Below are 576,716 nucleotides of genomic sequence, written 5' to 3'. Positions count from 1 at the left end.
CCAAAAGATCTTTGTCTCCTTAACATGCTCCAGATCTTTTGAGGCCCATAACGAGGCAAATCATGTTGCCTCAGACAATTATTCTTTGTGTGGAGGAAAATGGCTATCCTCCGGTAACCTCCAAGCAACCAAAACAATCGACAACAACAACCAAGCATAATGAAATGGCATACTCTCATCCTAGGCATCACAGTAGTTTACGAGGAACTCCTGACATAGATACTTGGCCTAGTTGTACTGAACCCCCTTCACACACTAAGACGCAAGTGATATGATCGCCACCAAAACTTCATCTACGCAACATTTTCTCATGAATTTATTTATGAGAATCTGGGCAGCCAATTGTACTGTCGGGTCTGATATGGAAGTGATAGAGTACCCTCATGACTTTTTAATTAGACCAAACTCCTTCTTCATCTTATTGGCCAACTCTTTCTCTCCTGTTTTTCCTCCAAATTCTTTAGCAAGGTTCACGTCTTTGTAAGGTAACTTAGTGATCCTATGGATCAACATGTCGGTCATAGGGATAGGCTCTCCTAGCCATAGGCACCCATCATTCACTGGCATGAGGAGCTGATGCACACATACCGTATTAATGGGGGTGTGGTGATAATGTGGCACCAACAGCAGATTGAGCAACCCTGACTGCTCAACACAGCACACCCACTTCATGGGCTCCAAACTTTTAACCCCTGTGTCATCAAAGTATATTTTCTAAATGTATTTGTGAGTCACCAAGTGTGTAAACTTTGTGTGGTCTATGAGGTCCCAATCTTCCACTTTAAGCAATGGAATGCAAGCCAGCCTAGGATCCTTGAACACAACTTGCCAGGCAGCAAAGGTGTTGACATTGAAAATTTCCCTGTGTTGAGATCCTTTGTGATCTTAACTTTTCCCTTCCGCTGAGGGATATACTAGGCTCCACCCCTTTTTTTCTACTTCACTTGTGTTTTGGTATGCTTTTGTTGAGTCTTGAAAATGTCATTCATTTGCATTACACTTTCACTATTATGTCCATTATATCACCTCTATTTCACCTCCATTTCACTACTATGTCACCACATTCATCCCACTTTCATTATCATTGGGCTACCTTTATGTTTTTCCAATATTTATTATTTCTAAGCCTTTTAAGTGAATTTGTGGTTAAACATTAGAAAATAATGTGCATATGCTTATACCTAACAAATGGGTTGAGTTTGTTGACATGTGTAGGTTGAAAGGAGACTTCTAGAAGACCCTTATGTGGCACTCTAAGGCCAAATTCGAATTTGGTTGGAAAGAATCATGGGATCATGAGGATATGTGTCACATCTCCTAATTGTATTGTAACTCTAAAAGACATGTGTCTTATCAGTTCCTATTTTGATTAGGACTCTAGAGGTAGAGGGAGAGATTCATGGATTATCATTAATGAGATGGCTCTCATCTTTTTGTATAAATAGGAGGTCTCTCTCCTTCATTAGTTAGTCTCTCTTTAGTCTTTCCTTTAGTCTTTTCTTAGTCCTTTTAGCTTGTTAGTCTCATGGCTTTTGAAAGCTTTTGTACTTTGCACTTTTGAAGAAATTGAATAAAGCTTTGATGTTCTCAACATGGAAGGAGATGTGAAGTAGATGTCATGGAGCATATTAGGATGTAAGTAGATTAGATTTCATTTTGTAAATATTGCTTTGTAGAATGTAAGGTAGATTAGATTTTCATTCATGCAATTTTAATTTATGCAAGTGTGTTTAATTTTGCTTTGATTTCATAGGTAGTAGGGGGCCCCTGCCTTGTACAGTTTGAATTACTGCATTTTATTTTCTCCCGGGATTTTGTGTGTTGTATTTGCTTTAATATCTAATGGTAGTTGCAGTTGTCTTATTCATAGTGCTGCCCTTTTTACTCTGTTTTCTAGATTAGCTTTTAGTTTAGTTTTACAAGTTGTATGCTAACTCATTTATGGTCTCTTTATCATGAATTATTTATCTTTAAGAGAACCGAATACTAATTGATTGCAGCTTGTTTTTAAGTAGCTTTGGCTTGTAGCACTAATACTTTTTCCTCTTATTTGCCCATAATCACATATGCAAGAAGCAGTATGATGGACAAAGCATAGTAGTGTTATAATTCGTCACTTAGAGTTTTTATCAATTCTTGGATTTGTCTTTAGCTACTTCCTAATCGTGTTTTACGCAGTACTATGTGGTAGAAGCAGGGAGTTAGGAAGAGATAACCATTATCATCAGTCCTTGAAGTGATTTTCTTATTTTCTTTTATTTGCAGCAATATGAATAGAGACTAATGCCATTAGAATGTGGTCATTTACTTTCAAGTCATTTCAAGTTCTTTGCTTTCAGTTTCATTTCAAGTTATTTCTTTCAAGCTCTTTCTTTGCAAGTTTAAAGTTTGATTACTTTCTAGACTTATTTCTAACTACTTCTTAATCGTGTTTAACATAGTACTATATGTTGAAGCAGGGAGTTAGGAAGAGTTGAACATTATAACTGGTCTTTAAAGTGGTTTTTCTTACTTGTCACCTTAGAGCTTGATTACTTTTTGGACTTATTTCTGACTACTTCTTAATCGTGCTTAACATAGTACTATATGTTGAAAGCAGAGAATTGGGAAGAGTTGAACATAAACTATAAAACAACGAAGTAAGAAAGAGGTTAACTAAGCACATATAGTGCACCACACTTCATCAGTTTACGATACCCGGATTGATAATTTATGTAGAGCAATTTAAGCCATTAAATTGACTAAACAGCTTTCTTGGTGACGAATGCACCGTCACCAGCTTCTTTGATTTTTCCTTCATGGTTGGTTGCTTGTCTTTCATAGCAGGCTGTTTTTCTTTCGCCAGAATCTGTTTCAGCCTAGGAACCTAGGAATTGTGGGCACAACAGGGGTAGCCTCCATATTAGACATGTCCGGCCTTGGCGCATTGGACACAGCTGCTTCCGAACTAAGGGCTTCAATGGGGTTAGTGGCAGTCATTTTCTTAATGAATAACTCCCTTTCTTCTGCAGAATAGTCCACAAATGGAGGGCATGACAAGAATTCCTTCTAGAACACTCGGCTTGTATGCGACGGACAACAAAATTCACCAACATGTCTTAGATTGAAAAGTGTTCTCTGTTGGAATGGCATGTGTAATTTATAGGGGATTTTGAATTCAAATCCGATCATTCCCCCTAGTTTCTGATAATAAATGTTGTTTTGGTAGCATATCTTCAAATATTTTTGCCTTAATTGCTATGATCCCACTCCTCCTAACTGCTCTCTAGCTGTCCCATCATGAATAGTAACTCTAATAGTCATTTTCCTATCAGACTGTGTGGTACCTTCCTCCATGGCACAACTTCCTAAGTGTTAACACTCAGGTTGTTCCCTGTCTCCTAGAGGGAATACGGCCGAGGTAACCACTAACCAATCTTTTAGTTGCAGATCCTAGCCTACCTGCAACCAGAGAGGGCTCTCTCTTTGTAATTTAGCTTTGTTTTGTAATATTTTAGGCTAGTTATGATGCACATGTTTTTGTTTTAAGTTTGTTGGAAGGTGATTTCAAGCAAAGCTGGGGTGAAAGTCTAAGACAATATTTTCCATTGGGCTATGGAATCGATGGTGGTGTACAGCTGAAAGTGTTTCTTGGATAGATGGTAATGCTACAGAGCAAGATAGACGGTTTTGGAACAATTTTCAAGTCTAGAAATGATGGAATGAAGTTAGGGAATGAAAGGCAATCAAGAATCTTTCATTATGCTGGCAGAGGGAAAATGTATGAGTATTGTCCAGGAGCAATTAAGAATTCCCAAATAGTATTCAAAATGAAGGAATTAGTGCAAACATGAGCAGTTAAGGATTCATATCTATGACTAATTCTGAGGAAAACATAAGTAATATCAGATATTGAGCATAGGGTGCAATTTAAACAAATCCTAAACTATTCTTCTTCTCTGTTACTAACATTATGGAATACATATGAAATTTGCAAGCATAGAAAACATGTAACACAGTTAGAAAAACTTATTGTTCCATTGAATGACTCAGGAATTTAGTAGCAGGTCCTAGAACATCATTAGCACATTCAGACAGTGCAGAAACCATGAACTTCAACAGCCATTTGTATTAGAGAGTCTCAGAAATTACAGCGTAGCTTAGAGAGAAAATCACCAACCCCAAATACATATTATGGGGAGGTATTTATACAAAAGGGTGATACAAAATATCATGAAGATAAGTCTTTGAATTCATAACTTTCTTTACCAACTCTTAAGAAGTAGTAGATGAGGGAATAAATGTTGTAATAATTATGAATGTGCTAGCTGTCCAATCGGTCAGAGATATTTTGACTTTTCTGGGCTGTGTGAGTCGGCTGCTTGCTGTGCATTCATTCTGCGTTTGTTGTCCTGATGCTGGTATGTTGTTTGTTGTTGTCTTGGTCTTCATCATCAGTGCTCGATTTCTTTGCATTCAATGAGCTGTAGTGACCATTCCATTTCTTCCTTGCGCTGCTTTTTCTTCCCTTTGACAGGTGGACCGTGCTATCTGTATGTGCTGACCTGTAGCTGATCAAAAAGAATTAATAAACAAATCACCTGAGCAATGTCTCCATCATTCCTTTCCACCAATCCTCTGTAGGCAGTTGATGTCTTTGTATCTTTATCAATGTTTCATCAGCTTCAGTGTATTTATAAAAGTTTGGCTGGACTTCAAAGAGATGGTTTATCTCATGCTCAATGTAAAACAGGTTTTCTAGTTTGTCATAGAGACTCTATCTAGATGGAGGCCCTGTTTCTTCTGATGTGCTTGAGGACGTTGTGATTTGATTGGAGGCATAGTTGTTTACCCTGTTGGCATAATGCTCATGAGATAGCAGTCTTCCAGCGCTAGTTACTAAACTTGGTATCCCTCTTCTCTGTAATGCTGCAAACTTTATTCTGAACTCATTTACCTCTGCTTCATTTCTTGGCATTTTCTTTCTAGAGTTTGTACAAAATTCCTTAGGGTTAGCACCCTTTTTACTAGTAAGAAGGTACCAGTCCTATTCCTGATACCTATTGCTGCCAGTTTCTCTTTAGTATGAGTATTTAGAAATTGAATCATCCTGTTGGCTTGCTCAGGCATATTCCCTAATGATGCTCTAGCCTTTTGGTTTTCAAATTGAGCTAAGCCTATCAAGTCCATTTTCTCATGTATGGTTTCAATTGATTGCCACTGGTCAGTAATGGATTGGTCGATCTTGGCCCACAAAATTTTCTTGACCTCAGCTAGGGTCCTATCAAGAGTAAGCTCTTTCTCTAGCTCCTTTATTCTTTTTTCCAAGGTTTTCACTTCCCTTGTGTTCTCAGCTACATCCTGCTTTGACTTGTCATATCTTTCCTCAATTTTGGCCAGCTTTTCTTTTGCTTCTTTTAATTCTTCCATCTGCACTTCCAGGGCTTTTATTTCTTTCATCATTCCCTCCATACTTAAGCTCATCTCTTGCTCTGTTGTTGCTGTAGTTGTTGCTGAAACTAGTGCTGAACTTGAGGCACCTGCTCTGATATTGGATCAACGGGAGGGACTGTTGTGGTGGCCATAGGAGGAGCAGGTGTAAGAATGTGAGTTGTTTGAATTGGTTGAGAGGCCAGCTCTCCCTGTCTTCCTTGCAATGATGCCTCCAAGGCACTCTCTGTTTCTATCAACCTTTTATGCAAGCTCATAAGCAAAGTAACCACATCCTGCTCTTCTTTTTGTTGTGCTATTTCTGTGGTTTGAGGATGTAGTGTTGCTGGCAGCCTGAGTTGTCTTCTAAGGGCTGCTATGTCTTCCTCTTTCTTTTTTATCAAGGCCTAAATGCCTTTTGGATCCTGGGGATCATGCCCCAACTCTATAATAATATCCTCCAAGGACTTGATTCTATTGTCCTTGGCCTGTGATGAAGCTGTCTCCAACTCTAGTTGGGAAGAAGTATTGTGCAGAGAGTTTTGAAATCTATGTGCCAACAATGTTTTGTCTGCCAACGTAGAATATACCATTTCCCCAGTCTGCTTGTGCAATTCAATCTGTTCCATCGGATGGATGTCTTTGGAGAGCACTTCTAGATTGGTTCTGATATAGTCAGCAGCTGATTGTGGTTGTTGCACTATAGGTCTGAAATGACTGAGAGTCATTTTGCCTTCTTGGATGTCATAGGCTGCCATTAGCCTTTGCTGATTAGTGGGAGCCATCCTTAGCAACTGGTTGTAGAGCTGGTACCTCAGTGGCTCATTTCTAGCCTTAATATTGGTGAATTCCTTCTTAATATCAGAGCCCTGTCTACTTTTTTGCCTGGTAGATGTTACCTCCACCCCCTATTGTCTTTCTTGCTCTGGCTGGAAGGAGCTGGCTGACGTTTCCATGCTTGGGGGTACTTGTTGTTCAGTTGGCCCCTCTGGCATTTCTTCTTCTGAATAAGGATTTAATCTCTGTCTCTTTTCTCCTTGCTGATCTGTAGATGTCCCTGTAGGAGTCTCTTCCTGTCTATCTCTTTTCTTTGCCCTTTCCTCATTAAGAGGAGTTTGTAATACAGGAATTTCAGTTGCCTTTGCTTGAGTTGAAGGGTCTTGCCCTTGACTTTGTTCATCTGTAGAAGCAGGCCGGTCTGCCATTGTTTCTTGCTATTCCAAATTGTGCACTTGTTGTTCTGAATGTTGCACCTCTTTTCCTTTAGATGTTCCTGCTAGCGGAGTGCTTTCTTGGGCAGGTTGTTGGGAAGCCGTGGCAGATGAGGTGCCTTCTCCAAGGTGTCGAGGAGCTGTGAAAAACACCTATCCAAAAGTTTCCAAGTCAACTGATTTTTCAAGATTATTTATTGTTTTTTCTATTATCTCTTCTTCAGTAAGCTCCTCCATAAGTGTGCCCTCTACCCATGCTTGTTGGTTGGCATATTGTTCAATTTTAGGGATTCTATGATGGGGATACCCTGTGAGCTTGTTTTTTACCCTTCTAAAGCTTATGAAGTGTTCAGGGTCATATGGTGACCAATAGAAACTCAATTTGAGCTTGAATTTTTCTCTCAAAATCTCATCAGCATCCTTCCATGCTTATTCCCTTTTATTTAAGATGAAGGGGCCCAATTGATGTCTAATTTTAAGCTGTGCCTTTTTCCTAACACCATAGAAGTGCTTTAAGTCTGCACTGTTGAACTGCCTATAGTACTCCAAGGCAAAGAGTCTCATGGGGACATATTTTGGTAGCCTGCACAGGGCTAATTCATAGCCATAGATCCTTATTACAGTGTGGTTTTGGTAGTAATACCATTCACCGATGCCTTATCTACTTGTAATATGAATGTGAGTCTTATCTACTTGTAATATGTAATATGAGTATAAAGTTTATCACTAATTTTAACTTTAGTCTTTGAAGTTTTGGTGTTTGGAATTAATTTACACATAATTTTATTTGTATTTAGATTTGAAATCAACACTTACTGTAAGTAAAAAATGACAATCCGCCCACAAATTCTTTCTCTCAATAAGTCAATTAACAATAATAATTTTGTCTCCTCAGCCTCTCGCATGACCAGTACCATCTCCATTGTTCCCTCTTCTTCCTCTCCAAGTTCACAAAGCACAATTCTTCCATGAACTATATCAAAATTGAGGCTTGCTGCAAGGCACTAATTTGCAGTCTTATTACTGAACTTGGTTTTCACATATACCAAAGGCAATTGCTTGTTGCCCAACATATTTCCTTTGTACAGGGAGGATCCTCTATTTTTTTCCATTCCCAAGCACCACGGGAGTCAAGAATTCTTGGTCAATAGTGTTGGCCCTTGCAATAGTTATCCATGGCATTGTATTGAAAAATCGCAAAAGGAATTGGCCACTCAATTAAATTCAACATTAAAATCCAGTTGTAGAATGTTTGAATTCAAATCAACACACCGAGGTAACAAATTTAAATTGAATGGGCATAGGGATGCAACGAAATCAATATTCAATTGGTATGAGGAAGGAGAAATGTTGCATTAATGTTGCTTGCATGTGCGAATAAATTACGAACGCAAATATATTGGTGAACAGTTCACAGCGGAAGGGACCAGAAACGGTCATGGTTGGGCGATGTCACATTAGTCAGAAAAGGCTAAAATACATCCACCCCTTTTCCAAAACGTCTCACTGGTAGAGTACACCCAAGAAATAACCAAAATAAGCAAGATAATGAAGCAAGTATATTCCCTACTTCCAATTAACAAGGTTTTCACCTTGGAGATACACCTTGGAAGATTGATGAGAGTAAGTGGACTCCCCTTTCTTACTGGGGAGGGTTCCTTGTGCTCCTTTGGAATTCTCCTCTCTCTCTAACAAAAAGTGTGTGAGAGAGATCTTAATGGGTAGAGGCCAAACACTAGGTAATGGATATGTTTGCATAAAATAATCACTTAAAAGTTATGGATCTCAAAATCATTTAGACATCATAACCTTGTTTAATCTTCTCTTGTTGAATGATATTGATTGGCCTTCAATTTGTAGGTAATCCTTGAACTCAAATAGAACAAGTTCCAAGTATGAATGGTGCACCTTAGATTGTAGTTCTCTATGTATCGAAGAGATGTAAAAGTTGTTTTTTCATGATTCTAGAGTCTAGGTTAGAATCTTACAATCGCTAACGCTACCAATCCAAGTATCACAATAAAATACTTTGCACAATGGAAAAATATACAACAGTATATCTACTAGTACACAAGTATAGACAACTTTTTACAATTTTACAATCACCAACTTCGTTATATTAACCAAACTAATAATACAACTGTCTAGGGCTCTCATACCATGGATAATGGCCCTCATACATCCATTGATACAAGAATACGAGAAAAAGATAGATTGGTCATCTAGTTGATGTTGTGCACCATCATAGCTCCTCCATTATACCCTGAACACAATTATGGGTCCTTTGCTCCATTTCTAAAGAACTACCTCTATCAATGGTCGTGGTCCTTTATGTCACTGAACTCGGCTCTCCAATCTTCCATGTAGTTGATCATAAGTCCATCTACAACCAACACATGGGGTCTTCATGCTCACTAGTTTCTCCTTAGTCCTTCAAGGACACAACACTTTAAGAGTTATTGTCCATTGTTGCTCCTCAGCTACTTAGGGACTTATTCCCACTATTGTCTTCATGCTCTAATCCAATGAATACAAACATAGGGCAAGAGGGATACCACCTATCACTATTAGAAGACCTTCTCCAACAATGAACTTGGGCTACAAACTACTCCTCTATGACCTCCTTCTTTAGTCCTTCAAAGATCAATCAATGAGCTCCTTAATTTTTCCTCTCATAGAAGACTTAATGTCCCTCCTAATTTTTCACTTAGGGTCCTCAAGGATCACTTTCTTATTGCCCTCCAACAGTCCACAAGTTTCCTTCACAAATTTATCCAATCTGGACACCTCATCCACTAGCATCAAAACAACTAAAATACATCAACACATACCAATTTTTCTTACTCCTAGACTGTTGTGCGCTATTGTAGCTTTTGTTTACGGGTTAGGACTACGAGTAGTCCTTGTTTATCCCTCTCATATGCCCAACTAGCCCTCTAACATGTGTGGCCTCCCTTCTTTCTCAAATCTTGGTAGTTTGCTCCAACATACAGGAGTCACGACCTTCTTTAGGCTTCCCTAAAATGGATTGGCCTCCCTGCAACTAAACAGAACTCCTACATCCCTATAATAAAGACCAAATCCTCACCAAAAGAACCTAGAAATTATCCTTGAAGGCTTGGCCTTCTTTTTCTCCTACTTGGACCTGCCAAACTCATCAAATGACCCACAAATAGTCCTTAAACTCCTCAGCCTTGTCCTTCTTGAGTTGAAGCTGCCCTAGAAGATGTATTTCTATAATTTGAAGCACTTTGGACATTATAAATGATCTCCAATGCCCCTCCTATTTATACAATTCATATTTGGCCTCAACACATCTCTTAAGGGCACCTTACTAAGATGGTTAACTTGAATTTTGTGTCGATAACCCAACAGAATTATATAAAAATTTATATATTCATTTCTAGAGCTCTGATCTTGGTGCTTGAAGTGGCCTCTTTCTTCTTTAAGAGCCCTCTTCTATCTCCAAGAGTCAAACATCAAAATCTCCTTATGGTTTCACACCCACAAGCTTGGGTGAAAAGCCCACACTTTGGGTTCTAAGCCCACAAATCCACTTGTGGTGCTCCTTCCTCAAAAACCCTGGATCCTAAGGCTTGGATTGCATCACAAGCTAATAATATCAACACTTCCTCTTAGCAAGGGAGGTACTTCCAAGACTAGGATGTAACTCTTCATCATCACTGTCACTGTTGATGACACTAGCCCAACTTCTGGTGCCCATAACTGCAGCAGAGCCTATAGAATGGACTATGCCTCTCTCATAAGTTTCATTGTCACTTGAAGCCTCGTTCTTATTCTTCTTCTAAAATTCTTTCAGGTCTTTCCATGATTCCTTCTTTCCAGGTTTAGAATTAACCTTACTCCCCACTAACCTTGTGTTCTTCTTGGGTTGCACATTCTCCCTTTAAACCTACGAACTATTGGAAAATGAAAGATATTATATTAGGGTTTGATTCTTCTTTATTTATAATTACTTGTGCATGTTGGCTTATTTTACATCTTTATTATCTTATCTTTAATCAAGCAAGTATACATACATGAAGTTCACAAAACAAGAGACACGAGATATAGGCACATGCCAAGGCAAAATCCCCTCGAGGGGAAAACCCAGGCAAGATAATTCTTCCTTTCAATAGTATTATTTGAGACTCTTCACCATATACAAAGACCAGACTTTCCCTCCACACCATGTCAGCCTCCAAGATCTTCGACCCCTTCTAGCAACTTCGACTAGGAAGTAGTTTCTAGCAACATGCAGTTTCCGGCAGTAGCAAAACCCTAGGAGACTTTGATCTCCCAAACCATACCACGAAAAAGAGAGAGAGACACACCAAAATCTTGATTTTCTTCTTCCCTAGAAACTCCCCAAACTCGCACTCCTTTTCTCCTTCTGGCAGTAGACTTTTCACTTCCCATCTCTTCTAGAGGTATCGAATTTCTTGAGAGATTGAATTCTACAAATGAGTTCAACCCCCTTGAATATATAGGCTTATTGTGGGTCGAATGTGGGTCTTTAGGCCGACTTGATCTTCCTTAGGCTGACATGATGTGGAGCACACATAATTAATATTTGAATGGCTGCAAAACCTTTTTGAAAGCCCAAGAAGGGTCTCTTCGAATGTAAAATGACTCTATAAACTCAATATTAATCCTAGGTGTCCATAATGGGGACTTTGACTAATATAATGATGACCCAAGCATGAAACCCATGCTTTAATAAGTCATTGTTACAAAAATAAAAATTCTCTTTTTTATTATTTTGACAAGTACATTTACATAATGACTCAAGTACATTATTGAAGATCGAACATGGTTAATTTTTCCAACACAAACTCCTCTAGAACTCATCTCCCTCTGAGCCTATGGAGCATGGACCTTCTTATCTAGAGCTTATACCTGCTCCTCTGAAACCTATACCTGCTCATCTGAAACCTACACCTGCTTCTCTGGAACCTATACTTGGTTTTTCTTCTTCTTCTCATGATCTATAGGCTTTCCCATCAACCTATATAGACCATGATCTCTTACTCCAATCACGAAACCTATGGAGCTAGAGCCTTTGGGCCTAATTCTTACCTTCCCACCCTGAAACAACACCTCAAACCCCTTTTTCTCAAATTCTGAGACAGACATCACGTTATATCTGAGTCTTGGTACAAACAATGCATCCTAAACTCGCATCACCTTACCTAACTCCATCTTGAATGGCATGACGCCTGATCCTCTTATCTCTTTCTGACTATTTTCACCCAACACCATGTGCAACTTCGAGTCCCACTCGGCTATTGTCTTGAACACATCATGTGACCATGTCATATGCTTCGACACACCATTGTCCACATATCATGCAGCCTTGTCAATGTTACTCTATGACAAATTCCTTACTCTCCAATCTCCTAGATAGGTCATCAATCTTGGTAGAAGAAGTGACATCTGCAACATGCTTCCCCTTCTTCTTCCTCAGACACTTCGTCGAATAATGACCAAACCCTCCACCATTGAAACACTCGATATTACTCAAGTCCTTCTTATTATTTCCCTTCATTCTTGCTGAAAGTGCCACATCGTCATCTGAAGTCTTCTTGTTCAAATGAAGATCCTTGTATCGCAACTCTTCCTAAATAAAGGCATCCCACAACCTGTTCCAGTCTAGCAACTTGTATTTGGAAATGATCCCCTTGATGAAGGGCTTCCTCTTTGGAGTATGTTGAGAAAATTTGTCATCGATGTCAGTATGGAATTGTTGGAGATGGAAAATATTCTTGTGATACATGAATAGCCCTTGTTTCCCTAACCTCATGCAATCCCTAGGAGAAAACCTTAAGCATGAGATGATGCAAATTCCCTAGCTATATACCCCTATCTATATTATGACAATTCCCTAACCTAATAATGCATGATTTAATGATGAATGAAGGAGCCTTTTCCATGAAACCCTCCTAAGCACATTTCTTAGCTACATGAAACCTTAGATGGTTTTCCCTGGCATGATGTAATGTATAAATCAATAAAGCCCTAGAAGTCAATGATGCCTTTGAAGATGCCCAAATAAATAAAGAACACAAGTGTAGAAACCCTCTTCTTGTATGTCAAAAACTTGAAGGCCTAAAAGATAAAATGAAATCCCTAATCCTATATGGAAGCCCTAAACATTGTCCAAAACATAATGATAAAACCCTAAAGGCTACTATGAAAAAAATATGATTGTCATGAATAAAATAATGATGACAGTTCACAAAACTAATTTTATTGGTGGTAAAATTGCCTCATTTAAGGGTAGAATTGGCATAGGCTTGTAGACGACATTTTCCTCTTTCCAACAAGCTATTACTTGTGCTCTAATTCCTTGTCATCGAGAAGATATTAATTTTTGAAATCAAAATATGATGTAAACTCTGCTAGCTGACATGAGCCTCTTGTGAAGTCAGCCTCATCTTCAAAAGATGTGTCTCTTTGTTAAAAAGTCAAAATGTGTATAAATATGAATTTGACCTCCTCATTTCATCCATCCAATTCGGTGAAGATTTCAGATCAAGAGGAAGGAAGCAAGATAGGAGGCCAAGGAGGATGTTAAGCTTATTGTTTGGGAAATTTTCTATTGGGTTATCCTCAACTGGAATTGCAGACCCACCTGTGGTGAATAAACCAGTGAACAGAGGAGGACTAAAACAGGGGATATATTTGAAGAACATTTGTTTTTCTTGTTATATTTTGATGGATTAAATTTAAATGAAGAACATCTTGGTGAAGATTAAGGACGATGAAAAAGAATGAATTGCGGAAGAAAATTTTCTATTTTTGGTGAATTATAGTTACCTCTATTAACTATTTTGGAGCTCGGATCTTGTGAAATTTCAGACTTCATAGATATCATCACTTTAGTTTTGTAGTGACAATTATTTGTGAAATTATGGAAGACATTTGGAGCATTTTCATTCGGGCTTGGGGAGACATCTAAGCACATATTTTGCAGACCTACAATGATACTCCTCCTATGTAGACTAGTAAAGATAGTGTACAATTCAAACTTGTGAAAGATACTCATACCTATAGCAGAATTTCTTTGGATCTTGATATGCTACTACAACAATAATGATTAAGGTTTATGACGATCTCTTGTGAGGCATTTCTTGTATCTATATCACTATTGTTGCAAGAAGCTACTACAGTTATAAGGGTTGAAGACTACAGGAGTCTTTTTTAAGACGTGGAGCTAAAGACTTGAAGCCTTTGAGTAAACTACGGTGGCATTATAAAACAGCCCAGAAGACCGTCTTAAATAGTGTTAGGATAACCTTGAAGTCTTCTATCAAGTCAGAATTGTCACACCATTCAAAAATCTTGGAACTACTATAAAGTAAGGAATTGTGAAGACTATTTAGCACAAGATTGAATACCATAGTTGAAGTATACTTGAAGGCATATCTGTGGCAACAATGAATAATTCTTGAAGATATAATTAAGCAACACTGAAAATTCCTTGAAGACATCTGAAGAAGTAGCATTATTTAATTCCACGTGGATTAGCCTTGTGGAAGACCTTGTTTGGGTAACATGAGGAGTTATGGAGACACCTTCTGAGAAGGTAAAGTTGTCATTGATGAGTTAAGTTCTTTGGAGATCGATTGAGGGAATTGTTGAAGGTGAAGAATTTGTCAGGGATCGTTGTAGAAGATATTAGGAGCCATGAAGAATTGTTGATCTTATCTTGAAGAATCGAAGCAAAGGGTTGAAGCCCTAGAGGATAGGAGTCCTCAAGAAGACCAAGTTGGAGCCTATACCATAGATAGGGTTGGAGCCCTAGAGGTTGGTGCCTCAAATTGACAAGGTTGGAACCTTGGGAAGATAAGGTTAGAGCCCTAGAAGTTGGATCCTCATGAATTCCAAGTTGGTGCTTGGAAAAGTACAGGTTGGTGCCTGGTGGATTGAAGATTGGTGTATTCATCTAGGGTTGGAGCCCTAATTATTATTGTACTCGATTCATTGTAAATAGGATTGCATTCCTCGTCATTGATTAATAAAATTATTAGTCTAACATTATTCATTTTTTTTCTAATTCTAAGTGATCTTAAGTAGTAAAAATAACAATTGAAAAGAAACACGGATTCACCCCCCCTTCAGTATTTCTAACAATTGATATCAGAGTCAGTACCCTCACTCATAAGCCTGACAGCTTGAAAGTAGATCCTTAGAACACAAATGCCAAAGCCAAGGAAGAAAGCCTCCAATCCTTCTAAATATGTCTCTTCTTCAACCATGAAAGCGAAATATAATCAAATTGGGAAATCTCTATTGTTCTTTGGAAATTTTGATATATGGAAGGCAAGAATCAAGAATATTTTAATGGCTCAAGGCTTTGAAGTATGGGAATCAATTATTACTGAAAGCGCAATGGAAGAAGAATCCAAGGAATATAATTCAAGAGAAATGAAGGTAATCTTGAGTGGGCTACCAAATCCTATAAAGACCAAAATGGAGAAATGTTCATCGGCAAAAGGTTTGTGGGACAAACTTCAAGATCTTCACTCAAAAGGAGCATTGACCATGACCGTTAATCAAGAAGATGATGGAAAGAAAGAAAGTAATCTAGAACCCTTTAAGGAAGATAAAAACAAGAGTAAATACATCAAGGCCAAGGAATACCTATAACATGAAAATGATTAAGAATACCTCACACAAAATCTCAAGGAAAAACTTGTAGCCTCCCTAGAAGAGATAAGCAGTTTGGAAAAGGAAAATGAGCAGCTCAAGAAGAAATAAAAATATGGTGATCATGAACTTGACAAGACAAGGAAGCAATTTGACATTTTAAAGATTCAAGTATAATAAAAGGATGAGGAGCTCACCAAGGTTAAGGAGGAATTTCATCAAAACAAGAAAAGGCATCATGAATAAATCATATCCATGACAAACAAGTTGGATAAATCAAAGAAAAGGGAAGACGCTTTATCTAGCCATCTTGAAAAAAGATATAAGGAATTGAACAAACTTGAAGTGAAAATTTGTCAATACAAGGAAGAGGTCTCCTCCCTTAAATCTCAACTAGAGGAAGCAAAGAAACAAGCACAAGGAGATGAAAATGTGATGGAAGTTTTGACACTCCTAGAAGGACAAATCAATGAAGCAGAAAAAGAAATAAATTCCATGACATGCCAACTAGAAGAAAAGGATGAAGACATCACCAAATTAAAATCAAAAATCACCTCACTTAAGGCCCAATCATGTGAAGCAACCAAGATGAAGGAAGAAATGGAGAACCATCTAGAAAAGAAGTATGAAGAATGCAAGATGATGAAAGAATAAATTGATCTCCTAATGAAATAAGTTTCTCATCTAAACAAGAGTCTTAAGAGCTCTCAAACCCTAGATGACATCCTAAGTCATCAAATATCCCCTCTTGATAAATCAGGTCTTGGTTATGCAGGTGAACCTTCAAAAACGAATTATGCAAACCCTAATGCTTCAAACAACAAGCATGCGAAGAAGCTTGGAAGAAATATTGATGCCCCCAGTTCCAGCAAAAGCAAGGAGAAGAGTCAATATGACATTGGAAGAAACCCTACTCCATGAAGATATGCAGATGGTGTAAAGGATGCAAAAGGGAATGGATATCATCAAAGGATCCCAAGACAAAATGACTCTAGAAGTACATCAATGCAATCTCCATCTTCCACGTACCAAAGTATTTTTTTTGGTTATTGCTATTCTTGTACAATTTTTGGGCACATGGCAAAGGATTGTAGGGCATACCACAAGGAAAAATATAATGGTCTCCATTAGCTCCCTAGAAGCTACTTTTCAAGAAGAAGTCATGATTCCTCATTCATGAACGAGATAGAATGCTTCAAACGTAATAACATTGGACATATGGCTCATGATTGTAACTTGATTTGGGTTCCTAACCAAGCTAAAAACATGACTACGAAGCAAGATAAGAAAGTCACACAAGTTTGGAGAAGAAATAAAATTGGATCAAAAATTATCTTGAACACTCAAGCCAACAACACATGTTGTTGATTTGATGAATACATCTTTTGCAAATATTGTATTCCATGTTTTGATGAAGAGACTCTACCAAAAAGGATACCATGTATACTATTAGGGGGATATTGTGATTCATGTCTCTTCTTGCAAAAATTATCCATGAAGAGTCCTATGAAACCCTTGATGAGTCACATATGGATGATCATCTCTTGGAAGTAATTCCATTAAAGAAAATCATGATACTATGTCTTCACTACACATACATTGTTTGAGATGTCTTGATGACAAGGCAGAAATCTTTCTTGTCTTGAACAAAAAGAAGAGTTAGACGAGTTTATGCAGGCATGGGGATTTGGTTCATCGCATGAAGAAATGAAAACACATCTACCATGGACCACATTTTTAGAAGGAAGGGCACCATGACAGGGGGAGAAACATATCTATCATGGAGATCTATCATTAATGAAGAAAGGAAGAAAATACGATGGAGCAACATGTCAAGAAGCAGCTTGATAGGGGAAGTACTTGGGCACCCCATTTTCCATTTATGTCAAAGGGGGAGAAATTTTTGGAAGGTCTAGAATATTGCCATCAACGAAAAAAGGGGAGATTTTTGATCAAATTTGTCATTAAGGTCAATATGGAATTGTTGGAGATTGAAAATATTATTGTGATTAATGAATAGACCTTGTTTCCCTAACCTCATGCAATCCCTAGGAGAAAACCCTAAGCATGAGATGATGTAAATTCCCTAGCTATATACCCCTATCTATATGATGACAAATCCCTAATCTAGTGATGAATGAAGTATCCTTTTCCATGAAACCCTCCTAGGCACATTTCTTAGCTACATGAAACATTAGATGGTTTCCCTAACATGATGCAATGTATAAATCAATAAATCCCTAGATGACCATGATTCCTTTGAAGATGCCCTAATAAATAAAGAACACAAGTGTAGAAACCCTCTTCTTGCATGTCATAAACTTGAAGGCCTAAAAGAAAAAATGAAAGCCCTAATCCTATATGGAATCCCTAAACATCGTCTAAAACATAATGATAAAACCCTAAAGGCTACCATGAAAAACATATGATTGTCATGAATAAAATAATGATGGTAGTTCACAAAAATAATTTTATTGGTGTGTTTACAGTGCTGGACCCACCAACATGACAGGGGATCTCCCCAGTAAGAAGTCCCAAGTAGATCTCAGACCATTTGGTGTAGGAGTCACAACAGTGGGTCATACAGTAATGCCTTGACCGCAGTTTCGCACAGATGCAAGTAAGATGTCCTTGTTGGTAGCAAGGGTCTGACATATGCAGTAAGTCAAGGAAGGTGCATGAGCGATTCTAAGACACAGAGGTTGAGGTGAGTGCGCCCCTTGGAAACTTGTGAAAGCATGCAGTTAAGAAGGGAACACATGAGCAAAAATGCATCACAACATGGAAGGAAAATCAGCGAGGAATCCAAAGTGATGGTTAAACCAACAAAACATTTCATAAAGATTCATACATACATATATAGAAATAGCTACACATGCATGCATAAGCAAACATATACATATATCATTTAGAGTACTCAAGATAGCTGAAATACAATACAACATATGCATGAAATGTGTTGGCTTTGTTATATTAAGAAGTGTAAGTTCTAGTCATACAATACATCCATGTCCAACCACTAGTTCAGACAGCGAAACGTTACAACCACAATTGCATGTGGCTCCAAAGAGATATACTATCTCTACGCAGTGGAGAAGCCAAGGCTTGTTACAATATTGTCCAAGCTCTCTCTAAGATAGTCTTATTGGAAGCTTGGCTGACCAAAATCACATACAATTGTTAATCTAGGTTGTCATTGATGTCAATATAGCAGTGTTTGTGATGGAAAATTCCCATTGTTGCCCATTGATCATAATGCTCATAGTGATGAAATTTTGATATATGATGATATGATGAGATCGAGGACCCAAGTCAATTGAACAACAAATGACGCAGAAGGTCAATTGAACAGCAATTGAATAGCAAATGACGCAGGAGGTCAATTGATCAGCAATTGAACAAGAGCAATTGAACAGCGATAACAGAGGAGTAAAGAAGAAAACTATCGAAAGAGCAGAAGCGTGAAGAGAAGTCACAGGAGCAACAGCTATCAGAAGAGCGGGGGTAGTAAAGTACAGACTTCCTTGATCATGGTTGAAGTCCCGCACTCAATCCTAGTTGTCAATCTCATAGTCAACCCTTAGATCATGGTCAACTACAGGGGTTAAGGCTTGTTTTAATCCATGTGCCAATCAAAGTCCCGCACACTGTCGATTGCGATAACATTGTGGACCTGCTTCACCATTATAGTACGTCCTAAAGAAATATCACATCCGTTGCATATTGCAAGTCTTCAAGAGATGTAACAATGGTAAAGCCTTCGATTGTGATATCATATTGCAGACCCGCTGCACCACTATAACATGACTTTGTACAATTTCGCATCTATAGTATCGATAATTTCTAAGGGATGTCAAACCGCCGATTGTGATAAGGTTGTGGACCCAACGGGTTTATTAACAACTACTTAAAATCATATCACATCCACTCCGTCGGCTGTAGGGGATCGACTATGTTATGAGAATACCTCCAGAAGTTGTGATTGCGATTAAAGGTGATGAAGTGGCATGTGGGGACCTCCATATGGGTAACCTATCTCAGGAATCTATCACAAAGAAGATGTAACAGTTCACAACTCATGAACTTGAAGGAACAGAGGAAGTCGGAAGGTCAAGTGAATGAAAGAAGAAGTCAAAAGGTCGAGAAGCCAAAGGTCTGGCAGATGATGAAGGTACAAAAGAAGATGAAGATTGAGTGAGAAAAAAAAAGAGGAGCAGGACAGAAGTAAGCCGTAGGTCCAATAGGACAGGAGGAAACTGAAGGACGAAGAAATTCTATTGATTAGGTTAATCTTTGAAAGGCTCAGACATGTGATGAATTAATCAAGTACATAACGTAACTTGAAGAAAAATTCTATGAAGGGGAAAAATAAAGTTTCATCTGACATTGTTTAAAGGGAGCAGTAGCCATCACCAGCATTGAAGCGTTTGTGAGTCTGTTTCTAAGAAGTAATATATCACGATAGAAAGAATAGTGAGAATCAGTCACACTTGAAACAGTTACCACAACAGTAAAGAACAGAGGCCCGAAAACAGAGAATTTCTTTTGTGCATACATTGAGGCTTAGCACAGATATCCTGTTGGAAAGCTTCAACAAATCTTGGAAACGTTATTGGAGATCATGATGCCTATTTGAAATCATCATGAGGTAACCGTCATATGAAGACAAGTTGTCATTGATGTAGCAGTGAAGGTGTAGATAGACAGAATTCAGTGAAGAAGATGTTCGGAGTAGAGAATAACTACCAAACATATCTAGACAATATATAGCAAAGGGTTGGAGCCCTTGGGGTTGGTGCTTTAGAATTGGAAGGATTGGTGTCCTTGGAGTTGGTGCTCCTAAATCCAAGGTTGGTGCCTTGACAAGACAGGGTTGGTGCCCTGGAAGTTGGAGCCTCACAAAAATTCCAAGTTGGTGCTTGGAAATTGGTTGAAGTCCATATACATTGTACTTGATTTATTGTAAAGATTATATTAATAAAAGCATTTATTCCTGCTATTCATTTTGTGTTATAAATATAAATGATTTAACTGAAAAGAAAAAAAAAAAAAAAAAAAAAAAAAAAAAAAAAAAAAAACTAACAATTAAAAAGGAATATTGATTCACCCCCCCCCAGTATTTCAAACAATTGGTATCAGAGCCAGGTTCTCTAGCATCACATTAAGTTGATTCATAAATATGTTGCATGACAAGGGAGCAGTTCGACAGGGGAAGTCTTTGTGCACTCCTTTGCCATTGATGTCAAAGGGGGAGAGAAGAAGAATATTTCCAACAATGACAAAGGGGGAGATTATTAATCTAGGTTGTCATTGATGTCAATATAGTAGTGTTTGTGATGGAAAATTCCCATTGATGTCCATTGATCATAATGCTCATAGTGATGAAAGTTTGATATATGATGATATGATGAGATGGAGGACCCAAGTCAATTGAACAGCAAATGATGCAAGAGGTCAATTTAACATCAATTGAACAGTAATTGAACAACAATTGAATAGCAAATGATGCAGGAGGTCAATTGATCAACAATTGAATAGGAGCAATTGAACAAAAATTGAACAGCGATAACAAAGGAGTAAAGAAGAAAACTATCGAAAGAGCGGAAGAGTGAAGAGAAGTCACAGGAGCAACAGCTATTGGAAGAGTGGGGGTAGGAAAGTACGAACTTCCTTGATTGTGGTTGAAGTCCCGAACTCAATCCTAGCCATCATCTCATAGTCAACCCTTAGATCACATCAATTGTGGGGGTTAAGGCCGGTTTTAATCCATGTGCCAGTCGAAGTCCCACAAATCGTTGATTTCGATAACATTGTGGAACCACTACACCATTATAATACGTCCTAAAGAAATATCGCATATGTCGCATATCACAAGTCTTGAAGAGATGTAACAATGGTAAAACCTCCGATTGTGATATCATATTGCAGACCCGCTGCACCACTCTAACATGACTTTATACAATTCCGCATCTGCAGTATTGCTAGTTTCTAAGGGATGCTAAACTGCAAATTGTGATAAGTTTGTGGACCCGACGGGTTTATTAACAACTATTTAAGATCATATCACATCCGCTCTGTCGACCGTAGGGGATCGACTATGTTATGAGAAGACCTCCAGAAGTTGTGATTACGATTAAAGGTGATGATGTGGCATGTGGGACCTCCATATGGGTAACGTATCTCGGGAATATATCACAAAGAAGAGGTAATAGTTCACAACTTGTGAACTTGAAGGAATAGAGGAAGCCGGAAGGTCAAGCAATTGAAAGAAGAAGTCGAAAGGTTGAGAAGCCAAAGGTCTGGTAGATGATGAAGGTACAAAAGAAGCCAAAAATCAAGTTAGAAAAAGAAAAGAGGATCAGGATAGAAGTAAGCCATAGGTCTAGCAAGATAGGAGGAAATCGAAGGATGAAGTAATTTTGTTGATTGGGTTAATCTTTGAAAGGCTCGGACATGTGATGAATTAATCAAGTACATAATGCAACTTGAAGAACAATTCTGTGAAGGGGAAAATAAAGTTTCATCTGACATAATTTGAAGGGAGCAGTAGCCAGAACCAGTATTGAAGTGTTTGTGAGTCTATTTCTGGGAAGTAAGAGATCGCGATAGCAATAACAGTGATAAGCAGTCACGCTTGAAACAGTTACCACAACAGTAAAGAATAGAGGCTTGAAAATAGAGAGTTTCTTTTGTGCATACATTGAGGCTTAACGCAGATATCTTGTTGGAAATATTCAACAAAGCTTGGAAACATTATTGGAGATCATGATGCCTATTTGAAATCATCATGAGGTAACCTTCATATGAAGACAGGTTGTCATTGATGTAGCAGTGAAGGTGTAGATAGACAGAATTCAGTGAAGAAGATGTTGGGATCAGAGAATAACTACCAAACATATCTAGACAATATATAATAGAGGGTTGGAGCCCTTAGGGTTGGTGCCTCACAATTGGAGGGATTGGTGTCCTTGGAGTTGGTGCTCCTAAATCCAAGGTTGGTGCCTTGACAAGATAGGGTTGGTGCCCTGGAGGTTGGAGCCTCACAAAAAGTCCAATTTGGTGCTTGGAAACTGGTTGAAGCCTATATACATTTTACTTGATTTATTGTAAAGATTATATTAATAAAAACATTTATTCATGTTGTGCATTTTGTGTTCTAAGTATAAATAATTTAACTGACAAAAAATAACAATTGAAAATGAATATTGATTAACACCCCCCCCCCCTCTTAGTATTTCCAACAACAATGAGTTATGAGGGACTAGATATAGCAAAGGGTGGGGTGGCCCTTAAAATTCCCCTTTGTGATAGTTCATCTACCCTCATGACTCTTCATCTACTCTACAACTGTTACATTCAACTATTGACACTTGAACTTTCACTTGACAAGATGTTACATACAATCTGCACATGTACCCATGTGAGAAAAATTTGTTTGAGAAAGACATCATTGACACTCAAACTATTGTGGTGAGACCAAATCTTTCACATCCTTGTGATGGTCAATGGTGGTGAAATGATGCCAAGCTTGGTCATCCATGATGGTGTCCATGAGCTCAATGGTGACATCCTGTTGAAAGCAAACTCTTGCCTCTGTTTCAACCGGTACACTAATATGGCCTTTCCGTCCAACTCGTTTGATGGCATGTGCATCACCATCTTGAGTGTGGATGGACCAGCAACATTCTGATGCATAGTGTCTGTGCTGATCTCCAAGTATGTACAGGTGACCATGCACATCAAATTGTCGAAGTACATGTTCAGCTCCATTTGGACTTGATTCTTGTCTTTGCCTCGGTGAGTGTGCCAAATGGGTGGGATCGCATGCGTGCGCACAATAACATGCATGCTGTTGAATTCCCTTACATACAATCAACAACATTGCTCACCTTGTATTCTTTGTGCCAGCTACTGGGATGGATCTGTAACTTGTGTGGGCATAGTTTCATCTATCCGTGCATGTTGCACCCCTTGCTGTACCTATTCCTACTGCAACCCATTCTCTCATATGTGCAGCTCATTTTCTTTCATGAGTTGATGCTTCAACACATGCAACTCCTTCTCTGTTCCTTTCTCTGCCCTCACACGGTCATCTTGTCATGTCGTCACCTCATAGCCTCAATCTCCAAAGTTTCTTTCGTCATGAGTGGATCTGCTTTGAACTTGCAGCTTTTCTCTGCCTCTATGCTATCAACAACCTTCCTCTTGCATTCGTCGCGTGTAGGTGTGTTAACTTCTACTATTGTTGATGGTGTTGCTTGTTGTGATGTCGTTGCCATTGATCTTGATATCCTTGTCCATGAATAACTTGATGTCTTCATGGATAGGCAAGTTCATAGACACTTGACCGACTACATCTCTAGTTGCGCTCTTAACAGTGTCTTTGCCTCTGCTCTCCTAGAAGCCATTGTAATTGTGTTGCTGAGAGACAGACAAACACCTGTAATTCCTGGATACATAGCAACACTCATGGCAAGCAATATGTCAGTCGAAAACCAAAACAAACTTTATGACTGACTTGCAACATGCCTGTGTGATTGAACGTGAAGGTTGCACGATTTCTGCTGGGAGGTCGAGAGACTGACTGCCAAAACTATGCAAGGCATAGTCCGAGCTGTTGAGAGGTTGACTGACTGCTGGAACTACACAATGTACAGTCCAGCCTGGCCTACTGAGGACTGAAACTGCACAATGTGCAATTTCATTCAGCAGTGACGTGTAACCAGTAAACTGCATTGCATAGGTTCTGGGGCTAGCAGGACACTGCCTCCAAGAATTATGCAATGCAAGCCTGGAGGTCAGTGCTAGGCTAGGCTTGCACAATTTCTAGAGGGAAGGCAGAGCTTCTGCTTCTAAAAATGTGTCATGCTAGCTGGGCAAGGCATGGTCTAGGCCAAGGCAGCCCAGTCCGATTGACGGATGACTGAAAACATGAGAAGTCTGAATGCATGGTGAGATGAGTGCAAACAAGAGTGAATGATCATACATGCAAACAGCAAGTGAAGGATTTAGAAAACGGGAAAGCATGCATGTGTGTGAAGCAAGTCGCCACAACGGTGACCATCCATGCAAAAATAGTGTCATGCATGTGACAATAATGATATGCGAACGAAAACTGAAACGATGCTTCCACAAGCTAACATACATCAAAACGACAGCAAGTGCTCACTGAAATCAAGCAGAAAACACTCACACAAAGCGAAACACAAAAAGCAACAGAAACACAACGCAAGACATGAAAGGTAGGCTTACCCAAAAACAGTTGAGTTGAATGTGCCGACGGCTCATAAATGCAATGTGGGATACCAAAGTTGCAAGTTCGATGTGAGGAATGAGCTCTACAGCGTTCGGTTGATGATTTTTTATAAAATCGAGGTTGTGACGTGCATGCCACAAATCTAGGAAAAGCGACACTTGACGGGAGGTTTCTGAAATGATCCTTGCATGTAACCTCCATCTGTTAAAAATAGGTCCCTGAATCAAGGGATTCCTTTGCATGCTGCCATGGGAGAAACTGTCCATGCATGCAAAACAGTTTTTCTCGGTCCCGGAGGGAACCGGTCAACTTGAAGCCACATGCATCAGTCTGCGAGCCTGGGATGAAAATCTGTGCAGTTTCTGGGCTGAGCAAAGATGGTTGTCCCAAAGGGATTGTGCAATTTCTGGGAGAAACAGGTGACTGTCTCCCAGGATTGTGCAATTTCTGGGTTGAGAAGTTGTCCTAGGTCAGACTGTGTAATTTTCTCAAGGAAGCATGTCTGACAGTATTGCGCAATTTCTGAGCCCAACAGGGTTCCTGGCTGGATTTTCAAAATCTTTGCTCGTTGTTGGGCTGGCTGTCCCAAAGGGACTACGCAATTTCTAGGAGTAGCAAGTGACTGTTGCCCAGAATTGAACAATTTATGGGTTGACCAGTCCTGCTGGGAGGGATTGTGCAATTTTTCCAGTGAAAGGTGAGAGGGAGATTTGCGCAATTCTGGAGCCAAGCAGGCTGCCAGACAAGATTGCCCAATTTCTGGAGGGAAGGTTGGTTCCCCTCCAGAATTGTTCAATTTATTGAGGGAGCTACTTAACCTACATCTAGACCAAGTCTGGAGAAACAGCCTGTGAGGGGGATGCAACAATCTATCATGCACAAGCTAGCAGTCTGCTAGAAAATCACTGAAGCTAGGTTACTTGACAAGGAAAGACATGTTGTTGAGGAAGGTTGGTAGGGAGGTTCCAAAATGAAGCTAAGGAAAAATTTTGGAGGGTGGTTATAGCTGCTACAACATGGTGCTAAATTGGCCTCATTTAAGGGTGGAATTTCCATAGGCTTGTAGAGGACATTTTCCTCTTTCCAACGAGCTATTACTTGCCCTCTAATTCCTTGTCATTGAGAAGATATTAATTTTTTAAATCAAAACATGTTGTAAAGTCTGCTAGTCGACATGAACCTCATGTGAAGTCAGCCTCGCCTTCAAAAGACGTGTCTCTTTGTTAAAAAGTCAAAATGTGTATAAATATGATTTCAATCTCCTCATTTTATCCATCCAATTTGGTGAAGATTTCATATCAAGAGGACGGAACTAAGATAGGAGGTTGAGGAGGAAATTGAGCTTATTGTTTGGGAAATTTTCTCTTGGGTTATCCTCAGCTCGGATTGCAAACCCACCTGTGGTGAATAAACCAGTGAACAGAGGAGGACTAAAATGATATATTTGAAGAAAAAATGTTTTTCTTTTTATATTTTGGTCAATTAAAATTCGGTGAAGAACGTATCGGTGAAGATTAAGGACAAGGAAAAAGAATGAAGTGCAGAAGAAAATTTCTATTTTTGGAGGATTATAGTTACCTCTATTAACTATTTTGGATGTCGGATCCCTTGAAATTTCAGACTTCAAAGACATCATCACTTCAGTCTTGTAGTGATAATTATTTTCGGGCCTGTGGAAGAAATTTGGAGCATTTGAACTCGGGCCTAGGGAGACATCTAGGCACATATTTTGCAGACCTACATTAATACTCCTCCACTGTAGACTAGTAAAGAAGTTCTACAATTCAACCTTGTGAAAGATACTCATACCTATAGCAAAATTTCTTTGGATCTTGATAGGTTTCTACATCAATAAGGATTAAGGTTTATGACAATCTCTCGTAAGAAATTTCTTGTCTTTATATCACTATTGTTTCAGGAAGCTACTACAACTGTAAGGGTTGAAGGTTAAGGGAGTATTTTTTAAGACGTCGAGCTAAATACATGAAGCCTTTAAGTAGACTACAATGGCATTATAAAACATCCCAGAAGACCGTCTTAAACAGTTCTAGGATAACCTTTAAGTCTACTATCAAGTCAAAATTGTCACACCATTGAAAAATCTTGGAACTAATGTAAAGTAAGGAATTGTGAAGATTGTTTAGAACAAGCTTGAAGTTCTTAGTTGACGCAGACTTGAAGTAAAATTTGTGGCAACATTGAAGAATTCTTGAAGGCATCTATTTAAGCAACACTGAAGAGTCCTTGAAGACATCTGAAGAAGTAGCATGATTAAAATCCTCATGGAGTAGCCTTGTGGAAGACCTTGTTTGGGTAACATGAAGAGATATGAAGACACCTTATGAGAAGGTAAAGTTGTCATTGATGAGCTAAGTGCTTTGGAGATTGATTGAGGGAATTGTTGAAGGTGAAATTTTTTTCACGGATCATTGCAGAAGATATTGGGAGCCATGAATAATCATTGATCTTATCTTGAAGAATCGAAGCAAAGGGTTGGAACCCTAGAGGATAGCAGTCCTCAAGAAGGCTAGGTTGGAGCATGTACCAAAGATAGGGTTGGAGCCCTAGAGGTTGGTGCCTCAAAGTGACAAGGTTGGAGCCTTGGGAAGATAGGGTTGGAACCACGGAGGTTGGAGCCATGTGAATTCCAAGTTGGTGCTTGGACAAATATAGGTTGGTGCCTAGTGGATTGAATATTGGTGTATTCATCTAAGGTTGGAGACCTAATTATTATTGTACTTGATTCATTGTAAAGGTTGATTAACAAAATTATTATTCTATCATTGTTCATTTTGTGTTCTAATTCTAAGTGATCTTAACTTGTAAAAATAACAATTGAAAATAAATATTGATTCATGCCCCCTCTCAGTATTTCCAACAGAGTAAACCCCTTCAAGTAAATCCTCACCATCTCAAAATCTGAAACAGTCTCACCAATGGCGGCAATCTCATCTCAAACTTGAGACAACGTCGTCATATACGAAGTCACCTCTTCACCCTGTATCATCATCGTAACCTTCAACTTATCATGTAACACCAATAATCAGTTCTCATTCTCATTCTGGAATAGATTCTAAAGAGCCTCTGACATCTCATGGGCATTGTTCTTCCCAGACATATGAGGTATTAAGGAATTATTGACACCGTCTACGATGATCCACTCCACCTTTGTATCCAACTCTTCATACACTTCCAACTTATTAGGGTCTGTTAGCTTCTTGATTGCTTTCTCGGCAAAGTCCCAAATCTTGTTCACCATCAAAAACAACATGATCCATTCCTTCCATGGACTATAGTTATCAAGCCTTCCAACCTATCCTCACACCAGAGACCAACCTGCAAATTCAACCCTGTCATGAGCCTTTCAACAACAATGTGACCAACTCCCTCTTAAGTTGTACTTTGTTGTGCTCACTCTGACTCATTGGCCCTTCAAACCTGGCTCTGATTTTATATCGTTTTTCACGATACTAGAGTCTAGGTTAGAATATTACAATCACAGACTCTACCAATCTAAGTATCAAAACAAACTACTTTGTAGAACGAAACAATATACAACAGTAAATCTACTAGTGCACAAATATAGACAACCTTTTACAATTTTACAATTACAAACTTCATTATCCTAACCAAACTGATAATACAACTGTCTAGGGCTCTCATACCAGGAATAATGGCCCTGATACATCCATTTATACAAGAATACAAGAACAAGATACAATGATCATCTGGTTGATTTTTGCACCATCATAACTCTTCGATCATACCTTGAACACAACTGCGGGTCCTTCGCTCCTCTTTTACAACAGTGCATCTATAAATGGTCTTCGTCCTTTAGGTCACTGAACTCAGCTCTCCAATCTTCCCTCTAGCTGATCATAAATTCATCTACAGCCAACACATAGGGTCTTCACGCTCACTAGCTACTTAGTACTTCAAGGACACAACACTTTGAGACTTCTTTCCCATTGCTGCTCCTCGGCTACTTAGGTACTTCTTCCCACTATCATCTTCCTATGTTTCTCCAATGAAGATAAACATAGGGAAGAAGGGTTGCCACCTATCACTACTAGAAGCTCTTCTCTAACAATGAACATGGGCTACAAATTTCTCTTGTATGACCTCCTTCTTTATTCCTTCAAAGATTAGTCAATGAGCTCATCAATTTTGCCTCTCCTATCATACTTAGTGTTCTTCCTAATTCCGAGCCGAGCGCCCTCAAGGATCACTTTCTCGTTTCCCTCCAATAGTCCACAAGTTTCCTTCACAATTTATCCAATCTAGACACCGCATCCACTAGCATCAAAACAACTAAAATACATCAACACATACCTCTTTTCCTTGCTCCTATAATGGTGTACATTGTTGTAGTTTTGGTTGACTGGTTGGGGCTACTAACAGTCCTTGTTTATCCCTCTCATATTCCCAACTAGCCCTCTAACATTTTGTATCCCTCCTTTCTCAACTATGGGCAGTCTACTCCATCATACAAGGGTCACGACCCTCTTTAGGCTTCCCTAAAAGGGCTCGGCCTCCCTGCAACTAAACAAAATTCCTACAGCCCTATAAAAAAGATCACATCAGCCACAAAGCCTCACCAAATTAACCTATAAATTATCCTTGAAACCTTGGCCTGCTTCTACTCCTACTCAGACCTGCCAAACTCATCAATTGACCCACAAATAATCTCTTAAACTCCTCAACTCTATCCTCCTTGAGTTGTGGTTGCCTTAGAAGATGTCTTTCTATAATTTGATGCACTTTGGATGTGAGAAATGAGCTCCAACACCTCCCCTATTTATACAATTCATCTCGGGCCTCAACACATCCCTTCAAGGCACCTTACTAAGCTAGTCAACTTGACTTTTGTGCCACTAACCCAACAAAATTATATAAAAATTTATATCTTTGTTTCTATAGCTCTGATCTTAGTGCTTGAAGTGGCCTCTTTCCTCTCTAAGAGCCCTCTTCCATATCCAAGAGTCAGACATCAAAATATGCTTGTGGTTTCACACCCACAAGCTTGGGTGCAAAGCCCACACCTTAGGTTCTAAGCCCACAATGTCACTTGTGGTGCTCCTTCCTCCAAAACCCTGAACCCTAGGGCTTCAAGTACCTCCCAAGCTACTAATCTCAACAATAAACCCACCAAAGGACCAAGCTTCAATGGTTATGGGGTTATAGGTTACCTAGTACACCTACCTTAGAGTACCCTTTATAAGAGTTCCTAGCGTTGAATGTGGTTGAGATTTCATGTCAAGAAAATTTGTGTGGTTATCAAATGAACAACCATGAAAATCTTGCAAAACTCAAATAGTGAAATCATGTAGATGCATAAAAACCCACTTCATATAGTTTAGGGTGCTTTGCTAAAGGCAGATATGTTGTATTGATGAATTTTCAGCGATCACCTGTGTAGCTTCTCTTCGAGCATTTTTTAGGTGATAACAATTAGTTCTCAATGTGGTTCATAATGGAGGTTGCATGTGTGGGCATATCATTGTAAGATCTATTTAGGCATGTGTACCCCTAATTTGATTATGTTCATTAAAATTTGTCCTAGAATGAAATAATGAGTCTATGCATAGGAGCTTACATCTCCCACTAGTTAGTTGAGCCACTAGTCAAAATAGATGGCATGATTGTGTTTATGTCCCTTGAAGACTACTAAAGGATTTTGACTACCTTGAGGTTTTATTGCCAATGGTGATGTTCATTGTTGAGTTTCTCTAAGGAAGGATGTTGATCACTTATAGGAGTTATTAACACTTGTTTTTTTGAGTGGAACTTATGTTGGTTGTAGACTCTATGTGATGTTCTATGACCAAAAAACTACAAGTGCATTGTTATGTGTGCCAAAATGAGGTAAAACTTGAGGGGCATGTTTCAATTGGAAAGTAGTTGTATCTGTTGCGCTCTTTAGCTCTTGGAATTATTTGGATGGAATTGTTTGCATGTTCAAGGGGAGTTCATCGAGCAATTGAATGAACCATGTACTTGAAGAACACAATACTAAATCGGTAGTTGCAACTGTGAGGTACACATGTATTCTAGTTGATGGTTTCTCCTTATTATGAACTTCTACAGATTGGTGATGTTTAGAAGCAGCAAATGCCCAGTCAAACCAAAAGGCATTTTTTGTTGATAAGGAGTGCCTTTAGTATCTAGAGAAGTATGTATAAATGATGATAAAGACCTAATGTGATAAAGATTATGCTAATTACCATTAAGGGGGGTTGTTGGAATTATTATCTCCTATTTGTCTTATTGATTAATATTTGATAGTTATGATCATATGAATAGGTTATGATTAGTTATTCCATTGGCCATCGTGATATAGAATTTGTCTCTCTGTGAATATTTTATTGTGTTTTAGAGGGTTGCTACATATAGCCACATATGGGATACTCTTTCCAACCAATTTAGCTCCTAAGTTTGTTTATGGTGGAGATATTGTCTCAAATAGTTAATAGTGTGCTAATGTATATGTTGTGAAACTTTTGTCTATTTAATTGCATGCTATTGCATTGTTGAATATGTCACTCAAAGTAGCTTTGGTGTGGAAAAAATGTCTACCCTCCCATCTCTCAACAATTTTAAACCAAAGTTTCCTTTTATCCCATGTCAGCAACATAAGAATTCCCTTTGGTTTAATAATCCCTTTGTTATCCAACCCATATCTACTCCAAGTCATTGTGTTCATCGAATTTAAATAATAGAAATCAAATTTAGCCAAATCTTGAACACCAAAATGAATAAAGGGCCAAACTTTTATGCAATTTTAGTATGGTCTTCAACAAAGTAATCAATGGGCGATATATAGGGTTGACTGTGTCAATTTAGGGGTGATAATGTTGATATAGTGACACATCTTCCAAATTCTCACAATAAAGAGATACCCCAACTATGATAGCGGCGACAACCAGCTCAATCATCAACTCAATCTCCTACCAATGGTGACTCATTTAAACTTTAGCATGACCCAAAATGATATAGTCCCCACATGTATGTAAGAGTATTTGATTACTCACGAGCTTGTCTTAAAGTACATAGAAAGTATCCATTATATAGCAACGGAGGAGGCCCAGTGTCAGATAAGGATAACTACGACAACTGGATAGATGCAAGTCCCTATGTGAGCTTACAACTCATTATACTTAGCTCATAGGTAAATGAGGCATTAGAAAAGCCAACTCTAACACCCCACCTTAAGCAAAACATAGGGAGTAACTAAAGAAAAAAGAGAACAAAGAATGGGTCTCAGTAATGAGACCTGATTAGGTATCCATGTACAAAACTCTCATAAGCAGAGAAAGAGAGAAAAACCCATAGGAAAAAACTTCCCCCCAAAAAGAGAGAAGGATGTCAATGCTCAAATTATCATGGAGTAGAAATTGTAGATCCCATAATGATCCACTGAATGGCAAGAACATAGGCCTTCTCCAATCAAGAAGTATGAAATGTTGAAGTACAAAAACTTTGAAGATGAGAGTTGTGAAACCTCAATGAGGTCGGTCGATCTCTGAAGTAGGATTGTTGCAGAGGAACAAGGGTGGAAAACACTATCAACTTCTCCCAAAAAGCTTCAGAAAAAATCGGCGTCAGTAAAGGATTAGGACAAAGGCTTCAAACAGAAGCAACACCATCAACCAACAAACAAACAATGAGGCCTGTAAGTATAGAAAATGTTGTACAACAACACTCCTAAAGTTGTCTAAACAATGTTATTATCTCAATGATAAAAAAATGACAACTTTCAACAAGGAAATGAAAACAATATTTGACACCATCTATATAAAAATGACAACTTTCAACAAGGAAATGAAAACAATATTTGACACCATCTAACTGCCCCCCTGCCCCCTCCCCCCTAAAAACACTAATGTGGAAGGAGAAAGAATCAAAAGTCTTTGTTGTCAACAAATTCCCCCCTTCAAGCACAATTAAGGGAACAATGGAAATCAACAATGAACAACTGATGCAACATGACGATATGAAGTCTTCAAGCATTGGTTCAAATGATGCCATGACCATCCATCGATCCATCCACAATCGATCCTGATGGTTGGCACTAGTCCACAATTCATTCTTTCACATCTCTTTTGTAACGATCTGAATGTAGAACTAGTAATTGACCAAGAATGTTGATGCTTGGGTAATTTCTTTTGATGAGGATGTGCAGATGGCTCAATTTTTTCCTCTATAGACTCAAACTTGAGTGCAACAATACTATCATTTCGAATGACATCAACTTCCATGTCTTTGATATATTTAACATAATCAACATGAACATTTTCTTCAAGCACCTCACAGTTGGATGTAGGTGATGAGGCAACAGCAAGATCATATCCAAGACCTACTCTTGATGTCTGCACTATAGGGTTAATAGGAGCAACAATTCCCTGTCCATTCTTCCCAAGTCCTCCTCTAGTATATCCCATTTTTTTAGTAATCATGATCCAATGCCAGTAGTATGCTTTTCAAAATTGGGTGCAACAATAGATTGTGATGATTGATTATCATCGACATCATCCATCTGACAATCAACATCATCAAGTGTGGAAGAAGGAGAGCTTGTCACCTTAACATCAATTGTCTCCATCTCAAATTTATGAAGACAACTAACTTCCAATTCAAGTTCCTACTTAGACTCTTGCAGTTGTTGAATAACCTCATCCTTCTCAATCAACTGTTATGACAAAAGTTGATGTTGTTCCAACATTGTTTCCTTTAAACAATTAATCTCCATAATATGTTAATTATTTTGCATTTCCAATTGTTTCTTCAAATTTGAGTCATAAAAAGACTCAACTTCCTCCTGCAAGTCATCAAGGAGGTCAATTTTCTCTTGGAATTCATCTGCAAACATCTGGAGAAATTTTCCCATGGTTGATTCCAAATGGTCAACCTTTTGGATTTTCTCGGTGATTGAAATTTGCAACCTATTCTTAAGAGTTGCATTCTCTGCTTACAAAACAACTACCATTGATTGTAACTGAAGAACCTCTTTATGAAGTTCATTCGTTTCCTTCTTCTCATAGAGCTCCTGCAATATTTTACCCATCTTGATAAAAAAAGTTGGCAAATGTGTTAATGGTGACCACCAAAACAAAGAAGAATGAATTGTAAAAAAGAAAGAGTTTCACAGAAAAATCATGCATACGATCTCCAAGACCAAAATCCAATGGCGATATTCATGGAACAGCGTCACGAGTTGCTAGAGGTATATCAGTGATGCACCTCAATTGATGTGCCAGCACCAATAAAATGACCCTTGGCCTCAATGCCTCACAACAAATGCTCCATTATTAAAACTAAAAATTTAAGATCTACATTAGATTGAACCATCATCAATCGGACATATTTGTAGATCTAGAAAACACACTAAAGCAAAAAAACCATTCACATCATAAAAATAAAAATAAAAACTCAAAAAGAATAATTAAGCAGGGTAGGAATCGCCTGCTTTGATACCATGTATGGGTATTTGATTACTCACAAGCTTGTGTTAAAGTACATAGAAAGCCTCCATTATATAACAATGGAGTAGACCCATTGTCGGATAATGATAACTACGACAACTGAACAGATGCAAGTCCCTATGTGAACATACAACTCACCATACTTAGCTCATAAGGAAATGAGATGTTGGAAAATCCAACTCTAACAATGTATATTCTCGTAATATGGCTTCTATTGTTGTAAATTCCATCGTATATAGTGCCCTAAATTCCAAATTTGAATCGTTTTATAATATATATTATGTTATAACAATATTGATAAAATAGGATAAGTTTTATATTGTGCATTTACTACTATGTTATTAAAATTAACACACGCACACGCACACACATATTTCTCTAATTTAATTGTCAAAAACATGTGTTTTTTTATTATAGGAGGTAGGTTACAAGTTCAAATCTAAAGGGAGGTAGAATATGTACATATTTGTAAACTTTATGAATTATCGCTAATTACATTAAATTTAGAATATTTTATTATTATTTTATATTCAAATTTAATGATAGACTTTGGTTAAAAAAGATTTGCTTCGATGATTTTTTTGAATTTCAATGTTATTGAATTCAAGCACGAATTCAGTAACTACTAGTATCTATAATGTTTGAAATTAGAAAATTTCCATCCATCCAACAAACAACACATTTTGACAACCTGCGTTGTTTCCACCTTCTAGAATTTCCATTGTTGATAATGTAAGTCTGTTGCTTAACTGACAATTTAGTTTGCATTCATTCAAAAATCTGGAGCCTCTTTTATGAGTGCTCAAATTCCTTGAACATATAAAACACAATAATATATGTGCGATAAGATGTGGACCACCGCTAAATGACACAAAATACTTGTCCCAAATTAAAATAACCCAACCTACTTCAATAGAAATAATTGATTTGTGTAGCTTGCTCCAAGCCCTAGGGTTCAGGGTTTGGAGGACAAAGTGCCACAAGGGCAACTTGTGGGCTTGGAACCCAAGTGTGGGGTTTTGGCACGCATCATGTTTTTGGGGCAAAATCATGATGGATTCATGGCATGTGATGGAGGAGGATTATATTGCTTGGAAGGATGATTCCAACGCTTCGAAAATCTTCTGAATCCGAGTTATCATTAGAGAGATATGAATTTTTGAAGTTGACATAATTAATTTAGTTGTCAAGTAGGCCGACTTGATAAGTGTCACTTCAAATGTGACGTTGAGCCTTCATATGTGTATAAATATGAAGCGTATTGAGGACATTTAGAGCATCCATGTGTGTGCAACATCTCATAGATCTCTCTCTGAAATTTGGTCGAGCTCAAGAGAAGGAGGACGAAGGACTTAAGGGTTTGTTTGGGCAAGAATACCCTTGTGATTAGGCCGAGTTGCTACAGGAGGTAGGCCGTAGGCCTAAAGGTAAATTTGGGCATGATTTAAGGTGTTATTCTTCATTGTTTTGGGTTTGAATTTGAGCAGGGAATAAGGTCAAAGATCAGTGTACATTTTGGGTTGTTTTGGTGTAGTTTAGGGTGGATTACCTCACGTTTTTGAAGGCCGCAAATCCCTATTGTAATTACAGTGGGACGGAAGATTGTTTGGATGAGTTGTGGAGGGTTGTAAGGCCATACTCCTATAACAGTTCCATGGCACAAACAGCATAGGAAAACAGCTTCTCAAGGGACGTAAGTTGCACTCTTTTCAAGGATTGTTGTAGCATTTAGAGGTTGTTGTTAGGGTGTATGTTGATGCTCTAACCAGAGTTGCAGGACTGCAATAGTGCACCAGTGCTAAAGTATAAGTATGAGGATGTTGGGTCATAGTTTATGACCAGATTTGGATTAGATTGCATAGCAGCGTGTTGATGCCAATTGGAGGGTCTTTCGAGGAGGAGAAGAATGTTTCCTAGGAGCAGATTCGACAGTGAGTTGATTAGGTGTCATAGAGCTGATTGGAGGGCAGTGTGTTGGCTACCCAAAGTAGCCCTAGATGAGTTATCTTTAAGGACGAAGAGCAGCTGAAGTTTGGGTGAAGGATGGTGCTGAAGTGCAACACTTTGATGGACTAAAGTTGTTGCTAGCGTGGCAGATTGGAGCTCGGGAATTGGCCAACCCAGAGAGTAGTTGATGAGCCTGTTTTCATTGTAGCAGACATGACTTGAAATAGTGATAGGACGCAACCCTCTTGGAGTCTCAACGTGTAGATGCCTTGATGGAATAAGGCACTACTACTGAACAATATGGAAGCGAAGGATCGGTAGGACGAGATACGACATAGAAGTTGCAACGAAGTTTGTCATTATATCTTGTAAATCATAGACTGTCATATTTATCAAATTTAGATTAATATAACGACGATTGGTGATTGCACATTATTGTACAATTTTGTTTAAAATTGTGTATACTGTGCATATGTGATTTACTTCTTTATATTTTCGTTGTGCAAAGTAGTTTATGGTTGAGATTCTTCGTTTGGTAGCATCAATGATTATAAGACTCTAACCTAGACCCAAGATCATGGAAATTCAACATGGTATCAAAGTGTGTCTGAGCTACTTTGGAAGTAAGTCAGTAGGACGAGATATGACATAAATGTTGCAGCGAAGTTTGTCATTATATCTTGTAAACCATAGACTATTGTATTTATCAGATTTAGATTAATATAACAAAGATTGATGATTGCACATTATTGTACAATTTTGTTTAAAATTGTGTATATTGTGCATATGTGATTTACTGCTTTATATTTTCGTTGTGCAAAGTAGTTTATAGTTGAGATTCTTGGTTTGGTAGCATCAGTGATTATAAGACTCTAACCTAGACCCAAGATCGTGGAAATTCAACATGGTATCAGAGTGTGTCTGAGCTACTTTGGAAGTAAGTAAATCAGAGTTGTGCACAGTAAAGTACAGCTTGAGAGGGAGTTGGTCACATTGTGAGTGAAGGGTTCACTACAATGTCGAAGTTGCAACCAGGTATCTGATATGAGGATAGGTTGGAGGGGTTGTCCAACTATAGTCCATGGAAGGAAAGGACCAAGTTGATATTGCAGATCAACAGGATCTGGGATTTTGCCGAGAAAGAGATCAAAAATCCAACCGACCCTGAGGAGCTGGAAATATGGGAAGATTTGGATGTGAGGGCGAGATTGATCATCCTTGATGGTGTGAGGGATGCCCTAATACCTCATTTGTCTAAGAAGAACACCACACATGAGATGTGGATGTCTCTTCAGAATTTGTTCCAGAATAAGAACGAGAACCGAGTATTGGTATTGGAAGATAAGTTGAAGTCCACCAAAATGTTAAAGGGTGAAAGCATGACCTCGTATCTGACAAGATTGTCTCAGGTCAAAGATGAGCTTGTTGCCATCAGTGTGACTGTCTCAGATGGAGATATGGTAAGGATTGCCTTGAAAGGGTTCACCGAGGAATGGAAGCCCTTCATCAAAGGAATTGTTGCCAGGGAGAAGCTGCCAAACTGGGATAGGTTGTGGGATGACTTCATTCAGGAAGAGTTGCGAGACGAGGATCTTCAGCCGAAGCAAAAAGCTTCAGATGATGACGTGGCACTTGCATCACGAATGAAGGGTAAGCAAAAGAAGGACTTGAGTAAAGTCAAGTGTTTCAACTGTGGCGAGATGGGTCATTTTTCGTCGAGATGTCCGAAGAAGAAGGGAGATGATGAGAAAAGAAAAGGGAAGAAGGCCGCCCTTATTGCCAATAAAGCAAAGATGGATGAGCTCGCTAGAAGATTGGAAGACGAAGAGGAGGATTTTTCTATGATTTCTCATTTCTCGCACAGTACTATCAAAGAGGATGGATGGTATGTGGATAGTGGTGAAACAAAGCATATGACAAGGTCACATAATATTTTTGAGACTCTAGCTAGATGGGACTCGAAATTGCACATGGTGTTGGGCGACAAGAGTCAATTGGAGATCTGAGGGTCGAATGTTGTGCCATTCATAATGGAGACAGGATGTATGATGCGGGTCTGGGATGTATTGTTTGTACAAGGACTCAGATATAATGTGCTCTCCGTCTCAATGGTGGAGAAGAAGGGGGTTGAAGTCTTGCTCCAAGATGGAAAGGCAAGACTCAGGCTTAGAGGCTCTAAGTCTGATGGGATTGTACTCAGAGTTAGAGAGCATGGTCTCTAAAGGTTGATTGCCAAGCCTAAGGATCATGGAAAGAAGCAGGAACAGGTGCAGGTTCCAGAGACGCAGGACAAAGTGTAGGTGCAGGTTCAGGTGCAGGCTTCAGAGGAGAAGGCACAGGTTCTCGAGAAGAAGGTACACTTTTCCAAGAAGGTCCAGGTTCCAGAGACTCAGAAAGAGTCTAGTTTGAAAGGGAGCTTGCAAATTCAGAGGGAGAGTCTGCAACCCAAGAAGAGTGCATGGTTAGTGGTGAGCAAGGGTTCTCCTACAACTACTAGGAAGGAAACATGGAAAGAGTGGAAGAAGTTACAGTATAAGAAGAAAAAACAGGTTCCCTCTGGCAGTGACAACGACACTTTCGAGAAGGGTGTAGTTCACCATACAGGGATTGCTGCGATTGTGAGCACCAAGAGTTGGGCAAGTGTTGCGAGTTGTGATGATGATGACAAGATACTTCCTAGTCTTGGAAGTACCTCACTCACTAAGAGGGAGTGTTGATTTGTACTCCATGCCCTAGGGTTCGGGGTTTGGAGGATAAAGCGCCACAAGGGCAGCTTGTGGGCTTGGAACCCAAGTGTGGGGTTTTGGCACCCATCGCGTTTTTGGGGCAAAACCATGATGGATTCACAACATGTCATGGATGAGGATCATAGTGCTCAGAAAGATGATTCCAACACATCGAAACTCGTCCGAATCCGAGTTGTCATTAGAGAGATGAATTTTTGAAGTTCACATAATTAATTTAGTTGTCGAGTAGGCCAACTTGATAAGTGTCACTTCAAATGTGACGTTGAGCCTTCATATGTGTATGAATATGAAGTGTATTGAGGACATTTAGAGCATCCATGTGTGTGCAACATCTCATAGATCTCTTTGTGAAATGTGGTCGAGCTCAAAAGGAGGGCAAAGGACTTAAGGGTTTGTTTGGGCAAGAATACACCTGTGATTAGGCCGAGCTGCTACAGGAGGTGGGCCGTAGGCCTAAAGGTAAATCTAGGCATGATTTAAGGTGTTATTCTTCACTGTTTTGGGTCCGAATTTGAGCAGGGAATAAGGTCAAAGATCAGCGTAAATTCTGGGCTGCTCTGGTGCAGTTTAGGGTGGATTACCTCATTTTTTTGAAGCCCACAAATCCCTGTTGTAATTACAGTGGGATGCAGGATTGTTTGGATGAGTTGTGGAGCGTTGTAAGGCCATACTCCTACAACAGTTCCATAGCACAAACAGCGTAGGAAAGAAACTTCTCAAGGGAGGTAAGCCACACTCTTTTCAAGGACTGTTGCAGTGTTTCGAGGTGGTTGTTAGGGTGTATGTTGATGCCCTAACCAGAGTTGCAGGACTGCAATAGTGCACCAGTGCTCAAGTATAAGTATGAGGATGTTGGGTCATAGTTTATGACCAGATTTGGATCATATTGCATAGCAACCTGTTGATGCCAAGTGGAGGGTCTTCTGAGGAGGAGAAGAGTCTTTCCTAAGAGCAGATTCGACAGTGAGTTGATTGGGTGTCGTAGAGCTGATTGGAGGGTAGCATGTTGGCTACTCAAAGTAGCCCAAGACAAGTTATCTTGAAGGATGAAGAGCAGCAGAAGATTGGGTGAAGGACGGTGCCGAAGTGCAACACTTTGATGGACTAAAGTTGTTGCTAGCGTGACAGATTGGAACTCAGAAATTGGCCAACCCAGAGAGCAGTTGATGAGCCCGTGTTCATTGTAGCAGATGTGACAGTGATAGGAGGCAACCCTCTTGGAGTCTTGATGTGTAGATGTCTTGATGGACTAAGACACTACTAGTGAGCAGTACAGAAGCGAAGGACCGGCAGGACGAGATACGACATAGAAGCTGCAGCGATGTTTGTCATTTGTATCTTGTAAACCATACAGTTGTATTTATCAGATTTGGATTAATATAACGAAGATTGATGATTGTGCATTATTGTACAATTTTGTTTAAAACTTGGTATATTGTGCATATGTGATTTACTGCGTTATATTTCCACTGTGCATAGTAGATTATGGTTGAGATTCTTGGTTTGGTAGCATCAGTGATTATAAGACTCTAACCTAGATCCAAGGTCGTGGAAATTCAACAGAAATCACCCTATTTCGGTAGAAAACATAACCTGATATTGCCAATATTTATTTCAACTTGTTGAAACTTAAAATGTTGAGCAGCAATCAGATAATACGGTTCTTAAAAATAGACCTGTCCAGACAAATTGATACAAAGCTCGGGAACTTCAGTATCATTCCATCATAAACCGATGCCAAAACATTAAAAGAAAACATTACTGACACTATCAGAGTTTAGAAAATGGCAAAGACCTCGTATATCACAGGACAAAGCACATTATTTACATTACAAAAGTCTGTTATTTTGTTAAATGTTATTGAAGTTATTAGTTTATGTGCAACATTTATTTTTCCTGCATGTCTTCTGATAAACTTGAGATTTTCCATGGCTGACATGGACACCATGACAGAACATCAATCCTTTGGTTCTTTCATTAGTTTACAATCTGCAAGCAGTAGATAAAGCTTTCCGAAAAACCATAAAACCCTGAATCACCTTCATATTTGTGCCTCCAGTAGTCTAGAAAAGCAGTGGTCTTCATAAGCCTTTCCATTATAATTAAAGATCAATCCTGTTTGAATCTCCAATGGTTCTCAAAAATATTTAAAGGCTCAAATATCATGTTCAGATTCAAAACAAGTAGTGTTAGTTCTCAGACTGTGTTAAAATAGCTCTTTGTCGAATAAATGGAAAATCCCCATGACTACTTGTCCCACTTGAATCACCAATAATCCCCGCAAGAACATATCCCATCCCTGAAGTGATGGAAGCGGTTACAATCTCTTAAAACAATTTCGCGGCCAACAATCTTACAGATGAATTTGATTGCAGAATGGCAATCACCACACACACGAAGGTTCTTCATTACTCTAATAGGAGACCCAGCAGGTGTGCTTATGAGTGCAAAAGCAATTGCCAGCCTTTCACTATGGTAGGAGAGGTAGGATTCCTTTGCCTCTAGCTGCACGTCATGCAGAACAGAAATTGTATTTGGCGTGTACCCTGCCTCCTTCATTTGTTCAGTCAGCTTATCCAGCTTTGCATAGACCTCCTGCATCTGCGGATGCTGTTTGTCCCCAACCATAAAGGAATGAACCTTATTTCTGACTTCAATCCAGCTGCGCCCTGCCTCCTTTCTAGCCCCCCTATCTCTCATCAATTTTCTCGCTTTTGCTACATCATCCCACTTGCCAGCTGCGGCATACATATTCGACAACGTTACATATGATGCATGATCTTGTGGATCCAAGTCTAGAATGTGCTGTGCCACGTGCTTTCCAAGCTCTGTGTTGCCATGGACAGTACAGGCAGCAAGTAAAGCCCGCCATACCACAACATCAGGAGCAAATGGCATTCCCTTAATTAGAACCTCTGCCTCAGTGAGATGCCCAGCTCGGCCAAGAAGGCCAACCATGCAAGTATAGTGATCAATTCTCGGTCTGATTCCATGATCTCGAGTCATGGAATTAAAATAGTGATAACCTAGATTTACTAGTCCGATATGTGCACAAGCATAGAGAACACCAATAAACGTAATTTCATCAGGATTTATGCCAGACTCCTGCATCTGATCAAACAATTCAAGCACCTTGCTTCCATGCCCATGCAGGGCATATCCTACAATCACGGCATTCCAAGACACAAGGTTAGGTTCCGTAAGGTTATCAAAAGCCAGGCTTGACTCCTCTATGCTACCACATTTGGCGTACATGTCTACAAGGGCAGTCCCAACAAAGGCATTTGATTCCAATCCCGAGCATATGGCATGGACATGAACCTGCCTGCCCTGTTCCGGAGTCGCTAAACTGGAGCATGCCCTGATTGATAGTCATAGATAGGCATAATAATGTGAAACTAAATCTTCAATGAGGGATATGCCACTAAGATTTTTTATAAGCTTGTTACTAAGAAGGCAAGATAAAGACAACAACCAGAAGAAAATGAACCCACAAACGGTTTCTAAACCATATTAGTAACGGTGCGGAATGTTAGTACCTGAGAACACTTGATAATGCGAAGGGATTCATCTTCAACCCTACGCCCTTCATGTCGTAAAATATCCTGACAGCCTCTTCGGAACACCCATTCTGTGCATACCCACAGATCATCGCACCCCATGAAACCTCGTCTCGCTTCCGCATTTTGTCAAACACTTGCCGTGCATCCGCCATGTTTTGGCATTTTGCATACATGTCAACTAGCGCACTCCCGGCAAAAACCTCACGCTCCAATCCAGCTTTAAAGACATGGGCATGGATCTGCTTTCCTTCTTCAGCCGCTGCTATGCCGGCAGAGGCTTTCAGAACACTTCCGAAAGTGAACTCATTCGGCATCGGGCCCCCCCGCTGCATTTGGCAAAAATGTTTGAGGGCCTCGCAAGCGTGCCCCTGCTGGGCATAACCTGCAATAACGGCAGTCCATGAGACGATATCTGGTTCAGACATTTTGTCAAACATTTTGCGTGCATCCGGCATGCTTTGGCACTTCGCATACATGTTGATAAGGATGTTCCAGAGAAACATGTTTACCTGAAGTCCAGTCTTGATAATGTGGGCATGGATCTGCTTACCCCGAGCCAGGGCTTTGGCGGCGGTGCATCTCTTTAGCAGAAAAGCATAGCTGTTGGAGTCGAGGGAAACACCGTCTGCCATTTCCACACCGATCGAAGTGGAGATGCCAACACCCGTTCTTATGCAGTGATAACTTTGCAGACGATGATATAGCTTCCATGTTTTGGCTTTCACTCCCATTGCTTTGATACATTGCCTTGCATCAGTATCGCCATCACGAATTTACGAATTTGGAACCATAATGTGATAATTAGCTAGTTTGTACGTCTGAAAAATAAATCGAATTTTGTTAAATCAAATATTTTTAAACGATTACATAAATGGATGATAAGTTTTTTAGGTGATATTTATTCTTAATAGGAAGGTGAAGCTATTACATCAACAAGAACACTCGAAAAACCAACATTTTTCATTAAAAATGAAACTGTTTACAGAGAGGTGCAATGATTAGATCAATAAAAAAAGAGTGTTAATTCTGATGTATATTTACACTATATATAGAGATTGTTTCTGTAATAGTTTAAAAAACTAATGATCACACAGAAATTTATTTATAAAAACTCATATTAGTTGCTTGTTAATGACACCTACTCACTCATATTGTTAGTTGCTTGTTAATGACACTTACCCTATGTCCACTAGTAGACCTACACCTTTTTTGATAATAGATATGTTTCCTTGCTTAATTCTTTGTATATATGGTGGAAGGTGATATTCCTGAAAGACGATGCCAAGGTCTTGATCTTCTACTTCCAATTGTGGATAGATGATACCTCAAGTGTCTCCTTATCATTTACCCAATTAATGCAAATTCTGGAATCTCCAAACATTGTTAAAGAGGCAATCTTTTGCCTATTCGCAAAGAATAATATGCCCCATAGAGCAATTAATTTTGTGCGGGTATTTGTACCCTCTCCACTTTCCTAGAAAATTTTGTAATTGTGCTTCTTTGATAAAAATATAATTCCTCCACTCCCACAGTGTGACAATTTTGAAGCCCCATCAAAATAAGCATTTGGAAAAGAATTAGCAAGTTCATGGAATTGGATCCTCCTAATAATTTTATTTTTCTCCTCTGGATCAGACTCCATGAAGTAAGCAACTACTTGCACACAACTCAAATGGAGATAAGCCACCTTCCCCTAAAAAATGTTTGAGTTTCTTCTTTTCCATATGCACCAGAAGATGAACAATGGAAGTGCTTTGTAAGTGTGATGTCTAGTCATCCAATCATGCAAACAATCATTGATAGAGGTCGAAACCCAAATTGAATTGATATCAAGAAGATGCAACACCCCTTCCCAAATATTTTTAGCAAAAGGCCAAAGTTAGAATAAATGTTGAATTGATTCCTCCTCAACTAAACACATGGCACATTTACCAAGCCCACTAATACCCCCCTTCTTCATATTGTCTCATGTAAGAATATGACCCTTCAAAAGGAGCCAAGTAAATATTTTGAGTTTCAATAATGCTTTCTAAGTCTAGATCTTTCTGATCCACCATATTCTATCATCATAATCAAATGAGTTTACAATAAAACAATAGGCGTCCTTTGTCGATAGCTTACCAAAAATACCTTTTCCATTCCATATCAAAGTGTCAGCATGTGAGGATAATGAGATTCTTGCTAGTACAAGTCTTTTGTGTATGTTTCCCAATGTAATACCATATTGTCATAGGTCTATTTGGGCACATCACTCCCGACATTCAAATCAGTACAATTAGGGCTCATCAAACCCTAATTCAAATGCTACATGCCCTAGATAAGTCATCTCATTGAATGCTTCCATCCATGAAAGTTTCCTAGCCTGAAACCTTGCTGAAATGCCTCCTTGGGACACCAGCGCAGCCTTGGTTAGGGGTAATTGCATTGCATAGCAGGTAGGCCCATTCAGGCCTGCACTTCAGTGCACTTAGGCCCACTTACACCTGCGTTGGGCGAGAATGAGTGAAATTTGCATAGGGTTCTGGGAATATTCCTTGATTCTAGATCATTCTAGAAGGATCCCAGCTCTTATCTCATCCTATGAGCTTGAATTTGGATAGGCTATGGATCAATTAACCTCCTATCCTCTCATCCCTTGCTCCATGGAAACTAACTCCAATTTTGGAAGGCCATTCAATGCCCAATTTATGACAAAACCACCTCCATTTCCCTATAAATTGACCACTCATCATAGTGATCAAGGGGGCTAGAATTTGAAGATTGTAGAGAAATTCTGTTGGTTTGAGATTTGAGTTCATGTCAAGCAATGTTATGCTACTGGATTGGTGTGCTTTTGGTGTGACGAGGGTTGGACTGAAGTTGGATGAGTGACATAGGATTGAACCGTATTGGGTGAAACTCTTCCTTCTACATTAATACAGTTGTTTATTCATTTTCTCATATTCTTGTTCATATCTATGATGATTATGTGTTTCAATGTTGTCGATTCCATTGGTTTATAGTAGATAGATCATGTATGCTTTGATCATTTTCGTTTTTGTTTCTGTTGACACGGCTACCAATTGAGCAGATTCAGTTCAAGTGGGAGAAACAGGAGCAATTCAAAGGAGATCAAGGAAGCGAAAGACTACAAGTAAGTTCCTTCATCTCATCTATCTACTATAGGAAAAGGTTAAACTACTTTCTTTTTGTTGTTCTAAGTGTAGCTACCCACTTAGGGAAAATGTGTTTATCTGTAGATGCAAATTCCATATAACAAATTGGCGACCATACTGGGGAACAACCATCGTTCTTGGTAGTTTATCCTTATCGTATTTCATCCTAGTATAGTTTATTTGACTTCATTGATCTCTTTTCAGTGATTTTGAAGTTTTTTTGGTCGAAATTTGCACTAGAATGCCTATTCTAGGAATGTGTTGGTACCAGTGCACCCTTGGTTAGGGGATAGTGCATTGCAGTGCACCCTTGGCTTAGAGACAATGATTTGTCTCCCACTCAGACTTGTGTTGGTCCCTCTCAAGCTAAAAAACCCATATTTTTCTTGATTTTTCCAAAGTTGCTTCTGATGTTGTTTGTTGAAAGATCAAAGTTTTTTATGCCTCTGAAATCAATTTGCATTTCCTCTCCTAGCCCTACTTTGACCTTGATTGTTTAGTGTTTCTTAAGAGATTTCTTTATCATTATCAATTCATTGTCAAAGTTAGCTTACATTGATTAGTCTTTACTTTTCTAAAAAGGAATTGTTGTAAAGTCTTCATTTCTTTGAAAAAGAAACTGTCGTAAAGTCTTTGTTTCTTATGAAAAGCATTGATTGATCATTTGTGCATCTAGTTCCTTTTTGTTCATCTAAACACTAAAGGGACTGAAAAGAAAAACTTGCATTGTGCATATTGTAGTTTGTGAATGCTTGATAGGAATAGCTAGGGAAATTGCATTAGGTGTGCTCTTTGCTCTTTGTCAAAGATCTGATTGCTCTATCCCTTACTAGCTACGGTTTTCATTGTTAATTGAATGAAAGAATGTTTCTCATGTTAGTTGCATTCTAGGAATTGCAAACATACATCATGTGGTGAACCTTGAAAGGAAAATTCTTAAGAAGATCAACTTAAAAGTTATCTCAATTAACCTAATGGAGCATTGTAACTTAACGCATAACATTTAGAGGTCTAGGCTAGAGACGTGTTCTGGTGTCGTTAAACATAGCAACTGTCGTTAATGGTCTACGATACATTCTGAGTGTGATACCTCATTCCACATACGTAAGTATATCGTAGCTCGTCCACGTACTTTCAGGTATATAGGGCGGTGTTATAGTACAAAAAGTATAAAGGAATGCTCTCACTGTGTGGTTTCACATTAGACAGCGCTAACACAAATTGGGCCTCCACGTACTTTCAGGTATATATGGGAGGACTACATTAGGTTTCTATCCATCCATAGGTAACCGAGTCAGCCGCCTTGTACACTATGATACACCGAACACAACATTCGGGGAGATTTCCTGCATGTATGTTAAGTCCTTGGTTTACTGAGGCAATATATTGCAGTTCACAGTTACTTGGTAATCCTTTTGCCTAGATTATCCCTCTTTTGTTTTGTTATGTTATTTTGATTAAAATAAAATTAATTGACCATGGATAACATCCTCCATGTCACTCCTTAGTTGATCTTAGGTTGAGACATATGGCAACAACTTCGGAGTCCACCGATCAAGGAATTCCTTTTGATGGGAATCCTAGTCCTTTTCCTCCTTTCGGAAATATTGGTGCTCCATATATGGCTACATTATCCCTTCCGGGATTTACCATTGGCTTGCCAGTATGGTTGTTTTCAACCTCCTTGGTTCAAAATGTCATGATTTCTCCGCAATCGAGTACTCCTCCACCTGGACAAAATCAACCTCCAGTTGATCCTAAAGTTGACCCTTTACCTTCTTCATCGATTCTTTGTTCCTCCCCTTATTCCTCTTCACGTGGTGAAAGTATTGACACTAGTAATTGGGTGGATAAGAAGAAGAAGAAAGGGAAGAAGAAGAAGAAGAGGAAGAAGAAGAAAATTCAACAGGGGGGAAACCAAGAAACCATTGCTTCGAATGCAACTTCTGATGAGAAACCGTCCGATAAGCCTCACAAAATTTGATATCCTTGCAAACTTTGTACGGGAGACCATCTTCTTCGAAATTGTTCTGGTATTCCTCAAATCTTAGAAGAATGGTCTTCTCGTTCACATCATCCTGTGTCATCAACTTCTAGAGATCATGTTGGTGACACACCATCAACTAGTGGTAGTAAAGTTCATGGAAAGAAGGGTAAAGTTAAGTTTCCATGTAGGTTATGTGAAGGGAATCACCCCATTCACCTTTTTCCCTATCTAGATGAAGCCCAAAATGTGTTGGATAACCATCTTGCTTCTCCGCAACTATTTCCATCTGGTTACAGGAGACTCTCCCTTAATCCTTCACTAGTTGATGAAGAGACTGACCCAAATCAACCATCGGTCAAACCAACTCTCTCTGAATGTGAATCCCATGATTCTATACTTGACCAATCACAGGTCGAGGAAACAGTTGACCTGCTTTCACCTTCAGTTAATCGTACCTTTCTCGTAGACACTGAGTATGATACCACTCAGGTTCTTTTCGTTTCTTCAGATTTCAATGAACTTGGAGGCAACCCTCTTGTTCCATCAAGATAGGAGGAAAATCCTCCTGTTCTCGTAACTCAAGGGGGTAATTATCTCGTTCCTACGGTACCCCCTCCAAGTAGTTTGGTCACTTCCTTTGATTGGAATTGACTGGCAAGATTTCGTCTTCCTTCTTATGTGCCTTTCTAGATCATAGTAACAGTTTATAATATGATTGTATCTGGCACTATTATAGATGAAGGTGCATCTATGAGTACTGGCAAGTGCTCGTTTTTCTGCCACTTATGCTTGTTACCCAGAATCTGTTGGCTTTTAACAAAGGAACCAGTCAACCATTAGGGATCCTACCTCAGTTGCCTATTACTTTGGGAGGAACAATTGTTTATCTTAATGTGATGGTAGTCCCAGGCCCTTTAGATTACAATTTACTTCTTGGGCGCGACTATGTTAATGACATGGGATCTATTGTTTCAACACTCTTTCGAGTGATGTGTTTCCCGCATGAAGGCAGAATTGTCACTGTTAACCAACTTTCATTTCCAGGTCCAAATATGGTTTCCAGTCAACCATCTTCCCTAAATGGTCCTTTTGTCCCAATGGTATCTTCCCCGTCATAGGTCAATTATGTGGCAACCCATTCCATGCCTACATCAACTGACGATCAACTCCATGATGTTGTGCATTATGTACTGGGGACATTGGAACTAGATCTCTCTAATGGATTCCTTGCTACGTATCCCTTCCAGAGCATTGTTCTCCCATCTAATGAGAACCTATTGGAAGTCATGACCTCTTATGGGTCGTGGTCAAGGAATAATGAGGATAGTTCCTGGTCTTGTGTCAACCTCGTTTAAAAATAAAACAAAGGGTATGAGCATAGTTCCTTATCTTGTGTCAAGCTCGTTAAAAAATGAAACAAGGAATATGAGGATAGTTCTTTTACTATGTCAACCTCATTAAAAAATGAAACAAGTCTTCAAAGCATAGTTCCTTGTCTTGTGTCAAGCTCATTAAGTTCGAGGATAGTTCTTTTATTGTGTCAACCTCATTAAAAAAATGAAGCAACTCCCTTTTCCAAATTCAAGTCTTTCATTAGATATCGTAAAATCCCATTCGAGTCTTTCACTTGATCTCATAAATGAACCTTCATTCCATTCACCTGATAGACACGAGTAGTGTACTTAGGTGAATGTAATGAAGCTTGGGGGGCATGCACCTAGAATCGAGTCATCATGTTGAGGGCATGTAAACCAATCTCAAGCATAGTTTTTCGTTTCAAGCTTGTGTAAACATGAAACTGAATCCAAGCATAGTTCCATATGGTTCAAGCTTATGTAAAAATGAACCCATCTCCATTTTAACCCTCGTGATTGTCAGTCTATCAGCCTCTTCCATTAGATGAGCCTTGGTTTTTCTCCTTCCATCGTCACTATCTGCTTGGCCGATCATACGCTTTGACTTGGTTGTTTTACCCTTTTGGAGGAACAGTTGCAATGAGTGATCTTATTAGCTAGCCTCTTCACATAAATCAACATGTTTTGAGAAGTTCCAACATCACTAGAACCAGTTGCTATCCTATACACCACTCATTCCTCTAAGTGGAGTCCCCTTTAAGCTCTTTTCAGACTCTCGAAATATGAAAAGATTGTCGAGCACTTGTGCTTTTTAGCGTGTAAACGGATTGGAAACGACATCTACTTAGTATAAGTTTAACCCTTTTCCGGACTGAGATAGATTACTTACGAAAAAAGAATACGTTGATCGAACATGTTAAATAGGTTCTCTCTTGTATTATTTTATGCCTTTTCAGACTTGAGAGACAAATTTACGAAAAATAACTTGTGGAGTTTTATTTTTGTCCCTTTTCAAACTCTCTAAACATGAAAAGTACCGAGTTCTCATTATCATTAAACTCGTTAAAAGACCGAGTTTCACCGTCGCTAGGCTCATTAAAACATCACATAGCAATGGATTCACCTGAAGGGTGGAATTATGCTACAAGCATATGTTATCCTCCTCAAGCTTGTAAAAAAATAAAGAGGTACTAGTAAGTAATGACTGGGGAAAATGGGAAAAGGGATAAATCACTTTATGGTAGCAAGTTGCTCTTGAAAATGACACTTTCACTTCATCTCTGTGACTATTTGGGTTGGGTTATCTGCTTGATGGTTATCATACCTATGGTCTATCACACCATCCATCACTTTGTGTTATATACATTTTTGGGCACTGCAACCCCAAGCATAAATGTCCATAAACTAAGGACTCCTAAGTCCCTAAAAGTGTTGTTCCAACCCCTAAAAGAACAAGGTCAACTGATTACAGCTTCTCCCGGAAGTTCTCCATGAAAAACTGCTCAGAACTGGTCAAAACTGGACCATTTCACCTGCTCCATAGGCAAGGTGCGTTGCATCTCACCTAAATACACACAGTAGGTGCGTTTCATTTCAAAAACCCTTCTATGGGGTGCGATGGGTGAGAAGGGACAAATGGCAGTATCAATCCTCGAGGTGGAGAAGCATGGAATCTTCCAGAAACTTCTCCTGTGACACTTGCCTCTCGGAATTCGACTAGGGATGAGTAAGAGATCATCAATCTCCAAGTGGAAGCAAGAACTATCATAGGGAAGGCACTAATCAAATCTCAAAAGTTGACTCACCTCCCTTGCAGACATCTATATATGGATCCCTCATCCCAGAGATCCAGGAGGCTGAAATTTTGCATCTTGTAAGGAATTGTTGTTGGTTTCTTGAGGCAACGTCATAGTGTTGGGTGATCTAAGCTTTTCATGAGGTGAAGAAGGGCTCACTTGCTGAGAGGATGATGCTGGGTCAGAACGATTGGTTGTAACTCTCTTGGCTCTTTCTTGATTATCAATAAAGTTATTCAAGTTTTCCTCCGTACTCTTGTGTGATTTATGTTTTATGCATTTGTATGGTCAATTTACATCTGATCCTAGATTGTTTATGATAATAGATCTATGTTCTCATATAGTGTTATGCTGCTTTGATTCTACATGTACTCTATGAAGCTGGGTATACAAGAAAGCAAGTAGCAAAGGACTATCAGAAGAGAGAGGAATCGAGCAAGGAACCAAGCGCAAGACAGAGGTTGGTCTCCTTTATTCTTCTCTCATCTATCTTCCATAAAGGAAAACGAAAGTAGTTTTACTTTGTTTGTTTCTAAGGTAGCTACCAGCCTTAGTGGGATTAGCAGTTCTGCATAGACACTTTTCCCTGTAACAAAATGGCGACTCCGTTGGGGAGCGAATAGATTGATTGTTTATCTACATTTGTTTACTTTATAAACTTACAGACGGAGCCTGAAGTCAAGCCAGCTAGCCTTCGAACTGCATTTGCTATGCAAGTGCAAAGTAGATCAATGCTGCTTCAGTCTGTTCTTCGAGTTTTGTTTATGAATTAAACAATTGATTTACAAGCTTTCTAATTGCCCTTGTGGTGGCTCTAGTAACCTCCTTAGATCTACCCCTGTGATTGATTTACTGATTACCACTTGCTCGGCCAAAATCCCTGAACTGAACTGCAAACTGTGACCCAGAACCCAATCAAAGTCTCGTCCCTGGTCCAGTGCACTGTCTGTTCTGTGAATCTCAAATTCAGCGCACTTCCCGAGTGTAGTAGGTGCGTTGCATTTCAGTTTCATTGTGTTACAGGTGCGCTGATCAGACTAGGCATTGTTCCTAAATTTTGGTTTCTGTGTTCACTCTTTTCAGATCTATTCAAGAGTTTTGCTGCCTGTAGTCAGTACACCTCTATTTGAAACCCCTTTCCTTGTTGTTATTCCACCTCCATTGTGCAAAGAACTGTAAATGTTTTTATGTATTTTTTGAGTCATTTTCAGTTCTCCTTTACAAAGAAGTAACGTAATTGTACTGTCGTTTCTTGATTTGAAAGTGTCGCAAGTGTCGTTTTCAATCATAGAAGAGAATATGATTGTTCTTGATAGTCGATTACCCTGTTACTATTGTATTCGATCTGAATTAGTAGTTTTTCTAGTGTCGAAAGGAAGTTTTCATTTCCAAATCGCAAAGTGTTGTCATTGTCTTCATTTTGATTTTGAAAAGAAACTTGTTAGTAATTGTCGCTTTGAAAAATAATTCAGATTTGCGCATTAGCTTTCTTTTTATCATTCACATATTAAGAAGGCTGAAAACAAATACATGCATGTGCATTTGCATTTAGACTGTTTGATTGGTTTGATTTAGGACAGTGCATATAGTGTGTGCTCTATGCTCTTTGTTGAAAGAATATTGTCTCTCTTTCCTTAGTAGCTAGGATTTTCATTGCACAAAGAAGATAAAACGACTGTTTATCATCTTAGATTGCATTTTAGGAATTGTACATCTACATCACGCGGTGAACCTGAAAGGCAAATTTCTTAAGCAAGATCAACTATAAAATAAATTTAATGAATCCAACAACGCTTTGGAACATAACGCACAACATCTAGAAGTCTAGGCTAGAGACGTATTCTGGCGTCGTAAAGCCTAGTAACTGTTGTTTTCACTGTTGGTTGGGTGATTCCTCCACTTTGAGACGATAAGTGCCAGTACAGACTTGTGTTCCCACGTACCGTCGAGTATATTTTGGGAGACCACAATAGGCTTAATCCTTTATCCATAGGAAGTCGTGTCTGCCACCCTATCGATCGCAATGCACTGAACACAGCATTCAGGAAGATTGACTGCCGTACCGTAAAAAGTATTCTGCAGTTTTGTGATTGGTTTGGTAATCCCTCTGCCTAGATTTTCAGAGCAGTCCCTTTCGTTCCTCTTCAGACTCCTTAACGGAAAAGGTCCATCTGAGCACTTGTCACTTCAGGCTCATTAAAAATCGAAGGCGACTAGAGTCATCTTTTGTTTTTTCTCGACTCTTTAAAATTGAAAAAACAAGTTGTGTCAAAGCATCTAAAATTTATTTTAAACGGAATAATCATCACCTTTCCTATGTTGGTCTTAGGTTGAGGAAAATGGAGTCCACCAACCAAGGAGTTCCCCTTGGAGGAAATCCTAGTCCCTTCTCCTCTTAGGGAGATGTTGGTGCACCCCATATGGCCACATTGTCGCTTCTAGGATTGACAATCGGCTTGCCCGTATGGCTTTTCTCAACCTCTGTCATTCAGAACACCGCGATTCCTGAACAATCGAGTCAGCAACTAGACAATTCCAGAGTTACCCCCCAACCCTCTACTTCGTCCAATTCTTCCTCTCCTCCTTCCTCTTTGCTTGATGGGGCTGGTAAAGCCAAAAATCAAGTACCTGAGAAGAAGAAGGAAAAGAAGAAGAAGGAGCCAAAGGCGAAAAGGGGTAACCAAGCGTCGTCTAGCGAAAATCCACACACTGCACCGACCAGGCCTAAATCGCCATGTGTCATTTGCAAGGGAGACCACTTTCATAGAGATTTTCCTTGCATCCCTCGAATCTTAAGGGTCTGGTCTACTCGTTTGCACAACCCGATGTCGTCAACCTCTGATGATCATGTTGAAAATACACCGTCAACTAGTGAAAGTGAAGCCCCTGGACAAAAAGGAAAAGGCAAATTTCCTTGTAAACTGTGTGAATGTGATCACGTCGTACACCGTTGTCCCTTCTTAGACGAGGCTAAAAGAGTTTTGGACGATCATCCGGTTTCACCGTTACGACTTCCTCCTGGATATAAGAAACTCTTGCCGAGTCTGTCACTAGTTGAAAATCCGGCTGACACGCCCAGGTGGTCGGCCGAAGTATCTATCACTGAAGAAAAACCATCTGAATCCATACCAGACGAAAGTCAAAAGGTCGAGGTGGCAGTTGACCCGGTCTTGCCTTCAAAGGTTCCATCTTCAGATGATACAGTCACCGAAGAGAACAAGGATGACACCATCCAAATTCTTTTTGTAAGCACAGACTCCGATGAACATGGGGGCAATTTACCCATTCCTTTACCGCAGGAAGGAAGTTCGTCAGAGTCGTACCCGGCCGTCTATTCGGTCCCACCTCCAAGCAACCTAGTTGTTTCCTTTGACTGGAATCTACTAGGCAGACCCCGTTTACCAGCTAGTATACCATTCTGAATCATTGCTCAAATATATATAATGGTTATGGCCGGTACCATCATAGATGAAGGGGCTTCTGTGAGTATCCTTTCCTCGACTGCTTGGAAAGCACTTGGTTCGCCATCACTTTTGCCTGAGATGAGAAATCTAACAGGCTTTGACAAAGGAACTAGTCGACTGTTAGGGATCCTTCCCAATGTGCCCATAACATTGAGAGGGAAAACCATTCACATGAACGTAATGGTAGTCCAAGGACCCCTGGATTATAACCTACTCCTTGGGCGAGACTATATTTATTGCATGGGAGCCATTGTCTCATCACTCTTTAGAGTAATGTGTTTTCCACATGAAGGAAGAGTGGTCAAGTTCATAGACCAGCTTTCATTCCCCGGTTCACGCATAGCAAATAGTCATATACCATCCCTGAATGGTCTTTTCACACAAGGAATGTCTCATCAATCCCTAGTCCGTCCACCTGATGAGTGCGAGTAATTCAGGGGACATGACTGAAACCCAGGGGGCATGCACCCTGGTCTGCTTCGGCAGGAAAACTCCAGGTATAGGGTAGGTTTCCGCGAGAGATATATGACTAGTCTGACACTCTCGTCCGAAATTGGAAAAGGGGGTTGGATTGGAACAAGATTCCCTCGTCAAAGTTATGTGAGTGGAGGCGTCTGCGCCATTCACCTTTGTCTATTTCGGTAGACATCGCCGAAGAAGTGTTTTGTTTGTGGTACAAATAGAACAATCTTTGGTAACCTGAAAGAGGTAGACCTTTTTGGCAAAACAAATGTTTTGTCTACGAAATTACGGGGTAACATTGAAACTCTATGTCTCTATACCTGGGGGCATGCAAACCTTTTGGCATGCAAGCGAAGAGCGACCATTTATTTTTTAAATTTGTAGGTCCTCTAACCCTTTAAACTCGTAGGATTGGTCATTTCCTAACTTGCATAAAGAAAGGATGTGGGGCAAAGCTTCGAAATAATGTCGTTTTTATATATGAGACATTCTTATTATACGACTGGATTAATCGAGCAGTTTTAAAGCGGACTTCATGCTCGTTAAAAAATAAACATAAGCAATGAGCAAATGTTTCCCCCAGCGTTTAAGCTCATTAAAAAATGAACCAATTTCCGGTAAATAACCATCATGAATGTAGTACTTTAGCCTTTGAAGCCTTGGTCGTGTTCTCATCATCACCTCCACTTTGTATTGGCCGATCATTCACCTCCACTTGATTGTTTACCCCTTTTGAGGAACAGCTACGAAGAGTGATTCTATTAGCCATTCTTGTAACACTGCCGTGATTGGGAAATTCCAAACCTTACCTGGAATCAATTGCTACCCGAATTTATCACTCGTTCCTCAAAAAATGAGTCTCATTTAAGTTATTTTCAGTTGACTCGTAAAATATGAAAAGATTGCCGAGCCATTGGCCTCTCCAGCTTGTTAAAGTGACCGGAAGTTCTATCCCTCCTTTAGATTTTAATCTTTTTGGACCCGAGGGATTATTACACAAAAAGATCGAGTGCTTGTTTTGTTCAGCTCGTTAAAAGTACCGAAAATTCATCCCTTCTGTATTGTTTTATACTTTTTCGGACCTAAGGGATTAGATGATGAAAAGGTATTTTTGGAGTTTCCTTTACGTCCCTTTTTAGACTCTCTAAAATTGAAAAGGACTAAGTTATCTTTGTCGTTAAACTCGTTAAAACCTAATAGCGACAAACTTGTCCATAACAGACAAGAACGAGTTTCACTATCGCTAGGGTCATTAAAACATAGCAATGGGTTTGCCCAAAGGGAAAATTATAGAACAAGCATATGTTATCCTCCTCAAGCTTGACAAAAATAAAGAGGTACTGGTCAGCAATGACTGGGGAAAAATTGGGAAGAAAACTTGAAGAAACTTTGTTGGTAGCAAGTCGCTCTTGAACATGACACTTTCACTTCGCATCCAAGTTGGGTTGGGTTGTTTCATTCACCGGTCACATCAACATGGTCACATCACACCATCCACATTTGGGGTTAATGCTACCAATCCATCATGTCAGTGTCGCCGATATGTTCAAGAGAAGTCACTCAGAGAATTCACCTGTGTCTCACCCGTTGCAATACATTTACGCTCCATTCTTTCATGACCGCCACCCTGAACCTTATATCACCAGATCGTTTTCACCTCCATTAAAATCATTTGCTCCGTTCCATGTCATTGATGTGGGATTCATTAAGGCCCTCCTATGATGGATCGCTTCTTGTCGACGTCAGCTCATTATCCAAGAAGTCGATCTAGGAACACCCATTTTAGTACTTTGAAGCTTCATGCCTCAATGGCAAGTTTCTCATTTCCGGTGACAGGTTTACATCAATGGCCTTCGACCGAAAGATTTTGTGTGGTGTTCGACGCCAAGTCCATTAATCACACCACGTGAATTGTACTGCAGTACCTTGAGGATCATTATCATTATCGGTGATTCCTCTCGCGCCTGTTAACAGCTTACATCATTGGCTGGTAATCAGGCGATGTCTTTCCATGTTCGACTCCAGAACATCTGTCACATGGATCGACTTGTACTTTGAGTGAAGATCAAACGAGATTGAAGACCCCAGATCTAGTTTCATCCATCCGGGCTGCAATATATATTCAGGAAAAATAAAGACATCAAATGTATATAATTGTTGCACAGATAATCATCCAATCTAAGGGATGATGGCTCTACCAGAATCATCAGTCTACACTCAGACGATTGTCTGTCCTATGTACATGAAAATGAATTTATAAAGCTGAGCATGGGAATGCCCGCCTCAGCTAGATCATGAAAATATTATGAAGATAATGTATTGTATTGTATCTTATTACAGGTCTCCTTCTAGCTTGAAAGAACTTCTGATCCTCATGATAAAGCATTTCACCCGACATCAAAAAAGATTAACAACCTCATGCTTTAGGGGGAAATTGTTATAGACATTTTTGGGCACTGCAACCCCAAGCATAAATGTCCATAAACTAAGGGCTCCTAAGTCCCTAAAAGTGTTGTTCCAACCCCTAAAAGAATAAGGTCAACTGATTACAACTTCTCCCAGAAGTTCTCCATGAAAAACTACTTAGAAATGGTCAAAACTGGACCATTTCACCTGCTCCATAGGCAAAGCGCGTTGCATCTCACCTAAATACACACAGTAGGTGCGTTGCATTTCAAAAAGCCCTTCTATGGGGTGCGATGGGCGAGAAGGGACAAATGGCAGTATCAATCCGCGAGGTGGAGAAGCATGGAATCTTCCAGAACTTCTCCTGTGACACTTGCCTCTCTGAATTCGACCAGGGATGAGTAAGAGATCATCAATCTCCAAGTGGAAGCAAGAACTATCATAGGGAAGACACTAATCAAATCTCAAAAGTTGACTCACCTCCCTTGTAGACATCTATATATGGATCCCTCATCCCAGAGATCCAGGAGGCTAGAATTTTGCATCTTGTAAGTAATTGTTGTTGGTTTCTTGAAGCAACATCATAGTGTTGGGTGATATAAGCTTTTCATGAGGTGAAGAAGGGCTCACTTGCTGAGAGGATGATGCTGGGTCAGAACGATTAGTTGTAACTCTCTTGGCTCTTTCTTGATTATCAATAAAGCTATTCAAGTTTTCCTTCATACTCTTGTGTGATTTATGTTTTATGCATTTGTATGGTCAATTTACATCTGATCCTAGATTGTTTATGATAATAGATCTATGTTCTCGTATAGTGTTATGCTGCTTTGATTCTACAAGTACTCTGTGAAGCTGGGTATACAAGAAAGCAAGTAGCAAAGGACTATCAGAAGAGAGAGGAATCGAGCAAGGAACCAAGCGCAAGACAGAGGTTGGTCTCCTTTATTCTTCTCTCATCTATCTTTCATAAAGGAAAACGAAAGTAGTTTTACTTTGTTTTTTTCTAAGGTAGCTACCAGCCTTAGTGGGATTAGCAGTTCTGCATAGACACTTTTCCCTGTAACACTTTGGTTTTGGGTCAATGCTACCAATTCATTCAGTGTCGCTGACATGTTCAAGAGAAGTCACTCAATAAACTTCATCCTTTGCAATACTCATAAACCTTCATTTTCATGACCGTCATTCCTGAACCTTGTGTCATCAGTCAAATTCTGTGTTCAAAAGCATTACACTCGTTTCGTGTCATTGGTGGGGGATACATCAAGGCCCTCCTACGATGAGTCACTTCTTGTTGACATCAGTGCATTATCCAGGAAGTTTAACTAAAAACACCCTTCCAGTACCTTGAGGCTTGCATACATCAATGGCAAGTTTCTCGCTTCCGGCGACAAGTTCACATCACTGGCCTTTGACCAAAAGACTTTGTATGGTGTTCGACATCAAAACATATATTCACACCATACAAAATGTATTGTAGTACCTTGAGAATCATTATCATTATCAATGATCTCTCTCGTGTCTATTAACAGCTTACATCATTGGCTGGTAATCAGATGGTGTCTTCCCATGTTCGACTTCAAATCACCTTTTCACATGGTTAGACTCGTACTTGAGCGAATGATTGGACAAGATAGAAGACCCCAGATCTAGTTTCATCCATCCGAGCTGCAAATTCAGGAGATTACTAAATCACCTTTACAATGGATTTACATAGATGGTCATCCTATCATGGGTCTATATCTGTAGACGACTATCTGATTTATGTACATGTAATGAAAAGTTTGTATGCTGAGTATGGGTATGCATTCCCTCAACAATTCATGAAAAATTCAAAGATATCATGATATTATGTATTGTAATCGATGCAGGTCACTGTCCACTTCAGATCCTCCTTGACACATCATAAAGCATATCACTTAACATTATCATTTTCGACTTCATGCTTTAGGGGGAAACTATTACAGGTCTATTTGGGCACATCACTCCTGACATTTAGATCAGTGCAATTAGGGCTCATCAAACTCTAATTCAGTTGTTACATGCCCTAGACAAGTAATCTCATTGAATGCTTCCATCCATGAAATTTTCCTAGCCTAAAACCTTGCTAAAATGCCTCCTTGGGACACCAGCACAACCTTGGTCAAGGGTAACTGCGCTGCATAGTAGGTAGGCCCATACAGGCTTGCAATTGAGTGAACTTAGGCCCACTTACACCTGCGTTGGGTGAGAATGAGGGAAATTTGCATAGGGTTCTGGGAATATTCCTTGATTCTAGATCATTCTAGAAGGATCCTAGTTCTGATCTCATCCTATGAGCTCCAATTTGGATAGGCTATGGATCAATTAACCTCCTATCCTCTCATCCCTTACTCCATGGAAACTAACTCCAATTTTGGAAGGCCATTCAATGCCCAATTTATGACAAAACCACCTCCATTTCCCTATAAATTGACCACTCATGATAGTGATCAAGGGGGCAAGAATTTGAAGATTGTAGAGAAATTTTGTTGGTTTGAGATTTGAGTTCATGTCAACCAATATTATGCTGTTGTATTGGTGTGCTTTTGGTGTAACGAGGGTTGGACTGCAGCTAGATGAGTGACATAGGATCAAATTGTATTGGGTGAAACTTTTCCTTCTACATTAATAAAGTTGTTTATTTATTTTCTCATATTCTTGTTCATATCTATGATGATTATGTGTTTCAATGTTGTCAATTCCATTGGTTTATAGTAGATAGATCATGTATGCTTTGATCGTTGTTGTTTCTGTTTCTGTTTACACAGGTACCATTCAAGTGGATTCAGTTCAATTGGGAGCAACGGGAGCAATTCAAAGGAGATCAAGGAAGCGAAAGACTACAAGTAAGTTCCTTCATCTCATATATCTACTATAGGAAAAGGTTAAGCTACTTTCTTTCTGTTGTTCTAACTGTAGCTACCCACTAAGCGAAAATGTGTTTATCTGTAAATGCAAATTCCATATAACACATATCTCCTCTACACCTAAGTCTGATGCAGTGACCCACTAAGGAATTAAAAACATAAGAAGCATTTTCCTTTGTAATTTGACTCAAGAAGAAAATTTCTTTTCTATGTAGATAATTGACAAGTTATGCAGAAAACCCTTTAGTCCCTTCAAAAGCATCCACTCCCACTCTTACCAATTGACCTGAACCTATATGCCATTTTAAATTTTGAAGATCCACGATTTCACTGCTAACGGGCTCCTCCAAATGTATTATGCCCCTCTCCTTTGATATACTTGTGAATGAATCCATTCATAAATCACTATATTCTTCAAATACTTGTCAAGAATGACTTCATGCCAAATGCTCACTCCAAAAAGCACCCATCATAAAGATTTGGTCGTAAGTGCCCATCCAAACCATTCAAGTTTTTTTAGTCTCCATCCTCCATCCTGCATAAGCGTAGTAATATCCGTCAACTTAATAGTATGGATCTTTTTCTTCTCCTTTGAACCCAACCAAATGAAATTTGCTAAAAGAGAGTTTAACTTATTGATAATTCCTTTGGGAATTTTGGCAATGAGCACCCAATATACTAGTAGGTTTTGGAGGGCATCCCTTGCCAAAATTAGCCTACCACCATATGTTAGCCTCCTTAAATTCCATCTTCCCAATTTGTTTCAAATTTTTGCATCAAACGCCTCAATTTTGAAATCTAGTAATTTGAAGCCTTTAAGAAAAACCCGAAGTAGGTAAACTCTCTTTCCAAGGGCTGACATTTGAAAGAAAAAAAGTCAACAATTCCCTATAATATCTCCTCATCCACATCCAACTCAATAAATGAAAACTTTTCTCTATTGTCCAATAACCCCATCGCTCTCCCAAAAACCTCAATAATTTGAAAATAGGAGTCCCATTCTTGGAAAACCCCCCTATCGAAAAGAAACACATCATCAATGAACAATAGATGTGTCAATGAAATATTTCTTGATATTTTGATGCTTTTCCATCATAATCATTTTTTTGAGGCCTTCAATTACAATAAAAAATAGTAAGGGTAAGAGTGAACAACCTTGCCTCAACCCCTGAGAAGCCTTGACAAAAAATGATGGAATTCCATTAATGATCACAAAAAAATTCAGAGAAGTTATACATGCCATGATACAACCCACAGCTTCATATGAGAAGCATATCATGTATAACGCAATGTGAAATAAAGTATAATTAACACAATCATATGCCTTAACAAGGACTGATTTAAGGATCAGATCCTTCAAGTGTCTATCCTTTATCGAGTGGAGACACTCTTGTGAAATAGAAATTGCATTGTGGATTTGACTTTCCTTAAGAAATTTGAACTGCTCCAGGGATAAATGTTGTGACAATATTTCTCTTAATCAATATGAAATGATATTTGAGATCAACTTGTACATGAGATTGCATAATGAAATAGGGTGGAAATATTTAAAAGCAATTGATTTTGATGTTTTAGGGATTAAAGCCGCAAATGTATAATTTAATGTACCTAGAACCTTCAAAGTAGTCCTAGATTCCTCCACCATTTGTAACAAATCCTACCCCATAAGGTTGAAGAAGAAGATAAAAATTTCAATTGACCATCCATCAGGGTCAAGGCTCTTGTCCTTGGCAAAGGATTTTAAGATTCCCTCCACCTCTGATAGAGTAATCGGTCTACCAATGTCTATTAAGTCTTCATGACTAAAAATACATGGAAAAGTTTGCGCAACTTGTGTTTGTAGGTCAATATCAATAGAGTCCCTTACCTTGTATTGACCACTGAAATATCTAATGGCCTCTTGTTGAAGATCTTCCAAAGTGTGAATAAGATTACTATCTTCCCTATGAATCTCCCATATGGTACTGTCCTTCTACCTCTACGGGGCATATTTATGAAACAAATTTGTATTTTTGTCTCTAGATGAAATCCAAATAGCTCAAATTTTCAGATGCCACTCATCGTCTTAAAGTGTCAAGATGTATCTCTTTCATTTTTCAAGATCCACTACTTTCAGCTTGACATCCTCTGAGAAAATGTTTACCCTTTCTGGATCTACTAGATGTTCCATACTTCTATCTATTTCCTCAAACTCAAATAAAAGACTCTTCTTTTTTTCCTTTCCCATAAAATGACTTATTTTTTAATATTTCTTAGTTTTATGTAAATTTTTTCCATATGGCCCGAATATCCCTACTCAAGTTATTGGTTCCAACCGCCTCATACCAAATCTTCAAACTCCACCTCCTATAACCATGCATGGTTAAACTTGTAAGGGTATTTCTGATGAAAGGACTCATCCTTCCATTGAAGAAAGATTAGAAAATTATCTGAGATATTAGCAGGGATACCCAAGATCTACAACACCCAAACTTTGAAGAATATCCTCCAGCACTAGGAATCAGTCTAGATGCTTTTTCACTCCATCACTACCTGAACAATCATTTCTCCAAGTCACTTGAATAAGGAAAGGAGCTACATCCACAAGGTGGTGTTGCATGAAATAATTCTGGAAGAAAACTACATAGGGGTCCAATTGACTATGATCCCCCCAAATCTCATTAGTATACATGTTCAAATTTAGATCCCTTGTTATAAGGAGAGAATACACACTTATAAGGTTCTCCATATTTGTTTGGTTCCAGAAATCCAATCTTGCCACATATTGTCCATAACAATTGATGATATCGAGCTTATGCATTGATTCCCTAAACATACATGTTAAAAGAATACTTGCACAGGAGTTATATGCAAAAAATTAAGCCTTTAAAGGATTCCACATCCATACCAATCCCCTTGATCCAGTGACACAAATACACCAACCCATACAAAGGTGAAGAAAATAAGCACACGCTTTTTTCTCATTCACCATTGTCTCTTGAAATAGTATTACAAATGGTTTTGTCAAATTTATGAGATACTTGAGGGCATTTTTTTTTAGGCATCATCCAAACCTCTAATGTTCAATGACATAATTACCATTTGGGAATTGAACAAGAAGGAAAATATCTAAGAGCCTTGTTGTCATGAGTATGTGAAAGAGGATAAGGGGAGTTTAACATGCAAAGTACATGAATGGATACAAGAGTAAAATCATCCATAGAGAAATCATCTCTTTTCCTAGCCCTCACCTTTTTTCGAATTGTTACATTGAGAGTGGCCATAGGTGGGGGGGATTATAGGCAGGGGATTATGTGGTAGAAAAAGTAGGCAAGTGGTTTAGTGGTAACGATGGATTGAAAATATTATAAGGAGAGCAATCCTCATCCAAATGAGGAGAATGAGGATGTGATGGCTCACCCATAATAAGTGTACTTTTTAAGGGTCCCTCCTTATGAAGTTCAACATACTGACTAGACTTAGCAGGTGTTGATAATGGATGATCAGGGTAGGGTTGTAAATTGAGAGGTTGTGGCTCTCCTACAGCTCCGCTGGGTTTATCATACTCGAATCTTAGGTGGACAAGAACTATGGATATTGAGAGGTCAAAATATGATCCCAACCCTATGTTAACCAAATGCTTCCTCAAAAATACAATATGTCAAATGGTACAAAACCCACATCCCCTCTAGAAGTTGGAGACAAAATTCCTTCATTAATGTTATCCCTAGGCTATGGAATATGATGAGAAATAATTTGTGAAAAAATAAGGATCCAATGTCAGTACCTGATCTATGTTTTCTTGAAGATGAAAGAGAGCTTACCCCTTTTTCATGAACCCCCGTAGCAGGGTGTGAAGACATTTTCCTACCCTTTGACCTGTGATCCCACTTCCCACGAGAGGGGCAAGTCCTGATAATGTGTCTAGTCTTGTGGCATGCAAGGTGACAAAATAGGATCCTCCAATAGTCTATATGTTGTCTATGGTGTTTCCCTTCCCAACACAGCTCAAGCTTTGCCAAGATTCCACCCAAGAAATTTACCTCAACCAAGATCCAAGCCATCCTCTTGTCCATAACAACCAATTTTTTTTCTTCTAGATAAATAAACCTACCTATATCATCCCCAATATCCCTCAAATCCCTACGAGTCCATAACTTTATAGGAAACTTAGAAATTTTGACCCGCACCTCCTTTCTTCCTGATTTTCTAACAAAAGTTTAAATCTAACATCCCATCTCTACAAGCTCAAAAAATAGTGCCTAGAGACCCAAGGCTTCCGAAGGACCTTCTTCACATCATCCCAAGATAAGAAATGAAAATAGTACCATTGATTCATTGGCTCATCTTGGCGACATAAGAAATCACTAGTTCCCACACAAAGTCCACCCACTCCTTCATCTACTTAGTGTCTTGGTGCCCAAATTCCGAATGGCTGACAAGGGTCCTCTTGGTGAGACTAGAGACTCTATTAGACATAACGTCCCTCCCAAATAATAACTCTTGATACTCTATAACTAACTTAGCAGCCTTATTCCTTGCTCAATGAACCTGCAAGTTCTAAAGAGAGCCATGTGTCACAATGTGCTTCTTTGAATGCTCCACCACAAACTTATGAGAAGACACATCAAATTGTAAGCCACTTCTAGGAGATGGCATTTTTTTTCTATCAAAATGGATTCCCTCTTTAAGGATTCATCATCCAAAGAGGTTTCCCTCTCCAACCAATGACATGTCATGATCCAGGTGGATCTTCAGATACAATGGCATGGAAAAGCTTAGAAATCAAAGTGCTCAAAATAAAGTTGACTCAGGACCAGAGCGTAGATCTCGTCATCTTGATTCCAACAATGTGAATGGTACTTCAATCTGAGTCTGAATGATGAAGTTATCGCGAAAAGAAGGTTGCTTTGTTCCTTAAGAAAATGAGGCATTTTCCTTTAAAAATAGACTTTTAGGGAATCACATTGGAAAATGTGCAGAGGGTGGACCTTAAGACCCCTGATCAGCAATTGCCGAAATATCGGGTTGGAGGAAGGCCATATATACATATCGGCGGTATCAGAACCAGGCAGGGGCCGACTTGCGATTGCGATCGGTGATATAAAGCGATCGGCGATAAAATGATCAGCGGGATCGTTATCTGCGATCAGGACACCGGGCCGTTATGTGAGCAGTATGTCGATGCGATCAGCCAACGTTGATATCGATGATCGGCAATCAGCCGATGTCGATATTGATGATCGGAAATAAGTAGTCGGCAATCCTTGATTAACAGGATTGTTGCACTCCCGATATGCCAATTGCGATTTTAGGCTTGGACCTGATAAGAATATAAACTCGATTTAATAAATTTGAAATTCGGGTAAATTGTTTTTTTGTCGGATTTTAGTGTTTTTTCAGGGTTTTGGTATTTTATCGCTATAATGATAAAGAGGTTATTTTTAAGGGTCGGTTATGCCCACTGATCCTTCTACTCCACCGACCTCTATTTTGAACCAGACATCCCCGATTTAAGTGGCTTTTGTCCTAAATGACACATATAAAGCCCAGCGATTGGAAAAAGGACAGGGGAGTTCGAGGCAGGGAGCTTCTAGAAGGCCGATAGTGCATTTTTTCCTATTTTGGACAAGTTTTAAATGCTTTTAGCCCCTTTCAATGCCACAAATGCATTGGTGCTATCCATTTCTCCATCTGAGATCTCCATTTCACAGCCATCTTTTAGAATGGAGGTATAAGCCTCTTATATGCAGCCGATGATTGTAATTCTCTTATTTTCATGCCATTTAATATAAAGGTATCCCCATTGTTCGAGCAGGGCCCATAGACGTAGTCCGAGTTGGACAAACTCCATTATCAAGTCTTTGTGTCTTCCTTCATGTTTTTTATGCGTGTCTTCTTCTTCTGTTCTTGTGTGCACATTAAATTTTGTGTTAAGTTGCAATTTTACATGTGATTCTTTTCATACATCATAATCAAAAGCATCCTAGATCAAGTGGTATCAGAGCATGGCTTTTTAGATGTGAATTGCATGTTTGTATGCTAACAAGAAACAGGCTTCAAAGAGGCGAAGGGGAACTAGAACCTTTCAATCCAGAATCAGGTTGTGCATCTCGAAGGAGAAACATGGTAGAAGACGAGGCTCATCTTGAAGAGGAGCGTAATTTCAGAAATACCTTCTATTCAATGGCAGAGACTATCAGTCAGATGGTTTTAAGGCTGGAGAAAGCAGAAGAGAAAAACCCAAAAGGACAAGGTTTAGTACATGGGAATGGTGGAGAAGAACCCCCTCCTTCTCCTTCTGGGAGTGAAGGTTCTCCTTCCTCTCACCACCATAATCAAAGAAATTCAAAGGATGCATTTAAGAAACCCTTCTTTAAATTGGATGCTAAATTTGATCTTCCTATGTTTAATTGTGAAAGTAACACATAGAAGCTTAATAATTGGATTAGGCAGATTGAGGTCTACTGTAGGATTCAACAGATCGTGGAGGATGAGGCAAAGATCCAACTGGCCTCTCTACAGCTGAGTAGCACCACTCTCGTTTGGTGGGAGAGAAAATTGAAGAGCAGTAAGAATGTGGGTAAACTCTTTTCCTCATGGCCTGATTTTATTTTTGCGTTAAAGGAAAAATTTTATCCCTTAGGATATAAGAAAAAAGCTTTGATGAATTGGCGATATTTAAGGCAAGGCAAAGGGCAGGATGTTCAAATTTTTACAAAAGAATTTAGAAAGCAAGCACTGGATTTGAGTATTGCACTTGATACACCTGAAGTTGTAACTAAGTATATTGGCTCATTGCATAGTTATATTAGACATTCATTGTTGTTGTTTGAACCAACTACTATTGATTCAACCAGTGTAAAAGCAATTCATACTGAGAACAGGGGCAAAAATGAAAGAGATGATCAGTCTATAAAGCCATTGTTCAAACCTCCCAATGGCAAATCCAAAGTGAACTGGAAAGGGAAGGAGAAGAAAACAGCAGCAACCAAAGAAGGAGAGCAGCCTTATTGCAATCATTGCAAGAAGGAAGGCCACGATGATGATCACTGTTGGAAGCAGCACCCAGAAAAGCATCCAAAGAAGTATGGAGGAAAAGGGAAGCAAAACACAGTGGCAGCAGTGCAGAAAGACCTTGGATCGGATTCGGGAGATGAAGCATTGATCACAACAGCAGGAACAAAAGGTAGTCTTACACCTCATGTTAATTCTGAATCGCATGAAGGCACCATTTCTATAAATGAGTCCCTTTCTAATGACCAAAAAAGAATTGAACTGTTTCATATTAGAGTTGTTGTAAATCACACTAAAGTTGAAACTCTGTTTGATACTGGGTCCCAAGCAAACTTAATTGCAAAATCCCTGGTAAAGAAACTCGGCTTAGAAACAAAACCACACCCGAAACCTTACCCGCTGGGATGGATACATGATAAAGCAAAACTGAATGTAACCCAACAGTGTAAAGTCAAATTTGTGATCGCTTCTAAGCTAGTAGATGAAGTAGAAATGGATGTAATACCATTGGATATCTGTGGCATGGTGTTAGGGAGCCCACATTTGTATGATAGAAAGGCAGTGTTTTTCCATCATGAAAACAAATACCATATCACAAAATATTGGGTAGAATATATAGTAAGGGTTCATCAAAATAAAATCAATGCCAACCTTGTAAGCGTTGGACAAATGAAAAGACTGGTGAATTCCAGTAAAGGATGCATGCTTATGGTTGTAAGGAAAAAATAGGCAGAATTCACTAATGTTTTTTAGGGTTGCGATTAGGAACATAAGCAGGAATTAGCTGAGTTAATTTCTAATTATGATGAGTTGTTTCAGGAACCGAAGGGATTACCTCTGAAGAGGGAAATCCAACATGAAATCCATCAGTAGCATGATTCTCCTCTGCCAAATATTAGCATGTACAGGGTGCCGACTATTGAGATGGAAGAAATCAAGAAACAAGTGTAGGAATTGTTGGACCAAGGGGTCATTAGGCCGAGCACCTCTCTATGTGGCTCGTCGATTGTCTTAGTCCCAAAGAAAGACGGCACTTGGAGGATGTGCATCGATTACCGCGCACTAAATAAGATCACGGTGAAAAATCACTATCCCCTTCCTCGCATAGATGATTTATTGGATCAATTAAAGAATGTTGTTTATTTCACCAAGTTGGATTTGCACAGTGGCTACCACCAGGTCCGAATCGCAGAGCAGGACGTGTGGAAAACCGCCTTCAAGACCAAACAGGGGCTGTTCGAATGGATGGTGATGCCATTCGGGCTTTGCAACACTCCAACCACTTTTATGAGGGTTATGAATGATCTCTTTCAGCCTTTCATTGATGAATTTGTTCTTGTATATTTAGATGATATACTTGTCTTTAGTAAGAGCTAGGTTGAGCATGTGTGTCATTTAAAGAAAGTGCTTGATGTACTGAAAAGAGAAAAACTCTTTGTAAGATTGTCAAAGTGTGAGTTCGGGAAAACCTCTTTGGGTTACCTAGGTCATATTGTTGGCCATGGTCAGTTAAAAATTGATCCCTCTAAAGTTGAAGCAATTTTAAATTGGCCTAAGCCTACTAGTGTAACCGAGGTCCGTATATTTTTAGGTGTAGTCCAGTATTGGAGAGGATTTATTGCTAATTTCTCTATTATTGCAGCACCTTTGCACACATTGACAAGTGTGAAACAGGTCTTCCAATGGGGAGGGAGACGACAGAATTCCTTCGAAACATTGAAGGAAAAAATTAGCACCGTGCCAGTCTTAGCCTTACCCGATCTCCAACAGCTATTTGAGATCGACCGATGCCAGCGGTTATGCCATGGGAGTTGTACTGATGTAGCAAAAGAAGTCGATTTGCTACCATTCTAAGAAGTTTTCTCAAGTTGTGATAAACTATCCCACCTATGGTAAGGAGCTTTATGCCTTGGTGCAGAGTGTGAAAAAAGTGGAAAAACTACCTGATCAACAAGGAGACCATCATCCATACAGATCATTAGCCCTTGCAATACCTTCAATCACAAACCAAGTTGTAGCAATATCGTCATTCCAGGTGGATGGGCTTTCTTCAACAGTTTCATCTAGTAATAAAGTATAAGAAGGGCACTAGCAATAAGTGGCTGATATGCTATCTCGCCCTCCTATTTTTCATTTTGTTATTTTGCATAATGCTTCATTATCTTTTGAAAGTTATGCTGAACAATATGCTAATGATGATGATTTTAAGGAGGTTTATGCAAAACTAACCCATGGTTCATAGGTGTACAACTATCACTTGTAGGGGAAACTGTTGTATCACCTTGGTAAATTGTGTATTCCCACAGGGGAAAGAGTACATGTAATTCGAGAGGCCCACACCTCTCTTGTGTCTGGAAACTTTGGTGTCAAAAAGACTTTATGTCATGTACAAAGATTTTGTTTTTGGCCTCATATGGAAAACATTGTGACTTTCTATGTAAAGGGTTGTGTGATGTGTTCTGTTTCAAAGCCCTTTAATAGAAAACTTGGGCTCTACACACTACTCCATATTCCAAGTCATCCATGGGAAAGTGTGTTAATGGAATTTGTAGGAGGTTTGCCTTTGTCTAGGAAGATTCACGACTATTTGTATGTCGTCGTTGACTGTTTTAGCAAGATGTGTATTCTTATGCCTTGTAAAAATCATATTACTGCAGAGTAGACTGCTTCTCTTTTCTTTCAGCATGTTTGGGTCCACTTTGGATTACCCACATCAATTGTGTCAGATTGGGACTCTCACTTTCTCGGAGAGTTTTGGACCACCTTGTGGAGGATGATGGATACAAAATTGAAAAGAAGCATGGCATTTCATCCATAGACTGAAGGATAGACAGAGGTGGTAAATCGTACCGTGGTACACTTATTACGAGGCTATTGTGGGAAACATCCCAAGTTGTGGAATGAACACCTCCCCTATGTACGACATTCCTACAACCAAGCAGTGCATTGATCTACGCAACGTCCACCATTTGAGACATGTTTTAGTTACCTACCAAAGGACCCTTTTGATATCATATTTGGAAGGGAAGATGGCTCTAGTGGACGTAATGATAGGGAAAAATCTCAATAGTTCATTTAGAGAATCCAATTGACTCACCAAGCAGTGCAAGAGCAGTTAGAGAAAAGTCAAGCCCGTTACAAGGCTCGACATGACAAACACCGAGTCGACCATCAATTCCAAGTGGGTGACAAAGTGTGGTTCCACATTAGCAAAGACAGGATGAAGGGAGAAGGAAAGAAGTTGTGACCAATCCGGTATGGACCATTTACCATTTTGGAGAAGATTGGGAACAATGCCTTTTGTCTTGACTTGCCGGTATATATGCAGATGTACTCAGTAGTGAATGTGGAGAACCTAAAGTTGTATGAACAACCTTTGATCATGAACACTGATGAGGTGGGCACAGTTCCTATAGTTGATGATTTTGCACTAGAATAGCTCGATGAGTTTCCTGAAGACATCATCCTCGACAAAAGAATGCAGACTTCACAGTGAGGAGATGTGGAATACCTTCGAGTGGGTTTTAAGGGAATGCACCCCAGTAAGGCCAAATGGCTGGAGAAGGAAAAGGTGAGGGAATAATTCCCTCACTTGCCAATTGACTAATGAAAGCTTTTGGCGGTCCAAAAGCTCCTCAATGGGGAGGATTGATCCAGGTGGATCTTTAGATACAATGGCATGGAAAAGCTCAGAAATCAAAGTTCTCAGAATAAAGTCGACTCAGGACCAGAGCGTAGATCTCGTCATCCTGATTCCAATGGCATGAATGATACTTCAATCTGAGTCTGAATGATGAAGTTATCGCGAAAAGAATGTCACTTTGTTCCTTAAGAAAATGAGGCATTTTCCTTTAAAAATGGACTTTTAGGGAATCACATTGGAAAACATGCAGAGGGCAGACCTTAAGACCCTCGCTCAACGATTGCTGAAATATCGGGTCAGAGGAAGGCCATATATACATATCGGCGGTATCGGAACTAGGTAGGGGCCAACTTACGATTGCGATTGGCAATATAAAGCGATCGGCAATAAAACGATCAGCGAGATCATTATCGATGATGAGGACACTAGGTCATTATGTGGGTGGGGTGCTGATGCGATCGGCCGACGTCGATATCGGCAATCGGCGATTGGCAATCGACAATCCTCGATTAATAAGATTGTTGCATTCCCGATATGCCGATTGTGATCTTGGGCTTGGACCCGATAAGAATATAAGCCCGATTTAATAAATTTGAAATCTGGGTAAATGGTTTTTTGCCAGATTTTAGTGTTTTTTTGGGGTTTTTGGTATTTTATTGCTACAATGATAAAGAGGCTATTTTTAAGGGTTGGTTGTGCCCACCGATCCTTCTACTCCACCGGCCTCTATTTTGAACTAGACAACCCCGATTTAAGTGACTTTTGTCCTAAATGACACATATAAAGCCCAACGATTGGAAAAAGGATGGGGGAGAGGATTTCTCAGCATGTTGTTCGAGGCAGGGAGCTTCCAGGAGGCCGATAGTGCATTTTGTCTGTTTTGGACAAGTTTTAGATGCTTTCATCCCCTTTCGATGCCACAAATGCATTGGTGCTGCCCATTTCTCCATCTGAGATCTCCATTTCATAGCCATCTTTCAGAATGGAGGTATAAGCCTCTTGTCTGTAGCTGATGATTGTAATGCTCTTCTTTTCATGCCATTTAATATAAAAGCATCCCCATTGTTTGAGCAGGGCCCAAAGACGTAGTCCGAGTTGGACGAATTCCATTATCAAGTCTTTGTGTCTTCCTTCATGTTTTTTATGCGTGTCTTCTTCTTTTGTTCTTGTGTGCACATTAAATTCTGTGTTAAGCTGCAATTTCACATGTGATTCTTTTCATACATCTATAAGCGAAAGCATCCTAGATCATGTCATCATCAAAGATGCCACATAACCCACATGCAACACTCCCAAAATAGTACTCCACTAACATTGCCTTTAAAGATGACACCTAATGCACAACTTAAAAACATGGAAAATTTTAAATGAGATAAAAATGATGCACTCCACCTAACACCCACCACCCAAGAAGGAAATCGAGAGTATTGTAAGAAAAAACACAATAAATGAAGCACAAGCTAGTTGAATCCCCTTAATGTCCAAAAATAATTGCTCAAATTCAAAATTCTCAATCCTACCTAATTGATAACCATTATGAATGAAGGACAATAATCTATCAGGCTGAGGATTTGTATGAATCAGATCACATCCCACTCAGATAACTACTATCCTAGAACAAAAAAAACATAGTGGAGATGCTTTAATATCAAGAAAATGCAAAATAATCATATCCCTCTTAAAAAAGAGAACCACTAATACAAACAAAACCTAGTAATGAAGTGTAGAATGCCAAAGAGACATTCAATATCAACATCAAATACTTATAAAATTACCAAAAATTGATTCAAAATAAAGCTTAGTACCTGAACTCACTAAAAACACCCAGCCATCCAAACATGAAGAGGTAACAAATATAATCATCTATATCTAAACGATAACTATAAAAAACCCAACTATAGAATTTTCTAAAATCCACTAGGTGCATGTAGAAATTATGATGTAGATTTGAAACTACTCATGAAGTTTTAATAAAAATCACAAGATAAAAACCTACTCTACTGCTCTATAGACATTAATTCACAATTTAGAACAAAAATCTCAATCATGCAATAAGAAATCACACACATACAAATGGTATTTTTCTGAGGAAAGAAAACTGCTAAAAACCCCAATGCCTGCTGGCATTAATCTAATGAATATAGATGTATTACAATTTCTTTGCTCAACTGAGTACAACGTACAAGTGCATAACCTATCTCTCTACTCACTAAGAAGATCTGACCCAAGCTTAGTCAATTTCAGCCTTTGCTTAATCCCCAATTTCCTTGCACATTTCCTTGAGAAATTAGGCTCCTATTATTTAGGAATTTCTCCAAAATGGATTTTGAAATTCCTCAAGTTGATCATCAAGTTGCATGGAACACCTATACTCTCTGGAATAGTCTACAACTAATGTTACACTACCTTGGAATCTCTACCTCAACTAGGTAAATAGAATTATCTTCATGCACTAGCTATTTTGGGCCAATTGATCTGTTAATTGGATGATCACTGAGTTTGAATGAAGTCCCACTACACAACTGAACTTCCACTAGTTCCTCTAATAGTTGGAACTATTTTAACTAAAACTAACTAAGTTTTATTGCTGCAACTTTGTAATCACACATGCTTAATTGAACTCTAACTCCTCCAACTCGAATTTACTGAGTAAATTAGGTGACACAAGCCATGTCACACAAGTTAACTACATCAAAGTTGTCTACTAATGTGGAAATTTGAATTTTCTCAATTTAATCAAGGCAAATTCAAATTGATAATTTCTTGCTACATTTTTCAACACTCCCTCTCAGCAAGAAAGGGATTATCAACCACCCCTATCCTATGCCTGTGGAACTTGAACTTCACTCTTGATAAGGCCTTTGTCAAATTTTCAACATCTTGTTCCTCTGTCGAAATATACCACAACAAATTTATATGCCTCTGCACACAGTCCTGTAAATGGTGATATCGAATATCTGTATGCTTGGATCGATCGTGAAAAACAAGATTCTCAGAGAGCTTGATGCAAGTTTGATTATCATAGTGGATCACAATTGGATCCATCATTTGACCAAAAAATCCAACAAGTATCTTTCTCATCCAGATTGCCTTACATGTTGCTAGACTTGCATCCATGTATTTTGCTTATGTTGAACTGAGTGCCATGTATCTTTGCTTCTTGTTGTACAAGGAAACCATTATAGACCCGACACTAAAAATTCCACCTGATGTACTCTTTCAGTCTGATGGACTTCCCTCCCAATCTACATCTATGAATCCATACAACTTCACTCCCTCTATTCGTCGGTACCATAGTCCAAATTGGGTAGTCCCTTTGAGGTACCATAGAACATGCTTAGCTTCCTTCCGAAATAATCTGGTTGGCCTAACTATAGCTTAGCTTATATGGTTGACGACATAGGATATATTTATTCGTGTGTTCACAAGATACATCAGTGAACCCACTAATTGTTGATAAATGGTAGCATGCACTTCCTCACCCGAAGTGACATCCTCCTTCCTCTAGTTAGTTGTTAGAGGTGTCTCCATGAGTTTCCAACTATCCATGCATAATCTCTGAAGCATCTCATTTGCATACTTTCCTTGAGACACAAGTAATTCCCCATCGCCTTGCCATATTACCAACCCAAGGAAGTAATGCATGAGACCAATATCTTCCATTTCAAACTCCCTTACAAGGTCCTCCTTGCAAGATATGATCAGCTGCTCATCACCAGTTAAAATCAGATCATCAACATATAAGACAATAATAAGCAATTTACCTTCTACCAAGATATGATATAGTCTTGCATCTACTTCACTTTTGGTGAAGCCCAAACTGGTGAGATATCTATCGATCTTAGTGCACCAAGCACATGGTGCTTGTTTGAGACCGTACAACGCTCACTTGAGTCTGCACACATGAGACTCTCAATAAAATGTCTCAAAACCTTTTGGTTTCTCGGTGTACACCTCCTCCTTAATAAATCCATTAAGAAATGTTGGTTTTACATTCACGTAGTGGATCTTCCACCCCATCTATGCAGCCAAAGCAAGAATTTATCTAATGGATGATTACTTTGTTATAGGAGCAATGGTATCCTCATAGTCAATTCCCTCAACTTGAGAGTACCCCTTGGCCACAAATATGGCCTTATACTTCTCTATTCTTCTGTCTACTACCTGTTTCACCTTGAAGATCCATCTCAAACCCACAAATAATTTATCTAGTAGTCTTGGGACCACTTCCCAAACATTGTTCTTTATAATGGATTTATATTCCTCCACCATTTCATCAACCCATACAGGTTTCTCTACTGCTTCCTTGAAAGAGGATGGCTCAGTCTCTACAAGCTCAATCATTAGATCCATGTAACCAGTGTGTTAATCGGTGACCTTCTCTTCCTGCGTTGATTTGAAGGAGCACCCATATTCTCCCTCGCATCCTCCATAATTCTCTTAGCTTCCCTAGTTCTTTTCCTGCCTTTGCTGTATTTTTCTACTTGAGTGGTTGTCTCCACTTTTTGCTCCTCAATTTATGTATGCCCCAAAACTTCTTGAGGTTCCTCCTTTGGAGTTAAAATCTACTCTTCTGGTGGGATCTAAATCTCCCTCTCAAGAGACCACCACAAGACTTTCTCCTCATCAAATTTTACATCCCTTCACACAATTGTCATTCTAAGGGATGACAAGTACACACAATAGTTGTGTGGAGTTTTTGTGTAACCCACAAATACCCCTAATTTTGATATCAACTCTAGCTTCTTCCTTGATTCTTTAGAGACATGGCAATAAATAGAGGCTCCAAAAATCTTGAAGTGAAACACATCTGACTTCCTCCTCGAGAAAGTCTCCTCTAGTGTAATCATGTCAAGAATCTGATGAGGAATCTAGTTCTACAAATAGATTGTTGTGTTACATGCCTCATCCCATAAATTTAGAGGTGGGCCTTGGTCATGCAACATTGCCCTCACTGCTCCCATAATGCTGCAATTATTTCACTTAGCCACCCCATTCTGTTGTGGGTTGTGGGGTGTTGTCAACTCTCATCAAATGCCTTCTTTTGCATAGAAACTTTTGAATTCATTTGACACGTACTCACCTCCATTATCACTCCTGAGAGCCTTCACCTTCTTTTCTTATTCTTTCTCAACCAGTGCCTTGAATTCTATGAACTTGGAGAAAGTCTTATCTTTATTCTGCGTGAAGAAGATCCAACACTTCCATGAGAAGTCATCAATAAAGATGAAAAAATATTTTTGTCTAGCAGTGGAGGCTATCGAGAAAGGTCCATAGACATCAGAGTGGATCCTTTCAAGGATTGCATACGCTTTGTTGTCCCGATCATGGAATGTGGATTTTGTGTACTTCCCCAAAGTACATCCTTTGCATACATCCTACTGCTCAAGTGCTCCTTTGGGAAGGTTTGTGGTTATCCATTGCATAATTTTCAAGGCGCTATGATGCAAATGGCCAAGTCTTATGTTCCAAAGTTCATCGACATTGCAACTCTACACCTTCTCTGCCTTTGTGCTTAATGCGACATAGTCTTCTACATCTAGTTTATATAGGTTCTTGACACAAACCCCAATCTACTTCACCTATCCTATGTATATGTGTCTCAACTCTTCAAAAATTGCAACAGAGATGAGAATTTTCTTTAGGCCCAGAACAAACATGACATCCTTGAGTCTGAAGGGGGAGCCTGACTCCCTATGAAAGGTTACTGTACCAATCCTGGTGGTGTTATACCTTTTGTGGTCCCCCATCTTGATGTGAATATGCAAATATTTCTCCTCCAAGCCACTAAAAAAATATCTACATCCTTTCATGTGCAACGATGCACTTGAGTCCAAGTACCACACGCTCCCCATCATTGTGATGGCCATGCATGCAATAAGGGTAAATTCAAGCTTGAATTGTGAAGCCAAGGCTTCACCTACCGCTCCTCTTGAGGTCTTCTTGCTTTCTTTTTTGTGTGGACACTTCGTGGCATAGTGCCCAAATTCATGACAGTGGAAGCATTTAGTTTTTTACAAATCTTTCTTCTTGCCCCGTTTACTGGATTATAGTTTGGATTGAGATTTATTCCCTTTTCCAATTTTTCCTTTCCATCCAATGCAATTTTTTCTTCATCCTCGCCCTTGGATGAAGTCCCATCTCTGGTATTCAGCCTTATTTTCTCCTATACGAAATCAAACCATAAGCGCTCCCAATTCAGTAGTTTCTCCCTCCCATTCATTGAATCTTGATAACTATGTCAGCTCTTGTGAAGGCCCAGAAGAGTTAGACTTACCAAGTCTTCTTCAGGGAAACAAACACTGATCGCACCAAGTTCATCATGAAATTGTGTGAACTTTCTTAGATACTTTAGAATAGTGACATTCTTCTACATCTTGATACTTTGAAGTTTATCCTTGAGTTCCATCTTCCTGTGGTCACTATTATTCTCAAAAAATTATGTAAGTGCTTTCTGTTAGTGTCAGTCTTGCCAGCCTTCCTCCAGTGATCAATATGCTCTTACAAAGTGGTCTCAGAGTTTCCAAGTCAAATTTTGTCATTTCAGTGAGCCTTCAAGCAAAATTTGTTCACTAGGCATTAGGTCTAGGGTTTGCTTTCACTCCTTCTAAAAGTTGTCCAAATGCCAATCTATGTCACTATTCAGCTGAGTCTATCATCATTCATAGGGTTGTCATTATCATGTCAGTGTCTAATGAGTCATTTTACATCTTGTTCATGCTTCAATGGCACCTAGGCAAGGTCATTTCCCTCTCCTAGGGTTTTGAAGCCAATTTCTCTTGGACGATCAAATCATCGGCAAAACTTGTATCCTGATGTTCATACACCTTCCCCTATCCTTAAAGTACCTTATCAAACACTTCCCATCCCTTAGATCCGCCAAATTCCTCATTTTTGCACAAACCCTAGTTTCTAGCTACAACCTGGCAATTTTCTAGGTTTGGCCTGTGTTTTGCCCTTTTGGACCCCTTCCCCTCACTCAATCTCTGAGATTTCACTTTCCCCTGCTTCCTAACATCCCTCCCCACTCCCAAAAATTTCCCCAAGAATTTAGAAGCCTCTTATCCCCTTCATTTCGCTCCATTTCGACAAAATTCCTTGTTTCACACATCGGGACAAGTCGCACTCAAATGATGTTCCAGAGCAATCAAAGATGAATTTTGGAAAACTGAGAGAGATTTTTGTCCACAATATGCCAAAGAATAAAAACCTCCTTCACTTTTTGCACAGGTGTCATGGTTTTAGAGAAATGTCAAAATTACAATCGTTGGATCTAAGGAGGTTGGCCAAGGCACTAAAACGACGGAAAAGGCCCGATCCACTCCAAATTTTGGCGAAAGCCTCTTTGACTGAGCATGGTACTTTATTGGGGACTCTCGGCCCAAATTTCAAGAAATTTGGAGAAAATTTTGTCAATTGTGAATTTACTGGTTTTCTCCATTAACGGGTCTCACCCCTCGCGCGACCCTTCATCATGGCAACTCCATTTTGCAAAAACTCAGCATTTCCAGATTTTTCATGAGAAGTTGTATATGCTCATCAATGGACTTGAGATTTTATGAAGTTTTAGGCCTCCATAAAGTCAAAAAACAAGCAAAAAATGACTTTCTGCCACATTTTTGAGTTGTAGAAAGTAGTCTTGGGAGATTGCAATTTTGGAGGGGCAAATGACCACCAAATTCAGAAATTCCAGTTGGGTTGGAAAGTAGACTCATAGACCTTTCCAACAAGCCTACTCTTGCTCAATTTTGACACCTGTAAGTGCCCCAAATGTGGTCCCAAAGGCGCGCGACCCGTCAGGTAGAGGCGCGCGACCCGTCAGGCAAACTTTTCCAAATTTCACTGTACAGCTCAGAAAATCGCAGTTTGACCCTGTTTGACTTTTTGGGGTGGATTATTATGTTCTTTGATGTAATTAATGTACTTTTATGACTCTTTTACTCTTATGTACCTCTTCTAGAATATTCATTCATGAAAAAGGTGAAAATTAAATGAATGAATTGGTTTCCTAGCTTATAGAGGCAAGTTGTTTTGACTGCCTAGTTTGTAGTGCTTAGTTTAGAAGTGGTTGAAACAACTCCTAGGATAGTGAGCTCGACCCATGGAGGCAGGGAAAGAGGTTAGATGATCTATATTATGTACTTTCTTGCTCATTTTCATGGTTGGACTCTTGAGGGAGAAGCTATCATTGTATTATCCACTGTATCTCTGCAATTTTTGGCTAAGGAAGACCAGGGTTTTGCAGTCCTTTTTGGGATTCTTGTGGTTACATGTATTGATGGTGTGTTTCTCTATGTACTTGTAAGTGTGTTATGTGAATCATATCCTTTCTTTTCCTTCTGCACATTAAGCAGATGAAGTGTTAAAGTAGAATTCATGACTGTCATGCTCTGCTTTTAAGTTTGTTTAATTTCAATGTTTTCTACTGTTTAAGGAGAATTCAAAGTTATTGTTTGCTCTCCTTAGCTCCTCACCTGTCTTTCTCATCCATTCACCTCAATCTAAGGCATCAATACTGTCTCCTATCTCGCCCCAAAGAACCCCCTGCAGAAACTGTGTCCAATCCCCGCACCCAAAATTGCCATCCCCTCAATTTGCCACCAAAAACCCTAAAAACCCCAAATCAACCTTTTCGATCAGTTTACTAGCCTAAAATCAGTGTTACCCTATTGGTCATCTCATCCATTGAAGATTTCACCGAGATAGACCGGAGAGAGCCCTCTCCAGCCCCATAGGGCTAGCTACGAGGCTAAGTGGTTTGATGTTGCCTTGAGGTTTACCTTTATCAGCCTGAGGTGAAATTTCAAGCGCTAACACTTTCCACATTGTGAACAAAGTCTCTTTTCCATGGAGATTTGAGACAATGTGATCTCGTACTCCCTTCAAGATTATTCTCCTCACCTTGGCTACATATTTCTTCACTTAAGCAAGGTTTTGGGCATTAGATTCCATTGGTTTTTCAACATATTTCTTGATGTATTCTAGCAATCCATTGTCATCCAATACCACCTCCATGTGATCCTTCCATGCAACAAAACTAGAGGTGCCTTATAATGCATACTCTAGCCTTAGTCCATTGAAGGCCATCTTCTCAGCTCTGAAGAGATCTTGTTGCATTGAAATCCAAATTCGAACCTCCTGAGAAACAACTTCGAAATTCCTATTCTAATGTGAATCCTGCTTTGATACCATGTATAAATTATGATGTAGATTTACAACTGATCATGAAGTTTTAATAAAAATCATAAGACACAAACCTACTCTACTGTTCTATGGACATTAATCCATAATTTAGAACAAAAATATTAGTCATGCAATAAGAAATCACACACATGCAAGTAGTATATTTTCCCAATGAAAGAAAACTACTAAAAAACCCAATGCCTGCTTGCATTAATTTGATGAATAAAGATGTTATTGAATTGAGGCTTCTGTGATCCATAATAGTTGTAAGAATAACTTCGGCATAAATCACATGTAGAAAGACCTTTGTCGACGCGTTTCGAACCAACCAGTGTGGTTCATCGTCAGGAAAAGTTGAAGAAACAGATCCAGCTTTGCATGTTAAATAGTCTGAGCAGAGCCCCCAAAGGCTATCTTGACCAACGGCTAATTTTGACTTTGGGACCAGAGTCAAAAAGTCAAATGACTTTTTGAATCTGGTCCCAAAGTCAAAATTAGCCGTTGGTCAAGATAGCCTTTGGGGGCTCTGCTCAGACTATTTAACATGCAAAGCTGGATCTGTTTCTTCAACTTGTCCTGACGATGAACCACACTGGTTGGTTCGAAACGCGTCGACAAAGTTCTTTCTACATGTGATTTATGCCGAAGTTCTTCTTACGAAGAAAGATGTATTACAATTGATTTTCTCAACTGAGAACAACCTATAAGTGCATAACCTATCTCTCTGCTCACTGAGAAGCTCTGACCTAGAATTAATATATTTCAACCTCTGCTTGAGCCCCTATTTTCTTATGCAATTCCTTGAGAAATTAGGCCCCTATTATTTAGGAATTTGTCCAAAATGGATTGTGTAATTCCTCAAGTTGATCATCAAGTTGCATGCAACACCTGTACACTCTGGAATAGTCTACAACTGATGTTACACTGCCTTGGAATCTCCACCTCAACTGGGAAACTCGAATTCTCTGCATGCACTAGCTATTTTGGGTTGATTAATCAGTTAAATGGATGATCACTGAGTTTGACTGAATTCCCACTGCACAACTGACCTTCCACTAGTTCCTCCAACAATTGGAACTAGTTTAACTGAAACCAACTTGAGATAACTAAATTTGATTGCTACAAATTCACAATCACACATGCTTAACTGAAATCTAACTCCTCCAACTCGAATTTACTAAGTAGAATAGGTGACACAAGCCATGTCACACAAGTTAAATGCATCCAAGTTGTCTGCTGATGTGGAAATTCAAATTTTCTCAATTTAATCAAGGAAAAATCAAATTGAGAATTTCTTGGTGCATTTTTCAACAATGCAGAAGTGGAGCAACACAAATGTGATCCACTAAGTGCTAGGAGAAAGTGAAAAACATGTGACCTTTAGGTCCACAGAACCACCCCCTTCAACCAGGATAGAAAAATATCAAACTTGTTGATAATAACATGCATTTGAATATATATATATATATATATGACTGAAAGAAGTGTCTTATGCACCTCCCAATGGAGCATGTCAATGGAACGTGCACTATTGCACCCTCCATCATCAATCACCTCTATGGATTGAGTTAGCAATCACCCTGATTCTACACAACGAAACGGGCATATTTATCAACTTCTACATCACATTTGAAACCAATCCTTTATAACCATAGAGTCTCGAATAAAATGCAGTTAAAACTAAACCCCTGCCCTGTCAGAAAATGCCAATCAACTATTGTAATTTGAAGCATTCTCAACTGCTAATTTGAAAGCTAGAAGCCATTAAATCAAAGTTCATCATGTCCCTTGCTAGACTTGAACCTCGATGGGAAGGATTCCAATCATTTCTTCTAACCACACAAAAGAAGGCAAATTGACAATGTGGACTTTTCTTAGAAATTAATATTTTGTTATTGAATTGTAAAGTGTAAACATTTGTAAGTGTTATATATCTTTATATTTTGGGTCGTTAACCTATTTCTTTCGATTTAATAAAATTGAACTTTTAATCAATCAAATGCAATTTTAACTTAAAAATATTTAACATATTAAAAGTTTGTTATAGTATTTAAATGAATAAGTTATCATTCTCTCTACCCTATTTCAATTCCCACAAATAATTTATTTCTCCTTTATAATATCTTCAAATATCTCAAAACTTAATAAATAATATGTTTCATACTAAATTCATTTACCCTTCCCCTAAAAAAAATTCCAGTAAATTATCAATTCTTTTCTATTTAATAAAAATAATACTTTCAACGTAAATAATATTTAAAAAATAATATCCATTAAAAATTATAATAAAAATTTAATATATTTTCAAATATCATTTACTCTTTCGTCATATATTTGAAGGAAAAATACAATTTCTAACTATAATTTAACTTTAACTTTTTAAATAAAAAACCATACTCATATATAATTTTCCTTTATTTAATTTAAAATTTACACCTTTATATGGTATAAAGTTATATTAACAATTCTACATTATATATAATGTATTAATAATCTATACATTATAAACTGTATAAGTTTTAAAAAATATTATATAATTAAATTTAATTTTAAAAATAAAATTAATAACTTACATATATAATAATTTAATTTTAAGGTAGCACTTAAGTCAACATAAAAATACGTGTAGGATCTTTTTATATATGAGACCAAAACCTTTCTTTACACAATGATTTTCTTATTAAAGTCTAAAAGAATATACATATTCTAAATAGCTTTAATTTGTAACCTTTTATAAAGAAACATGTTAAATTTGAAATTATTAAACTTTAAATTATATAAATAGTATAATTTTGAATTAACTATTTATAAATTTGAATATGTTAGTCTAGATCCATTTTAACCTCAAATCTATCAACTTTCGAGAGAACACAAATATCTCAAGGTGTAAACATCTTTTATAACGTAAAACTTGAGGAAATATTTTACCTTGAGAGATTTGATCCCTTTTTGGTGCCTAATGTATCCATGGTTAAGATGGATCTAAGTTAGTTTTAGGCATGGGTGGTCACAGAAAATACACAGATGTTCAACATTATGTATATGTTTAAGACTAGCACAACCATATAAATTAAATGGTTGGTAAATGTTGATTGGAATCAATCCATAATAGGCATCACAAATTTTATTTTATGATACATTTTACATTATGATCCATAAAATGTTGTGGGGTCCATTGGACAGTTCATCACAATAGATCTACTAAAATATATTAGAAAATCATAAATCTATATTATAAGGGTCCATTTCTCCTTATATTTGTGGATCTATTAGTTCCTATTTATTTCCTATGCGTGAAATTTATAATTATACAGAAAATAGATAACATTGAAATAAAAACTCACAAATCACAACTGGCATAATATATGTATTTGGAAACCCTTTCAAGAGAAAACCTAAATGGAAAGTGAGGCCACTCTTCTCTCTTTCACTGAATAGAAAATGGTTACAAGTACAAAGAAGTAAAGCCTGAGTCCCATGGGCTACTACAATGCATAAATCATCTATGTGTGCTCTCTCACTATCTCTCTCAACTAATTTGCTCACGTATGGAACAAAATGCATTTAAAAAGAATGGAACCTCCTTTCTCATGTATGGAACCCCATTTTTTCAACTAAAATGCTCATGTATGGTGATGAGCCCCATAAATGGGTAATTATATGGGCTCATTTTACCTCCTAACATAGTCAAATCAACCATTCTCTTAGCTTATTGTATGTTTTTTTATTATATTTATGCTTATGGAGTGAGTTGAGTTAGTTATGATGCCATGTGGTCTAATGTGTGTTTAATGCAACTTATTGTTGAATTTTGAAGACAAAGTCAAAGATTTAGTGGAAAAATGGCAGCAATAACTCGAAGTGGACAAAGGAGAGGACTTATAGGAGGGAATCCCCCTCATTTATTACTCCCCACTTCGAATTCCCCTTCATTCAGCTCGGAGTACAAACAGCCAAATCAATGCACTAGGAGGCAGCCGAGCAAGTGGAGGATAACTGATGATTATCTCGAGTTTTGGGAGCCAAGCCTCCCTGATTTTAAGGAAGCTGTTGGTAGCTTTAGTTGTATAAGTAGAGAGGCTTAGGGCCTCACTAGGGTTAGATTTTTGTTGGATTTTTGCTGCAGTATTGCTTATGTAAACTCTGCTCAACTTCGAGCTTATTATTTTGACAGTTCATGTAATCTTGTTATTATTTTGGAAATAAAGATGGAATCCTTTTTGAGTTAGCACTGAGTTACCTCAGAGGGCTAAAGCTCTTGGGTTAGGGCCCAATCCAAGCAGCCAAGCTCCTCTTTACTTGTATTTATATGCTTTGTTTCAGTTTGTAGATTAGTTGTTGTTTGATGTATCTCTTTCATGGTTAAGAATAGGTTGCTTTTGATGATTTAGTAGTTTGCTTCCATTTGTGCTTTCTATAGCAGATTAAGTAGTGATAAAGAAAAGATCCAAAAGGCTAGCAATAGTGCCTTGGCCTCTCTTCCTCCCTTTGGGACCATGATTTGAGGCAAAGTCCCTCTTGCTGCCCCAAAAACACAGATTTTCCTCATTCATAGGATCTCTAGTGTTTGCAGCTTCTTAGTTGGTTCATAGTCTAGTTTAGCTTTGCTTCAGAACTTCTTCATCATGCTCATTTCCTTATTTTCAACAGTCTTCTTTCATGCTTTATTTTCCTGCAATGGTTATCAGCATTTCCTTTCATAGATCATAGTTTACTTGATGCAAAAACTTTGTTTTTTTAGATATACTTATTTCCTTGCTTGCTTAATCTCATTGGTTGCCTATCAGTTGTTTATGCAACAGATATCTTCTAATAGTAGGCCAGCCTATCAGCCATTCCATTCTCCATCTGATCCATGCCCTACAGGTTGCCCAAGTCTCCCCTCAATTCTACCTTAGTTTCCTGCATTTTCCATAGAATTCCTTCTTCTCTCCTTGAGTAGATCCTATCATATTTCTCTCTCCTAATGATTCTTGGTAGACCCTAGGTGCCCTAAAACTTCATTCCAACCTTCATTCACCTTTTCCACCCACTCTCACACCCTCAAAATAGCCAAAACTGCTCTCGGCCTCCTCCTATAGACCTCCTGTAGACCTCCTATAGATCCCCTGTGTCCTCCTGTAGATTTTCCTGTAGGCTTTCTTTTAAAGGCTGAGTGTGGGAAAAGCCTCCAGAAGACCACCTAAGACCTCCTAGGACCCATCCACACCATCCTACATCCTCTCATGTCCCAAAGTTTCCCTTCAACCCCACTTATTCGCTTCCACCTCCACACAATAAAATACATGCATGTAAAATTCACATAAAAATCCAAAAAGATGTTTTTTTCTCATTTACTTCTAGAAATAGCTTTAGTAAATGTTGTCCTTTGTTGTGTGTGGAGCATGATTGTTCAGAGGTCTTTGTTTCAGCCGGATGTATACTCTAGGAAGTTTTGTACACCCCTCCACGCGGGGGGGTGCGGGGGGACTTGTCCCCCCCGCGGGGGTCCGGGGGGGCCCATCCCCCCCGGCTGTGGGGTCCGGGGGCCAGTGGTCCCCCAACGGGGGCTCGGGGGCAGCGCCCTCGAAGCCAAAAATAAATGTAAAATTGCCTTGTAAAAGTATAGTAATTTCTAGTCAATCTGGGTCGTTCATTAGGCGGATGATCTGACGGTAGAACTTATGTTTGTTTAGGGTTTTTTGCCCTAGAAGGCAACCCCTCTCTTTGTATGAGGGTATTGTATTTGAGGCTGTGTGATAGATGTGTATTCTGTGAGCGAGAAACAGAGAGGTGAGACTGTGAGAGAAAACAGAGGATATTACAGCAGATTTTCTGTAGGTTGTGTCTCTTCATTTTGCTGGATAATAGAAAGGAAGGACTGGCTGTTCGGGGTGGATGTAGCCCAAACTGGGTGAACCACGTATATCTGTGTCTCTCTTGTTTTGTGCGTTTTCTGTGTTTATATTTATACAATATTTTATGTGTTCCATGGCTCCGTAATATATAATTTTCTAACAACTGGTATCAGAGCCGAAGGTCTATTTGGCTGATAAACTCGCAGGAAAGAAGGGTTCCTAGTTCGAGTGGGAGCAATGGCGGAAGATGGTAAGTTTAGGGTCGAGAAATTTAACGGCCAAAACTTCTTGCTGTGGAAGATGCAGATGGAAGATTATCTGTATCAGAAAGATCTATACCTACCATTGGGCGGAGAAACAAAGATGCCGATGGGTATGAAAGACGAAGAATGGAACCTTCTCGATAGAAAGGCACTCGGAACAATACGGTTGTGCCTTGCTGCGTCAGTCGCCTTCAACATTTCGAAGGAAACCACGACATAGGGTTTGATGCAGGCGTTGTCGAAACTATATGAAAAACCCTCGGCCTCAAACAAGGTATTTCTTATGAAACGGTTATTTAATATGAATATGTCGGAAGGTGGATCTGTTGCAAACCATTTAAATGATTTTAATACAGTTACAAGTCAGTTAAGTTCTGTAGGGGTAAACTTTGATGATGAAGTTAGAGCTCTGTTATTCTTGTGCTCATTACCAGAAAGTTGGAATGGTTTGGTAATGGCCATTAGTAACTCCGTTTCTGGATCTAGTACTTTAAAGTTTGATGATGTTGTTGGTTCTATCCTTAGCGAGGAAATGCGATGGAAAAGCTCCGGTGAGACATCGGGAAATGCTTTGAGTGCAGAGTCTAGAGGAAGAAAAATGGAAAGAGGAAAGAGCTCAAGATATCGCAGTAAATCAAGGAAAGGCAGATCCAAGTCCAGATCGGGAATAGTGCGCTGGAAATGTGGAAAGAAAGGACACCTAAAGAAAGACTGTAGATCTCGGAAGGGAAAAGAAGGAGATGCACATCAAGAAAACAATCATGAAGCAAATGTGACAGGTGGGGTGTTACAAGATGCTTTGATTCTTTCTTTCGAAAATATTACTGATTCCTGGGTGGTAGATTCAAGGGCTTCATTCCATGCCACACCTGATAAGAAATACTTTCATGACTATGTTCAAGGAGATTTTGGACAAGTTCGTCTGGGTGATGATAAACCCTCTAAAATCATTGGAATGGGTAAGGTTCTTGTAAAACAGCAGAATGGAAATCAATGGATATTAAAGGAGGTAAGGCATGTTCCAGATCTAAAGAAAAATCTGATTTCAACAGGGCAGTTAGGCGGTGAAGGTTGTGTGGCAACCTTCACAGATAAAGCTTGGAAGGTCACCAAAGGAGCCCTGGTAATAGCAAAAGGCGAAAAGGTTGGTACATTGTATTTATGCAATGGTATTTCTAACTCTGTTAATGCTTTAACTTCCAAAGGAGCAGATGCAGCATTATGGCATCATAGGCTAGGACACATGAGTGAAAAGGGGATGAAGATTCTTCACTCAAGGAATTTGTTTCCGGGTTTGAAGAATGTTGATTTGGACTTCTGTGAGAACTGCATTTATGGAAAACAGAAGAGAGTCAGATTTCTCAGAGTTGGGAAAGAAAAGAAGAATGAAAAATTAGAGCTTGTGCATACAGACGTATGGGGACTTGCTCAGGTATCATCTCTTGGTGGGTCTCATTATTATGTTACCTTTATTGATGATGCAACTAGAAAAACTTGGATTTATTGTATTAAGAATAAATCTGATGTATTTGATACTTTCAAGAAATGGAAAGCTTTGGTTGAGATTGAGACAGGAAAGAAATTGAAGTGTCTTAGATCAGACAATGGAGGTGAATATTGCAACAAAGAGTTTGATAGGTATTGTTCAGAGCATGGAATTCGCAGAGAGAAGACAGTTCCAAGAACACCACAAGAAAATGGTGTGTCAGAAAGGATGAACATAACAATCATGGAGCGTGCAAGGTGCATGAGATTGCATGCAAGATTGCCTTTACAGTTTTGGGCAGATGCTGTAGATACTGTTGTTTATCTAATAAACAGAGGGCCTTCAAGTTCCTTGGATGGTGGTGTTCCGGAGGAAGCATGGACAGGTAAAAAGGTAAACTACTCTTTTTTAAAGCCTTTTGGTTGTGAGGCCTTTGTCCATATTGATAAAAAAAATAGAACAAAGCTTGAGGCAAAGTCAAAGAAATGTACCTTTATTGGATATGGTGTTAATGATTTTGGTTATCGCTTATATGATTATGAAAATCACAAAATCATTAGGAGCAGAGATGTAATATTCAATGAAAAGGTCTTGTATAAGAATCAGTTGCAGGAAAAGAAGAAAGAAAACGAAAACAAGGAATACGCAGTTCTTGATGACATCACTGAAAAGGTAAAGGTGCCTGAAAATAATAATAATCAACAACATCAACCACCACAACAGCAACAGGCACTCCAAACACCTGAAAGTGGTGTTAGAAGATCTACCAGGATAAGTAGACCCCCTGAACGATACTCTCCTTCATTATATTATTTATTGTTGACTGATTCTGGTGAACCCGAATGTTATGAAGAAGCAGTGCAGGTAGAAACCAGGAAGAAGTGGGAGCAAGCCATGAAAGAAGAGATGGACTCCTTAGCACATAACCAAACTTGGGACTTAGTCAGGTTGCCTGCAGGTAAAACATCATTGCAGAATAAATGGGTTTACAGGCTGAAGGAAGAAGATGGAGGAAAACAAAGGTATAAAGTTAGACTTGTGGTGAAGGGGTTTGCACAAAAGAAAGGTATTGATTTTGATGAAATATTTTCTCCTGTTGTTAAAATGACTCCAATCAGAACTATTTTAAGTCTTGTAGTAGCTGAAGATTTGCATCTTGAGCAGTTAGATGTAAAGACAGCCTTTCTCCATGGGGATTTGGAGGAAGAGATATATATGCAGCAGCCACAAGGATATGAGGTGAAAGGGAAGGAGAAACTAGTGTGCAGGTTGAAGAAGAGCTTGTATGGCTTAAAATAGGCTCCAAGGCAGTGGTATCTAAAATTTGACAAGTTTATGTCTGAACAAGGTTATACTAGATGTCACTCTGATCATTGTGTTTATTTGAAAAAGAAAAATGATGGCAGCTATATTATATTGTTATTGTATGTAGATGACATGCTTGTTGCAGGATCTAACATGCAGGAAATAAATGTGCTCAAAAGAAAATTGGCAAATTCATTTGCAATGAAGGATTTGGGAGCTGCAAAACAAATCCTTGGTATGAGAATAACTAGAGACAGGAAAAATCGTAAATTAACATTGTCTCAGAATGAGTACATACAAAAGGTGTTGAAAAGATTTAACATGCACAATGCAAAACCAGTTAGTACACCTTTTGCTAGCCATTTCAAACGTAACAAGGAAATGTGCCCAAAGACCCAAGAAGACATGGATTATATGTCTAAAGTTCCATATGCATCAGCAGTTGGAAGCTTAATGTATGCAATGGTCTGCACAAGGCCTGATATTGCACATGCAGTGGGAGTTGTAAGCAGGTACATGAACAATCCAGGAAAGGAACATTGGATGGCAGTGAAATGGATTCTCATATATTTGAAAGGTACCACAAATCAAGCATTATCCTTTGGTGGTTCAAACATCTCCCTGCAAGGATATGTTGATGCAGATATGGCAGGTGACAGAGATAACATGAGGAGCACTACAGGATATGTATTTACTGTTGGAGGAACAACTGTCAGTTGGGTTTCAAAAATCCAAAGGGTTGTTGCACTTTCAACAACAGAAGCAGAGTATGTTGCTGCTACAGAGGCTAGTAAAGAAATGATTTGGTTACAAAGGTTTATGGGTCAGTTGGGTAAGAAGCATGATATGGGCACGTTATACAATGATATCCAAAGTGCCATTCATCTTGCAAAGAACTCAACATTTCATTCCAGGACTAAACACATACAACTCAAGTATCATTTCATACAATCAGTGTTGGAAGATGGAGAGTTGAAGCTGGAAAAGATACACACTAGCCAGAATCCTGCAGATATGCTAACAAAAGTTGTAACCAGGGAGAAACTGAGAACATGCTCAGTTTCAATTTGTCTTCAAGAATGACGATGAAGATGAGAAACAACCAGGTCCAAAGAGGAGCCGTTGTCCAGCAAATGAAGCAGCGGTGGAGTTGCTACAATCATTCTCCAAGTGGGAGATTGTTGTGTGTGGAGCATGATTGTTCAGAGGTCTTTGTTTCAGCCGGATGTATACCCCAGGAAGTTTTGTACACCCCTCCACGCGGGGGGGTGCGGAGGGACTTGTCCCCCCCACGGGGGTCCGGGGGCCAGCGGTCCCCCGGTGGGGGCTCGGGGGCAGCGCCCCCGAAGCCAAAAATAAATGTAAAATTGCCTTGTAAAAGTATAGTAATTTCTAGTAAATCTGGGTCGTTCATTAGGCGGATGATCTGACGGTAGAACTTATGTTTGTTTAGGGTTTTTTTCCCTAGAAGGCAACCCCTCTTTTTGTATGAGGGTATTGTATTTGAGGTTGTGTGATAGATGTGTATTCTGTGAGCGAGAAACAGAGAGGTGAGACTGTGAGAGAAAACAGAGGATATTACAGCGGATTTTCTGTAGGTTGTGTCTCTTCATTTTGCTGGATAATAGAAAGGAAGGATTGGGTGTTCGGGGTGGACGTAGCCCAAACTGGGTGAACCACGTATATCTGTGTCTCTCTTGTTTTGTGCATTTTCTGTGTTTATATTTCTGCAATATTTTATGTGTTCCATTGCTTCGTAATATATAATTTTCTAACAATTTGTATAATATATTATCTTATATTTATTACTTTATTGAGATGATTCCATTTTGGTTTTTTATTTTTATTTTGTTGGTCTATTGATGTAGTCATATTTTGATTTTTTTATAATTAAAAATTATTTGTATAAATTATTTTTCTTATATTTATTAACATATTAAGATGGTATAACATACAATGATTTTTCTCACAAGGTGGACATGCACTCTAAGGTTCTCTAGGGTTTTTAGTAATCTTTGCACTTGACCTCTATTTCGTATCATGACACCCCCATGGGGGGGAGGAGGGTGGACCCTTATTCTAGAGCATTTTAATGGCTAAAATGAATCCATCCACGAGAAAAACAACACAATTCATTTAGAAATTTTCATGGTCCCACAATAATCGCCCTCTAATGTTAAAATCCTCGCCCTCTGCTATAACATCAGGAAAGAAAACACTTCCTACCACTAGTGGAGTAGGTTACTACCTGCCATAAATGACAAAGGTGCCCCTCTTATTTATCCCTATAGAGAAAACAAGGGAAAATATAGAGAACATGCGAGCCTTACATTATTATTTGTAAATTTTTAAGGATGTGCTCATTAGAAAGGATTATGATGACTTGGATCCAAAAAAACCAGGCACTGAAAGGAGACATAGAACTTAAACTATGCTCCAAATGTTTGTTACCACAATCTTCAACAATATAAATAGCAGGGACAGAATCTTCCAGGGAAGGCCGTATTTCATTAACTTAGTCGGCCGATTCATGAAACCTTGGACTCCAAAATTCAATCTAGAGAAAGATGATTACTCCTCAGTATTAGTATGGATTTGACTATATTCCCTTCCGTATGAATATCAGGACCACAACATCCTAGTAGGTATTGGAAATATAATTGGTAAATTTGTAATTATTTATGATGCCACCAAGCACAATATATACACAAGTTACATGAACCTATATGCCTACATCGACCTTTCAAAATCACTTCCAACCAGTATACTACTAAGTAGTGTAGATGAAATATGGGAACAATCAATCAACTATGAACATATCCTATTCTATTTCCATAAATGTCATGAATATGAGAATTTGTTATGTGGCTACCCAATGAATCAAATCCAAAACAATGCTCTGACAACCACATCTCAAGACTTGGAAGGGTTTACCAAAGTGGTGAACAAAATAAAACATGTAAAAAAGGAATGGTGGTGCCAACCACCAATGCTATAAAAAAACACAATCAATTTGCAGTGCTACAATGGCTCTTAGATCAAGAACCATTACAAGAAATAGAGAAACAACAAAAAAGAGAGTTAGTCAAAACGATTCAACCATTTTGTCAAACCGTAGAGGACAAGCACAACCACATCATTGAGTAGAAATAGGTGGAATACTTGGAAATGGAGGAGAATATTCATGACCAATTAGATGCTGAGGAGATTGAAGCTATGGAAATGTAGGATATTGACCAACAAACACTAGCAGAGGAATGGTACAACAAAGATCCAACAACCATATCATATGAGTAAGTACAACTTATAGCCAAAGCCTACATGAAAAAGTAAGAATCTCTACTATGACAAGCTCAAGAATCAAGCTACTCACCTCTCCTCCATCCCTCTTTTGCACCTCATGGCACAAAAATAAATGCTTCAAAGGATCAAGGAAATAATCCAAAAGAATAAAAAATGGAATAAAAAGTAGCAATCAACTTTTGCAAGCCTTAGATGACTTCTTATTTAATCTAGGCCAGTCACAACCTTGGATGCCATATTCCAACCTTCCTCCCACCATTCTTAATGAAATTCATCACCTGGAACATTCATATCCAAGCACAAACTCATAAAACATAAAATCAAGCTTCAACATCCAAACGTTCACATGATTCAAGATACACAATGATCTACAGAAACTCTCCAAACCTTTTTTAAAAATATTTGGTGGCATAATTATTATATAGACCAAGACGTTATAGGAGCCTCAAGAGTCCTAGACATGATCTGGAAGCCTTCCTCTATCACTCTAAAAAATTATTTCTCTCTACCAAGAATCCTTACTGCAAGCTTCTAAGGCTCAACCACCCAATGCCATATCTCTAATTTCTACAATTCAAATCCTCCCCCAGACAGAAATATATTTCTTCAAGATCTCCAAAGAGTGCATAAAATTATTGGAGAGAAACTATGGATTCTAGGAGAAGACTTTAACATGATTAAAAATATTAAGGAAAAAAGGGAGGAATCTACTAACTTGATGAAGAAAGTTTTCTCTTTAATGAATTCATAAAAAACTCTCATATAGTGGATCTAAGTACTCAAAATGGTATACACACTTGGAACAACAGAAGAAGAGGTAACTCTCAAATCACTTCTAGGCTTGAAGATGTTCTTATAACAGAATCCCTATTGATACTGAACACCAATTTCAAGGCCACTATCTTACGAAGCCAAGGTTCTGACCATTTCCTTGTTTAATTATCGATGAATTGGATGAGCAACCCAAGAAATAGATCCTTCAAATTCGAAGCCTTTTGGCTCAAGAATCTAGACTTCCTCCCTAAAATGGAGACCTTGTAGAAGGAATGTAATATATTTTCTGGAACAAAAATGTTTTGCTTCCAACAACGACTTAAATTTCTCAAGCAAAAAATCAGGGAATGGAATCTAACCAACTTTGGAAATATTCTTAAATACATGACTCTTATAGAGAAAGAGGTGGCTAATATTCAACAAACTATAATCAAAGAAGGTAGAACAAAGGAACTAAACTATAGATAAATAACCACCTCCCACAAACTAGAAGAACGCCTCAGGCAAGAAGAAATACTATAGAAGCAAAAAGTCAAGAGTCCAATGGTTGCAAGAAGGGGAGAAAACACTTAATTTTTCATATATATATATGATCAAATACCAACAAAATAGATAGATCTCAAGTATCAAAACAACCTCCAATCTTAAATTTGAAATTCATGAGAACAACACTCAAGTGCTATTGAACCACTTTCAAACTCTTTTGACTGATCCCACCCCTCACAAAAAGCCAACCATGTCAAAAATCACCAAAAACATACCCAGAATTTCTATTAGAGAGAATAATGATCTTTTACTTACAGAAATAATGATGTAAGAGGTAGAAGCTATAATTATGGACATACTTAAAGGAAAATCTCCAGGTCCTGATGAACTAACTATAGACTTTTATAATGCTTGCTTGCTGATTCTAGGTCAGGGTATATGGGAAATCATAGAACATTCCAAACACTCCTCAATACTCTCAACCTTTGGTGCAACCTTCATCAAACTCATCCCTAAATCCTTAGGCACCAACTCTCCTTTTGATTATTGACCCGTAACCCTTTACAACATTATTTATAAAATCATCTCTAAGGTTATTACCAATAGACTCAAACCAATTATTCCCTTGCTAATATATCTCGATCAAAAAGGATATGTGGAAGACAAGCAAATAATGGAAAAAATAATCATGACTCATGTGCAGATCCAGTCTCTCAAATATAGAAATACCCCAAGAATGCTGATCAAACTTAACATGTTTAAAACCTTTGAAAAACTCAGCGAGAAATACATCATCCACACTCTCACAACCTTTGAGTTTGAAGAAAGATGGGTGCACTAGATCCTTGCTCTCATCACCATAACTTTCTTCTCTATTTTAGTCAATGGCTCTCCTTCCTCCCCTTTCAACCTATCTAGAGGCATTCAGTAAGAACACCCCATTCCCCCTATATCTTTCTCTTAATGGTTAAATATCTTAGGTGCTCAATCTTTGCTTTCGTTTGAGAGGGTCTCTTAAGAGGTCTCCCTATTGGATCAACAAGTCACTCCTCCACTCACTAGAAATTCGTGGATAACACACTACTTATGGGATTCCCCGTAATCAAAGAAGCCACAACACTCAAGTGCATCCTCAACACATTCTCTGATGCTTCTGAAACATCCATAAACCTGACCAAATTTGAAATATTTTTCATCAATACCCCTTTGGCCATTCAAAATCACATATCTAGGCTTCTTGGTTTTCAAAAGAGTTCCCTTATAGCTAAGTATTTAGGTGCCCTCCTTACTAGCAACCCTTTAATTCAAACCATCTAGCAGAATCTTATGCAAAAATTTGAAGCCCGACTCTCCTATTAGACCTTTCAGCTCTTAAATTTGGCAGGACACCCTTGTTAAATATGTTCTCCTATATCACCCCATTTATCTTCTTTCTGCTTTTTCTCCCCCCAAAGTCATTCTCAACAAACTCATAAGTATTCAACAAATATTCCTATAGGTAGGCACCAAAAGAGAAAAAAATAGGTTCTAATATCTTGGGATAAGCTCTATTAGCCAAATATTGAAGGTGGTCTAGGACTGAAATATCTAGAAACTCTTAGTAAGGCACTCATTGCCGAAACTTAGTGGAGATGGATAAAAAATCTAGAAGTTCCCTGGTGTAAAATGTGGAGACAGAAATACATTGCAAACATATAAGAATCACAACTTTTTTTACTAACTGGAAATATCAAATGATCACATATTTGGAATTTTGCTTGGGAGCACAAAAATATCATCAAGGAGCACTTCTTTTGGGAGGTAAGAAACAACCAAAGTGCGCTAATTTGGGAGGATTCTAGCATCAATGGCCCAAGTTGTCACAAAAAAACCAATTAAACTCCATCAAAGGCTCTCTCCTAGCACAAGGTCTGACCTCTGTTGTGTTGTAATAGAGCTCCTCCTCCTCCCACTCCTCTCAATGGCGCAACTGGACTGATCGGACCAATGGAAAATACTTGGAATACATCACACAAAAAAATATTTGTAACATACTCTAGTAGACCGAAGAAATCCAATTCAAGAAGGAGATGACATCCTATGTTGGGGACACAAACCTCAAGCTAATTTCAATCTACAAGAAGCTTGCACCTTCCTTACTCCTCATATCTGTGATGAATATTTTTGTATCTAGGAAAAATTGTGGCAGCATGCACATCAACCCAAAATCACCCACTTTTTATGGCTCTTACTTTGGAATAAAACTCTAACCTGGGAAAATATACAGCATAGGGGATTCCGTGGACCCTCAATTTTCCCTCTTTGCCTCTCTAACTCCGAATCTTGTATTTATATCTTCATCAATTACACATATACCACCTCTCTCTGGGACAATATTTCCATTTTTTTCCACAAATCTAATTGTAATGCTATCAGTATTGTTGGAAATAATACTGAGAGGGGGGTGAATCATTATTTATAATTCAATAATATTTCATTTCCCAATCATATTTATATATGCTACTTCATAGAAGTGAACTTACGTGTGCACGCTATTGTGATTAAAGAAACCAGCGTATACCCAGAAAACTTATGATTTAGTTAATTTATCATGTGTTGATCTTTAATCGGTGCATTAGTATCTTATTATACAGTAACTATGTGCAGTAATAACATAATAAACCATCACACATAAGCAACACACATGAACACCAAGATTTAAGGTGGAAACCTAATGCGGGAGAAAAACCACCTGTTGTTGTCGTCTCTGTCTTCTTTTTAATATAAAGAAAATCTATTTACAATCTTGTACTGGTGCAGACTCATACCAGTACGTAGGCACCCACCTGCAGAAGGCTACAACCTTCTCTCATTCTCCAGCTTCTACTGGAAGGGAGCTACAACCCCCTAGCTCTTGTACTATTCGATATGTTTACTAGTACATAGGCGTCGAACTATAAAGGCTATGGTCTTCTCTCTTCCTCTAGGGACCACGTTTCATAAATTTTCAGATTGGATGCTCCTGGTTCACAATAACACAATATGAACGTCTTGTTTCATCAAATTTTCACATTAGACCCATCAGAAAATTTTAAGCTCAAACTCTATAATAATAACTGCATCAACCAACAATTAGTCAATCTAAACCGTGAGATCACAATCACTAGAATACTGTGTTGAAACCCAGAAACCTGCATCATCATTCAGAACCAGCTGCAATCTCAAGAATCATACATCAACACTACTTTAATGAACCCAACCTGCTTGTATATGCTACTTCCTTTAACCAAACCTATGTATACCTCCAAAACCACTGAAACATAAAACTTCTTAATCAAATTTGTACCAACTAGTAATATTTTGAACATCTAATGTCAAATTACAGAGAACTATACAGTCGGCAGCAAGGATCACCCTTCTCACTTAATCAATCAATCAATCAGACTCAATCTCCTTATGCATTTAGTTCTACTTTCAGTTCTAAGAAGACATCATTGATAGACAGCAGTAAACCAGCGGCACTAATCAAATAGATCATTCATTTCTGAATAACTGGCTTTTCTTTTGTATACGCTACTTGGAAGCTTCGAACCAATGTGTATATGCGCCTTCACCAAGGCGAACCAGTGTATATATCAGCAAACAATAACTTACAACTTCGCTGCTATTCCAGATTTCATACATACCCAGATCATGACATTAAAGAATAAAACGTGTGTAAGCAATCATATCTAGCCCAACCAATATCAGATCATTCAATGATAAGTCATTTCAGGTCTCATGATCTTAATCCAACATTGAATTCAAGGTGCACACAATATTTCAAATTATATCATAATCATAGCCCCTACTGCATAAAATGTACTTCAGATAGAAGTATTCCTGAGAAACCCTTTCACTATCACACTTGGCCCTTTGATCTTCTTCTTTTTATATAGTTTTTTGCCTTTCTCAATACCTCGGATCAAAGCAACACTTAGAACCTATGGTATTCTTGGACGGATCAAGTAGTCGTTACTCCACTAAATATTATGGGCTAATACCATGATATTGACCCTTAGTATTCTTTAATATTGAATTTCCTTGATTTTCCAACCCATACGCGCTTTTCCTCTTGTGAAAGTGCGTGCATACGTATACGCTCTTTTTGTTTTGTTAACCCGCGTGTATATGTTGCTTTGTCAAAGTGAACCTGTGTATACAACTTAAACTACCTTACAACATCCTTTTCCTTCAACTTCTTGATTATGATTAGTAGACCTTTGTTCCAACTTCATGTTCTTCTGTACCAATGCCCTGTTACCTCTGAATTGACCTGTTACAATGTGAGTTGCCTTTTATCAAATCTGAACTGACCTATGAGTGATTTGGCATCAAGAACAACACTTGTATCATAATGCCAACAAGTATCACCTCCACCGTCTGCTCATGGAAGACTTCTCCTTTCATCAACCCCGTCGTCAATAAAGCCTAGAATTTTCTCCCAAGTTTTCTCATATGAAACACCTGGAAAGAAAGAATAAGAGGATCTTCAAAAGTATTCCCATTACTACCATCAATCTCTGGTAGCTTACTCTCAACGAGAAAATCAATTGTTTCTCTCTCATAGAATGATAAGGGTTGGGATTGTAACCTTGTTGAAAAACTCGGTATTTCCTCCATTTGGCTATCATCCCATCTCTCCTCTTATGGCCTTCAGTGTTCGTCCGACCCCCTCCTTCCACACCCCACCCCTTCTTCTTCTTCCTCTAATCCCTCCCCTCGGTCCCCCCCCCCCCTTCCTCAAACTTTATCAAACTCAATTTTGATGGCACCTCGAAAGGGAAACTGGGACCTGCTAGTTATGGAGGAGTATTTTGTGATACAAATGGCCAAATTACCCACATTTATGCTAGATCAATAGGCTACACTGCCAACAATGTTGCACTAATATGGGCTCTCAAATAAGGTCGTCTCATCACCATTCACAAGTGTTACTACAAGCTCATTATAGAGGAGGATTCAAAAAAAATAACTAACATATTTCAAAGGATTCAGTGCAGCTATGGTCCATCTAAAGAAACCAATAGCTAGGGACTAGAATCACAAGTTTTAAATACAACAAGACTCTAACTTAGATTCCAGCCCCCAACCACTCTCATGTCCGCCAAGATGCCAACAAATTGGTTGAACTTTTAGCCAAGCATGGTCTTACATTAAGGGACGCATCATTGGATTGAGGTTGGGATCAAATCATCTCAGACTCTCACCACTCACAATGCCAACAATAGGCCGAAGCAATCTTCTCCCCCCACGATGGGTTCTCAGGGGCAACTAAACATTTGGAAAAGAACAAGTGGGTGATTCATCTCTTAGGTGTGGATAGATATACGATTTAACCCCAGACAGCACACAACATACATATTTGGTACCAAGCCGCACAATTCAGATTTATGTTGGGTAATGATAGAGGTTAGAATTTACATACATATCTGGTATCACTTCAGCGAAATGTTGTGCTACTCTTTTTGTTTGACAGATGTAATGGTGAGAAAAGGTCTCCACAATCTTAAAATTCTAAAGCTAAACCTTTGGTCTAGTTTCCTGTTGGGCAAGCCAAAAACTAACAATCACAATATAATATTTTGCCATGATAATATAAAGTATCTTATTAAAAACAAAAGCAAAACGCAACATTAAAATGCTATAATTTTGATTATTTTTATATATTTATATATATAAACTATTTTTCTTACGTTTATTGATTTATCAAAATAATCGATGATGCAAATTTAATGCCCTATTATTTTATATTTATTAATGATGAATCATAAAATAATAATAAATTTTGTTTATATTTTTAAATTTATAAAAATATAAATATAATTTTTTATTTTATCAAAAACCATTTTATATAAATAATTTATTTAAAAATTAAATATAATCTAATTATAAACCTACTCTATTATCTTTTTAATGATATTTTGATCAAAGTAGAGAGAATATTGTTCACACTCATCCGAGCTTTAAGATCCGTATACCCATGCGTTTTCAAGACAAAGCCTACTATTTGAAATAGTCCTTTACCAATCCAATCAAGGGGAAATTTTTAAGTTCACATATTGAAGGATTTGTGACCTACGAAAAATGAATATGGAAAATTTATGAGGATTAATTTTCATTATGTTTAACAGGAGAATAGCCTTAGAGTACGGTCTATTTTGTTTCTAGATTGTGGCGCATGGAAGATGTGTGAGGATTTATTTCTATTATATTTGAAAGGATAATAGTTTTAGAATATGTTCCCGGATGCGGGTGCTAATAGTTTCAATGCCGCGTGTTAAGGGAGTTAAGAGGCATGTGGCTTGTCACATGGGCCTCTGTCAGCCCGGACAAGCCACGCCACTCCAAGGAGAAGGCTCCATAAATTCGCCGGAAGGCGAAGCAATGAGCAAGTTGGAAATGGTTTATGCGGAGGGGAATGTCGTTAGTCTGTCTAGTCGATTGCAGGGGAACGCTGTGGGAATGTACAGACGTTTGCAGGCGCCATTCAATGCGCTGCAACATCCGAGGAGCATGGAAGCTATTAAGGTTGCCACCCTAACCACTCTGCCGCATCTCAAGCCGTTTGAGTGGGTGATTGCTTGGAGTAAGGTTTCTGAGGGAATCGCTGGTGTGGGAAGCCATTGTCAAATGCCAAGGGAGAGGCTCAGGATGAGCAGTCGCAGAGGAGGGTCACGGGGTCGTTCTGCCTCCCAGAGGCCTGAAATCTCACCATCGTCCTCAGTTGAAATTACCTCTGAGCAAAACAGGCCTCCGGGCCGCAATGTTAGAGGAAGCTGGGGCATCCCGGAGTGTGGTCACACGGAACACCCAGCCATTCGCTACAGAATCCCTTGTGCTTTTGCTAACAACACTCTGATAGTTTCGGTTACCGTGGAGCACTGCAGCAGTGTTCGGGGGCGCTTGGAAACTGTGACTGTTCCGCGGGTGGATATGGAGACTCCCACTGTCGACTTCAGGCGTCCGGTTCAGAAGGATGAGGCCGGCCCCAGTGAGCCTGTTCAGAGGAGCTCGTGTTAGGGTAAGGAAGAATCGGAAAAGCTCAAGGGTCCTGCAAAAGATGAGCCTCACACCACGGATGAAGATTAACTCAGAAGACGCCAAGTCTGGGCAGCAAGGAATGAATCTTTCTGACCTTCTCATTTTCATGATTTTGTATATCTGTCATAAGGTTTATGTTCGCAGTGTCGGTCCAAATCACCATAGTCTCAGTCCACGCGTCAGTCTACATGTTCACCGTGTCGTTTTCTATTTACATCGTGTCGAATTATTTTCACCTTGTCCAGTAATGTATCCATCGTGTCGATTGCGGTATTCACCGTGTCAAGTCCTGAATCCATCGTGTCGATTACTGTATACTCCGTGTCGAATCTCTCTGCAAGGTTAGCAATGACTGATATCTTCTTTGAAGAAACAGGGCTTCGGCCCAGATGTAAATTTTGTTGTAATTTTGACTTTTTTGTAATATAATTAGCTCAGTTTTATCGAGAAAAAAAAAAATAGTTTTAGAATATGTTCTAAGTTACCAAAGAGGATAATGTTGTTTACCAATAGAATGGGGATAATGTGGGATATATGTAGAGATGTGGAAATTTTGTTTTTTTGGTATTAAATATAATGATGAATATATCTACTCGAAGCATCGATTATCATGGAAAAAATAAGAAAGGGGAGAGGGGGTTTCCGGTTAAAGGCTTATGGTCTGGAGGAAGAAATGAAAGATGATATACTCATCAAAATTGCATAAAAGATATATGGGACATAGTCTTTAATTCAATTTATGAATTACATTGAGAAATCCACTTAAAGATAAGGAGGAATACTCCTTTTACTTGATCAAAGTCTTTTAATTGATGTAGTTTCAGCATAAAGGTTTATTGAGAATTTGTTTTTATAGTGTGAAAAGCTTGTTAGCTACTCTACAGCTATATATGAACAAGATTTTCAAGATTGGATATATGTATTCATTATTTTATGCATATTTATTATACTAGTAAACTAATATTTTTCTATTTTTAACCGAAACTAGAGAATATACATATTATAAAAATTGTAATTAGGTTTACAATAAGTTTTCATCATGAAACAAAGTAACCTATTTCTTTGTAGATGCCTACAACTTCCAATAATGGACAGTGGACATTTTCTAGTATATAAAAAATTCTGTAAGTCTTACAAGCATAATTCTATAAAAAGTTCGTAATAAGCAATAAAATTCAAAGTACACCAAAAAAATAGAATAGGAAAAACATTTCACTATTTAGTAGCTACATTCCTCACTAGGTCATTTTCAACATCTGCCACTAAATGCTAAAGGGAAGGAGTTTGCTTCTATTATTCCTTGACCGACAAGGGCTTTAATCCCTAATATTTCTACATGCAATGATTATCTTCAATTATTGTTTGTATCAAGATATTATCATTATTGGGTTAGTGTGGCGATTCGTCTTTAGTTTCTTTTTATATTGAAGAGTTCATATTCAATCTCCAACTAGATCTATTATGGTTGCTCCATTTTAGGATCTAGGGAGCATTTATGTCATAGATTTTGGCATTGTTCTCAACTATGTAAAACTATAAAACCTTTTGCTTTATTGAATAAAATTCAGCCTGAATTTGTATAATCTCCTCTTACATATGAGTTCAACTCTCTTGAGTGAGATTTCCCACTTTGTGGGGAAAACCCACATCATTGGTATAAGAGCATGTTTCTGATCCTTTGTAATGGGTTGGGGTATAGTTTCTTTATTTATCTAATTATTGTTCTCAAATTTGATTCCAAGTTTGGGATCTGCATTTTGTTTTTATTTCCAATCTTTTTAATTTTTTGTTTTTACTTCCACTCTTTTTTATTTTTACTTCCAACATAGAGCAATTTTGGATAACTTGAACCTCCTTTTGTTCCCTCACACTTATAAACAACATTCTTTGTGTAGATTTCTTCTCTTACACCCACTCCACACTTAGATTTTGAAGCTTCCATGGATCCATGGCTTGTGATACTATGGTTACTTGGTGTTGAAGGAACCGACAAATTAAGCACAAACCATTTCTATGCAATTATTAGTAGTCCACAAAGTCGAATCTTGGAATTTAGAAGTGCATCATCAACCCGAGGAATGGTTGAGCATAAATAATTCATGCTTTAAAATTTCAATTGAGCTTGGAGTTTAAAGAGTTGGGTGACATAAACATTGAGTGGCACAATAATGTTCAAGTCTCATCAACCCCGTAGCACTCTCATGTCTCTTCAATACTTAATTAATATGAGCTAATTGGAGCTACAACGATAGTACTAGATTGTGATCAATGCGGATTCAAATTGGATTCATGGGTTACACCATTAATGTCGGATTATATGTGTTGGCATTCTTCTTATTATGAGCAAGTTATGAAGCAAAGGGAGATACCACTATGATCACAAAAAAAAAAAGAGGATGCCCTTGCCTATAGAGTTCTGATCAAACTTGTAATAGAGAGGCCTAATTTTACCACAAAAGGAAGTCTAAGATAGAAATTCCAAACATTCCCTATTGTGATGAAGCATGTATGGGTTGTTCCTTACATTTGTTCAATGGATACTCATGAATTCTACTTTATTCCTCCACCAAAGTGCATGAGAAATTCACCTTTGAGGTATGGTGGATCACGTAGTGTTCTTATAATTTTTGTTGTTATATAATATAAAAGTATTTTTGGTTTCCCCTCATGCAAGGAAAAAATATTAAAAGTTAAAGGTCATTGTGGATTGGCTTTGCTTTCACTTATGATTTAAATAAAAAAAAAAGATGGGATGGAATGGGATGGGACGCAAGATTTTCCAAATGTTGAAAGGCTAAGAGTGTAAAAATAATACTTCCAAGATGAGGGTATTTCTCTTTTCAAAATGCTGGAATTGTAACACGAAGAAACCAAGTATAAGAAGGTATTCTTATCATATATGTTTATTATCTTTTGATAATATTATGCAGCTTTATGTGGCAATATTTAAACATTATCATTTGATTTTGAGAACTCATAGTTCATTTTTCATATTTGGAGATGTCCATATTTGACATCATCCACTAGCATTTTTTGCTTCTTTATAACATTATTTTGAGTAGTTATTTTTCCTACTCATGCATTTTATTTACAAGTTTTCTTTGATATCCATGACTATGGGATTTTACGTGTCATTTGTTGGTGGTTACTAAGGGCCTCATTGTATCCATGCCAAGTTTTTGTTGGAGTATCTTTTGGAGACTTACAATCACTCCATTCTACTTCAACAACCTTGTCATTTGGATCACACCACTTTGTATGGTGCTATGGCATTTTTATCAATTTGTTTGTTGGGAGAATTCAAGTTGGTTTTGAACATTGTTTTGATCCTATATGGATTTGGGTTCCATTAATATACATCACGAAGATAGATTTTGGTTTTGAAAAATAAAAATGTAGGTATTTTTCTAATCAATTTCATTAGACATTATCTTATTACTCAATAAGGTATACCTATGCATTATGCCCATTTCATTTCAGGGACAACAACATTTCCCCTCTCTCTAGACAACATTGTAGGCCAATGCTTCTTTGGTTAGGAGGAATGATAGGGATTTAATAACTAATATTTCTATATCTAATTATTATCTCTAATTATTGTTTGTATTATAAAATTATCATTAATGGTTTAGTGTGGCGAATAGTTTTTCGTTTATATTCTTGTGAGTAGTTTAAATCCAATCTCCAACTAGACCTATTAATGTATTTGGGTTGCTACTTTTTAGGATCTCGCGAGCATTTATCTTATAAATTGTTGATGTAGTTCTCAGCTATGTAAAACTGTAAAATCTTTTTCTTTATTTAATAAGACCTAGTGAAGGTTTGTATAAGTTCCTCTTGCATATGAACTCAACTCTCTTGAGTGGGATTTCTCACTTCATGGGTAAAACCCACACCATTGACATAAGAATTAATTATTTCCATCCTTCATTGTGTAGTAAAAGAGTTAAATAACAACCCCTCTTGTGGGGGAAGATTTTGGCATAGAGCGAATTTTCTCTCCAATAGAAGCTTCAATTCTTTGATCTCCATTTCTAGAGAAAAATATGCCAACTTTACTAAATGAAAGTTACCATGACACCTTAGCTTGTCATGGCTCCCACATGCTCATGGCTAAAAAATTCCTTCCAATGCCATGAATTTAGTGACCAAGTCCTTCATCCCACTATCCAAACTACCAATCCTATCTTCATTCCTCACCAATGCTTACCTCATCTACCTAAGTTCTTTGTAGTCCATAATTATGTAGTAGTTTGAAGCACTGAAAGTCCAATAAACTATTCCAAGTATTTGTTCCAAATTCCAACAATTTCTAGTTTGGGAGGAAATAAGTCGGGATGTAGAGCAAGTCACCCAAATCTCCACTTCAACACAAATAACACATAATAGAGAATAGAGAACCTCCAAAGCATGATTGACACCCAATACGAAACCATACATGAGTCAAATTTTATTAAGATATGATGCTATTTTGGGGGACTAAGGAAGCCCCAATAGATAATGAAGAGACATAAACTCAGAAGTTAGAGGACACATACTCCTTGAAGAATATAATGAATAGAGGAATAAATAGAGTGATAATGTACAAGAGTTTACAAGGGTGCATAATCATTAGATCTAATCCTGAATTGAATTCTTGACACCAATCAACACCACAAGACTTGTACTTGATGATGAGCACCAGTATTGCAATAAGAACGATGCAACTCCTGGGGCTACCAACTTTACTTCATCAATGCAAGGTTCGTACAAACTTGGAGGTGACAGTGTTGTATACACAGTAGATGCAATGGTCTACTCTTGTCACTTTTCAACTAGGGTGATAGACCACTAGGGTTTTTCAAACCAGTCTTCTATTGACTAGAAGGAGTCTGACTACCAAATGGAAAAGGGAAAATTATCCTTAATGAAAGAAAAGGAATGTTGCCTACTCTAGGGAATGAAAGACTGAATTGGAAGATGCTATAAAGTGACATGAAATCATCTAGCTACACATTTACACATTTTGCTTGCAAAAGAAACCTAGCTTAACCTTGTTTATAACATGTAATGATCTAGACTAACTGAGCATGGAATTTGATCTAAGAAGTATTATGACTGTTGCATGCATGTGCTAATTTAGAAATTGCAGAAAAAGCCCTTTTTTATGTTTAGTTTTATGAATGCAAATGCTAATTTTCACTTGTTCTTTGGCAGGGGAGACAGGTATGGAGGGAAAGGTATGGACTAGTCTCAAGGGTATGGAAGCCAAGTGGAGGCCTAATCTAAGCTCAGATGACAATTTTTGCTAAATTCGGGCTTAAAACAGGCTGCTACAAGGTTTCCTGTAGTACTACAGGATCTCCTAGTTTTACTAAAGGATGCCCTGTTTTACTACAGGAAACATGCTAAAAGCTTAGAATATGGTAAGAAAGGTAGAATGAAGTGTGCAAAAGGCATCTAATAGGGAAATAAGGCATGGAGGAGGTGTACACTATCCATGGCTCAATTAGATGCTTCAAGATGGTTGGATTTGCTCAATGGAAATGACAACTTTACTTACAAAACAAGAATTCAGATTTAGGGTTTGGTGGACCTTGGCAGCATGGGTGGATAAGACTTGGAAGAGGCGAATGAGATGAGGTCTCCCTGTAAATTTGAAGCTCCTACAACAAGATACACTATTTTCTTCATTTATGCACAAATTCACCTATACATGGAAAAGATTAATGGGTAAGTTCATGAATGGAAGTGCTTTTAAACCATATAAGATAAAAATGACAATTGCAAATACTTCTAAGAAACTCAAAGACAATGATCTACTCAACAAGAAACCCTAGATTATGCAGTAAGCAAACAAGAAATCTATTTTTTGGCTAGAATGGAACCCTTAAGTCATGATCCTATAAGGAAGATGAGGTGAAAGTCATTCTCACAAGTTTTTCTGAATTGTTTACTGTCATTGTGATACCACTGATCTAACTATCCACAAATGGAAGCAAACTAATTAATCACCCAAATACTTGCATATTAACAAAACCAAAATCACTTCAGTAGCTAACTATGAATGTAATCTAAGCATACATGTACAAAAATGAGGAACCTTTACTGCTAGGGTTGGGCCCTAACCCAAGATCTTCAGCCCTCTGATTCAACTCAGTTTTGGATCAAGGGAATGCTTCTCATTTTCATTAAAATATCAAAAATACATAAGAGTCATCAATCACAATGTCTTAGCTCGAAAGTGCCTCTTGGCTACAACAAAAAAAGTCGAATCCTAATGAGGCTCTAGGCCTTCTTATTTATACAACTGAATCTACCAACAACTTCCTTAAATTTATGGAGGCTTGGCTCCCAACTCGAGATCAACTAGTCTTAAATTATCACTGACTTAGCTGCTAATGACCTTAATGGCTTGGCTGCTTGTAACTCTAAGCTGATGAGATCTGGTGGAGGAATCTTCAAGTGAGTGAGGAGTTAAGGAGGGAGATCCAATATCCTAAAATCCCTCTTTCTTGTCTACTTCGAGTTCCTGCACTTTAATTAGCCAAAATTTTCTCCAAAACCTGCAATTAATGCACATTAGACCACAAGACATGAAATCTCATATTTACCCTTCTCACTAAGCAAAATATAACAAAACATGTAAAGAAATGTGAGAAAATTTGATTTAAAAATGTTGGAGAGTGGAATTAAGGTCCATATAATTTACCCATTTATGATCCTCATCATCACCCCCCTACTGAAAGTGTTTCTCATCCTCTGAGCAACTCAATCTATGTCCATGTATTTCATTTCTTTGGTGGCCTCCCTGGCATTTCAAATTTATGTTGTTGTATCCTCCTCTTGTGGATAAAATCCTGCATGCTTCTCTATTTTCCTCCCACTGCTTTCTTTCTTCTTCATCCTTTCTCCCTTCTAACATACCCAAGAGCAATGGTGGATTGAGTTTCAAGCCAATTTAGTTTATTTGGAATCTCTGCAGTGCCTTCTTAATACAGTAGGGTCCTCTCTAGTGCATCCCTCATTCTTTCAGGGGAATGATACTCCCTGATCTTTAGGTTGTAGGGTAAAGTGATCCATATCCTTTGGAATGCATGTTGGCTTTCATCCCCTAGCAATCTCAAAGTGCCCTCAAAATGAGTGATTGCTTGCTCTTGTGTAGTGAGGTATCTTGGTGCAAGATGGGGATCATTGGCGATGAGGTTGTGGGTGCTAATGGAAACCATAGAATTGCTCTGTTCTGCTTTGATGTAAAGGTTCTTTTTTTCTTCTCTTTCCAATACTCTTTTTACTTCCTTAGCCCTGGCCTCCTCATGACTCATCCATGATACCAAGGCCATCAGTTGTAAGTCCCTTGGCTTTGGATTTGGGTCCCACACATTCAAGTCTGTTAAGGCCAAGTTATGTAAGTAGAATTCAGATATCTTGGCCATGTCCTCCAGGGTGCTTTGGTCACAGAGCTCAATGAACTGCCTATAGCCTTGGAAAGGCATATTCCCTCATTGTGCTAGGGTTTTTATCTGAAACTACAACCATTGTTCTTTGAGGTACAAGGCATATGATTTTGTTGGCATCTTGCACTGGAGTGCCTCCATGGAGAGACTTGCCATAGTTTCCAATTGGCTCTATTTTTCCTGTACTTGCCTCCTCAACCATGTGTTCTTAGCCTCTAGTTGAGATTTCATCACTCTTTCCCTGTCTCTTATCTCACTCAACTCTCTACCCATCTCTAGCAGCTTCTCTTCCATATGGCCCACATCCTCTACACTTTTTGATTTAGCAATTTGCATCCAGTGATGTGTCCTTGCTCTCTCCTTTTCAAGCTCAAAGAATAGAGGGATGGAAAAATTTTGTGGTATTACTCTGCCTCCCTCAATGAATCTATAATAGGAGCTGATATTTGGTTGTGGGCTAGGTTCCTGCAGCTCTTGAGACTCTCCCTTAATAGTATTTGGAGTATCTGTCTCCCCCTGTACTTGTGTTGTTGCTTCCTTTCCTTCCCTTTGTCCCTGTTGTCCTTCCTGCTCTTTTTTTGTGTTTCCTGTAGTTTTGACAGAGTTTCCTGTAGGACTATCTATGTTTCCTGTAGGAGGCTTTTCCCTTTTTGAAAGGGGGTCAAATGTTCTTTAATTTTCTTTGTTGAGGTTGACCTGGTGACAGGTCTCCTAACATAGGTGATTGGTGACCTTGGGGAAGCCTATTTTGATGTGCCCTCTTCACCTCTCATTCCTGGGGAGACTAGATTTTCTTGTTCTCTTGGTGAGTCTTCAATGATTATAGGAGTCTTGGTAGGTGTTTGAGGTCTCCCTTGTTTTATCCTAGTGCTCCTCCTTGTTTTGAAGTATAGGGGAGTCTGCCTCTGCCTCTTTCCTGTTGATTTTATGGGTGTACTTAGAGCAGTCAAGGCAGTATCTGCCTCCTTCTCTGTGGACTCAGGAGACACTCTTGGGGATTCCTCTCCTTCCTTGCTATGTATTTCAGGACTTTATTCATCCTTTTGTGCTTCTTCCCTACTTTCCTTTTCTTCCTCTATTTCATTTATCTTTGCCTCCTCTTCTTCCTCTTGTTCTTCTTCATCTTTGATCATGTTCTTCAGGCTCTTATTCATCTTCTTTTTCTGGTTCTTCTTCCTCTTCCACACCACTAGAACTTGGGTCTCTTTCATACTCAATGGCTTGAGTTACATCTTCTTTGTTCATGTCTGCAAGTCTTGACTGCATAATAGGGATTCTTAATTGGCTTAGCGCATCTTCTATTATGAGCTTGATCAGTCCATGATGTGCTAGTTGTTGATGCTTCTCTTCTTGTACATTTATTCTCATGCCTATCATTGATTGCAACAAAAAATAGGGCACACTAAGTCTTCTATGAGGAGGTAACTCTTCTCCAAATCTCAGCTCATGGGGAGTCTAAACTGGTAACCATAGACTATATTGAGGCTTCCCTCACAAGAAATATACTTGAGAATGTGATTGCTTACTTCATCCCAAGGTACGGAATGATGTCCCTTCTAATCCCATGTTTTTCCTCAATTGGTTCCTCATCTTCAAAGAAAAATTTATTCTTGGAAAGAGTGTTGCTAGCTTTATCCTCTTTTCTCCATTGTAAACCTAGAGGAAGTGTAGTGATTCTGCTAATTCTTTCAGGGGTAATTGTTACTAACAATCCTCTCACTACAGCAGTGGCACTGACTCTAGCTTGAGGTATGAGTGACATTGAAAATTCCCTAGCTATGTCATCACCATATCCTCTAAGTAGCTTGAAGAATCCCAACCATTGATGCCTTGTAAATATCTCTACCACACGAGGATCTTGATGTATTCTAGTTTTTCTGGTGGGCTCCCTTATGTTGAAACCCCCTGTCATCTTCTCTCTCTGTCAATCTGATTGTATGAATTTTGGTGGCTATAGCTTAAGAGCTTCCCAGGTGACTGAGGATTTAGAGTTTAGGAGGGTGATGACTACAATTCTCCCTTTACTCTACTCAATCCTCCACACAATTATGTCTATCTCTATGCACACTATAATTACTAAAAGAAATGACAATTTCTTTTCTTTTTCTCTTTACAAATGAAAGCACAGAGGATATGGGCACCTACCTTTCACTGCAATGCCTTGGTTGAGGAGAATTCTTGAATAGTTGGGCCCTAGGCACCCCCTCATAGAATTTTTCCAACTCTCACTATTTCTTGTAGTTTTCCTGTGTTTCCTGTAGGTGCTCACTGTAGGATGGTCGAGACTAGCTTTCCTCACTGTTTCCTATAGTTTTCCTGTGTTTCCTGTAGGTTCTCACTGTAGGATGGACAAGACTAGCTTTCTCCTTCGATGGCTCCTCCAAGTGGTCCCAACTCTCAAAATATCGAAATGAACGATGTATTGCATGAAAGTTAGGGAATATTTCTATTTATGGTTGATTTCATTGAACAATGTGATGGTTGGCTGAGTACGTAATTTCTCCTTTTGGACCATTGGCCAACTATTATTTATCATGCAACCATTTCTCGTAATCATCACCCACTCTTGTACAACGTAACTTGACCACCTTTCGGATTTATTTCCTTTGATGTGACCTTGCCACGTGTTTAGTTGACTAGCACTTTAACTTTTTGTTATCAGGTTGAGGGTGGCTAGGTTAACTGGCCACCTTCAGCTTATAAAACCAACTTTTTCATATTCCTAAAGTTTTAATCATATTCGTACTTAGGAGAGAGTGGGGATGAGGTGGCATACATGTGGCTCCCTTTTCTTTGCTGATGCATGCTAGAGGGTGTCTCTATTGTGCTGCTTATGGTTCAGGTACATTTTCTCTTCTAATCTCGTTTTGTTGATTTATTCTGCTGATAGGTTGTCTTTTTATTGTGATGTGTAGGTGCTGGCCTCTTTTGTTGCTAAAGAGATTTGGAGAGGTGCCATAGTGCCTGCAGGTGTGTTGCTAATCTTCCAATGCATGGGTGTTGAAGGATGATCCTAGAGACTCCTGATGTTTCAATACAGGTTGCTACATGGTTTCATGTATTACTACAGGAAATCTTGTAGCTACCTCTTTTTGAATTTCTTTGGTCTTTCTTTTGCTTGGAGGGTGAATAGATGTTGAAGTAGGAGTGTAAGGTGTGGTCATGGAGTGACTGGTGAGGTAGGCTACTGGTTGTGTCACCCTTTGATTTTTCTTTGTTTCCTTTATTTTTCCTTTTTGTTTTTTTTCTTCTTCTAAGTGATTTTCTTGATGGACACAGAGGGTAACATGGTCATGAAATGGTGTTGGTTTAGACGTGGTGAAGTCAATGACCTCCTTTTTCCACCCAAAAAAGGCTAGCATCATGATTTTTCAATAGGAATTCCATTCCTGTAGATTTTCACAACTTCCTGTAGTACTACAGGAAACTCCTATAGAAGTCACATAATTGCTTGAAAATTAGATTTTTCATGGTTGGAGATGAGTATGGGTGAATGAAACATGGGGGTCATGGAGGAGATGAAATGAATGAAGTAAAAATGGGGTTTTGAATGGCTTGCTTCCCTTTAAACTTGGTGTCCATTATTTCCTTTAAAACATGCAAAATTGATAATTGTTATGAGTGGGAAGGTTTGAGGTCCCTAACATTATTTTTGTATTTTTTTCTCTTTTTTTTTTTCCCTTTTTTTTTCTTTTTTTTTTGAAAGACAACCAAGTTGCCTCAAAGGAGGTTTTCATCCTTGTTTCCTCCCCTAGGTGCCTCAAAGGAGGTTTTCACCTAGGGGTCTTTTATTTTTCTCCTTTTCCTTTTTTTCACTCTTGGGCTGCCTCAAGGAGGTTTTCAACCCAAAAGTGGGCCTCAGGTGCCTCATGGAGGTTTTCACCTAGGTCTCTTATTGTTTTTTCTTTTTTTCTTTTTCTTTTTTTCAAATATTCAACAGTCTTCAAGAGTTTGGTGAGGTGGAAGTCGAGACTCCTTCAATCACCATTAATGCCTTATTGATACTACTGATGAACTCCTCCTTTGGTAGAGGCTTTTTGTAGGCTTTCAATCTATACCCTTTGATAAGAAAGGGGATACCTTCTTAATAAATGGTTCTTATCTAAACAACCTCGTTGTCATACCAATTTTCTATCACATATGGGCCCAGACATCTGGTCATCAACTTGCCTTTGAAATCCTTGAACTTGGAGTCATACAACATAGCCCAATCACCTTCTTGAAACAATTTATCTCTGATATTTTTGTCATGCCAGACCTTTCTTTGTACTTGAGTCACCTCTGTGTGCAGGAGGGCCTACATCCTAAATTCATCTAACCCATTGAGCTGGACAACCTCTCTTGATGTGCCCTTGTAACATCCAGATCCAATTGTGCTACCATCCTTAAAGTCTTGTACTTAAACTTAATGGAGAGCAAAGCCTTCTTCCCATAGACCAAATCATAAGGGGTGAAGCCAGTGGTTGTCTTCCAAGTTGTATTGTAGGCCAAAGTGGCCTCCACTAGCTTTTCAACCCAACCCTCCCTGTTGTTGCTCACCACCTTTGTCAGAATGATTTCCAATGCTATGTTGGTAACTTCTACTTGTCCATTGCCCTGAAGGTGGTAAGGAGTGGACTTCCTGTGCTTGATCTTATGTTGGCTTAACATATCCTCAATCATGTATGAGGTGAATTCAGTGCCCCAATCAGTGACTAGCTCTCTAGGGTGTCCAAACTTATAAAACACATTCTCCCTCAATAACTCAGCCACTTTCTCTTTTGTGGCTACCTTGACATCTTTGGTTTCAGCCCACTTTGTTAATTAGTCAGTGCACACAATGATGTGATTTTTCTGTCCTGATGGAGGATCAATGGGCCCAATGAAATCCATGCCCCACTTGTCAAATGGCTCAAAATTCACTTGAGATTGCAAAGGAATTTCATCCTTGGGAGTTTGTTTCTCCATTCTTTGGCACCGGTCACATTGGTTGGTATATCTTCTTGCATCTTGGTGGAGAGTGGGCCAATAGTAGCCAACTTGTAGTACCTTGAAGGTTGTCCTTTTGGTTGCGAAGTGACCTCCATAAGGCCCATCATGATAGGATAGAAGGATGTCAAAAAATTCCTCCTCCCTAACACATCTTCTTATAATTTGATATGGGCCCAGCTTGAAGATATTTCCCCCAATCTAAGTGAATGGGGCTCCTTTCCTTATAATTCTACTCTTTTCCTTGGAGGACAGATTTGGAGGGAACTGTGCAGCTACTAAGTAGTTAGCTATGTCAACAAACCACAGAGAGAGAACTGAAATGGAAAACAAATGCTCATATGGAAGCTGGTCATCAACCATTCCTTTCTCACTTGCAAGAAAAACCAATCTGGACAAAAAATATGCAACTGCATTTTCTCTTTTAGGCTTATCAATGATAGTTAGATCAAACTGTTGTAACAAAAGCAACCATCTAATAATTCGGGCATTCACATCAAGTTTGTTCATCAAATATTTAATAGTAGCATGGTCAGTATGTATAAAGGTTTGGTAACCAGTAATGTAATGTCTAAATTTATTCAAGGTATGGACAACATCTAGGAGCTCCTTTTCAGTCATAGTGTAGTTCAACTTAGCTTTGGACAGATTTTTGTTGATGAAGTAAATGGGATAAGGTAGCTTGTCATATATCTGGCCCAAAGTTGCTCCTATAGCTTTTTCAGAGGCATCAGCATGGATGTGGAAAGGAAGATCCAAATTTGGGCCTTAGAGTATAGGTGCAGTAGTCAACTTGTCCTTTAGGGTTTCTAGGGCCTTTTGGCAGCTTTCTGACCATAAAAATTTAGAGTCCTTAGCCAATAGTCCAAACAAAGGAGAGGCCACCTTGCTGAATTTTTTTTTGAATATCTTATAGTATCTAGCTAGGCCTAAGAATATTCTGACATCCCTCTGCTTTTGAGGAGTAGGGACCCTCTTTATGATAGCTTTCTTATTTGGGTATACTTGCAGTCCTTCCTAGGATATTGAGTGACCTAGAACAGTCCATGCAGTCATCAAGAACTCACACTTCTCAGGACTAAGGGATAAGTTCATTTCAATGCATTTGTTTAATACTTTTCCCAAGTTAGATAGATCCTCCAAGAAACCACACCCATAGGGGGTGAAATGATCCATATAAATTTCCAGAGAGTCATGGACTAGGACTGCAAAGATGCTCAGGACTGCCCTCTAAAAAGTGGCAGGGGAATTGAATAACCCAAAAGGGAGGACCCTATAAGAAAATGTACCCCAAGGATAGGTAAAGGTAGTTCTATCATGTTCCTCTAGGCTGATTTGGATCTGATTGTAACCGCTGAATCCATCCAGGAGAGAGAATAACTTCTTTCCTGCCAAACCATCTAATACTTGGTCAATGAAAGGTAGAGGGAAATGGTAAATTTTTTTGGCTTTGTTTAGCTCTCTGTAATCCACATTGATCCTCCACTTCCAATTTTTATTTGGAACCATAACCATAGGAGACACCCAGTCTATCTGAGATGGGGTAAATGAAACTTGCATCCAAAAACTTTTGCAGTTCTTCTTTGACTATATCCTTGAGGGTTGGGTTCATTCTCCTCTGAGGTTGGTGCACTAGCTTACAGCCTTCCTTTATGTAAATGTGGTGAGTACACACCAAAGGGTACACTCCCTTCATTTCCTTGTAACTCTAGACAAAGGCATCCATATGCTTTCTTAGCATGTCACATAACTCCTCTTCCTGATGTACAAAGAGAGAGGGGTTGATTTTCAATGTTCTTTCTGGGCCAAATTCTATCATCTTGACTTGAGTAGGGGTTGAGTTAGTTAGGCACAGATCAGTCCAAGGGTTATGTTCATCTTTCTTCACTAAATCCTCAAGAGACATCATGTTGGGGGGCTGATTCTAGAGTATTCGCTAAATCGGGTCATCTTCATCATGTTGCCCCCCTCCTATAGTAGCATTTAGGGAACAGATTGGGGAAGAGTAGAATTCATATTCTTCCTCCTATTCTAACCATAAAGGTAATTCATGCTCCATAGATGGTTGAGCAAGAGGGTACAAGACCAGTTGTTTGGACAAATTCCCATTTTTAATGGTCATATTCCTGGACTTGCAACATATGTAAGCATCAGCAGTGGCTAACCATGGCCTCCCAAGGATGAGAGGATAACCATTGAACTTGTTCTTAGGTTGGAGAACTAAGAATTCAGTAGGGTATTCCCAGGAACCAATGGAGACCATCAAATCCTCAACAACTCCCTTAGGAGCTACTGTGGACTTGTCTACAAGCTGCAAGACTATTGTGGTCTTTTTTAATGATCCCTGGACATTCAATTTAAGCATAGTCTCCTTAGTCATCACATTGATGGAAACCCCAATATCGATCAAGGTATGGGGGACAATGATGCCATCGATGTGTACATCTACCATAGGACTTCTAGGATCTAGATACATTGGGCAAATCACCCGCCCCAACATTAAGTCAAACAGTTGTCCAATGGCATTAATGGTAGGGGTGTCTTTCTTTCGCCTCCCAGGATGTTTGACACATTTCTCCTAGATTAAGTTGTTGTAGATGGGGACATCCTTGATAGCTTGGAGAAGCGGGATTTTAATGCAGGGGTATTTCAATTCACCCAGAAGTTCAGTCTCTTCTGGGGTGTGCTGGATAGGATGGATTAATCTCTTAGGAAAAGGAGGTGGATTTTCTTGAGGGACACTCTCCTCCCTTTCCTCTTCACACTCCTTAGGTGGAGATGGAGGTTGATTATCCATAAGCACTCTTCCAGACCTGAGGTTAATTTCTTGAATTTCCACAACATAGGTAGGGTAGGATGCTTCTCCATTGTAGACCTACTATGCTTGTATTTTTTTCGGGTTCGGATTTGGTTGAACATGCATCTGAGGTTTCTTATGTGGAGCAGGGTGTAGGATTCGTGTTTGAGATGGAGGTGGAGGTAGTAAAGATGGAGCTTGGTTGTATGGGGGCGTCCACCCCTACGATGATACATTCCACTGAGGTTGTGGAGGAGCATATTGTTGAAATCGTTGGTTGACAGGTTGGGAATGGTTGAGGTCCAAAAGACCAGGGAGAAGGTGTGGACCATGAAGGATGATCATGAGGGAACCAAGGGGGAATGGATGTATTCTGGTTAGGGTTGTAATATAAATAGGATGCCCCTTGCATGCCTTGCTGGTATGGTCGAGGTCCTTGAGGCCTCCTTTAGTTGATATAGCAGAGTTTTTCAGTCACCCTTTCAATTCTCTGATACATATTTTTTAGTCCAAGCAGAGAAGGGCACTTGTCTACGGATTGGTTTTCCTCATAGACCGAGCAGATTTCTATAAGATTTAATGGGCATTCGTTCCTAGGGTGCCTCCTGGTGCATCTAGAGTAGAAGATAGCTAAGGATCTCTCTTCTTCATCCTACTTCCTCTTGATCTGCATGGTGTCCATTTGCAAAGCAAGGGTATGCATCATTTCACTCTTAAATTCTTCCAACATGTTCCCAGTTTCACTTTTTATGGATGTGTTGGAGGAGGATGGACTGGCCAAAGCTTAACTAGCCCTGCCCTTCTTTCTAGTTGCCCTAGAATGATTTTTGAAAATTTTCTTGATATTGTCATAGGGTAACTGATAGATGTCCCCTCCTGACAATAGGTTTTCGGTTTCTAGGAGATCTTCCCTGATCCCTCTAAGAAGAACTAGCTTAAGCGATTCAGGATCAAGGGTGCACCTGACCCTTTTGTAGCTGAGTTGGAATCTTTCCTCGTAACCTTCTAAAGATTCATCATGTCCCAAGGTCATTCTAAACATTTCCTCTTTGGTATCTTTGGACCTGCATTATTCCCTATACTTATTGTTGAAGGCTTGTTGCATTTGAGCCCAGGCGGTGATGATGTCACCAGGTAAACCCATGAACCAGCGCAAGGCTACATCCTTGAGAGTGGATGGGAACAATTTCAGCTTCTAGTCATGAGAGGTGTAATCATAAGGTCTGCATATGACAACAAATTCAAACAAAAAGATATCCAGGTCCTCTGAGGTCAGGCCATGGAAGTGAGGAAGGGCAGAGGGGTTTATGTTTTTCATCCTAGTGTCCCCATTAGTTTCTATGATGGGAAAAGCACCCTCAACTCTATTCTCAACTCCTTCTTTATCTCCAATCCCATTTCTATTTTCAGCCATGGTGTTAGTTGGTGGAATGGTCTCATCTTCTTCCCCAATAGGCTCTTCAAAAATATTTGGTTGTTTGCCTAATGGGTCCTCTAGCTCACAGCCACTGAAGAAGATGGAAGGTTGGTTGTTTGATGCGATGGGGGTATTTGGAAAGAATTCCTTAATTTGTCTCTACTCCTATGAGGCATGAAAGGAGTTTGCTTTTCTCTTTAGGGTTTTTTTCAGAACTACTTGCAAAATGGAAAGAAAGAAAAAAAAATTGCAACTACTTGTTGAATGGAACTACTTGCGGAATTGGAAAGAGAGAAAAAGGTTGCAACTATTTGTTGAATGGAACTATCTATAGAATTAGAAAGAAAGAAAGAAGAAATCACATCTACTTAGACACCTTCCCAGCAACGACACCAAAAAGTGATGAGCACCAGTAATCCAACAAGGATGTTACAACTCCTGGGGCTACCAACTTTACTTCATTAACCCGGGGTTTGTACAAACTTGGAGGTGACAGTGTTGTATACACAACAGATGCAATGGTCTACTCTTGTCACTCTTCAACTGGGGAGATAAATCACTAGGGATTTTCAAACGAGTCTTCTGTTGACTAGAAGGAGTCTGACTACCAGATGGAAAAGGGAAAATTATCCATAATGGAAGAAAAGGAATGTTGCCTACTCTAGGGAATGAAAGACTAAATTGGAAGATGCTATAAAGTGACATGAAATCATCTATCTAAAAATTTACACATTTTTCTTGCAAAAGAAACCTAGCTGAGCCTCGTTTATAACGTGTAATGATCTACACTAACTGAGCATGGAATCTAATCTAAGAAGTATTATGATTGTTGCATGCATGTGCTAATTTAGAAATTGCAGAAAAAGCCTTTTTTATGTTTAGTTTTATGAATGCAAATGCTAATTTTCACTTGTTCTTTGCTAGGGGAGACAAGTATGGAGGGAAAGGTATGGACTAGTCTCAAGGATATAGAAGCCAAGTGGAGGCCTAATCTAATCTCATATGATTTTTTTGCTAAATTCGGGCTTAATGTAGATTACTAGAAGGTTTCCTATAGTACTACAGGATGTCCTAGTTCTAGTACAGGATGCCATGTTTTACTATAGGCTAAAATCTTAGAAGATGGTAGGAAAGGTAGAATGAAGTGTGGAAAAGGTGTCTGATGGGGAAATAAGGCATGGAGGATGTGCACACTATCCAAGGCTCAGTCAGATGCTTCAAGATGATTGGATTTTCTCAATGGAAATGACAAATTTACTTACAAAACAATAATTTGGATTTAGGGTTTGGTGGACCTTAACAACATGGGTGGATAGGACTTGGAAGAGGTGAATGAGATGAGGTCTCCCTACAAATTTGAAGCTCCTACAGCAACATACACTCTTTTCTTCATTTATGCGCAAATTCACCTATAAATGGAAAAGATGAGTCGAATGGAGGAAAACATAATTATGATTAGCTAATGGTTAAGTTCATGAAAGGAAGTGCTTTTAAACCATAGCAAACTCAAGAGATCAAAATGAAAATTGCAAATACTTCTAAGAAACTCAAAGACAGTGATCTATTCAACAAGAAACCCTAGATTATGCAGTAAGAAAACAAGAACTATGTTTTTGGGTTGTGTGAATGGAACCCTCAATTCATGATCCTATAAGGAAGATGAGGTGAAAGACATTATCAAAAGATTTTCTGAAATGTTTTCTATCAATGTGATACCACTGATCTAACTATCCACAAATGCAAGCAAACTAATTAATCACCCAAATACTTGTAGATTAATAAAACCAAAATCACTTCAGCAGCTAACTATGAATGTAATATAAGCATACATGTACAAAAAAGAGGAACCTCTGCTACTAGGGTTGAGCCCTAACCTAAGAGCTTCAGCCCTTTGAGTCAACTCGGTGTTGGACCAAGGGAATGCTTCTCATTTTCATTAAAATATCAAAAATACATAAGAGTCATCAATCACAATGTCCTAGCTCGAAAGTTCCTCTTGGCTAAAACAAAAAAAGTTGAATCCTAATGAGGCTCTAGGCCTTCTTATTTATACAATTGAAGCTACCAACAACTTCCTTAAATTTAGGGAAGCTTGGCTTTCAAGTCAAGATCAACTAATCTTCAACTAACACTAGCTTGGTTGACGATGACCTTAATGGCTCAATTGCTTGTAACTCTGAGCTGATGAGATATGGTGGAGGAATATTCGAGTAAATGAGGAGTTAAGGAGGGAGATTTAATCTCCTAAAATCCCTCTTTCTTTTTTACTTCGAATTCCTGCACTTTAAGCAGCCAAAATTTGCTCCAAAACCTGCAATTAATGCACATTAGACCACGAGACATGACATCTCATCTTTACCCTTCTCACTAAGAAAAATATAACAAAACATGTAAAGAAATGTGAGAAAAGTTTATTTTAATAAGTTGGAGAGTGGCATTAAGGTCCATATAATTACCCATTGATGAACCTCATCACTTGATCCCACCAACATCTTGTCAATCCATGGTATTAGAATCATAAACATAGATGGAGAAAGATAAGAGCATGTGAAGAGAGTGGAGTAATCTTGTCGACCAACTCCAAACATGTCTATAATTAACAAACATTCATTGATCCAAATGTCATTTCATAACCTTACAATTTGTTGAGTTTGTGATGTGTTTAAGCTATAGGTTGGGAATATTCCTTGTTGCTAATCATAATTAACCCAATTCTTCTTTTTGTAGCTTGGTGAGCTAGGTGGTCGACCTCTATGTTTTGTTCCCTTAGGACATGGAAACAAAATATTGATTCCAAGGTTTCTTTCACTTTTCGCTCTTTCCAAAACTAATCCAATTTGATACTCTTGTAATGAGAGGTTAAAGAGTAGGGATCTAATAATTAAAGATGAATCTCCAATCACTATTAGCTTAGAGAAATTAATAAGTTTTATGATATTTAGACCTTTTAGTGAAGTATATTCTTTAGCCACGTTGTTGGACGCTGTTCCAAGACCCTAGGCATGTGAATAAACTTTTGTTTGTTTAGGGTTATGAATAAACGCCCCATGTACCTGCATGAATAAACCCCCCATGCACCTGCCACCACTAACTATTATTTTACTTTTAATAAGATTAATTTTTTTTTAAGTTTCACAAATTTTGAACTTGATAATAAATCAAGATTAGGTAAGATGCAGATTTTCTATACGATCTACAATCTTTCAAGAGAGAGTCACCGAAAAAAGTTCAATATAATTAACTAGTGAACCATTTTAATATAATTTTTTGTTTAGTAATAAATATTTTCCATTTTATTTTCTTTCATTTATTTAGCTATTTCCTTCCTATTTGATAAATTATGAGATGGTTTTTAGGTTTCCAATGCGATATGATATCTCAAGGGCTAGTGGGTGTTGGGGGATGATTCTAGACCCTAAAGGAAATCAAGAAATATGCTTCACTTGGGGACTAGAGAGAGAAATAAATAAGGAATTAGAGGTGATCGTTCTCTGTAAATGATTGGTGTTGATCATGTATAAAGTATTAAATCATGTCACAGTTATAGGATATTTCTCCAATTCCATTAGATACTTGTACTTCTGGTGATCCTTGGAAGATATTCATCTAGAAAGAATCATTCACAAATCTCATGCTTAATTTGAGGACTTTGAGGTAATTGAATTCTTTCAGATGTCACGAAAACACAACCAACTGGATGGCACCAAACCAAATGAAGGAGATGAACTAGGGTATGGATCATGCTAACTTGAAGTAAATAAAGAAACAAGCTTCACTTCAAGACAAGGTGTTTGTGGAAATATGCAAGAAGGGTATGCAAATTTTCATATTGAGAGCTTTTGATCTAGATATAGAAAAATATAAAGATAAAACATAAGAACTATAATTTAAAAGTAGATCCACATTATATTAAATCCTTGTTTATCATATGAAAGATATAGAAGAAATAAATTACAACCATCAAAGAGAATAAATAGGTTATAAACAATGTGATTGAAACTATATACCCAACAGAAGCAAAATTATATTTCACCTATGAAAGAAACCACTAAAGAAGATGGTCTCCAAGATGTCCTCTTTGCAATAATCCTTTTCTTCCCAAGTGTCTGGTTGATTCTCTTTTTTTGGTTTTAAGTACTTTTTATTTGCTAAACGACTATCAAGAGAGATTATTTTAACGTCTAGAGAAATTTTGATAGCATGTACTTATTTTTTTGGATGGATGGATGGATGAGAGTGGAGAGACCTCTTAGTTTTATAAGAAAAATAATAGATAAATTCTCTTGACATGGTCATCATAAAAAATGATTTGTTGAACATATCAAATTTAACAACTTTTTAAAGGGTTTAGATATGTCCACTTTTGGTTATTGTGCTTTCTGGAAAATTCCAAGTGGAAACAGTAAAAAATAGGGCTAGTGCAACTTTTGGGTGGTTCCCATAATGGGAACATAATTTTTTATGGCTAAAGAGTGTGTAGGAATTCTTAGATGATGAATGTTGGGCATGTGTTTCCTAAGGTTTGGTGGAGATGGAATGAAGTGGAGTGAATGGAAAAAGTGATGCCCATATCAATGAAATTATGGCTTTGGTATAGATGAACTATTTTTTGGTGATAACAAATGCCCCTTAATCCCCTAGTATTGATAGTTTTGAAATATGTAGAGAAACCGCCATTCTTAACCTTTGAAGGAGAGGGTATACCTCAACTAAATTGTTATATAAGACTCCCAAGCTCCAAGAATAGGTGCACTTGATATTCCCTTTACGTTTATGAGAAACCCACCCACACCTACCACCCTAGGGTTCCATTTTAAGTCTATATCAAAAAAAATAATGAAATAATTTTGCTCCAAGCACCATTTTTGAAATTCTTGAACAATAAGCTAAAGTTGCCATCATGAACACCATTGAATTTGATTTGGAATAGAATAAGGACAAATCAGTTTTTGATGGTAATCTAATGGGTTTCAGCTTTGTCTAGATTATTGTTTGGAATTAGTTTAATCCATTTCAAGCTTAGAAGAATATATGTTTCTTTTTCAACAAATTGATCTAGCCTAGTTTGAATTTGATGAAAAATAACTCAGTTTATTGCTAGCCAGAGTTTCTAACAAACATATTTAGGCTCAACTATCCAAACCCTTTTGAGAAAAGGCTTTTGATCCTATGATCTAATGCAATGATGATGCCAAGCCTCAAATAATTTCTTTAGTGAGTTGGCTTATTTAACTTTATGCTCTAGCCATTTAGCTACTTATAACCAAGCTCTCCTAATGAAGTTGCAATATAGAAATATGTGATGAGCACAAAGACAAAGAGTACACTGGGGAGGGGACAAATCCCTCTCTTTTTAAGGTTTTCCAAAGTTATAATTTTATTCTTCACTAGTATCTAGTAGAATATATTCAATTGGTAAAAATTGCTTTAAAACTAGTTCCTAAAGTCTCTCACTAATAATAGCCTAGTTATTTTATTTTATATTAAAATAATTCAAGTATATACAAAGACAGTGTCACAGGGTGAAGTTCAATTCTTCACCTGCAACAATTTCAAATCACATAGGGCTATGTGAGATAATGGGAATTGAGCCCAGTTTCTTATAGCCCTATCTACTTTTATTGATATATGTTACAAAATGCAAGTATGTACAACAAGGAAGTCAAACATAAAAAGAAACAACTATACAAAGATAACACTTTACAACTTAAAAAATGACAAAGACTTATTGTATATACAAAAAAATGACATAAGTCATAGGCATATTTAATTGAATACACCATTGACCAAAACCACCACACATGTATTAGAAAAGATGAAACATAACAACTAATAAGTAGGGTGTAAATTTCACAAATATGCTCAAGAATTATATATAAAATATAAAGAGATATTTGGTGAACATAAAGTGGCCAAAAAGATTGATTTTTATTAAAAATAAGAGTGTACAACCAACAATTTCTTCAAATTTCTAAAAAAATTTGGACTAAAAATGACTTTAGAATCCAAATATGTTATATGTCCATAAAAATCCAACTGAGTGATAAGAAATAAGAAAAATAATAGTGAGAATGTGTACCTTGGACCCTTATGATAAGATTGTTACAACCAAAAACTCTGCAAAAGATGCACTGATTAACACTGGAAAATTAATTAGACCTTTTAATAGTATTAAAAGTTGTGGGAAAATTAAAACAAACTTCTAAGAACAAAAAATAAAATATGAAATCACTCCTTCCTTGTCACTCCTCAAGAATTTTCTGTTGTCGACAAAAACAGTTAGGCTCCTTAACTCGGAAAAGGGAAAGTATAATAAAAATTTGACACCTTAAAAGTGTAATATACCTCTCTTCCCTTTTTCCAATCCCTTCCTTCAAAGGCCTCTTGCTTTTTTTGTAATCTCTTTCAAGTAGTTACAAGGTAACTACCTCAACTTCTTTTAAATTATTTAATCAACCTTTTTCTTTAGTTGAGGGAGAAGAGGGTTATTTCAAGGAAATTATATATATTTATAAATTATTTATGAGAAGGTGGGGCCCCACTAGGATTATATCCTTCGAATATCATTAAACATTACCTTGTGATTCCCCCAGTCATAAAGTATAAATAATAACGTAATACCATAACAATGTTACTAACTATCATCAATCATAATATCAAAATGCCTCACCCATCATCAATAATAATATAAAAATTCCTCTCCATTATATATATATATATATATACACACATATCAAATTTGCATAGCCCACTCCCATGTACTCCTTGTTATTCCTCTATTCGCAAACCCATAACCATGCATCCATAATTTCATACCAATCTACCCATGATTTTCTTATTAATTACAATGTTCCAAAGTTATTTTCTTATTTTGCTCAAATTTACCCTACTGTCAGCATTTAATGTTTCCATATTGCAATCTTACCACTAAATAATAGCAATCTCAATTAAAATCTTAAAATTTGAATTTACTTCCAGTTTAAACTAGAACTACTAACACAAAGAAATCAATAACGAGAATTTACTAATCACACATTAGTAAGAAATAAGGAATTGACCAGTCTAAATAATTAGTTAACAACTGGAACTCAGTTTATTTATTCTTTCACACTCCTTTTACACACTCTAAGCATCCTTCACAATGCTTAATACAAACTATGGCTAGTTTTTTTTATACAACCAACAAGAATATCAGTTTAAATCCTAGAGATAGAATCAAATCCTCTATCTTTTGGAAAAAAATAAAAAATAAAAAATAAAAATAAAAATAAAAATAAAATAAATAAATAAATAAATCTTTTGGAAAAAAAAAACCTAATTTATTCAACAGACAAACTTGTTCATTTCCTTGTATAGGATCGAATCCAAACTATGCCAAGAATCTTCTAAGCTTCCTATCCAATTGCTAAATTAAAATTACATTTTAATTTGAGGGTTCCAACCCCCTTTCATAAATTTCCAAGATCTTCTATAGGTTAAAGTTGACTTTGAGGAGATGCTCATGCATCATAATCCTAGGTTACAAATATTTCATGGGCTCCTGGTCATGATTCTTCCAACTACTTCCATGCTCATTGTAGCTTTTTTTTAAACTTCCCCTTGGATCCCAAAATTTGTTTGCTTGGGTACACCCCTTAATATGCACTTTGAGGTGTCCCAATTTCACCATTTCCTACCTTTGTTCTACCAATGTTAAACTATCCGTGAAACTTCGCTTCAATGCATTTTATCTCTGTCACACAATGTTCCAACTCAGATAGCCTCACTTCATGTTGAATATGTATCCAAGATTCCTTCTTTAGCTCTTTCTGCTCATCCATTCGTAATCCACTGATAACTTGTTGGTATTGAAAATAAATAGCATTTTTTTTGTCTCCATGATATCATACTCATAAATTTGTAAGGAATATAGTTTATTTTCCCAACTCACCATCCTGCCAACATATTGTTTAAAATTTCCTTTAGCCTCATAGGCTGCTAAATCCTCAACAAATAGGAAATCCTACAAAAAAAAACTCATACTGCTTCGTAGAGGTTTCTCTATGATTATGTACCAATGATCAACCAAACCTTACTTTTGAACACTAATTAGTTCAACCCTGCTGTCAGCCTCCAAATAGTCTTGAAAATAATTTCCACTCACTTCAATCCCATATTTGGCAGGGTCTTAAAACTCCACACTTTCATCATCACAATATTGCATAGCCCATTTTAGGACTCCACGTACTTCATAGTTAGAAGTATCTCCAAGCCAACTTATAGCTTCCTTCATGCCTTCACTTTGTTTAGAATGTTGTCCTGACTTTAAAATCTTCTCTTTAACTTTCCTCCCTTGTATGATTTCTTCATTTTTTTCCTTCTTTTGGGTGCTCTTCATGCATAACTTTCTCTCGATTCTTCATTCCTTTCAAATTTACACTCTCCCTCATTGGAGATCTTTTCATTAATACGATATTTCTTTTATCTTGCAAATTTTTCCATATATTTTGTTATATCTGATGTAAGGCTGCTCGTTATATTTTCTTCGTTTTTAACACGGTCTACCATTTCTCAAAATCCATATCTTTCTTTGGATTTACTTTAATTAAATCTACACATGAAACAATCTTATTAAAAACAACTTGTTCCATAGTTTATAGTGTTAGAAAATTATATATTATAGAGCAATGGAACACATATAATATATTGCAGAACTATAAACACAAAAAAACACATAAAACAAGACAGACACAGATATATGTGGTTCACCCAATTCGGGCTACGTCCATAGAGAAACAGCCAGTCCTTCCTTTTATATTATCCAGCAAACTAAAGAGATACAACCTACAATAGATCCATTGTAATTCCCTCTCCGCTCTCACATAATCTCCTCTCTCTTTCTCACTCAGAATATAGATCTACATAAACACAATACAATTCCCTCATTTATAGTGAGGGGTTGCCTTCTAGGGGAAAAAACCCTAAATTAAACATAACTTCTACCGTCAGATATTCGCCTAATGAATGGCCCAAATTGACTACGAAATTACAACATTTTACAAGGAAATTTTACATCTAATTTTTAGCTTCGGGGGTGCTGCCCCCGATCCCCCACCGGGGGGGCTCCAAACAATCATCATCGCCCCCCTAGTGGCGAACATTTTACGGACGGTGTTGCCGCAACATTACAAACTGAGGCCTAATGCGACAATACCTCTGAATAAATAAGATAATCAGGGTCCACACCCAACAATCTCCCACTTGAAGATTGATTATAGAAACTCCACCGCTACTTCATTTGTTGGACAATGACTTCACTTTGGACCTGGTTGTTTCTCATCTTCATCATCATACTTGAAGACCAATTGAAACTGAGAAGAATCTCAGTTTCTCCCTTATTACAACTTTTGTTAACATATCTACAGGATTACGGCTAGTGTGTATCTTTTCCAGCTTCAACTGTTCATCTTCCAACACTAGTCATATGAAATGGTACTTAAGCTGTATATGTTTAGTCTTGGAATGAAATGCAAAGTTATTTGGAAGATGTGTGGCACTCTGGCTGTCACTGTATAACCTGCCCAACTCTTGCTTCTTACCCAAGTCATCCAAAAAGCTTTGTAACCAAATCATTTCTTTACTAGCCTCTATAACAGCAACATACTCTACTTCCGTCGTTGAGAGTGCAACAACACTTTGCAGTTTTGAAACCCAACTGACAGTTGTTCCACCTGTAGTAAACACATACCCTATTGTGTTCCTCTTGTTATCCCTATCACCCGCCATATCTGCATCAACATATCCCTGTATAGCAATGTTTGAACCACCAAAGAATAATGCTTGATTTGTGGTAGCTCTCAAATACCTAAGAATCCACTTCACCGCCATCCAATGTTCTTTTCCTGGATTGTTCATGTACCTGCTTACAACTCCCACTGCATGTGCAATATCAGGCCTTGTGCAGACCATTGCATACATTAAGCTTCCAACTGCTGATGCATATGGAAATTTAGACATATAAGCCATTTCTTCCTGAGTCTTGGGACACACCTCCTTACTTAGTTTGAAATGGCTAGCCAAAGGTATACTAACTGGTTTTTCATTTTTCATATTAAATCTTTTCAACACCTTTTCTATGTACTCACTTTGAGACAATGTTAATTTTTTATTCTTCCTGTCTCTAGTTATTCTCATACCAAGGATTTGTTTTGTAGCACCCAAATCCTTCATTGCAAATGAGTTCGCCAATTTTATTTTGAGCACATTTATTTCCTGCATGTTAGAACCTGCAACAAGCATGTCATCTACATACAATAACAATATAATATAGCTGCCATCATTTTGCCTTTTGAGATAAACACAATGATCAGAGTGACATCTAGAATAACCTTGCTCAAACATAAACCTGTCAAATTTTAGATACCATTGCCTTGGAGCCTGTTTTATGCCATACAAGCTCTTCTTCAACCTGCACACTAGTTTCTCCTTCCCTTTTACCTCATATCCTTGTGGTTTCTCCATATATATCTCTTCCTCCAAATCCCCATGGAGAAAGGTTGTCTTTACATCTAATTGCTCAAGATGCAAATCTTCAGCTACTACTAGACTTAAAATAGTTCTGATTGAAGTCATTTTAACAATAGGAGAAAATATCTCATCAAAGTCTATACCCTTTTTCTGTGAAAGCCCCTTCACCACAAGTCTAGATTTATACCTTTTTCTACCTCCATCTTCTTCCTTAATAACATTTTGGTTCACCAGAATCAATCAACAATACATAATATAATGAAGGAGAGTATCGTTCTCGGGGTATACTTATCCAGGTAGATCTTCTAACACCACTTTCAAGTGTTTGAGGAGCTTGTTGCTATTGTGGTTGTTGTTGTTTTTCTGGCTGTTGATCATTATGATTTTCAGGCACCTTCACTTTTTCTGTGATCAAATCGAGCACCATGTATTCTTTGTTTTCTTTTTCCTGTTTCTTTTCCTGCATCTGATCCTTATACAAAACCTTTTCATTGAATATGACATCTCTGCTCCTAATGATTTTTTGTTTTTCATAATCATAAAAACGATAACCAAAATCATTAACACCATATCCAGTAAAGGTACATTTCTTTGATTTTTCCTCAAGCTTTGTTCTATTTTCTTTATTAATGTGGACAAAGGCTTCACAACCAAAAGTATTTAAAAATGACTAGTTTACCTTTTTACCTGTCCATGCCTCCTCTGGAATACCACCATCCAAGGAACTTGAAGGCCCTCTGTTTATTATATAAACAACAATATTTACAACATCTACCCAAATTGTAAAGGTAATCCTGCATGCAATCTCATGCACCTTGCACGCTCCATGATTGTCCTGTTTACCCTTTTTGACACACCGTTTTCCTGTGGTGTTCCTGGAACTGTTTTTTCTCTGTGAATTCCATTCTCTGAACAGTACCTATCAAATTCTTTATTGCAATATTCACCTCCATTGTCTGATCTAAGACACTTCAACCTTTTTCCTATCTCATTTTCAACCAAAGCTTTCCATTTCTTGAAAGTATCAAATACATCAGATTTATTTCAAATACAATAAATCGAGGTTTTTCTGGTCGCATCATCAATAAAAGTAACATAATAACAAGAGCCACCGAGAGATGATACCTGAGCAGGTCCCCATACATCTTTATTCACAAGCTCTAATTTTTCTCTCTTCTTTTCTTTCCTGACTCTGAGGAATCTAACTCTCTTCTGTTTTCCATAAACACAATTCTCACAAAATTTTAAATTACCATGCTTCAAACATGGAAAAAAAATTATTGAGTGAAGAATCTGCATACTCTTCTCACTCATATGCCCGAGCCTATGATGCCACAATGTCATATCTTCTCCTGTAGAGGTTAAAGCATTAACAGAATTAGAAATACCATTGCATAAATATAATGTACCAACCTTTTCTCCTTTTGCTATTACCAGGGCTCCTTTAGTGACCTTCCAGGTTTTATCTGTAAAAGTAGTTACACAACCTTCACCTCCCAACTGCCTTGTTGAAAAAAGATTTTTCTTCAAATCTGGAACATGCCTTACCTCCTTAAATAGCCATTGGTTTCCATTCTATTGTTTTATGAAAAATGTACCCATTCCAATGATTTTACAGGGTTTATCATCACCCAATCGAACTTGTCCAAAATCTCCTTGAACATAATCATGAAAATGTTTCCTATCAAGTGTGGCATGGAATGAGGCCCCTAAATCTACCACCTATGCATCAGTAATATTTTCTAATGAAAGAATGAAATCATCTTGTAACACATCACCTTCCACATTTGCTTCATGACTGTTTGCTTGTTGTGCATCTCCTTCTTTTCCCTTCCGAGACTTGCAGTCTTTCTTCAGGGGTCCTTTCTTCCCACTGTTCTAGTACATTATCCCCGATTTGGACTTGGATCTACCTTTCCTTGACTTACTACGATATCCTGGGCTCTTTCCCCTTTCCATTTTTCTTCCCCTAGTCTCTGCAGTCACATCATTACCCGATGTCTCACCGAAGGTTTTCTGTCGCATTTCCTCGCTAAGGATTGCACCGACAACATCATCAAACTTTAAAGTACTAGATCCAGACACAGAGTTACTAATGGCCATAACTAAACAATTCCAACTTTCTGGCAATGAGCATAGAAATAACAGAGCCCTAACTTCATCATCAAAAGTAACTCCTATGGAACTTAATTGACTGGTAACTATATTAAATTCATTTAAATGATCAACAACAAATCCACCTTTTGACATCTTCATATTAAATAAATGCTTCATAAGAAATACCTTATTTGAGGCCGAGGGTTTTTCATATATTTTGGCCAATGCCGACATTAAACCCTCTGTTGTCATTTCCTTTGAAATATTAAAGGCTACCGATGCCACTAGGCACAACCATATTGTTCCAAGTGCCTTTCTATCGAGAATATCCCATTATGTGTTTGTCATACTCGTCAGCTTCTTTGTCTTTCCACTCAATGGTAGGTACAGATCTTTCTGATACAAATAATCTTCCATCTACATCTTCCACAGCTGGTAGTTTTGGCCATTAAATTTTTCGACCCTAAACCTACCATCTTCTGCCATTTCTCCCACTCGAACCAGGAACCCTTCTCTCCTGCGAGTTTATCAGCCAAATAGATCTTTCGCTCTAATACGAGTTGTTAGAAAATTATATATTATAGAGCAATGGAACACATATAAACACAGAAAAAACACATAAAACAACAGAGACACAGATATACGTGGTTCACCCAATTTGGGCTACGTCCACAGAGAAACAGTGAGTCCTTCCTTTTATATTACCCAGAAAACTGAAGAGATACAACCTACAACATATCTATTGTAATTCTCTCTCCTCTCTCACGCAATCTCCTCTCTCTTTCTCACTCAGAATACAGATCTACATAGACGCAATACAATTCCCTCATATATAGCGAGGGGTTGCCTTCTAGGGAAAAAAACCCTAAATTAAACGTAATGTCTACCATCAGATCTCCACCTAATGAATGGCCCAGATTGACTACGAAATTACAACATTTTACAAGGAAATTTTACATCTATTTTTAGCTTCAGAGGCGCTGCCCTCGATCCCCTGTCGGGGGGGGGCTCCAAATAATCGTCGTCGCCCCCCCTGGACCCCCTGGTGGTGAACATTTTATGGGCGGTGTTGCCGCCACATTACGAAATGGGGTCCAATGTGAAAATACCTTTGAATAAAGAAGATAATCAGGCTCCACACCCAACACATAGAGGCTCTTCCTCAATCATGAGAATGATTGCTAACACCATCCATTGGACTATTTTTTTCTTCCATATATGTTTAGCCTGTTACCTCCTTTGATATTTCATGTACATCAAATTCTTCTTGAACTACTTGTTTATTTTCAATTCTCTCCCTGCTAGAAACTACTATCTTCTCTTCTAAAATTTGTTTTCTTATATTCTTCCCTAGTTTATCCTTTTTTCCTTCAACTTATCTAGCTATACCACTGTTGTTGGGAATTCTTGGATTCTCTTTCAAACTCACTTGAATTGTGTCTACAAGTTGTGCGCATTCCTCATCAACCTTGGGTTTTTCTAGCCACTTTTATAGAAAATTTAACTCTTCCCCGATATTTTTTGTCTCTTTTATTCCGTCTATTGGAAAATTATTGATTTAGGCCACTTCTATGCCTTCATGAAGAAATTCTTCATTTTCTTTTATGGAAATTCCTAGGGGTTATCCATCTTTGTAACCAACATCCACATACAACCCCTTAGTTTCAAAAGCATGAAACTCCTTGGTCTTTGTTGATGCTTCTAACATCTCTTCCTTGTGTTGGTTTAAATCCTCCCAACACTCCATAATATTCTCATCAAGTCTCTCATCCTCCTCATCTTCTTCTCCAAGCATTATTCCTTGCTCTAGTTCACAAAAGTGAACTATTTGTCCTCCTCCAAAGGAATATTTCATATTCTCAACTTCTATGATCTTTTTCTCTATTTAGATCCTCAATGTTTGTCTTAGATTCTTACAAACAATTACACAACAAGCCACTTGACCTTATTATTCAAATTCCACCCATATTTCTACTCTTTCCATCCTCTCCTATAGCAGCTTCATCATCACATTTATCTACTCATTCAACTGGACAATCTCTTTTTCAAACTCTTTTTCACTCATCTGGATATGGCTTCTTTTCTCTAAACCCTATAGCTAACTATCCATATTCATCCCGATGTCGTTCTTTATGAGCTTCTCCATTCTTAACTATGAATTGCAAACAAGCCTTCATAGTAATAAGTTTGTTTCACCTTGTTACCCAATACCTCTCCATAGTGTCTCTCATAAACCTGGTTTTTGGTATCTCTCGTTCTATTCGCTAGAACCCTCTCACCTTCCTCTTCTCTTCAACTACCATAGATGTAGGATTCTGCACTTTCTCACTTTATGTTAAGAGCTTCACTTTCTCTCCTTTTGTCACGACTTTACTATTTGTAAGGGCTACCCCAAATTCTCTTTCTTCTCTTGTTGCTCATTTCAAACAACAAATATTCTACTAGAGTTTAACTAAAAAACATAAATATTGTGCTTACATGTTAGACTTAATCCAAATTTTCACTTTTAATTAATTTTGTGCTAATGTTACTCCTATCACCTTCACTACTTCAAAATATTCCACCTCTGATCTCATATCTTGAATCCTTCTTCTGGATTCTTGTGATGATCCACCATTAGCTCTGAAAATAACTTTATGAGATTTATGCTCTAATATTGTTGTGATGACCTCCAATTTTGGAGTCCTTTCTTATAAGTATTTAGGCCCATGACTCTCCTTCTATGTTGAATGTTATAGATCCATAAAAACTAAAATCATTGCACTCATTTATCAATATTACACTTAATGGAAAAAAAATGAAAGGCTTTAAATTCATTCTTTTGTTTTGACCAATTAATGATCAAATGATGCTATAGGTGTAATTCTATATCTAGGAATTAGATTTATACTATACCTTCTCAAACATGCAAGATTTTCCTACATTGATGCCACATGATGGAAATTAACATTCTATATATGGTTTATGGCCCAAAATTTTCCAGATTCTGACTTCTAAAACATAGGGTTAGTTTTTTTATGAAAGTGTTTGATGGAATATAAAACCAAGGATTGTGCATCTAAACTTTAAAACTCATAATTTTGAATACTTACCAATCCTCACTCCTTTGCACGGAGTTGTTCATCTCGTTGCATTCCATATCTATTCACCTTCATAGGTTTGACCTACTATCTTTGACCATCCTTGTATCCATGCTTCCGTTATGTAACCTAATATGTTATCAGAACTAACAACAATTATCACCGGTAAATGTTGAGGCATTACTTTAATGACCTGTAATGTGGGTTTAATAAAGCATCTCTTAGGTTATGATCAATCAATCCATAAAATTGATACTTATGACCTTCATTTGGGATATATTTCAAGTTTATTTCTCCTTTGAGCTTACAATCCATTATATTTGTGATGTGTGGATATCTCACATCAAAGTTCCCTAATATCTATAGCAAATTAAACTTCTAGTCATGTGACCTCATAAAATAGATGCAAGAATATGCTTCCACGATTGGTAAAAAACAAACTATAATCAAGTGATTGACCACAAATTTGATTAGATGCTAAATCACCAACATTTTACTTTTTTGTTGCATCCATGGTTGATCAATTATCAATAGGACTAGTTGCTTTATTGTCCATGATTTACACAATCCCTTGCCTTGAACGTTGCAAGTTAAATGTTGTAGTTATAGTCAATTTTAACGCTTCTGACCATGATTTCGATTTGTTGCGATGTGAATTTTCCTCTTAAGGATCCACAATTTAAGGTTGGTAAATGTATAATCTATAGGACTATGTTCTTTCCTGGGGTTCATGTCATAATACTATTTATTAAATTATAATGATTCAATGACAAATTTACATAGCGCACTCCTATGCACTCCTTCACACTATTCCCCTATTCTCAAACCCACAACCACACGTCTACAATTTCATACCAATATAAAGATCCATCCATGATTTTCTTGTTACTTACAGTGTGCCAAAAGGATTTTCTTCTTTAGGTCTACTTTTCCTTGCTCTCTTCATTTAATGCTACTAGATTGCAATCTTACCACTAAACAATAACAATCTCAAATAAAATCTTAGAAATTGAATTAATTGCAGTTTAAAGTAGAAATACCAACACAAAGAAATCAATAACTAAAATTTATTAATCACGGGTAGTAAGGAATAAGGAATTGACAAATAAAAAAATGAGTTAACAACTAGAACTCATATTTTTTCCCAATGAGGGAAAATCTGGGTAGATCAACTTGAAGTGATCACATCCCATCGGGCACACTAGTAGGGCCTAACCCGAGGAGAATTAACCCTGTGACCTCCCAATTGGTGAGGTACTTAGCAACAAAAACTCAACCAATTGAGCTAATCCTTGGGGCAACTAGAATTCGTCTTATTTATTCCTTTTCTCTCCTTTTACACGCTCTAGGCATCCTTCAATGTGCCTAACACAAACTACTAGTTTATTTATACAACCAATAATAAGATCATTTCAAATCCTAGATATAGGATCAAATCCTCTATCTTTAGGGAAGGAAAAACATAGACCCCTAATTTATTCAATATACAAATTGTTTTGATTCCTTGTATAGGAACGAATCCAAATTATGCCTAAAGTATTTTGAGTTTCCTATCTAATTTCTAAATAATATTACATTTTAATTTGAGGAAACCAACTTTTTTTGGTAAATTTCCAAGACCTTCTAGAGGTCAAAGTTGACTTTGAGGGGATGCTCTTGCATCATATTCTCTCTCATGTTTATACAAACTACAAAACCAAAAATATCATTTTTCTCATATAAAAAATTAAATTAATAGAAACTATAAGTTAAATGGTAATGTTAATTTTTCTTATGGATTCATTGTTTTGTGCTTTGATAATTGCATTTCATCATATTCACCCCATAACATTTAAACATCATTTTCAATTATATAGAAAGAACAATATCATCGAAAATGCAACCAAAAATAAAGGAACAATAGAAGAAAATCATTCACACATAGAGACACCAAGATTGGTCGGAGACCAGGGAAAAAAAAACCCCACAAGGGGGAAAACCATTTGTAATTCTTCTATTAGATTGTCATAAAAAGTTTAGCAAAGAGTACAATGACAAATATCCATCAATAAGATTTAAATTCAAAGGATTTGACCATCGACCAAGTCAACCAACCATAAATACAATATCTCAATGATGAAAAGTCAAATCTGGTCAACTGTCACTATTTTACAATTCTGTCAAAGTCAACAGTAGTCAAAGAGTACCCTATCTAGTAAAATTCAATGGTCAAAACCATTGTTTAACAACTTGGTCAACAACCCATAATATCAACCTTAATTGATAGTCAAAGGCAGCCTAAAATAGTTAACAAAAGTTCAATCAAACTTGATCGAAGGAAAGAGAAATTTTTGTGGTAAAATCTGTAATATCCTGTGGTCAATGCTAGTCAAACTGCTCAGAAAATATTGGTTCTTGTGCCAGTCAACTCAGCCTCAAAATATTGAAATTTCTCGGTCAAAGCAAGTCAAAACATGAAGTCAAACTCGTTCAAAAGGTGGTCATCCCCTTCAGTTGAAAAAGTTAATGCAGGAAAGTCAAACTGGCCTCCAAGACCCTTGCACGTGAAGAAGAACAATTGCCTCAGGCATGTACAAACCAATCAAAGCAAGAGAGAGAAGAAGAATGCGTTGATATGAGCTTGAGGTCACTTGAATTTATATGTGTTGGAGGAGGGCTAATTTGTCCATAGGTCGACCTTGAAAATTTTGACATTATGGGCTTCACTTTAAAAATACACTTTCCCTTATCCAAATCCAGTGCTTCAAAGGTAAATTTTGGTCCTCTCGAAAATATGATTCTAGTCCCATAATTGGAATTCATCATTGAGCTACAAAATTAACACTCCCTCTCATCTAGCAAGAAATTCTAACTGCAATATGTAAGTATCTTGTTATCATATCATGTCCCATCTCTGCTCAACCCTATCTGCAGAAACATTCTAGAATATAAAGAAGAATAATCATAGGGGAGCTTAAGCTACCACCCTCTATCCATCAGGGAGCCACTGCTGCCACCCGGAATAACTTCCAATGGGGATCCAATGTTGCTACCCAAGAATCAGTATCAGCGGGGAGCCAATTCTATGACTCAGGAAACCTCTGCCAGTGGGGAGCCAATGTTACAACCTGGGAAACCTTTGCCAATGGGGAGCCAATTCTATGACTTGGGAAACCCAAAAAAAATAAGAGGGATGCCACTTACCTTATAATATTAGGATCACACCTATCCTATTTCTTGATGATTATAGGAGGGATACCACTTACCATAAATGGTAAGGATCACGCATATCCTATTATCTGTTTATCTTCCCAACTTATCTCTCAAGATTCAATGGTAGAATAACTGCATCTCTAGCTTGAGTGGGATGCCACTTACCATAAGTGGTAAGGATCGTGCTTAAATCAAGTAGCCGGAACCCATTGGCTAGATGGGTGTGAAAGACAGATGCCAACTGGGATATACTCTGGAAAATCTAGAGGTCCCTAAACCCCAGGAGCTCTAAGGCTCAATTTATCACCGTAGGAGCTTAAACAAGGAGGAAGATTATAACTCATTATCTTCGATCATCCTAGACCCTTACTCAGGAGGGTCACATCCATATTTCCATGTTTCTCTAAGACTGCAATCTGCTCACTAGTTGAAGTATGGTCGAATCTCACTTCTCCTCTATGTGCCATATCATATATGTAATGATATATGATCTCATTGCATGCTTAGATTTGTCAATTAATGTTTCCTACCCAGTCATCATCGGTGTATTCATGGATTTTCATACCTTTGGAATTAGTGCATCATACCAATATCCTTCATCACGAACCCAAAGGCGAGCTCCCTCTTAAACTTGATCTACAGAAGCTCACTATCTGTCGAGAATAGATCGTTAACATATAAAACCAAAATCAAAGTTATACCTTGGACCTCCTTGAAATAGAGGTTGGAATCAATGTTGCTTCTTTTGAATCCAAGCTTCACCATGTAACTATCAATGTGGACATCCCAGGCTTGAGGAGACTATTTCAAACAATATAATGCTTTCTTCAACCACATTAGATGATCATTTATTCATATCCAAAAGCCTTGATTTATTGTGCAATCACCCATCGGCAATAATGATAGGTTTTAGGATCTCATTAAGATTCTCTCCCTCTGAATAGGAAGCCTCTTCAATCATCATCAATAAAGATATCATTATGTCTATCATAATATTATTATGCATCAACAAAATTGTTAGATCATGGAGTCAAACTATATCAGGATCATAGTCATCATCAACTGTTTGAATATGTAATCAAATATTCATCAGAGGTTAGTATCAACTGGAAAGTGTATCTTCTTCATAATCAAAACATCACTTCTTTATCACATTACTCAAACATTTCAGAATCCCAACATCATCAAGTCAGGGAATTCATTTTTGTCATATAGTCAAAATTTACTAAATTATCAAAACCTTATTAAGATCAACAAGAAGACATTTATAAAAACTTGAGTATCAATATTACTACCACATTATTACTATCAGGGTTACCATGCCTATCACAAGCATTGACAATAGTATCAAGTTACCATATATCACAATCAATGTTTCTAGCCAACTTTATAAAAATAGGAAATCCATTATGGCTAATAAAATGTAAGATACTTTCCAAATACCAATATGTCACATGAACCATAAATCAAACTTATTTTCATATGCATCCATGAGCCAATTATGAAGGTGATATTCTCGTCATACCTCAGGGCTTGACTTGCAATCCAATATTGCAGCTAAACTGAAACAATATAGTATACATACCTTTTAATATTCAAATACCTTTTTGTAGCACTTATTTTTCATTAACAATTGTAGCCCTTTGACAACTTTCAATCAGGTACCTTTTTCCAGCAATATCTCTTCACTTCTTGCACTATTTCTTTTTTCCTGCAACTTAGATGATCCTCAAGAAGGATATGCTTAATCACATCTCATTTGGAAGTTAGAAGTATTCAAATACTAAAATATGTAAGAAGGCTAAGAAATAATCAAAACAATAAATTTAAGCAAGAATAATATCATGAAGACAAATCTAAAATGTACTTATCTTTAACAAGAGGTGATCATCTCCCTCTTGAACTAGCCTTCAAGATTTAGTACTACCCTTTATCCATATAACAATATTTCCATCAACTTCATCAATAACCAAGTCTAATTGAGACTAGTCCATCTAGGGTTGCACTGAATCTATCACAACTTATCGCTAATCATGTCGAGACTGCATAACTCAAACCTTTTTTCGATACTCCAGGGTTTCTTCCTAACCTCATGTAATCCAACAAACCCTAATACCCAAATTACATAGAGTTTCCTTCAAACCCTAGCATTATTTTAGTTCTCCTCCATATTCTTTTGTTTCCATCAAAGGTGTCTTCACAGAGGTGATCTCAATGATTTTTCTTTAGCCCAACTCTGATACCATGTTGATTTTACTTAGGGCTTCATTCTCTTTTCTTTGATAATTGCATTTCATCATATTCACCCCATAAAATTTAAACATGATTTGAAATTATATAGAAAGAACAATATCATCAAAAATGCAACAGAAAATAAAGGAACAATAGAAGAAAATAATTCACACATAAAGACACCAAGATTGGTCATAGACCACAGAGAAAACCCCAAAAGGGGGAAAACCCTTTGTGATTCTTCTTCTATTATATTGTCATAAAAAGTTTAGCATAGAGTACAATGAGAAATATCCATCAACAAGAGTCAAATTCAAAGGCTTTGACTATCGACCAAGTCAACCAACCATAAATACAATACACCAACGATGAAAAGTCAAATCTGGTCAACTATCACAAATCTGCAATTTTGCCAAAGTCAACGACAAAGTGTGCCCTATCAAGTCAAAGTCAATGAGAAAATATGTTCTTTAGCAACTCGGTCAACATCCCATAAAATTGAGCTTAATTTTTGTTCAAAGTTAGCCCAAAACATTCAACAAAAGTCCAGTCAAACTCGGTCAAAGGAGAGATAATTTTCTATGGTCAAATATGTAATTTCCTCTAGTTAAAGTGCCCAGAAATTCTCGGTTCTTGTCCCAGTCAACTCAGCCTCAAAATATCGAACTTTTCCCAATCAAAGAAAGTAGAAACATGAACTCAAACTCGGCCAAACAATGGTCAAACCCTTCAGTTGAAAAATTCAACGCAAAAAAGTCAAACTAGCGTCCAAGATCCTTGCACGTGTGAAGAAGAACAACTACCTCAAACTTGTATGAACCAATCAGAGCAAGAGAGAGAAGAAGAATGTGTTGGTGTGAGCTTGAGGTAACTTGAACTTATATGTGTTGGTGGAGGGCTAATTTGTCCTTAGGTCGACCTTAACAATTTTGACATTGTTGGCTTCACTTCAAAAATACACTTTCCCTTATCCAATTCCAGTGCTTCAAAGGTCAATTTTGGTCCTCTCAAAAAGAGCAGTCTAGTCGCATAATTCGAATTTGTCACTGAGCTGCCAAATTAACAAGTAGTAATTCTGACAATTGATATACAAGATTTATTATTGTTTCTATATTTGAAATTAGGGTTGCATGAAAAATGGAAACACCAAGATCATTTACATTCATTGTGAATTATTCTCTAAATTTTTCTCATTTGAATAATTTTTAAATAAAAATTTAAAACTTCAATGTGACTTGATTTAAAATTTCTACAAATGACCAATTAGTTTTAAAACCCAAACAAAAGATAGAGGAAACTTATAACATAAAGTTATATGCTTACATTGAGTAAAACCCCTTAGCATATTAGTAATCAAAGAAAATTCAACAATATAAACAAAAAAACTAGAAATTGCAATGTTCAAATTTATTATTTCTAATAGATATTAACAATTTTACAACAAGAGCCACATGGTGGCATGTCACTGCTTATTTGTATATGTGATTCATGTGCATGTAGTTTTTAGTTCATTTAGTTATGATTTTATGTGTGAAGGAGAAGATGAATAGCTGAAGTTCATATATACAAGGAAATTTTAGGCCTAAGTAATTGCTAAAAACAAAAACAAAAAATAAGGCCAACTATTTTGAAAATAAGCCAAACTATTCCATTTTTGTTTCTAATTTCAAAGTCTTGAACCTTAATTTCTAAGTGTAATTTTATAAAATGTTGTTAATTGAAGAAAAACATGACGTTTTGATAATAGCATTTTTTTCTGAGCTCATTCTATTTTTATTGGTATTTATTTACATGGAATGAGAAAACATTTTTTTTTGCAAGAATTACCTTTAGCTATCGTTTTGCAAAATGACATTTGTGTTTTGTGTTTTTGGTTTAACTGTGTACTGATATTTATAATTATTAGTTTGATAGATAGCTAATTTGCTAAAACAAATAAGTAAACAACTACATTAGTTTGGCTTTTGCTTCACTTTGCATAAGATCACCGAACAAGAATAGACAGTAGAAAAGGGTATTTGTTGGTTATTAGTTTCTAGAAGTTTTATTGTATATGTCATAGTAACACCAAAGGTTCTAGTATGAGATGCATTGTAAAAATAATGTACATATGTTGTAATATTTGGAATAACAAAACAAAGAGGTGCATGAGTCTGAGGACATGGATTATAGAGCTAGGAATAGAGAATTCCTGGTAGGGATGTGTTGTATCGGCTACAACAACCCTAAAAAATTTTGACTCGCATGCAAATTTCGAAGCCTACTTTGGATCCTGCGATCGATCATCCTTGGTCGTTTGTTGGTAAGCTGAAGATTTCAAGCTCCTCTCCTTGATCCTAGAGAGTTGTTCGCGTTCTCATCTTTATGCAACACATGTCATTTTTGGGCATAAGGGTTGTTGTTTGTCATACTAATGGAACGTTGTCTTGCTTCAAGGGAATTGTGTGCATATGAGTGGTTGTCATTACATAGACCGTTTTCACACTCACCTCACACACTCATGTCACAAATATTGTTGCATCAAGAAAAGTATGTCTTATGTATTCTGGATGGTCCACGTTGCGTCACTAAATGTCCGTTTGTGATCACAGTCGAGTCCTATCAATGTTTGCATATGTTTCACTGATCTCACACTTAGCCATTTTCCCAAGCAACATAGCCTCATCCATCTTCCCAAAACTATGTGCTTTTCTTCCGTAGCCACCAGCTTCCCTTTCCTGTTGAAACCTCGTAGTGCGGAAAGACACCAATTTCCCTTCCCTGTTGAAACCCCACAGCTCACAGAGGCCCCAGCCAGCACTACTCCCCAAAATTGCGTAGAGCAGTCAGGAAGCCAACACTGCTCTCCAGAAATGCGCAGAGCATTCCAGTTGCATTGCACTCGGAAATCGTGTAGACGAGCCTCCCAGGGCCTCATTTTGACAGCAGTCACTATCCGTTGAAATTTGGCAGATCTACCTCCCAGTGACTACAAGAAAAGGTGACATGCTAAAATCGCTTCCAAGGAGTTGAGGAGAAGGACCAAGGAACCTAGTAATGGGAAAGATCAGGAGTGCATGCAAACTCCATCAGATGCGTGATCATCTTGAGGGTAAGTATGGTAAGTATCGAACATCTTTCGAAGTACACCGCTTAGTTGAGTTTGCAGGACTACCTGACATTGTCATATCACCCTGTCCTTAGTAACATGTATGTGTGCAAACGTGAAAAGTCACTTTATGTGTTGCTTCTACATATCATGCTTCTTTTTCACTTGTTCGACCAACTTTCGACTTCTGCATGTTGATTTCTATGTCATTCTTGCCACCATGCTCTGGTCGTGCACGAGTTCTTCCCTTCGTGTGTAGATGTTGTGTTTGCTATGTAAACATCCATCGCGCTCACACACGAAGTTGTATGCACTATCACGCAAGCGTTTTCGCGGTCGTTCAATGATCTATCATAAGCGCTACGCTTGTCGCTCGCACCATCGGTCAGTCATGTTGAGCATGTGTGTCTTGATGGTTTGAGGTGTCTTTTCATAAAGTTATGTGAGTGTGTGCTTGTAAGGTCGTGTATGCACAATTTTGCTCGCTCACACACTTAGTCATTTTTTGCTAAATTTCTGACGCCCAGATCACCCTCTAATAGCCAGACCTACACCCCATCATCGACTCGATTGACTGTCATCCAGAACAGCGTAGAAGCATCCAACAAGCCATTCTAAGCTCTGTTACCTGCAAGCTGATCAATCAATCCTCCTACTGGTCAACCGGAGAGTTTGATTAGGCAATCACCCAGGGACTGACTCCCCTTAAAAATTGCGTAGAGGCTGTAGACCTTGTCTACTCCGCTGACTGAGAAAATTTCATAGATAGGCCGGACAGTCACCTAGTGTCGGTCCCTGTCTCCCTCAGAAAACTGCGCAATTTTCCCAGCCAATCACCCAGTTAGCTGGTCGGCTACTCAGCCATAAAACTGCGCATATTGCCTGAGCAAGCCTCCTGTAGCCCCGAAGTCCGCTCAGCAAAGAAACTGCGAAGAGGTGGTCAGCATTTTAGCCTGCCAGCAACTGTGTAGATTTTCTCGCCAGAAGCTCCCAACATCCCACTGCCAGTTCCCTCCAAAAACTGCGCAGTTTTTGCTGCCAATCTCTCGCAGCCCGCTGCCAACTCCCTCCAGAAATTGCGCAAATTTTTTTACCAAGCCTTCCTGCAGCCCGCACTGCTTCCCTCCAGGAATTGCACATATATGTCGTCCGACTAAGCTAGACCCCATGGATAGTCACTGCCAAACTAGATTGCACATCTCTATCTCCCAGTGACTTCTGCGCATTTTTCACCAGCAGTGCCCGGAGCCCAAAACTTGCCCCGTGCAGTTTCACAACCTTGTCTGCTCTCCCGACCACCTGCATCTGAAAACGATCATGCATCATGGTATGCTAGGAGTTTTTTTGATTCAATGTCGTCATGTCATGAGTGACTACAGATACAGGTACATGAAGGAACATGACGCGATGATAGATGGGATAAATAAGGGGAGTACATGCAAAAGGATGTGTTCACAAACGGATGAACAAACGGTGCATGCGACGACATGTGTTTGCAAACAGACGACATGCGAAGATGTATTCACTGACGGACAGATGGACGAACATGCACAGATGTGTTCACGGACGGACGAACAGAAGAACATCCAATTTTCGCGAACGGACGAACATGTCAAGCATGCCAAAGCACATCAAGGAGCAACATGCACATGCAACATCAAGTGAACCAAATGACCATCAAGGACTCCGCACACCTAGCCATGTAGAGTTGAAGTTGCGATACACCAAGAGGACATCCATCACTCAGCAGCACTCGAGCTTAACATGCACACCAGCAGCAACATGAACAAACCAACGTTGTCATGTCGAGTTGTGTCATGAGTCATGTCAGGCCACATCACTACTGTGGGCCATACTATGTAAATCAATGTAATGTAACGTGGAATTCCAAGAGATCCACTTGTAATATGAAGAGTCATGAAAGTCAAACAGTCATGAGGGAAGTCAAACAGTCACAAGGGCCAGTTTTACCCTTGGCTATAAATAGCCCTCATTTGTACATGCGAATGAATTTTCACCTTGGCTCCTCCCACATAGCCTTGAGAGTCTGTAATCATTTCTTTGAGGAGTGAGCAGTGGCTTGAACGCCCCGCCTACGAGGTTAGTGATGTAATGGTGTACCAATGTGTCTTGGAACTTTAGCTTAATTCAGAAACCAAATGACCATCAAGGACTCCGCACACCTAGCCATGTAGAGTTGAAGTTGCGATACACCAAGAGGACATCCATCACTCAGCAGCACTCGAGCTTAACATGCACACCAGCAGCAACATGAACAAACCAACGTTGTCATGTCGAGTTGTGTCATGAGTCATGTCAGGCCACATCACTACTGTGGGCCATACTATGTAAATCAATGTAATGTAACGTGGAATTCCAAGAGATACACTTGTAATATGAAGAGTCATGAAAGTCAAACAGTCATGAGGGAAGTCAAACAGTCACAAGGGCCAGTTTTACCCTTGGCTATAAATAGCCCTCATTTGTACATGCGAATGAATTTTCACCTTGGCTCCTCCCACATAGCCTTGAGAGTCTGTAATCATTTCTTTGAGGAGTGAGCAGTGGCTTGAACGCCCCGCCTACGAGGTTAGTGATGTAATGGTGTACCAATGTGTCTTGGAACTTTAGCTTAATTCAGAAACCTACTAACATGCTAGCACATTTTCACACATATGTTGTAACTGTTTGTAAGATTTTTCTTGAACACTTGTAATACATGTTTCTTTAACTTGTGTTGAACAATTGAAATCATTTAGTTGTTCTAATACATATATTTATGAAAATGTACATTGTATAAGTTGTTAACGTTGTCATTCCTGTGTTAGTTACCTCCTCGTACATTAGACAGAACCTTCCACGTAAACCTATTATAACATATGTCGTGCTCGCGTGGACTGTCCCGCTGGGTGTTGTACATGCTACCTTCCCTTGTGTGTTGTGACTGCCACATCCATGTGGACTGCTCCTACGGAAGTTGTGCATGTCCTGTTGAGTTGTGTGCGTTTGAAATATTTGGGATTCTTCCCTTTCGACTGGAGACTCACTTCCACCCTCTCTCTGCAATGAAAGAGCCTTGACACAAGTAATGCTAGCACTCACGAGGCACGCAAACCTTGTTGTTATTAGACAAATTAGACCACTCTCATGTGCTGACAAGCAAGAGATAAGGCACATCTTTAAGATAATGGCAATTGGGCCATCGTACCTGATGGGACTCCTACACCAAATGGTGTGAGGTCTAGTTGGGACTTCATACCTGGGAAATCCCCTGATGTTGGCAGGTCCAGCATCGTCAACATTCTGGTGCTAGAAGGAGGGCCAGATAACAAGATGAGCCCTTACATCATGTTTTGAATCTTCACATATCTGTCATGGATATCATTAGAATTATCCCTCCATGATGTTTCTCTTATGCCAAACCTCTCGACATCACGAGGGATTTTTTTTATCTCTTGTCGGAATTCACATATGATGGTGAAGGTGAAGTGACCTGGCCTAAGTACTTACAGGACTTCTATGCATTTATTAATGAGGCCAATGAATTCTCTGATGAAGAGGCCAGTTTCTTTCTTTCACGCACACTTCGTGAATCCCCACAGCGATGGTGCAATAGCTTGCTACCCGGCAGCGTGCACTCACTTGAGCAGTTCTGTGATCTCATTGAATCTACTTTCCATAATTTTGATCTAGAACCTCTTGACAAAAAACTGTTAAAACAATGGAAGACTCTGCAAGAATCACCTATGGATTTTTGGCAGCGCTTCCATGTATTGCAGTTTCAAGCTCTGAAAAGTCAGATGGAATTTCAGTATCTCATGGACAGATTTGAATATTGCCTTACCAAATCACTCCATCCCAAGATGAAGTTGAAGTTCAAACCCCGCTCAGCATACTTCAATGATGGAGTTGCGCAATCACAGATAGACACAATCGTTGTCACAAGTGACTGTTCGTCATCCCCTCATCAAACAGCTTCACCACCACAGAGTGATGTGGGAGAACATGCACACACGTCTATTCAACACTCATATCCTCCCAGCATCACTTCTCTCAATTTTCATGCAGATTTGGTTGCAAATCCCATGGGTTTTCACATGCCTTTTTGCCACAACCTTTGTCTTCGTGTTCTATTGATCCTCCAGATTGCATTGTCTTATGTTCTTCCGTTCCGGACTCTACACCTGTTGTGAACGAGGATCAAGCCACAGGCGGAGTTAGTGTTCCACAACCAACCTGTGTTGTCATTCATGATAAGTATGACTCAGAACCTAAACATTAACCCATGGTGAAAGATGGTCTCCTTCTGTCTGCACCTCCTCCACTTTTCCCTGACATCTTTGGTGATTCTGACATCTCTGATTTTCCATGTGTAAATCCACGAATGGATGCACCCATTGTTGATCATTCACAAAACAGATCGGATGTCAGCCTATCATTCGACAGTGGAGAGGAAAAATCATTCGTTGAACATCCACTTGATTTTTCATCTTCTTTTTCCGGAAACGCAGAGGGTGAAAATTCTTGCTTCTCATCTGCCCCTCTGTGTGATTCATCAAATCATGAGGATGTCGATAAACATTCTGAATTTTCTGACCTTGGTTGTCATGATCTCTACACTTCTTCATTTGATCACGATGATGATTCACTCATTGTTAATTTGTCTAAGACACTGGTCTCTGCTGATCTATCTATTGACGAAGTGGGAACCCTAAGCTGATGGTTATGTCAGGCCCTTGTTGTCCTGAGGTTAGTTCCACTTCTAATCATAAAAATTATGAAACATCCAAGGCTCCTCATCACTCATCTGTATGCACTGAAGATCAATCCAACACTCAAATTTTGCTTCCTCCACTCGAACTACACAATCCCATCGCTCATGCATTAGAGGAATCTTACACAGCAAGCACATGTGCACGACGCAAGTTGTCTTTGTTTCTCTTGTTTGCTTTCATGTCATAGTCAAGAGTATTCGTATGCTTAACATCTACATGTAACGTCACACAACACCATGGTAATTCCATGGATTGCATGTCATGCGCTTACACTCACTTATGTTCTGTGAGCGCATTTAAACTCGGAGTGTGTTTGTCTTCATTGTTATATCTTGCATGTTTGCTAGTTCGCACGACTATATTGTTCGCAAACCATGCCTTCACCAACATGGGTCGACCAATGCATCAGTGGCTACATTGGAAGTATCTCTTTACATGAGCATACCCATGCACTATTTAGCATAGGAGTAGGAGTAGTGTTTGCTTCCTTTCTTTGCTTTGCTTTGCATTATGGTTTGCATGTTTGTTTGCTTGCTTGTCTGCTTTTCTTACTTGTTTTTCCTTCTCTTTACTTATGATTTTTGTTTTTTGATTTCTTCGCTTACTTGTACCCGTAGATTAGCCTCTTGTGAAGCTGTGTTTGGCTCTTGAGACAAGCCGGGCAAATCTAAGAGGACTTGTACAACTATCAACATTTGGTTATATGTTGTCCTCTCTCTTATGAAGAACTTGTTGTTTTCATTTGATGATGCCTTGATGAAAAATATGTTCTGTTTAGAGTGAGTCTTGGTGAAAACACAACACTTGCACTCTAACTAGCACCACCTACTCTAGTCGGTTGTTTTGGGTTAACCCTTGTCAGCTCAGTCAAGTAGAGTAAGGTGAGGGGGAAAACCTTAACAAGTATGTCAGAGGTATACATAACATACTTCTCTGAAGGAACAACCTCTTCTGCTCTCAATAAGTTGGGATCCCTCTTCCGCCTCTGAACTAAATAAGTGCCTACGCACAGTTCTTTGAAAAAAAAATGAATAAGGCGAAAGAATAGAAAGGCTTGATGCACAGAGAGGTGATGCAAGTAACTCCGCCGGGGTACTAACCAAACTCACTGGCGGCGGAGCGATGCTTGTGTTCCTGCATGACTCCACAGGGGTATTGTCCAAACCTATTGGCATTAGAGCAACACCAGAGATGAAACTTAAACTTTGACTATCATATTACTTGTGCACCAATATACCCCTCATCCCCAATCGAAACAACTAGGTTGACTTGGCTTGGAATGTGTGCTAACCAATCAAGAGAATGGTAGGGACTACATCTTTCAACCAAGTTCATGTGGGAACTACGATGATCAAAGAATTTAACAATACTTTCAGAAGTGTTAGACTCACTTTTCACGAAACAAATTCCATATAGAGAGCTGGAGTTCTACCAGTGTATAGCGGCTACAACCACCCTCCAAAATTTTGACTCGCATGCAGATTTCAGAGCCTACTTTGGATCCTATGATCGATAATCCTTAGTCGTTTTTTAGTAAGCTGGTGATTTCAAGCTCCCCTACTTGATCCTAGAGAGTTGTCCGCATTCTCATCTTTATGCAACACATGTCATTTTTGGACACAGGGGTTGTTGTTTGTTATACTAAGGGAATGTTCTCTTGCTTCAAGGGAATTGTGTGCATATGAGTGGTTCTCATCACATAGACATGTTTCACACTCACCTCACGCACTCACGTCACAAATATTGTTGCATCAAGAAAAGTATGTCTTATGTATTCTGGATGATCCACGTTGTGTCATTAAATGTTTGAGTGTGATCACGGTCGAGTCCTATCAATGTTTGCATATGTTTCACTGATCTCACATTTATCTATTTTCCCAAGCAACCTAGCCTCATCCAGCTTCCTGGATCTATGCACTTTTCTTCCACAGCCACCAACTTCCCTTGCCTATTGAAACCCTGCAGTGTGCAAAGACACCAATTTCCCTTGCATGTTGAAACCCTGTAGCCTGCAGAGGCCGCAACCAGCACTACTCCCCAAAATTGCACAGAGCAGTTAGGCAGCCAGCACTGCTCTCTAGAAATGCGCAGAGAAATCTAGCAGCACTGCACTCGAAAATTGCGCAGAAGGACCTCCCAGGGCCTCATTCCGGCAGTAGTCACTATCCGTTGAAATTGCGCAGATCTACCTCTTAGTGACTACAAGAAAAGCTGACATATTGAAATCGCTTCGAAGGAGTTGAGGAGAAGGACCAAGGAACCGAGTAATGGAAAAGATCATAATCACATGCAAACTCTGTCAGATGCGTGATCATCTTGAGGGTAAGTATGGTAAGTACGGAACATCTTTTGAAGGACACCTCTTAGTAGAGTTTGCAAGACTTCCTGACATTGTCATATCACCCTGTCCTCAGTAACATGCATGTGCGCAAACGTGAAAAGTCACTTTATGTGTTGCTTCTACATGTCATGCTTTTTTTTTCACTTGTTCGACCAACTATCGTCTTCTGCATGTTGATTTCTATTTCATGCTTGCGACCATGTTCTGGTCGTGCACAAGGTCTTCTCTTCGTGTGTACATGTTGTATTCGCTATGTAAACATCTGTCGCACTCACACACGAAGTTGTATTCACTGTCGCACAAGCATTGTCACAGTCATTCAATGATCTATCACAAGCATCGCGCTTGTCACTCACACCGTTGGTCAGTCATGTTGAGCATGTGTGTCTTGATGGTTTGAGGTGTCTTGTCATCAAGTTATGTGAGTGTGTGCTTGCAAGGTCGTGTATGCACAATTTCGCTCGCTCACACACTTAGTCATTTTTTGCTGAAGTTCTGACGACTAGATCACCCTCTAACAGCCAAACCTTCACCCCATCATCGACTTGATCGACTGTCATCCAGAACAACGTAGAAGCATCCAGAAATCCATTCCAAGTTGCACTGCTCGCAAGTTGATCAATCAACCCTCCTGCTGGTCAACCAGAGAGTTTGACCGGGCAGTCACCCTGGGACTGACTCCCCTCAAAAATTGCGCAGAGGCTATAGACCTTACCCGCTCCGCTGACTAAGAAAATTGCACAGATAGTCTAGATAGTCACCTAGTGCCTGTCCCTGTCTCCTAAAGAAAATTGTGCAGTTTTCCCAGCCAATCAACCAGTTGGTTGTTCACCCAGAAAACTACACAAATTTCCTAAGCAAGCCTCCTGCAGCCCAGTAATCCGCTCAGCTCAGAAACTGTGTAGAGGTGGTCAGCAAGTCAGCCTCCCAGCAACTGCACAGTTTTTCCCACCAGCAACCCACTACTAGTTATCTCCAGAAACTACACAGTTTTTGCTGCCAAGCTCCTGCAACCCGCTTCTAGCTCCCTCCAGAAAATGCGCAGATTTGTTTGCCAAGCCCTCCTGCATCCCGCACTGCTTCCCTCTAGGAATTGCACAGATCTATCCTCCAGTCGAGCTAGACCCTGTGGATAGACACTGCCAATCCAAATTGCCCGTCTCTATCTCCCAGTGACTTCTGCGCATTTTTTACGAGCAGTGCCCGGAGCTCACATCCTAGCTCGAAACTTGCCTCACGTGGTTTCATAACCTTGTCTGCTCTCCGAGTCACCTACATCCGAAAATGATCATGCATCATGGTAGGCTAGGATATTTTTGGATTTTATGTCGTATCATCATGAGTGACTGCAGATACAGGTAATGAAGGAACATGACACAACAACAGGTGGGATGAATAAGGGGAGTACATGCAAAAGAACGTGTTCACGAACAAACGAACAAATGATCCATGTGAAGATATGTGTTCGCAAACAGACAACATGCGAAGATGTATTCGTAGACGGCCGAACGGACGAACATGCGAAGATGTGTTCGCGGATGGACGAATAGATGAACATGCAATTTTCACAAATGGACGAACATGTCAAGCATGCGAAAGCACAGGCAAGGAGCAACACGCACATGCAACATCAAGTGAACCCAATGACCATGGAGGACTCCACACACCTGGTCATGCAAAGGTGAAGCTATGATACACCAAGAGGACATCCATCACTCAGCAGCACTGCAACTCGACATGCACACCAGCAGTAGCATGAACATACTAGCGTTGTCATGTCGAGTCGCGTCATGAGTCATGTCAGGCCACATCACTATTGTGGGCCATACTGTGTAAATCAATGTAATGTAACTTGGAATTCCAAGAGACCCACTTGTAAGCGGAAGATTCATGAAAGTCAAACAGTCATGAGGGAAGTCAAATAGTCACAAGGGCCAATTATACCCTTGGCTATAAATAGCCCTCATTTATACATGTGAAGGACTTTTCACCTTGGCTCCTCCCACATAGCCTTGAGAGTCTGTAATATTTTCTTTGAGGAGCGAGCAATGGCTCCAACACCCCACCTATGGGGTTAGTGATGTAATGGTGTATCGATGTGTCTTGGAACTTTCGCTTAATTCAGAAGCCTGCTAACAGGCAAACATGTTTTCACACATGTGTTGTAACTATTTGTAAGATTTATCTTGAACACTTGTAATACATGTTGCTTTAACCTGTGTTAAACAATTGAACTCATTCAACTGTTCTAATACATATATTTATGAAAATGTGTTGTATAAGTTGTTAACGTTTTCCTGCCCATGTTGGTTACCTCCCCAGACATCAAACATAACCTTTCACGTAAACCTGTTATAACGACCATCACACTCACGCAGATTGTCCCGCTGGGTGTTGTACATGCTACCTTCCCTTGTGTGTTGTGACTGTCGCATCCATGTGGACTGCTCCTTTGGAAGTTGTGCATGTCCTGTTGAGTTGTGTGTCTCTAACAGATTTGGGATTCTTCCCTTTCGACTGAAGACTCACTTTTGCACTCTCTCTCTCTCTGCAGTGAAAGAGCCTTGACACAAGCAACATTAGCACTCACCAGACACGTGAACCTCATTGTTCTCAGACAAAGCAAACCACTAACACACGCTGACAAGCAAGATTTAAGGCATATGTTTTATATAATGGCAACCGGGCCGTCGTATGGGATGGGTCTCCTTGATCCAAGTGGATATTTGTGGCCACCCACCAAGAACACTTGGACCCCTACCATTGTTTCTTTCAGCTTTTCAGTTTCCTTAATTGTAGCACAGTTTACTATTTTTAGCAGTTTTTTGGGTCCTGAACTTCTGGAGCCGTTTTAAGGCCCTAAATGACGTTTTTTGGGAAAAATAGGAGCAACATGGGTCCATGGACCGATGTTGCTCTTCCCAAAGCTGTAGTTCTCAGATAGATACTTTCTAACGATATATTGTGCGCATCAAACGAAGATCGTATGCCAAAGTTACGACCTCGGGAATTTGATGTACCAATTTACCCAAACAGGGTCCACAGTTTGGCGTTTCATCTTCTAGGGTTAGTTTTTTGGATGTTTAGTGTTTTCCATTGTTTCTCAACAATAAATAGGCCTTCGAGCCTCATTGTAACACAGTTTAGAGGCATGTAGCCACCACATCTCTTCTCAGAGATAAGCTATCATCGCCCTAGCTGGTTTATTTCCATTTATGTTTGTAAGCATATTTCAGTATTTTACATTAATGAAATGAAGTATTATTTCCACTGCATCTCTGTGTTTATGGTTATCTCTGTAATTTGTTGCATTCCTGTTTAAATCTGAATCAATGGTATCAGAGCAGTCTGCTTTTTATCTGTTTTTCTTTGCATGTCCCCAACGAGGTCGGGATATAAAGAGTTAGGGCTTCAATTGGTCGAAACTTTGCAAGACCAGCCTCGCAAATTCCGACGGCCTCCCATGGCGGATGGAAAGAAAGATGAGGGGGCAGGAGATCCTATCGAAATCTTGCTCGAAGAAGCCCTCGAGTGAAAAAGGAACGCGATGATGGTCATCTTTGCCCAGATCCTTCAGCGGCTACCCAGGGGCAACACATCAGCTTCCAACAGCTACTCTGGAAACGCCACACCATTTAAGGTACAAGTTAATTTTGAAATCCCCATATTTGAGGGTCAGATAGATGCAGATGTTGTCGATAAATGGTTAAATCTGCTAGAGGGTTATTTTTTTGTTCATGAGTTTTCCAGTCGGGAAAAGATTATTTTCGCTCTTCTCAAAGCAGCCCCCCACGTCAAGGACTGGTGGGAAACCTACTACAAGGAGAAGGATGAAAGTACAAGCTCAGTATTTTCAGCCGCACCCACTTGGAATTCATTCCGGGATGCCATCAAGGATGTCATTCGGAATTTGTCAAGGGTGCGGACACGACTGACCTTCCTAGAAGTCTAAGACATTCTAATGACAAACAAGACAAAATGGAGTGATCTTTCTCTAAATACACCTTTTACAACATGAAAACTACAAGTGTTCAGGCTTACCTTATTCCAAAACGCTGTTGTTGAAGTCCGTTCTTGACGATCCAGATGAGCTCCTCTTTCAAGTCAATTCCTGCAACCACAAACAATCAAACAATTACCAAGCACTTGCATTTCATATAATAAAACATATATTCAACATGCAGACCAAGGAACACATGAAATAACTCATTAACACAAGCTATTGAGAAAAATAAACCAGTTTGTATTAATAACGAAACAAAGAAACTCTTACAACCTGGCCTTGGTGTTGTGCAAGTTCCTCCCAGGGTCCATCAAGTGTTTTCCCCTACTTTGACAAAGCTCACCCACTTCCAAGTAGAATCATGTAAAGACAATCTCTCCTCACAAAAGTTCTAATGGAAGACCTAAATCCTGCAGCATTTACCCAAAGAAAATGTATAGCTCCAACCTCCTCTCCTTTTGGCTCAATGCCTTTATTTATAGTGCTGTAAAGAGGTTATTCAGGTCCACTATCAATGGGATCATCCCCCTCTATGGGTGGGATAGCTCCCTTATTGATGGGATAAGTCCCCTCTTAATAGAGATACATGAACCAACTGGAGGCGCATCCATTTCATCAAACCGACCTCTAGAATGTTCTAGAAGTAACCACAAGTAACTTTTTCAAGATAAAACTTGCGCATTTTGCCTTTTACAGAAGGACGCACCTGTCCTTTAACATACAGAGCGTCCATGGACGCAGTTTTTGTGAACATGACCTGCGTCCCCGCAGGTAAGGCTAGAGAGAACCTGCGACCCCAGAGATAAACATAGTTTTTACAAGACTTTCTCTCTTCTTTGAGTTTGAGATGGATAACAGAGGCATAAAGACTTGCCTAAGAGGGTAGCATGACTGTTGATTTGAGCCATACTAACTGTAAGTAGTCAAGGTGACATTTTTTAGTGTAACAGATTGCCCCCTAAAGTGCGAAGCCTGGAATAGATTGGTGTTTTGTAATTCTAGGAAGGGTGAAGCGCTTTATCATTTCAAGGATCGACTTGTGGATGACCTGGTTGGAACCTGCAATTTTCAACACAAAATACATGTATAAGATTATATCATCACTGAGGTAGGCATTCCCATACTCAGATTCAAAACTTTAACTAATGGACTAACTATTCTGATACAGGAATGATCTTGCAGTACATCATTTTTATAGACTTTTGTAGACACAGTATGGACGCAGCCATCTGTTTATGATTAGTCTACATAGATAATGAATACAAAACTCCTCGCAGCCTGGATGGTAGAAACTAGATCCAGGGTCTTCACTTCTACTTCCCGAATTGGTACGATTCTAAACATGTGATTAAATGATTTGATGTCGAACATGTTAGAAACCACTTGATTACCAGTCGATGATGTAAACTGTTAACAAGCGTGAGAGAGACCACCAGTAATGTCAATGGTTCTCAAAGTACCAAGCACAACCCGTGAAATGTGAATAGATGTTCTGATGTCGAACACTTCACGGAATCCTTTGATCGAAAGTCAATGATGTAAACTGTCGTCAAAGGCGAGAAACCTGCCATTGATGCATGCAGACTTCAAGGTACTGTCGATTCCTAAGTCATCTTTCTAGATAATGTGTCGATGTCGATAGAAAGCGACTCGTTGCAGGCAAGCCTACAACACGAAATCATTGTTCAAGTTGAAGAAATGTTGCTGTAAGGACTGACTCAGGGATGGTCAAATGGATGATAAGTATTTTGCAGATGAAAGTTTTGCTTGCAGACCTCTTGAACACATAACGACACAACAGATGGTTTGGTGACGAATAACTCAAAGTTGATCCCTGAACCCGGTTAAAGATTTTCAAAGTGATTTGGTCAACTGTGAGGTAAAAGATTTCCCAACCCAGGTGAAATGAAAAAGTGTCGTGTTCAAGAGTGGTAATAAAGTTTCGTTTGAGACAAAAGGTGACAAATAGGTTCATTCTTCTCTTTTTTCCCCCACCGTTTCTGGCAAGTACCTCTTTATTTTTATCAAGCTTGAGGAGGATAACATATGCTTGGTTATAAGCTCATCCTTCGGACGAGTCCAACCTAGTTTAAATTCGAACCCTAGGAAGGAGTGGTTCGTTCCCGTTTGTAATTGAACAGGTCCTTTACTGTAAAAGTTTAACGAGCCCAGTATAGGAGAAACTCGGCGTTTTTCATTTTTAGAGAGTCTGAAAAACTTAAGGAAACTCCACGTTGAACTTTTTCGTAAATTTGTGTCCCTCAAGCCCGAAAAAGTATAAAATAATACCTGGGGGAACCGCTTGATCTTGCGACCAAGGAGTACTTTCATAATAGTGTCGTTGACCCGAAAAGTAAAAAGCAATCAAAGACACGTCGTTTTAGTTCCTTATCGAGTTTGAAACGACAAAAACCCGGCAATCTTTTCCTGATTTTACGGTCAGAAAAGAGCTAAAAGGGGACCGTCTTTTAATTCCGTTTTAACGAGTGTAAAAGAAACACTCGGCGATCTTTTCATGTTTTAGGAGTCAGAAAAGGGCTTAAAAGATGACTCTGATATTTTTATTTGTGAAAATTACAATTTCCCTCGAAATCCCTTTGTCCTGCACAAAAGCGACACATTACTCATACCTGTTTAAAAATAGGCAAAAATACGTCGAAAAACATCTTTTCATGGTAAAAAATGAACTCATTCACCCAAAAAAACCTATAAAAAGACCTTTTACCATGTCATTTTTACCGTTTGACTTTGGAGGTTGAAAAAGGAGCTTTTGACAAGAAACTTCCCGTGGTTGCTGCGGAAAATCTAACCGTCGGAATCGAACGCCGCTTCACCCAGGTATTTTACACATCCTACTCTGCATTTCTATCCGTTTAGAATTAAGTTTTAGGTCTCTGTTTCATTTTTTGGGGGGGTTTTGGGTTTAAAATGCGCCTCTCGGCGGACGCAGGTGCCCTTCGGGTGACCTGCGTCCCCCGACTTTTTCTCACACGGGAAAATGGTCGGGGGACGCAGCCCGCCTTCAGGCAAGCTGCGTCCGGACGCCCTGTGCTACAAAGACGGGGTGCGTCCTCCGAGTAATGCGCATTTGAAAACCCCAACTCTCTCAAAAAACCACCAAATTTCTTCAAATCAATTTCTAATTGTCTTTTTTGATATGCAGGGCATTAATCATGTTAGACTGGAGAGAGAGAGAGCACGTAGAGGAAGATGAAGCTGCAATAAACCACCAGCCCTCTTTGGATGCCTTAAGAACATGCGGGTTGTATAAATATTGGACCATACCGGGCATGAGGGGCCAGGTAAGATTCTTGGAATGGCTGGTTGAGCGATGGAACGTTCAAGATCAATGTTTTTACATAGGAGGGCACCAGCTCGAGATAGAGCCCTCGGATGTATACTTTCTTACTGGCTTGCCAAACAGAGGTGAGCAACTCAATCTTGCGGGGACCAGGCCGGGTGGCCAATCCCTTGATGATCTCCGCGAGGAGTGGTGCAGACCCGGGACTCGCCATAAAAAAGGCGTAGAGATAAAACACATCGCTCTGCCGGAACTCAGAGTCATTGCGTTCACGGTTACCAGAATTTGCGGCGCGGCCGCTTTACACATTGCTTCCGGATCCCAAATGCGGATGGCAGTTGACTGTTACCAAGGCACCATCTTCAACTGGTGTGAAGCTGTGTCGGCTCATATGAAGAGCCAACTGACCAAGGAAAAGAACGGATGACTAAAGACTTTTGGATATGGGCCTATAGTCGTGAGCTTTGCCTTGGAGAGAGTTCCAATGCTGATCCCTCAGCAACTCACTGTTGATGACTTGGGTCCTCGGGAGCCAAAGCTTATTCGATGGGTTGCGGTGATGGCCCGGCATCCTGACGAGGGCGCGGCAGTGGTTCGATTCTCAGACAGTTACTTTGGCTGGTTAGAGGGCCAGCTTTTTGTGATACAAGACTTTCCATATGCCGGAATGGATTTCAGAGGTGATCCGGACATGGTTCTTCCACAGGGAGAACAATGGGACGACAGAGGTACTTTTATTTTCACAAGTTTTCTAGTTATGTATTTTTTTATTTTTCATATATATCGTCTCAAACTAATAGTAAAATTTTCAAAATGCAGATGTTGGCCCACAGCGTCCAGCCAATCTCCGGCCTTATGATAGACGACATCCAGCTGCACCGGCACCGGCCCCACAGGACGCAGCTGCAGACGTATTAGCTGAGTTGGAGCATGACCTAGATCGTCTCACGGTAGACATACCTGAGACTACTATGGACGACATTCCTATCAGGCTTCAACGTTTTGTAGTTGCAGTCCCTGGACCATTTAGGAGATTTCTGCGTAAGGTAGCCCGCGCAGTGGTGTCGTACAGAGAGCACCACCAGTGATTGACTAGTCACTTTTGTAGTCACATGTGACATTTTTGACTTTTTGTACTATCATTTTGCCGATCATAAGGTGTTTTCAACCTATGATCGAAGACGATGTATATTTTTTTGGACACACTTCTATCTATATATATCACTATTACTGGCTTATCTTGTTTAACATGTATGATGAAATGTCTTTAAATTTACTTGCATGATTATTATAAATGTCTGTCCAACACTCGAGAAGCAATTGCATCTGCTAATGTATTCAGGGACCTTGGAATATGTTGATATTCAATGTAATCAAATTCACGTTCCAAGAGACGCACTCTCAAAAACAACCTTAACAACACGGAATTTCTAATGGCATAAACTCTATTAAGCTGTAATACAACAAGTTCAGAATCTAACCTCACAATCAAACGTCGAATTCCAAATGAAATAGATTCGGATAATAATTCAACCACTGCACTGTATTCTGCAATGTTATTCGTTGTTTGACCGAGGCTTACCCCATGCATAGAAACTAACTCGTCAGAGGGTGAATAGATAACCCAAGCTGCGGAAGAAATATTCCGTGTACTACGACAAGCACCATCAGCAAATCCAATGTATGTTTGGAGAGGCGTCGACATCTACAATATCAAGAGTAAAACCAAAATAAGCCAGAATAATGACGACAAACCACACTCGCTAAGCTAAGCACACAGACTAAACTAACACACTTGCTAGCTAGAAAGAAAAATCTAACCTATCTAAAAACTTCTCCATCCATCATTTTAAGCATAATACCTCTTTAGGTAAAGTCCATTTCTGGGTTTACCCAAAGAGTCCCCATCAAAATCAACTAACTCATAAGCCCCTTTTGCTAGCTTTCGCTTTACAATGTAGGGCCCATGCCACATGGGAACGAATTTTCCGGCACCTAGCTTATCGTTAGCTTGATCATATAATAATACTAGGTCTCCTTCCGAAAAACTTCGAGGAGTTACATTTTTATCGTACTGGGCTTTCATTCGTTTCGCGTGAGTCTCGATAGCTAAAGTAGCGTCACGTCGAGTCTCATCTAATTTAGCCAAGTATAACAACCGTTTCTCCTCTTCGGAAGTAGCTGGAAGTAATTCGACAGCCATTTGAAGTGATGGGATTTCGCATTCAATAGGTAACACAGCTTCTAAGCCATAAACTAGCTGGAAAGGGATGAAACCTGTTGAATTTTTCACTGAAGTTCGATATGCCCATAGCGCCGAAAATAACATGTTATGCCAATTCGTTCGATGGATACCAATGATCCGTCGAATCATGATGACTAGAACTTTGTTGATTGACTCAACCAAACCGTTGGCTTGCGGATAATAAGGTGTAGAGCTATCGTGGCGCAAACCAAGCTGGCTTGTAAGTTCAGTCATCATGACATTTCGAAAATGGCTCCCATGGTCAGTAATGATTGCTTGTGGGACACCAAACCTAGTTATGATATGATTGAATACGAAAACTGCAGCTGTCTTGCCGCTTGCGTCGAATGTAGGCATCGCCTCGGCCCATTTTGTAAAATAATCAACCGCGAGGATGATATACGCATGCCCCCCGGCCGAGTGAGGGTTACAAGTAATAAAGTCGATACCCCATTTAGCGAATGGACCAGCGGCAATTATAGGGTGGAGAGGAGCAGGTGGAGCGCGCATCTTTCGATCAAACACTTGACAGTTGTGGCATTTTCTGACGGCAAGGATACAATCTTTAAACATAGACGGCCAGAAATAGCCAGCGCGCAACACCTTCTGAGCTGTGGCATACCCAGACATATGACCGCCACATGCTCCAGAGTGACAATCATTCAAAACTCTCTCAGCCTCGTCGTGAGTTAAACAACGTCGAAAAACTAAGTCTGCCCCCAGGCGATAAAGTGTATCTCCAATAATTCTGTATTGCTGGGATTGAAACCGAATTTTTCGACGGTCTTCCTTGGAAGCTTCAGGCCGAAAGGTTTGGGTTTGGAGATAGATGATTATATCCCCATACCACGGATCTACAGTGCTAATAAGAAACAAAGATTCGTCCGCAATGGACTCCTCTGCCACAGTCTCTGTGTCAGCACTCGGGAAATCACACATCAATTCCGCGAAGACTAAAGATTTCTTAGACTTGGACTTCTCAAACTCCAAGTCGAACTCTTGCAGGATGACGATCCATTTAGAGTACTTGCCCCCTAGCAGTTGTTTTGTCAAGATATAAATCATAGGGTTGCAATCCGAAATAACAGTAGTTTTGCGGAGAAGAATGTAGTGACGAAAACGCTGGACAGCTTGAACGGCTGCCAGGGCCAATTTCTCCACATGTGAATATTTTAACTCAGTTGGATTTAAGGTTCTGCTAAGGTAATATATCACATGCTCTGCCTTGAATTCATCTTCTTGAACTAACACCATTCCAATGGTGGAATGCGAAGCTGCGAGGTATAAGAAGTAGTCCTGGTTGTAGTTGGGAGGATGCAATAACGGTGCATGGGTCAACGCGTGTTTTAATGCATCAAAAGATTGTTGGGCAATCTCGTCCCAAAAGAATTGTACGTTCTGTTTCAACAACCGTGTAAAACCTTTAGTGACCTCGGCGTAGTTAGGGATGAATCGGCGTAAAAAGTTCGCTTTCCCTTGCAAACTTTGGAGTTGGCGCAAACTCGAAGGAGGAGGCAATTGGATGATAGCCTCGACTTTCGAGGGATCGACGCGAATGCCGGTTTTGGAAACAACAAATCCCAGCAATCGACCTGTTTCTATACAGAAAACACACTTGTGGGGATTCAACCGAATTCGATAATGCCTACACCTCATAAAGATTGCTCGTAAATGGACAAGGTGATCAGCTCGGTGTAAAGAATGAGCAGGCAAATCATCGAGATAGGGTTGCACAATGTGCTTGATGTCATGAAATGCATAAGACATGGCCCGTTGAAAAGTAGCGCCGGCATTCTTAAGCCCAAAAGGTAATTTGCAATAAGCAAATGTCCCCCATGGACAAATGAATGCCGTTTTTGGTTGGTCGGCAGGTAGAATATTGATTTGATTATAGCCTGAGAAACCATCCATAAAGGAAAACATCTCACTTCCGGCACAATCATCAATTATTTGATCGATATAAGGCGTAGGATAGTTGTCTTTTGGACAAGCTCGATTGATATCCCTATAGTCGATACAGATTCTTATTGTTCCTTGTTTTTTATTGACGGGAACAATATTCGATACCCAATCCGTTAACGGGATCGGATAAATGAAACCTGCTTTCAACAGCTTTTCGACTTCTGCTTTAATCGCAGCTGCTTTTCGAGGGTGAATCTGACGCAACCGTTGCCGAATGGGTTTAGCATCCGGGTAGGTTTTGATTTCATGAACAACAATGGCAGGATCGATTCCTGGCATTTCCTCGTAGGACCAGGCAAACACGTCGCGGAATTCTTGGAATAGGGCCTTGTAAGTTTCGATTTCTTCTTCAGTACATGCGGCACCTATATGAATGTTCTCCTCAATTCCGGGCTTCACTGATATATCAATGGGAACAGTACGAGAAATATTCCCTAAGTTCAGCTCTGAATCAGAATGTTTCGTTGGATCCTGAGCGTCTTTGACATATTCAGCGGTAAAGATAGATGAAAAATCATTTTCAAATGCATCGCCCTTAGGTAAAAACGAAGATCTGTGATGGAGATCTTCCCATGGTAGATCATCTACACTTAGGATTTCGCGAAGTCGTTCGTCAGATGACACGTCTTCGGGAAACGTTATCCGTTCTAAAGGTGAGGTGAAAAAAGACTCTTCACTGACCACATTCATTTGGTCGGGTTCGGTTGAATGAAAATCGGTGAAAGACATAAGAGCTTCATAAGCAATTTCATACGGACTCAACGGCATAACATCACCGAGTGAATCTAGCTCAGAGTCAGAGGGAACATACCAAGGATCATCATAAATAATGTTTTCTGACGTGATCATATGAATCGTTGCAAATGAAGGATCTACATTGAGTGGAGGGAGAGGAAAAGTTCCCAGTAAACCGGAATCCTTAACTAAACCTACACCAATGTCCTTATAAGGGATTGTCTTTTTACCAACATGTTGGATAGTTTCTGAAGAGGATGGGTCGGATGAAAAGTATGTCAGCTGATCAATAGTCACGATCTTACCGTTATGTGGAAACTTAATGACTCTGAAGACCGATGAAACGACCGATGAAACGACCGCTGTCATAGCATATGACCAACTTCGACCCAAAAGAAGGTTGTAGTCTAGAGGGGCATCAACCACTTCCACATCCAGACTAACGGTTTTACCTTCGACCCCTATAGGCAATTCTTGTAGAATACCAAACGGACGGAACCCACGGCCATCAAAGGCCTTAAGGATGGTGGGGGATTGGTTCAACGAAGGAGAACCAAGCGATCTCCAACATTGAATCGACATAATACACGTGGAAGCTCCCTCATCAATCACAGTCCGATGAATAGGCCTGTTTTTGACTATCACTGGGATTTGGAAAGCCATTTGATGGGGGAGACGTGGTGTACTATTTTCTAGATCAAAGATCATTAGGTTCGGGTCCTGAACATCGACAGCTCCAATAGCCGACAAAAGCAATTTTCGTTGCGCTGGACATGATTGCAGCACTTCGAGTGCCGACATTGCTGAAGGTGAAACAGCTAAGTCTTCAACAATGTTGTAATTCTGGGCTGCTCTCGCATGTGGATTGAAAGCAGACCTTCGAAGTACACCCTTGGCGGGCGGCTTAATCACTAAGTCTGGGTTAGGTTTTTCGATCTGTAGTGGATCGGAACCAGGAGTTGAGGTTGATGGGTTAGAGTGAGAAGATTCTGCTTCTTTACCATCAACAGGAGCCTTACTACCATAATCTTGCGATCGAGTCGCAATCCTGACATGAGACATCATCAAAATGGGTTCTTCACTGGCATTCGAAGAAGAACCTATCATCTTATTCTCCTGCTCTGGAAATGGATTCTTTAACACAGCAGGAGTGGGAGAACCTTTAACTATTTTCACTACCTCGGCCCGATGAGGGCAGTCTCTCGTAAAATGATCTTCTTCACAAATGAGACAAGGATAACGAGGTTTGCGCTTTTCGTCATTGGTTTCCGATTTTTCTGTTTTCTCCTTTGGAGCCTTGTCTGCTTTGGCCTTCTTCTTTCCTTTCTTCTTTCCACCATTTTTTGGTTTGGCCGTAGATGACTCTACGGCGTGAATGTCGGCGGTGAGTTCAGGAGAAGACTCTCCTGTCGGAGAATCAGGCAAAGTGATAATTGGAGTAGTTGAAGCCTTGGAAGACTTTTTCTTACTCTTCGTAGTCACGATACCAATCATACCATCAGCGGCATGAGATCCCGAAGGAGCAGCAGCGATTTGGTTTGACTTGGGAAGATCCGGAATTTTCTCGTGTAACGTACCCGACTGAGTATAAACTAAGTCAAGGTATTGTGCTTGAGCAATGACTTGCTCCTCAGTAACTACTCCGGCCTTAGCTACATCTTCAGTAATTCGTGGTAATAATGATTTGACAAACCATTCAGCTAAGATTTGGTCCGGGATAAAAACTTTCACTAATCTCCTTCGACGTCTCCACTCATGGATGTGATCAGAAATGTACGTGGATGTCGATTGTTTTAGCGAAGTTAATAATTCTGTACCATTATCGTATCTGACTGGTAACTGAAAATGAGTTAAGAACGAGGTAGCTAACTGGCTAAAGTTGTAAAAAGAGGCCCGTGGTAACTCAATGTACCACTTGGCCGCGAGACCAATGAGTGTACGCTGGAAAAGACGTAAGCGGATGGAATCATCTGAGATGGAATTTGATGCACACCAGAGGTGGTAAGTCATCACGTGATTGGACGGATCCTCTCCAGACTTACCTTCGAACTTGGGTATATCGCTGGGCAACTTATTTGGCATTGGCGGCCAGAACTGAAGATATTGAATTGGATCGTTCGTTAGGCGCGTCAAGTCGGGTAAATCTAAAGTTGCAATAAACGGTAACTGCCGGTTAGGATCTCTAAAATCTGAGTCACAATACCAGCCCCAGGAGGAGGATATCCAGGATAACTAGGAACAGGAATTGCATTGGGGATATTATATCCTCCTGGAAAACCAGGATTAACCGGACCGTACTGGGGTTGTTGAGGTTGTTGATAAGTGTACCCAGGATACGGTTGATACTGGTAAGCCGGTTGTTGGGCAGCTTGCGCAGGTTGATACGGTCCCTGGTACGGAGGTTGAACAAATTGAGGTTGAGTAGTAACAACCGTACTTGTACCAGGTGGTCCTACAGGCATCTGGACTGTGGTTTGGACTGTAGGTCCAGACAACGGAACAGATGTCTGAGGAGTGGTTACAGGGACTGTAGAAACCGGAGCTGCCGATACTCCAGAAGTAAGCATGGTAGATGAAGCGGTAGTTGCTGCAGCCGTGTGAGGTGGAGTACCAGGTGCAATTGGCGGCTGAGTAACTACCGAAGTTACAGGGGTCTGAACACTTGACTGGACAGGTTGCGGTTGCTGGGGTGGACCAGGAACTACAGGTTGTCCTGCTTGAGGTGCCGACTGTATACTTGGCTGCAACATCTGTTGACCCTGTGACGGATCCCATGTTAACAATCCAGGGTACTGACTCGTAACAGGTTGAGGATACTGAGATCCATAGCCGTATTGAGGATAGGGTTGATAACTGTAAGGTGCAGTCCCATATGATTGCCCTTGAGGTGGTTGATAACTTTGACCAGGGTATTGACCCGTAGGTTGATAACCTTGAGGTAAATACGAATACTGGGGTTGACCTTGACCTTGAGGTTGGTATCCTTGAGGTTGATATCCTTGGGGTTGATACCCTTGAGGTTGCCATCCTTGAGGTTGCCATCCTTGAGGTTGATATTGATACTGAGGTTGACTTTGGGGTACATATTGAGGCTGGGGTTGATACCCAGACACGAATGAAGTACCTTGAGGTTGCCCCCCAGGCATTAACGAAGGTTGCCCCCCAGGCGGTAATTGGCCACCTTGAGGTTGGTTAATGGGAGTTGAAACCTATACTCAATGGTACATTACCACTGTTTCCAACTAATAACCCATGATCAATGGGTTGAGGAGATGCTCCCGCAAAGGTACCAGAAAGTGATTGATACCCAGTAGGAACAGAAGGACCACCATGTAAAAATGATTCAGGACTTTGCGTAAACACAGATGACTGACCAGACATATTTACAGGATTATGAATTCCTCCGGGTGGAAAAGGAGTACGAGGTGTAGAAAAACCTACTGAGTTGTCTAAAAAATTGGTTAATGCAAGGTACCAAGGTTCACTCCTAGGAGGACTGTAAAAGATGGATTCACGCTCCCTTAGATCAAGGGTAATTATATCTTCAGAATCAGAAACGCCTATTTCTTCCTCTGGAACAAGTTCTTCTATAGCAATTAACCCAACAGGAAGATTTTCGGTGATAATTCTTTCTATTCTTGGTGAATCAGGAACACTAGGAGTTGGAGTAACAGGTTTGGAAATTTCAGGTTCTTCGCCTGTTTCACTGGCAGATGAAAAACTACCAGCAAGCTCAGAAACTGTAACAGCTTCGGGATTGTAACCTGTTTCTAAACTTTGGTAATCTGGATGGACTACCAAGGAAGATTCTCCTTCTTCAGGTGAACCTACTCTACTGCCACTAGGAGGAGTTACAAGGACCTTTAAACCTTCTAAATTACTGGGGTCGTCTCGAGGAGGTGAACCCCGAAGTTCACGGGATCTTCTCAACAATTCGGCCACAGAAACAACTTTAGGAGATTGGCCCGCAATTCGACGGGACCGTCTCGGTAATTCCGCCACAATTAATGATTTTTAATTACAACACACGAAAACAAAGTAAAAAATTTCAAATCAAACCACCTAAGTCTTCTAAAGAACCAAACAAATTTGAAGCACACGCCTAAATAATCTAGAGTGTCAAAGCACACACAAACAGTATCTTCCGGACCAAAAGCGCTAGTTGGTGATTAGGTCCAACCTCGCAGGATTCAGTACAGAAATGGCGGGTGAAACAGTTACGCCGACAACCTGCTTAATGAATAGACTGGACCAAGTACCTCCACTTTAACCGTCTCGAAGTGAAGCGTACCCCCCAGAAAATCCAAGTGAGTATAGCCGACGTCTGCTCCAGGTACAGTGGGACCTTCCCTCCACCGTCACCTTGGATAGAATCCTAGATATTATGGTCACTAAGGTTACCAATCACAACAATTACACCTGGGGGAACAGTCTAAACTCCGACAGCACGCAAGGGCAGAGTAACAAGCTCAATCCCCTTACCGGCTCCTTGACAGTAATCCAAGGTTTACCGATAAGTGACCCCTGGCTCCTCGACAATGGTTAATCCGAGGTTTACCGTTTTTAATACGTACTGTCTGGCGTCGTTCCCAACGAGGGAGGAATGATCCCCTCACTGGTTCGGACACGAGCTCGTGCTTCTCCTGTAAGAGGAGCTTTCCCAGAATGTAACTGAAACAATTGGATTTATTCTACTCAAGATAGACTAACTGTTTGGTTTTATAGTCTTGGAGAGTTAAGTACTCACCTACTCCAAGACCCTAGCCTAAGCTATGTTGATGCTTCAGAACCCTAGAAAATAAAAGTTACTAGTTCAATTTTAATTTAAGCGTTACTTTTAAGGTTGTTCTTTAAGTCAAAAGGTGATGGAAGTGAAACTTGTGGTGTGTTGACTCGACTCAAAACCACTACAAAATGCACCTAGGATGATTTATCCACTACTTTGCTTTTTCGATGAATTGTTTTAACTAAAAAGTTGAGAGAATGCAATCTTTATAAACGCAACTTCTTAATTGAAGACAATCAAAGAAACAATTCGATTTTCTTTTCCAAACATAAAAACATAACTTCTCTTTACATGCACGAAAAAACTCTTTTCTTCTTTGAAAAACAAAAAGCTACTTGAAACAAGACTTTTTAAAGAAGATGTTTTTGTATTTTTCTTTTAATAAAGCAAATAAAACTAATATAACCAAAAAGCAATCTTTAACAACTATCAAAATCTATGAAAATCCACTCATAAGCAAACTAAAGGCAAATTATTCTAAGCAATTCTAACAAGGTCAAAACTAACAATGATTATTCTAAGGTGTTTTACTTGATCACAATCAAATCAAGGACTAGCTTATTGCAGAACCAAAAACTAGTCAAAACAAAATTCTAATCTTTTTGTTTTTTTTGTAAAATGGAAATCAATACTTTATAAACAAGCAATTCGAAATTTGACCCAAAACAACTTAAATGGCAAGCTGCTCAAACAAGGAGACTTTACGACAGGTCCAACTTCTAAGAAGGTTGACTAACCAGAGAGATCTAAGGCTGGACAACTTTCTACGCTCAAAGTCACTACAGAACCTATCCAAAAATCAAACCCTAGGTCTAAACTTCGTTGAAATCCACTAAAACACTCAAAGCTCACAAAACCAGTTCAGGTGAGAATTCTTGACAGGGTACTAAAGGATCTGGGCAGAAAACACTAAGAAAAACCAAAATCTAAAAGCAATTTAAAGCAAAATGGAATTTTCTTAACTTTTACAGGAAGACGCAGGCCACCCGTTGTCACAGGTGTGGGCCCGCTCTGTGCAGACGGCAACAGCGCGTCCAAGGACGCACTGTGCAGACTGAGAGGGTGCGTCCTTCTGGAAAAAGAAGGAAAAACCAAAACTAACTAAATCTAAAGCTAAGCCACCCAAATACTAATTCTCACAGTCAAAAACCAGAAAATAAAAATGATGTTCTCAAAGCAAAGTTCATATAAAGGAAAAGACTCTCTCATTAATGGAATCCCCAGTGGAGTCGCCAATTTGTCATTCGGAATTTGTCAAGGGTGCGGACACGACTGACCTTCCTAGAAGTCTAAGACATTCTAATGACAAACAAGACAAAATGGAGTGATCTTTCTCTAAATACACCTTTTACAACATGAAAACTACAAGTGTTCAGGCTTACCTTATTCCAAAATGCTGTTGTTGAAGTCCGTTCTTGACGATCCAGATGAGCTCCTCTTTCAAGTCAATTCCTGCAACCACAAACAATCAAACAATTACCAAGCACTTGCATTTCATATAATAAAACATATATTCAACATGCAGACCAAGGAACACATGAAATAACTCATTAACACAAGCTATTGAGAAAAATAAACCAGTTTGTATTAATAACGAAACAAAGAAACTCTTACAACCTGGCCTTGGTGTTGTGCAAGTTCCTCCCAGGGTCCATCAAGTGTTTTCCCCTACTTTGACAAAGCTCACCCACTTCCAAGTAGAATCATGTAAAGACAATCTCTCCTCACAAAAGTTCTAATGGAAGACCTAAATCCTGCAGCATTTACCCAAAGAAAATGTATAGCTCCAACCTCCTCTCCTTTTGGCTCAATGCCTTTATTTATAGTGCTGTAAAGAGGTTATTCAGGTCCACTATCAATGGGATCATCCCCCTCTATGGGTGGGATAGCTCCCTTATTGATGGGATAAGTCCCCTCTTAATAGAGATACATGAACCAACTGGAGGCGCATCCATTTCATCAAACCGACCTCTAGAATGTTCTAGAAGTAACCACAAGTAACTTTTTCAAGATAAAACTTGCGCATTTTGCCTTTTACAGAAGGACGCACCTGTCCTTTAACATACAGAGCGTCCATGGACGCAGTTTTTGTGAACATGACCTGCGTCCCCGCAGGTAAGGCTAGAGAGAACCTGCGACCCCAGAGATAAACATAGTTTTTACAAGACTTTCTCTCTTCTTTGAGTTTGAGATGGATAACAGAGGCATAAAGACTTGCCTAAGAGGGTAGCATGACTGTTGATTTGAGCCATACTAACTGTAAGTAGTCAAGGTGACATTTTTTAGTGTAACAAAGGAGCAGTACTATCCTGTCGGAAGCTATGAGGATCAATACATAAAGTGGACCACGTTGCGGCAGGGAAGGGACGAAGACGTGTCGGAGTTTACCAATATTTTCCATACCCTTCTCAAAAATTTGGGTATCAAGGATTCGAAGCAACATTTGATACTCAAATACCACGGCTACCTGCACAGGTACATCCAGGAAGAAATAGAATTCCTGAACATCTCCTAGCTCGGCACGACATACCGATATGTCGTCAAGGTCGAGCAAAAGTTTAAACAGAAGAAGTGAGACTTTCGATCTGCGAATCCAAAGTAAGGGAAAAGTGCCCCCAAACCACAGAATGAAGGACAAAGCCAAGGCGGGGTGGCCCAAGACAACCCGCAAAAGCTGCAAGCAAAGAACAGCATCGCGAAGCCGAAAAAGGACACAGGAAAGTGGTGTGAGTTCCATAAGAGCTCCACTCACAACACGAGTGTTGGGCCAAGCAGTCACTAGTGGCTGAGCTAAAGGTTTCAGAATCAGATGCATGTTCCGACTTTGAGTCAGAACCCGACAAGGGGAATGACAAAGGGAAGCAGATTATCGATGCGGAGCCCAATGCCACCGTTGCCACCACGAAGATCCAGAAGGAGGAACCCGAAGATCCAGAGGAGGAGGAGCATCTCTTCCACTCCCAGAACTGGGTAAAGGACTCCCTGCTACAGTTCACTATCGACATCGGGAGCCAAAAGAACCTCATTTCGGCAGAGGTCGTGAAGCAGTTGGGCTTACCAACCACAGCACATCCACAACCGTACACCATCGGGTGGCTTCATCAAGGACGGGATCTTCGCGTGAGCCAGCAGTGTCACCTTCCATACAACATCAAGCCCTTCACGGATGAGGTATTGTGTGAAATTGCTCCCCTTGAAGTTTGTGATGTACTATTAGGACAACCATACTTGTGGAAGCGACATGTTGTGTATGAGTCAAGGCCCTGTGTTGTTATTGTTACTTTGGAAAATAAGTTGTACAAGATACCGGAGGTAGCACTGCCTACCGTCGTCTCTTTGGTTACTACAAAACAATGCAGTAAGCTCATTTCCAAAACTGGGAAATTTGTTTTCCTGATGATACACCCTGAAGGAAAGAAGAAGATGGTAGCCACGACCTCTAGACAGGGCCCCTCTGCACAACAACTACAAATGGACAAGGTCGTGGAGGAGTACGAGGACATCTTCACCTCCCCCGCAGGGGTTCCTCTACACTGTCAGGTCAAGCACTCCATCGATCTGACCCCAGGTCCACCACTGCCCAATGCAACAATCTATCGGTGCTCTATTCTAGAGAATGATGAAATCAAGAGGCAGATTCAGGAGCTCTTGTAGAAAGGTCACATCCGTCCGATTTCATCGCCCTGTGGGAACTCGATCGTGTTGATACAGAAGAAGGATGGGACTTAGAGACTCTGTATTGAATATCGGGTGCTGAACAAGATCATTGTCCGCAATAGGTACCCAATCCCATGGATTGATGACCTCCTAGACCAACTTAAGGGGGGAAAATATTTCAGCAAGATCGATTTCAAGTCAGGATATCACTGGGTACTAATCGAACCCTCTGATGTGTGGAAGACTGCCTTCAAAGCCAAGGAGGGCCTTTTCGAATGATTGGTTATGCCTTTCGGATTGACGAATGCTCCTACAACCTTCATGAGGCTAATGGATGACATCTTGCAGCCATTCACCAACTCATATGTAGTGGTATACTTGGATGACAACCTGATCTTCAGCCAGAGTTGGGAAGAGCACCTCCAACACATCCGATAGGTTCTCCAAACACTGCGGCAACACAAGTTATGTGCCAATTTGGAGAAATGCACTTTTGGCATGACCTAGGTTCAGTATCTGGGATACATTATTGATGAACAGGGGGTGCATGTGGATCCAGCCAAGATCCAAGTCATTCAGGATTGGCCATCTCCAACCACTCTGACAGAGCTCCGCAGCTTTCTAGGTCTTGCCAACTTCTACCACAGGTTTGTGTTGGGATTTTCTCATATCACTTGGCCCTTGAGTCAAGTCACCAAGGGAGGAGCGAAAGCAAAATTCTTTTGGTCTGAATCTCAACAGAAGGCATTCACAGAGTTGAAAGATCGCCTCTACTCAGAACCAATGCTCGCATTACTAGACTTGCAACAACCATTTGAGGTCGAGACAGATGCCTCTAACTATGATATTGGGGCATTCCTTACTCAACACAGGCATCTAGTGGCATATCATAGTGAGAAACTTTCAAACACAGTTCGGAAGTATCCCACTTATGACAAAGAGATGCATTCCATTGTGCAGGCCTACCGACAATGGAAGCATTACATTTTGGGGAATGAAACGGTCATCCACACAGACCACCGACCCATGCAGTTCATATAAACCCAAGGGAAATTGCAGAATGATCGCCATCATAAGTGGTCCACATACCTGCAACAGTTCCATTTGAATATCAAGTATAAGAAGGGCAGCACCAATAATGTTGCAGATTGCCTCAGTCGACCACTGATCATGGCGTTAGCCACGGTGCTAACCTTTTATGGGCACGAGACTTCTGATTGGCCACTTCTCTACAAAAGCAACCCAGAATTCGGCCACACATACCAGACACTCTTGGAGGGCTAGCATGTTCTAGATTTTCACCTTCAGGATGCCCTGTTATGCCACCTGTGTCACCTTTGTGTTCCTGCAAGCGAGCATGCCAAGATGATTTGGGAAGCACACTATAGTTGAGTTGTTGGGCATTTCAGGGTCGAGAAAATAGTGGCAGTACTGCAGAAGAATTTCTATTGTCCGAATCTTCAACAGGATGTCGGGAAGTATATCAGATCATGCACTGCCTACACCATTGCCAAACTGACCATCAAGAAACAAGGCCTCTATACCCCGCTTCCTATCCCTAGTCGACCTTAGGAATCCATCTCCATGGATTACATGTTAGGCCTTCCTTCCACTAAGCATGGAAACAACTGTGTTTTTGTGGTCGTCGACAGGTTCTCGAAGATGGCCATTATGGCGGCCTGCAAGAAGAATATCACAACAGAAGCCACTGCTAAACTCTTCTTTGAACGAGTGTGGGTACACTTTGGGATCCCACAGTCTATCATCTCAAATCAGGATAGCAAGTTCCTCAGTACATTTTGGTCCAGTCTCTGGTCGATGTTGGACACCAAACTCACTAAGTCCACAGCCTTCCATCCTCAAACTGATGGCCAGACAGAGGTTGTCAACAGGATGATCGTACACATTCTGCGCATGTACAACTCAAAGCATCCACACACATGGGACGAGAGCCTCCCCTATGTTCAACACAGCTAGAACCGGGCTCTCCATAGCTCGACCGGCCACAGCCCTTTTCAGGTGGGCTTGGGATTACAGCAACTATGTCCCATTGATGTGGCCATGCCATTTGTAGCTACTCACACAGATTCGGCTCATGTCCAGTCTGAAACAGATAAGGCAAATAGCTTCATTGAGCACATCCAACATATTCGCCAGTAGGTCCATGACTTTCTGGAGAAATCAAATGCCAAGTACAGGCAGCGACATGATAAACATCGGTTGCCACATAAGTTTCAGGTGGGCGACAAAGTCTAGTTACATTTGCAAAAGGAACGCCTTACTAGAGCCTATCGAAAACTTAGACCACTCCGATATGGTCCTTACACCATTACCAAGGTTGTGGGATACAATGCATTTAAGCTCAGCATTCCCTCATTCCTTGGCCTGCACCCAGTGTTCAATGTGGAATGCCTTCGGCCATACTTTCCACCATTACTAGACACATCCGACATTGCAGAACAACTCACACCCACAGAGTTAAATCCAGATTGCATTGAAAAAGCTGCAACTGATCGGATCATGGACACACAGATCAAGTACACTCGCCAGCAGAATATCCAACTATATCGAATTGTCAAAGTAGGCCAACTCCTTCACCAGGGCAAGTGGCTCACTAGTGACCAAGTTCAGCAGAAGTTTCCTCATCTCATGGAGGAACTCAACGCAATGGGCACCATTGCTTCCTAAGGGGGGAGGAATTATCCAGGTGGATATTGGTGGCCACCCGCCAAGTCCACTTGGACCCCCACCATTGTTTCTTTCAGCTTTTCAGTTTCCTTAATTGTAGCATAGTTTACTATTTTTAGCAATTTTTCGGGTCTTGAACTTCCGGAGTCATTTTGAGGCCCTAAACGACGTTTTTTGGGAAAACTAGGAGCAACCAAAGTTGTAGTTCTCAGATATATCTTTCTAACGAGATATCTTGCGCGTCAAATGGAGATCGTATGCCAAAGTTACGACCCCGGGAAGTTGATGTACCAATTTACCCAAATGGGGCCCACAGTTTGGCGTTTCATCTTCTAGGGTTAGGTTTTTGAATGTTTAGGGTTTTCCATTATTTCTCAACAATAAATAGGCCTTCGAGCCTCATTGTAACACAATTCAGAGGCATGTAGCCACCACATCTCTTCTCATAGATAAGCTACCATCACCCTAGCTGGTTTATTTCCATTTATGTTTGTAATCATATTTCAGTATTTTATATTAATGAAATGAAGTATTATTTCTATTGCATCTCTGTGTTTATGGTTATCTTTGCAATTTGTTGTGTTCCTGTTTAAATCTGGATCACTCCTACACCAAACGGTGTGAGGTCTAGTTGGGACTTTATACCGGGGAGATCCCCTGATGTTGGCGGGTCCAGCGCCGGCAACAGGATGATACAGTTTATTGTGCAAATAAGAAACATGAACTTGATGATATGCATTAAAGGCTTAGTGCTCCATGAAGTAAAGGATATGGTTTGTGAAATTAAATGGCCTTAGGAAGATATTCAGACTCATTCTTGTTTGAAATAATACGAGTAAAATGGAACAAAATTTATGGACTGATTGCAAGAGCAAGGATGTAGTAGTAACAGAGGGACAAGAAACTTACTCCAAAATAAAAACAAGCATTTGGAAGAGATAATGTGGATAGAGGGCCAGATTCAGTTTTACTGCAAACAAAAAAGATAAATATTATATGATTACAATTTGCAATTAATGGGTTATGTGACATTGTCATTGTGATAGATATGGATAAATAACAACTACAATATGTGTTTTTTTGAATATATTTGCAATGCAACTGTGAACTGGTATTTTCCTAATTTTTATATTGCTTATGGTTATGATTATGCAAGGGCACATGTTTCCTATGATTTCATGAAAAAATAAATAAGTTAATATAGTAAACAATAGTAATTATAGAGTGTCTGAAGTTCAGACTGAAGAAGAATCCCATAACAGTTTTTCCTAAATGCTTAATGATATCATAAAAAATTCAATAAATGAAGTTAAGGACCTCAACGATCTATTCAAATTGCAAAACAAGATCAGTTAGAATAATTGGGTTTTGAGACTCTTTGTATTAATGTACAAATATATACCAGAGATGCTCTGTTTGACAGAGACGGTCAATGTGTACATTAAGATATTTGTTTACAAAACACTATTGCGAAAGATCAAATGAATGTACTCAGGCCAATTATGTCTTGTTGTAGTGCTTCTACAGGCTTTAGCCTTTATTGTGCACGAGCCTCCATTCCTACCACAGGGAGCTTGGCAATAAGGATCACAAGTCCCTGCCAATAACCAAATGCCCCAGTTACTCATGAACAGTGTTGAGGAGCTACTGAGAGAGTTCGTGAGCATTCTAGAATAGTTGGTGTGTGGTAGGTGAGGTGAAATCCTGATGTAAGGTGGCTCCAAGCTTCTATTAGATAAGAACTACAGGAGTGCTTGTGCCACCATGCGAGGAATTCTCTACCCAAAGGAAAAGAAATGCCATGAGATGGTAATTCCTCAATGTAGTTATCACCCAAGCTCAAAAGGGGTGACGCCATGGAACTTATTAGTATGACTTTGATGGAGTGGCAAGGTGCTCATTTAGATCTATAGGCGGAATTAATTCTTGAGAGTAGCATGCAATCAAGAGGATTAGCTAGAGGTAGTTCATGCAGCAACACACCTGGTCTTTGAGGACAGTGTAGAAATGTCAACTAAAGACTGCGCGTGGTGTAGAGCTAAAGGGCCATGACACAACCATTCTTGAAAAATAAGAAAGGATGTTCAGTGTGGAGCAAAGTGGGAAAATGTTGAATTTATAGAAATAATTGGATAAGGCTTATCCCGTTATAGCTAGGATCGTGGATAGGAAAACTTGTGATTGGGCCAACACAATTCTCCTGTTTTACAATTGCACATTGCACATGTATTATCTACAGGGTTCAAGCAATGAGGTGGGTAACAGAGAGTTGGAAGGACAAATCAATAGTTTCATAACAACATAAGAAAAGTAGTGTAAAAATCTGTTTAGTTCAAGGTTGGAAGGTCGAGCCATATTCATTTGTAGTCACTCCGAGTTGGTAGTTGCGTGGTCAGAAGGTCAGGTGGTTGGGAGTTTATATTTTTTTCAAAATCTTTATGGATTCGATGTCTGACTTAAAATTGGGCCAATTGCATAATCGGAGGTCGGAAATTTGGGTGTTTTTTTTGTATTGTGATAATTATTCTATCGTGAGCGTTTCATTAGGTCGGGTAGTTTAATAGTCCGAAAATGTTAAGGTCAAGAAGTCTGGTAGTTTGATAGTCGGGCAATGTTGAGGTCTGGAGGTTGGGTAGTTTGACAGTCGAGCAATGCTGAGGGTGAGAGTTTAGGGTATTGTTTATAAAAATCGTATTCACTTGGTGTTCTAAGTCGGGTGGTCAGAAGGTTGGGTCATTTGATAGTCGATTGGTATCATTAGGTCGGTAGTTTCACAGTCGGGCATTGCTCAAGTCGGGAGGTAGGGTAGTTTGATAGTCAACAATGTTGAAGTCGGAGGTTAGGACGATTATTTATAAAAATATGTGTAGTCACTCTGTGTTGGTAGTCGGGTGGTCGGAAGGTTGTATTTCTTTTTTACAAAAAAAAACTGGATCCCACTTTCGACTTAATTATATATATATATATATATATATATATATATATATATATATATATATATATATATATATATGTGTGTGTGTGTGTGTGTGTGTGTTTAAGGATTTTGTTTTATGCATTTTGTGATGAACAAACAAAAAATTGTAGAACAAAGAAATAAAGGAGACTAGAATTTCAGTAACTGACTCTGAAAGCATGAAAAGTATATGATTACTGTTGGGATTGTCATAGGTTTTTGTTTGTGAGCCGAATGTACAATTGGGAGGTCGGACAGTCGGGAATTTTTTTATGATTCATTTATTCTATCATTACCTATAGTAGACAATAGTCAAGTGAACTCATTAGGTCAGGTAGTTTCATAGTCTGACAATGCGGAGTTTGGTAGGTCGACCTAATTATTTATAAAAGAAATCGTGGTCAGTTCGAGTTCCTAATCGTGTGGTCAGAAGTTTGGGTAGTCGAGAGCTTGTGTTTTTTTACAAAATTGTTATGAATCTGACCTGCGACTTAAGTCTTCATAAAAAAAAATGTATTTAAGGCTTTTGTTTTTATTGATTTTGTGACATACAAAGGGAAAAAAACCTCGTTGTAAATATGAGAACAGGAATGCAAATTATTCGGTGAATATTTACATTATAAGTTTCATACCAAATAATTGCGGAACAAAGAAATATAGAAGACTAGATTTGCCTTTGTCCAACAAGATATGAAAAGATTTTACTGTATGCACACTGACAATTGTTTTCTTGAATCTCAGCTCAGTTATTGATATCATAAGTCTATATGCTATATGACACTACAAAGTTTTCCTATAATTTTAGTAACATATTCTCAAATCCTATATTCCCTGTCTGTTTGTGTTTACATTTATATCTAGTAATAAATTTATATCTAGTTACAATTGTATTGAGAGCAAAACACTTGAGACAATTGAATACAAGAACATAGTAGAGCAAGGAAACACAAATGCTCAATCTATTTTAGATGCCTATCAACAACATATTGCAGATCTTATATGACAAAATTGGATTGCTCCATTACAATTGTTTTTAAACAAATTCGGCATAACATCGTATGTCTTGTTGAGAAAACAAAATTGAAGCTATTCACATACTTGGAAACACATTTCTAAGTATGAAACAAATGTCATGTGGACAAGCAATGCACCTCTTTTGTGTTTTTCTTTGTATTCAGCTTCTAGAAGAACAATTTTCATGAACACTAGTTGAGCTGGAGAAATAACATATGTTCTAAAAATACCTATTTTGTTATAACAACAATCTGATATCTTGGAGTTCTCTAGTTGCAGTTGTATTCAAAGCTAAATACTTGAGACAAATGAATACAAGAACATAGTAATTGACAGAGAATGTTTTGACAAGATGTGCAAGTATTTGGCCAACTCCTTGTGCTAGCTTTGTGTATAATAACTCTTTTGTTGGGACTCTGGGCACACTCAGTGTGCAACCGAGGTTCAATATGGAATTTGTTGTCACGTTGTGCTTCATCTTATAGGAATACTAGTTTTCATGGACATAATGACACACATACATAACAAGAAACAACATTGCAACGAAAACTAGTGGAATGTATCTTTTTGGGGAAACTTGTACAACAATGCTAAAAAGAATAGTAAGTTTAATGTGCCATATGCAGTGATAAAATTTTTAACAAGAAATAGATGATTCTGCTATATTATAAGCATTACAAATGTGAACAAGGATCAAGGCACAATTATGAATGCAACAATTGATATGCTTGAATCCAATTTACATAAGGAATTGTTGACAAGTGGCAAAAATTATCTTGGAACAAGTCAGTATGTGCTCGATCAGAGTTCCAAATTATTTTTATTCATTTGGTATGGGTGCATAACACCTGTATAGAGGTCCCGCTGTCTATCTAAAGCTAAAATTAAACTAAGATCTACAGTTCAATCTAGCCATTGATAGCCATGAATATAATATTTTGCAAGATAGTCAAAATTCTGTATGTGAAAAATTTGGACCACTTTTATTACATAACACAATAGATACTCTAGCTTCAATAAATGAAGTAATTGGCCCAAGAAAATGTGCATACCAATTCTCACCAGGACATTTTGACATATTTTCAATTGAGAAAACCTTACTTGAACAAGATTTGTAGATCTATGGACAAACTAACAATGACTGTGATGACTGTTTGTTTGGGTCTATTTGTACACTTGCTCCATGTTTCGATATGTCTAATATGAAAAAAACAATTGTACAAGTATTTTTATAATTGTTTCATTTGTAATGGGAATACTGCTACCAATTGCTTAAAATAACATATAGATACTACAAACGTTGAACAAGAGAAATATATCAATGATTCACATGCTTATACTATAAACTAATTACTACCATATGCATATCAAAATATAGAGGAAAAAGGCTTTGCAATACAATGAATTCGTGAACTATTTGATGTTAACATATATATCTGCAATACAAAAACAAAACATATTTTCTTGAGATTATATCCATCAAGCGCTTGCTCCAAAGTCTTATACATTATGCATGTACCAACATTAACTACAAATTCTCATTTAACCAATGATTTAATCAATCTAAATACCAGCAATTAAAGGATTTAAATGAGCATAACACCACACATAATATCATGAAATTTAAATTCCTAGTTGGAATTGAATTCACAAGATTGAACATATAAGTTTTGGCTGAACATTTAAATAAAGTCTTCAAAACATTTTCGGATTTTGATACTATCGAGATAGTTTTTTTACTATTTTCTGGAATATCTATATATCCATAATTTAAAGTAAATTAATAACAATTTCTATGTCATAGAGGAGAGAAAGTTTTCCTACATTTGAGTACTATATTGCAATTATCAAATAGGAATAAGTAAATCTACAATTTTACTTCTAATTTTAACAGTGTTTATTAATAAAAAAAATTGAAAAATTAGAACCTTCTAATTTCTAATTTTAACCTTCTAAATTTTAAATGAGTACCTTCTAATTTTTCAATTTATATCTCTTTTCCCTTATAAAAAATAATAGAAGGCTTTGAAGTGAGTTCATTGAAATTAAATTGCAAAAATTCATTAGACTTTAACTCTTCGAATGAAACGTTGAGGTGTAGAGCCTTTTGTCTTAGAAACTTTTCGTACATTTCCTCTCTAAATTCTTCCAATTGTCGTCTTGATTCACTATGTAGGAGCTTGCCTCTTTGGACAACTTGCTGAAAATAATCAGTGCATATAAAAACCACATCGAAAGGTGGTTCTTGATGAATAAAAATTTTAATATAACTTATTGTTATATAATGATTTCCAATGAAACCTTGAGGATCATAGTCATAATGGGGCAAAGTAAATAACCAAATTTCCTCAAGCTCTTATTCTTATTTGATTTTGTGCCCTTTGTCTTGGATATTAATGTCACCAAACTTGATTGGGAAATTAGGCTGAAGTTTCTTTTGCATCTTACTCAACTTTTTGGTTTGCCCATAAAAAACAACTTGATTAGCCACTTCTCTAAAAGTAAGTATTTCCGGAATATATCAGGGCAGAAGATGGGGACCAACTTCACTGCCAAAAACTCTGATGTAGGAAAATAATTCTTCAACAAACCAACGACCTATTGATTCTAGGCCTTCTTTCAGATTATCACTTATTTTGGGAGGTATTGTTCCAAACAGAACTTGATGCAAAGGAATCAAAGCATAGTGGAAAATATCATAAAAATAGTATTTAAAATTAGACTCCCATAGAATAGGACCATAATTTTGAATCGGTAGTTGCTGGTCAGATGGGTAATTCCATTTCATGAGGAGAAATGGGACCGAGGCAATAACAACATCTAACAAATAGACATACATACAAAAAATATAATTGAACGCGGGGGGAGATGGCACTAACAGTTTTATTGAATCTATGATATTTTGTGACAACATGTCAACACAGTTTAGGAGTTTCCCCTCATCCAAAATACTATGGATTATTGGGATCCATTTAATTTTACAATGCTCGAGATATTGTTACCCATATAATATGCTTAACATTTTAATAAGAAATAGAAATCTAACAGGCTTCTTAAAAATAGCTATTGGATAGTATTTCTTTACTTTGAGCTTGAAACCTTTTGCTTCTTCTCTCAACCATTATTCAATTACTATATCATCATTCTCTTGACATTTCTTCAAGACAGTACTTCGAAACTTATGAAGGAACTCAAAATTAAATGGGATTTGCAAGGGACTGAACTTATATATCGCCGACAACACTTCAAATTTCTAGAAGGCTATCACAATTTCTTGATGGTTAGATATTATTCGGGTTTTAATATCAGTGCAAGAGAGAATCCATGATATCATGTCATAATAGGGAGACATTTTGGCCCTAGTTGCTATTTTATGTAACTTTGTTGCTCTGATTACTTCAAACCGTTTGTTCTTTGTTTCAATAGCTCTTGGGCATTTTAACAACTCTCATTGCTCAAAGTATTCAAATATCTCCTACCAGCTCATCGTACCTTCTTTTTTCATCTTATAGGTTGAATCTAACATGAGTCATACGTCGAAGTTCACTTGTTGTGTTGGTCCAACATCCATGCTCTTAATATTTTCTTTATTCTACTCTATTTGTTGCTTTATCGCCGTAGATTTTCCTTTTTTTCCCATTATATAACCTGTAAACAGTAACAAGGAAATATGACTTTTTGTTATTTAAAATTTTAAATTGAATTCAAGAATTTGTAAAAGAAATAACGTTATTCTTACACATATTTTTTTGAAATTGGTATTGTGTTTCCTTAATTCAGTGATTCTTGAAACATGACTTAAGAAACGAGCATGCAACTAGAACACCCTAAAATCTTAAATTTGCAATTGGAGATTTTTCATTTTTTGGCATTTTAAGAGTTGTAAACATTAAGAAAGCATATATAAGTTTTGATTATTCAAAATTTGGAATTGAATTCAAAAATTTATAAAAGAAATAACATTATACTTACAAATAATTTTTTGAAACTGGTATTATGTTGCCTCAATCTAGTGCTTCTTCGAACAAGAGTTAAGAGAAAAGCATGCAGGAAAAATGCCTTAAAATCTTAAATTGGTCGCTAGAGAGTTCCCTTTTTTTTGGCATTTTATGACCTGTAAATGTCAATATAACATACATAACTTTTACTAATTTAAAAGTTGAAATTGCACTCAGGAATCTCTAAAAAAATGAGGTTATGCTTATAAAGAGTTTTTTGAAAATGGTACTTGGTTTACTTAATTCAAATTTTCTTCGAAACAATATTTCAGAAAAGAGCATGCAGGCACAATAGCCTAAAATCTTAAAATCTTGTTTAGAAAAGCACGAAAACCACAAACAAACGTGTGCATTAATTCCTTGTAAACATGCTAATTTTTTTGTTTTAGGTAATCAAGAAAGAATTAAAAAATTATTATTGATTTAACAAATAATCAATTGAATGTGAAACGAGAAATTTTGAAAATCTTTGTTAAAAAGTGCAGTGCACATAAATAGATAAAAATAGTATTTTATTCGCATGATCGGACGGATCAGAAGTTGGGTGATCGGTCAGTCACGCGTTTTCTTATTTAATGATTAATTTGTTATATCTTGATTGCGACTATACTATAGTCAACTTTTCTTTTTATTACGTCAATCGTACAGTCGAGAGGTCGGGCAGTCGGTCGTTTTTTTGTTTTGTGATTCACCTGTTGTATCTCGACCCCGACTATACCATAGTCAAGTGGTTTCATTAGGTTGGATAGTTTGAAGGTCAGGAAATGATGAGGTCTGGAGGTCGCTCAGATTATTTATAATAAACTTCCTAGTCATCTTGACTTTCTAGTAGCATGGTCGAAAGGTCAATAGTCCAGAGGTTAATTTTTTTTACAAAATGTTTCTCGATCGATTATGCGACTTAAATCTTCAAAACAAAAACAAACAAACAAAAATCTTTAACGCTTTTGTTTTTCTTTTTTTTGTGACACACAAAAGAAAAAAGGCTTCTTGTAAACGTGATAACAGGAATGCAAATTATTGCCTGAATTTTTAAATTATACCTTACATATCAAAAAAATTACAGAACATGTATCATGGAATGAGGGAGTATCGCTTTTTTATTTCGAACCACAAAGAACATTAGCAGTAACACACATGTTTTTTATTCCTCCTATGTTCAATTAGTTTATGCTCATGTATTAACTACAATTGAGAATGAAAAATGGTTGACATATGCAATTCTACCTTTAGCTCTTGTGTACTATTTACTTAATATTAGCAATAAATTCTCGATTAATAAATGTTTAAATAAATTTTTGGATTCGTGTTACTTGAAACTAGCAATCAAGGCTAGATTCGGTAATTTCTAAATAATTGTTTATATATGTCATATTTAAAATTACTAATGTAGACTGTGTTTGATAACGACGAAGAAAATTGTTCAGGCAGTTGAAAGAATTTTATATACTTTCTATACATAGAACTATTCCTCCAACTAAAATGCAACGTCGTTTTAATTTTTTTCCAAAGAAATCAAAGATATTTTTGCGACAAAATGCTTTGAATACACTTATACCATGTGTAGTGATATTTCAATGAAAATAATGAATAAGAACCATATCAAAATAGCATGGACAAACGAGTAATGAATGTTTTGGATTATGAATATCTGAACAAAGGAGAGTATATTTAAGATCACCACAAATATCATAGCTATCATGATTTTCTTTGGTTTCCTCTCTGGTGGCACGGATTTCTAATTATATTGCACAATGCATAACTGCAAAATCAACAAGAAGAAATCTATGAACATTGACCAACTATATGAAAGGAAATAACACTAATAACATTTGTCTTTGTTTCAATTAGAATCCTAGAAAATGAGTAGGAAAATGGAATATTGCTCAATGATTGGAAGATATATGATGTGTCCCTTGTTAACAAAAATGTATTAATTAGCACTTTGATTAGGGTTGCATTGAGATACTTTGTATGCCCAAGGATCCTTAGTTTGACTTAATGTTAATCATTGTTTTTTTTAATTGATAGCTCACTCATGAAATACCATTTCTATACCTCTAGCTAAATTGGATGAGAAAATACAAAGAGAGATATTAAAAAAAAAGGCAAACCTGCAAATTTTATTATGATAACAATGACAACAATAGGAGAGTATCCAAAACACATGGTGGTTCTAGTGTTCAAAAACCATGAAATTTCCTGGAAGGTTGGGAACTAACACAATATAAGCACAGATCAAACATTACCATGTATAGATTGCTTAATATGTGACGAAGAGCATTCTTTCCCTTGTACATGAAAGATGTTTTATTTTTTTAATTGTATTACAACAATAATAGTTAGATTTCACTAGATAACAATATCAAGTCGAAGCACATAGGGAAAACTTGTAGAGGCCTAGTACAAAAATCAGCATATCATAATTTGTCATGTGAAAAAAATACCTTAGTATCAATGTAAAGCAAAGAGGTTCAAAAAGGACAAGAGTAAAACGTGTTATTTATGATTTCGTGGTTTTCCTAGAAATGAGTTTCACATTATTTTTGGTTTTCTAGTTTCTAGATTCAGTGATCTAGTGTAGCAACTTGTACCATTTTGCAAGCAAAAGAACAATATAATACAGAACCCATAAGAAAGGAAGCAAAATAATTTATTTGCAAAATCACATGATAAAACAAATATTAATATTGAAAGTCAAAAAATTATAGGGAAAATTATGCATTGTGAGATTAATTGTCCTATTAACATTAAGATATTAAAATGTGCAATACATGCAGACTAGTTTTAGTTCTAGAAATGAGTGCATTATTAATTGTATCATTATTATGTGGATGCATAATACTACTATACTGAGTACATCAAATGGAAGATAAGTGTAGTAGTGTACTCAAATATTATTTCATAAAACTTCCCAACAATCTTAAATAATAGGTAATAAGTACCTAAAAAACACATACCTCTGTTAATATAGGTTGTCATTGATGTCAATTTGGCATTGGAAAATATTCTTGGCATGCCATAGGATGCGTATAACTCATTTTTATAAAGATGTCAAGACACCTTGATGATCTAGAAACTCTTGATTACTTATGTGACATACACATGATGACATGTCCTACCTTTGATGATCTTGATGAAAAAAACATGATGACATGACAAACCTCTGATAATGTGAAGCCAGAATCCTTGATGACCTTACCTCTGGCGATCCAAATAATGAAATACTACATTGTGTGATCTGAAAATGGAATGTACTTGTTTAAGGGTGCAAGGTATCCATTTCCAATAATTTCAACTGTGAGCTAGACACTCCAAATGACCTCTAAAAATGTATAAACTTCTTATTTCTTATACAGAGATAGACTGTAGGGGCATTCACCGGACATGTCACCTCTAAAAAGAGGATGAGTTCTAGAGGCTACCTGGCCCTCTACAGGCTCTGCCTAAAGAAATAACAAAGTAAATACTTAGAAGTCTTTGACATACACATACTTGAAGTTTAAGGTCTTGCGGAATAAGACAAGTAACTTTCTGCAGCTGAACAGGTGATTATGTATGTATGCAAGTTATATTTATTTGATGTTTAATACTTTATATCAGTTTTGTTTAGCATATCATCTTCAGCAAATAAAGACATCAAAATATAAAGCAGTTCACCCCCCCTCTGGGCTACATCTGCTGGACCAAACCTCTCCAACTAGGCTTGTCCTCTTGTATTAAAATTGCTACAAAGGCTAATACAAGAATATGGGTGTCTCAAAGGACAGATCTGACTGTAAATACAGAATCAGAAGATAGGAATTAGCCAAACATGCTCTTTTCCAAACATTAAACATTGAATCTTGTACCTTATACAGTACTTTCCCCAATTGGCCCTCGTGGCCCTTTAAACTTGCATGGAGAATTTCAAGGTGAAGATGACCTCAATTGGTTCTGAAACCTCTGCCATTAGACTCAGAAGGTCAAAAATAGCAGACATAGGCTTTTGAATCACCAAAAACGGATGAACATAACCCCCAAACAGCTCATGTACTGAAATGGCCCTAGTGGCCCTAAAAGCTTCCCTGAAGCTAAAAAGTGAGAAGAATGCCTCAGAAGGAAAAACGAGCTGTAGAAATGGATTCAGAATGTTGAAAACCTTTAGAAATGACCTTCGTTCCACATTCACTGGCTGCACAATTCCCAATGCAGCTCCCAAACTGATTTGGCCCTAGTGGCTCCTGGAACTTCCACGAAGCAAAAACACATGAAAATGACCTCATATGGCTGTGAAACCTGTGCCAATGGCTTCATCAGGTCGAAAATACCCAAAATCAAAAAAAAAATCGTCCAAAACCGACTTTCCTAGCCAAAGTTATGGCCATTTAAAGTTTCTCCAGTTTTCCCCTAGAAAAACTCCAGCTAACTTTAGTTAACTCCAGTTAGCTCCGCCAATTATGGCGGGTCCAACAAATTTGGCGCTCCTGCCAAAATTCCGCCAAATTAACTGCAGTTACATTTAATGTTTGGTGGTTGCCTCGGATTTCGTGCCAGGCGGAATATTCCTTTTTTAATTTTTTTTGAAAAATTAAAATTTCTAATGTTATGGACAAATTCTTCTTTTTGCCATAACTTCCTCATACGGTGACCGTTTTTTGAACCGTTTGCGGTGCCGGAATCGGGAAGACAAGAACTTTCCAGTCATTCAACTTTGAACCAGTTCTAAGCACTTTAAATTTTAAGCATTTTACGACACTTAGGACATGGGCACCTAATCACACCTCCCAAATGAGAAGGCTTTTGGTCCCCAAAAGCTCACTGAATCTCTGAACTGAACTGTACAACACTTGAGGAACAGAAATATCCTCTTCCATTCAGCCAAAAGAGCATACTGATGCCAAAATGTCCTGCCTTATCAACTGTCGTCATGGCGAATATTGCTGCATAAACCAAGTACTCGTCGAATCCCGACCAAGCTTGTTCGCCAGACAAACTGAAAGTTTACAGAAACCAGCAATGAAACTTGCTGATATATGAGCTGAAATATTCCCCTGAATATCTGGGCTTGCCAGCTGTCACGATGCCCATCCATGGCACCTCCGCTCCAAAAGAAGAGCTGCCTCCCAAATGAGAAGGCTTTTACAAAGATGAAACACCTCATCATTTCTCCTCTTTACAATCTTGGAGATCAAATTAACTTTTTCCAAGTCAATATTACATTACATGCATGGTTAAAAATAAAGTAATCAACCCTTCAAGTTAATCACACATACATGTTTAAAATACAAGGAAATCATCATGATCCCTGTGCTCATGCATATCATTCTCATGCATGGAGTTTATCCTTCAATTTTTCCTTAAGTACAATCATAAATACAAGATCCTCAATCACATGTACATGTACTTTCAAAGCTGAAATGAATATAACTTTCGCTGCGATAGAGTGAATCTCATACTTGGTTTTTCCATCCTGCAACTTGCATTCCCTTAACAAAGAAATGCCTTCAATCAAAGACATGCAACTTTAATTGGATAAGAATTCTAACCATTTCTTACCAATCCATTTCAAAGGCGCTTCCTTTAACTGCACATCAATGTCAACATGCGTATCATCCTGACACATATCAATGATGGAAACTTCCTTCCCATTCTTGCCACACTCTTTCTCCCATTTCTTCAATTTTCGTGGAAGCATTGTTGGATTCAAAGTCCAACACCTTTCAACAGTATGTCCTTGCTTATGGAAATAAGTGCAACACATGTTCATCTTCTTGACAGCATGATTTGCATTGTTCAATGGAACTTTGGCTTCTTGCCTCCTTTCCTTCAAAAGTTTCCTGCATGTTGCCATTCTTTTCCAACATCTAGAAACACTATGGTTAAACAAACCACAAAAAGAACATGCAATTCTTTTCCAATGCTTGTGTGGAAATTTTCCATGCTTTACATGATCAAAGGAAATATGATTGAAATCAGATTTATACCTTTCCCTTTCACCTTCATTACCTTCATGAGGAGATGAATCAAACGAAGAAGAAGCTCCTTTTGGAACACCATGAATCCCTTCAATGGTTTTAGAGCTTTCACAATTCTCTTGTTCAAGTGCATGCTTATGCACACCTTCTTCCTGCAAGGTATGTTTCAAACTATTGCATTCATCAAGGATACAACCTTTACAACCTTGAGATAGAGAACCTGAAATGAAACTCCTTCTAGGAACTGTTTCAATTGCCTTCATGGCTGCTTTAGAACTTTCTCCACAAGATTGTCCATAGCCAAGACCCAAATTCTTAGGCCTTACCTCAACCATTATTGGCTCAACTATACCCTGTGCATGTTTGCCCAATCCTTTTCCTTCATATCCCATTTTGGACATCAACTTGGACCCTATGCCTTTGGTATGTTTCTCAAAAGAACCAACATAAACATTCTTATCAGAATTGAAGACAAACTAGAATTGTTTACCTCTTCTTCAAGCTGATACTTGGCTAAGGCTTCTTTGTCAACAAGGAGTTGTGTCTCCAACTCATGCATCCTTTCCAGCTTCATGTTTGCAATATGAAGTTGGCCTTCCATTTCCTGCCATTGGTTAGAAAGCAACTGCTTCTCTTCCCTCATGGAATTCAACTGCTCTTGAAGTCTAGAGCTCTTTCTTTCATCCTCATACATTTCTCTCACCATATTCATCATGATGAAAAATTCTTGCTTCAAGCCTTCATCAAAGAATCTTGTGAAGGAGGACAATTTTGAGAACTCACTTATGGAAGTTGTCATTATAGAAATGAACAAAAGAGCTTCAGCAAACTCAAACAAAAAGTAGTAAAGCAGTCAGTCTTCAACACTGCTTAAGACACCTTTCAAACTACACAATCAAGCTAGTGATGTCAGTCAAGCAACCTAGTGCTCTGATACCATCTGATCTGAAAATGGAATGTACTTGTTTAAGGGTGCAAGGTATCCATTTCCAATAATTTCAACTGTGAGCTAGACACTCCAAATGACCTCTAAAAATGTATAAACTTCTTATTTCTTATAAAGAGATAGACTGTAGGGGCATTCACCGGACATGTCACCTCTAAAAGGAGGATGAGTTCCAGAGGCTACCTGGCCCTCTACAGGCTCTGCTTAAAGAAATAACAAAGTAAATACTTAGAAGTCTTTGACATACACATACTTGAAGTTTAAGGTCCTGCGGAATAAGACAAGTAACTTTTTGCAGCTGAACAGGTGATTATGTGTGTATGCAAGTTATATTTATTTGTTGTTTAATACTTTATATCAGTTTTGTTTAGCATATCATCTTCAGCAAATAAAGACATCAAAATATAAAGCAGTTCACCCCCCCTCTGGGCTACATCTGCTGGACCAAACCTCTCCAACTAGGCTTGTCCTCTTGTATTAAAATTGCTACAAAGGCTAATACAAGAATATGGGTGTCTCAAAGGACAGATCTGACTGTAAATACAGAATCAGAAGATAGGAATTAGCCAAACATGCTCTTTTACAAACATTAAACAGTGAATCTTGTACCTTATACAGTACTTTCCCCAATTGGCCCTCGTGGCCCTTTAAACTTGCATGGAGAATTTCAAGGTGAAGATGACCTAAATTGGTTCTGAAACCTCTGCCATTAGACTCAGAAGGTCAAAAATAGCATACATAGGCTTTTGAATCACCAAAAACGGATGAACATAGCCCCCAAACAGCTCATGTACTGAAATGGCCCTAGTGGCCCTGAAAGCTTCCCTGAAGCTAAACAATGATAAGAATGCCTCAGAAGGAAAAACGAGCTGTAGAAATGGATTCATAATGCTGAAAACCTTCAGAAATGACCTTCGTTCCACATTCACTGGCTACACAATTCCCAATGCAGCTCCCAAATTGATTTGGCCCTGGTGGCTCCTGGAACTTCCACGAAGCAAAAACACATGCAAATGACCTCAGATGGCTGTGAAACCTGTGCCAATGGCTTCAGCAGGTCAAAAATACCCAAAATCAAAAAAAAAAAATCGTCCAAAACCGACTTTCCTAGCCAAAGTTATGGCCATTTAAAGTTTCTCCAGTTTTCCCCTAGAAAAACTCCAGCTAACTTTAGTTAACTCCAGTTAGCTCCGCCAATTATGGCGGGTCCAACAAATTTGGCGCTCCTGCCAAAATTCCGCCAACTTAACTGCAGTTACATTTAATGTTTGGTGGTTGCCTCGGATTTCGTGCCAGGTGGAATATTCCTTTTTTAATTTTTTTTGAAAAATTAAAATTTCTAATGTTATGGACAAATTCTTCTTTTTGCCATAACTTCCTCATACGGCGACCGTTTTTCGAACCGTTTGCGGCGCCGGAATCAGGAAGATGAGCACTTTCCAGTCATTCAACTTTGAACCAGTTCTAAGCACTTTAAATTTTGAGCATTTTACGACACTTATGACATGAGCACCTGATCATTGTGTAGCATATGTTTGATGACATATCATTTATGATATGGTGACCCTATGATGAAGAAGGCAAGGACATGTTGAAGAAGGAAAATGACCCTACCTCCAATTCTGCACCAATGAATGATCAGTCACATTAAAAAATATTGTTTACTACCTTAGAGGCAGAATTTCTCTATGAGACCTCCACCATCCTTTAGAGCATATTTTTAGATTTCCAATGAGCTATTACTTGAACCGAAGCTCCAAACAGTTTTGAAGATATTAATTTTTTAAGTTAGGAATATTAATCTGGTCCTTGAGTCGACCTGTGCTAGGCCTCTCATGTCGGCCTCCTTCAAATTGAAGTGTCCCTTCAGATTTTAAGCTAAATCACTATATATATATATATATATATAAATATATATAACATGCTCAGTTCATATTAACTTCAGATAATTACAGACAATCAAATATGAGAATAGCACTCCGTGATGCAAGCAGATCGAGAAAACTTCTCGCAGATGCAGAGCAGGGAGACTTAGTCTCGGACAGACTTAAAAGACTCAAACTAACATCACAGACTATAGAGTTAAAACTCCGTGGTGCAAGCAGATCGAGAAAACTTCTCGCAGATGCAGAGCAGGGAGACTTCACTCAGACTCAAACTTCTCAGACTCTCTAAAACTCTCCAAAAACTCCTTGCCCAAATGAACTTACAATGCTAGTATTTATAATATCCTAGCAGGTCATCCGGTGAAAACTTTTACCGGGAACTTGAAACCAGAAGAATCAAACTTTCGGCTAGAACATCATGCAAGATGTCTATCACGAAAGGACTTTGTACAAAAAGTAATGAATAGTTCTAAAGATTCGGGCAAGTGGGGACAACCACTTGTTATCTCATCCCTTGGAGGCTAAGCCATATGGGGACCGAATCATGACATATCTAAAATGAAAAGATGGCCGGAATCTAGGACATCGGCTCTTATATAAAAGTAATTACACAGTGGAGATTTTATTCGGACTAAATCCCACGGAAACCAGAGAACAGTATATGTACAAATAAAGTAGGATATGAAAGGATTTCTTTTGATTGATCCTTATATAAAAGTAATTACACAGTGGAGATTTTATTCGGACTAAATCCCACGGAAACCGGAAAATAGTATATGTACAAATAAAGTAGGATATGAAAGGATTTCATTTGATTGATCCCTTCAATCAGTCGCTGTTAGCTCTGTCATCATAATCATGTGCATGAGTATCTGGGACAACTGGATTATTATGGCCAAGTCTGATTTGGTCCTGTCTTACCAATTCATCAATTAATTCTTCATTATTTGGAGCAAGCACTTCGTATGGGATAGATTCATCTAGCCAATATGGTGTTGTATCTCTGGTACAACAAAAGAATGGGAATGTGAACATGAATGTTGGCCTGTCTTGTTCGTCCACTGATATCAATCCTCTGAATCTGACAGAAAGCTTAAAGGACTCATCTTCTTCATTAGGAATGACAATTGTGTGTCGGTGGATGAACTCAAACTCTAAGACATAATCATTCTGGACAGCTACATGCATTTCCCAATGGAAAATTCTGACAAACTCAGCAAAAGTCCTATCAAAAATATTTTTAGCTCTAGGCAAATACCTAAACATAAATAGCTTAAACCATGGACTCCACCAATTGTTAGAGGGATCGATAGCTGCTGCATAAAATATGACCTTAACTGAACCATGTATCCTAGCTCTCTGGTGAATAGAAAAATAGTCTGACCATGTCCAGTCAGTATTTTGAATACATCCAAAATAAACAGGATCTGGTTCCCTAGACAATGCATAATAAACATGCCATGGCCTAATCCTATATGGTAACTCTTTTGTATATGACCATCTAGACTCCTCAGAGTCAAACCATTTTTGCAGAATGATTTGTCTCAGGCATAATGGTAAGGCTTGGAATTGTTTTGATAGACATTCTAGACAAAACTCATAATGACAGTTACTACAGACTGTGACATACTTGACTCTTTTAGACTCGACATGACTGGACTGACTTGTAGAAGCTTCATGTTGATTAAGTGGTCTGAACATCTTGATTTCCTTGATTTCTTGAGCACCTTCTCTGGTAAGCATGTCAGCAAGATAATTTTCTGCACTAGATTTGTAAATAATATCAAAATCAAAACCTTCAAGCCATAGTGCCCATCTCAGCACTCTGGTACTACCTTGTTCTAGCAATCTTTTGTTTTCCAACATCTGTTTCATATGCTTTAGATCTGTTCTGACAATCAATTTAACACTTTTCAAGAACAAGTGAAATTTCTTTATTCCTCTCTTTACTGCAAGTATTTCTTTATGAGAAGAAGGATACTTTTTCTCTGTATCATCAAAAGATCCTGAGGAATAGGCACAAACCAATTCTTTTCTTCCATGCTTTTGTAACAAAACTACAGCCCAAGTGTGATCAGAAGCATCTTTTTCAAGTATAAAAGGAAGATTAGTATCAGGAAGCTTAAGTTTTGGCAAATCACTAAGCTTACTCTTAATACTAATTACTGTTGTTGTCATTTCATCTGTCCAACTGACAACTTTCTTTTTTAGTCTGTTCAGCAGTATCTTTGTATCCTTTGATTGTTTGGCATAAAAATTCCTTATATAATTCAGACATCCAAGAAATCTCTGCAGTGCTTTCACATCAGTAATAATATCGGGAAATTTCAATACATGGGTTAGCACATGTGGCTGAAGTTCTACATGTCCTTTTTCTATGTGTAGACCCAAGTAGTCAATCTTGACTTTCCCAATTGGAAATTTTTCTTCTGTATCTAAAACTACCAAGCCATGCTTATATACAAGTTGGTAGAATTGTTCTAAATGGACCTTGTGCATATTTACATCTCTACTAAATACAATCAAATCATCAATATATATAATAATGTACTCTACCCCACCAAAAATGTCTTCCATTCTTTTTTGGAATTCAGATGGAGCATCTTTCAGACCAAAGGGAATCACTGTCCATTGATATTGGCCATGAGGAACAGTGAAAGTTGTTTTATATCTATCGGCAGGAATAATACCAATCTGCCAAAATCCACTTTTAAGATCAAACTTGCTAAACACATTAGCATTAGCAATCTTAGCAAGTAACAATTCCTTGTTAGGCAGAGGATATCTAATAGGAAGAAGAGCATCATTCAATGCTTTATAATTAATCACAAGTCTTTTCTTACCTCTTTTCTGCTCGCTGTGCTTATTGACATAAAAAGCAGGGCAAGCCCAAGGGCTCTTACAGGGCTCAATAAGCTTTTGTTCTAACAGTTGTTCAATTTCTGCTTTGCACAATTCTTGTTCTTTCAGACTCATATGATTTGCACTAGCTTTTTACGGCCTAGGAACATATCCTTCTTTGTAAGGTAGTGCAACAAAATACTTTTCCCGTACCCAAAAGGCATCTGGCCTGTTGGAAGTACAATCTGCACGAAGCCTATCAGAAATCTGTTGCAAAGTCTTGGGACCATGTAACTCTGCATTTTTGACAATCTTATTAATCTTGGTCAGATCTTGTAGACTATACTGGAGAGGATCCTCATCTTCAAGCTGCACATTGATTTTGTAGTCACTGGAAGCAGGGACTGTGATAGGACCAGCAGTGGTGGAGAATATAACATAATCTTGTCCAAAAGTGACTGGAAAATATTTCTTCAGAAAATCTTGTCCTAACAGAACATCAGCACCAGTATCAAAACTATACAAAGTGACAAAAACCTGTACATCATTCAAGAAAATAGGAAATTCTGGAGCTATATGACTTATTTCCATTAAATCACCAGTGATAGCCTTGAATTGGAGTTTAGTAGGTTGCCAATAATAATGGGGAATGGCTTTATATTTGCAGCAGCTACTCATAGCACCAGAATCTATTTGAGCATCCAAAGTATAAGGTTTAATGCTAGGGACCTTTATTCTTATTGGAATAACCACTCTATCTCCAATGCCCATAACAATAAACATCTCAACATTTTTCTTTGGGGATATCCCTTCAATAACTGGAACATTTTCCATCAGTAACTTGTTAATTTAGAATTACAATCATCATAATCAGAAATAAGTATTTGAAGCTTGGATGAAAACTGTATCATTCCTGACCTTGCATGATGAATCGAAGATTCCAAATCTGTGATCTTCTTCTTGAGAGTATCAATTTGATTCAAACCTGGAGATATGGAAACCTGCAAAGGTTGGAACATTGAATCGAACTCTCTTTCGATGAATTCATCCTCCTCTCTTTCTTCTTCTGAAAATCTTTCTTTCTTTTTAGATGGCAGTTGTTTCTCAAGATTCTCAAGTTTTTCAATCAATCTTCTTCTTGTTGTAAACTGGACTGGATCTAACTGTGCTAGATCAGCTTTGACTGCTGCAATCTTTGCTTGTATATCTCCTGAACATATTAAACTGAACATTTTAATATCAGGAATGAATGTTTCATCAGAATCAGATGATTCTGAATCAATTGTTAATTTCCTGATTTCAGGAATTTCATTATCTGAAGATTCTGAAGAAGAACTTGAAACTTCAAAATATTCTCCATCAGAGTGAGATATGAGATCCCAATCTTGTGGATCGTGGATTGTAGAAAAGATATTCATTATCTTCATATGCTTCTTATCTTTTCTTTCTCTGCAAGTGTTAGCATAATGGCCTTCTTTCCCACAAATAAAACACACAACTTTTTTTAGAAGGTTTTGATCTTTTCCTAAATACTACCCTTCTTCCTTTAAATGATCTTTTGGAAGGAAAGTACTTTTTCTTTTTAGGAAAGTATTTATCAGTCTTGCAAGAGCAGGACTTGTCAAACTTTGTCTTTTTAGAAATCTTTCTTTCACTTTTCTTATGACAACCAAAATCATAGGTTTCTTTGAAATTATTGCAAAGCTTTGTGCTAAAGTGCATCTGTTTGGAAAAATTCTTCTTAGCTTTGCTTTCTACACATTCTTTTTGCAAAATTGTGACAATCATTTGTTGAATAGCTGCAAATGATTGTCCTTCCAAATTCACTTTATGATCTGTTGTGTACTGATTAATGAGGTCAGGAATTTTACCAGGCATAGACTAAATGTAATACCTTAGATAGGCAACATTATGTGGATCACTAGCCTAATACAGAAGTTTCTGCATAACACAAAAATACTCTTGCAAATAATCAATATTGCATAGCTTCTGGGAGAGAAATAGCTGTGAATGATGGGCTGAGCCTTCAGGAACTAATCCAACAAATTCATGTTTTAAGGCTTCAAACAATGCTCTTAATGGATCAGTACTATGTTCAACTATTTGATCTTTTTCTTCTTCTGCAAGCCTTTCCCACCATTGCTTTAGTATGCCAGTAAAAGACCATACAATTTGAGTGACTATATCAGACCATGGTGCTTTGGTTTCAGCTTTTCTCTGTAGTGCCCATGCATGGACATTATGCAGTACAACAATCACTTCATTATAATCAAGGCAATCAATATTTACTAACAATGAGTTTCCATAGCCTCTGGAAGCAGGATTGTCTAGCCTTACAGATGTGGATTGCAGATTTTTAGTATATCTGCTGAATGGGCTTGATGCTGATGCTTCATGTGTAGAGGTATCACCAACACCTCTTTTTCCTTTGTTGGAATAGAAAAAGGAATCACTTCTATCCCTTTTAGAACTTGGTTCACCTTGTGCTTGTTCACCAGTTATTCCTGACATGGCCATTATTGTAGGAGCAGATGATTGGCCATTTTGTTTTATTAAAGAACTAAGGCTGACATAGTTCTTTGGTAATCTTAGACTTTCAACAGAAGGAAGATCAGCTAGTCTATTCTTCATCAACTCTATCTTTTCTCTAGCTAGATTGATTCCTTTTTGGGCTATTTTCTGTTGGGTTATTCTTTAAAATCGAGCTACCTTACTCACGAATAAAAACTGTAACCATAGATATCTCAGAAAATAAACATTCACCTATATTTGACCTCATACTTGTGGGATTGCAGCATTGTGGAAGGTTATTTTTTGTGCCTCAGACTGTGTATTTTTCTTGAACTGTGGCAGCTCGGCCTTTATAGCTTGACTGTGTTATAACATTGTCATTTATGTGGCTCATGAAGGAGACTACAACAACAACCCAAATCCTTTTATGGTAAATAAAGAAAAAACCTCATACTTAGGCTCAGATCTTCTTGTGGTAGATACAGTGAATTCTTACCTTAGACTGTGCTAGAACTTGGACTATGATATAGTTGCCTGTGGGTAGAATCATTGTGAAATCTGAACTATATTTCAATCTTTGGATTTTTGTAGAACTCAGAAAGTCACTTGGACTTTGGGATAGAGAACAGTCACAAGGCTAGGACCTGTGGGTGAAATTGTGAATACACCTATGTGACACTAAGTTAGTCTTGAAGCACTCTATTTGCAGTCTTTTGAACAGTGTAAAGCTTTGTTGAAGGATCATGAAGAGAACCTGGTAATGTAGCCTTACCAAAGAACATTTGAAGCAGATGAAAAGTCTTGGAGATACGTTCTAAGTAAACCTTTGAAGCAGCCTGTGAAGCAGAGTTCCTTAAAGCATCTTGGAGGGCTCTTGTAGTAGTGTATTGAATATTAATGGAAACAATGAAGACACCTTTTTAAAGGTTAGACATTCTTGGAGATTTTAATTGAATCCTTTGGGGAGTGACCTTGAAGAAGGTTCCATATTGAAGACATTTTGTTGAAAAGCCTTGACTGATCTTGGAGATAACATTGAAGACCATGATGGATTAGCCATCATGAGTTGATCTTGGAGATCTTTGTTTTGGGTATCATGAAGAATAGTGGAGACACCTTCATGTGAAGAACAAGGTTTTCATTGATGAAGTGACATGGAGACTAAGTGAAGGCATTGTTGAAGATTGACAAGGCTCAATGAAGAAGACATCGGGAGTCGTGAAGTACAACTAAATATTTCTTGATGAAGTATTGGTTGGGTTGAAACCTCGAAAAATACAAGGTTGGTGCCTTGGAGGATAGGGTTGGAGCCCTAGAAGACATAAGTCCTCAAGAAACTAGGTCAGAGCCTGTACGAGAGATAGGGTTGGAGCCCTAGAGGTTGGTGCCTCAAATTGAAAAGGTTGGAGCCTTGGAAGTCCAAGTCGGCGCTTGCCAAATTTAGGTTGGAGCATGGGAGATTGAAAATCGGTGTCTTCATCTACGGTTGGAGCCCTGCATATAATGTACTTGATTTATTGAAGAAATTAATAAAATCATTTATTCTTATTGTTGTTCATTTTTTGTTCTATATATAATTGATCTAACTAGTAAAAGTAACAATTGAAAATGAATACCGATTCACCCCCCCCCCCCCAATATTTCCAACAACCTCTTTATCCATAAATTTATGCTTTTCTACTCCCTCAGTCACTGCATTGTTTGAAGTGTGTGGCACGTGTCTTGGATCGTCATTGACATCAGTTCATTGATTCATTGATAATATTGGTACAATAAAAACAGGAGGTTGGAGAGAAATAGTAGAAACATTTTTTTGTTATACTTCGTAACTTTGCTTTAATTCTCATATGACATATGTTTTTTATTATTGTATTGATGCAAATAGCATTTTTTGCCTTCAATTCAGGGCTAAATGAAATTGAATTAACATTGAACATAGTTCTACTATGCTTAATCAATACAAGGATAAAAGCACTTCATTCAACGATTGAACAACTTTCAACATTTCGGAAGTAGGTGTGTCCAAACATACAAGTTTAGTGATATTTTTATCAATCATAATGAGTTCCATATTGTTACAGTGAAAGCACAGACTCGAGAGTGACATGAGAGATCGAAAATAAGAAATCAAGTTACCAATGATTCAGAGATTATTTTACAAATTTCTCAAGCTCTTGTTTACAATATATCTAGAGTACTAAATTGTATATGTTAAATAATAAATACACAAAATACCTAAGACACTATTGTTACAAAATATAGTATGGTAGAGAGAAACTAAAATTTGTCATAATCTCTAAGTAAGATTGATTACATAGGTCAATGAAAAAATTATCATAACAGCTCACAGTTCAAAATAAATAATATATTTATTATTTATAGCAATGACATTGTACTACAAAAAAGGGATCATTGGTTTCAAATAGTACATATATCGTTCATCATCCATCAAAGAATCATTATCACAATACAAACAGTGGAAACTATTAACATGTGTTCTAGTAAACAATAAACTATTAACTTGAAATGGAAAAACAAGTGCCTACAGAAATGATGCATGCATGTGACCATGTATCATTGATGACAAAGAGCCAAACAATTATCCGACATTATTATTATTATTGCACTTATCATTAGAAGAACCACATGCTCCTTATACTATAGCTAAATTTGCAATTTTTTGCAAGGTGATATGCACTACAAGAAGAAACAAAGAAAATTAGAAAACATAAATAAGATGTACATTTTGTTAATTCTTTAGATAATAAATTCGCAATTATATATAATTGCAATGCAACACTACATATCTTAGGAAATAAAAATCCTTGTGTAATAAAGCCAATTAACAGAAGCACACAACCTGCGAAAAAATACTTATGCAAATATAAAAATAATTTTTTTGGAAGATTTTATATATGTGAATAAAAAGAAATAACACAAATGTATGGATGCCCCTATAGAGGTCCTCTTTTTTTGACACATAACATTTCATTGAACATGTATAGAAATCAAGCAATTGAGATATTTGTAGTTTTTCTTTCTTAGGTTTTTTTTCAAACAAAAAAAAAAAAAAAAAAACATTTTAAGAAAAAACTAGAAAAGAGAAACGAGATACAAAATCTCTTAATTCATTTCACAATAAATTTGCAATTGTATATAACTACATTGCAACACTATATAGCTCAGAAAACAAGAACAAAAACTAGTTAATTATAAAATGAACAGTACATGAAAAAATAGTTATGCAAATAGGAAAATAAGGACGATTTGATCTATGGAAAAATAAAATGAAAACATAGCTATCTAAATTCTCTTGTGCTGCCTTCTTTTAACATAGAGAATTCAATTGTGCATATACATAAATGAACACATTGATACACATGCAACTGTTTTGTTTCCTTCTTTTTGTTTTTCTTTTCTTTTTTTCCCTAACAGAACACAATTCCATAATTTATAGCAAATGAGAATCCAAGCCAATATTTTAACAGTGGAGATCAAAACATTGACATATATATAATATGACATACTAAATATTCTGGAGTTACATTATGTTAATGTGGAACTAAGATCTAATGTTCTTATTAACAAAAAACGAGACCATAGTCTCATAGAAATTTTGATATAACTAAAATATCATATTGCATAGTGTGCATTTTGCTCTTTGTTTTCATCTGGAGCAGGAAAAAGAGAAACAAGAACTAGTTATAAAAAATAAAAAATTTCAATTGAGATATCTCAGCACATGTCGAGAAAGCACTCGACTAAATGTTTTGTGTTTTGTATTATGCAATTTGCAATAAAAGAAAGAGTATATATTAGTATTTATGTAAGTATTTGTGAATTATGAATTGGTTCCATACTAAAAAAAAAACTTAACTGTCAAAATGTATGAAATTGATGTGTGAAAGAAGACTTTTGTCTACTAGTCACAGCTCTTTTATCTCAGCAATAATTTTGTTTAACGTTAAAGTAAAAAGACCTCGAATACAAAGTTTTCTTAAATTGAAAATTATAGATGATATGCTCGGCACGTATTTTTGAAAACTTGTCTCAACAATAACTAGGCAATGTACTTTTAGTTGTGGCATCGGCAACATACAATTAGTTTTGCAATTCTTTTTCCAGCGTGCATTCAACACTGTGCTCATAGTTAATTGTTGTGCCATATTTACAAAATGTGCAATTATCCGTAGTTGGATGAATGAGTTGTTTGCATTCATTGTAAATTCGCTGAAAATGAGGAGAGAAAGTATTTTTTGCTTTCAACACTCCCTGGATCTATGTTTTTCCCCAAGGAAAATTGAGTTGTTAGACCCAATATGTATTATCAAAATCCAAGATTTTTCACATCAAACTAAAACTATTGTTACTTGAATAAAAAATTTATTGGTAAATATACCTATGTTCTTAACAATACAAAAGACAACAAATGCACTCTTGCAAATTCATCATTCAATGGCTCAAGTGTTGGGTGTGGAGCTTGATTATCTTCCGTATTCAAAGGTATCGCCGCATTGGACCCCAATTCGTAATGGGGCGGCAACGCTGCTCGTAAAATATTCGCTGCAGGGGGGGTTCGGGGGGGCGAAGCTAAGAATAGATGTAAAATTGCCTTGTAAAATGTTGTAATTTCGTAGTCAATCTGGGCCGTTCATTAGGCGGAGATCTGATGATAGAAGTTATGTTTAATTTAGGGTTTTTTGCCCTAGAAGGCAACCCCTTGCTATAGATGAGGGAATTGTATTGCGTCTATGCATATCTGTAATATATAATTCTCTAACATCAAGAAAATTTGTTGATCTAGAGCGTAATTATTGACTCCCTTTCACATCATTTCTAACATTGTTTTATAACAAATAGAGCAGAGCCATATTTGATGCCAATTCATACTGTATTTTGAAAAAATGCTCTCTATGACTATCGTTCAATAGCTGCTGCAGTCAATCAGGAAACATATTTTTGGTTAAGAAGTCTATGAAAAAAATAATGAGGTAATTTTCACCTTGATAACAATGCAAAACAAAGTTACAATAACAAATTTTCAAAGGAATTATTAGCTTTTTGTTCAAAATGTAAGTATAGTTATTTTAGCAATAGACTTACAATTGCATTGTCCTCTGCAGCTTCACCGTCTTTTATATTGAGTTCTAGTTTCTTGTTATTTTGGTGGCAGCCTATTACTATTGCTCCTATTGAACCAACTGCATATGCATCACTTGAGACAACAAGACTATGTATTGTTGTATCTGGAGCCATTCTGCGTTTTTTGCAAACCTGTGCAATTGATTCAATCGTGGTTTTGTCCTGTAACACTATGCAACATTTTGCATCTCCTCGTTCATAAATACCCTTGTTTCTTATCGCAAAATTTGTAATTTGAACACTATTTCCAACAATAAACATGTTTTTTAAACGATCTATAAGATTATTTCCCATGTTCATTGTTATAGTGAGTTGGTCGTGACTATCAACTACCAACCAAATCAGCGTGGAGCAATCGCACCTTTGCAGGAGAGTTAGTACTTTTAGTTTGTGGTAGCCCATAAATAACCAATATATCACCTTCAAAAAAAATTGCATATGCCCCTGATCATATTTCAATGATTGACGAGGATATTGGTTCCATTGTTTTTTCTCTGCTTATATGCAAATTCAAAACAAAACAACATGCTTCAAAAAACACTCACATTGATTTAATGTAGACATGTCATTTGACTATACAAACATTTAGTACAACACAAACCTAACCTTTTTGGATTCTTATTTTCCACCATTTGTTCTTCCAATATTTGTTTGCTAGAGCTAGATGTTTCCATGATATTGTTCCAAATTATTGGACCAACCGTTGCCAGAAAATGAAAATGCAAGTCATCAAATAAGAGATAAGTGTATAAAGAACATTTAAAACAATGTATACTCTACAATGATAAATTATATATACATGAATTATGTTTTTATGGTACTATTAGCCATTTTTGGTGGCTATGTAGTAAACGTGCACAAGTTACAACAAATAAAAGGTTTTATAAATTTCAATGACAAATATACATATAATTCACTTCTGGAAAAGTGTTATTAAGAATTACGATGGGCACCTTTTTTTTTAATCAAAAGTAGTTGCATAAGAAATAATGAAATATCAACTACAAGCTAAAGCAAATAACATTATTCAGTATATAGAGCAAAATGCAACAAAGTGAGAACAAAAATGCATAAATTGCATGGCATAAAACTTTATAGTTATACAAGACAAACAAAACAAATCTATGTTCACGATTCGAAGACTTATCGAAATTTGATGTTTGCGTGTTTTTGTTGTTTTCTTGTTTTTTGTTGTGCATAATTTCTTTGTTTTTCAATTTTTGCAAATCAAGGTGTTGGCTCGAAAGAATTATCAGGGGGAAGACCCTGGGTTTGGGCACAGGAGGCAAACAATGGTCTTCTGTAGTCTAGGACAGCGCCGGCATCTTCACCTCACCCCAAAGGGTAAGGAGTCTCACTCGAGGCAGGCCACGACCAAAAGGGAGAAGGGTTCAGCATGGGGTCAAAGGAGTATCAATCGGGTGCATTCGATCACATACACATATATTCATCATACGGAAAGTAGAAATAACAACATCCTTGAATCAATCTATGAATTAACGTCTACATGCAACTGATAGGATATTCAAAATTTTAATAGACACACTAAGCACGAGGTCTAGCGTCAGTTATGTCTTATATTAAACTTAACATGAAATATTACATTATGATCCGGCATTCACCATAAACATTACATAAAGTACCCGGCTCAATCCCTCAGGTTTGGATGGGTTCTGCGACCAAGTCCCTTGGATCCCAGCACTCTGTCATTCAGCATCTGCAACTGTATATCCCTTCGCCTGCTCTCAGCCTCAACCGACTCCTTCTTCCACTAGCTGATCCAACAACAACCTTTTTCCTCTCTAATCTTCCCCTTTTATGTCCTTCTCTGTTGTCTGGACTGCCAGTTCTTGCTCGGTTGTTTTCTCCCTTGGTTGCTTATGTGCCTTCCCGCCTCCTCGATTTCCTTTGCTTTCTACTGCCACCTTGCCACCACTCCTCCGAAACTGTTCATTCTGCCACCCAACCGTTGCTGCCATCTGTTTCTTTCCCGCCCTTCGGTTAGTCAAAATTGGTCAAAACCTTTCAAAATTAAACGAAGGCCCCAACAAGCCCCGACCACAATTTCTTGACTCGTCCCCGAGTCAAGTCATTTCGACCTCTGTCAGTCCTGTTGTTACTTCCATGTGCTCTACAGGTGGTGGTTGCATTACTACCAGCACTGTCTCTGTTGTTTGTTGTACCGACACTTCTGTTGCTTCAATCGTTGCTTGCAGAGTGGGTGCCTCTTCTGCCTCGATCCTGGCTTGCAGTGTGGCATCTGTTCCTGTGGCCCCTTCTTGCCCTTGTGGTTCCCCTGTTCCAAATGAAGGCTCCAACTCTGGGACTGAGGTTGTTGTCGCTGCCTGAACTCAGTGTATCTTTGAAGGGCCAAGTCCCAGGTGGCGAGAATTGCATCAGCGCATTGAGTGAACGCATCGGCCGATTGCGATGTTAGGTTTGTTGGTCGTTAGCTCTGCAGGTCATTCCATTGCTAGCCACTGGAGTCGCATGCCTCCTTCAAGAGTAGAACTTGGATTTGACCCGGGGGTCGCAGATCTCTAATTATTCGTTTCGTCTTCGCTAACTCCTCCTCAATGATGTCAACCTGGGCATGGAGGATGTCGATTTTCTCATTGATCTGCTGCAACTGGGTATTGTTTGTACAATCCCTTATGCCAGCGAATAGTGACTGAATGTGTTCTCTTAGCAGGTAAACCAGGTGGTTCTTTAGTGCTAAACTGCCTGACCAGTCATGGACCTTGTCCATTAGGGCGTATCCGTCGGTGAGGGCCTCGGCCAAGGCTTGCTTCTTCACTTCCAGTTCCCTGACCTTTCCCTCGACCATCCGCATGTAAATTTCCACTGGATCTGGTAGTGCGGACCTTACTGTCTCTAGATTCCTCCTCATCTCAGCATTGGTGGTTGCCATGCGTGTGCACGCCGTCTATATGTGATTGCAGCAACTGACCTATGTGCAGGCATCCATGTCCGTTGGTGCTTCAGTGTTGGCCTTAGTGACAGTCGGCCATGTTGATCTAAACCATTGTGTAATATGATTAACCTGGGCATGCAATTCCATGTTTGCTTGTCATAGGCAATCTCGCTCCTCCATCACCATGTGTAACTGCTTCATCTGTTGTTCGTGTTCTTTAGCCAAGTCCTCATGGAGGCTCTCGGCCTTGTGTGCTGCTTGCTAAATAAATGAAAATAATTAGGTCGATGACCAGTGATGGAGTGTATCGGCCTGCATTGTGCTTGGTTCAGGGAACTACTGCTGTAGGGGTAGGCCGCTGGCGATGGATTTGTCGGAATGGGAGGCGGGTGAGTGGACCTGCTGTGATGGTGGAGTGAACTGTGGGGTGATTGGAATAATGCTAAGGTTTGGCGACACTGCGAGCTTTATAGGGAGAGTTGGTAGGTACGGTTCAGTGCTTTCCCCCTACCAAATGCTATCCAGGCGTCTCCCTTATGGTGGATCTAACCTAAGCATTAGTGATGTATTCTCCATTGGTGGCATTCCCATGGTCGAGGTGGTGCCCTCTGTCTGGTCGGCTGACTAAACTTCTGCTTCTGCAATAGTCCTTCATTGGCCGAATGGGAGGATCTCGGACAGGGTCGCAGAAGTGGAAGCAGTTTGTGAGGACGACTCTCACGACTGATGTAATGCGGTGGATGTAGTAGCATGGATCTCTTCAACTATGGTGGTTGTAGGAATTGACTGCTCAACCTCAATAGTGAGGTCGACGATTGGAGCTGGCGAGTTAATTTTTGGCTTTTTAGTAGCCGTCTTTTTGGCTGTCGAGGTTCAGATGACTCATTTTTTCTCAGGATTGGGGACCGTGATATGGGAGGGAGCCTGAGTTACTCCTGAGGGAAGCGCCATAGCGAGCGGTGGCATTACAATGGGGGAAATCATGGTGGAACCTTGAAAGTGCTCAGGATAGTTACTCTCACCTAGGTTGAAGCTGGCGAATGTTCGTCTTAATTCGAACATCTTTTCCTCCTTCTGGAGAAGCATCGGCTAGAGTGCTTCGTCGGCGGCCCACTTTCGACTGCTCTTTGCCCCATATCCCTCTCGGCCTTGTGGCATCAAGGCTCCAAAAAGGTACTTGGGTTTCCCTTCTCTTACCTCACAGGCCACTCCCAGCCAGGACTCCACCTCTCTGCGCAACGCTTTGTCCGTCAGGCTAAACCATTGCGGCCTCAACTTAAACATGCTCGGGTTGACACACCGCGGTCTTAGGTAAGTGTGCACATGGGAGGCGCCAAACTAAAGCTCATCTGAGAATTCATCCAATAGAGCCTTGGGTATCCTATCGGTGGACCGAATGGTGTCCACCATTTGCTCGTACCAGCCCTTGAAAGCTCTCTCGTTGGTTTGTTTTGTGTTGGTGATCCATATTTAAACAAGAACGCAACAAATTACAAAGATAACCATAAACACAGAGATGTAGTAGAGATAATACTTCATTTCATTAATGTAAAATACTAAAATATGCTTACAAACAGCAATGGAAATAAACCAGCTAGGGCGATGGTAGCTTATCTCTGAGAAGAGATGTGGCGGCTACATGCCTTTGAACTATGTTATAATGAGGCTCGAAGGCCTATTTATTGTTGAGAAACAATGGAAAACCATGAACATCCAAAAACCTAACCCTAGAAGATGAAACGCCAAACTGTGGACCCTGTTTGGGTAAATTGGTACATCAACTTCCCAGGGTCGTAACTTTGGCATATGATCTCTGTTTGACGTGCACAATATCTTGTTAGAAAGATCTATCCGAGAACTACAACTTTGGGAAGAACAACATGGGTTGTTGCTCCCAATTTTCCACAAAAACGTCATTTAGGGCCTCAAAACGGCTCCGGAAGTTCAGGACCCGAAAAACTGCTCCGAAAGTTCAAGACCCAAAAAACTGAAAAAAAAAAAAAAAAAAAAAAAAAAAAAAAAAAAAAAAAAAAAAAAAAAAAAAAATAGTAAACTGTGCTACAATTAAGGAAACTGAAAAGCTGAAAGAAACAATGGTGGGGGTCCAAGTGGACTTGGCAGGTGGCCACCAATATCCACCTGGATCATTCCCCCTCCCTTAGGAAGCAATGGTCCCCATTGCGTTGAGTTCCTCCATGAGATGAGGAAACTTCTGTTGAACTTGGTCCCTGGTGAGCCACTTGCCCTAGTGAAGGAGTTGGCCTGCTTTGACAACTCAATACAGTTGGATATTCTGTTGGCGAGTGTGCTTGATCTATGTGTCCATGATCCGATCAGTTGCAGCTTGTTCCATGCAATTTGGATTTAACTCTGTGGGTGTGAGTTGTTCTGCAATGTCGGATGTGTCTAGTAATGGTGGAAAGTATGGTCGAAGGCGGTCCACATTGAACACTGGGTGCAGGCTAAGGAATGGGGGAATGCTAAGCTCAAATGCATTGTCTCCCGTAGCCTTGGTAATGGTGTACGGACCATATCAGAGTGGTCTGAGTTTCCGATAGGCTCTGGTAAGGCGTTCCTTTTGCAAATGCAACCAGACTTTGTCACCCACCTGAAACTTGTGTGGCACCCGATGTTGATCATGTCGCAGCTTTTACTTGGCATTTTATTTCTCCAGAATTTCATGGACCTGCTGGCTAATATGTTGGATGTGCTCAATGAAGTTGGTTGCCTTATCTGCTTCGGACTGGACATGAGCCAAATCTGTGTGAGTAGCTATAAATGGCATGGCCACATCAATGGGACATAGTGGCTGGAATCCCAAGCCCACCTGAAAAGGGTTGTGGTCAGTCGAGCTATGAAGAGCCCAGTTGTAGTTGTGCTGAACATAGGGGAGGCTCTCGTCCCATGTGTGTGGATGCTTTGAGTTGTACATGCACAGAATGTGTATGATCATCTTGTTGACAACCTCTGTCTGGCCATCAATTTGAGGATGGAAGGTTGTGGACTTAGTGAGTTTGGTGTCCAGCATCGACTAGAGACTGGACCAAAATGTACTGAGGAACCTGCTGTCCCGATCTGAGATGATAGACTGTGGGATCCCAAAGTGTACCCACACTTGTTCAAAGAAGATTTTAGCAGTGGCTTTTGCTGTGATATTCTTCATGCAGGCCGCCATAATGGCCATCTTCGAGAACCTGTCGACGACCACAAAAACACAGTTGTTTCCATGCTTAGTGGAAGGAAGTCCTGACATGTAATCCATGGAGATAGATTCCCAAGGTCGACTAGGGGTAGGCAGTGGGGTATAGAGGCCTTGCTTCTTGATGGTCGGTTTGGCAATGGCACGAGTAGTGCATGATCTGATGTACTTCCTGACATCCTGTTGAAGATTTGGCCAATAGAAATACTTCTGCAGTACTACCACTGTTTTCTCGACCCCAAAATGCCCAACAACCCGACTGTAGTGTGCTTCCAAAATCATCTTGGCACGCTCGCTTGAAGGAACACAAAGGTGACCCAGGTCACATAATAGGGCATCCTAGAGGTGAAAATCTGGAACATGCTGACCCTCCAAGAGTGTCTAGTATGTGTGGTCGAATTCTAGGTCACTTTTGTAGAGAAGTTGCCAATCAGAAGTCTTGTGCCCACAAGAGTTGAGCACGGTGGTTAATGCCATGATCGGTGGTCAACTGAGGCAATATGAAACATTATTGGTGTTTCCCCTCATATACTTGATATTCAAATGGAACTGTTGTAGGTATGTGGACCACTTCTAATGGTGATCATTCTGCAATTTCCCTTGGGTCTGTATGAACTGCAGGGGTCGATGGTCTATGTGGATCACTGTTTCCTTCCCCAAAATGTAATGCTTCCATTGTCAGCAGGCTTGCACAATGGAATACATTTCTTTGTCATAAGTGGGATACTTCCAGACTGTGTCTGAAAGTGTCTCACTGTGATATGCCACTGGATGCCCATGTTGAGTAAAGACTGCCCCAATAGCATAGTCAGAGGCATCTGTCTCGACCTCAAATGGTTGTTGCGAGTCTGGTAATGCGAGCACTGGTGCCGTGCAGAGGCAATCTTTCAACTCTGTGAATGCCTTCTGTTGAGATTCAGACCAAAAGAATTTTGCTTTCGCTCCTCCCTTGGTGACTTAACTAAAGGGCCAAGTGATATGAGAAAATTCCAACACAAACCTGTGGTAGAAGTTGGCAAGACCTAGAAAGCTGTAGAGCTCTGTCAGAGTGGTTGGAGATGGCCAATCCTGAATGACTTGGATCTTGGTTGGATCTTCATTCTCCCCCTATTCATCAATAATGTATCCCAGATACTGAACCTGGGTCATGCCAAAAGTGCATTTCTCCAAATTGGCACATAACTTGTGTTGCCGCAGTGTTTGGAGAACCTGTCGGATGTGGTGGAGGTGCTCTTCCCAAATTTGGCTGAAGATCAGGATGTCATCCAAGTATACCACTACAAATGAGTTGGTGAATGGCTGCAAGATGTCATCCATTAGCCTCATGAAGGTTGCAGGATCATTCGTCAATCCGAAAGGCATAACCAACCATTCAAAAAGGCCCTCCTTAGCTTTGAAGGCAGTCTTCCATACATCGGAGGGTTCGATTGGTACCTGGTGATATCCTGACTTCAAATTGATCTTGCTGAAATATTTTGTCCCCCTTCAGTTGGTCCAAGAGATCATCAATCCGTGGGATCGACCTATTACGGACAGTGATCTTGTTCAGTGCTCGATAGCTAATACAGAGTCTCCAAGTCCCATCCTTCTTCTGTACCAACACAATTGGGCTCCCACAGGGTGATGAACTTGGATGAATGTGACCTTTCTGTAGTAGCTCCTAAATCTGCCTCTTGATTTCATCGTTCTCTAGAACGGAGAGCAGATAGATTGGTCCATTGGGCAACGACGCACTTGGGGTCAGATCGATGGAATGCTTGACCTGACAATGAAGAGGAACCCCTGCGGGGGAGGTGAAGATGTCCTCGTACTCCTCCACAACCTTGTCCATCTGTAGTTGTCGTGCGGAGGCGCCCTGTCTGGAGGTCGTGGCCACTATCTTCTTCTTTCCTTGAGGGAGTATCATCAGGAAAACAAATTTCCCGGTTTCGGAAATGAGCTTACTGCATTGTTTTGTAGTAACCAAAGAGACGGCGGTAGGCGGTGCTACCTCCGATATCCTGTACAACTTATTTCCCAAAGTAACAATAACAGCACCGGGCCTTGATTCATACACAGCATGTCGCTTCCACAAGTATGGTTGTCCTAATAATATATCACAAACTTCAAAGGGAGCAATGTCACACAATACCTCATCCGTGAAGGGCTAGATGTTGTATGGAAGGCGACACTACTGGCTCACACAAAGATCTCGTCCTTGGTGAAGCCACCCGTTGGTGTACAGTTGTGGATGTGCTGTGGTCGGCAAGCCCAGCCGCTTCACGACATCTACCGAAATGAGGTTCTTTTGGCTCCCACTGTCGAAAATGAACTGTAGTGGGGATCCCTTTTACCCACATCTGGGAGTGGAAGAGACACTCCTTCTCCTCTGGATCTTCGGGTTCTTCCTTCTGTATCTTCGTGGTGGCAATGGTGGCGTTGGGCTCCGCATCAATAATCTGCTTCCCTTTGTCATTCCCCTTGTCAGGTTCTGACACAGAGTAAGAACATGCATTTGATTCTGAAACCTTTAGCTCGCACACTACTGACTGCTTAGTCTAACACTCACTTGTGTTGTGAGTGGAGCTCTCATGGAACTCACACCACTTTCTCGTGTCCTTTTTCTGCTTCACAACGTTGTTCTTTGCTTGTAGCTTTGGTGGGTTGTCTTGGGCCACCCCGCCTTAGCTTTGTCCTTTGTTTTGCAATTTGGGTGCACCTTTCCCTTGCTTCAGATTCGCAGATCCAAAGTCTCGCTTCTTCTGTTTAAACTTTTTCTTGACCTTGACGGCATATTGATATGCCGTGCCGAGCGAGGGGATGTTCAGGAATTCTATTTCTTCCTGGATGTACTTGTGCAGGTAGCCGCAGTATTTGAGTACCAAATGCTGCTCTGAATCCTTAATACCCAACTTTGTGCGAAGGGTATGGAAAATATTGGTAAACTCTGGCATGTCTTGGTCCCTCCCCTACCGCAGCATGGTCCACTTTATGTATTGATCCTCATAGCTTCCGACGGGGTAGTACTACTTCCTTGACGACATCCCGGAATGAATCCCAAGTGGGTGCATCTGAAAATAGTGAGCTTGTACTTTCATCCTTCTGCTCGCAGTAGGTTTCCCACTAGTCCTTGACATGGGGTGCTGCTTTGAGAAGAGCAAACATAATCTTTTCCCGACTGGAAAAATAATGAACAGAAAAATAACCCTCTAGCAAATTTAACCATTTATAGACAGCATCTGTGTCTATCTGACCTTCGAATATGGGGATTTCAAAATTAACTTGTACCTTAAATGATGTGGCATTTCTAGAGTAGCTGTTAGAAGCCGATGCGTCGCCCCTGGGTAGCCGCTGAAGGATCTGGGCAAAGTTGTCCATCATCGCATTCCTTTGTCGCTCGAGGGCTTCTTCGAGCAATATTTTGATAGGATCTCCTACCCCCTCGTCTTTATTTTCATCCGCCATGGGAGGTCGTCGGGATTTGCGAGGCTGGTCTTGCAAAGGTTCAACCAGTTCAAGCCCTAACTCCTTATATCCCGACCTCGTTGGGGACATGCAAAGAAAAACAGAGAAAAGTAGACCGCTCTGATACCACTGATCCAGATTTAAACAGGAACGCAACAAATTATAGAGATAACCATAAACACAGTGATGCAGTGGAAATAATACTTCATTTCATTAATGTAAAATACTGAAATATGCTTACAAACAGCAATGGAAATAAACTAGCTAGGGTGATGGTAGCTTATCTCTGAGAAGAGATGTGGCATGTACTGTGTTACAATGAGGCTCGAAGGCCTATTTATTGTTGAGAAACAATGGAAAACCCTAAACATCCAAAAACCTAACCCTAGAAGATGAAACGCCAAACTGTGGGCCCCATTTGGGTAAATTTGTACATCAACTTCATGGGGTCGTAACTTTGGCATATGATCTCCGTTTGACGCAATATCCCAAAAAAATGTCGTTTAGGGCCTCAAAACGGCTCCAGAAGTTCGGGACCTGAAAAACTGCTAAAAATAGTAAATTGTGCTACAATTAAGGAAATTGAAAAGCTGAAAGAAACAATGGTGGGGGTCCAAGTGGACTTGGCAAGTGGCCACCAATATCCACCTGGATCAGTTGGGGTCCCCCAATGCCTTCCACGATTAATACCAGAAAGCCATTGGTTGCTCTTCAATAATGGTTGCTAGTTGCCTCTCTTGTGGTGGCCTCCATTTCCACATTTCTTAAACCAACCATCACAATCTATAGTCCACATAACAATGTTACCTTTAATTAACAAACCATGCCTACTAGGGATTATCCCATCTAGAGATTCATGAATCTTTCCCAAGTGCTTGAGCGTATTCACATTGACCATACTAGGTTTCATATCTCATAGTTTTACATAATCCAGGGTTTATCTCAAACCCTATCCTCATAATATCCATCAAACCCTAATACACAAATTTTCTAAATTTTTCTTCAAAACCTAGAATTCTTTTAGGTCTCCACCATATTCTTCTTGCTTCCATCAATGGTGTCATCATCAGGGTGATCTCCATGGCTTTTCTTCAGCCCATCTCTGATACCATGTTAATTTTTCTTAGGGCTAAATTGTTCTTTGCTTAGATAATTGCATTTCTTCATTAACACATTAAGTTCACCCCATATCATCATTACATTATTCATATTTACATCATTATTCATCAGCACATGCAATTATGTATAAAGAGCAACATCATTATCATCAATGCAATGGAACATAAAGGAACAATAGAAGAAAAGCATGCACACATAGAGACACCAGGATTGGTTTGAGACCAGGGCAAAACCCACTACGGGGAAAACCCTTGCAAATTCATCTTCTTATTAGATAACCATCAAATAATTCAGCAAAAGAGAGTACAATGATACATATCTTCGTATATGCAACTAACCAATAAAACAACTCTGATATCCATTAAATGAACCTAGTCATGCTTATACTCAAAACCCTGATTATGAGGATTGTAATGTATTGTCATTATTTGTAGTCAACTGTTGAACATTGTTGTCACTGAGCGGAGTCTTCAGAATACTAAAATTTCATATTTTAGTCTTGGTCGCACGAAGGAGTTGTGCGAGTGACTATGGCAGTCCTGGAAGCTCCCTGGTGAACTGTATGTGTGCGTCTAGGAACAAATACAATTAGATTTGCCTCAAACCCCCAATCGCACCCTTCAGGTTACTATGCAGGTGACTAAGGATGCCCAGTCGCACCCTCGACCACTTTGTGCATGCATCTAGGGATCAAACTGCCTGATCTGCTTCAGAAACCCTAGATGCTCCCTTTAGGCTTATGTGCGAGCGACTGAGACTTCCCAATCAAACCCTTGACCACTTTGTTTGTGTGCATGGGGTCGAAAACACTCAGTTACGTGTGTGCGATCGAGAAAATGAGACCCTGGATCTATGCAAGCTTCAACCCTGTAGTTTCAGACCCTTGTGCGAGCTTTCTCCGTCAGACTTGTGTGAACCAAGAGAATAGAAGAGAAGAGAAGATGAATTGATAAAAAATGTGTCCAAATGAGCTTTAGGTCTCTTCTATTTATAAGCTTTCATGAGGGTCCACTTGATGCTGAGGCCAACATTTCCAATTTTACGTATGCATAGGGCCGACCTCATCGATTATACATGAGTGGGAACATAAATTCAGAAACCAACTTCTACTTGTCCAAATGAGGTGATCTTTAGGTCGGTTTTGGTCCTCTTGAAAATAGGAATCTATTGCAATTATTGTCTTCATTGTATGAGTTGTCCAAAGTTGAATTTTACCGCAGTTGCATAATTTTAATAGGAACATCCTTAAAAAAATTAGAAACATAAAGAAATAAAAAATACAATTAAATTAAAATAAAATAACAAAAACTAAAGAAAAAAATATCAAAACAATTAAAAAAAATTAACTCAAAAAAAAAACATTAAAAATAAATATAATGAAAAAAAACATATTAAAAAAAAATAAAACTATCAAAATAAATAAAAATAATAATGAATCCATACAGGGGAGGATAGTTTTAAATGGAGGAGGAATGACCTGTTATAGAGTTTTATGAACCCAACGTTTCGGACTACCAAGGGAGTCCATCATCAGGGGATGCGTCAATAGATATTCTAAAGATATTAATGATGTATCCATGAGCTATATTTTAAGGTATATATATCGGTTATGAAAGAATTAATCTAGGAAATTAGGTCGGCCATTATCCAATTAGTTTGATTAATTAATTAAGTTGTTTAATTAATCAAATTGTTGATTAATTAAACAACTTAATTAATTAATCAAACTAATTGGATAATGGCCGACCTAATTTCTTAGATTAATTCTTTCATAACCTATATATATACCCTAAAATATAGCTCATGGATACATCATTAATATCTTTAGAATATCTATTGACGCATTCCCTGATGATGGACTCACTTGGTAGTCCGAAACGTTGGGTTCATAAAACTCTATAACAGGTCATTCCTCCTCTATTTAAAAATAATAATAATAATTTAAAAAAATAATATATATATATATATATATATATATATATATAATTAAGAAAAAATGTAAAAAAAAATTAAAGAAATAAAAAACATTAAAAAGAAACAAATTAAAAACTATTAAAAAAACACAAAAAAATGAAAATAAAACATAAATAAAATAATAAAATAATTAAAATCAATAAAAATAAAAACATTTAAACAAATTAAATTTGTAAAAAGAAAGAAAAAAAATTGAAACCAAGTCAAACCCCGAGACTAGGCGGGTGGGGAGTTGAAAGCAAATGCCCATCGGCCCAAGCCCTAGGCTCAGCGACTCGCTGCATAGCAAGTTGATTCCCAGAATCGACTTGTCGCCCAAGGATCTTGGGGCCTCTGGCCTAGAGGAGGGGGAGCTTTTTTTTCATAAATTTAATTTTTTTAAATGTTTTTTTATTTTATTTAATTGTTTTTAATTTTTTGTAAATGTTTTTTTTCATTTATAATTTTATTTATTTATTTATTTTATGTTTTTTTAATTATTACTTTTAATAAATAATTTAAAAGTTTTTCATTTGTTTTTTTTCAATTTATGTTTTTTAATTAATTAAAAAAAATTGTTTTAATGTTTTTTTGAGTTTCAGTTGTTTTTTATTTTCAATTTTTTTTATTGTTTTTTAAAATTGTATGTTCTATTTTTTTAATACTTTTTTTTTGTAATTTTTACTTTAAATCTCTCTGTATCCCTTTTTTTTTGAAAAAAAAAACAAAAAATGTTATCATCAATATCAAATTTGTTATTTTTCCAACTCTTTTATTCATTTTTTTTATCTTTGTTTTTAAACAATTTTATTTTTTTTCTTTTTAATAATTAATTTATGTTTTTTAAAATGCTCTTTTTTTCTTTTTCTTTAAAATATATATTTTTTATTTTTTTATTATTACTTTAATGTTTTTTTAATATATTTCATTTTTTTATTTTTTTTATTTCTTTATTTTTATTTTATTGTTTTTTTTCAATTTATTTTTTTCATGTTTTTTTTATAAGTTTAATTTTATTAATTATTTATTTTCAAGTTTTTAATTGTATTTATTTATTTTCTGTATTCAAATTTCACCCTTATGTGATCCATAATAAATTAAGAAAACTCTTTCGATAGAAATCACATAAGAGAATTTTTTAGCCGACATGTTTCGAACCAACAAGTGTGGTTCATCATCAGGACCAGATGAAGAGGTAGACCATGGCAAATGCTTAAATAGAAAGCAATGTAGAGACCATAATTTCAACTAACGACTATATTTGAACAATAATATTTAAATTATGATATTAATTTATTAATATATTAAAAACAAATATTATTAAGTAACGACTAGTTTTTGAAAAATAATATTTAAATTAATTTATTAAAATCAGATATTATTAAAAAAACCTATTATTGGAAAAAAAAAAAAAAAAAAAAAACAAAAAATTAACAAGAATAAAAAAAATCCAAGTCAAATTCCAAAGAGGAAAGCCCAAAATTATAAAAAGGAGACCTATCATTTATTTATTTATTTTTTTTTTTTTTAATGTTTCTTTTGTTTGTTTGTTTGTTTGGTTTTTTTATTTATTAATTTATCTCATTGATATTATATATTTATTTTTATGTTTTTTTGGTCAAATTTTTATTTTTTTTCTTTTAATTTTCTTTTTATATTTCTAATTTTTTTTTATATCTTTCATAAGTTAATGTTCTTTTTTTTACATTTTTATACTTGATTTCTTTTTTCATTTTTTTGATATATTTTTTTATATTGTATTGTTTTTCATCATATTTTTTAATTTTTTATGGTGTACTATATATTTTTGTTTACTTGTTATTATTTTTTTAAATTATTTGTGTTTTTTTTTAGTTTTGTTTTTTCAATGTTTTCATATTCTCAATATATTTCATTGGATATATATGTCAAAATAAAAAGTATGTAGAAGTAATAAATCCAAGAGAACAATTTGTTGTTGATGGTGTATTTCATTTACGGTCAATAGGATTCTGGAAACGACAATTTTTTTGTATGGTCTTCAATATGTTTATTGGTTTCAATTTATTAAATTCAAATGAAATATAATTGTAATATTAAACTATTATTATTATTATTATATAAAAAATATATATATATATATATTTCTTAATAATGAAATATAGTTTTTTTAAAACAAGTTGCAAATTTCAAAATCTTAAAATTATTTAAAAATAAATTATTTACACAAATTTCCAAAATCACATATAAATTCATTTGTTTTGTAAAGGTGTTCATTCATCATAACTGAAGTGTTTCCTATACAATGACTTCAATACATTATATAAAAAAAGAAATTATATTTAATAAATTGTTATTAATATGATAAACTCAAAATAAAAATAAATTAATATAAATTAAATGGTAATAATTTTTTAAAAGAATATTAACACCATGGCTAAAAATTGTTGAAATGTTAAGGTTTTTCATATAGGTGATATTTTATCTTTAGTGTCATCCTTGGAATTTTAAGGCTTTTTAGAGACATGATATTTTATCTTTTATAAAATGCTTGAAAATCGTTGGAATTTTAAGGACTGCTTCAGGAGTGGCGCTTCAGGAGTAATTCCTTCAAAGGAGTGACTGTTGTGGCTACAAGTTGTGTATTCAATTAAAACAACCTTGTCTATGCAGTCTTCTTAACAGATCGTGGGTTGCACTTCTACGGATTCATTCTAGGTCCGATCCTTTCAATGAATAACCCAGTCAATAGAATGCTCGACCTTTGGCTTCCTTCTTCTTCCGCTGGACCTTCGGCTTCCTTCTGCGCTTGCTCGACCTTCGGCTTCCTCTTTCGCTTGCTCAACCTTTTTATGTTCCTTCACATTCATGAGTTGTGAACTGTCCTTCTGCTCTGTGTTTGATGCCTGAGATTCAATTTTCAGAAATGAGGCGTCTTAACTTGTATTTATATGAGTTTCACCAATGACCGAAAAGACACGTTTATTGGAGGGAGGCCGACTTGTATATTAAAATATATCGAAGATTCTTCCATCCAATTATATCATAGACTTGATTATTCACGGAAACCACATAAAGAAGAGGTTATACCCACAGAGAGGTCCCACATGCCACGTCACTGCTTAAATCCCGCAATCACAACTTTATGAAAATCTCGCAATTGCAACCCTTTTGGCTTCATGATATAACATAGCTGATGCCCCTATTTCCGACGGAGCGGATGTGATGTGATATTAAACAGTTGTTAATAAATCCGTCGGGTCCACAACTTTATCGCAATCGTCAGTTTGTAATAATATCGCAATTGACAATTTTAAGTGACATCCCTTTTAAGACTTGCGGTACATGACTTCCGACGAGGTGGACTCGATATCACATTAAGGCGTGTTCTATTGGAACAGTCGGGTCTGCATTATTATCACAGTCAGAGGTTTTTAAGTAACAAGCCTATATAACTTGCAACGCAAAGGTTCCGGTATGGCGGGTGTGATATTGATTAGGGCTTGTGATGGAACTATTGGGTCCGCAATACTCATGTCGCAATCGGGAAATTCAAGTGGTAATGCATAATAAATTCATCAATATATTAACTCCGCTGCAATGTGGGCTTTTGTTAAAAAGGTTTTATTACATGCATTGTGAACTTTAAAGAGTTTCCATGGTTTAATACTTGGATGTTCCTTATCTCCTCTGATATCTTAACTCCTCTGATATGTTAACTCCTCCAATTATGTTAACTTCTCCAATATGTTAACTCCTCCGATATTACTTCGATATTTCATGCGATATCTCCGATATGGCTCTTATTCTTGGTACTTGCAATATTTCAATAAAAACATATTGTAACAGACTCTTACTCTTGGCTTGGCTTTCCTATGGCTTCTCTGTGATTTTCGATGGCTACTCTTTGATGGCTTCTGATAGCTCTTCTTTGATAGCTCATGTTCTTGTCTTCCAATGGCTTCCCTGATGGTTTTCCTCCTTGGCTTCTTGCTCCTATTACTTCACATATCTGCTCTGCTTTTCCTTGGCTTCATATCATCATTTAGTATCCCAGAATATTTCCATATTGACATCAATGACAATCTAGATCAACGTACTCCCAACACCAGATTCGAGCTAATCTATTTTTTCTTAATCAACTTATTTTTCTTTCACTTCTCTCATGTATTCCTTTTCCTCTCCCCTTCCCCAGTCGCTAGTGAAGTCTCCTTTGCATTAGTACTTGCTATAGGGAGCGACTCCAAATGCCCCTCCACCCAATTGCTTCTATGGATGGAAAAAAGACCTTCCCCTGTTTGGCCCTCCTCTCCCATAGAGCGAGGTATCTCCCCTACCTTCGGATGTCGCGCTGTCTGATTGAAACCTTCCTGATCCGTCGAGAGGAATGAAAAAATTTCTCCAAGCTACTCACTGCTAACCCCTGACCCGGCATCAGAAAACTTCTGAAAACTCCTCAAACCCTTCGTTTGACCAATTTCCCCTCAAACCTCTGAATTGGGATTTCCTTCTTGACGAAAGGACTCCCCACTTCGCAAATGCAAAGTACTCCTACATGCAGTTGTATTGTCCAACCATTTCCCCCTTATTACTTCCGACGACCCCAATCCTCCACCAGAAAATATTTCAAACTCTCCCACCCCTTTTTTTTGTGTAAATAAGCATTTCATATTACTTCATAGAATACATAGAGTACAAAAGGTCTGCTCGTGCAAACTAAAGAGAGACACTCTTGCCTGAATACATCTCTTAACATTCATATAGACTATCAAAATGACCCCAAGGCACACCACACAGGGTGGCACAGAGAAAAGTTGGGGCCAGCAAAACAGAGTACCCATCTGAGCATCTGAAAACAAAGATAAAGCAGACCATATGGTCCTCCGAGACATACAGAGACAAACCATGTAGAAGACCAGTTAACAGGAGAAATAGAGAAGCAGCTAGATGACCAGTAAATTTACGAAACAGAAACAAAACAAGTGCTGAGCATCAAAAGCAAACTGAGACTGCTACAGCAAGCCATTACAGCTCGAGAATGACATAATCCTTGGTGGTGGTATCCTGGTTGGCCGAAGTAGTAGCTTTGCCAGGCAGAGGTGGGCGCTGAGTTGAGCGCTTCCCTTGGCTGGTTCCCGTGGTCTCCTCCACACCTTCCCTCATAACAGCGGAATCCTGGCCAATAGTGTGCCTCAGAAGACTGATCAGCACAGTCATATTTTTGGAGATATAGCTAAATTGCTGCTCCAGAGAACTGATTTTGAAATCCAGGGCTTCCAGAACCGCTGTATGATCCGCAGATAAAACTGAGATTGCTTGATGTGCCTGATTAAGGTATTCTCCTTGCATACTGATAGCCTTTGCTAACATTGTCTTGATGCGCCACATTTCCGCCTGTGTGCGAACAAATTGGGTTGCCCGCGTGGTGGTCGTGCTAGGATCCTGAACCCATTCCATCTCCTTTTCCAGCTCTTGTTCCTCCATGTTCTCCTCCTCTTCTGCAACAATTGCTTCCAGTTCCTCAATTTTGCGCTTTTCCTTACTGGAAGTTCTTGTTTCATAAGCCTCTCGAGCATTCTGCAGGTCTTTATTGGCTGAGGCATTTCGACTACCCTCCCGCGCCATTCTTCTATAACAGAGAACAGAAATACGAAACCTTCTGAAAACACAATTGATACTATGCTGATTGCCATTGGAAAGCTGTGTATTGTTCTCGTGTTTGGAGACTGTAGTTATAGAAGAGGGAAACCATGAGTCGCCTACGGCCTCCCGTCTCGTCGACTTATGATCGCACGTCCATTCATAATAACTTCTGCTCAGATTTTCACATTTTTGTTGATGCGTCGAATCCTTATTCTCAAGTCTGCCACGCTTGAACCATTTCACCGAGTGCCAAGTGTCTTTTTTTGTGTTTTGATGCCGGCGGTACCCATAATTTTTGTTCGTTGTGCTTCTTGGAACTATCCCAACGTGCTTGTATATTGAATGCCCCTTCCTTCCTTGTACTCCCTTAGCCTGCCAACCACTTATCCTCACGTCCCTTCGATTGGGTGGATCCATTCTCCACATATGGGGAAGATCTTCGTACCCCTTAGCCTCTTCTTTCATTAAGTGATGTCCTGCCTCGAAAGAAGAGTGCACCGGTTTCTCAGCTCCGTGCATGTGACTTCCTACCAACAGGTGTCCAAGTTGGCAGAGGGGTTATCAATTCCATAATTTGCCAAGTGGTCTGCCACTGTATTGGCCTTGCGTCTAACTGCCTGAAAGATTATACCGTCCAGGCATGATAGGTGTTCTGCAATAATCTCTGTTACCTTGGCAAGCCTCCAGTGTCATGTGACTTTACTTGTTTTGGCTCCGGTATATAATCTTCTTGCTGTCGTAACTGCCAGTTGCGAGTCCCCTTCCACCACGGTGGCTCCAGCTTTCAGTCTTCTGAGAATTCTCAAACCCTGTTCCAGCGCTGCAAATTCCATTTCATTGTTTGTCCCTTCACCAAGCACTTGACTGTAAATGTGTTGAATTACACCTTTGCTATCCCTAAGAACCCCTCCAATGCCAGCAGGTCCCGGATTTCCCCTGGAGGCTCCATCAAAATTGAGTTTAAGGAAGCCTGTTGGCGGATGAATCCAGGAATTCACACTGGTATTTAGCTCCTGTCGATGAATCTCAGAAGACGTGAAGGATTCCATATTAATGTCAAAGGCTTTCAGAATCTGTAAGTCCAGACCAGAGATGTTTTTGTCCTGTTCCATTCTTCCTTTGGCAAGAACCGTTTGCTTGATATTTTGAAGAATTGTATCTTTTAAGTGGTTAATGCTTCTGTTTTCATTTAGGAAGACTCTCCGGTTTCTTTCTTTCCAGATTGTCCATGCTATGAACCCTGGTATGAGTTTCCATATGGTATTAACCACTTGGGTATTGGAGAATTTCCCACTCCAATTCTCAATTGTTTCTTGAATTGAATTCCTAACTCGATCCGTCCTTTGAAGAATGGTTTCCGCCCAATTCCATATGTTGTCTGCCCAATCACAGGTGTTGAGGAGGTGATTCATGGTTTCCTCTTCCGTTCCACACATGGGGCAGTGAGAAGGACCTATGAATCCTTTTTTCCGGAGATTCTCCCAAGTTAGCGTTCTTCTGTGCATAAGTAGCCATAGGAATGTTTTGATCTTCGGCCATAGTTGGGCGTCCCAAACTTTGCTATGCCATTTGACTTTTTCTTCATGCTCAGTATTTTCTATGTGTGTTCTGGCCTCTCTGAGCGTGAAGTTGCCTCCTTCAAGCTTTCCCCAGCGTAATTGGTCACTATCCCCTGCTTTCCTTATCCTTCTCTTAGCGAGCTGAGTTTTCAGGTTCTCTAAACTGTTGTTTTCTTCGGTCAACCGATATGTCTCATTGAATAACCATATTCTCCACACCTAGTCACTGTCGTTAGGCTTCCAATACTGATTCACTGTGGTTCTCCCTAGCTCCTGGTTGCTTCTTTGGATATCTAAGAATTCGGGGCTTTCCAGCTTGGGGAGTTATTGCCATGCATCTTCCTAGAAAAGGGTTGTTTTTCCGTCACGAATCTCCCAAAAAATTTGCTCCTGGATTATGTGCCGGTTGTTTCTCACTAGATTCCAAATTGGTGAGCCCTCTGGAGTTTCCTGCATCCGGATTAAGTTTTGTAGTCTGTGATTTTGAGCGTACTTTTCTTTCCAATGCTTGGCCCATGGTAGTTTAGGTTCTTTCAGCCACCTCCACCATAATTTTGCACCACAAGCATGGTTAACCATGGATGGGTCCTATAGGTTCAGCCCTCCCAGATGTTTGGGTTTGCACAGCTTATTCCACGCCATTAGCGACCATTTCTTCTTCTCTGAGTTTCCCGACCAGAGAAAAGCCCTTTGGATGACCCTTATCTTCTGCAACACTCCCTTGGGAGCTGGGAGAATGGAAAGCATATATTGTGGAATGGCCTGGAGGACTGCTTTGGTTAAGACCAATCTGCCTGCGAAGTTAAGGGCTCTGTGTGTCCAATGATGACATCTTTTTTCCAGGCTTGCTAAAATCTTTTCCCAGTGCGATTTTTGCCATGGCTTGTCCGTTAACGGAACTCCTAGGTATCTCGAGGGGAGGCTACTTCTTCTGAAGCCTAGGATGGTAGAAAGATTTTTTTGAACAGCTATGTGAGTATTAAAAAAGAAGATAGAAGATTTTGAGAGATTTAGCTCCATACCTGAGGCCTTGCTGAAGAGATTGAGAATTCTTTTGAATCCCAATGCTTCTTTAACTGAGGGAGTCCCATGCAACATCGTATCATCAACAAATTGTTGGTGAGTAGTTGCTGGAATTGAGGGCAGGGGCTGAAGTCCTTCAATAACTCCTTCCTCTTTAGCTTTTTGGATTAGTCTGCTCAAACCTTCCATTAAAATCACGAAAAGGAAGGGGGATAAAGGATCACCCTGCCATAGACCTCAAGAGGGAAATAACTAGGTAGTTGGGGCTCCATTAACCAGAATTGAAAATTTTGTGGATTTGACCAAAGCTAGGATCCAAACTATCCATTGTTCTGCAAAGCCAAAGGCTTTCAATATTGCTTCCAGATAGTGCCAGTTAACCTTATCATACGCCTTTGACAGGTCTAGTTGCATCATCATACCTGCTTTCTTCTGCGTTTGGAGTGTGTGAATCATCTCTTGTGCTAGTAAGATGTTGTCCAAAATTTGTCTCCCCTCTACATAGCCTGATTGCTCTTCCGAAATAATGCCTGGAAGTATGGGTTTCATTCTATTGGCTATGACTTTGGAGATAATCTTGTATAAAACATTGCATAGCGCAATTGGACGAAACTTTGAGGGTGTGTTAGCTTCCTCCTCCTTTGGAATAAGGGCAAGGAAGGTGGAATTGAGGGACTTGAGGATTGAAGTAGAACGCCGGGAATCCTCCACTGCTTCCCAGACTTCTGTTTTGACTATTTCCCAACAGGCTTTGTAAAAGTCGATGGTGAATCCATCAGGCCCAAGTGCTTTACCGTTAGGCATTTCTTTTACGGCCTCTTCCACCTCTTCCAGGGAAATTTCACGAGTTAAAGCTAAGTTTTTCTCCTCTGAAATTATTTCGGGGATTGAGGATGTGATTTCCTCAATGGCCTCCTTTCTGTCAATCCCAGGTTCTTGAGCTATTCTGCTGAAATGTGTTGTAAGAAGGTTGGAGATCTCTTGATGTGTCTGAATCGTGGCTCCTTGTTCATCTTTAAGGCTTAGAATTTTGTTGGCTCCTCTATGGTCAATGGCTGATCTATGGAAGAATTTCATGTTCTATTCTCCTTCCTTAAGCCATTGAACTCAAGATTTTTGTCTCCAAAGTGTTTCCTCCTGTTGGCAACGTAGTTGCCAGTCTTGCATAAGTGTCTTTTCCTTGTTCACAGTTTCTTGGTTTATGTTCCCTTGAATCCATCCTTCATGTATATGTTCCAATTGCTCTTCTAGTTTCTTTTTTTCTTTGAAAATATTCCCAAAGACTTCATGATTCTAGACTTTGATTTTGGCTTTAATGTGTTTCAGCTTACCGTGTAACCGATACATTTTGGTGCCTTTAATACCCGAAGGTTCTTTCCACCATTGTTCAATTTGTTGAATGAATTCAGGATGAGTGAGCCAGAATTTCTCGAATCTAAAAGGTTTATTTCTAGGAGTGCCCTGGATTGTTGTAGTTAATGTGATGGGCCAGTGGTCTGACCCTCCACTGGGAAGAATATCTGATTCCACAATGATTCCTTCCATCAATATTCTTTCTGTTACTAAAAATCTATCCAGATGAGAGGCTATTAGCTTTTCACCTCCCCTTTTGTTGTTCCACGTGAAAACACCACTTCTGGGGAAAACATCCACTAGATTGGCCGACTTAATGAATTCTAGGAAAGCTTCAGAGTCTCTGTTGAGTTTCCTTAAACCTCCTCTCTTTTCCGTGAGTGTGGTGATCATGTTGAAGTCACCTCCAAAGATCACCTTAGCTTGGGGATATCTTAGCTTCAAGTTAAGCAGAGTTCTTAAAAATAGAAGCTTAGCCTCTAACTTTTGGGGGCCATAGACATTGGTGCAAAGATAAGTCTCAGAGTTTCCTACTACTTGGACTTATATAGCTATGTATGATCTGGCTGCCTCCGAGGAAAGGAGTTGGATTACTTGTGGATTCCACAGAATAACCAGACCTCCCTCCCATCCATTACTAGCTGTCTCCAAGTATTCCATGCGTTTACCTAGTTTTTTGCTGATATTGATTACCGTGTTGCTTGAGCATTTAGTTTCCTGCACAAACACTATGTTTGGTTGTTCCTTTTGGACCTTCTTCTTTAATAGACGTTGTTTTGTTTGGCTATTTAGCCCTCTAGCATTCCAAGAAAGAACTTTCATTTTAAACAGAGTTTAGGAGGTTAGTGAAAAAGCCTCTAGGGCTTTCATCTTACTGGAATTTAAGAGCATTTGTCCCAGTTCCTGTAATGCCTCATTGTTGGTCCTTCGTCCTCTCTTTTTTCGATGCTTGGAACTGGTGGAGGTTTGATGTAATCCCTGTGTGCAGACCCCTAGCCCTTTAGCTGTGCCCAAGCTCTTGCTTTGCAGCTCCATCTCTGCCCTTTGTCGTGCTATGAATATGTCATTAATTCTCTTTACCTCCTCTTCTGATATGTGTTCCATTCCCTTCTTTTTCCAGTTCTCAACCATGTTTGGTAAATCCATACCTTCTTGCTCTAGTATGTCCCTTAACTCCATTTCTTCGATCCCGATTTCACTGGTGAACATTTCTGAGTCTTCTTCAACCCCCTCCGGTGTTTCCTGAACCTGGAGAATGATACTCAAAGGGTTCACCTCCGGTTCTTTCAAATTTGGCATTGTTGTAGATTTGCTTATTGTCGTGGTTTCTTGTTCTTTAATGTTGTCCTCTGATTCCGTCTCGGTTTCCAAAACTTCGAAAGCATTGCTCATATTTCCTTGTGAAGTGCTTGCCTTGGTTTGGCGTTTTCTGTTTGCTCTCTGTTTGGCTTTCGGTCTGGTGAAGATTTCCTTGTTCTTCTCTCCTTTGCCATCCTTGTCATCCCCTGCTGCTTTGTTCAGTGGGCATTCTCTGATTAAATGACCATGCTCATGACATTTTCTGCAGCAGAACGGGATTTTCTCATAGTCTATGGCTTGGAAATAATCCTTGTCTCTATATTCTAGCCACAGGCCCTCATGTAACGCCCCCGACACATCCATTTCCACGCAGATTCTGGCACAAGAGGTATACCTTTTTTTCAATGTCGCTTTTGAGGCCTTGATGAAAGTCCCTAGCTTGTTACCTATTTGTTTTAGAGCTTCATGTCCCCAGTAATCAATCGGTAGAGAAAAGAGGCATATCCAAACTGGTACCTGCTTGAAGGTTTCTTTTTTGGTACGACGTTGGGTTTCCATGGTCTTATGTAAAGACCTGTGGAGACAAAGAAATAAGGCCCTCCATCGAAGATCCAATCCTTGTCCTCTAAATTGGAAAAAACCACAGTAAAGAAACCCTTAGCTCCCAAGTGCAGCCTTACATCACCTCTGGGTTTCCACTATTGCTTTATCCACTAACACAGAGCTCGTTTTGTTGGCCAGAGCCCCATGAACCTGCATATCACTGCATGTTCGACCATGTGATCCCGGTACGACTGAATCTCCGGATCCGATATCACAACCCTTAGGGTTTCTGCGGCTTTGGGCTTACACAGACCCTGACTCTTTTTTTCTGTTGGGTGTTGACATCATTCCCCCTGCTCCTCTTTATCCTGATTTAGAACCTCTTCCTCTGCTCCTGCTTACTCCTCTAGTTTGTTTCCATGGGAGAAACGTCTTAGGGTTGGGTTCTTGCTGTCTCTACTCTCTTTACGTTTGCTTTCACCCTTTTCCTTCAGTTTTTTAGTATTATTATCTTCATTGCTCCTCTTCCCTTGCTTGTTGGATTTTCCTGATTCGACTTTTCATACCCTGCTATCTACACCTCATCCTGTGTTGTCTTCTTGTTCATCATTATTTGTTTGTATGATGGGGTCCCAGTGGACCCCGCATTTTCCATTTGTTGGGTCAGAGTTTGTCCCCTTCTGTGGAGCTCTGCCGCTTTGGCCCTGTTCTTATCCAGAGTTAGTACCTAGGTCTATTGAATCCGTGAGCTTCAAACCCTCGTTTCCACCAGAGCTCTCGTCTCATTTGTTCCCTGCCCTCAAACTCTTCCACCCCTTGATCCCACAACTAATGACAATATCTTCTAATCCACCTGAGAAGAAAACTTGGTCATTGTAAAAACTGGAAAGATTACTTACTTGTTTTCCACTCGCTTCTTCCGCTGTGCAGACTCTCAAAGGAAATAATTGTTCCTGCCTCCCCTCTGATTCCCTAACTATTCCCTGGCCTTTTTGTTTTGTCATGCATAAACTCTCCTCCAAGATCCTTAAATTTCTTCCCTGCCTCCAACCCTCCCCCGAACCTCGCCTCTTCCCGCCTAGTAGCTTAGTTGGACGAATATATTTCTCAATATTCTGCTCCATGACGTCCAAGCCCCACACCGACATAATGTCTCCAGGTCTAGGCTCCAGATCAAAATAATCTCATTTGGATGTCCATGGTTTCTCCCCCTATCTGCTATTTGGAATCTCCCTAGAAAATGGTAAGTGTAAACTCATTTTGCGGGCGCGTGCAGTCGCTTACTGTTGGCAGCAAGATGAAAACTAAATAGTAAAATAAAAACCCCCATCTTCCTTTCTCCCTGTACCCCCGTTTAACACCATCCTCATTCCCGATGCAGCCACCCCTGGTGACAGGTACCATCCAACTGCTTGTCGTCTCCTGACACCTACCTCCAAGCATCGCAGTCACCATTGCGTACGACCTCCCCACCGCTGCCATTCCCCTGCACATTCTCAAGCCCTATCACCATTTTTAGGGTTTTGGAGCCCTCCTTTTACTGATACAAATATCCAACAACTTGTGGAGTTACAACCACCAATCATGCAATTACAAGTGGAACTTTTGGTCATTTAGTGTGAAATCGACCCTTCTGGGCCTTGTTAAATTTTGGTAGCTTAGAGGTAGTTCTACATTGGTAGTGCCTAGCACACAAAAGTCACCGAGCCTACTCATTACAATTCTTCCTCATAAAAAAAAGTTAAATTATTTTTTTTTACTTTTAGTTACTTTATATCTATATATAAAGTTATATAAGATTAACATGTAATTGAAGTATTGTAATTATGGTTCACATTAATTTGTTTTTTTATTACTATTTTTAATTTGTTAATTTAAATTATTATTGTACTATTTTTAAATGTAACATTACATGACAACATCTATCCCATACTCAGTTTTAGAGCGCCCCTTGGCACAATTAATTTAGATTTAATATAGCTTAAAAATTTCTATTTTTATAAAAAATAATTTATCACCAAAGTTATGAGATTTTCAAGCAATTTAAAATTAATATTTACATCAACTCTTACCAATTTAAATTAGAAATTTCTCTCTCTAAAGATGAGGATCAAGAAATGTAAAATAAGACTAGTGAAGTTACTTGTAATTGGAAATTTGCTCTATTAAAAGTTCTCCCTTAAAGAGGCAAGTGAATTTTTTTCTAGTAATAAATATATAACATTTTGGTGCTATTTTTGGTTTTTTATTTGCTATTGTATTGATTTAACTTTAACTCTTTTTAATAATAAATTTGAGTTAAATAATACAAAAATGATATTATATTAGATTTAAACTTTTGACAAACAATATATTTAATTATTTCTTAATGAACAACTCAAAAAATATTATTTTTTCCACATACTTATCATGAGATAGTCATTAAAATTCGTGTTTTCACATTTCTCCTAGCTAATATTACATCATGTTCACAATTATCAAGACATGTCTACTTTAAATAATTTAGTTATAAATACATAAAAATCGATACTTATTTTACATAATCAAAATAGGGAAACAAAATGCATCACCAAGTCTATTTGAAAATCAAACAAATGTCTCTTAATCACCATCACAAATGTGGCACACTTGATATGTTCTACACGCATCAGAGCAATCATATTTACCAAACGCATTGTAAAAATAATATTTTTAGCTTCGTGCGTTCGATAACACAAACGTTATGTACCGGTGCGCAAAGGTTATACATGTGCACCGATGCGTAAGTGTGACGCGTCGCTATGAAAATTTAAATTTGTGAACCAATAGCGGTGTGTCATATGTATGTGCGCACTAATGTTGGTGCGGTTATTTTTTATAGCGCACCGGAGACGATGCATGACTGTGTTTTTGGCTCACTAATGATTGTTTTCTTTTAATTGAAATTTATGTTTCCATATTAATAAATACATTTTTCATTTAATAAAAAAAATGTATGTTATGTATGAGACTGATGTATTTTATGTGTCAATCATGTAGCAGAGACGTCAGCAAAGGCAACAACAACAAGAGCAGGAGCAAATGGGGAACCCATACAACATGGTTTGGCCATAGGAGGCCAGAGAGAGGGAGAACACCTAATTTTTGTCCTACAATACACACTCCAGGTGTCTTACCTGGATCTCAAAGGTCCCTGCTACAAACTACCATGGCGCCATGGATTTCAGAAATGGAACTGTGAAAAGTTTATACTTTCTTAAACACTGTCGGTTCAAATGGTAAAATAAGAGTGAAATTAGAAGGAAGTGGTATGAAGAAAAGATATCATATTAGGGTTTCATGGGTCTTATCATTCACACAACAAACACTGTGAAAACTTGCAAGTGTGCCTTTCACACCACTGTTGTATCATACAGTTGATGTCCTTCAAACCAGTGACGTGATGTATATGGCTTAGGCTTGTGAATTTCAATGGCATGATGTATATGGCTTGGGCTCGTGACCTTCAATGATCATTCTGGGCAGGATAGATTATAATAATATATCACACGCAACACATTATTATGTAGCCTTATCATTTATTATTATTATCGAACTTATAAAGACATGACTACTTTAAATAATTCACTTGTAAACACATAAAAATAGATATTTATTTTACATAATCTAAATAGGAAATAAAAATGCATCACCAAGTCTATTTGAAAGTCAAACAAATGCCTCTTATATATTTTGAACTAAACAAGAAGAAAAAACATGTGAACCGATAACACAAGTACATATCACTCTCCATTGTCATCACCCTGATTATATTCCTCGCTTAGCATGATAACACTATTGTTCTAAAAAATATGTTTTGATCTAGGGTCATGGCCTAATATGAACCACCAATCCCTATCCAACACATATGGGTAAAAAAACACCTGGTTGCAGTGTTTTGGGAAAACATAAGGCTTCCTAGCTTCATGCCACATCTTTCTAGAGTTGATAGATATCAACCCACTATCACGATCTTCCTTTACATTATTCTAATTAAAGGTGTCCCACCACTTGTACCTAAAAATAACACATTGAAACGAAGAGAAGTCCACTTGAATGATCTATTGTATATTTCCAACATAACCTAATGTCCCCTGCATTAGGTTTTGATCGCAGTGGCTAACATGACTAGATTGGACAAACTCGATTTCCACTCCACAATTTTGTGTCATGCATCCATCATCATCATCCTACGTGTGAAAATGATGTGCATATTCCCATATAGATGGGAGCAAATTCACCTATAAAAAAGTGAAAAAATCAATGATAGTGTCATGTGTCTAATAACTCGAACATATATGTGTGTGTGTGTGTGTGTGTGTTACAATTCAATGGTGTAGTATGAAGTTAAAATTGTACAGAAAGAGATTATATTTATTGTGTTGATGCACCCAATACATATGTTTAACGCATCCTCTTCATCACGCGGGTAACGACCATATGCACTGTATTTCTCTCTGACTTGATCAACAACCCAACTATTAAGGCATGTCATTGGCATATTTTCTTTTAAATTATCAAGATAAGACATGCTTCTACCATTCAACCATTTGAATTCTTTCCTGTCACTGTCCCATTTCCTCCTCTTCTCTTCGTACAATGCGACCCACGGTTGTGTCGCTTCCATATTGTAAAGAATGAATTTGTTGATGGCTTCAATTTCTAAATTCGTTGATGAAATCAAACCAACATACATACATACATACATACATACATACATACATACATACATACATACATACATACATACATACATACATACATATATATATATATATATATGAGATCAAAATATGCATTAATATGAAGTTCAGTGTGAATAGTTACTGTGTAGTAATTTGACAAATGATAAGCATGCACTTACTCTTTATCATGTGCCTCTTTCCATTCGTTTCGAGAAGCTCCCCTTCTCTTTTGTCTTCATCCCTTTCGTCATCCCAAACTGCCTCACCTGGTGTGTTGTTGATCTGCTTCACATACTCACTGGCATAATAGAAAGACTCATACAATATATAGCCTTTTGCCAAAGACCCCTCAAGTTTTCCCCTTTGTCAAACAAAACCTTTCAATTTCTTCATGTACCTCTCTAAGAAGAACATCCAATGACAAGAAATGGTCATAACTAATTCAACTTCATCTACTATGTGAATTAGAAGATGAACCTGCAAATCCATGAAATTCATCGACTCCTTCTCAAACATATAAACGATCTCAACTATCCCTTGATGCCACCGTTAAATGTTAGCCATATGAATCTCCTTTGATGTGATCCAACGTACAAATGCAAATAATTTAGATATGGAACATCGTAGGCCTTGGGGGAAGTCATGGTTCACACACCCATGAACGAGTAGAGGATAATGACACTGCATAGTAAATAATACATTATACAAAAAGTAATTAAAAAAATATCCCATTACATAAAAATAAAAATAAAAATACTAAAATCATGTTTTTGAAATAGGTAATCTTAGAAGGCTCAAATGGTCATGCGATTTCAACCCTAACAAATGGTCTTCCACAGTGAAGCAATGTCGTAGTGAAGACCCATATAAAGAAGGCACTCTCACACTCATTATAACTTCCTTTCCCCAAGGAAATCATCTTTCTTTAAAATCCATGGGACATTGCCTTCTTTGAAGGACGAAGAGGGACCAATATCTTCTCTCGTTTCTTGTCTTGGCCAATGTTTCTTTTTAGTTTTTGAAAAAATAGGATCACTCCTAACAACCAATGTGTCACTTTCTTTCGATGATATGTGCCTCCATAAAAAAGATGAAACATTTTTAAATATATGTATGGGATCTAGTAAGTGGGCAATCTTAAGATGCTCCCAATATGGGAGCTCATAAAATACAGATTTCCTTTTCATCCCAATGGGAAATTTCTCAACATAGGTGTCGAAGAATTCTGGATCATCGAACATAGGCTCCCCATTTGAATCAAACATTTCTACAAACTCTTTCTCATTCTCTCTCATATGCTCTAAGCCATTCAACTGGTGTCATTATTGCAAGCCTTTGGGTTCTCTTCGGTTTACCATTGAAAGTGAATGTTGCTCTTATGTAAGGGTGTTCTTCTGGGAGGAATACCCTGGAGCAATCATACACTAGCTTTAGGTGGTGGGACCACCTAGCCTTCATAGAAAGTCCACGATGTTTACATCCATGATACCTTTTTGTTACAAGACCTGTGAAATTATTGTATACAAGACGACACATTACCGACCATGAAGATCTGAACAATTGAAATAAATTAAATTAATATGTGAAACAATATTGTTACTAAACAAAACAATAAGAATGTAATTTACTAGAGCGAACCCCTAAGCCTAGATAATCATGTATAGTGTAAGCACATATGTCATACAACGTAAAACTCCTCTCTGTTGCGATGAGTCTTGATACATCATACACATGTATCCCTTCCCATAATTCCTTTAATTCATCTACCAATGGTTGTAAGTAGACATCCATATTCTTCATTTGTCTTCTACCAAGGACTCAAGAGCCACATAAGATGTTCATTTTTCACGAAAAACAATGGGGGGATACTGTTATTGATCACTACTACAAGCCAAACAGAATAGTTGGTGTTTTGGAGGGAATATGGGTTGACGCCATCCATGGCTATGTTGAGTCGTAGACTTCATACTTCATCCTTGAATTTTTAAGGCCATGTATCCTCTATATGCTTCATTGATCCACGTGGCTCTAGCAAGACACACAGGACAGAGGGTTATGAACGCTCGAAAAATCAAAGTGTTTGGAATGATGTCGACACAGGACTAGAGCATAGATCTCATCTTCCAGATTGCAGAGGTGTGAACGGTTTGTCAATTTTAGTTCGGATGCTAAAGTTATCACGAGAAGAATTCGCCTTTGTTCCTTTTGAAAAAAGGAGGTTTTTCTCATAAAAATGGACTTAAAGCCTTTATAAGGCAAATCACATCGGGAATCATGCAAAGGGCGGACTTTAAGACCCCCGATCAGCGATGGCCGATATATGGGGTCGGAGAAGTTAGATCGGCAATATCGGTGCTTGCAAATCGGCGATGGAATGTCGGCATCGGCGGATCGGGTCGGCGAAACCCAAAGGCCGAGGACCAGGACCCCTGGGTGTAGCGAATGTGATTAGTGATTGCTGATATCGGCGATCGGAACGATCGGCGTTAGCGATTGGCGATCGTCTATTCCAACTTGCGATATAACGCAGACCCGATGGAATAATAGATCCGATTTGATAAAATTTGAGATCCGGGAATTCAGACTTTTCAGTGTATTCCCGTATATTTTTGGTTTCGGCCAAATCTATTATGCGATGCGATAAGCGACTAAAGCGGACCCGATAGGGTTTGTAGGGCGAATTTAAAATATTTTGAAGTCCGGTCTTTTATGATTTTGGTCAGAATTTCCAATGTTTTCAGTATTTATGTGTATTTCTGTTTTAACAGAAAAAAATGCCATTTTGGAGGATTTTGTTACATCGCCCATGCTTCTATGCAAACGACGTCTATTATGAACAAAACAACTCCGATTTCTAAGCGGCCTTGTCCCTAAACGTGTTATAAAACACGATGGGTGCAGAGAGCCGAGGAGGAGGGCTAGAGAGACAGTGCCAAAGAGCTGGTGTGCCAGAGAGAGCACGAGAGTTTGCGTGCTAGAGTGTGCGCGAGAGCCTGAAATGCTGGAGAGCAAATGAAGAGGTTGCACCCGAAGAATAGTCGCAGAATGAGAGGGCCAGGCTATGCAGAGATAGCTAGACTATGTTGTGAATTACGCAGAGAAGCCAGAGCAGTGCTTGAACCCCATAGAGCCATAGAGCTTGATCAATCCAGAGCGCAAATAGCCATAGAGTCACAACGCTTGAAATTATGGCAGTTCGCAGAGCTGCAGTGATAAGCCAGAGCGCTATAGGGCTAGATAGCCATAAAGATGCAGAGCGAGAAGTCTAGAGCAGTTATTCTTTTATGATCGATTCTTCTCTTTATGATTGGTTCTATTTCTTTTGATCGATTATTCTCTGTGATCGATTCTTCTTCTTTGATTGATTCTTCTTTGATCGATTCTTCTTCTTGCAATCGATGCTGTGAAATCGATGTGTCAGCAAGCTTCAACTTTTTATTGACAGCTATGTGTCAGATGTCCACATTCTTGTGCGAGCAGCTATCTTCTTTCATCGATGCCTTGAGATCGATGGTCTGAGCAGCTTCAGTAGTGAGACATCCACTTCTTCAGATGGCTCGTGGTGTGAGGTATATGGTTATTGTCCATGTACTTCTTCTTTTACATTATGCTGCATGGATCCTTGATTGATATTGATGCAGGATCTTGTTTATTTCATGTTGTCATGATTCCTTGCTTCATGTTATGCAGAATCTTTTATATGATGTACTTGCTGTCATAACTCTTCATGTTATGTTTTGAGATCCCTTGTTGTACGTTGTTGGGATACTCTTGTTTATTACATGTCGTCATGCATGTGTTTTGATTTGACATCCCTTTTGTGCCATGTTGGCGGGATGCTCACCATGCATGTTTTTGTATCATACTGATAGGAGTCTTTTGATTGAGAATTCCGGTTGTGGAATATCTCTTAGAGCCACTCCTGCGTGAGGGCATTTTTCCTTGTATGATCGCAACATCGTCTCTTGTGTACATCATCTTTATTGACAGAACTTAATGCAGCGGCCTACACCATCTTAACACCGGGGCCTGGAGACGTAGCCCCTCCTGGACGAACTCCGTTATCAACGGCTTACATTTTCATGTGTTGATGATTGATATGTTCCTCTTCGTTTCCGCATATAGATGTATCCATTAATGTTCTTTTAAAATGCAATTTTAACACATCATGAAAGTAAAAGGTCTTGGAATGGTCCTTCTTCACACCCGGACTTGGATCATTCATGGCTATTGAATCTATTGGGATTCACATAACACATGACTCACTTTTGTGTGAGGCATGCCATCCCCGCAACATGGCTAATTCTTTACAATGAAAGAGTCTTTGAATCCTTGAGATTATAGGCATGTGCGTCAATATATTATGACGAGGACCATGTGATTTACTTGTTTTTTTTTTTTTTAATTATGGTACCTGTTATGCGTAAATTTCAGACATTTCTCTTTGTATGCATATGCTCCTCTATATAGAACACAATCATTTGAACATGCATGATATGATATGTAATTGACACCCAACATTTTCAACAACTTCTTTGCCTCTTCACAGCTACCTAACAAGACATTATCACTAGGAAGAACCTCATCTTTGAGTATCCTACAATTGGTGGGGAATATAATTGTACAATGCGAATATTTAACATTCATAAAATCGACCATTTTTAATTTTGATTGTGTGACAAAATATAAGGAACTTGATTGATCATGCATGTCAATTATCTCAATATCGTCGAGAAACATGCATTCGACATGCCCAACTTTGCTTTCACATTGTACAACAACATTGTTGTCCCCAACTGAGTAGACTTTGACTTGGCGCCAGGTCCAAAGAGAGGGGTGGTGGAAGCAAATTCTAAGATTTCAAATAAGGTATTAATGATATGAGCATCATCCCCTAGCTCATTGTTCTATAATGCAAGTTCATTAATTTCATAAGTAGAATCAATTAGTCAAGGTAGGCGGGTAAGTTAGTTTGCTTGTAGGATTTTCTAATATAATTTTGGGTGAAGAAAGGAAAAAGCATTGGGAAAGAAGTCAACATGTAGGGACTACCATAAATTATGGAAGACACGTAGAAGAACATTAGTATGGATGGATGACATGCTAGGAACCCCATCCCCTTGTACCAACTCTTGACCTGCAAGAACTAATACTCCAAGGTAGAAGGATATTGTCTATTATAGGAAGACAGAGCAGGAATCCCTTGATTAGGTTGTGGGGTTGGTGGGGCTTGCCCCATCTTATTTGGACAATATTGGTAGGGTTTCAGTAGAATCAGTTAAGAGGTAGGTAAGGTATGCTTGCTTGCGTTCGAATCCTGCTTATTGAACCTTTCCTTCGACCTTCTCTCTTGGCTGCCTTCCTTCCGATGAATAACTTGACGGCACGGCTTCGTCGCTGCAAACCAATGACTAACACGGCCCATGATATAATCTCATTCATGCCTACCCGACCCAGGTATATATACTATTGCCTTCCTCAATTGGCCTCACTCGGGATAGATTGTTTGGCTGGCTAAGAGCTACCTGGAGGCAAGATCTTCTCTTCAGCTGGACCGAGGATTAGTTGTTGCCGGACGGAAGGAGTGAAGATTGGACCCTTAAATATGATCCTTGTAGTATAACCACTTCTCTATTCGCCCTTGTGTTTTCGGGCATCCCATCCTCCATATCATAATCCTACCAGAGCCTTGGATATTGGAAACCAACAACCAAACCGAGGATATTTATCCGTGCTTTTCAAAATCAAAATGTGTTGAGTGTGTTTAAGGTCCTGATACCAGCGTATCTATTTATGGGGTAGTTATCTCATATGTGGACTATACCTAGTGGTTTTGACAAAGCTTAGTCGTTTGAAGCAAAAAGGCAATCTGTTCCTAGCTCCTGTATCGAATAGTAATTGGGGTCGGATCAAATGGAGTTGCCGAAATGTCCCTGCTTCGATATAAGGTCATCGAGGCTTGTATAGACATAAATAAATTGATTTAAGGATAGATTTATTTCATTGCCTCCATGTCAGTCGTATCCCATAAGTAATCAGCCATACCAACCTCTATTTGATTGCCTCCATTGCCAATCTGTGAGGAAGAACCACTATTGTTGTAGTCATTCCTAATTGGTGAATCTAGATGTAGTGGGAATTGAATAGGTGGTTGATTCAATCATTCTTTGTATGCTTCATCTCCGATTCTTGCCATTAATGCAACCTTCTCTAAAGTTGACATTGTAGTGGGGTGCTCTCAAAGATGGTATGTGGGTTGCTCATTATCACTAGAATCCCAGTTTCAAAAAATATTGAACACCATTAATATAATGTCAATGATGTTAGTAAGCACGTTAATGCAATTGGTTTGTTGAAATTACATTATACCAAGCAATTATTACCATTGTTGATCCAGGATTGTGGATGGAAGATGCCATGTTCCAATTGGCAGAGTGAAGAGGTTGTCCATTTTCATCTACCAATTACTTGTGATATGCTACTCCTAATAAGAGCTTCCAACGTTTTTGAAATGGAGGAATATTTTTTGCATCTAAACTTGATTTTGAATCAGGATCTTGCAAATTTGGATACATTTTTATTCAAATTGACATGGATTAGTAAAAACAATTAATTACATAATCGAAATATAAATAAAATCTGAATTTACTAGAGATGGAAAGGGAGAACTCTTTGAAGGACTTTGATCAACAATATCGAACAAGATGAAATTTGAAGAAATTGCCATTTGATATTATTGACATTTTGTCCCCGCACTTGAGAAAATCCAGAAATAAAATTTATATAAAATTAATCTCGAGAACCATATAACCACAATCTGAATTTCAATATAGTTTTCAAACCTCTTTTCCAGAATAAGGCAACTTTAAGCGGAAAATGTATACTATGAACTACTATAATTCATGTGGATGCATCCTAAGGGGATAATTTGAGATTAAGAGGTCATTTTATGTGAAATTAAAATTTCATATATCTTTTAAACCAAACTGGTGTGCTTATCTAAACAAAGTGCACCGATGCGTTTAAAAAAATAACAACACTTAGGCATTTAGATTATACTTGCACCGGTTTCCGACATTCCAGAAAAAAAACATGTTATCATATTGACGCTCTTCTAAAAAATGCACCGATGCATAAAAAAATAAAAATAAATAACACCGCTACGCACTTGTTTCCAGATTTAAAAAAAAAAAATGAATTCAACCAACTCGGTGCTCTTATAACAATTAGAACACTGATGCTTTTAAATAGAAACTGCACCGATGCGTTAAAAAAATTAATTGCATTGTTTCAAGATTTCGAAGAAAAAAAATGTATCATGTCAGTGCGTTGAAAAAGATTGATGCCTCACAATGTTAGTGCAATTTTTTATAAACGCATCAATGCGCTTGAATATTGAACACATCGATGTGTTGAGAAATTGAAAAAAATGTGTTTTCTTTTTTAAAATTAAAAAACAAGAGGCAATTGATTTTTCGAAATCTAATTTCATAAAGCCTTTTAAATAGTAAAAATTTATTCACCGTTTCATTATTTTACCCAAAATTTCAAGTGAGTGATTTGTAAGAGAGACATACCACGAGCACTATGCAACAACAAAATACTTTGGAGCATCAAAACTATTCAGAAGATAAAAACTTGAAAGGTATGGTGATTCACTAAAAACCTACAAAGTAAATTTTTTAAAATCTATTGTTTATTTTACTAATAAATTTTTTTACAATTTTTGTAAGGGTTTAATTAAAAGAGAGATCATTTGCAAGAGAGACATACTGGGAGCACTGTAGAGCTGCAAAATATTTTGGACCCGCCAAAAGATCAAAAGTTGAAAGATATAGCGATTCACTCAAAACCCTTGATAGCAAAAATCTTAAATTTTACTGTTAAAATATTTTACAATTTCTGTTAGATTGATTCACAATTCAAAAAAAAAACTGTATAATAATTTTTTTACTATAGATTTTGCTAGTAAAAAAACTTACGATTTGCTTTCCTATTTAAATTTAATTAAAATTCAGAAGAAAAAAACTAAAAAAATTCAATACCTACCTTAAACCCTTGCGTCTTCCTGCAAAATTTCACATTAGGGTTTAATTTCCTCTACCATTTCATAACTATGTTTTTCAATTTAGGTATTTTAGATGTAATGGGTTTGTGTACTTACTATATATAGGGAATTCTACATGTAAAGTAGGGGGATCACTTATTGAATTAGACCCAAACCTTGTCGGCCCTTTCCATTAAAAAAAAAATAGTTATATGTTCTGTGGTGCGCCCTCTGTAATATAACACACCAGTGCTCCTTGTGTAATACAACACACCGGTATATTATAACACTTTCGATTATGTCCAGTATGTTAGTGTAATATAACGCACAAGTGTGCCTCTTCCAAATAACATCGTTGAATCATTGCGGTACATTCATCCTTACAAATCGTACCGTAATAATTTAAAATTAATTTTGCATGATAGTGTTGAACAATTTAACGCTTAGTGCGTTTAATGTTATAAACACACTGGTTACCAAAGCATTTTTTGGCTGAAAATTATTTGATTTATCTGTAAAATATATTTGATGACTTCTTTATTGAATGGTACATGTTGTATATTATAAAAATTGTTTTAGAATGCCTTAAGTAACAAAATCACTAATCAACACAATGATAACACATCAAAAAAGGCAGGGAATACAAGTTCTTTGTAAATTCTTTACAAAATTAATATGTTTGAACTATATGTAAATTTAACTAATATGTATTGGTTGGTGTGTCTCATGCAGAGCCACAAAATGAATAAGATAGATAAGATATTTCTAATCTAAGTGCAGAAGAGTGTAAAAGCCTAATAGAAAAATTGTAGAATGATTAATAATGTGAATGAAAAAATACTATTCAATATGAATTTTTTTTTTGAATTTTCATTAATAAAATACTTAAGAATATTAGATAACATGTTTCAAACAATTTATTAATTCATATATGTTTAATGTTCTGCAGGGAGCAACAACGAAGGAAAAAACCAATGTCATTCTAAGATTTTTATTTTTTTTAATAGAACATGTAAATGACGATGAATTTGTCCTTAGTTCATCTGGAGTGGTGCTAGAGGTTAATGAAAAGGACAATCTTTTTTACAGAACTATGAGGGATCTAGTGGAACGAACGTATAGATGTACTTCCACTTATAATACAAAAATCAATCCAATGATTCTAAGAACCAAATTATATCTAAACTATAGGAATCGTTTCCAGAGCAATGATCAATGAGACATGTTAGAGTTGCAATAGCAAAAACATACAACAACAAAAAAGAATCATTCAAAAGGTAATATTCCTAATTATATAAAATGATTTTTCTAGAATTATATGTATATATTACTACAAACCATTCATTTATTAATATCAATTTTGTTATATTTAGTTTTCATATATCATTATAAAAATAGTTTATTACTTTTTCCAGGAAACGAAAATTCCAAATGCCAGTAGGAATGCCCAAAAAAGTGTATAAGGAAATGGTCAAAGAAATGGACATAATTACATCACAAGAAGAACCATCTCAATAACAACATGCTTCGAATGCATGTAATCATGATTGACTTTGTACATATAAAAAAAAAATTAGCATTAAATATCAATTTTCAAGTTTTTTTTGCAGAAAAGAAAACAAGATGGAACTCATTCAACACATAAAACAAGACGACAAGGAAGAAAATGATTGAATTCAAAGTTTGTGAGTAATTGTTAATATTTCTTTATACAGCTCAAGGTTTCATTTTTGTATATTTTAAGTTGTTTTACAACAATCATCCTTGAATGTCTTCAAATAGGCGCTGACATACAAAGAAGAGTTATGAGAAGAATTGATTGACATTTGGTTAAATAAGGGTTGTTAGTATATGTTGGCATATCAAAAATTAATTGTTGATTTTGTAAGTATTTATGTTGTTTTACTTCTCTAAGTTTATAATTAATAGAACAAAAAATCCTTTATATTAAATCTATGATTTATAATGGGGTTTAAAACAAATATGAAACAAAGTATGGAATTACGCCAACAAAAGACTTGTTGCAACAGGTCATGATACTTGGTTTTGAAACCATGTGCATAGTTTACAAGTCACTTCTTGCTATGGTACATTGTTATTCTATTTACATTGATGTATATTATTTATTTCAATTTTCATTATTCTCACCAATGTAAATACCCTCATTACAATTTATTTTAATGTTTGCAGATGGAACAAGATCAAGAAGACAAAAACAATCGATGCAATCAACAAAACATCCTCCAAATAACCCAAGTCATGCAAGTAGCTCGAGCACTGACAACAGTTCCAACGAAGAGTGATGATCTATTTGGATATCAATGCAACCTGTTGTATTTTTTGAAATAATTGTATGTGAAAATTAAACATTTTGTTTAATGTAATGAGCATAATGTCCCAATTGAAATATAAGAGGTTACTAATAACAATCCCATTTTGTATGACAAAAAACCTCTTATTGATATATAATAAAATATATTTTAATTTATTGTATTGTGTTATCCAATGTCATTTTGAAATGTTACACCACTGATTAAATATATGGATAATTAAATATTATAACGAAGAGATGCGAAATTTGATGATATAACAAATTAATCCAAACATCATATACAAATGCACTGTACACATTTTAATTTATATCTTATAAGATATATGTCGATTTTTCGAAAAATAACAAATTTTAAAAATTACAGTAACTACACTGTCACAAGTCGATGTTTCCAAAAATGAGAAAATCTCATTCAAAAAATCGGTGCATCTATAACATAAAAACGCACTGGTGCATTTTTTTATTATATAAAAGCACCGCAACATCATCTTTTTGCATGATCGGTGCTTTTTATGAAAATGAAAACATCGGGGCTTCTATTTCTTCAAGCACTGGTATTGTTTGAGATTAACACCCAGATGCATTGTAATTCTTAACGCACCAATGCTTTCATAGAACTAACACCTCGGTGTTACAAAATATTATTTGTGGCCTGGTGCATTATGAAAACTAACAACACTGATACTTTTGTATAATGAATGCACCGAGGCATTTGTACAAATGATACACATCGATGCTACAAGTTTAAGAAAAAGCATTGGTACAACAATTATTTTTTGCGTGCCCCGATGCCGTTTCTTACAAGAACGGCCGAAGTTTTTTTTTTTTTTTTTTTTAGCATCGATGCGGTATATATTACGCGCGAGTGTTCTTTGCGTTCAACGTCTCAATGCATTTAGTTATGTATGCTGCCCAATGCTTATATATGTGTAATGCATTTGTGCTACTTGTTCCAAGAAGCATAACGAGAAAAAAATAAAATAAAAAATATATTACATATATATCCACTAGAACCTCTGGTCACCCAGATTTTTTCAGTTGTGATAAAAATTCGTTAAAACATCCACTATCGCAAACATATGTTTTAGCACATGTTTTTTTGACAATTTTATAACACTAAAAACCTCCGTTATAACCTCCCCTAGAAGGTATTTTCCTTGTAGTGAATTTAGTAATCACACATGCATAACTTAACTCAAGTCCTCTAACTTGAATTTACTGAGCTAATTAAGTGATAAGAGCCATGTCAAACTTGTTAACTCTCTCCAAGTTGTCATATTGATGTGGAAATTCGATTTACTCCATTTGACTAAGGTTAAAGTCAAATCAAGTCTTACTTGCTACACTTTCTAACAAAAATCTGTCTTTTTTGAATGATTTTTTTTTTAGTAAAAATACTAATGTCAAAATTTTGGAAGACATTGTCTTATCTAAAAGCTGTGATAGTTCATAAACATAGACACATTTTTGAGTATACAAGGATATCAATGAAGAAGACAAAGAAAACTCTGTGGAAATCAGAAAATTTAGCATTTCTAAGAGACTTGGAATATATCAAAGCACGTATTGAAAATGTAATCGACACATATTTAAAATGTAATCAACTTTGTTTTATAATATGAAGTTTGTTGCCGCGGATGCGGGTGGCACCATCACCCTTAATGCATCTCATGCAGAGAATTAAAGTCTGGTACTGCCAGCTATAGAGCAGCGTGGCTTCCCGAGACTTAACCTTATGCGAGCGGGAGGAAGGTATTAATGCAGGATCGGTTAGCAGATCTGCATTAATGGCTCGCGCTGTTCAACGCAACATTCTCTTAGCTATAATCATGTTGTTCCTCAGCGTTTTCATCACGCCTTATGCTAAGTCGCTCGGCAACGAAACTTGGTTAGCGGAGGCTGTTGGTGATGGACTGATTTTGGTTCACCGCCTCGAGCTCCGGGCCAACATTACGAAGGGTAAGCTCTCCCCTGTTTTGGATTTACGCATTGGTTATATTGTGTCGTCGTCTGTGAGTTCTGTTGGGCATCCCTTTCGCCTCAACCGACTCTGTTCTGTCGTCTCTGTTGTCTATAATCTCTCTGCGCCCTACCACCTGTCTGTCATTATGGTTCGTTCGGGTAAGAGGCATCGTTCAGGGGGGCGTCGTGACAGTAGCTTGCATCCCTCGGCCGGTCATGCTGTGGAAACTGAGCCGGCGCCCATCAATCCCCCCCCCCCGTCCACGAAGCTGTGCCACCTTTGAGCTCTGGTCGCAAGCCTATTCCGAACAGTGCCTTCCAAACCACGCACTTTAAATTTCAAAGTAATTTGAACAGGCCCCTTATTACTGCTCACATCACCATTATTCTTTCGGAAGAGGAAAATCAGGTCTCCCCTCTGGCCTGCATTGCTCCTGATCCTTCCCAAAGCAGTGAGCATTCCATGGACAAAGACAGCCTGGAGAATTGGAAAAGTGAGAAGTCTAGACAGGAGGAATTTCTCAAAAATCTTCCTCCCCTTGAAGATACAGGACCTGCTGCTGAGGAAGGGACTCAAGGTGAAGCAAGCCATTCCATGGCAATCCCTGGCAATGATTTGGGTGGCAATGAAAGTTTGAGAACCGACGGTGCAGGTCTGGCTGAGGAGAAGAATCATGGCAAGGCAAAGGAGGGGTAGCGCCACCTGGGACTGCCTCTTTATTTTTTGTTTCGGCTACTGTTTCAGGCTCACAGTCAGGTTTCAGCACTCATGACCTATTGTTTTTGGCTTCCAGCTGGGGATTTGGTGATACATTTTGTGCTGGTTTGCATTGATTTTGTGTTTCTGTGGCTCAGTTCTCTTTCTCAGCTAAATATGTCACTCTCTATGTCTTTCATCTGGTTTCTTGATCTTTGTAACTGGTCTCCCCAGCTTCTGTTTGTAAGGGGGCAGTTCTGTTGTATTGAGCGCTCTCAAACTATGTCTCCTGAGGCCTCGACACTATGTAAAAATATTTTGCCTTACAATTAATAAAATTTAGTATTTGCAGAGAAAAAAAAATATGAAATTTGTTGTTTTTCTCCTCTTGGAAAGAAAACCTTATTATAACTTAAATAAATATAAACAATGTCATAATTATTTTTTCTTGAAAATAATTATATTAGAGCTTATATGTTATCACTTACAACTTTATCAATAAATGTGTAACGATAATTCTTTTAGTAAAGAGAGATTGATTTTAAATAATTCTTTTAATAAAGAGATATTGATTTTAAATATATTTGAATTTTATTTAAATGAGCTTTTCTGGGAATCACGTGAAAGAGGTATATAATGATACCATTTTATCATAAGGAAATAACAATTTGAACATTCTAGGTTTTTTATAGATATATTTTCTAGATTAATTATGGATAATTTTTATATATATTTTATTAAATATTTTTTTGAGAAGAAATTCCTAAACGCCCTTGTATTCATAGATGGCACTTTGTTATAAGGAAAGAATAATTTGAATATTCCATATTTTTTAAAGAAATATTTTCTAGATTAATTATGGATAATTTTTCTATATTCTATTAAACAATTTTTTCAATGAAAATCTCAAAAGGAAGCTCCAAAATGCCCTTGTATTTATAGATGATACTTAGTATAAATTTGTCAACACTAGTTATGATGCTTATGTGGCAAAGATATTAAGTGAGATATGCAATAAAGGAAATGAGTTTGGGGAATCAATCTCAAGACTTCTTATATGAATTTCAAAGCACTCAACTACTTGAGATAGCCCATGGGGCTTCCTACTCTACATTCTTCTTACATTTTCAAATAGTCAATAATTGTAGAAAATGATTTCATTTAATTTCAAGCAAAAAATGTGATGAGAGTGTATTGAGCACATTAAACTGCAACCAACTAACTATTGTATTATTAGGGGACGCCACTCCTTGTGGTGGTTCCATCAACTAGCATAAGGATTTATTATATTTAGGCTTATATACTATTGTGAGCTAATTCTTGCAATCAATGTGCATTAAGTTTCTTGAAACAAGAGTTTTTTATAGTTGTAAAAACATTTCCAAGACACCATTCATTATTCGATGTATCTAACTTTCTATTATTCAACAATAAGAAGTAGAGTACTTGGAAAGTAGCATTATAAAACACTAAGGTTTTTATAGTTGTAAAAACATTTCCAAGACACCATTCTTTATTTAATGTACTTTTTATTCTTCCAAAATAAGAAGTAAGTACTTGGCAAGTGGCATTATAAAGCATTACGACACAAAAGTCATTTTTATAGTTTTGACCACAAAAAAGAAGAGAAGGAAAGATTGAACAAGCAAACATATTTAGGCACATAATATTCGTAAAATGCATCACTTTCTCATGGCTATGCTCCACATTGGCATACTACTCTTAATATATTGATGTGTATTTAAATCACACAAGTGTGAAGTGATAATACTTCATTACTCACTCCTTTTGCCTTTAATGTGAATTGACATTTATAGCATGGCAAGTCAACCTTTAGCCAATTACGAAAGTTGATTATGTCAAGGTCGTAAAATGCATCACTTTCTCATGGCTATGCTCCACATTGGCATAATACTCTTAAAATATTGACGTGTATTTAAATCACACAAGTGTGAAGTGATAATACTTCATTACTCACTCCTTTTGCCTTTAATGTGAATTGACATTTATAGCATGGCAGAGTCAACCTTTAGCCAATTACGAAAGTTAATTATGTCAAGGACATCTCCATTCGCTAAAAGAATGTTTGATATATGTAATGTGTTTTGGAATTATTTTTATAGTAGTAATAATAACAATTTATTTTTAAGGTCATGGTCAAGCTATATACTAAATTGGTGCATGAGACTCCTTTATTCGACCTTTTTGTTTGTGCTTTGCACAACAATTTGACTACTATAGTCTATAGAGGTGTACAAACTCTACCTTATCTTTGGATTTGAACATGTAACCTTGTACGCAGAAGCATATGTTCTTAACCATTAAGCCAACTCAAATTGTTCGATATGTCTTGTGTACATCTACATTAAATTTCAATTACAAACTAGTTGTAACAATTCTAACTTTTCTAACTCGTAAACTCATTAAAATTATGAAGATTTAGGAAACCTCTCTCCAATCTTTTCAAATATAGAATTTAAATATTCAAGCAAATCAATTAATTCTTTTTTTTTTAAGGTTTTATATATTAATGTTGGTTATAGTGGATGGTGATCATTATCGTGATCATTATCATCACTACGAGAAATAGTTACTAAAACATAAGGTATCTTTCTTAAAAATGTTCTTTAAAAAAAATAAAGCTAAACATTTTATATTTTTGACATTTTCTAATTTATCATCACTAAAATTCAATAAATTTTTTTTTATCAAAATGGTAATTTTCCATTAATAAAATTATTCTTTTAAATCCAAAAATGAATTAACACTCTCTAACACACTAATACATATCACAATTAATTTATATATATATAAAATAGGTTTAAATCATTTTATTTCAAAAATGTGTTAATTAAAAAAATTCCATTTTTCCTTCACTAAAAATGATATATATATATTTAACTAATTAACCAAACTTGCTCGAAACTCTGATTGGTTTTAAGAAAAAATATATTAAAATTAAAACTATTTTTACTTATTCTTAATTCACTTTTCAAATTACTTTTTAAATATAAAATATTTAAAGATAAATACAAAAAGGGCGATTCACCTTTATTGGCAATTGCCAATATCATCCCGCTGGCTTCAAGAATATCCATTAAAATATGGAATATATATAGTTATTATGTTTTAGAATTACTTCTATAACGAAATGATCACGCGATACCCATTTATACAGTCAGAGATATTTAATGCGTGGTGAAATTACTTTTACCACATAAATACGTCATCCCCATTTCTTTCATAAATGAATTTGTATCTGCTTAATGGGCCTTGAGATTACTCCCTGAAACCAGGGGAAGTACATGGGTTTACTCTCTGTTTTAATGAAAAATAACTGGAAATCATCAAAAATTTCATCGATAAATGACCAGTTCAAATGAGACTGATGGAATTTGACTGTCGAATCGCTGGTCATCAATCATCTTACTGTAAAACATGATCGGAAAATTTAACTTTGCGGCAACAAATTTTATAGCAAACCGTTAAATACAGTCGTGGGGATGCATATGGATGCATATGTCGCTGGGATGCATATGGATGTATATGGAAGGGAAGGGGAGAGACATTTACACTGCAGTGCAGTGGAGTGAAGTGGGTTGACGAGGAAGAACTAGAAGTGGAAGAGGATGTCTTGTGGCCATGTTAATGGTGATAGTAGAAAGAAGGGGGCAAGCCCTTCCTCTTCGAAGAGTTGCAGAAGCAAAGGGGAGAGACGCGGCCGAGAGCGACAGATGCGACCCAAATCAGGGGCAACGGCAGCAGAAGGAGGAGGAAGAGCTGCCAAGCATCGCCTGCTGGTGGTGGCCAACAGACTGCCCATCTCTGCCACGAGAACGGGCATCCATTCATGGTCCCTCGAGCTCAATGCGGGAGGCCTCGTCAGCGCCCTCTTGGGCATAAAGCAGATCGAGACCCGATGGATAGGATGGGCTGGTGTCAATGTGCCTGATGAAACTGGCCAAGTCGCTCTTGCTAAAGCTTTGGCAGAGAAGGTAAGCTGTTCTTCTTCTTGTTGCTTTTCCTTTTCTATTTTATGTCTTCTGCTTCATAATTTTCAAGAAATGCCCCCTTACTGAAATCTTTGAAAAACGGTAAATTTCATTATCCATCTCACAGTCCTGGAGATTGTTCGTAGAAGATGATGGCTACAGCATTGTCTGTGCCCTGAGATTGTGTGCATGGAAGTTTTTCTTGGTTTCCACATAGAACATGATTTAGGCGCAAACTTACAATCATAGCGAAATTAAAATGTGGTTGCAATGGTGGCAGCAAATATCCCGTCTCGTTTTCCATTTTGAACATGAAACTTACAATCATGGCGAAACTAAAAAGTGGGGGCAATGGCAGCAGCAAGTATTGATATTCCCTTGTATGTGTATTTAAGATTTCTTGTATTCTATTTTGAACCTAATTTAGTTGGGCAAAATTCCATTCATGACGAAACTAAAAAGCCGGTGCAGTGGTGGCAGAAAGTATTCCCCTTTGTCTTGTTTTCCATTCAGAGCATGATTTGGTTGGGCAATCTTACTATCATGGTGGAATTAAAAAGTTGGCCCAATAGTGGCAGCGAGTATTCCCATATGTGTGCATTTAAGTTTTCTTGTTCTCCACTTTGAAAATGATACAGTTGGCAAACTCACAATCATGTTGAAATTAAAAGCGGGGTGCAATGCTGGCAGCAATTATTCTCCTCTGTCTTGTTTTCCATTTTGAATATGATCCAGCTGGGCAAACTGATGACCAAATTAAAAAGTGGGTGCAGTGGTGGCAGCAAAGATTCTCCCCTTTGCATTTAAGTTTTCTTGTTTTCTAATTTGAACATGATTTAGTTGGGCAGACTTCCAATCGTAGCGAAATTAAGAAGTAGATGCAATGGTGGTATTCCCCTCTTATCTTGTTTTCCATTTTGAATATGATTTAGTTGGGTAAATTTACATAGTGGGTGCAATAGTGGTAGCAGGTTTTCCATTTTGAACATGATCTAGGTGGGCAAAATTATAATTATGGCCAAGTTAAAAAGTGGGTGCTTTGGTGGCAGCAAAGTTTCCCCTCTGTGTGCATTTAGATTTTCTCGTTGTATATTTTGAACGTGATTTAGTTGGGCAAGCATCCAATCATGGCGAAATTAAAAGTAGTGGGTGCTATGGTGCAGGTAAGTATTCCCCTCTGACTTGTTTTCCATTTTGAACATGATTTAGCTGGGCAAACTTACAATCATGGCAAAATTAAAAAGTGGGTGCAATGGTGGCAACAAGTATTCCCCTGTGTGCATTTAAGGTTTCATTTTCTCCATTTTGAACATGATTCAGCTGGGCAAACTTCCAATAACGACGACATAAAAAAGTGGGTGCAATGGTGCCAGCAACCATTTTGAACATGATCCAGCCGGGCAAACTGACAATGGCCAAATTATGTGGGTGCAATGGTGGCAACAAGTATTCCTCTCTGTGGGCATTTAAGTTTTTGTCTTTTGTTTTAACACGATTTAGTTGGGCAAATTTACAATCATGGAAAAATTAAAAAGTGGGTGAAAAATGGTATCGGCCAATATTCCCCTCCGAGTGCATTTAATTTTAGCTTCTAATAATGCTGAAATTCAAAAGTGGGTGCAATGGTGGCAACAAGTGTTTTCCTCCGTGTGCATATAAGTTTTCTTGTTTTCCATTTTGAACATGATTTAGTTGGGAATACTTCCAATCATAAGTGGGTTCAATGGTGGCAGTATGTATTCCCATCTGTGTGCATTTAGTTTTCTTGTTTTGCATTTTGAATATTGTTTAGATGGGCAAACTTTTGAATATGGTTTAGATGGGCAAACTTCCAGTCATGGAAAAATTAAAATGTGGGTGCAATGGTGGCAGCAAGTAGTCCCCTCTGCATGCATTTTTCTTGTTTTCCATTTTTAACATCATTTAGTTGGAAAAACTTACAATCATGGTGAAATTAAAAAGTGGGTGCAATGGTGGTAACAAGTATTCCCCTATACATTATTGATTTTGAGCTGGCAAAGCTCGTGGTTCAAACTTAATTTCATGCTTTTATTAGGCACCCATGTTCTCAATGTGGCTTGGGAAGTCTGCTCTGGCTGCTTATCAATTTTTGATAGTTGTGCTCCAAGATTTGGAAACAGTCTACAATAGAGCAAATTGTGATCATAAAGCAGTCTGCTCCGAAAGTAATTGTGATTTGGAAACAGCTCACACTGAACCAAATTGTAGAAATGGGTTCTTCATAAAGCTTTGAAGAAATCTTCAACAGTTTTCAACAAATGGGAAGCCAAGGAAATGTCCTAATCGCAATGAGTAAACAGTCTACTCAACCTACTTATAAAATGAATGTGTGGCGACAAGAAAAAGCATTAAGCCATGGCGAGGTGGACTGGCAGGGGTATTATTGTTGTTATTTTCTTAAGGCCATGAAGGGCCACAGAGGATCACGAAGGACCTTTGGCAGGAGTATTACTGTCATTGTTTTCGCAAGGTCCCAATCAGGAGCTTGTGAAGGAACTACTTTTTATCATTTTGTCCAGTGCGATCATAGATATTACTTTCTCGAATCTCCATTATTTTGCAACTATTTCTTGTTCTTGCTCTAAGCATTATTATAAGATTATCAAATGTACACAAATATTTTTGATAAGACTAATAAGGCAGCCTAATAAATATTTTTGCTTTGGTGTGTAAAATGTAGAGGATCTAGAATGAATTCTCCAACAAACTCTAATCCAATAAACAAACTGAAAATACCAGAGCCACAAAAGACTTCAAGAGAATGCAACACAAGCAGAGCAAATTGGTGTAGGTTCTTTTAGGCAAGAGAATGATTAATTTCACTTGAATGTGATTGATGTTACAAATGAGGATGTGGTGTATTTATACCACTCCTACTAGGGTTAAGGTGCTAGCCCCAAGGAGAAGGCTAGGCTGACCTTACTCTAAATTACAATAAAATATCATAATGGTGTAACTACCCACTACTATCCATAGGTCAGCTCATTAAGAGCCTCAACTACCCAAAAAGTGGGCTGGTACCTGGCCATAATTGAAGGTTAGCCAAAATATCTTAACTTGATAGTCTATATAACCTGATTAGACCATGAGCAAATCTTAAAATATGATCCAACAAGGTAGTAAAGAAAGTTTAGTCCTTTCCTTTGTTGAAAATGTAGCGAGCAAGGTCTTCTGGCTTGTGCCTTAGCTAGTGAAGGCCTCGAATTGTCCTCATGAGTTAGACTTCAGTCAAGATGAGTTATTTCCAGTTTACTGGAATACTCATCAAGTTAACATTCGTAGAGTTGGAGCTTCAGTTAAATAGGAGTCTTCATCAATTTGATTACAGAACGAGGTGGCAGTTGTAGTTCAGTTAGAGCGAGTTAGTCTCTAGTTTTGAAGGTATCCATGCTTCAACTGAGACTTATCCTTTTTTATTTTGGCTTGTGTTTGTTCACTTAGTTGATTTTCTAACCCACAAGCCGATCTCTTGACTTGGTCAAACAACAATTCTGGGCTTGCCTCAGAAAACTGCGCAATTCTTGGGGGCAACTGGCCTTGCTGTTGGGAATTGCGCAGTCCTGACTGCTAGTGAGCCTTGAGCTCTGGAAATGCACAGTTATGGAGGGGCAATCCAGCACTGAGCCCAGAAACTGCGCAAACCTCATTGTGCTCAGAAATTGCACAGTGCATGAGTCAGAGAGTTGCCCTGTCCTTCCTAGAACAACGCAATCTTTACGGGCAATGCATGGCAGTTTTCCGGAAAAAAAAGGAGCAAAAAAAGCAAAAGAGCATTCCTAAAAACATGGATCCATTTTTAGTATCTTGAAGGAGACACTTGCGTTATTTTTAGAAACTTCTGCGTAGTGTCGTTTTTTCCTTGATTTTAGGCATGCATGTCATAAACACTAACTTGACCAAATCTATTTAATCGACGTTGCTAGCGCTTGTTTGCACACTCTATCTTAGACCTCTAGCATTCCTGAGGAGATCAAGGAGCCTTCGGTGTGATTGTTGTCGTTTTTTTGGGTGAGTTTTGCTTTTGTCGTCTTTTGCCGCTTTTTTTGTTTAGCTTGTGTGAGTGTTGTTTCACTTGTTTCTCTACATGACTGTTGGTGTTTTAACTTGTTTTAGCTTGTAGAAGTGTTGTTTCAAGTTATAGATTGCCTTTCCCAAGTGTCACATGAGTTTTCCTGTTTTTGCACCAACGGTCGCCATTGCGGTGACTCTCCTCACATGCTTCGTTTTCCTTCAGTTTAATCAATTGCTGCACTTGTTTCACATGCATGCATCAAAATTTAGTCAGATCTGCACTCAACTGCACTCCATCTTTCAGATCCGCTTGTTTTTCACACTCCCCTTGGGCAGATTTGAATTCCCTTGCTCGGATTTCATTTTGCACATGTTGGACCCTAATCCTCTAAGGGTTGGTGTGGAAGCTGAATAGTCTAAGGAAGTCCAAGAGACCTTGGAATACGAAACCAAAGGTCATGTAAATGTACTATAAATGTATATCATTGTCAATAATAGAGACACACTCATGTTTATCATTTACACTTTGTGTTTGCCATGTATGTGTCTTAACACGGTATCAGAGCTATAGGCGAATTTCTGCCTTGCTCAAATTTGAGCCACTAGTTGTGGCCTCTGTGCATGTCAGTCTTGCATTTCATGAATATGTTGTCAGCCAAGTTGTAGCTGCGATCTCTACCCAGTTTTGTAGCAGCTCTAAGAAACGTTCCCTGCACAATTACATCGTCTTGCAGAAACACACCTGTCATTTTTGTGCGCACTGTTCTGTGACCATTTACCTTCTATTCAAAAATAGAAAAAGAAAAAAAGGGAGGTTCTTTATGGTGAATAGAGCGTTTCTTTGGCGAATTTGCAGATTTAACAGTCTACAAATTACCCTAGTCTCCTGGTCTTTTTGAGCGCTGGTTGAATGTATCTTGGGCATGCATTGGTCAAGGAATACAAAACGTCTGGTCATTTTGGTCAGTGGAATTCTCTGTCGCTCAGTGTTTCTCTCTGGTACTCCTGTAACTCTTGTATTGAATCCCGCACTGTGTGATACCACGCTGCCTCCATATAACACTATCACATTCCAGTGTCACGTTGAACGCTCCCTCACACTGCGGTGCGTTTTATTTCTTAAACTGTCGCTGCTCCCATACTCCACTCTCTGAGCGATGAACCTAATATCTACATCCCAAATCTCTGCGTGAAAGTTGTCCACACCGTTATCGGTTGTGTTTGGTGCCTCCTCATATATCACCGTTGACCATCCTATACCACTGTGTTGTGTATTCATATATCAAAACTGTGGTTCCCTCAAAATTATGCACAGTCACTGCGTTAATCTATAAATGTATCCGATACCACCTACGATACCACCTACAGTGCCATTCACGCAGATTGGAAGTCTCTGAGAATACAAAGAGAAGTCGCGGAAGTCAGAAGGAAGGCGCAGGAGGTCGGTGGATCGAGTCCCGCGAAGGTGATGGTGATAGGACTGCAACATCATGGTAAGAGAAGTTTAATCAATTCTGTATTCCGCGTAATTTACAGAGAAACATGGGAAGAACTCCTTCTCAAAAGTGAAACCGGCCCCCTTTGAATACGTTTTATCAAATGCGTTGAAAATCCAGTGATTTTGTTTCCATATCACCTACTCCCTGGTTGTTGTGGCGATTCACTGTTGTATTATTGTGTGATTGAATAATATGGGTATCCTCAATTCTTATCGTACGTTGGATAGGTGTTGTGCGTATTGGCGCGGGAAATAGTTGGTGTTATATTGAACCAATGCTAGAACGTGTGTTTGAAATTATGTTTTCAATGCAACGTTGAAGAATTTGAAAGCATAAGTGTTGATTTAGTCTCCAATTCTTTGAAGGTAAGTCTTAACTGCCCGACGTTTCATCTCCTCAACTTCTGTAAGAGGGAAAAGCTCGGAGGCCGGTTGGATGCTCTTGTGTTGTTGTCCAGGACAAAGGCAAAAGAAATCCTGAACTACAATCCTCGTCGAGTCTTTGTTCTGCTGTAGCATGTTGTCCATTTTGCCGTCGTCAAGTATCCAAAGCTCTGAGGATGTATCAACCATAGTTTTAGTTGCAGCTTCTGTCCATGGTATATTGGGTGCAAATCTCTGGTTGTGTTAAATTTAGACAAGCTTGCAAGATTGAGTTTTGTATAAAAACTCGTGTGACAGCATGTTAGCGATTATAGAAATAGTTAGCTTCCCATTTGGATGTAAGCTGTTCATTTTTCAGGCACCAGTAATTTGAAGTTGGATCTGCATGGTTGCAACTTGCAGCCCATAAGATTTTCTGTTATCCACAAGGCAAGCTTGGCTACAGTTGTAAAGAATATTGTTCATGCATTAAGATTCAATAAGCAATTTGATGAATGACCAATGCTCTAACTTTTTGAGGGCTTTGGTTAGGAATACACACCTATTCTTTTCAGTACAAGCATTAATGATTTCTCAAGAAAGGGAAGCCACTTCAAGCCAGCTGAGAAGTCTCATGAAAGCTCATTGAAGTCTGGATGATTACAAACTGCAGTCTAATTATTTTCTGAAGCCATGACAGGCTCTGCCAGCTAACAAACAATACATTTGGGTTTGCAGGCTGAGTCAAGCTACTCTTGACTCTTCTAAATTCGACTTTGTGTTGACCCAAATCAAAACATATAATTTAATCTCTACAGTTGTTGAGAAGGCTTGGTCAAAGGCTTTTGAGAGGGGATGTGAATTACTTCATGGGAAGAAACAAAGCGCAGTCGGATTTCCTACACAAGAAGCTCTGTTGTATTTCTTCATTGTAATTTCTGCTCCATGCAATAAACTGAAGTTATCAACTAAAGCAGTGAATCTCGCACTACTCGAGATATCCAAACTATTTCATGCATAGGACTGAAGAAGGAAATTCTATGGGTGGCATCACTAAATGATTCAAGAGACATTTATGCCTGCATTATATATTCAATGATGGTTTGATGCACAATTGATATTCTTCATTTTTTGAAATCTTCAATAGTTGGGGTTTGTCTAGCCTTGCTACAGTCTCCACTAGGATTGTTGAGCCTTCATTTCTTTGCTGAGACAATGGCTAGAATTGATGATACATTAGAGTTGTTAAATATCCTAATTCATTCCACTGTTGATGGAATGGTAAAAATTAGGTTTCATACACTTTTTGATATTAAAATTTGTCTGCAAAATGCACATGAGAAAATTGATTTTTTGCAGCTCGAATCTCAATTCTAGCAAGAAGAGCTACATCAAAATAGACATCATTCTGAACCTGTTTTTGTTTAGAACATTGAGACAACCACCCATCAACAACGAGTCAATATTGTTGAAGTTCATTCAGATTTAGTACCCAATGAAGCAGCAGTTGTACATGCAGATGCAAAAATTCAGTCTGCACTTCCCAAGTCGGTCATCAGACCCTGGGAAGAGCTTGTTCACAACAAGCATAGAACAGGTCTTGGATATGATAAGGAGGTGTCCTTTCATATTCCAGATTACTCAAAGCCCATCCAGTTTCAGAGTGTTGGATTTCTTCATGACAGTTCACCTTCATCTGTTCTAGATTCTGCCCTTCTTCCACAGCGACATCAACAGATTGTGAAATGCCAACACAGTGATAGAGTTGGCCATATGAAAGATCACTGTTTTGATCTTCATCCATGTAAGCATTGTCATAAAACCAATCATTCTTCAAACAGATGCTTCAGAAACAAACCTCCTGCAAGAACAAAGATTCATCTTGGATGGATCGCTTCTTGGCAATGGGCATCAACAGCCAAGAAGATATTTCAGTCATATGTCCGAACTTGTTCTAGAGTATTGAACAGTCTTGCAGTTGAGTTTTCTCCATCATCTCACCTTGTATTTGACAGGGGGGGAAATGATGGTCATCTACAAGCTTCAAAGCCACATCAAGTGAGCTTGAGCCACAACCTGCCATACGAGATTCAGAGTTGTAGCTTGAAACAAAGATGCCCCTGAGCATGCCTTCAGTTGGTGACGCCTCTTCAAATAATTGGGGACACTTCCTCTCGCAGAAGACTTCAACTTCTTGCTAGTTTTGGAAGAGTTCCAGGAATTGCATTAAGCATTCCAGAATTGTTGGTCATCCTTAAACCATCATAGGTTGAGACCTCCCTTTTCAGGTTGAGGTTCTCCCTTTTATGCGGGGTGAGACCTCCCTTTCATGGTTGAAGGTTTCCCTCTTCAAAACATCAGGAGCACTTCCTCTAGCAGAAGACCTGAGCTTCATGCCAGACTTGGAAGAGTTCTGGGAACTGCACTAAGCGTTCCAGTGTTGGTGGTCATCCTTAAACCACCTCCCTTATACCAACATTTTAGAGAGCACATTCAGCGTAGTGCTGCCATGCATTTTTGCACATTTTGTATTACAGCTCTCTTCTTGGACTCATACATAACCCTTCGGATTAAGGGGGGGAATGTTGGACACCTAATCCTCTAAGGGTTGGTGTGGAAGCTGAATAGTCTAAGGAAGTCCAAGAGACCTTGGAATACGAAACCAAAGGTCATGTGAATGTACTATAAATGTATATCATTGTTAATAATAGAGACACACTCATGTTTATCATTTACACTTTGTGTTTGCCATGTATGTGTCTTAACAACACAACTTGCATTGAGCAATCTGGAGACTCAAGCCTCTGGCTTGGCTTCCGGAATTGCGTAGAGCATAGCATGGGTTGGATCCAACTGCGCATTGCACAGTTCTAGGAGCCAGCCTCCCAGCTTGGTCACTGAGACTACGTAATGCGTAGTCTCTCCCAAGCCTTGGCCCAGGCTGAACTGCGTACTGCGCAGTTCCAGTCATCAAGCTCCCACACTGACTGCTGGGACTGCGTAGTTCCCACAATCAGTCAGTCACCTCGGTCAAGCAAAACTGCGCAATCCTTCCCTGCAAACTCCATGAGTCGGTCAGTATAGCAAGAACTTGGAAGGTTTCTCTACAGATAACAACAACTCCGGAAGCAACATCAACAGTAGCAAAAGGCAACAATCCAATGCAGGACAAGGGAAAGAGGAAGATTGCTGATGATCCAGAGGGAGAGAAAAGCTGCAAAATGATGGCAGATCCTATTATAGCAAAGGCAGCTTTGGTCATGGAAGCAAAGAGGGAACAACAGATGAAGAGAGCAAAGTGGAGGAAGAGAGAAAAGCAGAGGTTGCAGGAAGCAGAATTGAAGTTGCAGGAGACAGAGAAGAAGCTGAAGGAAGAACAAGAGTTGAGGAGGAGAGAAAAAGAAGAGAAGTAGAAGCAGGAAGAAGAACAAAGGCAAGGCGCGATGATAGAGGAAACATTGCCAATACAGGTTGATGAGCCAGAACAACTAGCAGCTGAGGAAGAGGGTGAACAAATGTAGGATCAGGAGCTTTCTCAACAGATTAAGCAGTTGATTGAAGTGACAGACATGGAGTTGGAACAGGGGTTGTAGCGTGAAGACATTGACCTGATGCCGAGAGAACCACAGGTTATCCCTAAGTCTCCACCAACTCCAGTATCAGAACCAACCTCGAGCGAGCAAGGAGATGTTGTTCTCCTTGATGATGATCTGGTCATGGATGTGTACAATCTATCATTTGATGAGTTCTAGAAGAGGATTGTACAAGCACGGAGGAAGCACTTTCCGAATGATCACACATCACCTGCATTCATCAAGGAAAGGGTGATAGTGTCGGACACCAGGAAGCATCCAATTGCCATTGCCCAAGCCAACTTGGCCTATGCAGGAGCAACAAGCTCAAATGTTCAGTATCTGACGACTGAGAATGAGCAACTGGCAAAGAACTTGCAGGCTACCAGGCAAGAGGCAGAACAACTCCGAGCATCAATGTAGAATGCAGTTTTCGCATTGGGGGAGATGAGGACAACGATACTTGTTGAAGTATCAACACTTGGTGATACCATGCAGAAGCTCTATGATGGATTTGTCACCGTGCATAAAGTTGTCCGTTTGCATGGCCTACAACAGCGGAGCAAAGAGTTTGTTCAAACTCTCAAGAACATACATGCTGCCATCACCCATGTACAAGAGTGGACAATGCGGTACAAAGGGGCCCCGCTCGACTTAGCAAAGAAGATGAAGCCACAGGCAGAGCTGGAGAAAGCGAAGGTCCAAATGTTGATTCAGAACAACGAGCAGCTCGCCTCATTCATCGGCAACACACAAGCCTCATATGTGCAATTGTATAGTAGCTTGGATGTCTTGGTGAGAAAACACTAGATCCCATCAATCGGTTCCCTCACCGATGCTAAACCCAAGAACCAAGTCTGGCTGGAGATCGATGAGTACTTGGAGTAGCTAAGATGAGAAGCCACCAGGGAAGACTTGGAGCTGAACACACACAACATGCAAAAGTACATCAGTGGTCCTGTCAAGGTCAAGACCATGCTGCTCATGCTTCAGAACGAGTTGGACACAGGTTCCAAGACCATATACCCAGATGCCATGGAGGCTAGAGTTTGCTTTTAGAAAGACACCGTCAAACAATTTGGGGACACCATCACATAGTACCAAGCTTGGCACCGATATGTGACCGAGAAGCAACAAGTGGAGGTTGCTGAGCTGGACTTTCCCCAAACTCTAGAATCATAGTGTTGTGTCTTGTTAGGCTGTCTCTAGCCTATTTTGTCTTATATGGGTACATGTGGAAAATGTAATATTATTTGTAAGTGAAATTTCAAGTGTCAATATTGGAATATGAAAAGTCATCATGTAATGTGATGTGTCATTTAGTGAAGAAGTTGAAGAGTCATGAGGGAAGTCAAAGGGTCACAAAGGGGAATGTCAAGTGTCACTTCACCCTTTGTTATAAATAGAACCTCATAACTCATAGAACAGGCTTTTGGGAGCCAAGCTTTTGGCTAGGCTTAGGCTTAAAGAAGGCTTGGGAGTATTGTGAAGAGCCTTGGCTTCTCCATAACGTAGAGCGAGTATACTTCTTTGGAGGAGCATGTGTTCTTGACTATAATGTTCCACTATTGGGGCTAGTGGTCGTCAATGGTGTATGTATGGATGGAACTTTCACTTATAATAATAAAATCAGAGCCAACACGCTTTCATGCATATGTTGTTAATATAGTAGGACTATTCTTGTTGTATTGGCAATGTATGTTATTTAACTTACACATATGCTTATGAACTACTTTGTATGCATTTGTACGAATCTTGTTGAATGCGTGTTGTTGGATTAACTCATCACTTTAACTTGTGGACTATTCTGCATTTTAGCTTGTGATGTCATTTCGCTCGTGTGTTCCTTTCAAGTTGCGTACTATTACAGGCTTCTAAGGGGCGCACTTCCTTTTCCCCTCCGTGTGTTAGAACCTTCATGCATCGCACTTGACTCTCTGCAGGGTCACACACTTGCTCTCACCCAAAGTTATCATACTTTCCTCTGTGCGCTATCGCGATTAAGGCATTACATTACCACCCACTGCTAGGAGTCCTACTCCAAACGGTGTGAGGTCTAGTTGGGACTTCCTATAGGGGAGATCCCCTAAATGTTGGCGGGTCCAGCACCGTCAACATTTTTGGTGCTAGAAGGAGGGCTAAAGGACAAGCTGAGCCTTTTAAGTCTGTTTTGAATTTCTGCACATATTTCATGACTTCTTCTCCAATCAAAACTCTGACATGTTTTTCTAACTCTGCATATTTTGAAGTGCCGGTGAGCATTTTAAATGACTTCTCTAGAATTAAGTTTAATAGCGATGGTGGAATAATCTTGCTCAGGCACGCAACGACTTTTGCTGGTTTCTGTGATAGGCATGATTCCTTCTGACGATATTGCTTGTGGGTTGTTTGCTCTCACGTTTGAAGGGTGCGCAAAGCAATGGTGTCACACATTGCTGGCAACCTCTATACACTCTTTTGAGCAGTTTTTTAGTGAATCATGCTATGCTTTCGTTCTTTATGATCGTAAAGCCCTTAATAGCAAAATTTTAAAATATCGAAAATCACCTGACGAATCTCTTCAAGATTTTCATGATTGTTTTCTACATTACTGTTTTGAATTTCCCGACGATGACATTGACTGGGAATACTTGGATGAAATATTTCAATATCTTGTTCATGTTTCTGAGAATCCACATGAGTTAGAATCTTTCAAATCTCTCCCAACATACCTCAGTGTTAGAGTTTCTAAATCTGAGACGGACAAGGCTGCTGTCCAAAGTGACCCTCCGTCCCCTTCCCATCAAACAGCTCTAGATCCGCAGGTCGGGGTGGGAGAATTTGAGAATCCACATGTTGATTTATCACCATCTCCTCCTACCCCACCTGCTCAAAATTTCTGTGCAGATTTGGACTGTTACTCCGATGGTTGTGTTGAAGTGCTATCTCCTCATCCTCCATCCTTCGGTCCCTTTGATCCTCCGGATTTTGGTTTGTTGTGTTCATTTGTTCACGAGGATCAAGTTCTGGATGGAGTTGGTGTTGAACAACCAACCTACGATATCATTTTTGATGAGTATGTGTGGGAATCTGAACAAGAATCTGCAGTGAAGGATGACCTCCTTCTGATCGTACCTTGTCCGCTTTATCCTGACATCTTCCACGATTTTGTCATTTCTGGTCCATCTTGTGAAAATTCATTTTCGGATGTTTCTAATTTCGATCATTCACAAAACACATGGAATGCCAGTTTTTCATTTGAATGCGAGATGACAAATCTCTCTTCCTGAATTTGCCCAATCTCTCATCTTACCTTTTCGGAAACATAGAGGGTGAAATTTCTCGTTTTTCATCATCCCCTCTATATGATTCGTCAGATCATGAGGATGCCTCTATCCATCATCTTGAACTTTCTGATTGTGGCTGTCGTGATCTTTTCATTCATTCATCTAATCACAATTCTGATTTGTCCACTGTTGATCTTTCTAAGCCACTGGTCTTTGATGATCCATCTTCTGATGAATTGGAAACTCCTCAAGCTGTCGAGGCACTTTAGCTCGAGTTGATGGTTATGTCAGGTTCTCATAGCCTTGAGGTTAGTTCCACTTCGGATCATAAATGTGTTGAATCTTTCCAGGCTCCTCATCACTCTGTTGTTCACATTGAAAATCAATCTATCTCACAATTTTTGCATCCTTCATTGGAATCACACGATCCTATCACTCAAGCATTGGAGGATTTGTACATAGCAAGCATTGTTGCAAAACGAAAGTTTTCTTCTTTCTTTATGTTTGCTTGTTTTTCAAGTTCAAAAATGTGTACATGCTTGTCTTCCACTCACAATGTGTTAGGACTAGTGTTCCACGGGGATGCGTCCCCCAGGGTCGAGTGTGCGCACCCCTCGCACCCCATGCACCTGGGACGGGGGGACATCTGGGGAAATGTTTCTCCACGTCCCCCTTTTGGGGAGACGCGGGGAGATGCAAGGGGGGACGTTTCACCAGTGTGGGGGACGCGACTCCCCAAAAGGGGGACCCCTGGGCGTCCCCCCTCAAAATGGGCTATGTGTCCCTCCCTTAATTTGCTTGTAAACAATGATTTATGACAGGGAAAACGTAGTATTTGACCATATTTCCCTACTAATGCTATTCTATTCATGGTAATGTTAAATTCTTAAAAGTGAAAGTGACATTCTCCTTTATCTTTCATTTTCATCCTTTTACTTAAATTTTTAACATTACCATGAAATGACTCAGGATGTTTGAGAGTGGTTTTGACCTCATTGGATTTCATATGGAGAAAGTAGAATTTTAGATGTCACTCAAAATCCAGCAGACTTAACAATTTTTCAGGAATTCAGGATTCGATGGAGTGCAATGTTTCCCTTGCATTTTGTCATGTACAAGGGTATGGAATTAGTATTTAATCAAGAGCACCAAGCTCTCTGTGTACTTTAGCGTGACTTTTAGACTCATCACTCCATTGTTTTTGAGTTTTAGTTATATCAATTTACTATTCTAGTCTTTAGATCAGTTTTTCAGGAATTCAGGATTCGATGGAGTGCAATGTTTCCATTGCATTTTGTCATGTACAAGGGTATGGAATTAGTATTTAATCAAGAGCACCAAGCCCTTTGCGTACTTTAGAGTGACTTTTAGACTCATCACTCCATTGTTTTTGAGTTTTAGTTATATCAATTTACTATTCTAGTCTTTAGATTTCAGTATCTATTATAGTCTATTTTGCTTAGTACTAATTAGATTCTAGAATGATAAATGATGAATTTTAATTTTAAATCAATTTAGAATCTAGAATGATGAATGATGAATTTATTTTTTAAATCAATGTAGATTCTAGAATGGTGAATAATGAATACTGAATATGGATCGGAGTATTTCATTATTGAATCTCGTGGTTTATGGATGAATCATGTATGTATTAGTAAGGATGATGAGTATGGATCAATGTATTTCATTATTTAATTCAATTATGTATGTATCATTCTATTTATGCTTTCATTATTGAATATGAATTTGAAATATATATATATATATATATATATACACACACACACACACATATATATATATATATATATATATATATTAAAAAGGAAAAAAATTATATACCTCGACGTCCCCCCCTCCCCCCTAAATTTCCCTAAAATTTGAGGGTACTCCCACACGTCCCCCTTGTGCGTCTCCCCGCACCCGCGTCTCCCCGTCCAGGAGTCTTGGTGGAACATTGGTTAGGACACCATGGTACATTTGCAAAATGCCTCTCATGTGCTTTCTGTTTTTTCTTCTCTGTGGAGGCATTCAATCTTTGAACATTCTAGTTTGCATTGTTTTATTTTTCTTGTTTGTTGGTTTGCTTGCAAATCTTTTTTGTTGATCATGCTCTCGCCTTCATGGGCCAACCAATGTGCCGATGGCTGCATTGGAAGTATCACTTTACGTGAGTTGGCCTATGTTCTGCTTAGGTTAGGAGTAGGAGTAGTTTTTCTTTTCTTGTTTGTTTCTTGATTTTCTTACTTTGTCTTGCTTTATCCCACTTCTGTCCTTTGTTTGTTTGCTTTTGCATCTGTAGGTTAGTTTTTGCATTAAAACCATGTTTGGCTTCTTAGACAAGCAGGGTGAAGTCCACGAGGAACTTGTATAGCTATCAACACTTGGTTATCTGTTTATTCCCTCTCTTTATGTGAATCTTGCATTTCTTTTAGTCAATGATACCCTGATGGAAAATATGTTCCTTTCAGAGAGAGTCATGGTGAAATCACGATGCTTGCACTCTTAACTATTACCGCCTACTCTAATCTGTTTTCTATTCTCGGTTGGCCCTTGTCAACTCAGTCAAATAGAGTAAGGAAAGGGGGAAAACCTTAACATGTATGTCAGAGGTATATATAAATATCCTTCTCTGAAGGGACAACCTCTTCAACTATCAATAAGTCAGGATCCCTCTTCTACCTCATGAAATAAATAAGTGCCTATGCACAGTTCTTTGAAAAATGAAAAAAATGAAAAAAATAAAATAAACGGCGGTAGGAGAGAAACACATCCTGTGCAGAGAGGTGAAGAAAGTAACTCCGTCGGGGTACTGTCCAGGTTCACTGACAGCGGAGCAATGCTTGTGTTCCTTAAGTGAATCCGCCGGGGTACTGTCCAGGCCTGTTGGCAACGGAACAATACCAAAGATGAAACTAAAACTCTGATTGTCTATTTTACTTGTGCATCTATATACCCCTCATCCCCAATCGAAACAACTCAGTTTGACTTGGCTTGGTATGTGTGCTGCCGATAAAGAGAATGGTAAGGACTACATCTTTAACTCAAGCTAAGTGAAGAAGCTATGATAATCGAAGAACTGAACAATACTTTTGGAAGAGTTAGACTTGCTTTGCACGAGACAAGGTCCATACAAAGAGCTGGAGTTCTACCAGTGTGTTGCCAATGTTGTAGTGACTACAACAACCCTTCAAAATTTTGCCTATGCTTCGATTTTGGAGCCTTCCTTCTAAACCACAGCATCTCATCTTGCACTGATCCAGGTATCCTTTTCATTTTGGCTTGTGTTTGCTCACTTAGTTGATTTTCTAACCCACAAGCCGATCTCCTGATTTGGTCCCACAATAGTTTTGGGCTTGCCTCAGAAAACTACGCAATTCTTGAGGGCAACTGGCCTTGCTGTTGGGAATTGCATAGTCCTGATTGCCAGTGAGCCTTGAGCTCTGGAAATGCGCAGTTATGGAGGGACAACCCAACACTGAGCCCAGAAACTGCGCAGACCTCACTGTGTAGTTGATGAGCTAGAGAGTTGTCCAGTCCTTCCCAGAACTGCACAATCTTTCCAGGCAATGCATGGCAGTTTTCCTGGAAAAATGCAAAAAGCAAAAAAGCATCCCTAAAAAACAGGGATCTATTTTTAGTATCCCAAAGGAGACACTTGCGTTATTTTTAGAAACTTCTGCCAAGTGTTGCTTTTCCTTGATTTTAGGCATGCACGTCATAAACCCTAACTTGACCAAATCTATTTAATCGACACTGCTAGAACTTATTTGCACACTCTATCTTGGAGCTCTAGCATCCCTGAGGAGATGAAGGAGCCTTCGGTGCGATCATCATCACTTTTCCGGGTGAGTTTTGCTTTTGTTGTCTTTTGTCGCTTTTTGTTGTTTAGCTTGTGTGAGTGTTGTTTCACTTGTTTCTCTACACGAATGTTGGTGTTTTAACTTGTTTTAGCTTGTGGAAGTGTTGTTTCAAGTTATAAATTGCCTTTCTCAACTGTTGCATGAGTTTTCCTGTTTTTGCACCAATGGTCGCCGTTGCGGCGACTCTCCTCACATGCTTTGTTTTCCTTCAATTTAATCAATTGTTGCACTTGTTTCACATGCATGCATCAACACTTAGTCAGATATGCACTCAAATTCACTCCATTTTTCAGATTCGGTTGTTTCTCACACTCCCCTTGGGCAGATTTGGGTCCCCTTGCTCGGATTTCACTTTGAACAACTTGCATTGTGCAATTTGGAGACTCAAGCCTCTGGCTTGGCTTTTGGAATTGCGTAGAGCATAGCCGGGGTTGTCTCCAATTGCACATTGCGCAGTTCCAGGAGCCAGCCTCCTAGCTTGGCCACTGAGATTGCGCAATGCGTAGTCTCTCCCAGGCCATGGCCCAGGCTAAATTGTGCATTGCACAGTTCCAGTCATCAAGCTCCCACACTGACTGCTGGGACTGGGCATGGTCAGTCAGTCACCCCTGTCAAGCAAAACTGCACAATCCTTCTCATCATGTGCTCGACTTGCTACTTGAACTTGCCTTGAAGTTGTTTTGGTTTTTAGCTGACATTTGCTTGCCATGAGTGTCCTCTCTGCCCCACAAGTACAACAGTGGTTGAACATCTCTCCAGCAGTCACAGTTAACATGGCATCCAAGAGAGCTGCATCAAAGGAAACTGCCGAGAGCAGTACTGGGGAAGCAATTGAGCAAATATCAGTTGATTTACCAGTGTATGCAGATACTCAGCTGTTTATTGAGAAGGGAACAACACTGACATGGCAACAGATCAAAGATACTTTTGCAGGGGACTTTAAAGCAGAATTATAAAACCGACAGGTTTATCTTAGCATCCAACGGCTAGGGTTATACAAGGTTGCATGCAGGTACCCTGCCTTCCCGTGTGCAAACATCATCAGCTGGATTGTCTCACATACAAATGAACAGACCATGACATTGAGTAGTGCCAGCGGAAGGAAGCTTGCCACCTTCAGGGCAGAGAACTTTGAGCCGGTGAAGCGCATGGACTCACTCTTCTATGCCATCCATAGCTATGTGAATACAAGAGACATTCTCAAGCGCTGGGTGAAAGAGCCATCGAAGTTTAGACAGACAGCCACCCATGTTTACAAGACGAAGTCCCTCAGGAAGGCTTACCAGTTCTTGATCATCTTTGCTTGCAGAATATATGGTCAAGAGAGCACAAAGACCTTCCTTGAAGGGTGGGCAGTCTTACTGGACCAGTTGGTGAAAGATGGAAGGCCATTCAACTGGTTGGATCTGTTGGCTCAACAGTTGAAGTCCCATGTAGCTAAGACTCGGTATCCGCCCAAGAACGAGCAAATAAGGTTTTACATGTCCGCATACTTACTGGATGCAATTTGTGCCCAACAATAGTTCCCTGGCATGAGTTGGACATGGACACCACAAGAGACTGCTGTGAACATCTATTGCAAGTTGCTTTCTGACTGCAACTATCGAGGAGTGATGGCAAGGCTAACTGACCACTTTATCATCTCGTTATACAAACTTATATTTGAGCAAGATCCACCTTGCATGTCCCAAGAAGAAATGGAGGCGATAGTAAACATTACAGATTGGTATGCCTCACCAAGTGGCACCTTCATCAGAGTGTTTGGCAGAGAGAAGCCTCCGCATGTCCTACCAAGGTATGCCACTGACAAACTGATCATGCAAGAAGTTTCATACCACCTCGCTACAGGGTTGTCAGCAAGATTGCATAGGAAGAATAAAGCACCATGGCCCGCTCTTCCTTTGCGGATCAGATTATACGAGATTAAGAGCTTGAAAGATGCAGATGCTGAAGATAAGGACATAGTGAAATTCGAGTTTGGAAGCAAGGACTTTAATCCGTATGATCCCCACGGTATTTGCAAAGACCATTGTACGAGAGTTTACTTTCCATGGATCCACAGGACATTTCATTGGCCAGAGGAGGATCCTTGGAGGTACTGCTACAATGCCTCCAAACTCCATGAGCCAGTTAGTATAGCAAGAACTTGGAAGGTTGCTCTACAGACAACAACAGGGCCAGAAGCAATAACAACAGTAGTAGAAGGCAACAATCCAGTGCAGGACAAGGGAAAGAGGAAGATTGCCGATGATCCAGAGGGAGAGCAAAGCTACAAAATGATGGCAGATCCTATTATAATAAAGGTAGCTTTGGCAGCGGAAGCAAAGAGGGAGCAACGGATTAAGAGAGCAAAGCGGAGGAAGAGAGAAATGTAGAGGTTGCTGGAAGCATAATTGAAGTTGCAGGAGACAAAGAAGAAACTGAATGAAGAAAAGGAGTTGAGGAGAGAAAGAGAAGAGAAGCAGAAGAAGGAAGATGAACAAAGGCAAGACGCGATGGTAGAGGAAACAACGCCAATGTAGGTTGATGAGCTAGAACAACCAACAATCGAGGAAGAGGGTGAACAGATGCAAGATTGGGAGCTTGCTCAGCAGATTGAGTAATTGGTTGAAGTGACAAACATGGAGTTGGAACAAGAGTCGCAACATGAAGACACTGCCATGATGCAAAGAGCACCACAGGTTATCCCTTAGTCTCCACCACCTCTAGTATCAGAACCAACCCTGAGCGAGCAAGGAGATGTTGTTCTCTTTGATGATGATCCGGTCATGGATGTGTACAATCTATCATTTGATGAGTTCTAGAAGAGGATTATACAAGCGCGGAGGAAGCACTTTCCGGATGATCACGCATCACCTGCATTCATCAAGGAAAGGGTGATAGTGTCAGACACCAAGAAGCATCGAACTGCCATTGCCCAAGCCAGTGTGGCCTATGCAGGAGCAACAAGCTCAAATGTTCAGTATCTGACGACTGAGAATGAGCAACTGGCAAAGAACTTGCAGATTGCCTGGCAAGAGGCAGAACAACTCTGAACATTAGCGTAGAATGCAGTTTCCACATTGGGGGAGATGAGGACAACGATACTTCCTGAAGTATAAACACTTGGTGATACCATGTGGAAGTTCTATGATGGATTTGTCACTGTGCATAAAGCAGTTGTCTGTTTGCATGGCCTACAACAACGTAGCAAAGAGTTTGTTCAAACTCTCAAGAACATACATGTTGCCATCGCCCATTTGCAAGAGTGGACAATGCAGTACAAAGGGGCCTTGGTCGACTTAGCAAAGAAGATGAAGCCACAGGCAGAGCTGGAGAAGGTGAAGGTCCGAATGTTGATTCAGAACAACGAGTAGCTTGCCTCATTCTTCGGCAACACATCTGTAGGAATTTACAGGGTAAGTTCCTTAGATAGAACACCAGAGGACACCGCTCACAAACAGATCATAGATCAATACACCAATATTCTTGACGTGGTTAAAACCCTCAAAGAGGGAAACAATCCACGACTTGAGCCAATGCGGCCACTTCAGGCAATTTATTAATGTAAAAGAAAAAAAATTTACATAAGCTTCTCTCATGAACGGTCACCTAACAAATGACCCTCCATGCTCTTTAAATAGAGATCATGGACCAATCAGGTGTTAAGCCACAGATCAAGTGTCGGCAATATCTAGGGGAGAATGAACTATCAGATCACTTCATGTCTAGAACATATCGTGACCGTCGATTGTAAGTTACAAAAAGTACATACTAAAGAAACACACTTTACCTAATTATACACTAGACCAAGTTATACTTAATTATTTCCTATGTGTCAGAATATCTTAACATCCCCCCTTAAGAACAACTTGGGATAGGATTGAAGGATGTACAAAGATGACACAATAGGAGAAGGAAGGAGGCATTAGAGCCTATCCGCCCTTAGTGACAACTTACTAAACTCCAACCATAAATCGAAGTTTACTAAACTTCGCCTCTGTGAGAGCCTTTGTAAAGATGTCTGCAACTTGATTATCGATTGAACAATAGTGCACTTCAAGAACATGGTCATGAATGAGCTTTCTGATGAAGTGCATGTGTAGTTCAATGTGTTCGCTGCGCTGATGTTGCACTGGATCTTTGCATAGTTGAATGGTACTTTGATTATTCCACCAAAGAGTAGTCGGATGTTGCTGCTAAAAACCAAACTTTGACAAGATTTGACGAAGCCACAAGGCTTCCTTACTAGCTTCATCGGTGCCACGATACTCTGCTTTTGTTGAAGAAGGAGAAATGACACTTTGTTTCTTGCAAGCCCATGTAATAGGTCTAGAACCAAGAGTGAAGATATAACCTGCAACAGACTTCCGATCATCAGGGTCACCAACCCAATCAGAATCAGTGAAACCAACCAATAGAGGAGATGCTTTTGCACTGTAATGAATCCCAAGCTGAACTGTACCTCGAACATAACGAAGTATTCTTTTAGCTGCTTTCCAGTGACTTTCATGTGGGTTTTGCATAAATCGAGCAACAAGGCCAACAACAAAGGAAAGGTCAGGACGGGTATGGGTCGGATCTAAAAGTTTTCGAACAAGCTGATAGTATAAGGTTGCATCAACTTCAGGGTGAAGAAATTTCAACCCCCACTCCGGTTATCAGTTTTCCTTATCACTCCATGCATTTAGTTTTAAATCCAAGCATGATAAAAAATCTAAAATCTGGAAATGACAATATTTTGTTGAAAACACAAATTTAGAGATTTCACTACTGCTGAAATTGCAGAAATAAAACACAACAAAATTATGACAGCCACACAGAGAAAATAACACAGTGATTTTTGGTCAATGTGACCCTGGAAAAACCCCCTTCAATTCTTGGGGAAAATCAGTTTGAGAGCTCTTCTTTATTTCTGAAAATGCTTTTACAGAGAAACTTAAACACACAGTAAAAATTCCAGCAACCACAAATTACAATTTATCTCGATTTCCGTGCTTGCACTCTGCCTCGAAAATCATGCCAATCAGCAAACAGGCAAAACATACATTTTCTAGCAATAAAACATCATTAAATGCTATACGGCTAGCTTCGAAAAATGTGCCCAAAGCTTGCTGTACAAACTGTACGGATTTCAACAGTATGACTGCCTTGAAATTTGTGCCCTTTCTGCTGCCCCTCTTCCTCGATTTTTGTGTTGTCCCTCTTCCTCGATTTTTGTGCCTTTCTCCTATTGTACAGTTTTGCCTTGGGATGCGTGTCAATAAATGCTGCTACCCAAATTTGCTGAAATGTCTTCTTGCTGCTCTCCTTCACTTCCTCACTGCTAAGAAATTTTCTCCTTGCTCTCTCTTCTCTTTCTCTCAAATGCTTATGAAAGAATGAATTGATCTTTTCCTCTTCTCTTCTCCTTTTATTCTCTAAGTGACCTTTTGGGTTACCCTAAGATCTAATGGATGAGATTCATTTAGATCTAGGGATGAGAATAAATGTGCATTTAATTCTCACTTTCTATTTTTTAACTCACCCACTTAAATAAAGACCCACTTAGTCTTTTATTTCCATAGTCACTTCTTCATTTTCTAATTCTTCATTGAGTTTAATAAAGTCACCTTTAAATTAGAATGTAACTTTACCACTTATAAAGTCATTTTAAAATTAGAATGTAGCTTTACCACTTATAAAGTCACTTTTAAATTAGAATGTAACTTTACCACTTATAAAGTCACTTTTAAATTAAATTGACTTTACCACTTATAAAGTCACTTTAGGAGAAAAGTAAAAAATAAATTTGGACACTTTTCCCTAGGCCAAAGATCAAAGCCTTAGGGAACGACTTGTCCTCTGGTACCCAAATTTTAACACTCCCTAAGGCTTTGGTGAAAATGTCTGCTACCTGGTCATTTGTGGAAATGTACTCAAGCTTGACAGCTCCCCTTTGGACATAGTCTCTAATGAAGTGATACTTGATCTCAATATGCTTTGACCTGTCATGAAAAATTGGATTCTCCGTGAGTTTTATGCAACTCTGATTATCACAGTAAATCACTGAAGGTCTCAATGCCTGACCAAATAGACCAAACAACATCTTGCGAAGCCATATGGCCTCACAACTAGCCAAACTAGTAGCCATATACTCTGCCTCAGCTGAGCTCAATGCAACTGACTGTTGTTTCCGGCTGATCCACGACACAACTGCTGAACCCAACCCAAAACAACACCCGGAAGTACTCTTCCTATCTGAAGCACAACCTGCCCAATCTGAATCTGTGTACCTTGCCAGTCTCACTCCATCACCCTGTCTATAATCCAAACCAAAATCCACAGTCCCTTGCAAGTAACGAAGAATGTGTTTTGCAGCCACCCAGTGCACTCTGCTGGACTCACACATGAACTGACTCACAGTGTTAACTGCCAAACATATGTATGGTCGAGTGTTGACCAAATACATCAAACAACCAATCAGCTGTCTGTATAGAGTATGATCCACCACCAACTTGGAATCAAAAGTGTGAAGCTTCTTCCAGTTAGTGATCATAGGTGTAGACATGGGTTTGTAGTCCTCCATGTGAAATCTGCTAAGAATATCCACAATGTACTTCCCTTGTCCCAGGAAGAAATGCTCCTCCTCTCGCCGCACCTCCAATGCTAGAAAATAACGCATCAAGCCGATATCCTTCTTCTCAAACTCTGAAGCAAGATCTCTCTTGTAGCCCTCAATGAGTCTCTTTGCACCAGTGATGATCAAGTCATTAACATACAACACCAGAATGAGAGGCTCCTCACCCACCACAATGAAGTATAGGTTCGGATTAGTCTTACTCTTTGTGAAACCCAACTGCTGCAAGTATGTATCAATCCTCGAGTACCAAGCTTTAGGAGCTTGCTTCAGGCCATAAAGTGCCTTTTTCAATCTGCATACATGGGACTCCTTCCCGTGCACCTCAAAGCCCTGCGGCTGCTCAATATAAACCTCCTCCTGAATGAAGCCATTGAGAAATGCGGTCTTCACATCCATCTAGTGGATCTTCCAACCCATCTCTGCTGCAATCGATATAATGGAGCGAATAGATGTATACCGAGCTACGGGAGCGAAGGTCTCCTCATAGTCAACTCCCTCTACCTGTGAGAACCCTCTTGCCACAAATCGAGCCTTGAACTTCTCGATGCTGCCATCTGCAGCATGCTTTATCTTGTAGAGCCATCTGGAAGTAACAACTGATTTACCTTCAGGCCTCGACACTACCTCCCAAACATCATTCTTCATAATAGAAGAATACTCCTCCATCATGGCCTCTCTCCAGACCTGTTGGCTGGCTACCTCCTCATAACTAGAAGGCTCAGAGTCAACAATGCTTAATACCAATGCCATGTAACTACAAAACCGCTCAGGTGGTTTACTCTCTCTAACCTGTTTCTTTGGCCCAACAATTGATGTGGCCTTGCGCAAGGTATCTTGAAGCCACTTGGGCTTCCTTTTCCCTGAGCATACTTCTCCCACCGGAGTGAAAGAATCGTCATCATCATCAGAAGCCTGAACTCCTGAAGGCCTGCTAATCGACTTCATGCCTGAATCTATGCCTGTAGATGCTGAAGTACCGTGCGAACTGTCCATTAGTGGACTACCTTGTGAACTGCTCTGTGGACTACCCTGCACGCTGCCCGAAGAACCACCCAACTAACTCTGAGAGCCACTGCTCACTGATGGACCTGACACTGTAATCGATGTACCTCCTGATCCCTGACCACTGGATCCCTGTGACTGACTCAACTGTTCTTGAGGGTCTGGTGACTTTGGTTACTCTAACTCCCGTGACCTCTTGAAAGCTCTCTCCTCCTCGAACTTCACATCCCGCCTGACAACCACTGCCCGTTGCGCAGGAATATAAATCTGATAAGCTTTCGAGGTCTCGCTATAACCCACAAAGATGCCCTTGTCTGCAGTGGGCTCTAGCATGGTCCTGTTCTCCTTGGGGACATAGGAATATGTAAGGCACCCAAAGATACGAAAGTGCTCAACATCAGGCTTCTTCCCAAAAAAAGCCTCCTCCGGAGTCACATTCCCCAAGGCATGATGTGGACTCATATTCTGCAAGTACACAACAGTGTTGCAGGCCTCTGCCCACAAAAATAAAGTTAACCCTTGATCATTAAGCATGGCTTTGGCAGCCCCTGCAATGGATCTGTTCTTCCTCTCCGCAACCCCATTCTGTTGGGGGTAGTAAGGAACTGTGAATTCCCTTCTAATGCCTACCTCAGCACAAAAATCAACAAACTCACCAAGGGTATACTCCCTTCCATTGTCCGACCTGAGGACCTTGATCTTCCTACTTGTCTGGGTCTCCACAAGAGCTTTGAACTCTTGAAACCGCTTGAAGACCTCACTCTTGGTCTTCAAGAAATAAATCCAGGTCTTCCTGGAGTGGTCATCAATGAATAAAACATAGTACTCATAGCCACTCAAGGATACATGAGACATCCGACCACTCACATCGATATGAATTAAGTCAAGGATCCTGATCGCTTTGCTGTCATTGCTAGGAAAAGGGGATCTGGCAAACTTCCCCATAGCACATCCTCTGCATACATCAAGGTCATCATAACTGAAATCTGGCACACCAGTGGTGATCTCCTGCAATGTAGTCAAGGCCCCATGATTCATGTGTCCCATGATTCATGTGGTGCCAAATCTCACACAACTCTAAACTGCTAGATCTGTTGTCGGTCTTGTCTTGGGTGCTGCTACTCAATGCCATCAGGGGCTGGAATGAAAACTTGTACACCTTGGCATGGCGTACACCAATCTCTCTAGCTGAAGAAGCTGGAGTTCCCCTAGTATATATAAGCATATGCTCTCTGTTGAACAACACATCACACCCTCTGTCCTCAAGTGCTAAGACGGATATCAGGTTCTTCTTCATTCTAGGCACATATAGAACATCTGACACTTTGAAGGGAGGTTTGGATCCCTTATCAAATGTGAATGTCCCCACACCCATTGCTCTAACAATGATGTCATCACCAAGTACTACCTCCATATCAGTATCACCCTCTGAAAGCTTTGAGAAGTATTCTCTGACTCCTGTCATGTGGCGGGAAGCGCTACTGTCAACATACCAAATGCTAGAAGATGCTCTGCTAGTAGCGGGGAATGCACACTCCCTCTGAACCTGTATGGCAGGGGATCCTGCACTAGTGGCCTCACAAGCTATGAACCCAAACCCCGATCAAAGCTCTCTATCTCTGCAGAAGCTGCCATGGGTTTGTCTTTCCCTTTCTTGTTCTTCTTCTCCGGACACAACAACACAGTGTCCTAACTTTTGACAACTCCAACATTTGACTTTGGAATAGTCCTTCTCCTTGTTTTGTTGCTTGCCTTTACCTTTGCCTTTGCCTCCACTGTTGGAAGCTTGTTTCTTTGCTCTGCCCTTCTTGCCTCTTGTTAACAATGCCACATTGTTATCCTCCTCCACCTGCTTGGCTACCCCAAGATGGTTCTTTCTGATCTCATTCTAAATGCAATCATCCCACAACCTCTCCTAATCGGGAAGGTTTTCCTGTGCAACAATCCCATCCACAAAATTCTTCCAAGTCTTGGGAAGACCATTCAAAGCAATCCTCACCAACTCAGTGGGTGCAATGATCTCACCTACGATTGCCAACTCATCTCTCACTGAAGTGATCTTTGTGAGGCATGCTGTAGCACTGTCAGTCTTGGCCATTTTAATGGCCTTCAGTTTCTCTTTTAAGACCATTTTTCTATTTTCATTTGAGCTCTGGTAATGACTGGTCAAGGCTGTCCACATCTCATGTGCATTAGTCTTTTCTCTCACATGAGGAATGACATGGTCTTTGATTCCTTCCAGAATCAATCTTTTTGCCTTATCATTCTTTTTGTTAGACTCTACCAACTGTACAGGGTCAGCAGGTACTACTACTGGGTTCTGTGTGGTATTTACCATAATGCCCCAGATTTCTGCTTCCTCAAAGATGCTCTGGATTCTCTCTTTCCATGCACTGTAGTTGTTATGCCCATCCAACCTGTCTTCAACTCTCAAACCCAAAGATATGTTTCACTGTCCTACCAAACTGAAATTTTCAAATCTGTGGTAAAGGTTTTTGTTTTCTGTGTAAAAATTAGCTTGCTGTAATTTTCACTTTGTTCTCCCAAACTGCACTTTTCAGCCAACCAAGCTCTCATACCATGAATAAATTTCAACCCCCACTCCGATTATCAGTTTTCCTTATCACTCCATGCATTTAGTTTTAAATCCAAGCATGATAAAAAATCTGAAATCTGGAAATGACAATATTTTTCTGAAAACACAAATTTAGAGATTTCACAACTGTTGAAATTGCAGAGATAAAACACAACAAAATTATGATAGCCACACACAGAAAATAACACAGTTATTTTTGGTCAATGTGACCTTGGAAAAACCCCTTACAACTCTTGGGGAAAACCAGTTTGAGAGCTCTTTTTTATTTCTGAAAATGCTTTTACAGAGACACTGAAATACACAGTAAAAATTCTAGCAACCACAAATTACAACTTATCTCGATTTCCGTGCTTGCACTCTGCCTCGAAAATCGTGCCAATCAACAAACAGCCAAAACAAAAATTTTCTAGCGATAAAATAACATCAAATGCTATACGGGCAGCCTCGAAAAATGTGCCTGGAACTTGTTGTACGAATCGTATGGATTTCAGCAGTACGACTGCCTCGAAATTCGTGCCCTTTCTGTTGTCCCTCTTCCTCGATTTTTGTGCAGTCCCTCTTTCTCAATTTTTGTGCCTTTCTCTTGTTGTACGGTTTTGTCTTGGGATGTGTGCCAATAAATGCTACTTCCAAGATTTGTTGAAATGTCTTCTTGTTGCTCTTATTCACTTCCTCACTGCTCAAAAATTTTCTCCTTGCTCTCTCTTCTCTTTCTCTCAAATGCTCATGAAAGAATGAATTGATCTTTTCCTCTTCTCTTCTCCTTTTATTCTCTAAATGACCTTTTGGGTTACCCTAAGATCTAATGACTGAGATTCATTTAGATCTAGGGATGAGAATAAATGTGCATTTAATTCTCACTTTCTATTTTTTAACTCACCCACTTAAATAAAGTCACTTTTAAATTAGAATGTAACTTTACTACTTATAAAGTCACTTTTAAATTAGAATGTAATTTTACCACTTATAAAGTCACTTTTAAATTAAATTGACTTTACCACTTGTAAAGTCACTTTAGGAGAAAAGTAAAAAATAAATTTGGACACTTTTCCCTAGGCCAAAGATCAAAGCCTTAAGGAACGACTTGTCCTCTGGTACCCAAATTTTAACACGGGGGAAGTACAAGTGACAGAAAGCTTGGCTCTAGACTGAAAGGGAGAAGGGGTGGTTTACAGTCTTCCATGTGAAAGTGGCATAGAATATCAGAGGCATACTTGAATTGAGAAAGGGAAATACTTTCTTTGGATTGCAAGACTTGAAGATCAAAGAAATAATGCAAGTGTCCTAAGTCTGTCATTTCAAATTGCTTTTTAAGGGTGGACTTCACATGGTTTATAAGGTTGGGATCACTACCAGTAAGGATAAGATCATCAACATAAAGAACAAGAATGATAAGAGACTTACCCACTTTCTTGGTGTAGACAATATTGTTAGAATGACACCTAGAAAAGCCAATATCTAAAAGAAAGCTATCCATTTTGGCATACCAAGCCCGAGGGGCTTGCTTGAGACCATAAAGAGATTTCTTAAGCCGACGTACAAGGTTGTAGTCTGTTTGTATAGAGCCAGAATGTTGTTCCATATAGATTTTTTCATGCAAGTCCCCATGCAAGAAGGTAGGTTTAACATCCATCTGATGAACTTCCCATTTGAAAGAGGCAGCAAGGGAAAGAACAAGGTGGATAGAGTTCATTTTGGCAACAGGGGAGAAGGTTTTAGTATAGTCATTGCCTTCAACTTGTGAAAAACACTAAGCAACAAGATGAACTTTATGTTTATCAACTTTTCCATTTGGTCCAAACTTGGTTCTGTAAACCCATTTGCATCTAACAAGTTTTCGTCCCTTTAGAAGAGGAACAAGGTCCCATGTATCATTTGCTAATAATGAACGATATTTTTCCTTCACACCTGTGTCCCAATCTGGATGGCCTGAAGCTTCCGTAAAGGTGTTAGGATCATAATTCGCTGAAGCTTGAACCAGTAAAGACGAGGCTCTATCGAACTGAGAATGTGTACGATGCTGATCTGTAGGATCACCTGCAAGAGCACCTACTACATTCCGAGTAGCGCGGACCCATTTTGGAAGCTGGGGAGCTGAAGGAGGATCCCGAGAAGGTGGGGGAGGGTTGTCATCCTTACTGTCATCATCTGAAGAAGGAATATTTTCAGAAGTAGAAGGGATAGAGAGAGGTGGCACATCCGCCGAACTAGGCTCGCAGGTTGATATATTTTCAACAAACTTTACATCTCTTCTAATGATAACATTTTTGGATTTAAGTTGAAGAAAGCTATATCTTTTGACATCTTCAGAATATCCAACAAAAATACATTTTTCACTCTTAGGTTCTAAGGCTTTATGTTTCTCATCTGGAATATGGGCCCATGCTTCCCTTCCAAAAAACACAAAAGTGACTTACATCTGGTTTAGTTGAGCTCCATGCTTCTTCTGGTGTGATATTCTTTAAAACCTTAATAGTAGTGCGATTTACTATGTAATCTGCACAGTTAATTAGTTCTGCCCAAAAATTAAGACTAAATCCTTTAGATTGAAGCATACAATTAGCCATTTCCTTTAAGGTGCGATTATTCCTTTCAGCTACACCATTTTGTGTGGAGTATATGGAACAATATGTTGCAATTGAATTCCATGCTCAGTGCAAAAGTTGATGAATTTGTTTTTAACATATTTTCTGCCATTATCAGATCTTAGTTTAAGAATTTGATGTCCAGATTGTTTCTCAACAAAGGCCTTAAAGGCCAAGAACATGTTAAAGACTTCACTCTTGATTTTTAAGAAGTATACCCAAGTGTGTCTGGAGAAATCATCAATGAAGCTTAAGAAATACTTGTAGCCAGAGAATGAAATAACTGGAAGTGGACCATATAAATCACTATGCACAAGCTGTAAAGGGGCTGAGGCATGCCAAGAGGCATGTTTTTCAAAATATCCTGATGATGTTTTCCCAGTACACATCCGAAACAAACACCATCTTTGCAAGATACCATAGGAAGACTTGTCACCATATTTTCTTTACATAGATTTTGAAGGGAGCGATAGTTTAAGTGACCAAATCGCTCATGCCAAAGTTTGCTCTCTTCATCATTATGAGCAACAAACACCGAGGGAAGAGTTGATGACCCAAAGTTGTTAAACTTATACAACCTTGTAGAATCATCAACAATGCCAATAGCTAAAATCTGTCTAGGATCTCTTAGGTCCTTAATTACAACATCATGAAGTGAAAATTCAACAGTTTTACTTTCATCGGAATGAGTTATCTGATATACAGATAGAAGGTTGCAGGATAAGGTAGGAACACAATACATCATTAAGTTGACCATTGTCTAGATGAATAGTTCCAGTCCCTACAACACTAAGATATCTATCATCACCAACATAAATATTTTTGGTATTACAATCATTTAAAGAAGAAAACATGGCTTTGTTTTTGACCATGTGATATGAAGCTCTAGAATCAATGAGCCACTCATGAGAATGAGAAGAAGAAGATACATTTAGTGCATAACCAGACTGAGATGCTTAACAACCACATTCATAAAGTGCTATTCCTGAAAATGAAGTTGATGTTGAAGAGTGCTCCAAATGGATGTTATGCTTTTTCATGGCTGCTTCCAAGGTTTCCATCTTCTTAAAGCATTTGGATTTTAAGTGGCCATCATGATTATAAAAGTTGCAATGTCTATCAGTCTTTTTCTCTTTATTTTTATTTGCCTTATCATTTTGTTGAATTGATTTTTCATTTTGAGACTGAAACTGCTTAGGACCCTTGTTTGGTTTAAGACCATTCTTTTTAGGATGCTTCTTCTTAAGATTCTTTGAATTTGGTCGCTGTTGGGCTACTAAGGCTTTCTTAGAAGAATTTCTCGTATTAAGAAGACCAAGATGTAAGAATTTTTCTTGTTTTCTTATTAAAAAATCACAAAAGGCATCAAAAGAGGGGGGCTTGTAGTCTTGTCCTTGAGAAATAAAGTTTTCTCTAGTAGAATGGAAGGTGGAAACAAACACAGAGTAGGTTGGTCCTAACTTAGTAAGAATGGAATAGATAAGGCTACCATCTTCTTTCTTAACCTTAACACCTTCTAAGAGAAGTCTAAGGGTGTTGAACTTGGACAAAAAATTTTAATTGGAAGAAAAATTATTGGGGTCCAATGTAAGCAACTCATTTTCAAGTTGATAGGCTTTAATTTCATTTTTAATTCCAAAAACTTTATTTAGTTGTTTCATTGCTTCTTTGGGGGTATCAATTTCTGCGATATGGAATCTAAGGTCTGGAGAAATAGACATCCCTATCAACCCATGTGCTTGATCTTGCTTATTTTCCCATTTGGCTTGCTTATCTTCATCTTTAGGTTTAGACTCTTGGCCTAAGGCTATTCTATAAAGACCTTTACTTCTAAGTAAATCCACAATGTAGGATAGCTGTTGGAAGTAGTTGGTGCTGTCAAGAATAAATAGTCATGGACATTCCATTTTAAAAGAAACTGAAGCCGTAGATGCTGAAACTAACTATTCCAATGGAAAGATCTCGAAAAATTAGGTCGATTAAAAAAAAACGGCTCTGAAAATAGCTTCCGAATGAAGAAGTTATGGCTTTTTGAAGAAAAGTTGTTGAAGATGTCGACAAACTACGTGAATGTTGAGAAGTGAATTATAATGTTATATTTTAAAAAAATTCCCCCTTTCCAAACTTAATCTAATAGTTCACTTTAAAAAAAAGATTACTTTATGTGACCCTCTTTTATAAATAAGTGAAAGTCACTTTTACAATGGTACTTTATTAACTATTCATTAAATTGTAACTCAAATAACAGATAAAGAGACTTTAGAATTATAAGTGACTCATTTTTTATAATGGGTGAGAACACTTTTATATAAAGTAACTTTAAAACATAAGGTATATGTGCTTTCTGAAAAAGTAACTCAACAAAAAGAAAGACTTGAACCTATTGTGGCCATAACCACTTTAGAGTGTTTTTGCTGTTCGCTGTTCCCTCAAGGCAACAACGCCTTTTTGAGTGTTTTTTGAGTTTTCGCTGTTCCCTCCAGGGAACAACACTTTTAGAGTTTGTTATGGCCACAACCACCACCCTATTAAAACCTGCTTTGGGGGCAACTTTGAATGGGTCCCTTGAGAAGTTTGATCTTTCATCTCTCCGAATGATAATCGTAGTTGTCAGATGGAGTTATGTCCTCAAAGCTGCACGGTTCAATGGTTTATTAATTATGGTTGCAATCCGTTTTTAATCATCAGTCCCCAAAAAATCATCGCGCCCTCTTGAGATTTAGAGCTGGAAGGACTCATATAACCCCCAGTTGCAAAGTCTGTCTCTTTATGAAAGTTTTTATGAAGGTAAGGTTTGTTTTAGGCTTTTCTATCATATCTCTCATAATCATAGCTAATGTTAATTATTTCTGCAGGCGAGGACCAAGAGAAGAAAAGCGAGGTCGACGAGCTGATGCATAAGCATCAGGAATGGCTGCGGGGAAAAGATGCAAGCGAGACCTAGCCGAAACAGAGGAATTTATGACAAGCAACAGGGAAGGCATACACAGTGGGGAGCTACGCAACAGACTACAGTGATTTCTTGTTGCTTATCCTCCCTCCAGCCCTTCCACTCTTGTAACAGAGCTTTCAATTGCAACTGCTGACTTGCAAAAGGATCTTACATCCTGAAATACCTGTCCAAGAAAAGGAGGTACGGGCTCAGAGATTTGTTTCATATGTACAGTGTTCTGTGGATCCTAGAAAAACGCCTTTGTCTACTGGATCTGTGCAAGTTTGATAAGGCTCGATGGACGGAAACAACCGCACAACACTCTACCTCGCAATCTGTCAAAGAAACGTATGAACACATCGAATCAAGTTATTATTACCTCCAGATACACCTTAAATCAAGCTAGATGTCGAAAAATGAGCGCACTGTCTGCATTTGCCTTCAGGGAATAAAAAGGAATAACATTCAGTCAATACGTGTGCAAAGGGATGGCATGCAGTCATTCCTCTTTCTACCGACATCCGTTCATTTTTCTTCAGGAAATAGAACGATCCAGTAGCAATGGCTTCAACGTGTTCGCTGTTTCATTAACCATTACATTTTGTATATTTTAATTTGAATATGGAAAGGAAGAGGGAAGGCCGAAGGTTGGGAGAAACCGACGGTCAGTTCTCTTTCTCCATAAGTATCACCTCTGGACAGAGGAAAAGGACTTTTTTTTGGCGGAAGAGGGGTCAATTTTATTATGCTAATAAAGAAGACTGTTTCAGTCAAGAAGAAGCCTTTTTTCAGATTCATTTTCCTTTTTCTTTCATGTTTGGAATCAGGGTGTTGTGACTGGCATGAGGATATATATGTTTTGTTTTTGTGCACAGTGATAACAGACAGCTTATGACTAGTCTTGGTTATTTGAATATAATTTGTTATCATGGTTAAGTCTTTGATTCGAAGCTATATTAAACATCAGTTGCAAGTTTTATTTGTAGAAACAAGAATGTGCATTCTCGTATGAATAATTAGATTGAATTAAGCGTAAATACAGCCTTGTTCATCGGTGAACTCAATAATTGATTCATTTGGATTTGGAATCTATATATGATGTTTAATCTCTTTTGATTATGCTCCTGCAGGATAGGTTAGAATAGTTAAGATTAACACAAGTAGATAGAATCAGTATAGGTAGAGCTTAGTGCATATAGGTTAGCTGTTTCTTTTGTTGATTTAATTGAAATCTTCCTTCAAGAAGCAATCTTTCAACACCTATAACAATTTACGGGATCCTTTAAAACCCGTTGGAACTAGCCACTCCAAACGAAAGCGGATCTAATTGGGGTCTGCGATCGGGTTGGTTCCCTTTGTTGGCATAGCGAAAATTCGCCGTGTCAACAAATTGGCGCTAGAAGGAGGGCCTGAACTGCCGTCCACAGCTTTCAGGATTTCATCTATAAACGTCGTGCATGGATTCGAAAAGATTGATGTATGGATCGTAAAGGTTGAAAATATCCTTCCGCCCATTTGGAAGAGCCTCATTTCGAAGAAGCAGAGGTCCCTCTAAGTCCCGTGTTTGGGTCACCCAAGGAAGAGAGACTGTGGGAGTATCCTGTCACTCAGGAACAACTAGTCAGAGTACTTACTCGTGCTTACGCTTGTTCCCTATCTCAGCTCCCCATCTTTCATTCTTTACCTCTAACAACTAAAAGAAAGCCAAGGATCTGTCCCATAAATGACGAGACATCTGCAGCCCCTTCTCTTGAAGATATTGTGCTAGAGTCCTTGCAAAGTATCAACACTCCTTGGGAAGAAATTCCTGAGGATCCCCTCTCTAAAGGTAATCCCTGGCTCGATTTGGGAGTTCTAACAAAGAACACCTAGGGGAAACCTTCAACCAGAACCTCCCCAACCATAATATGGCTAATGTTCCTCCTCCAGGTGGGAATCAACCTCCACTGCCTCCTCCAGGTGGGAATCAACCCCCACCTCCTCCGGGAGCACTCCCTCCCTGACTTGCACAGGATGCTGTAGCAGTACCTGGGCAGCAGCATGCATTACCCAAGAACGCAAAAAGAGTATTACCCAAATTCGACTCTGAGAGGGGAGACAGCTGATAACCATATCCACTCTTTCTTCCTAGGCGTGCACATGTTGGGGTAGCCGATGAGGATGTGGTATGTCGCTTACTCCCTTTTACTCTGATTGGTGCAGCATCCACATGGTACGTTAGCTTGAGAATAGGATCGATCACTTCGTGGGATGCTTTTCTGCGAGCCTTCTTAGACAAGTTTGGCGATGATAAGACACCTGCGGCCTTGGTTGTAGAACTATCACGTTTAAAAATGGAAACCAAAGAAAAGGTTAAGGATTTTAACATCCGGTTCAACACTTTGTTCAACAGAATCCCAACTAATGCTAGACCTACTGATGAGGTGCTCATGGAATTCTACATCACTGCTCTCCCTGTCCCTACTGCGATGTGGGTCAAAAGGAGTAATGCACAAACCTTATAGGGTGCCATTGATAAAGTAGTAAAAGTTGAGAATGAAATGATTAGTCTCACAGCATGTCATCATAATAAAGTGACTGAGATCAAAGAAAAGGACACCACAGATGTGGAGGGTTTGCATCGAATCATTAAGAAATTGACGAACACAGTGATCGATATGAAGAGGAATTCTGGAGAGAGTACAAATGGGAATGGAGGAAATAATAACAATAGGAAATCCTTCAAACCTTTCTATCGTAAGAAGACTGAAGGTGGTCATGGTCAACCTGCGTTGCCTGCTCCACCTAATGAAGGGATTTTAAATATGGAAGACCTGGCTCTTATCGGATCACTTCTTACCAAAGAGGAACCTATAGCAGATCTGGAGCAAGAACAGGAAGATGAGGAAGATTACGAGGTAGAAGAGCCCAGGGATGAGGTATCTCAAGTCAATGTACTGTGGGATTTCTATGCAAATGGGAATGATGACGACGAAGAAGATAGTATAGAAGAAATTCACACTAATGAAATCCACACACGAAGTAAAGGGCCACTTGCGGATGTGGTGAAGCCTGTAGACCAGACAAAGAGAGATGTTCGCCCTTCGAAGACATCCGCTCCCAAGGTTCCTGTTGAGAAGAATAAACCTAGTGGTAATTCCAAGAGTACTCCAGTCGTGAGCTATCCAGAGAAGGATAATACATCACCAAATGCAACGAAGGCAATTCAAAATGGTAAATTCCCACCTAAGAGCGGCAAGACCGGTATGTTTACTCTGCCCTACCCTGTTTATAACATTGATTACAACATTGTGGATGATCTTAAGAAATCTCGGGCTAATATCACGTACTTCGATTTGTTAAAGTTAACGCAGCAGAGAGATTTGCTTTTGAAAGCTATGAATGAATGGAATTGCAAATCTCTCACCAATCCGAGTAGTCAAACCAAAACTTCGGTGTCTAGACCCGTTAGTACCTCCAGTACATCCCAAACACCATCAGCCATGGAAGCCACTCTGTCGAAAATGAATCGAACGCCCCAAGATGTCAGTGCAGCCATGATAGGAAGGAAATCAAAATCCATGACTCCACCTTTCCTTATCACATTTGAAATCTTCAACATGAACGTACACAATTGCTTGGTAGATTCCAGTGCCTTGTCCACTGTTATGCCTTACGCTGTTGCTAAAAGACTTCATGCAATGCTTGAGAAAACTGGAACTCGAATTATGCAATTGGACAAAACGAATGTAAAAGTGATTGGAGAATTGAAAGATGTACTGATTTAGATGACTACCAAACCACAGTACACGCAAGTCATTGACATAGTGGTAGTCGACATACCCGAGGCATATGGAATGCTTCTTAGTAGGGATTGGTCAACAAATTTGAATGGATATTTCTCAATTGATTGGTCCCATCTCTTGTTGCCTCAGAAAGGAAAAGGTGATATGTTGAGAGTTGATCGAGAAAGATATATGAAGTATGTAGTGACAGAATTAAATGACCCCAATGAACCTGTAATGTTTACCAACTCTATCCTTGGGAATTATAGTTTCGACATTTGTGCCATGGAAACCTATTTTGGAGAATTCCATGCAGAGACAGTTGAAGAAACTGCAACGAACACACAGTTGGAAGCTCTCCCCTGTAGTCCAACTGATGAACTATCCTGTATTATAGTAGATGATAGGACTAATTTCGTAGAAAGCAGTTCAATTGATGTAACATTAGATTCTATATTTTGGACACTCTACTTTGATGGCTCTAACTGCATAGAGGGCGCAGGTGCTGGGAGCATTCTCATTGACCCACAAGGGAACCAACATTTGATGGCCAGCCGGTTGGAGTTCGTGTGCACCAACAACACGGCAGAGTACGAAGGCTTGCTGCAGGGCCTAAAGAAAGCCATTGACATGAAGGTGAAAAATCTTAAAGTTTTTGGTGACTCACAGATAATTGTCGACCAGGTAAGGAAAATGATACATTGCAATTTGCCACACCTGGTAAGATACCAACATGAGGTATGGAGCTTAATTGACAGTTTTGATTCTTTTAATATCACATACATACCTCGAGGGCAAAACCAAGATGCCGATCTGATGGCTGGTATGGCTTCAAAACTTTTGCCTGACCTTAGATTAAACAAGAATAAATATTATGTTGAATTGATTTTCAGACCATCCGTACCTGATAACATCTCAAATTGGCAGGTATTCAAAGGTGACGAGCAAATCCTTGAGTTCCTGCATTGCGAAAAGACATTCAAAAATGCACTCATTGATGAAAAAGAGCATGACAGGCTTATGAATGAGAGTGAAGATGAGGAAAAAGATCAGTCCAATATAATTCCCAAGTTAGTTGTCAAGATGGAGCACTTTTATGACCTACATGATAAATTTAAAAAGCCGACTAACTGCAAAACACATAGCTCATCCATGAAGTATGAGTCAGTCAACCTTGGAACTGAAAAAGACCCAAAAAATGTCAATTTGGGCTTAGGATGCTCTCCACAAGAAAAGGCTGCGTTTGTTAAGCTGTTTAAAGAGTACAAGGACGTCTTTGCATGGACATATGGCGACTTAAAAACCTTTGATACCGGCATCATGCATCATGTAATTCCTTTGGAAAAGGATGTCAAGCCCTACCAACAAAAGCTTTGTAAGATGCATCCAAGCCTGGAACCGTTGGTGAAGAAAGAATTGAACAAAATGCTGGATGCTAAAATCATTTTTCCAGTCAGGCACACCCGCTAGGTAGCCAATCTCGTGCCAGTAAGAAAAAAAAATGGAGACATCAGATTATGTATCGATTTCAGGAACTTGAACAGAGCATCGCAGAAGGATAACTATCCTGTCCCTTCTATGGAACACATTCTTCAATGCGTTTCTGGGTCTGAAATGTTGTCCCTATTGGATGGGTTTTCGGGATATAATCAAGTGTTGGTGTCGAATGGAGATCAACTTAAGACAACTTTCAACACTAAATGGGGCACCTACGCATATCGTAAAATGCCGTTTGGACTTATTAATGCAGGCGCCACATTTCAGAGAGCTATGGACATAGCTTTCCGAGGATTGATTAACAGATCAGTAGTGGTTTACATGGACGACATTACTGTGTATTCTTATCGCAAAAGGGATCATATTTATCACTTGAAACAGATTTTCGAAAGATGCCGAAGGTACGAAATATCGTTGAATCCCAAGAAGAGCGTTTTCGCAGTTACAAAAGGGAAGCTACTGGGTCATATCCTCTCCAAGGAAGGAATTATTATCGATCCTGAAAGAATAGAGACCATCATGAGAATACAACCTCCTGCAAATAAAAGAGAAATGCAATCTTTTTTTGAGAAGATTAATTTCGTTAGGAAATTTGTTTCAGGGTTCGCAGAAATAGTGTGTCCCATTCAGCTAATGATGAAAAAAGATGCCGTGTATAGGTGGAGCGTGAAGCTAAGAGATCATTTCAGCAAATTAAAGAGGCCATCGCAGAAGCTCCTGTGTTGGTTAGCCCTAATTTTGACAAGGAATTCCTCCTGTACACTTTCGCTTCTGATGTTTCATATGCTGCAATCCTCACCCAAAAAAATGATAATGGCAACGAAGTCCCCATTTCTTATATGAGCTCTAATTTTCAGGGAACCTACAGATTAAAAACTTTACAGGGAGAAACCGAAAAACTCCCTGTTAATGGCTAGCATCTTAAGAAATATTTCCAGTAGCCACCACATGGTGGTTACCTCCTGAGTAGGTTAGGATTTATTTTATTTTTGCTGTTAGCGTAGTTATATTTTTCATTTTTTTTCTCATTTTGTTTTTATGCAAAGTCTATCTTCCTTTTGTTTTTGAACTTCAGTCCTTTTCAGCCATTTGATTTCGGTCTTTCAGTTTTGTTTTCACCTTTTGCAACTTTCTTTCGATTGCCCTCATTCGTTACCTTCAGCATTTTTGCTTCCCTCATTAACCTGCTGATGAGTCTGCAGATCCTAAATTCATTATTACCTTGCAAGTTGAATGAACCTTCGATGAGCCCATGAGAACTGGAAAATCAACAGTAAAATTCAAATCGAAGCCACTCATTTGCATCTGTTGGGAACTAGGTAGGCTCTGTTGATAATATGGATACCTAAAGCATGTAGGGACATCTTTATAAAACGAAAAAATGTGTAACCACGGTTGGACTGGCATGGTAGAATGCTGCTTTTTTTTTTAATCCCACCTAGACCTAGCCTATACTTGCCTATGAGATTTGCAGTCATTCTCCATTGGTTCTGTCCACCACACTAAATTTCCAATATCTGTCATCTACAAGTAAACCTCCCTTCATGGGCTAAGCTTGCTGTCATATATCCTGTGGCAAATTTAATTGTGCTCTAGTCCTTGTGCCCAAAACTGGAAGGACTTATTTAAAAGAAAATGAAATGTCGAGTCCTTGTACCAATCTGGAAGGACAGGTTGTTTGGGAAGCTGGTTGGAGTAGGGACTGTTGTTGGACTCAGAGTACCGGTTGACACAACAAGCCCAACCTTGCTTAAGCGGTTTAAAAATATGGCATGATCCATGACTGCGCCACATTTGATCATACAAAAGTATAGCACTAAAAATTCTTACATAAAGTGCGGATAAACATATCTACATATATTCGTCAAGCTTGAGGCGCGATAAAGAGCTGAGGTACACACCTAAACAAGTATTGACAAATCGGTGATGGCCCCGGAATGATTTTGAAAGTAGAAAATAGGTAGAGGAGGGTTAATAAATCCCATAATACGACCATTGGAGAATGCCTGTCAAAACCCTATCAGTAAGTAGAAGCTATTTGTCTTTATCCCGCCTAAAGCGATTAATGCTGAAGTGGAACCCATGCTTGTTCGTCTATACAGTTTGCATTTCGAGTTTATCTTAACACCCTGATGTTCTACGGATCAAAGTTTATTTGGTAACAAAGATAACTGGTTCGCCCAGCGGTTCGCCATTTTGTTGTGGCCACAACCACTTTCGAGTGTTTTTGCTATTCCCTCCAGGGAACAGCTGCTGTTCCGGGAGCAACACCTTTTTGAGTGTTTTTTGAGTTTTTGCTGTTCCCTCCAGGGAACAACACTTTTAGAGTTTGTTATGGCCACAACCACCACCTTACTAAAACCTGCTCTGGGGGCAAATTTGAATGGGTCCCTTGAGAAGTTTGATCTTTCGTCTCTCTGAATGATAATCCGTTTTTAATCATCATTCCCCAAAAATTCATCGCGCCCTCTTGAGATTTAGAGCCGGAAGGACTCATATAACCCCTAGTTGCAGAGTCTGTCTCTTTATGAAAGTTTTTATGAAGGTAAGGTTTGTTTTAGGCTTTTCTATCATATCTCTCATAATCATAGCTAATGTTAACTATTTCTGCAGACGAGGACCAAGAGAAGAAAAGCGAGGTCGACGAGCTGATGCATAACCATCTGGAAGGGCTGCGGGGAAAAGATGCAAGCGAGACCTAGCCGAAACAAAGGAATTTATGACAAGCAACGGGGAAGGCATACACAGTGGGGAGCTATGCAATAGACTAAGGTGATTTCTTGTTGCTTATCCTCCCTCCAGCCCAACCCTTCCACTCTTGTAACAGAGCTTTCAATTGCAATTGCTGACTTGCAAAAGGATCTTACATCCTGAAATACTTGTCCAAGAAAAGGAGGTACGGGTTCAGAGATTTTTTTCATATGTACAGTGTTCTGTGGATCCTAGAAAAATGCCTTCGTCTGCTGGATCTGTGCAAGTTTGATAAGGCTCGATGGACGGAAACAACCACACAACACTCTACCTTGCAATCTGTCAAAGAAACGTATGAACACATCGAATCAAGTTATTATTACCTCCGGATACACCTTAAATCAAGCCAGATGTCGAAAAATGAGCGCACTGTCTGCATTTGCCTTCAGGGAATAAAAAGGAATAACATTCAGTCAATACGTATGCAAAGGGATGGCATGCAGACATTCCTCTTTCTACCGACATCCATTCATTTTTCTTCAGGAAATAGAACGATCTAGTAGCAATGGCTTCAATGTGTTCGCTATTTCATTAACCGTTACATTTTGTATATTTTAATTTGAATATGGAAAGGAAGAGAGAAGGCGGAAGGTTGGGAGAAACTGGCGGTCAGTTCTCCTTCTCCATAAGTATCACCTCTCGATAGAGGAAAAGGATTTTTTTTGGCGGAAGAGGGGTCAATTCTATTATGCTAATAAAGAACACTTTTTCGGTCATGAAGAAGCCTTTTTTCAGATTCATTTTCCTTTTTCTTTCATGTTTGGAATCAGGGTGTTGTGACTGGCGTGAGGATATATATGTTTTGTTTTTGTGCATAGTGATAACAGACACCTTATGACTAGTCTTGGTTATTTGAATATAATTTGTTATCATGGTTAACTCATGAGCAGTCTCCGATTCGAAGCTATATTAAACATCAGTTGCAAGTTTTATCTGTAGAAACAGGGATGTGTATTCTTGTATGAATAATTAGATTGCTATTAAGCTTAAATACAGCCTTGTTCATCGGTGAACTCAGTAATTGATTCATTTGGACTTGGAATCTATATATGATGTTTAATTTCTTTTGATTATGCTCCTGCAAGATAGGTTAGAATAGTTAAGATTAACACAAGTAGGTAGAATCAGTATAGGCAGGGCTTAGTGCATATAGGTTCGCTGTTTCTTTTGTTGATTTAATTGAAGTCTCCTCTAAGAAGCAGTCTTTCAACACCTATAACAGTTTATGGGATCCTTTAAAACTCGTTGGAACTAGCCACTCCAAACGAAAGTGGATCTAATTGGGGTCTGCGATCGGGTTGGTTCCCTTTGCCGGCATAGCGAAAATTCGCCGTGTCAACAGAACCCAAGACCTGTAATCTCATAAAGTAACTTTGGACCAAGTGAGCTAGTTTAAAAGGTTAGTAATTTTTGGAAAGGGGGAAGGGTTTTTTTTTGCTCGCTGAAGCTTCGGAGTGTGTGCTTACTTGAAAAACCCCTTTTTTGCCTACAAAGCAAAAAAAAACCACACAACCCAAAACGAATAAGCAAAAGCAATCCAAGCCTTAGGGTTAAAGTTATATTTAACTGAAAAATAAATATTTTTCTCAATGTTTCTGATTTTCCGAGATCACACTAAGGCGCGGCGGAAAAGAGCATATGCATGAGAAAAATCCTTTCTTTCTATTTTTGGTTTGCCCAGATCGCACTAAGTTGCGGGGCAAATAGCATACGCAGAAATGAAAGGTATAGATCTGGTAAATAAAAAAATTATAGAGAACTATAAACAGAAATAAACAGAGAGATAAATAACTATAACTGCAAATAAAGACTGTATACCTCTAGATCTTAAAAATGACATAGCTAGGGCTATCGGAAACCTTTTCACGTCAGATGAAAGGGTTTCCTCACTGGAATAGATGCTCTTAACACAATAGAGCAGTGCTCTCGGCCCGAAAACAAACAAAAACAATAGATCTAGGAAACGACAGTCGGATGCAGTTGTACCGGCTTCAGATTTGGATCAGCAACAAATGCGACCCTGGAATAGCTCTGATACCATGTAGGAATTTACAAGGTAAGTTCCTCAGATAGAACACCAAAGGACACCGCTCACAAACAGATCACAGATCAATACACTAGTATTGTTGATGTGGTTAAAACCCTCAAAGAGGGAAACAGTGCACGGATTGAGCCAATGCGGCCACTTCAGGGAATTTATTAATGTAAAAGAAAGAAAATTTTTATGAGCTTCTCTCATGAACGGTCACCTAACAAATGACCCTCCATGCTCTTTAAATAGAGATCATGGACCAATTGGGTGTTAAGCCACATATCAAGTGTCGATAATACTGAGGAGAGAATGAACTGTGGGATCACTTCATGTCTAGAACATATCGTGACCGTCGGATTGTAAGTTACAAAAAGTACATACTAAAGAAACACACTTTACCTAATTATACACTAGACCAAGTTATACTTAATTATTTCATGTGTCGGAATATCCTAACAACATGGGCCTCATATGTGCGGTTGTATAGTAGCTTGAATGTCTTGGTGAGAAAACACCAGCTCCCATCAGTCGGTTCCCTCACCGATGATAAACCTAAGAACCAAGTCTGGCTGGAGATCGATGAGTACTTGGAGCAACTAAGACGAGGAGCCACTAGGGAAGACTTGGCGCTGAACGCACACAACATGCAAAATTACATCGGTGGTCCTGTCAAGGTCAAGACCATGCTGCGCATGCTTCAGAACGAGTTGGACACAGGTTCCAAGACCATATACCCGGATGCCATGGAGGCTAGAGTCCACTTCCAAAAAGGCACCGTCAAACAGTTTGGGGACACCATCACATAGTACCAAGTTTGGCACCGATATTTGATCGAGAAGCAGCGGGTGGAGGTTGTTGCGTTGGACTATTTTGTCTTATATGGGTACATGTGGAAAATGTAATATTATTTGTAAATATGTTGTAAGTGAAATTCCAAGTGTCAATATTGGAATATGAAAAGTCATCATGTGATGTAATGTGTCATTTAGTGAAGTTGAAGAGTCACGAGGGAAGTCAAAGAGTCACAAAGGGGAATGTCAAGAGCCACCCCACCCTTTGTTATAAATAGTGTAGAAATTTCTCTATAGATTAGCTAGCTTTGATACCATGTAGAAATTCTGCAAATTCTCTACAAATCTACCTCTGAGATCTCTGTAGAAAATTTGACTGTAGATTAACCTGATAATGCAATATACCAAAGCAAAATACTATAATCTACTTCTACTATCAACTTTGCGGAAGCTTAAAGATTGAGCTGAATCAAAGCTGAACAATATAACCAGAAGAAGAAGAATCAATCATTCAAGACACATGAAAATACTTTGGGGAAAGCCTCAGCTAAAAACCCCACTATCTGTATTATCATACAAGGTGGAAATACATCAAGAATTATACAAAGCCTTAGCTCTCATAGTTAGCCAGCTCTCAGTACAATCCTCTTGGATGCTCACAGGCAATCAAAGCTTCTCTCAAGCCTTTTCCTCTGCCCTCCAAGCTCCTATTTCCTTGCGTAGTTTCTCTTGGGTGATCCTCCTGTTACCAAGTGGAACACTGATCTCACACCCTGTCAAAACTGCGCAATCCTAAAGAAACCTTTCCTTGACTACATGCATGAGTTTCCTTTATAGGAAAACACATGCAACTGATAATACACTGTCCTTTACATTTAGCTCAACTGGGTCTTTCTCAGAATAGACATGCATGAGTTTCTGATGAGGGAATCTTCAGTTATCTGGAGTACACTGGTTGATTGCATGCATGCATCAACTGACTGATAACTCACAATTAGTTCCTCAAACAATTTGGAACTAATTTAACTGGACTTGACTTAGTAAACTAAGCTAACTAATTACAACTCAAACATAACTCAATCTTATCTGCTTAATTAAGAGATAATCTCTTTAATTTAAGGGATAACTGTTGCATGACTTCAAAAAGACTTCTAACTTGAATTTCTCCAACTAATTAATCCATAATGAATTAATTAATTATTTCCAAGCAGCTGGTGAGACTAAATTCGATTTTAATTCACAATTTTAATTCAAGGACAAATTAAAATTGGAATTTCTGGATTCTATTTTTATCATTTCTTGTTGCTATTTTCAACACTCCCTCTCAACAAGAAAGGAATTCAACTCGATCCCGATCGTGAACCTTTGGAATGTTATGCATGCAACACTTCTCTCTAGTGTTGTTGCTCCAACAACTCTAGAAACAGAAAAAAACATCCAACCTGAATCAATATGATGCATCTGTCATCAAAGTCTCTCACTGCTATTGCCTCTGTCAACTGAAAACTTTGCGCTTCGGCTGACTCTGCCTTTCTGCATTGTTGTCAATCCTTCTCTACGCTCTTCAGTATCTGACTGCTCTAGCCTCTGTCACTTTGATCTCTGACTGCATCAATCCCACTGATTCCTCCCGCTACTATGTACTTTGGGCTCCCGTAGTAAGGTACGATCCATGAGATAAACCTCTGGATGGACCATGCCCAATTTCAGCCCTCTTGGGACTATCACTTCACATCGCCCCACCTCACACCCTGAGGTATGGTTGCATGTGATCCCTCTACCCACTTTTTCAATTGTGGCTCCTCCATAATTCTTTGAGATTTCTTCTGGGACTGCATGTTGAGAGGTAATTTTCTCTCCCTCTCAATCACCAAGTCTCTAACATTTGCCTTGTTCCTCAAGGCTTTGAATGCATCTTGAACCTGAAGAGCATACAGGTTCTGAACTTGTGAACCGATCTATTTCACCTGTCTTGTGGTGATGTGTCTAAGGAACGCCTTTCCTTTACTGAAGACAACATCGTAGCCTTTGTCCTCCAACATCGCGACTAATACCAAGTTCTTCTTCAGTCCAGGTACATACTTCACATTTGTCAAGGTGATAGGAGCTCCATGCTCCCTCTGAAAAGCAACCGTGCCCACTCTTGAAACACTATACCTTTCGTCGTCACCCATCTCTATGCGCATCTTGAGGTCTTTCTCCTCCAAGGTACTGAATAAACTTTTATCACCGATCATGTGGAATGAGGCTCCACTGTCAAGATACCAAACACAACCCATCATCGATGACACCATGCATGCGATGAGGGTAAAGTCCATTTCGAATTGAGAGGCTAATGCCTCGCCTTCCGATCCTTCTGAGCATCCCTTTTTGGACTTCTTCGATGGGCAATTAGTCGCATAATGTCCCATCTTGTGACAATTAAAGCATCTCACTTTAGACTTGTCACCCTTCTTCCCTCCATGAGAAGAATTCGATTTGGAATGGGAATCCTTCCCCTTCCCTTTCCTTGCCTTACTCGCTAAGGCCAGATTTTCTTCATCATCATCCTTGGATGAAGAACCATCTCGAGTGCTCCTCCTAATCTCCTCCTGCATGAGATCCGACCACAATCGTTCCCAATCCGGCAGTTTATCCCTTCCATTCACAGAGTCCTGGTAGCTATTCCAGCTCTTTGGAAGGCCAAGGAGAGCGAGGCTCACCATATCATCATCGGCAGGAGTTATTCCCACACTGCTAAGCTCATCTCTGCAAGTGGTGAGCTTGTTCAGAGATGTGGAAATAGTATTGCCGTTCTCCATCTTGATTCTTCGAAGCTTATCCTTGAGCGGCAATTTCCTCTGGTCGCTACTGTTTTGGTAGAGGTCCTTCAATGTCTTCCACATTGAAAATGGAGTATACTTCCCATGGAGACTCGAGACAATATGGTCTCTAACTCCCTCAAGGATGATTCTTCTCGCCTTCGCCACACACTTCTTCCACTCAACCAACTGTTGTGCATTAGTTGAAGCTGGCTTTGGGATATCTTGATCAATGAAATCCTTCAAGCCATTGTCTTCTAATACAGCCTCCATGCGATCTTTCCATGCTATGTAATTCGAGCTGCCTTCCAAGGCATACTCGAGTCTCAAGCCATAGAACGCCATTGGCCAACTTTGAAGTATGATAAGAATTCGATTTGCACTTGCAACCCCGAACTTCAAACTTCGAATTCTCTTCTCCGTATACTGTTCACAGCGCTGATAAACTTGGCTTCGATACCATGTAGAAATTTCTCTATATAGATCAACTAGCTTTGATACCATGTAGAAATTTTGCATATTCTCTACAAATCTACCTTTGAGATCTCTGTAGAAAATCTGACTGTAGATTAACCCGATAATGCAATATACCAAAGTAAAATACTATAATCTACTTCTACTATCAACTTTGCGGAAGCTTAAAGATCGCGCTGAATCAGCGTTGAACAATATAACCAGAAGAAGAAGAATCAATCATTCAAGACACATGAAAATACTTTGGGGAAAGCCTCAGCTAAAAACCCCACTATTTGTATTATCATACAAGGTGGAAATACATCAAGAATTATACAAAGCCTTAGTTCTCACAGTTAGCCAGCTCTCAATACAATCCTCTTGGATGCTCACAGGCAATCAAAGCTTCTCTCAAGCCTTCTCCTTTTCCCTCCAAGCTCCTATTTCCTTGCGTAGTTTCTCCTGGGTGATCCTCCTGTTACCAAGTGGAACACTGATCTCTCACACTGATCTCACACCCTGTCAGAGCTGCGCAATCCTCAAGGAACCTTTCAATGACTGCATGCATGAGTTTCCTTTATAGGAAAACACGTGCCACTGATAGTACACTGTCCTTGACATTTAGCTCAAATGGGTCTTTCTCAAAATAGACATACATGAGTTTCTGATGAGGGAATCTTTAGTTATTTGGAGTACACTGATTGAGTGCATGCGTGCATCAACTGACTGATAACTCACAATTAGTTCCTCAAACAGTTTGGAATTAATTTAACTAGACTTAACTTAGTAAATTGAGCTAACTAATTACAACTCAAATATAATTCAATCTTATCTCGTTAATTAAGGGATAATCTCCTTAATTTAAGGGATAACTGTTGCATGACTTCAGAAAGACTTCTAACTTGAATTTCTCAAACTAAATAATCCATAATGAATTAATTAATTATTTCCAAGCAGTGGGTGAGACTAAATTCTATTTTAATTCAAGGACATTAAAATGGGAATTTCTAGATTCTATTTTTATCATTTCTTGTTGCTATTTTCAACAAATAGAACCTCATAACTCATAGAATAGGCTTTTGGGAGCCAAGCTTTTGGCTAGGCTTAGGCTTAGAGAAGGCTTGGGAGTATTGTGAAGAGCCTTGGCTTCTCCATAGTGTAGAGCGAGTATACTTATTTCAAGAAGCAGGTGTTCTTGAATGTAATGTTCCACTATTGGGGCTAGTGGTCATCATTGGTGTATGTATAGATGAAACTTTCACTTATAATAATAAAATCAGAGCCAACACTTTTTCATCTGTATGTTGTTGATATAGTAGGACTATTCTTGTTGTATTGGCAATGTATGTTATTTAACTTACGCATATGCTTATGAACTACTTTGTATGCATTTGTACAAATCTTGTTGAATGCGTGTTGTTGGATTAACTCATCACTTTAACTTGTGGACTATTATGCATTTTAGCTTGTGATGTCATTTCACTCGTGTGTTCCTTTCAAGCTGCGTACTATTACAGGCTTCTAAGGGGCGCACTTCTTTTTTCCCTGTGTGTTAGAACCTTCATGCATCACACTTGACTCTCTGCAGGGTCACACACTTGCTCTCACCCAAAGTTATCATACTTTCTTCTGCACGCTACCGCGGTCAAGGCATTACATTACCACCCATTGCTGGGACTCCTACTCCAAACGGTGTGAGGTCTAGGTGGGACTTCATATCGGGGGGATCCCTTGAATGTTGGCAATTCTAGCATCGTCAATAGGATGCTAAAGCTTTTTATACCACATTATAAGGCTGAGGAGATGAACCCGTCACTCAAACCAACATCCCTAGTTAGGCATGTTAAACTCTTTCAATTTCTATCATATTATCAGGTTGAGCAATCCATATCTAAAGACTTTGAGCGAGATGATGTTTATGTATCTTTTGCTGATGATCCCATTTTTAGTAGCGCTGAATCAATGAGGAGTTTCATGAGTGATCATGTTGATTAGTGATTTGTAGTTTTGATGTCTATTTTCGCTGCTACTACTACCACAACTGCTAAAGTTGTGGAGGAGTTTTAGGAGTTCTCAAACACTCAGCCAAATTATTATGTAGCTCATGTTGATGATCTCTTGTCTAGTAGTAGTGATGTGTTTGGTCATGATGAGGAGTGATCGTGCTGATCACTGATATGTAGACTTGTAGTAGGCTAGTGACCCCATAGCTTATAACATTGTTTTTAGACTCTAGAGGCCATTTAGAGCCTCATTGATTATCTATTATGTTGCTGATATGTATTGCACTCGGTGCCAATTTGATATATTCACCTTTACCTCGTATATAAATGAGCAAACTTTGCATATTTTATTTCCATTGGTTTGGAATCATGGTTTATAAATATTAAAAATAGTTTTTTTCATTAAAAACTAATTATTTCATGTAGATCTAACCAGTTCATTGAGATCTGACTAGTACCAGTTTGACCGATTTCTTTTTGAAACCTAGTTTGATAGGCAGATCAGTGCGGTCACCGGTTCTGGTTTTCAAAACTATGGTTGCTATTGCATTTATGGAAACAATTCAAAAGCTACATGGAAACCCTAAGATTATTGTAAATAACAAAGATCCCATTTTCACTGGAAATTTTTGGACGAAATTATTTTCTTGTCTTGGTACTCAATTAGCTCATAGCTCATCTTATCATCCTCAATCTGGCGGTCAAAATGAGATAGTGAATAAATGTTTGGAAGGATATCTTCGTTGCTTTGTAGCTGATAAACAAACACAATGGGTCAAGTGGTTACCTCTAGCTGAATGGTGGTATTACACTTCCTTCCATACTGCAACAAAAATGACTCCATTTATGGCACTTTATAGATATCGTCTACCATCCATCACATCATCTTTAAGAGAAAATTCTAAGGTTCAAGTAGTGGAAGATCACATCAAGCATCAACAACAAGTTGTCCACTCTTAAAGGATAACCTCACTCTGATGCAAAATTGAATGAAACAACAGGGCAATTAACATTACAGTGAAAGAAATTTTGATGTAGGTGACTGGGTTTTTTTACGGCTACAACCATGCAAACAAATGTCGCTCACGCAAGCTAAGAAGGATAATAAATTATCACCCAAGTACCATGGTCCTTACAAGGTGTTGCAAAATATTGGTACTATGGCATGCAAATTGGAGCTGCTTGCATCTTCCCGAGTACACCCAGTTTTCTATGTTTCATGCTTAAAGAAGGTTATTGGTGACAAGCTCATAGTTCAAACAAATGTTACAAGAACTTGACGAAGAAGGAAAAATCATATTTGAGCCTGAAGAAGTCACAGAAACAAGAACCCGACAACTACATAATCAATAAATTTCAGAGTATCTCATTAAGTGGAAGAAGTAACCCATTGAAGATTCCACATGGGAGGATGAGAATTTTATACAGAAGCATCCATAACTACTCAAGCGTTGAGGAAAATGCTTTTTTGAGGGAGAGGGGCATGTTAGGTTGCTATAATAGTATTGCATTTCCCTTATTGTTATTGTTAGTGTAGCCCCCTATTGTTATTGTTGCGCCCCATGTTGAGAAATATAGGGCATGGATAGTTAAAAGATTTCTCTGTTTGATAATTGCTTGTGATACACTTTTACTTCTTAGCTTATAGTCTTTTCTTCGTTATGTTATTATTATGTTCTTTTCATCAAGACAATTACCAATATGCACAATAAAAGACAAGTGACACAGTATGTAGGTTTGTCAGCCAAGGCCAAAGCCTCTCACCTCTTGAGAGGAAAACCCGATCAAAATTATTCTTCGAGATCTTCAATTGATGAGTACCAAGACCATGACACAGACCCTTGACTCTAGTATGCTCCCAAGAACCTTGTCACTAACCTTGATGCTCTGCCTCTTCCCTTCCTCGAGTTTCTTCTTGATCTCGAACGACTTTCTTCGACTCCTTCTAGAGAAACTCAGTCTCCACTCTTCACACTGCTCCTTCTCGGCTTCCTCTAGAGAATCTCAGTCTCTAGGCTTTCACTGATCTTCTCTAGAGAAACTCGGTCTCTAGATCTCTATCTCGGTCACCCAGAAGAATCCTTCTTTTGCTGCCCCAAAAGAAACCTCTTCTTCGCTTGCCCAAAAGAAACTTCTCTTTGCTTGCGCAAAAGAATACCTTCTTCACTGTTCCAGAAGAATACCTCTTTCACTGATCCAGAAGAACCCTTCTTCACTGCCCTAGAAGAATCTCTCTCGCTGCCCCAGAAGAAACCTCCTTCGCACTTCTCTTTGTACCTTCTTTCTTCGCACTTCTCTTGATTGAATGCAAGTTGAGTTGCTTGTCTTCAAGTGAGGCTGAGTTAGGCTATATATACACTTCTTCTCATGTCCTTTAGGCTGACATGATCTTCAAGGGTTAGGTTGACTTCTTCTAGCATGTTCTTCCATATTTGTAGGCCGCTTGAAGAGGATAAGTGACAAGGTCTTGGAGGATACTTTACCTTGGAGGATAAGTGTTGGGAGAAATGACCAGCAGCAGCACAGATGCAGAGGGAGCTGTCGTACGGACGCAGCAGTGGCAGTGGCAGGGCCATGGGTAGCAGTACATGATGCAGCAGTGCATAGGATGTTGGGCGGGGAGGCCTAGCATCAGCACAGGTATCGGTCCCGTATAATCAGAGTGATACTCAGTGTGGAGTATTACTAGAGCACAGTTCTCGCTAAGAGGGAGTGTTGATTTGGGGTAGCATTGGATGTGCTCTAGCCATGAAAATTGGTGGAGAAGCTAAAGCACATTAGATCTCCAAGACCAAAAATGGTTTGGGCAGATTCTAACTGGTTTGGGAGATATTAAAATAATTAATATTTTTAATGGAGTTCCTAAGTCTACACTTAGGAAAAATAAAATATTAATGGGTATTAATATAAAACTGGGTTAGAAGGTTCCAAAAAACACGGATCAAGCCAAATTTAATCTTAGCCGTTGATTTGAGATTTAATCTCGGCTGTTGAAGGACCAATAAGAAAAGTATAAGAGGAGGCTTGAGGGTCAGTTGGAGAATACACTAGAGTGATTAGTCATTCGATTTACTAGAGCAGGGTTTGCTGAGTAAAGTCGAATTAGTGATTAGCAACGAGGGCCAGTGAGTACTGGAGAAAGAGGTAGAGATAGTGCCGAGAGACCAGCACAGAGGCAGAGAGGCAGATGCAGAAGCCAGAGCAGGCCACACAAAGCCCAGCAGAGACAGTGCAGAGGCCAGAGGGCCTGCGTCATCCACGCAGAGGGCAGCATGAGTAACATGGATGTCCCAAATGCTGTGCAGTACCTCAGAGGGTTGACGTAGAGGGTTCTGAGGTTGACGCATAGCAGCAGGAGGCTGACGCAGCACTTCAGCGTTGCTGGAGAGGGTTTCGTGGGATAGGTTTTCTGAATACCTGTTTCCGAATAAAGAGGTATTACTGCCGGTTATTTTTCTCCAGTCAGGTGAGCTAGTTTGGCACCTAGTTGTACTCAAGGAAATATTGCATCATACTAAACCCTTAGAATTGTTGCACTGGTTTTCCCGCATTGGGTTTTTCCGGGGATGAGTTGTCCAAAAATAACGGTGTCACTTGTGTGTTTGTTTTCTTTCAGCTGTTGATTTGCAGATGTTGAGACTGTATTGTGTTTATTTCGTTATTTATATGTTTTAAATAATTTGTTCAGAATTAACAAGTAGAAGAAATGAACCAAAAGAATACAGATTAAAGTTCTAATGGATAGACTTAGAAATTTCAACATTCCATACATAAGAACCATACAAGTGTACAGGTTCACCTTGCATAGATTGCTTCATGGAAATGGTCATCAACAACCAAGAATAGATATTGGTCCTACCATAGAATCCATTCTTGAGTATTGGTACATCTGGTGGTGGAGAGATTTTCAACTTCTCACCTTCTATACAATAGGGGGGAATATTAGTGATTGATAATCAGGCTTAAAGTTTCAAAGTCCTATCAATTAGACAGAAACCAGCCAGCCTGAGCCACAACTAGAACCACAGCCAATAGCTAGATCCTAGAGCCAAAGTCAGCCAGAGTTTGAGTCAGAGCTGTAGCTAGAGATAGGGACATGTTCCATGAGTACCATTTATCGTGTGGTCCTCCACTCAATAGAAGACTTACAACTTTGGTAGACAACAGTTTTTGGTCATCTTTGAACCACCGTTAGAGAGCACTTCCATTTCAGAAGACACCACTTTCTATCTAGATTTGGAATTGTTCCAGGAACTGTTTCGAGCCAAGATCCAGAGTTGGAGGTCAGCGTTAAACCACAATTCAATTGAAGATTTTGGCTTTTGCTACTCATTTGATTTGTGGTCTTCCTTAAACCACGATTCAGAGAATTCATCCAGCCATTGGCTGCTACCACTTCCTGATTTCAACTCTCATCTTGTAGTCACATACACCCCTTCAGATTAATTGCTGAAATGTTGAAAACCTAATCCTTGAAGGGTTATGGTAACTTGTCATATTCACATGAGAAGGAGTCTCCAGGGAATGTGAATAGGCATCGGGAGTCTAAAAGACCTCTTGGAAGATGAATCCAAGGGTCAATTTTTTTTACTTATATGTGTCTCATTCTAATGAAATGTATCACATGCTTTATCTGATCCCTCTTTCATTCTCATGTGTCCAACATGTATGATATATACCACATACATTTAACTCTGTACAGCCTATATCTGGCACAGGTTCCAATGAATCCTGTATGAGATTTGTACCAGATTTATATCCAGTATGGATTGGGGCCACATCCTTAATGCCAAGTGGAGATGGGTTTATATAGGTGCAGAGGGAGGTTGATCCAGTACGGCCTTGATAACAGGATTAGGGGGAGTTCTACAAACAAAATAACTAATTAAGGAAAATGAAGTTATTACAAGCATTACTGTAAACAATGGCATTGATAATTGCATGTCTCGGAATAGTTTTCTTAGAATAGAATCAATAGATAGTCAGGATGAAGTTTTAGGCTTGCTTTGGTGTTGTGTCTATCATTTCCAATTTCATCTTGACATTCGCAATGTGTTTGCTCTTGTTGGCAGTTTAAGGAAAAATGTGCACAGTTGAATAATTTTCTTTGATTTACCAACCTGACGGTTACGAAATTAAAACATAAAAAAAATCTCTCCCTCTTGCCAGATTGAATGTTTCTATTTAGTTTGATGTACTGTAGATTCATTCTGATCCTGTGCTCTTAATATATGGAATATCCTTGGAAATGTTTGCTGTTATTGGGTGTTAGGCTTACTTTTCAAGCAAACAATGATTATGTATATTGTGTCATGAACATAATGAAAAGGTATGTCACCTTGCATTCCTATGTTATTTCTAATTCTCTGTAAGATTGTTCATATGGTATTTTTCAGCGGTGTATACCAGTTTTTCTGGATGAGGAGATTGTTCATCAGTATTACAATGGATACTGCAACAATGTTCTTTGGCCTCTTCTTCACTATCTCGGGCTTCCTCAAGAGGATAGACTTGCAGCTACCCGTAGTTTGCAGTCTCAATTTGAAGCCTATAAGAAGGCTAATCAGATGTTTGCTGACGTGGTATATAAACACTACAAAGAAGGAGATGTGGTTTGGTGTCACGATTATCATCTCATGTTCCTTCCAAAATGTTTGAAGGATTTTGACAGTCATATGAAGGTTGGATGGTTCCTGCATACCCCTTTTCCTTCTTCAGAGATTTATCGGACACTGCCCTCACGAGATGAGTTGCTCAAGGCAGTTCTTGCAGCTGATTTAGTTGGGTAAGCTGATAAGCTATCTCTGAATAATTCACTGCTATAGTGCCTTTGTTATTACGAGAATGCTACATGCAGAATATATACTAGATTGTAATTATTGTTTCCACATATTAAATTCTTAGACACTATTTGAGCATCTAGGAGTGTTATAGACACTCCCATAATATATTTCTTGGTCATTTGTTTGATATTAATAAAATTTTCCAGTGAAATGATTGTTATCTTTTTCATTTAACCTATGGATTTTGTGTGACATACAAATGGCTTTCAGAGAGACCAGAGACATGTCTTGCCTGTAATAACTGTCCCTCTATCTTTCCCAGTACATGAATTGTAAAACATTTTTGGTGGATCATTTCATTTTATTATATTGATCCTCTTTTTCAGTCTTATTTTATATGAGATATACAATACTGAACTAGTTTGTCTTTCTGGCTAATGTGGAACGTTTATAATTGGAAAAAGGGAAAACTGGAAAAGTTGTGGTGGATAGCATTATTGAACGCAAGACTAAGTTGTAACTTGTTTTGTGGGCCTCCACTCTTTAAAATTTTACACTTCTTTAATTATAGATTTATTTCTAACTTCAGCATCTGTTTTAATGGTTTACAAGATTTTACATGTCATTGCCAACTAGAAATGGGACTAATTGGATTGAAAATGTTCTCATTACTATTCTTTCCACCATATCGTGAGTTTGTAGATTATCATTTGCAATAAGCTAAGTATCCTTATCATCTAGTACAGCTATAACTGTACATTATCTGTGAGACCATGTGGCCACCTCGCCCTACTGTTCCCTGTCATGGAGGGACTGCAACCCTTCCTCATTTTCAGTACAGATTCTGTGGACAGATGTGCATCACTAGGTTTCTTCAGTCCCTGAGAGATTTGCTATCCTTGGATGCTAGGAGAGTTGCAAGAGGTTCCCAACTTCTCCTAGGATAACACAACTGGCTTCTCTTAGCCCTAGCCACTCTTCAGAGGCTATATCAAGCTCATCATTTGCACATACATGGTGGTTATGGGGATAATGGCTCATCGTTTGACTTTGATGCTGACTAGGGTGTTGCTTTTCATTGCCATCCTTAGTTCTAGCTACTTTCCAGGGGCATTTTATGGTACAACATTGCAGCCTTTGTATTTTCTTTTGATGAGCTGTCTATTTAACTGTCTAGGTTTTTTTTTGGGTTCACCTGCTTTTTATCATATTGTCTACTCCATTCTTTCTGTAACCTAGGTTTTAGATTGTTTTGGAGATGTTCTACACTCATTTTTTATTGTTGTCAATTGTTCATTCCCATTAACATATTTTGGACATGTGGGCATTATAGAATTTATTTATTTGTGGCACTTGATGTTCTCTTCTCTTCAGTGTATATATGGCTAGCCGTTATACTCTTGATTGTACATGGGCTTTAGATATTTATTGTTATGTCCAATGTATTATTATTACCATAGACTTAGAGCCTAGAGAATGCATGCTTGATAGTAGAATATGCGTTTGAGAAAATTCCTTTTACCTCTAATTGGTTAAAGACATATCAAGTACACAAGGCACTTCTATTGAAAAAAAGTTCGAGTACTCAACACTACTTTTGAGTTGCCTCTATCTAGTTACAATGTGGGTATGCTCCCTGCAGTACAACTCGGCTATATTTTGTTAATTTTGTCAAATGAAGCTGTTTAGTTCTAAGCCTATTAGAAACAATAGTAAGGATAGAGCACTGGCTGTGGGATTGCGTTGATTGGTTAATATATTAGTAATTTATTGATATAAAACATTATTTCTTTTTGCTGATCCATGAAATTGACATCTTGTGGGTACAACTGACTAGTTTTTCTCTAGTCATGATGCAATTGGCATGCCATTCTTTCAATTTTCCTGCACTATTTCAATGTATATGCAGTCTAAGTCACCTGGTTCGAGTCTGTGTTCAAACTCACCTACTTTGAAGTTTGACAAAATTTGACAATGAAAAATTTAGTGATAAAATTCATCATTAAATTCAACAAATTATAATATATATATATATATAGAATATAAATTTAATTTAAATTATTTATATAATATAGCTTTTATAAAACAATAAAAACATTAAACTTTTTTGGAATAAATTATATATAATATGATTTTATAAATGTAAAAATCAATTTAATAACATTTATAACTTTTTTTTGTCAGTTCAAAATTCGTGTATTACAGGAAATTTACAATAGTTACATTGCTGTGGTGTTTAAGTCAAAATCCCTTAGAATATACCTTGAGTTCATAGAGGGTATGAGTCCAAATACATCAAAAATTTTCATAGATAGATTGCTGGAGGCCGAAGGCCAAGTGCTGGTCATGTGGCAAAATGTTTGACAGAGGAGAGAAAACATAACATGTGTCATAGAGAGCCAGAGAGACAAAACTAAGGAAGAGGCAAGGCTGGAACTCCTGCTCATGGAGGCCTCAGTAGCACAGGCGTCTCTACCTCTATGGGTACTGGTCCAAAGTAATCGTCATCACCGAGCTAGGAGCCATCGAGCCAAAGGGCACGGTTGTATAGATGGCGAAGGGATTGATAACATGAGCGTTAGGAGCAGTCACCAAAAGGGAGGGATTCAACATTGGAGATGGATATGCAGGCTAGGAATGGCGTGAACATGCAGGTAGTGGAGATGGCTTGCAGGCAAAGGTGGGGTCGACTTTGGAGCAAGGCAGAGCTTTGCTCGTGGAAGAGGTTCGAGTGAGTTGCAGAGCTTTATAGAGCATGAGATATAGCCGTGGGGATGAGTGACTGGAACACCAAGTGGATTGAGGCAGTTAATGCCTTGCAGATATAGGGTGGCCACCTTAACTCGAGGCATGAATGCCTGGTAGGGCCGTTAGCATTTGTAGCATGCCGCATGCGAGCGTCGCCTATTGGAGAATTTAGTGGGGCAACTATTTAAATTTTTTCTCCTTGTCCTAGATAAAAGCTTGTGAACTTATGTTATCTTCGTATGTTCTTGGTAGATTCTTTTCATCAAACAATTATCAAGAGAAAAAACAATAGAGACAATAGACATAAGAATTAGGCTCCAAGCGAGGGAAAAAACCCTCCAAGGGGAAAACCCAAAATAACTTCTTCTCTTCTTATAGAATCTAATGAAATGAGAAAACCAAGACCCTAAGTCCAAAGTCTAGACTTCCTCCAAGCCTTAAGTCAACCCTCTGAGAATCAATCTCAAATAAGTCGAAGTTTGAGCAAGTCAACCAAGGTCAAATCTCTTCAAATTTGCTTTACTTTAGAAATTTTGGCCTCCTGTTTCAGATCTGTAATTTTGATTTCTAGACTGTAGAAACCCTAGCTTACTTTCAAGTGTAAGCTCTCCAGGAGATCCTTCTTCAAACTAGTCAAACTCTTCAAAGTCAACAAAAGTTAAACTAGGTCAAAACAAGATTTCGGCGCTCGTTCCAATTTTTCAATCTCGACCTGCAATCTTTGGCCCTGTAACAACCGCATAAACCCTAATTCCTTCGCACGTGTGAGAGAAAATATGTCCAAAAACAAGTTCTTCTTTCCTCCTTTGACTTTCTTCTTTCTTCTTTGAATTTTGCTGCTTTTGTTATGTCTTTCTTGCTTCAAATCGAGTTCTTCTTGTTGCAGATCGAATTGGTGTTCTAAGGAGGTCGAAGCTGCTCTTATATATACCAATATGTGGAGGTTGAATAGCCTCTTCTAGGCTGACTTGTCACTGATAGGGCCGACTTGTGCTTGGAGGCTCACATTGACTTTCTAGACTCAAAACAATATCTTTTACATGTTACAACTTGCCCAATAGGGTCTTATACAAATGATAAAGACTCTTTTGACTCAAGAAAAATATTCTTTTGATTTGACAAACCCTAGAAGCATGAAGAACATGCTTGACCTAGTTGACCAACAAAAATGGAGCATGAAACCCATGCTTAAAATAATATTTTTCTTTCTTCTTTTTCTTGTAACATAAGATATACATAATGACATGAGTACAATGACAATTATGAAGACCGAAACTAGTTACATTTTCCAACACTCCCTCTTAACTAGTCAGGTATTCATAATTGTACAACTGGTACAAGGATATTCTCAACCTGAAGAGTTCTCATAAGAAGAGTCGGATTGGTAAACCATATTTAAGCATCAACATCATGACCAACATTATCAACGTAGTAAGGCCTTAACTTGACAATCTCTTCTCACATGAGAGCATAATATTGGGAGGCTTTACATGAGATACCACACTAACTCTCAAGGTACATACTCTATCCAGACGTTCACTAGGTATGTACTTTTAGGACTATTCTTATCTTGGATTTCCAGTCCTCAATGATTATCGGTCCTCTTCAACCACTCTTGTCTTGGATACCTGTCCAATCATCAAAGGGTGTCGGTCAATAGTCTACTTCCTATGTTGGATTCTATATCCTCAAGGAGTATGAACCTTAGATGCTTATCCAATCCTCCATCCTCCATTCTCCCTTCATGGCCTTTACTTAGACGTATGGCTGTTAGTGCTGGCTTAGTGCATGACACATGAAGAAGAGAATATGATATCTAACATCACTTCCTCTCAACCACAGAGGAGATCCTTATTCCCTCTTGATTAGGGAATTGATCCTTGCTCCTTTTCAATTATTTAAGTAGACTTCCTACCCCCTCTAAATCATAGAGGAGATTCTTTCACTTCCTTTCAATTGGGAAGTTATAACGACAAGTCTTTTAGCTTGTCTTGAATGATACATCAACTACTAGTTCTTCATGGAGATCTTCAAGTAGTAGCTGCATGGCTCCTCCTTTCTTTTGCATTCTATCATATTGAGCTTCTACCTTCCTGGATATTATGGGGCCATCCTTTTCCTTTAATCTTGTGACAGGATTCAGGCCATCAACCTTACACATCACTTTCCTCTAGTTATCATCAATGAAGGCATTATATTGAGCCTTATCATAGCTCCTTCTAAACATGAAAGTGATCTTGTTGATATCGTTATCTTTTTGTATTGCTACCTTTTAATCCAAAGATGATGATGTAAACATCTTGACTACATAATCCTTCAAGGATTACCAAAACCATTCACTCAATCCATATGTTCTTTGAATCGAGTTCAATACCAACAATTGAACTTGCCTCAACTGCCATTATGCATTTCTGCAATATCCTTCCAGGTAGCAAAACAATATGTTAACCAGATAACCAATATCAAAATATTAATATCAAACTTACCTTATCATGATGGCCTTTTCATCAAAGTATTTGCTTACTTAAATCCTTTGAGATCAACATTCTTTCGCGTGATCCATCTCCATATTGTACAAGAATCCTTCTTCATGCATTCACTTTTAATCAAGTTGCCCATGGATCAAACTTGATTAGCAAACTACAATATCTTCCTTGGAGTTGTTAAACTCCCTTTCTTTGTTTCAGAGACTATACTAAATGTTGATCAATATCATTATGTTTATACTGTGGTATCTTGTGAGAGAGTCTTGATCTCTAGCCATTCCAAAGCATGTCAAATTTCTTCTTTCAAGCATCACGTAGCCATATGGAAGATTTACGAAGCACACTTTTATAACCAGCTCTTTCTTGAAAGATTCTTATAGATATCAATCCTACGCCATAGAAGAATTAATTTAAAAGCAATAATATGCATACCTTTGCTTCCATACAACCATCTAGCCATACTTTCTTTGAATGAACTTGCTTATACTATTGAGGGTAGGTTTATTTTCCTAAGAGAAGAAAGACTTTAATTTTGCTTTTCACACTGCAACTTGACCATATGCATTTCTTCATCCTTCAAGAGTATTGTTTCCATACTAGATCGAATATATACTAGTCATGTCATAGTGCTCCTTCCAAGAACCTTCCAAAATGTTGGTTCTTATAGGATCTTGACGGTCCCTCTTTGCAAGATGACTACCTCTAACATGATGTTAGAAAATGCTTGGATGAAGAATAATATGCAATATGGTCCCAATCTTCTCATTCTCGAAAGCTAGACGATTCTTACCAAAGCAACTTAATTCATCTACTATCATATTCTTCTTTCTATGATGCCATGCTTTACAAAAACCAAGACTCTTCTAGAGAATGAAACAAAGCATGCTACTCTACTTTCTACTTAATAAAAGAAAGACAAATAAAGAACTTGATAGAGATGGAGCTTCTTTCAATAGTAAAGATCCTTGGGATCTTCTCCTTTCGGCTTCTTCTCATGTTCTCCCTTTACTTCAGCTATATGAGCTTCACTTCTTTCCTTTTTTTTGTTGTTCTTCTTGTTTGGACAATCCCTCTTAAAGTGTCCATACTCATTGCATCCAGAGCATTGAATCTTGGACATATCTGGCTTTACTTTGGACTTTCCAAACTTTCCTTTCTTCTTCTTCTTAGATCTTACAATAAAGGCTTGAGACTTTTCATTTGATTCAGTGTCATCCTTTGCCTTTTCCCTAGTTTCTTCCAAGATACATTAAGCCCATAACTCATCAAAAGGAGTAATATCTTTCTTTGAGTAGATACTAGCTGCAAAACTGCTCCAGTTTGGTGGTAAAGCATTTAATACACAAGTAATCATTTCTGAATCATAAACAACTTTCCCAAGCCCTTGCAATTGGTCCCTTATTTGTGAGATCTTCATGAGATAGGTGGCCATGTCTTCATCCTTTGACTTCCTTATTTTGCATAGTTGATTCCTCAAGGGTATCTTTTGACCTGCTGTACTTATAGAGTACAACTTTACCAACTTATCATACATATCCTTGGATGTCTTCAAATCAGCAACAAAAGGAACAAGATGAACCTTTATGGATTCAACAACGATCCTTTGTGCCCTCACTTCTCCCTTTTTGTATTTAGCTAACTCTTGAGTCTTCTCTTTGTCTAGTACAACAACTTCACCAAGAACATATTCCATGACTTCATTTTCTGTGAGTGCCAAGTCAATCCTCTTTTTCCATGCTAGGAAGTTTGCTGATCCAACGATCTTGTTGCTTTCCTTACAAAATGTAGCCATATGATCTGTAGATTGAGACATAAAAGACGATATGACACTTGCTTGTCAACCAAGAGTCTTCCTTCTTGATGTTGTCTCCAACTATCTTGATGCTTTCAAGACCTTTAAAGAGACTTCAAAGATGCCCTAGAATGATGACTTCTAGGATGCCTTCAACAATAGTGTCACACCGGCCCGTCGTTTGTTCGCACGATGGGGGGTGCAGCACCACCACCCACTTTCTTTTTAACAATACTTGTAAGTGTGGACTACGCCTACTTTCTATACTTAGTTTATTTTTCAATCTTCTAAGTACAATCTTTCGTTAACACAACAAAAACATTCATAACATCTTTCATTCATACATTATCATCATCATTTAAACACAAGTGTACAACGGATATAACTCGGGAGGAGAAACTCCCTATAAATAAGAGTCTGCTCGAATAATAATGGTGATCTTCAGTTTTTACATGTAAACATACAATGGAGAGAAACCCCCAAATTTCCTCTCATAAATCTATAATTTACACTTGCCCTGCACCACCGTGCAGCCTCGACCAACTCGTCGTTCAGGTTTGGCGTCCGGTCGTTCAGCTGCCCGTGTAGCACTGCTGGGTCATGTCGCCCACCCGATGCACACGCGCAGCTCGTTTGCCTGTCGCATCGACTGCTCGCGCTTCTCCTTCACCCGTCGCACAAAATCACCGTTGCACCGGCTCGTCGTTCGTTCAGCCCACGAGTCACCCGACGCGCCTTGGGCGCGCCCGCCGTTCGCACCGCATGATGCCCTCACGGTGCGTTCACCCTTCGTTCATCGGTGCCCAGCTCGGCGTGTCAACCCGCCGCACATGCCCACCAACTCGGTGTTCACCTCGCCCGAGCGCCTCACCGCCCGAGTTCGTTCACCAGCCAACTTCGTGTCGCCCGCCTGGTTGACTCGCCTCACCATGCTCCGTTCACACCTACCGAGGCGATCGTTCAACCTGACTCGCCTACCTGACTCGTTCAATGTTTGCTCGTTCAACGTTTCCCCGAACGTCGACTCGCCCACCCGAGTCACCAACGTTCGCTTGTTTCAATCGACCACCAGCACGTTTGCCCGAGCTCGCCTAGCTCGCCCGGCACACCAACTCGCCAACCTGCTCGTGCTCTCCGTGTGTGCTCGCCCAGCTCGCGGCCACCCCACGACCCGACCTCTATTCAGCGTCCACTCGAACCTGCGATACAACTCGCCGCCCGACCTGCGATTTGACTCGCCGCCCGAACCTGCGATGTAGCTCGCCGCCCGACTTGCCCCTGAATGTGCCGACTCGCCCTGCGGCCCGCCCTGCCTGCGGCCACCTAAACGCTACCTTTCGGTTTGCGGCTAGGGTGCTTTAGCCCCGATGCTCCGCCTGCACCTTCGCCATAGTTTCAGTCCTCCAAGGGAGCTCGCACACTTGCTTGCTAAGCGCCTTGGACTTCTTCACTTGATGATTTTCGAATGCTTTTAATTCCATTTCCTCCACGCCATATATATGGTAGCTCGACCAAGGTTAGGGGCGTCGGCCTATGGCCAGTCGACCCAATGTTTGGCATTTTGCTAATTTTTCAACGTCGGCCATGGTGAGGGGTGCCCACACCCGAGACCGCCCACCATATAAGTTCGTCACCACTCTTCCAACACTTAGTCATTTTTTTGAATGACTTTCGCATTTCCACCGTTCAGCCCACCATATAAGTTCGTCACCGCTCTTCCAACACTTAGTCATTTTTTTGAATGACTTTCGCATTTCCACCGTTCAGCCCAACTCATCGCACCGTGCGGGCACGCCCAACTCGCCGGTCACCTCCAGCTCGTCGCTCGCCCGTCGTCGTGCGCCCTTCGCCAAATGCACCGTGACTCGGGGGCTTTACATCCTCCCCCACCTCAAGTCATTGTCGTCCTCGACAATTCTTCATCCTAGCAACCATCCGTCGCCAAGACAACCATCCACACAACTGTGTATATGGGTAATCCAGATGTCCACCACTCGACCCGCTTCACGCCATATATATGCCACTGCTCTGCAAGGAATCATGTGCTGGTACCCCTCATGTCGGTGATTAGTTGGGTAGCTAATCCAACCATGCATCGCCTCCACAAGAACTCATGCCCCTACATCATCATGACTGCCCACTGCATGCTACCTGTCAATCTGTGTCATCTCTGCTCAAACTGTTGGAGACTCACTGCCATGAGCAGCTAACAATGAGCCTCATCTCCATGATAGTCTAAGAAGATGAGGAGGGAGTAGAGCCTGAAGGCTCTCCCTCACTGATCAACTCAATCCACCTATCCGGATCCTCCACTTCCATTCTTTGCAAGTATGCCTCTCGATCCTCCGTCTGAACATTCGGCCTCACATACTCTTCATCATCATCATCCTCCATTGCCTCCAGCCTCCTAGATAGATCCAAGATGCTATCTGACAATGTCCTGATAACCTGTGACTGCTCCATAAGCTGTCTCTGCAACAAACAACCGCTTATAGACCTCTTCATCTCGTTTCCCATTCTCCATATTCATCGTTGTCAGTTTACATTCGGGCTTAGTTACTCCTACGGTTGGAACACCAATAGGTACATCCTCTCGTCTGTCGTAAATGTACAGTTTCTTCAAATGGGGAACAACCATCGCTTCGAATTGCTTCATAAACTCCATGCCCAGTACAACCTCATAGTCATCTATCCGCACTATAGTGAAGTCGACTCTCCCAGTCCACACACCAAGTGTCACACTGATCACTGAATCCGGAGGAGAATTCACTGCCTTCATTTGTGCCTGCATCGGTACAAACTTCAGTCCAATCCTTCTTGCAGTATCCTTGCTCATAAAGTTGTGAGTTGCCCCACTATCCACCATAGTGAGTACAACAACACTCCCAACCTTCATTTCGACATACTCCAATCTGTTTCTTTTCGGGTCTCTCCTTGAGACAGCTTCCGTAGCCACTGCAGCTCCCAAAATCTGCATAACTCCTACAAAAGTTTCTTCTTTCTTCTTCGTATTGGCTTGTGTCAAGGCAACCACTTTTGGTCTTGAAGGACCAACACTTCAACGGTTTCTTCGTCTTCGTCTTATCATGCGATTTCGAAGTCTCCTCTTTCGTAGGTTTCTCTTTCGGTTTGTCATTCCTTTTCATCTTCTCATAAGAACCCTCATCATAGTGTTCTCTTCTACCAAACGATCCACAACAACAAATGCCTCTTCAAGTGTTTTTATCTTTTGCCTCTTCACTTCATTCCGTGCCCAAGGTTTCAGCCCTATGATGAAGTTGAACACCTTGTCCCTTTCCGCCATGTCTGGAAGTTCCAAAACTGCACTTGAGAACTCTCCCTGATATGCCTGTAGACTTCCCGTTTGCTTTATGTGTTTTATCTTCATCCTTGCCTCCCATGTTTCGTCTTGCGGACTAAAATGAGTTTGCAAAGCCTTCTTCATGTCATCCCACAAAGTTATGTTTTCAGCATTGCCTTTGGCAATCTGATCCATCCTCCTTCGCCACCACATCTTAGCATCCTTCGTCAAGAATTGAGCAACTACCTTCACTTTGGTTTCTTCATTGTTCATCCCCAAGCGCTCCAAGTATTGCTCCATATCCCATAGAAAGTTACCAAGAGTTTTCGCACTCCTCGTCCCGTCATAAGAATCCGGCTCTTTGACTTTCACATGAGCCACACCTCCACCTGAGTTGTGCCCAACAACCTTCTTCAAAACCGCGATCTCATTCCGAGCATCGTCAAGAGCTTGCTGCAATTTCAAGATTTCAGCCAAACCTTGATCTTTTGCTTCACCAATCTTCTTGACTTCTTCTTCCGTTTGTGCATACTGCCATTTAGTATACTCGTATCAAACCTTGAGGTCTTCCAGCTCCCCTTTCACCTTCGCATAGCCTTCCTGAACTTGTACGTTCTCAGCCTTCATCGAAGCCATATTGGAAGCAAATTCCTCCATACAATCCAATACCCTGTCAAAGAAAGCTTCACCTGCATCCTTGCTAGATTCACCTGTCACAACCTGAGGTTCCTCCGCCATTTCTGCCATTTGCCTTCTTTGTGATCTTGTATAGACCATCCACCAAAGTCACCTGCAAACTTGAACCACCTGCCAAGTCTTCAGACTTCTTCTCCACGTATCAGTAGCCTCTGATACCACTTGTCATGCCCTTACCCTAGTGGTAATCTTTCAACCGCATGATGGGGGTGCGACACCACCACCCACTTTCTTTTTAACAATACTTGTAAGTGTGGACTACGCCTACTTTCTATACTTAGTTTATTTTTCAATCTTCTAAGTACAATCTTTCGTTAACACAACGGAAACATTCATAACATCTTTCATTCATACATTATCATCATGAAAGGGTGGATGATGATCCCAAGATTCTTTGATGCTTCCTTTTTCTTCGAGATGATGCATTAGAGGGCTTTCAACAAGAGCTTATTCTTTCTTGCTCCAATGAGAGCTTGATCCTTCTTAAGATGATGAGGTATTCGAAGAAAGCTTGATGTAGTAATCTTCCTTCAATAAGTTTTCTTCTTTTTTTGTCTCTTTTTGTAAATGATTCCCTTTGACAAGCAATCCCTTCTTATGGCAACAATATGATCTTCAAGCTGCCTTCTCTTTTTTCACCTTAGCTTTGATACCATGTTGGAGAATTTAGTGGGGTAGCTATTTAAAATTATTTAAAATTTTTCTCCTTATTCTTGATAAAAGCTTGTGAACTTATGTTATCTTCTTATGTTCTTGATAGATTCTTTTCATCAAACAATTCTCAAGAGAAAAAACAATAGAGACAATAAACACAAGAATTAGGCTCCAAGCCAGTGTAAAACCACTCCAAGGGGAAAATCCAAATGAACTTCTTCTCTTCTTATGGAATCTAATCAAATGAGAAAACCAAGAACCTAAGACCAAATTCAAGACTTTCTCCAAGCCCCAAGTCAGCTCTCTGAGAATCAGTCTCAAACAGTGTTGTGGGGGAGCGCCCCCCCCCCTCCCACCCCCCTGATCCCGCTCCCAATTCGTGCTCCAGGCGGGAGCGCGCTCTCAAAAAAAAATTTCCGCTCCCTGCCTATTGCTGGAGCGAATTAGGGAGCGATCGCTCCCGTCGCTCCAGGAGCGGTCGGGGAGCGATCGCTCTCGACCGCTCCAGGCCGGTGAGCGACGAAAAAAAAATCATGCGGAGGAATAAAGAAGACGCCGAAAAATTAAAAAATGTCGTCAGTTTTGGGGGAAAAAGGGAGGGAAGGGAGGAAAGGGAGGGAGGGAGGGAATATAAATAAACCCTCCCTCCAATCAATTTCATTATTTTAGAAGAGAGTGAGAGTGAGAGCAAGAGGAGAGTAAGAGAGGGGGAGGAGCAAGAGAGAGCAAGTGAGAGTGAGAGCAAGGAGCAAGGTGCAAGGAGAGAGCAAGTGCCAAGGAGCAAGGAGCAAGAGAAAGCAAGGAGGGGAGATTGGAGGCCAAAGAGGTAGGCTCTATTCTAGCAATTCTTTTTTAATGTTCATTACCAAATAAATAAATAATTTTTTTTCTCCCATTCCTATTCCCATTCTGCTTTTTTGCAGATTCAAACATCATGGTTATATTTCTTGGCATTTTCTTCTTCTTGTTTCCTTTTTTGGTTATAATGGTGTTGGAGAGTAGAAAAAGGAGGGTTGAAAATAAAGAAGGGGGTCATAGTGGATTTGATGAAAACCTCGGTGAGGAGGAGTTGGAGGAGAGTGAACATGAGTCAGCTTAAAAAACTAAACAAAACCAAACCCCATTGTGGAAATATGTTAATAGGCTTGAAGCAAGGAAAGGGGGTGGAACCACTAAATTTCATTGCCCCCATTGCAACAATAATTACATAGGTTCATACACCCGTGCCAGAAAGCACCTATGCGGGAAAATGCCATGGGATGGAGATAAACAAATAGGAATCATAACTTGTTCAGGTGTGTCAGCAACAGATAGAGCCAAATACATAAGGGAAGAGGAGGAAGCCCAATACAAATCTAAAAAATCAAAGGGTTTCTTTGAACCAAGCTCACAATCACATGCACAAAGAACTCCGTCAGCATCCTCCCAAGGAAGTGGATATGGAGGCACAAGGTCACCAGGTTTAAGGCGTAGAAGCATATTAGATTTCCTTGATGAAGGGTGTAGGAATGATGTGGATTCAAAAGTTTACAGGTTTTTCTATGCATGTGGGATACCATTCAATGTTCTTTGCTCACCTTATTGGCACGAAATGGTTTCTGCCATAAATGATGCCCCTAAAAGATACAAGAGCCTTGGGTATGACAAGGCAAGAACTGTTGGACTTGATCATGAAAAAGCAAAAATATCACATACTTTGAATAGAATGACAAGTTCTTGGACTAATCATGGGGTGTCCATTGTATTTGATGGATGGACAAATGTAAAAGGCAAGCCATTGATAAATGTTCTTGCTGCATCTGTTAGTGGTGCCATATTTCTTTCAGCATATGATTACTCAAACAAGTTCAAGACCGACATCGACATTGCAAAACCATTACTTGAAACAATTGAGCGTATTGGGCCATACAATGTCATCCAAGTCATCACTGATAATGCTCCTAATTGTAAGGTAGCGGGAGCAATTATTGAGGATAAATACCCCAACATATTTTGGCCTGGGTGTTTGGTCCACACAATGAACCTTTTGATGCATGATATTGTTAAGAACAAAAACGAACAATACAAATGGATTGGTGATTTGTACAAGGGAGGCAATGAAATGATAAAATTTATTGCAAATCATAGCAGTACCCATGGCCTTTTCTGCAGTCACTCGAGATTGGAGTTGTTGAAGATTGCGAGGACTAGATTTGGTAGCTATTACCTCACCTTCAGGCACCTTTTGAAGGTAAGAGGGTCATTGGCTAGCATGGTATCAAGTCCACATTGGCAGGTATTAAAGGAAAGGGCTACAAATGCAACTGATAGGCAAGGTTTTGAACAGGTGGAGGAGGCCGCTCTTGATGGTATGTTTTGGGCACATGTGAGGCAAGTATTGGATTTCACCAAGCCTGTTTATCACATGATTCGGTTTGCAGATACAGATAAAGTAGTGATTGGCGAGGTGTATGAGCAGATGGATACCATGTTGGGGCAAATAAAATATATTGTTCATAAAAATGATCCCAACTTGTATAAACTGATTCACGATTGTGTGTGTATACGGTGGGATAAACTTAATGTTCCACTACATTGCTTGGCGTATATCCTTACACCAAAATACTACTCTGCATCTTGGTTGGGCCAACCTGCACCGGGGGTGGGGTTAGGGTCAAACCCCATATAGATGAAGAGGTATTTACAGGATATTTGCAAGCATTAGAAAAGATGATACCTGATAGGGAGGAATGTGCTAGTGTGCGTCTTGAATTAGGCAGATACTTCAGTTGCACTGGTTTGTTTGGTACCTTTCATGTAATGGAAGATAGAGACAAATTTGATGCTCTGACATGGTGGGAATCATATGATGGCCAGGGACTTTTGCCAAAATTGGCAAAAAAAGTTCTCTCACAGGTTGTAAATACTTCTTCTGCAAAGAGGTGTTGGAGTACCTACAACTTCATACATAATGGGAAAAGAAACAAACTCAATGAAAACCGGGCAGAAAGCTTGGTTTATGTGCACTACAACTTCAGGTTGTTGAGTCATTACTGTGATCGGGCTTATGAGGATCCAACATATAAAATTTGGGACAACCACCCAGAGGATGATAATTTGGAGGATGGCACTATACATCTTGAAGAACTGGAAGCAGAACTTATGAGAGAGGAAGATGAAACAATAACCATGCCACCTCCACCATCTAGTAGTAGTGCTCGAGTTCTGAGTCTTGTTCCTTTGCTGTCGCCGCCTCCATCGACACCCTCACGTGGAGGGCATGTGCCTTCTGGTTCTGGTCGTCGGTCTATGCGAGAGGATACTCCTAGAAGACCACCACGACCTGCTCATACATCAAACACTTCTCGTGGCAAGGGCCACATGAAGTAGTAGATAATAGATTTACAGTTTACTTGTCTTTTGTAGTTTCTATTAGTTTTCATAACTGTTGAGTTTTGACTCTTTCATTTTTATTTTGATATTTTTTGTAAACAATATATGACAATTTAAGTTTGAAGTTTGAAGTTGGCAATTATAACTCATTGGTAATGATTCGGAATTATGAATATGATGCTTCGTGAAAGTTGTTTCATTTCATTTCATAATTCATTTTATAACATTTCATTTCATGTTAGATATTATTTCTTCTAATGGTTAAACTTAGCTTACAAGTACAACTTTGGTGATCAATGATGATAAATGTTATATATTGAATTTTTAATTTTGAAAGCTTGAAGTTGAAACTTTAAGATTGATGAATCATGATTCACGAGACTCAATATGTTGTATGTTACTAACTTGTGGACGTGGTTGATGAAGATTATAACTTTTAGCTGATTGATGTTATATGGTTCAATGATCAATCTATGTTTTTTTTATGTTTTTTTTTTTATATTTAATTAATCATTCTACATGTTTTTGTTGACATATATGTATCAAAATATAAAAAATATAAAAAATCTATATATTATATAAAAATCGCTCTGGGATTCGCTCCCAAATCGTGAGCTTTTGAAAATGTCGCTCCCGCACTCGTTTTTGCTCCCGCTCCTCGCTTTCGCTCCTGCTCCCAAGTAACACTGGTCTCAAACAAGTCAAAGTTTGAACAAGTCAACCAAGGTCAAATCTCTTCAAATCTGCTTTACTTTAGAGCTCCTGATTTTGTGGGGCTTTTGAACGATTTGCAGAAAGCTGAAGTGAAGCAGATATACCTATGCTTCGTGACAGGTGGCATCATACTTTCCGTAGGGCTTTGGAAAGTTCGACAGGGGCAAGTGAAGGGTCAAGTTGAACGATAAAGAAGTTTATGGTCTTTACTAGATCACAAGCGAAGCTGATGGTTGATCAAGCGGAAGAACCTCAAGTTATGACGGGGGAATCTAGCAGGGATGCCGGGACAGTTTTCATGGATAGGGTGTTGGATAAAATGGAGGAATTAGCTTCTGATGTGGCTTTGGTGAAGGCCGAGTATGTTGAACATCGAGATATGCACACGAAGTTAAAAGAAGACTTTGAAGACCTCAAAATCTGATACGAGTATACAGAATGGATGTATGCGCAAACAAAGAAAGAAGTCAAGGACATTGGAGCTACAAGGGATCAAGGTTTGGCAGAAATCTCGAAGTTGCAGAAGGAACTTGACGATGCTTGAAATGAGATAGTTGTTTTGAAGAAAGAAGTTGGGCAAGGTTCTATTGGAGGAGTTGCCCATGTGAAGGTCAAAGAACCCAAATCTTATGATGGGATGAGGAGTGCGAAAGCTCTTGGCAATTTCTCATGGGATATGGAGCAATACTTGGAGCGTTTGGTTATACTTGATGAGGAAGCCAAAGTGAAGGTAGCTGCCCAATTCTTGACGAAAGATGCTAAGATGTGGTGGCAAAGAAAGATGGACCAGATTGCCAGTTGTGATGCTGTGGAAATCTCTTCTTTGGATGACATGAAGAAAGCTTTACAAAGTCATTTTAGTCCATAAGATGAGACTTGGGACGCAACGATGAAGATTAAGTACATGAAGCAAACAAAAACACTACAAGCATATCAACGAGAATTCTCGAGTGCGATCTTGGAGTTACTTGATATGGCGGTGTTGACGACGCTGGACCTGCCAACATCAGGGGATCTCCCCGATATGAAGTCCCAACTAGACCTCACACCCTTTGGTGTAAGAGTCCCATCTGGTACGATGGCCCGGTTGCCATTATCTTAAAGATTTGCCTCAACTCTTACTTTTCAGCGCAGGAGAGTGGTCTGCTTTGTCTCGGAGAAGTGAGGTTCGCGTCCCTGGTGATTGTAAGTGTCTCTTGTGTCAATGGTTCTTTCACCGTAGAGGGAGAGGGTGGGAGTGAGTCCCAAGTCGGTTGGGAGAAGTCCCAACTTTTCTAGGAACACACAACACAACAGGACATGCACAGCTTCTGACGGAACAACCCACATGGATGCAGCAACACAACACACAAGGGAAGATAACGCGTACAACACTCAACGGACTAGTCCGCGCGAGCACAACGGTTGTTATAGCAAGTTTTATGTGAAAGATCTGTCTGATGTCAGGGAGAGTAGTCTACACAGGTGAGACATCGTTAACGACATATACAACACATTTTCATTAACATATATGTATTACAACAAGTGAATTAGTTCAAGTGTTAAACACAGGGTAAAGCAACATGTATTACAAGTGTTAAAGATTAGTCTTACAACAGTTACAATACATGTGTGAAAATGTGCTGGCTTGTGAGCAGGCTTCTGAATTAAGCGAAAGTCCCAAGGCACATCGTTACACCATACATCACTAACCCCGTGGGTGGGGCGTTGGAGCCACTACTAACTCCTCAAAGAAAAGATTACAGCCTTTCAAGGCTATATGGGAGGAGCTGAGGTGAAAAGTCCTTTGCATGTACAAATGAAGGGGTATTTACAGCCAAGGGTGAACTTGACCCTTGTAGCTATTCGACTACCCTCATGACTGTTTGACTTCCATGACTTTTCGACTTTACATGATTCTTCATACAACAAGTGGGTCTCTTGGACTTCCATGTTACATTACATTGATTGACAGTATGGGCCACAGTAGAGATGTGGACGACATGACTCATGAGAAGACTCGACATGACAGTGCTGGTACATTCATGCTGCTGCTGGGTGATGGATGTCCTCATGGTGTGTCACAACTTCACCTCCGCATGGCAAAGTGCGTGGAGTCCTTGATGGTCGTTGGTTCGCTTGATGTTGCATTTGTGCATTGCTCCTTGCTTGTGTGTTGGTAAGCTTGACAGGTTCGTCTGTTCGCAAAAAGTGCATGTTCGTCTGTTCGTCTACGAACACATTTTTGCATGATCTTTTGTTTGTCCATTGGCGAACACGTCTTTCTGCATGTACTCCCTTTGTTCATCCCATTTGTTGTCGCGCCATGTTTGTTTGTGTACATGTATCTGTAGTCACTCATGATGAGATGACATCAAATCCAAAAAACCTCCTAGTCTACCATGATGCATGATTGTTTCGAATGCGGGTGACTCGGAGAGAAGACAAGGTTGCGAGTTGGGATGGAGGCTCCGGGCACTGTTGATGAAAACTGCGCAACAGTCATTGGGTGATGAAGAAGGGCAATACAGATCGACAGCGACTGTTCGCGGGGTCTGGCTCAGCTTGAGGACAAAACTGCGCAGTTTTTGGGAGGAACACTCCGGGCTGCGGGAAGTTTGGGTAGACAAAATCTGCGTAATTTCCAGAAGGAGCGGGCAGCAAAAACTGCACAATTCATGGAGGGAACTGGCAGCAAAAACTGCGCAATTCCTGAGGGGAGCTGTCAGTCAGTTGCTGGAAGTTGTTGGCGGGAAAAACTGCGCTGATGCTGGGAGGCTAGCCTGCTGGTCACCTCTGTGCAGTTTTTGAGCTGAGCGGACTGCTGGGCAGCAGAGGACTTGCTCATGAAAACTGCGCAATTTTCTGGGTGAGTAGCCGGTCAACTATCGGGAGGGCTGGCTGGAAAAACTGCACAATTTTCTGAGGGAGACAAGGATGGGCATTGGGTGTTTGTCCGACTTGTCTGCGCAATTTTCTTAGTCATCGGAGCGGGCAAGGTCTGTAGTCTCTGCGCAATTTTTGAGGGGAGTCAGTCTTGGGGTGGCTGTCAGGTCAAACTCTCGATTGACCACCATGAAGGTTGATTGAGTTGCTTGTGGGCAACGCAACTTGAAATGGCTTGCTTGGTGCTTTTGCGCTGTTATGGGTGACAGTGATTGAGTCGATGGCGGGTTGATGGTAATGCTGTCAGAGGGGTGTCTGGTCGTCAGAACTTCAGCAAAATGACTGAGTGTGTGAACGAGTGAAAGATGCATATGTGATCTTGCAAATACACACTTGCATGACTTGATGACGAAATGATTCGAACCATCCAGACACACATGCTCAACATGACTGATCGATGGTGTGAGTGACAAGCACAACACTTGTGATTGATTGTTGGTCGACCGTGACGATGCTTGCACGACAGTGTATGTGACTTTGTGTGTGAGTGCGACAGATGTTTTCATAGCGAACGCAACATGTACACACGAAGCAAAGACCTTGATCATGACCAGGACATGGTCGCAAGCATGACATTGACATAAACATGCAAAAGCTTGGGTGAAATGATCAAGCAAGGTGCGTGCGAAGACTCACACGAGCTCGTTGAGTGAACCCGAGTGTGTGTAGTCATCAAGTGAAACTCTCAAAGGAGGCTTTGAAATTGGGTGCACGTTGAAATTTTGGAGGGTGGTTGTAGCCGCTACAACAGGTGGAGAAAGACAAGGTATTCAAGTTCATCATAGGATTGAAACCTTGGGCATGCAATGAGGTGAAGAGGCAGAAGGTCAAGGCACTAGAGGAAGCATTTGCAGCAGTTGATTGCTTGGTAGAACATTACGATGAAAGAACTGAAGAAAGAAAGAAGAAGACAGATAAGTCGAAAGAGAAGACTATGAAAGAAGAGCCTTCGAGATCAAATGACAAGTCGAAGACGAAGAAGCCTCTGAAGTGTTGGATTTGTGAAGAACCACATACGGTGAAGAATTGTCCTTCAAGACCGAAAGTGGTAGTAGTAGCACAAGTCGATGTGAAGAAGAAGAAAGAAAAAACTTCCGTTGGAGTGATGCAGATTTTGGGAGCTGTAGTGGCTACGGAAGTGGTCTCACGACGAGATCTTGAAAGGAACAAGTTGGAATATGTGGAGATGAAGATTGGGAAAGGCATTGTTCTCACTATGGTGGATAGTGGTGCAACTCATAACTTCATGAGTGAAGAAACTGCAAGGAAGATTGGGCTGAAATTTATACCAGTTCAAGCACAGTTGAAAGCAGTGAACTCTCCACTAGATTCAGTGATTGGTGTAGCAGAAAAGGTTGATGTGAGCATAGGTGAATGGACTGGGAAAGTCGACTTCATGATTGTGCGGATAGATGACTATGAAGCTGTACTGGGTATGGAATTTATGAAACAGTTTGAAGCTATGATAGTGCCTCACTTGAAGAAGTTGTACATTTACGACGAGCGTGATGATGATCCCATTGGTATACCAACCACAGGAACTACGACAACCAAGTGTAAGTTGAAAACGATGAATGTGGAGAAGTCAAGCGAGACGAAGTAGTCTATAAGAGGTTGTCTTGTACAGAGGCAAAACTTATGGAGCAGTCACAGGTGATTAGAGCATTGTTTGATAGTATCTTGGATCTATCAAGTAGACTAGAGGCAGTGGAAGGAGTTGGAGATGCTAGACCCGAGATTCAGATGGAGAGTCGGGAAGCATACATGCAGAGATTGGAGGAGGAAGATCCAGACAGGTGGATTGAGCTATTAGCTGAGGAAGAGGGAGAGCCTTCGACCTCCACTTCCTCCCCCTCTTCTTAGACTGACATGGAGATGAGGCTCATTGTTAGCTGCTCATGGCAGTGAGTCTCCAATGATTTGAGCAGACATCTGGGGTGAGATGGACACGATTGGCAACAGTGTGCAGAGATGAGTCATGATGATGTAGGGAGCATGCGTTCTTGTGGAGGCGATGTACGGTTGGATTAGCTACCCAACTAGTCACCAGCACGGGAGGATCCAGCACATGATTTTTTTGCGGAGTTTGGCATATTGATGGCATAAGGCAGGTTAGAGGTGGACACATTTGGGTACCCGTATATGGATTTGTAGTCTTAGCGGTGTGGTTGCTGAGATGGTGTTGACGAGGACGACAACCGTTTAGAGTGGGGGAGTATGTCACGCCCATGAGTTGAGTCGGACGTGCTCATGTGCGATGGGCGACGTCTTCGGTTATGTGAGATGAGTCTACTTTGCGATGACGAGCGGGAGTGTTCGGTTAAACGCGCCCCGACGAGTTGTGCGACGACAAGTTGTGCAACGGTGTGACAAGCTACTTGGAAAGTCGAAAAACCGAGAAGTGGAAAATCGGCTAAGTATGGGCACACACATGATGAATTTGTATGGAGGGTCGAAAAACCGAAATGGGTCGACGGGTGGAGTTGGACGCCCTGGGCGGGCTGACGTGCAGAAGTGGACCCAACGGTTGGAGGACGAGTTGAGAGGTCGGCCTAGGAGCAGTCTGACCCACCTAAACGCATTGAGTGATGGGTATAAGTATGGATGGTGACTTGAGAGAAGAGATCATCAAGGCAACAATCATTCTTAGCGAAGAACACTTGGAGACTTGGACGAAAAAAGGAAAACACAATTCGGTGGAGGTAATGCGTAGGCGGACAAACGGGCCAAAGTGCTAAGCCTAGGGAAACGGTTGACGAGCTGCACGCTGGGCGATAGCGTACGGGCGAGTTCTGGTACACGGCAGTGGGTGGACAGTTCGGTGAACAAAGGCGCAGGTAGGCGGACAGGCCGGTAGCGACCCGAGCTATGGTGGGTGCAGCCACATGGCAGGTGACCCGACGCGCGGGTGTAGCCGAACGACTCGACCCTGCTCGGCGGGTTTGCACGGGCAGGCGAACCGACGACGAGCTGCGGGTCCGTGCAGGCAAGTCTGAACGCAAAGGACGACCTTACCCGATGGGTTGGGCGCCTCTACACGGTGTAGCAGTTTGAACGCGGAGGGTGACCTGACCTGTGGTGGGCGCCTCTGCACGGTGCGATAGGTAACACGACATGACACGGGTGGGGGACCCTCCACGATTGCAGGTGGGCAACCCTGAACGAAGTGTAGGTGGGCGTTGCTGAACGAAGGGTGACTCAACCCCGTGTGGTGGGCGACCCGACACGAGCAAGTCGAAACTGCTTAAAATTGGAAAGCTTGCTAAGGTGAAATTTGAAGTTTCCTAGCAAGGATGTACTTGTAAATGTACTTGTAAAAGACTGAATTATTGTATTTGGGCAGACTCTAATATTCAAGGAGTTGCCCTCCCATTTAAAAAGAAAGTATTTCCGCTGTGCATTCATTTGATGATATGATGATGATGATGTAAATGATATTTTCGCTGTGTAATGATAAATTCTTAGTAGAAGTAAAGAAAAATAACTAAGTGTTGAACATTAGGTGTAGTCCGTACTCACAAGTATTGGTGAAAAGAAAGTGGGTAGCGATGTTGCACAGTGTGACGAGCTGCGATAGTGTATGCGGGCAAGTCTGAATGTGAAGGGTGACCTGACTTAAGGTGGACGCCTCTGCATGGTGTGACGGGAAGCATGACATGGAGGTGGGCGACCTTGCATGATTGCAGGTGGGCAGCCCTGAACGAAGTTTGCAGGTGGGCGCTGCTGCACGAAGGGCGACCCGACACGAGCGGGGAAAAACTGTAGAATTTGGAAAGCTTTGCTAAGGTGAAATTTGGGGTTTCCTGGCAAAGGCTAAACTTGTAAATTATATTTGTAAAATACTGAATTATTATTATTGGGCGAACTCTAATCTGGGAGTTGCCCCTCCCATTTAAAGAAAGTATTTCCACTGTGCATATTTATGATATGACGATGATGATGTAAATGCTATTTTCGTTGTGTAATGATGAATGCTTAGTAGAAGTCAAGAAAAATAACTAAGTGTTGAATGTTAGGCGTAGTCCGTACTCATAAGTATTGGTGAAAAGAAAGTGGGTAGCGGTGGTCTTTCAACCGCGCATAGGCAGGTGCAACACCGCTACCCACATTCTTTTTACCAATACTTATGAGTACGGGCTACGCCTAACATTCAACACTTAGTTATTTTTCTTCACTTCTACTAAGCATTCATCATTACACAGCGGAAATAACATTTACATCATCATCATCATATCTTAAATATGCACAACAAAAATACTTTCTTTAAATGGGAGGGGCAAGTCCCAGATTAGAGTCTGCCCAATAATAATAATTCAGTGTTTTACAAGTTCAGCCTTTGCCAGGAAACTCCAAATTTCACCTTAACAAAGCTTTCCAAATTTTGCAGTTTCTGCTTGCTCATGTCGGGTCGCCCACCTCATTGGGTTGGGTCGCCCTTCGTTCAACAACACCCACTAGTAAACTTCGTTCAGGGCTGCCCACCCTCGAACTCCCGTTTAGGGCCGCCACCCTCGAACTCCCGTTCAGGGCCGCCCACCTTTGTGTTGTGTCGTGCTGTTCGTCGCATTGTGCAGAGGCGCCCACCTCACCGGGTCAGGTTGCCCTCTGCGTTCAAACTGCCCGCACACACTACTGCAGCTCGTCGCACCGGGCAGAGGCGCCCACCTCGCTGGGTTGGGTCACCCTTCGCGTTCGGACTTGTCCGCACACTACCGTAGCTCGTTATCGCAGAACCTCTGTCGGTTGCTTGCCTGTACAGACCTGCCCAGTCGGGTCGGGTCGTTCGGCCATACCCGCGGGTCGGTTCGCCTAGCTCGGTCGGGTTGCCCGTGCCCAACTCACCTAATAGTTTGCCTGTTCCGCAGCTCGCCCCATGTACGCCTGCTCGAAACCTGTAACTCACTCTTCCTTCGGCTCGACACTTTGACCCTTGCGTCTGCCTGCGCCTGCCTCTTGCCTTATTGCGTCTTCCTTCTTTCGCCCAAGTCTCCAAGTGCTCTTCGCTAAGAATGCTTGTCGCTTGATAATTCTTCGCTCCAACTCGTTCGCCGCCTTATACGAACTCATCATGTCAAGGTGGGGTCAGCCTATGCCCAGGTTGACCATAAATCGTCCATCGTTTGCTCAATCAACACGTTGGAAAACCAACTTGGGTCCACTTCCGCACGTCGCCCAGCCCAGGGCGTCCGCCTCTATTCGTCGGCCCAACTCGTCGGTTTTTCGACGACTCCTACGTAGTTGATTTTCCACTTCTCGGTTTTTTGACTCTTCAAGTAGCTCGTTGCATCGTCCCACAACTCGTTGTCGCACAACTCGCCGAGGCGCGTTTAACCGAACATTCCCGCTCGTCGTGTCGCCTTTAACTGAACTCGTGCGGTCGTCGCAAAGTCAACCCGTCGCACATAATCGAAGATGTCTCCCACCGTTGCTTGTCGCACATGAGCATGTCCGACTACTCCCCCACTCTAAATGGTTGTCATCCTCGACAACTCCATCATACATCGTCGCAAAGCCTCGCTAGCTCCAACATCTGCAAAATGTCTGTACTGCCCATCTCTGCTCCATCACCAAGGTTCATGACTTCATGAACGGGAAGTCTCCTTAATCTATGATCATCCAACCACATCTGTCCCCATCCCTCGTGCTGCCCCATCGTGGAAGGTTGGTCCCTCGAACTTGACTACATGCCATCATTGCAATATATATCTTGTCTGACCTCATCATGTATCGTAATCATGTGAATCACTGCATAATACTAATGTTGCACTAATCATTATCAGGATAATATCGGCACGAGAAAAAAATCGGAAAAAATCGTAATAAGCAGGAAAAATCGGTAATAATCGGGAAAAAATCGTTTGGTACAAAAATTTTCATTTTTTTTCAATTTTTTTAATATCTAAACCATCTACAACATAAAATAAATACATTGACACATAAATATGATAAAAGAACTAATATATAAGATGTTTAATATCATTTCTAGTGCTAAAATCACACATAACAGTGAATCATGTCCTGAATAGTAAGTCCTGACTCCTGAGTCCCATCTCAACCTCAAAATATCAACAAAAAATATAATAATGTATCGTATATCATGAGTCATAATGTCATATACAATAAAATGAACCAAATAACTAAAGTCTAATACTACTGATTTCCTTTGCCCTTCTAGATGTAGATGTCGGTGGAGTTGGCGGGCCGCAGTAGAGTATGGAGTCTGTTGTGCTCTAGAAGCTGAAAAAGGAGCTACAAGAGGTAGACCACGTCCTCTACTTGTGACAAGGGTAGCTTGGGTCACATTTTTTTTTTTTTGGTTCCCACGATTTTTTTGATCGGGCAAATTTTTTTTTATCAGAGTACTAAGCTTGATTTTATCTTTTTGTTGAAAATATCGTGATTATACGATAATATCGCGATTTTAACAACACTGCATAATAATCCATCCAACACAACATCTCAGTCATAACCAAGACATCTATCTGACACAAACTCGGTACACTGCATGCCCCCATGTCATCGAACTAGTTGGGTATCTAATCCAACTGTAGCGCTCAACCCATGAGAATGCTCCTCCTCGTGCCATCGTCGGTTGTTTCTCAGTGTCCTGTCACAATCTCAACTCGATCAAGAATCCATCCCAATTGTAAAATAAGCCTTGCTCAGGTCCATGACATCGTCCATCATCTCATCTGTAACATGCTGCCCATGATGCTAATGCCAATGTGGTGTAATACAGTCACATTATCCAAGCATCATCAACTTGTCAAGAAAGAAGCCTTACCTCCAAAGGCCCCTTGTAAGGGTGGTGCAATCCTCCTGAACATAAAGGACCTGCACACACCTATCTCTAAGGTCTATCTAGAAAGAAGGGCCAGGAAGTTTCCTCCTTGACTCTTATCCACTCATGTATCTGATTAATATTGCGCCCTCAAATACTTGTGCACAACAACAACCTCCTCATGTGTAGAACCAAGCTTCTCAAGCTTGTCTTTCATCGTCTTTCGTCAACTGAAAGTCATATATGCCCATGACATGCCTACAAAAATCCACTATTCTAGCCGGATCTCTACCTGCATAATCTTCCCCAACCACTGCTTTAGAAGAAGTACTCGGACTTCCTTCATCAACAACTCCATGGTGAAGATCCTCCGTAGAAGATGCATCTGTCAAGTGTCTCAAGATGTGTGAAACTGCCTTTCCACCTTCATCTTTCCTTCTAGCTCTCGCAACAAAGTCAACTATCTTCCTTTCCTTCGTTGTCTGAGTCATACATCCAAGTCCCCTTTGCTCCACATAATCATGCTTCACATTCGGATCCTTTGGATATAAAGTCATTGAAGCAATCCTTGGTCTATATCCCAAGCAACTCCTCCTATTCATCGAAACCATCATAGTTTGTCCTCCAGCTGTAATCAAGAGAATGTCTCAGTCCACCATCGGTATGGCTTGTGCAAATTTTAGAAAATCCTGCCCTAGAACCATAGTATGATCATCCAAGTCGATCACCCTCAAGTCCAACTTCCAAACCATGAACCCACTCTTACTTGAGTGTCCTTCAAAACACTTGTCACAACTTTCATGGTAGAGTTTACTGCTTTGAAAGCACTCGACTCTTTCCCCACTTCAACTTTCTTCCCAAAAGATGTTGCTGCTTTCCTGCTAAGGAAGCTATGTGTAGCCCCCGTGTCAACCAATGCAACAAACTTCTTGCCATGTACGGTTGCCTGCACAAAACTCAACCTTAAGGCATCACCATCCTCTCTAGGCTTGATCTTGCGTCTTATCTCTGCAACCTTCTTCAATAACTCGACCTCAGAAGAGTCTTTCAACTTATGTTTCAACCTGACTTCCTTCTTAAGGTACTTCAACTCCCTATTTGATTCATCTAAGCAACTTGATCCTGGCTTAGCTTGAGCTCCATCAAGCTTCTCCTCCATTGCATTCTGCTTAAGTGCACCTACTTGGAACACATTGACTTCTTCCACTCGAAGTGACCCAATCATCCGAACATCTTCCTTCATGGCTCGGTGATAGTCCCCAAGTCTATCAATGTAATCGAGCTCATCTTGCTCTATCACAATGGGCTTTCGACCAAGAAAGTCCTTCTTGATTTCATCCTCAAGTCCCTTGACTTTCGCCTACAACATGGTGCTCTTCTCCCTTAGTCGAACTTGCTCATCCATGAGTTCTTGGAGTCTTCGGTCACCTTGTTGTATCTTCTCATCAAGTTCATCGAGTTCAGCAATCCTTCCATGAAGATTACCCAAGTCCTTCCGCATGTCCACTATCCTGTCCTCCATGTGTATCAAGAGTTCCCACTCTTGCACAAGAGCTTCGTAACGTTTCTGCGTCTTGTCTTTCCAATAATCTATCATGTTTTCTAGCTTTTGAAATGCTCTTTCTACCATTTTCATCCGATCGGCAAGTCTTCACTACTTGCTTTACCCTCAACAGTCATCCAACTTCAAAACCCAATATCAACTGCTACCAAAGATATCAACTGTCATGAAGTATTTACTTGAATCTTCAAGGCCTTTTGATACCAACTATCACGAAGTGCAGTGGTATCACTTCTATTTGCAATTTGTTCAAAGCCTCGCGGAAACAGGAGCTTTGATACCACCTGTCACGAAGTGCAGTGGTATCTGTCTTCCTTTGTTTTTCAAAATAGTCCTCTGATACCACCTATCACGCCCCTATACTAGCGATGGTCTTTCAACTGCACATAGGCAGGTGCGGCACCGCTACCCACTTTCTTTTCACCAATACTTATGAGTACAGGCTACGCCTAACATTCAACACTTAGTTATTTTTCTTCACTTCTACTAAGCATTTATCATTACACAACGAAAATAACATTTACATCATCATCATCCTATCATCATATGAATGCACAGTGGAAATACTTTCTTTTAAATGGGAGGGGCAACTCCCTGAATATTAGTTTGCCTAGATACAATAATTCAGTGTTTTACAAGTACATTTACAAGTACAACCTTGCTGGGAAACTCCAAATTTCACCTTAGCAAGCTTTCCAATTTTCAGCAGTTTCAGCCTACTTGTGTCGGGTTGCCCACCTCACCAGGTCGGGTCGCCCTTCGTTCAACAACGCCCACCTACAACCTTCGTTCAGGGCTGCCCACCCTTGAACTCCCGTTCAGGGCCGCTCACCTCCGTGTCGTGTCGCCCGGTTGCACTGTTTAGGGGCACCCACCTGCCTTCGTGCAGGGTCTCCCACCCTTCGTTCAGCACTGCCTGTGCCCAACTCGTCCGCAATGTTTCACGGTGCAGACCTACCCAACTGGGTCGGGTCATTCGACCTGCACCCGTGTTCAGAGTTTGCTCGCACCATCGTTGAAAGTTTCCGCACCGTCGTTCAGCTCGCCGCACATGTCGTTCAGCCGTCGGCCTGTTCCACCGTGCAGACCCGCCCAGCTGGGTTGGGTTGTTCCGCTGCACCCACAGGTCGGGTCGCCCAGCTCGGTCGGGTCGCCCAGCTTGGTCAGGTCGCCTAGCTTGGTCAGGTCGCCTAGCTCAGGTCGTCCACGCCCAACTCGCCGAACTGTCTGCCTGTTCCGCCGGTTCACGACAACTTGCCCCGTGCGCTCCTGCCTGAAACCTGCAACTCACCTCTTCTTCCCCTCGGCTAGGCACTACAACCCTGCGTTTGCCTGCACCTTGCCTTCGCCTTCTTTTGCCTTCGCTTAAACCGCCAAGTGTTAGCTCGAATGCTTGTTGCTTGGTGTTCGATGGTGTTTCTCCTCCAAGTCGCCATCCATACTTATACCCATCGCTCAATGCGTTTAGGTGGGTCGGCTTGCTCCTAGGTCGACCTCTCAACTCATCCTCCAACTGTTGGGTCCACTTTCGCATGTCGGCCTGCCCAGGGCGTCCAACTCCACACATCGGCCCATTTCGGTTTTTCAACCCTCCATACAAACTCATCATGTGTGTGCCCATACTTAGCCGATTTTCCACTTCTCGGTTTTTCGACTTTCCAAGTAGCTCGTCGCACAACTCGTCATCACACAACTCGCCGCAACACATTTAACCAAACACTCCCTCTCGTCGTGTCGCCTTTAATCGAACTCGTGCATCGTCGCAAAGTCGACTCGTCGCACATAGCCAAAGATGTCTCATATCGTCGCCCGTCGCACATGATCGCGTTCAGCTGAGCTCATGGGCGTGACATACTCCTCCAACAGAACATTGCCCAGCTGCTTTCTTCAAAACAACGATCTCGTTCTGAGCATCGTCATGTTCCTTCTGCAACTTCGAAATTTCTGCCAAACCTTGATCCCTTGCAGCTCCAATGCCCTTGAATTCTTTCTTTGTTTACGCATACATCCATTCTATAAACTCGTATCGGATTTTGAGTTCTTCAAAGTCTTCCTTCAACTTCGTGTGCATATCCCGATGTTCAACATACTCGGCCTTCATCGAAGCCACATCAGAAGCTAATTTTGTCATTTTGTCCAACACTCTATCCATGAAAATTGTCTCGGCATCCCTGCTAGATTTCCCCATTATGACTTGAGGTTCTTCTGCTTGATCAACCATTAGTTTCGCTTGTGATCTAGTAAAGACCATAAACTTCTTTATCGTTCAACTTGACCCTTCACTTGCCCCTCTCGAACTTTCCAAAGCCTTGCAGAAAGTTTGATACCACCTGTTACGAAGGATAGGTATATCTGCTTCACTTCTGCTTTCTGCAAATCCTTCTTCAAACTAGTCAAAGTCTTCAAAGTCAACAAAAGTCAAACTAGGTCAAAACAAGATTTCAACCCTCCTTCCATGTTTGCAATCTCAACCTACAATCTTCAGTGCTATAACCACTGCGAAAACCATAATTCCTTCGCATGTGTGAGAGAAAATAGGTCCAAAAACAAGTTCCTTTCTCCTTTGACTTTCTTCTTTCTTCTTTGACTTTTGCTCCTTTTGTTATGTCTTTCTTGCTTCAGATTGAGTTCTTCTTGTTGCAGATCAAATTAGTGTTCTAAGGAGGTCAACGCTGCTCTTGGATATACCAATCCGTAGAGGTCGAATAGCCTCTTCTAGGCCGACTTGTCACTGATAGGGCTGATTTGTGCTTGGAGGCTCACATTGTTTTTCTAGACTCGAAACAATATCTTTTACATGTTGCAACTTGCCCAATAAGGTCTTATACAAATGATAAAGACTCTTTTGACTCAAGAAAAATATTATTTTGATTTGACAAACCCTAGAAGCATGAAGAACATGCTTGACCTAGTTGACCAACAAAAATGTAGCATGAGACCCATCCTTAAAATAATATTTTTCTTTCTTCTTTTTCTTGTAACATAAGATATACATAATGACATGAGTACACTGATAATTATGAAGACTGAAACTAGTTACATTTTCCAACATTGCCAAGGACTATTCGCGAGGCTCATTGGTTTGAGAGCCATGGGGACTTGGGTGGGGCGATGCTGTGTTTGATGTCACCTGCATATGACGACATTTATAACTTAATTTGATATCTTTTATGAATATATTAGAACCTAGGCATTAGTTTATATTTGTTAGCCATTAGTTTATATAGTTATAAATATATAAGTTATGTACATATAATTATAAATAATGTTAAACTATTTTTATTGTGTAGGTCATATTACATATGGATTGTTGACAACAGATTTGAGAGAGAAGGTCGATATTGAGAGATGTATGGAAGGAGAGATTGACGGTTGTAGGCACGGGATGTTGAATGAACACAATCATAATCGTTCCTACGGTTACTGAAGGCAAGTCGACAGTAGGTACCAATGAATGCATAGAGGCAAATACATGACCTTTTTTGCAAGCCACGAGCATTTTGGATTCAATATTAGAGAACCCAATTCACCATTGTTGGAGGGCATATGCAAACACAAATATGTTAACGAATCTCTCAAAAAACACAATCTTGAAAGACCCTCACAAATTTGAACTAATATTTTTCAACTAGTCCTTGAATTTGGCGAATTTTGAATTTCATCACTGAAATCAACCGAATGTGATGACTTAGCTTGTAGTTGTGGATAGGAAATGTGTTTCTTGCATAAACATCATTTATGTTTCCCTTTTATATTCTTGAAGTCAAAGTATTCAACAAAATATAGGAATTTGCATTGATGTCTATTGATTATGGAGACACTTATTTGTTGACATATTTGAGCATTATGTTGCAACACCGCGATTTTGATGCTTGGTTCAATATTTTGTATGTACATGACTAATTGCTATAAGCTGACAAATCTAATTTGTAACCAAACATTGAATGTTAATAAAATAAAATACATCACCAACTCCATAAGAGAGGGACAAAAATAATGGGGGGCTATGCCTCCACAAGAGGGGAAAGACACATGGGATTAAGTAGGATAAGCTTAATGACCTTAGTAAGTGAGTTAGCCCAAAGTTTTTGCACCACCTTAATTATTAATTAATCTTGTTTTATTAAGTTGTTGTAGGGTGGGAGGGGTGGTTTGATTTAGCACATAAAGGAGATGGGATCTTTGCAAGGTTACTTGGCCCTTTCATGCCATTCAACTTAAGCTTTACCCTTTTTTTCTCATGCAAGCAAACTTTCGTTCCGTTGGAGGTCTAAGTGGCGAGTTCAAATGTTGGGTGTTGTTTGAATCATTAAAGAGCTGAACTATTAGATGTTCGAGAGCCTAAAAACTATCCTTTGGTTGGGAAAATTGGGAGAACTATCCTTGAGTGAACTACCTTGTGCATACTGTAAACGAATTATAAGAGCTACAATGACAAATTGGGTAATAATTATGGCTGTGCAGATGATAATTGCAGTAATTGAGTAAATTTAACTATAGTTGATAATCCCTACAATCCTAGAAGTGAGATTTCCTAGCCAACCTGTGCTACAATCCTAGAGGGAAGTGGGATAATAGCTTCATGAATTGCTGAGTAGAGAAGGGGATCACATTCCTTGGATTGTGTAGGTTTATGGGGAAGAAGGCTGTTGATTGGGATTACTATAGGTGTAATCATTGACTATGAACTTGGGAATTGGGTTGTGAGAAGAGAAATTATAGCAAGCAATAGGATGAGTTCGCCCTTTTGGATTCATAACTTCAGCTTAGGGGTGGTTTTTTCTGTAGAGGGAATTGGTGTAGCAAGTACCCTATGGTTGGGTGGAATGTTCTTTTGTAGCTTGTTGGTGGACAATTTCTAAAATAGATAGTGTTTTTGGATGTACTTGTGAATTGTGTTGAATCAATGTTGAATTATTATGGTTATGTCATTGGTTTGAATCAATTTCTAGTTTGTTCATTTCTGATTCCCTATTTTAGCATTCATTTATGAATAATGGTGTCATGGAAAATTGAATGGTTTCATTATGGTACATAAATCCATATTGTCATGCTTGCAAATGTTGGTTATTTATTAATATAAAAATGAGATATGGTAATAGAGAAAATGATATGAAATTGGGTAGTTAAAAGAGTACCATATAACCTTAAAAGTGTAAAGAGGTTATTGGGTGCATTTTAGAATGGTATTAAAGCTAATGGTTACAACATCAAGGCTATATGGGTCAGAGGTCAGATGCATATGAAAAAATTGCGATTTGTGTGACAATTGTTTGATGAAATTTCTCCATGAGAATAATTTCCGAAAATAGTGTTTGAAGCTTGCAAATGCTGAATTGAGTATTGCAATTGCTAAATTGGAAAGTTCTTAGAGTATTTGTGTAGCTTATGGAGGCATGAATGAAGAATTGTCTGAATTTCAGAGTTAGCTCTTTGGAAAGATTGGGAAAATGTAGTTTCTAGGCTTAGTGTTTGACAAAATGTCATTGAAGAGAAAGGATTGTATAGAGCCATAACTTCCAACTTGGAAGTCCAAATTGGATATAGGTGTACTCATTGGAAGGTTATTGTAGAGGGGCATAATTTTGATGGCTCAGATCTTGGAGAAGTGCTTTGGACTCCTTTAGAACTTGAGAAGAAGAAGATTCTTGTAGCCTTGATTTGATAAACTAATGAAGTGCATAGTTATTGTCATTTGAAAGAAAATGCTATAGACTTGGAATTGAGATGCATTTAACAATTTATATGTGTGCTCGCTTCTTGAGCTACAACAAAGACAAGTGAAGAGTAGAATTGAAAAATACTATTGAAGAGGAGACATGTAAGATGGACAAAGACCTTACATCTACGAAGAAAAAGTTAGAGGCCTGAATATCAACATAGAAGAGACAAACTCTGACAAGTGTAGAAAGAGAATGTAGTCATTGGAGATGGTAGAAGTTGTAAGGAGCTTGAAGATGGAGGTGCAAAGCTAGAGTTGATAATGAAAGGCTGTTGAAATGTCAAGAGGAGGAAAATAAGCTAAACACTCAACTACTACAACTTAATTCAGTTGCAAAAGAAAATGAGGAATGAATTAGGTTCATGGTATGGGGAAGGAGGTAGAATCCATTCAAGAAGAGAAAAACTTGGAAGATCTAGGCACTCAAAGTGCTATTAGAACTCAAAGGCATCATTGAGCCTAGAGGCTCATTCATACAACCCAGTATGATGTGTAAGCTTGTCCGTTTGTCATCAAAGTTGAAATTTTACTCATGTCGGCCAAAATAAAAAAAATTAAAAGATCTAAAAATATTTTTTTTAAATAACTATACAAAACATTTAAATAATGTCGGCTCATAAAAAAATTTGCAAGTGAAGAAATTGGATCCCTCTTGGCTCATGTTAGATTCGTATTTAAGATGATGGATCTATGCTGGTTACTCACCAACACATTCAACAAGGAAGCCGTATGCGTAAGAAGAATCACATAGTAGTCTAGCGTTTTCCCCATTTAGATATCAAAGGAGAAGGTATGGAAAAAACCAATTGCAATGTGAGTTTCAAAAGATCAAACCGCTAACCATTGGTGGTGAAAACAAGATGGGAGAGGATGCTGAAGTTTGGTTTTTGGGAATAAGGATATGCTTTCATTTCCATAATTACTCATCCAATCTAGAAGCTAGAATCACAATATACAACCTATAGGGGAAAGTTTCTAGGTAATGGGACCAATTGATGCAAGTTAAACCATAGTTTTAAAAACCAGAACTGGTTACCGGACCGGTCCACCTAATAAACTGGGTTTCAAACCAGAACCGTTCAAATCGAGACTGGTCAGATCTCAAGGAACCAATTTTTAAAAAAATACATTAAATAATTATTTTTTAATGAAAAAAACTTGAATCCATTCAAGAAGAGAAAAAATTGGAAGAACTAGGCACTCAAAGTGCTACTAGAACTCAAAGGAATCATTACTCACCAACACATTCAACAAGGAAGTCGTATGCGTAAGAAGAATCACATAGTAGTCTAGCATTTTCCCCATTTAGATATCAAAGGAGAAGGTATGGAAAAAACCAATTGCAATGTGAGTTTCAAAAAATCAAACCACTAACCATTGATGGTGAAAACAAAATGGGAGAGGATGCTGAAGTTTGGTTTTTGGGAATAATGATATGCTTTCATTTCCATAATTACTCATCCAATCTGGAAGCTAGAATCACAATATACAACCTATAGGGGAAAGTTTCTAGGTCATGGGACCAATTGATGCAAGTTAAACCATAGTTTTAAAAATCGGAACTGGTTATCGGACCGGTCCACCTAATAAACCGGGTTTCAAACCGGAACCGGTAAAATCGAGACTGGTCAGAGCTCAAGGAACCGATTTTAAAAAAATACATTAAATAATTAATCTTTAATGAAAAAAACTATTTTTAAGATTGAAAACCATGATTCCAAGCCAATAGAGACAAAATATGCAAAGTTTTCTCATCTATATACCATGAAAAGGTGAATATATCAAAATGTCACTGAGTACAATACATCTCATTGACAAAATACATAAGCAATGAGGCTCTAAATGGCCTATAAAGTCCAAAAACAATGCTACAAGCTATGAGGCCATTGGCCTACTACAAGACTACAAGTCTACACATGATCAATCATCAAATTCATCACCACTACTAGACACATGATCATCAACAAGAGCTACATAGACATCATCTGGATCAGAGTTTGAGGATGCCTTAGCCTCATCTGCAACCTCAGTAGTAACACTGGCACCAATAACAATAGAAGTAGACCTAATGGAAGCACGAGTTGGTTGAGCTGCATGACTAGTGCCTTCCATTGGTTGTTAGCCTTTGCTTGAGGCGATTACTAATCCTGGTTCTGATGGCGCTACCAAATTTGCTCCATCCCCCACTAACGCCATGTCAATATCAAAATCAGCTTCAAACTCAGGATCTTCAGTCTCCTCCACCCGTTCTGATGTTGGATCAAAATCTTTCAACATAATGGGATCTAGATTAGGTCTTCTGTTCATCATTTGGTTGTGCCTTAGTCGAAGGTTGTATTGCACGAAGACAAGATCATTTAACCGTTTTTGTTCCAAACAATTTCTCTTCTTTGTGTGTATGCACTCAAAAACAGACCAATTGCGCTAAAAAACAGACCAATTGTGCTCACAACCTGAAGCACTGCAAGTTTGACTGAGGACTCTAATTGCAAACTGTTGCAATTGAGGACATCGGCCGCCAAATGACTCCCACCAATGTGCTGCAAAGAAAAAGACATTAATTAGTAACTAAGTTCATTTCATTACTTATTTACAAATTACAAGTATTTATAGATAATTTGAATTGTAAATTTGTAAAAAATTTAACTTGAAAAGAAAAACAAATTGGAATTGCTTACCTGGTTGATCCACATCTCTTGCCATCTTTGCCAAGTTTTTGCCAAAGGTACTAGCTTCCATACTGAAAAGAGTAAGTTGTTTATGTATTTCCAACTAGTTTGCATGGTTAGGGACCATGCGCTCTAAGCAATCAATTAATCCTTCTCTGACCTCCCCAACTTGTAGATCTCCTAGTCAAGCTTTATAATGATACTTTGGGTTCAAAAAATACCTAGCTGCATGTATAGGAAGATGGAGTTGATTGTTCCTTTTGTTATAAATGATCTCCCATATATGGCCATATTTAGCTAACTTATCCTTGAAAGCTGCCCATATTTGCTCCTTTGCCTGATCCATAGCCTCATAAATGTAGCCCATGGCTAATTTCTCGCCATCCACCATCCTTTTTTTTTTTTTTTTTACAATGTCGGCTACTCATATATTAAAAAAACTTTCTGGAATACAATCTAATACATGACGTGAAAAGAAATGAGATATGATGTACCAAACTGGGTACGCAGACCCGTTGTACTCAAAATTTCTCTTGATTGAACACAGAACAGAAGATAAACGGCTATACTGCCTTACATAAGAACCACCTAACCAGACAATTTTGAAATGCATAAGATCAAGGGTAATGAGGAGTGACAGAGTCTTCCTTGCGAACACTGGCTCTAGTCGAGTTTTCAGCATGTTGGCTCTCCGTGAGAGTGCGCAGATGATCTATAACTGCCTCCATGTGAATACAGCGGTCTTTCAGATCTTCAATTTCTCTTTTCCTTTTTTCTAGTTTCTTTCTTTTAGAATTTCTGTCAGCATGATAGTCCTCTGTAAGTTCCTTCACCTGAGCTATTAGGCTGTTAATCATCACTGTGTGAGCCTTACACATATTGCATTCTTTGTTGTTGAAGATGTTCCTCATTGGGTCTTTGTTCTGGGCCTGGTTGGAGGTCTGTCCTGGCTGACCCGCCATAGAAATAGCCTGAGAGTAGAGAAGGGCGAGCGTGCTTTTGAAGAGGTGCTGAGCTTCAACCTTGTGGAGCGCGGAGCCGTGAAGGAGCTGCTGGTTTATGCTGAGGCGAGAGGGCCTTTCTCTCTTCTGGAACTCTCTGCTGAGGAGACCCGATTGACTGTTAGACAAAATCGAATTCACAAATAACTTAAATTGTCTTACCCTTGTAGCTGAATCGATGAGAATCCTTGAGCAGGAGTGCGCTTCCACACTGCACCAGGAGCTGGCCGCAGCTGTTCGATCCTTGATTGTGGAAATGTAGCGCAGATGCTTGCTATTTGTAGATGAAGAGAGGGACTGCACGCTGTTGAATTGAGTCTGCGGGTGTTCAAGGATAGGTTGAAAACTATCTGGTTCCATGATTACCTTATTGACAATCTGGATGCCATAGGTATGGGCTTTGCTGAAGGCGCCCAGAGAATCGGCCATTAGAGGACAGAGAGTCACGCGGATAGTGCGTTCACTGCGAGATTTAGATGCCCGAGGATGAGATGCTTCTTCGATGGGCCGAAAAAGGCAGAGGGATGCGACATGATGGGTATGATATCTGAGGTGACCGCTCCCCTGGTAAGGAGCGACGGCGGACTTGTGACTACGGGATTTCTTTGTCATAATATAAATTATTTTCTCTGACCTGGCCGATCTTCCTTTTGACTGCTTGGTTTGCACGTTGATCTGCTTCCTTATTGAAGTTTCTGAGGATGTGTTTAAACTTTACATCTCCTAACAAATTGACATTCACCATGATTCGATTCTTAATGTTGTTAAGGGCCAACTGTTTGAAATCCCTCCCAGAATTCATGGCATCTATTAAAATGGCTGAGTCTCCTAAGATAAGCAGGTTCTGAAGGTCGAGATTCTTTGCAATGAGAGAACCAAGGAGGAGGCCGTAGGCCTCGGCTTTGTTATTAGACATTTGGCCTAATCCCCATTCAAAGGAGACCAAAATGTTCCCCTGCTCATCCTTAATGACCCCGCCAGCCCCTGCTTGACCCGGGTTCTTTTTTGATGCTCCATCAAAATACAGGGTATACCTTTTTTGCCTCCTGATCCAGTTACTAACTTCTTCTTCGGTGCCACGAAGCTTCCAGTGCTGATTGTCCTTCCTCGCTCTGATTCCTGCTGAGGATCTTGGGGTGAGGTTGAATTTGCCCAGCCAGTCCTTGAGCTTTTCATCTTCGATCTCCAGGTCTTTCTCAGAGACCCCTAATGCTTCGAAAGACTCAGCGATGAGGGCAATGGATTTGGCCACAATGCCTGAAATGGAGGGCTTTTGGTTATTGAAGATGCACTTATTGCGTGCAATCCATATTTGCCAACTCAGATTTGCGGGGATGCTGTTCCAGATCCTATGCACAATGTTGTTTCCTTTTTTTGGTTGATATAATCTTTTGTCCCAGTTTCTGTGAAGGGACGAGATCTGAGAGGGGAGGGCTTCCGAAGATATAGCGCCAGTTAGGAGATGCCAACAGGCTTTAGAAGTCGGGCATTCCACAAAGAGATGAGTGATGGTTTCTTCTGCTGACCTGCAAAGACAGCACATAGATGGCCCCTGAATACCTCTCTTCCTGAGATTCTCGGCAGTTAAGATTTTACCGTGGAGGAGGGTCCAATTGAAGAGTTTGACCTTTGGGAGGCATTCAATGCGCCATGCCGCTTTGAGTAAGGGCCAATTGTTTACCACAGAGATGCCTTGAAGAGCTTTATATCCTTCTTTAACTGAGTAATTGCCCCCATTTGGGTCCCAAACGAACTTGTCTTCCTCCCCTCTGCTGATGGGGGCTGATCCCCTGAGGGAGCTTTTGATCTCATCCCAGAGCTTTGCCAAGTTCACAGGGAGATTGGGGAGGGACCACCCAGCCCAACGGTCCTGGTCCCAAACAGAGATATCCGCGAGAGAGTTCAAGTTCAAGTCAGTCATCCATTTTTGGAGGGGGACCAGGTGATGGAGGATTTCTCTGGGCTGTGACCCCATTATTCTATCTTTCCAGATGCTTATTTCTTTGCCATTCCCCGGAGCTCTAGAGATGAACGGCTTGCAAAGGGGGATTGCTTTCTTAATAAGGTTCCAAGTTGGGGTACCTTGCCTTTCAGTGATGTTTGCTGTTAGGATATTGCTGTCTGGGCCGTTCAGGTATTTCTTTTTTATTATGGATGTCCACCAAGCATCTTTTTCATTTAGGATCCTCCATATTAGCTTGAAGCCCAAGGCTAGATTTGCTAACCTAGGAACCCTTATTCCTAGCCCACCTTTCTCCACCGGAAGGATCACTTTATCCCACTTTACCAAACTGAACTTCTTGGTGTTCTGTTTACCACCTTGCCACAGAAAACTCCGAATTATCAACTCCATATGATGATGAATACTTGCCGGGGCAAGAGCGATAGCGAACTGATATATGGGAAGAGAAGCGAGGACTGATTTGATTAATATCACTCTACCTGCTAAATTCAGCCAGTGCACCCCCCAGCTTTGCAATTTGCCTCTGAGCTTTTCAATAATCTTAACCCAAATCCCTGAGTTGATTTTCTCCTTAGCCAAGGGGAGCCCCAAGTACATGAAATGGGTCCAATTCAGATGAGCTGGAATTTCCATGATGATGGATATGCGCTGTAAAACATGATTAGGGGTGTTCCAGGCATATAACATACATTTGTTATTGTTAAGTTTGCCACCCGAGGCAAGAAGAAAGAGATCCAAGACTTTTTTAAATCTCCTCGCCATTATGTAAGATGCACCCCCTATGAGAAGGGTGTCATCCGCAAACAGAGAGTGGTTGATGCCTTTCGACCCTCTGACAATATCAATCCCTGTTATTTCTCTTTTCTTTCTCAGGTTTTCCAGCTTCGAACTTAAAGCTTCCGCCATGAGGATATAGAGGAAGGGGGAGAGCGGGCACCCTTGCCTCAACCCCCTAGAACTTTTGAATGCCTTGCTGGGCCTTCCATTGATGAGGGGGGCAGTCCAATTGCCCGATATGCACTCCCAGACCCTGCTTATAAAGAGCTCTGATATGCCCATCTTTTTAAGGACTGCCTGGAGGAAGGAGAGGTTTACCCGGTCGAAAGCATTGGCCATGTCCAGCTTTATTATCATACCCTTTTCATTCCTATTGATACTGCTTTGAATAGCCTCTTGGATGAGAATTACATTATCAACAATTTGTCTCTTTGGGACAAAACCCCCTTGGTTCTCAGAGATGAGGGTTGGGAGGATGGATTTGAGCCTGTTAGCAAGGATCTTAGTTATGATTTTGTAGGAAACGTTGCAGAGGGAGATAGGGCGAAAGCGGTTAAAGGAGAGAGGGTTTGGGTCTTTTGGGATTAATGCAAGGAAGGAGGATTTGATTCCACTGCCCATCTTGCATCTTTGGAAGAAATTTTTTACCACTCTGATGTAGTCCTTTTTGATGATATCCCAATGTCTCTTGTAGAAGTCCACAGTGAAACCATCCGGTCCCGGGGCCTTGTCTGAGGCCATGTTGCGCATTACTTGCTCGATCTCTGCTTCAGTGATTTCTTTATCAAGCTCAGAATTTTGATCCTCAGAAATTTTGCTGTCCATTGTATCGAGGATTTCCATGCCATCGCTGCTTTGCTGGCCTGCGGTGAGGAGCTCTTGGAAATGAGCAGACGCAGCCTCCATGATTTCCTTTTGCTCTTTTATTTCTGCTCCATCAACAGTTATTTTATCTATATTGTTACCTGCTCTCCTGATTTTCAAGTTGTTGTGGAAAAAGGAGGTATTCCTATCTCCCGACTTGAGCCAGAGACATCTTGACTTTTGCCTTTGCTCCTCTTCCTCTTTTCTGTTCAGCTTGTACAGTTCCTTTTGAAGTTCCATCTCTTGGGTCTGCTCCTCTTCCGTGTCTTGTCTGCTGTCTTTCCTTTGTTCCCACAGCCTGAGTTTATCTTGGAGAGCAAGTTTATTGCGATTTTCTTCTAAAACCTTGGTTTTGACCCACTGTTTGATGGCACAACGCAGAATCTTTATTTTGGATTCCCAAACGTAGTGCGGGGACCCTCTGATCTCTGTTAACCAATGGTCTTTAATCAGAGCTTGGAAATCTTCTTGTTCATCCCACGCTTTGTTGTATCTGAATGGGAGCGGACCCAGATTTTCTCCTTTGTCCAATTTAAGAGCAACAGGCTTATGATCTGAGAAATACCCTTGGATAATGAGGCTTTTGATGCATGCAAACTTGTCCACTATTCTGTCTTGAACGAGAATTCGATCCAGTCGTTCTTTGATGTTATATCGACCTGCCCTCTTATTGGACCAGGTGAAACGCCCATTCTGAGGGGGGAAGTCCACTAGATTGTGATTTAGAATGATTTCTTCAATGGCTTCCCTAGAGGGATCCGCCAAGAAGTTTCCCCCCATCTTTTCTTCAACATTCCTAATTAGGTTTAGATCTCCCCCTAAAAGAAGGTTCCGACCTTGAGTTTCTTGGAGGTCTGCTGCGATTGACTTCCAACAGACATCCTTGTCCCGGTAGTGGGGGGGGGCGTAGACGTTGTATATGGTATATTCTTCTGTCTCTGCAATGTTTTGAATGTCTGAGCGGATCCACCAGCTGTTGTGACTTTGGTTTAACAGTTTCCATTTTTGTTTGTTCCAAATTGTCCCTATGCCACCCGATGCACCCACTGCGCTTACTGCGATTCCTTCATAGGTTCTGCTGTTCTTTAGGTGGTTCTTGAAATCCTGCTCATTAATTTTGGTCTCCTGGAGGAGGAGGATGTCTGGATGTTCAGCTTTGAGAAGATCGCGGACTGCATTGACTTTGAGGGAGGAGCCCATCCCCCTACAATTCCAAGAGACCAGATTCATTACTTAACTGATTTGCTGTGGGAACCTCCTTTCTCTTTCCCTTTCTCGCCATTACCTTTCATCTTGTCCAGATAGGTGTCCATTGGCTGTTGGATCCCTGTTGTCATTTCTTTTGCTGCCACTTCATCTCTTACCTCCTTATTGGTTTTCCTTCCGACTTTCCTGGGTGGTTCTACTGAGGTATTGCTTTCCTTTGACTTGTTCCTGGTTAAGATTCTCTCTATAGTGTGGGGAGGGGAGGAGGGAGGGGGGGAGGAAGGCGGGGGGGAGGCAGGGGTGACAGGGGGGGCTCTCGGGGAGGGGGGCGGGGAAGGAGGGTCAGCTTCTGATAAGGTTGCGAAAGGGTTGGAGGAGGCAGGAATAGTCGGCCTAGGCGGAGAAGGTGGGAGGGAGGGGGCTATGGGGTTAGAGGGTTTTCCTTTGGGAGGGTTGGGCCTCTTCTTTTTGATGGTTTCCCAGACTTCCTCTGTTGGTTCAGGGTTAGAATCAGAGACATTTGCATTTACTTTACTACATCTATTGGCGAAATGTCCATATTCATGACATACCTTGCATTTGAAGGGGAGCTGTTCATAATCAACTTGCTGGAGGTGCGTCCATTGATCAACTCTGAGCTTGATGGCTTCTGGTAGTCCCTTTCCGAGGTCCACTTCGACACAGATTCTTGCGCATGCGTGCATGTTCTCCTTTGGTTCCGATCTATCGATATACTTCCCTATTCCATTTCCTATAGCTTTCACTGATTCATCTCCCCAGCAATGCAGAGGCAGATGCGGGAGCCGGACCCAGACTGGAACTGCGTTTGGGACATCCATCTCTGGGTCGAAATCCGGTGTCCATCTGTTCAGGTAAAGGCCTCTAGTATCCATGAAATATGGGCCATTCCGGAAGATAAGGTTTCTGTCTTCCACTGTTTCGAATAGGAATGTAAAGAACCCTCTTCCGCAGAAGCGAATCGCTATCTTGCCTTGAACGATTGAGTTCCAGTTTCTTTCCACCCATCGCTGGACAGTGCGAGGGGAGGGCCATAAACCAGTGAACTGACCCACTAATCCTCTCTCGGCTAGAGCCACCGCTGTTCTCCTGGGAAGGGCCGGGGGGAGCGAAATTTCAGGGATCTCATCCATTTTTTTTACGAAGCGGGAAGAGACAGGTCTAATCCTCTCCGAGGAGTTCTCCTGGGTAAGGGAGGCAAAAGAATTCATAAAGATGTCCTGATCCGGACCTGAAAGACCCAGGGTCGCCATGGGGGGAACAACCAAAGGCAGGCGACCTGGCAGCGATAGCTGCCAGGCGCAGGGGCAAGGAAATGCAGGTTCAGGAAGGCTGGGAGGGTAGAGAAGACACAGGGACAAAGGAGGCAAGGAGAAGGCGGGCGCGGGGGAGGCCCGAACGAGGACGGGCCTGGCGGGGGCGCAGGCCTCGCAGCCAGGCTGCAGGGCACGGGAAAGCCAAGAGGGCTCAGGGCGCGGCCATGGAGCGCGCGGGACTCAGCGAAAAAGCCATCCACCATCCTTAGCACCTTAACAAGGAGCTCGATAATTTTCACAAGCTCTGCATACCTTTTCCAAAAATAATTGTCATAAACTTTCTTTTTGGTGTCTTTGCCATCTTGTCTACGAGCCCACCGAGATTTAGTCCAATCATCAGAAGAAAACATTTTTTGCAGGTTTTTTTGTTGAGAATTGAGACATTGCAATGTGAGGAAGTGAGTTGCAAATCTCGTAATTGCAGGCCTAACAAGCTCTTTGCGCCAATGTTTTTCTTCATTAGGCTCAATACCCATGAGTGGTTGTAGATGTATTTTGTAATGCACTTGGCATGCTCTACAATGTTTTTTACCCACTCCACTTTGCCTATGTCCTCAAGCATGAGGTCTATGCAATGTGCAACACATGGAGTCCAAAATATGGTCTTATATTTGGACTCAAGCATCTTTCCAGCAAGAACATAGTTTGAGGCGTTTTTTGTGATGACCAGCACAACATTCTGTTCCCCCACTTCCTGAATAATTGTCAGGCCAGGCAGTAACTCCATAAAACAAACAATTGATTCATCTATTATTCCATAGGTAGGTCATTGTTATATACAATAGGAGTGATTGTTCAGTTCATCTCCCGATGACTGTTCACATTCCCAATTTATTTATTTACACAAAATTCCCCCAATCATGAAGATTAGGTGTCAACATTCCCCCCTTAATTTGAAGGGATGTTGGTGAGTCCAAGCATCATTCTGAATCGTTCAAGCTTTTCCCTTCCAAGTGCTTTGGTGAAGATGTCTGCAATTTGCTCATTTGTGGACCAATGATGGAGATGGATTGTTTTGGCCTCAACATGATGTCGAATCAGATGATATGCTTTGTTCGATCATGAAACTCTGGGTTCTTGGCCAACTTTATTGCAGAGGTGTTGTCAATCATGAGTGGAGTTGATTGTACTTGTTTTACCTGCAAATCTTCAAGAATTTTCTTGAGCCACACAATTTCTTTTGTTGCTTCAGCTGCTGCCACGTATTCTGCTTCTGTTGTGGAATCTGCTGGAACTGATTGTTTGCGTGATCTCCAGAAGACAGCTCCTGATCCAAGACTCATAGCATATCCTGAAGTAGATACCCCAGTTTCTTTGTCTCCATCGAAGTTTGAATTAGAGTATCCAATCAAGCTGAAGTCGTCCACCTGTGTATACTTGATTCCAAGGTCTTGAGTTCCCTTCAAGTACCTTAGAACTCTTTTTGCAGCAGACCAATGTCCCTCACAAGGCTTTTGCATAAACCTGGAGAGGATTCCAACAACAAATGAAATGTATGGTCTGGTAGTAGTGAGGTAGATGAGACTTCCTACAAGCTGTCTATACTTTGTTGCATCCTCAAATTCCTTTCCTTCAATAGATGTGAGCTTTAAGTTTTGTTCCATTGGAGTAGTAAGAAGATTGCACTTTGTCATGCCAAATCTATTTAACAAATCTCCAATGTATTTTTTTTGAGAAAGAAATATGGACTTTGGATGTTGGGTTACTTCAATGCCAAGATAGTAATGAACATAGCCCAAATCAGTCATTTCAAAACTTTTCCACAATTCCTTCTTTATGGATGCAATGTAGCTTTCATTGTTCCCTGTCATTAAAAGATCATCTACATATACCACAAGATATACAACTGTTTTGCCAACTTTCTTGACAAATAAAGTTGCATCATCAAGATCAAAATGATTGAAGTTGAGTTTCAGAAGATGCTCAGTTAGTTTTTCATACCAGGCTCGTGGTGCTTGTTTGAGGCCATACAAGGACTTCACAAGTTTGCATACTTTATGTTCATGTCCTTTCACAACAAATCCTTCAGGCTGGGACATAAAACAATTCTCTTTTAGATCTCCATTCAAGAAAGCAATTTTTACATCCATTTGATGGACTTTCCAACTGTTTTGAGCTGCTAGTGCAAAGAATGTCCGGATGGTGGCCCATTTTGCTGTGGGGGCAAAAGTTTCCTCATAATCGACCCCTTCCTTCTATGCAAAACCTTTTGCCACAAGCCTAGCTTTGTGCTTGTCAAGTGAGCCATCAGCTTTGTACTTGTTCTTGTAGACACACTTGCAGCCAATTGGTTTGGTTCCAAATGGAGGATCAACCAGCTTCCAAGTGCCGTTCTTTATGAGGGCATCATACTCCTTTTGCATTGCTTCTTTCCATTCATCATGAGAAGCAGCTTCTTTGAAGGAAGTTGGTTCAAAATCTGTAGACAAGTTCAATTCACAATCATAAGAAACATCCATATCAACAGGTGAATTAGAGTCATCTACATCACCTCCATTTTGTCGGTTTGAATTTCTGGTTCCTGTTTTTCCAATTTCATCAGGATGAACACTTTCAAGTGTCTTTGTCAGCCACTTTGGGGGACCTTTCTGAGATGGTCCAGGCTGCTCTGTTGATTGAGTTGGGACTGAATCAAGATTGAGTCTCCCAATTCTATCAATTACATCACTTAAAGCATCATCCGTTGTTGGAGTTTCAGTCGGGGGAGAGTGTTCTTCAGAAGAAGATTCCACATGTTGATCTAGAATAGGAATCCCCCCTTCAAGATGTGGAATTTGGTTATCAAATTCTTGAAATGATTTCGTTTTTGCAAATCTATCAAAACGATCAAGTTGCCGCTCAACAACATTGTCAGATTTGGATGATTCAAGAAAAATTACATCTCTAGATACAACAAACTTTTTATTTACTTCATCATAGAAGCAGTATGCTTTGGAGGTGTTTGAATACCCCAAGAAGATACACTTATGACTTCTAGCACCAAGTTTGTTTCTATGTACCTTTGGTATCAAAGCATAACAGGTGGAACCAAAGATCCTGAGATGTTTTACCGAAGGAACATGTCCATACCATAATTCATAAGGAGTCTTGTTTCTTATAGCATTAGATGGACATCTATTCTTTATATATGCAACACATAGAACAACATCAGCCCAAAACATTATCTTTACATTTTTGAAGAAAACCATGGATCATACCATATTCAAGATTGTTCTATTCATTATTTCAGCTACACCATTCTGTTGGGGATTATAAGGCACAGTTGTTTGATGTTTGATCCCATGTTGGTGAAGATAGTTTTCAAATTCATTTGATGTATATTCTTTTCCATTATCAGTGCGAATAGACCCAATATGAGATTGTGCATCATTTTCAATCCAATGTTTGAAAGGCATCAGATTTTTTCTTCAATAAATAAACCCAATACATTCTGGTGTAATCATCAATAAATGTCATGATATATTTATTTCCATTTACAGAAGGAACATGCATTGGACCACATAAATCTGAATGAATGAGTTCAAGCTTCCTATGTGCTCTTGAATGTGAATCATGAAAAAACTGTTTGCTATGCTTTCCTAGAATGTAAGCATCACATTGCTTATGTTTCCCAGGAATTGTAGGCAAACCAGCAACACCATTTTTCTTCAATAAGCGGAGACTGTCATAGTTTAAATGTCCAAATCTAGCATGCCATAATAAACTTGATGGAAGTGTACCTTCTTCATGATGAGAAATATATGAGAAATGTTGTGCATTAGCAGAGGTTCCTTGCAGTTTGAGAAGCCTTTCTTCTTCTATTCCCCTCATGACAAGTGAGTGGTTAGAAGCTTTTCTTACCTCAAGCTTGCCATGAAACATATGAATGGAGTGACCTTGCTGGCGGATGTGGACCAAGGACATCAAGTTTCTCTTGAGCTGTGGGAGATATAGAACATGATCCAGAAGAAAGTCTGGAAGACTAGGCAGTTTAAGCCTGATTGTGCCAAGCCCCGATGGCTTGATTTTTGACTGATCTGCAAAGTATACTGCTCCATCAACATTATCAGTGAAATCTTAAAAAAAATCTTTTCTATGAGTCATGTGACAGGTTGCTCCTGAATCAAGCAACCAATCATTTTTCGAAGAAGCAAGTGAAGCATTAAACAAATCTTCATTTACTCCAATGTTACATGGTGCCTCAATATAGTGAGCAGATTCAAGTGCTTTACCTTTGTCTGTATCATCAGTTTTACCTTTCTGTTGGTTTATTTTCTGCTCAATTTTGTCCCATGGTAGCTTGCATGTAGAGGCATCATGTGATCCATTTCTTTTGCAGCGAATGCAGTGTAAGTCTGCCTTTTCTTCTTGAGGGTGTCTGCCCCCCTTGCCTCTGAAATATCTTCCTCTTTCTCTTGAATGCATACTGTAACAAAAATTATTTCGGCTGATATACAGTGAAATTGTACTCAAAAGGGCAAAAAGATTTCAAATACTTTATGCACTATGTTTTCTTCAAATCCCTCCAATGTTTATAAAAACATCCTCATATAATATTTCCATATCACCTCCCTTTTTTCTTTTAAACAAGAGCTCCATGCACATATAAAGTCAACAAAGGATTCAAATGGAAACCTTTCAATATATATACCATTCAATATATATACGCTAGACCATTCGCTGGACCATTCAACGGATTCAAATGCAGTTCATAAGTGGTGTATATCACTCAACAAAGCCGCAGTTCAAATACCATTTCAACCGCACAGTTCAATACCATATATACGCTGGACCATTCAACAACGTTAATACCATGTCAGCGTTTCAAATACCATTTCAACCGCACAGTTCAATACCATATATACGCTGGACCATTCAACAACGTTAATACCATGTCAGCGTTTCAAATACCATTTCAACCGCACAGTTCAATACCATATAGCGTTAAAACAGGAAAACTGGACAACGTTAGAACCATTCAACACAGTTCAATGGGACAGCGTTAATATTCAAACAACGTCCAATAATTCAAACGCATTCAATATTCAAAACTCAAACGCTGTGTCAAACAACAACACGGCATATACAGCGATACCAAACGTTATGGACAAGCGGTTCAATACCAAACGTTATGGACAGCGTTACCAAACGTTATGCAAACGTATACCACTCGTATACCATGTCAGTCCAGAGAAATACGAACTCAAACACTTTAAAAATTCCTGCGTTTAATAATTCTGTTACAGTCTCGCTCTCAGAGGATTTTCAAAGGAGAAACGAAAATATGGAAACTCAGAACTTTTGTAATCTGAATCGGGAAGAAGACAGCAGTTCGTTTGTATGCGATAGACTTCAAAGCCTCATAATCATATCAAACAACAGAATGAGAGAGACGAATAGACTACGCAGAGATTGGAATCTAGAAAGGGCTCGTAGACTGCAATTCTCTGGCAAAGCCTGCATCCATGGCAGAAACGTTTATGAATCAGTCATCCGCACAGTCATAGTATGCAATGATACCATGTCAGGCGCAGCTACCATGTCAGAAATGTTTATGAATCAAACAGAGAGCTGAACAGTCAGACAGTGGGGCAGCTAATTTTATGAAGAACCTGCTCAGCTATATGGAGAGCAGACAGGGAGTTACAAGGGACACAAAGGCTAAAAAGAGCTGGCTCTGATACCATGTCAGGCCAGGCAGTAACTCCATAAAACAAACAACTGATTCATCTATTATTCCATAGGTAGGTCATTGTTATATACAATAGGAGTGATTGTTCAGTTCTTCTCCCGATGACTGTTCACATTCCCAATTTATTTATTTACACAAAATTCCCCCAATCATGAAGATTAGGTGTCAACAATAATCTTATCCAAAAGCTCAAATAGAAGGGTTGCATCCTTCACCTTATTAGATGCATGAACTGATCTCAAAAACATGGTTTCTTGAGGGCAAGAAACAGGGAAATTAATGATAGTGCGGTTCTTTCCATCGGTCTATGCATCTGACATGATGGACCAACTTGTTTTGAACAACAATTTTATCAGGTGATGTTATCGAGGATTTTTTCAAGTTGAAAAAATCGTGGAGTCGACAGGTAAAAATCGCGGGCCGTGGAAACAACGAGCTTTTAAAGGCAAATTTTGGTTTGTTTTTGGTTCATTTTGCAGATAGAGGGCAAGAGCAAGATCTAAGGAGGAGGAGAACTCATCTACAAGGGCAAGAGAGGAGAAAAGTGAAGGAATTTAACATCCCAAACAAAACAAATTCAAGTTTGGACCAAGTTTCTTTAGCAGAGCGTGGTTTTCAGGTATGGGCATCAAATTTGGCCGTTCTTTTGTTTTTTTTTTGTTTTTCCTTGGGTTTCTATCACCCATTTATTTTCCATGATTTTTGTTTGGAATTGAGTGTGTGTTTTTTGTCATTTTTGTTGCATTTAGTGGAGAGGGTTTTTTGGTTAAAAAATGCAAAATATTGATTGTTAGTTTTATTTGTTTAATTTCTTCTTGTGCCTTAGTTTGTTTCCATCATTTTTGCTTGGGTTTAAATGTGTATTTTTTTCCATTATTGTTGCATTGAGTTGAGGGTTTTTTTGGGTAAAAAATTCAAAATGTTGTATGTGAATTTTAATTTCATTTGTTTAACTTGAAATTCTTCTTGTGCTCTAGGTTCAAACTTGAAACTTCAATCTTACATTAAAACTCAAGGTTCAACAAAGTTACAAACACACCAAGGAAATTGGACCCTTTGTGGAAATTTGGTGAACATGATGGAGGGTTTGACAGATCAAATTTGACTTGCAAGTTATGTGGGCATCATATGACTTGCGGGGTATACAGATTGAAGTATCACTGTGCACAAGTTCTTGAACATGAGTTAGGGCCTTGCTCAAATACAAATCCAGAAATCATCTGAAGAGCCCTCAAATCATTGGAAGAAATAGAGACAACCAAATTGTCCAAGGCAGCTCTGAAGAGTCAAATAGCAGGGAGTAGAGTGTCAAGATTGGGAGGTGACTGTGAGAATGGTATTGGTTCTACATCCCCATCAACATCTACATCCAACCCTGTAGCTACGTCATCATTTTTTGTTCCTAGAAACACACCTGCTGCACAACCATCTATCTCGTCAATTATTAAAAAAGGGGAGAAGGAAGAAACTGACAAGTTGTTGGGCAAGTTTCTTCTTTGGAGTGATATTCCTTTCAGCATTGCCAAGAACAATCCATTTTTCCAGCTCGCGGTTGATGCTATTGCTATTGTTGGCCTAGGGTACAAAGTCCCTTCATATGATGACTTTAGAGGGTGCATTCTTCAAAATGAAAAGGTTGACTGCACTAAGAGATTGGAGGAGTTTAGGGAATCATGGGCACACACAGGATGCACTGTGATGTCAGATGGTTGGATCGATCAAAAGGGTAGAAGCCTTATTAACTTCTTGGTTAATTGTCCCAAGGGGACAATGTTTATGAAATCCATTAATGCATCTACACATATCAAAGGTGCACGATTATTATGTGATTTGTTGGATGTGTTCATTCAGGAGGTGGGTCCATAACATGTTGTCCAAGTCATAAAGGACAATGTTGCAAATTATGTTGCTGCTGGCAAGATGCTTATGGAGAGGCATCCTAACTTATTCTGGACACTTTGTGCTACACATTGCATTGATTTGATGTTAGAGGACATAGGAAAAATTCCTTTTGTGAAGGATATTGTTGAATCATCAAAAAAACATTACAAAATTTATATATAATCATGCATCTATGCTTCATTTGATGAGAACATTCACCAACAACAAGGAGTTGGTGCGCCCTGCCATTACATCGTTTGCCACCAGTTTCATATCTCTTCAATCCCTCTTGAATTGTATGTGGGATGTGAAGAGAATGTTTCTTTCAGAGGAGTGGCATGCTTTGTCATATAGCCACAAACTAGAGGGAGAGGCCATATGCAGGTTAGTTTCAGACTAAGAAAGTTTCTGGGCGGGAGTGTAGGAGGTGTGTTGCATTATTGAACCTTTGGTAAAGGTTGCAATGGTCTACTTGTGTGAGGCCTTGGATAGGGCCAAAGAATCCATTCGGAGCTACTATGATGATAAGGGGGATGAGGGGTTTGAGAAACAACAACTCATATGGGAAGTGATTGATGAGCAATGGAACAATACACTCCATCGTCCCATTCATGTTGCAGGGATCTACCTGAACCCTGCATTTTCTTACTCATGTGGTTTCTTATTTGATGCTGAGGTCATGGATGGATTCTTCACTTGTGTTCAGAGGATGGTGCCATCTCCAGCAAAACGTGCAGAAATCTCCAAAGAAATGGAGATATACAAGATGGCAGGTGGCACATTTAGCTTTGACATGGCTATTGTGGATAGGAAGACTAAAATGCCAGGTAAGCTTTAGTTTGTTTCAAATTTCATTGTCTCTTTAAGTTCATACTTTGCTTCAAATTTCAAATTTCATTTTTTTCTTATGTTTATCTTATTTGTTGTAGATGCATGGTGGAGAAGCTATGGTGGCAGAGTACCCAATCTCCAAAGGCTTGCCATTCGAGTGCTCAGCCAAACATGTAGCTCCTCAGGATGCGAGCGCAACTGGAGTGTATTTGAAAAAATACACACCAAGAAGCGCAACAGGTTAAAATATTCCAAATTTCCAATTAATTTTTTGAATTCATTAAATAATAATTTTTTATAATTATTAATTTATTATTTATAATTTATTAATTTATGACCCTTGTACAGGTTGGAGTCCCAACGACTTAATGACATGGTCTACGTCTACTACAATCTTCAATTGTGGGTGAGGCAACTTGAGAGGACACCTAATGTGGAGACCATCTCATTGGATGGGATTAACATCATTGTTGCATGGGAGGGTTGAGGCCGAGAGACCTATCATGGAGTTGGCCCCTGATTGGTTAGAGCAAGAGGTAGTGGAGGGGGTAGAGGAGGAGGAGGAGGAGCAACAGGAGGAGGAGGTGACACCACCTACCCCTGTCACCAGTAGAGGACATGGTGTACCTCCTGTATCTCCTAGTTCTTTAGGTTCTAGAGCACAACAGAGTCCATTGCTAGCCCTGCCGCCTTCTTCATATAGAGGGAAAGCTGTTACATTTTCTCGCAAGAGGGACAAAGGAAATCAGTAGTATTAGTTATTTGGTTCATTTCATTGTATATGACATTATGACTCATTGTATGAGATACATTATTATATTTTTTGTTGATAATTTGAGGCTGAGTTGGGACTCAGGACTTAGTATACAGGACATGACTCACTGTTATGTGTGATGTAGCACTAGACATGATATTACACATCTTATATATTAGTTCTCTTTTCATATTTATGTGTCAATGCATTTATTTTATGTTGTGGATGCTTTAGATATTAAAAAAAATGAAAAAAATGAATATTTTCATATTTGCTGATTTTTACCGATTTTTTCCTGATTTTTCCTATTTTTTCCGATTTCGGACCCTCGCCGATTTAATCCCAATTGTGATGTTCGCAACATTGTGTGGGGGCACTTATGGGGTCCCAGGAACTAGGGTGATGGCCATCATAAGGGGTAGAGCTCAAGTTTGGATTTTTGCCCACGTGCTATATAAATGTCTCGTCCATCGTTTTGCATTTTATGATCTTTCTTTTCATTTGTTTCTTGCTTGTGGTCAAGATATGTTTTTAACTTTGTTTTAGTTGCATCAACCTCTGAGGCAACATTTCCAAGCCCGACCTAGATATGTGGACAAGGAGAGGGGGTGTGGCAGTGCCTTGTGGACCTAGTGGCCATGTGGACCTAATGAAAGAAAATGATGAAATAGGGCTTGTAATGTGCAGAGGGGAGTGATGTGGACAAGGAGAGGGGGTGTGGCAGTGCCTTGTGGACCCAAAGAAAGAAAATGATGAAATAGGGCTTGTAATGTGCAAAAGGGAGTGAAAAATGTGGAACATGAAAATGTGACGACGCTACCAAAATTAGGTTTTCCCAAGTAATGCCCTTCCTGAAGCCATAGGGCAATAGAGGAGATCCCATGGGACTAGGATTGAAGATTAACTCCCCATTTAACGTAAGTGAACGAAGTATGGTCAAAGCCCTTCCTTTTTCCAAGTCACCCAATAATCCATGTCCAAAATGTTCAATGAAGAACAAGCATAAGCACCTGATTGCACAATGAAAAACATACCTTTTGGGTTGGATTTCCCACCTTATAACATATGCCCTCGAGAGATGGGCGAGGAAACATACAATTGATGCAGTGACCGGAGGTAAAACTACACATCACATCAACTACAAAGTGGCTTTGAGATGCTGTTGACTGCCGACTGAAGAAGATGAATAGGCAAAAATTTCTCCTAGGGGTACCCACTTTTGGTGGGTAATAGGTTCGACTTAGCAAGTGTCTTTTTTTATGGAAAATCTTTTTAAACTGTAAGCCATCCAAACATTCTCATGTTTAGAAGGTCAATGAGTCTACTCTCTATTCAGTCGGATGATCTAGTTTTGATTTTCATCTTCATGTCTCCATCACCTGTTGAGAACCACCTCGAAAGGATGCTTGACATGTAACACTGCCTGGTCTTAAATATCGAGTCTATTATAGCACCACAACCAATTTGTCCAGATGGGTTATGAGGTCTTGTTATTCACCTTGTATGTTTCTTCCTTAGGGATAAGCCTCTAAATCTCCTGGATAACCACACCATATTTTCAGAGAAGGCCCTTTTCATGTGAAAGGAGACCAGGACTTCCCATCACGAGTACGATGGTCCCAAAGATCACCTAGTGCCAAATTTTGCTATAATCTCTTTGGGAGCAATCTCTCAAAATGGGACATCTGTATATTTTAATCTCCCAAGTCCAAATAGTATGGCTATCAAAGTGAAAGCCCCTTCTAAAACGCATAGCTTGCCAAGAGAAACACTTAGGTTCTTTTATGCACTATTTCCAAATGCTTATGAAATAAGGGAAACCTAGAATAATGGAATCAACTGGGGTAGGTATATTAATCACTTTTGCTTCATCTTTTATTAGTAAAGACAATTTTCTTCTCAATTTTTATCTGAAATTTTATTTGGCTGATGCTTAAACAACAAAATGCTCTAACAAGAAACCTGTACTGTGTGATACCCAATTGTTGTGTTTGTATTGTTGAATTTTTTCTTGTAAACATTTCAATTTTCTTACAAACATGAGCTGCCAGGATATCAAGTATTCGTAGAAATTATTCTAAATTTCTTTAATGTTATACTTTGCACTTACTGCATTTTATACTATTGGTTTTGTCCACCACCCTTTTCTGAATTTGGTGTTCGTTGTGTTGACCACATGACTAGGGTTGCAGGGGAATGCCTCCCCACCCTTGAATCCGATCCTAAAGCACGCTCTGAGCGGGAGCGCGCTCCCGAAATTCGCTCCCGCAAAAAAAATTGTTCCCTAGCTTTTTCGTAATTTTTTTCTCACAAAGACGTTCCAAACACAATTTTTTTCAAAGAAACAAGAGTTTTTGATCAGATTCAAGCCTATGGCCCTAGTGTTGATATGCAATTCATGGTAATGTTCAATTCTTAAAGTAAAAGTGATATTATCCTTTATCTTTCAATTTCATCTTTTTACTTAAGTTTTTAACATTACTATGAAATGACTCAAGATGTTTGAGTGGTTGCGACTTCATTGGATTTCACATGGAGAAAGTAGAATTTTAGATCTCACTCAAAATCCAACTAACTTATTAGTTTTTCAAGATTCCAGGATTGGGGGGATTGTAATGTTTCCATTGGATTTTGTCATGTACTAGGGCATGGAATTCATATTTTATCAAGAGCACCAAGCCCTCTATGTACTTTGATGTTAGTGACATTGGTTGTCGAACTCCTCTATCATGATCCTACTAAAAATATACCCATCACTCAAACAAAATCTTGACTTGACATGCTGCGTTTTGTCTATCTTATGTTAATTGCTTAGAGGGTGATATTAATGAGAAAGATCCCAAGCTAGGCAATGATTTTGATGATATGTAGGTATTTGTTACAGCTACAAGCCATCTAGAGCCTATTTGTTGATGTATTTCCGGTTCAAAGATGGATTGCACTTGATGCTATTTTGGTTATGTTTGTTGGAAAATGTGACTAGGTTCGGTCTTCATTAAATGTATTTGAGTCATCATGTAATGTACTTGCCAAAAGAATAAACAAAAGAATTATTATTATTATGACTTATTAAAGCATGGGTTTCATGCTTGGGTCATCATGTTTTAGGTCAAAGTCCCCATTGAGGACTTCTAGGATTTATTTTGAGTTAATAGAGTCATTGTACTTTTAAAGAGACCCTTCTTGGGCTTTTGAATCATGTAAAAAGGTTAAGTATTGAGTCAAATATGAATTATGTTGCCTCCACACCAAGTCGGCCTTAAGATGATCAAGTCAGCCTCAAAGAGGGCTATTCGACCTCACCAAAGGACTATAAATGAAGCAGTTCAAATTCCATTTGAAACACACTCACAACAAGCAAGTTCGATATCTCTTGAAGCTGGGAAAAAGTGCGAAGTGGAGGAAAGAAGGCAAAAGGAGTGCGAGTTTGGTCTAGGAGAAGGAAGGAAAATCGAAATTTTGGTGCATCTATCTCTCTCTCTCGTGCCCTGGTTTGGAAGATCGAAGTTCTCTTGTTGATGTTGTAGCCAGTTGCTGCTGCTATAGGTCGAAGTTGCTACTGTTGGATGCTGCTGCCTCAGGAAGTTGTATTGGGCCAAGATCGAAGTTTCTAAGTGAAGATCGAAGTCTTTCAGTGAAGATCAAAGTCTCCAAAGCAAGGTCGAAGTAGCTGGGTTGAAGAAAATGCTGCTACTACTGCCAGTAGGATCATCTGCAAGAGAAGAAGAAGGCTGACTTGGTGTGGAGGAAAGTTTGTGTCAAGGTCTAGAGTCTTGGAATATCTCAGGAAAACTATTGAAGGAAGAATTACTGACTGGGTTTTCCCCTAGAGAGGGGTTTTGCCCTAGCTGTGAGCTTATATTTGGTGTCCATTGATTTATGTGCTATTGCTTTGGTAATTGCTTGATGAACTAAAAGAAAGAAGATATAAAGAAACCTAATAAGAAATCAAGAACATCACAAGTAATTATCAATTATAAGAAAATCTGTCCACCTTTTTGATTTTCTAACATGGTATCAGAGCTTTGGTGAAGAAAGAAGCTAAAGGCAGTCTCAAGCACTTGATCAAGGAATCATTCAAAAGGATTATTTCAGGGAAGAAGTCTACTATATTCAAGGAAGATGTCTAACACAATCAAGGGAGAGAATAAACTTGAAGGAACCTCTAACTACAAATCTTGGAAGAAGAGGATTCACCTCATCCTTGAAAAGAACAAGGTACTGGACTTGGTGAAAGGAAAAGTAAAGAAGCCTACAAAAGACTCTAGTGATGTTTATAAAGTAAAGTTTAGAGACATGGAATTAATGGCCATGAACCTAATGGTAGAAGGAATAAAGGACAATCTTGTCCCATTCATTGCCAACATTGACCATGCTCAAGAAATGTATGAGGCTTTGTCAAAGTTATTCACTATTAAGAACACTGGTCAAGTGGCAAGCCTGAAAAATGAACTAAGGACCACAAAGATGACTAAAGAAGATACAATGGCCTCCTTTGTGAAGATATCAAGAATCAGAGATGATCTTTTGGCCATTGATGAAATTGTTCCAGACAAAGAACTTGTGATCACTGCTATACTAGGATTGCCACCTACTTGGGGTGCATTTGCTGCAGGACTCAACAGTTGGAAGGAAGCTCCCACTTTTGAAGAACTATGGACTGCTTGCAGTCAAGAAGAATTAAGGATCTCATTAGTTGCCAACCCTGAAGGAGTGTCAAATGCCTATGCTGCTCAACATAGAGGAAACTTCAAGAAAGGACCAAAGAGGAAGGTTGACATGTCCAAAGTAGAATGCTATCAATGTCATAAGAAGGGTCACTACAGGAGTGACTGTCCCGACAATCCAAGAAACAAGAAGAGAGAAAGAGATCAAGCCAATGTTGCTGAAGAAGAAGACCTAAAGAAAGCCAAACTTGAAGAATCTGATATAAGGAACTTACACTATTAAGTCATTTGCTTCTAGTTTTAGATATTGTATTTTGTATTTTTGATATTTAGAGTTTTGTAGGTTTTAACATATATTTGGAAAAATACATTTTCCTTTTGTTTTATAAGTTTATAAGTATCCATCAAGATTTGGAGGAAGCCTCCAACATCTCCCAAAGATAAGTATCTCATTTCCTTCCAGTTTTTGGTTTCATGTACTTATTTAATTTTTGATTATATTAAATACTAATCACCATTCTCCCTCTATCATCTTGATTAGGAAAACATCTGCTATATCCTCAAGGAGCATGAAAGAGGGCCAACCAAGACAAGGTTGGTCAAGGAACAAAGGTATGCCTTAAACTACAAAACATTGGTTTCTTCATAGTAAATGTTTATTCATTTGATTTATTATTACTAACATTGTTATGTCCAGCTATATTGAATCATAATGATTTTTGTTTTGGGTGATTCATCACTTGATAAATCTACCCCGCCTTATATTCTTAATTGACTTTATAGAACCCTAGACAAGTTCTTTGGAAAACCCTAACCTAAGGGTATGATAATGTTAATGCTTGAAAGTTGAAACCCTAAAATTGTTTAGGGTTATTGGGAAATGCTATTTGAAGTTTTTGTTGATAATGTCATGTCTAGGGTTTTGGTATGATCATGAAAACCCTAACTTGTTAGGGTTGAAATGATGTTGTCTAAAATCTCGCCCACTTTGAAGTTTTGGTACAGTAGGGTTTGCTTTGCTAAGTTAAGAAATCCTAGATCTTTAGGGTTTGGTTGGGCCTATAAACGAAACTTTTGTTATAAGATCCTAGGAATGAAGCCGTAGGTTTATATATGTGTCCATGTGTTCGAAACCCTAGCTTGGTCTAGGTCGGTATATGTCTAATGTGTTTCTTGACTTATATGCTTATGATTGATGATGAATTTCTAGATATGTGTGTTGACCTAATTATTGTTGGTCATGAGTCTTAGGGATTAATATGAGCCCTTGTCTGAGTTTGATATTCTAGGATGATGCTATTTGGTAAATCTAGGGTTTTACAGCTAAACCCTAGTAATAAATTCTCTAGTATGTATAATATGACAATCTGAAATCTATGAATCTATATGGTGATTGCTGAAATAAGAAAATCTAGGGTTTGTAGCTAACCCTAGTGGATGCTAGTCATATTATTGATTGAGTTGTGATTGGTTGTTGGTTGTTAAAAGCTTATATATGAAATCTAGAGGTTGTATGAAACCTTAGTAGGAAGTCTAACATATGAATTCTAGGAGTTGCTTTACAAGCCTTGATGAAATAGTCTAGGGTTTATGACAAAGTGCCTAGCAAAAATGTTAAAAGGTATGTATCCCTTGTTTAGATATCTGATATATATTAAGTTGAAATGTTTTCGTGATTAACTTCATGCTTCTATAGTTTTGGTTGTACTTAGTATCTAAGTTGTGCAAGTTCACAATCTTCAAGATGGTGAAGGTGATCGAAAGAAAAAGTTGATGTGATGAGAATAACTTTGATAAGATAGATGGAGGCCACAAAAGATTCTCCGATGTTAAAAAGAAGCTGATTTCCCTAGGTTAAGAGGAGCCTGGATAGAGAAAATCTCCCTGGTTGAGAGGGAGAGTATAGTTTTGATTGGAGAAAGAAGTTTGAAGAATATGTTGCTGTATGAAAAGAAAAGTATCAAAGATTCGGTTGATAGGCCTATCGTGTTTGAGAAGCAACATCAGGAAAACCCCGAAGGTTTGTGTTTATTTATGAATATGTAAAAGTATATTATTGATTGGGGTTGTGTTTGTACAGGTAAATCTCTTGAAGGTTTTGATAGCATGCTGGTTACCAATCAGTTTGATTGGGAGAGATTGGTTATCCTTGATCTGCTGGATCAAGGAGTGTTGAGGCTTTGTGAGTGAAGCATTGCCTGGGAGGACATCTGGCTGACACTTTGTGTTGATGTCTAGGTCCCGAAGTTGGAAAGGTGGTGTTGGTTATAGAGCTCTGTTTTTGGATACACACCTAGATCCTTGGGTTGATGGTTAGTAAGTAAGCCTGATGGTACCTAGAGAGGCTAAAAGCTTGAGTCCATCTTAGTCCCACATGGATAGATTGCCCTGGTCAGGAATCTAGTCTATGGCATTGCGGTGCCTAAACTGTTGAGAGACCAATGGATAGATTGCCCTGGTCAGGAATCTAGTCCATGGCATTACAGTGCCTAAAGTTCTTCATGGTTCATATAATTGAGATCTTCCTTGTACTTGTATATGATGAATACCTCCCTAGTTAAGAGGGAGTGTTGGTAAATGTAATTAGGTTCGGTCTTCATTAAATGTATTTGAGTCATCATGTAATGTACTTGCAAAAATAATAAAGATTTATTGTTATTATTATTATTATGACTTATTAAAGCATGGGTTTCATGCTTGGGTCATCATGTTTTAGGTCAAAGTCCCCATTGAGGACTTCTATGATTTATTATGAGTTAATAGAGTCATTGTACTTTTAAAGAGACCCTTTTTGGGCTTTTGAATCATGTAAAAAGGTTAAGTATTGAGTGAAATGTGAATTATGTTGCCTCCACACCAAGTCGGCCTTAAGATGATCAAACAGGCCTTAAAGAGTGCTACTTGACCTCACCAAAGGACTATAAATGAAGCAGTTCGAATTCCATTTGAGACACACTCACAACAAGCAAGTTCGATATCTCTTGAAGCTGGGAAAAACTGTGAGGTGGAGGAAAGAAGGCAAAATGAGTGCGAGTTAGGTCTAGTAGAAGGAAGGAAGGAAAATCGATGTGTTGGTGCATCTATTTCTCTCTCTCATGCCCTGGTTAGGAAGATCAGAGTTCTCTTGTTGATGCCGTAGTCAGTTGTTGCTGCTATAGGTCAAAGTTGCTACTGTTGGACGTTGCTGTCTCAGGAAGTTGTATTGGGCCAAGATTGAAGTTTCTAAGTGAAGATCAAAGTCTTTCAGTGAAGATTGAAGTCCCCAAAGCATGGTCGAAGTAGCTGGGTTGAAGAAAGTGTTGCTACTGCTGCTGCTGATGCTAGGTCAAGTAGGATCATCTGCAAGAGAAGAAGAAGGTTGACTTGGTGTGGAGGAAAATTTGTGTCAATGTCTAGAGTCTTGGAATATCTTAGGAAAATTATTGAAGGAAGAATCACTAACTAGGTTTCCCCTAGAGAGGGGTTTTTCCCTAGCTGTGAGCCTATATCTGGTGTCCATTGATTTATGTGCTATTGCTTTGGTAATTGCTTGATGAACTAAAAGAAAAAAGATATAAAGAAACCTAATAAGAAATCAAGAACATCACAAGTAATTATCAAGTATAAGAAAATCTTTCTGCCTTTCTGATTTTCTAACAATGTGCACCCTTCAATGCTATATAAATGAGAACTTGTAACTTGTGGACATGTGGTTGATGAAGATTATAACTTCTAGATGATTGATGTTATATGGTTTAATCCATGTTTTTATGCTTTTTATATCTAATTCATCATTATACTTCTTTTTTGACATATGCATCAAAATATATAAAAATATATAATATATAAAAATTTTCTCCCAATTTGCTCCCGACCCAGGAACTTTTGAAAATGTTGCTCCCGTCTCCTACTTCCCGCACCTGCTCCCAAGCAACCTTGCTACATGACACATATAATGACCTCATAGTGAATGGAATCTATATCCTTAATGGTTAAACTAATACGTTCTCTCCTAAAAGTTGCTAAATATGATGGTCGCCCATCAATTTTGATCATCTCCATGGCAATCCCTTGAGAAACCTTCATACATTCCTTATAGATTGCAGTGGCAAGAACCTTGTTTGCTTTTTAAATGGTTATTTCACAATTTATTTTATTAAACTCATATGATGAAAATGAGCAATCTGTTACATGAAAAGTTTAAATTCTCATGGAATTTAGTCTAGATAATCCCAATTTTGTTATTTTTACCAATGAACATATTTTTCAAGCAGATAAAGGACATTTTTATAATCTATGTTGTTTCATATATATTAACCTTTCTGAAGAGATTACACACTGTGAATGGAGAAGTTCTCGGGTTTGCATATTGGCCGATTTTTTTACCTTTTCTTATTTTTGTGTTTTACCAGTTTCCATACATATGATTATGCCCGACATTTTGTAAGTGCATGCACACGAATTCTTGGACTGGAGGGGACTCTAGAAGGTGTGGAGTACCAGGGAAAGTTGATTCGAGTTGCAGCGGTATAGTTTCTCTAGTTTTTTGACTTTTGTATTGTAGACGTTTAAGATCTCTGATAGCGACAGTAAGTATTCATTTTCTGAATCTTTATCATGCATTCAAGGCGATAGTTGATGGAGTTTTAGGCTGGTATATTTATGTCAAATAGTACATCAGTATTCTTGTATATCCATGAAATGCAGGGCTTTGGATGCAAAGATATAGATATGGGTTCCATGTAGTCGTTGGCTTTTTATTTCGCTCCAGCATCTTTTCTGATTATTTTTTTGTTATGCTTTTGTTATTATAGTTCCCCATAGGCATTGACTCGGAGAGGTTTACAAAAGCACTTGAATTGCCTGAAGTCAAGGAGCACATCAGAGTGCTAGAAGAAACATTTTCTGGTCGAAAGGTGAGTTTTCCAAGATATGTTATTATAAGTTCTGGAAGATCGCTTAGCCCTCTGTAACATACAGTATAATATTTACGACAAAATCAGTAGGGCCTGGTTCTTTATATAAGATCCTTTTTTATGATCAGCATTCCTCTAGAGTAAAGATTTATTCACTCTTTCCATACTTTCCAGGCTATGTTCAGAAGAGGCTTAAAGCACTGCTAACTTATTTGTAGATCTATCAGTCAAATCATATGGCAGATAGCATTATAGTTGAAACTTGTAGAAGACTATTCAGTACTTTTAGATTTACCTAGCCTTGGTGAAAATCTATTTCAGTAGCTGCTTAAATATCTCCTTCTTTTGGTTGGTTATCTCTTTTCATTAAGATTAAATATTTATTATGAAAATCGCCATTCATTTGTGTATACCCCTTGCATATGTGTGCTTTGTCTGGTTAACATCTGTACTTGTTTAGAAACCAATTAGCAGATGAAGCTTAATATTTAGATATTTCATGGATATCAAGATGGTTGAAGCTAATCCCAGTATTACAAGGGAGCTAACTTTCGAGCATATTTTGTTTCCACCTCTTCATAACCCCATCGAGACTTTAGTAATTAATTAATTAGTGTTTGTTTACATTTCAGCATTATTTTTTTTTCTGTCTCTCTCAGCTTGCTCTGTTTTTTTTGCAAATGAACATTGCGAAGCAGAGAAAATCTTGTGGATTTTGATCTAGCTTTTGAATAAGTTTCATTCATTCATTCTATGGTTGTATATTACTTTTGTTACTTTCATTAAAAGATTGGTCATTCTAAATTCTTTTCCATGAAAAAAATACTCTATATTCAATTTTTTCAGAGCTGAAATCAGAATATACATTGTTCTGTCTTTATGATGCATCTTGAGATGAGACTCAGTAGATACATAAAAAATGATTACATCTCCTTATTAGTCTTCCTTGACCTTTTAATGCCTCTTTTATCAAAACATCACTGAAGTATACAGAAAATGACTTTTCAGGCCTTTACGTCTACATTAGCAAATTTCTTTCTGTTACAAAAACATACAGCATCTCAAGAGAATTGTTAAACTCACATGGACAGCGAAACAGATGGAAAGATAAATCAGTGAGTGCATATTTTTTATTAACATAAGATACACATTTATAGTACAATAGGTGACTCTTGGGATTCAGATCCCAAGGTCTCTTGGACTGCTTTTGTCCATTCGAATTCCACACTAACCCTTTAGGATTAGGTGTCCAACATTCCCCCCTTAATCCGAAGGGTTATGTATGAGTCCAAGAAGAGAGCTGTAATACAAAATGTGCAAAGAATGCATGGCAGCACTAGGCTGATTGTGCTCTATGAAATGTTGGTATAAAGGGCGGTGGTTTAAGGATGACCACCAACACTGGAACGCTTAGTGCAGTTCCCGGAACTCTTCCAAAACTGGCAAGAAACTGAAGTTTTCTGCTAGAGGAAGTGATCCTATTGTTTTAAAGAGGGAAACCTTCAACCGTAAGGGAGGTCTCACCCCGCATAAAAGGTAAAACTTCAACCTGAAAAGGGAAGTCTCAACCTGTGATGGTTTAAGGATAACCAACAACTCTGGAATGCTTAATGCAATTCCTGGAACTCTTCCAAAACTGGCAAGAAGCTGGAGTCTTCTGCTAGAGGAAGTGTTCTCAATCTGTGTTCATGGGCATCTTTGTCTCTGGCTGCAACTCTGAAACTGGTGTGGCAGGTTGTGGCTCAGGCTCGCTTGATGTGACTTTGAAGCTTGTAGATGACCATCATTTCCCCCCCTGTCAGATACAAGGTGAGAAGATGGAGAAAACTCAACTGCAAGACTGTTCAATACTCTGGAACAAGTTCTAACATGTGTTTGGAATATCTTCTTGGCTGTTGATGCCCATTGCCAAGAAGCGATCCATCCAAGATGAATCTTTGTTCTTGCAGGACGTTTGTTTCTGAAGCATCTGTTTGAAGAATGGCTAGTTTTATGACAGTGCTCACATGGATGAAGATCAAATCAGTGATCTTTCAAATGGCCAACTCGATCACAGTGTTGGCATTTCACAATCTGTTGTTTTTGTTGTGGTGGTGGAAGAGGAGTAGAAACTGGAACAGCTGAAACTGAACTGTCATAAGGAGCAGGTGAACTGTCATGAATGAATCCGGCACTCTGAAACTGAATGGGCTTGGCATAGTCTGGAATATGAAAGGACAAGTCCTTGTCATATCCAAGACCAGTTCTGTGCTTGTTGTGGACAAGTTGTTCTCAAGGTCTGATGATGGGCTTGGGAAGTGCAGACTTAGTTTCTGCATCTGCATGTACAACTGCTGCTTTATCTGTAACATTATTAACATGCTTCCGACTGGTGGTTGTCTCAACGTTCTGAACAAAAACAGGTTCAGAATGATGTCTATTTTGATGTAGCTCTTCTTGCTGTAGCTGTGATTCAAGCTGCAAAAAATCAATCTTTTCCTGTGCATTTTGTAGACAAGTCTGAATTTCAGAGAGAGATCCTATGCTGATTTTTAATGTGTCATCAACAATGGATTGTATAAGAGTTTTCATGAACTCTAATACTTGAGTAATTGTAGCCATTTTTCTCAATAGAAATGCACCACTAGAAACTTGTTTTGGAGTGAAAATGTACCCTAAATAATCACAATGCTTGCAACAAATAGCAGACAATCACCCTAGCAATCTTCTCATTAGAATCTGTTGAGAAAAACAAATTTGTTTGTTGCACATAAATTTATGCACAATAGGAACAAGCAGCAACTTTAAATTGAATTGGATTTTTCAAATACTCCTTCACTTTCTCGGCCAATGGAAAAGAATAGTCAACTTCAATAGCTACTACTAATACATTCTTGTAACTATTGATGATAGCATGTGGAGCAACTGCAATTGTGGGATTACAGATCGCTAGAGAAAGAGTTGTACATAATCTCATAAACTACAAATGGCTTGCTGTGGTGTGAAAATGATGATCTTCAAGAACAGAAAACAAAATCTTTCCTGTGGCAAGCTCTCGGTCGCTTTGTCTTCAATATAATATGATAAATGCCACCAAAAATCTTTAAAAAGACTTTGATATCCAATGCCCCACATAAAATTCAATGCGCTATGGTAAATTCAAACTTTATTGTTTAATATAGGTGGACTCTGCAAATTGTTACTTCTGTTGCCTTATAAATAACAAATATTTTCACCGTCCTTAAATATGTAGATGTCATGTTCATTGCTCCTCAAACAAATAATAAAATGAGTTTGAGCTCTAATGTCGTATTTTCAGGCATTAGCAACAAGCCTTCTTTGTATTCGAGTCAGGCTCTGAGACAAGAATAGTTTTCCCTTCTCTGATGCCAGCTCCTGCAGTCTCCTCTGAGGCAAGGGCCTTCTTGCTGATTATCCTGGTTCTGTTGCTATCCTTTATCACCTAAATAGCCAAAACTCTTCCTCTTCCACAGAATAATCGTTGTGTTCTGACATACTCTTTGGCTGCATCTGAGCCTGCTCGGTGCTGTTTGTGGTCATGGTCGTCACTGCGGTGCCATTGGAAGAAATCATGCAGAGAAAATGTCCTTTGGATCCTCCAGGCTCAGAAGCTCTTCATTTGCACGACATACGGTTTCTTCGACACACGTTCTTTCAGATGTATCCACTTCTTTCAGTATTCCAGTCGACACTTCTCCGCCACTGCAATTGTCTTTACCACTTTCAACAGTACTTTCTGCAACTTCCACGCTACTAATCAAGCTTGGAACCTCATCTGCTTCTGCTTCTATCTTCCATGTTTCGTTATTATCAATTTCTTTTAAATTCCTCACGGATTTAACCCTAGAGCTCCTTTGAATTAGAGCACCCGATGATTCCTCGTCAGACTCAACCGAAAGAGCGTCGAATTCAGTTATATTGTTCATCTTCTTTGAACTCGCCGTAGAATTCTGATCCAGCCAAACGTATCATATCAGTTTTCGAAGAAATAAATGCCGGCATCGATTCTCTTTCTCGAACTTAACTGTCCTTAAATAAGTGTGCGTAATCTTCGCTACCGAAGAAATACTTTCAAAGACCAAACGATCAGTCTTACAGGAATCATTAATGAAAGAACAGTCGTGATATAGAGCTTCCCTTGAAAATGGAATAAAATCGTTTGTTTGCCATCAATACTCCTCTGATTACAATGTGAATTTTCTTTTTGATGAATCCCTTCAATGGCTGGCCAGAAGCGCTTGAAGTGTCACTTCCGAACGCATTTTTCAAATGGGCAAGCGACGTTCATGGACGCCAAATCCATGCACTTTAAGGTTATCGACACTGTCGAGACGGGTCTCGGTATATGCACAATCTTTCCTGAGCAGGGTCTCGGTATATGCACAAACTTTTCTGAACAAGGTCCATCCGATAATCAGGCTTGGAAGCAAGTGAAATGCATCAATAGTGACTTCCGTGAAGCGATATTCAAAACACCATTCAAAAATATGTATATAATGTAGGTTCCAACAGATCGTGGACCAGCATACGGCATTCAAAATTATTCAATGCACAAAGCCTTCACAATATTCACAGCATATACGACCTTCAGAAAAACATACACGGTCTTCAAAACACGTCTTGAATGAGCTGCAGAAGTTATGCATTACCAGTCATGATTTGCAGAGATTCCATTCAACAGTGGTTCAAAGCATGTTTCAATGACCAGCCTTTGATAACATAGCAATGACTCATTTAATGCAGCGACATTCCACACATAGAATGAACCATAAGCTGCTCCCTTCAACACATACAAATCAGAGAGAACGTTAACAAATTTCAAATGATGGCAGCAATGCGTTTCAGCTGAGCCTTCGAATAATCTTTAGTGGAGACGGGTTATGGAGCATCCTGAGAACAACGTTTCTGATGCATCGGCTCTTTCAAAGGAAACCGACGCTCAGGTGTGGACAGAGGCAATCAGTGCGCAGAGAATCAGTGTCAGGCAGAGGCAGAGCGGCCCAAGACAGTGCAGCGAAGAGTCACCTACTCGCAGACGTTTATGAACAGTGAACGTTTATGGACAGAGAACGCAGGACAGATGTGTTATATGGCAGAGGGCTAGGACTGCTCAGGACAGAGGAATGGCAGCGCTGAAACAGGTGGCTCACAGAAACAGGTGGCTCACAATGGAGCAGGGCAGGAGATCGCCCGCTCTGATACCATGTTAAACTCACATGGACAGCGAAACAGATGGAAAGATAAATCAGTGAGTGCATATTTTTTATTAACATAAGATACACATTTATAGTACAATAGGTGACTCTTGGGATTCAGATCCCAAGGTCTCTTGGACTGCTTTTTTCCATTCGAATTCCACACTAACCCTTTAGGATTAGGTGTCCAACAAGAATGACCATTAGTATAAAGGAAAAAATGTTTCTGATGGAGTTCATTGTCCATGAAGTCCTGTGCAGAGAATATTCTTTCCTGCAGTGATAAAGCTTCTTTAGATAGTCTGTTAGCTTCCATAATGAATACTCTATATGTGTATGTGAATGTGAGATCATAAAATTTGTTTTCTTAACTCAAGTACTTTATTCATATTTGGAATTAGAACCAGATTCTCAATTTGACAATTTCCGTCAACCCAATCCACAAGGAGCTTTGAATCACCCAACACTTGCAACTCATCAATGCCTCTGTCTGCAGCATGTTTCATAGTAGTCCTCATTGCCAAGCATTTGACCCTGTTATTTGATCCCTGTCCTACAGCATATTTCAATAAAATATAATTACTTTCTGAAATAAAGAAAATTTTCCTGCATTGGGTTCCTTGATAGGTCATGTACGGTGTCCTAGGAACCCCAAGTTTTTGAATAATCTATTTCAGGTCTTTTGAGCGCTTTTGGAGTTTTTATTTTACCAGGTTTCACATGCCTCCATACATCTTATCTGATGTGCCTCTTGCTTAGGATTGCTTTCTTTTCCTGGAAAAAACATAATATTTCCAGATAACCGGTTCGGAAAGGGCAAGGCTTGATGTGCTGCTACAGATTTATCAAAGAACCAGCCTTTGAAGCACTCTATCACATTATCTTTCTCACATCTGTTTGTTCCACCTGCTAACTAAATAGCGTACTCCATATATTGGCCACCATCTTCTGTTATGCCTTTTATGATAAGAAGTTACTTATTTTTCAGTTTGTTATACTCTTGCTTAACTGGTTTTATATTTGTGGAATCATGCTTTTCCTTAAATTACTATTAGTTGGAATATGATATTTTAATTGGAAACTTATTTGGCTGTTTGAATGATCAGGTCATGTTAGGTGTTGACCGGTTAGATATGATTAAAGGCATTCCTCAAAAGCTTTTAGCATTTGAGAAGTTCCTTGAAGAAAATCCAACTTGGCGGGACAAAGTGCTTTTGGTTCAGATAGCTGTACCCACAAGGACAGATGTTCATGATTGTATGTTTGTTTATCCCAATTTCTTTCATTCAGATGAATGCTAAGTCTAGTTTTATCACTAAAATTATTTTTAGTTCTCCTCATGCAGGAAAAGCTGAAAAACTATAAAAACCATTTTAAGATAGGATGTTCTGTTCAGGTTAGATCTATGAGGAGTTTGTAATCTGATTTTACCTTTATTGACCAATTTTGAAACAACTATTTTATTTTATTTTAAATATTTGTTATTTTGGCATACAAAAACTTCATAGAAATCATTCAGATGAACACTAAGTGTTGTTTTAATACTAAAATTATTTTCAGTGCTCCTCATGCAAGAAAAGCTGAAAAACTATAAAAGTCATTTTAAGATCAGATAATCTATTCAATCTAGATATATGAAGAGTTTATGATCTACTTTTACCTTTTAATGATCAATTTTTTAAGCAGTATTTTATTTTGAATATATGTTATTTTGGCATACAGAAGAGAGTTATCACATATTTAGGCTAGCACCTTTCGTTTCATCTTTCTGCACTTATTAGTTGTTACACAGATTTGTATTTAGCTTGGTTCTTGAGAAGGATATATTCAATTTTGGCATGTACTTCTTGGAGCAGTGCAAGATTCAAGTGAATGTTAGAGGTCACAGTTAATGTTGAAGTTAATGACTTTATATGTGACCAACATGTAACATTGGTGTTAGTTATCTAGTAGCTAGTTATAAGGAGTCCAATAGGATCTAACTAGTAAATACATGAATAAAGGAATAGTTGCAGCCAAGGTTTTATAAGGATGGGCGTGGAGCATCCTGGAAATGTGTTATATTAATTGTTGGGTTAGGTCGAGTGTTCATGAAGTCAAGTCCACGGGCTGGCTGCTTTTGTTGTATTATTGGGCCTCACTCGATGTCCCTGATGGGTTAAAACCGCAACTGGTCGGTTTACTGTGTACCATCCTTCAAATGAGGGAAAGTACCTAGAGGGTTTCCTTGGGATGTGTATTCCATCAAAGAAAATTAATGCATTTATATTAAAAAAACATGTAGAATGCCAAATTAGTCATAGAATAGATGAAACATGCATATTTGTGTGACTTGTAGATGAATACTAAATTGTTAACTAAAATTTACTAATAATTCGAGCATCTATAATCTAACAATTATAAACTTAGAAAATCTTAAACCACATAACAGAAGGTGGACCATTAACTTATGGAATGAAATAGGCGATTTGCCAATTGTAAACATGACCCAAAATGTTTATGTTTACAACTTTACAATATAGGCCTTTTGCTTAAGTTCCAAAATGATAATTAATTGAAGTATGGAGATTGAAAGATCCAAAACACCAATCAGAGCTAAAGTCTATTACATATAAAGCTGCGAACAAGAAGAAGCAAATATTCTTATTTCTATTTACTTTTTCTTCCTCTTTGTACCACCACAATTTTCCTAGGAGCCTCCATGTAGTAGGGAGTCAGAACCAAAGTTGGATTTAATTATGTAGATGGAAATGGATCTAAACATGAATCCTCTATGGCTAGAGTCTTGGACAAGGCGACTGTGGTAGGATATGGAGGTGGCATTTCACTACACTCATCATCATCATCAAAAAGGGCATTCTCCAACTGCTCCATCTTTCAAATTTGGATTATTATTCCAAGCATTATCTGATTCATCCATATTTGATTCCTCACAATAATAGGACAATAATCCCAAGTTGCAAAGCACATAAATGAAGCTCTTTGATTTGTTTACATTTAACCTCTTTCTTCTGACAATGTGGATGAAACTGTAGATGCTCCGACACTTTTCTGTGGAAGAAGGTTCATGATTCGTGAAAATACCTATTCTGCCAAACGTCGCAGTTGTTGGATTGAATTGCCGTGCATGTTCCATGACTCGAGAGGAAACTGACTCTCTCAATCTCTAATTGCACGGTTGGTTCCAAAAACACGGTTGCCATTGATGTAGTGGCTCAAATGTAGCTGTATGGTATCACACTCATCCTCCTCGGGGACTAGTTTCTCTAATGATTGCATATGAGCAGCCCAAATCCCAGTGTCCCACTGTGGTTTGTTATTCCAAGCCTTAGATGATTTATCCATCTTTGATTCCTCACAGTAATAGGACAACAATAACAAGTTGTAAAGCACATAAACCAAGCACCTGTGTCAATATGAGCAGCCCAAACCCCAGTGTTCCACTGTGGTTTGTTATTCCAAGCTGTAGATGATTTATCCATCTTTGATTCCTCACAGTAATAGGACAAAAATAACAAGTTGTAAAGCACATATACAAAGAACCTGTGAAGAGACATGTCTCTTGGGATATTTGAGCCGACCTGTGTGCGATTTTAACATTTATTGGAGTTATTCTGCCCTGAATCATTAGATATTACATTCCTGGAATTTCAGATGAAGCTTGCTGAATACTTTAGAAATGAAAACAGGACAAACTGTATGTTTAGTGAATATAACATTGAATTCCAGTGCTTATACTTGGTGTGTCAGTGCTGCAGGTATAAATTATCGGATTAAGGAGTTCAGTTTAGTGAGTTATTTGTCATGACATTTAATCATACACCATATGCTTGTCGCAATGCTCTTTAAATTTGTGAGGAAAATTGCAACAGAATGAGAGTTCATTCACCATAGCATGTGCCACATTTATGTTCCATAAATTATCCCACAGATGACAAAATTTGAATAATTCTGCCTTAATCCTCCAAATGATAGCTTTCACCACATCATTGTTGTAGCTCAATGATTTCATTAAGACCCATAAGGCATTGCTCAAGGAGTAATAGGGAAACATGTAAGACAAAGAGCTAGAACTTCTCCACTTTATTTTCAACAAGAAATATGAAGGAAGCACCTTCCTTTTATAGAAGAGGACCTCTAAACCTTCATTACAAAGCTATGTACTAACATTAAATGGTATGCCCAATACCAACTCTCAACTAACTTTCTCAAATGTGTGAACCTCCTTAGATGCAAAACTGTGTGCTCCAATTGTTTCCCACGTGTGAAGGTCAGAATATTCAATTACAATTGTGCCTTACTCCCATTGATCTATCGTGACGTTTGTTGTTGTAAGGCATGCTTCAACAAGAGCTAGGACATTGGTTTGCATCAACAATTTAGGGCTAGGGCATCTTTGAGAGCTAGGGCATGGGGCTTGCTTCAACTAGGGTTTCATCGTCAGAGCTTAAGTTCCAAAATGATAATTAAATTGAAGTATGGAGATTGAAAGGTCCAAAACACCAATCGGAGCTAAAGTCTATTACATATAATGCCGTGAACAAGAAGAAGCAACTATTCTTATTTCTATTTACGTTTTCTTCCTCTTTGTACCACCACAATTTTCCTAGGAGCCTCCATGTAGTAGTGGAGTCAGAACCAAAGTTGGATTTAATTATGTAGATGGAAATGGATCTAAACATGAATCCCCAATGGCTAGAGTCTTGGACAAGGCGACTGTGGTAGGATATGGAGATGGCATTTCACTACACTCATCATCATCATCAAAAAGGGCATTCTCCAATTGATCCTTCTTTCAAATTTGGATTATTATTCCAAGCATTATATGATTCATCCATATTTGATTCCTCACAATAATAGGACAATAATCCCAAGTTGCAAAGCACATAAACGAAGCTCTTTGATTTGTTTACATTTAACCTCTTTCTTCTGACAATGTGGATGAAACTGTAGATCCTCCGACACTTTTTCTGTGGAAGAAGGTTCATGATTTGTGAAAATACCTATTCTGCCAAACGTCGCAGTTGTTGGATTGAATTGCTGTGCATGTTCCACGACTCGAGAGGTGACTGACTCTCTCAATCTCTAATTGCACGGTTGGTTCCAAAAACACGGTTGCCATTGATGTAGTGGCTCAAATGTAGCTATATGGTATCACACTCATCCTCCTCGGGGACTAGTTTCTCTAATGATTGCATATGAGCAGCCCAAACCCCAGTGTCCCACTGTGGTTTGTTATTCCAAGCCTTAGATGATTTATCCATCTTTGATTCCTCACAGTAATAGGACAACAATAACAAGTTGTAAAGCACATAAACCAAGCACCTGTGTCAATATGAGCAGCCCAAACCCCAGTGTTCCACTGTGGTTTGTTATTCCAAGCCTTAGATGATTTATCCATCTTTGATTCCTCACAGTAATAGGACAACAATAACAAGTTGTAAAGCACATAAACCAAGCACCTGTGAAGAGACACGTCTCTTGGGATATTTGAGCCGACCTGTGTGCGATGTTAACAGTTATTGGAGTTATTCTGCCCCGAATCATTAGATATTACATTCCTGGAATTTCAGATGAAGCTTGCTGAATACTTTAGAAATGAAAACAGGACATAATGTATGTTTAGTGAAGATAACATCGAATTCCATTGCTTATACTTGGTGTGTCAGTGCTGCAGGTATAAATTATCAGATTAAGGAGTTCAGTTTAGTGAGTTATTTGTCATGAGATTTAACCATACACCATATGCTTGTCGCAATGCTCTTTAAATTTGTGAGGAAAATTGCAACAGAATGAGAGATCATTTACCATAGCGTGTGCCACATTTATGTTCCATGAATTATCCCACAGATGACAAAATGTGAATAATTATGCCTTAATCCTCCAAATGATAGCTTTCACCACATCATTGTTGTAGCTCAATGATTTCATTAAGACCCATAGGACATTGCTCAAGGAGTAATAGGGAAACATGTAAGACAAAGAGCTAGAACTTCTCCACTTTATTTTCAACAAGAAATATGAAGGAAGCACCTTCTTTTTATAGAAGAGGACCTCTAAACCTTCATTACAAAGCCATGTACTAACATTAAATGGTGTGCCCAATACCAACTCTCAACTTACTTTCTCAAATGTGTGAACCTCCTTAGATGCCAAATTGTGTGCTCCAATTGTTTCCCATGTGTGAAGGTCATAATATTCAATCACAAATGTGCCTTACTCCCATTGACCTATCTTGACTTTTATTGTTGTAAGGCATGCTTTAACAAGAGCTAGGGCATTGGTTTGCATCAACAATTTAGGGCTAGGGCATCTTCTAGAGCTAGGGCATGGGGCTTGCTTCAACTAGGGTTTCATCGTCATGTTTCATCATTGCTAGGGTTCCATTAATGCACTTTAGGGTTAGGGTTTGCTCATTGGCATCCAGGGATTGTTCCTAGGTTCAGCTTCAACAATCCACCTAGGGTTTGTCGTCATATTGACATCAATGACAACTCTATCCAACAAAGGCATGGTTGCCATTGAATGTAGTGTCATCAAACTCATCCTCATCAGGGACTTGTTTGTCTAATGGTTGCATATAGTCATCTCGAACTTCGGTTCTTGGTGTGGCTTTCTCTTCAAATCAGCACCAAGCACTAGTGCCTGCAAACATGATGCATGGTAGTATTTGGTATGAGCACATATGCTAAGGCATGCAGTTGAATATTTATCTTTTTCCATTAATTTCCACCTCTACACTAATATGATTATGTAAGTTCACATCTCTAGGCTAAACATTGTTGTCCATCTGCTCATACACCTCCCTGATTACTGGTTGATTTGAATCTGCAAACCAAATCATTTTATGAATTATCTTGGAGAACTACTAAACTTACCTAACATATCACTAAAAATGACCATCAAGACTGGTTTCCTTCACTACATTAGCGCTATTTCTGTCAGTACACAAGTCATCCCACTCGTCACTCAGTACCATAGCACCCAAAGCACGTCTTACCTTCAAGTGGTCCTTGAAGGTAAGGAAATAGCTACAAAGTGTAGTTTTTGCAATCTTTAGTAGCTGCAACCTAGCTTAAGTGCGATAAAAAGGGACCCTTCTATGCCCTGTGACAAATTTGATTAGTTTTGTCCTTATTTTGTATAGGTCATTGATACATCCAGAGTTTCTGTGCTTGACAATGTCACTCATCAAAAGTTTCAATGTGTGTACCAAACACCTAGACCAAAATATATGAGGATGTGGCTGCTCAATGGCTTTTCCTGTTCCATTACAATTTTCTGCATTATCAGTAATTAGTTGAATCACATTAGAAGGACCAACATCTATAATGGTTTTCGGTAGGATGTCTGTAATGTTTTGAGCAAATTCAGTGATACAGGATTTGGATTACTTATTTCCTCTTAGTTTCTATGACTCCATTTAATTTTGTGATGTTAAACATGTATACAATGAAGTTTAAGCTTTCTTGCTCAATTGTTTGCTTATTTCATACTTATCTATTTATCTATCCTAATGGGATTTGTGTGGACTTGTTATTGTAGATCAAAAGCTTACAAGCCAAGTTCATGAGATCGTGGGGCGCATAAATGGACGTTTTGGGAATCTGATCTCTGTTCCAATACATCATTTGGTGCCTTTTTTTTTCAATATATTCCATGTTTTTAGCACACTAAGAAAAAATATAACCAAGAGAGAAAATGCATAGTATTCTTGATAGCTTCCAATTTGAATACACTTCTATGATCTATCTGATTTGAAGTGTTACAAACAATTTGGTTTGTCCAATCATGAGCACAGCATTCCCATATTTTTTTTTTTGATGTTTAGTAATGGTTTATGGGCATAGCCATGAAACAAAGAAAACTATTGATGAGACTTAGTCTAGTGAATATGTGTGACATGTATTATATTTGTACTCTTCCTATTTTTACTGTCCTTGTCTCTTTTGGGTGACATGGTCTAAATTGATCCCACATCCACTTTGATGTATTTAATTGGAGACTTGGTCAAAGTTCAAACGTGATCACTCTCCTATAGCTTTGTAGTCTATATATATTTCATAATATTAGTGAGTGCAGAATTATGTGTACAGTTCTGACAATCTTCTCCCATAGTTGCTTGCTTGCTCTGTTATGTGTGAGTATCTTTCTTCTATTGCTGGTGTTGTGCTCACATCAATTGGTTTCCTTCTCATGCCATTACTAGATCTAACACCATCAAGCTTCTTATGAGCCCCAAATCTAGCCTCCTTGAGTGTTTTTATCTTTTACTCTCCACTAGATCTACTACCTTCAACCACCGAATAATTCATCATCATGATTGAAATATCTTTTCATGGCTGTGGTGGATTATAGTCAAACCACTTCCACTGGATGCAGAATTTTGGCTTCATAATAACAGTTCTGTGCATTATCATGGGAATTATGCCCTTGGGAAGTTGACTTTGCATTTGTGAAATGGATAGTCAAAATAGGTCATAGTCTTAACATTTTTTTTTCACAGTAGGTTATTACTGGTCATCAATAAGATGTTGAATGTTCTGTCCAATGAATAAAACATTGTATGGTCACCATAAAGGGTGAAAGGGTCTTCATTGGCTATAACAGAAAATGCTCACGGGGACATGTATGTTGGATCAGAAGTCTTTGCTAGAGGTAGAGAGTAGGGTGGTACCTATTTTCGAAAAATTTAGCAGCTTAGTGCAAAGCCTCATTGGGCACTCTAGGTCTTAGGATAAGATAATTCTATTAATACCTAATGGATGACCATAAAAGTAGGGCAATGGGATTGAAGAATACATCTAGTACAAATACGATGTGGGAGTGCAAACACAACTCCTAGAAAGTGTCAAAGCTAAAAAACTAGGATAAAATGAAGTAAAGAAGGATACAACAAAAGAAAAACCATAGGAACATGTGTATAAATGAATAAGTCCAGGGTTGGAGGTTGATGATATCAACAATGCCCAAGTCTGATAGTCGACGACGATGGGGGTGACAGTGGTGTTGGCTCGCTATCGAAGTCATTTGGATTCACCAAGGTGTCTGTCTGTCTGTCTGCAAGATCTTGGGGGGTGTAGGAATGAGGGATACTCCTAGCATTTGTAGTTGAAGGAAAGAAGCTTTGGATAAGTCTTTGGTTGTTCCCTTGGGCTTGGGGAGGAGTTTGTTGTAGAGGGATTAGTTTGTTCCTCAGCTGGGTGCTGTTTGACACCTCTATAATGGTGTCGAGTATGCCGGTTGGCCTCCCAAAGGGGGGGGGGTTGAGAGGAGACTCGAGCTCTCATTGTTCTACTATTTGAAATACACTGGAACTCAGCTCGTCACTTGTTGCTCCGATCAGTTGGATCAACTTGTAAGTATGATGTGATCATCTGGATCGTCCCCAAGTGAGGTGCAATATGTAGGATTTGAGATCTGTGTCTGAATATCTCCTTGATGAAGAGGGCTAGGCATCTTTAGTCAAGATACCAAAAGAAGGTAGAGAGGGATCCACCTGAATATCTATAGAGGCAGTGGTCGTGCCCTATGATCTTGTAGTATAGGGGGCACTTAAAAATGACGTGCTGCTCTGTCTCTGGCTCCTGAAGGTGACATACCTAGTAGATCTTATCAGATCTTGGTATATGGTGATCAATCTCCACTCAGAGTCGATGAGAACCAACTCGAAGCTAGCCCAAAGGGACCTTGAGGGAGTGCATCCAATGTCTTTGCGTGTATGGGTGGACAATGAAGCTATCTTGTAACTCTAGGAAATGCTCAAGGTAGAAGGACATCCTTGGGCCTAAGCCTGTCGAGGGGGTTGGGGGGGGGGGGGAAGGGTGGCGGGGGGTGGGGGGAGGGCGGAGTCCAAGTGATCTAAATGTACAATCTGTAGATATCCTTTCTGATGGACTGATTCAATACATATATTGGGGGCATGAGATGGCTTGGTGTAGCAAGGTAGAATATGAAGTGGGGAAGATGCTCTGGGGAGATTGTTAGTGTCTGGAGAAGTCGGGAAACATTTGAGAACCAACCTCGTGTCCAACCTAAGGGGTGAGCCAAAGAGAGGACCTCTGAGGAACAAAGTGCAAGGTAGGGATACCGATCTCTCCCAACAGTTGAGTCTGTCAAGGATTTGACTTTGTGGAGGAAAGAAGCTAGGTGAAAGATGACATTGAAGCAAAAGGGGTGGGCACCAAACTCTGGCTAAAAATGGGGTTACATGATTGTACGTTTGCCACTGATGAGGTGCCTAAGAAGTAAGGTTTGATTCTTTCCATCTGGGTCCAATATGTCTATGCCAAGCTCGACCCCCAGATCTTGGATCAATAGAGGATTGTGAGTTTAATAATCACGTCCTTGAGGTAGAGCTTGGACAAGATGTCTCGAAATTGACTTTGGAAGCACTTTCTCTTGATAAGGGCCAAAGAACCATACCCTTTGCTGAGTCGAGGCTGGAGGCCCTAATGTGTATTAAAACGAGGTACCGTGAACTGTACTCCCAAGTAGATGTATGATGTGGCTATCTCGATCTCTTCCCCCCCGGAGTAGAATTGCATGTCTGTAAGAGTTTTCTTCAAAACGCTGAAGATCATAACTGTTGAAGGTCACAGAAGATGGCCACAATGTCGATCTATCTTTGTAGGTTCTCGGGAGTAGATGCTGACAAGACCAAGTCATCTGCAAAAAGCGGTAAGCAGATCAACACCCGATGAAGAAGAAAACCATCCCCTTCCTAGATGTGCTCATGGAGGAAAGATTCCAACTCATCAATGTAAATCTCGAAGAGGGTTGGCGAGAGGGGGGACCCCTGTTTTACCCCAATGGTACTCTAGATAAAGTCCAAAGGCCATGTACTATCCTGAGGTGACCCAAAACTGAGTTGTTTAGTCTCATAATAGTTGCCAGAAGGGTCTTAGATATATCAGTGTCCTGATGCCTCTGGAATAATTCTTCCCTAGGCACAATATCGAATGCTTTCCGAAAGACAACAAAGCAACAATGGAATCCATGATCACTATCACCTCAATGGTTTCTCCCTTGCTGTTTTGTGGTAAGATATTATCCCCACAAAGGGAGGCTTCCTTGGCACGCCTTTGAGGTTAGATGATCTAGGGATCTAAGCTAAATGGCTCTCTAAGGAACTTGCAACCAAACACCCTAAAGAATTTTCAATAAAGATAGACTAAGGGGTGAAAGAGATCTGATGAGATAGATTGAATACCAGAAAGGGCTTGGAGGCTGAGATGAGGTCTGCTGATGTTCAAGTAAGTTTTCCCACTAGCCACCATCAACTAATGAATGCTGTTATAATTTAGGGTTTTAGAGGTACGCAGATTTAGAGCATGCAAAATAATATAATAGCAATTAAAGCAACCTATTAATGGTAAGATCAACAAAGGTTTGAGGTTGTTCAAAGAGGTAAACAAGGGATAAGCTAACAAATAGTTTCCAATGTCTGAAAATGCACAAAACAACAAAAATAACCTAGACGTCAACGCTAGAATTTGTGGTAAAACATGCAATAAATGATGGATTTTGCCTTTTAAACATTAATGGGAGAAATGCCTACCTAAAGGATGATAACATATAGGTGCAATTTAGTTGTGAAATGTAGATTTAACCAATCCCTAACCCTAGTTACCATGTAATAAGGAGAAGAAAGGAAAATTAAGGTTGATTGACACACTAAGACTAGTACCTACAATCAATTGGGCAATGGAGTCAGTACGGTGAGGCTGATGAAAGAGGACCTTGGATAGAAAGGGTGGAAGGATAATTCGCTTCACTTTAGAAACCCTGATGGCCTTCTTATCTAGGAGATTTAAGGCAAAAGGTGTGAATCTAGTCCCTTTAATGGATACTTGATGACAAATTTTGCGTAAATAAGTAAAAAAAAGAGTTCATAAAAGATATTACTCTTTTTAATATGGAATATGACATAACCTAATTTCAACAATTTCATGCAAAATGGAAGAAAATAGCATTATACTAACACAATTTGAGCAAGTATCATTTCATGAATCCATAGAAAGCCTCCTCCACACGAAACATATCTTCCCCAATACAATCCACATTCTATTTGCCATTGCGTCCAAGAGAAAAGACAGATTACTAGTGCACACTCTTTCAAGGGAGTTAAAATGTGTGTGTGTTAGTGTTGTGAACATCGCGATTTTTTGCGTTGCCGATAAAATACGTTGATAAAATCGTCGATTTTTTTTGGCTTGAAAAAATCGTGAGTTGAGTTGAAAAAATCACCGGTCTGCGCGACACAACGATTTTAAAGGTAAATTTTGGTTTTTTTTTTCCATTTTCCACCAAGTTTTTGGGATGTGGGGACGAGGGAGCAGGGATACGTAGGAGTAGCCTATGCAAAAGCTCCCCACCATTTCTTGGAAACGTGGGGGGATGTCAGGGTGTTAAAAACTTATAAATATAAGATATATGATATATCATTGAAATTTTAATATTTATAATGTAACTGTCTTTATCATTATATAATATATAACACTTATATCATGACGGATACATGATAAAACGATGAATCATATAACTTAAACAAATTTAAAACGAAAAGCATGATATCATATAATCATACATCATACATGTAAGTTTGTAACTATACAATGTAACTACTAACAATGTACTATGAAAATAAATGTTTAAAGTTTAAACCACATTGAAGTTCCAACTGTGAATACTGAATATTGAAATAAAAGTCAAGTATGATACATCAAGAGTCAAAATTTTATAGAGTCAAGACTCAAGTCTAATATATCATATATCAAGATTCAAAATAAACTAAAGTCCGAAACAGAAAAACAAATAAGTTAATAACATAAGAACATATCAAATGATAAATGAGCATAATTGCTCAAGTAATGCCCCACTAGTCTTTGCATGATGTTGTTGCATGAATAAATCAGGATCAACCATGTCACCATCTGAATCAGAATCACTTGCATTCTCAAACATGCTAAGTGGCACACCAACCAACCCCATCTGCGTCTCATAAAGTCTCTCCTCCATATCTACCCGTGCATCATCCTCTAGATCAACATCCCATTGTGTTGCTGGTCCCTTCAAATACTCAGGGGTCTTCCTATGCTCAAGACGTAGGGAACTGTGCACACCAACTAACTTCTCAGCTCTTTTAGAGGTAAGCTTGTTCCACTTGATAGAGTGGATGAAGCTATATGTGGACCAATTTCTCTTTGTTGCAGAGGAACTAGCAATCTGAGACAACAAACGCATAGCTAGATGTTTGAGCTCTGGAGAACCATCCCCATGCATCCTCCACCAACCAATTAGGTCATCTTGGGCTAGATCTATCTGATTTGCCTCAGCACCACGTGTGTTGAAGGGGCCACTAAGAGATGCAAACTGAACAAACTGTTTTCGAAATTTTGCCCCCTCCTCCTAATTGTACATCTTTGCAATTGCATCTAGGAAGCCATTCTTTACCTCAGGATCATCAATAGGAGGCACTCTCCCAGGCCTTTCAACATACCATTTTGGGTTTAATGCATATGCTGTCATGTGCAAAGGTGTGTTCATGAGATCCCACCTACGCTGAATGATGAGTTGAATCTAGGATGTATAGAACTCTAATGAGGTCTCCGTCTGCTGAATGGTTGCCTTCACACGACCCAACATGCTATCAAAGGTCTCATAGATTTATCCAAGACTAGGAGCATCTCAATCAACGTAACAAATGACCTCCACAATAGGGCCCAATAATGACACCAAATAAGAACAATCTGCCCACCAATCATTGTCCAACACCTGAAACTTGACCTTTTCCCCGACTCTGTCTTTGATTTTGACCACCTTCCCCACTCAGAACTCACAACCCAGGATTGTAGAGGTTCATGTACCTCTAACATCCTCTCCAATAAGAGAAAATAGCTAGCATATCTAGTATGGATGGGCTTGAGGAATTCTTTCCTCGTGTGAGTCTTGTACATGGCCAAGAAGGTGTGGTGGTTGCAGATAAACATCTGCACATCTCTAGCAGCTGTCACCAAGTCTGATATCCACTGAATTTTGCCAATGTATTTCAGTCCATTATTGAGTGCATGCACACAACATGGAGTCCAAAAAATATGTTGATACTTGCTATGAAACAATAACCCAGCTGATCTACAAACCGCTGTTGCATCTGCCACAATCTGCACGACACTAGCAACCCCAACATCCTCTATAGCTTCTCGAAGAAGCTCAAATTGGAAAGATGCATCCTTGCACTTTCCAAAACAATCAACAACTTTAAGAGAGAATGGACCTTCTGCAGATGTCACTATGATGTTGATTAGTGGCTGTTTTCGAATGTCAACCCATCCATCCATAACAATAGAGCAATCCAACCTCAACCATGTTTGTCTCATTCTCTCTTTTCGCATGTTAATTTTGGACACTTGTCTATCTAAAATTATTGTTCTTAGCTTATGTTCTTCAGGTGGTACATATGAAGGCCCTATTCTTGCAATTGCTTGGACCATTTCCTTGTAATAAGGAGAATGAACAACATGGAAGGGAATTCCATTGGCAAAAAGAAATTTTCCAATTGCATCATCTGTGTCATCTCGATCTAGAACATTGTACATCCCAGACACTGTAGCACCCATTGCACAAGAACGAGATGCACCAGTAGAACCCTTTGTCTTTTTTGATGAAGCATTGGATGGAGGCATATTTGTGCATGGATCAACATTTTTGCTAGAAAACAATCCTTTTCCACTGGCTGCCCTTTCTAGCCTCCAAAGTTGCTCTCTTTGAGCTGGATTCAGGTTCTTTGAGGGACACATATTGACTCCTTTACTTGTAATAGCCAAAATATGTTGCTTCACCCTGGTATAGCTGCCAACAAAGTGATGCCCACAAATATTGCAGACCCAATCACGTGAGCCACCACCAACTTTTGGATTTTTTTCGGAAGTCTGGTTACATAGATTAGAAGTGGTTTTAGAGGATTAAATGTCCCCTTTGCAAATTTTGCCAGATCTCTTGGTGGGCCTTTAGAATCTACACCATGCAAAGGCCTATTTTGATTTCCTGCCCTCCTGTGACTGCTTTCAATTTCTTCTTGCGCATCATGTGACTCATTACCGCTGTAGCTGCTGTCACTATTCCCACTGTTCCCATAATAACTCTGACTCATAGTTGTAGCTTGTAGGCTGCAACCTGCAACAAGGGTTTATCGTTTTAACTATTCAATTTTGAAATTTGAATTCAATGAACTGATTTAAATTTTTTTAAAACAATAAAATAAAAAATTTATAAATATTAAATTTCATTTTTAATAAAACTTTTATGGCATAGCCATACCGATACATAGTGAAGATAAAAAAATAAAAAATAAGAATTAAAAAAAATTACACAACCTTACACAGTGAAAAAAAAAATCAAACAAATTACACAGGTGACAACGTTACTTACTGTGGTTCGTGGATGGGATGAGAGCAGTAGCGGTCACAACAACATTGAGCAGAGGTCGATCCGATGGGCAAAGGGCAAATGAGTGATGTGCAGCGACAAAGGTTCACCGATGGCAGAGGTCCGTGGATGGGTTGAGAGCAGAGGTTTTAACCTTGTACAGAAATTACCTGCATACGAATTCTAAAACACAGAAAATAAACGATGCGAGAGCATAACACATCAAACACATATACACAGAGGTTTTCCCCTGGATCCCAAAACCGGGACTACCAACTTGATTTTTCATTATATTCCTTTCAATGTTACAATACATATTTATACATGCCGAAGCATCCAATACCATGGACCGAAAACCATCGCGTCCAAAACCATGGACCGAAAACCATAGGTAGGTCCGCCCAACCTAATATAGGGTCCAAATTTTTTTTCCCCGGGGTGCTACCCCGAACCTCGTAGAGGGGGGCGTGTACGTAGTGGGGGGCTACATGCCCCCCTCAAACCCCGACTGCGCAATCGGCGCAACGAATATAACACAACCCAACACAAAGGTCAACTGAGTGATGTGCAGCGACAAAGGTTCACCGATGGCAGAAGTCCGTGGATGGGCTGAGAGCAGAGGTTCACAAAATCGATGGAGCAGAGGTCAATCGCGGTGGCAAAGGTCGAGTCATCGGCTGAGTAGTCGACGATGGGCAACGACAGAGGTTCACGACAACAAGGTACGATGGCGACGACGCAATGGGCAATGTTTCACGATGACAGAGGTGTGGGCGAGGCACAGTCGATGGGTGTTAGTGCACTGTTAGTAGAAATGACAACGGGCGATGGCGCAGTTCGATGGGTGATGGTGCAATTCGATGGGCGTCAGGCAACGGTTCTTCCAACTCCAAGTTGCAATGATATCAATATGAAACATTGAATAATGAATAATGAAATAAACCCTCTTGTCTTAGGAAACGACCCCACATGACCCTACTTAACCCCTTTCGCCTAGGAAACGACCCCCTTTTGAGGATTCGACCCGAAATTGAGGGAACGACCCCTTCCAAGTTTCTGCGTGTACCATGCTTTTTGGGAGTGTGGGGAAACAACTCCCAGTCTACCCCAAGTCCCCAAAGCTCGAGGGAGATAGGAATCTCAACCCCCAAGTGGGGGACGCGACCCCGTGGAACACTGTTTTTTTTCTATCATTTTGCATACAAAGGGCAAAGGTGAGAGCTAAGGAGGAGGATAACTCATCTACAAGGGCAAGAGAGGAGAAAAGTGAAGGAATTTAGTATCCCAAGCAAAAAAAATCAAGTTTGGACCAACTTTTTTCAGCAGGGCATGGTTTTCAGGCATGGGTATCAAATTTGGTCCTATTTTTTGTTTTTTCTTGTTTTTCCTTGGGGTGATGGGGCTTCTATCAACCATATATTTTCCATGATTTTTGCTTGGATTTGAGTTTGTTTTTTTTGTCATTTTTGTTGCATTTAGTGGAGAGCATTTTCTTTGGTAAAAAATGCAAAATCTTGATTGCTAGTTGTATTTGTTTAATTTCTTCCTTGCCCTAGTTTTTTTCCATGATTTTTGCTTGGGTTTGAGTGCGTTTTTTTGCCATTATTGTTGTATTGAGTGGAGAGTTTTTTTTGGTCAAAAATTCAAAATGCTGTATGTAAATTTTAATTTCATTTGTTTAACTTTCAATTCTTCTTATGCCCTAGGTTCAAACTTCAAACTTCAATCTTACATTAAAACTCAAGATTTAGCAAAGTTACAAACATGCCAAGGAAATTGGATTCTCTGTGGGAATTTGGTGAACTTGATTGAGGGTTTGAAAGATTAAATTTGACTTACAAGTTATGTGGGCATCATATGACAAGGGAGGTATACAAATTGAAGTTCCACCTTGCACAAATTCGTGGACATGAGGTAGGGCCTTGCACAAACACAAATCCAGAAATCATTTGCAGAGCCATCAAATCATTGGAAGAAATAGAGACAATGAAAGTGACCAAGGCAACTCTGAAGAGTCAAATGGTAGGGGGAGGAGTGGCAGGATTGCGAGGTGACCGTGAGGGTGGTATTGATTCTTCTTCAGCATCAACATCTACACTCAACCCCATGGCTGCCTCATCATTTTTTGTTCCTAGAACCACACCTGGAGCACAACCATGTATCACGCCAACTCTTAAGAAAAGGGAGAAGGAAGAAGTTGACAAGTTGTTGGGTAGGTATCTTCTTTGGATTGATATTCCTTTCAACATTTCTAGGAACAATCCATTTTTGATTGATGCTATTGCTATTGTTGGCCCGGGGTACAAAGCCCCTTCATATGATGACTTTAGAGGGCACATTCTTCAGAATGAAAAGTCTGAATGCACTAAGAGATTGGAGGAGTTTAGGGGCTTATGGGCAGACACAGGATACCCTGTGATGTCAGATGGTTTGATCGATCAAAAGGGTAGAATCGTTATTAACTTCTTGATTAATTGTTCCAAGGGGACAATGTTTATGAAATTTGTTGATGCATCTGCACAAATCAAAGATGCACGGTTATTATGTGATTTGTTGGACGTGTTCATTCAAGAGGTGGGTACACAACATGTTGTCCAAGTTATAACAAACAATGCTACAAATTATGTTGCTGCTAGCAGGATGCTTATGGAGAGGTATCCTAACTTGTTTTGGACACCTTGTGCTACACACTACATTGATTTGATGTTGGAGGACATAGGAGAAATTCCTTTTGTTAAGGATATTGTTGAACCATAAAAAAACATTACAAAATTTATATATAATCATGCATGTGTGCTTAATTTGATGAGAACATTCACCAACAACAAGGAGTTGGTGCGCCTTGCCATTACACTGTTTCCCACTAGCTTCATATATCTTCAATCCCTCCTAAATTCTATGTGTGATGTGAAGAGAATGTTTCTTTAAGAGGAGTGACGTGCTTTGCCATATAGCCACAAACCAGAGGGAGAGACCATATGTAGGATAGTTTCATACCAGGAAAGCTTCTAGGCGGGAGTGCAGGAGGTGTGTAGCATTACTGAACCTTTGCTAAAGGTTTTTTGATTAGTTGATGGAGACAAGCCCACAATGGGCTACTTGTATGAGGCCATGGATAGGGCCAAAGAATCCATTCGCAACTACTATGATGATAAGGGGGATGAGGGGTTTCAGAGACAACAACTCATATGGGAAGTGATTGATGAGTGATGGAACAATACACTCCATTATCCCATTCATGCTGCAAGGATCTACCTGAACCTCACATTTTCTTACTCTTGTGGTTTCTTATTTGATGCTGAGGTCATGGATGGATTCTTCACTTGTGTTCAGAAGATGGTGTCATCTCCAACAGAACGTGCAGAAATCTCCAAAGAAATGGAGATATACAGGATGGCAGGTGGCACATTTAGCTTTGACATGGCTATTGTGGATAGGAAGACTAAAATGCTAGGTAAGCTTTAGTTTGTTTCAAATTTCATTGTCTCTTCAAGTTCATACTTTGCTTCAACTTTCAAATTTCAATTTTTTTCTTATGTTTATCTTATTTGTTGTAGATGCATGGTGGAGAAGCTATGGTGGCAGAGTACCCAATCTCCAAAGGCTTGCCATTCGAGTGCTCAACCAAACATGTAGCTCCTCTAGATGCGAGCGCAATTGGAGTGTATTTGAAAAATTTCACACCAAAAAGCGCAACAGGTTAAAAATATTTCAATTAATTTTTTGAATTCTTTAAATAATAATTTTTTATAATCATTAATTTATTATTTATAGTTTATTAATTTATGATCCTTGTACAGGTTGGAGTCCGAACGACTTAATGACATGGTCTACACCTACTACAATCTTTGATTGTGGGTGAGGCAACTTGAGAAGACACTTGATGTGGAGGTCATCTCATTGGATGGGATTGACACCACTGTTGCATGGAGGGTTGAGGCTGAGAGACCTATCATGGAGTCAACCCCTGATTGGTTAGAGGAGGAGGTAGTGGAGGGGGTAGTAGTTGCAGAGGAGGAGGAGGAGGAGGAGGTGACACCACCTACCATGGTCACTAGTAGAGGACGTGGTCTACCTCCTATAGCTCCTAGTTCTTCAGCTTCTAGAGCACAACAGAGTCCACTGCCAGTGCCAGCCCCAACGCCTTCTTCATCTAGAGGGAAAGCTGTTACATTTTCTCGCAAGAGGGGCCGAGGAAATCAATAGTATTATTTATTTTGGTTCTTTTGATTGTATATGACATTATGAATCATGGTATGAGATACATTATTATATTTTTTGTAGATATTTTAAGGCTAAGTTGGGACTCAAGACTTAGTATTCAACACATTATTCGTTGTTATGTGTGATGTAGCACTAGACATGATATTACACATCTTATATATTAGTTATCTTTTCATATTTATGTGTCAATGCATTTATTTTATGTTTTGGATGCTTTAGATATTAAAAAAATTGGGAAAAAAATTGAAAAAAGATGATTTTTTTTGTATTTGCCAATTTGTTTTGTTTTTTTTATCTGATTTTAGACTCTCGTTGATTTAATCTTGATCGCGATGTTCGCAACATTGGTGTGTGTGTGAAAATGATCCAAGAGAATTTGACTCCCATCTATTTATATGAGGGTAACCATGTCAAATTTCTCTTAATTTACTATCAAAAGCCCTAAAAGTTTGATTTAAGCATCTAACAAGGCTAGTAAGTTCTCACAAACCGACCTATAGATAGCTTCATGATAAAAGATAATTAAAACACATATTTTCTACACGTGGGAGACATGGCTCTCCAACATGACGTCATCCCCATCTAATGAGTATCTCCATCAAGTAATGTGGCGAAAATTGTCCAAGAGTGCTCCTCACTCCAAGTGATCTCATCAAAGTGAAAGGGTGCATCTCCAACCCACATCTCCTTATCCAAGATGTCATCATAAAAAAGTCTTGCATCATCTTCCTAGCGTTTACATAATTGACCTAGTAACTCTATGGTATGATATCAACATAAAAAAAAAGTGTGCCAACCTTGCCAAAGTGAATGACCACCATCCTCATTAGGGCTTTGGAACAAGGCAACACTCATCAAGAAAGTATAAAGCCAACCTTGGGGCTTCTTCGGTCCCCTGTGGCACATGTTGAAGAATGTAACTAGATTCGGTCTTCATAATTGTATTCGAGTCATTATGAAATATATTTATCAAAAGAAAGAAAAATAATTTATTATTATTGTTGTTGTGACTTATTAAAGCATGGGTTTCATGCTTGGGTCATCATGTTTTAGGTCAAAGGCCCCATTGAGGACTTCTAGGTTTTGTCTTGAGCCATTAGAGTCATTGTCCATTTAATGACTCTTCTTGCGCTTTTGAATCATGTAAAAAGAATTATTATTGGGTCGAAGTTACTACTGGGTCAAAGTTGTGCTGGGTCGAAGTTCTGTTGTTGGGAAAGTCGAAAGTTTGCTGCTGCTAGATCGAAGTGCTAGGTCAAAGTTGTTGCTGGAATGTTATCATTTGTAGAAGAAAGGAAGGGCTGACTTGGTGATTGGAGGAAGTCTGAGTCTAGGTCAAGGAGTCTTGGATCATTTTGTGAAACTATTAAAGGAAGAGTTGTTAACTAGGTTTTCCCCTAGATAAGGGTTTTTCCCTGGTTGTCCGCCTACATCTGGTGTCTGTGATCTTCATGTTATTGTTTTGGTAATTGCTTGATGAACTAAAGTAAAAGAAGAACATAAGAAAACCTAAGAATATCACAAGTAATTATCAATATAAAGAAAATCTCTCAGCGTTTCTGATTTTCTAACAGCACAACATCTTTCTTGTCAAGGATTTGAATCCTTGGATTAATGTTTCAACATTTGGTACTATGGAACGGGTCATACATCCACGTAAGGGTTCCTCGAGGGCCAACACTCATCGTTGGAGGGGCAATGTTGGGGCTGCAAAGTCACAGGTGCTTTGATGCTAGGCTATATATCCTCCTCATTGTGTTATACAAGGGCCAAGCCTTCTGTCAAGTGATTTTTAATGCCTTTGTGATAAACCAACTAAAATATATCCTCAAAATCAAGTGAGATCAACATCATTAGGTAAAGAAATCATTAAAGTATCATAGTGGACCATATTCAATGGTAGGGGCACAAAAATGTTTCACACAAGCTTTGCCTTCAAATGTCATTTTAGTTGATGATTTGTAAGCAAGTTACCACACTTGTGTTGGGGATGATTATACAATTATCTCTATGAGGTGTGTCTAGCCCCAAGGGGAAAGACAATTCCTAGGTAGGCTTATTAATCCATAGGTGCATGTGATAAATGTGTACCTGGAATGGGAAAGACTTCAAGGAATGATTCCAAGCTAAAATTGGTTGTGCCAATTATGTCGACTCTAAGAACTCACAATGCCAAACTCTTGGAGAAAAGCTGCTTCCTTAAACCCAAATTAGGGAGATAAATCCCTTTTATAAGCTGTGTTTAAAATTAAGTGGGAGGTGCTGCAAGGGTAATACAAAAATCATCAAATTCAAGGCCTTTTCAAATATAGGCACTGTAACCAAGAGTTATATATATATATATATATAAGCATGACCCCAAACCATAAAACCACCATAGTCTCGACTTCTACTATATAATAAGCGTGCAGGGAGAATTGTTAATATAAAGCCCCTTACCTTTATCTGAGTTCCTTTGTAATACTTGCTGCCAGCTGGTGTTCTCCCTTTACACTATTCCAACCCTAGATGCTTATATGCTTTGCACCCGCTCTACGTAATATGACTAGGTCTCAAGACCTTGATCCCCGATTTCTTTCAATGGTGCCAAGACAACTTAACAACTACGCCATACACAAATGGCTCCTCTCTGTATTTTCTATTGGATATTCGTTTTGCGCCTTCCACGTAATCGTTTTACACGTCATCTTGGCTCCGCGTCACCCGGAATTTTCCCAACCATGTGCCAAGCCTTTTCCTTCTGGGAGACAGTGTTAAAATTGGCAACTAGGGCCAAATTCCACCTTGGGACAACTCATTTGAAAATTGATGGAGATGATGATTGCATTAAAATCCTCTTTTCGAGAGGACCAAAATTGATATAAAGATCATCTCATTTGGACAAGCAGAAGTGTGATTTTGAATTTATGCCCTCACGTGTAAATTGTTCAGGTCAGCCACATCATCATGTAGGCTCATGAAGCCCTCCACCCTCATTTGGCACTTCATCACTCACACATTCTCTCTTCTCTCATTGGTTCGTACAACATTGGGCATTCTATCTCTCTCACACGTATGGAACAAGGAGGACGAATTTTAGAGCTAAATTACAGGGCCGAAATTACAAAGTTGACTGTAGTTTGACCAACATTGACTTTGACCTTCCAAGGAGAGTTTGACTTCGATTTTTTGGGAGATTATCTGTTTGGGCAGGCCACATCTTTTGGCACAAAAATCGAGGTATTCTGAGCACTTTGACCGCAGACCAAAATTGCAGGTTGACTGCAGATTTCAGGACAATAGTTTGACCAAGTTTGACTATTGACTTTGTCATTGTTTTGGGTTGACTTTGACCTCTTGATTAGGTCGAGTTTGACTAGGGAAGACCAAGTTGTTTTGAGGGCACTCTATTGTTGCTTTGACCAATGTTGACTTTCTGGTTAGGGCTGTTGACTACTGCAGAAAATTGCAGATTTGACAGGGTTGTTTTAACAGTGATTTGGCAAGTCAATTTTGACTTTTACTCTTGTATTTGTACTCTCTCTGTGCTGAACATTTGATATAATAATAAGAAGATTTGATCAAAGGGTTTTCCCCATCTTGGGGTTTCCTTGTCATCCACCAAATCTAGTGTTCTCTTGTCTTAGCTTGTCTTCTGCATATTGTCTCATGTTTTATCTACTTTTACTGTCAATGTGATTGCTATTGGAAATCTAAATTGGAAATTGGCATTGGGTTGTAAATGAACATTGAAGTAATTGTGCTAAGCATAGAGCATACCATTGTTATCTAAATTTAACAAACAGACTCCGGGGAATGAGAATTATTTCCATCAACTGTTTATCCCGACTCCCATGAACTACTGTTCCTGGCCCTTTTAAAAGCACACAAACCCTTTACCTCGGAGTCAACACTCCTTCATGGCCCACTTGTCAGTCTCACTCCAATAAATGAAACCTCCACATCATCTCGATGCCTTACAGATTGGTTGACTTCCACCTCAGCCCAGTCCTTGTCACCCGAGCTGTTCCTTCATGCGTTACTTCTTTAATCGTCTGGGCAACAGACTCTCGGAGACAAATAATTTCCGTCAATCATCAGTCTCGATCTTTGTTGAATGATGGACTCTCGCAGGCTTAATAAATTAAGTCTCTCCTCTTCGATCCTTCGGTCTTCTACTTGCACACAACGATAGCCACGCTTCCATTGCACGACTCTGATTACCTTGGATCTTGATCGGCTTGTTGGTCCATGATCAACAACTAATATTGATCAACTATAAATGAAGGGATTTCGACCTTACTCCAAAGGATTTCCACCTCCTCTGCGCATTTGATTTCTTTGTATTTAACTTGCGTTCTCGGACGTTCTCCCTCCCAAGCTTTAAACAACGGTTCTGCAACCTTTGGATACTTTATGTGGCACTTAGTCTAAGTGCAATCCTTCCTAAGCTTAAATTACGCCTGCAACACACATATACAAACACAATACAAATTACAGGGTTCATAATAATTCTTTGAACACTCGAAACAAATTGTTCTTCTATTAAATTACACGCTCTGTACAAAGTTACAAAAGGTCTCTCCTTGGCCTGATATGCATTGAATAAACCGTCTTTGGCCTCACCTTGTTGACCCTCTCGACACTCCTCTCTCATTCTCTTTTACATACATTTTGTTCTTATTTTACATAATTATATGGAAGAGGATTTTGAACTACAATCAATGCAAATCCATAAAAACTTCAACAAACCCATAGTCTAGGATTCTCTAGATCCACGTATCCTCCAAGAGATCTAACTAACTCGTTCAACATTCTCGAGATCTCCTCAAAGAGCAGGTCTGATTACAATAGTCACAATTTCTCTAGTTTTCCTTAAAAACATAGGAAATACAAATAATTTAAACAATTATACTCAATTAGGGAACCAACTCCCATGGTAGATAAAAGACCCCTAGGTTTATTAAAAATGTGTTTTGACTTGGAGGTAAGATGCTCCTGCATCAAGGAAGATGCCATTGCTTTAGTGCCAGCTGAAAGAGGTTCAACATCTTGAGTTTAATGATAATAAGAGGGAGCAATTGTGAAGGCCTGAGTTACCCCTTTCCTTTTCCTGTTGTACCACCCCCTTGGTGCGCCTTTTAATCGAGTGATCTTTCTTTTGTTTCTTATGTAGCTTGGGTGATCGTCTTGCTTAATGCTTGTTCAGTACCACTTAAAGATGTGGCAGTTTATTGCTCACTAGTATTGGGACATTTATGAGTTCCTTTGATTTGGGTAGCGCATGATATGCTTAGGAACTAGGTGATGGTTAATGAGCGAGGTAGAGCTCAGGCTAGGCTTTTTTCCATGTGCTTATTATTAGTCCTGACCATCTTTTGCATTTTTCCATTTTCTTTAATTTGTGGCTATATATGCTTTTATCTTTCTTTGAGCTACATCAACCTCTTAGGGAAAAGTTATTGGGCCTTAACTCAGAGATTGGATAAAGGGTTCCAATACCGGTGACAAATGACAATCAACCTAAAGAATGGAAATGGATATCAAGGATAGATGGAAAATGACAAGTATGGATTACCTTGGTCACACTACATCAATCGATGTCTCCTATTTGTGCCCTTGTTGAATAATGGAAAGAAAAAGGCCCTAGGGAAGGTCACACTACATAGGGGCAAAATATAGCCTCCCAAGTGAAGTATGGGAATAAGGATACAATCAAGGGAGGTCAATCGTCCAACTCAACCAGTGATCCACATTGGAATGCCCTTAACATTAAATGAAAGCACATGATTACAAAAATGGTTAGTGTACCTTTTGATAAATGACCCACCTTTCTTCAAGAAGTGTGCTAAAAGGGCGAGAACACTGATCGAAGCATAAGTGGAGAGCTCTGAAGTCAAGCTATCTGTGAATCGTCATAGGGTTATTGGTTGGCTAGTTGACCAATGAAGAGAAAAAGTTTCTCCTCGAGGTTACCCACTTGGGTGGGTAACAATGCCCTAATCCTAGGTTGAAGACAAGATTTTGAACATATCACTAAAATAATACCAACCTCTTTGGTAGAAACTTAAAGAGTTGAGCATCAACTCCCTACACCATATCAGTGCTTGTGGATCACTAATTGGTATAGTTGTGTGTTCATTGAGATGGCAACTGGATAGTGGCTAGGAATTTGGTTGCCCAATTATTTGGGAATTACTTAGTAATAGTTAGGTTTTTATTATTCAGGAAGTAATGAATTTTAAAAGATTTAATGTAATGAGATATTTAGTTCCTTGAGGCGAACTTTGATTTGGATTGGATCTATATTGTTTGTCATCCATCTCAATTCTTTCAAAGTAGAAAAAGTGAAGGAATCAACTCACAGGACCATTTTTATTGGTAAGACCCAATTTGGCAAATTAAGGTATGAAATATTCAAGGAGCATTTTGAGGCATCAAATGATGTTTTTTGGTGGTAAAAATTTGCTGCTCCAATATCACACCTCTCTTTTCTATTCTACACAGAGACCTTTCCAATGGTGCAAGAATCCTATCAATCGGAGTCCATATGCGAAATTTATGCCACTCAGAAGTTGACCTTCTTGTTTTCACCACCATAATTCGAGAGGATGCCACGTCAACCTCCATTATTCATGAAAAAGGGGCTAGCCATGTGATTATGATGAAGAAGACTTTAGAAGAGTTTATATTGTAACTTTGGTTAAGAGTTGAGGTAGTCAAATCTAACCACTAGTAGGCTATCAGGCTGTGTTATAACTGGGCCACTAGGAGGAAAAGGGGTTCCATTTTTTTGAGTGCATTTGTTCCATAGCTGAGCAAAAATATCCAAAAGGGATAGGAGATAGAGCATACAAAGAGGATTTGTACACTGTAATATTCCATAGGCCACAGGCCATACTTCTTTATACTTGTTGCCATATTTCCATTTAAAGAAAGAGAGCAAAGCGACCTCACCTTCTAGTTGCAGTTTTCTCCCGAAAGGGTTTCTCAGGTTATATCGTGTGTCAAATGTGTTTGTGAGCTTTTATTTCACTGTTCTCTATTTTCTTCATAATTTTAGTTCACATGCATACGCTAAATTGTAGATCTAGAAATTTAAAAGAAATAAAATTGTATTAGTGTAGAATTTCATATTTTAAATATAATTTTATCAGATCTGTTATGATGAACTATCCAGTGGAATATCCACGATAGTTTACAAATCATATTGGTATCAGAGCAAATTTCTCTGGGTATATTGTGGAGATTTGCAGGGGATCTAGATCGGTTGTGTCAAAAGTCGTAAAATCCTAGTCATAGTCGACAAATCTGTGCATAACCCTTGTGATCCTGCAGAGGAGAGGTTTTCACAGCTAGAACAACAAGTCGTGGATATAAATGTAATGTAAATCTCCTCATGACAGTCTTGAGCAATAAGCTTGGGATATTTGAAGAAGATGGGGGTTCTAGTGCAAAGGACAGGTCAGAGGGGAGATGAGGAGATTGGGAAGAAACATAGAACCAATCGAAGAAAGGACTTGAAAAAGATAAACCTAGTTTGAGTGTCGCGATTCATTCACATTCCCTGTTTAGAATGGAAGTGAAGGTCTATCTCAAGCTGTACTAAGGGGAGATCGTGGTTCTAAAGCTAAAGCATTAGTTACAACAACTGGAAGTGTATTTCATTGTCCATCAACTTGAGGAAGAATAAAAGATTTCATTTGCACGACAGAAATTAGAGGGCCATGCCCTGACTTGGTGAGAAAGCCACATAGAGACCTTGAGTTTGGAAGGAGAACTTGCAGTGACTAAGTGGGAGGATTTCAAAACGCTCATAAAGTCACAGTTTTACCCTACTGGGTATGTGGAGGACCAATGGATATGGTGGCTCTACTTCAGGCAAAAGCAGGGGCAAAGCTTGCAGGAGTACACGAAAAAGTTCAAAAAGATGCCTAAAATGTCGGGTATCTCCCCAAGGAACCTAGATGTACTCTTCAAGTATCTGGGGGGTCTGCACAACCACATGTGGAAGCAAGTGATGCTATTCAAGCCGAGATTGGTGGACAAGGTTTGTGTACAAACGCAATACCTGGAGAACATAGCCCTGAAGAGAGGGCAATCAAGTGGGTCGAAGCAGGAGCAAAAGGACACTTCTAAGGAGGGGAAGAGGAACCAGAAATTGGGAAACGATAAAAGGACAACAACCACAACACACCAGTGCAAAGATTCCAACAACCACTGCAACCACTACAACATTAACAAGCATACAGAGGATAAGTGTTGGAAGTTGCATCCAGAGCTTAACCTAAAGAACATAAAGAAAGTCAATAAGAAGAAGTATCTTATGGCCATTGATTCAAGCAATAAAGTTGAAAGCAACTTGGATGTGGATGAGAAGATTGTTTATACGTTGGTGCAAAAAGAGATGAATCTGAGTAGCCTTCAACAACAGGATGTAATATTCCTAATTGGAATTTAATAACTAATACCAAGCAATGGACTAGGAACAATAAATAAACTAGAACTCATACACAATAATTAAAACACTAAAATGTCCAACAACACAATCTGAGCCATTTTATTAATTTTATGATAAAAGAGTACATAAAATGAGCTGAAATTTTGGAACCTGGGCTTGCTATGCAAGCTGAGTAGAACCTAGAAAAATGGCTCAGACCCAAGTGGTAGAAATGGTTCCAGAGTGATGCACACTATCTAGAAATAATTTGTTGCTGGATGTTGGCTGGAATGGTGATATTAGTGCTGAATACTACTCGGAATGCTTTGAAATTTTAGCTTTGAACTCCTGTCCCAAAACCCAAAAAAACCCAGAAATGGTTTGGGCTGAATCCAGATGATGAAGAAGCCCTCCAAAATGGTGCAAATGGCTCTCTAGCTGGCTATGCGCTTTACTGGGTTTTTGCCCTGTATATCACTTAAAAAATTATGAAAAATTAACCCCGACCTCTACACACCAATCCCAACAAAATCTAGAAAGGGTTTGCCCCAAATTTGGCTGACCCAGATGACCGTAAAAAGTGCGAATTGTCTTTTCCAAGTAGAATCTACACACTGCTGAAAAATGCTCTACTCAAATTTGCTCCAAACCACTGTTGAATAGCCACCCAAACTCCACACAAATTCTCCTCTAAAAATAGGCTTTTTCTCCAACCCCAATCTCTCCCAGAATCTGTTGATCCTCTCTCCTACGCAAGCTTCAGCCAATGAGCTTTGTGCACAACCAAAAATAGATAAACTCGACCCAAATATCTCCTCAAATTTTGCCCTGAAAAATGCTACCAAACCCCAAGTCCAATGAGAGAAAATCTCTCTGTAGAAACCCAAATCCTCTAACCCATTGTTGTTGCTACAAATAATGCTCCATGAAATCCTTCTGCGCCCAAGAAATGCACACAATTGGGCAAACTCTTGCAATGAAGCTCAAGGGAAGCCCTGAATTGGACTCCCAAATTACCTCACTAGGGAGACACTCGAAGTTCTCTGAAATGAGGGTGGAATTCCGCTTGGAATTCTTGGTGCTAAACAACACTTTGGCCCTTGTGCTAAACAAATCCAAGATAAGATGAAATATGAAGTGTAATAGCCAAAGGATAATCCACAAAATAAGTCCATCCTCCTTTTATAATTTCTCCTCATGCTTCTAGAATCTTTTTTTAATATTATTTTATTGGTGGGGGCTATTTTCCGCTAAGTTACTTTTGCCTCCATTTTAATAAAATAATAATTTGCCTCTATTCTCCAATAAAATAATACTAGCCACTTTTCTCCAATAATATTTGCCCATTTTTTATTAATATTACTAAAATAAGGAAAAATTCCTTAGTGATTCCTATGCTCACAAGATTGGGAATATTACATAGGAAGAGATAGAAATGACCAAATTATTCCATATAAAGATATAGGTCAAGAAGAGAAAGATTGATGTTTTGTTTGGTTCACGACTGCAGACGAATCTCATTGCAGCAGAGCTGGTCAAGAAATTGGGATTGGAAGTTTGTGACCATTCAAGCCCATATTCATTGGGATGGGTAAATAAAGATGTAGAGCTGAAGGTAACAAAACAATGCAAAATTAGATTTGCCATCAATGTTGATTTTATTGATGAAGTAGAACTAGATGTAGTTCCCCTTGATGTATGTGGATTCGTGTTTGGGAGTCCCTACATATACATGCAATATGCAATATTCATGTGGACAACCAACCAATATCGGCTTGTCAACGATAAAAAATCGTTCACCATCAATGAGCACATAGGCAAGTAAAAAATTTCGCTGGTAAGTGCCAACCAAGCCAAGAAATTAATCAGTTCCAACAAGAAGTATGTTTTATTGTTTTTAAGAGAAAATCAGTCCGTAGAAGAGTCAGTAAGAGGTAAGGCATCCCTGGAGGGTGCATGAAAAAACGAAAACAACAACCCTAAGAATTGCTATAGGCATACAAGGATGTGTTCTGGGAGCCTAAAGGGTTGCCGCCTAAGAGGGAAGTGGAGCGCGCGATCCATATATTGCCAGACTCCCCATTTCCAAACATTGAGCTGTATAGGCAGCTTGTTATAGAAGCGAGGGGAAGAAACAGTCGTAGTAGCTACTGGAACAAGGTGTCATTCAACCGAGTACATCACCATGTGGGTCACCCATTATCATTGTACCAAAGAAGGATGGGACTTGATGGATGTCTATTGATGACAGGGTGTTGAAAAAAATCACGCTCAAGAACAGGTACCCCTTGTCTAGGATAAATGATCTACTGGATTAGTTCCAACAGACGGAATTTTTCACCAAGTTGGATTTAAAGTCTGGATATCACTAGGTTCGAGTCAGAGAAGAGGATACTTAGAAGACCGCTTTCAAAACCATACAAGGTTTGTATGAGTGGTTAGCCATGCCATTTGGCCTAGGTAATGCACTAGCTACATTTATGAGATTAATGAATGATGTATTGTGCCCTTTTATAGATTCATTTGTTTTGCCTATTTGGATGATATACTGGTACATATTGCTACTTGGGAGGAGCACATCTCACATTTGACGTAGGTGTTGGAGACATTTAAGAAGCACCAACTGCTAGTAGATCTCAAGAAGTGTGAGTTTGCACAACAGTCTTTGGTGTATCTGAGGTATGTGATAAGAAGAGTTGAAGATAGATCTTGCCAAGATGGAGGCCATCATGAAATGGCCAATGCCTACTAGTGTTTCTGAGGTTAGGAGTTTCACTGGGGCAACACAGTACTTGAGGAAATTCATAGCCTCATTTTCAGCGGTAGCAATTCCACTCCACGCTATAACGAGTGGCAAGAGTTTCTAGTGGGGAAAGGGTCAGCAGAGGGCCTTTGAGGAGCTAAAGAAGATCAATCAAGCACCGGTTTTGGCATTACCAAACTTGCAGCAACCCTTTGAAGTGGAGACAGATGCGAGTGGGTATGTTATGGGAGCAGTCTTGATGGATGGATGAAGGCCTATATGTTACCATTATGAAGTATTTCATGGAGCAGTAATTAACTATCCTACCTACGACAAGGAGCTATATGCCCTAATGTAAACCATGAAGAAGTGGAAGCACTATTTGATGGGAAAGGAGATAGTAATCCACACAGATCACCAACCGCTACAGTCTCTGCAGGCCCAAAGTAAGCTACAACAAACTAAACATTACAAGTGGATGGGGTTTCTACAACAGTTTCATTTTGTGATCAAGTACAAGAAGGGCAGCACCAACAAGTTGGCCGACATGCTTTCAAGGCCACCCACATCAAATATCACAACTTTGTGAACTCTAATGCACATGGAGCCATTCACCCATGATGCATATAGAGGAGGTATTTCAACAATTGGAGAGTCAAAGTCATGTGCACGATGGTGACAAAATTATTGACTACTATGACTAGGACAGGTTACTCTATAGGTTGGATAAGCTGTTTGTTCCTAAAGGTGAGCGATTGCGGCTGATTAGAGAGGTTCACACCTCCAAGGTTGCAAGGCACTTTGGTGTAGGGAAGATTGTGGCGAACTTGTAGAGGTATGTGTATTGAACCAAGATGTAAGAATAGGTAGCTAGGTTCATAAGAGGATGCATGCTTTGTTGTACCAACAAGCATAGCAACAAGAAATAGTGTTTTTATCATCCCTTACATATACCCACTTGTCCTTGGGAAAGCATTTCCATGGACTTTGTGGGAGGTTTGCCAACAATTAGGAAGGGACATGACAACTTGTTCGTGGTAGTTGACAGGTTCAACAATATGTGTTTTTCGATGCCCTGTGAATAGCCCATCAGTGGGAAAGAAGCAACAAACTTGTTCTTTGGACAAGCCTGGGTTCCCTTTGGGATACCAAGGAGAATCGTTTTAGATTGGGACACAAGATTTCTCAGTGCATTTTGGACTACATTGCAAGAGAAGATGGACACAAAGTTGAAGAGGTCTGTAGCATTCAATTTACAGACAAATGGATAAACGAAAGCAGTCAATAGGACTTTTGTGCAACTACTGAGGGGATATAATCGGAAGCACTCGAAGGCTTGGGATGCAAATCTAGTATATATGAATCACTCTTACAATAGAGTCGTCCACACTTCTACTGGTAAGTCCCCATTTGATGTTGAAGTTTCTAAGTTTACTTAGTTTAAAAAACCTTCATGCACTTTTTCTGATTTATTCCTACCTACTTGTTATTTTTATTTAACAAGTTATTTACAAAGTAAATATTGAAAATAAACACCAGTGCATGCTCAACATATTACAAATCAACAACTAAAAGAAACAAGAACAAACACACCACATGACACCATTATTTTTTGATCAATGTCCCTGGAAAAACCCAATGCGGGAAAACCAGTGCAACTATCTGAGGGTTTTCTTATTAAGCAATATCAGAGTACAATATGGGTGCTGAAACTGGCCTACCCAACATAGAATTTCCTTAGCAGCTATACCTCACAGTTTGAGAGAAATCTCCTGGCTGAAACCCTGGAAAATCCTTCCGGCAATTCTTTAGCACAAAACTGCTCTACAACCCCAGCGTCTTTCCAATCTGGACTGCGTCAGCCTCTCCTAGCCCAGTGCTGGCCATGCATCAGCCTTCCTTGGCCTGCGTCAGCCCGAGGAGGCCCTGCGTCAGCTATGCTAGCCTCTCTGGTGCTCTGCGCAGCACTTGGCTGCCTCTGCGTGGCCCTGCGTGAGCCCTTGCTGGCTCTGCGTCACTCTTCGTGGCTGCTGCGCTGCTCTCCCGGCACACTCTTTGCCTTCTCTGTTTCTCTGTACTCAATGCCCCTCAGCTGCTCTCCCGATCACTGATTCTATCCCTCTTAGCAAACCCCGCTTTAGAGAATAGAATGACTGATCACTCTGGTGTATTTTCCAAGTGACCCTCAAGCCTCCTCTTATACTTTTCCTGTTGACATATCAACGGCCGAGATTAAGTCCCTAATCAACAGCTAAGATTAGATATGGCTTGATCCATGTCTTTTGGACCACTCTAACACAGATTCATATTAATACACATTAATATTTTATTTTCAAACTTAGGGACTCCATTAAAAATATTAATTATTTTAATATCATTAGATCTGTTTAGAATCTGCCCAAACCCTTTCTGGGTATTGGAGATCTCATGTGCCCCAGTCTCTCCACCAAATTTCATGGCTAGAGCACATCCAATGCTACCCCAAATCAACATTTGAAACTTGTTTTGGATATTTGTCACTTTCACCTCTGGATATTGGATATGGGAAACAAGATGTGAGTGAGGATTTTACAAGGGATGCCTTGAGGGATGACAAATTTCTAGAGAAGATCAGGCAAATCCATATACAGGTACAAGAGACACTACATAAGTGACAGGTAAAATATAAGGCTAGGTGTGATCGACACAGAACAGAGAAATCGTTCAAGATGGGAGAGAAAGTATGGCTACAGTTGAACAAGGAGAGGCTATAGGGTCTTGGTAAGAAAATCAAGGCTCTGCAGTATGGTCCCATCAAGATACTGGAAAAGGTGGGTGATAATGCCTATCAACTTAGTTTACCACCATACATGCGTATTTACTTAGTTGTGAATGTTGAGAATCTGAAACTCTATGAGCCTTCCATGCTAGATCAGGGTGAGGAGCATGTCCAACCTTCTGTGGAGGATTTGGCACCAGATGTTGAGGTAGAGTTGACATAAGATATAGTTTTGCAGAAGAAGTCTTGAACTAGAAGACATGGGCAACAATACCTTTGACAGATTGGGTTGAAAGGACAACTTCCAGGCAAAGCCAAGTGGTACACCCGAGAGAAGGTGGAGGAAAAATTTCCTCACCTCATTCAGTAGAAGCTTTTGGGGACCAAAAGCCTCCCAAAATGGGGGGGGGGTGTGATTTAGATTTGATCATTATATTGTTTTTCATCCTTCTCGATGCATTCCAAGTGGAAAAAGTGGAGGAATCAACTCACAGGACCATTTTTACTGGTGGGACCTAGTTTGGCAAATTGAGGTCTGAAACCTTCGTGGAGTGTTTTGAGGAATCAAACAACGGTTTTTGGGGGTAAAACTTTGCTTTTTTAGCACCACACTTTTTTTTTCCTATTCCACACACAAGGACCTTTCCAACTATGCAAAATTCACATTAATCATAGTCCGTATGCAAAAGTTATGCCACTCAGAAGTTGACCTTGTTGTTTTCACCACCAAAATTTGAGAGTATGCCATGTCACCCCCCATTATTCATGAAAAGGGGCTAGTCGCATGATTATGATGAAGAAGATTCTAGACGAGTCTATATTGTAACTCTGGTTAAGCGTCGAGGTAGTCAAACCTAACCACTATTAGGCTATCTGGTTGTGTTATAACCTGGCCACTAGGAGGAAAAGGGATTCCATTCTTCTGAGTGCATTTGTTCCATAGCTGAGCAAAAATAGCGAAGACGAATAGGAGATAGAGCACACAGAGAGGATTTGTGCACTGTAGTAGCACATGGGCCATAGGCCATACTTCTTTGTACTTACAAGGCATTCAAAGAAAGAGAGTGGAGTGGCCTCACCTTCCAACTTGGTTTTTCTCCCAAAAGTGTTTCCCAAGTCATATTGTGTGTCAAATGTGTTTGCGAGCTTTTATTTTGTTGTTCTCTATTTTCTGCATAATTTTAATTCATATGCATACACTATTAACAGTAATCTACAAATCTAAAAAGAAATAAAACTGTAACAGTGTAAAATTTCAGATTTTGAATATAATTTTATCAGACCTGTTGTGACGAACTGTCCAGTGGAATATCCATGACAATTTATGGATCAAACTTTTCCATTATTGTGAGTGAAGGATGGTTTAGGAGATCAATTTGTGAGGAATGGAAGAAATGATTGGGGTATATCCATATTCCATTTTCTATTGTTTTTATGTTGATTTTAATTTATTTCTCTTTCTTGTGTATGTTTGTGGGATGAATATTTATATATCCTCTCGTGTACATCTCAGAGATGGACTTCAACGAGAAACATTATTCTTTATACTTCTTTACGTTTTGTTGTATATCTAGGTTGGTGTATGTTTACAGAAAAATTAACTAGTATGCTCCTTAAAGATATAAGCTGTGTTTCTTGGTTTGTTATGTTTTCCATTTTGTATGAAAATCTGACTTTTCATCCTGTAATCAAATACAGCCTTTAAAAATTAAAATATCTCTTATTGATAATTAGTAGAATATGAACATGACTTCTTTGATATATCTTTTGGGGCAAATTTATACTTTGATAGCATATTGTGTTTTATGATTGTTGTTAAATTTTTGTTTGTTTTTTCATTTGAAACATTCTTTCCTTCAAAATATTCATTTACTAAGCTTTAGTTTCTTTCATTACAGGATCGATCACTTGATTTTCATGAACTTTGTGCACTTTATGCTATTACAGGTATATTAGGTTCTACTGCTTAAGTTAAAAAGATAATTTTCTAATTTTATATGCTCCCTTGTAGAGTTGATTATGTATCATCATTTATGTGTTCTTTTTGTCAATTATTCGTAAAGGTCCGTAGTATATCTTATGAATTCATTTCTAAATTATTGCTGCTCATTAATTATACTTTGTGCATTGCTTTGGATTAAGCATTGCCGTTTGTCTCAAATAATAATTATTACTTTTGTTATTTGGTGGTGGTTTTTAAAGGCTGTTTAAGTATTTTCTTTTCCATTTCTTTGAACAAAGAATATATTTCATCTTAGAAATCTGATGAAATAAATAGTGGCATTTCTGTGACAGATGTGGCACTTGTAACATCTTTGCGTGATGGGATGAATCTTGTGAGTTATGAAGTTATAGCTTGTCAGAATTCTAAGAAAGGAGTGTTGATCCTTAGTGAGGTAAATCAAACTTGCAATTGCACTTTCAGACTTGTGCCATTGATGGCTGTACCCTTTCTTATTCATATTGTCTATGTTTTGTGATTGACAAAGGATTGTTTGTTCAAGCATTTGGTTTATGTTGAGGCTTGGTCTGAAAAACATCAATTAATCTTTTAATTATCACCTCTATGCAATCTGTTGTAACATGGTTTATTTTTGATAAGTTAGTTGTTATTTTATAAAAGAGGGTATGAAAAAATAAAGAAAAAATAAAGAAAAAATGAAAACATGAAAAAATAGAAAATAAAAAAAAGAGATTAAATAAAACCCCATCAAAAGAAAATCAAAAGATTTGTATAAGTGTGCTTGTTTAAATGCCACTTCATGAATAAATTCCATTTGTAATAATAAAGGTCTGTGTACAGCTTGTTTTTGTGCCACAACCTTTTCTTCTGATCTGAATCAAACTGTTTAATATTGATCTAATCATTTAAATTTTTTGTTCTAGATTAGAGAATAAGTTCAACCAAACAATTTAATCTTGGTCGAACATTAGAATTTATAATAGATTAGGACAAATAAAAGGCCTAATATGCTTAAAAATTGGCCTAAGTTATATTAGATTAGGTTTAGATTAGTTAAACAGTTTAAAAAGGGCAGCTAGTTTAAACACGCCCTAGTTAGATTAATTTTCATTATTGTTTAATTACCTTGTTAAAGGGGTGATTAATATTTGTAAATAAACATGTTTTATGCTTTTAGCCAAAGTCATATGCGACAAAATGTCTTGTCGGCAAGTGATAAACTTTGGGCAAAGATCAACGGTCATTGGCTTTCCCTCCCAGATCAACGGTGGGGAAGCTCTTCGCACCCCCTCGCTACGAAACGAGATAACGATGAGGGGGGGTGTGAAAAACTGTTTTGCCCACGCGGGCCCCTCGCGTACGTGTCACCTCCTCAGCGCTTCGCACCCCCTCGCTCCAAACCACTTACCACTACCCCCCCCCCACCCCTCCGAAATCCGCCATCCACACTTCCCGCGCTTCCCGATACCGCGCCAACGGTCACTCCTCCCGCGCCATCCGCCTCCAATCACTCCATGCCACGTGCCCTCAATCTCCTAATTGTTCCCGCGTATCCGTTGCCGCCATTAATTGCCTCCCATCGTTGCATTTTGCCTCCTGTTATTGCATTTATTTCGAAAATTAGCCAATCAACAACGACCTCTATTGAAACGGTAGCCTTAATCCCTGCTAAATACTCTTTTGCCTCGTCACAATAGCTTTTCCTAAATATCTTTTCACTGTTTCTATTCATTGTTCTTTTCTGCAAATTCTCTGTTGAGTGGAGCCTGTAACTGGAAGCATCCTCTTAGCTACCTCTGCACTTTTTTCACCATCTTTAGTCTGATACCATGGCTCCAAAGAAAAAGGATAAACCCTTTGCAAGCCCCTTTGCAACACATGAAACCCCAAAGGCCTTTGATGCATTGGACCTGGACCATATTCCATTAGCCAATCAATACTTTAAAGTTGCAGATACCGAATGTGAATTCGACATGTTCGAATTACACAACTGGCTGAAGTAGACCTATTTTGATTATGAAGATGAAATAAACCTGTGGGAATCCAATCTACCTTTGTACATGTTTCCCCAAATTTATTCCTTTCTTGATTTAGTTATCTAGTGCCAATCCAAGTATGATTCTTTGCAGAGAACAATAGTAGTTCAAAATGGAGACATTTTGATAACTATTTCTGCAGAAACCATAAACAAAATGCTTCTGATACCTGACAGTGACTCCCTTAGCTTTTTCTCCACTGCAACCTTAATTGACCTATATCACAAGTTGACCTTCCCTCAGAGAGCTCAAATCTTTGAGATATTTCTCCCTGAAGATGCTGAGCTCCCCAAGAAGAATCCTCCTTACCCAACATCTATGTTCCCTGAGAGAGCCAAGCATATAATTTCCCTTATTTCTTGCTTGTTAGGCTACCAATCAGACCAATGGGTAGATGAAGCTATCCTAGGCTATCTGTCCATCTTTTCTAAAGAAAATAAGCCTGCCTTCATGTATAACTACAGTCAATTTTTGGCTGAAGCTATGCATGAGCAATTGATGAACCTCACTACTGAAGGAGTGTTTAAATACTCCTCTATCCTATTTCATATGTTTATTTTTCAGTAGGGAGACAGGTTGCCTATTGTTTTGCACAAGCAAGATGATCAGCAAGAGAATCAAGCAGTTACTCATTGGACCTCATTGATTAGAAAGAACTCAATTGAGTTCAGATTTTCAGACTTCATAGACTGTTTCATTCACCCAGTTGCATAGCTTCTCAATAGTCAGAGTGAACCCAGAATCAACACAAAAATTAAAAGGATTCTGCACCTCAGTGATCAAGTCAGAACAGGAGATTGGTATCTCTACCAGAACTACACAGAGATCAGAGTATATGGTTGCGAGTTGGCTCCATATAAGTTGCCAAAATATGTTCCAATGAGAATTTTCTCTCTGGAATATATTAGGCAGATGATGAACATGGATGAGCTTCATTTCATCTTAGGGAAGAGGAGATCACAGTTCAAGATAAAGGCACAGGTTGGATCATTCATCTGTAACACCAGATCAACTGGTTTAGAGGCAAGATGCTATATTAAAACAGATGGGTTTCCAAACCATTTTCACCTGGTCCTATGATCCAATTAGCATTATTTCAGACTTAAGGGTGGAACTCAAAATCACTCATAATCATACATGATACACCTAGGTCAAAGACTGAGAAGTTCAGAAATTAGGAATAATGGGAAGAGAATACTCTTCAAGAAGCAGAAGAATAGGTTTTACCTCCTTCTACTCTTCAGACTCCTACTTCTCAAACTAAGCACGACGAGAGGCCTAGAGAAGGATCATCATCGTCAACAATTGGGGAAAGGGATTCATCCACTACTAGAAGAAATCAAGGATTGAATCAAAGGGCACAACAACTACTACTACTACTCAGGGTCAGAAGGAGCCTATCATCATCAATTTGGATGATTCATAGGTTTCTGTAGGGACAAAAGAACCTATAATTACTACTCCTTCTTCTTCTACTTCACAGAATTTGCTAGAAATTACTCAATCAGTAGGAGCAAGTGAAACAAAGGAGTCAAATGTTTTCACTAACTTCCTTGAAATCAAGTAGAAGAATGAAGCTTTGAAAGCTAATGTTTATGCACAATTTTGGAAGCAGACTTCCACTTCACAGCACAGATTATTGAAAGCATTTGACAATGCTTAGGGAAGAATGCAAATGGCCTTTCTGCAGGCTCAAGTCCCTTTTCCTAAAGGTTCTTCTGATTATAAGAAAACTATGTTTACATTTGATGCTAATCAGATACATCCAATTGATCAAATGGACATGCATAGGTAGTCTGGTGAGATGTTGTTCTCAACCATGACCAACACTGCTATGGCATTGTCAAAGCTTAAAACTGCTCTGTCAAATGTGCAGTCACAATTGAAGATTGAGAAAATATCATCTTTAGCTAAGGACAATAGGGTTAAGTCATTGGAGGACCCTACTGATATCAAAGTTGCTGAAGATATTATCAGAAAGAAGAACATAGATATTGCATTATTAAGAAAACGGTTGAAACTACCTTCTACAGAGGACCCCTAGACCAAGGAGATAGTAGAAAATGAACAACACAAGGAAGAAATGCTCAAACTGATAATTGAGCAGAATGTACAGATTAAAACTATGGAGGAGCAGATTGAGAAATTGCTTAAGGAAAAAGAGCAATTTACTCAATTAGCTATAGCTCCCATCACAACTATCCCTATTACAGTGTCCAGAACAACAGGGGAATCTACATCGACAGTAGAGGATTTGAACAAACTCTCACAGGAGCTCACTCACTAGAAGCAAGAGAATGAAAGGCTTCATAAGAAATTTCAGAATTTGGAAGCTCAGAAAATAAAGAATGATAGTTTGTATGTTGAGGAAATGCAGAAAACACATAGGTTGAACAGAAGAATTGAAGAGTTGCAGAGTCAGTCATTGATGGCTCAGACCTTGGCCCAAGCTAAGGAAAGCATATGGGCAGATATCAGTCAGGCCATAACTGAAGTATGGCCTTCCATTCAGATCATTTTTGAGCAGGAGGAACTCATAAACAGATGTCAGGTAGCCATTGATGAAGTGAAGCAGCTTCTTAAAGATAAACCAAGTGAGGCTGTAGACATGATCAGAGTTCTTAACTCAAAAACTAGGGCCAAGTTGGAGTAGATTCAAATTCTGGATAGAATAGAAACCATCTTGGAAATCAAGAAGGTGTTGCAGAAAAAGAACTTGATGACTCAGTTAGAAACTAAGTGTCAAACCTTGAAGACTTTTGTCCAAAGGTTTCATTTTAAATTTAATTTACTGAATCAGAGAGGACTGCCAGGATTAGTGGCCCCAAATGACAAGTTGATCAGTCTGGAAGAATACTTCCAGAAGCTTTATACCATAGCCACTGATAAATCAAACTTTGCAGGTATAAAGGGGCATATTACAGGGAAACAAGCATTAGAAGCTTTAGATTTTGATTTGACTATTAAGCATGAAATTAAACATCTTTTTGTAAATAAGCCCACTTTTGAGAAATACACCGAGGTTGATGAAGTTTACAGAAAATTGGTAAATCTTGCCATACCAAGTGAAGACCGATGGGATCACTTGTGTGAAGTTATTGAGTAACTTTCATCAACAACTGAAGGACAATTGGGCAACACTTTTTGGGGACCACATCATCAACAGATTCCTAAAGGATAGTGCCAACACTTAGCAGTTTTGAAATTCCTACAATTTTGTACTATTTTTGTAATTTTGTTTTGAAAATATCTAGTAGAACTTTTTGTATAAATAACTCCTCCTTTGAGTTATTAAGGGTTGAACCCTTGGATGAGCTTTGAGAACAGAATTGTAACTGAGCTGGAGATTTGCAAAGTTAATGAAAGGATTCTGAATTTGCCTACTATAGTTCTGTCTTCTTGTAAGTTTTCATATGTGCTTATTTCATTATGTATTGCTTCATATATTTAAGTCTTTATGCAGAGATCTGGGTAAGATCATACTGAGTATCAGTCAGTCTTAAATCCCCTGTGAAGTTATCAACAATAACTAGGGACTAGCTTATAAGACTATCTGTTATTATAAACTCCCCTACATCATTTAAATGTCACACAATAATGCATTCGTTTAAATATATTTTGTTCTACAGGAAACATTGTTTGCCTGTATTCTTTGCTTATAACAAATCAAATATTCTGTCTGAATATTTAGCAAGTTATACTTCATCAATATTCTTCTATTCATTCACTTTAAAGCAATTTAACTATAGCTAGACAAATAGCAACCCTTTCATCTAGCTTAGTAACTGTTAAGGCTTAAGCACCTGTTTTCAATAATTCATATCATTGGTCATCCATAAAATTTAAAACCAACAAAATATTTTAGATGCTCTGGCATGACTAACTGACCTAGAGTCATCTCAGGGGACAACACAATCCAAGGTTTATGGTATTGTAGGATATCATAAAGGTGCATACATACTAAAGTACACACTTTTGACAGATTATTGGTGCTGCAATAAGTACATCCATAGAAGCCTTGGGTGTGCTACCCAACACTACATATTCAACTCTCTCATCTAATTTTTTCTCAGAAGATTTAGAATTTATATAGCACCCAAAGATGGTTATGATAGTTTAATAACCTAACATTTATCCTCAACATTATAATATTAATATGGTCTCAGGTCACTAACATATTAAGTGACTTGTATATTTTCATATTATACTCAATCACCTCCCTTAACACAAAATTAATGTTTTCAGCTTATTACTTCTCCCTAACACAAGACTTGAGACTTTCACAATTCAAGTCGTTTATAAAAGAGAGCACTAAAACTCTGAACACTGCATATGGGTTAGCTCCCATCCACCAGGTCGCCTGAATAACCAGTCAGTGTGCTGGCAATGCATCTTTCAAGTTCAACTTGTGATCAAACTATTGTTAAATTCTTTCAAATTTGGGGACAAAGATGCACACGTGTGGAGGTATGCTGTGTACATTTTACCTAAACATAACAACGTTATTATGCGTTTAAAGCCTATGCACATGAGCTATTTTGTATACATGTTCATAATTGTGGACTAATGCTTATGACTTCCATAGTGAAACTGGTTATTGGACTAACCCAAAAATTCCTTGGGTTGAGCAAATTTGTAAAATTTGTGATATGGAGGAGGTTGATGATGATAACCACCTTTTTTTTAACATGCCCTACCCTTAATAATATAAATCACAGTTTAATTCTATTTCATGGCATAATTTATCATATTTTGAAGAATAGTTAAGCGTGTTGGTATCGAGGGATGGTAAACTTCAATATCATAGTAAATATCATCATACTAATAATGACAACAATAATAATAAGCTTTTAGCCTTAGGTGTTTATTATATATTATTTTTATGATTATAAAATGCTACTTCCATCTAGTAAGGGTCTAATCACTGTAACTGGTAACTTGGGCCTTAAGTTAGGGTTTCTCTTTTTTGTAATTACATGGTCTTCTTCCATCTCTTGTAACTTTTTCCTTCAACAATCTAATCAACAAATGTTTAATTGGTGAACGCTGTTAATTTTTAGGGCTAGATTGTTCTCTGCTGTAGATGATTGCAATTTTAACATTATGTCATCATTAGCAACTATTTAGAGAGAACGATAACATAAACAATGCAGAGGCACAATAAGGAACAATAGAAGAAAAACATACACAATAGAGACACTAGGATTTAGGTCAGAGACCAAGGCAAAATTCCACAAGGGGGAAAACCAACCAGATTCTTCTTCTATTAGATCTTCATCAAATGTTTAGTTGAGATACAAAGTACAATAAGAATGAGATACAACAATCACATCAGGTCTCCTAGAGCCAACCCAAGTCAGTTCACAACTTTGTTTGTGAACTGAACAATCTAACCTCTGATATTCAAACAAGTCCAAGAGAGTCCAAGAGAGTTGCTATCATATCAATATCTCAAGTAGCATCAGCCATGAGATTGCAATAGGTGTCATCAATAGGAGTCTTCACTATAAGACAAGTGTCATTGTTATTGTTATGTATCATAAGGTCACTATCATCATAAGAGCATGGTCCAAGTCATCAACATATATCAAGGTCACCGCCATCATGGAGCATGGTCACTGTCATCATATATCTCACTTTCATCATAATAGCAAGGTCATTGCCATCATAACATCAAGGTCATCATATATCTCACTGTCATCTAGGGTTATTGCCAACCATCATACAACTAGTTTATTGTCATATATTAAGGTACTGTCATAAAGATCAAAGGCAAGGCTACTTCCATTCACAACCATTCAAATTTCAATGTCATATATCATGAAACAAGTACCTCTAACTTACAACCATCCTTTCATGAGAATCACGACCAACATATGTAACACAACAAATCACAAAAATATGAATACAAACCACAGAGAAGTGCAAAAGCCACTGAATAAATGAGCAATGCCATAGATTCCACTATGTGTATTTGAGCGACGTTGCCACTATATTTGATACCACAGAGATTTTGTGTCGAGCCACAAAGAATTGAAACGAACCATATAATTTGAGCTACAAAAATCATGTATCGAGCTACAAGAATTACGATAGAGTAGAGTCATAATAATTGATCTACAAGGAAATGTGATTCATAGAGTCAAGCGACGCCTTTGGAATATAATGCAATGCCACACAAAGAGTATATATATGTGAACTTCTGGAACGTAGAAAGACCCAATGCGAGCTACATGAAAGCGTAAGACGTGGTATGAATTTGCATATATATAAGTGATGCCTCACTGTGTTTATATATGAGCAAAGCCATTGTAGATATATAATAGATTCCATCAGTATCACTGTATATGTATATGAGACATGCCTCTATGTATAATGCCAACGTAATATAGTGCGAACCACAGAGCGAAGTGTGCAAGCCTCAAAATGAATATACGATCCACTGTAATATACTATGCATGTCATAGAGAGATATGCGATACATAGGAGAATTGATGTGAAATTGTGTTGTATGATACGTGCCTAAGGAAGTTGTGCGCGTTACCTCTGAGCCACAAAAAAGAAAACGAACCATAGAAAAAAAATATAATGCAGGCTTGTAGAATGCGATCCATAGAGAAATCAATGCGTGTCATAAAGATAAAAGACGAGCCACTTAGAGATAATAGTGAGCTTCAAAGAAGATGCGAGCTGCATGTTCAGATTCAGCTTATGATCTTACACCATTTGATATCCTTAGTGAGCTTTAATGGAGGCTTATTTATACTAATCGATGGGTCCCTTTTGGTGCTAATGAGGTCCTCCGATTTAGAGACTGACGTTGAAAATTTGAGAGGTCAAGTAGAATTTTGGAGGGAAACCTCAAATTCAATTTCTTCATTATTTATAATATTTTCTAAATAATCAAATTAATAATAATAACATTTCTTTTATCCAACAAAATTTTTCCTTTTCACCAAAATAAATCTTCTTTGGGGCAAGATGGGCTTTCTGTTGGGTCTTTGGGTTCTCCTTGGGGCAACAGGTTTTTTCATGGGAAATTCGTCCCAGAGTTGCCAAAATTTCAACACTCCCTCTCAGCTAGGGAGGAATTTCCATCTTCATCATAAGACTCATCTTGGATGTACAGCTTTGTTGTTTCATGTCTCATAGCAGAATAATCCACAACCAATGGTAGGGGTGATCCTCCAAACCCGATCCTCCAAACCCTACTAGTCACCAGGTGAAGTTCCATGACCTCCATCTCAGCTACATCGGTACAACATCCATCTTATCACATCTCGTCTCAACTTGTTTCCTCTGATCATCAGCTGAACAATGATGTCTCAATCTAAAGAAGAAGAATCATCATAGGGGAGATAGATTTGTCACCCTATATCCAATGATAATAGGCAGGATAACCACTTACCATGAGAGGTAAGGATCACCTTCATCCTATTATCAAATGACAATAAGCAGGATATCCATCTTGTCATAAGTGACAAGGATTACACATCCTATTCTCTGCTGATCTTCCCACCTTGATCCTTAAGAATCAAGTGGTAGAACACCTGCATCCACTAACTTGGGGAGGATACCCAACTTACTAGAGGTAAGGGTCACACACACCTAAGCCTCTCCTCACCCATTGGCTAGATGGGTGACAATCCTAACAAGCCCAACTTGTGGGTAGGATGCATACTGGGGTATACTCTGTCAAGTCCCAGACTTGATGGTAGGGGATGATAGCAAACTTGTCATAAATGACAAGGATCACATACACCCTACAAGGATAATAGCAGGATACCCAACTTGCCATAAGTGACAAGGATCATACATCTTATTGTCCAGAGTTCCCTCAACCCTAGGAGCTCTCTGGCTCAATTCCTCTCCCTTTGAGCTCAAATAGGGGGGAAGAGCATAACTCAGTGTCCTTGATCAGCCGTGACCCTTACTTGGGAGGGTCATATTCACTAGTCCAAGATGCTCTCTAAGGACGAAGAACTTCCCTTTCGGCAAAGGCTTGGTAAGAATGATAGTTATCTACTCATCAAAAGATGCGTTGGAGCCTTATTGCTCCTCTCTACACCATATCTCGAATATAGTGATATCTGATCTCAATATGCTTGGACTTGTCATGGAACACGAGATTCTCTGAAAGTCAGATTGCACTCTTCTTATTGCAGTATATCATAGTTGTGCTCGGCGTATTCTCAAACAACTTTCCAAAGAGCTTTCTCAATCACACTGCCTCGCAGCTAGTCATGCTAGCAACAATTTGCTTTGCCTCTTCCGTACTCAAATCAACAGACTTCTATTTCTGACTCATCCTGGAAATCATGGCAGACGCCAAGCTACAACAACACTTAGATGTGCTTTTCCTATCAAGAACATTTTCAGTCTTAGTTAGCATCGGTGTATACATCAAGTTTTCGACAATATGTCTCAATTCATAATTAATAGTTTCATGTAGATACCTCAACAACCCAATATACATTTCTAGGCTCTATCTGGCTCTGAGTACATGATGCAAAGCAAGTATTCATCTGATTGCTAGCTCATCATGGGATCCATCAAATCTATATCTGAAGAGGAGTCTCTCTCAACTACTTGTAGTCCAACATGCCAAATCTTAGTCAATATACTTCTTTTGACTCATCATCTCAATGATACACTTCTTAATATGTGGATTTTCGAGGCTCAAAAGTCAACTCCCTCTAATACTGATGAGATGATCTGATCCTGTCAAAATAAATGATTAGCATATATAAAATCAAATATCAAAGAAATACCTTTAACCTTGAAGAGAGGTTGGAGTCTGCATCAGATGTCCTTTAATCTAGGCATGCTAGGTCCAAGGGATTTGTTTGAGTCCATATGGGATTTACTTCAATCTAAAAACATGAGTCTCTTCTTATCTGTCTCAAAGCCCTGAAGTGGCTCTAAGTACGCTTCTTCCTTAAATATCATGGAGGAAGCTTACTTCACATACATCAAATAATAATGCGCCAGGCAACAGGTGTTAGGATCTTATCACAACCCTCTCCTTCTGAGAGCTCATTCCTTATCACTTTTTAGTATCACGGAAGCATCTAACACTACAATATATTTGTCATTAAGACTGGTCCTTGTATGAAGGACATACAACTTTCAACATTTCCTTATCTCAGAACAACTCCTTTAATTTTTACATGACAATGTACTCTCTCTAGATGGGAAGCCTCTTCAATCATGGATATCAACCTGAGGGATTGGGATTCTTCCTTCAAGGCCTGATTGCTTGCCTATTCTAATCATGGGATGGCTCTACATCCTTCTCAAAATTGATATTGAGGACTAGGTCCTTCCAACCCTTTTGATGTACCTGATGACCTCAGAACAAGAGCAAGAACAATAATAACAAAGTAAGCAAACATAACGAAAGTGTACCTGATGATGAGGTAGGATTATCTTTCTTCTCTAGATATGAGAGTGGCTTCTTCATTATCCTACACCAACTCCCTTTTAGAGATCACTCTTCCTGCAACAGATCCCTCTTGGGACTTACTCTTCCTGCACTATTCTACATCCTGATGATCCTCGGGATCTGCTTTCGTTAATTACAACCTCATCCAAGAAGTTAGTGAAAGAAGTATTCAAATATTCATGTAAGAAGAATAAACAAATGTCTAAAAGATAAATGTGAATAAGAGTAGAAAATGACAGAAGTCTTGAAAGTACTTATCTTTCATGAGGATTTTAGGAAGCTATCAACTCCCTCTTGATCCTGCCTCCATGAGTCACCATGGTCCATCAACTATTTGACAATGTCGTCTTTAGACAAAATGCACCATCTTGAACACCACCTGTTTCCTTAATTTCCTTCATTAACAACTAAGCTCAATTATCGATCATCATACCCTCACCTAGGGTTTCTCTGAATCTGTTCCAAATTGATCATATATAAAGAAATTCTGAATCATACCACGCCCTTTCCATATCAAGACCACTCGTAGGGTTTCTCCCAAACCCTATCTCTTATTTGCAAGAACAAAGGACATCCCTAGGGTTTCCTCCAAACCCTAGCATTCTTTTAGGTCTCCCTTTCACTTTGCTTGACCATAAACTCCATCATAGGTGTCTTCACGGGGGTGATCTCGATGACTTTTCTTCAACCCAACTCTGATACCATGTTAATTTTTAGGGCTAGATTGTTCTCTGCTGTAGATAATTGCAATTTTAACATTATATCATCATTAGCAACTATGTAGAGAGAAAAATAACATAAACAATGCAGCGAAACAGTAAGGAGCAACACAAGAAAAGCATACACAATAGAGACACTAACATTTAGGTCAGAGACCATGGGAAAACCCCACAAGGGAGAAAACCCAACCAGATTTGTCTTCTATTAGATCTTCCTCAAATGTTCAGTTGAGATATAGAGTACGATAAGAATGAGATACAACAATCACATCAGGCCTTGCGTTGAGAAATGTAACTAGTGTTGGTCTTCATATTTGTACTTGAGTTACATATTTGTCAAAAGAAAGAAAAAGGAAATTTATTGTGAAAGAAAAATTATTTATGATTTTGGGTTTCATGCTCATTTTATTTTTGTTTCTAGCTTAAGCCTCCATTGAAGGCTTCTAGGGTTGAGTCATCAGTCAAAGTCAAAGCCATGATGTAATAGACCCTTATGGGGCTTCTTAAGTCAAGAAAGAATTATTATTTTGGTCATTTAAACCCTTCTTCCATCAAGTCGGCCTCAATCACATCAAACACATCAAGTTGACCTCACTAATGAAGCTACAACCACTATAAGTAAGAGGTACTACTCGACCTATTTGGCATCAGTTGTATCTGCAACAACTAGAAGAAAGGATGAAGTGCGAATATCATAAATAAGAGCCTATCTCATATCTGGAAGTGAAGGAAAGCCCAACAAAGAAGGAGGAAGCTTAATTTCTGTCACATGTGTGAAAGGATTGAAGCACTGCAGGACAAAGGTACAAGATTATGATTGTAGGTTGAATTGCAGAAGGACCGAAAGCCCTAATTGATTAGTTTGATGGACCAACGACCTATTGATTCTCTGCATTGTCTTGAAGGACAATTCTTGATGGATGGAGGTAAGGTCTTTGTCTTAGTCAAAGGTCAGGGTTGTCTCATTTGATTTGATCCTAGAGAAGAGAAGAAGAATTTCTGGGTTTTACCCTAGAAGAGGGGTTTTTGCCCTGGCTAAGTGCCTACATTTTGTGTTCTTTTTTGTGTTTGTGAGCTTCATTGTTTGGCATTTGTCTCCATGGTAAGAACTCAAAAATTGGAAAGAAGAACTAATAAGAAACTTCATAAGAAAATGTCAAAGAAAGAGAAATCAACATAATAAAAACTCTAACTATGCTGCTCTAAAGGATTTCCCAACATGGTATCAGAGCTAAGGAAAAAAGCAAGATGGCAACTTGAAGATCACAAGTATGTGAAGGAAAAAAATTATTTGTATTAGTCCTCGAGGCCGAGTTCTTAGGAAGAATACCGAATTGAAAAAGAGCACTTTTCTGGGTATGATTATAAGACTATATTTATGCAATTAGGTCACAGACTTGGGTAATTAAGACTACAAACCTGAACTTAATAGCCACAACAATGAAAGGAGTTGAATAACGTTTTTGGAGGTTCGGATAGTTAGGCTTTAAGCCTAGTCAAGTCCAAGATCTTTAAGGGAAAATGAAAAAGTTCTGAGCATATAATTAAGGGTATGAATTTACCTCAAGTTACAAAGGTTTTGTAGTTGCAGAGGTGACCAAATTATATATTAAGGACTAGCAAAAAGTTCACTTGTTGAAAAAACTAATAACTAAGTTTTATAAAGGCATTAGACAGCTTGATTAGAAGCTATAGTCATCACTAAAAAGAGACCTTTGTACATTTAGGGAAGGGTATAGCTCCATAAACCAATGAATGGAGTATCTGAGAGACTTGTGCATACATAAATATGGAGGTCGAAACCTATAAGTGACAAAGAAGCCTATCTTTGCTATGTAAAGCATTTTAGGCCTATCTTGAGCAATCTACTATAATGGTGTATAGTCTATCAAAGGAAGACTTCGAAGAAGGAAGCATTCTATAACAGTTAAAAGAGTTGATTTAGCACCCTGAAAGCTTCTACTATAGTCTAGCTTGGAGTTCAAATCTGACACAAGTAAGTACTAACATTACTCTTTATGTTTTAGTCATCTAACAATATGTTTTCAGTTTGCTAGAAAAAACAACAAGCTCTATGGAACACCAATCCTTCAATCATGAAAGCCAAAGGTATGTAATCTTGAGATATGTATAGAATGTTCATTTGTTAAGAGTCTAGCATGAAATGTTAGGTTAGTTGCTTGTATGATTGTAGGGTTAATGACTAGGGTTTGTTAAGTGAATGAAAGTCTCACCTCATTCACTTTTTCCCTCTTAGAAACCTTATCTCATATTGTCTAGGATTTGTAAGAAACATGGCAAACCTTTGCAAGAATGGAATTGAATGATTTTGTAGGAATCCATTCTCTAAAAGGTAATGGAAACCTTAGATAATCATCATGCTATTGTAGTTGTATATTTTGGCTGTGCTTGTCAATGAATATTGCAAGTATATTCTGAAAGGAAAGATTGTGGCTAGATTCAAAGGGAACACTTCAATAAGGAAACCCTACAAGGTCTGTAAAAGAAGCAACTCAAGTTATGTATGAAAGTACAACATTTGTAGCTAATCTTCTTCATTAAAAGGTACGATAATCTGGAAATATGCTTTGTATTACTAACTCTCTCATGTCTAGGATTTTGAATCATAAAGATTCTTGTTTAGGGTGATTAATCCTTAGATTAAATAAACCCTTGTAATACTCTATCTTTTGTTCACTTTAGCAAAATGCTAACCTTTAGGTATCATTGTAAAACCCTAGCCTTTTGAAGCTTAGGGTATGTTGATTTTAATGATGAAACCCTAGTCTACTTAGGGTTTGTTGATAATGCTTAGAACACATGATGAAATCCTACACCTTTTTTTAGGGTTTTGGTAATATAAAACCCTAGCCTTTTAGGGTTTGTTATTGATGTCTAGGATATATGAAGAAACCTTAGATTTTTAGATTTTGTTGAATTAGGGTTTATGGAAAAACACTTGTAATAGTTAGTGAAAGATCCTAGGAATACAACCCTAGGTTTATGTGCTTCCAAATGATTGAAACCCAAGCTTGGTTAAAATTGTTGAATATCTAACTTTGAAGTTTTTATGTTTGTATCTAGGGTTTACCACAAATCCCCTAGTAGAGATTGATATAAGTTTCTAAGGCAATGAAACCCTAGATGTAATAATGCTTTCACTATGTTTGAATTAGTTGTTAATATCTAAGGCTTTAGTCTTGATGAAGAAATCTAGGGTTTGTTACAAAAACCCTAACAAAATTAATTGTGTTGGTCTAGGGCATGAAAGGTGTAACCCTTGCTAATTGTAAACCTAACTAGATTTAGGTTTTGATATCTAGGGTCTAATTTATTATGCTCCCCTTGTGATGACATGCTAACCCTATATTAATAAAGTTGACTTCATGCACTATATTTGTGCTTGGTTGTACTTGTTGTTGAAGATTTGCATGCACATAGTCTTCAAAATATTGAAGATGCTTACCTACCTCTTATTTGATGATAACTTAATAATGATGTTGAACATGATGGAAAGAGGGAATTGATAACATTAAAATATACATTGTTGATGACCTTGTTGCCAAGTGAGGATACAAAGAATGATGTTCTGAAAGGATGAAGTTCTCCGATGATGCGAAAGAAAGTACTTGTTAAGAAGCTTGGATAAAGAAAGTGTATATCTCCCCAGTTCAGGAAGAGGATATGTTGTGGCAGCTATAATGAAGACGACGAAGAAAGAATGAAGATTAGAGATAGGCAAAGGCACTACAGATGGTTATTTGTGATTAATAAAGTTGTGTTCGTGATTGATGAAGTTGTGAACACGAATTGAATATTTTGAAAAGTGTTGAGGCTGAGTTTGGTGTTGCTAAAGAAGTTGAAGAAAAAAGATTTCATGAAAATATGTTTGGAGATTGTGATGACCTAAGCAACATTAGAATAGTTGAAGACCCCGAAGATTGTGCTAGCATACAAGATCATATACATTGGAAGGTTGAATACTGATTGGGGCTATGAAGCTACAGTACGTACCAACAGATGAACAAGTAGTTGATGTGTTGACGAAATCTCTTCCCACAAGAAGTTAGTTTTTATGAGCATGCTCAGATTGGTGGATATGTTGATCTCTTCCTGAAAAGTTGGCATACTTATTTGGTTGAAAGGGAGAGATGAAGTACCATAAAACTGCTTGTATGATGGTACTTGGGAGGACATCATGGCTTGGTTAGTATTCAAATCTCTGTTGATGTCTAGATCCCAGATGAAGGGTATCAGTCGTAGCTCTTGTTTAGTGTTGATATCTGGATCCTTGTAAGGGTTGGTGTTAGGGCATGGAGGCCTCGATGGTATCTTGTTAGATGGATACCAGGGCTGTATTCCGATGGTACCTATAGTGGCAAATGCCTAGATGACAGCTTAGTCCCTGTTGGGAGGATACCTTGGCAGTGAGGGTATCCCAAGCATTGCATATGCTGTTGTATTCTTCTTAGATCAAATTGAGGTCAACCTTGTACCGATTGAACAATTATGAATACCTCCCTAGTTAAGAGGGAATGTTGAGAAATGTAACTAGTGTTAGTCTTCATAATTGTACTTGAGTCATGTATTTGTTAAAAGAAAGAAAAAGAAAATTTATTGTAAAAGAAAAATAATTTATGAGCGTGTGTTTCATACTTATTTTATTTTTGTTTCTAGGTCAAGCCTTCAATGAAGCCTCCATTGAAGGCTTCTAGGGTTGAGTCATGAGTCAAAGTCAAAGTCCTGATGTAATAGACCCTTATTGGGCTTCTGAAGTAAAAAAAAAATAATTCTTTTGGTCATATAAACCTCTCCTCCATCAAGTCGGCCTCAAGCACATCAAACACATCAAGTTAGCCTCACTAATGAAGATAGAACCACTATAAATAAGAGGTGCTACTCGATTCATTTGGCATCACTTGGATCTGCAACAACTAGAAGAAGGGAGGAAGCACAAATATCATAAATATGAGCCTATCTCATAGCTAGAAGTGAAGGAAAGCCCAACAAAGAACGAGGAAGCCTAATGTCTGTCACACGTGTGAAAGGATTGAAGCATTGCAGTACAAAGGTACAAGATTAAGATTGCAGTTCGAATTGCAGAAGGACCGAAAGCCCTAATTGATTAGTTTGATGGATGGTTTGATGGACCAAAGACCTATTTGATTCTGCATTGTCTTGAAGGAAAATTTTTGAAGGCTAGCTTGATGGATGGAGGTAAAGTCTTTGTCTTGGTCAAAGGTCAAGGTTGTCTCATATGATTTGATCCTAAAGAAGAGAAGAAGAATTTCTGGGTTTTGCCCTGGCCGAGTGTCTACATCTTGTGTTCTTTTTTGTGTTTGCGATCTTAATTGTTTGGCATTTGTCTTGATGATAAGAACTTAATAATTGGAAAGAAGAACTAATAAGAAATTTCACAAGAAAACGTCAAAGAAATAGAAATCAACATAATAAAAACCCTACTTGTGTTTCCCTAAAGGATTTCTCAATACCTAGAGCCAACCCAAGTTAGTGTACAACTTCATTTGTGAACTAAACAATATGACCTCTGATAATCAAACAACTCCAAGAGCGCTGCTATCATATCACCGTCTCATGCAACATTAGCTATGTCACTGCAATAGGTGTTATCAATAGGAGTCTTCGCTATCTGACAAGTGTCATCATTATTGTTATGTATCATAAGGCCACTGTCATCATAAGAGCATGGTCCCTGTCATCATCATATATTAAGGTCACTGACATCATGGAGCATGGTCATAGTCATCATAATAGCAAGGTCACTGTCATAATAATAGCAAGGTCATCATATATTTCACTATCATCTAGGGTTATTGCCAACCATCAAGCAACTAATTTACTAGCATATATTAAGGTATTGTCATAAAGATCAAAGGAAAGGTTGCTTCCGTTCACAACCATTCAAAGTTCACTGTCGTATATCAAGAAACAAGTACCTCTGACTTACAATCATCCTTTCATGAGAATCATAGCCAACATATGTAACACAACGAATCACAAAGATATGAATACAAACCACAAAGAAGCACGAGAGCCAATGAATATATATGAGCGATGCCATAGGTGCCACTGTGTATTTGAGCCACGTTGCCACTCTATTTGATACCACAAAGATTATGTGTCGGGCCACAAAGAATTGAATCAAACCATATAAATTGAGTTACATAAATCATGTATCGAGATACAAAGAATTGCGACAGAGTAGAGTCATAATAATTGATCTACAGGGAAATGCGATTTAGAGTCAAGCAAGGCCTCTAGAATATAATGCATTGCCACACAAAGAGTATATATATATGTGAACTTTTGGAGCATCGAAAGGCCCAATGCGATCTACAAGAAGCGTGAGATGTGGTACCACCGTGCATATATATAAGCGATGCCTCAATGTGTATATATATGAGCAAAGACACTATAGATATATAAGAGATTCCATCAATACCACTGTGTATGTAAATGAGAGATGCCTTTGCGTATAATGCCACTGTAATATAGTGCAAATCATAGAGTGAAGAGTGCAAGCCTCAAAATGAGGATACGAGCCACTGTGATATAATTTGCATGTCATAGAGAGGTATGCGATCCAGAGGAGACTTGATCCGAACCAATGCTGTATGATACATGCCTTAAGAAGTTGTGTGATTTTCCTCTGAGCCACGAAAAAAAATAAATGTAATGCGGGCTTGTAGAATGTGATCTGTAGAGAAATCAACTCGTGTGATAGAGATAAAAGATGAGCCACTCAGAGATAATAGTGAGCTTCAGCGAAGATGTGAGCTGCATGTTCAGATGTAGCTTATGATATTACACCATTAGATATATCCCTAATGATCTTCAATGGGGGCTTATTTATACTAATTGATGGGTCCCTTTTTGTGCAAATGAGGTCCTCCGATTGGGAGATCGACTTCGAAAATTTGAGAGGTTGACTAGAATTTTGGAGGGAAATCCCAAATTCAATTTCTTCATTATTAAAAATATTTTCCAAAGAATCAAATTAATTATAACATTTCTCTTTTATCCCATAGAAATTTCCTTTTTTTGACCAAAATAAATCCTCTTTGGGGCAAGATAGGCTTTCCTTTGGGTCCTTGGGTTCTCCTTGGGGCAGTAGGGTTTCTCATGGGAAATTTGTCCCATAGCTGCCCAAATTTCAACAAACTCTTCCTCCAAACATTGGGTTTTGCAGCTTCAGTTCACTTGGTGTGCAGCTGCACCGAATGCCTATGTTCTTTTGGCTCTTTATTTTTATCATTTGACATTTAATTGTCAACATCTATTTTGTTGTTATTTTAATATTTTCAAATACTTATTTAGTTTGCAATAGTAGTCTGTATTGCCATTTTGTGTACATGCACACTGCACAGATGCAATATTCTATGGAATTTTGACATTTATAATGAGTCATGACTATGCAGTGACTTTGAAAATGTTTAGAGTGTCACTACTGGTCGTTTGTACCAAATAAAACTAGTGACACGTCATGTAGCAACCAAGTAGATGCAAGGAGAACTTAAAATATTGAGACATTTCTTCTGAAAGCATGTCAGCTGATTTGGGGTCTATCAGAGATTTCTTTCTAGTCTTGTAAGATAAGACTTCAGGTTCTTATTAACTTTAGGTCCTTGGAGAAATATTTAGAGCCTGTGCGAGTTGACAGCCTTTGGTTTGCTTGCTTAATGTGTTCTTGCACTTTTTTCATATGATATTAGAGGTCATTACTTCTAGCATTCCCTAATGATAATTGTCCTATTTTTATGGATGGAAGGCTCTGAATTGTAATATTTTACTGTACAGTTTGCTGGGGCTGCACAGTCTCTTGGAGCTGGAGCCATACTTGTAAACCCTTGGAATATTTCTGAGGTTGCAGTTGCCATTGGCATTGCCATGAATATGCCAGTAGAAGAGAGAGAGGAAAGGCACAGGCACAACTTTGAGCATGTTACCACTCACACTGCCCAGGTCTGGGCTGAAACATTTGTTAGGTAAATAATATGCATTTTTCGAGAATTTGTGTTTGCTGAATAGTGTGTTGCAGTTCTGTTAGTAAATACTGGCTTGCTTCTTCAATAATAGTTTCTCTTGCATGGAGTTGCACATTGAGCAGGGAAATAATGACTATACATGATGACATTTTAAAGTTAATGATTACAGTATTCTTTCTTCATTGTCATGTTGGGTTCTAGCACGCTGTGTCTGATCTGTACAATTTGTCAAAAGTTTGTTTTTATCATGCTTCAGAACAAAATGATGCTTGGACCTGTACTTACTGTAGTTCAGTTTTGTCATTTTCAAGACTTGCTTCAGGGTTTCTTAGCTGATCTTGCCGTAAATCTCTTTATGAATTTTTGAATCATTTGTAATGATCCTGCTTATATCAAATATAGGTGTTCTTTCTCCTGACCCCTTGTCCATTTTCAGTTTGGTTAAGTTACTAAGCGTTTCTGCAGCTTTTCTGTTTCTCAGTCCTTGTATTTTGGCAGGCACTAAGCATATCTTGAAGTATATTTGAGAGGCATTATTTGATTACCAAACAATTTGTTATGTTGATTTTTCAATTATACTGGATTAGTCGATATAATTATATAGAAGTCTCTCCGTTGCAAATATTATCTTTGTGTGGCTATTCTCAATCCATAATATATTGTTGTCTCTTTCCATTTTTAAGACTCCCATTTTCCTGTATTTAAGCAGAAAATCCATGCATCTGCATGTAAACTTTATGTTTCATCTTCCATGGAAGCTTCCTTCAGAACAAGGTTACTTGTGAGCGGGAGTGGGAGTGATTTTTTATATAATATATATATCTTTTATATTTTGATGCATATATGTCAACAAAAACATGCATAATGATGAATTAGATATAAAAAACATGTATAATGATGAATTAGATATAAAAAACATAAAAACATATATTGAACCATATAACATCAATCATCTAGAAGTTATAATCTTCATCAACCATGTCTACAAGTTAGTAACATACAATATATTGAATCTCATGATTCATCAATCTTAAAGTTTCAAGCTTTCAAAATTCAATATATAACATTTATCATCATTGATCACCAAAGTTGTTCTTGTAAGCTAAGTGTAACCATTACAACGAAGAATATCTAACATGAAATGAAATGTTATAAAACGAAATGAAATGAAGGAACTTCCAACTTTCACGAAGCATCATATTCACAATTCATTACCAATGAGTTATAATTGCCAACTTCAAACCTCAAACTTAAATTGTCGTATATTGTTTACAAAAAATATCATAATAAATATGAAAGAGTCAACAGTTATAAAAACTACTAGAAACTAGAAAAGACAAGTAAATCTATTATCTATTGCTAATGCTAAATGCCATGAGAAACGTCTAATTTTTGAGTCTTGTTGGAAAATCAGGATTTTTGTCATTATTATCACCCTCTAAGCATTAATATAAGATAGAAAAAACATAGCATGTCAAGTCAAGATTTTGTTTGAGTGATGGGTACATTTTTAGTAGGGTCATGATAGAGGAGTTTGACAACCAATGTCACTAACATCAAGGTACATAGAGGGATTGGTGCTTTTGATTAAATACGAGTTCCATACCCTAATACATGACAAAATCCAATGTAAACATTGCAATCACCCCAATCCCGAAATCTTGAAAAACTGATAAGTCTGCTGGATTTTGAATGAGATCTAAAATTCTACTTTCTCCATATGAAATCCAATGAGGTTGGAACCACTCTCAAACATCCTAAGTCATTTCATGGTAATGTTAAAAATTTAAGTAAAAAGATGAAAATGAAGATTAAGGAGCTAAGTTGCACGAAACGGGGAAACGGGGAAGCGAAACGAAACGCGGAAGCGAAACGAAACGCGACCTCCCCAAATTTTGGAAACGGGGAAACGCGAATATATATAATAATATATATATATATATATATTAAAAACATTTAAAAATTATTAATATACATATGTGCAATCATAAAGCATTAATGATACATTTACTTAAACAACTTAGAAACTTTAGAAATGGTTTCTAGAACAGCTTAGAAACCCTAAAAAAATTTACAAACTAATTAGAAAAAAAAAAAAAAAAATTAAAAAACAAGTGATTTTTTGGAGGAAACGGGGAAACGCCCATGGAAACGCGTTTCCATTTCGGGAAACGTGACCGTACGGCCGGAAACGCGTTTCCAGGCCGTACGGTACGCGGAAATGCGTTTCCGTTTCGTTTCCGTACAGAAACGGACCCTCCCCCTGCGTTTCCTGCAACTTAGTTAAGGAGAATGTCAATTTTACTTATCAATACTAGGGCCATAGGCTTGATCATTAGGCTGCCCCACTCAAAAATTATTTGTTTCTTTGAAAAAAATTGCATTTGGAATGTTACTGCAAATTTTTTTTGCAAAAAAGGCTAAGGAGAAAAAATATCGTTCCCGGGGTCGCTCCCTAGTCGCTCTTGAAGGGAGTGTGCTCCGAGAGCGGGTTTGAAGGGGGGAGGGGGGCGCGGAGCCGCTTCCCCGCAACCCTGCTTCAGAAGATATTTTCATTTCTGGAACCACATGGTATGGAAAAATCATCATCTATCTTGGCCCAGGAAAGAAACTTTGCGGAATCATGAAGTATTGGGACATGAAAAGCCACAGTTTGGGAGTATATGGATGGAAAGGAAGAAAAATCAATGTGAATACAATGAATTATGTGAATACAATGATAATGCATTTATGTAAAATTCTTCTCATGGGCTCAGATATAGAATGTAAATCAATAGGTTTGGTGGTTGGTGGTGTTGTTTTACAGCTCAGGTGACACATTAGTTGTCCTACAGTAAATCATAATGCTCAAATCATGTACGTTATTCATCATCTACATATATAAAGCTCCCAAGTGTATATTGTTTGCTATAGTTGAATCAATAGTTGGATGACAGTATGATTCTGATATGTGCTGAAGTGCATGTGTTTCAGTATTATGGTAGAAAGAAATGTAGTTTATTGAGTAATACTCCTAACATTTTTGTGATTTCAAGGAGTGCCATTTTTTATTGCTGCATGCTTTTTTTGCTTCCTTCTCTTTTGTGCTTCCTTTCCCAACATCATTGCCATTGTCTTGAGAACATGTAGCCCGCTTTTACTCATCCCCTAGTTTCTTCCCATGAAATACCTAACTTTTTTGTGATTTCAAGGGGTGCGATTTGTTGTTGCTGCATGCTTTTTTTCATCCTTATTTTTTGTGCATCCTTTCCCAATGCCATTGCCATCATCTTGAGAACATCTAGCCAGCTTTTACTCATCCCGTACTTTCTTCCCATGAAATAAGTCCTGGTTGTTTGTCTTCTATGTGAAAGCTTTGTCTCAATAATTCAACAAGCATTGAAACTGTTCCCTATTTTTCATCCAAGTCAGGCATTATAGTGGTTTCCACAAACGCTGGTACTACAAAATAATATGATCATTTGATGCACTAGCTAATTCATAAAACTAATCCTTGGGATGAAGTTGGATTAACTTCCAATGACATTTTTGGTAGAGCCTAATGGAAAGAATCCTTGATTTTATTATCCAAATACATACATTAGTTATGCAACGATATACAACTTCAACCATACAACCAAATCATTTATTCTTTTCTCAAAACCAAATGTGCCAAAAGTAGATCTACTTGTATCCTGGCCTCTTTAAATCTTCATCTTATCATGTAAAATGTTGTGATCAGCATGCTACTTTTGAATCTGTTGTTTTTGGTGGTGTGGAGAGATGCAATGCATTTCACTTTATTTTCCAGTGAGCTCTTTCTCTGATGTGAGCATACGATTGAATATAGAGATCAAAAGAAAGGCACATACAAAAAGATGTGAACATGCAAAATGGCATGCAAGGGGCAAAGGAGGAGACATATAAACAAAGAGGGAGAGCCAAGACGACAATAGAGAATGCTGACTGTACATTTCTAAATTTTGAAAAGAATATATAGTTTATGTGCATCCACGTATCTCTTTTGGGGCTCTTTATCCCTTGTGAATCCACCTTTTTCTAATGAAATGAGATCTGCTTTTATAGATTTTCAATTATGGGGAAAGAAGATGCTTATTGTCTATTCTACATATGTACTTGCTCACTCATTTAAGTTCATATTGTGATATGATACAAAGGAGAAGAGATAATTGGTTGTTAGATTGACTCCACAGATTTTGTTCTTTTGTTTGTAATTCATTCTATGTATATCCTCATTTTTATGAATGTATTCAAAAGATGACAATTATTGATGGGTGTATTTACCAAACTGCTTGTAACACTTTTGTCATAAAAAATTGCCGAAGAACACACCAGAGAATCAATTTTACTGATTTGGTTTATGTACATGGCACATTTTTTAATATTCATTAATGGAATGCTAGTAAAATGAATCTGTAAGAACTTCTGCTCCTTTATTTGAATTACAGTTTAGGTGCTTGATTTTAGTGCCTTGTTGGCATTTGAAAGTATATGATTCATATAAGTAACTCTAGTCCTTGACTTGTAGTGAATTGAATGATACAATCCTGGAAGCTCAGCTAAGGACTCGTCATATACCTCCTCAACTTCCAGTTGACAAGGCTGTTGAAAAGTATGAACAATCAAATAATCGACTGCTTATATTGGTAATATTCATATTCATGCCTCTATAAAATATAGTTCTCATCAAGCACGTTTTTTATGGGTTTCTCTCACTTGTCATAAAAGTTTTAGATTATAATTTGTTGTTTTTCTAGAAGTAAAGGTGGTATCCTAGTGTTATAACTGTTTGGGAATAAACATATGTGTTCTCAACGTATATGCCCTAAGTTCGAACAAAGAAAAGACAGCAATTGTGTGTTTTGGTCATAACAGTGATTCACTGATCCGAATTTAACCAGGATGGCACTGAACAACTAACAGTCATACTGATACTGTGATTTCTAACTAAATCATGTGCTGCTTGAATCATACTTGTTTTACAAAATAATGCATACCGTGATCAGTAAAAGTCTCAGAGAAGATTTACATAAATCCTCAACACAATTCTTCTGTTAACCAGATTCTGCTCAATTTTACTGACTAATTTGTTTTTCATGGTAAAATTAGATACTGGATTGGAAATTTTGTTTATTTTATCTGAATTAGAGGGCAACACAGCACTCAAGTTCCTTTTCGTGTGTAGTTTTCTAATAAGATCTACTTGTATCAATGTTTATCAATGATTTAAATAGGTCAATTGGACAATCGAAAGATACAAGCACATTAGAAGTCAAGGGAGTCCTTAATATAAGCAATATATGCTAATTGGTTATCCACGAAGAGAGGCATTGTTATGGAGACCTTAGGAGCATGGAGATTCTTTGAAATTCTACTAGTTTTGTTGTTGGTAATTACTTTTCCCTTACTATTCAAGGTGGCAAAGGTGGAAAAAGAATTGGTAATTGGCATAAAGTGGAGTGAATATAAAATACATAAATAAACATTACATAATAATACTAATTAATATGTAATAAATATAAGATATAACAATAATAATAAAGAATATGCAATAAATATAAGATATGATTATAATCATAATAACAATGAATAAGTTAGAGACACATTCTTCCTTTTCATGGTTAGTTAATGCATATATTTATATTATTACATTGTAATAATATCATCTCTTCGTCTCACTTATTTAGTTATCAAACTATATATTATTTATCTTATATGGATTTCAACTTTCTATAGATTTCAACTCTCTATTCTTGGACATTTTTGAAATGAATTATTATTGATTACATTGGAATCATAGCTCTTTTACGAGCACTTCTAGACTTGTGCTGAAACCAAATTTTATGCTTTATCTGAGAGTTTCAATTATTCCAGGTCTTTGACCATATATTGATGCCAATCAACAAAATAATACATAGGCTATAAATGTAGGACAATTACAGAACCATAGAAAAAATAATCAGAACCAAATCCTTCCAGTGTCAGATTGGTGTAGTAGAAAAAAATGCAACAGAAAAAGCCAAGGAAAAAGTTTGCAGAGGTTATCCTCTGACCAAAACTCATGAGGAATTCAAGAAGGAAGTATACAAGTAAACAATGCCTGCTGTCGGAGCCATGATATCGTGAGCTCTACTGTCATTAGCTGCTATTGAATGGTGCTGATCTATGTTGCATGGGATCCTTACCCCTGCTCTCCACATCACACCCCAATTCTCCCTTTAAAAAATTCTGTGTACTGTTGTTCCCACATTTTGTGGACTTATGGGTCCTTAGGAAACATCCCCAAATTGTTGGAGACTTCATTGGGGACTTGGGAATGTTTCAAACAGATTTTGGGGATGTTCTGGCATATATATTCAGTTTTGACAATCATGGACATTGATGATTGAGTACTATGATAAATTTTCCCATCCACTACTATTGTATTGCACTTAATATAAATCTGTTGTGTAAGCTGCAACCCAAAGCATGGGTTTTGTATGATGGGTTTCAATTTGGGTTTATGGTGATTGAAATATTGTATTTTCAGCAATGGCATTATGATAGGCAAAGCTTCCGTGTCAAGACGAAAGGAAATGCAACATTCCAAAGGGCTGATCCTTGCAGTTATTGTTCTTGTTTTTCTCATTTTTTGGGTCATCTCATTTTTTGCATGTTATACATAGGTTTCTATGAGTCATTCAAGTCTAATTCTTCCACCATCTATCGCAAACATTGTGAAAACAATTAGATAGTATTGACTTGGATCGATTACCGAATGTTTGCACTTTCTTAATCTGAAATATGAACCTAATCTCTTTACAGAACCAAAGTGTTTTATTGTGGTTTTCAACACAGCTGTTAAAATATGGAAAGCCTGTTAAGAAGGAATGCCTTTTATGTTTTAACATATTCATCACTGACAAGAAATATGAGGAAGAAAAGCTGCTATAGAGATAGATCTCTGTCTCATAGACTCTTCCTGGACCTTATTGCAAATTGCAAACAATTACACTTAAGTTTCCTGAAGCTAAACTGCATTTTGCTCATGTCTAGCGGCCAATAATGGAATGCCACTTGACCATTTTCAATTTGCTCAGGCTTTTTCAGAATTGGCAAGGGTAAGGGTGTGCATAAGACTATATAGTATAGCTTGTTAAGCTTCCAAGCATGAAGCAACTAGTTTGTTGTGAATTCTAATTTTTAAATTTCTAAATTATCGTCCCCAACTTGTCACCGCTTGAAAAATTTGTAGGTGCACTCTAGCTATTTGGGGGATGCTCCTTGTCTCAAAACCAATGCAACATAGGTGGTGATACATAAAGATTTCAAATACGTTGAGGAATTAGGAACCAAACATAAATTGTATTGGGTTTGACCTATCATAATCACCCATTTGGTGGTGGTATCACTGAGGGTAAGAGGAAATAATAGAGAGCATAAATTGACAAACTAGAGTTTCCTGTTGACCATGTACATGTCAACAATTCCAAGAAGCAAAGTACAAAGCAGTGGACAATTTTTTTTCAAGATCATTGTCATCATTCAGCTTCAATTTCATCATTGTAATCCCAAATTTTGCAAATTTATTGTAAATGATTCTAGTATGACTATTAAGCCATGTAATAACACCTAGGTAAGCCTATGATTCTTCTCAAAGGGTTTCATCCTAGGGAGTTTTTTAACCTCCCCAAATTATGTGTGTTTGTAAACATGGATAATTGGCAAAGTTTTTCTCCCAGATATACCCCAAAGCTAGGGTGGAACTCATTTATGAGGTCTTAGGTGAGTCCTAGTGTTTATCTTGTCTATGTATTTTTCATACTAGATCATATGTCTTGTCGTAGAATTTGGTTGAGTCTCAAGGGTCTATGTCAAATGTGTATTTCCCCTTCTATGGGTTGATGTTGTAATATTTTGATGTAAAAGTGTCTAGGAATAGTTTAGTGCATGGTTACTCATATTTAGACACCATGGCTAAATTATTTTTTAGATCCACTTAGAGGGTGGAAAAATATTTATTCCCCTCTTGAGTCTTTTAATTAATTTTTTCTGGCAAAAATAAAAGAAAATAATTAGCCAGAAAATTAATTAAATTTGAGTCAAAAAATTAATTTGAGAGAAATTAAATTCTCTCCAAGTGGAAAATGATAAAAAATTCGTGGGTCCAAAAGGAATTAAATTTTAAGGGTCCTCCACCAAGGAAAAAATCATTTTTTAAGAGAAATTGACCCTTTGGACCTTGGTGGTCAAGTCAAATTGAATTTTTTGAGGATAAAAGTCCAAAATATTATTTTTTGGACTAGGAAAAAAGGGGTTTTAAGAGAAATTCGAATTTTTCCTCAAAATAAAAAGAATAAAATTCAATCGACAGAGGAGATCGAGTTATTTCAAAAGAAGATCGATGGATGAGATTATTTTGACGAGGATCAACCCAACTAGCCGTTATTTCCACTTGGAGGGGTTTTCTCTCTTATTTTTCTATATAAGGAAGCCTTTGAGCTCCTCATTGTAACAATGAATGATCTAACTAGATCAAAATTATCTTTGTACTGAGCAAGGCTCTGTTGGATTTTGTAATATAAGCATAAGACTTTGGGGTTCAATTCGTGGTGTCTCTCATTTGCTGATTTGTGGTATGTGTTGGATGATTTATCTTTCTATGCTTTGAGCTATTACATTGCATGATTATTATTTCAATTTCCAGTAGTAGGAACATCTATTAGCACAGGTATCTTGCTTTAGGTGTTGGGCTAGAGTAAGCACTCTGGGTCTAGGGGATTTGGTAGGTATCTCCAGGTTCATAGATCCGTTGTGTGAGTCGAATTCCTCTTGATCTAATAATCTATTTTTTGAAGTGCATTTGAGCTACAGGTCGCTCCAACCCCTAGAAACCCGAAATTCACAGACTATGAGGGGATAACACTTCGTTTGGCTTCAAGTCTTGATCTAACGAATATTTGATGTAGGAGGGTTTTGCCAAAATTTAAAATTTATTCAAATTCTCTCATTTATTTACTTGTGCTACAAAGATTTATATGCTAATAAGAGCAATTTTATTTTTGTAAATATTGTAAATAATTGTAAATACATTTTTCCTCTAACCCTTGTATTTTAATACTAACCCATTATTTCTATTTTGTATAGTATTGGGGTTTTATTTGAATTTTTTGTATATATTGGGCATTTGGGCTTTCTATTTTTCATTTGTGTAGGTGACAACTCAAGGTTTTGAAGCAGAAATCAAATTTTGGAGAGCCCTAGCCTCACCTAGCTTAAATGGCTAGGGTTTCAGGGGTTTCTATGCCTCTAAAGAAGCCATCCAACCCAAAGAAGCAATACGTCCAAGTGTGAGGGCCTGATCCAAGGTTTTGAGGGCTAGTGTTGAGCAAATGATGCTTGGAATGGCTAGATCTAGCCATTCCAAGCATCATTTGCTCAACATTCAGTCAAAGAAGATAGGCCGCAGCCCTTGGAGGGTTTCTAGAGGTCACTTTCATCATTTTCTGGGCTAATCTTGTGATTGTAGGGGTTCCGTGTGTGATTTTAGCCTCTTGGAGGCTGGCCGCAGGCCTTAGAGGCCCTATTTCTCCTAGCCGCAACCCTTTGAGGGCTTTTCTTGGCAGCCACAGGCCTTTTGAGGCCTTTTCCTTGCAGCTGTAGCCCCTTAGGGCCTGTTTCCCCTTAGCCGCAGCCCTTTCAGGGCTTGTTTCCCTAGCAGAAGCCCTTTTGAGGGTTTTTCCTCCTAGCCACAGGCCTTTGAGGCCTTTTCTTGGCAGCCACAGTCCTTTATGGGCTTATAACCCCAGGCCACAGTTCTTAGAGGGCTCATTTTTTAAGCTTTGGCATTTGATTTTGGCACTAATCTTTGTGTTTGCAGGCTTATGGTAAGTTTGACAAGGTTTTTTGAATTGATTTGCTTATCATTTTTTCCATCAATCTATTGTATTTCATGCTAACAATTTGTTTCGCAGACTTATCATTGGCTTGAAGAAGGATTCAAGTGGCTTGAAGTTTTACTAGCTTATCAATTAGCCTTAGAATCCCTAATCACTGTCATAAGAGGGCTGATCCATCATTTTTCAAGCTAATAATTTGTGTTGCAGGTGCTTGAAGAAGCTCTAGTACACATTGGAAGTCCCTCTAGCCATTCAACTAGGCCTCTAGGCCTAAAGGTTTGTTTCTTGTCCTCTCTTTTCCTCTCTGTTTTGATAATCAGATCTGAAAGTGGCTCTTAACAGTGATATAATATCTAAATATAATCATCTAGGCCTCTAGGCCTAAGGGTTTGCTTCTTGTCCTCTCTTTTCCTCTGTTTTGATAATCAGATCTGAAGGTGGCTCTTAACAGTGATATAATATCTAAATATAATCATCCATAATCACTGTAAGGCACATGTAAGGCATTGCATAAGCTAAATAAACATTTATGCTTTTCTATTGTTGACACTCTTAAGTGTTTTCTAAAGGCTGATATGAATTTTCTGTCTGATCTGAGCATATAAAGGTCTGATATATAAAATAACAGTGGTAAGAAAACATATTTCAAGGGCCCAACATTGAACAGAACTCATTTCTAAGTCTTGGGAACCTTATGGTAAAGTGTTAAAGTGCTTGCTTTTGTGAAATCTTGTTCATCTTTGAACTGTTAAAAGGACTCCTTGAATGTCTTGATCTTGTTCTCCTTGCATCATTGTAAAGTTCATGATAACATTAATCTTGCATTCCATTGGTCTCCTTTGTTCTTGAAGATCACCATTAGCAATGTCATTTCAAGATATGTGTGCTCTAATTGGCTCTCAAAATAAGCATTAGTTTCTTTATTGCACGAAGTAAATCTAATCGGCATAAATAAGAATCTTGCCTAATCATTGTGGTGAATGTCATTATAGTCTCTTTTTTTCCTAATTGACATATCAAGTTTAAGTAAATCTTGCCATTATGCTCATAATAACTCTTGCTATTGGTTCAATCATGGGATTTGCTAATGAATGATATTAGTATTGTTTATTGACATTGAATATCATTGAAGAGCATTAGTAACTTGAAGTGTGTTGCTTGTAAAGGATATTTCTCACTCTCTTTCGTGACATTGTAATCTCAATTTCCTCTTGCTAATTGTGCATCATAGTAAGTGTTTGGAAATCAAATAAATCTTATTTGAGGAAATTATTTGGGTTAATAATATCTTTTAAGGCATTCACTCACATCTTGCATTTCATTCTAGGACTAAAAGTGCACATTTAAAATATACCTCCAAGCATAAACTTGGTTGTAAGAAGATAGGACCACCTTTCTCACCCAACTTGCGAATTTTAGACCCTCATTTGTGGTTAACACAAGTGATCGTGCAGTTCCTTTGCGGACAATCCCTTCTAGGAATGAAGGCTCTTGGGTTTTTAGAACCTTACAGGAGATATCATTAATGAGGCCATAGCCGCCTCCTTGTGGGCTTCTCTCTACAACCTACATTCGAGACTAACTTCAAAACAGTTTAGAGTAAGGACTCATCTAGATAGAGCATTTGATTAAAATTTACCAAGATCCTGCATTTCACTTACATCTAGGTCTTGCACTTCATATAGGATAGGTTTGCATCCTGCAACAATTGTTCATTCGTTAGCTTGGAATTTTAATTCATATTGTGCAAGTAAATTGACTCCTAAAGCACTAGTATCTAATTGATAATTTCACTAAATCTAATCAAGTGGTGCCTAATAATTATACTTGCCTTTAATTTTCACCAAGTTGCTAGGCCATTCAATTGTGTCTCCTTTAATTGTTGGTTCCCGACAAGTGGTATAGGAGACAACTTGGTGAGACAACTTAAACGGAGAGGACAAGGATCAGAGTGACAACCCCTGTCTTGAGTGTTGTTGCAATCTAGTGTACAATTTGGGCGACAACATTGCCCATTTGTAATCATCATGACATTACATAAGAGATATGTGTTGTTGAATCTAGGTCAAATAGTTTCCAGAACACGCTATTAAGAGCTCTCAACCATGATGGTTTAGGCTAGGGCGTTACCAAACAAATAACCATCAAGGAAGAGATTTTCCATTAAGAAGACATTATACTGGGCACTTTTAGTTCATTTCCACATGTATCGAATACCATGTAACCTTATTTGTCAAGTTGTCATGTTCGTTGTTCTAAATGCTAACTCATCATTCACCCAATGTCACCCCTAGTTGCTGTCCCCATCAACTGTTCATTACATTGGTACCGACTTTTAGAATATAAATATAATTATGGTTTTCAATGATTACAATTAATGCATTAATTTTTGTTGGAAAATGTAACTAGTTTCGGTCTTCATAATTATCATTATACTCATGACATTATGTATATCTTATGTAACAAGCAAAAGAAGAGAGAAAAATATTGCTTTTCTAGCATGGGTGTCATGCTCCATTTAATTGGTCAATTAGGTCAGGCATACATTTTATGCTTCTAGGGTTTTTCAAGACAAGAAACTATTTGTCACTAGTCAAGAAAGTCTTTATCATATATATAAGACCCATTTGAGAAATTTGTAACAAGAAAGAAGCATTATTTTTGTGTCTAGAATGTCAAAGTTGACCTCCAAGACCAAGTCGGCCTTGCCAGAGGAAGTCGGCCTAGAAGAGGCCTAACTCAACCTCATGAGAAGCATATATATAGAAGAGACTTTGACTCACTTGAAAACGATTATCTCAGCTTCAATCTACAAAAAGAAGCAAGAAGAAAAAGGAACAAAGGTTAAGGAGAAGAAAGACTAGGAAACCGAAAATTTGATTTTTGCACTCATTTCTGCTCACATGTGCAAGAAAACTATGGTTTCTGCGATCTGTTGGGGGCCGAAGTTGCAGGTCCAAATTTCAGACCTGAGGTAGAGGGCAAAACTATGATTTGGAGTAGATTGAAGGTGGTTTGACCTTCGTTGATTTGGTTAACCTTTGACTTGTTTGAAAGTGACTTTGTAGGGCTAACTTGGTGCTTGGAGGGGGTCTTGGTCTTAAGGTTTGGGTCTTCGATTTCTCATTTGAGTTGATTCTATAAGAAAAGAAGAAGTTCTTTATGGGTTTTCCCCTCCGAGGGGTTTTGCCGTGGCTTGGAGCCTATATCTTGTGTTCATTATATTTTCTTGTGATCTTCATGGTTTTGGTAATTGTTTGATGAAAAGAACATAATAAGAAGAAAATAAGTTAACATAATATCACAAGCAATTATCAAGTAAGGAAAATCAACTCTAATCTACAATTACCTTGATTTTCCAACATGGTATCGAAGCTAAGGTGAAGGAGATGGCAGCTTGAAGATCTTTATTATTGAAGACATTCTAGTTGCTTCTCTTGCAGTGCTTACAGAAAGCAACTCTACCAATTTGTCATATATTTCTGTTGAGGTGTCGAGTTTAGATAAATATGGAATTGAGAGGATCCTTGATGGATTCTATGAGAATCCTTTGAGTCCTCACTTCCCCTTTCATAAACTTTGCAAGTGCTTGAGCATCTTCTTTCGTTGGTTTGGTGATAGATCCTTTGACATGATTCATAACCTCATTTTCAGTGAGATTCAGATCTGTCCTCTTCTTGCATGCAAGATAGTTTGAAGCCCCAACCAATTTGTTGTTTTCCTTGTGAAGATGCTTCCTCCACTTGCTGCCTCCTTGAATTTCATGATAATATAGTTGTCAAGAATGGTCCTTGATCCTACAAAGAGGGAGTTCACTTTAGATCCTTTGATGGTGTTGTCCTTGTTGATGATGATCAATGATGACTTCTCGATTATGTCTTGATGCTTCTTGGATGATCTTCTTCGAGGGTGAGATCCTTACTTCAATGAGAGGGAGATTTGTCTTTTGATGATGACTTGAGGATCCCAAGACTTCTGCTGGTGTAGACTTCTTCTTCGATCTATGGTTTTGATACTTCTTTGTAGATCTTGACTCCAAGATGATCTTCTTAGATTTTCTTTGATGTCGTTCTCGAGATTTGATCCTTGAGTGTCCCTTGATAAGATGCCGTTGCTTGACTTTGTCACCTTAGCTCTGATACCATGTTGACAAATATAGGGCATAGTGATTAGATGATTTCTCTATAATGATAACTGCTTGTGAATGCTTTTTACTTCTTTAGATTAGGATCTTCTCTTTCATTAGATTATTATAGTGTTCTTCTTCATCAAACAACTATCAAAGCATAAACAATAAAGAGTCAAGAAACACAAAATGTAGGAAATCAGCGAGGGCCAAAATCTCTCCAACTTGAGAGGAAAACCCAAACGAATTCTTATTCTTATAGAGATTTCAATTGACGAATACCAAGACCAAGACCCTTGACTCAACAACCTCTCCAAGACCAAGTCAACATCAAGTCAAATTTAATCCTTTGATGATTCAGCTGCAATTTATTCTTCAATGTTTATTCTTCACTCCTCCAACACAGATCTGAACTTTTTAGCCTCCTTGACTGATAGATTTAGGGTAAATTATGTCCTTTATTTCTTCACTTAACTAGAGAGGATCTCTATGTTAACTTGGCATGAAGTATATATAAGTTCCTTGCCTTAACTCAGACTCTTGAAGTTCTGCAATTTGGCTTCTCCGCAATATGTGTATGCCCTAACCATTCCTCGCACGTGTGACAAACTTTAACCAAAACAGGCTTGCAATTTCTTTGTTTTTCTCTTCGATCTGTTGGAAATACTTAGAAGTTAGGGGTGGTGAATCAATATTTCTTTTACAATTGTTATTTTTATGCCAGTTAAGATCACTTACGAACATAACACAAATGAACCATAGCAAAATAAATAATTTTTTTAATAGGTTTTATGAGGACTCCAATTCTCTTTACAATAAATCAAGTGTTGACACCTAATCCGAAACGGATGAGGTGAAGCCGGACAGTCATCTAGAAGATGAACTGATCCGTTTTTGTATTTGTATAAATAGTTGAATGAATAATATCACTCAGTTGTTTTGCGCTCATTAATTTCTGAGCTAGCCTGGCCTGACATGGTATCAGAGCCCAGGTCCCCAGGTTCCAGAAATAGCGTAACTCCTCTGCTGCCTCTGCTCCCTGGCGCACCAGCGCTGCATATGCTCTCTGCGCCCTCTGCCATTAAGTACGTTGCTGCCAGTACGTTGAATTGAGGTATCGTTTTTGGAGGTATGAGCTGTGGACTGTGTTGTTTAACGTTTGGGCTATTGTTCATATGGACTGCGTTTTTTAAAAAAAAAGACTGTTCTAAATAGTATCGTTGCTGAAGACTCCTGCTTTTTGTTGCTGAAGACTCCTGCATTTTAATGTATTGAGAGCTGTACCTTTAATGTTATTGAAACCTGCGTATTGAAGCCAGCGTTTAACGTTTTGAAGAAGCCTGCATTTATGGTATCAAAGACCTGCCTTTGATGTTATTGAAACCTGCGTAGTGAAGACCTGCGTTTATTGCTGCATCTGAAGTGTAAAATTCAAAGTGCCAACGTTGAATGCCAAGAATAAGTCATGGGTGTATCAGTGACTGCGTTTTCCTTTATAGACTGCGTTGATGCATTGAGTAACTGCTTTTTCTTGAAAACTGACTGCGTTTTCTTGATAATGGTATGGGAGCGTTGATGTATTAATCTGAAAAGTGCTGAACTTATTGTATGTCAATACTGAATGCTGCTAATTTAATGCGGCTGTAAAGAGAAGTTCATGCATACTGTTTGTATTGGGTGCCTTTTGAAAAACTCTTTTGTATCCCAAACTAGGTTTTAAATTACTATCGCATCTCCAAAATGTGGATGAGAGCATGTTGTCAGGATGGTCTTGTAAACCGCTTTTGAAATTGCTACCAATTGTCTCTGAAAAGTTTTTTATTGATGCTGGGTTATTTGTAAACTGTGGTAAGAATAAAGTTGCGCAGCGGAAGTGTGGTATCAATCCAGCAATCCAGCGTTCATTCCAGCAATTCATTGCCAGACATCTGTGGCAACGAAGAGGTGGTGGGGTAACTGAAATATATTTTTTTTGTAATCTGTGCATCAATTTTTGCGGGATTTGAAAACTGATATAGTCAAGTCATCGAAGCGCCCTCTTTTTTTAAACAGTAATATAGTGATATATGTGAGCAGTGAACACTATTTGAGCGCCCTTTGATTTTTGAACAGTGATATATGTGAGCAGTGAACAGTGTATTGAGCCCCCTTGTTTTGTTGAACAATGATATGTGAGCAGTGATATACTGTTGGAATGATAGAAGAAAATAAAATTGCATAAGGCAATCATATAAGGTTTTTTTTTCCTCTCAACAGAAGTTTTTTTTTTGGCAGAGATATTTTTTTACAGAATGCATTCAATCATTCTATGGTCGGAATAGTTCTCACTGGCAAGGAGAACTATTCTGAATGGTCCCGGATGGTAAAACACACCCATATCTACAATGAGCTGTGGAAAGGTGTGTGTGTCGGAGAAGAAGACAGAGACCCTGTGCAGCCCACATCAGACAAAGAACTCGCCATTTGGGAAAACAAGAACAGCAAAGCCTTTGCATTGATCGCAACATCTGTCAATGAGGAAGTAAGTCGTCATATTTCCTACTATTCCACTGCCTTTGAAGCTATACAAAAGCTGAAAGAACTCTATGATACACATTCTGCACTTGAAGTTGTTCAGCTCATGATTAAACTCTTCACTCTTGAACTGAAAAATAATGATCCTCTTGCTCTTGCATCTGAAATAAAGTCTATAATGCATGATATAAAATCCACTAAGGTTGAGCTGGATATCTCTCTTATTGCCTTTCTCAAAGCACTCTATCCTACCTACTCCAATTATCTTGAGTCTTTACAAGCAAATGGAAACCTTAAAGATATAACCTTTGACTCTCTTGTGAAAAAGTTTGCTGAAAGAGAGAAAGCCTTTGGAAAGAAAACAGTCCCTGAATCTTCTGAAGAGACTGTTTGCCTTGCTCACAAAGAAAAGCATCCTGCTCAAGATTCTGCAAGAGGAAGAGGTGGACGAAGAGGAAGAGGAAGATACTTCAGAGGCAGGGGGGGCAGACATTCTCAAGCAGAAAAGGCAGATCTGCATTGCATTCGCTGCAAATGAAATGGATCACATGATGCTTCTACATGCAAGCTACCATGGGACAAAGTTGAGCAGAGAAGAAATCAGCAGAAAGGTAAAACTGATGACTCAGACAAAGGTAAAGCACCTGAATCTGCACACTATATTGAGGCACAATGTAATATTGGAGTAAATGAAGATTTGTTTAATGCTTCACTTGCTTCTTCGAAAAATGACTGGTTGCTTGATTCAGGAGCAACCTGTCATATGACTCATAGGAGAGATTTCTTTGAAGATTTCACTAACAATGTTGATGGAGCAGTATACTTTGCAGATCAGTCAAAAATCAAGCCATCAGGGCTTGGCACAATCAGGCTTAAACTGCCCGGTCTTCCAGACTTTCTTCTGCATCATGTTCTATATCTCCCACAGCTGAAGAGAAACTTGCTGTCCCTGGTCCACATCCGCCAGCAAGGTCACTCCATTCACATGTTTGATGGCAAGCTTGAGGTAAGAAAGGCATCTGACCACTCACTTGTCATGAGGGGTATAGAAGAAGAAAGACTCCTTAAACTGCAAGGAACCTCTGCTCATGCACAACATTTCTCATATATTTCTCATCATGAAGAAGGTGCACTTCCATCAAGTTTATTATGGCATGCTAGATTTGGACATTTAAACTATGATAGTCTCCGCTTGTTGAAGAAAAATGGTGTTGCTGGTTTGCCTACAATTCCTAGAAAACATAAACAATGTGATGCTTGCATTCTAGGAAAGCACAACAAACAGTCTTTTCATGATTCACATTCAAGAGCACATAGGAAGCTTGAACTTATTCATTCATATTTATGTGGTCCAATGCCTGTTTCTTCTGCAAATGGAAATAAATATATCATGACATTTATTGATGATTACACCAGAATGTGTTGGGTTTACTTATTGAAGAACAAATCTGATGCTTTTCAAACATTCAAGAATTTTCATAAATGGATTGAAAATGATGCACAATCTCATATTGGGTCTATTCGCACTGATAATGGAAAAGAATATACATCAAATGAATTTGAACACTATCTTCGCCAACATGGGATTAAACATCAAACAACTGTGCCTTATAATCCTCAACAGAATGGTGTAGCTGAAAGAATGAACAAAACAATTTTGAATATGGTACGATCCATGCTTTTCTTCAAAAATGTAAAGACAATGTTTTGGGCTGATGCTGTTCTATGTGCTGCATATATAAAGAATAGATGTCCATCTAGTGCTATAAGAAACAAGACTCCTTATGAATTGTGGTATGGACATGTTCCTTCGGTAAAACATCTCAGGATATTTGGTTCCACCTGTTATGCTTTAATACCAAAGGTACATAGAAACAAACTTGGTGCTAGAAGTCGTAAGTGTATCTTCCTGGGGTATTCAAACACATCTAAAGCATACCGCCTTTATGATGAAGTAAATAAAAAGTTTGTTTTATCTAGAGATGTCATTTTTCTTGAATCATCCAAATCTGACAGTGTTGTTGAGCGGCAACTTGATCGCTTGGATAGATTCACAAAACCGAAATCATTTCAAGAGTTTGATAATCAGATTCCACATCTTGAAGGGGGGATTCCTATACTAGATCAACATGTGGAATCTTCTTCTGAAGAACAACCTCCCCTGCATGACACTCCAACAACGGATGATGCTTTAAGTGATGTAATTGATAGAATTGGGAGACTCAATCTTGATTCAGACCCAACTCAATCAACAGAACAGCCTGGACCATCTCAGAAAGGTCCCCCAAAGTGGTTGACAAAGACACTTGAAAGTGTTCATCCTGATGAAATTGGAAAAACAGGAACCAGAAATTCAAACCGACAAGATGGAGGTGATGTAGATAACTCTAATTCACCTATTGATATGGATGTTACTTATGATTGTGAATTGAACTTGTCTACAGATTTTGAACCAACTTCCTTCAAAGAAGCTGCTTCTCATGATGAATGGAAAGAAGCGATGCAGAAGGAGTATGATGCCCTCATAAAGAATGGCACTTGGAAGCTGGTTGATCCTCCATTTGGAACCAAACCAATTGGCTGCAAGTGGGTCTACAAGAACAAGTACAAAGCTGATGGCTCACTTGACAAGCACAAAGCTAGGCTTGTGGCAAAAGGTTTTGCACAGAAGGAAGGGGTCGATTATGAGGAAACTTTTGCTCCCACAGCAAAATGGGCCACCATCCGGACACTCTTTGCACTAGCTGCTCAGAACGGTTGGAAAGTCCATCAAATGGATGTAAAAACTGCATTCTTGAATGGAGATCTAAAAGAGAATGTTTTTATGTCCCAGCCTGAAGGATTTGCTGTGAAAGGACATGAACACAAAGTATGCAAACTTGTGAAGTCCTTGTATGGCCTCAAACAAGCACCACGAGCCTGGTATGAAAAACTAACTGAGCATCTTCTGAAACTCAACTTCAAACATTTTGATCTTGATGATGCAACTTTATTTGTCAAGAAAGTTGGCAAAATAGTTGTATATCTTGTGGTATATGTAGATGATCTTTTAATGACAGGGAACAATGAAAGCTATATTGCATCCATAAAGAAAGAATTAGGAAATTTTTTTGAAATGACTGATTTGGGCTATGTTCATTACTATCTTGGCATTGAAGTAACCCAACATCCAAAGTCCATATTTCTTTCTCAAAAGAAATACATTGGAGATTTGTTATACAGATTTGGTATGACAGAGTGCAATCCCCTTTCTACTCCAATGGAACAAAACTTGAAGCTCACATCTACTGAAGGAAAAGAATTTGAGGATGCAACAAAGTATAGACAGCTTGTAGGAAGTCTCATCTACCTCACTACTACCAGACCAGACATTTCATTTGCTGTTGGAATCCTCTCCAGGTTTATGCAAAAGCCTTGTGAGGGACATTGGTCTGCTGCAAAAAGAGTTCTAAGGTACTTGAAGGGAACTCAAGACCTTGGAATCAAGTATACACAGGTGGACGACTTCAACTTGATTGGATACTCTGATTCAGACTTCGATGGAGACAAAGAAACTGGGGTATCTACTTCAGGATATGCTATGAGTCTTGGATCAGGAGCTGTCTCCTGGAGATCACACAAACAATCAGTACCAACAGATTCCACAACAGAAGCAGAATACGTGGCAGCAGCTGAAGCAACGAAAGAAATTGTGTGGCTCAGGAAAATTCTTGAAGATTTGCAAGTAAAACAAATACAATCTACTCCACTCATGATTGATAACACATCTGCAATAAAGTTGGCCAAGAATCCAAAGTTCCATGATCGTACTAAGCACATCAATACTAAATATCATTTGATCCGACATCATGTTGAGGCCAAAACAATCCATCTCCGTCATTGTTCCACAAACGAGCAAATTGCAGACATCTTCACCAAAGCGCTTGGAAGAGAAAAGCTTGAAAGATTCAGAACGATGCTTGGACTCACCAACATCCCTTCAGATTAAGGGGGGGAATGTTGACACCTAATCCGAAACGGATGAGGTGAAGCCGGACAGTCATCTAGAAGATGAACTGATCCGTTTTTGTATTTGTATAAATAATAATAGTTGAATGAATAATATCACTCAGTTGTTTTGCGCTCATTAATTTCTGAGCTAGCCTGGCCTGACATCAAGTACAATAATGTTTAGGGTTACAACCCTAGATGAAGACACCAATCTTCAATCAACCAGGCTTCGACCTGTATGGTGCCAAGCTCCAACTTGGTCTTTATGAGGCTCCAACCCTATCTTCTACAAGACTCCACATTGTCTTTATGATGCTCCAACCTCTAGGGCTCCAACCCTCTCCACTGGCATAGGCTCCAACCTGATCTTCTTGAGGACACCTATCCTCTAGGGCACCAACCCTATCAATCTGCTTCAGCTCTTCAATGTAGGTTGAATGGTTCTTCAAGGCTTCCCAAAAACTTCTGCAATAAGCCTTGACAATATCTTCAAATTAGCCTTCACATCAATGACAACTTTATGATTCTCAGAAGATGTCTCCACAACTCTTTATGTCACCCAAACAATTTTCTTCAACGTCACTTAATGAGGGCCTTCAACAATGCATTATGATCTCCAAGGGTGCCTTCAAGATCAGTTTAAGTCTTCAATAATGCTTTCCCAAGATGTCTTCGCAATATCTTCACGATATCTTCAACAAGCTTCTTGATGCTGGCTTCAAAGGATGTTCTCCTATACTCCTTCAGAAGTCTTCACTTCAACAAGGTGTATCTTGTTTGTCCTTTAATACTCCTTAAGGATTTTTCACTAACAAGATCAAAAGTCTCCAATGTTTGCTTTGAAAACAAGCCTGCTCCAAAGGTTCTTCAACCAAGGTCTGCACCACTATGGGTCCTCGACAAGGTTCTTTGAATTCTGCCACAAGATTGTCTTTACACAAAAGTCTTCTTTAAGGTCTATCACTGGTTACTTCAACAGATGCCCAATAGCTCACTTGAAATCTGCTCCAAACTGTGCCCAATAAACTATTCTCAAAAAGATGCCAAAAACTGTCAAAATATTTTTCAATTCTGACACTAAGCAGTTCAATGAGGCTGCTCCGGGGTTGTTGTCAAACAATGACTTAAATGGACTCTACCAAGCTTTGAAGAGTCAAGCAAAAATTAAGTTCTAAATATGCAGATTTAACTCTGTTTGAAATGCTTAGTCACAGGTCAGAACTGTTATTCCACCCAATCCGAGATCTATCCAAGATATGTTACAGGTTTAAGGCTCTTTCAGTCCACAAGGTTGAGGTGATGTATCACAGGTCCAAAACTCACAATTCTGAGGAAATATATCACAGGTTCATTGTCACATGCCTCACAAAGATATGTTACAAATCTGTGGTTTGTCTTGCTTCAAGCTTGAGCTTCATAACTCAGTTTTAATGATTGTAAACTCTGAGGCTTTCCTTTAACAATTTAGGACTTTATTTATGCATACATAAGCTTCAGGGTTTCATTTATGCACTTAGATATCAAATATCTAGGGCTTGCCTTTAACAATTTAGGACTTTATTCATGCTTCCATAAGATTTAGGGTTTCATTTATTCACTTAGGGTTTTCATCATCTTCAACAATGCCATATTGACAGCAATGACAACTTTGACCAACACGATCTTGATCCCTCTCCTTCGCTTGGATATAAGGCTTCTATTGACCCCTTGATCGGACTTCTTGTTGTGCGTTTCTTGAATGAGGCCGAGTGCCCTATATATAGGCTTCTTCCTTCATCTTGTAGGCTGACTTGACTGGGTTCTAGGCCGACATGTCTCCTTGGTGTAGGCTAATTGCTCCATCTAAAGGCCGACATGCTAGAAGTGCTTGAGCTTGGTCTTGGAGGGTCTTTTGACTCTTACAATGATTCATATACATATGTAACATGCCCAAGAAGGGTCCTTCATACATGACGTTGACTCAATTGACTTTTATGACCAATCCTTAGTGCTCACAATGGGAGCCTTAACTAAAAATAAAATTCCTTGATCATGCAACCCATGATTCAAACATTACAAAAATAATTTTATTTTTATTCTTTACATAAAATCATAATTACACATGTCATTATGAAGACCGAACCTAGTTAAACTTTTCAACACTTTAAATCAGCACAATTAAAAACTCTTCAACAGTTACACCAATAATGGCTTCAATATTGCTCCAAAGAGTTTTCAAGATCTGCAATGTGTCAAGGTTTACAAATTTGTAAAGTTCTCTTCAAGTTTGTTACATCAAAGTTTGAGGTCTACAAATCTATAGAAGCCAAGGTCTGGTGCTCCTTTACTTCTGCAACAGGGCCAAGGTCTGGTGCTCAGAGGTCGAAGACTAGTGCTTTTTTTTTGCAACAAGGCGAAGGTCTGGTGCTTAGAGGCCTTGGTCTGCTCCTTCAAATGCACGAAATTTTGTACTAGTTTGAGGTTAAACCAGGGGATCCAAGGTCTGTAAGTTTGCAATAGTCTGCTGTAGGTCTTGTTGCTAGCTAGAACTGTTGTCACATTGCTCCAGCTCCTTGTTTGCCCTCCCAAAACCTCTTCTACATCTGCACCCCACCCCTGTCCTATTTTTTCTCCTAAATGCTGCCCTCAAGAAGAGTTACCAACCCTCCAAGGCCTCACAGTACCCTTCCAAACAATGTTTCAAAGTTCTGTCCCTCTCCAAGACAAGATACAGACTGTGGCTTCCTAGTTTGGCTGCCCAAACAGACTCATGCCCTTCTGTAATGAACCAGAACCATGTGTCTAGCAAAACAGAGGCTGTTCACCCACATATACACTGTAAAACAGACACAGAACTTTACTCACTCCATGCAGCCTGCTTCTGCAATAACTCGGACCTGCAATGAGACATAAATAGAGCTAAAACGGTCCCTTTGTTCCACTCCTTGCCCTCTTCTATCTTCTTTTTATCACTGTTCCTTGTCTTGTTTTTCCTGGCCGAGTTCCTTATTCTTCTTCACCGAATTGGTGCTGGAATTGGTAGATCATCCTTATATTTATAGTTGTTTGTCAATTGAAGGGTCATGACATTTGGAGAGGCATGTTATGTCTTAGTGAGCCTACATGAGTCGACTAGCATGAAGTTACATATTTTGCAGACTTAGAAATTCATTTTGTCCCAAGTTAGAAGGAGTTTGGAGGCAAGCTTATACTTATTGGAAAGCTACAAGTCTCCTCTATAAGTTGATGTAGTCATCCCTTCAAGATATGACCTCTAATGGTAGCAATTTTTTTTTTTTCTTTCATCATATGCACTTTTTCATAACAACCCAATCAAGAAATTTCTTTTATGGAATAAAAGCATTAATTGAATTAGGGTTTTTCATGCATGGATTTAGGATTTCAATAGATGTTCTTCAAGGTCTTGATAGGGTTTCTTAGGGTGTTCTTAGGGCATCTTGTAGCAAGGATTTTAAGCACCAACTAAAGCTCTTATGTGCATTAGGAGTAGAGTATAGATAATTAGGGCATAGGCTTGCCAACTCATCCTTCTAGGGTTTTATGTAGATCTAGAGTTCCAATATGCATTTTAGGGTTTGGGCATTATGCATTTAGGGTTAGGATTTTTCTTCTAGAGTTTGCTTCAACACAACTAGGGTTAGGGTTATCCAAGGCATGCTTCAACATGGGTTGCCATCCAATTAATGCTAGAGTTAGGACATCATAGATTTGGCACCTAGGGTTTCTTCATAGTGTTAGGGTTTCACCTTAGGGTTCTTAACAAGCAAAGGGTTTGCTAACAAGGCTAGGGTTTCGTCATCTTCAACAATGCACCCAAGTTGCCCATCTAATTGACATCAATGACAACTTTATCCAACAATTGCCCCCTTTGTCGTTGTGTAACAAATAAAGTTCGTATACACAGCGAAATACTCAAAATATCTAGTATATGTAAGTATCCATTGTAGGATAAGTAATATATATTATATAAGAATTGTTGAATGCACAAGTGATGTTTGCTTGTTACAAATGAGGTCCGCTTATATACCTAGGCAGGTGCCTCTTCATGGAAAGTCATGTCCCATTTAGACATGCCTCTTTAGTACTAATTACTAATTAACTAATCATTATTACAATTATCATCATTATTTATATTTATATTATTTATATATATATTTTATTCATAACATTTCCTTCCTCTTCAAAAGCTTTGTCCTCAAAGCTTATTGCTGAAAAAGCATATCATCTCGTTCTTTGTCATTGTAATCTATTCACACTTTTTGGAATTCTTCGTTCTGTCATTTTCATTGATACAAGATGATAAGATCCTTGGAGTCATATATAAAATTGTCGCACAAAGAAGGGATCTGACCATCCCAAATAAATCTTCTGTGGAACTTGGCATTTACTTGATAGCTGGGATAATTTGTTATCGTTAGTCTCGATTGTGTCGACATCATTATTCTTCAAAACATGAATTTGTTGTTTTTGTTTTGAGTGATACAAATGCGCAGACTGATTGGGATGTCTGCTCTTGTGGTTTTGATGTCGATAAGGAGTACTGGCGATTTGATTTTCCCTTATCAGGTGTTTGGCAATTTCTTGATTTACTTTAGGTGCCGATGTTGTTGGCTTGGTTATAGAACCTTCATTTGGAATGTTCATTGTTTGAACTATAACATTGGATTGATATTCGTTCCATTCTCTTCAACTTGAGTTTCTTCATTTGACCTTGGTTTCCAATGACTTCTTATCCTTCTTAAGCTTCTTAATTTGTGTTAGTAATTTTTCACTATGGTCCTTAAGATGAGTAATTTCTTTGTTTTTGTCAGCGGTGATTTTGTCAACTTCCCTTTGCATATTTTGTATCTCTTTTTTACTTTCTTGAAGAATTACTTTTGAGATATCTTGTATGTCTTTTGGCATCACTGAATCTGGCTTCAAGATAACTTCTTGTAGCGTTATTTTTTCTTTTTATGGGGAAATGTCAAAAACTTCTTTTTCGTATTTAGGATAAAGGACCCTAGTGATTCCATCTAGGGTGAACCCATTATTATATCACGATTGTCATAAAATAAGGTTTCAATGATGAATTGCGAGGCAAAAATATAGTCTCTAATGCATAATTGTAGATTGTTTATGTTATATTGCTTATTATTCATCAGATCAATCATTTCAATTATTTTCGATTTAGGAATCATTAATTGGTTAGCACATTCAGTACTAACATAATTTTTATCCTGAGTAGGATTGATAGAGATTATAACATCCCTTCCTGTAAGTGATCGTTTGATTTTAAATAGTGCATTAACACATATCATAAAAGTTTTAGGAAATCTTCCATCACTGATCTCCATTTTTTCTTTCTTCATCATTTTGGAATTCATCAAAAATTGACTCTCTTTGTGTTCGTCGATGGACTTAGAGTTTTAAAGCTAACCCCTTTAAGTATATATAAACTTTATATAATATATATCACCCTTTCTCAAAAGAAAAACTCTAAAAACTCTTTGAATTTTCTCCTGTAATGTGTAATTTTGTACTTCAAATAGACCCTAAGTATTGACTTGGTAATGGAACAATAAGATTTTGCCCTTTTTGAATTTTGACGTGGAACTTGGAACTTTTTTGAATTTTTTTTCCCTTTCAAATTTGTGTATTTTAGTGCTTTCTATTTTTTTTTTAATAATATCGCATTTCTTTATTATACCCTTTTCTAAATATTTTTTTTATTTTTATTTTTAATTGTCCCTTTAGTAATTTATACTAAAAACTTGTAAATGAAAAGCACAACTAAATAATCCTTCCTTAATTTTATTCGCTTATCCTTCCTTAGTTTTTCTTGGCTTAGTTCCTTTTTAATATTGGTCTTCTAAACTAAAATAATATTTTTTTCCCTTTAATATCTTATATATATTCCTTTATAAAGTACCCTTATTCTTATCGACCTCTTATAATAATTTATACTTTATATAATTCCCAAAGAAAAATACCTTTCAACAACAATTTCCTTTTTTTTAAAGTTATATTACGTCAAATGATTTATAAGAAATGGTTCACTTATGAATGGATACGACCATTCATTTAACCTTTTGAGAGTTTTTTTTTCTTTTATGTTAATTTTGCTGCAGGTATGGACTTTCTGTACAAGCAATTAGCTTCAACAATTTGAATTCGACAGGTGCAAGCGAGTTGACAGCGTAAAACACAGGGTCTGAATAACATCGGTGGTTGCTGGAGGATCCAGATGCTTGCACAACGACTATGGCTGTAGTTGCTTGGATGGCCTTAGCAACTGAGGGAATCAACAACATTGGCCGATCGACTGGGAATATGAGAGCAGTGGTATGTCGGTGTGGAGTGGAAGTGCTGATTGGTGTCTACAGTGGTTACTTGTGGCCGTGATTGGTGTCGGCAATAGGTAAGCGGATGGTTGGACAGGAAGACATGGCAAACAAGGACGGAGAACATGGAATTGCGAGACGTAGGCGGATGGTTGGATAGGAAGACGTGATAGATAGGGACGATGGATGATTATCGAGATGAGACAAGGGAGTTGCGGGCAGGAGGACGCGACAACAGAGATGGAAACAGGGTAGACAATGGGCAGGAATAATCGACGGCAGGGATGGTCGGAAATACTGATGCGGTTGTCAGATGTGGTCGTGCAAAGTTGGAAGGTGCAGCGGTTGACGAAGAACATAGATAGAGGAAGGCGAGTGATGACAACACTGACAGAGTTGACCCTGTCCGTTGTCGGATTAATAACGGTGTCGATGGCAATGTAGTTTGTGGTTACGTTTATTTTATTTTTTCCAATGTAATATTTTTTTATATATTTTGATTATATACATATATATATATATTTAAATCTTATTTGTTTTTTAATTTTTTTTTTGACCTTTAAATTTTTTTTTTTATCACACTTTTTTTTCTTTAAATATATATCTATTTTTGTTTCACTTTTTTTTTTAATCCTTTTCTTATACGTATATTTTTTAATTTCTTATATATATATATTTTCAATGTCGAAGGGCTTAGCAAAATGGAGTCACTCCAAGTTTTATGTAGCAAAACGCTTCAATTACATGACAACATGGTTGACGGAATGTTGATGGCCAAGGGTCAGATCAAACTAGTTCTCTATAGTGGTGGAGTAGCCAGAGGATCAAACAACTCTGATACCAATGTAACGAACAAAGTTTGTATGCGCAACGAAATACTCAGAATATCTTGTACATGTAAGTATCCATTGTAGGATAAGTAATAGATATTATATAACTATTATTGAATATACAAGTGATGTCTGATTGGTACAAATGAGGCCCGATTATATACCTAGGTAGGTGCCTCTTCATGGAAAGTCATGCCCTCTCTTCATGGAAAGTCATGCCCCATTTAGACATGCCTCTTCAGTACTAATTACTAATTAACTAATCATTATTACAATTATCATCATTATATATATATATATATATATATATTATTAATAACACATTGATGGCAATACACTCCCCCTTTCAGAATTCTCTCCCCCTTTAACATCAATGGCAAATCGGGTGCTTTTCATGACAAACCTTTCCAACAAGTACTTCCCTGGTCATCGTGTTGCTTTCTTTGGACATGTTGCTCATGTTTCTGCCACTATCATCATGCTTCTCTTTCTATCATTAGGCTGCTCCCCCTGGCAATATGTTGCTTTTTTATTTATTATGTCATCGTCTTAGCAATGTCATAAGCTCCCCCTAATAGTATGCATGATTTTTTTTTAAAAATTGATCAACAATAGGAATTAATGCCTTGAGTGTTCAAGCCATATTCAATATGCTCTTCTTCTGGTACTGCCTCCTTCCTTCTCCAAACCTTTGTGATCCTTTTCCCTTGCTTGGTTGATGATTCTTCAAATTTAGGAACCCACTTTAAGTTACAATCATGAGCCATATGCCCAATATTATGGCATTTGAAGCACTCAGTTTTGTACAAGAATGATGAAGTATAATTTCTGTAGGTGTGCACATTGTATTATCTCCCTGCAATCTTATTCTAAAAAACTGATTGAATTCCTTATAGATGCCCTTGTTATATGCCCTGCAATCCTTTTCCATATGCCCAAAATTTGTACAAGAGTAACAATGACCAAAAAATATAGTATGATACCTGGAAACTGAGGATTGCCATTGTGCATCTTTGAAACTGTTTTGCCTTGAAGTTCCTTGATAATATTTATTGCTACCTGCAACATCAACATTTCTTCTTGGAGCATAGGTCTTTCCAATGTCATTTTGACTCTTTTCCTTGCTTCTGCTAGAGTTGGGGGTATTAGCACAACTTTGAAGCTTCTCCATGTTATTGTCTTTTGATGCATTAGGGTTTGCATCATTTTTGCTAGAAGATTCACCTGCATAACCAAGACCAGATTTATCAAGAGGAGACCTTTGATGACTTAGGATATCATCCAAGGTTTGAGAACTCTTTAGATTCTTGTTGATTTGATCAACTTCTTTCCTTAGAGAAACAATCTCTTCTTTCATCTTTTCACATTCTTCATCTTTCTTTGCTAGCTGGTTCTCCATTTCTTCCCTCATCCTTATTGCTTCACATGTTTGGTCCTTAAGATACATGACATCTGATTTCAATTTGAATATCTCTTCATCTTTTTCTTCTAGTCGACATGTCATGACATTTCTTTCCTTTTCTGCTTCATCACTTAATCCTTCTAGGAGGACTAAACCTTCCATTACATTTGGAACTCCTTGTGCTTGTTTCTTTGCTTCTTCTAGTTGAGCTTTAAGGGAGGAGATTTCTTTCTTATATTAACCAATTTTTGCTTCAAATTTGCACAAGCCCTCAAGTCTTTGTCGAAGATGATTTGACAAATTATCTTCCCTTCTTTTTGGTTTTTCTAGTTGGCTTGTCATGGCAATGACTTCTTCATTAAGCCTTGTGAGACCCTTATCTTTTTCATGTACTTCATGCTTTAAAAGAATAAGTTCCTTCTTCATTTTGTCAAGGTCATGATCAACATCTTGTACCTGCTTCTTGAGTTCCTCATTTTCCTTATTCAATTTGCTTATTTCTTCTAGAGCAACTTCAAGTTTTGCCTTGAGATCTTCTTTGAGGTCTTCTTCATTTTCTTCATCTTCTAGGTCTTCCTTGGTGTCTTTATCTACCTCCTTTGACTCTTGATTAACTTTGTGTTCTTGCCCACCATCTTCTATATTTGAGGTCACGAGCAAAAGTCCTTTTGAATGAAGATCTTGAAGATTTTCCCAAAGCTTTTTTGCTGAAGAGTATTTCTTCATCTTGACTTTAATAGGATTTGGTAAACTACTCAAGATTGCCTTAATTGCTCTTGCATTATATTCATTGGAATCCTCTTCCATTGTGCTTCCGGTAACCATTGATTCCCAGATTTTAGGGCCTTGAGCCATCAAAAAGAATTTCATTCTTTGTCTCCATGACTCATAGTTTGTCCCATCGAACAACAGGGATATCCTAACTTGATTTGCTTATGTTTTCATGGTTGAAGAAGAGACATCTTTAGAAGGATTGAAGACTTTCTTCCTTGGCTTTGCCATTTGTGTTCTAAGGAACTACCTTCTAGCTATTAGGCTGAGACTGAAGGTACTGGCTTTGATTCCAATTGTTGTAATGACGATTGCTGTTATAGCAAAACCCGCAGGTGTTAGTAAACGGACGCATCGCCAAAGTTAACAGATCCACGAGAGGCAGTTAAGCACATGTTGCGAAACACAAGGGGAGTGTTGGTTTATCCAACACCCAACAAGTACAAGGGAAACCATAATAAGGGAAGCCCATACTTGGGTGTATGAATGTACAAGGGAGCAATCGTGGTACATGAGTTACCCTGACCTTTGTTTTTCCACCCTTCTTCATATGCCTTTTGCCTTTTATTGATTTTTCTTTTATACTTGCTCGGGGCTTGAGGAGATGATCGCATGATGTGTAAAATATAGTAGTGGATACCCCCTTTAAGGTGGTGGGGCAGTTCATCGCCCATAAGGGGTTGGGACAATCGCGTGTTCCTTAATAATGAAAGGGGTCAATATGAGGGATCCTACGAACTAGGGTGATGGCCATAATGATAGGGGTAGAGCTCATGTTTGGATTTTGCCCATGTGCTAAATGTGTATGTCCTTGCCACCTTTTGCATTTTCTGGTACATTTCCTGTTGAGAGTGGCTAAATTATGTTTTTTCTTATTCTTTTAGCTGCATCAACCTCTGGGGCATTGTTCCATGCCCAACCCAAAGTGTGGACAAGGGGCAGGGGAGGCTAACTCCTTGTCGACCCAATGGATAAATGTGGATCTAGATGGGAAATATGGTGAATGGGGTTATAATGAGCTGTGGGGAGTGATGTATATGGTGTCAGGAAGCGGGACCACACAACCAAAATTAGCGTTTCCAATGTAGTGCCACCCCTAAAGCTACTATCTAATAAAGGAGATCCCATGGGACTATGATACAAGGCTAACCATCAAATTGGATAGAAGATACAAGAGTACAAACCAAACCCACTCTTTCCTCCGAATTCCCCCCCTAATCCGTGCCCAAAAGTGTCCATGCTAAGTAAACAAAAATACCCAACTACACAGTGAAAAGCCATACCTTTGGGGTTGGAAGACCCACCTTCAAACATACGATCATAACGGGTGGGCGAGGGAGCATATGGCTAGCTCAGGTGGCAGAGATAGTGGCACATCGAGCTATTTGGTAGCTGCAAGGGGTTGCTGGCTACTGACTTAGGACCATATAGGAGAAATTTTTTCTCCTATGGATACAACCCAAGGATGGTGGGTAATAGGTCCCATTTCAGTTTCCCAACCCATGATGAAACCACTTGCCAATCTTGTACAAGATCCAATGCGTCTCCTTACCTTCAGATATAGTAATTCATTAGTGCAATTGAGTGAATAAGCTTGTTAATCAAGGGCAAAAATGGAGACTTCATAGTAGATTTTCCTTCCAGATTTGGGGCTTTGAGCATGTAATGGTGTTACCACTCTAGGTAGGAGTTTTTAATAGACAACCCTATTAGGTTTTCCCAACCCCTAAAGGGAAGGACATGTCCAAGGTACATCCTTCAAGTGGTAGGTGTCATGTGAATAATGTTGAGGTGGATTGGGGCAAGAGGTTTCAAGGCCAAATGACATGGGCTCAAGGGTGGTAATAATGAGTGATGCCCACATATTTGGGTGTATGAATATAAGAGGGAGCAATTACAGTACATGAGTTATCTCAGCCTTTGTTTTTCCACCCTTCTTCATTTGCCTTTTTCCTTTTATTGATTTTTCTTTTATCTTACTACTGGAGGCTCCAAGGGATGAGAGCATGATGTGTATGATATAGCAATGATTACCCCCTTATGGTTGGGTGGTTCATAGCCCACCAAGGGTTGGAACATACATGGATTCCTTAATGATACAGGGGACACTCATAGGGACCCTAGGAACCAAGGTGATGGCCATAATGATAAGGGGTAGAGCTTATGTTTTTCTTTTGCTTACATGCTAAATTTTATTGTCTCGAACATCTTTTGCATTTTGTGGTAGATTTCCTTTTGTGTGTGGCCATATTATGCTTTTATCTCTTCATTTTTTAGCTGCATCAACCTCTAGGGCATTGTTCCAGGCCCGACCCAAACATGTGGACAAAGGGGGAGGGAGTACCAGAGCATTGTGGACAAAGGGGGAGGGAGTACCAGAGCCTTGTGGACCCAGTTGTCATGTTGACCCAGAGGGGGAGGATGATGAAATAGGAAGGGGAGGGGAGTGAAAACTGTGGAATGGGGAGATCCCACAAGACTAGGGTTGAGGATTAACCCCCTAGTTAAGGTAACAGAACAAGACTAGAATCAAAACCCTTCCTCCTTCCAAGTTACCCATAATTCATACCCATTTGTGCCCAAGAAAAACTAGCATAGACACTCAATTGCATGATGAAAGGCCATACCTTTAGGATTAAATGGCCCACGTTCAAACATACGATCTCGATAGATGGGTGAGGGGCACATGACTGGCTCAGGTAGCAGAGACATCTGGCACAACATCGGCTACACTAGCGACTATTAGGGGCTGCTGGCTGCCGATTGAAGACAAATGTAGGAGAAAATTTCTCATATGGGGTCACCCACTGGTGGTGGGTAACAATACCATATGCTCCTGCCTACTGAGCTTGCCATGTGGGCTATCAATGAGAAATCTTTCTTGAACCGAGAAGAAAACCCATCTACCTCAGCTGATCTATGCACATGATCCTTTCCTGACCCCTTATTCCTATTGGGACACTTAGTGGCACAGTGCCCAAACTTGTGGCAATGGAAGCACTTGATCTTGCTAAGATCTTTCTTCTTCTCGCCCTTCTGACTTGACTCGGTCTTTCCTTTCCCTTTTTGCCCTTGGCTTTTCTGCCTTTTCTTGCTAGGGAAAAGTTCTCCTCATCTTCGGTCTTTATTTATCTTCCAGCTCGTACCTCTTTCGATTTCTTCTTGGACATAGTCACTCCATAGCCTCTCCCATCTTGGTAGATTTTCTGTACCATTGATTGCATCCTGGAAATTCTCCCAAGACTTATCAAGTCCTAGAAATGCGAGACTCGCAAGGTCACTGTCTGCTACAGTCACACCCACTCCACCTAACTCATCTCGCACCTTAGTGAACTTCAAAAGATATGTGATGATGTGCTCTCCTCTTAGCTTCTCCTCGAGTGCAAGCTTCTTGACATCACTAGAACCTTGATATTGATCTAAGATTGCTTTAAACATCTCATATGTTGTCTTCTTCTCATGGAGATGATGAATAATATGATCTTTGATCCCCTCTAGAATGATCATCCTCACTTTAGTGTCATTCTTATTATCATGGATCAATTGCTAGGCATCTTGATGTGGAGCTATTGCCTGCTTCAAAGACTCGAGCACTCCATTATCTTCCAACACTATTAAGACCTGCTCCTTCCATGAGTAGAAGTTAGAGGCTCCCTCTCAACAATGATCTGCCCTTAGTCCTTGGAACGCCATACTGCTTATCCAAAGAACTGCTTTTCAAAACTCTAGCACTAGCCTTCCTGACTGATATGCACTCTACACTAACTGATCAACTTGGTGCTGGTATTTATGCCGATCTCTGCTCTAATACGTGTTAAATTTCCATGAAACTTTGCAATTATTTAGATGAATAACTGAAAACAAGGCAATTGAAAATTGCAACCAAATTTACTTTCACCAAGATACAAAGTTTCTTAACAATTTATAAGCAACAAAATAAAACACCAGAGATAAAAACACATCACACAAATTGACCAGCTTGTCTACGCAGGAAACCCAAATGGGAAACTTGCTTTCTGTTGACACCTAATCCGAAACGGATGGGTGAACTGGACAGTCATCAAGAAGATGAACTGATCCGTCATATGTATGTATATAAATAATAGATAGCTAATGAATAATATATTAGTTCTTTCTTCCGCTCATTTATTCTGGAGTTACCCTGGCTTGACATGGTATCAGAGCGCAAGTCCCAGATGGGATTCCTTGTAACTCCTCTGCCTGAAACGTCTGCCTGGCTATAACGCCTTTGTCTGCATAAACGTTAGTCTCTCTGCGCATATAGCGCTGCCACTGCTGAAGACTGCGCCCTCTGTCCTGACATTATCTGCGCATCAGTTTTGATTTCCCTGAGCGTTCTCCTTCTGTCCTGACATTCTCTGTCTTGACATTATCTGCGCATCAGTTTTGATTTCCCTGAGCGTTCTCCTTCTGTCCTGACGTTCTCTGTCCTTTGCATGAATGCTGAGACTTCATTGGTATCATCGTTTGTATCTCCGACTATCAGAGAGAACTCGTTTTCCTTCTTTGGTGCTCCCTTATTCTGTATCTGTGGCGGAAGCATTGTATGGAGTTGGCAAAGGAACTATGAATGGGCGTAATCGACGAGTTAGAAACAAACACTTTAACGCTGGTTTTATGCTGCCTGAGCGTTTGAATATACGGTGTGTATTGGTGTGTATTACGCAGTTTTATGCTGCCTGAGCGTTTGAATATACGGTGTGTATCAAGCTCATTCACGCTCCATTCATTCACGTTTGAATATACGGTGTGTATCAAGCTCATTCACGCTCCATTCATTCACGTTTGAATATACGGTGTGTATCAAATTCATTCACGCTCCATTCATTCATTTACGCTCCATTCATTCACGTTTGAATATATGGTGTGTATCAAGCTCATTCACGCTCCATTCATTCATTTACGCTCCATTCATTCACGCTCTCTTTCAATTCTATTAAATTCCACTGTATTACTCTTGGGCAAGCGGTTATCTCAAAGAGCTTTTGAATATTATTGATTGTTTGTCGATTTGGTGAGGGAATTCTAAAGACCATTGACTTATGCAACGATTACGATTCTTCGGCTTCTCATCATCACTCGCAGTTCAAGGCATCGAGTATTGATCTCTGCATATGATTGACAGACTTGTCCACGAGTTCCAGCTTCCACCTCAATTACTGGACATGAGTGAGGTATGGGATGGAGTTGCGGTTTGAGTTGAGCAAGGTGGTTCATTGTAATTTAGAAGGCGGTCAAATTGAATAGAGCAGGAAGTCGGAGGCGCGGATCAAACAAAGCACACCAGCGTCCCTTACTCCCCACCGTTTTAGAATTGCAAGAGTGCTTGTCTATAAATAGATGTTTTCTTTTCTCCGTTGGATTTACCGTTACTGATTTATTGACCATGACAAGGACATAGTATCAGAGGATTTAAATAGGCAGCGCATTTAAATAGGCAGTTGCACAGTTTTTTATAATGCTGTAAGCAGTTGCACAGTTTTTTATAATGCTGTATTGAAGCATAAAGTGTAGGCAGTTGCACAGTTTTTTATAATGCTGTATTGAAGCATAAAGTGATATAATATTTCAATGAAATTCTGATGCCTTCTGTCACACATTAGAGGGATTTGTAAAAAATATAGTGCATAAGGCTGTAAGGAAGTTTTCTTTTTTCAAGCAGAAATATTTTTTTTTTACAGAATGCATTCAATCATTTCTATGGTAGGAATAGTTCTCACTGGCAAGGAGAACTATTCTGAATGGTCCCGGATGGTAAAACACACCCTCATCTACAATGAGTTGTGGAAGGGAGTGTGTGTCGGAGAAGAAGACAAAGACCCTGTGCAGCCTACATCAGATAAAGAACTTGTCATTTGGGAAAACAAGAACAGCAAAGCCTATGCATTGATCGCAGCATCTGTAAATGAAGAAGTAAGTCGTCACATTTCATCCTATTCCACTGCCTTTGTAGCTTTACAAAAGCTGAAAGAACTCTATGATTCACATTCTGCACTTGAAGTTGTTCAGCTCATGATTAAACTCTTCACTCTTGAACTGAAAAATAATGATCCCCTTGCTCTTGCATCTGAAATAAGGTCTATAATGCATGATATTAAATCCACTAAGGTTGAGCTGGATATCTCTCTTATTGCCTTTCTCAAAGCACTCTATCCTACCTACTCTAATTATCTTGAGTCTTTACAAGCAAATGGAAATCTTAAAGACATAACCTTTGAGTCTCTTGTGAAAAAGTTTGCTGAAAGAGAGAAAGCCTTTGGAAAGAAAACAGTCCCTGAATCTTCTGAAGAGACTGTTTGCCTTGCTCATAAGGAAAAGCATCCTGCTCAAGATTCTACAAGAGGAAGAGGTGGACGAAGAGGAAGAGGAAGATACTTCAGAGGCAGGGGGGCAGACATTCTCAAGCAGAAAAGGCAGATCTGCATTGCATTCGCTGCAAACGAAATGGATCACATGATGCTTCTACATGCAAGTTACCATGGGACAAGATTGAGCAGAGAAGAAATCAGCAGAAAGGTAAAACTGATGACACAGACAAAGGTAAAGCACCTGAATCCGCTCACTATATTGAGGCACAATGTAACATTGGAGTAAATGAAGACTTGTTTAATGCTTCACTTGCTTCTTCAAAAAATGACTGGTTGCTTGATTCAGGAGCAACCTGTCATATGACTCATATGAAAGAATTTTTTGAAGATTTCACTGATAATGTTGATGGAGCAGTATACTTTGCAGATCAGTCAAAAATCAAGCCATCAGGGCTTGGCACAATCAGGCTTAAACTACCTGGTCTTCCAGACTTCCTTCTGGATCATGTTCTATATCTCCCACAGCTCAAAAGAAACTTGCTGTCCCTGGTCCACATCCGCTAGCAAGGTCACTCCATTCATATGTTTGATGGCAAGCTTGAGGTAAGAAAGGCATCTGACCACTCACTTGTCATGAGGGATATAGAAGAAGAAAGACTTCTTAAACTGCAAGGAACTTCTGCTCATGCACAATATTTCTCATCATGAAGAAGGTACACTTCCATCAAGTTTATTATGGCATGCTAGATTTGGACATTTAAACTATGATAGTCTCTGCTTGTTGAAGAAAAATGGTGTTGCTGGTTTGCCTACAATTCCTAGAAAACATAAGCAATGTGATGCTTGCATTCTAGGAAAACATAACAAACAGTCTTTTCATGATTCACATTCAAGAGCACATAGGAAGCTTGAACTCATTCATTCAGATTTATGTGGTCCAATGCCTGTTTCTTCTGCAAATGGAAATAAATATATCATGACATTTATTGATGATTACACCAGAATGTGTTGGGTTTATTTATTGAAGAACAAATCTGATTCTTTTCAAACATTCAAAAATTTTCATAAGTGGATTGAAAATGATGCACAATCTCATATTGGGTCTATTCGCATTGATAATGGAAAAGAATATACATCAAATGAATTTGAACACTATCTTTGCCAACATGGGATTAAACATCAAACAACTGTGCCTTATAATCCTCAACAGAATGGTGTAGCTGAAAGAATGAACAGAACAATTTTGAATATGGTACGATCCATGCTTTTCTTCAAAAATGTAAAAACAATGTTTTGGGCTGATGTTGTTCTATGTGCTGCATATATAAAGAATAGATGTCCATCTAGTGCTATAAGAAACAAAACTCCTTATGAATTGTGGTATGGACATGTTCCTTCGGTAAAACATCTCAGGATCTTTGGTTCCACCTGTTATGCTTTAATACCAAAGGTACATAGAAACAAACTTGGTGCTAGAAGTCGTAAGTGTATCTTCCTGGGGTATTCAAACACATCTAAAGCATACCGCCTCTATGATGAAGTAAATAAAAAGTTTGTTTTATCTAGAGATGTCATTTTTCTTGAATCATCCAAATCTGACAGTGTTGTTGAGCGGCAACTTGATCGCTTGGATAGATTCACACAACCGAAATCATTTCAAGAGTTTGATAATCAGATTCCACATCTTGAAGGGGGGATTCCTATACTAGATCAACATGTGGAATCTTCTTCTGAAGAACAATCTCCCCTGCATGACACTCCAACAACGGATGATGCTTTAAGTGATGTAATTGATAGAATTGGGAGACTCAATCTTGATTCAGACCCAACACAATCAACAGAGCAACCTGGACCATCTCAGAAAGGTCCCCCAAAGTGGCTGACAAAGACACTTGAAAGTGTTCATCCTGATGAAATTGGAAAAACAGGAACTAGAAATACAAACCAACAAGATGGAGGTGATGTAGATAACTCTAATTCACCTGTTGATATGGATGTTACTTATGATTGTGAATTGAACTTGTCTACAGATTTTGAACCAACTTCCTTCAAAGAAGCTGCTGCTCATGATGAATGGAAAGAAGCGATGCAGAAGGAATATGATGCCCTCATAAAGAATGGCACTTGGAAGCTGGTTGATCCTCCATTTGGAACCAAACCAATTGGCTGCGAGTGGGTCTACAAGAACAAATACAAAGCTGATGGCTCAATTGACAAGCACAAAGCTAGGCTTGTGGCAAAAGGTTTTGCACAGAAGGAAGGGGTTGATTATGAGGAAACTTTTGCCCCCACAGCAAAATGGGCCACCATCCGGACACTCTTTGCACTAGCTGCTCAGAACGGTTGGAAAGTCCATCAAATGGATGTAAAAACTGCATTCTTGAATGGAGATCTAAAAGAGAATGTTTTTATGTCCCAGCCTGAAGGATTTGCTGTGAAAGGACATGAACATAAAGTATGCAAACTTGTGAAGTCCTTGTATGGCCTCAAACAAGCACCACGAGCCTGGTATGAAAAACTAACTGAGCATCTTCTGAAACTCAACTTCAATCATTTTGATCTTAATGATGCAACTTTATTTGTCAAGAAAGTTGGCAAAACAGTGGTATATCTTGTGGTATATGTAGATGATCTTTTAATGACAGGGAACAATGAAAGCTATATTGCATCCATAAAGAAAGAATTAGGAAATTTTTTTGAAATGACTGATTTGGGCTATGTTCATTACTATCTTGGCATTGAAGTAACCCAACATCCAAAGTCCATATTTCTTTCTCAAAGGAAATACATTGGAGATTTGTTAAACAGATTTGGCATGACAGAGTGCAATCGTCTTTCTACTCCAATGGAACAAAACTTGAAGCTCACATCTATTGAAGGAAAGGAATTTGAGGATGCAACAAAGTATAGACAGCTTGTAGGAAGTTTCATCTACCTCTCTGCTACCAGACCAGACATTTCATTTGCTGTTGGAATCCTCTCCAGGTTTATGCAAAAGCCTTGTGAGGGACATTGGTCTGCTGCAAAAAGAGTTCTAAGGTACTTGAAGGGAACTCAAGACCTTGGAATCAAGTATACACAGGTGGACGACTTCAACTTGATTGGATACTGTGATTCAGACTTCGATGGAGACAGAAACTGGGGTATCTACTTCAGGATATGCTATGAGTCTTGGATCAGGAGCTGTCTCCTGGAGATCACGCAAACAATCAGTACCGACAGATTCCACAACAGAAGCAGAATATGTGGCAGCAGCTGAAGCAACGAAAGAAATTGTGTGGCTCAGGAAAATTCTTGAAGACTTGCAGGTAAAACAAATACAATCAACTCCACTCATGATTGATAACACCTCTGCAATAAAGTTGGCCAAGAACCCAAAGTTCCATGATCGTACTAAGCACATCAATACTAAATATCATCTGATCCGACATCATGTTGAGGCCAAAACAATCCATCTCCGTCATTGTTCCACAAACGAGCAAATTGCAGACATCTTCACCAAAGCGCTTGGAAGAGAAAAGCTTGAAAGATTCAGAACGATGCTTGGACTCACCAACATCCCTTCAGATTAAGGGGGGGAATGTTGACGCCTAATCCGAAACGGATGGGTGAACTGGACAGTCATCAAGAAGATGAACTGATCCGTCATATGTATGTATATAAATAATAGATAGCTAATGAATAATATATCAGTTCTTTCTTCCGCTCATTTATTCTGGAGTTACCCTGGCCTGACACTTTCTTTGTTGTGATATTTTATTGATTGAGCTTGAGCAATTGGATCTATTATAAAGCAATCTGTGTCTCTTACAACACTCTTTTTATTCAAAAGAAAAAAACAATATTTTTCATTGATAATTACAAAAGACGGTTACATATCCATAGTTTTGTTAAGCAACATTGCCCCCTAATTGCCTTAAAATACTAAGAACAATGACTGAAAGCATACATGATGGGACATGGAAAACAGATCAAAACTGAACCAAAATGGCAATATGGCCAACAAGACAACCATATGAAAAACTCTAACCTTAAGTCCCTGCAGCATACAAAGTAATCCCAGAGATGTAACCTGCAGATAAATTCTTCAGAAGAGAAAATACTGAAGGGAAGAGACAAAACAAGCCGACATCAAAATAGAAAAGTCTTGGAGCTACTAATAGTCTTTGGTCAAAATGTCAAAACCCAACTGCCCTGCCCAGAGAGTGGCTCCACGCTTAGAAAGATTGTTCGCTATTTGATTTTGCTCCCTGAAAATATGGCAGAAAACCATCTCCGAGAACACTCTTGTTCTCGTGCTAAACTAGCCTTGACTCGCTCTGCAAACCTTGATCCTCGCTCCTTGATCTTTGTGCACTAGCAGCCCCTATTTCCTTGTGCACTAGGTCCCTATTTCCTAGTGCACAAGGGCCCCTATTCTCTTGCACATAATTTCTTCTATTCTATTGCGCATGATAGTTGTTCAATTCTATGAATACACACAACAAAGATGGTCTCACAAACTTGTAATGAATTATGCCTTCATCCTTCTCTTTATAGGTAAACTTCGATCCATGCAAGGATGCATAGCTTAATTTAGATCAAGAGTTCTGATTGTGAGTTAACTGTGAGTGTTACTTGCTCTCTTTCCAATCAACACTTGGAGTCTTAACTCGTTCTTCCTTCAATCGAGATTGAAGACTAACTCGCTCTAACTAAACTTGTAATTGCCACCTTGTTTTGTAGTCAAATTGATGAACACTCCACTTAACTGAAGCACCAACTCTACGCCTACAATCTTCATGATCATTCCAGTAAAATAGAAATAAACTCATAGAAACTGAATTCTAATTCATGAGCTCGTACTCATGCTAAGAGAAAGACAAACTCGTGGTCTTTCTGGCTAAGGCACAAGCCATAAGACCTTCCATGCTACATTTTCAACATTGATGACATCCATAGCTTAGGTCGAACTTGGTTATCCAACAAATTATTGATCTTAGGAAAGGGATAATGATCCTTGAGGATGATTTGTTATGTTCTAACAATTCTTACAACTGCTTCTTCATCTCATCTAACTCTAATGTGGTTTGTCTATATAGTCCTATCTTTGGTAGACGAAAATATAGTAGAAACTATATCTTGTGCTTTGCTTCCCCCTTGGGTGGAATAACTTTTGTCCCCTGTAACACTTCTATGTGCACATGCAAAAGGCCTTCTAGCTCACACTTCTATTCATTAATACATTGTTTCAAGGATTCCTTTGCACCCATTAAGTCGATGTCATTTTGGTTCTGTCTCAATTAGAGAAGTACATACTTCTTGCTCGAGCCAATCAATCCCTTAGCTTAATGGGCACTCACTAGAGATATCTTAGACTTTCCCTTATGTGCATTTATGGTAAAAATATTTTCCATCCTGGACTAAGTGGTATTGGTTTTCCATCTCATGAAGATGAAGACCCTAATAAACATGTAGGAACTACCAAAAACTACATTGTAGGCATCAAGAGGCACTGCATTGACTTCGACTTCATTAATAAAATGTACACAAATAACAAATTGAAGATTACAATACTTGGTAACATTTTACTATACATCCTTATTCACCATCCCAAATGGAATGGATGAGAGTTATCATGCATCTCTAAGCCAAGGTTGCTTACTATGTCTTCCACAATGTGGTGCGCTTGTGAATCAGTATCAAACAGAGTATTTACCTTATTCTTCATATGGAACAAATTCTTAATCTCTAATATCTATATCTTCTTTATGATGTAGGTTATAGGTTCACCTCCTTTTGCATTGTTTGTAGACAATTTTTTTATTTGGATTTAAGTTGCATTTGATTTCTTTTCGTGCTCCCACACCAGAAAATTCTTCATGGCATGCTCCTACTTGTGGTTTTTGGGATTCATATCATAATGCAACTTCCAACATTATTCTTTAGTGTGACCGACCATCGATGTTGCAAGGTCCCAATGGTTGTCAGGTCCTTGTACACATATGCAAGTGACAATCTTCTTCTTTTCACCTTTCCAATTCTTCTTCCCCTTATCGAAAGCTCCATATTGGTTTTAATGCTTTGTTGCCTCTTTTTATTTTCATATTCATTGCACATTATACACAATGAAATTGACTTCATTGCCGAAACCAATGATTCAACTTATTTTGTGTCTGCCTCACCATTGTAGGTGTTGATCAGTCAATCTTCACTTCCACTTTAAACAAGTTTCGAGAAGATAAGTCACTGTAGTTACCTTTATCGAGTTTTTATTCTTGCTTCTCTTCCCTCAACTCCTCATGATCTTTGTGTTTCTCATAAGATTCAAGTTGCTTCAAAAATGGGTGGATTCTTTTTATCAAGAGTGACCATGAATAAGGCCATAATCGTGAAAATGCAGTCACTTGAGATTCAAACTGGAGCAGATAATTGACATAAGAAATATATATTTTATTAATAAATTGAATGATGATGATACAATTGTGGGAGGTCCCTGGCTTAAATACTGCCTTGGGTGCCTCTTGGTGAATGGGCATGATCTGATCTTTGATCATGCCCTTTGCCTAGTTTAACTAATAACTATAATACTTAATTAATTTTTTTACATAACATTGCCTTCCTCTTGAAAAGATGCTTTGTCCTCAAAGCATACATAACGACGGGTGTTGTTGACGAAACACTTCTGTCTCCCAAGAAGCTTCTTCTTTTGGTAAGTCCTTCCACTTGATCAAGTATTCTTTGATTACTCGTGATCACAACTTCTTTTCCCTGATGGAGATGATACCTTCTGGCTCTAGAATAACCCTTCCTTTGTCATCTAAAGTCAGAAGTGTTGTTTGTGCTGATTGATGTTCACCAAGTGCCCTTTTAAGGCAAGATACATGGAAAACGTTGTGAACACAACTTTTATCGGGAAGGCTTAAACTGTATGCTACTTGGATGATCTTTTTGTTGATTTGGTAGGGTCCATAAAACCTTGGTGCCAATTTGTTCTTTCCCCTTTGTTTTAAGGACAACTGCTTGTAAGGCTGGAGTTTAACAAATACCCATTCTCCAACTTCAAATTCTCTCTCGGTTCTATTTTGGTCAGCTTGCTGCTTCATACGATTCCTTGCATTATTTAGATTTTCTTTTAGAGTTTGGACGACTTTTTGGGTTTCTTCTAACTGGTTTTTAACAGTTGGAAGCTTCGTCTCGATGATAGCAAAGTCCTTCCATTTTGGAGGTTCGTAACCGTACAAAGCTTGAAATGGAGTCATTTTCGCTGACGTGTGGTAAGTGGAATTGTACCACCATTCAGCGAGATGTAACCATTGAACCCACTTATTTTGTTTGTTTGTGGCATAACAACATAAGTAGGCTTCTAAACATTTATTGACAACCTTTGTTTGGCCATCCATTTGAGGATGGTAAGCTGAACTCATGTTGAGGTAGGTTCCTATATGTTTGAAGAATTCCTTCCAAAAATTACCCTTAAATTTGGCATCTCTATTGCTCACAATGACCTTGGGAAATCCATGTAATTTGTAAACATTTTTGCAAAATATCTCAGCGATTTGTTTTGTTGAGTCTGATTTCCTCATTGCAATAAAGTGAGCATACTTGGTGAGTCTGTCGACTACTACAAGAATTTTATCCTTACCATCAGACACAAGTAAACCTTCAATAAAGTCCATTGATATTTCCTCCCATTTCTGATTCAGGATGTTTAAGGGATGAAGTAGTCCGGGTGTCATAATATTTTCATTTTTATTCCTCTAGCATTTATCGCATTCTGCTACATATTTTTGAATATCATTACTCATTCCCTTCCAAAAGAATGACTGGCGTGCATTATAGTAGGTTTTAAAGAATCCTACATGTCCGACTGACAGTGAATCATGCGACTCTTTGAGAACCTTGATTTTAAATTTGGAATTTGCATTTAGATAAATTCTTCCTTTGTACCTTAAATTATTGTTCTTCCATTCAAATTTTGAATTTTGAGGAAGATTATTGATTATAGCACTTGTTTATGGATCTTTTGCATATTCACTTCGAATCTCATTAAGCCATTCGGGAACAACCACTGAAACTGCGAGTAATGATGGTTCTTCGTCTTTCCTCGACAAAGCATCAACTACTATGTTATCTTTCCCTTTCTTGTGTAATATATCCATGTCAAAGGTAGTGATTTTTTCTATCCATTTTTGTTGTTCTGTAGATAGCGTTTTCTGCTGGAGGAGATGTTGAAGACTGTTATGATCTGTTCGTGTTTGGAACTTACTTCCCAAGAGATATTGTCTCCATTTGGCTAATGTGTGCATAATAGCAAGCATTTCCTTGTTGTATGTAGACTTGAGACGTTCTTTCTTATTGAGCTTCTTGCTTTCAAACGCGATTGGGTGACCATCCTGCATTAGTACTGCTCCTATGCCAAAACTTGAAGCATCACATTCAATTACAAATGGTTTTGAGAAGTCTGGAGTTGCCAATACAGGGGCATTAGACATAACTTCCTTCAAGTCTTCAAAACACTTTTCTGCTTCATCATTCCATCGAAATGAGTTCTTCTTTAGAAGGTTCGATAGGGGTGTGGTTATATGGGCATAGTTTTTAATAAATCTTCGATAATACCCGATCAACCCTAAGAATCCTCTTAGCTTAGAGATATTAGCTGGTTTGGGATCTACATTTACTCCTTGATCTTATTAGGATCTACTTTTACTCCTTCCTTGGATATTATATGTTTGAGATATTCTACTTCTTCCTTCCCAAAAGTGAATTTGGACTTCTTGGCATAGAACTGATGCTCTTCCAATACAGTAAGAACTTTCTCCAAATGTTGTAGGTGCTCCTTCCAAGTTTTATTGTAAATTAAAATGTCATCAAAGAACACTAACACAAACTTCCTTAGATATGGATGAAATAACTCGTTCATAGTGGCTTGGAATGTTGCTGGTGCATTGGTTAACCCAAAAGGCATTACTTTAAATTCGTAATGACCTTCATGTGTTCAGAACACAGTTTTTGCTATGTCTTCCAACCTTATTCTGATTTTGTAATACCTTGACCTTAAGTCCAATTTTGAGAAGTATTTATCGCCATGTAGTTCATCCAACATTTCATCGATAAAAGGAATTGGAAACTTGTTTTTAATTGTTATTTTATTTAGTCCTCGATAATCGACGCATAATCTAAATGATCCATCTTTCTTTAGAACTAATACCATTGGAGAAGCATACGAACTTTTACTTTTTGTGATGATGCCACACTTTAAAAGATCTTGGACTAATCTCTCAATTTCAGCTTTTTGATGATGTGGATATCGATACGGTTTGATGTTGATGGAATTTGATCCTGCTTTGACTTCTATTGTATGCTCGATTTCTCTTTGAGGAGGCATCTTCGTCGGAAGGTCTTGGAATACTTTTTCGTGCTTTTGAATTAGCTCTTGGACTTCTGGTGCTCCTTTATTGACCAAACTCAAAGTTAACATTTCTAATTGATGACATTGTACTACATAAGGTGGTGCTCCCTTCCAAATCATTTTCATCATCTGGGATGTTTATACAATTTGGTTCTCAGGTGGCTGGAACCCATATAACTTGTATTTCTACCCTTCCCATTTAAATTTTATAAATTGCTTTTGATGATTGGAAGAGTAAGTGCCTAGGGTTTGTAGCCATTGGATACCTAAGACCACATCCATTCCTAATGGTACAGTGTAGAACGAAGATTATAGATTAAAGTCTTGAATCTGTAATTTGACTTTATGGCATTTCCCTACCTTTTCAATTTTTTTACTGTCAGCTACCATGACTTTCATGTTGGGCATGGGGAATGTGAAAATGTTGAGTCTCTTCGCCATGGTTGAGTAAGAAAAATTGTGGGTGCTACCGGTATCAATCAAAACCATTACATTGTTCTTCTTGATATGTACTTTTAATTTTGATGTCTAGGGCTGTGATATACCTGTCGTAGCCGATAATGATACTTGTGGGATGCTCTCGTCATCTAGTTCTGAAGAGAATTATGGGGAATCTTCGATTTCTTCTACGTCTGATTCATCACTATCTAAATCATTAGTTGCTTCACATTTATATAGGTTCTTCGTCTCTTTCGTTTTAGCACACCTATGTTTAGGGTCCCATTTTTCGCCACAACGTTTGCACTTGCCCTCTTTCATTCTTTGCATTTCCAAGTTAGTTTTTTCTCCTTCATGAAGATGTGGTGGAACATATTTTGTGTTATCCGTGTTCGTGGCTTGGGAAAATCTTCGTCTCGAATATACTCTTTCAACCTTCGACCACTGCATTTTTTCGTGTTTCTTTTCAGCAACTTTTGCCTTCTGTCTGGCTACCTCTATAGAAGTGATGTCATGAAGCTCAAGCTCAGCCTGGAGATGGGGTTTAAGTCCCATGGTGTACGATTGAATGAGACGAGTTTATGATAATCTAGGTACTCGTGTAGCTAAAGTTTCCCATTCTCAAGTGTATTCGTCCACATCTCCTTTTTGTTGCAATCTAGTGAGTGCTGAGAAGAACTCTTCTTCCTTGACACCTTGGAACCTTTTAAAGAATGCATTTTTGAATTTCCTCCAACTGATAGCAAGTGTTGTCTTTTTCCACCACATATACCAATTATATGCTTCGCCTTCCATTTGCATGGAAGCATGCCTAATCTTTTCGTCATCATTGTCAATACTGTAAATCTCGAAATATTCTTCTGCTTTATTGAACCAAGCAACACTGCATTTTTCGTTATCGTCAAATTTGGATAGCTCAAGTTTTGCTCTTCGTTGATATGTAGTTATTGACAAAGCGAAGAAGTGGTATTGATTTGAAAACGACATATTGGTGTATAGATTCCAAAGCTACTTATTTTGAAAATTCGTGTTGTTATTTTCTTGATTAGGCATGGAAGATGTCTTTAGAGATTCAGGTTTCTCATGTGAGTTTGACGAATCTGGAGAATTGAGATGTTGAGTAGCTTCATTATTCTGGGGTATTTGATTGGGTGTAATCTTCATCCTGTTACAAATACAGGTCAACATCACCATTGCTTGATCCACCTTAACTGAAAGGTCTGCCTGATCCTTTTTAAATTCATTCTTGTTCTGCTCGAGTTGACTCTCTATTCTCTTTGTTGTGTCCTAGAGTGATTCGATTTTTTTGCCATGTTCGGTCACTTTAGCCTCGAGATCTATCAATTTTTTATTGAATCAACCATCAACATCGATGAAGACAACGAGTAGGTCTGAGGTGGAGTATATTTCTCCAGCTTAACTCTTTTTCTTAACTTGATCCTATTTTTTTAAAATAATAAAACTATATAATAATATAATACTAGTTATATATATAAAACTATATAACCTTAGCTATAGTTATATAACTATATAACCTTCGGATCAATTGAACGCAACTTGATTTGGAGAATGTGTCGGATAGTCAGACGATGGTCAAGTCGATTTGGAGAATGGGTTAGACGGTTGGACAGTGGTCAGGGGAGAGCGAAGGAAAGGGATGCAATTTGGAGAATATGCGGAATGGGTGGTTGGTGGTCGAAGGAATAGGGACACAACAACAGGGCGGTGGACGAAAGCTAGTCACAACGGTTGGGAGAGATGCGGATGTCCGAATTGGAAGAGTTGCGGATGCGGAAGGGAGTGGTGTGTAACGATGATGGACCAGTGTGGAATTGTGATGCGTGTGTAAGACAGAAACAACGGACGAGATGAGGGTGGTGACAGGGTTACAACAACGGACAATATTGTATGTAGTTGACATCTTGGTGTAGCGATTTTGCCGGAAGACCGAACTCGCTCTGATACAAGATGGAGCAGATACACTCAATAATTGACATAATAAATATATATTTTATTAATAAATTGAATGATGATGATACAATTGTGGGAGGCCCCTGGTTAAATATTGCCTCGGTTGCCTCTTGGTGATAGGTTAACTAATAATTATAGACTTAATTAATTTTTTTACATAACACAAACCTTGCAAATCTTAACTCCCGTTCCTTACCATGGCCCTTTCCTTGAGTTCATCCTACATATCTGAGGCTTGCAACTGCTTCTTAACCCTTCTTATGCTGATCTCCAAATCTACAGGGTGTAACTCTCCCTTGGATTTTGACTTTTTGAGCTGGCTAAGCATATAATGCACTCTATTCACACAAAAGCCCAAACAAAACCGATTCTGATACCAATGTGATATGTAAATCATCTTGGATATTCTGTTTGTCAGCTCACCAAATCAGATCTTAAACTTACAGCCATGACAGTGAGCCTATGCTTGGGTGCGCAACTATTCTCTTCACATTTTTAGCGATTTTGCAGAAAATTGAACATGGAACTATTCAATTACAGCCTTTTCGGTTCTCAACTGCTGAGAAATTAAAACAGAACTACCACAGTGCACAGTGTAGCATCATAAGCACAATATTTACATTGGGAAATCCAATGTGGGAAAAGCCAACCAGAAATGAAGGATTGTGCCTTTCTTCTTTTATATAAGGGAGATCACAATACAGATTACAGAGAGGTCCAAACTCGCTGCAAAGATACGAGACTGTTCCACCACCATCCTCTATAAATTGTTTCTCCCACTCTGCTCTGCTAGTTTAATCTCCACATTTACTGCTCATAATATGGAACAATTATGGGAGAGAAAGTAAGCTGGACATGTTTTCCCCACTTGCTAGGTTTTCAATGACTGCAATTAGCATTAGGTTAGGGTTTCAGAATTTTTTATGATGCTTATGGAAATCTCTATTGGACTCTAAGCATAATGAACCCTGCATGGATGAGTCATACGGGTCTGACATGGCTTCCACATTTGCCTGTCGGGGAATAATGATGGTGATTTTGCCAGGGCCATAACTGTGAGATGTGAGGTCCATATAATAGCTCCATTTTGGCTTGGTTGGACCTTTGGTAAGCATTATCTGTAGCAGGACCAAAAACTGGTGTTTAGAGCCCGAAAAATGTGCCAGATCTTCAGCTCTTAAAAATTGTCAAAGTCTGGACCATTTTTTGATGTCCCAAATTATATTCTTCTCCATATCAGAGCATCAGTAAAGAAATATCACATTTGTCAAGAGCCATTTTGGATCATCTGGGAATTCTTTGACCTTTGTTGTTCTTTATATCTCTGTGAGAGAAATAAATCCATTAAAAAAAAAGCTAATGACCTAAAGAAAAACCAAGCAAGCCAGTGATAACATTAGATTGGCTTCTCAGAATAAAGATACGGTTAAATACAGTTTTGACTAATTTATCATTGCAGGAATTATTTGTTGGGATGTTGTTTTCTTCTTGTGTGCTTATTATTTTTCTTCTCAGGGTTTTAATGCAACAATGACTGCACAAGTTGATACACCTGGTAGAAGAGGTCATGATCAAATCAAAGAGATGAAGCTCCGTTTGCATCCTGATCTGGGTGAAACCCTTTCAGTTTTATGTAAGGATCCAAAAACTACTATAGTTGTGCTTAGCGGAAGTGAAAGAAATGTCTTAGATGAGGTATAAACTCAACCCTTACTCAGATAGTTATTGTGAAATATTTCCTAAGCTTCCTACTTACATGACACATTCATATAGAATTTTGGCGAACTCGACATGTGGTTAGCAGCAGAAAATGGTATGTTTCTGCGCCATACGAAAGGAGAATGGATGATCACAATGCCAGAATATCTTAATATGGACTGGATGGAGAGTGTAAAGGTATGTTCCTGTAGTTTTTGTTTAAAATTAGGTTGGTCAACCAGGTCACCAGCATGTGCTGTACCAATAACAATTTTTTTCTAAAGAAATTAATAGAAATTTGAAATTTTGAAAATGAAAATCCTTCTCTAGAGATTCAGGGCTGTTTATCTGTCTGGGACTGGCACATCAAGTATAATTTTGGAGAAAACTAAATGATCCAAAGATAATGTATAGGCCAAGTTTCTCTCCACTTAACTGAGGCTGTACCATCTGCAGCTTGTTTTTGATTATTTCAAAGAAAGGACACCTCGATCGTATGTTGAGGTTCGAGAAACTTCTTTGGTTTGGAACTATAAGTATGCAGGTAGTTATTCTATGATTTCCTGTGTTTTCTCACTTTTATACGAAACCTTTGTCTGCTTTATAACTTGAAGAATGTTTTATTTCTTAAATAATCCCGAAGTGTTAGCTTTTGGTTTTGCAGATGTTGAATTTGGCCGAGTTCAAGCACGTCATATGTTACAGCATTTATGGACTGGTCCGATATCAAATGCTTCTGTTGATGTTGTTCAAGGTAGCCGGTCTGTTGAGGTCCGTTCAGTTGGTGTTTCTAAGGTGCGGTGCCAGTGGCTTGGATCTCCCTGATACATTCAATCAGGAGGAAATTTTTTCAGCTCTTTTGTCATATTCATTTTCATTTCTCCTGTTTATTTTTGTTTATTCTTTTTAATCTCCTTAGTTCAGTCTCCTGCAGACATCTACTTCTTTATGTCACTTAATATTAGCAAATAAATAGACTTAGAGATTGCTGTGATTGCGGTGTCTATGGACAGTACTTAGGAGCAGATTATAGACCTTAACTAGCAGATTATCAGTTGCCTTTCTATCACTCAAGGAGGGGTGCAGAATGTTGGCGTTAGCAGCATCTTCAAAATGACCAATTTTTTCACTCAATTTAAAATTCCAGAGTATATTACATTTATTTGAAAGAAATATTTTAGAAAAATCATAGGGCCTATTACTGCAAAATCTAGCGGCCTAGTGCAACACCTCACTAGGCAACCTAGGTCTTATGGCAACAAAGAGATGAGCCACCACTGCCACCTCAGTGGCCTCTCTTGTTGTTTTGTGGTGAGATGTTATCTCCACAAGGGAGGCTTCCTTGGGCCCTAGCAAGACCTAGAGGTTAAGTGACCTAGGGATTGTAAGTTAAATGACTCTCTGTTATGAATAAAATATATAGGAAATAATGTAAATGATAATAATTATAAATAATGATTAGTTAATTCGTAATTAGGTTGAAGAGGCATGTCTGAATGGGACATGACTCTCCATGAAGAGGCCCCTGCCTAGTATATAAATAGGCCTCTCACTCTCATTTGTATTACCATTCTTATTCATTCATTTTATATATATTATTGTATCCTCAATGGATATCTTCATATTCCAAGTCTTCTGGAGTATATAATTGAAAAAACGAACTTTGTTTGCTTCATTTGGTATCAGAGCAGTTCGGTCTTCTAGGTTGCTTAACCGTTTCAGAAAGCCACCTTTGCCGATCAAGGTCCTTGACCATCAAATTCGTCAACATCGTTTCCGTTAAAGCGTTTCGCTACCAGTTTCTGGAGATTTTCCATACTGCTCACATGCCTTTGGCCATTAGAATAGTTAAGAAAAAAAGGATATATAAAAAAAGAGTTAAAAAACTATATGAAAAAAAATTATATACAAATAAATAAATATATATATATACACGAGAAAAGAAAATTATAATAAATTAAAAGTTAAAAGACAAAAACAAAAGAAAAAACATGTCAACCGCTACCCCACAGGTTGCACAAACGCCATTGCCACCGCTGGCCGCACATCCTCATCTGCGGCACTAGGTCCACTGCTTAGCCAACAAATTTGCTTTGTGGGTCTCTACACAAGCCGTCCACCACTACCGTCCAACAGGCCATCGATGGACCGCCATAATCCACTGTTCGTTGCAACCACGAAACGTCGCCTCCATCACTGGTAACACCCCACCACAAGCTATCTTCCGACACTACTTGCCTCCGCTACCCCTGCCCCTCGCCGACCCCAGGACACCCACATCCATCACTATCTCCACCACCACCGCACTGTATAGAGCCTTTAACAAAACCACATTCATCGTACCTATCTGTGCCATCACAGGTATTCACCCTCTACCTGTTTGTGCTACTCACACTCAAGTCCGTAAAGCAATATCTAGTCACTGTATATGCTGTCGTAATTCTAGTCGTTATACATAGATAGCCATTCACTGTATAGTCACTACTGTTTTTTTTTTCCTTATTCATTTACCCTGCCCAAATAATCTATACATTAAAATTATAGCCACCTTAGAGAAGAATAGTCAGGTGAGGGAGGAAAGGTTGACCAATGCGTCCATACACATTCTCTCGCATCCGTACGTTCACGAGTCATATCTCTTAATTGCACCTTTAAGTTTGAAGGAGTTAAACATTGTAATTAAAAAAGGGGATATATACCTATATAGATAAAGAGAGTACGTTAAAAATTATAAGGAAAGGACCAAGTGAAGTATAATTTTATATATATAAAGTCAACTCAGACAATATTTAAATTGTCTTTTTGAAATACATAAGGAGTTATAAGGTTCAAACACTTTTTAGAAAGGGATTTAAGTGCCAAGTTATACCCTATTGTAAAAAGATCTTATGATTCCTTTTAAAAGGAAGAGGATTATAATAAAAAAAGAAGGGAGTAATATTTTAGAAAAGGTTATTTAAAAAAAAACTCAAGTTCATCTTGATAAAAGCAAAAATGGAGACAATTGTTGACGAGAAAGAAATTGAGTCGATGTCGGAAATGAAAGAGAAAATATTTCCTAAAACTTTTAGTATATGTGTCGGTGCGCTATTCAAACTCAAAGGATCACTTTCGGGAAATGATGTTATCATCTGTATTGATCCTATTCAAAATAATAATTATGTTAGTACTAAATGTGCTAACCAATTAGTGATTCCTGAATCAAATATAATCGAAACAAGTTTTGTTGACACAAGTGACAAACAATACGACATAAGCAATCTACAACTAAGTATTGGAGACTATACTTTTGTATCGCAATTCACCATTAAAACCTTATTTTGCGACAATAGTGATATAATTTTGGGTTTGCCCTGGATTGAATCACTAGGATCTGTTATCCTAAATATGAAGAAGTTTTTGACATTTTCATACAAAAAGAAAAAGATAACATTACAGGATGTTACAATGAAGCCAGATTCTGTAACACCAGAAGATATGCAAGATATCACAAAAGTCATTTCTCAAGAAAGTAAAAAAGTAATACAAAATATGCAAAGGGAAATTGACAAAATCACCATTGACAAAAATGAAGAAGTTACTTGCCTCAAGGACCACAACAAGAAATTATTGACGCAAATTAAGAAACTTAAAAATGACAAAAAAATATTGAAAAACAAACTAGAAGAACTCAACACGGAAAACATATCGAAGTCTTCAAATGTAGCTGACCAAGTTGAAGAAAGAGGAATGAATACTGATTCAGTCAATATCAGAACTCAAGAAGATGACAACCCAGTTGAAGGGAAAACATATTCAGATGTTGCAGTTCAGACGATGAAAATTCAAGTGAAGAATCTGTAATTAAATTAACAACATTAGTTTCTGAAGTAAATCAAGAAAATTCCAGACGCATGATAAGGGAAAACCAAACCAAAAGAACCCCTTATCTACATCTGAATCACGTCGATAGACACCACAATCAATCTACGGATCTGTATCAATCAAAACATAAAGGACAAACTTATGTTCCGAAGACTACTAATGTCAGTACAATTCAGTCTTGTGATAACAATTCACACGAAGTATCCAATAACCACAAGATTCCACAAAAGATTAATCTAGGATGGTTTGATCCCTTCTCAGTGCGACATTTTTGTTTATCACTTAGAAGGTCATATCAACTTACATCAACGAAGATGACATTACCGAGACAAGAAGACATTCAAAAACTAAAAAAGAGATCAATTGCATCAACAAGCTTTGAGGACAAAGCTTTTTTGAGGAGGGAGGCAATGTTATGAATAAAATATACAGGAAATAATGTAAATGGTAATAATTGTAAATAATGATTAGTTAATTAGTAATTAGGTTGAAGAGGCATGTCTGAATGAGACATGACTCTCCATGAAGAGGCACCTGCCTAGTATATAAACATGCCTCTCACTCTCATTTGTATTATCATTCATATTCATACATTTAATATATAATATTTGTATCCGCAATGGATATCTTCATATTCCAAATCTTCTGGAGTATTTAATTTAAAGAACAAACTTTGTTCACTTCACTCTCTAAAGATCTTATAGATAAAAATCACCTGGAAAGATCTTCAATAAAGGAAGGTTCGAGAGTGATAGGTGTTGAGAAATCAATGCAAGTAGATTAGGGTTTGATTCCTCTTTCTTGATAATTACTTGTGAGTTATGTTAGCTTGTTTTACTTCTTTATTATCTTATCTTTCATCAAGCAATTACCATATTATGTGTGTATGAAGATCACAAAAACACAAAACACATGATGTAGCCACTATGTTAGGGAAAAACCCGTCTCGAGGGGAAAACCCAGTCAAAAATTCTCTTCCGTCAATAGTTTTCTTTGAGACTCTTTAACCTAGACATATACCAAACCTTCCCTCCACACCAAGTTAGCGCTTCCAGATCTATGACCTCTTTGCTGCAACACTTCCACTCCAGTAACTTCGACTATGCAGCGACTTACAACACCAGGTAGCAACTGGCGGCAACAACACTTGAAAGACTTCAATCTCCCAAACTAGGGCACGAAAGAGAGAGAGAGAGAGGACCACCAAAAGTTCGATTTTCTTTTTCTCTTTGACCTTGACCCAACTCACACTTCTTTTGACTTCCTTGACCCACTTCACACTTTTTCCAGCTTCACTAGAGATATCGAACTTGTTTGAGATGAGATGCTCCAAATGAATTCTATCTCCTTCCTTTTATAGGCTCCAGGTAAGGTCGAATAGTTGTCCCTTAGGCCCACTTGGTATGGAGGTTACATAAATCATTTTTTACTCAATACTAAACCTTTTTACATGGTTCAAAAGCCCAAGAAGGGTCTCTTTAAAAGTACAATGACTCTATTAACTCAAAATAAATCCTAGAAGTCCTCAATGGAGACTTTGTCCTAAAACATGATGACCCAAGCATGTAACCCATGCTTTAATAAGTCATAATAATAATAATAAAAATTCTTTTCTTTATTCTTTTGACAAGTACATTACACGAGGACTCAAATACATTTATGAAGACCAAACCTAGTTACATTCTTCAACACTCCCTCTTAACTAGGGAGGTATTCATAATATACAATTATAATGGTAGATCTCAAACTATATGAACAATGAAGAGTTTAGGCAACGCAATTCCATGGACTATATTCCTGACCAGGGCAATCTATCCACTGGTTTCTCTACAGTTTAGGCACCGCAATGCCACATACTAGATTCATGACCAGGACAATGTATCCAAGTGGGACTAAGGTGGACTCAAGCTTTCATCCTCTCTAGGTACCATCAGGCTTACTTGCTAACCACCAACCCAAGGACCTAGGTGCGTATCCAAGGTTGGAGCTCTTCGACCAATGCCACCCTCCCTACTTTGCGACCTAGAAATCAACACAAAGTGCCGACCAGATGTCCTCCCAGACAATGCTTCACTTGCAAAGCGTCAACAAATCTCTCCTAATCAAACTGATCGGTAAACAACATGCTATCAAAACTTCGAGCGATTTACCTGTACAAACAAAACCCCAATCAATAATACACTTTCAGATGTAAATAATCAAATACAAACCTTCGGGGTCTTCTAGACAACTTGATGTTGCTTCTCAACTTTCCATAGTAGGACTTAGAGCTTTCCTAATGAATCTTGACAGAAGATTCCTCAATCATGCAGCTTCCTTTCCTACTTCTCATGCAACAACATATTTCATAAATCAATCTGGCTTTTCTTATCTTAGCAGCGTTTAAAAATACATTCTCCAATTTTCTTCTCTTACTCATGGCCTTCACTAAACTTATGGATGTTAGTCTTGGTCTAGTGTATGACACATGAAGTAGAGAATCATATCTGTCACTCCCTCTTAATCAGAGAGGATCTAATCATTCCTATACAAGGAATATGCTCAACCATCCTCTTACCCTAAGGGGATTTCTTTCATCTGTGCTCCTTCTCAATCTAGGGAGATTTCTTTCATTTAGGTTCCTTCTTAACCCAAGGAGATTTCATCCAGGTTCCTTCTTAACTTAGGGAGTTCTACTTCTTCTTTACGATAATGGAGAATCTTTTGTGGCTTCCATCCTTCATCAGAGTTATCATCACCATTCACATCATGCTTATCATATCAACTTTTCTTTATGAACATCTTCACTATCTTGAAGTTCACATACCTGCACAACTTAGATAACAAGTATAACCAAATCTATAGAAGCATGAAGTTAACCATATCAAAATCACGGAAGCATTCAACTTTATATATATCAGATGCCCAAACTTACAAACAAGAGACACATATTCTTCAACATCTTGCTAGGGACTTTATCATAAACCCTAGACTACTTCATCATAACAACTTTCATTACATCTAGGGTTTCAATGTTTCTTCCAAAGGTATGACATACCCTACTACAACATATAACAAACCCTAGAAACAATTCAAACAAATATAGATCTACAAAGTATCTAACAACTTTCAGAATTCATATGTTAGACTTCCACTAGGGTTTCATACAAACCCTAGATTTCATACATGAGATTTAACAATCAAAACCAATCACAACTTAGTCAATAACATGACTAGCTTCCACTAGGGTTTGTTGCAAACCCTAGATTTTCTTAATCAAACATCAATCACAACTAAAACTCAGATTTCAACAAACTTACACAAATCTCAAATAATCACATTGTCATCATATATCAGAGATTTTACTTCTACAAAGGTTTAACTCCAAAACCCTAAAATGCACAAATACTATCATTCTAGAGAAACAAACTTCGAGCAGGGCTTAGTTCCGAACCCAAGGATTCATGAAAATAGGTCAACTCATACATCGAGGACTTCATCATCATGCATAGGCATTTCATATCATGTGTTAGTCAAACCCAACTTCACAAACATCAATAAGAGTTAGACATATAACAAACTTGATTAGAGTAGGGTTTTATCAGACAAACACACATGCCAAGGAAATCATTTCTAAGACATTATAAGGGTCTTTCTTACATATTCCACCAAACCCTAATGAGCTAGGGTTTCAATATAAGAACATAGCAAACCCTAAATTACCAATACTTCAAAGGTTCGGGATTTTAGACATTATCATTCAACCCTAACAAGTTAGGGTTTCCATAATCATACCAAAACCCCAAACAAGACATCATCAAAGCATCAACTAGTTATTTTAGACTTCTTCAAAACATCAAACATTTTCTTTCAATAACCCTAAGCAGATTAGGGTTTCACACATTATCATTAGCATACCCTTAAGTTAGGGTTTTCCAGAGAACCTTTCTAGGGTTCTATGAGAACAATTAAGGATGTGAGGAGGGTAGATTTATCTAATGATGAATCACCCAATCAAGAATCTTTAAGATTCAAGGAAGCTAGACAAAAAGATGTTAGTAATACAAATTTTAAAATAAGATGAACGTACTTTTTATATTAAGAGAATTTTATAAGGTGTATAGTCTAAGACATACTTGGAGATGTTCCTTGACAAACCTTGTAAGGATTCCTTGAAGTGTTCTCTTTGTATTAAGCCATGATCTTTTATACTTGTAATACATACTTTCAAGCAAAACATGTGATACCAAGAACCATGGTATGTAGAAGATCATACTTTCAATTTCTCAAGTTAGATCTTCTACATAACCATGGAGGATGGAATCCTATGATATTGAAACTCAAGTTATTCCTTCAATTAATATTAGGACTTTTACTTGACATCCTAGATTACTTGTGAACCCTAGAAGATAAGGATTAAGGTTCTAATATGAGACTTTCGTATGTTATCTAGGGATTACAATCTTTACCCTAGACTAGCTATAAACAAGGATTGTATGAACCATTTAAGATTAGATATATTGAAAATCTAAAAGCTTATGAGCATACGTACCTTGTGTTTACATACCTCTGATTTGATAGACAATACTTACTTGATTTCCTTGAGCTGGTACCTCAGACTATCAATTCAGATCCTCAAGGCTTGAGTTCCTATAGGACAGACTTCGATCCATTTTCTAGCTTCAACGATGTTGATCCCATGCCTCTAACAACATACCTTTTGTTGTCACCCAATTCCACTGCGTGAGAAGATGTCTCCTTTGATAGTGTATGAAGTTGTTTACTTTCTCCTGTCATGTGCCTTGATGCTCCACTATCAATGATCCATGCATTGTCATTACTAAGGGAACCTGTAAGAGTAGCCAATAACCCTTGACTTTTGACCTTGTTGAATAAGTAGTGGATGACCTTCTTGATCCAACTTCCAGCAGTGATGATACCCATTCTCATATAGTTTATCAAAGAGGGAGAATCCATGTCCATTGCTTTTGAGCCAACAAAGTGACCTTAGCTGTGATACCATGTTGAGCAATCAGTGCAAGTAGATTAGGGTTTGATTCCTCTTTCTGGATAATCACTTGTGAGTTATGTTGGCTTCTTTTACTTCCTTATTATCTTATCTTTCATCAAGAAATTACCATTTTATGTGTGTATGAGGATCACAAAAATGCAAGACACAATATGTAGGCACTATGCCAGGGAAAAACCCCTCTCGAGGGGAAAACCCAGTAAAAAATTCTCTTCCTTCAATAGTTTTATTTGAGACTCTTTAACCTAGACATAGACCAAACCTTCCCTCTACACCAAGTTAGCCCTTCCAGATCTCTGACCTCTTTGCAGCAACACTTCCATTCTGACAACTTCGACTATGCAACAACTTACAACATCAGGAAACAACTGGAAGCAACAACAGTTGAAAGACTTCAATCTCCCAAACTAAGCACGAAAGAGAGAGAGAGAGTACCACCAAAACATCGATTTTCCTTTTCTCTTTGGCCTTGACCCAACTCACACTTCTTTTGACTTCCTTGACCCACTTCGCACTTTTTCCAGCTTCACTAGAGATATCGAACTTGCTTGAGATGAGATGCTCCAAATGAATTCGATGTCCTTCATTTTATAGGCTCTACGTGAGGTCAAATAGGTGTCCTTTAGGCCGACTTGATCTCCATTAGGCCGACTTTGTGTGGAGGTTACATAAATCATATTTTACTCAATACTAAACCTTTTTACATGATTCAAAAACCCAAGAAGGGTCTGTTTAAAAGTACGATGATTCTTTTAACTCAGAATAAACCCTAGAAGTCTTCAATGGGGACTTTGACCTAAAACATGACGATCCAAGCATGAAACCCATGCTTAAATAAGTCATAATAATAATAATAAAAATTCTTTTCTTTGTTCTTTTTACAAGTACATTACGTTATGACTCAAATACATTTATGAAGACCCAACCTAGTTACATTCTTCAACAATAGGAGTTTAACGGTGATTGAAGAAGGTCCCAACAAAGCCTTGGAGGTCTAGATAAGATTTACATATGTTCAAATGCACTTTCCACCAACCTCAATAAACTAGAAAGCGCTGTTACTAGTTAGGGTTTCAATGATATGCAATTTTACAGCATGTAAAACGATATAATGACTTAAGAATAGCCTATAAAAGATAATCTCAACAAAGGCTTGATGCTTAACAAGTAGCTTTTAATGGCTGAAAATGCAATAAACAACAACTACCTAAACATCAGACCTATTTATAGCTGTAAAATATTGTAATATTCCTAATGGAAATATTAAGTGATAATAGCCATAAATTTCTTACATGCAACCAAAAATAAAAAACATCGCAGAAATATCAACACATCACAATTTACTTCAAAAGAGACTGAGCCATTTTATTATATATCATGGTAGGAGTACAATAGGCAAGAACAAGTGCACCTGGGCTTGCCAAAGGCAAGCTAGACAAATCCCAGGTGAGAAAACAAGGTGCCCAGATGATGGGAAGTGACTCCTCCTTTATGCTCTGCGCTGCCCTGGAAATCTGCACTACTTGCTCAGAAGAGATCCCTATTTGAGCCCTCTAGATTGCTCAGAAAATTTCGCCAAATTAATCTTGGCCTCTCCTTAATAAACCCAGAAAGGGTTGGGCCTAGTTTTACCGACCACTCGAGACCCAAAATTTAAGCTCACTCCTCCCAACTGGCTGCCAAATAATTCTTCTGGTTTGGGGCACCAAAACTCCTCCAAAAATTCTGCAAAATTAGGAGCAGACTCCATGAGGCTAGTCCAACAAAACCTAGAAATGATTTGGGGGGCGGTCGGGGGGCGGGCGGTCGATTCCGGGAATCGCCCGGCCGCCTGTGGATAAACCTACATTTTATATTTAAGAGAAGAAAAAAAAATTACATTTCCTTTCTTTAAACAAATTTTTATTTTTTATTTAAAAAAAATAATAAAATTTACATTTTTTTTAAACAATTTTTTTTTTTAATTAAAACAAAATTATAATTTTTTTTAGAACAATTTTTTTGTTTTTATTTAAAAATATAAATAATAAAAAATATTTTAATTTTTTTAAAACCAATTTAATTTTTTTTTTTAATTTAAAATTTACAAAATTAATAAAAAGAAATTTAAAAAATTTAAAAATTAACATTGTTTAAAAAAAGGAAATTTAATATATATATATATATATATATATATATATATATATTTAAATATAAAATGTAGGTTTATTTTTTTATTTATTATTTTTTTAAAAAATATAAAAGGTAGGTTTAATAATTTGTATTTTTGAAGAAAAAAATAAAAATGATTTAAAAAAATAATAAAAAAGATTGTTTAAAAAAACAAAATTTATTTATTTTTTATATAATAAAAATGGGCATCTTTTTGGTTTTTATTTTTTATAATTTGTTTTTTGTTTTTTGTTTTTTTTTTTGATGAATAAAGACTAATTCTATTAAGATAAGAAAAGTATAGTACAAACAAGCTTGCAAGCAAGTGAAGTAGAAAAGCAGGGGAGCCACAGGTGATAGGCTATCCACCTCGCGCTAAGAGACATTCCATGAAAGGACTAAGTAGACAAAGGAGAACAAAAAGAAAGAACTTAGCTCAGAGAACTACCCCGAGGAGTCATTTCCAGCCACACGACATTTTTTGCCTTTTTTCTTGTTTATTTTGACCCACCCAGTGGAGTTTGGCTGAGCCAAGACAATCTGTAGACTATTCTGCACTGGCAGCAGAATTTCCTTATCAGAATCTGAGGAAGAAGAACAATGAGTACGTTTCTGAGAAAAATGAGGGTCAGTGGAGACTGCTGGAGCACCCGAGGGAGTGTCTATCGGAATCACATCATTCTGCACATCTGCTACCGTAGCCTCATCCTTCTGCAAAACAGCGTCAGTTTCCTCCTCATCCGAACTAGAGAAATCTAGGCCGTCCATTGAGCGGGGAGGCTCACAAGGATTCCAGCGCTTGGCTTTGGGTTTGCGATTTAGATTCTTCTTTTTTTGGAGGAACTGAGGACATGTACTCTGGAGGTGCCCCGTTTGATGGCAATGGCGGCATCTGAAGGCTGTGTTCTCGTAATCCAAGGTTTGAGTCCAGTGGAAATCTCCAATCTTGAGATTAATCTGATCCGGTAGTCCTTTACTGATATCTATTTCTGCACAAAGTCTGCCGTAGGTAAAAAGACCATTTTCCTTTCTTGAGCTGTCTACAGCCAGGTACCGTCCTAAAGTATCTCCAATGGCAATGAAAACAGATACATGCCATAGATGAGCTGGAAGATTCGGGAGCCTGACCCAAATGGGAAGCTTGGTGATGACTGCTGTAGAAGGGTCAAAGTCTGGAAACCAGGGGGTGAGAAAGAGCCCAGCCGCACCCCAGAACCAAGGGCCTCCCATTAAGGCCTTCTGGTAATCTTCACTTGAGTCAAAAACCACAATGAAGAATCCTTTTGAACATAAGTAAATCTTGCTTTTTTTTGTCCAAGTGGAGTGGATCCATTGGTATAGATCTGCTGTGCGAGGCCAAAGCCCATTAAATCTGCAGATGGGTGCTGATTCTTCAAAAATCTGTAAACGATTTTCAATCTCAGCGTGAGAGAAATTGATGGAAGGAATTTCCTCTGATTTATCTACCAAAAAAGGCTTTGGAGCCCCGTTTGGGTGGGCTGCTTTCGAAGCAGACTGTGTTTGCGCAGCGTCTTTGCTAGCTGCATCTTTGTAAGAGAAAGAAGGGGCAGAGGAGGTCTGCCCAAAGGAACCACCTCTTAAACGAAAAGAAGCCTCGATAGAGGCGTCCTTATGAATGCTGTAAAAAGAGAGAGGAAGGGGGCTCATTAGTTGCTTACCCTTATATAACAATCTGAGGAAGGAGGAGGGGATCCCCATCCGGCGTTCCAGTTTTTGCAGAAGATCCTGGACTAGATCTGTTGCTCGAACCCAATGCATCCTTGTCTTGCCCAGTAGTTTGACTTGGATTTGAAATTCCTGAGATTCTTCCAACAGATCTGGCTGAATCAAAAGAGGAACCTCTGCAAGAAAATCTGGCGAGAATGAGGAGTAGATTCGCTGCTTGCTTCCGGCTAGAAGTGCCCTGTCCATACAGCAATTCTGCGCATGTCCTGTAAACATGGTAGTCCATGAGACCACATTTCTCTCAGGCATTGCCCAAAACAGCTCCAGCGCGTCGTCCTCTCTCCCATTCTTCACAGAACCAGAAAGCGACTCATTCCAATCAATAGCATCTCGTTCAGGACTTTTCTCAAACACTTTGTATGCGAACTTCATTTTCCCCCATTTGACGTCGAATCTCCAAATGAGCTTATTCAAGATGCCCAGGCACACCTCAGACGTCACCAGATTCCCATCTTCCCTCGCCCTGAACCGCAAATCCACATCAACGTGCTGACTGAACCCTGTTGCGCAGCTCGAATGGGCAGGCAGGTTTTCAGAAAAGTTAATACATGCTTTCCCCGTCATTGTCTTCCCGACTCTCTTAGCTTTGTGATGTTAGAATTATTTTTGGTTTTTTTAATATTAATTTTACTAGTTTTTTAATTTCTTTGGTTAATTAATTAATTTGTTTTTATTTTTTAAACTAGTTGTTTTTTAAATTTTTAATATATATATATATTGTTTTTTTTTTTTTTTTTTTCTTTATTATTTTTATTTTTTATTTTCCAGTTTTTGCTAATTGTTTTTTTTTTTAATTTCTTTATTTTTACTCATATATATATTAATATTAATTTTGTTTTTTCCAAATTCTTTTATGGTTTATGAGATAATTTTTTTTTAACATTTTTTATTTTTTTATTTTTGTCTTTTATATATATTTTTAGATTTGTTTTTTATGTAATCAACATTTTAATCTTAATTTTAGTAGTTTTTTATTTTTTTTGTTAATTTTCTATTTTTTTTAGATCTAGTTTGTTTTTAATTTTAATTTTTACTTTTTTGTTTTTTTCTTAATTTTTTATTTTTTATTTTTTAATTTTTCTATTTTCACCTACTTTATTTTTTGTTTATTTTAAATGTTTTTTGTTTTTGTTTTTGTTTTGTTTTGTTTTGTTTTTTCTGTTTGGCAATTTTTTTTTTATGGTTTACAAGATAACTTCTTCTTTTTTTTTTACTATTTAATTGTTTATTTTTATTTTTTTTTTTAGTTTTTTAATTGTTACCATTAATTTTGTTTTTTTACATTTTTATGATTGCCTCCCTTCTTTCTTTCTTTCTTTTTTTTTCTTTTCCTTTTTCTTCTTTTTTCTTTTCTTTTCCTTTTTTTTTTATGTTTTTCTAGTATATATGTTAATCTATGTTTTGTTATTTTTTTTTTTAACTTTTTTTTTGTGTTTTTTCATTGTTTTAATTTGTTTATTTTTATGTTTTCATTGTTTTTTTAAATTTAATGTTTTTTGGGGTCATGATAAAATATTTTACACCATTATTTCGAAATGTTGAAATTTTAATTTTGAAAAAGAAAAGTGTTCTCCTAGCATCAACACTTTTCGTTTTGAGGGTGTTTTTTGGATAATTTTTGCGCAAAAAATTGGTTTTCACTGTCATTTTTAAAACATGTTGAAAATTTACCCAAGAAAAAAAAAGTGTTATTCCAGCATCAACACTTTTCATTTTTAGCACTGTTTTTGATGTTTTTTCGGGGTTTTTTGGCTAGAGTTCCCGTTTTGAGTCTATAGTTTCCGTTTCAAAGTTTACATTGTTTTGATAAGAAAACATGATAATTGATAAACATTACCTCCTTTCATTTATATCACTAAATTCTCACTTCCAAATTACATCATTCCTAGTAGGTTGTCATAGTAATCATCACCCCATAGTCTCATCATAAATAAGTTTGAAAAGTTTGTTGTTGATTGGTCCTCATCTCATTGGGATATAAAAAAAATTAAAACACTTCAACCTTCCAATATTTCATTAAGTTTCCACAATGCATCACTCTAAAAGGTGTGCCTCTTAAGAAGTGCAAACATAAAGGTCTTAGTGACAATGCAATTCTTATATTTATTTTTTTAATACAACCTCTTTAAGATACACATGACTTACATTAATTTTAAAACAATCAATTTGTGCATAATCCACCTTAATTCACTCAAATATGATTTTCCACACCTAGTTTGCACATGTAACTTGGCAAATTTAACTTATTATTAGTCTCGAATGTTACTTCATATTGGATGACCTCTTCCTAATGTTCATAGTTAGGATTTTATTACCATTCTTTCCTTCTTCAAAAGGCTACATCCTTAGAGAAAAGTCAACCAACAAATTACCAATATTTGCCATGAATCCAAAATTTCAATCACTCCATGTTACTTAACCACCTTATCCAAATAATTATTACTAGTTTTTTGTTTATTCACTTCTCCATTGCAAATATGATCTCAATCTTTGCGTCTTTTTTTTTTTTTTTTTTTTTTTTTTTTTCAGAGAGAAAAAACTTCATGATTTATATTAAGAGAATATAAAAGTCGAGATACATGAGAAGACAAAATGCCTTAGGCGCAGATATTCAGAAATCAGATACTGTCATAGGATCATAGGATCAGAACCGCATGGATGTCAAGAAAGATCAAAACATTGAGCGCATAGCGCCACAAGATCTCCAGGGGAGATATCCAACAAAAGCAAGATATAAAAAGATCTGGATACAACAATAATGCCACATGAGAAGGAAACATATGATGCCAGGACATATATTAATCCACAGGAGGCATATAGCCCGAAATTTTGATCAAGATGGAGTCAAGGGGCAAACAGGAATTCTGGAAGATGTGTTCATTCCTCCACTTCCAAAGGAACCAGCAAGTAATAACGAAAAGAGAACGCTAGGAGGGGCGTTGCGCGCTCCACCACATGAAACCATCCTGAACAAAAGGAAAAACCTGGAGAGTAAAACCATAATTTAAGGACAGATCATACCAGATTGAAGATGTTGCGCCACATTGGAAGAACATGTGTAGATTGGATTCAGCATCGATGAGACACATTTGACATCGACCCGGACCCTGCCAACCTTTTCTTTGGAGAACCTCCCAGGAGAGATTTCTGTTAGAGAAGAGAAGCCAAGAGAAGAGAATCATCTTAAGCGGACAGGAAGCTTTCCAAAAATTGAAAGGAAAGGAGGGAGAGGAAGGCGGACGGCCAGGAGAGAGAGCAGCATATAAATCTTTAACAGTAATTAAATGAGAGGGCTTCTCAAGGGACCAAATGAGTTTATCGGATGAACCCGATTGCAAGATTCCTTTGCTTGTGAAACTGTTGACATCCGATTCGTCTTTTCTTCTTTTATTTCATCCTTTTTTTTTTTTTAATATTCAAGTAATTCTTTATCAATTATTCATTTACACTCAAATTTCTTATTAAATCAAATACCACACTCATAAATATTTTAAATAATAAATTTATAAACGTTCATACAATGAAATATTACAACGTACTTCTAATAAATAATAAAATAGAATAATAACTTATCAATCCTAAGATAATATCTTAATATTAACTAAAGAAATTCAACCTTCATTACCCATTTCAACAAAGTACTTTAATAATATTTAAACAAATTCAAGCTCTTTCATCCAATTTATTAAATTTATGAAGTCACATCTTATAATTTTCTTCCCAATCTTTTGAACTTCTATTCATTTTGATACTATCTATTAATATATGTTCTACATAAAACTCATTATAAATATTTAAACTAATTCTTTTTTATTTATTATATTACTAGAATTACCTTTCCAAAGAACAAACTCCTTCAAAAACAAAATTTTAAGCACAAGCTTTGTCATCCCTAACCTTATTTAAACTAATTTATTCGTTATACAACTAGAATTACCTTTATAAATAACAAATCGTTTCAAAAACGAAAATTTAGTCACAATTCATACTTTTACACGTGATGTTTTATTCTCCACATTATTTTATATTCGATTTTTTTATTTTTATTTTTAACACTTAACATGATAGCCATGAATACACATTGAAGTGGACAAAGGGTCGAAGAGAAGTCTGACAATGTATACTATTGGAGTTGGGTGGTGCTTTCAAAAACCTCAATGTTCGATCTAGATTTCGGAAAAGCCATTAATGGATTGGTAGATGTGGGATCGTGTTTGGTACAGTTGTCGAAAAAGCACAGATCAACCGTCTTTTTAAATATTTAAATTAGACAAGAATAATATTAATGACTTTGCATAGGTCTTACGCAGCAAGGTAAGTTGTATAACAAGAAAATTTTGGATTTGGATTTGCTTTAAAAGCTATTAAAACCTTGACTTTGAATTATTATGCTTTATCTTTATCCCATCCTCGCAATTGATTTAAATAGAGGGAAGAGGGAGAGAGCCTTGAAGGCAGGCAACCAATTTCCATAGATTTCCGATCTTGATTTTTTTTTTTTTTTTCACTAATTTGAATTTTGAAGGACTCAAAACCTTGATTTTGTTCATTGAGAGATAATTTAAAGAATAAAATTAGAAATAAATGAATATAAAAAGATTGAAATAACTAAAAAGGTGTCATGTTCTACATTAAATAATTGATCTGATTTTCAAGAAAATCTATCCATAGTAAAAAGAAAATCAGTACCCTTTATGTTTCTCTAAACAAAATGAATTTGACATGCGTGGCTCAAAAATCATGTATACTTATATTTTTTTATTTTTTCAAAACACAATACATTTTTCATTTTTTTAATCATCTCCCAATTACTTTAAAAAGAACCATCAATTTCTTCCTCCTTTTTTTTAGTACAAATATTTATCTCGTTATATATATATATATAAAGTTGACCAAAAAAAATAGAGACGGAGGAGCGGACGGAGCGAGGGAGAAGCAGACGGAGCGAGGGAGGAGCGGGAGGAGGAGCTTGCAGGTGCGAAGGACGAGGAGCCTGCGGTCTGAGGGCTTCTGGGGTTTTTTTGGCAGGAGCGGAGGAGGAGCGGGAGTAGCGGACGGAGCGAGGGAGAAGCGGACGGACTGTCGGCAGACCAGAGCGGGAGGAGCGGACGGAGCGAGGGAGAAGCGGACGGAGCGAGGGAGGAGCCGGAGGAGGAGCTTGCAGGTGCGAAGGAGGAGGAGCCTGCGGTCTGAGGGCTTTTGGGGTTTTTGGCAGGAGCGGGAGGACGAGCCTGCGGTCTGAGGGCTTTTGGGGTTTTTGGCAGGAGCGGGAGGACGAGCCTGCGCTGATAGTGGATCGAACCTGGGGCTTTTGGCAGGAGCGGGGGGAGCGGAAGGAGCGACGGTGCTTCGACGCTGTTTCGAGAATCCAGAGCGAAGGAGGAGGAGCATCTGCGGTTAGATCTGAGGGCTTTGGGGTTTTTGGCAGGAGTAGGAGGAGCAGACAGAGCGAGGGATCATTCGAGATTTTTTTGGAGGGGAGGTTTTGTGCGCAAGTGTAAGGGAGCAGGAACAGGAGCAGGAGCGAGAGGAAACAGGAGCAGGAGCAGGAGTTGGAGCGGGCGAACTGAGAGGAACAGGAACAGGGGATCCGGCAGGCGCAGGGGAGCGAAAGGGAATAGGATCAGGAGCATCGAGCAGGAGCAGGTGTAGCGAGCAGGAGATCCGGGAGGAGCAGGAGCGGGTCGTGAGGAGCGGGCTCCCCTGAGTAGGGCGGCGAGAGGCTAGCAGAGCGGTTTCGTCCTACAGGCTTCTTTTCTTCTTCTGGTCTCTTAGTCTTCTCCGAGCGGGGGCGAGGTGGCTTCCCATGCCGCCTCTGCCCCCGGTTCTCGCCTCTGCTCCGGTGGGTCTTCACCTTCTCGGCGGCAGTTAGGCTTGTTCTGGCCGCGGAATATCCTTTGGAGCGTTGAGGGAACAATGGGCTTTGCTCTGTTTCGTGCTGCTTCTATGGATTTTTCCGTTGTTCTTTTCTGCCGGCAGATGCGGTTGATTGTGGCAGTGATCTTGTTTCTCGTCTGATTTCGAGTGGAGAGTTTGAGGGGGTGGGGAAGGAGTGGCTTCTTGTGCTGCTCTCTTCCTCATTTCGTGCCTCTCCTTATTGTATTGGGCGGTCAGATCCTGCGCTGTCTTCCGTTGCTTATCTGCTTTGTGCTTTGGTGCCATTTCTGCACCTTATAGATGTGTTTGCCATGTTTCTGGGCATATTTGGTCTTTCGGGGCTATATTTGGTGATCTGTTCATACAGATTTGTATGTGGCTTGGTCCACGTTATTGCATATGCTTCTTGCATTTTGCATCATGTAATCTCTTTTTATATGAATATATTATGCTTTTTTCTTCTGAAAAAAAATAAAGTTGACCAAAATATAAACCTCTCTTAGAATGTTATTATATCATCATTATTCTATTTTTACAAATACATAACTTTTATATTATTAATAATTATGTATGAAATAACTTAACTAGAACTTTTCTTTAAGTTTTGGGTTTTTTTGGTTTCTAGTTTAAGATATAAGTTTAGTAATCTATAATTAATTTACAATTTAAAATATAAATTTTAATTATTTATAATTAGCTTTTATTTTAGCTATTTCCAAAATAATTTTTAATTTAAAAATAAATCATAAAGTTTAAGATAACAATCAAATAACTTTTAGTTATTTATGACCAGTTATATATAACTAACTTAAAATAACTTTTAATTTAAATAACTACTAATATTAGAATTTAAAATACTTTTTAACTTAAGATAACTTTTAATTTAAATAAATAATAATAATAAAATTTAAAATACTTTTTACTTCAGAGTAAAACAACTAATTTAATTATTTATATATTATTATTGTTTTTAACTCATACAAGAGTCGGTTGCTTCCCGTTTCAATATATTTATTATATTTATTTTTATAGTTTGCACCAAAAGTAATAAACAATATATTTAAGCATAAAAGTCAATATTGATTTATTAAAAAAAAATCTCTTATTACAGTTAGTGAAGTCTATTATCATTATCATTGTCAACATGCAACTTCTTAGTAAATTTATTTGGACACTACTTCATCAACATTATTATTAATGGGCATGATATTCCATATATAATTATTTATAAAAAATAATTTAATTTTCACCTATCTCGACGTACTTGTTATTCATATATTGATATGAGGTTATATTGTAAGCTCACAAAATTAGTTCTCTAGCCGTGTGTTGGCTCTAAAATCATCCCTAGGAATTCGTAACAACTTGGAACATTTTTATTGATAAATAATTAAATCTTATTGAAATATTATAAAACTAGTTTACCCAATTAAAGGTGTGATTAAAGATAAGTAAAGGGACTCCTTTGTAAACAATAATTTAACATTATGCTAATATATATATATATATATATATATATATATATATATATATATATTGTTAAAATTGGAAACTAGGGCCAAACTCCACGTGAGTCATCTTATTTATGGCAACTGATATTTTTTTTGGATTCGTCTCACTGAGAGGTGTAGGATTGATCTAAAGATCATCCGATTTCGACATGTATTCATGGAGATATGAATTTATTTGTGTTATGTGACAATTCATCAAGGTCGGCCAACAACCAAATTACCCCCACTTGTCCTCAACATTTTATTATAAATAGAAGAGGTCTTCAAGTCATTTTGACACACATCTCTTGTTAGGATATTCCGACACATAGGAAATAGTTAAGTATAACTTGGTCTAGTGTAGAGTTAGGTAAAGTGTGTTTCTTTACTATGTTATTTTGTAACTTACAATCCGACGGTCATGATATGTAGTGATCCGACGGTTCATTCTCTCCTTGGTATTACCGACACTTGATCCGTGGCTTAACACCCGATTGGTCCATGATCTCTATTTAAAGAGCATGGAGGGTCATTTGTAGGGTAATCGTTCATGAGAGAAGCTTATGTAAATTTTCATTCTTTTATTAATAAATTGCCTGAAGTGGCCGCGTTGGCTCAGGTTGTAGACTGTTTCCCTCTTTGAGGGTTTTAACCACGTCAACAATATTGGTGTATTGATCTGTGACCTATTTGTGAGCGATGTCCTTTGGTGTTCTCTCTGAGAAACTTACTTTATAAATTCCTACATGGTATCAGAGCTATTTGAGGGCCGCATCCGTTGGTGATCCAAATCTGAAGTCAGTAGAACTACATCCGACTGTCATTTCCTAGATCTACTATCACTGACTGCTTTCGGGTCGAGAGGACTGCTCTATTTTGTTAGGAGCATCTGTTCCAGTGAGGAACCCCTTTCGTTTGACGTGAAAAGGTTTCCAGTAGCCCTAGCTATGTCATTTTTAAGATCTGGAGGTATACAATGTTTATTTGCAGTTTTTAGTTATTTTCTCTCTGTTTATTTCGGTTTATTTAGCTCTTTGTTTTTTTTTTATTACCGGATCTATACCTTTTATTTCTGTGTATGCTCTTTGGCCCGTGATTCTGTGCGATCTGGGTAAATCAGAAACAGAAAGTAAGGATTTTTTTCATGTGTATGCTCTTTTCCGCCATGCCTTAGTGTGAGCTCGGAAAATTAGAAACATTGAGGAAAATATTTAGTTTCTGGTTAAAGCTAACTTCAAGCCATAAGGTTTGTTTTTTTTGTATGTCCATGTTGGGTTTTGTGTTTTTTGTTTTGTAGGCAAAAAAAGAGTTTTCTCAAGTAAGCACGCACTCCAAAGCTTCAATGACAAAAAAAAAAAACCCCACGCTTGCTCTTTTCCAAAAATTACTAACCTTTTAATCTAGCTCACTTGGTCCAAAGCTACTTTATGAGAATGGAGGTCTTGAGTTCAAGTCTTTCTTTTTGTTGAGCTAATTAGATTAAGTTTGGAAAGGGGGCGGATTTTTTTTAAATATAACATTATCATTCATTTCCTCACATTCCCACATTTCGTCGGCATCTTCAACAACTTTTCCTCAAAAAGCCATAACTTCTTCATCCGGAAGTCGTTTTCAGAGTCGTTTTTGTTGAATCAGCCTAATTTTTCGAGATCTTTCCATTGGAACACTTAGTTTCAACATCTATAGCTTCACTTTTTGTTAAAATGGAAAGTCCCTACTTCTAATGGTGGTCCTACATTGTGGATTTACTTAGAAGTAAAGGTCTTTACAGAATAGCCTCATGCCAAGAAACCAAACCGAAAGATGAAGATAAGGCAGCCAAATGGGAAAATAGGCAAGATCAAGCACGTGGGTTGATAGGGATGTCTATATCTCCAGACCTTAGATTCCATATCGCAGAACTTGATACTCCTAATGAAGCAATGAAACAGATCACTAAAGTTTTTGGAATTAAAAATTAACCTAGAGCTCATCAATTCAAAAATGAGTTGCCTACATTGGACCCCAATAATTTTCTTTCCATTGAAGATTTTTTGTCCAAGTTTAAGACCCTTAGACTTCTCTTGGAAGGTGTTAAAGTTAAGAAAGCAGATGGTAACCTTATCTATTCCATTCTTACTAAGTTGGGACCAGCCTACTCTGTGTTTGTTTCCACCTTCCATTCTACAAGAGAAGCCTTCATTTCTCAAGGACAAGACTACAAGCCCCCTTCCTTTGATGCCTTTTGTGAGTCTTTAATAAGAGAACAAGAAAAACTCTTACATCTTGGTCTTCTTAATCTTGGAAACTCTTCTAAGAAAGCCTTAGCCGCCCAGCAGCAACCAAATTCAAAGAATCCTAAGAAGCCGTATGCTAGAAATAATGGTCCTAAACTAAACAAGGGTCCCAAGCCATTTCAGTCTCAAAATGAAAAATCATTTCAACAATATGATAAGGCAAAGAAAAACAAAGGGAAGAACACTGATAGACATTGCCACTTTTGTAATCGAGATGGCCACTTAGAATCCAAATGCTTTAAGAAGATGGAAGCCTTGGAAGCAGCAATGAAGAAGCATAACATCCATTTGGAGTACTAAACAACGTCAATTTCATCTTCAGGAATAGCACTTTCTGCATGTGGTTGTCAAACATCTCGGTATGGATATGCACTAAATGTATCTTCTTCTCATTCTCATGAGTGGCTCATTGATTCTGGAGCTTCTTATCACATGGCCAAAAACAAAGCCATGTTTTCTTCTTTGAATGATTGTAACACAAAAAATATATATGTTGTTGATGATAGATCTCTTAGTGTTGTAGGGACTGGAACTGTTCATATAGACAATGGTCAATTCAATGATGTATTATGTGTTCCAACCTTATCCTACAACCTTCTATCTGTATATCAGATAGCTCATTCAGGTGAAGGTAAAATCGTTGAATTTTCACCTCATAATGTTGTAATTAAGGACTAAAGAGATCCTAGACAGATTTTAGCTACTGCATTGCTGATGATTCTACAAGGTTGTATAAGTTTAACAACTTTGGGTCATCAAATCTTCCCTCGGTATTTGTTGCTCATAATGATGAAGTGAGCAAACTTTGGCATGAGCGATTTGGTCACTTAAACTATCGCTCCCTTCAGAATCTATGTAAAGAAAATATGGTGACAAGTCTTCCAATGGTATCTTGCAGAGATGGTGTTTTTTCTGGATGTGTACTCGGAAAACATCATCAGGATAGTTTTGAAAAACGAGCCTCTTGGCACGCCTTCTCCACTTGGTGATTTATGTGCTCCACTTCCAGTTGTTTCATTCTCTGGCTACAAGTATTTCTTAACTTTCATTGATGATTTCTCTAGACACACTTGGGTATACTTCTTAAACTCAAGAGTGAATTATTTAACATGTTCTTGGCCTTTAAGGCCTTTGTTGAAAAACAATCTGGACATCAAATTCTTAAGCTAAGATCTGATAATGGCGGAGAATATGTTAACAACAAATTCATCAACTTTTGCACTGAGAATGGAATTCAAATGCAGCATACTGTTCCATATACTCCACAACAAAATAGTGTAGTTGAAAGGAAGAATCGCACCTTAAAGGAAATGGCTAATTGTATGCTTCAATCTAAAGGACTTAGTCTTAATTTTTGGGCAGAAGCAATTAACTGTGCAAATTACATAATAAATCGCACTCGTATTAAGTTTTTAAAGAATATCACTCCAGAAGAGCATGGAGCTCAATTAAACTAGATGTAAGTCACTTTCGTGTTTTTGGAAGTGAAGCATGGGCCCATATTCTAGATGAGAAACATAAAGCTTTAGAACCTATGAATGAAAAATGTATTTTTGTTGGGTATTCTGAAGATGTCAAAGGATACAAACTTATTCCACTTAAGTCCAAAAATGTTATCATTAGGAGAGATGTAAAGTTTGCTGAAAATATATCGGCCTATGAGCCTAGTTCGGCCACCTCTCTCTATCCCTTCTACTTCTGAAAATATTTCTTCTTCAGATGATGACAGCGAGGATGACAATCCTCCCCCACCTTCTCAGGATCCTCCTTTAGCTCCTCAGCTTCCAAAATGGGTCTGTGCTACTCAGGATGCAGCAGGTGCTCTTGCTGGTGATCCTACAGATCAGTGTCGTACACGTTCTCAGTTTGATTGAGCCTCTTCTTTACTAGCTCAAGCGTCAGCTAATTATGATCCTCACACCTTTGCAGAAGCTTCAGGCCATCCAGATTGGGACCCAGCTATGAATGAAGAATATCGTTCATTATTGGCAAATGATACATGGGATCTTGTTCCCCTTCCAAAGGGGCGAAAACTCGTTAGATGCAAATGGGTTTACAGAACCAAGTATGGATCAGATGGAAAAGTTGATAAACATAAAGCTCGTCTTGTTGCTAAGGGTTTTTCACAAGTTGAAGGCATTGACTATACTGAAACCTTCGCCCCTGTTGCCAAAATGAACTCTATCCGCCTTGTTCTTTCCCTTGCTGCCTCTTTCAAATGGGAAGTCCATCAAATGGATGTTAAATCTGCCTTCTTGCATGGGGACTTGCATGAAGAAATCTATATGGAACAACCTACTGGCTTTATACAAACAGACTCCAGCGTTGTATGTCGGCTTAAGAAATCCTTTTATATTCTCAAGCAAGCCCCTCGGACTTGGTATGCCAAAATGGATAGTTTTCTTTTAGAAGCTGGATTTGCTAGGTCTCATTCTGACAATACTGTTTACACCAAGAAAGTGGGCAAGTCTCTTGTCATTCTTGTTCTTTATGTTGATGATCTTATCCTTATTGGTAGTGATCCCAACCTTATAAACCATGTGAAGTCCAGCCTTAAAAAGAAGTTTGAAATGACAGACTTAGGACACTTGCATTATTTTCTTGGTCTTCAAGCCTTGCAATCCAAGGAAGGTATTTCCCTTTCCCAGTCCAAGTATGCATGTGATCTTCTACGCCATTTTCACATGGAAGATTGTAAGCCATCCCCTTCTCCCTTTCAGTCTAGAGCCAAACTTTCAGTCACTTGCACTTCCCCTGAAGCTGATGCTACCTTATACCGTCAACTTGTAGGAAAACTTTTGTATCTGACCCATACGCGTCCTGACCTTTCCTTTGCTGTTGGCCTTATTGCTCGGTTTATGTTAAACCCACATGAAAGTCATTGGAAAGCAGCTAAAAGAATACTTCGTTATGTTTGAGGTACAGTTCAGTTTGGGATTCATTACAGTGCAGAAGCATCTCTTCTATTGGTTGGTTTCACTAATTTTGATTGGGCTGGTGACCCTGATGATCGGAAGTCTACTATAGGTTATGTGTTCACTCTTGGTTCAGGACCTATTACATGGGCTTGCAAGAAACAAGGTGCCATTTCTCTTTCTTCAACAGAAGCATAGTATTGTGGTGCCGTAGAAGCTAGTAAGGAAGCCCTGTGGCTTCGTCAGATCCTGTCAGAGTTTGGTTTCAGCAACAACATCCGACTACACTTTGGTGTGATAATCAAAGTGCCATTCAACTATGCAAAGATCCAGTCCAACATCAACGCAACAAACACATTGAACTGCACATGCACTTCATCAGAAAGCTCATTCACGACCATGTTCTTGAAGTGCAATATTGTTCAACAGATGATCAAGTTGCAGACATCTTTACAAAGGCTCTCACAGAGGCAAAGATTACTAAACTTCGATTTATGGTTGGAGTTCAGGAAGTTGTCACTAAGGGGGCATAGGCTCTAATGCCTCCTTCCTTCTCCTATTGTGTCATATTTGTACATCCTTCAATGCTATCCCATGTTGTTCTTAAGGGGGATGTTAGGATATTCTTACACATAAGAAATAGTTAAGTATAACTTGGTCTAGTGTAGAGTTAGGTAAAGTGTGTTTCTTTACTATGTACTTTTGTAACTTACAATCCGACGGTCACGATATGTAGTGATCCGATGGTTCATTCTCTCGTCGATATTACCGACACTTGATCCGTGGCTTAACACCCTATTGGTCCATGATCTCTATTTAAAGAGCATGGAGGGTCATTTGTAGGGTAACAGTTCATGAGAGAAGCTTATGTAAATTTTCATTCTTTTATTAATAAATTGCCTAAAGTGGCCGCGTTGGCTCAGGCCATGGACTATTTCCCTCTTTGAGGGTTTTAACCACGTCAACAATACTGGTGTATTGATCTGTGATCTGTTTGTGAGGGGTGTTCTTTGGTGTTCTGTCTAAGGAACTTACCCTGTAAATTCCTACATCTCTTGTGATCTCTCTCCACTTGTTTGGGTTTTGGTGGTAGCAGAGATCTATAGGGGAATACGCTACCTTAGAGAAGATCTAGCCCTAGCCGTAGACGTAGTCAAAGAAGGCTCTACGCAGTCTTAGGAGGAGACACCTCTACGCAGTCAAGGAGGGTTTTATATGCAGTCAAGAGGAGGCTTTTCTAGTAGCAAGGAGAGGGTTTCTATCTGCTATCTAAGCGAACTTCATTGCTGTCAAAGGAAGCCCTAGATGTTGTTAAAAAGAAGTCTAAACTATGTTGCAGGAAACGTGGGCCAGGAGGGCGTTTCCGTACGGAAACGAGTACGAAACGCTGAAATGCGTTTGGTACGGCCCTGAAACGCGTTTCAGGGCCGTATGACCCACGTTTCAGCATTTACTTGTGTTTTTTTATTTTATTTGTTTTCTAATCTATTCTTATGTTAGCTTAGTGACTTCTAGTTGCTTCTAGATGCTTGTCTAAAGTTATAAAAGTGAACTTTTGCCCTAGTGTTGAGTAAAAGTGATATTCTCCTTTATCTTTCATTTTCATCCTTTTACTTAAATTTTTAACATTACCATGAAATGACTCAGGATGTTTGAGAGTGGTTTCGCCCTCATTGGATTTCATATGGAAAAAGTAGAATTTTAGATCTCACTCAAAATCCAGCAGACTTATCTGTTTTTCAGGATTTCAGGATTGGGGGGATTGCAATGTTTCCATTGGATTTTATCATGTACTAGGGTATGGAACTTGTATTTAAGCAAGAGAACCAAGCCCTCTATTCAGGGGAGACTCCCAATAATCAATAGAATGTAGGGTACTAGGGTATGAAACTTGTATTTAATCAAGAGCACTAAGGTCGTTCGACTATGTAGGAGGAGACTCCCATTCAAGCATGAGACAAGAAATTAGAAATTTCTCGTGGATGATTTTGGATATTTCTATTTTCATTATGTGATTATTCATGAGTAAATGTGATGTAAATTTAGATACTTATAGTTTATGCATTGACAATTGACAATTTTAGCATAATGTAATAAATTAGAATGTATCATATATGCTTTATGATTGCACATATTTCTTAAATGTCCTAATATATATATATATATATATATATATATATATTCGCGTTTCCCCGTTTCCAAAATTTGTGGAGGTCGCGTTTCATATCGCTTCCCGTTTCAGAAACTCGTACCCGTTTCCCCGTTTCGTGCAACCTTGAGTCTAAAACGCAGTCAATGAAGCATGCCCTAGCCGTAGTCACAAAGGATGTATAGCTGCTGTCTTGGAGGTGCCCTTATGTTCTAAATGCAGGCCTTATTCCACGGCAAATAGAGGCCTAATCAACTGCCCTTATACGTTGTTTAAAGAGGCCCTTATACGGGGTCCCTTGTGCCCTCAACGCAGGTCAAGTTCCGCAGCAACAACTGCCCTAATCTATTGTCAAGAAGACACATACATAGGTCAGAAAGGCTCCTTATTGCTGTCACAAAAGGCCTTATACACAACCCTCCTAACTGCAGTTTGTGAGGCCCTAATAAGAAGGTTAAACCTAGTATTACAACGTGAAGGATCTGTGTTGATTTGCTGTAGGTGACAATGTGTTCAATCAAGGCTGTTTGGACATGTTAGTATTGTTCTTGAGCTTGACTTGAAGGGCAGAAGAAGCCGTTGAAAGGAGCAAGAGATTGTAGCATAAAGGTTGATTGAGGCACCAATGAAAGGGACCTAAGTCTCAGTCCACTGCTGGGCTAGGCCATAGGCCATAGCCAACAGTTGGAAGCATTTAAAGTGTTGCGTTAAGAAGGATAGCAACCCCTCAGGCAACAGACAATTGGAGCAAATGTGTGAAGGCAAGCCGCAGTCAATAGGTGGACTGTGGGGTTTGTTTAGAGTGTTGTAGCACACAACGTTTGTGCCCTATCTAGTGACCATGTCTGCCATGAAATGCATCAGTCCTATTTGCATATGAAAGGTGCCAGATTAGCATCCTTGACATGATCACTGAAGCAACAAATGGGGAAGAGTTTTATAGAAGGAAAGCTTCAGTATTCTGGGTAATTGGTTGAGCTGTTCTAGACCTATCATCTGCTGCATATCTTCAGTCCTTGGTGTCAGATTTGCTATATCATTGTATCATCCTCATAGTGAAGATCTCTAATGTTTGATCTTCTATTTGCAAGTCAAGTTTTGACTTCTAATCATTTTACTCTCTCTCTCTCTCTTTGCTGAACTATTGAAGAATATAAGAAGAATTGATCAAGGGTTTCCCCACATTGGGGTTTGTCCCTGGCTAGTGCCACATCTTGTGTCCTCTTGTCTTGGCTTGTCTTCTGTTGTTTATGTTTATGTTCTATTTGCACTTTACTATCATGCTGATGTGATTGCTAATCTGAATATTGTCATTGGGCTAATATGAAAAATTGAAGTAAATTGCTCTAAGCATAGAACATACCTAAAATTAACATGGTATCAGAGCTGAGGTGAAGACAAAGCCCAAGCAAGAGTGAAAGAGCAATCAACGAAGATAGTTGGAAAGGACAAAAGGCTCAATGGGTTCCTCTTGATCTAACATTGTAAGAACAAGAAGTGTTGGATTACGTGAAGGGTAAAATCCCTGAGCCCTCATCAAATGCACCGGTTGCTCCAAAGAACAAGTACACTAAGGGTGAAGTCAAAGCAAAGAAGATTATTAGAGATTCCTTTGACAAGCGTCTGGTGGCCTACCTAAAGGTCACTTCAATGGAAAGTCCGGATCTAAGGGTGGAAGGAAGGGCAGATGCCTTGCTTGTAATAAGTTTGGCCATTATGCGAGGGAGTGTCCAAGTAGAAGGGACACATCACATGATGATGATCACAATCATTCTAGGGGCATCTTCAATGATTGAAGGAATGACAGGTATAATGGCAAAGGAAAAAGGAATGCAGGACATCAAGGAAATGAATGGCTGCAGGTATGAAGAATTGTTGTTTTTGATAAACAAAAGGAGTACTATCATATATCAGCCCTCTTCACTACTTCTCCTTCGGACTCTTTGGGAAATTGGCTTATTGATAGTGGTGCTTCAAGGCACTTCACCGGATACAAGGAAGTTCTCTCTAATTTGATAGAGAAGGAGTCAATGTTGGAGATTATTCTTGGTGACGATGCCACCTATCTCGTAAAGGGTGCAGGGAATGTTACTCTTCAATTGGATCAGGGTAAGTCGATTCATTTACAAGAAGTTCTTTATGTCCCTGATCTCAAGAAGAACTTGGTGTCCATTTCGGCAATGGAAGACAAAGGTTTCAAGGTGGCATTCATTGATGGAAAGGTACGTGTTTGGAAAAATAATTTTAAAGATGCTTTTACTCTTGGGTTCAGGATTGGCAATTTGTATCAAGTTGCAGGAAGTCCATTGGGGACCATGTCATGTGACACATCTCTTCTATGGCATCGGAGGTTTGCCCATCTTCAATATAAGGCCCTACCCAATGTGAGACAGATGGTGACAAGGGTGCCTGAATTCAAAGAAGAGCATGAAGGTGCATGTTCGAGATGTACCGAAGGAAAACTTACAAGGGGACCATTCCCCTCATGTAATAGCAAGACCTCAGATATGGAACAAATTGAGGGGTTTGAGATTCATGATTGGGAATCTCATGTATGCAGGTTGAAGAAAGCTCTCTCTAGTTTGAAGCAAGCACCTTGGGCTTGGTATGAGAGGATTGATAGCTATCAAATGAAGCTGAGATTCACTAGGAGTGAAGCCAATCCAAACCATTGCTTTAAGGTTGTGGATGATAGACCTCTCATACTGGTACCTTATGAGGACGACCTCTTTCTGACAGGTACAAACCCTCTCATTTGCAAAAGTAAGAGGGAGTTGGATTCCAAATTTGGAATGGTGGACTGCAAGCCCGTGACTACCTCGATGGAGCTTAACTTTAAGAAGTTATGCGGTAGTGCTGTCGAACCTGATTTGGGAAATGCCTCTGAGTTTCATAAACTCATAATAGCATTGATGTTCTTGGTGAACTCCCGTCCGGATATATGCTTTGCAGTTAGCATGTTGAGCCAACATATGGCTGAGCCTCATCACTCGCATTGGATTGGTGCCAAGAATCTTTTGAGATATCTTCGGGGCACAATCACTCATGGACTGAGATACACTGCCGGAGCTGTGAGGCTGCATTGTTATTCTGATACTGATTGGGCAGGCAGAGTGATGGATCACAAGAGCACTTCTGAGTGCTACTTCTCTTTGGGTTCTGCTTCGATGAGCAGGAAGCAAAAGTCGGTTGCTTTGAGCACCGCTGAGGCCGGATTCATAGCTGCCAGTATGGTCTCCTGCGAAGTTGTCTAGTTGAGGAAGCTCTTCAGTGAGTTGTTTGGACACGTGATCCTCTGTGACAACCAGAGTGGGATTCGATTGTCGGAGAATCCCGTATTTTATGATCGCTCCAAGCACATAGACATCAGGTACCACTTTTTCCGGGATATGGTACATCAAGGAGCAATAAGGTTCCTTCACATAGGGATTGATGTGCAGGTTTCCAATATTCAGATGAATCCCTTGGGAAAGATCAAATTTTTGGCTTTCCGAGAACAACTAGGAGTCGTGGAGAGACCATCTCTTGAGGGTCTTGTATGATATATCGATCTCTGGGAGCTCCAGGGGGCATGGGGTACTTCTTGGAGTGATGAGAAACCATAGGGTGAGTGGCTCAACCTTCCTTAGTGGTTTGCTATGTAGGCAAGATGAGTGGTTCATCCTTCTCCTGCCGAGACACTATCATAGGGTGAGTGGTTCAGCCTTCCCCTAGTGATTTGTTGTGTATAGGGTGAGTGGTTCAGCCTTCCCCTAGTGATTTGTTGTGTATAGGGTGAGTGGTTCAGCCTTCCCCTGGGATACCCCATGGCGACATGTAGGCAGGATGAGTGGTCCATCCTTCTCCTGCTGGGACATCCTACCCATGCAGTTTGGGACTCATGGGAAGTACCTCTCATTTGGCCAATGAGCAGGGAAATGAGGATAGGGACCATAGTACTACCGATGGACGCATCGTGTACTACCGTACTCCCTATGCTAGGATGATATTGATCTGGGATCAATTGGAACTGACTTCGGGTCAGTAAGAGTGGTATGAAACACTCTTTTTATTTGGAACTGATTTCAGATCAATAAGAGTGGAATGAGACACTCTTTTTATTTGGAACATATTTCGGATCAGTAAGAGTGGTATGAGACACTCTCTTTATTTGGAACTGATTTTGGATCAGTAAGAGTGGTATGATACACTCTCTTTATATGGGATTGACTTCGGGTCAGTAGAGAATGGTATGATACATTCTTGATCACTTCTTCTTCTTCATAGTTCAACAGAGCAGAGTAGTGTAGGGCACTGCATTGATGACAGAGATAGTATGGATTGGCAGATGGATTAGCAAATGGAGTTCTCCCTAGTTGAGAGGGAGTGTTAAAATTGGAAACTAGGGCCAAAATCCATGTGGGTCATCTTATTTATGGCAACTAATATTTTTCTTGGATTCCTCTCATCTAGAGGTGTAGGATTGATCTAAAAATTATCCGATTCCGACATGTATTCATGGAAATATGAATTTATTTGTGTTATGTGACAATTCGTCAAGGTCGACCAGCAACCAAATTACCCCCACTTGTCCTCAACGTTTGATTATAAATAGATGAGGTCTTCAAGTCATTTTGACACACATCTCTTGTGATCTCTCCCCGTTTGTTTGGTTTTTGGTGGTAGGAGAGATCTATAGGAGAATACACTGCCCTAGAGAAGATCTAGATCTAGTTGTAGACGCAGTCAAAGAAGGCTCTATGCAGTCAAGGAGGGTTTTATATGCAGTCAAGAGGAGTCTCTTCTAGCAGCAAGGAGAGGGTTTCTATATGCTATCTAAGGGAACTTCATTGCTGTCAAAGGAAGCCCTAGATGCTTTCAAAAAGAAGTCTAAAACACAGTGAATGAAGCATGCACTAGCTGCAGTCACAAAGGATATATAGCCGCTGTCTTGGAGGTGCCCTTCTGTTCTAAACGCAGGGCTTATTCTGCAACAACTAGAGGCCTAATCAACTACCCTTATACCTTGTTTAAAGAGGCCCTTATACGCAGTCCCTTGTGCCCTCAACGCAGGTCAAGTTCCGCAGCAACAACTGCCCTAATCTGCTGTCAAGAAGACACATGCGCATGTCAGAAACGCTCCTTATTGCTGTCACAAAAACGCCTTATACACAACCCTCCTAACCGCAGTTTGTGAGGCCCTAATCAGAAGGTTGAACCTAGTATTACAGTGTGAAGGATATGTGTTGATTTTCTGTAGGTGACAGCATGTTCAATCAAAGCTGTTTGGACATGTTAGTATTGTTCTTGAGCTTGACTTGAAGGGAAAAAGAAGCCGCTGAAAGGAGGAGCAAGAGACTGTAGCTTAAGGGCTGATTAAGGCACCAATCAAAGGAACCTAAGTCTCAACCCACTGCTGGGCTAGGCCACAAGCAATAGCCAACAGTTGGAAGCATTTAAAGTTATGTGTTAAGAAGGATAGCAACCCCTTAGGTAGCAGACAGTTGGAGCAAATGTGTGAAGGGAAGCTGCAGTCAATAGGTGGACTGTGGGGTTTGTTTAGAGTGCTGTAGCACACAACGTTTGTGCCCTATCTAGGGACCAGGTTTGCCATGAAATGCATCAGCCCTTGCTGCATATGAAAGGTGCCAGATTAGCAGCCTTGACATGATCAGTGAAGTAGCAAAGGAGGAAGAGTTTTATAGAAGGAAAGCTTCAGTATTCTGGGTAATTGGTTGAGCTGTTCTAGACCTATCATCTGCTGCATATCTTCAGTCCTTGGTGTCAGATTTGCTATATCATTGTATCATCCTCATAGTGAAGATCTCTAATGTTTGATCTTCTATTTGCAAGTCAAGTTTTGACTTCTAATCATTTTACTCTCTCTCTCTCTCTCTTTGCTGAACTATTGAAGAATATAAGAAGAATTGATCAAGGGTTTCCCCACATTGGGGTTTGGCCCTGGCTAGTGCCACATCTTGTGTCCTCTTGTCTTGGCTTGTCTTCTGTTGTTTATGTTTATGTTCTATTTGCACTTTACTATCATGCTGATGTGATTGCTAATCTGAATATTGTCATTGGGCTAATATGAAAAATTGAAGTAAATTGTAGAACATACCTAAAATTAACATATATATATATATATATATATTTTTTTTTGAAAATTGAGAATTTTGATAAAATTGATTTTAACAAATTGATTTTGATAGTAGTCATATATATTTATCTTCAAACCTTAGGTCCCTAGTGTTCGAACCCGCTTTAATACCATATGTGACAAACCCTGATTTAAAATATACAAATAATTACATCAATTTATATGATTAATAATCAACAACCAACTATTCAACTATTTAACATAGAATTTTTGAAAACTATGAGTACAGACAACTTACTCGTAGCGATAATATTCCTTGTGTTTTTGGAGTTGAATGCTCTTTGAATTCTGCTAACCACAACAAAGATTTTGGAGACGACTGTCCACCCAACCGTAGGTTGAGCTGCACATAATCTTTGTACAACTGGTCACCCTCGAGCCCTCAATCAACGTACTATTGCTCAGGAATACTTTGTCTCACAACACTTTTCTCCCAAAGGAATGGATGAATCTCATCATTCTCATCGTCCATTAAATAGACACAAAAATGGAAAAGGGTCTGCATGCACACATTCCATGTGTCAACATTCAACTTTTATTTCTTTATTTTAAGTTTTATTTAATTTAATATTTCTCTTAATTTAACTTTATCTTATTTTATCCCTTTTTACTTTTTGTTAACTTTACTTATTCTTACTATTTTTATAGTTTACTTTTACATATAGTTATTTAGAACTCCAGTTTATTATTTACTATTTTATTTATTATTATATTCTCTTCATTATTTATTAGTTATTTACTATTATTATCTTTTCTTTAATGTTTATTATTTATTTACTTACATTTTAATATTATATTATTTATTATTATTTTTATTATCATTAGGGGTGTTACACCCGCGAACTCCAACAAATCTCTCTCCACTATGTTTTGAAACCCTCTTCTAGGGTGATACTCAAAGTTCACCGAAGGTAGAGGTGGAATTCTCGCTTGGGAATTCTTTCTGCTAAACAACACTAGTTTACTTGGCTAAACAACTCAAGGAAATTTGTGTTCAAAAGTTAGATTGTCAAAAGATACCAAATGGAGGCCTCCTTGCCTTATTTATAGAATTTGGTCCTCTCTCTCTTGGTGGACCCTATTTTCCACTAACTTGCACCCCCCTTTCTTTTTCTCTCTTCCTTCACAAGTGCGAATTATCCCCAAGGGTTGAATTGCCTCCCATACCTGAATTTCAAAATTGTGCTATGCTTAGCACCATCCCAAGGATCTCCACTGACCTCGTCACATGAAAATTAAAAATTGGGGATATTACAAATATGTAATAAACGATAGATTTTGCCTTTTAAACATTAATAGATGCAATACCTACCTAAAAGGCAATAACATATAGGTGCAAGATTGCTATTAAATTCACATTTAGACCATACCCTAGCTTGAGCTATCATGAAAAAGAGAAAGGAGGAAATTTTGAGTCATCAACACAACTAGACTAGTGCCTTCATTAAATTGGGCAATGGAGTCAATTAGGGTGAGGTCAAGATAAAAGGACCTTGGATGAATAGTGGTGGAGTACAATTTGCGAATTTCACTCATTGGTGATTTAAGGTCAAAGGATGCATGAAACAAGTTCCTTTGATTGATTCTTGAAGACAAATTTTTGATAATCACATAGAAACGAGAGTTCATTAGAAATTTTTAATATGGCACAATGAAAAACTTTAATTTCAGAAATTACATGCAAAATAGAAGCAGATAGCATTAAATTGATGCCATTCAAGCAAGAATTGCTTAATCAATCCATAAGAAATCCTCCCCATGACAATTCACAATTTCACATTCTACTTGGCCATTGCGTTCAAGAGAAAGAATATAAGGAGTAGTGTGCACTCTTTCAAGGGAAGAATGGTGAGTGTGTGTGTGATAATGTTCCAAGGAAAATGACTCCCCTCTATTTATATGAGGGCAACCAAATAATTTTTCCTTAATTTACAATGAAAATGCCCTAAATTTTTTCTTAAAGCATTCAACAAGGCTAATAGGTCACACCTTGACCTAAAAGATAACATTACAAAATGATAAATCATAATAAGGTGACATAAATGATCATCCTCTAATGTGACCTCATCCTCCGTAAATGATCATCTCGATCAAGAAAAGTGCCAAGTAGGTCCAGGAGTGCTCCTTACTCCAAGGGACATCATTAAAGTAAAAGGGTGAATCTCCAAGGAACATCTCCTTAACTAAAACGTCATCATCAAGAACAATGTTGAAGTTTCTAAATTTACTTAGTTAGCAACCCTCCATGCACTTTATCTGATTTATTCCTACCTACTTGTTATTTTCCTTAACAAGTTATTTACAATGTAAATACTGAAAATAAACGCTAGTGCATGTTCAACATATTGCAGATCAACAACTAAAAGAAACAAAAACAAACACACCATATGACACCATTATTTTTGGACTAATGTCCCCGAAAAAACCCAATGTGGGAAAACTGGCGCAGCTATTTGAGGGTTTTCTTATTAAGAAATATCAAAGTACAATCTGGGTGCCAAATCTAGCCTACTCAACAGAGAATTTCCTTGGTAGTAATACCTCTCTAGTTTCTGACAAATATCCTGGCTGAAACCCCAGAAAAACGTTCCGGCAGCTACTCAGCCCCAGTCTGCTCCAGAAACCACAACGTCAGCCTCTCTCTTGACTGCGTTAGCCCCTCTCTCCCTCACGCTGGCCCTGCGTCACCCCGGATGGGTTTGCGTCAGTCCTGGGAGGCCTTGCGTCAGCCCTTTGGTCCTCTGCGTCAGCAACACTAGCCTCTCCGAGGCTCTGCGCAGCTCTCGGCTACCTCTGCATGGCCCTGCGTGAGCCTTGGCTGGCTCTGCGTCACTCTCCTTGGCTACTGCGCTGCTCTCTCGACACTATCTCTGCCTCTCTGTCTCTCTGTACTCAAATGCCCCTCAGTTGCATCTCCCAATCACTAATTCTATCTCTCTTAGCAAACACCGCTCTAGAGAATAGAATGACTGATCACTTTGGTGTCTTCTCCAAGTGACCCTCAAGCCTCCTCGTATACTTTTCCTGTTGACATCTCAACGACCGAGATTAAGTCCCTAATCAACGACTAAGATTAGATCTGGCTTGATCCATGTCTTTTGGACCATTCTAAAACAGATTCATATTAATACACATTAATATTTTATTTTCCCTAAGTTTAGACTTAGGGACTCCATTAAAAATATTAATTATTTTAATATCTCCTGATCCATTTAGAATCTGCCCAAACCCTTTCTGGGTATTGGAGGTCTCATGTGCCCCAACCTCTCGTGGCTAGAGCACATCTAATGCTACCCCAAATCAACACTCCCTCTTAGCGAGGACTGTGCTCTAGCAATACTCCTCACTTGAGTATTACTCTGATCATCCGGCATCGGTACCTTTGCTGATGTTAGGCCTTCCTGCCCAACATCCTCTACACTGCTGCATCTTGTACCGCTGCCCATGGTTCTGCCACTGCCACTGCTGCATCTGTACGACAGCTCCCTCTGCATCCATGCTGTTGCTGGTCCTTTCTCCCAGCACTGCATCCGCACTGCACCTCCTCTCATCATGTTGCATCGTGCTGCCCACTGCTGCACTACAACTCAGTTACTGAGAAGTAAGTAACTGATCTCCCAATCTGACCTCCTTATTGGGCTAGAGACACCCACTGATGCTGAAGCTCCCTCTGCCGTTGACAAGTGCTCCTTCTCTGACCTCTGCGCTACTGCAACAACTCCTTGCATCTCGCACTGTTGCACACCTCTATGCCATCCTACACTGGTGCAACACTCTTGTGCCTCTCGCATTGCTGCAACCTACTAGCCTCGCGCTATCTCGGGACTCCTGCACTATAGCTCTCTTTGTCGCTCCATTCGCATCCGTCTCTACCTGACTCAGCCAGTCCTGCTACTCCTCGTCAGGGCTCTTGTAGCAAGGTCTAATCCAAGAGGCTGGGTACCTCGAGGATCCTGTCCCTCATCGCATGTAGTCCACCTAACTACAGCTCGATGTCTCCCCACTTCTGCTCAAGTGGTGCGTGTGCACTCATGGCACATAGAACATACAAGATCCTGGACATCTAGATGACAAAGTTGGATGCTTTATCCAACTGTCTTGATTCCTCAGCCCATTCATGACCATCTCTCTGTTCTTCTTGTTGACTCCTCCGAGTCTCTCTACTTCCCGCCTGGAAGTTCTCTGTTCGACTCCTGCTGAGTCTACTTCCCGCGTGGAAGTTGTAATGACCCATCTTTAATATAGAGAGCACTAGAGTATTAGCATGCATACAATGCATGCATATGATAGCTACATATGCATGTATTGCACTATTATATAGATATTCTAAATTAACTATAAATGTTGAAAATCGACATTGCTTCAGATAAAAGTTACACCCTCACCCATCACCAAATATATTGCTTAATGCCTTATAATTAAGGAGAAAATACCCTAAATAATTTTAATAATATAAATTTAAAAGTATAAAGTAAATTTAGTTATAATGAAATAAATGTAAAATTTAAGTTAAATATAAATATGGTTATATATTTATATATCGCATAGTATTAAATTAATAAATTATTAAAATGTGAAATTCAAATCAAAATAAAATAAATATTATAAACTAATGATATTTAAAGAAAACTAATAACAAATCCTAAAGGTAAACTAATACTCGTCAAATTTCCTGTAGTTTTGGTAAGATAGAATTACACGTTACAAGGTAAGGTGTCACCATGTAGGGAGTAGTGACTGCCAAGAAAGGATACTTAAAGTCGGAAGAGGAGCATGGAAAAAAAAGGGGGGGGGCAATATACAGAGGAAGGGGAAAGATAAATTTGTTGGAGGGATGAGCCAGAGGTTGGATTTTGGAACTGAAAATTGGAAAATCTTCAACTGTTCTTGGAGTTTTGGGCACGGGGGGCAGTGGACTTCCATTTCAAAGTTGTTTGGATCTAGGAATCACAGAGGTTGATTCCAGATAGGCAGGGAGGAATAAGTTGGTTTGGTAATGGAACTAGAAAACTTGGAGCAATGTGATCAACACCAGACAGGAGAATCAGGTATGCAAAGAATTAGAAAACTTGGAGCAATGTAATCAACACCAGACGGGAGAATTAGGTACGCAGATGCATTTAATTTGATAGAATTTTACAAAACAAATCTGTCAATCTGAATAAAATTTAATATCAGTCTTTACAGAAGTTCTATGTTCAACTCCTGCTGAGTCTACTTCCCGCTTGGAAGTTCTCTGTTCGACTCCTGCTGAGTCTACTTCCCGCCTGGAAGTTCTTTGTTCGACTCCTGCTGAGTCTACTTCCCGTCTGGAAGTTCTCTGTTCGACCTCGGCTGAGTCTCTCTACTTCCCGTCTGGAAGTTCTCGGTTCGACTCCTGCTGAGTCTCTCTACTTCCCGTCTAGAAGTTCTGGGTTTGACTCTTGTTGAGTCTCTCTACTTCCCGTCTAGAAGTTCTCGGTTCGACTTCTACTAAGTCTCTCTACTTCCCGTTTGGAAGTTCTCTTCTGGACTCCCTCTGAGTCCTGATTTCCCTCTTGGAAATCCTTCTGCCGCTGTCGAGATGCCCCCTACTCTGATCGTCTTGTGCAACCGCACCACTAATCCGGGTTCCTCGAATAGAAACCCTCGGTAGCAACTCCTCTGGCCTTGCTCTGTCAGGTACTGTTGTGACTACAGTACCTCACCAACTCCACTTTGCAATATTCCCACAACCTTCTAAACCCCAGCAACCTGAAGGTGCGAGCTCCTAGGCTCTGCGCAATCCCAACACCACAACCCGACCTCCTCAGCGAACTGTGTTAGCCTTCCCAGCTACTGCGTGGCTCTGCGAGAGGCTTATTTTGCCTTCCTTCACCTCTGCGCTACCTCTTCCTGGCTCACCTTTGATGACGCAGGCACTGCGTCACCCTTCCTTGTTGCTGCTCTACTAGAAACAACTTCTGTCACCTCGGGACCACTGTTTTCTGCTGCTATTGCTCCACTCGACTGATGTCCTTTAGTCTTCCTGTGATTTGCAATCACACTATGATACCATGTTGAAGTTTCTAAATTTACTTAGTTAGAAACCCTCCATGCACTTTATCTGATTTATTCCTACCTACTTGTTATTTTCCTTCTCAAGTTATTTACAATGTAAATACTGAAAATAAACACTAGTGCATGCTCAACATATTACAGATCAACAACTAAAAGAAACAGAAACAAACACGCCATATGACACCATTATTTTTGGACTAATGTCCCCGAAAAAACCCAATGTGGGAAAACCGATGCAGCTATCTGAGGGTTTTCTTATTAAGCAATATCAAAGTACAATCTGGGTGCTGAATCTGGCCTACCCAATAGAGAAGTTCCTTGGCAGTAATACTTCTCCAGTTTTTGACAAATCTCCTAGCTGAAACCCCGGATAAACCTTCTGGCAGCTACTCAGCCCAAATCTGCTCCAGAAACCCTAGCGTCAGCCTCTCTCTGGACTGCGTCAGCCCCTCTCTGCCTCACGCTGGCCCTGCGTCACCTCGGATGGGTCTGTGTCAGCCCTGGGAGGCCTTGTGTCAGCCCTCTGGCCCTCTGCGTCAGCAACATTGGCCTCTCTGAGGCTCTGCGCAACTCCTGGTTGCCTCTGCGTGGCCCTGCGTGAGCCCTTGCTGGCTCTGCGTCACTCTCCTTGGCTACTGCGCTGCTCTCCTGACACTCTCTCTGTCTCTTTGTACTCAAATGCCCCTCAGCTGCATCTCCCGATCACTAATTGTATCTCTCTTAGCAAACCCCACCCTAGAGAATAGAATGACTGATCACTCTAGTGTCTTCTCCAAGTGACCCTCAAGCCTCCTCTTATACTTTTCTTGTTGACATCTCAACGGTCGAGATTAAGTCCCTAATCAACGAATAAGATTAGATCTAGCTTGATCCATGTCTTTTGGACCATTCTAACACAGATTCATATTAATACACATTAATATTTTATTTTCCCTAAGTTTAGACTTAGGGACTTCATTAAAAATATTAATTATTTTAATATCTCCTGATCTGTTTAGAATCTTCCCAAACCCTTTCTGGGTATTGGAGATCTCATGTGCCCCAACCTCTCCACCAAATTTCGTGGCTAGAGCACATCCAATGCTACCCCAAATCAACAAACAATTGCATCACCATCCTAGGACATGCATGGGTGGCATGGCCGTGCTAACACAAAGCATTAGCTTCAAAAGGTAGTGTGCCCAACCCTTCCAAAGAATCTCAAGTGATCTCCATCCTCATCTAGGCTTTGGAACAAGGCAACACCCATCATGTAGGTATAAGGCTAGCTTGGGGGCATTCTAGGTGCTCTTGGCACACCATTAATCATGTTAGCGACTTGGCTACCTCGCTGAACATTTCAACATCTTGAGGTGAAAAAGGGGCGATACATCCATGTGGAGGCTCCTAAAGGTCCAACACACATCTCTGGCAGGGAAATGTTATGACTACAATGTCATATGTGTTGAAGAATCTAGGGCAGTTAGAGTTAGTGTGATTCTTCTTATAGCATGATAACTATTTGTGAGGTGTTTTTCGAATTTCTTTCTTCTTATTCCAATCTTCTCTTATTATTATTAGAGTGTGTCTTCGTTAGTTCATCAAATAGCTATCAAAACAAAGAGACAAGAACACATGATGTAAGCTTTCTGCCAAGGCCAAAACCTCTCCCTCTTGGAGAGGAAAACCAACACACAATTCTTCTTATATTGATTCCTATTGACGAACACCAAGACCATGACCCTTGACTTACTGAGCCACTCCAAGACCAAGACACCAATCCTCTTCTTCGTTACAACTGAGATCAACATCGTCATTGTGCCACTGAGATCTTCATTACTTGATACAATGTCTTCATTGAGATCATGATTATCATTGTCCATAATACATGTCGAGACAGAGTGTCATGTGATCTTCATCGAGACTATGACTGTGCACTTCTTGCACCGAGATATTGTTGCTTCTTCAATGACTGTGCACTCCTTGCACTGAGATACTATAGTGTTGCTTCGATACTGTATTGTACCCCGAGACAGTGATCACCCGAGAAACACATAACCACTGTACTCACCCAAGATTCTGAGCCACTGTGTCATCCGAGAAACTACAGGTATCTTTCTCCATCGAAAACCTGAATGACTGTCTCCATCCGAAATTTCTGTGTTACTTTACTTGTTTGAGATTTCAAAGAAGAATGCGAGGATGTCACTGTGTTTATCACTGAGATTTCAGAGTATGTTGAGGTTCTGTTCTCTTCCGTAGTTACAAAGACTTGTCCGAAAATCTTAGCTTCTGTGGTGACCCCAGTGGGGTATTTATAGTTGTTATGTCTTTGTAAATAAGCTGACATGTCACCTTGAATTGTTGTGTCTCCACATATGAGCTGATGTGTCATATAAATAAATTTTGAAGGCGACATGACTGCCTTCTTTATTGTTTAGCTTGCAGACTTTTTCTTGTGCTTGTCTTGGAGGGCTGTTCAAACTTCTAGACTTGTACACATGACATTGACTCTTTGACATCCTAAGGCTCTCAATGCGAGCCACTAAATAAATAAACCTCTTGCTCATGAAACCCATGCAGTGAGGAATAATAAATTCATTTTACAAAAATCATAATAAAAATGTCATGAAGACTGAACCTAGTTACACTTTCTTCAACAGTCCCTCTTAACTAGCAAGGTATTCATGATGGTACTTGGTCACTCTCAATCTGAAGAATTTTTCATAAGAAGAATCATATTGATAATCCATCTGTATAGCATCATTATAACCAAGATTGTCACATAGCAAGGCCTTGACTAACAACTCTATCTGTCAACAGATCAGAGCACAATGTTGGCGAGACCAATGATTATAGACACCTTCATCATTGCCTCTCAAGGTACATACCCACCTGGGTGTTCACTGAGTATGACCTTCTAGGACTATTCTTATCTTGGGTTCCCAGCCCTCAAAGAATATCGGTCCTCTTGCCTACTCATGTCTTGGATGCCCTACACATCCTCAAAGAGCATCGGATGCCAGATGATTAACCAATCCTCCATTCTTTCTTCCAAAGTGAAGACAAGAATGTTGTGTCTATCTCTCCCTTTCGGTTAGGGAGGATATCATGTGTTTACATTTCTCTTCATGGCCTTCACCTAGACTGACCATTGTTAGTCCTTGTCTAGTGTGTGACACATGAAATAGAAAAACACAATTGTCACTCCTTTTTAATCAAGGGTGATTTAATTCAATCTCCTTCTTGATCAGGGACTTGTCAGAGCTCCTTCTTAGGGAATCTTCTATACATCAACAACTTTTTCTTCGTGGGTCCTTTAGCTGCTTGATCCACTTCTCTTCTTGATGTCATGAAATCTAGTTGAGCTTCTTCTTTGTAGGGCAACAACTATCAATCAATTTCCTCCTTTGTTCATCATGTTATTCCTTTCTTCATGGAAAGTGGCCTTCTTCATATCTGGAACCTTCATCATATGACTACTTCTTTCTTATCATGCTTCTTCTATCCATCACATGAATGCTAGTTTGTACTTGTAAGTAGTCCTGCATGAACTTATCTAGATATTATTCAAGAAATCAAAATATATCATTAAATCAAATCGTACCAGCTCTTCATCATGACATATTTCTGTAGGTATCAACATCCTGCATTTATGTTGACACATCTCCCAAAGATATCCATTCTCAAGGGTCTTCATCTTTTCTATCCGAGTCTTCATATCTTTTCAGGAGATTTTCTAGTAAAGTCTTTTGGATGTTGATCGCCTTCATTAGGGTTGCATATCTCACGATCTCTTTCTTCCTTACACATTCCATTCCCAATAAGTAGCTTTCAATCAGAGTTTCTTCATTGTAGTCAACCACCTCATACTTCATAAGAGGACATAGTATATTGATTTCATCTAGTGTGACTTATGCCTTTCTGCATCCTTTCAGAGGAGGAGATCATTTTCCCTTGATCATGCTTCTTAAGATAGAAGTAATGATCCATATTACCTGCAACCATACGACATGACATTATAAAATTAAATACAAGCATACATACCTCATTTTACCTTTAGGTTATCCAGGCTTCTTTCAACAACTTCCTTGATTGAAAGATCTTCAACCCCTTGAATTGCTCTTATGACATCATATTATCATCCATGATCTCAAGTTGGAGTTTCTATTGAAACACTTGCTTCATCCCTAGATCAGTGAATCTTCTAGTGAAGATTCCATCAGAGAATCTTGAGGATCTTAAAGATCCTTATTCGGTAGATGTTTCCCTTTTGTTGCATGATGAGCCTTCTTTAAATGTTTGAGTTCTGCAAAGTTATTGCCTTCAACTTGCCTTTTTCCATGGAAACCCTAAGTTGTTGAATGAGGTATCTTACTTCTCCTATGAAATTAGTTACCCTCGTGATGATGTCACACATCTCATTATATATTTGTAGACATAACTTATGCAGGATCTAGGAGCCCAAAAGAAACTTATGGTGAGAGAGGGCATCTCAGAAAGAATTCCAAGTGGGTGCGGCTAAAAACAGCTAGGGTTCACTCTCGTCATTTTGTTCACAGTAGGTTTCCCACCAATCCTTGACGACGGACGTGTGGGGCGACTTTAAGAAGTGCAAAAGTAATCTTTTCCCGATTGGAAAAGTCATGAACTTAAAAATATCCTTCCAATAGATTTAACCATTTATCTACAGCTTCTGCATCTATCAGGCCTTCGAATATGGGAATACTGAAGTTAATTTGTACCTTAAAAGGAGTGGCACCTCCAGAGTGGCTGCTGGATGAAGATGCATCGCCTGTGGGTAGCCGTCAAAGGATCTGGGCAAAGTTATCCATCATCGCGTCCCTTTATCGCTCAAGGGCTTCCCCAACAACATTTTGGAAGGATCTCTTGCCCCTTCGTCTTTCTTTTCTTCCGCCATGAGAGGTCGTCGGGTTTTGCGAGGCTGATCTTGGAATGGTTCAACCAGATCAAGCCCTAACTCCTTGTACCCTGACCTTGTTGGGGACATGCAAAGAAAAACAGAGAAAGAACAGATCGCTTTGATACCACTAATCCAAACTTAAATAGGAATGCAACAACTTACAAATATAATAAAAAACACAGAGATGCAACAGAAAAACACTTCATTTCATTAATAGAAAAATACTGAACTATGCTTACGAACAGAATGGATATAAGATAGCTCAGGCGATGGTAGCTTATCTCTGAGAAGAGATGTGGCATCTACATGCCTCTGAATTGTCTTACAATGAGACTCAAGGGCCTATTTATTATTGGAAAACATGAGAAAACCCTAAGCAACCAAAACCCTAACCCTAGGAGCTATAACACCAAGAGTTTGTGGGTCCCCTTGGGGTTAGTTGCCTTCCTGGGGTCGTAACTTGGTCATATTATCTCTGTTTGGCGCGTACGATACCTTGTTGGCAAGGTCTCTCTGAGTACTATAGGTTTTGCTGCAGGTCCCTACCTATGGCAACGGGCTTGTCGCGGACCCCAAAAAAATGTCGTTTAGGGGGTCAAAATTGCTTCGGAAGTTCAGGACCTGAAAAGCTGCTAAAAATAGTAAATGCTGAAATGAACAAGGAAACAAATGAATAGGCGGGTGGCCACCAATATCCACCTGGATCGGCAACAGTGCGGGTAGAAGCTGCATGATTTGGACAAAATTGGGTGGACGAGTTGCTGGTGCAACCAGGCAACTGCCACATCTTTGTAAACTTGTAAAATACACTTGTATGATATTTTGAAGTATTTGGGGCAAACTTGGTTCGGGGAGTTGCCCCCTCCCTTCATAAACTGGTGTGTGCACTGTTTATTGCTATTTATTGGATATCACACATTTTATGAAGTCAATGATAAAGAAGGTAAGTGAGTTGAATGAATGATAATTTCTCCACATTATTGAAGTAAAAGAACACTTGAACAAAGAATTTGGCTAAGTGTTGGATTTTAGGTGTAGTCCAAAAACTTTAGTAGTGTTGAAACGAAAGAGTTAGTCAGTGCTGCACATCGCCCACAGTGGACTTAAATCGCCACTAGTGTGGGGTCGTGACAGTTGGTATCGAAGCCGTTTCGGAGGAAGTGGAAGAAGTAGTTGGTCGAAGTGCGACATAGTTTGGCAGGGGCATGGAAGCACTTAGTCAGGGCTTTGAGTTGGCACTACAGCCAACGAGTGCCTGTGACCGCCCACGAGCATGTGGAGAGGTGGAAAACTGAACGGGCGAGTCAGGCATAGCGGGCACGTTTAACCGAACAGGCGAGTCGGGCATAGCAGGCGCGTTTAACCGAACCAAGTTGAGGAAACATGGTCCCGTGTTGCACATGGGTGACGGGCGTGAGGTGCGGGCGCCTGCCTGCCCGACTCGTGTAGAGGTCGCATAGTCGTAGTAACAAGGGCGAGGTGAGCAGTAGCAACAAGGGTGAGGCAAGCGACTAGCATGGGCAACGACGTGACTTGCGAGTGAAGGAAGACCAGTGGGAAGACTTAGTGTGTGGACTAAGGAAGAGACGAGGCACAGGTAAGGGGCGCTTGCCTGACTCTTGGAAGGACGGCCCGAGGGGCACACCCACTGGGAGGGCCACCCACGGTAGAGTGTAAGTTGGCTCATTCAAAGTATAACACGTCAGCTCAGTTAAATGGTGATGGATGAGCGGGTATATATTGGGAGGAGTGAGTCGACCAAAGCAACCATTCAAACAAGGTAGTTCACACAAGTTCAGAGAAGTGCGAAGTGCGAAGGGTGAACGAATAGTTCGGGGGTAGCTCGTGTAGACCACGACGACCCGCGGGCAAAACAGTGCAAGTCGCATGCAACAGGTAGTAGTCTGGGCCATGCGCCCGCCCAAGGCGGGTAGGACAGGCAGATTTCTAAAAGGGGTGACTTCTGTAGTTGCAGCTGCGGAACTTGGGGATCCTTTACAGTGCGGGCAGAGGCTACAGGAATTGGTTGGTAGTGTGGGCATAAGTGGCACATCTTGACAGTGTAGGCAAAGCTACACGACCTGGCCAACAGTTCGGGCATAAGTTGCACGATTTGGACATAATTGAGTGGACGAGTTGCTGGTGCAACCAGGCAATTGTCACACCTTTGTAGACTTGTAAAATACACTCGTATTATATTTTGAAGTATTTGGGGTGAACTTGGTTTAGGGAGTTGCCCCCTCCCTTCATAAACTTGTGTGTACTGTTTATAGCTGTTTATTGGATATCACACATTTTATGAAGTAAACGATAAAGTAGATAATTGTTGATCACCTTGGTTTCTATGATGATGATGACAATGCTTCTTCTTGCTTCCTTTGGATGTAGAAATGTTAAATATGGAAACTTCAAGATGCTTCAAATGTGTAGTCCTTTCTTTGAGTGAAGGTAGGGTCCTTGAGGTCTTCTTGTCCTTGTGATGATGTGATCCTTGAGATGAATACTTCTCCGTAGTGCTTCTTAGTCCCTTCCTTCAAGATGATGTATGGATTAGTCCTTGATGATTTCCTTGTGCTTGGCCCTTATGAATCTTTCTTCAGTTGACGTTCTTCAAGATGCCTCTTCTTGTCTTATCACCTTAGCTTTGATACCATGTTGAGAAATCTAAGGTCAACTAGGTTAGGTGATTTCTCTTACTTTGATAATTGCTTGTGATGTCATTTTACTTGATTAGTTTCTTCTCCAACTTGATTATTATTGTGTTTTCTATCATCAAACAACTACCAAACAATAAAGATCAATGAGACAAGAGGACACAATATATAGGCTATCAGCGAGGGCCAAAACCTCTCCTCTTGAGGGGAAAACCCATAAGAAATCTTCTCTTCTTATAGAATTTCAAATGTCGAATTCCAAGATCTAAGACCCTTGTCAAAAACCCCTCCAAGACCAAGTCAATCCTTCCTCCTTGATGAGCCTTCCTCTACTTCTTTAGAAAACGTGTTCCTAGAAACTTTGCCAACAAGTTCAACCCCAACAACTTCTCCAGTAACTCCGACCCCAGCAGCTTCACCAGCGACTTCGACCCTACGAGCTTCACTAACAACTTCGACCCCAACAACTTCACCAACAACTTCGACCCCAACAATTTCTTCTGCAATTTCGACTGGTGTAAAAACCCTAGCTCTTGTACGTGTCTGAGAGGATGGTGATTTCTTCCTTCTTCACTTGACTTGGTTCTTCCTTCTATGGAAATCGTTTTGTATAATATGCCCTAACTAAACTTCTTATGGCAAGTTTGCAATTCGATCTAGAAGCTGCTATAGTTTCCCTAATTCTTTCGCACATGTGAAGGTATTAGGCTTCCTTTTTCGTCTTTTTCTCTTCTTAGATCGAACTTCTTGAGAGCTGATTGGATAATCTTCAAATGAGGTCAATGTCTCTTATATATAGGCTTCTCTTCTAGGTTGAATAACTGCTTGGAGGCCGACTTGTCCTCTCATGAAGGCCGACTTGATCTTTGCTTGTTGACAAGGTCTTGGAGGGTCTATTTGACACTTTTGACTTTACATAAATTTTATTTACAATATACAACATGCCCAAAAGGGTCTTCCATACATGACAATGACTCAATTGACTTGTTGACTCAATGACAAGCCCTAAAAGCACTCAATGGGTGCTTGACCTATAAATCAAATAACCTTGAGCATGAAACCCATGCATCAAGAATGACAATAATAAATTTCTTTTCTCTTTAATATCAAATACATAAAATCATGATTACATATCTCATTATGAATATTGAACCTAGTTACACATTTCAACACCAACCCCCAAGGGAAGAAACAATTCCTATTTCGGCCCATCAATGCATAGGTGCATGTGATAAATTTGGTCATGGAGCGGGAAAGACTTAAAGGAAGATGCCACAATCATGGTGCCATGTTATGTATAAAAATCAAATTATGTATAAAAATTAAATTGTTATGTATTAATAAGTATTAATTTAGGAAGAAGGGGCATGAGCAAAAGATCATGACCCCTCAGGTAGGCACTGAGGCTATATTTAAACCAGGAGCCATTAATTGTAACATCATCACTCAATTTTCTTATATAATATAATAAAATATATAAATACATATGTTACTTAAATCAATGCCTTTACAACATCTAGTATTAGAGCCACGTTCAACGCCCTTTAACTGTTACCGGTCTGTAGCCAACCACTGTCTGCTGATACCTATTCGTTGAGCTTGTTCGCCATTCACCGTCATTTCCATGGTATTCTATCCTCCTTTTGTTGACACTTGTGTCCTTTGTTGCCTATTCAACTGACCGTTCTTGTTCCGTTACGCTTCTCCATTGCCGACATCCCTCCTTCATCAGCTCCTTACTCAATATACTAATTATGATAGTACTGAATGTGCTAACCAATTAGTGATTCTTGAATCAAATATAATCGAAACAATGGATTCGATGAATAAAAAAAATATGACATAAGCAATCTGGAACTAAGTATTGGAGACTATACTATTGTCTCGCAATTCACCATTAAAATCTTATTTTGTGATAATAGTGATATAATTCCGGGTTCACCCTAGATGGAATCACTAGTGTCCTTCATTCTAAATACAAAAAATAAGTTTTTGACATTTTCCTACAAAAAGAAAAAAATAACTCTATAGGATGATACATTGAAGCCAGATTCAATAACACCAAAACATGTGAAAGATGTCTCAAAATTAATTCTTGAAGAAAACCAGAAGTCAATGCAAAATATGTAGAAGGAAGTTGAAAAGATTATCGCTGAAAAAATGAAGAAGTATCGCTGAAAAAACTCAGATTATTGTTATGTATTAATTTAGGAAGAAGGGGCACGATCAAAAGATCATGACCCCTTAAGTAGGCACTGAGGCTATATTTAAGCCAGGAGCCATCAATTGTAACATCATCACTCAATTTTCTCATATAATAAAATAAATATATAAATACCTCTGTTATTTAAATCTGTGCCTTTTCAACATGCCAGGAAGATATAATGATGATAAGTGTTGGAAGAATAATCCTCTTTGGTTATACAAACTTGGCTCATTCACTTGAATGGAAGGAGAAAACCCTCAAGTGAAGGCCAACAATCATAGGAGTCCAAGAGACCTCTTGGAATATGAAACCAAGTGTCAAGACAATGTGTATTAGTATGTATGTTCAGTGAATAATATGTATCACATGATTATCTTTCTTTGGTTTATCCATCAATCTTGCATTTCTTTTAGGCAGAGACATACACACTATTGTTAAAATTTGGTAGCTCAGAGATGAATTTCTCCTAGAAGAAATCATATCTTTCTATTCTGTTTGAAACACCTATAATAAGGTTTCATTTCTAACAATTCTAATATGATTTTCAAAAATAGTAAGTCACATCTCAATTTGGAAGTGACTTTCCAAAAATAGAAAGTCATGTCTAAATGATCAAGGATGATCTCGACATATGGAATCCACTTTAAAATCAAATCAATCATGATTATACAAGTCAAGAATTAATATTTTATCCTTATTAGTATTATTGTTATTAGACAATGGTGACTTTATTCATTCTCATTCTCTCTCTCTCTGTCTAGACTCTATACGCTATTGAACAATTGAATAAATCTAATAGAAAGAGAATCATTTGGGTTTTCCCTTTGAGGGATTTTTCCCTGGTCATTGGACCTAAATCTCAGTGTCTACAATCGCTGATCTGAAAAAGTTTTGAAGAAGAAATCTGCATTCTAAGTAATTGTAACAACATAGAACATTTAACTTTCTGCAAAGTACATTTAGTTTTCTGCAAAGTACATTCAGTTTTCTGCATAGATCTTTCAAGTTTCTGCAATTTTTTTTTAAGTTTCTGCGTAGAACCTTCATACTTTTAAGTTTTGAACAACTACATGACCTAATTTCGGGCAGTCTTCACCATTATTCTTGACAGCTTCCAGTGGCTAATCCTGGGAAGATTCTTTCCTATCTTTCAGTTGACTAGTACGGCCTGTCTTTAAGGATTTCATGCATCATTTTCAGTGCTTGTTCAAGAGAAGTTTCCCTCTCTCATGTCTTCTATTCCTGGTCAATCTGGGAGCATCACCAGCCTCTTCCATGCCGTCATTCAGTGCTTGGGCAGCACATGGTGGTTTGGGTTTGTTGACATCTATTACTCGCTGCATGGATGGACTTTCTAGATTTGATGTTATTCTATTATGGCCCTTGGGCCCTATATTAAGGCCCTAATAATCTTTCATCATTAGTTTAATTGTTATATTAGGAGGTTGGCTAGAACTTTTCATGGTCCTATTTTATTGTAATTGTACTCTTTGTCTCCTATATATATACTAAGGAGATTTAGTCTTAGGATCATCAAATCCTGTCTTATATATTTTATTTGTTGTAAAAAGAAGTTTCCTCCTCAAAGTGGACTGTAATTATTGGTTTATTATCACTTTTAAGACACAAGGTTCATAACACAGACATGAGCCCCTTCCAAATTCATTGTTTTCTGTTGTATTTGGACATACATAGTTGATCATCTTTGCTTAGATATAATGAAAATCTGATCCTCTGTTGGAAAATCCAAGTTTCTATGTGTAAGAATTCAATTGTTAAATATCTCTCACTTTAAGAATTGAATAAAGATTCTCCTCTTAAATCAACAATATTTGATCTTTCACCTTGCTCTTTTTTCTTCCCTTTTAAACAATTCCATAACCTGACAAATAAAGAACCAATCGACGAAACTCTTTAACAAACAAAGATAGAAAAAAAGGAGATTGTATTCTTGTTGTTATAAGGCTAAATCATCCATTATTAATGTAAAAATATCACAAATTTGTGAAGTTAATTTGCATATTTGTAAGTTTGTTTCATGAAAAAATTATAGGTTAAATCTCACTTTTAGGGTGAAAAGCAGCAAGGTTCAGTTCACATTTAACTTGTTTTAGTATCAGATTTTTCCAAGCTTCTATCTGATAACCAAAGGGAAACCTGCCTGGAGTTAGCACACACTAACTCTGAAGAGGTGTAGATTTTGGGTGACATTTAGCAATCGACCTTTCTGCGAATTTGGGGCCGTCTTTGTGTTGTCTTCAGTGCAGTCCTCAGTGATAATAAGACCAGCAATAGGAGTTGTATAGTAGGTGACAAATTCCGACATTTAACTAATTGTGTGTAAGATTAAAGGTACATTAGGAGAGGCAACATGGTACTCTCGTGCAAGTCTATCCTTTCTTACTGTAGGGACATCTTCCCCCATGTAGCATCATTCAAAGTTGTGAACATGATCTGTGTCCTTCTTGATAACTAAAGGTGTTCCATTCAGTTCTCATTTTTCTCCATCTCTCTTGGTATTAATTTCAGAAGTGTTCCTGGCCTGTATTTCAGTGCAATCATGCTAGTTGCAAATTGCAATTAATGCCTAGGTTGTGCTCTTTAAATAGTTGATCTCAGATCAATAGGAGATATTAGATATATTGTCTGGTTTAGCATTTAAATTTACGATTGAAGTAGCCTATTAATTTCAACATTTTAGGCTCTTCCTTTGCTATATTGTATCTATTTTCACCCCAATGATGTTCTACAAACCAGGGGGCAGCAATTGATCGAATTTTGGGAGCAATCGTACATGGAAGAAACCTGACAACACCAATCGATTATGTCCTATGCATTGGTCACTTTTTAAGCAAGGTATGTGGTGATTTGAAAATGTTCAACAAAGATTTTAAAGTTTAAACCTAGAAGAATGTATTATTTATTTGGTGAGTGAATCACTGGAGAAGAGAAATGGGAATTGTACTAGCGTCCTTACTATTCCTTTTGTAGGACCACCTCAAAAGATGTTCAAAAGGGTGTCGGGTTTGCATTGCAAAACAAATCATATCAAGATTAAGAATTCTATCTCGACTTGTGACAAAATGAAGTCATACATAAGTGAATACTCATCTATTCTGATTTTTAGGTGACTTATTGGTAATGCCTGGCTATAGATTTCCAAGCTCAGGAATCTTTTGGCAATATGGCATCCTGACTCCCAAGATCTTTACTTGGCAGTATGATTTGATGAACAGTATGCACTTAACAAGATTATGAAAATTTGTGGTCATAGAGGCTTTTTGTGGAATTCCTTATTGTTCCAGGACATTTATGGCATAGGCATTCACAGCCCATTTGCCCTTCTAAGGGTCAATTTTCCACATTCAGTTATGCCTCCATTCTACTCTTAACTGTTGTCGATGATTTCTATGAAACATATAAGTTTCTCATCCTTGGATTTTGTAGGTCTGTTTTAGATTACTTATGTTGTTTCCGATCTCTGTCCTCATCCATACTAGTTTTTACTGTTTTCGTAATTGACGAGTCTCAACATGGGATCTATGTGAATGGGACACAAGTCTGACTCTTCCAGAAGCAAATTTTAGGAGATCTTTCTTTATTTTATAAATGATGAATCTCTGCAATACTTTCTTAAATTGTCTTATTTCCTTTATTTTAAGATCATCTCCCTCTATATTCGAATCCATTGAATAGAATTGGAACTAGTAACTAGTAACACAGTAACAGATTTTATTTTATATCTTCTCTTATCTTAAGTCGATAATATCTGTTCCAAAGTCCATGAAAGGCTTTCCACTCTAACTTCTTTCCTCTTCATGTTTTTCTTATTTGAATATAAGTTGGATAGGTACTAGTCTTGTGTTGTTTTTTGATGCGTAGGGTTATTGTCCAAGTATCCTTGGTTTCTGAATTTATACAGCGGGGTATCCTTACAGGCTTAGTCCTGCATTATCTTTAATTCCATTGACTATGTTCCCTGTCTCTGAGTTTTGTCTCTTAGTTTTGTTTGGATTCTTCACATTTCTTCTTATTATGATCATTGGATTATCATTTTGAGCAAATCAAGAAGGAATTTATTACTTCATGTCAAGACCTAAATGCGAGAATACCTTTTTGATTTTGCCTATATCGGCAAACAAATATATACCATAAGAGGCAAAAAGTGCATTCCAGTGATCAATATTCTATCTGGGCTGAACTATCACTGTTCGACTCCCTTAGCTGAGATCCAAATATGCATATCTAATGATTTCTTACTGTTTCACAGTTTACTTGGTAGAGTTACCCGGTTTCTTTCATGCACCTTTCTATATGTTGCTGAATATAGATGTGTTTTCATCTCATAAATCATTGCTTCTGGTAAAATCAGCCTTCCTAAGCACATGTGAGCTACTCCTGATATATGCAATTCTTCTTTCCCAATTTGGCTTTTCAAGTCTGATATGTCTTGACTATGTCTTATGTTTCTTTGTTCATGGCAATTTCTTGGTCTTTTTTCATCCAAGTAATTGGTCCATTGTTTGACTTGTGAAATAAAAAAATGAAATTTGAATTCCTATAACAGGTACCTATGTTACTGTGGACCTTCTCGTCCGTTTAAAACTGAAAGTGAGTCTTTTCATTGCATTATCAGGATGCTGGTCCATTGGTTGAAGTAGTCGCTGACAGAAAGTAGTGGTAATTGTGCAGTTTCCTAATGTTTTCTCCTCCTTTTATGACTCTGTTCCACACCCATTTCAATTTCACAAACCTCCATGGTTCGATGTGATTTTAAATAGTTTAACGAGAATGCATGAAGGGAAGTGATCAGTTAGTGGTGTATGTGATCTTGACATGGCCTTTGTAACTATGATGGTTCAAAGTTAGTGACCTAATCAAACATACTTGAAATGCCTCGTTGAATTCCATTCTTCTGACCAGTTTATTTGGTCCTTGAGGCTAATTGTGACCTGACAATGCAAGGGGAATTTTCATCTATTATGCAATTTGGTTTAATGCATATGTAATGTTTTACTTTCAGGATAAAGATATATACAATTTCTTTGAGCCAGAACTCCCTTTTGATAAAGAGGGAAATGGGGTGATTGAAGGAGAAAGGAAGCAGCCATCCAAAAAGGGCAGTAATACCAAATCACAAGATACAAGTGAAACTGAAAATGACAGAGGGAATGCGGGTTGTCAGGATGGATCATCTGTTCTCGATCTAAAGGGCGATGACTACTTTTCTTGTACTGTTGGTCGGAAGCGATCTAATGCACGTTATTCTCTTGCATCCTCAGAGGAGGTCATTGCTTTTTTAAATGCTCTTGCAAAAAGAAGTAAGTCACATGTTGATAAAGCTCAAACAAAAGGTTGAAATGATCATTATTAATTTGTCCATATTTAAATGGATCTCGTAATAGAAATATCTTGTGATCGTGTGCACAATGCTATACAAGAAGTTTTAGGGGTTAATATTCCTTTTGGGTTATCCCTTTCCTTTATTGGAAAGAATCACCTTAATTATTGAATTGTAAAATTAATTCATTAAAACAAATCATTTTTTCATGTGTGAGAAATGTATACATTATTTTTAGGCGTCACTTACTTTTAATAAGAGAAGATTGAACATCCATTGAGTTTTCCATTCTTCCAAACAACATTATAGACATTGTTCACAAAAATTATCCCCAACATAAAGTGTCTAACTTGACGATTTTGAAGTGGTGTGGATCCCTTAAGGATCATCAATTTGAAGATGATATATCATTAGTGTTCAATCTCTCTCTCTCTCTCTCTCTATATATATATATATATATATTTTGTTGCCAAGATTGACCTTTGTTCATGCTTGAGTTGTCCATTTGTCCTTGCTGCAATGGTGGCTCCATAAGTCAACTATATGGTTTTGTCAAACCCAATTCCTATCCTTAGAAGCCTATGCCCAATCTCTAGAAGCAAACTCAACTTCTCCTTTCATCCCTTCTCCACTTCAATCCATCTTTCATCAACCTTTATCTTTCCAACATCATTGCCAACCAACGTAATTGTACATCATAATGGTTTAAATCCAATGCGTGGCATGACATGGTCTCAACATGATGACTTTTTGACTTCCCATAAGCACAAATTTATGTATTTATTTCGAAGGTGCCAATTTTCTCTGGGCCTATACTCATGCACTCATTTTCACATGCTCACTTCTTAAATTAACTTTTGCACATCTTCATTAATGCATGTGCATATATGCGCTTGCATAAAATTCCTCTCACAAATTAGGAGTGTCTTGGCATACATATCTTCATTTGCTCTTTCCATGCTAGCCTTTCCTTTGCCAAGTCTTTAGTGGTATTGCTTTGAAATCCAAGTGTTCGCTCTGTTTGGATTTTTCATCATTTTCCTCTAAAGATCTTTCAAGCTTTGCTTCATGCTTCTTGACATCTACATCAACTACTCTTGACATTCTACTTCTTTATTCTTTCCAAGTTTTTATCTAAATCATAGCATCCGAAAGTAAACAATCCTATTTGTTATATGCCAATGATATTTCTAACTTGTCTAGTAATGCCATTGTGTTAGTTTGTTATATACTACACATCTCAAAATATTTCCTAGATTTTTATTATTGGCTTTGGGTTATCCTTCAATTTGTAGAGGATATAGTGAACTATAATGCAATTCATCACCCAAATTCTTTGAAATAATCCACCATCCATGTCAAAAGTAATTGCCTTTGGCAGTCCAATTATCTTCACAATTTCCTTGAAAAATGGCTCTTCACAACAACTTGCATTACTTGTCTTACTACAAGGTAATAAATGTGTCATCTTGGAAAATGTGCTAATAATAACAAACATTGAGTCAAATCTTGTGTTCTACAAAAAATTAGAACAAAATCCATCAATATTACCTCCCCATGGAACTCTCAATATGAACAATACACTATACAGTTGTATATTGACTCACTCGCTTAGCTACCTAACATTTTCAACAAATTTTAGTAAATCTTCTAACCTCTTCCCTCGAACAAGGCCAATAATACCTTTCCTTTGACAAGCTTTGGATCTCATCTCTCTCAATTTGTCTTGTTAATACTCTACTATATGATTCTCTTATCAAATCTTATTCGACAAACTTCACATATACATAAATTGTCTTCATTTGAATAGATAACCATCTTCAAGGAAAATCTTAGGGGCTAAATTTCAAATGTGTTAATTTTCCATGCTTTGTCCCAAAAAAAATTCATTAATTTCCATTTTTTTCTAAAAATAATTCACCCAAAGTTTATTTGATAAAATTATTTTACGTTGATAATTGCCAAAATTTTATAGAAACTATATAAAATCATTATAAATTTGAATATTTTTACAAAAATATCGTCAAACATTTTATGTCTTGTGTATTAGGGACTAACAAGATTCACCAAAGTTTTTACATTTTAAGTTAAATTTCCATCCCTAAAATTTCTCCTTACCATTTTGGAGAAGATGATTTAAATCCGTATGACTATCTTGAACTATTGGATTTCTACACCTTTCTATAATTTGTATGAAATCCTCGTTATGTTCATATAAATGATTTCTCTATGTACCTGTTTTCCTTTAAATATATCACCATCTTGAATAAGATAATCTAACTCCATACATGTATCTTGGACCACTAGATTTCTATGTCGTCATACAAATCCTCTTTATTTAAATTTAATTGTCTCACTACACATTGGAGTCAATGTTAATGTCTCACACAATGCATAATAACCTTATTCTCTTTAATTGATTGATGTTTCAACATAGTAGTATAAATCAACACCTCTCACATGCCTCAAGTTCACTTAATTTATTATATAATTATTGTATAGTAGTTAGTCTTCAAAACAAATTCATAGAGTAACAAATAATGAATCTAATGCTTGAATGGATACACTATCATATGAAATTCAAAATTATACATCAAATCTGTATTCTTTGTTTCATTTAGCTTCTAACCAAAGAACGTGATTAATCTACCTTCCTAGCTAAAAAGCTACCTAAAATTCATCGCCTCTAGTGTATGTTAAAAAATAAAAAAGGTAGAAATATTTCCTTTAACATGATAATTACTTGTGATTACTTAGTGATCTTTAATAGCTTCTTTTATGTCTTCTTTTATCTTCTTGTAATCAAGTAACTATCAAAAGCGAAACATGAATATCAACAAAACAAGAACATATGATATAAGCTCTTAGCTAGGGCTAAAACCCCCTTCTAGTGGAAACCCAAAAACTTGTCTTCTCTTCCTTTAGAATCAAATTGAATGAGATAACCAAGACCTTTGACCAAAATAATTTCACTCCACCAAGTCAAACTCCCATGATGAATACACAAACTTCAATAGTCAACCCTAATCAAACTGCTTCAATCCAGATTTTGGCCCCCCAGCTTCAGAATTTTAGCCCTACTGTAGACTTGCAACTTCGACCCCCTACTGATCCAGATCTTTTACTTCATGGATGCATACAAAATTGCATTTAAAAGAGTAGGTAACCAAGTAATATAAACACGAAAAGAAGCGGAAATCAAAATCAACATGAGATCAAAGGCACAAAACGATTTGATTACGGAGTTCACCTAGTGTGGGCTACATCTCCGCTCTGCTGAGAATTCAATAAGGTAGTAAGTAGGTTGATTATCTTAACTTGATAACTTTTTGTGTTACCTTTTTACTTATTAGCTTTGTTCCTTACTATTACAATGTGTGATACATCAAACAACTGCCAAAACAATAAGAACAATGACACAGTATATAGGATGCAAGCCAGGGCCAAAACGCCTCCTCTCGAGGGGAAAACTTGAAAGTCTCTTCTCCTCTTATAGATTCTTTAATTGACGAATACCATGACCTAGTGACTTTGACAAATACCCTCCAAGGTTAAAAATCAACTCGACCTCTAGCTGTAGAGACTTCGACCTCCCACTGTAGATCCAAAATTCTGGCTCATGACAACTGTTGCAATTGCTGCTGTTTCTCCTGGAGACTTCGATCTGCCTCGAATGGCCTTCTCCTCCCTTCACTTGCCTTTCCTTGAGACCTTCACTTGCCTTTTCTTCTCTTCCTCTTCCAAGATCGAACCAAAGATAGTCCTAGCGCAAAAACCCTAATTTCGATCTTCTCAAGAGAGAGAGAGAGATCCAACCCAAACAATTCGACTTCTCGACTTCCTCTTCTTCATACCTTCTCCTTTGACTTCTTCTCTTCCTCTTCTTCACATAAAATGAGATGAGTGAATGTGTAGAATGGAGGATGAGTTCCTCCTCTATATATATGCTCTTCCAAGGGAGAGATGTGGCTCTTCATGTAGGCCGACTTGATCTTGGAGGTATTTTGACACTTTAAAGACAATTTTTTTTTTTACGAGATACAATGTGCACATAGGGTCTTCAATATATGACAATGACTCTACAATCCCTAGAAGCACTCAATCGTTGTTGCACCTAGAAAATAAAAGAATTTGAGCATGAAACCCATGCTCCAATACTAATTTCTTTTCATTTTATTATTTATATGAATACATTTCATACTATATGAAGACCGAATCTAGTTATACATTCTTCAACACTCCCTCTTAAATAGGGAGGTATTCATAAGAGATACATGGTCATTCTCAATCTGAAGAGATCTCATAAAAAGAGTTGGATTGGTAACCCATCTGTCTAGCATCATATCAACCAACATTGTTTAGATAGAAAGCCCTTGACTAACAACTCTATCAACATGATCAGAGCACGATGTTGGTAAGACTGATGATTGATAGACACCATAATCATTGTCTCACAAGGTTCATACTCCACACGAGTGTTCACAGAGTATGACTTTCCTTTGGAATATTCTTATCTTGGATAGCTGGTCCTCAAAGAGATCTCATAAAAAGAGTCGGATTGGTAACCCATTTGTCTAGCATCATATCAACCAACATTGTTTACATAGCAAAGCCTTGACTAACAACTCTATCAACATGATCAAAGCATAATGCTAGCGAGACCAATGATTCATAAACACCATAATAATTATCTAACAAGGTTCATACTCTACCCGGGTGTTCACAGAGTATGGCCTTCCTTTGGACTATTCTTATCTTGGATAGCTAGTCCTCAAAGAATATCGGTCCATGACTGCTCTTGTCTTGAATGCCCTACCACATTTTCAAAGAGTATCGAATGCCAGATGGTTACCCAATCGTCCATTCTTTCTTCCCAAGTGAAGACAAGAATGTAGTGTCTATGTCTCCCTCTCAATTAGGGAGGATATATCTACCAAACCAAGCTTGCCCCTCAAATATACAAGCTTCTTGTTTGGAAATGACTTTGTCAATATATTAGCTACCTTCTCTTCAGTGGAGATGTATTGTAGCTTTAGCACACCATTTTGTACTAGCTCACGGATATAGTGATACTTGTTGTTTATATGCTTTGTCTTTCCATGAAACACTGGATCTTCAAGAAAACGTATACAACTAGTGTTATGACAACGTATCACTGTAGGGTTCATCGGTCCTTCAAATAGATCAGATAACAACTTCCTCAACCATACTGCTTTTCTGCTTACTTCACAGGCTGCAACATATTCAACTTGAGCACTACTCAAAGCAACCGAGTCTTGCTTTCTGCTCATCGATGAGACCATGGAGGATCCCAAAGTAAAAAATCCTCCTGTAGTGCTTCTTCTATTTTGGTCACTGCCTCCCCAGCCGGAATCTATATATCCAACTAATTGGACATCATTCCTTCTATCATATTTTAGACAGTAGTGGATGGTTCCTTGTAGATATCTCAAAATATGTTTTGCTTCTACCCAATGATCATGCTTCGGCTCCACTTGGAATTGACTGAGTACATTTACTGCAAAACATATGTCTGGATGAGTATTCACCAAGTACATCAATGAACCAATGAGTTGCCTATACTTGGAAGGATCCATAGGGCTAGATTCAAAACTCCTTAGTCTCTTCAAGTTTGTGATCATCAGAGTAGTCATAGGTTTGCAATCCATCATTTCAAACATTTTCAGTAACTCTATCATGTATTTTCCTTGACCTAAATAAACTTCATTAGGTCCTTGCCAGACTTCTAGTCCCAAATACTAATGCATCAGCCCTAGATCCTTCATGTCAAATTCTATTGCAAGTTGCTTCTTACATTCTTCAATTCGACCTTCTACACCTGTCAAGAGAAGATCATCTACATACAGAAGAATGATTACAGGTTCATTATCTACAACCTTAATGTAAAGGTTGGAATCAATAAAGCTTTTTGTGAAGCCTATCCTTTGAAGGTATACATCCATTCTTGCATACCATGCCCTTGGTGCTTGTTGAGGCCATATAGTGCTTTCTTTAGTCTGCAAACATATTCCTTTCTATCTTTGACTTCGAATCCCAAGGGTTGCTCTATGTAGACTTCTTCATCTATTGTGCCATTCAAAAGTGCAGTCTTGACATCCATTTGGTGAATGTTCCATCCCATCGATGTTGCTAGAGAGACTAATGATCGAATCATTGTATATCTTGTTTTTGGAGAAAATGTCTCTTCATAGTCGATGCCTTCAAGTTGAGTGAAGCCCCTTGCCACAAATCTTTCTTTATACTTATCGATACTTCATCTGCTGCATGTTTGATCTTATAGATCCATTTGGAAGTAACAACATATTTGTCTTCGGGCCTAGGCACGATCTCCCAAACTCCATTCTTCATTATAGATTGATTATTTACAGCCTCTTCAAAGGAGGTTGGTTCCGCTTCTATCAATTTTGTCATGTATGCAGCATATCCAGAATATTTCTTCAGTTTATTTCTTTCTCTAAATGAGCCTGTCGCTGCTCCATGACCTTCTGCATCCAGTAGTGTAGATTTCAACCAATTTGGTTGTTTTCTTGACTCAGGGATGACGATAGGTTGAACAGGTTCACAGAGACCTTCTTCATGGTTTGATTCTTTTTTTCCTTGGTCAACTTCTTCCTTAAATATTGGAAGTTCTTCATCATCAGAATCTATGGAAAGTTCCTTTGATCTCTTGAATGTTATGCTCTCATCAAATATGGGATCATGATTGACTTCTATGTGATGTCCATCTCTCATGTAGATCTTATAAGCTTTTTATGAGTTGCTATACCCAACAAATGTTCCCTTCATGCCTGAAGGATCCAACTTCTTTCTTTTGTCCTTTGGTAGATGGACATATATAGGACACCAAAAGCTCCAGAGATGATCTACAGATGGTTTCTTTCAAGTGAATACTTCTTTCGGAGTTTCGTTGTCTAGAGATCTGTGGGGACTTCGATTATGAATGTAGAGAATTGTCTTCGTGGCTTCTCCCCATAGAAACTTAGGTAGATCCTAATTGTGTAGCATTTCTTTTACACTTTCTTCAATGGACCTATTCTTCCTTTCTGCAACTCCATTTTGTTTGGGGTTTTATGGGACTATCAACTCCCTCTTAATCCCAGATTCCTTACAGAATGTTATAATCTCTTTGGATGTATATTCTCCTCCATTATCAGATCTTAGTATCTTGATTCTTCTTTCTGTAAGGTTCTCCACTTCGACTTTGAATTTTTTGAAATTTTGTAAATACTTCGTCCTTGGTTTTCATTAAGTAAACCCAAGTCTTTCTTGAATGATGATCTATAAATGTGGCATAGTATAGATGACCTCCAAGTGATTTAGGAGTCACAGGACCACATACATTAGAGTGAATGATATCCAAGATTTCTTTTGATCATGAAATATTACTTCCAAATGGTCTCTTGGTATTCTTACCCAACACACATCCTTTACAGACACCTTCATGATCCTCTTTTAGATTAGGAATTCCATCTACTATGGAGTTTAGGGTTGGAAGGATTTTGAAATGTAGATGACCAAATCTTCGATGCCAAAGTTCACATGGGATAATTTCAATGTCGAATAGGGCTTGAGCCACAAGAGACATTAATCTGTAGAGTCTTCATTCTCGAACGCCTATAACTTTGGCTTGATCTGTACTTGAGTCTTTTCCCCAGAAAACAACCTTTCCATCAATGAAGGCTATTCTATCACCCTTATTTTCTAGACTTCAAATAGAAATTAAATTGTTGTGAAAACCTGGAACAAAGAGAATGTTGTTGTGGTGGATGTTGCTTCCGTCTTCCAACTTTATGGAGATCGATCCAATGCCTTTTACGGGATAACTCTTGTTATCTCCAAGTTCCACTGAATAAGTGAACTTTCCTTTTGATAAGGTCTTCAATCTATTGGAGTGACTAGTCATGTGCCTTGATGCACCACTTTCAATTACCCAAATGTCTTTTTCTTGAAATGCGCCAGAGAGAGCCAAGAAGAGACCTTCATCCCTTTCTTTGATTAATACCTTCTTTGTAGAAAATAAGAAATTCCATGCTTCCTTGATGTCTTTCTTGAGATGGCTTGCAATCTTCTTAATGAACTTCTTCACTGTAGAGGAGATCTTCATGATGCCCTTAGATAACCTTAACTTCGATACCATGTTGACTATTCAATAGGGCAGTAAGTAGGTTAATTCTCTTAACTTGATAACTGTTTGTGTTACCTTTTTACTTATTAGCTTTGTTCCTTATTATTACAATGTGCGATACATCAAACAACTACCAAAGCAATAAGAACAATGACACATTATATAAGCTGAAAACTAGGGCCAAAACCCCTCCTCTTGAGGGGAAAACCTGAAAGTCTCTTCTCTTCTTATATATTCTTCAATTAACGAATACCATGACCTAGTGACTCTGACAAATACCCTCCAAAATCAAGATCAACTTAGCCTCCAGTTGTAGAGACTTCACCCTCCCATTGTAGATCCGAAATTTGGCTCACGACAACTGCTGCAACTGCTACTGCTTCTCTTGGAGACTTCGATCTCCCTCCAATAGCCTTCTCCTCCCTTTGCCTTTCCTTGAGTCTTAGGGCTACTAAGACACCCTAAGAGACCTTCACTTGCCTTTTCTTCCCTTCCTCTTCCAAGATCGAACCAGAGATAATCCCAGCGTAGAAACCCTAATTTCAGTGTTCTCAAGATTGAAAGATCCAACCCAAACACTTCGACTTCTTTGAATTCAAGTTATTTGTACCTTCTCCTTCAACTTCTTCTCTTCCTCTTCTTCGCATAAAATGAGATGAGTGAATGTGTAGAATGGAGGACGAGTTCCTCTCTATATGTAGGCTCTTCCAAGGGAGAGACATGGCTCTTCATGTATGCCGACTTGATAACTCATTAGGTCGACTTGATCTTGGAGGTGTTTCGAAACTTTAAAAACAATAATTTTTTCTTTACAAGATACAATGTGCCCATAGGATCTTCAATATATGAAAATGACTCTACAGTCCCTAGAAGCACTAAATGGGTGCTTGACCTATATAATAAAAGAACTTGAGCATGAAATCCATGCTCTAATAATAATTTCTTTTCATTTTATTATTTACAAGAATACTTTTCATACTATATGAAGATCGAACATAGTTACACATTCTTCAACATGGGCCCTGCTTAGTGTGGGGATGCCTCTTTCATTAATGGCAACATAAATCAAATTACATAACTGACCTTATACCTCCATTTTCCGGCATGGACTGAAAAATGCAAGGTCCAGTTGCAGAAATTGACATCACCATTGGATTCGTGGCACGAAATTGTGTCAAACAACTATAACCTTGACAACATTCTGACACTGGCGCTTCTTGACCCCCAAGGAATCTTTCTCGGCATCAAAAGATAGCCCCACATTAAGGTTCTGCTCATGTGTTAAAATTGCAACTAGGGCCAAACTCCATGTGGGTCATTGCATTTATGGTAGCTGATACTTTTCATATATTCCTCTTGTTGAGAGGTGTAGGATTGATCTAGAGATCATTCGATTCCGACAAGTATTTATGGAGATATGAATTTATTTGTATTTACTTGACAAATTGTCAAGGTCGGCCAACAGTGAAATGCGTGGTACACATGCCCAGTAAATCATATAAATACAAGTGAGGTTGATTCATTTTCTCATCATCTCATCTCACTAATTTCTTCTCTCTCTCTCCTTAGCTTTGAGTTACACAAGGAGAAACTCACAGGTGGGAAGGAGGACGCAGAAGCTGCTGAAGGTCTCTTTGACCAGCATTGACCAAGCGTTGACCTTACAAGAGTGCAGTTATGGTGTGGCTGCTTCTCCTAGGCAGGTCGCAGTTTTTGGCACAAAAATCGAGGCAATTTGACCTCAATTTTGACCAATGTTCATTGCCCTAGTTTGGGGCAATAGGTTGACTTCAGTCAACTGTTGTTTGACTGTGTATTTGGGGTTGTTTAAGGGTTGCTTCTTCAGGCTGTTTGAAGACTAGTTGACCAGGAAATTGACCAAGCATATTGGAGGTCAATTTCATCTCGTTTGACTAAGTTTGACTTTTCTAATTAGGGTTTGCTGCTGTTGATATAAAATTATAGAATTCTAATTTTGTACTATTTCTCTCTGTTGAACTATTGAAGATAAAAGAATATTTGATCAAAGGGTTTCCCCTCATTGGGGTTTGTCCCTGGCTAGTTGCCACATCTTGTGTCTCTTGTCTTGGCTTGTTTTCTGTCGATCGTTTAATGTTCTATCTGCACTTTACTTAATGTATATGTGATTACTAATAATAAGAAGAAAAGAAGTAATCTGTTCTAGGCATAGAACATACCATAATTTAACATCCTCGAACCCAACCCGACATCAGGGTTTCGCTGATCGTGGCTCTGCCCTGGTTGGAACTCCGCTCCACTTCTCCTTCCCCCTGGTCAAATGGTGAAAGTGTGTTTTTATATATGTTTGCGGCGAAAATTCCAAATCGGCTCGTGTGGGCTGTTGGTGGTGGTCTAGAATAGGCGGGCAGAGGTCTCGAGGTCAAGCCCACGGGCCTCCCCTGTATGGCATGGCCTGTTGGTGCGCATTATTTTCAAATCGTTATCATTTTGGGGCCGCCCGAGTGGCAGTTCGACCAGCTGGCTGGGCGGGTTCAAACCCCGCCGACCCCTTTTCCATTCCACATGTAGTACATTGATTGGGTGATGTGTCCGCTAATGGTGGCCCGCCCTCGGTATGATATATATGTGTATATTCGATGGTTGATGGGGTTTGAGCACCTGCCAACCTTTGGTTATTTTAAGTTGACCGTTGGAGAGGGTGGCGGGGGTGGTGGCCCGCCATCCCTCCTATCATATATATATATATATATATTTTACGGGGTATTAGTTAAATTTTTTCTACTGAATTTAAAGGGTCATTGACAAAATTAAAGAGGCGACAAAATCGCCTGTTCCGGTGGCCAGATTTCATGCACCGAGACTTTGCCAAATTGTTGCCTCGTTACACATTGCCACTGGGCCTAATTTGACCAAAAATTTGACTGGCCATAACTCTCTCATACGAACTCAGATTGAGGTATCGTTTGCGCCATTAGAAATCTTGCAATGAGATCTTCGATCTGACCCTAGTTCTACTTCAATACAATGACTTTGATTTTTGAGCTATTTCTGGATTCTGAGCTTTTTTAGAGCCACTTGGATCATTCCTCCCCACTGAGGAGCTTTTGGTCCTCCAAAAGCATGCACACATCCTGCACACTGCATGTGTCCTTTTCAAGCCACACTTTCAACATCTGCATTCAATGCAAACCTGTGGTACATTCTTTACATACAAGACAACATGACTCAAACAACCCGATACTTGCCAAGAGTTTATAACATGGACTTTATGGTCAAGTTTACATCATAGTAGAAACCAATATCCCAAATATCAATGAAATACCAAAACATCATCGTAGATTTAATAAGCAATGGAAAACACATTATCACTTTTACAATTATTCACAACACATGATTTACAAAATGTGGTCATGACAAGCTGCCATATTTAGTAAAACCATATCTTAGTCAACAAAGTGAGTGGGTAGTCTCCCTATGGCGGATTCACTTGTTGAAAATCTTCACCAACTAGTTTCTTTAATGGTGCTTTTTGGGCATGGAGTATCTGACACGTGACTCTCTAGTGTCCATCCTTGTTGCAATAACTACAATGATTCTTCCTCCTCCAAACTTTCCAGATCGTCGTGGAACGCTTATTCCTGGTGCGCCTCTGATAAGTGCCCGTGGAATCCTCACTATCACTGGAACGTGATGAGGTGCTCCCATCATCCGTCGTTGGTTGGTCATTGGTTATCTTGGATCATTCTCCAACCTTTTTTTTGACATACCCAAGTCCCGCATAACGAGGCAATTCCTCCACTTTGATGGGATTCATAATGCCCTGGCCATTAATGCCGAGTCCCTTCCCTTGATACCCCATCTTCTTCAACAATTTTGATCTAATTCCTGTAGTATATTTCTCAAAAGTAGCGAAATCATCATCATAAAAAGTACATGAAATTGAAGAATCGCTTTTTTTACCTCATGCTTGTTATGCTGCATCTTTTCCAAAGCCTCCTCCTTAGCTTGTAACTGATGTTGCAACCTTTGTTTCTCCTTCTCTGCTTCTTGTAGGTGTCTCCTTAGTTCAACATTCTCTGCTTAAACTCTTTGGTTGATTTCTTCAAGTTCTTGGAGCCATGCTACAGTTGGTGCCCTTTTCATTTTTGGCACAACATCTGCTGAAATCTTTGTCTCATCACCTGAATCAAAACCCAAGTCGATAGGTTCATCTTTTGCAATCCCAAGAGCTGCATTCTTCATTTCATCACATGAGTATGATCCCAGGTCAATTGGGTCAACACTTGCAAGTACCACTGATGTGATCTCATTATTCTCTGATTCAGATTCTTGGTCTTGTTGCAAAGTTGCAGCTGTCATTTGCTTCCCTTTTCCATCGTTCTTTTTTGGCTTCAATTCCGGATGCAATTTCCATCAATGCTCCTCATCATGCCCTTCTTTCTCACAATGAATGCAAGAGGACTTTACTTGCCTTCTCTTAGCTGTTGATGTCCTCTTTGGGTAGTCTTGTCACTCATACTTCCCCCTGCTTTCAAGATGTACAACCTTCACACTAGCTTCATCAAGAGACTTAGGTTCGAATAATAACAATGAATGACACAAATAACTATGCAAAGAGCCAATATATTTCATCAATGTCTCATAAGTGTTTAATGGAACATTCAATGCTAATGATTGTTTTCTAAACTCCTTTGTGAACTTCTGAACAATTTGACCTTTACATTATTTCAAATGTTGCCATTCCATCATGGCCTTCTGTTTGTGACCCAATCGGTAAAATTATCCTCTTAAAGCAAAAATGAACTCAGACCAGGATGAAAAAAGTTTATGACTGTTCTTACCACCTTTCTGTAGCTTGCCTTCTCACCAGACGAGAGCAGTGCCCCTTAATCGAAGGGATTCTAGGTAGATCTTGGCTTCATCTTCTTTGATTTGTTGTATGCAGAAATATACTTCAACCCGTCTTATCTAGTTATCTAGCTTTTCTGCATTAGATTCTCCACTAAATATAGGTAAATCAAACTTGACATCCAACTTGAAAAAAGGGCTTTTTAGATGCACTCATATGATGCCTGTCAGAATGACGAGAATAGGAAGAAGAAGAATGTTCGCTGGAGGACGGAGAGGGAGGAGGCTCTTCTCTTCCACCTTCATGATTTACCGAGGCATGATCATCTGGTTCTTTCTTCTGAGGTTTGATTGTCTTCTCATATTCTATAAACAACTTGTCAACTTTCTCTACCATGGTGAAGAAGATCTTGCGATAATTTTGCTCTTCCTCCATTCGAGCTTCTTCATTTGCCACGTTCCATCTTCGTGCTGCACGCCCTGCTTCAAGATCAAAGGTTTGAGTTTTCCTTCTCCTCTTTGGAGCTTGTTCCTGGTTAGCATTCACTTATGCAATTGGCTTCAAGAATACCTGCTCTCATACCAAACTTGATGAAGATCTTTTACTTCATGAATGCATACATAATTTCATTTAAAAGAGCAGGTTACAAAGTAACATAAACACATGAAAGAAAGTGGAAATCAAAAGCAACATAAGATCAAAGGCACAAAACGATTTGATTATAGAGTTCACTCAGCGTGGGCTACGTCTTCGGGCCCTACTCAATGTGGGGATGCGTCTTTCATTAAATGGCAGTAGAAATCGAATTATAATCAAATTAAATAAATGACCCTTATACCTCCATTTTCCAGCATGGATTGAAAATGCAAGGGTCAACTGCAGAAATGAACATCACCATTGGATTTGTGGTGTGAAATCGTGTTAAATGACTATAAACTTGACCACATTCCAATGTCGACACTTCTGGACCCCCAAGGAATCTTTCTTGGCATCAAAAGTTACCCCTGCGTCAAGGTTCCACTCCAGGAACCCGACGTCAGGCTTACGCTGGTCATGGTTCCAACCTGGTTGGAACTTCGCTCCGCTCCTTCTACTCCCCGGTTGAATGTCGAAAGTGTGTTTTTTATATACGTTTGCGGCAAAGATTCCAAACTGGCCCATGTGAGCCGTTGGTGGCAGTCTAGAATAGGTGGGCAAAGGTCCCGGGGTCAAGCCCGCAAGCCTCTCCCATATGGCATGGTCTATTGGTGTGCGTTATTTTTAAACCGTTGTTGTTTTGGGGCTGCCCAGGTGGTGGGTTGACCAACTGGCTGGGCAGGTTCAAACTCCGCCAACCCTGGTGCCATTCCAGATGTGGTACATTGATTGGACGGTGGGTCTGCCAATGGTGCCGGCCCCCAATATTATATATATATATATATATATATATATATATATATATATATATATATATATATATATATATATATATATATATATATATTCGGTGGTTGGCGGGGTTTGACCACTCGCCAACCTTTGGTTATTTTAATTTGATTGTTGGAGAGGGTGGCGGGGGTCGCAACCTGCCATCCCTCATATAATATATATTTCTTGATTTTTTAATACTTTAAGGGGTATTAGTTAAATTTTTTCTGTTGAATTTAAAGGGTCACCGACAAAATTAAAGAGGCGAAAAATTCACCTGTTCTGGTAAATGAATTCCGTGCGCCGAGACTTTGCCAAATTGTTGCCTTGTTAGTGACTGCCATTGGTCCTAGTTTGACCAAAACTTTCACTGACCATAACTCTCTCATACGAGCTCAGATTGAGGTGTTGTTCGCATCGTTGGAAAGATTGCAACGAGATCTTCGATCTGACCCTAGTTCTACTTCAATCCAGTGACTTTGATTTTTGATCTATTTCTCGATTCTGAGCATTTCTTGAGCCACCTGGATCACCTATAACAACCCAAAAACTCGCACCTGTGACAGAAGAGACTCAACTTTCTTTTTCTTTATAAGTGTCTCCTTCGCTAGGGTTTTTCTCTTTCCTTTCTAGGTATTTCACTCTTCTTTCTTCCTTCTGCAACTGCAAATTGAACTTGCTTGGTTGGATAACCAAATGAGGTTGAGTATTTGCTTATTTATAGTTGTTATGTGTGGTTGAATTACTCTAATGAGGCAGACTTGATTGGAGGACAGGCTGAATTGGTGGAGGCATAATTGACATTTTAGACTCAAAAGTAATTTTCTTTCTTGACATACAAAGCCCAAGAAGGGTCTATTACATAATGAAAAGGACAATGATACATGACACAAATCCTAGAAGCCTTCATTGGAGGCTTTTGACCTAGAAACAAAATAAACAAAACATGAAACCCATGCTTATAAATAATTTTTCTTTTCTTTTCTTTTGACAAATATATTACATCATGACTCAAATATAATTATGAAGACCGATACTAGTTACATTTCTCAACACTCCCTCTTAACTAGGGAGGTATTCATAATTTTTCAATTGGTACAAGATTTATCTTAATTTGAAATGTTCTTAAGAAGAGAACAACAACATACTCAATGATTGAGATACCTTAACTTCCAAGGTATCCAACACATCAAAGATCATAGTGTCACGACATAATTTTCATACACTCATGCAAGGATCTAAGATAATATCAGGGACTAAGGTGTTATCCATGTATCTGCCATTATTGTGAGCATCAGGCTTCAATCTGAACACCATAGGTATCATATCCAAGGTTGGAGCTCCACAAGACCAATGATACCCTCCCTCACCCAGATCTAGACTTCATCAATGATCGACTAAGATGTCCTCCCAAGTACCATCATTCAGGTAGTTTTGTGGTACTTCATCTCTCCCTCACAATCCAAGCGTGCTGGTTTTAAATATTCAAAACTTCCAAGGGAGAGATTAGCTACCTTTGCAACTATTAGAACATCAAGTAGCTTTAAAAATCCTAATCAATATCAAACTTCAATATATGTTTTTGTATGCTAGAATGAAACTTCAGGGTCTTCAACTATTCTGAAGCTGCTTATCCAAGTATGTTTTGATGGAGGCATCCTTTTTCAACTTCTTCAGCTGCACCAAATTCAACTTCAACACTTTTTAAAACATCCAATTCTTGTCCACGAATTCATCAATCACGAATAACCATCTATAATGCTTTAGCCTTTCTCTGATCTTTATTCTTTCTTCAAGGTCTTCACTATAGTTGTCACAATATACCCTTCCTCTTAAATGGAGAGATATATACTTGCTTTATCCAAACTTCTTCTTTACTAGGGGACAAATCCATCACATAGGCTCTTTCTTTTCACATCATCATATCATTGGAGAACTTCAACCTTCAGATCATTATTCCTTCTCACTTCACAACAAGGTCATCTATTATGAAAATTCTTGCAACTTTCTCCTTCCATCATGCTCAACATCATTATCAAATATGAGGTAAGCATCTTCAACATCTTGAAGACTATATACCTGCAAAAGTTCAACAACAAGTACAACCAGGGACATATATAGAGGATGAAGTCAATTTTATCAATACAAGGTTAACATATTATAATGAGAAAATCTAGGTTTATAAAAACTAAGAAATCATACTTTAGATATCCAAAACCTAGACCAAGTTAGTTTTACAATTAACAAAGGTTACACCTTTCATACCCTAGACTTTCACAATCACTTTTGCTAGGGTTTTTGTTACAAACCCTACATTTCATCATCAAGACTAAACAATTAAGTCAAGTTAGGACTTTAATCATTGCAAAAACATTTTACATCTAGGGTTTTATTATTATTCCCTAGAATCTCGTATCTTTTTTTACTAGGGTTTTTATGAACCAAAACATAAAAAACTTCAATGTTAGATATTCAACAATTTTTGACCAAGCTAGGCTTTCGTTCACATGGAAGCATATACACCTAGGGTTTTATTGCTAGGATTTATCATTAACTATTACACAAATTTGTTATAAACCCTAAATCATCAAACCCTAAAAAATCTAGGGTTATATCATATATCCTAGACATTAACAACAAACCCTAAAAGGCTAGGGTTTCATCATAATATTACTGAACCGTAAATGTAAGGAGAGTGAAATTTCATCATATGTTCCAAACCCTAATTAGACTAGGGTTTCATGGTGGACCCTAAAGGTTAGGGTTTCACCTCTTTAAACAAAAGATAAAGAGGTAAGGGTTGATCTAATCTAAAGATTAATCACCCTAACAAAGAAGAATATTTATGATTCAAAACCCTAGACATGAGATAATTAGTAATATAAAACAAATTTTAAATGATTGTATCTTCTTATATGAAGAAGACCAACTACAAGTCTTTATACATACCATGATTTACTTCTTTTACAAACCTTGTAGGGTTTCGTATTGAAAGGATTCTATTGCAACAAAACTTCCTTCCTCTCACTTGAGTCTCCCTCTGAATCTAGACATAATCCTTATTGCAAGCTTCTTGAATTTAGAGTATTCCTGCAAAATCTCCTTCCAAGGAAAACATAAGAGATAGGATTATAAGAAAGCACACATGAAACTTTAAATAAATAAAATTGATTCAATAAGAAGAGAGTTCTTTGGGTTTCCCCCTGTTGAGTGGTTTTTGCCCTGGCTTGGAGCTCTTCTCTGGTGTCTTTATTGTTTGCATTGTGATCTTCTTGTTTGGCATTTATCTTGATAATGAACAAAACTTAAAAATAAAGAGCTAATGTAATAAGCATCACAAGAACTTGTCAAGTTAATGAGAAATCTGTTAATAAAACCCTAATGAAGCACTGCCCTAGATTAATCAATATGGTATCAGAGCATGGGTCGTTTATATAAGGGCAAAAAAGAAGGTTACAAAGGCTTCAAGTCTAGCTAGGAAGATAGTTACCTAGGAACGAGCTCCTAAAAGGAAGTAGAACTAAGTTCTTGGCATATTTTCAAGCCCTTAAAACAACAACTAGACAACAAACTTATACTTGAATAAAGAGGAAGTTTGAGGAAGATAAACACACTGTTTTGGAAAACTGAGAGGATAAAGAGATAGACCATTCAAGACCAAATCCTTTGAGAAAAGAAATGAAGTCCTGAATATAGATATCATTTGAAATCACTTCAAAATGGTCCAAAAGTTCGGAACTTTTCTCTGTGCTAGGACTAAAGTCTTGAAATAGTAGAGCGAAGGAGCCTAGAAGCTTTGTTTCTGATGACAGAAAGGATAGGAATATAACTTAGTCAAGGCTGAGCCCATTACAAAAGAAAGCAAGGACTTGAGCATAAAAATGAAGGTTTGAAATCGCCTTTTCACAGATCCAAAATTTTGGTACTTTCTAAGTGTTATGTGCATAATTAAGGGGTGACCAAATTAGTTTTTAAGGTGTTTCTTACTACTTCTCAAAGAAAGAATCCAAGTCCGATTTATCTAAGAAGCATTGCAATGACTGACTTGAAGCTACAACCACGTAGAAAAGGGAACCGAGACTCTTGTGATGACGAGATACAGACTTGTGGTCATATATATATATATATATATATATATATATATGTATATATATATATATATATGTATATATATATATATATATATATATATATATATATATATATATATATGTATATATATATATGTATATATATATATGTATATATATATATATATATATATATATATATATATATATATATATAGATATATATATATATATATATATATAAAGGGTTCAAGTCCTAACAGTACTTTGTAGGTTGACTCTTGAAATCAAAGTGTGTCTCTATTGTGTGAAGATCGTTTGTAAGGTCTATAGCAAGCCCTAATCATAGGGTCTCTCTCTCAAGAAATATATATCTGTCAGGCCTGTAGCAACCTCTCATGTATCTAGTACACATCTTTTTGAATTTGCATTAAAATTGTAAGGGAACCAACCCTATTGACAAGAGCAGTAAAGGAAGTAGTCATTCTTGTTGAAGACAATGTGTGAAGTCTACAATTATGACCTAACCAGAAGTGGAAAAGGAGCGGTGAAATTATTTCTTTTTGGAGATCCGGTGAAAAGAGTAAAATTATCAAAGAACTCACTACAATCTCTAAAAGAACCCTACAAGGAAGAGATACAAGGGTTCCTTTTGCATTAATAAGAGAAGACATTTCTTGGGAACCATTTCAAAGCAAATCCATCTCTATCTTAAGGAAGGAATCAGTCACATCAGTGGGAAAAATTGTTTTGTACCAAATTAATGAAAGAAGTATACATGAAGGATACCTTGAAACTCCAGTGCCCCTTGAAGGCAACTTTGACAGTCTTGAAGAACAATAAAGAAATCTTGGCATCCAAAGGAAGGCCTTGTAGCAACTATCATGATCATGAAGAACAAAGGTATGTAATTGTAAGGTATGTATGACATGTTCTTTTGTACCTAAAGTAGGTTTTAATTGTCTATATGGTTCTGGGGTTTGTAGTTTTCACTATTGTTGATGTTTAGATTGTAAACCCTAGATGGTTCATGGATAAACCCTAGTCATATGGAAACCCTAACTCTAGCTTGTTTCCTCATAGAAACCCTATTTCCCAATTTCTAGGGCTTGAGGGTAGTTTAGGGTATATGATAAACCCTAGTATGGATGGATGTGTCAATTTTGTAAGATAAGATTTTTATTTAAAATCCCTAGGAGTCCATCCTCTTAGATACCTTGGAAGCCATAGAATGACTGATGAACATCATGCTTTTATTATTGCATATATTTTCTTGGTTGTGTTTGTCAATAAGTTTTATAGAAGCATCATGAAGAAAGCAAAGGAAAACAACTTAGGAAATAAAATCTTGTGGTTTGCTGAGCATGATAGGAGGGAAGTGGAAGGACCTTGAGAATGATAAATTGGTAATCAAGTTGGATGCTTGGGCACTCTGATGCGTATAATAAGACTCATGTGAAGAATGATCATGAAAGTATGGATGCCTGATTGAGAAGGTAGTCATTCTGAGCTTATCGATGAAAAGAGAGATTTGGCACAACATACTAAAGAATTCACTATACAACTATAGTATAAGTACATCCAACCACTGATTGGTAAAGGTCACTGAAAGATCCTCCATTAGATGAATTCATGGGAAGATTTCTTCATCTGGTAGAAAAAGGACTATTATGATATTCCAAATATTTTCTACTCTCTCATATTTGGAGCAAGCTTCGTAGAAGTTTGTTGATACAGTTGCAGCATGATGAATTCCCATGTTCAAGATGGGGAGCAGTTTGAAGAAAACTAGATGCCCAACTGAAGTAAGATGTATGAATGTTCTTGAAATTCTTCTTTGATTTAGTTAACTTGTGTTCTCAATATGTAGGAAGAGAAAGATACTGGAATTTGTCTGGTTGCATTGGCATGCTTTGAATTTGTTTGGGCTCTTTCGGTTAAAGACATGATGGTAGTAATTAACATTTGATATGATATGAAAGACTACTGGCTACATAGGGAACTAAAAAATCCCTGACAAGAGGTGAGGATGACTCTTCCTGATGACTGAATGTATGATGAAGGATGTTGATGAAACAAGGCATGACACATTATGAATAATTTTTTTTGATCTGATGACTCTGATGTTTCGATATGATTATGCTGTTGAAAATACTGAGAGGGGGTTGAATCAATATTTCTTAGCAATTAGCACTTTTTAATCTTTTTTTTTTTTTTTTTCAGAGCATTCATTAATATTCATTTATTGTTATTGTTCTTCTTCAGATAATCATAAACAAAATTCAGCAATAGACAATGCCATACAACCTTGCAAAAAGATAAAACAAAGGACATAAAGTTTTTAGGAGAAAAACCCCCTTTGGGTCAAAAAGCATCGAACGCTTCTTTAGTAATTGTCTTCTTCTCTCTTTAAAATAAATATTAACTACATCAAGATTTTAGCTACAAATGTGGTATGTGTCAACCCCCTAATTCACAAGCCACAACCCGTAGGATGCTACTAAACCCTAATATCCTGTTGCAACCAGAAGGATGCCTCAACGCCCTGTAGATCATGCCATAACCTGATGAGTGCCCAACACTCTATTTACTAGTTTTTGTCGGAAAGGATGCTTTGCTGGCCTACTAGTTTATCAACCACAACTGAATGGATGCCACAACGCTCTATGCAAATCACAACTTGACCTAGCACCACCCTACCGCCCTGAAGTGTTCTTAGGCCACAACTTGAAGGTGACATTAATCACCCAAAAGAGTCGGTAGATCACTTTTCACAATTTTCACACTAGATCCCTTGTACTTTGTAGAATCACTATAAGAAATACGTAGAATAAATGTCGAATTTTGGTAGTCGTTGATCTCTATTCCCACAAACCAATCACTGTACAACCTGCTATCATTAACCACTACCACTGCTCAATCTGATCACTGCGCAATACTGCTTAGATTGATCACTGCACTATGTTGCACATCAATATCACTATCACTGCTCAACTGCATATCACTATCATTGCACAACTGCACATCACTGTCACTGCTTAACTGTGTTGGTGTCCGAGTATGAATCATGCAATTCACCCAATCCACATTTAATTGTCAACCCGGGGTTCTACCAGTTGTTTCAAGGCTCTCGTACACTGTATGTGCAAGCCACAATTTCCCTACCTAACATTGAACATTAACTATAAATTCATCAATGTGTAACAACAAGCAATACTATAACATCAAATAAGAGTAACAAGAAGTAATAACTCTAACAGCAAGAGTAACAACAATAAGGAGCCACAACAACACACTGATAAACATTCATAGCAATAATAAACTCATAGAAATAAAATTAACACAAATCTAATCTAGGAACACCTGGTCAGGGGAGTGGGCCTAACTCCTTGATCAGGGTTGTGACGAGATCAACAAATCACGATATGCTCAGGAGGTCAACTTGTCATTAATAAAAGAAATATTACAAGTATGTTGTTATAGACTCAAAGTTAAAGTATTTCTCCTGTAACCTTAACGACTCTTAGCAACGATAACTTTCATAACCCGCAACTCTACTTTATACAATTTGTCAATAATACAACTCCTAGAATTACGACACTATCTGCTCTTAATTACATGGTGGTTTTCAGAATGAAATAGAATGTTAAAAGATAGTAGTGTGTTAATTGAAATATTGATTCGCCATTGCAGCCAATATTCAAGGATAATTCTTCCAGCTTTGATAGCGTCGTTCAGTGAATCAATATAATTAGCAAGCCGCTTAGGTAATAATCCCCTATGACTATGCTTCATTGACCAACAATCCATAAAGAAATGACAAGAGGTATACTTGTGTGCTTTAAGATATCGATTAACCACTATTGGCATGAAATGGATAAAAAGAATAGGTTAAAAGGGTGAGTAAAAGTATGCAAATCTAGCCACGAACATCTCCCCCCAATTGGCCTTACTACATGTCCTCATGCAGCTTGTCGCCTGGGCAAGTCTGGGTTAGAGCTACGATGATCAGCGTGAAGCTGTGCATGATCGTATTTTGTAGACATTTTTGTTCTCGGAGGCTTATACCCATCTGTTTGGATGACTTCTTTCCACCAATCCTCACCTACCTCGTAAGCTAGAGTGTACTGATTAGTTGGCAGTGAGATGATGAGAAATCGAAACCTCAAACCCATCCATCGGACCCCACGAAGTCGCATGCACGCAATATATCGAGGTACCCTGTTTAGAGCCCGAGCAAAATTGGGGGCCCCAAAAGGCTCACATATCCTAACAGCTGATGACGAGAGCATCCACCGTTTCTAGCAGCTATCCTGGGCCTCCTCCTGACAAGTAAAGATATGTTTTTTGCATATATCAACGCACCATTGCTGAGTTGCCAGCATTTGTTCCTTTCGTCCCTCGATCCCCAAGAGGGTTTCATGTCTGTTATAAACATTCACAGACTGACAATTCTCCATCCGAATGACAAGTGGCCTATTTGCTTGATTTTCTTCAAACATGTCAAAGGCCTTTTTCCATTTAACCTGGTTGACTGTGTAGGAGGTAAAGGCTCTCAGTTGAATGTCTCCTACATATGGCACTGGGTTAAATGATTGATCATTGCCTAGAAAGTAGTCATGCATGTACAACTCGCACATCAAATGTTAATCCAAAATATTGTGGCATCTCATGATGCGTAGAAACTACATTGAATCTTCCATATCATGATTGAGCTCTTGGCAGACACTTTCTAAACAAAATAATAGATATTGTTCATGGAGGAACAAGGCGTAGCTATGAGCAGGGGGGCAGAAAGCCATTGCCTGCTATGCCAAGGTAAACATCTCTTCCTTATCGACCTTTAATAGCTTCACCTATTCTTCCAGTCCCTCAATTCGCTTCTGTTGTTTCTCCTGCTTCCACTTTTCCTTTTCTATCTGTTCTATGTAGTCAAAGACTGTTTTCATAGCTTGCTCGCGAGTTTGCCTTATTCCTTCTCGGTGTGCTTCTAAAGGAATGATCCCTCGTTGAAAGCGAGCTGTTGTAGCTTGCCACTTCTGAATTTCTGCAGACATGACAAACTTTCACGCCTCGATCATATGCAAAAACGACTCTGTCTATGTAGCCGCTGAAGTCGTTGGCCTATCTTCGGTCTGTGTTGCCATTGAAACAATTTCAGGCCAGGGCTTCACAATGTTTTTCTTGTGCTTTCTCACTCTTCTTCACAAGCGCCGCATCCATTTCCTCAATTTCATGGTTTCTATTTTCAACTGCATATTCTCTATGAATTGTGCCTGATATCTTTCGTTAAGAGGGGGTCTCCTTTTCGCACATTGCTCGATAAAATCTTATTTTAAAACTACTTCTTCAACAGGTCTCACAACTGGCCGAGGGCCTGGTGGGTTGACGTTGACAAAATTGTCAACCGGTTCTTGTTTTACTCTAATTTCTTCCGTTTGTTCCTCGATTCGGGGAACAACCCCGCCATCTCCTTCTTCAGGTCTTAGGAACTCTATATCTTCCCTCTGCGACTCTGGATTCACTGTAGGGTCTTGTGGGGTAGTGTCTTTGATACCCTCCTCTTGTAGTTGCTCTGCTACCCAACTGTCCTCTTCCACCTATACAGGAATAGTTCCTAGCCCTTGCGGGTTAGTTTTGTCAGCAACATCCTCTTCCATTTGCTCGGGAATGGTTTCTAACCCTTGCGGGTTAGTCTTATCAGCAACACCCTCCTCCGTTTGCTCAGGAATATTTTCTAACCCTTGCGGGTTAGATTGATCACCACCGTCATCTTCCATCTGCTCAAGAATGGTTTCTAACCCTTGCAGGTTAGTTTGATCGGCAACATCCTCTTCCATCTTCTCAAGAATGGTTTCTAACCCTTGTGGGTTAGTCTGATCAGTAGCATCCTCTTCCATCTGCTCAGGAATGGTTTCTGTAGAAGTAGTACCGGCCATAGCTTCTTCATTTTGTCCTTCGGTCGGCACTAGTTCTTGTGTGACAATGCCGACCTCCAACCCTTCAATTTGCTCAATTCTTTCACCAATCAACACTAGTTTTTGAATAACAGTGTCGATAATGGTGCCCTTAGCTTTCCCAACAAATTTTAGGATCAGGGGAGAAGCTTCTTCTTTCTCCATGCATCTAGAGGAATGAGTTTTCCTTGCCCCTTTTGGAAAAGATGCAAGAAAAGGAGAGCGAGTAATAATTTCATCAATTTAATTCTCTTAATGCCTGCTGACACAGGCCCTCCTTCCTCTTCTTCTATGTTCACCGACTGTTCTATGCTCCCTTTTTCTCTTCCTGCCTGTGCTTCTTCCAGGTTGTCCTTTTGTTCAGCAACTGACAATGTCTCTTGTGGAGTGGTGTTGACTACGTCCCTATTTCCCCCAAAGGTTCCACATTCATTTGAACAGGTGGTGTTGGTTCTTGTGTGACAACACCACCCCCATTTTCAACCATAGGTTCTTCAACTGTTTGAACAGGTGGTGCTGGTTCTTGTGTGTCAGCACCACCTACAATTTCAACCACAGGTTCTTCAACTGTTTGAACAAGTAGTACTGGTTCTTGTGTGTCAACACCACCTACAATTCCGACCAGAAGTTCTTTAATTGCTTGGACAGGTGGTGTTGGTTCTTGTGTAACAGTGCCATCTAAATTCTCAACCAAAATTTATTCAATTGTTTGGACAGGTGATGCTGGTCTTGTGTGTCAACACCACTTGTAACTGCATCCAAGGGTGGTGATTCTCCTCTCGTGTTCTATGCTCCCTTTTTCTCTTCCTGCTTGTGCTTCTTCCAAGTTGTCCTTTTGTCCAGCAATTGACACTGTCTCTTGTGGAGTGGTGTCGACTATGACCCCTGTTTCCCCAAAAGGTTCCACATTCATTTGAACAGGTGGTGCTCGTTCTTGTGTGACAACACCACCCACATTTTCAACCACAGGTTCTTCAACTATTTGAACAGGTGGTGCTGGTTCTTGCGTGTCAACACCACCTACAATTTCAACCACAGGTTCTTCAATTGCTTGAACAAGTGGTGCCGATTCTTGTGTGTCAGCACCACCTACAATTCCGACCATAAGTTCTTCAATTGCCTGGGCAGGTGGTGATGGTTCTTGTGTAACAACACCACCTAAATTGTCAACCAAAAGTTCTTCAATTGTTTGGACATGTGATGCTGGTTCTTGTGTGTCAGTGCCACCTGTAACTGCATCCAAGGGTGGTGATTCTCCTCTTAGATTGGCAGTCGACGCTAGTTCTTGTGGAGCAACGTCAACTGCAATATCTTTTATTTCCATTGCATCTATCTCTATTGGGCCAATAGGAAACATTGGAACAATGTCGCCTATGGCCTCTTCTTCTGCTGCTAAATCTTCTTCCTCCTCCCTTGCATGTATAATACCCGCAAGTTCTTCCTATGCTAGCTCAGTGAATTGTGGCCAAGCCACATAGGTTCGAGACAGGGCATGCACCACCAATAATTTAACCAACCAATGATTTGTGAGAACCGCTAATGGTTGTCAAGACCGGTGGGAAGATTGTGCCACTAAGTGGATGCTACTCCATAGGAAGTATGTTATGTCTAAAGCATGAACCTGCGTATGCCAGAATTGAAGGCATGCAAGGAGTTTGAAATGATACTTAAACCATGTAGAGAAATGAAATTCGTAGGTAACATATCTCATTACAAAATACGCCACCTCACCCCATGGATATGGCAGAGATTTACGATCATACCCTCCTCCTTTCTGGACCGCTGCCTCCCCAACCTGTAAAAACAATTCCGGAAACTCCGACAGAGGAGACTTTCGAGAGAACCATTTATGACCTTCTCGTTGTAATCCACTGGCAATCGAAATAAATTCCTCTGTGACAGAAATATCTAACCCATGGACTCTAGAATGATTTCCTTCCAGGTTTAACGCAAATTCTATTGTGATGGCTTCATCAAATTCTTGTAGCCTCTCAAAATACACATGCCACCCTACATCCAAGAAGACTTGCCAAACATATGCATTGCATCAAACCTGCTTTGTACTCTCTGGTTCGTGTCTCATAGCCTACCCACCCATTCTGCAATGGCTCTATAACAACACTCGAAGTGACAATAGACCATCGAGGAGTGTCGACATGTAGATTTACAATGAAAGAGCTGTGATAGCGATGGGGTGAAGTGAGAGTGAAAATCGGGAGGATAACAGTGAAGCATGGAAAAATCATGGCGGTTAATGGATACTAATAATGGTAATTACTTCGCAGTGTTGGAAATGACCTTTCATTAGTACAACAATACTAACTTCAAGTCCTGATGCATATGGGTATCGTGCGAAGTATGGTGGAAAATCGTGGAATGAATGCGCTTAGCACAAGGTTTAATAAAAATAAAAATAAATCATTATTATAACATCTTTTCACTCATTGTAGTACCTCCCCTCAACTAAGGGATGACCGTCCGCGGTGATATCAAGTCATGTCATATGGATTATTAATCAAATCCACGAAGTCGATCGGGGACGTACCTGACGACTTACCTTGACGAAGTAACAACAGTGGAGTAACATCATCAGAGGGAGTAACAACAACCGAGGAGTAATGACATCGGGGGAGTAACAACACCTGAGGAGTAACAACACCGCTTGAACACTTAGTCGAAAGCGCGATGGAGTAACAACACCGGAGGAGTAACAACATCGAAGGAGTAACAACACTGGAATACTTAGATGAAATCACGACGTTGTAGCAACACTGGCGAAATAACAACATCGGAGGAGTAACATCACTAGAGGAGTAACAACACCAGAATACTTAGACGAAATCGTGACGGGGTAATAACACTGACGGAGCAACAACACTGGAGGAGTAACAACACTAGTGAAGTACTTAGTCAAATCACCACGATTAGAGTAACAACACTAGTGAAGTGCTTAGACAAAATTTCCATCATTAGAGTAACAACACCAGTGAGGTACCTACAAGAAAAATATTGATAGAGTAGTAACAACATTTTATTATATTACACACATGCACACACACACACACACACACACACACACACACACACACACATAAATTAGGAGTGCATAGGAGGAATTCTCTGCACTAATAACTTCAAAACTAGAGTTATCAGAGAGATATTTAATAAAGGAGTCTCTTGAAGCTGGATGGTGATATAATTTGAGGCGATGTCCATTCATGATCAAAGGAGTATGTGCCTCATCAATTGTGATAAATCTAACAATGCCATCGTGTCAACTTCATATGGTCCCATCCACCTAGCACAGAGTTTCCCCTTAAAATACTTGAACCGAGAATCATAGAGTAATGTCCAATCTCCTCTTTGAAATACCTTTTTCTGAATGAATTTATCATGCCATTTAGTTCGCTACTGCTGGATTGCAGTAGTATTCTAGACAACTACCAAACGAATTTCATCCAACTCATTCAACTGTTCCAGTCAATGTTTATGGGCTTCTGAAAGATCTAAACCTACTTCAAGGGCTGTCCTGAGCATCTTAATTTCGAATTCCACTGGAAACAAAGAGGATTTCCCATAGATAAGATCATATGGTGAAAACCCTGTTGTGTTTTGCCATGTTGTTCTATACGCCCACAGTGCATCAAGAAGTTTTTTAGCTCAATTCCGACGATGGTTCGCTACAGTCTTTGTAAGAATATTCTCTAGTACCTTCTTTGTGCTTTCAACATGACCATTCACTTGAGGGTGATACGGAGATGTTACCCTATGCTTGATTCCATATTTTTTTCATGAGTCTTGTTATCAGATGTGATGTAAACTGTGCCCCTCCATATGAAACTATCTCTCTAGGAGCTCCGTACTGTGTAAAAATTTATTCAAATAAAAATCTTGAGACAACGCATTCCGTTGCTTTCACAACGGCCTTGGCATCTACCCATTTTGTTATGTAATCTGTACAAACTAGAATGTGAACTTTCTTCTGTGAAGGCAGATTAAATGGCCCAACAAAATCGATAGCCCATTTTCCAAAGGGCTTAAGAGCTAGTTGGGGCTGTAACGACATTTCATTTTCCTGACCAAGATGACCCATCTGCTGGCAACTATCGCACCTTCTAACATATTTCCTTGCATCACGAAAAATAGAAGGCCTATAGTATCCCATTTGTAACGCCTTATGACCTGTCCGCTTATCTGCAAAATGTCCCCCTTAGGGGCCATCATGAGCAACTTTAAGGACATCACAGATGTCATCTCCACTTATGCAGCGTCGGATTTTTCGATCAAATGCTATGTAAAAGAGATATCCCTTTATCCATGAATAACGATCACTATAATGGATAATCCTTCATTGTTTCCTATAAGATAAGTGTTGACGCACCTTTCCTGTAGCAAGAAAGTTAACAATATCTGCATACCACGGAGTGTGAGTAGAAATTGCAGAAAAGTGTTCATCTGGAAAAGTATCCTCTACAGGTGTACCTTCATCACTAGTATCCATCCTAGACAAGAAATCTATGGCTATGTTATCTTTCCCTGGTTTGTCTAAAATGGTAATATCAAACTCTTGAATTAACAATAACCATCTTGTAACGCAACCAAGGGTTATTGGTTTGTTCATCAGATACCTGATAGCTGTATGATCAATGTGCACGAAAGTAGGATACCCTATGATATAATGCCGAAATTTATTAACAACATAAATCACAGCCAGGAACTCCTTTTTAGTTACCGTATAATATAATTCAGCAGGTGCCAAATTCTTGTTGACATAGTAAATTGCATACGGCTTCTTGTCCTCTTGTTTCCCCAAAACCACCCCTACTGTTGTTTGAGAAGCATCAGTAGAGATATGAAATGGGAGTTTCCAGTCAGGACCGCGTAATATCGAAGCCTTGCAGACTAATTCTTTGATTTCTACAAAAGTTGCTTCACATTCACCTGTCCACACAAATTCTGCATCTTTAGGTAGTAATTGAAAAAGTGGGAATGCTATTTTAGAAAAAATTTCTATGAAACACCTATAATAGCTGGCATAACCAATAAATTTGTGTACCTGTGTCGGTGTATTAGGCATAGGAAATTTTAATATTACGCCTATCTTTGTAGGATCAACCCGAATTTATGCAGCTGAATGCAAATGTCCCAACACTATCCCTTCTTTCATCATCATGTGACATTTGACTGTACTTAGAGAAAAATGTGTTTGTTTGCATCTTTCAAGCACTTTCTCTATGTTTTTCAAAGCTTCTGTAAAGGAATCCCCATATGGGGTAAAGTTGTCCATGTAAATCTCAACACTATCATTAACTAGATCAGAGAAAATTCCTAATATTTCCCTTTGAAAGGTAGAAGGTGTGTTCCAGGGGCCAAATGGAAGGACTCGATAGTCAAAGGTTCCCCAAGGGCATGTGAAGGTAGTTTTCTCTTGATCCTCAGGAGCTATTTGTATTTGATTGTATCCGCTGAATCCATCCGAAAAGGAGAAAAACTCCTTCCTTGCTAATGTATCAAGGAATCGGTCAATAAAGGGTAAGGGAAAATGGTCTTTCTGAGTTGCTTTGTTTAGTTCCCTATAATCTACGCAGATCCGCCACTTGACATTCTTCCTAGGAACAATGACTAGCAGGGAAACTCATTGACTGTCGAATATCGGATAAATAAAACCAACATCTAATAGCTTCTGCAATTCATCTTTGACAATGTTTTTTAAGGCATGATTCATTCTTCTTTATGGCTGCCTAATAGGTCGACATTCCTCTTTAATGTATATATGATGAGTACATAAATCAACAGGGATGCCTTTCATATCGGTATACTCCCAAGCAAAAGCTTCTTTATGCTCCCGAAGGAATTTTAGCAGTTGTTCGGATTGGGAGTGTGAAAGGTCAGGATTAATATTCAATGTTTTCCCTGGTTCAATTTCTATAGGAACACTATTACAAGGTACAATTTTAGGAATGTTTTCTATTTCTGTTTCTGGTTCAATATCTTCCTGAACATTGCAGCTCATGATAGTTTCTAATAGTTGACGGGTTGAATTAGAAACGAAGTCGAGATTGCTGAGAAAGGTGCTAATGGCATCATCCTCTGTTTCATCTTTAAAATAGAGAGCCTTGTTGATGGTAAGGATGGGTCTAATTTATTCATTCTCATATTTAGACGCTTTGGTAGGTAGAGACTTTTGAATCAAGGTAAATCTGGGTTTATTTGATGAACTTGGTTCTATAGGGGGGTAAAGGATAAGGTTCTTTGTAACTTCCCCATTGGATATTACCATGTTTCCAGACCGACACCCAATGTAAGCATCTGCGGTTGCGAGCCAAGGTCTTCCTAAAATCAAAGGGTGCCCACCGGCTAGGGATTGGGTATGTAAAACCAAAAGGTCAATAGGGTATTTCCATGAGTCTACCGAAATAGTGATATCTTCCAGCTTCCCTACCGGTCTAATAGTAGACCGATCTGCCAATTCTAGGATGGTGGGAGTTGGTTTAAGGTTCCACAAACCCAAGGTAATCACGGTTGCAGAGGTTATAACATTAATCGTTTCCCCCAAATCTACTAGTACATTTGGGATATCCACCCCATTAATCTGCACTGTCAGAATCAGATTCCCAGGATCCCCGTATTTGACAGGTATATATTTCCCCAACATTATATCTAATAATTTACCCATGACATGAATAGTAAGTGGGTCCTTTGGTTTTCTGCCAAGTTTCTTAGAACAATATTCTTTAATTGTCTTAGCATAAATCGACACATCATTCATAGCCCGAAGTAACATAATTTTAATGAATAAATTCTACAATTCTCCCAAAAAGTCAAATTCAAGACGATGAATTTGTTTGCTCAAAGATAATCTTTCAGGATAGGGTGGACCAATATGACACCCTCTAGTAACAATAGTTTGTGAAGGGGTTTGTTTCTTTATAGGAATCTATGTTGGCTCATCCCCTATCATTCTTTGTTTTGGTTCTAAGACTTCATCATTGATATGCTCAATAGGTGAAGTCTGAGTATTGACAACCCGACCAGATCGAAGATTTAATTCATTACATTCCATAGTGGCAATACTATATGCAGGGAGGTTGAGTGTCTCAACCTGTTGAGCCCCTCTGTTATTTGGATTCGGATTGGGTTGGACAGGCAATTGAGGATGAAGAGGAGGATTACTAGTGGGTGCATTAGCAGGTATTTGTAGCTGTTATTGTGGCATAGGTTGGGAGAATTTTCCCGAAGGAGGAGGAGGAGGTCCACGCCAATTCTGGGACCATGAAGAATTTGGACCAAATTGAGGATACCAGGGTTTCCAGGGCATTAGATATTGGTAAGATTGCGACCAAGAAGGTGAAAAAGGTACAGATTGCTGACCAAAATTCATATTATTAAAATACTAAGATGGGTCTTGAGGCATACCTTGATTCATGTTCGGCGACTGTGGTTGCCATGGTTTCCTTGATCCCATAAAATAAAGCTGATATGCTTCTGCATTTGTCCCCTGAAAGATTGCCTTCAATCCAGGAAGAGACATGCAAGTACTAGTGGAATGTCTCTATTCACATATCGCACAAGTCTCCATAGAATTTAATGGACATTCCTTCAACAGGTGCTTCTTCCTGCATTGAGGGAAGAAAATAGACATGGCCTTCTCTGCTTCCATCTTCTTCTGCTTCACCTGCAACATGTCTAGATGCGACGATAATTTTCTCAGGATATCAGTTCTTAAGTTGTCCAATAGATTCCCAATTTCAACCTTTGTAACTCCACCACTGGATGTTTTGAGAGTTTGGATTCCCTGCCTCTATCTTGCAACCCCTCGTGAACACTTGATGCATAATTCACAGATGGTATCAAATTCCTCCTTTGATATATCTCCTTTCCCTACTACATTCAATAGCTCCAGAGATTCCTCCCTCAGTGCTTTGAGAAAAATGATCTTCAAGATTTTCTTATCCAAGTTGCTATGGCTTGATCTCTGCAAACTATATTGAAAACAATCCACAAAATCTTCCATACTGTCATCCTCTTTTTGCATAATCTTAATTTTTTTTTCCTTTACATCCCTTGATTTGCAGTAGTCCTGATATTTCTCGAGGAAAATCGTTTTCATATCATCCCATGTAGCAATAGATTTTTCCCCTAAACCCATAAACCATCTTAAATCTGTGCCTTTCAAAGTAGTGGGGAATATCTTCAATTTCTGAGCATCAGAAATGTAATCATACCCCCGACAAACAACATCAAATTCAAAAAGGAATGTGTCAGGATCCTCAGAAGTAAGACCATGGAAATTAGGTAGTGCTGTGAAAGGAATAAGCTTAATAGGTGCATCACCTCTAATATGTCCAATTGGAAATTCAATTGAAGAAGTCGCCAGAGCCATGAATATTTGCAAATACTCACTTGGAATTTCAACAGGTTCTGGCTCTGGTTTTTCTATAACAGGTGATGGAAGTTGTTTAGCGACACTCCCTTGATCAAATGGTGCCAAGAATTCCCTCAAATCTTCTTTCTCTGAACTTGCAATATGTAGTTCCTTAGATCCTCTGCTTTCTACTTCTTCTTCCTCGAATTGCACTTTTGCTATTAGAGGAGGTTCTGGTTGTGAAACTGATTGTCCTCTAGAACTTGGACAATATATTACGCTAGCATAAACTCGTGATGATTCTCCAGACTCAACCCTTGAGATGATCTCTTGGATGTAAGTTTTTCTGCCCAAATCAACTCCTTTTCTTTTCGGGGATCTCCTTCTGCCCCTTTTATTGGTGTCTCTGTTCATACAATCAGAAATAAAAGGGAAACATTCAAACAAATTAAGGCTCAAGACCTAGAGCAGGATAAGAACTTTCCTCCCTAGGACAAGAGAGTGGCCCCTAAAGAAAAAAGAAGAAAGAAAATAAAAAAGTCACTGAAATCAAGCTCATGAACTAAAATAGGGCGAAAAATAAAGCTCCCCTTCCCAAGATGAGAGAGAAATACTTATGAAAGCAGAACAAAGCAATCTAAAGCTCCATACCTGGAGCAAGGTGATAAAAACTTCCTTCCCTAGGACGAGAGAATAATCCTACAAAAACAAGAAAAGCAAGGAACCAAACAACCAAACGATCTAATACTCAGGACCTGGAGCAAGGTGTAAGATTCCTTCCCCAGGATGAGAGATCAGTCCTATGGTCAATGTTGGTTGTACTTTCGCGCCTTTGATAGCCTCCCCGACAACAACGCCAAAATGTTGGTGTCCAAGTATGAATCATGCAATTCACCCAATCCACATTTAATTGTCAACCCAGGTTCTGCCTGTTGCTTCAAGTCTATCGTGCACTGTATGTGCAGGCCACAGTTTCCCTACCCAATATTGAACATTGACTATAAATTCATCAATGTGTAACAACAAGCAATATTGTAACATCAAATAAGAGTAACAACAAGTAATAACTGTAACAACAATAAGAGTAACAACAATAAGGAATCAAAACAACACACTGATAAACATTCACAACAATAATAAACTCACAAAAATAAACCTAACACACATCTAATCCAGCAGCACCTAGTCAGGAGAGTGGGCCCAACTCCTTGATCAGGGCTATGGTGAGATCAACGAATCACGATATGCTCAGAAGATCAACTTGTCATTAATAAAAGAAATATTACAAGTATGCTGTTACAGACTCAAAGTTAGAGTATTTCTCATGTAACCTTAACGATTCTTAGCAGTAATAGCTTTCACAACCCACAACTCTACTTTATACAATTTGTCAATAATACAACTCCTAGAATTACGATACTATTTGCCCTTAATTACATGGTGGTTTTCAGAATGAAACAAAATGTTAAAAGATAGCAATGTGTCAATTGAAAGATTGATTCACTGTTGCAACCAATATTCAAGGATAGCGTTGCCAGCTTTGATAGCATTATTCAGTGAATCATAGTCTTGGTTATTCTCCCTTTAAATATGCAGAAATAACTGAATTAGCAAGCCACTTAGGTAATAATTCCCTACGACTATGCTTCATTGGCCAATAATCCATAAATACATGACAAGAGGTATACCTGTGCGTTTTAAGATATCGATTAACCACTATTGGCATGAAATGGATAAAAAGAACAAGGTAAACAGGTGAGTAAAAGTATGCAAATCTAGCCATCAACAAACTACACATCACCACTGAACCACTACACTGCTCACAAACTAAATACCAACTACAAATCAATGTATTTCTCTGGTAGCATATCACATCACTGTACCCAACTGCTCACTACTGCAAGTGCCAAATACAAACGATTGATTATGACACAATCCAAGATGCCTCATGTCTTTCCTATGATTTGCTACCAATGCTCTCAAACTCTGCCCACAGAGAGCTACCAACATATGTCATTTCACTGCTGATTACTGGTCATATACTGTTGTCCATATTTATGTCAATACAATAAAGTGATATGTGCTCAAAGACCTACTACCATGTAAATTCATGTCATTATGATAATACACCCTCTAGGTCATCACTAAAAGATACCTAATACAAATCCCTAGGTCATAGTCACAAGTCTACTCCAATCCATAGGTCAAGGTGATATCTCATGTGTCATGTCAAGTCAAAGTCAAGGTATCAACTCTATATGGTAGGTGTTACATTAGTTAATCAAATTACGTCAATTCAATTTACTACTAATGAATCCTTATCTCTTACTTAATATCACTATAACTACATATTAACATTATCATATCATTTAAATGATACATTAATTAGTCTTTACATGAGATGTCAAGTCACTAATGAACTAGCTACTGATATATCATCAAGTGTGATGTTAAGTTACTAATGTTACAACTTCCAATATATCCATGGATGTCATATGGTTCCATTTCTCAAACACAACTATATCAAATTCATTGCATGGTTAGTGACAAAGTACTGTATGTGTCAAATCAAACACTGTCATCAAGGATTGTGACCATACTTCAATGTTTATGCAGAAAGGTCACTAGTTGTTATATATATATATATATATATATATATATATATATATATATATATATATATATACATACATACATACATACATACATACATACATACATACATACATACATACATACATATGGAGAGGCATGCTATTCAATGTCAGGTCAATATCAAAGAACTTCTCACTGTTTTACAACGTTACATGTTCAAGCCTTAGGACTTAAAACAACCCTATAGTAAGGCCTCATATCTAATGACTGTTTGTGAGATTACGGTCAATCTAATCTCAGATTTATCATATTCCAAGGAGCTATGTCTAGTATATCAAGTCAAAGGACAAACTATTGTCAACCAAGGTGTTGTCGTTAAAGGTCACTATATCAAGTTAAAGGTCATATTACAAGCCCTGTTATGAGGCCCTGTTTCCTAGAGAGATGTCTTCACAGACCTTTATTTTCATCCAAAAGAATCCTAAGAAAAGAGCCCTAACTAGATCCTTAACACACTTCCAACACAACAAAAAATAAAAGGCTTGCGGTCTTTATGATGGTGATGCCAAAACAACTTGGAAGGAAGGCCGAGTCCTGAATCTTTCGCTAGTCATGATTTAAAATAGGGTAAGCCTGCGACCTAACCCTACATTTGTACTTCGACAAATGCCAAAAAAACTCTCTTAAAATAGTCAACAAAAGGAACCATACCTTGAAGGTCGAGTGGAGGAGGGATAGTTGGAGTCCAACAAAAATTTAACCAAGATTTCACTGCTCTCGAGTCTTCGCTGTCCTATTATAGGTAGGCTGAAAATTTCAAAAAAATTCCAACGAAATTTTAGATCACAAGATCATGAAAGTTGAGATATGTTTATGGATAGATGTTAGGTCTCTTTTTATAGAAATGTATGTGGGCTAAGGACGGGCTGCTATGATAGACGTGTTAGAAAATCAGAAAGGCAACACGATTTTCTTTATGTTGATAGTTACCTGAGATATTATTATGTTTACTTATGTTCCTCTTTTATCTTTAGTTCATCAAGAAATTATCAAAACAAATGCACAAAGATCACATACACCAAATATAGGAAGACAACCAGGGGAAAACCCCTATCTAGGGGAATACCCAGTCAACAACTCTTCCTTAATAACTTCCTGAGATAATCCAAGACTCTAACAAACTTCCTCCACATCAAGTCAACCTTTTCTTATTTATGTAGATGATATCCTTTCCAAGAATGTCTTTGACTTAGCAACACCAACTTGTAGCAACAACATAAATTCAACTTCGTCCCAATAGTTAGCCCAACAACTACTTCGACCTAGGTGTTAGCCCAACAACAACTTCGACCTAACAGTTAGCCCAACAACAACTTCAACCCAACAGTTGGTCCAACAACAACTTTGACCCAACAGTTGGCCTAGCAACAACTTCTACCCAACAACAACACTTTGACCCTTCAGTAGTAGACCAAAAAATCCACACGTGTGAGAGAGAGATGATAAAAAAACTTCGATCTTGATCTTTCCATCACTTCTCCTTCTCTTCTTGGAATTTCACACTTTTTTTGCCTCCTTCTTGAGTATCGACCTTGAGTGAGTGAGAATGCTCCAAATGAATTTAAAATGCTTCAATATATATAGGCTTCTGGTGAGGTTCAATTACCTAGTTTGAGGCCGACTTGGTGTGGAGGTGACAAATGACTTATTTGACTCAATATTAACTCTTTTTACATGATTCAAAAGCCCAATAAGGGTCTCTTTTAATGGAAAATGACTCTGATTCCTTAGAATAAATCCTAGAAGTTCTCAATGGGGGATTTGACCTAAAACATGATGACCCAAGCATGAAACTCATGTTTTGATAAGGCATAATAATAATAATATTTTTTTTTCTTTATTTTGATAAATATATTTCATTATGACTCAAATACCATTTATGAAGACCTAACCTTGTTACATTCTTCAACACTCCCTATTAACTAGGGAGGTATTCATTTACATATACAAGTACATGGAAGATATGAAAACACATAGACCATGAAGAGTTTAGACACTTATGGTGCCACATACTAGATTCCTGATCAGGGTAATCTATCCAGGTGGGACTAAGATGGACTAAATCTTTCAACCTCTCTAGGTACTATTATGCTTACTTACTAACCTTCAACCCATGGATCTAGGTGTGTAATAATAGGTCAGAGATTTATGACCAACACCACCCTCCCTACTACTTCGGGGTCTAGAGATCAACACATATGCTGACCATATGTCCTCCCAGGCATTTTACACACTCAATGCCTCAACTCATCAAATCTCTCTAACCTCAAGCATGTTTTTCAAAAACTTTGAGATATTTACCTGAATAGTCACAACCCCAATCAGTAACAACCTTTCAAATACTCATGAGTAAACACAAACCTTCAAGTTATTCTGACTTCTTGATGTTGCCTCACAATTCATCACATTAGGACTTCAAGACTTCCAAAACAAATCTTAACAAAGGTTTCCTCAATCATTCAACTTCCTTTCCTACTTCACATGCAGTAGTCAAAACCTTCTTTCCTTCTTTAAGCAGCACCTCAATATGCATCCTCCAATTTCTTCAAGATATCCGTTATGACTATAATATGCCCTCCATATCAACTCGGGAGATATACTCTTTTCTTTATCCAGGCTCCCTCTTAACTTAGGAAGATCAACTTCTTTCTATAGCACCGAAGAATATTTTATGGATTCCATTCTTCTTGATCATCATCATTCATATAACCTCCTTCATCATGCTTTACTTACAAATATCTTCGACATCTTGAAGATTATGTACCTACACAACTTAGATAGCAAGTACAACCAAATACATATATATAAGCATGAACTTAACTATATCAGAATCATACAATAAGGGAGCATTATACTTTATATACCTAAACTTAGTTAGCCTCATAAACAACAAGAGATACATACTTTTATACTTCAACTCCTTTTGGTTCGATTAGGTTATAACTCTCAATCAAGATATGACATACTTTACTACAATATATTGCAAACCGTAGAAGCAATTCAAACAAGTACAATTACAATGCATCTAACAACTTTAGGATTCATATGTTAGACTTCTACAAGGGTTTAATGAAAACCCTAGATTCCATGCTTTGAGATAGTAAGCCTTAGATGTCAACAAACAAAACTAATCACAACATGATCTAAGGTTTCAACTAAATGACCAACTTCTACTAGTGTTTGTAGTGAACCCTAGATTTTATCATCATAATGGAAACAACATCCTAGAATATCGAACTTCTACTAGCGCTTAGTTACAAACCCTAGAGATTATCAACAAATAGGTTAGCACAAATACATATATAGGATAATCATGCACACACATATCATAACATATATAGGACAAACCGAAGACACAAATGTCAATACATTTAAAGTCAGACATATAACAATCTTGATTAAACTAGGGTTTTGATCATATAGACAAACATTTACCTAGGGATTCATTCCTAGGAGCTAACTCTTGATACATAATGGTTTTACTTACAAACCCTAATTTACTAAAACTTCAAGTTCTAGGAACACATCACCATCCAACCCTAAAGGACTAGGGTTTCCATAACAATACCAAGACATCAAAAGAATAATATTTTCTATATTTCATGAGTAACCCTAAGTAGACTAGGGTTCACATTAGCATTGACATACCATTATGTTAGGGTTTTACAGAGAACCTATTAGGGTTCTACACACATAATGATTTTAATGAGGGTAGATTCAATCTAATGATTAATCACCCAAAAAAGAATCTCTATGATTAAAATGTCATAGACATAACACTTGTTAGTAATGTAAAGCAAATTTCTTTTAATAAATGAACATACCTATATCACGAATAGAAACAAAACTTATAGTCTAAGACATACCTTTGAGTTTAGACAAACCTTATAGGACACCAATTCCAATAGAACTTCTATGCTTTTTGTTGTGAGGTCTTCTTCATAGCCCTTGACGATATTAACAAGCTTTTCCTAGACAAGGAAAATATAAAAGGAAATGTTATTAACATCTAGTATAAACACATCTAGACAAGAACAAGAAAACCAAATATAAAGGATAATACATGGAGTAAGATACTTATCTTTGGAAAATGGTGAGGGCTCCATCTTAATCGAATCTTGAGGGATACCTGTAGCTTTAAAAAAACAATTCAACAATGTTTTTCCAAAGAATGTTAAACCTATGAGTTCTAGAAATCAAAATACACAATAAATCAAAAACTTAAAGTAGAAGGGCTTAGTAGTATAAGTCCTTTATTTCTGATTCTTGAGTCTTGTGCTTCTTTGGAGATCCTTCTTCAACAACATTTGCATATCTCTATTTCTCTTTCTATTTCTTGTATTTTTAGGACAATCACTTTTGTAGTGACCCATCTTGTGACAGTTGTAGAATTTGATTTTGGATATGTCTATATTTCTTATAGGCCATTTAGAATTCTTGAATGATCCATTGTTCTTGTGATTAAGAGAGTAGGCATTTGAAACTTTTTCTTCTTCATTCTCCTTATTTCTTACTAGAGAAATTTTGACTTCTTCTTGACTGCAAGAATTCCATAGTTGTTTGAATGTAGGAGTCTCCTTCCAGCTATTGAGACTTGATGAGAAGGCACTCCATGATGTTGGTAAAGTTAGAAGTGTAGTGATTACAAGCTCCTTCTCTGGTACTATCTCATCAATTGCTTGGAGTTCATCTCTTAATCTAGCTATTCTCACAAAGAAGGATGCCATAATGTCTTCCTTTGTCATATTTATAGATCTTAGTTCATTTTTAAGGCTTTCTATTTGACCAATATTCTTGATGGTGAATAATTTTGATAATGCCTCATACATATATTGAGCAGAGTCTATGTTGTATATATAGGAGATGAGGTTATCCTTTATTCCATCCAACATTAGTGTCATGGCCAATATTTCCATTTCCCTGAATTTTACCTTTTCTGCATCACTTGACTCATTTGTAGGCTTCTTCACCTTTCCTTTGACTAGATCCAAAATTTTATTCTTTTCAAGAATGAGGTCTATCCTCTTGTTCCAAGTCTTGTAGTTATATGCTCCTTCTAGCTTGTTTTCTCCCTTTCTTGTGTTAGACATTGTCCTTGAAGATGATAGACTTGAGTTCTTATATGTTCCTTTTGATGACCCTTATTATAATCTTCTTAGAACTCCTTATTCTTCTTTCAATAGATCTTTGAGCCACCTTTTTCCTTTTTCACCTTAGCTCTAAAACCATGTTAGAAGATCATAAAGGAAGAAAGATTTTCTTTATGTTAATTGTTACTTGATATATTCTTATGTTTCTTATGTTCCTCTTTTATCTTTAGTTCATCAAGCAATTATCAAAATAAATGCACAAAGATCACAGGCACTAGATATAGCCGGACAACCAGGGAAAAACCCCTATCTAGGGGAAACCCAGTCATCAACTCTTCCTTAATAACTTCCTAAGATAATCCAAGACTCTAATAGACTTCCTCCACACCAAGTCAACCTTTTCTTCTTTCTGTAGATGATAACCTTTCCAACAATATCTTCGACCTAGCAGCACCAACTTGTAGCAACAACAAAACTTCAACTTCATCCCAACAGTTAGTCCAAAAAAAACTTCGACCCAAGAGTTATCCCAATAACAACTTCGACCCAACAGTTAGCCCAGCAACAACTTCGACCCAACAATTGGCTCAACAACAAATTTGACCCAGTAGTTGGCCCAACAACAACTTTGACCCAGTAGCGGCACTTCGACCCTCAAGTAGTAGACCAAAAAATCCACACATGTGAGAGAGAGATGATCCAAAAACTTCGATCTTGATCTTTCCAACACTTTTTCTGCCTCCTTGAGTATCGAACTTGAGCTAGTTAGAATGCCCCAAATGAATTTGAACTGCTTCAATATATAGGGTTCTAGCAAGGTCGAATTACCCAGTTTGAGGCTGACTTGATCTTCTTGAGGCTGACTTGGTGTGTAGGTGAAAAGTGATTTATTTGGCTCAATAATAATTCTTTTTACATGATTCAAAAGCCCAAGAAGGGTCTCTTTGAATGGTCAATGAATCTAATGACTTAAAATAAATCCTAGAAGTCCTGAATGGAGACTTTGACCTAAAACATGATGACCCAAACATGAAACCCACACTTTAATAAGTGATATTAATATTAATATTAATAATTATTTTTCTTTCTTTTGATAAATATATTTCATTATGTCTCAAATACCATTTATGAAGACCGAACCTAGTTACATTCTTCAATGACACGTTAGAGGAGAATAAGGAGCCTCAACAAATTGCAATCATGTTTTTTCATGTATTTCCGATTTTTTGTGTAGCAGGGTCCATCAAAAGTATGAAATATGGGTACTCATTGGATGAGGAATCAAATTTTTCATTCAACAAGCATTTCCGCTCGAAATTTGAGTAAACCCATAGGGAGATAAGTTGAAAATACGAGTTGAAAAAATAGTTATTTCTTTTCTCCCTCTAAAATTTGATGATGTAATCTAATATTATTTAATTATTTCGACTATTATTTTATAATTTCGTTAGGAGACCCATTTTAGACATCAAAATTCTGCTAGTTGCAGTTTGGTTGTAGAGATTGTGTTCAAGTATGGGGTTAGTACAACGAGCTATAAGGATACGTTGTGATAGCTAAAGTGCAATTTTCTTGGCAAAGAACCCTTCTTATCATTCAAAGACAAGGCACATTGATGTTCAATATCACTTTGTGAGGGATATGGTCGAGGAGAAAAAGGTGTTGCTAGTAAAGGTGGACACTTTGAAGAATCCTGCAGATGCATTGATGAAGACTGTGAGTACTGAGATTTTTTCTTGGTGTAGAGAAACAATGAGCATTGTAGGGCTAGAGCGATGACTAAGCTCTCCTGTGATCCCCTGTGTGGAAAATAACAACAAGTGGGAGAATGTTGGGTGTCTTATATTCTTTCCACGAATGTTGGGTGTGTGTTATATTAGGTGGGCAGACCTAACTATGGTTTTGTGCATGAGTTTTGCACATGGTTTTGGGCATGATGGTTTTCTGCCCATGGTATCTTGTAGATCCAGTCAAGGGAACTACAATTATGTTCTAATCAAGGGTTAGCGGATTGGGGTTTATGTATGCTTCAACATTTATATATATATGTATTGTAACATTGAAAGGAATATAATGAAAAATCAATTTGGGAGTCCTAGTTTCGGGATCCAGGAGAAAATATGTGTATTTATTTTGTGTTTCTCGCCATTGTATATTTTTTGTTTGTTAAGAATTCGTTCGCAGGTAATTTCTATATAGGGTTAAAACCTACAAGAGCAACAAAAGGAATTGGAAAACGCAACAATATTTTGGTAAAGTATTCATGAGCAGGGTCATTGTGGGACACTGGTACCCAATAGTGTCCATTGATTTCCATGAGCATGCTATGACTGGTATATGCCTTAGTTTTTGGAACTTTAGATGTGAGGAAAGCTTGCCAAGGGATGGGCTACCCGGGATGGGGGTGGCAGTGGAACTTGGAAGGTGTGTGATTGCACAAAAGGGGGTAACCGGATTTCCCAAGGGACTGTGTAGCAGAGAAGGGAATACCGGTGATTGATGTGTTTTTGGCATTAGCATTGCTAGATGGAATAATGTGCACATTGAGAGTGTGCCTCGGAACAATGAGCCAGTAACTGTTCACTGAGAGGACACGTGGCACAAGATTGTAGTGTTGGACATTGGATGCAACTTTGAATTTGATAGTGGATTCTGGGCTTCTTGTGAAGGAGGTGAATCTTGGTACTACTTTTGAGGGTGGAGGTGTGATCCTCTGGATTCCCTTCTTGATTGATACAAGCATCATATTTTTTTACTTGCTGGATGAGAAAACATGAATATGTGTATAACATTTTAAATGGTTGGAAAAACATCCAAGTGGGTGTTCATTTCGATTATTATGGCTAAAGGAAATTGGCAAAGGTAATGGTAAAGACTTTGGAAAGGCAAAATGACATTTTTTACACGTTTATTTATGAAAATAATGGAAATCAGGAGAGAAGGAAGGGGAAAAGTCACAGGTTGTGTGTGAGGAGGAAAATTAAGGAAAATAATGGAAAATGAAGAAAATAGAGGCTTCATTGATAAAAAGGCTTCTGACGACCAGTGGGCAGGCTTGGTCTGTGTAAGATTTTTACTTAGGCTTGGTCATTGTAGCTTTTTGCCAGTGTAGTTTGGAGCTCTCATTCTATTCTCTCTCTCTCATACTCTTGGAAACTTACAGTTTTCTGGGAGCACCCTTGGAGAGTGTGGCATACTTGGATGCTTGGAGCAAGAAGGAAAAGGAAGAGCAGGAAATAACAAGAGGACATCAGGATCAACAACTACATCGGGTTTTCCTTGCAAGTTCTAAGTTGAATGTATGTTTTACTCACTAGTTTTGGCATGCATGACATATGAATGCGGTTTCTTGGTTATGATATGTCATTGGCATGGAGGATTTCCTATATTGACAATGGATTTGCCTAGCCTTTCCATTTCCTGGATAACCATGGTGTTGTGTGTTCATTTCCTTTTGTTTTCCGGTTGGTTCTCATGTTTCCTTTATCTTGTGTTGAGTTACCAGTTCCTGGAAGCCTTGGTTGGACAAATGCTCTGAAAGCCCTGTTACAACTTGGGTTGAGTTACTAGTCCTAGAAGCCTTCGTTGGAAAAACGCTTTGGAATCCCTTGGTGGGTTGAGTTACTAGCCCTGGAAGCCTTGGTTAGAAAAACACTCTAGAAGTCCGAAAGAAGTTGTGGTTTGAATTACTAGTCTTGGAAGCCTTGGTTGGAACAAGCGCTCTGGAGCCTTGGAAGGCTTGGGTAGATAACAATCTAGTGATGGTTAGTGATGTTTGATTATGAGGGGGAGTCAATGTTTGATGGGTTGATGTGGTTTGGCCTCTAGAAGCCCTGGTTTGGTTTGATGGATTGTTCCATGAGATCCCACATTCATGCTTGGAATATGGCACGAGGGTGACTGAATGAAGAGAGATTTTGGTTAGCCATGTCTATGGTCGGGTGGTTCGTGGAAGTCCCAAGCTTGGTTGGTTGTTGCATTCATTAATATGAGGTTATTTCTCCTCTTTAATTCATGAATATTATATGGGTTTATATGTGGATTATATGGCTATTCTATGCTTAACATTTATGTTTTTATTACGCTGGTTATGAACATGTATTATGAAATTGGCTATGTATGGCTCTCATCATGTTTTACTTGTAAATGAATGAACAATGTATCTATGGCATAATAAATTAAATTACAGATAATGTGTTGAGGCATCAATGTTTCTTAACGATTCTTAGATGAGCATGAGACCCCTATGCTTAGTTCTACTGTTAAGACTTGTAGCATTCGTGTTTGTGACATGTTTGACGAAATTCCTGTCATGGCTAGTAGGGGTCCAATCTAGTCCTTGTTGATGTTTTTGAAAATGTATCTTTGTTCCGCTGTTAATTTCATTTCTGAACGTGTCATTGACTTTTGGGCAGTGACCTGGAATTTGGGTCTGAAAAGGTGGCACAAATCCCGGAGTCGTAGGCACAACACTGGAAAAAGAAATCACTGGAAGTTCTTGTTCCCTTATTGTGGGAGAATATAGAGCCTCCTAGATGCACTCTGGTCCATATCAAGGGAGTGTTGAGGGCTTTGATGCATTAAAACTTCAGTTGGTCTCAGGGGCTAGTTACCTGAGTGGTTGAGATTCCTCATGAGAGTTCTGTTGCTAATGTGGAAGGTCTGTGTGATGTGTTCCACCGGTTTGACTTCCTTAACTAACACATATGGGTTCAAATCATATCATAGTAACTTCTCGTCACATGTTTACCCCGGTTAGTCGATTACTTGGGTAGATGTGGTAGGAGGGTGTTATATTCATCTCTCCATCAAATGTAGGTGGATTTTCTTTCTTGAACTTATCCAACAAGTATCCCCTGTCACTCCTCCTATAAGGATGATAACGATGATGACCATGATATTTGTATGAACTAGAACTAGAGTAAATCCCATGTCCATTGTCTTGTCTATCAGTTCAATCCAAGAATCTTCCATCTCTGACCGTGTCATCTCTATCCAACTTGTGCCCACCATGTGACCTGCTACCATATGCTCCATTAGTCCTATCCTCATGTCCATGATTGATTCTAAGTGGTCCCTGTCTCTACAAGTATGACAAGTTCTAAATGATAACTGCATTGACTTCTACTTGTTTGTCCTGTTTTCTAGAAAGTATCTCTTGTGGTTGAATGATTAAGTCATTATATTCTTTGCAACTTCTTATCCCTTCAAACTTCTCAATGTGTCTGCTATATCAGGGGAGTAATCATCACCATGTTGCTCATCTGATCTATAGGGAGAATCTCGTGAATTGTAGTATACCATCTTACTAGTCATCTTTGTTCTTCTCTTGCTGCAAGGTATATCATGTTAGCTAAACCACATCATGAAAAAACCAACATACCTCAGTTTAGTTTAGGGGAGGATATGTCATCTGCAAGATCAACCAGGTTAGCACAATATATGTATAATCATAATCATCACAGTATATAGACATCATCTCAATCATTATCCTAGTTTCCATGCATGATGCCACAACTACAACACCGACTAGGTACCATTCATGCATAACAAACATATGGACGAAACACATGCAGAAACAATATATATAAATACTGACATGCATTCATGAAAAACACATCTTGACAACAACCTCATAAACTTCTGCATGAAAATACAATGGAAACAATGTCCATTACCATGCATACACAACCAACATATAGACCAAAATCCTAATGAACATATATGCAACTGACATGTACACATGTTAACACATTCATCTAAGGATAATAGAAACCAAACATTACCCAAGGAGAAAAAAACTATGCTTTGATACCACTTTGTAACACCCTCCTCGCACATTTACCCAAGCTAACCAGCCAATCGGAGTAAACATGTGACAAAGAGTTACACTGATATGATTCAAATCCCCATGTATAGTTAAGAAAGTGGAACCGACATGACAAGACCAATTTGACCTTCCTTAGGAGCTACAAAACCTTCAAGAGACAACCAACCCTTCCAGGTGCCCAACACCTGAAACAACTTGATGTTTTGTGATATAGACCCCCAGTCGCTCCCATGACAAGGCATCCATGCGACTGAGACCCTCTAGTTGCTCCCACAACAAGGCATCCATGTGACTGTGGCCCTTTTTAGCTAGTTCTATGTCGATGACCCCGAATTCTTAACCACGTTTTCAGGGTTACGACTCAGGTCTCTGCCGAGAACTTCATGAGACTTTTAGAAATGATAAATGACATTGAAACAAGGATACTATTGTAAAATATTGAATGAATACTTGACCATATCCCTACCAGCCATGATAGACATTCCGTTAAACATATCATGAACATATAATCTACAGGTAATAACAACAAATCTAAACATAGATATCTCATACTTAACTAAGAATTGTCAAAGAGGACTGGTGTCTCCTCCCAATAGTTGCATTGTTATCTATTAGGTCATTCATTCATTAACATTTCACCTAATAACCAAAACATGATGAGAACCATACATCAATATTTTCATAAAACATGCTTATAATCGACAAATACTGAAAGATATATCAATGATGAAACAACCATTACAACCACATAATGACAAGCACATTTATTGATGAAATACAAAAGGAAAATAAGCTCTTATTAACATATGAAAATAAAACCAAGTTAAGGAATTCTACGTACCACCCAAAAATAGATTGAGCTAAACCAAATCTCTCTTTCAACCAATCACCCCCATTCCATATTCAAAGGATGAATGTGGGATCTCATGGAATAAACCAAGAAAACCAAATCAGAGATTCTACAGGCCAAACCACCTCAACCCTCAACCAGTGATTCCACCTCACGGTCAGACATAACTAACCATCAACAGATTAGTCTTTACCCAAGTTGTCTAGGGCTTTAGAGCGTTTGTTCCAACCAAGGATTCGAGGACTAGTAACTCAACACATTATTGTTGTCGGGCTCCAGAGCTTTTGTCCAACCAAAGCTTCCAAGACTAGTAACTCAACCCACCAAGGGCTCCAAAGTGGTTTTCCAACCAAGGCTTCTAGGACTAGTAACTCAGCCAAATTTTTTTACAGGGCTTCCAGGGTGTTTATCCAACCAAGGCTCCAAGAACTAATAACTCAAACCACAACCATAAGGAACATGAGTACCAATCAGAAAACAAAAGTAAAACCCACAACACCATGTCTATCTAGGAAATGGAAAGGCTAAGCAAAATCACTGTCAATCCAGAAAATCCTCCATGCCATTGGAAGATCATAACCAAGAAGCCACATGCATATGCCATGCATGCCAAAACTAGAAAGTAAATCATACATGGAACTTGGTACCTACAAGCAAAACCCGATGTAGCTATTGATATTGTTGTCCTCTTGCACTTTCCTGCTTTTCCTTTCCCTTCTTGCTCCAAATCCCAAGCATTCCAAACTCCTCCAAGAGTGCTCCATGAAAACTCTAAGTCTTCAAGAGTATGAGAGAGAGAGAGAATAGAATGAGAGCTCCAAGCTACTGACAAAAGGTTGTGAACTGATCCTTAGAAGCCTTTTTATCCATGAGGCCTCTATTATCTTCATTTTCCATTATTTTCTTTGAATTTCCTCCTCACATGCAACCTGTGACTTTTCACCTTCCTTTTCTCCTATTTTCCATTCTTTTCATAAATAAATGCCAATAAATGGCTCATGCCTTTCCAAAGCCTTTGACATTGCCTTTGCCAATTTCCATAGCCATTAATTAATCAAAAGTTATCCCCATCACTATGTTTTTTGCCCAACATTAAGCTTGGAATACGTGTCCCATGACATTGGTTATTATGTTTCCTTTATTAAATTTTTTACTTGGATTTTTTACTAGGGTTGTTACAAATACATGATTGAGACAACACCCATCAACCCACATGAATGACTGTTTCATCCCTCATCAATGAATACTAGACACCAATACTCTCTCTCCAATATAACCATGACCAATGATATTCAGTATAATGTAATTACATGGTTGTATAATGAGATACAAGGCTACAAAATGACTATAACATGATATACAATAGCCCAACACATGGCTGGAATAATACTAGAAACTCATAATAACATAGCCTTGACATGACCCGTTGGCCTATATATCGCTGAAATAGATGGCTCACTTCATAACATTCAACCAAACTCCTTGACCAACACTACAAGACACATAGATCAACAACAAAAAGATGAATGACCGGTAATATATAAACCTCATCACGCATATAACCATCCATGTGCACAAGATAGCTCCATCTGTATCAAGGCACTATCTTCTAACATCAAATGAAGTGATGGCAATAGTAACCAATCAACATGAAATATGTAATAATGAGCAATGACAGCATATAACTATGACATCAACTGAGCAACATAAAACTCCAATCTCTAGTAGAAACATCTAACACATAAGGATAGCTCATGAAATTGCAACAACAACATATGACCATCATCTCACATCATCCATAATGCACCAACCAACACATTTATATGATAGTAGCAGTAAACATGTCAAAAATATGTGCACTATTTGCAGCAGGAAACAACCATACTCTCAATGTATCAGAAATCAAGTCAACACATCTCACATCATAAGAGAACCCAAATAAGATAAGCTGCAAACTATTATGGTAGTAAACCATGGATCCATGAAACAACAAATTTGACTAGCAAATCCTCGAACTAGTACCAACATATCATATCACTAGTAACCACCAATCCACATATGCATAATTCCTACAATAAAGCGGCAACAAATAATCTTCAACTTGGAGAGGCACTAAACTTGTAGCAAAATATTTATCAATAGAAAGGCCAACAAAAATGAACCATGAAGAGATCTACTAAATGCAACATAGGCCAAGTAACAACAACCGATCTCCTTAATGATGGTAAAAAACATTGGTGAGAGATCATGCAACATTGTGACCAATAACTCAATATATGATGGAAATAACATCGTACCATATGTAATAAAACTAGCAACAACTAACATACTTATTCTATATATACTAGTGATGATCAATTATGCATCACACAAACTCTAGAGAATCCATTCACGATATGCATTCTTTTATCCTGTACTCCATAGAGGCCAAAATATAACACCATCTAGCAACAATCTAAGAGACATAGAAAAGCATTCTAAGTGATACAAAACCCATGAAGAGCCATGTTAGTTATGAAAACTCAAAATATATGCTCCACAAACTCTGATAGCTCCTATAATGATCAAGATTAAATAAATGCATGGAATAACAACTTTTTCAAAACAACCTCTTTTTTCTCTTGTGCTAACATGGATCATGATGCCATTAATAAATCACTAGAAATTGGAAGCATGTGAGATGCCCCCCCTCACATGTGCCATCTCTAAATAATCTCCTGCAAGAAAAGTTGTCAGTGCTACAAATCCAAGACAATCACTTACAATAAAATGTTCATGCAACATTTCTGATACAGAAGAATTTCTAATAAATTGCATGCAACTCATAATGTAGGCATATGCTCCCCCTAAGACCATGTAGGCCTTAGATTTGAGTGGGAGTGTTTTCCTACTCCTTTCTCCTCCAAATCTTGTGGGGCTTCTCTCTATCATGTGGATAATTTTCCATACTCTTGATTTTTTGCAAAACATGATGTACTTTCTTGAAGACGTTTGGAGGACTAGTTCTTTGTACCTCATATTTTTTCCTCTAAAATTTCTTTCACTTTAATGGATGGTGTGCACTTTCTATAGGTTTTGATCTGCTAAATCTGCAAGCTAATTCCTTGTGGACAAGGTTACCAAACTTGAAACATTCAACATTAGTAAAAACTCTATCTTGGTTTGCATTCCTCAACATTAATCTTTGTTTTCTTGCAAAGTATTTGCATTCCATTTCTCTATGTCCAAAACTATTGCAAGAAAAGAAATAACCATAAAATAAAATTTGATATCTTTTATTGCAAATTTTGGGACCATAAAAGCTTGGCTGCTTCCTTTCTCTTCTGAAGTGTTGCATGTAGTGGCTGTGATTTGCATGTCTTTGTTGATGCTGCTTCCTTGTCCTTTGCTTGACTTTATTGGTTATGGACTTATGATTTTATTCAATATGGTTGTCCTCTACTTTCTCATTTTCCTTCATAAAGCATGATTCTCCTTTAAAACCTAATATGGTTTTGATAAGAGGAGATCTTTGACTGATAATAATCTCATCCAAAATCTTGGTCCTTTTCTCCAACTTTCGATATTCAGGTAGCTAATTGTTGGCTTTTTCTAGTTCACGTCTCAACAAGAATAAGTGATCTTCTTTTGCTGAAACCACCTCAATCTTTATTTTTTCACAAGTGCAAAATCTGTTCTTTGAACTGACTGCCAATCTCCTCTTTAGTTCCTTTTTATTTCTCCAACTGGGTTTTCAGATCTTCAATTTCTTTCTTGAAATTATACTCTCTTCTTCAAGATTTTGGAGTAGATTTTTCAAATCTCTATTTTCTGCTAGTGCTGCAATAAGTTGTGTTTTTTCTTCAACTTATTTCTCCTTTTCTTCGTCATTCCTTGTGATCTCTATTCCATGCAGTGCATGCAACTTATCCCAAATGTCTTTATTAGTTTTTAGATCTGATATCTTCTTAATGTCCCAATCATGAATATTATCATACATTACACATCTAGCTTGTGGATCTAATAACTGAGCTTTATTTAAAGGGGTTTTATCATCATATCCTTTTATCACCATTCTCCAAACTTTAGATCCTCGAGCAAAAATTTTGATTTTCACCTTCTCTTTCCATGCTTGAAAATTTGAGGTATTGAGTCATGGAGCATCTTGATAACCCATTACTTTCCCAAATAAACTATCCAATGATTAAGCTACTACAAAGGCACTGACTCTGATACCAATTGTTGAAAATGAGATCACTACTTGGGGGGGAGGGGTTTGAATCAATAATGATAGGAATTTTAA

At 38.7% G+C, this 576,716-nt stretch overlaps 2 protein-coding genes across 7 annotated transcripts; one reads left to right on the top strand and one right to left on the bottom strand.

Annotated features, from left to right (window-relative positions):
• Positions 1–40,480: 40,480 nt before the first annotated feature.
• On the bottom strand, positions 40,481–43,198 carry LOC149226775 (pentatricopeptide repeat-containing protein At3g24000, mitochondrial-like). Its single transcript, XM_089377601.1, has 2 exons — positions 42,244–43,198; positions 40,481–42,065 (listed from the first exon to the last, which is right to left on the bottom strand). The coding sequence occupies exons 1-2, from the start codon at positions 42,996–42,998 to the stop codon at positions 40,970–40,972; spliced, it is 1,851 nt and encodes a 616-aa protein (XP_089233727.1). The 5' UTR covers positions 42,999–43,198; the 3' UTR covers positions 40,481–40,969.
• A 200,484-nt stretch (positions 43,199–243,682) lies between these two features.
• On the top strand, positions 243,683–525,477 carry LOC149226774 (alpha,alpha-trehalose-phosphate synthase [UDP-forming] 1-like). Of its 6 annotated transcripts, none has more exons than XM_089377596.1 (16): positions 243,683–244,436; positions 298,232–298,620; positions 359,380–359,494; positions 359,782–359,883; positions 366,185–366,335; positions 372,624–372,712; positions 400,547–400,595; positions 400,944–401,044; positions 420,630–420,817; positions 425,346–425,463; positions 470,296–470,475; positions 470,554–470,676; positions 470,935–471,022; positions 471,143–471,273; positions 522,650–522,748; positions 524,916–525,477. In XM_089377596.1, the coding sequence occupies exons 1-16, from the start codon at positions 244,071–244,073 to the stop codon at positions 525,249–525,251; spliced, it is 2,625 nt and encodes an 874-aa protein (XP_089233722.1). In that variant the 5' UTR covers positions 243,683–244,070; the 3' UTR covers positions 525,252–525,477. The 6 variants fall into 6 exon arrangements, with proteins under 6 accessions (XP_089233722.1, XP_089233721.1, XP_089233723.1 ...); XM_089377595.1 differs by having other exon boundaries at positions 471,128–471,273; XM_089377597.1 differs by lacking the exon at positions 522,650–522,748 and having other exon boundaries at positions 471,128–471,273.
• The last annotated feature ends 51,239 nt before the right edge of the window (positions 525,478–576,716 follow it).

This window comes from Pinus tabuliformis, chromosome J, assembly GCF_031772625.1.
Source record: "Pinus tabuliformis cultivar Carrire ecotype Pingquan chromosome J, CPIR1, whole genome shotgun sequence".
Lineage (NCBI taxonomy): Eukaryota > Viridiplantae > Streptophyta > Pinopsida > Pinales > Pinaceae > Pinus > Pinus tabuliformis.
This window is presented reverse-complemented; position numbering and strand designations above follow the sequence as displayed.

Bases quoted from the DNA above. Each gene is read 5' to 3' on its own strand.
- LOC149226774 (XM_089377595.1), top strand. From the start codon at position 244,071: ATGTCTTGTGGCCATGTTAATGGTGATAGTAGAAAGAAGGGGGCAAGC. The intron at 298,621-359,379 runs GTAAGCTGATAA...GTGTTTTACCAG, and splicing joins CTTGCAGCTGATTTAGTTGG to TTTCCATACATATGATTATG. The intron at 470,476-470,553 runs GTATAAACTCAA...ACATTCATATAG, and splicing joins AAAGAAATGTCTTAGATGAG to AATTTTGGCGAACTCGACAT.
- LOC149226775 (XM_089377601.1), bottom strand. From the start codon at position 42,998: ATGGGAGTGAAAGCCAAAACATGGAAGCTATATCATCGTCTGCAAAGT. The intron at 42,066-42,243 runs GTACTAACATTC...ACTATCAATCAG, and splicing joins GCATTATCAAGTGTTCTCAG to GGCATGCTCCAGTTTAGCGA.